The sequence below is a fragment of the Phoxinus phoxinus genome (genome assembly GCF_949152265.1).
Source record: "Phoxinus phoxinus genome assembly, chromosome: 15".
Taxonomy (NCBI): domain Eukaryota; kingdom Metazoa; phylum Chordata; class Actinopteri; order Cypriniformes; family Leuciscidae; genus Phoxinus; species Phoxinus phoxinus.
The window spans coordinates 9,958,801-10,492,353 of record NC_136890.1 but is presented as its reverse complement, the minus strand read 5'-3'; the positions used below and the strand labels follow the sequence as shown (position 1 = coordinate 10,492,353).

Below are 533,553 nucleotides of genomic sequence, written 5' to 3'. Positions count from 1 at the left end.
GTGTGATTTTGAGCATGAAATTAACCGTTTTGCCAATTGTGTGTTTTAGGTGTGTTGGTGCGTTAAGAGTTTAGGAAAATTGTTAAATGTATTGAAAAAACTGTCATAGCGATTGTAAAAAACTGTAATTGCAAGGTCAATAGGCCAAAAGCTTCTGTCAATACCGTATTATAACAACTTCATAAGCCCAAACTAACTGTCAAAACCACATGATCGATAGATAGCTAGGTCAACAGGTCAAAACTAACTGTCAAAAACATGACAGATTATACCGGAGGGGAGGGGAAACCCTAAAGTCAAGAGGTCAACCTGTCAATCAAAAAAGGCCATCAATCATTTTGACATAAGGTCCCGGGTAATAACTACTTTGGTGGAATTATAAAAAAGTATGACACGATCCCTTTAAATAAATGCTTTCAAAGAATAGAAAATTAGGTGCATGACAGCCTCTCCATGGTTGTTTAAAAATTGTGCATGTGGAACGAGTCAGCCTCTGTTTATTTCCTTTCTTGTATTATTAGAAAGTTAAAGGAATAGTTACCCAAAAACAAATTCTATCATTATTTACTCCCCCTTAAAGTAACACCATGTAGCTTTTGCTCTCGGAGGCCCCCTACAGTTGGGAAACAGTATTTTTTTTTTTGAATTTATTGAAGGATAGCCTCTTGAGGTGCAACATCTCATTTTCAAGAGGGTCCTATAAACACACAAACAGAATACCAAAAACAAAACATAAATAATAAAAAACAACATTGCAAATACACATATTAATGCATTCATACACACCACATTCATACACAAATTCTCTCACCAACATACACCTACATTCACCTACCCATCTCACTCACCAAAAGATACACACAAAGTTGGGGTTAACTTAAAATTTAAAAACATAAACAAGTTGTTTTACAATATAAAAGTAGCGATGATCTGAAAAAATGGAAAGAAGTTATAGATCTCAAAGACAGAGGAAGATTATTCCAGTCCCATTGTGCTTTATATTGGAACGTTCTACGTCCAACTTCTTTATATATTCTGGGTACAACGAAAAAGGGGTATTGCATGTGTCTGAGTGAATATGCCGACCTGCCTGGAATTAAATACTGTTTTAAATAGGAGGGACAGTTAAAATAAACACTTTTTCTGACAGGAAGTGTGAAACAATTAACAGAACGATACAGTAAGTTCAGACAGCCATATGCTCTTTTAGTAATAAATTCAATATGTAGTTTAAATGAGAGTTCAGGGTCGATCCAGAGTCTGATATATTTAAATGAATCGACCTTCTCAAGAAGGGTCCCGTTAAAGAACTTAATTTTTAACTCCGAGGAGTAAACATGACTATATCGAGTTCCGAACAGCATACAGCATGACTTCTTCCTATTCAATATACGTTTATTGCTATGAAGCCATTTTTGTACCCGGTTGAAGTCGGACAGTAAGGAATTCTGAATTTGAGATAAATCAGAATTAGAGGTGTAAATAACAGTGTCATCAGCATAAAGATGCACAGAAGAATTAAGGCAAATTTGTGGTAAGTCATTAATAAAAATAGTAAAAAGAAGTGGTCCTAACGTAGATCCTTGTGGAACACCCTCATCCACAAGAGAATAGTCAGACATGAAAAACAACACACTGTCATCTGCCATGAAGATAGGAATTAAACCACATCAGAGCATTTTGACTCAGACCAATAGAATAAAGCTTATCGAGGAGAAGATAGTGATCGACCAAATCAAAAGCCTTAGTAAGATAGATTGCACCTGTAGATTGGAATTTATCAAAGGATGTCAACACATCATTTGTGAACTTTAGTAGAGCTGTTGTAGTAGAAAAATTCGGTCTAAATCCAGATTGGGATGGAGAAAAAATATTAAATTGACTAATATACTTTGATAACTGATTAAAAATAAGTTTTTCAAAACATTTTGCAGTAGTACAAATAATAGAAATTGGACGAAAATGATTAATATCAGATCTATTGTCTTCTACTACTGTCGCAAAATCTGTCATGGTTACACCAGGGGATACACGTGCATTTGTTGACAAGCCGATACCCCCGAACTCTGCAGAAGGAGTTCTCACGTCTTGGGCAGACTGCCTGCGTTGCGTATGAAATGTCTTCATCCCAGGTCAGTGGCATATGTGTCAGCATGTCATATGAATATAATTTCATGGGTTTTATTTTTTTCAAACACCAAAAGATCGCATAGCTCACGTTTACAAGCCAGCGTCATAGTAGCATATTGGCTACTGTTTTACATAATGGATATGCTAATTCAATCTGTCATGGTTGATTTGTCATGGTTGATTTATCCCAAGGAAAGACAGATTTTGTATTTGAACTCCCTCGGTGACAGCCAAACCAAACTGCTTCACTGCAGATAGGTTGTAAGGTGAGGAACAATTTATGAGGACACTTAAAATGTTGGTCTGATTGTTTTTTGTTTTTTTTTTCTACGAAAGGGATTTTATGCCCAACAAAGGCTCTTAACTGTAACGTTTGATCAGGCACCAGTCCATCAGAGGGAGCTATCACCTGAATATTGAACTCTGTTACTTCCTGTTCATGCCACATCAGTTCCTGCCACATCAGTTCCTGTCTTGTCATTTCCTGTCACCCTGTATTTAAGCCATGTGCTATCACTGCCTTATTGCGAAGTATTGCCAGTTCTCTGCCTTACTAAGTGTTCTTCCACTCTCTATTGATGATTTCTGTTATGACCATTGTTTTGCCTTTTGACTCATGCTTTTGGATTGCTGTTTTTTGGATTTGTCTGCCATTGGATTGTTTTACCTGTGCTTCGACCAAGGCCTGTGACCTGACTACGACTTGTGACTATTGTTTGGATTTTACGCTCAGATCCTTTAATAAAGACCCGCTTATGGATTCATCTCAGCCTACATCTTCCCTACAGAATACTTCGCCAAGCGCGAATCCAGCGGAAGTCTCTCAACTCCTCTCTACCATTGAGTATCAAAAGGATCTGCTCAATGGTTTTCAACACCAGTTATTGACACTGCAAGCCTCAAACGAGCGTCTGACACAGTATATTCATTCTCTTCCTGCCCCACGTCCTGACCCGGTAAGATTCGCTTTACCCGATAAGTTTGATGGCTCTCCTGACAACTGCACTGGTTTCCTACGACAGTGTTCTATTTATTTTTCCAATCAAACTGAAAAGTTTAGCCAAGACCATACAAAGTGTTCCTTTCTCATGACTTTGCTTACCGGGAAGGCCTTAGAGTGGGCCACAGCTGTTTGGGATCACGACACCCGTATCAAACAGTCATACAATTACTTCACTTAATTGATTCGTGATGTCTTCCAATATCCTGCTGGGGGCATGGACGCAGCTTCTCAACTAACTCAGTTACGTCAAGGCAACAGACCTGCTTCTGACTATGCTATCCAGTTTCGCACCCTTGCAGCCCAAAGTGGGTTCAATGATGTTGCTTTGAAGCACATTTTTCGTTCAAGTCTGTCTGCTAAATTACAAGCAGAATTGCTATGCAAAGATGACTCCCTTGACTTCACCCAGTTTGTTACCCTAGCTATCAAAATTGACAATCTTTTACGAACACATCCAAGTCCCAAGTCAGGTTATTATGTGCCTGCTACTACTACTCAAATACCAGCTCAGTCTAGTCCTACTGAAGCCATGCAAATAGGACGAACTCACTTACCACCTGATGAACGGAGAAGAAGATTACTCAATCAACTCTGCTTCTACTGTGGTGAATCAGGTCATCGTTGTTCCAACTGTCCTGTTAAACCCGCTGCCAACCCCTCTCCAAATTATCGAGTGAGTCACATGTTTAATACTTTACAAATCAGTTTATGCTTGTCACTTCCCATTATTTTGTCAGTTGCTAATCAAGACCACAATTTCTCAGCGTTAATAGATTCTGGAGCAGCTGCTAATGTGATTCATCAAGATTTAGTGAAGCAGTTGAACATTCCTACGACCAAATGTGAATCACCTATTCCTGTTACTGCCGTTGATGATGGTCCCATCGGTAAAGGTCATATCACTCATCAAACACTCCCCATAAAACTCAGAGTTGGCCTGCTTCACACTGAAGAAATCTCTTTCTATGTCATATCATCACCACGAAACCCAGTCATCCTTGGGTATCCTTGGTTATCTTCTCACGACCCACAAATTTCATGGAAGGAAAAGGAATTGGTTCGTTGGTCACCTCATTGTCACGCTCACTGTCTGGAACTGCCCACCAAACTTACAGTCTGCACTACCCATCTAACCAAGAATCCTTTTCCATTACCAGGTAATGTCCCCAATGAGTATGCTGACTTGGCTGAGGTATTCAGTAAAGACAGGGCCACCAAGTTGCCACCTCATCGCCCCTCGGACTGTGCAATCGACCTCCTTCCTAACACCTCTCCACCTAAAAGCCGTGTTTACCCATTATCCATTCCTGAAACTAAGGCCATGGAAGAATATGTTGAAGAAGCCTTATCTTATGGATTTATTAGACCATCCACCTCTCCTGCAGCATCTGGGTTCTTCTTTGTTGACAAGAAGGACGGTAGCTTAAGACCTTGTATTGACTATCGAGCACTCAACGCAATCACAGTTAAGAATCGCCATCCCTTGCCTCTTATTCCTTCTTCTCTGGAGCAATTACGGGAGGCCCAGTATTTCACCAAATTGGACCTCAGGTCTGCCTACAATCTCATCAGAATCCGTGAGGGTGATGAGTGGAAGACAGCTTTTCTCACCACAAGGGGGCACTACGAGTATCTGGTTATGCCTTATGGACTGGCTAATGCTCCTTCAGTTTTCCAGTCCTTCATTAATGAAGTATTCAGAGATCTCTTGAATCAGTATGTAATTGTCTACATAGACGATATCCTGATCTATTCACACTCCATGGAAGAACATATCTGTCATGTAAGAACTATCTTGTCACGCTTGCTCCAGAATGACCTTTTTGTCAAGGCCGAAAAGTGTGAGTTTCATGTTACGTCAACCAAATTCCTGGGATATAATATTAGTTATTCTGGAGTTGAGATGGATGATACAAAGGTAAAAACTGTCAAGGACTGGCCCATACCCAGCACTGTCAAGGGGTTACAACGATTTCTAGGCTTTGCAAACTTCTACCGTAGATTCATACGTGACTTCAGTACCATAGCTGCACCCATCACCTCACTTCTTAAAGGAAAACCCAGGAAGTTAGTGTGGCTGGAAGTGGCTACATCAGCATTCTACAGGCTCAAGTCCAGTTTCACCACAGCTCCAATTCTTAAGCATCCTGACCCAGAACTTCCTTTTATCGTAGAGGTTGATGCCTCGGACTGTGGAATTGGCGCTGTCCTCTCCCAGCGTCATGGAACGCCAGGAAAGTTACACCCCTGTGCATTCTTCTCACGAAAGTTAACTCCAGCAGAGACCAATTACGATATTGGTAACAAGGAATTACTTTCTATCAAGGCCGCTGTTGAAGAGTGGAGACACTGGCTAGAAGGTGCCCTTCATCCCTTTCAAGTCATTACAGACCACAAAAACCTAGAGTATATCAAAGACGCCAAGCGTTTGAATCCTCGCCAGGCAAGATGGGCACTCTTTTTTACCCGTTTCAATTTCTCAGTCACATACCGTCCAGGGAGCAAAAATAGTAAGGCAGATGCATTGTCACGTATCCACGAACCTGTTGATTCACAGATGAGACCAGAAACTATTTTACCACCCTCCATCATCATCGCACCCATCCAGTGGGATATTATGGAAGAGATTCAGCATGTCCTACGAGAGGAATCCTCCCCTCCAGAGTGTCCAGCTGGGAAAGTCTATGTTCCACCCAGTCTTCGCAACAGAATCATTAAATGGGTCCACACATCCCTTGCTTCTGGACATCCTGGAATTAATCGCACCACCGCTTTGGTTAGAAATTCATTTTGGTGGTCCACATTATCTGCAGATGTTAATAGCTATGTAACTGCTTGTCATATCTGCGCTCAGTCACGTACACCACGACAACTGCCTGCAGGACTACTAGAACCTCTACCCATTCCTCAACGACCCTGGTCACACCTATCCATTGACTTTGTCACTGATCTTCCTAACTCTCAAGGATTCACCACCATCATGGTATCCATTGACCGCTTCTCTAAGTCTTGTCGTCTCATTCCATTGAAAGGTTTGCCCACTGCCATGGAAACTGCCCAAGTTCTGTTCAATCAAGTTTTTAGAATTTATGGACTACCTGATGATATCGTAACGGATCGAGGGCCACAGTTTACATCACGGGTTTGGAGAGCCTTTTGTAAACATCTAAACATCAATGTCAGTCTCACATCGGGCTATCATCCTCAAGCTAATGGACAAGTGGAACGTCTTAATCAGGAGATTGGTAGATTCTTGAGATCATACTGTAGCCAGGAACAAGAAAGATGGAGCATATTCCTTCCATGGGCAGAGTATGCCCAAAATTCCCTCAAGCACTCTTCAACTGGTCTGACCCCCTTCCAATGTGTCCTAGGATATCAGCCTCCCCTATTCCCCTGGTCTGGGGAACCATCTGAAGTGCCTGCTGTTGATGATTGGATTAGGAGAAGTGAACATGTCTGGGACAATGCTCATGTCCGTCTCCAGCGAGCTGTTCGATCTCAAAAGATCCAAGCTGATCGACACCGACGTCCTCATCCTGAGTATCAGCCAGGTCAAATGGTGTGGCTTTCCACTCGCAACCTACGCCTGAAACTCCCTTGCAAGAAATTAAGTCCAAGGTATGTTGGCCCTTTCAAGATCATTCGTCAAGTTAATCCTGTCACATACCGTTTACAGTTGCCCAATAATTACCGCATCTCTCCTTCCTTTCATGTGTCCCTCCTGAAACCGGTCCACGGCCCATCGAGCCCCGAGACCACTGACGAAGAACCTCCTCCACCGCTCGAGATCGATGGAGCTCCTGCCTACCTAGTTCGGGAGATCCTAGATTCTCGCAGGAGAATGGGTCAGATGCAATACCTTGTAGATTGGGAGGGATACGGCGCGGAGGAGAGATCGTGGGTAGCAACTAAGGACATCTTGGATTCATCACTCATCAGAGACTTTCACCAAGCTCACCCCACCCGTCCGGCACCCAGACCAAGGGGTCGTCCTAGGAGAAGAACACCAGGAGGTGTTCCTAGGGGAGGGGAATCTGTAACGTTTGATCAGGCACCAGTCCATCAGAGGGAGCTATCACCTGAATATTGAACTCTGTTACTTCCTGTTCATGCCACATCAGTTCCTGCCACATCAGTTCCTGTCTTGTCATTTCCTGTCACCCTGTATTTAAGCCATGTGCTATCACTGCCTTATTGCGAAGTATTGCCAGTTCTCTGCCTTACTAAGTGTTCTTCCACTCTCTATTGATGATTTCTGTTATGACCATTGTTTTGCCTTTTGACTCATGCTTTTGGATTGCTGTTTTTTGGATTTGTCTGCCATTGGATTGTTTTACCTGTGCTTCGACCAAGGCCTGTGACCTGACTACGACTTGTGACTATTGTTTGGATTTTACGCTCAGATCCTTTAATAAAGACCCGCTTATGGATTCATCTCAGCCTACATCTTCCCTACATTAACTGCCAAATGGCAATTCCACAGAAAAGGGATGGGACTTCATGTTTGGTATTTGTCTGTCAGGTATTTAATGTTTTTCTACTAATTTCTACTAATGTTCTGACTATTTAAGTTCTCATTTAATTTAGGTTGTATTTTATTGGTTAAGATGCATCATGTGACTTAGGTTAGAGGTTGTGGTGGCCATCTAAGTTTTCACTTCACAACAGCAGTGATGCAGCAGCAGATGTCTCTCTGATAAAAGATATATTCTTCTGTTATTTCATGCCAAAGAGGCCATCGTCTGTAAGTTTGTTTATTTAATATCATTTATGCTAAAAAAAGGAGTTTTCATAGGATTTAAGAAAACATTTGCTGTACATTTTCAAAGAAGATTGTTATCTCTATTTCATATATTAAAGGTATAGCGGAGGATTTTCTTTTTCCGGGTGGGTAGCCTATACTATTGGTCCACCTAAGTGTCAATCATTCTGGTGATATGTTTACGTAAGGCCGTTCACACGCTGGCGTGCGCTAAAAGCATAGGTTGGACTTCCCACTGATGCCGCAGTCGCGAAGATTCTACTAGACAGGTAAAGTTTGTCATGCTATTTGGAGAAATCCATTTAAAATCACTGCTAGTAGGCATTCCCTCTTGGGAGCAAATAGAGTGTTGCGATATGTGCATTTTTAAAAAAATTGGAGAGGGCGGGTCTTTTCTAAAATTAGGAAAGATCCTCCGCTATACCTTTGACACTAGTTTGTGTTCTTTCTTAAAATGTACTTTTATTCATACTTAATACTTAATGTACATTTTCTGTTTGTATTGTAGTTTCACAAATAATTACGTTGTGGGACTGAAGATTTCAAAGTAAAACACCGGAAAAAGGAACTTCTTTGGTTTCGACTTTTTCTTCAACCCTCATCCTGTTTAACTATCTGTTGAAGTGCAACCTACTTTCATCAGGGGCAGAATAGTGAAAAGACGAAGCTTCAATCCAATGGAAAGACTCTTAAGTGAATGATCTCCTCATATCTCATTTCTTCTGCATTGTGCCAGTCTTGAACTGCGAGGTACTATCTATGCATTATATGTCATGGAGGTTGAGAGAAAATCTGAGACTGAGAAGATACTGAAAACTAGATCTGTTGTTACACGTTCAACAACATCATCTAAAAGGTCTAGTAGGACATCGGCTAACATGGCTGCGGCTAAAGCACGAGCTAGAGCTGAGGCAGAGCGTACACGTGCATATTATGTCAAGAAAGAAACTGAAATTAAAGTAGAAAAAGTTCGCTTGGAAGGCAGCTGAACATTACAGCTCTATTACTATTACAGCGCTAGAACATGAAAGGGAGGCTGCTGCCGCTATGGCCGAGGCAAGAATATTAGAGGAGGCTGTAGAGAGCATGGAGGAAGGCAGTTATCATTCACATAGCTCGATCGCTCCTGTTGCAGACCCAGTGCAGCGCACCAGTGATTATGTGGAGCAGCACTCAGATAACTCCATTGTTGTTCCTCCTGAGGAAATAAGTTTAGCCACTCCACCTGTTGATTTCATAAACCTTTACGGAAGTGAAAACAAGCAGTTAACGGAAAGCTCTCATAGGAGTGTGTCACCTGATTTAGCTGAACGGGTCAATGATGCAGTCTCAAATCCTAACGCTATCATGATTGAAAAGCCTCAGTCTGCCACATAGAGTCCAGTTAATTACTGGCCCCTTGCTCAGACTTACAATGCCGGCGCTCCTATGCAGTCACCTTCCCACGGAGAAGATGAAATGAGTGATTTAGCAAGGTTTGTTGCCCGTCGTGATATCATTAGTTCCGGGCTCACAAAATTTGACGATCACCCAGAAAACGTCTCAGGTTACAACTGTAACCTATGTTCCCTGAGAACAGGGAACGAGACAATACGTCATCGACGCTTTGGGGAACGCCTCAGGCGTGACAGGTGTCTGAAATCAAATATCAACTCACAGCAATCATGCTGACCGGCGACAGCCCGTGCATCATCAGCTTGAATGATGAGCGCGCAACCTGGATGTATAAAAAGGGCGCCTTGAAACTGTAACAACATCCTATCGTCTTCAGGGACTGTTGCAGGCAGGCCCCGAGGCATGGCAGGGAGACGTATTGTCTCGTTCCCTGTTCTCAGGGAACATAGGTTACAGTTGTAACCTGAGACGTTCCCTTTCGAAGGGAACTCAACAATACGTCATCGACGCTTTGGGGAACGAAATACCCACTCCGCCATGCTGAGGGGAGTGCATGCCCAAAGGCAGTGACAACTGTCAAAACCAAAAAGTTCAGAGAACACTGGGACCACTCACCCTTAGGTCATATCGGGCTGTCAGTGACAGCACTCCCTACCGGTCATAGCCCAAGCTAATGAACCAAGAACTGCCAACACATAGTTAATGTGGGGTATATCTGGGCCAGCTCAAAGGCTTAAGACCACAACTTCCAAAAAGACGGGGTCAATTCTAGGGAGTGTGGCTAGGGGACCCAAGGGACTCCCAGCCAGTCACTATTCAGGAGAGCATGCCTCCTGAAATGCCTCCAGGCTGACCTGGTGATCTAAACTAAGACACACAGTATGGCCATTGCCTGTCTGTCCGAGACAGAACCTCTGGAAGTTGCCTTGGATAAGGCATCCAAAAACCGAAGGCCTACGAAGCTGGCAGAAACCATTCAGTCACGGACCACAGAGACGGGATCTCATGGAGAGTGTGACTATATTTCGAAATGACGAACGTTGTCCACTCGATCCACGGGTCTACCCAGTGCTCGCTCCGAACACTGGGGACGTAAGAGAGGGTTCAAACCAGGAAGGTATACTGAGGCCTAAGACCTGATGATCTCCTCATGTGGGGAGCTCCAGAATGTGAGAGCTCATATCAGGAAGGCCGGTGAGGCCTGAAACCTGGCGACCACAGATTCCTGTGGGAGCGCATACTCATGGAGCTACCTTCAGAAAGGCCTAATGAGGCCTGTAACCACAGAATGTGGGAGATAGCTTGAAAGTGAGGCGCCTGTCATAATACATTGTGACAGAAGACGCATCTAGAGTGAGACCCAAGGTGGAGAACCGGAGTCTGAGTCATGCAAAAAAGGGAATGAAGCGGACAGCGCATAACCCTTACCATAAATATGGAATTTAGAAAGTACACGAAACGAAAGTGCGTGTGCTTAGCCATTCTGAATCCAGGAAGGCCTGGTGAGGCCTCTAACCTGGTGACCACAGTATGTGGGAGCTCGTACTCAGGAAGGCCTGTGAGGCCTGAAACCTGGCGACCACAGTAAGTGGGAGCTCATATTTTTTAGGAAGGCCGGAGAGGCCTGTAACCTGACAGTCACACAATGTGGGGCTACCTTCAGAAAGGCCTAATGAGACCTGTAACCACAGAATGTGGGAGATAGCTTGACAGTGAAGCGCCTGTCATAATACATTGTGACAGAAGACGCATCTAGAGTGAGACCCAAGGTGGAGAACCGGAGTCTGAGTCATGTAAAAAAGGGAATGAAGCGGACAGCGCATAACCCTTACCATAAATATGGATTCTTAGAAAGTACACGAAACGAAAGTGCGTGTGCTTAGCCATTCCGAATCCAGGAAGCCTGGTGAGGCCTCTAACCTGGTGACCACAGTATGTGGGAGCTCATACTCAGGAAGGCCTGTGAGGCCTGAAACCTGGCGACCACAGAAAGTGGGAGCTCATATTCAGGAAGGCCGGAGAGGCCTGTAACCTGACAGTCACACAATGTGGGGCTACCTTCAGAAAGGCCTAATGAGGCCTGTAACCACAGAATGTGGGAGATAGCTTGAAAGTGAGGCGCCTGTCATAATACATTGTGACAGAAGACGCATCTAGAGTGAGACCCAAGGTGGAGAACCGGAGTCTGAGTCATGTAAAAAAGGGAATGAAGCGGACAGCGCATAACCCTTACCATAAATATGGATATTTTTTTTAGAAAGTACACGAAACGAAAGTGCGTGTGCTTAGCCATTCCGAATCCAGGAAGGCCTGGTGAGGCCTCTAACCTGGCGACCAACGCAGGTGGGAGCTCATGCTCAGGAAGGCCTGTGAGGCCTGAAACCTGGCGACCACAGAAAGTGGGAGCTCATATTCAGGAAGGCCGGAGAGGCCTGTAACCTGACAGTCACACAATGTGGGGCTACCTTCAGAAAGGCCTAATGAGGCCTGTAACCACAGAATGTGGGAGATAGCTTGAAAGTGAGGCGCCTGTCATAATACATTGTGACAGAAGACGCATCTAGAGTGAGACCCAAGGTGGAGAACCGGAGTCTGAGTCATGTAAAAAAGGGAATGAAGCGGACAGCGCATAACCCTTACCATAAATATGGATTTTTTTTTAGAAAGTACACGAAACGAAAGTGCGTGTGCTTAGCCATTCCGAATCCAGGAAGGCCTGGTGAGGCCTCTAACCTGGCGACCAACGCAGGTGGGAGCTCATGCTCAGGAAGGCCTGGAGAGTCTTACCTGATAACCACAAAATGTGGAAGTTGGCTAGAGAAAGGCGTCCGTTGTAACATACTTTGACAACAGGACGCATCTAGAGTGGAACCCAAAGTGAAAGACCAGGGTCTGAGCCACAAAGGAAGGGACCGAAGCGTACAACGCATGACCTTACCATAAAAACTAGTTTTTATTTTAAAAAAGAACACAAGACGTTCAGTCGTGTGACTTACCATAAGCATGGGTTTAATGAAGTAGAGGTGTATGTACTTCATCACTCTAAATTCAGGAAGGCCTAGTGAGGCCTGTGACCTGACGACCATAGAACCCATGATCAGGAAGGCCAGATGAGGCCTGTAACCTGATAGTCACAATGCGTGGGAGCTCACATTCAGGAAGGCCTGATGAAGCCTGTAACCTGACATGTGGAAGCTCACAACCAGTGAGGCCTATACCCCAGCGACCACAGTAAGTGGGAATTCACATTCAGGAAGGCTTGGTGAGGCCTGCAACCTGACATGTGAAAACTCATAACCAGGAATGCCGATTCTAGGAGGCCTGAAGCCTGGTGACCACTAAATGTGGGAGCTCATACTCAGGAAAACCTGTGGGGCCTGAAACCTGGTGACCACAGTATGTGGGAACTCACTTTCAGGAAGGCCGGATGAGGCCTGTAACCTGACATGTGGAAACTCATAACCAGGAAGGCCTGGTGAGGCCTGTAACCTGGCGACCACAGTGTGTGGGAGCTCATAACCAGGAAGGCCGGATGAGGCCTGTAACCTGATAACCACAAAATGTGGGAGCCCACATTCAGGAAGGCCGGGTGAGGCCTGTAACCTGACATGTGGAGGCTCATAACCAGGAAGGCCTGGTGAGGCCTGTAACTTGATAACCACTGTATGTGGGAGCTCATACTCAGGAAGGCCTGGTGGGGCCTCTGACCTGATAACCACTGTATGTGGGAGCTCACATTCAGGAAGGCCTGGTGAGGCCTGTAACCTGGTGACCACTGTATGTGGGAGCTCACACTCAGTGAGGCCCAGGCGGCTGTAACAATTGTGAAACACGGTCTGGATGGCTGAAAATATCTAACTTCTCAAAGTCAGATAATATTCCATCATTTTAATTTTATAGAATTAAATGCACCATAATATCCAAACAATACTGATTAATATAATTACGGTCTCATAATCTACATGCTGCCTCGGCAAGCGATAGATTCGAACCTTACAATATATTTGGCTTTCATCCCTCGAGAAGAAAGTCAACAGGTGCGATGCTGAAACATTCGACAGCGCACGGATGTACGCATCGAGACATTTCTATTGAACACTGCCAGCACCCTCAGGAGCTGACTGTGAATACATCCCACCCAATCAGTATTGTCTCTCTTTTTTTTTTTTTTTTTTTTTTTTTTTACTGTAGACCCCGAAATCTACACGCTGCCTCTGCAACGCGAGATTAGAGTCATCCTGATCTGAAAGAATTTTTTTTTTTTTTTGAAATGTTATTTGCACAAAAACATTTTACTAACAGACCAGACAGTATACCTGCGGCGTTTCCATTATTCTGTATTGTACTCACTGCAGAAACAGTAGGAAAAGTTTTTCACATACCTCTGCAGCTCGCTCTCGTCAGTCGATGACGTGTCTGAGAGGAACCGCCCCTCTCGAGACCATCAGCGAACTCAGCAAGGTACCCCATTGAAGCGAAACACCACTCTGCCTCGGCAAGAGCGGGACCGAGGTTCAGAAGCTGGGCTCTTCCCTCGAGAAGAGAGCCAGACGAGAGCTGAGCATCTGAATAGAAAAACGCTCACAGTTTGCACAGGAAGCTCTCTCGAGAGCCACCGTGCGTGCTTTTTCACTTCCAAACAGAAAAAGCTCATTTTCATGTGTCATCTGGCTACAAGAAACCTTGGGCATGTGTGACACATTAAACACAATGCTTATCAGTGTCAACTGTTTAAAGATTGCGCTTAATTCTTCTTCAACCGTTAAGATGACGTTGATGCAGACAAACAGTCCCTGAAGACGAAAAGGATGGTGTTACGGTTTCAAGGCGCCCTTTTTATACATCCAGGTTGCGCGCTCATCATTCAAGCTGATGATGCACGGGCTGTCGCCGGTCAGCATGATTGCTGTGAGTTGATATTTGATTTCAGACACCTGTCACGCCTGAGGCGTTCCCCAAAGCGTCGATGACGTATTGTTGAGTTCCCTTCGAAAGGGAACTACTGGGCTTGGAAATCTTCTTTCTTAAATGCCACCAGTGGGCTCAAACTCACTTCCAGCGAACAGTTGGATTTACTGATTAAGTGGTTAGGCAGTCGGTCATCTAAATATGTGAGACGCATCAGGTCGGTGCATATAAGGTATCCTGACGCAGGGCTTAAAATGGCTTGGAATCGTCTAGAGGAGATGTATGGATCCCCTGAGGTGGTTGAGAAAGCACTTTTTGACAAAATTGAGACATTTCCAAAAATCAATAAACAAGATCCTCCGAAGTTACAAGAGCTCGGAGATCTGCTACGCGAGATTCAGTCTGCTAAAGCTGAAGGGTACTTGACAGGACTTTCTTATCTGGAAAACTGGACACTGGACTGGACACATCGTCAATCGGATTTCTTTCCACAAGAAGTTCCGATAATGAACCTATTGATGTAGAAAAGCAGTGTCCTATACATAAAAACAAACCTCATCCTCTGAGACGTTGCCGTGGGTTTAGAGCGAAGACTCTAGAAGAAAGGCAAACACTGCTTAGAGAAAATGGTGTGTGCTATAGGTGCTGTGCTTCGACGGTTCACTTGGCAAAAAACTGCAAGGCAGTAATCAAATGCAATGAATGTGAGAGCGACCGACATGTGTCCGCACTTCACGTGTCATTCCCAACTCTTATCGAGTGTAATTATATGCCTGACGACCATTCTGAGGTCCCATCTCCCAACATTGCACACCAGTTCCCTCACTTGAAATCTATCGCTCACGAAATACCAGAGATAGATCCATGTGCAAAGATACTGCTTCTCTTAGGAAGAGACCTCATCCAAGTCCACAAAGTGAGGAAACAGCTCACCTTTGAACAATTCACCGTACGCCCAAAAACTCAACTTTGGCTGGGTGATAGTGGGAAATGTCTGCTTGGGGTCAGCACATAAACCTAGCACAGTTGACGTGTTCCGCACAAACATACTTCTCAATGGACGTCCAAGCATATGTGAGCCATGTCCTAATAAGATACAGGTAAAAGAGAAACTAAGCAGTAAAGATCATGCCATCTCTTTATATGGCTGTCATTTTTACCCATCCACCTGCCCTGAGTACTTGCTGGGTAACACTATTTTCTAACGGACACAAGACGACGAAAAGATAGCCCCTTCCATTGAAGATCGAGCATTCATGAAACTGATGGACAAGGAAATGTTCATTGACAGTTCTAACAGCTGGGTGGCACCTCTTCCTTTCCGAATTCCGCGTCAACAGCTACCCAACAATAGGGACCTGAGTTTGAAACGTCTCTTGTCACTCCATCAGCCACTAAGGAAGAAGCCTCAAATGCAGGAACATTTCATCACATTCATGCAAAGTAGGGCTGTAACGATTAATTGCGATTAATCGTTACAGCCCTAATGCAAAGGATTTTCGATGCAGGTCATGCAGAATTAGCTCCACCTGTGAAGGAAAATTAGGAAGTGTGGTACCTGCCTATATTCGGTGTCTATCACCCTCGCAAGCCAGGACAGATCAGAGTTGTTTTTGACTCTAGTGCAGAGTACAAAGGCCTTTCTTTGAATCAAGTACTTCTCTCAGGACCTGACCTGAATAACTCCTTGCTGGGTGTTTTGCTGCGTTTCCGTAAAGAAGCAGTCGCATTTACTGCTGATATTGAACAGATGTTGCATAGCTTTGTGGTGAGAGAGGATCACCGCAACTTTCTCCGCTTCTTGTGGTTTGAGGACAATGATCTCTCTAAAAATGTCATGGAGTATAGGATGAAGGTTCATGTTTTTGGGAATAGTCCTTCTCCCGCGGTAGCAATCTATGGACTTCATCGTGCAGCTCAACATGGAGAACTTGAGTTTGGGAAAGACGCAAAGAGCCTTTGTGGGGCGTAATTTTTATGTGGATGATGGCCTGAAATCAGTGCCCACGGCTGAGGAAGCAGTTGATCTCTCGAAAAGAACTCAGGAGATGCTAACAAGTTCCAACCTGAGGCTTCATAAAATAGCATCTAACAGTCCTGCTGTAATGAATGCTTTTCCTGTAGAGGATCATGTGAAAGACCTCAAGGACCTCGATCTGGAAAAGGATACTCCACCTATTCAGAGGAGCCTTGGTCTGAGCTGGAATCTGAAAACAGACACTTTCACTTTTCGTGTTGATGCAGAAGAGAAGCCTTTTACACGTAGAGGTGTCTTAGCAACTGTCAACAGCGTTTTTGACCCTCTTGGGTTGGCAGCACCTGTTACAATACAAGGAAAGTTCCTTCTTTGTGATCTGACAGCAGACACCAAAGACTGGGATGCCCCTCTACCAACAGTCAGGGAAGCTGAATGGGAGGCTTGGAAATACTCTTTGCAGGATCTAGCTCAATCTGAAATACCCAGAGTGTACTCAAAGGTTTCGCTATCTTCAGCAAAAAGGAAAGAAATTCATGTTATTTCAGATGCTTCCACAAAGGCAATTGCAGCAGTAGCCTACCTGAGGGTGATGGATGACAATGGATCATGTACCGTAGGGTTTGTGCTAGGCAAGGCTAAGCTCGCTCCACTGTCTGCTCACACTGTACCTCGATTAGAGCTTGGAGCACTAATTGACCCTGATTCAGATGTGGATGTACGCTCTAACCGCACAGATCTGACACCCCATGACTTTCCTGTCAAACTTGGGTCACATCGCTTTGAGCGCTTTTTGACCTGGAAATGTCTCCTACAAGCTATATCCAACTTAATTCATACATTCATAATTCCAACACATCATACATTCATTCAGAATCGAAACTGAATTAGCAAGTACCTATAAAAAAATGGCATCTTTGTGACAAAGCACTCCCAGAGTTGTGCAAAAGTTGTGATATTACAATGCATCCAACAGGAGAGCTATTGTGTTGAGTTTGCTCGTCTTTCTGAAGGAAAGGAAATCCAAAAAAACAGTGGACTGAGAACTCTGAACCCCTTCATTGACCAAGATGGGCTTCTGAAAGTAGGTGGCAGACTCAAGCATGCTCCTATAGAACAAAGAGAAAGCATCCGGTTATCATTCCTGGGAAAAGCCACATAGCCCTTCTAATCACGAGACACTTTCATGAACGGGTCAGACACCAAGGTCGCCTGTTTACAGAAGGTGCAATCAGAAATGCAGGATTCTGGATCGTCGGGGTGAGAAAGCGGATTCATAGTGTGATCCATAAATGCATCATCTGTCAGAAACTCAGAGGAAGAGTCGTTGAACAGAAGATGGCAGATCTTCCTCCGGATCGACTTGCTACTGATCCACCTTTCACTTATGTCGGCCTCGACATCTTTGGGCCCTGGATGGTCGCCTCTCGCCGCACTCGGGGTGGCTTGGCAAACAACAAAAGATGGGTACTCATTTTTACCTGTTTGAGTATTCGAGCAGTGCACTTTGAGTTGATTGATTCTCTTGATGCATCCACCTTTATCAACGCCCTCCAACGCTTCTCAGCCATAAGGGGTCCAGAAAAACAAATCAGATCAGACTGTGGCACAAATTTCAAGGATGTTTGTAAGGAGCTGGGAATGCTTGCAGAGGAGCCTAGTTTTAGGAGCTACTTGAATGAGGAAGGATGTCGTTGGATCTTTAATCCCCCTCATGCATCCCATATGGGAGGAGCTTGGGAGCGACTTATCGGAGTTGCACGTCGCATATTAGACTCCATGCTGCTTCAAAACAGTCACTCTCATCTCACTCATGAAATGCTGGCGATATTCTTGGCAGAAGTTTCTGCAATTATGAATGCAAGACCTCTCGCACCGATCTCAAGTGACCCAAATTCACCCGCCCTGTTGACTCCAGCCACTCTTTTGACTCAGAAAGTTGGTGTCTTGTCTCCTCCTCCAGGGGACTTTGAAAAGGATCTTTGCCGCCAGTAATGGAAACAAGTTCAACAACTTGCCAGCACCTTCTGGGAAAGGTGGCGACGTGAGTACCTAGTCAATCTTCAAAGTCGCCGCAAATGGCACACCAACCAGCCTAACATCAAGGAAGGAGATATTGTACTTATGAAGGAGGCTCAAGTCAAGAGGAATGACTGGCTCTTGTCACTAAGGTCTTCCCAGGCGATGATGAAAAGGTCAGGAAAATTGAAATCAAGGTCACCAAGGATGGGAAGTGTAAAACTTATCTGAGACCTGTGTCCCAAGTGATTCTTCTTCTCTCACCAGAAGAACGGAAGGAATAATGTTCAGAGCTGTTGCATTGTTAGTAGTGGTATTTCTAAAATACCAGACGGGGAGTGTTCTGACTATTTAAGTTGTCATTTAATTTAGGTTGTATTTAATTGGTTAAGATGCATCATGTGACTTAGATTAGAGGTTGTGGTGGCCATCTTAGTTTTCACTTCACAACAGCAGTGATGCAGCAGCAGATGTCTCTCTGATAAAAGATATATTCTTCTGTTATTTCATGCCAAAGAGGCCATCGTCTGTACGTTTTTTTTATTTAATATCATCTATGCTAAAAAAAAAGGAGTTTTCATAGGATTTAAGAAAACATTTGCTGTACATTTTCAAAGAAGGTTGTTATCTCTATTTCATATATTAACACTAGTTTGTGTTCTTTCTTAAAATGTACTTTTATTCATACTTAATACTTAATGTACATTTTCTGTTTGTATTGTAGTTTCACAAATAATTACGTTGTGGGACTGAAGATTTCAAAGTAAAACACAGAAAAGGAACTTCTTTGGTTTTGACTTTTTCTTCAACCCTCATCCTGTTTAACTATCTGTTGAAGTGCAACCTACTTTCATCAGGGACAGAATAACTAAAATGTTTGATTTATGCTTTGTCAATGCAGAAATTTTTCTAAATGGGGGGACTTTGGCTTGTTTGCCTTGGATTTTGGCTTGCTTAGTTGGGGACATTTATTATTCAACAATATTATTGATCTGCCTTACTTAAGGTGGACGATGATGCAATCTTCTTCTAGAAAAACAACTTTGTTGTATTATTTTCATGTTATCACCGTGAAGCTGCTTTGATACAATCTGTATTGTAAAAAAAGCTATATAAATAAAGGTGACTTGACTTTGGAATTTCAATGCACAGATGCAGACATTGTGGCAAGACATCGTTCTACAGCAAACAGGTTTATTTATTGTTTGTAAACATAAAAACGTCTACATGATGTTTGTGATATGCATTACCCCAATACGTTGATGCATTTGTTTCCACAGAAGACCTGTTAGAGTTATGCTTGGCATGTGGGGTCTAATACTGTATCCTCACACACAGGACAACATTGACTATTATTAGGGCCCAAGCCCTGAAAGGGCACAGAGCCCTATTGTTCTTCTAAGGATTTTTTGTTATTCTTCTTCTTCTTCTTCTTCTTTATAATAATTTTTTTTTCAAGGTTTTTGCCACTTTTGGGGGCCTTAACGTGCTCAAAAACTCTTGAAACTTTGCACACGGGTCAGAACCCGCGGCCATTAGAGCCGGACTGAAGCTGGTACCCGGGCGTGGCAGGGGGGCTCGACAGCGTTGGCCGAGGTGAGGAAACGAATTTATGGCGAATATTGGAAACAGGAAGTGTGTTATAACATCCTCATACATTAATTGATCTTGATGAAACTTCAGCAGTGTGTTCGTTGTAAGAAGCCGATCACATGGATGTGACTATTGTGAGTCAAAGTTATAGCGCCACCAACTGGCAGCAGGAAGTGTGTCACTTTCAAAATGCTTTGAATTCACCCTCTTTTTTTACCTGATTTGCTTCAAACTTCATCTGTATAATGTAAACACACGGCAGATGTAGACCTGTGAAAGGATTATTGATATCTTTAATACTGTCGCCATGGCAACGCTTTAAACTTTTATATTCTTTTTGGATGCATTTGAGGCTCTTAACATGCTTCAAATTGCATGAAACTCAACATGCATATCACATTTATTGTCTAATAGACATGTGCGAAGTTTCAGAAACGGGCGTGGTAAGGGGCTCAGTAGCGCCACCTTTAGTCAAAAATGGGGTATTAGTTTTACCTACAGTAACCAAACTCGGTACGTATATTCTTCTCTTCGATCCGGACAACTTTCTAATTTACAGTCATTAGCTCCGACCAACAGGATGTCAGATATTTTGGTTTGAATGTGTACTTTTCGGAGCATTTTCCCTCTGCCCCTCTGTGTTTGTGAGTGTGTGTGAGGAGGGGGGCTAGTTTAGTTTAACCCTTTCTCTGCTGTGTGCAAAATCTCTGGCACTTTTGAGGGCCTTAACGTGCTCGAAAACTCTTGAAATTTTGCACACAGGTCAGAACCCGCGGCCATCAGGGCCGGGCTGAAGCTGGGACCCGGGCGTGGCAGGGAGGCTCGACAGCGCCCCCTGGAATGGGATTCGAACACTTGTCCGTATATCAAACACGCTTGCATGAATTAATATGAAACTCGGTACACATATAGATTTAATCGGGCCGAACAACTTTCCCTGGGTCAAGTTTTAAGGCAGCCCAACAGGAAGTCGGCTATTACGGGTTGATTGGAGAACGCTTGCTCTCGCATTTGAAACACTTCTCCTAGAGAATTCATCCGATGACCACGAAACTCGGTCAGCATGAAGTCAAGACATGGAAGATGATAAATTGCCAGGGGATTTTTGATATCTCGAACGGTTTGGCCGTGGCGAGGAAACAAATTTATGATTAAAAAAGGATGCATAAAGTGTGTTATAACTTAGTTATAGTTTTACCTACAGTTACAAAACTCAGCGTGTATATTGATCTTATCAAGCCGAAACAACTTTCTAATTTACAGTCATTAGCTCCGACCAACAGAAAGTCAGATATTGTGGTTTGAATGTGGATTGTGTCTCTCTCTGTCTCTCTGCCATTCTGTATGTGTGTGTGTGTGTGTGTGTGTGTGTGTGTGTGTGTGTGTGTGTGTGTGTGTGTGTGTGTGTGTGTGTCTGTGTGTGTGTGTGTGTGTGTGTGTGTGTGTGTGTGTGTGTGTGTGTGTGTGTGGTGTGTGTGTGTGTGTGTGTGTGTGTGTGTGTGTGTGTGTGTGTGTGTGTGTGAGATATTTTGGTTGGGTGACAGTTGTAGGTTACAGTTTGACAAGAGTTTATAGTTTAACAAAAGCACAATGTTGTGCTTTATTGCGAGTGTACACAATAATAGAGAAACACTTTGAATGATGTCCTGTGTGAACAAAATGACGGAGTATGAGTATGTCTCCATTCGATCGAGCCACACACACACACACACACACAGCATTCCAATCTTGACATCGCAGCATGTTCATTATAGCCTTAATAAAATTGAATAATAAAATAGTCAACCTAACATAAAAAAATTACACTGCTCTGTTTAAATAGTCAGTTGTACAGTTCGTAGCGTTCACAGTAAGCACCGCTCCATGATGCGTGAACCAGCCAAATATGAAAGTGGTTTTCATTTGCCATGGGTGCATTGCCGTTTACATATTTTTTTTTTTATTATTATTATTTTAATTTGGTACTCCCATGTACAGTATGCTGTAAGTCAGTTCACTGTCAGAACGTTAACTGTGTGCCCAATAAAAACAAAACTAAATGCTGAATCTGTTTTCAAGAGTGTTTTAAGAGAATTTAGCGCACTTATCTTTGGAATGGTACCCACATTGTTTTGAATTATGGCCTGGGACATACATTAAGTATTTATAACTTGCAGAGCTTCATTTATGGAGCAAATCAATTATTTTAATTTAGTAGCCCCATTTGGTCACCAACTGTTACCAATGAGCTCAGAACAGGTGAAATATTATAATAATATTACTAATAATAATAATTATTATTATTATAAAAAATAACACACTATTAAAACTTATTGAATATTAAATAATTTATTTTTATCTTTTTTTTTTTTTAAAGTTTACTTATTCTTCCTATGCTACTTATTTGGTTTTGTTTGTATGTCTGACTGGCTATCGTGAGGGTGGGTGTTGGGGAGGGATATGGGATAAAAGCATAAAAGGACTTTGGTTTTGAAGAATTGTTTATTCTGAAATATATAAAAAATGGAGACTTGTACTATACTACGTTGCAAATATTGTTTGAATTCTGTTTCCAATAAAATATATGGAAAAAAAATAATGAAAAAAAAAGCGTATTGCACAAACTAAGTATAACATCACTATTTAGTTGAACCTTGCTTTGTACACAGTGTGTCTTTGTGTTCACTTGAGAAGGATGAACACTGAGCTTTAATTTGTTTAGAGGTTAGACATCAATAGCCTACATTTGTCATGATAACTTGATTTGACCAACATTCTAAAGTACTGCTGCAGAAATCAACTGTTGATGCAAAAGAACCTTAAATAACATTTATGAAAGCCTTTGATAATGAAGGGTTGTGTGGGTTGTGTGACAAAATGATTTTCAGTTCGGTGTACAGAACAACATTCAAAGCGCATGCCAAGTTCTTGTGGTCTTGAGCCGTTCGCCTATTTTCATAATATGCAGACGACTTTGGGAGATGCAGAATAATAACACAAGAATATTATTGTGAACAAGCAATTATTTACATTTAAAAACCTTAATTTCAGTCATTCATGAGAAACTTGCAGTAACAGAATTCCAAAAACAGCTAATATGGGAGAAATATGTGAAGGGCTTTTTGTGTAGTTTTTTATTTTCGTCTTCCTCACTTTGCTGTATTCCAACGCTACCTACTTAATGAGCAAACTAATCAGAAACATGTTACACAAACAATGATTTATTGAATGAACAAGAATCAAAACAATAGGCTATCTTACCTTACGCATTGCTACTATACATTAATTTTAACGTTCACAGCACCCCTAAGTTCAGTGAGGTGTCAGATGAAAAGACAAAAGCTGCAGATACTGTATATGAAAGTTTATTTATTATGCACAGCAATGGATGAGCATTTCCTGAAAATACAAGGCAACTGACGTTGTAAACATTAATTATGCAGAGAATACTTTTCTTTTGTTCTCAAACATATTAAAAAACTAAAAGAAAGAAACAATAAACATCTGTAGAGTGTTACATTTCTGATGATTTATTTGTATTATGTTCGTATCTCTCCTTCAAATGAGATTAGACATTTTCACCAACAATGTCAGTTTGTGCTGCACAATTCACATAAATGGAAACATAGAGAGTGAATATTCTTGGTCACTAATTTGGGTTGCTATAACAGAAAACCCTTGGCACTTTGTAAGACTGCAAACACAATTCATGGCAGGCCATATGTGGCACAACTTTGTTTAAAATAAAATAAAACTCAAAACAAACAGTTAAAAATTATATTTGGTCATGTATTGCACTGGCAAAAAAAAAACAATCTCTTCAAATATCCTTCAACACAATTCACAAAATGTAAAAAATTCACAAAAAGTAAATAAAAAATGTTTTACTTACACGTAAACGTAAAACGTATATAGGGACAGAATAAAAGTGTTGGCACAATTAAATACATATGAAATCTCAAATAGATTTTCATATAGAGATGTATTTGCCCATCTGCAAATACATCTCTGAGACGTCTCCTGTCAGATGTCATATAGACATCTAGAAGATGTCTGTAAGAATAAAAGTGTTGGAACAATTAAATCCATAGAATGAAGCAATAACAGACTGTTACTCAAAAAATACATGTAAATTTAATAACTCTTAACCTACACCCTATTTACAAGGCATTATAATGCCTTTTTTTTTTGACACCTATAGGCTAGTTATAAATACCTGATCCTGTTATCTTACTTTTTGCTATCTTTCATAAACTACATCATACAATCTAATCCTGTCCATTGGGCCCTTCTTGCATATCTGAGAGACTTTAGCAAATGCCATATGTTTTGCCAATATCTGTTTTCATACATATTTTAAGGACATGTAAGAAGCTCATAGGAAAGAAGGGGTGAGCGATAGCAGTTAGTTAATAGTTAGCACAGCAGCTATGATCCAGCCTCTTGTTCCTGTCCCAGGGCTTCCAGTAGCAGGCCCATGGGTGTCCTCTTCAATCCTATACTCTCCAACTTATTCTCTATTTTGTTCTTTAGGCTTCTGAGTCTTACTGAAGCATGGATTAGGATCACTGCGAGGAGAAAGCATCAGAGGGAACTGTCACAGTGTGATACGGCAAGATAATACAAATACACATTGCTCAAGCTAACAATAAATTAATGTGTACATACATACAAAGTATTAAAAGAACAAAATCAACTGAAAATGTTTCAATGCTCTAGCCTCAAATGTGATACTAGTACTTTTTAGTGTTAGGAAAAAAAGATGTAGGCAACAAAGAATACTAACTTAATATGGGGAAGGCAATGCCAAAGAGGAAAACAGCTACTCCTCCTAAAAAGGACAGAAGAAGGTAGCTGGAGCCCAAAATTGCAGCCAGGGAGAGCGATGGATGATTCCTCCGGAATCGTCGGATTACCGCCTTGTTTTCAGCTCCCCAGACAAACCCCAAAAACAGAAGGATCACAATTGTTGCCCCAAGGATCAGCTGGAGTGGTTGGAAATATCTATGGCACAATTACACACACACACACACACACACACACAAACACAAAATAAATGGTTATTGTTGTATAGTTAAGATACTATTACAATTTATTTATTTTAATTTTAGATAAACGTTTCGTATTTTGTGTTTTTAATAGACTATATAGTTTTTTTTATTTTATGTCAGTTTTAGTTATTTTAGTACATCAAGTTAAAAACTAAAAGGGAAATGTTGGCGAAGTGAAGAAAGTGATGAAACAATGGGCCACTGAAAGCAAAGGGATTGACCTGGCATTATATGAGAGCCGTTTGATAACATCTGATTAACGTTACTGCTTTATAACTGTCTTGGTGATGCCAACAAAACAACGTCTTAATATAACGTTACCTGTCAAAGCCATGACACATTATCGAATCAGATCTCTCCAAACAGAGAAGTGAATGTTGGCCTAACCCTTTTTTAATTTAGGTCACACTACAAATGGATTAATTGTGGGCTTTTTTTTTTTTTTTTTTTTTACAAAACGCATTCAATACAGAACATAACACAAATGGGGTTACCTGGTTAAGGGTTTTAAAAGAACAGTGAATGGGTCTGAATGAACGTACACGTCACTGGTGTTTCCTTACCCGACTATAACCAAAAATGCCGCGGCGAATGCAAAATAGTTCGACTGGTAATACAGAAGGTTGTTAATTATTCTGTTATTCCACCGATCCAAGTTACGAACATCAGGCACAGACAACCGAGCCGAACTCAGCAGAAAATCGTCCAGGGTTCTGAAAGGAGGAGGTTGAAAATCCACCATTTTGACGCCTTTGTTGACTACATTTACCAGCATGCATTGCAAACCAACGGTCCTGAAAACACGCTGCGGAAACACAAAATAAATAAATATGATCATGCAGGTGCAGGTGGACTTATCACATGTCATAAAATATCTTACGTCAATTATATAATAAGGAGCTTTTTTATTTTAATATTAAATATGGGGCCTTTTAAAACGGTGTATTTGTGTGAACCCATTCTGTTTTTAACTCTGGGCAGTGCAGAACTGAAACTACAGCTGATGCATTCAGTGTTTATTCACAGATAGCTATGCATACTGCATATTCCTACACTGCAATCGCTACGTTGTTGCGTTTGTATTATCTGCAAGCCAGATATAATTACAACCTATTACATATGCTTTTTCACAGAAATATTATTTTTGCACAAATAAATATGCCATTTACGGTGTGATAGCATTTCTAGTTAGCTAGCCTAAACACAATACAGAGGTTCACAAAGGACATGCATTATTTCCCATATTGTCAAAGTTTGACTCCGGTAGTCTGTGTTTCACATAGTGTGCCAGGCTGCCAGCATACAGAAAGAAAGAAAATGCCAGGACTTTTTTCCCAAATGAATCCCTGAACTTACTTGTCCCTGGAGTTCTGTCATCGCTTAATACATTCTTTGTATTCAGCTAAAGAGGAGTCATACAAATGCAAGTTATTTGTAAATTAACCAAAGTAATTCTGTCCATTGTTTATTTTTTGTAATGCAAGTGAACAATTAAATGAAGTTGTTCTATACATTGTTTATTTTTGTAATGCAAGTTATTTGTAAATGAATTCTTCACAGAAGTCAGATAAATCCCAACACTCTTTCACCTAAATATCATCATATAGAGACTGTGTCTGTTCCCTGAATTAGTAAATACAAAACACTCAGACCCATTTAAGGGTAAAAATATTATGGATAGTTAAAGAAAAAACAGATATGATACAGATGAACAAATGATAAAACTGGGGTTGCTGAATATACAATCCCTTTCTTCAAAAGCACTTATTGTAAATTATACAATTACAGATCATAACCTATGTGTTGTGTTTGAAAGAAACTAAAACCAGACGATTACATTACTTTAAATGAGTTTAATCTCCTCAGCATACCACATAGCTTTGAAGAACGCGATGTTCAAGTATTGATAAAACTAGCCAATGCACATTGGCGTGTGAGATTTGCATCTCACGCTCCGCCCCACACGCATAAATACGGAAAAGGATGCATGCAACTCAAGCAGGGGGGAGACAACACCGGTCAGAGACGGCAGAGCATGCTCTGCCAGGGGAAAGACACGGGCTCGCCGCAGGGAGCTGTACCGTGGAAGAATACACATATGGGATTGCTGTAGGGATCACAACATATAGGACCCAGCCTAGCACAAGTTCGACCAATGCATACGAGTGCTAGGCCTGTCGCCGGACACTCCACCACGCCCAACTGCCAAGAGGTGTGGAGGAACTTTAGGTTACTTACGTAACCCCAGTTCTCTGATAACATGAGTGAGGTAGCCTATCTCACTATGGGAACGCCTCTGGGCGTGACAGATCTGGAAGAACCAATTACACCACGTCTGTCAGTTGACAGACCAATCACGACAGTGATGCGGGAGTCCCCTTCCCACATATTAACCACTGCCAGTGGTCCCTACTTCATTCTCTGCATATCTCTTCTCCGTGCACTGCAAGGAGGGACGTGTGGTGAGATACCTCACTCATGTTATCAGAGAACCGGGGTTACGTAAGTAACCTAAAGTTCTCTTTCAAACATTCGCTCGGTATCTCACATGGGATATAGACAACTCCCGTATTGCAGATATGCTATCTTGCTATACTTAAGACGGAATGAGCCAGTGATGGCTCAGTGACATCCAGTCTATAAAATCGGACAAATGTGTGAGGCGAAGCCCAACTTGCTGCAGCACATATGTCCTGAACTGAAACGCCTTTAAACAGTGCCCACGAGGTAGCCAACCCTCTGGTAGAATGAGCCCTCAGCCCTTCCGGAGGACAGAGACCACTGCTATTATAACCTAATATAATAGCTTCCACTACCCAGTGGGACAGGCGCTGACGAGAAATAGGTTTCCCCTTATGAGAATCAGCCCATGAAACAAACAACTGATTACTCTTCCTTAGCGCTCTTGTTCTGTCCACATAGTGACGCAATGCACGGACAGGGCACAGGCAATGAAGCCGCGCATCCTCTGACGAGAGAAAAGGCTGCGGATGGAAAGCCCGTAAATTCACCTGCTTACAGGCGAGAGCTGACTCGCTAACTTTAGGGACAAACGATGGATTCGTTTTGAGAGTTACTCCCGAGTGGTCCATAGCGAACTGCATACAGGACTTATGCACCGATAATGCGTGAAGTTCACTAACCCGCTTAGCGGTAGAAAGAGCCAATAATAAAGCAGCCTTTAGCGAAAGGAGCTTTAATTCAACACTCTCTATAGGTTCAAAAGGAGGCTGAGATCCCAGGGCGGAATCAGTGGCTTTGAAACCCTGTTCAAACGCCGTGCACCCCTCATAAACCTGCATACAAGCGGGTGTTGACCTATAGTGTTTCTGTCAACCCCCACATGACACGCAGAAATTGCGGCAAGATAAACCTTAACAGTTGAAAAGGCTCTGCCCTTATCCAAAAGTTCCTGCAGAAAACTCAACATGTCCGCGACAGAACAGAGAAAGGGAACAATATGTCTTCACTTTGCTTCGTAGACAGAGTCTGGAATGGCATAATAGAGAAGTGTTTTCTCTCTCGCTAGGGGCGCTTGTCTGAAGTTTAAAATCATTGGTTAACCGTAAGCCAATCAGATAAGTTTAGTTAGGACGTATGTTATGCGCCTGTACAGCCGCATCGAACCACAGACATTATGCATCGAACTCAAATCTATGATCGAACTTACACTGTAAACCTGCTGTAAACACATGATGATGCAAGCGAAATACTGGAGTGAACATGGCTGTAAACGACTTTTGCAGATTATGCGTCGTTAATCTACGCATCCACGGTACAATCACGGCCTCTAAACTTATTTTTGACTGAGTGAAACAAGAAAATATTTGTAGCCAACTCTCAAATTTAGGATTATATCTTTTAAACACAGCCAGTGCCGCTGCTAGCCATTTTGGTGCCCTAAGCATAATTCCTTTATGATGCCCTCTACCCCGAGAAGCTTCATGAGGCACACACACGCCTCTCTTGCTCTCTCTCCCTCTCTGCCGTACATGCGCTACGCGGTTTGGAGCACAGTCTCTGTCTTGCGGGTGCGATCGCTCTAGATTCCGGAGATTTTAACTAATTTGCGGGCATCAGAGAGCCGCTATCAATATGCGGGAGACTCCCGGAACGCAATTTTTTTGGTGCCCCCTCAGCTCTTGGTGCCCTACGCACAGCGCGTGGTGGAAGCGGCGGCACTGGTTCTCCATAACAGAGCGAATTGCATCCCGTGTCTCGTTTCGGTTTTCGATTTCTCTAACCTACAATGTAAAACTCGGCGCTTAGCGTCTACGTCACGGCTCTCAGCCCGCCCTCTGTTCGTTGATTGGCCCGGCCGTCTGAAGGCCGGTGGAAAACTGAAAGATAGGCCGCTATCTCAGACTAACTACAGGAGCGAAATGAAATGAGCGGAAGTAGGAAGTCTGACGTAGTCAGGCTAGAGATCTACGGCAGCCCAGCCGAACCTCTCCCACAACTGGCTCACTACCTGAGGGTGGAGAGTCCATTCTCCATACAGAGGATTCCCCCTGGACAAGAGATCCGCCCCCACATTCATTATTCCCGGGACGTGGGTTGCCCGTAGTGAATGAAAATGCTTCACGCCCCACAAGATTATTTTCTGTGCCAGACTGTGAAGCAGATGGGAACGTGTGCCTCCCTGGCGGTTTATGTATGCCACCGCCGTTGTGTTGTCCGACCTGATCAAAATGTGGTGGTTCCTTAGGAACCGCACAAAATGATTCAGAGCCAGAAAAACTGTTAACAGTTCCAGGAAGTTTATGTGTGCGTCTTGTAGCGAGACGGGCCATTTTCCTTTCGCTATCCTGCCCTCGCACACTGCACCCCAACCTGTGAGCGACGCATCCGTCGTAACCACCTTTCTCAGAGAAACTGCTCCCAGTGGAGTCCCTGACTCGAGAAAAGAGCGATCTCTCCACTGACGGAGAGCGCGCATGCAAAGTGACGTCACTATCACTCTGCGGTTGAGGTGGCGTTTTGGACACAAGCCCAGCGCCGCCGTCCAGTTCTGAAACTCTCTCATTCGCAACAGTCCCAGGGGAATGACAGAAATTGTCGAGGCCATCAGACCCAGAAGACGTAAACACAGTCTGAATGAAACTCTGTTTCCTTTTTGAAAAAGGGAATTGACCTGATGCGCTCCTCGGACAGAAAAGCTTGATATAGGTCTGAGTTCAGTCTGAGACCCAGGTAAATTATCTCCTGTGTAGGCACCAAGCAGCTTTTCGTTTCGTTTATCTTGAAACCTAAGCTCTGCAAATGAGACACGAGCATTGTTGACTCTCTCTCTGCCTGTTGCCATGACGGCGCGCACAGCAGTAGATCGTCCAAATATGCTAACACTCTTAGACCCATTATTCTCAGCGGTGTGAGCGCTGCTTCTACACATTTGCTGAAAACCCTGGGCGCCACAGACAAGCCGAACGGGACTGTCAAAAACTCGTAGGCTGTGTCTCGATAGGCAAACCTGAGGAATTTTCTGTGTGCTGGGTAGATGCTTATGTGAAAATATGCATCTTTCAGATCGACTGACGTAAGCCAGTCCTTGGGATGAATAGTTTGAGATAACGTCTTTAAGGTCAACATTTTGAACTTGTATTTCCTGAGGTGTTTGTTGAGAATAGGACGGAGACCACCCCCTTTCTTGGGAATAACGAAGTACCGGGAATAAAAACCCTGATGGCTGTCCTCCGGCGGCACAACTCGAATAGCTCTTTTGCTCAATAAAGAGGCTATTTCTTCCTCTACAACCTGAGCTGACTCCCCCTCTGCTGCTGACATTAACACACTGTTGAAAAGTGGAGGTTTTACAGCAAATTGCAGACGATAACCCCGGCTTATTGTGGATAAAACGGTGTATTGCGTATGCGCACCAGCTCTCCGCATGAGCAGCGAGCGGACCGCAGCAGCTCTCGTCTACTAGCGACGCGGCGGGACTGCAGCTCTGATTTTGACAATTTTGTTTTTGTGTGTGTTTTTATTTTCAAACATAGCTGTGCCCTTGGCCCACTGCCTGGATGCACAGGGAACGTGTTTATTATTTCCATAGCACACATGTCTTTTGGAAAACAGCCCTCTGCCCTCTGTTGTAACCCCATGGGTGGAGGGAGGGAAACTTTTTTGTGAGGCACTGGGGGAACTGGTGCAAACTTCACATTTGAACTGGTCATTACATAACTCGTGAACATTTGCCCTGTCCGAAGCCTTCTCTTGGCGGGAGGGGGAGAAAACGACCGTTCTCTTTGAGGGAGGATAGAAACAGATACTCCGTGAGTGCTGTTGCTCATCCATTTGTCCTGAACCTGACGAAATACTAGGTTGCTTGCCGTTTCTTCCCTCCCTGAGGGTTTGCTGGACGGTGTCTGGCTGCAGCCGCTGCAAAGGAAGGTTTACCCCTCGGCTGAGCTGGCTTAGACTGCGGCTCAGAACGCTGAGGCTGAGAGGGTCTAGGGCCTCTGAAATCTGACCGACCACTCCGTTGAGGGGCTTCAAACCTGGGCCGTGGTGGTTGAGAAGTCCTAACGGTGGATCTGCGAGGGAGGCAAGTCTGGAAAGCCTCGCCCTCCTGCTTCTTTCGATCGCACCGTTCTCTCATAGCAGTGACCGATGCCCCGAAAAGGGCTTTGGGCTCAACTTGAGCATCCAAGAAATCTGCTTTCTCTCTGTCTGACAGCCCTGACAGCCCCAGGCAGAGAGATCGCTCGCCGACCACTGCCAAGCCCATGCTGCGGCCGCAGCTCTGGACCGCACCCCTGGAAGTTCTCAGGTTGAGATCTGCAATAACGCAAATCTCTTCCCAGAGGGCTGGGTTTGGTTACCCAGCATCCATTTGCCTCCCCATCTCTTCCATAAGCTCTGCCTGATAAGCAGTGAGGAGAGAGGTGGCATTAAGAGCTCTCACTGCCAGTGCTGAAGAGCGATACATTTTCTGAAAAACTGATGCCGTTAGACGATCAGTGCGACCTGGCAGTGAAGCTGAAGCCGAGGAAAAAGCTGTCCTGCGGTTAGGGTGGAGATGATGTGCAACTGACATCCCTAACTCCTCCATTTTATCCACATCCAGCCTAGAAAATCCCTTTACGGGAACTCTGTGAGAAAACGGCTTATCCCAGAAACGTTTCATTTCCGAAACGCACGCGGGGACCGCTGGAATGAGCTGCTTAGCTGGTGGGGCACGTGACAGCAGTCTCTTGCCGTCATATAGATCTCTCTCCGTCCCCTGGCCCGTCTGCTGTGATGGCCAGTCTATGGAGAGTTTTGCCGCCGCCCTCCGGCACATTTCCAGTAGGTCGAGCTCCGTCTGAGCCGGGGAGGGTGAACCCTCGCTTAACGCGCTGTCTGGCCGGGATGGATTTGGCGGGAGGATCGCATCTTCGTCATCATCCTCATCGTCCTCTACAAAACTGGCCTCGTCGTCCTCGTCATCCTCCTCTCTCACATCCGTAAGTCCTACGGATCCAAAGAGGGGAGGTAGTTGCGGGGAGAATTCGTCCATTTATTCGCCCCAGCTGCAGGACGCCGGAGGCTGTTTCGCCTCCTCCGTGGGTGACGGAGAAAAGCAGGGATCTCCCTTATTAGTGGCCGCGACACGCACTCTTCTCTCTAACACCCTCGACGGGAAGAGAGAACAGTGAGGACAGCCCTCGGGGTTAGCGAGGGCTGCCTGTGCGTGTCTCACCCCCAGACATGCGATGCATAAAGGATGAGGATCCTTGCCCGATATCATCGAGCCGCACGCACACGGGCGAGAAGTTTCTGCTTTCGGTCCGCCGTTTGCAGAACTTGAAGTTGCCATAATAATAGTAGGCCTGTCTAAGCTCACCGTAACGTGCAACTCAGAATAAGGATAGGAATATCTAAGAGAATTCGCCGTGACACGTTAATTCTCTTAAAGTATACCAAAAAACAAATAACACTGCCAACAAAATAGCTGCGTTCAGCGACGTACCTTGACGGCTCGTCTAAGAACCGTTAAACAACTATTTCAAGACAGGTACTGAAGGATAGTTTCCAATTTGATCTTCACGGGGAAGAGATCGAAGAATGAAGTAGGGACCACTGGCAGTGGTTAATATGTGGGAAGGGGACTCCCGCATCACTGTCGTGATTGGTCTGTCAACTGACAGACGTGGTGTAATTGGTTCTTCCAGATCTGTCACGCCCAGAGGCGTTCCCATAGTGAGATACCGAGCGAATGTTTGAAAGAGAACTCAACAGGGTTCGGCAACGGGAAAGTCAACTGGAGCAAGAATGGCGCATGTATCCAGTCCATAGAAGGGGAATGGCGAGGCAAACCGACAATTTCAGCGGGGCCTACAGTGTTAACTGGCTTCTATGAGAAGAGAGCACACAGGAAGCTACCGGCTCAACACAAAGGCCATAGAATCTAGTGAACATGTCAGGTGTCGCCCAGTCCACAGCTCTACAGATATCTGTCAGCGAGACACCCTGTGTCAGCACCCAGGAAGAAGCTACACTCCAAGTGGAGTGGGCTCGCAACCCGGAGGGGGCATGGTGCGTCTTGGGATTGGTATGCCAAGACGATGGCATTCACTATCCAGTGGGCCAACCTCTGCTTGGAGACAGCCTTTCCCTTCTGCTAGCCTCTGTTACAGACAAAGAGCTAGTCTGAGGTACTGAGGCTTTGCGTTCTGTCCATGTACAGGCGCAGAGCACGGACGGGACAGAGAAATGACAGGGCTGGGTCTGCCTCCTCTGGGGGCAGCACTTGCAGGTTTACTACCTGGTCCCGAAAGGGAGTGGTAGGAGCCTTGGGCACATATTCAGGCCGGGGTCTTAGAATGACGTGAGAGTCAGCCGGTCCGAATTCCTGGCACGATTCGTAGAACGAAAATGCCTTGAAAACCCTCTTGATGGAGGCCAAAGCAAGCAGGAGAACTGTTTTAATAGACAGGACTTTTAACTCTGCTGCCTGCAATAGCTCGAAGGGAGGTCTCTGCAGTGCTGTCAGGACCAGAGATAAGTCCAAATAGGGTATAGAGGGGTTCAGTCTCCTCGCGCCCCTCAGGAACCTGACGATCAGGTCGTACTTCCCCACGGATCTTCTATAACCTGCATTGTGATGTGCGGCAATGGAGGCAACATACACTTTGAGGGTGGAGGGAGACAGCCCTCGCTCCAACCCATCTTGCAGAAAGGAAAGCACAGTACCGATCGAACATCTTCGGGGGTCTTCTCGGTGAGAAGAACACCAGTCAACGAACAGGTTCCACTTCAGAGTGTAAGCATGCCTCATGGAGGGTGCTCTCACAGAAGTGATGGTGTCTACGACAGCTTGTGGTAGATCACCTTGAACCTCCGCGTCCCGTCCAGGGATTAGACATGAAGTTTCCAGAGGTCTGGACGCGGGTGGCACACGGTGCCCCGTCTCTGAGAGAGGAGGTCCTCCCTGAGAGGAATGGGCCAGGGAGGGGCTATCGAGAGGAGCATTAGTTCAGGGAACCAGGTCCGGTTGGGCCAATAAGGGGCAACAAGCTAGACCTGCTCCTCTTCCTCCCAGACTTTGCACTTTGTCTGTGCAAGAAGGCTCACTGGGGGAAACGCACACTTGCGAAGGTGAATTTGCTTTTCCCAGTTGACCCGAAGACCCAACTGGTTGACCGCTCCACTGGAGGGATAACCTCGTAGCCCTTAGCACTTCCTCCATCAAGGGTAGTGAAGGGGGAGGAGGTACTCAGATAGTTTAGAGCAGAAAAAAGTGCCGTCCATGACCTCTGGGTACCCATGGTACTGGGGCGGCAGGCTGAGGACCAGCACGGCCCGCCCCGAGAAAACAAACATCCGACCGAGACTGTTCGGGACACAGTGGAGTCCGAACGTCTTGGCAGCCTGTTTCAGCATAGCTGACATTTCTGGATCCGGCTCTGGCAACCGAGTCGTTATTTCTAGAGTCTATCTCTCCTTCCGATGCACTACAGAGGGACCAGTCGGTAGCTCCACCGGCTGCGGCGTGACAGAGGAGTGAGGGACCCATGGGGACTGGTTACCGGGTGGGGAAGACCTCACTGGGATCCTCAGATCATCCATCCCACACGGCACAGTAGCTCTCTTCTGGGGTTGGCTAGAAGGGACGCTAGAGCGGGACATGTAAATAGGGACTCGACCTTCACGGATGAAGGCTAGTCTTGATCTCAACGTCAATATAGTCATGTTCCCGCAGTTAGAACATGAACCATCCACAAAAGCTACTTCAGTGTGCTGAATGCCCAAGCATGTGATGCAGCGATTGTGACCCTTCAGCTGGGGATAGGGAACGATCGCATCCAGAAACGCACGGGTGGAATGGCATCTTGAAAATGATGCAGACACACCTGTGTTGCTATTTCAGGAAATAGTACTCTCACCAGAGCCGGAGCACACAGAGGTATGACCGCGGTGACACTGACAGGAGATGGTGCAGCCTGTAACATTGAAGTACTCACTTCTTCGCCCTCTAACCAACCGTCAGAACAAACACACAAAGAATACTGTTAAAACAGCAGTTGAGAGCTCAGAAGCTCGTGATCATCGCTGTACTCGCGCTGTAGAAACCACCAGCACCAGGAGAGACTTCCAGAAGAATTACAGACACACTCGCTCATTGAGTTTAAATCAACACTCTTCAGAGACATCGAGATGAAGACCGATCGGCTCCGAAGCGAAAGACAAATGGTGCGTGCATCCGCTTCCGTATTTATACCCGCGCTGCGGGGCAGAGTGCGAGACATGAGCACAAAACTGCCCTGAAGTGTCAGTAGAGGCCGTGCCAACTAGACTATCCCCTGCGAAGGCCTCATTGACATGACAAAAGTTTGTTCCTATGTATAGATGAAAAAGTTATCAACATGATCCCTGTTCACACGGATCCGCAGAAAAGACTAAAAGCTCTGTATGTAGAGAACATAAAACCTGTCTAGTAAAACATACAAGATAATAAGCCTCGACCCTGATACATTTCTCAGGGTCATGCTGATAGTACTCCCCTTTATAGGGTCATTATTTATTGTATTTTGCTACTCTTAGATCGTATGTTTTCACCCTTCACCACCCAGGCTCAGGTAGAGACAGATTAGTTACTCTCTCCCATTTGGTATGGTTGAGTATGCTACAGTACCTTATAATAAAAGCACTGTGCAGGCCCCCATGGAGCCTCCCTGATTCTAGCCCAGAGCCTGGTCAATACTTATCAGTTTGAACATAGTGTTCCAGAATCTATCTGAGGATCACTCTGTATGAATTCTTAGCTCCCTAAGTCTGGTGGGAAGGTCGAAGGACTCTCACAAGGACTCCCAGTTAGATCAGCCCTAGAGTTGGAGGCTCTCCCCTTATTATGGTCCCTTTTAGTGTGCCTAGCCTCCACAATGCTTTGAAGCACTGTGTAGATCCAGGATCGAGTAGAGTAACTCCCCTTGTCTGTGTAACCAGTATTTAGTTGGGACTTTTATTTTGGCGGGCCTGCAAAACTCCCAACTTCCTTAAAGTGACTGGTTGCTGAGTTCACTTCCTCTGTGTCTCCACTGTGGCTGTGGCATGGTTTGTTTGGCATCCCCAAGCAAACATAAAATAAAAGTGATTCAACTTTAGTGATTCAAGCTATGAATGCTCGTTGCTGCCGCTTTCTAATCAGAGCCTTTGTCTGATTTCACTCTGGTTAAAACGTCGGGTCACGCCTGGAGACCTTACGTTGGTCTTTTCAGTTTCAAAGGTCAGGTTTTTTTTCTGGATCAACAAATCTCCAGTCCCCAATTATGGACTCTTGAACTCTCGACCCGTCCTAATTCAAGGACTCTGATCGAGATGGCGAGCTAAGAGAACCTGGATATATATGTGGTAGGGTAACCGAACCACACATTCACTGCGACTGAACATTTCCCTATCTGGATTATCGATTGCTCAATTCGTAATTAATTGACATTTCACCAGACCTGGTCCCGGCTGTGGAACACATTGTGTCGGGTTAAGTCTTTCCTTCTTTCTGTTTTTTTCCCCAACTCATTGGCAGCACACTAATCTGCCATTGAACTGAACTGTATGTCGGATTGTTTTGTATGTGTTATTGAAGTTATTTTGTTATGTTGCTTATGTATTGTTTATGTTGGTTATGTTTTGTCATCTACTGAATACACACACTCATACTAAAATCTAAAATCTATGACTCCAGTGTACTCATTCACAACCCAGGCTCCGTGACGACCCATCTTCTGTTGCCAGGTGGCATCCGCAGTCAATTGCCCAGCTTATACGTGTTACATCTGCAAGGGTTAGAAAGCACTATGCTGAGTTCTCAGGATGCCCATCTCTATGATTCGGTCTGTGATTGATTACTGCCACTATCTGCAGTTCTCCCTATTGGATGCCTCCACAAGTTGAGGCAAATAATGTCAGAGAATGTTTATGAAACATTGCCAAGACAAGTTGTTGGCAAGACTAGGTCAGTAAATTAGACCAGGACAGCCTCCCTGCTGGCATGTGGGGTTGACTTTATGTCCCCCTCAGGAAGTGACTTTTCTGGACTCCTTTTTGGACCCCCTGGCCATATTCCCTTAAAGGAACCCCTTCCATGAAAGTTGTTGGTTCCAAGCCTTGAGCGGCCTTGGTAGGCATTTCATTGTTTCGGAGGCCTCTTTGAGGCTTATGGATGGGTAGTGGTCGTAGGGAATACTGTCACTGACAGCCTAGCCTGTATGTGACCCGAAGGGGGAGTGTTTGGCATTTGGTGTTTGACGTTTTTGTCACAGCCATATAGCTGCGTATTTATACTCAAGAATGCTTTGACCCGCTCATGATCCCTAAGGGAAACGTTTGGCAATTCCACAAGTGGTTAAAACGTATAATTTATTAGAATATAATTTGATAAAAATAAAAATAAACATTTGGTGAATTGCAGAATTACAGGAAGGTATTGGCACAATTTCACCTGTAATAAGTCAGTCTGGTCACTAGGAACCTACCACAAGCTTTGGAACATGAACAAATCCTTAAGGTGAATTACAGTATGTGTTTTTTTTTTTTATAAATAAAAAAAACGAATTGTTTACTGTGCATACAGGGACCTATTGGCACAATTTCACCTGTATTAAGTCAGTATGTTTATAGGTACGTAGTACAGCCTTTGAAACATGATTAAAAAAAACTTTTGTTATAATACAGAAATGTTGTTTCTTAAAAATAATTGTTTACTGTAAATACATCAAGGGGTATTGGAAAAAAAGTCACCAGTAAGTCAGTCTAACCAATACAATCCAGCTTTGGATTTTAAACAGATTTGAACATTGATTTAATGTTAAAAGTCATTTTAATTAATACAAAATACGTTTTAACCACTCGGCAGACGTTCGGGATCATGCTGGTAACATCACATCGAAACAACTTTAAACATATTTGTTTAACACGATTCAAGGTATCCAGATATTTCCCTTGTGTCTCCACCTCCTCTTTGAAAGGTTTCAGCACAATCATCCCCGTTAACCGGCTCACATGAGTTAATCCAGCATTCACGGCTTACTACACCCTGCGGTCACACGAGGATAGATTTATACATTTGTTTTCCTTTATGATTTATAGACTTCATATTAAACTATCCTCGTATCTTCTATTTACGAAAATGCTTTGGTCTGTGGACCCGTCTTTTAAATTAGATCTTTGGAGTTCCTTATTTGTAAGGCAGCGCGCGTGAGCCATTTTCACCGGCGCGCGACACCTGTTCCGTGCTCGCGACGCGGTTCAGCTCGATACATATTATCAATAGATATGAAAGGTGTAGTGAGGCGTTATTTCATGTAAATTCGTCGGAATAAGCAGCAGACTGTCCTAAAGTCGTGGACATGGATGTGACACAGAAAGGTGAGTGATGCCATAGCCTACACCTGCACTGAAACGGTCAACTCTCTTGTAGAAAGACATAGGCTATTACTGACATTTGTCTGCTGCCTATTCCATTAAAATGATAAACGAGTTATTGACCAATTAAAACAAATTTTCCAACAAAGATTTTAAGATAAAAAAGAGAGAACGTAGGCTATTTTAAGGTAGCGATTTCGTAAAACATTTTTAATTGGATGTTTGCTTTTTGCAGTTCACAACCTTGCAGTTCCTGCAACATAAAGATAGATAGATAGTTCTTGGAGAGTCAAATACTAGCTATTCTTTTCTATTAGAACTAGGTCACTTCTGCCCGATCCCTCATAAGGCTTCTTAAGTGTAGGCTACTTCGGAATCTGTTAGCCACATCTGGCCTCTTTCTTTGCTTTAAACAGTTTTATAAGGCTCTGCTGAGTAGGAAATGTAAAATATAACACTCATATGAGTAGCTCTAGATGCAGGTCAACTTAAATGCAACTGTCTGATTTCGGAGAGGCTGCCAGAAGCCTATTTTCAAATGCAAATGTTTATAAAACATTAAAAAAGATTATTCAGATCATAGACATTAGAAACTGATTGCATTCTTTTCACTGAATGCTAATTTACCTTTGCTCTTAATGTCTTTAGTTTAGCTTGACCACTTATATTCATCATTAACTCTCATGTTTTTCCTAAACCGCATGAACACAATAGGATAATTTTTGAATAATGTGCTGGTTTGTTGCTTGTCAGCTGTACACTCCATTCACTTTCACAAAGCATGGCTATTTTTTTTTTCATTGTTCATAAGAAAAAAAAGTCAAACGAATTTGGAGTGACCATTTTGATTGGAATTTTGATTATCTCAATTTTGATTTTCTCAAAGTGAACTTATATTTTAATATTTATATTAGATGCAGATAATTTGTCACAGGCATAGATTTAATAAGAAAACCCTTTACTTCAGATGGGGCCGGCTTGGCCGGGTCTGACCCCAGCAAGACAGACACACTCAACTCAACAGGTTCTGCAGGGCAAAAGAGAGCTGGAGGAGCCAAGAAGCACACGCAAGCTAACAAATCGGCCCTGCGTGCTCCTAGAGCTCTGTGCTGCCTCACTCTCAGCAATCCTATACGCATGGCAGCACTGGCGCTGGTGGAGTGGAAATATCCTTTTGCCCAATGTTTGTGTGTGTGTGTGTGTGCAGTCCTTGTGCATTCTTTTCTTTTGTATGTTTTCAAGATGATGGTTTCCTTGACCTTAGACCTTTAAGCCCTTTGATATATTCATTTTACTGGCCATCTTTGCAAATTGTGTTGCCCTTGGTGTGTCCAAACCATTTCCTGAAGATGATTCCAATGCCACTAACCACAATCTGGTGAGTCTACTATGCCATTCACTCAGTAAATGAAAACTGATTCCACCTCCCAAAATAAATCAAACCACATAATGTAACTTTGTGCTCCATTTGTGCTTTTAGCATGTGTAATTGATCACCTGCATGGTGTGCAGCTTAAGCCATCCATAAATAATAAGCAAGAGTCCCCTTATATATTTATATACTGTGTGCAACCCCAAGTAGTTAAATGTACTTGCATCTCATGCTTTTATGACACAAAATTAATGTAAGGGGTTAAGGGAAACAGACAGGACAAATCACATATTATATTTAGATCTGTTCATTTATTAGTGTAAATGCAGTTTATTAGATCTCCCGCTGTCTATGATGTCATCAGTAATAATCGAACAACAGTAAAGCTGAGAAAGACAAAAATTCCTCTCAGCTCTTCAATGGAAACCGTTCAGATAGACTCTTAAATACTAAAAGCACTCTTTATTTATTATTTATGATATTATTAATGTGTTTATTTGTTCCTCCTTATTTACTACTTGTTTTGATGTTTTGAAGCTATGTTAGATATATTTCAAATTCTTAACATACAATTGTTTTAATATAATTGAATTTGTAATTATTTAAAAAAGTTCTTATAATTAAAATAAAAAGATTTTAAGATTTTGTGAGGTGCTTAAAGATTCCCACCCCTATTTAATACATGTTGATCTACAGTATATGGTCTATTTATGTAAGGAATCCTCTGGAGGCAAGTTGAAGTGAGAACCCAAATGCAATTTATTATCAAAATGTGATCAAACATAAAACAAAGGCATGAAACTGGAAACTCAGAACAAGAACATCAACAGGAAACATTCAATACTCGACAAAGACAGTGCAAACATGAGGGCTTAAATACACAGACTAATTAAAAGACAAGGAACACCTGTGAACAATGATCAGATGATTAACCAATGACAAGACACATGGGAGGATCTATATATATATGTAATGTGTTTTGTGTAAATTCTGCCATTTGTGCATATGCTAATTTTCACACTAAAGCATATAGTGTGACTATTGACAGGACATTTTGTCGAACACTTGAATTCTACTACTGCGACTTCATGCTGTTCCATTGTGAAAACTCATTGGTATAAAAGCTTGCGCTACATAAACTGCACGTTGTCCAGTGGTTTCGCGTTCAATTAGACTTTTCGCATTGCACCAGGTTAGGACACAGTGTTAATGGAAAGTACTTAAAGGTTTGTGCATTCGGCCCCTGGCTGAGCAACTTGCCCTTGAGAGGTTTTTTAATGATCTGCATGTTAAATTGAATGTATCCAATAGAAGGAAATGTACAGTTCTTCAGAGCTCCTAGTGTTCGGTGCAACACTATAATTGCATTAGGCTTGAAGTTTGACTGACAGCTCTGAATACCAAACAGGATAAGAGAATTGACCATCTGTTCTCTGTCTATGGCAGCTCGCTCGCTGCCCTTAGAAGACACGTGATACTCTCTGACTGATATTACAGAAATGATTGCAACAAACCGTTAGTGTTTTATTTAATAGATTCACCTCTCCATGCTTCTCTGTTTCTCTTTTGTCTGTCTTTTCTTTTTCTTACACTACACCATCCATCTGGATTTAAGTTAATACACTTGCACTAACCCCTATAGAACTCTTACAGTTTGCTCATACTGTCATTTTCAGGTTAGCTAAGACTTTGTACTGATGTCTGTTGAGTCAGTAGTGCATTCAGCATATGGATGACTAGCTGGTATTACTGTGTGGTAGCATTTAGCTTTAGCTTCTTACTGAGTAGGTCAAGAGGGCAGAAAGCTAATGAGCTCAGCAATGTGTGTTATAGGGGGAATCAGGTGAAAGGGAGAGTGTGTGTGTGTGTGTGTGTGTGTGTGTGTGTGTGTGTGTGTGTGTGTGTGTGTGTGTGTGTGTGTGTGTGTGTGTGTGTGTGTGTGTGACATGTGTATTACACTGGTATTACAACTTAAACGTGGTTTATGAGGACATTTCATGAGTCCTCATAATTCAAATAGCTTAAAAAAACAAATAGCTTAGGAAACAATGTTTTATAAAAAATGTAAAAATGCAGAATGTTTCCTGTGATGGGTAGGTTTCAGGATAGGGGCAGCGTAAGGGGATAGAACATAAAGTTTGTACAGTATAGAAATCATTACGCCTATGTAATGTCCTCACAAATATAGTGTGTGTGTGTGTGCGTGCGTGTCTGTCTGTTGACCAAATTGCTTCTCAATCATAAAGCTTGTATATTTAAATATCGTGCAACTTAATTATGACAGACACATTTTTATAGTGCCATTTAAAATTCACTTGGACATATGAATATATCTAAATATATTGGATTTTTGCTGCTCAATATTTTTGTGAAAACAAAACAGATTTGGACAGCACAGCAATTTAGACAAATGTCTTTACTGTAACTTCTGATCAATTTAATGCGTCCTTGCTGAATACAATTTTTGAAATCTTACAAACTTTTGAATTGTGTGTGTGTGTGTGTGTGTGTGTGTGTGTGTGTGTGTGTGTGTGTGTGTGTGTGTGTGTGTGTGTGTGTGTGTGTGTGTGTGTGTGTGTGTGTGTGTGTGTGTGTGTGTGTGTGTGTGTGTGTGTGTGTGTGTGGATATTGCATCACTTCTACTTACTGTCACGATCACACACAAGACGAGAAGACAGATCCAAGTGCAGTAGTTTATTGAAGGGTAATCCGTACTCACAGTCAGTCCAGGCAAGGGTCGAAAGTCCAATAAGGCAATCCAAAACACAAGACACGAACAGTAACAGGCAGGAACAGAAACGGAAGTGTGGGGACATTAACAAGGACTCCGTGACAAACACTGAAACAGACAGGGTATATATACACACAGAACTAACAATGAAACAGGGAACAGCTGGGAACAATGATGACGGGGAACAGCTGAGTGCAGTGAACAGTGATTAGTGCAGACAAGGATTGTGGGGAATGCAGTTCATAATGTGACAGACACCGTGGGGGACGAGGACCTCTAGTGGACACCAGGAATACACAAACCAGACACTGTGACATAATCCCCCCTCTACGGAGCGGCTACCAGACGCTCCAAGACCCACAAAAAAACAAAAACAAAACAAGAGTCCAGGCGGGAGGTAGAATGGTGGAGGATCAGGGGGAGGGATGGAGGGCCAGGACCATGAAGGGGAACAGGAACAGGGGATGACAATCTAACCGGCGGCCGTGGCGAAGCAGACAGTCCATCTGGCGGCCAGGGCGGAGACGACAGTCCATCTGGCGGCCAGGGCGGAGACGACAGTCCATCTGGCGGCCAGGGCGGAGACGACAGTCCATCTGGCGGCCAGGGCGGAGACGACAGTCCATCTGGCGGCCAGGGCGGAGAAGACCCCTCGGGCGGCCAGGGCGGTGAAGACCCCTCGGGCGGCCACGGCGGTGAAGACCCCTCGGGCGGCCAGGGCGGTGAAGACCCCTCGGGCGGCCAGGGCGGTGAAGACCCCTCGGGCGGCCAGGGCGGTGAAGACCCCTCGGGCGGCCAGGGCGGTGAAGACCCCTCGGGCGGCCAGGGCGGTGAAGACCCCTCGGGCGGCCAGGGCGGTGAAGACCCCTCGGGCGGCCACGGCGGAGACGACCACTCGGGCGACCAAGGCGGAACAGAGACAGACCCTGGCTCAGGAACTGGAACAGACACCACCGGCTCAGGAACTGCAACAGACACCACCGGCTCAGGAACTGCAACAGACACCACCGGCTCAGGAACTGCAACAGACACCACCGGCTCAGGAACTGCAACAGACACCACCGGCTCAGGAACTGCAACAGACACCACCGGCTCAGTAACAACAACAGCAACCGGCTCAGGAACAGCAAAAGACACCGGCTCCACCGGCTCAGGAACCAGGGCGAGCAGCTCGGGCGGGGCCGGCAGGGCGAGCAGCTCGGGCGGGGCCGGCAGGGCGAGCAGCTCGGGCGGGGCCGGCAGGGCGAGCAGCTCGGGCGGGGCGGCAGGGATGGCAGTTACCTCCGGGCTGGTCTCTGGGTTAGCACCCACCAGACGACCCGATGAAGAGGCTCCTCTCCTTCTCCTCCTCCGTCTCCGGACCACCGAAATCCGAACAGCAGACACTGGCTCCGACTCCGGAACAGCAGACACTGGCTCCGACTCCGGAACAGCAGACACTGGCTCCGACTCCGGAACAGCAGACACTGGCTCCGACTCAGGAACAGCAGACACTGGCTCCGACTCAGGAACAGCAGACACTGGCTCCGACTCAGGAACAGCAGACACTGGCTCCGACTCAGGAACAGCAGACACTGGCTCCGACTCAGGAACAGCAGACACTGGCTCCGACTCAGGAACAGCAGACACTGGCTCCGACTCAGGAACAGCAGACACTGGCTCCGACTCAGGAACAGCAGACACTGGCTCCGACTCAGGAACAGCAGACACTGGCTCCGACTCAGGAACAGCAGACACTGGCTCCGACTCAGGAACAGCAGACACTGGCTCCGACTCAGGAACAGCAGACACTGGCTCCGACTCAGGAACAGCAGACACTGGCTCCGACTCAGGAACAGCAGACACTGGCTCCGACTCAGGAACAGCAGACACTGGCTCCGACTCAGGAACAGCAGACACTGGCTCCGACTCAGGAACAGCAGACACTGGCTCCGACTCAGGAACAGCAGACACTGGCTCCGACTCAGGAACAGCAGACACTGGCTCCGACTCAGGAACAGCAGACACTGGCTCCGACTCAGGAACAGCAGACACTGGCTCCGACTCAGGAACAGCAGACACTGGCTCCGACTCAGGAACAGCAGACACTGGCTCCGACTCAGGAACAGCAGACACTGGCTCCGACTCAGGAACAGCAGACACTGGCTCCGACCCAGGAACAGCAGACACTGGCTCCGACCCAGGAACAGCAGACACTGGCTCCGACCCAGGAACAGCAGACACTGGCATGTCCAGGATCCGAGCCAGACGCTCCAAATAGTCCAACATACCCTTGGCGGCCCCACAAATGGGCATCTCTAGACCAGTCTCAAACTGGGCAGACGGGACGTGAACAGTCTCCGACTGGGCAGTCGTGACGTGAACAGTCTCCGACTGGGCAGACGTGACGTGAACAAACTCTGGCTGGGCAGACGGGACGTGAACAAACTCTGGCTGGGCAGACGGGACGTGAACAAACTCTGGCTGGGCAGACGGGACGTGAACAAACTCTGGCTGGGCAGACGGGACGTGAACAAACTCTGGCTGGGCAGACGGGACGTGAACAAACTCTGGCTGGGCAGACGGGACGTGAACAAACTCTGGCTGGGCAGACGGGACGTGAACAAACTCTGGCTGGGCAGACGGGACGTGAACAAACTCTGGCTGGGCAGACGGGACGTGAACAAACTCTGGCTGGGCAGACGGGACGTGAACAAACTCTGGCTGGGCAGACGTGCGTTTTCCCCTTCTCCGCCCGCGATGGCGAGATGGTGGCTCTAATCCGTCCCTCACCAGTCCAGGGACGAAGGGGGGCCAAGGTGGAGGGTGGTGTTGGCCTTGTTCTCGACCACCTCCTCCTCTGTGACCTCCCCGGGTCCCACGAAAAATGGCTAGGCGGGTCCCCTCAAAACAATCCCTCCTCTCCCGCTCGATGGCTGGGGAAGAGAAGTTGGAAAACATACCGCTGGATCCTTGCATTGTGACGGAGTCCTTCTGTCACGATCACACACAAGACGAGAAGACAGATCCAAGTGCAGTAGTTTATTGAAGGGTAATCCGTACTCACAGTCAGTCCAGGCAAGGGTCGAAAGTCCAATAAGGCAATCCAAAACACAAGACACGAACAGTAACAGGCAGGAACAGAAACGGAAGTGTGGGGACATTAACAAGGACTCCGTGACAAACACTGAAACAGACAGGGTATATATACACACAGAACTAACAATGAAACAGGGAACAGCTGGGAACAATGATGACGGGGAACAGCTGAGTGCAGTGAACAGTGATTAGTGCAGACAAGGATTGTGGGGAATGCAGTTCATAATGTGACAGACACCGTGGGGGACGAGGACCTCTAGTGGACACCAGGAATACACAAACCAGACACTGTGACACTTACTTCCTTAATTCTTCCTAGGAACAAGTGGAGTATGTGTTTCTGGTCATTTTCACCATCGAAACATTCACAAAGATTCTCGCCTACGGTCTGGTCATGCATCCTAGCGCCTACATCCGCAGTGGGTGGAACTTGCTGGATTTTGTCATTGTCATTGTAGGGTATGTGTGTGGTTTTCAAGTTCAATATGCTTTCTTTCTTTCTTTCTTTCTTTCTTTCTTTCTTTCTTTCTTTCTTTCTTTCTTTCTTTCTTTCTTTCTTTCTTTCTTTCTTTCTTTCTTTCTTTCTTTCTTTCTTTCTTTCTTTCTTTCTTTCTTTCTTTCTTTCTTTCTTTCTTTCTTTCTTTCTTTCTTTAATGAAGACCAAGTTTGGCTACATAAACCTACTTAATTGACAGTAAAGTCAACAGCAGAAGAGGTTACCAGGTTTGTGTGTTTTCATTTGCAGTCTTTTCAGTGTGATTGCTGAAATGGGAGAGCACAAACCAGGAGAGGCACATCACGGAGCAGGCAAACCAGGTGGTCTCGATGTCAAAGCCCTGAGAGCTTTCAGAGTACTGCGACCCCTGCGCCTGGTTTCTGGTGTGCCGAGTAAGTGTGTGCATGCTTTCTTCTGTAGTTTTGAGTAGAAAATGTATACGGTGTATACTGTATAATTCCGATGTATACAGTGATTGTGATTCAGGCTGTGATGTGTGCAGGTCTGCAGATTGTCTTGAACTCCATCATGAAGGCCATGGTGCCTCTGCTCCACATCGGTCTGCTGGTCATGTTTGTCATCATTATTTATGCCATCATTGGGCTGGAGCTCTTCATAGGCAAAATGCACAAGACCTGCTACTATGTAGGGACAGGTGAGAAATGCAAGCACAAGCTCTTACAAAGCTGGCTGCAATGCCACTCCATTTGCATGTTTAACTCTGTCCCCATCAGCATAAAAAAAAAAAAAAAAAGTTGCTAGCCCACGCCAGCATTTTTGATCAACTTTCAAGGCCCCCAGAATATATTGTTGCATGAATACAGTATCTGAACATGCAATATTTTGAAAGAAAGAACAGAGCCCCATTCTAGCTTGGGAACATGCAACATTTTGAACAAAACGAAAATCATGTTGTTGTCAAAACATAGATCGAGTAGATCAAGTCTATCAACACCCCCAAAGTTTGCACAGTCCTATACCCCTCGATCAACATTTAATTCTGTAATGTTAGGCATTTTTGATTTATATGCTGTTTAATGTTTGATGATTGTCTTAGCTTACATGTACGTAATCAATGCTTCTTCTTTGCTTGTTTTTGGGTCCAAAGATTCTTTACTATTTCCGAAGGTGTGTAGTATCTATTGTATAAAGCCGAGTGTTTTAGCCATGATTTGGTAGACAAATTGTGTGAATCCTTAAAGATCCGTGGCCAAAATCTGTAGTCTTTGATCACTAGTTTGACATGTTCTCTGACAGCCAATTAAAATTTTCAGAAGTGTCAGAAGTTTTCCTACAACAACCATCAAATCATAACTAATGGTACACAGAACCCGATGACGCAAATAGTGAGACAACAACAAACAACCACTTCCTCCACAAACACCTCTTCGTTTTTTTCTTTCAGTTTTCCATTATCAAAATGAACTCTAAAGATTGTTTTTGTTTGCTAGTCACCATTTCTATCCAGAACGTGTCACGGATTGATGTTATAAAACTGCGGACGATCTTTTTGTGTGCGTCCATTTTTAACACACCTTAACATTAAGGACAATTGAGATCCTACAGTGTGACATGCTTATAGCGGGATCATGGTCGTATAGCCTGACAAGCAATAATCGTAAAGGACTATTATAAATTGTACAATGTGCCCGGTGTAAGAAAAAATTATGTGGACGTCGAAGATCTCAAAAATTAAGTTTATTACAGTAAAGTAGTGGCAAGGTACACAAAAGCACCTTGGGTTCACCGGTGTCAGAATGAACCCAGAACATCCAAATCTCAAACCTTTTATCCTAATACAGTTTACAACTCTTAATGTAAATTAAGTTGCTCTTATTGTGACAGCTGTGGTCTGTATGTTAATGAAGTTGAGACTCCCCCTTGTCTGAGAAGATTCTCTGTGTCCCATTCCCATTCTACAATTGATTACCATTTGTTCAGGATATGATCAACCCAAATGGTCAACTCTTAATGTAAATTAAATCAGAACAGCAAAAGGTTTAGGTAATACAATCTATCTGAAGTGATCACATCTTTGATCTTCTGTTAGAACGGTCAAATGTTTTACGGTGACAAGCTATTTGAAGTCCCTGTAATCAAAATGGTGGTTGGTTACCCTCTGTGATACTATTTATTTACATATTACTGAGATTGGATGTAATTGTCTCTATATGATAATTAAGCTCTTTTAAGTGAAGGAACATTCTGATATAAATGTATATATTGGAGTGGAAGTTGGATCGGGGCAGACTATAATTTCTTACACCGGCTTAACAGGGAAAACATGGATTGCCGGAAAAATTCAGCCGATGACGGGAAGCGTTGTATCATAAATGATGGAAAATTCTGTCAATGATGGGGAAAGAGTTAAATTGGTTGTTTGTTGACTAAAACAATTTTAAACCCTATGAAATTGTTTATTTTCATTTAAACAGAGCTAATGGTGGACGATGATCCTACACCATGTGCTTTTGCCGGTAACGGTCGCTTCTGCGTGGGGAATAACACAGTGTGTCAGGGAGGATGGGAGGGACCCAATGGAGGCATCACCAACTTTGACAATATATTCTTCGCCATGCTCACTGTGTTCCAATGCATAACAATGGAGGGCTGGACTGATGTGCTCTACTGGGTACGACCTCTCCCCCATCTTTTTCACTCTTGATTTTTTATCTTTTTATTTAGCTAAGGTTGAGATTTGCTCTGCAAGTCCGTCTGGCCAAGAGCCCATTTCCAATTTTTCCAAATCGAGGCAGCAATCACAAACGTTGAGGGGGGCTTGATGACGTTCGCTCTGGGGTGCGTTTCCCAAAAGAATCGTTAGCTAACTATGGTCACAAGTTCTGTCGTTATCAGCATAGTTCAACAAGTCGGTGTTTCCCGAAACCATCGGCTCTCGACCTGTGGTTAGAAGCATAGTTTCTTGTTTGCAAGACATTTGGACTTAACACATAATTATTTTGAGCCAAAAAAGCAACATTAAGTGCAATCTATATCTTTTATTTAGAATACATACAAATGTAATTTACGTCTTTTAGTTTGTCAAGAGATTTAAAGCACCGTTTTTAAAGAGTGCGCATGTGTGAACGTGCGCTAGTACGTAAGAACGAGCCTATGATTGAATCTGGAAATAAATAAGAAAAAAATAAGAGATAGGCCTCAGATGCCATGTCCGTAATTTATAGCAAAACATCTAGCATTAATTCGATCTCAAACAGATTCATTAAAATTAGTTATTACTCCACTACCTGCGTAACATCATTAACCAACGTGGTTGAACTACCAATTTGCGACAATATGGTTTCGGGAAACAGTCGTAACTAGCTAGTTGATTTCTTCAACGATGCATCGTACTGTGGTAGTTAAGCAGTGAGTTACGTCGTTGTATGGGAAACGCACCCCTGATTGGTTTTAGGTCTATCCAATTGCTCCCAGAGGCATTTGAGCCACGTCCGTTGGTGACGCCCCTTTTGGAATTGGAAATGAACCCAGACCCACTTTCAGTTACAACTGAGAAGGGTCTGGTGTCAACCAGGCTATACTTTATTGGAATGTTAATGGAAATAGAAGATTATTTGAGTTTAAGCCATGTTTTTTTTTAATACAATTACAGAAAATAATTTCAACTCCTCTCTCAGTTTTTCAATTAAAAGCAAACTGTTTATAGCCTTGAGACTTATATAATGTTAACATAGGACTAATGTTATAGTTTTGGGTAACAATAACGACATATATATAATCATATAATCACTTACTAACCTGGTCGCACTTTATTTTACAGCACGTGTACTTACGTGTACTTTACAGTGTACATACCCAAGAAAGTAAAGGTTAGGTTTAGGGGTAGGTTCAGGTAAGTTATTACCCAGTTATTGTAATTTACTTTAATAAGTAAATAGTGCATGGGGAAAAGAAATGTAAAATAAAGTGCTACCTTGTCTGTTTAAAGTTATATCCAATCTATGCCACTCAAAAAACACTTGACAGCTCATGAGCAACTTTATATAACCTCTCTCTTATATAATTCTCTCTCTCTCGTTGTAATGTTTCACTCAGATGAATGATTCCATCGGGTTTGAGCTGCCTTGGGTTTATTTTGTGTCTCTGGTCATTTTTGGGTCTTTCTTTGTCCTCAATCTCGTGTTGGGTGTTTTGAGCGGGTGAGTGACTCAAGCCCTGGTCCCGTTTTAAATCATATATGTGTGTGTTGTATTAGTATTGTAAATAGTTTTGAAAATAACAATTTCGTGTTATACATTCAGCTCTGCCCCCCATTGCAAATTAAGTTATATGGGCAGATACTGTACATACTGTAAGGATATGGAGGTCTTGTGATGACATTTGTTGGGCATCTTGTGAAGGTTTACTTTGCATGTGTCTCTTGCACATCACAGTGAGTTCTCTAAAGAGAGAGAGAAGGCTGTGTGTCGTGGTGAACTGCAGATGGCCCAGGAGAAACAACAGATGGAGGAGGACATGATCGGCTACATGGACTGGCTCATTGAAGCAGAGGACATGGATGAGGATGGAAATAAACGTAATATAAGCTTTATTTAGCGTTCCTTTCACATTATGATCACACTGGGAAAATATACAGTAGGCAGTGCAGTGCATAAATTATTATTAATAAAATGAACAGTCCTAATAAAGATGACAGAATGTCACATGATTGATGAGAAAATGCCCATGCTTGTGAAAGAGAAGAACAAACTGTACATTTATAAAGAGTTTGGCTACTTATACATCAACAATACAACAATATACTTTAAAAGAAGTGTAAACTAAATTGAATTTTTTCAGACACTTAATTGCATGTTAATTAGAATTAAATTAAAATGATTTATAGTTCATATTTATGAACATAAGTGTTTTTTGGACCCGCTTAAGTAGGACATAAATTAACTACATCTTTAAATGTAATTTTTGACATTATTATAATTGCTTTTATAAAAATATGGTAATTATATGTAATGACAAGCATTTTTGGTAAACTAAAATATGTCATTTCTGTTTAAAGTATTTAAATGTGTACTTAAAAAGTACTAAAACGTGTTAAGAAGCAGTGTAGTGCTGGGTCAATCCATTATTTGTTTGTTTTTCTGTCAATTAAGAACTTTTTCTTTTTTGTGGTGTAAATGGCAGGTGCTGTGGTGGCTAAGAAAAAAATGATGAAGAAATATGGCTGGTACAAACACAGTGAAGATGGAGGTATGCTGAAGTTTCACTCAGATTTGTGTGTATTAAGATAAATTAGGACATTTTATCTTGACACTTATAATTTTTGAAGCACACATTCAGTCCGTTTTCTTTTATACAGAATCAGATTCAGACTCTGAGTTTGAAGCTTTCCTGGATGATGACAGTGGTTTCTGTTCATCTATAATGTAAGTACAACATTAATATTGTTGTTTCATATATAATACATGATTAAATACCAGAGATTGCATTAACCTAAACTCTTTTATTTTCCTTAGGGCACGACTGATGGCTATAAGTTTTTGGTAAGTGTTTATTTGTTGAGTAACGTTTACCAGAAGCCCCAAAAAATGTTACTTTACCTTTCTAAGGAATCATTTTAAAGTGACATATTTTATATCTTTTTTTTTAAGTTTTAAATTTAATCTCTATTTATATTTGCTCCTGACTCTTCTCTTTCTCAGTGAGCAGCTGTACCACTTGAATGTGGTCATTAGGAAGAACTGCCGTGTGGCTGTCAAATCCACCAATTTCTATTGGCTGGTGCTACTGCTGGTGTTCCTCAACACTGCCGCCAGCGCCTCTGAACACTACGGCCAGCCCAAGTGGCTCACTGATATACAGGGTTTGTGTGACTGAAGTGTTGCCAAAGTTTGCCTTTAATGAGATGATTTGACCCTGTCTTAAATACGGTCTCTTTAATGTCCCAGAACGAGCAAATAAGATCCTTCTGGCTCTGTTTACACTGGAGATGCTGATGAAACTCTACAGCTTCGGCTTTCAGATCTACTTCATGGCACTCTTTAATCGTTTTGATTGTTTCGTGGTGTGTGGTGGAATCCTGGAGACGGTGCTGGTGGAGATGGAACTAATCCCGCCCATCGGGATCTCTGTGCTGCGCTGCGTCCGTCTGATCCGTATCTTCAAAGTCACAAGGTGATTTAGCTCATAAGTGTTTCCAGCTCTTTGAGATTCAATGTGAAACAGTGTGGTATTAATGACTTGGCTGTATCATTTGAATTCAAATGAGTTATGTTAAAGGATAATTCCGGTATTTAACACATTGAGTCTATATTGTAGTTTGTTTTGGATGAACAAGAGTGGTGGACAACATTTTTTTGACAATGGTTCCTCTCTCGAGTTTTTGACTATAAAAGAATTGGCCATGGACCCATTTAACATTGGAGTCAATGGGCATGTCCGAAAATGTCATTAACCTTTAACATTAGTTTTCAAAACTGTGCAACTCACCGAGTGCTTAGTGATGTTAGTTGATGTTCCAGAAACAAAAAGTGTTGCGAAATACAGTTTCTGTCGTGTTTTATTCGTCATTTTGTAAAATCCCATTGAATTCTGTTGAAGGACTGAGTGCTCGTTAATATAAATGCGCTACCGGAAACGGAAAGGGGGCTGTTTACATTTGGTCGATGTAGTCTTTTTGCTCGCTTCCGTTTCTCATAAGGCTAGCGAGCAGAGCAACTGTGCTCCGGGAGAGTAAGCGAAATAAACAAACAAAACCTTGAAAATATTGAAAGACGTGACCACTGACCAGTGCAATATGAAGTTGAACTCGACTGTGACCGTGTGTGTCCCGCGAGACATAAACATCGGTTATCGCCATCAAGTGGTCGGGAGTGTGCTAACGCTTCAGATTCAAATATTGAGCGGAAGTTACACGGTTGTGAAGTGTCTGAAAAAATAGTTCCACTATAGCAAAATAAACGGATTGGAATCATATATTGCGACGATATATTGTTTATAATCATCAACGAACACCACTAACCACTCGGTGAGTTTAACAGTTTTGTAAACGAACATTATTGGCTGTTTTAATGACATTTTCGTACATGCCCCTTGACTCCAATGTTAAATGGGTCCATGGCCAATTCTATTATAGTCAAAAACTCGAGAGAGGACCCATTGTCAAAAAAATGTTGGCCACCACTCTTGTTCATCCAAAACAAACTACAATATAGACTCAAGGTGTTAAATACCGGAATTATCCTTTAAGTTTGAGTCATTTAGATACTGTTATAGAATGTATTACTATTTTGAATTAGTTATTACTTATTTTTTGTTAAAGTTTTAGTCATCTTGTTGTGTGTTTTTGTCATTTTTATTAGTCTATAATAACAATATAATAACCCTGTAATTCATTTTAGATATAAAATAAAAAAAGCTAACTCATTAAAATAATCACTAAGACTCGATAAGAGCAAAATCCCTTTAAAGGAAAACGGGTAACACATTACAATAAGGTTAACTAGTTAATATTAGTTAACTACCTTAGTTAACATGAACTAAGAATGAACAATACTTCTACACCATTAATTAATCTACAAACATTTACTAATACATTATTAAAATCAAAGGTTGGATTTGTTAACATTAGTTAATGCACCGTGAACTAACATGAACAAACAATGAACAGCTGTATTTTTATTAATCTAACATTAACAAAGATTAATAAATAGTGTAACAAATGTATTGCGCATTGTTAGTTCATTTGAGTTAATACATGAACTAATGTTATAACTAATGAACCTTATTGTAAAGTGTTACTGGAAAATCTGTTCACTCTGCGGTCATATTTGCAACGTTTCCGGGAAGCTATTTTGGGCATCCAAGACCAATCTATTTGAATGGAAATAAACTCAAAAACTTCTTGCCGAGCTCACAATTAAATAACATATTTCAAATTAGCAAGAAAATCTGACACGCACTGTCCTAAAAAAGCATATTTTTCAGGCTAGATCAGCCAATGTGCATGTGCAGTCCTAAGAAGAAACTGAAACTGAGCTTCTAACAGCAGCTGCAGTGACAATGTCTTTACCAATCAGCGATTCGCTCTTTTATTTAGAAGGCGGGACGTATTCCGCCATATTGCGCATTGTAGTTTCTCCCATTCATAAGTAATAGCAGTACACCGTCTTTGTGTATAGTCTTTGATTAGAGTCATGCTGATTTTCAAGATTCATTGAACATGCTGAATGTCTCTCTTTAGACACTGGGCTGCCCTCTCAGACCTGGTGGGCTCTTTGCTGAATTCAATGAAAGCCATTTGCTCCCTTCTGCTGCTGCTCTTCCTCTTCCTCATCATCTTTGCTCTCCTGGGCATGCAGCTCTTTGGTGGAAAGTTTAACTTTGATGAAACTCAAATGAAAAGAAGCACATTTGACACTTTTCCATCTGCCCTGCTCACCTGTTTCCAGGTTACTAAGCTAAAATTTGCACTTTTTTTTACAGTGTTTGCAAATGTCGTGTTTATGCAGCCTGTGAGGTCAAGTGCATACACTAATCATCACCTAAACTCCTAAAAGCTGTGAAAAATAAAGGTATCCCTTGTTAAAAAGAAGTACACTTTAGCTTACTTTTAAAATGAGTACTTATTATGGAAAAAATATACTTAGTGGTGACACATAGGCCCCTAATTTAACGCAAGTATCAAACGCCAAACGCAAATAACTTTATGGGCGGATCCCGGGGTTGGTCTAAAATGGGTTGGTCTGAAGTAGCTTCATTATTCATAGGCGTGGTTTGGGCGTAACATGAAATAAACCAATCAGAGCGTCCTCTCACATTCCCTTTAAGAGCAGACGCGCTTGTTCCATGGCGAATTGCTATTATAACGGCGGATTTGCCGGCGCACGCCAGGAGCGGTTTACAGCCGAGGAGACCGACGTTCTCGTCAGGGCTTTAAAAGACAGAGAAGTGACAATGTATGGGGATGGGAGAAACCCACCCAAATTAGCTTCAGTTAAATAGGCGTATAATAATTTGGGTAAATGTGTAAGCTAGATTTATGCCTATTTTTTTCACATCTTCATGGACACAACAATGATTTCCCTTGTGTGTTAATATTTTTCCTTGTAATAATGTATGATTTGCAAAAATGAAAACTGCTGCGTCTGTTTAGATTAGAGAATTAAAGTGTATGCGCATTGTTCACACGCTACATAATGGCCAAGCATGCGCGCTTAAAATAGCATATGACTAACGCGCAACGCGCCACTGTCTTTAGACTAGGTTTTACCTGGTCAGTGGCGGAATTGTTTTTTGAAACTGCAAAATAGCACCAGGGAACATTTGCACCGGAACACGCCTCCTCTTTTCGCTGAACCGCCCCCGCGAGCGCAAGTTCATTCCCTAATTTACCGACGTGCGTCTGTGGAGGGAAAAGTCCGCTGTGCGCGGGTGCAAAATAGGAATGATGCATGCGTCAGTGTACAAAGTCAATTGCGCTGGGTGCAAGATAGGGCTCTAAGTGTGGAATGAATGGAATTGTTTGTTAATTCCAATTTAAATTAAAATTTATTATACTGGTAGTTTAAATTTATACTAAACATAATTGGCAATTATCCAAATTGCACATTCAGTACAATTAAAGTTGACATGGAACAGAAGTTGCGATAGTCTTTTCTTCCCTATTGTGACAGCTTCTCAAACAAGAAAAAATGTTGAGCGGGACTTGATTTTGTCCATTGGGAATTGATTGGATCGTTGTAGCTTGCTATTGCTGCGATCTCGCGTGAGTAATAATAATAATAATTGTTATTTATATAGCGCCTTTCCAACACCCAATGTCGCTTTGCAAAGACAGGTTTAAGGAACAGAACCAAATAAAAAACAATAACAAAGCACAATACACACACCAAGGGCTGAAAAGTAATAAACAGAGGTCGATAACAAAGTAATAGAATGTCCTGCCCTCATGCCAGTAAACACGTCATCGGAGAAGAGAAGAGATGTCGCTGCAAGAGGGAGAGGAAGTTAATTTGATTAAATATAAAGAGGGCACATGAATAATAAAAAGACAATGATGTTCAATAATAAAAATATATATATATTCCATAAAAAATAAGAATTTGTCATTTTGATTTCAGGGTGACTTTAAGGACACTTCTTTTTCACAAGGGAATATAGTACTTATATTCCCTATGTACATCTTCAAATAGAATAAAGTTACTTGACCCCTTTAAAAATAAAAAAGTGTCATCCTACTCCCAAAACAATGGTTGTTTTATTAGCAATAGCTTTAAGATGGTTCTTTACAGTACATCTTAAATATGGTTCTCCTAAACATGAAAATTCTGTCATCATTTACTCACTCTCAAGTTGTTCCAAACCTGTATGAATTTTTTCTTCTTCTGTTGAACACAAAAGAAGATATTTTGAAGATTGTCGGTAACCAAACAGTTTCTGGTCCCCATTGACTTCCATAGTATGAAGAAGAAGAAAAAAATACAACTATGGAAGTCAATGGAGCCCATCAAGTGTTTGGTTACCGACAATCTTCAAAATATCTTCTTTTGTGTTCACCAGACGAAAGAATGTCATACAGGTTTGGAAAGGGTAAGTAAATGATGACAGAATTTTCACTTTTGGGTGAACTATCCCTTTAACTGGAACATATGCAAATTATACGATTCTGAATACAATCATTTCACATACAAATGTGTACAGAACTGGGAGGTGTAGACTAACATCTCTTTCTTATGTAGATCCTAACAGGGGAGGACTGGAACTCTGTCATGTATGATGGCATCATGGCGTATGGAGGACCAGTGTTTCCCAATATGATTGTCTGTATTTACTTTGTCATTCTTTTCGTCTGTGGTAACTGTATCCTTTCGATATATCAAAGTGCATTCTTTTTATAAGCTCCATATTTTCATACCCATTATCCTGTCCATATGGCTATTCTTATATCTGGAGTCTCGTTTCTGGTCCTTGACTTACTTTGTCTACCAGACATCTTGCTGAATGTCTTCTTGGCTATCGCTGTGGACAACTTAGCCGGAGATGGTGGCAAAAAGAAAAAAGAGTAGGCAACTCTCACATATTGTTATTGTTGTGCATTCATAGGCATATAACTTAATTCGGTTGTTCTGTTTTATAGAGAGAAAAAAGAAGAGGATGAGGAATGGGAAGATGATGAAGAAAGAGAGGAAGACGCTGGTGTAAGAACCCTGCTCTCTCACATTGTCTTTTAAAGGCATTCGAGACACATTTAACTTCTGTAATGTGATGTAGGATTTCTGACAGAAAATCAGCAGGTGATAATGTGGGGTGGGATTTTATTTTTTATCCATCATTATTTGATTGGGTTGTGAAAAAGGCTAATATTTTATTGGTTAATATTATAATTTTTTTCCCCCAGTGGATTAGTTATCACATTTTGATAAATATGATCAAAGTATTATTATATCGAAGTGATCACATTTTGATAAATATAAAATATGACTTTAAATAATGTGCAGTGATTAATTGTGCATTTTATCAAAGAATTTACAAAGCAAGTTTCTATGATCATTCTCTTGTCATCTTTTTCTTCCTTTTTTTTTCTTTGTTCAGAATGAAATGGACGATTGGGAAGAAAGTGAGGAGTTCAGAGCAATTGAAGGGCTTGAGGGTAAATACTGTCCAGTCCAAAACTGTATAGTCACATTGATTATTATAAATGTATGACATTTTTTTAAATCTTAATTTTCTCCAAAGGTATAGGCACTCCCATGAAAGTCGAAAGTTTTACACCCAAGGAGAAAATTGTACCAATTCCTGATGGAAGTTCCTTTTTCATCCTTGGAAAGAAAAACTGGTATGTAAAAAAAATAATAAAAAAAAATAGCACAAATGATGGTTGCTAATAATGATCATTTTTCTGATCTCCGACCTGAAATTAACCTTGCCAATGTTCACTTAGTCTCAGAGTTGCCTGCCACAACCTCATTCATCATCATTACTTCACCAACATCATCCTCGTCTTCATCATACTGAGTAGTTTTTCATTGGCCGCTGAAGACCCGATCAAAACTCATTCTGTCAGGAACGTTGTAAGTTCTAGTGTCTAGAATAGAGGATAAGACCCAGAACGCTTGAGGGCCAGTCTGTGTGCAGATCTTTCACTTTGTTTCCATTGTTCACATTCCCAAAGGGAGGCAAATTATTAAAACTGTATACCTTTTTAAAATTATGAAATCGTCAGGCACACTAACTGGCCCTGCAAATTAGCATTTGATAGTCTCAAAATAGTAATAGATCACATGTCCCTGCTAGATGGCATTTCTCAAGTGCACTGTGGTACCCATGATTCCCAAACACCATCCCTTGTGCCCAATAGAGATTAATATAATAGCTAAATCCCTTGAAGACTTTCATATTTCACCCACAGCCAATGTTTTACATAAAAAGTTATTTTTTATTTACATTGTGACATTATGTTTGTAACATTTATAATTCCCATGTATTACTTTAATACACAATAATTTCAATTTTTATACTTGTAATACAACGCTTTTTTTTCTTCTTTAAAATCAACATTAAATAAATTCAGTACTGCAAATACTATCATATGTATGTTAACAATTTTACTTTTAAATATATGGTCCTTTATTAAATATTAAAGGAACTGTATGTAAGAAATGTATTTCAATTAATCATAAAATGGCCCTGATATGTCACTAGACTTTAAGAAATCATGTTCATTTCAAATACTTATATCACTGACAACAGTAGTCCGTCCAGGATATTGTCATTTAAAGGGCACCTATTATGGAATTTTGAAATGTACCTTTCATGTAGTGTGTAACATAGATCTAAGTGAACAAAAACATCCTGCAAAGTTTGAAATATGAAAGTGCACCGTATATAAAGTTATTGTCTTTCAAAAGTGAGAGTCGACTCTGAGTCATTTTTATGAATCGTTAGAAGACCGAAGCTTTTTCTCTGACTAGATGACGTCAACTTGTCAAGTTATTTGAATACGATACGCCCACTTATTGCGCTCCAAGGCCAGGGAAACATCATGGCGACGAGACGCTGTGTTCTGAAGTGCGGCTCAAAAGCAAACTTTTTTCATCTGCCCAAGGAGGAGCATTTGAAGACTAAGTGGCTACAATTCACTATACCACAGAAGTATAGTCCGAGCCTTGTGCTTTGTTCGCGTCATTTTGAAGACGATTGCTTTTTAAATGCAATCAAACTTGGATTCGCGAGCCGGCTGATATTGAAGGAAGGTTCAGTTCCAAGTGTATTTGCATCAGCTTCCTCCTCCGTATCACAACCTGTAAGTGTTATTAATAATTTTTGCTTTTATATTTTATGTAGCATGCTTAATAATTATTTTGTTTGTTGTGTAAGCACCGTTTAGCTTCTAGGTCTTCAATGACAATTGTATTGAGATATGTGAAGTGTTTGTCGTTGTTTTCGGAGTTGTCTAAAGAATAGAGTAATACCTCGTAGTAACGTTAACGTAACTGCATTTTTTTTTTGTAAAAACGTTATGTTTATGCATCGGGCTAATGCAAACAAAGACTGATTGTGCTTTTACAATATGAACTCTGGGCTATGCTCGCTAACATAACATTAAATTCTTTATCTTATTTTTAGTTTTTTACTACAAACTATAAAGCAGTGGACTATAATCATTATTATAATACAATTTAATTGATAAAAGCATCATTGCACTCCGTGTTAAAAATAAGTATTATCTCTGTAAACACTGCTGGGTCATCTGACCAATCGCAGATTAGCGTCGCGCAAAGGAGGGGTTTGAAAAACGAGTCGTTGAACGAATCATTTGGGAGTCGGTGAGCAAATCAGGTAAAAATAAATGCATATTATACGAAAACAAAAGTGTTTTTTGTCATTGCATGCATGTAAAACTGTTGTTGGGGACTCCCACAACAACATTAGGAACATTTTAAATGTCATAATAGGTGCCCTTTAAAAGTGAAGTTGCAGCCCTCAACTGATGTTGATGTTGTCATGTTGTGTTTTGGCCTGATGCGCCACCCTCCACCTATCTACCAATCACGACGTCAGTAGTGTTTCGGCATCCGGGTTGCCAGCTCTGCTCTAGTCTTGCCATTGGAAGCTCCTTGTAGCCTACGTTCCTGCTGGATCCTGCAGCCTATCTGGCAACCTCGAGTCAGGGGGGAGGGGGAGGGGATACACCGCTCTACAGTAATTTGAAAGAGATTGCGGTACCAGATTTGGCCACAATCTTACATACGGTTCCTTTAATGGTCCTTAAATCGTTTTTTTACACACTGTAAAAATTTCAGTTTTGACATTATCATATGCTGTAAATCAGCTCTAAAGACAATAGTAAATAGTCATTTTTCAGTTGAAATCAGTTCAGTGTTGATTCAGTACGGTTCAATGACTGTGTAAAGTTTATCAGTTATGAAATGAGTTCAATCAAAGCAGCTCTGGAGAAAACAGTGATGTCATCATCCAGCTCAGTTCAGCTCTCATCCAATAGTGTCAGCGCAGTAAAGTTAATACTGTTGCTGAATATTAAGTGTCCCCAACTAAGCAAGTGTAACGGAGGCCAGCTAGTAGTCGCTGTGCGAGTAAACCTCACTCCTCTGATCTCAATAGGCGCTCTAGGGACAGACAGTAGAGGCTGCAGTCTTTAGCCTCCTTGTTAGATTGCCTGACTCTCACACCGGAGACCAGGGTTTCGAGGCCCACACAGAGTGGGGCGAGTAGGACTCGGGTTGAGGGGTTACACAAGCAAAAAAGCAGTGTATATGCAAAGTATTATTATTATTATATAATATTTTAGGTGAAATATGACCTGGACTCATGAGATTGACCCTGGTACCAAAGACAATGACTGTACTCTTGATTGCTGTGTTTATGTCCTATGATAGATGCTGGGCTATGCTGATTATGTCTTTACCACCGTCTTCACTATTGAGATCATGTTGAAGGTAAACTATTGATCACCCACATGCACAGTTAAAATCTCTTTTGCTCCGACCGATCTATTTTGATCTATTCTATATGTCTAGTAGTGGGATACATTTGTAACCAGTGCTGGGTTTATTTACAAATTGTAGTCTGTTACAGATTGAAAATTACACCGTGAAAATTGTAGTTAGTAACGTAATCTGTTACTCTACACAAAATTAGGTAATATATTCAGACTTCTTTTAGATTGCTTTCGACCCAACTCATTTATCATATTGAATTGAATTGGACAATTTTATTTATACCATATTGATATAAACATAAAATGTAATGCCCTTCATATTGTGGAATATATTTTATTTCTCTTTATATGTCAGGGTTTCCGAAACTGTGGTTTGTGAAGGAACTGCAGGGGGTTAGTGAGTTATGTCATAAAAATAAATAATGAATTAAATGTCAAATGAAAACAAATAGAAACAAATCAACACATACTAAAAAAGATAAAACATTTTAGTTGTGCACCTGCATGTTTTGGCCATTAATTGACATTAAAGAACCGTGAATATGCGAATGTGTTGTTAAATTATTGACCTAATTATAAAATATATTAGTTCAAAAGAGGTTTAGCTGACTAAAACATTTTGGAATAACTGCATCACATGTAAATATGAAAAGAGATAAATTTGTGCATTTTAATGTGTTTGAAAGACAAATCCTTCTAAGGACATAGTAATAAATGGTTGTGTTAATTCGAATAATAATTAAAATGTGTTCATCAGCAGTTGATTGGATATGCAATATTGAGAATGGAAATGATTGCTGTAAATTTAATGGTCAAGTGCTATTGCCTCCCGCTTGACTAGTGGCTGGTGTGTGCAATTCCACAAATCGAAAAGACTTTACAAACATAAAAGTGATAGGATTTTTTTTACAGGAAAATTGAAAAGATAAAAAAAGATTTGGGGAGAATCAACGAATCATGTTATCAAAAAAAAAAGTAACTGTAGTTTAAAACATTATATAATCCAATTACAAGTACTTTATTTTTGGAATCTGCTCCAGATTACATGTTATCAGTTACTACCCAGGACTGTCTGAAGCCCGCTGTGGTTTTGAGCTCTGACAAAGGGTTGGCCATGTGCAAAATCATCAAATGCTTAATTGTGTTTAAACATTCTTGAAAACCTTCATTTTGAGTGTATACATTAATGACAATGTGTGACTGTGTGTTGCTCAGATGACTGTGTACGGAGCTTTCCTTCATCAAGGGTCCTTCTGCAGAAACGCCTTTAACCTTCTTGACCTTCTGGTCGTCAGTGTGTCCCTCATCTCTTTCTTCTTGCAGTAAGTTTTTTCTTTCTTTCTTTCTTTCTTTCTTTCTTTCTTTCTTTCTTTCTTTCTTTCTTTCTTTCTTTCTTTCTTTCTTTTTCTTTCTTTCTTTTCTTCCTTTCTTTTTTCTTTCTTTCTTTCTTTCTTTCATTCACTTGTTGTCATTTCTGCACTTAGTTCGAGTGCCATTTCTGTGGTAAAGATTCTCCGAGTATTGCGAGTGCTCAGGCCTCTTCGAGCTATCAACAGGGCAAAGGGACTCAAGGTACAATGTTACAATGTTTCTCAATGTTAACATGCTGCTCTGAGATGCAGATACACTGTATCGTGAGCTGCACGCATGTAAATAAACACAGTGCTGCGCATATCTCTGAAATACTGCGCATTTACAGTTTTTCTCAATCGCTTTGGTGCATTTCTCACATCACTATTTACATTTGCACAACAGTTAATGCAGTTCTCAAAACAATTAGTACAAACTGCAAAACCTAGTTGATAACCTGCAAAAGCGTGTCACTTGCTCAAAATGGATAGCTCATTCCTCAAAAGCAAGTATTCATGTCAATGAAAGTGTCAGTGTCATCAAGATGAAAAGTCTTGACACCATTGCTATGAACAAGATAGTCAAATGGCTTTGTCATGTTTTCATTATGACTGTCACGGAGCAAACCCGTGATCATGAATGACTGTATGAAGGTTCACCATATCAAACACACAAACATGTGCCGCATTAACGCAGTCTGTTTACTGACACTGATATCCTGGATATTCAGACTGCAGTGTTGTGAATGTGCAATGTTTGTGCAATACTTGAATGTATTGTGTATAATGTGTTTTAGATATTTGAGGGTACAATGTGTATTTGTTTGTGTAGTGGATATGTACAACGTGTTTGGGTATCATTAGCCGCTAACGTTGTTCATTCATCATTATAGAGAACCACAACACAAATATGTTTGATTTGAAACTTTATTGAAAATTGTTTAACACATTATTATATATCTAACTTACCTGCTTGGAAAACATCTGTGACCAAACCTGTATTATCTTAAATGCAGAGTATTTAAACATAGTGCACATGCTGCCTGATTGGGAGAAACCATGTTGGGTAACTGGGGGGTTTCCAAATGTTCCTGTAAAGCAAGGTTTATAATGGTTAATTCATTGTTTTGCATTTTGTTTTGCATCATAGTTGCATGTTGTTGTTACTGTGTAATTTAATTATGGTTATTGTTTAATATGCATTAGTGGGTTGGAAGTACATATGTTAGAAAGTAACTTACCTGTAGAATGGTACATTCCAGGGTGTGGACTAGACCATAAATGGCTGCCAGAAGCATGGTGCAAGAGAGGTCAGGTTGGTTGTGTGAAGTGGAAGCAAGCCCATAGAAACTGGTTCCAGAAAGTTTGTTAACCAAACAATACCACTGCTGTTGTGGCTACCTTCCCACGAAACCTTGTAAATATTTATGTTATTTTTAGTTTCTTTTTCTTTGTTTTTGTTTTGTTTTGTTTGTTTGTTGTTGCCATTGGATTTGCACTGTCTTCACAATAAATTCACCTTAATTGGGATTTCCTGGCGCATTGGTCTTATTATGCCTCTGATCGCGAGGGCGATCGCTAACAATGACAGTTTTTTCTGTAAATGTTTTCCAATGCAAAAAAGTCAGATATTGGTGACACTACCTGAAAATGCTCAAGACAGCACTATATACTATTTGCACAGCCATTTGAAAAATACAGTAAAGTTACACATTACTGTATTTAGTGAGGTAACTACAAGACACTGAATGTTTCACATTTTTACTGCATATGCTCTTTGCAATTCTAATTTGTTCACAGCATTGTGCAAAAGAAAAAATACATCCTTATTTACAACAAACATAAACTCCCTTTGGGTAGAGCTGTGCACAACTGTAAACAATATTGCAGTACATATTGGAACTGAACATACAACATACATAGTACTGTAATCATTCATGCACATCCAGACGTTCCTCTCTGTCTGGCCACATAATTTCATCTACATCACAGCGAATATCATCTCTTGCAATGCAATCCAAAACAACAACATGCTTGCTCAGATGGTCTCCAGTTAGACCCCTCTCATTCTCAGGGATTATGTCCCTGTAAAGAGTGTCTAACAAAGTCAGCAGATGTTTCATTGTGAGGCCGTGATTGACAACATTTGTACCCCTGTTGTACCCCTAACATTTGTACCACAATTGATCCACAATTGTACCCCTGATTTCATCAGGGATCCGCCTATGTACTTGGCCTCTTCTTCCCCTTCCCCGTCCCCGTCCTGCACCGCACTCGCACCCTCACCCGCACCCACACCCCTCTTCCACGAGGCTGGCCTTCCATTTCTGTATGAGAATGCGTTGAAATGGTACACACTATGTCCTGCTTGGTTCATATATGCTTGTAAAGTGGGGGTTTATGGGATTCAGCTCTGACAGTGATTGAAGAGAAGTGGCTTATCATTGGTTGCAAATGCTTCACACACCCCTTCGCATCAGTGAAAGTTGAGATTCACCTAAGATAAATTGATCAACTTAGGAGACATTTTCAAAAATGATTTAAATTTTTTTTTTAAATTTGCTTGACACATTTTGACAACTAGTTCAACATTTTTGTATGTAATGACTCAAGCAATGAAAGGAGGACTATTAGTTTTATATGGAATGACTATTCAGCATTCACAAGTATAGTTAATTTTGACTGACATGACATAAGCAAATGATAATGTTATAAAACAGCAGAGAGTTGTATGAAAGCAATTGATGCTTGTCCAAAAGCATTTGCAGTTTGTTCGAAGGAATGAGAAACGGCTACTATGATGTGCACAAATGACTAAATGTTGTGGAGGTTGAACTAACTGTTGTGCAAATGTAAATAATGATGTGAGAAATGCACCAAAGCGACTGAGAAAAACTGTATTAAAAACAAAATCCAGATGGGTTAACATTTGAAAATGAAGAAATTAAGATGTAAATATCAGTGTTGTACTACAAAATACAGTATAATAGCAGTAATTTAATAATATATATAATATATATATTAATAATATATATAATAATATTTTATAATATATATAATATATATATTAATTATATTAATAATATATATATATATATATAATATATTCAAAATATATTTTGTTTAATATTGTTATTTAGTCATTGTTATTTAACAATAATTACAAAAAATGAGAACTCTTTTTAATTTATTGTTACTGAAAGAGGTTTGATTTATTGTAACACACTCAAAAAAGGAATAAAAAGTCCTTTTCCAGCTATTTATTATTTTATTTTATATAAATCATTTTTTACTTCCCTACAAAATCACCCAAATCATTCTAGAACAATTCATTCATTTCAAATAGAGATATTCAAGTCATCTGGTCAAAATTCTTGCATTTTGTCATATTGCAGTATTGCAGGTAAAACAATATCACAATGTAATTTTTTTCAATATCATGCAGCCCTAAATGCCATGATGTTTATTATTTACAGTTATGTTAATTCATAACTTTCAATGAGTGTTTGTCTTCAGAGCGTGATTCAGTGTGTGTTCGTGGCCATCCGTACTATTGGCAACATCCTCATCGTCACCACTCTCCTCCAGTTCATGTTCGCTTGTATTGGTGTGCAGCTTTTCAAGGTACTTAAAACCAACATAGAATTCAAATGGACATTTATTTCCTTCTTAATGCATGTTCCTGGTGTTATTTTGCACGATTGATCAGTTCCTAGGAAAAGAGTTTCAGTCAGTCTGTCTTTCATCAAAATGTAATAACTTGGTTCGTTCCTGAAACAATTTTCCTTTTAGGTTGACATCATGTGCAGCCTACTAGTTAATTAATATTAATCAGCAGCCCTATGTTCAAGAGTGAAATCAGTATTAATTTTGGTTAACATTAATGTAATACCTCTTGCAGGGGCGGTTCTACAGATGCACTGATGAGGCGAAACACACACCTGAAGAGTGCAAGTATGTTGTTTAGCCATAAATGTGTCGTTTTATTTGCCCTTACAATGTGTTTTCTGAGACTTGTGTGTGATTTTTTTTTTTTCAGGGGCACTTTTGTGGTGTTCAAAGATGGTGATATGAACCATCCAATGGTGAGGGAGAGAGTTTGGGAGAACAGCGACTTTAACTTCGACAATGTGCTGATGGGCATGCTTGCACTATTCACCGTCTCTACGTTTGAGGGCTGGCCACAGTGAGTGAGGAAAACGTTTAACAAAACAGCAATGATTTTGAATCCTCCAAACTTTAATCGTCTTTTTTATTTTTTGGTATTTCGCAGGCTGTTGTACAAAGCCATTGATGCTAATGCAGAGAACAGAGGACCCATCTATAACTACCGTGTAGAGATTTCCTTCTTCTTCGTCATCTACATCATCATCATCGCCTTCTTCATGATGAACATCTTTGTGGGTTTTGTCATCATCACTTTCCGTGAACAAGGAGAGGCTGAGTTCAAAAACTGTGAACTAAACAAAAATCAGGTAAGTCTAGATTCAAGACCATCTTTTTGGATATTAATTAGGTGATGCTAAGTTGTATTTCTCCTGATCGTCTAGTCTACTCAATTTATTATTATTTTTTGTCTTCCTTGTGTTGTTCTTGTTGTCTAATGGTTTCTCTCATGGTACGTCTCTTTTGCTCACAGCGACAATGTGTGTATTACGCATTGAAAGCTCAGCCGATAAAGATTTACATACCCAAAAACCCTTCTCAACTCAAATTTTGGAAGATCATCAATTCCTCTCAGTTTGAGTACATCATGTTTTTGCTCATTCTGCTCAACACGCTTGCACTGGCTGTACAGGTACACACACACACACACACACACACACACACACACACACACACACACACACACACACACACACACACACACACACACACACACACACACACACGTTTACTTAGCTAAATAGAGGTATTCAATAGATGTTCATTGTTTATATACAGCTTGTTGTACTGTTAACATCCCTTGTGAAGAAGAACTGTGCTAATTGTATTGAATGTCCACTTGTAGTGTACTTTCAATCTTGAAAGTATACTTTAAAAAAAAAACTTTACTTGCAGATAATATAATATTTATGAAATAAAAGGCCAGTTAGTTGTACTTAAAGAGAGTACACTTAATGACTGTTTCTTAACACAATTAAGCACACTTATAAAAAAGTGACAATTGTAATGATGTCAAATGAAGAGATTTACTTTAAATCACTGTTTTAATATTCTTTTGTCGTGCTTTAAAGATGTATATGTGACAGTGACAATGAAAGTGGCATGACGTGAAGGCCAAGTATGGTAACCCATACTAGGAATTTGTCCTCTGCATTTAGCCCATCAAAGTTAGTGCACACAAATTAGGAGTAGTGACTTGTGAACAACTGCCAACACATGTTTAAAGTAGAAATGCTATATATTTTTATTATCAGAATTGGGAAAACTAATTGATCCTACAATATATCTCATATCAGTGTAAAGGTCCTTTGGAGAGGTTCTGCATAAAAATACAGCCAATCATGTGTAGTCTAGTCCACTAATGAGATTACATCACTGTGACCCCACAGCACTATGAGCAGTCCAAACTCTTCAACTCTGTGATGGACATCCTGAACATGATCTTCACTACGCTGTTCACTATTGAGATGATCATCAAACTTCTGGCTCTGAGACCTTATGTGAGACTTGCTGCACACATCCTTTCGGTTTGATAACACGTCGACACGTGTTAGTGCCTTTACATTTGTGCTTTTTGCTCTCTCTCCCTCTTGCTCTCTCTTTGTTGTGGATTACACAGCATTATTTTATAGATGCCTGGAACTCTTTTGATGCGCTGATAGTGGTGGGCAGTTTGGTGGACATCATGATTGCAGAGCTCAGTGTATGTATTGTTTTAAAACTATCTGAACTATGAGTGTGTGACAATGATTAAAGTACTATAGCATTTGTTATCTTAGACACACACTCACTTATCAACTTCTATCATGTCCCACATCTTCTGTTTCCTGCTCCACTGTGTGCTTTTGGAACGTCCCGTTACTGGCTCAGGGTGGAGGAGACCATGCGGAGGTAAGAATATCCCACAGAATGAAGAATGAAGGGAAATGCAGTTTAATCACCTTATAAATCAGCTAAATAAGTATCTTGCAAGCTTATCTATTGTTTATCAATAGTACACAAAATATATACATAAATTGTACATTCAAAATGTCCAATTAAACATTAATTGTCATCAATAAGAATTTGCTGGTGATTTGCTTCCATAATTTTCAATGTATACACCCACAACTCAGAAAATCAGTGAAAATATGACTTTTCCTCTGGTAAATAAGACACTTTGGTGTTGTTTATGCGCACTTATTTTGTAAATACAATCATTCCGACATGAAACAAATGTTACGTTGACATCGTATAGAAATTTGCAGAAAGAAACTTTGGTCCTGTTTTATGTGGCGACACATAGAAGGTTCTAGAACTGTATTCTGTAGAACTCTAGAATAGTATTTATATTTAATATTATATTATGTCTATATCAAAATTTAATTTGCTTTGTATATTTTTATAGTTCATTATTTAAATGTTAGGCTTTTATGACTTTCATTAATGTGAGTTCTTGAGCTTTTATGATCTTTAAAGGACATGTTTAATTTATTTGAATCATTTGATTGTCTTTGGAATTAAATTTGACTTGTCTAAAAATTGTCTTGACCATTTCCCATTTTTCCACATTTTCTGACCCTTACTCTTAAACAGGCTGTTTGCTGTCCGGTCTAATGTAGTTTTCACTGCTTATCTCTTAGCAAAACCTGCATTATATTGTGACTGCTTCAAATAATAATTCACTTTGAAATGTGCCACTGGCATGATTACATCATTTAAAAATGACTTTTAAAAATTATACATTAATATTTGGTATGTCGTTCTCTTTTACAACTTCAAAAGGGGAAAGATGGGGAGAGTGCCAAAGTGTCCATCACTTTCTTCCGTCTTTTCCGAGTTATGCGACTAGTCAAGCTGCTCAGTAAGGGCGAAGGCATTCGAACTCTCCTTTGGACCTTCCTTAAATCTCTACAGGTGAGAATTTTAGGAACAAATAAGCTCACTATACTCTCATTCTCAATTCTCTTTTTTGCATAATTTCTACTTATCTCTCTGCTTACCTTCAGGCACTGCCATACGTTGGCCTACTCATTGCTATGATCTTTTTCATCTATGGCGTGATTGGAATGCAGGTGGGTTCATCTTTACACGTTTGTATATGTTCCTCTCCCTCTCCTCATTTGAGAAACATTCCAGATTAAACTCTTTGCTGTGATTCCAGACATTTGGGAAGATAGCTATTGACGACGATACTGAACTCAGTCGGAACAACAATTTCCAAACCTTCTTCATGGCTGTACTTCTGCTTTTCAGGTAAGCTTTTCAGATTTTTCACTTGAGTTTGGATAATGATCTGCTTTTTTATCTGGTTAGTAAATGGTTTCACGTAAAGGTTTGTTGCATGTCTTCAAACCCAGATGTGCAACGGGTGAACAGTGGCAGCAGATCATGCTTGCGGCACTGCCAGGACGTCGGTGTGACCCAGAGTCTGACATTGAGCCAGGGGAGGAGTACAGCTGTGGAAGCAACCTGGCGTACCTCTATTTTATCAGTTTCTTTGCACTCTGTGCCTTCCTGGTAAGGGATACAACATCCACAACAACATTGGCTGCGTTTACACTTGGCATTAACATGCGATCACCATGATCCGATCAAGCAGATCGGATCATTAGCCAATCAGGACACCGTGCGTTTACATTTGTTCATATTAAGTAGCCTCTGTATCTGGATAAACGATCGGATTTCTGTTTCCTGCATAATATTTTAATTAGGTCTGTAGCACGACACCAATAAGAGTAAAGATGATATAAAATCAAGCAATGTCCCAATTACTTTCACTCACTCACTTTACTTTCTTGTGCAATCTCCATCCTTAAATCAAATTACGTTTTTTGAATGAAGGAATATTTCCAGAGTTGATCATACAAAAATAACCATATAAGTCACACCATCGATCATCGGGGTTTAAGGTTATAGCATGCAATGACTATATTAACAGAAATGGGAGATTAATAAACATGCTGAAACAATAAAAACATTCGACATTTAAAACGTAAAAATAAAATAAAAAGTTTATTCCTATTTTTCCTCTGGCAAAGCAGCGCACACTCTTCATTAAGATCTCATGACTCACAGCTGTGATTGTACAGGCGATCGTCTCGTTCAGATAATGTTGCACAATTAAAATGAAAAATGACACACACACACACACAGTGTCATGTAAGTCTAAATAAACTGTTTTAAATATTGACGTTTATTGTAAGGTTCAAATAAATTTAATTTATTGTCTAAACTGCGTCTGGCCATTATTTTCAGACAGCACGTGGGGAGACTGGGCGGGGATTTATATGACGTTCACCTGTGAATGCAGACACGATGGCTGGATTGCGTTTACATTACACTGAGATCCGATCACAATGCGTCCTCGACTACCTCCGAAACTGGACACGCTGATCGGATAACATTCCGATCAGAAGCGCGTTTACACTTGTCTTTTCAATGTGTATGTGGACAACATCCAGATACAGGTCGCATGTTAATGCCAAGTGTAAACGCAGCCTAAGTCTCCCATTTTCATGCAAAAGTTTTGCACCCTCTTGCAAAAGTTTTGCGTTATTGCAGACGTTTTGTGTTAACTCGCAAACGTATTGACTTAAAGGTGCAGTAAGCGATTTCTGATAAAACGCTGTTGAAAGTGGATTGGAGCACCACAACACACTTGTAGCCAATCAGCTGTAGGGGGCGTATACACTCATGATGGGGAAGGAGAGAGAGTGAACAAGAGGGATATTTGAAGAAATTGTTTGAGAGATTGTTGTTGTAATGTTTGCTATAGGCTAGTAAAAGGACAGTTTTGAGTGTCATTGTTTGTCTGGAACTGGTGTGCTGCTGGCGACTAACAACGAACTTGTATATTGTATGTGCATTTTTTGTTCTTCCTCGTCGTTCGTTCGTCATCTTCGCTTTATTTTTTATGATTAGCCTCAGCTTTGATAAAGAAACATCCACTCTTGCATTGCCTGTTTGTGCTTTTTAGGTTTTGATTTCAAATATCAACAGTGTTTCTCAGAAATCGTTTACTGCACCTTTAACTCGCAAAAGTTTTGCAATCTCTTGCAAAAGTTGTGTTGATTTAAAATGGAAAAAAGTTGCTTTTTGAAGTTTATTCAATGCTTTTGCTAGCAAATGTAAAGTTTTTCAGGGAATGCAATAGTTTTGAGAGAGAATGCAAAAGTTTTGAGCGAACATACATTTTCTTGGGGAAATATTTAACTTTTTGAAAATCCATCTCTGAAAATAATAAACAAATTTGTTTAGTGATTAATCTGCATTTTCTCAGATCATTAACTTGTTCATCGCTGTCATCATGGATAACTTTGAGTATCTGACCAGAGACTGGACTGTGCTGGGCACTCATCACCTCGATGAGTTTAAACGAGTCTGGTCGGATTACGACCCAGAAGCCACGTAAGTGATTTCACACAAACTGGATGTCTTTTTTTATGAGAGCATAACTAAATCCCAGTCTTAAATGAGTATGTTACTTAAATTAATAAATATTGTTGAATTTCTTTGCATCAGGGGAAGGATTAAACATCTAGATGTAGTCACCATGTTGCGCAGAATTCAGCCTCCGCTGGGCTTTGGGAAACTCTGTCCACATCGAGTAGCGTGTAGGGTAAGGACATTTGGATTTATACAGTCACTGGTGGATAATGAAATGGGTGAAAAGTCCTGTAGATTTGCATTTTAGGAGGAACCCAAGTCTCCAGTGTCACATGATCCTTCAGAAATCATGCTGATTTGGTGCTCAAGAAACATTTTGGTTGCACTTTATTTTACAGTACGTGCACTTTCAATGTACTTTCTACATGGGGTCTGTTAAGGTTTGGGGTAGGTTCAGGGTTAGTGTCATTACAAAAATTAGGTAAAATAAAGTGCTACCAACATTTCTTATTATTATTAATGTTGAAAACCGTTTATATTTTAGTTTTATAAATGTATCTTTTCAGGATTGTTTTGATGAATAGGAAGTTTAAAGAACTGCATTTATTTGAAATAAAAATATTTTGTAACAATATTAAAGTTGGTAACACTTTATATTACGACCCGCAAACAACTGCGTAAGTAAACCGGAATTACAGTGTACGTTTCTATAATTATAGTGTACTTCCGTGTAGGTATAAGGGAACAAAAATTCAGTTTTGGGTAATAAAGGGTTACCCCTTTATTATACATATATACAACCTCGGTAGCAGATATACAACCTGCAAAGAACTTCGTAAGTAAACTGAAATTACGATGTACGTTTCTGTAATTATAGTGTACATCCGTGTAGGTATAAGGGAACAATATGTTACGTTTTGGGTAATAAATGGGTATAATATACAAGCGAATTATTTATAATGTAATTATTTTAAAACTAACAGGTACCTATTCTGTTATTATTTTCCAGGCAATAATTGTACGTCTGTTGTATATAAAAGTTTTTATCACATTTCTGGCAAAATATGTTCTTGTGCAATGTAGTTACAGGGTAATTTTGACATCTGTGGGTTGTAAATTAAACTTATATATATATATATATATATATATATATATATATATATATATATATATATATATATGGCTGTATTTAAATTTAAATTACAGAGAAAGGTACTCTTATTAAGGAAAAAAGAAAAAAAATGTTTTAATTACACAGTATATTTGCCTTGACATTTAAGTGTCATTGCAATACAATGTGATAAGGTAAGTACTAAGTACTACATGGTACGTTCTAAATTAAAATCGTAGCAGAAACTTTTTTTTTTGGCTTAACGTTAAGTAGTTTAGAAAGAAAAGCCAATAAATTAAATTTTTATCATACTGTGCTTAGATACAGCCATATATATAATTATAAGTTTAATTTACACAGATGTCAAAATTACCCTGTAACTACATTGCACAAGAAAATATTTAGCCAGAAATGTGATAAAAACTTTTATATACAACAGACGTACAATTTTTGTTGTACGTGTTACCTTAAAGTCTTTACTGTCACTTTTGATTAATACAATGCATCCTAACATTTAAACGGTGGTGTCTGTAGAGACCAAAAATACCAGAGACTTATTAAGCAGTATTAAGGTCCAGTAAGCAACCACCCAGAACACAGTAGCAGGCCCATTTCAACATACTCCACATACAGTAGCAGTGTCCTGGCAACCATTCATATCTAAGCCCTTCTGTTTCTCTCTACCCATCTCCCTCTTTCTCTTTGGCAGAGACTGGTTGCTATGAATGTGCCTCTCTATCCTGATGGCACTGTGTCCTTCAACGCCACCCTGTTTGCTCTCGTCAGAACTTCACTCAAGATCAAAACAGATGGTTGGACTCCTGCACACACACACGCACGCACACACGCACGCACGCACGCACGCACACACACACACACACACACACACACACAATTAATACACTTCTGTCAATTCTGACATGTAAAAGTGAGGACGTTTGTAATTGCTTGCATAAATTAAAGTTTTCTATGGAAAATGATGATGATGATGCTAATAGATTTAAATAATCTGTTGTGCGCTTTTGGACTAAATCTACTGCAAAATGAAGCATTTTTTCTATCCTAAATACAGTAATACAGTACCTTTCCGTTCAACACAGGCCCCATTGACCAGCAGAACGAGGAGCTGAGATCTATCATCAAGAAGATCTGGAAACGTACCAAACCCAAACTGCTGGATGAAGTTATACCTCCCCCTGCAGGTAGAGTATGTTACAATAATATCTTATAAGCTTTCTGTGCTTTATGTGGACAGGACAACCAACACCATATACAAGTTTGATCTTACAAACAGACCATGAAGGACATACAGTGTTCTCCGAGGCTTAGCGCTAACACTGTGTTGAATCAGAAATGCCTCAATCAATGACCAACAAGTCCCTTGCCACCCCAAAAAAGTTACCTCTTCAGACAACTGAAGATCTGCATTTTTTTTCTTCCAAAAATCCATCTCTCTACGTTTTAGGGAATGAGGTGACTGCAGGAAAGTTCTATGCCAGCTTCCTGATTCAGGACTACTTTAAAAAGTTTCGTAAGCGAAAGGAGAAAGAGAGGAAGAAGAAAGGCAAGGACAAGTCAGCCTCTCTCCAGGTAATGAATTATAACAGATTTGTGTGTGTGTGTGTCTTCTTTTAACTTTTAATTTTTCAGTGACAAATGGCTGTTTACGTGCAGAGAATAGGGAGTCGTAGAATTAGAACTATTTCCGTGCATAAACATAACATATTTGAGCAAGAAAATAACAACAATTAAATTAATTTGCTCAAATGGAAAAATTTAAATGTAATACATTGATTTGTGTTACTATGAGCACATCAATTACTCAATCATGACTTCTATATCACATTTGATATGCACATTTCTAAAGCTTCTAAATTATCAACATGATCAAAACTTTGCTGAAAAACATGTTGTACACAATCTACTACATGCCTTCTGTTTTCTTGTTTACAATTTTTAGCAAGTAAAAAGCATTTTTGTATTATTCTTTAAAAAAGTAAATCAAGTCGTGGTACATACTTTTTTTGCATAACATAAACATAAGCATAACTGTTACCGGTCTTACTCGAGTCGCCCGGAGCGGGATTCGAACCAGTGTCTCCGGCATGGGAGGCAGGTGCTAACAAGGACACTAAAGACCACAGCCTCTGATGTCAGTCGGTAGTACGCATCTTGAGGCCAGTGGAGTGAGGTTTACAAGCACAGCTCTTACTAGCTTGTCTCCGTTACACTCACCCCCTTAAACCTCACTCCCATCCGGGTCACGGCACCATTGTCACCCCTCAAGTCCTACTCGCCCCACTTAGTGGACTCTTACTGGACTGAAGAAGCTCAGGTTTACTTGATTATCCATACATAATTTTTTTGAAAAATCATGTTAAAATGTAAGCATCAAATAGCCTGGCTAACGCCAGAGCCAATTCTCGTTGAGACTTGGGTCTGGGAACCACATGTTAATTTTCTCATATTTGAGGCGTGGTTTACGAATGCCCGGCGCCGTTTATTGGGTGCTAAGAATGTCTATCAAATGCACCTGTACGTAGCTCATAGCCAATCGTTTCCATTATACCAGATGACGTATGTAGAGCGACAGAAATTAGACAAAGAAGAAGACGATGGGTAAGATATTTTTGTGTAAACAATGACCTTCAGCGACTATTGCCGTTTGTGCAAGATAAACATGAGGGTCGAAGGTATATATGGATATAAACAAACTGCTTAGTTGTGTCGCATAGATATCGTCATCGTCTTGCTGCTCCCTCCCCGTTCTGTGATTGGTTCCCTAGATGAGGCAAAAATCTGGTCCATGGTATCCAGACTGCCTTTCAGCGTGAATAAAATCGCGCTGTGCAAAGGCAGTATGGGGAAACCCAGGCTAAGCATCAAATATAATACAACAGGCTTTTTGAGAGTTTATTTGAATATCCCTGAACGATCATTGTGGTGCATTGCATTATATTTTTTGCTCCCCAAAAATACAGAGCATCTGTAAATTAAGACATATTTTTGGTGATATAGAGTGACATTTATATGCATTTTATACAAGTTGTCTGCTATACGCTTAAAAAGGATTTCATTGATTTGACTTTTTGGTCTATAAATGTATGCAAATGGCATATTTTTGCACAGTTTGGGCCTTTTTCCCTCGAGTATGAGCTCCATATTCTCACATTATATACTTTTTGCACTGTTATTCTGTGCAACCCTAGTGCAGCATCACTGGATTACAGCCTGTCTTTGACATGACTCTCATCTTGTGTGGTCCAGGCTGGGTTACGCACACTACAGGATCTGGCCCCAGAGATGCGCCTGGCTATGGCGATGGAGGATGAGGAAGGGCTGGAAGGGTTGGAGGGGGAGATGATGGAAGAAGAAGACTTCTTCAGGGTGAGAACACTCAGCAGTAAAAATCCAGTGGGAATAGTAAACTGAGAGTGCTTTAAACTAACTGACAGCATGCCATATGCTCTCAATAAACCTTAACCAAAAGTCTCCTACAGTAGGATTACATGCATCCAAGTTCTTTAATTTTCTCATAGTTTACATAGCAGTAACGTAAGCATCGGTTTTACTGTATCAATTGAGCCAGAGTCCTCATCTTTTGGAAGTGCATTAGCTTTCGAGAAGCACAGAAAACAGCGTCTTCTCATGTCGACAATATGAACGAAAAGCTACAACTAGTGTTTAAAGCAATATCACACACTATGTGAAAGTTAATATCCAAAAAAGGCATTGTGGGGAACTTTAAATTGTAAATATTCAATTTAAAAAAAATGGTACAACTTTATTTTACAGTGTCCTTGTCACACATTAGATGTACTTACTATAGTAATAACAGAAAGTTATGCATAATTCTAACCCTAAACCAAACGCTAATCTAAACCCTATAGTAAGCACAATTTGTTCATTAAAATTATTCAGTACTTAATTGTATAATTATACTATAGCAAGGACACTTCAAATAAAGTGTATTACAACTGTATTAGTCACAACTGTAATTTAAAGGTTTCAAATGCATTATAAAACTATATATAGACAAGTCTCACTGGAACGACAGTAAATTATGTTTCCCTTGCCAACTGCAGAGTGACAGTGTCTTCAGTGATGCTCCTCCCACACCGGCCATGTCCACCCCCAGAAGCAGCCCTATGCCCCCCCATCTGGATGAGACCTCTGTGAGCATTGAGCTTCCTCCTAGAATACGCAATGGGAGCTTAATGCTGGAGGAGGCTCTGTTGGACTCACGTCCGGTGTCCGCCCTATCCGAAAACGAAGTGATAATTGATCAGCCTCAGAGGTTGTCTCCCCTGCCCAGCAGGTGGGCCTCCAGTCACAGCAAACTCACCCCACTGTGGATGCTGAATACCAACCAAAGGCAAGGAGCACATTAAGATAAGAGACAAAAGAATATAATTATGCATGTATTTAGAAGCTTCTACACTGAATTTAGAGAACTCTAATGACTTGAGTTGGAGTCTGAGGAAAAGCTGTTTTGAGGAATTTTGACTGGATGGGGTGGTTAGATTTTAGTCCAAGACAAGACTTTTTTTTTTAATCTGTTGTAAAGGGCCTGTAATTTCATATTTATCAGTTCACTAATCGCTTCACAGTTTTAGGTGCTCCAAAAATAAAATAAAAATTAGCGTATTTTCAGTTTCCAAAATGTTAAATTGCAAAGTAGTCTGAATTTTGGGGAGTTGCAATGCTTGCCAAGTTTGACAGACATGCTGTGTAGATGTCATCTGTCATCCTTACTCACCCTCATGTTGAACCAAACCAGTATGATACTTTCTTCACAAAAGAAAATATGATAACACATTATTTCGATTGATCACTTTAGACATTCAACTAACTATAAGTAACTTTGCAACTAATCCGAACCCTGACAACTAACTCTAACTTAACAGTCTACTAACAGTCTAAGTTAGTTGAAATGTAGTTGCAAAGTTATAATTAGTAGAATGCCTACAGTGGAACATAAAGATAAACTGTAACCAATATTTTGTAAAGATTCCTGAAATTATAGAAAGTACACCACTGTTCAAAAGGCTGGGATCAGTCAGATTTTACTGTGAGAGTAAAGACATATAAATGTCAAATAAGTGCTGTTCTTTTAAACTTTCTATTCATCAAAGAATCCTAAAAAAATTGCATCATGGTTTCATGGTTTCCACAAAAATATTAAGCCGCGCAACTGTTTCCAACATTGATAATAATAAATGTTTCCTGAGCACCAAATCAGCATATTAGAATGATTTCTGAAGTATCATGTGACACTGAAGACTGGAGTACTGATGCTGAAAATTCAGTTTTGACATCACAGGAATAAAACATATTAAAATACAAAACAGTTCACATTCACAGCAAGAGCAAAATAGACAATAAAACTATGTTTTCATTTTCATGGAATAGCATAATGTAAGTAAAACACATTCCCAATTTGTCGTCAGCTGCTTTGTTTAGCTCCACTTGCTGCTGCTGCTGTTTTAATGTTTCCTTTAACTCAGACTTAGAGACTTAGCTCTGAATATATCTAGAATGCCAGAACTGGACACATGGTTCTGTTGTCTTTTTCATGGCAAAATATGTGGTGGAAATTCAAGGATTTTTAGGTAGCACATTGTAACATTTGCTGTCAAAAGTATTTTGCATCTTAAGGCTGGAATACGTTTCACAACTTTCGCCCAGCATTCTTCTGCCCTGATTTGTCTGAATGATTTTTTTGGGCAGTCGGAGATTTAGCAGAAAATCACGTAGTGTATGATGGGCACAGAGAATTTTAAATATGTTTGATATTTTCAGCTAATTTTAAAACACATTGTTTTTATTAGTTGTGCGTAACCTAGCATGTTTCTGCACGAGCTTGATGTGTTCAGAACAACTTGTATGTCTGGTAAGTGTATGATCCTCTGTCGTTTAGTGTATTATGCTCAGTTTATCTCTCTAACCATTTAACTAGTCTGCAAGTATATAATGTATAATGTTTTAAAATCTGTTCAGATTTTAAAAGTTGTGTAGTGTATTCCAGCCTTTAGAGAAACGTTGACTTTTCACTTTAAAATCTTAAAAGAACATCATTGTGGAGCATTATCAGCCATTGTAGCATTAGCTTATTGAAATTAGCTGGAAGAATTGCAGGGTATTCGGATAAAGGTATTTGAAGACCTTTTTTTGTATATCATCTTACTGTATTTCTTATTAAACTCTCATATTCAGGAATGATACAACTAGTGCTTGTGAATATATTCCTCCCCCATCTCCGGATGGAGGAATGCAAAATGAAGGAGTCACAGAAGGGGTCGTCATTCCAGGAGGAAATGGAGAAGCAGTCACAGGAGGAGCCATGCAAGTAGGAGTCACAGGTGGGGGTGAAGGAGTGACGGGAGAAGCAGTCACAGGAGGAGGAGTTACAGTCCCAGGAGGAGGAGTTACAGTCCCAGGAGGAGGAGTTACAGTCCCAGGAGGAGGAGTTACTGTCCCAGGAGGAGGAGTTACAGTCACAGGAGTTAAAGAGATGCCATACCCTCCAGAGCAAAGTGCTGTCAGCAGGGAGGACCCTCGTAGTGCGGTCTCACATGATAGGTTAGTAGGAAATGTTTGACTACCCATAATGCACCAAAATAATTCAAGGCCCTGATATACTTTAAGCAAAATCGAAGAACGAACTTGTGTGACATCATTTCAAATCTAAATCAGGCCAAAACTAAATTCGTTTGGAGTTTGTTTACTTTACGAAATAGCTTGGCAAAGTGAACTTTCCGGAAAGGTTCGCTTCTGCTGGTAAACACCTTCAAACTACCATTGGTCCATGGCGATTACATAATAGATAGGAGTGTTCTGGCACTCTGCCGCCTTTGACGTGAAAATATTCTCCAGTTCATTTCTTCTGTTCAGCCCATCGAGGTCAGACATCTGCGAGTAAAAGCATGAACACGTCGAAATTTAAGAAAGCTGCTTTAAGTAATCTATTGTATAAAGACAGGGCTCTCAAGTGCATTTCAACCCCTGCACACGCTCACATGCCACACCTTGTGTTTCTCACGCTGAGGAGTGAGGGATAACTTGTCCCGCTATACAATTAATGGACGAGGAGCAGACAAACGGAGGGAAGTTCTCTGCCGAGTTCATAGCATCTATCTCGAGTTATACAGAGTTAAATGCCAGCTTCCAGCCAATCAGAAATTAGAATGTGTTGTTTCCGGGTAAATTACGTGTTCCCGCTCCAAGCACTCCAAGTCAAAACTCTCCAACTGCTTAATTTAAAGCGGATGCAAAATTCACTTTTATATGGTGTTTGCATATAAATGTGTCTTTGCAGTGTGTGGACACAACCACCATAAAATGAAAAAATCCACTCACTTTTAATCCTCAAAAAGCCAAAAAGTTGTTGCTCATTATCATTTAAAGAGACATGCACCGAAACGAGTCGCTGTGAACAGAGCTGTTTTTGAGGAGGAAAAAGGGGTGTTTTACGCAACCATTGAGGAATTTTAACCAAAGTAACTTATGTTACAAACTTTACATGAAGAACCCAAAGAATACCAATTTGTGGAAAATGGGCATCCGATGACCCCTTTAAAGTTGACCGTTTGAGCAGATTTGGAAGGCTGTCTATGATTGCCAAAATGGTTTTAATTTGCATTTGTGCTGGTCAATTAGGAACAATTGGCAAAATTTAACTGCTAGCAAAAATTGAAGCGAATTTGGTGGGGCCGAGGGGCCGCTGATGCAAATTTGGATGGCTCCTCACCTAACAGATCTCACTCCAAACTTTTGATAAAACTTGAGAGCCCTGTATATATATATATAAACATGACGTGACTTGATTAGAGTGCCAGATTAGAGTGCCAGGTTTGCTGGTGCAAACATATCCACATCTTAACTGCTGTTTTATCACCTGTATTATTATTTTGTTATTGTTATTATTTTGTTATTGAGAGGAAAGTGTGTATAGCACATACTTGTATATTCATCTAAACGCCACTCACAGAAGCACGGCTGGCATTGGGATGTTCATTAACAGTACACCGCTACAAAGGTTTTTCAAAAAAAGAAAAATGTGAAAAAGGAAAAAGAACATTGTTGTGATTATATCGGGGCCTTCACGTGACTCAAACAACAGTCTGTTTGAATTTTACAAGCTTTTCTTACAAATTAATACATCTGTCTGATTTTGTGCTAATGTCTGAACAGACAGTGGTTTCCTGAGGTTCCTCCGGCACAAACTGCAGCACCCAATGGGAGAAGTGAATGTGTGACTCCAGTTCAGCCCATTGACAATATCAGCAATAGTTACCAAGGCAACAGCCAAGATGTTGGTGGCTACAATGGCAATGGTTACCCTGGAAATGGCTACAATGGGAATGGTCCCAATGGGACTGATTATCCAGGGAATCGTTACTCCAGCAATGGCTACAATGGTAATGGTTATCAAAGTAATGGATACAATGGTAACGGATACAACAACAATGAATACAATGGTACTGGTTTCGCTGCACGGCGACGCATGCTTCCCCCAACTCCCTTAGGTAAATCCAACAGTTATCTTTCTGCACTACAAAAAAATTATGAGTTGAACCTTTCAGTGAACCTAACATTGATGACTTTTTCCTGTATCTGTCAGGCCGAAAGCCAAACTTTAACATCCAGTGTTTGAGAAGGCAGGGCAGCAATGAGGATCTCCCAATCCCAGGCACTTACCGCCAAAATTCCCCACCCTGTAGGACACGAATACAGGTAACTTTTCTCCAGATTTGGAATTGTATCTTTATAGGCTGCACAAAAGGACAACTGACTATCACCAGAAGACAGTAAGTCACTTCTCAGTTCATGACCCAACAATCGGAGATTTAACATGTTCAATTGGCAAAAACAAGTGCTGACCAACGCCAACAGGGATAACCCACTGACCCGATAAAACCTGACGAAGTGTCTGTTGCCGTTTGTCTGGTGCAGTTGGAATTGGTCTTAAAACTCACATTTGACAGGCCTCAACAACATGATCAGTACTTTCCAGAAAAACCCTACATGTACATGTCTTCTGGTGGATTATTCAAGAAGAAATGCACACGTCTTTTTATTGAGAAATCTTTGATGATTTTAATAAAGTAACATTAAGAATAACTTTGTTATTGATATTTAAAAAATTGTATTTAGTGGATTTAAGCAACTCATATTTAAAATTGAATGAAAAATGGTTGAAAATGTTTCAAACATGATACAGCAAGAATTTTGAAGTATATTAATCAGTATTAGAGTGAGAGCTAATAGTTATATCTATTTTTTATTTAAATGCAGCATGCTCTACCTCTACCCTATAATATTATTCAATCTATATGAATTATTAGTATTATTCACATTTATATAAATAATAAAAACATTACATTCTAAAATTGTACAAATTAGATAAATGTTCGGACATATTTCTTTACGTCTCAGGATACTTAATGAAGTATCATATATAGAATAAGATGTATCATAATTTGGAGAATACGCCAGAAATTTACCATTAACACAAAATCAACATTGTGCAAAAATAAAATTATAAACCATTAAATTCTGCTAATAACAAATTTCTGTTTCACACCAATAATTAAAAATAACGTACGTGCTCCCACAGACGCAAAACAGCTTCGACTCACGGCGGAGCAGCATTTCATCTGCGGTTTCTTCGGCCTCTTGGATGAACAACCAGGCCAGACGGGGTCGCCTCCTCTACGCCCCCCTCATTCTAATGAACGATATGGGGGGCACTCAGGCAATGTGGGGCGACGCCAATGGCAGTGCCAGCCTGCCGGCGTCGGCCCGTCCCGGGTGGATTGGCAGTGGAATGGCGGGTGTAGCCCAGCAGCCTCGGGGGTACACCACTCTCAGAGTGCCCTCCCAACACAGCGCCGGATACATCGAGAAGGGAAGCGCTGACAGCCTCGTGGAGTCGGTAAATAAGCTTCCTTAAGGGTGTATCAAACAACCCGAAGTAATAAGGATAGTTGTTATTTATGCAGGTTCAGTGGCTATAAAAACGACTCAAGCTGGACTTTGTTTTTGTACAGCAGTGAATCATAGACTTTCTTTTTTTACTGTGATCCACAGAAAAATAAACTTTACAGGGGTCATGAAATGGAAAATCAAAATTTCCTTGATATTTACACATATAAGAGGTTGCTCTAAAATAAAAACATGCAAGGTTCATTCTTTAACGCCAACTCCCCAGTCCAAAAATATGAGATTTTTGTTTTCCATCATTCTGAAACACCAGGCTTTTGAAAAGTTGCGATGTCACAATTTTCTTCTACACTCCTTGGCATGCATTTTGAAATCAAGGCGGCTTGCTCTTAACATGTCTTAACTTAGCATGAGAACTTAACATCTTAACATCACATCACAAGAGTGGTACCAAGAAAGACTCCCTTCCAAAAGATCAAACTATTAGAAAATATGTGGATGGTTTATTTATAATATAGTTACAAGTTTATTTTTAACAAGTGCCTGAGCAATTGAAGAAGAATGTTTTCGTCTCTTGAATATTGAAAAACTTTTTCTCAATATCTTGTATTGAAAGCTACAGCAGTGCCAAGCAGAAGTGTAAAGTCCAGGGGTCAGAAAGTAAATGTCCTATCATGTTTATTCCACCCATGAACTCAGCCAGCTGATTTCACTAATTAGTTATATATCCTGACTGAAAAACTGCTAATTAGCAAATCCAGGTGATTGGAACAAAATACTGAGGAGGACTTTTACTTTCTGAACCTGGACTTTACACCTCTGGTGCCAAGTATTTTGTCCTCAGAGGCATTTAATTGTGATTGCATTGGTTCATTTCAATCGGGCACGCACAGGCTCAAACAAATACAGCTCTACTAAAGAGCTGGCCATCTCGAGCATGACACACACATGAAATTCACCAATCACAGCACTGGACGTTTACCTAAAAAGAGGTAACGCCGCTGAAATTAAGTGATTGTGACTGTGGGTGGGAAATGATCATATAATATCTATTACAAATATTTGAACATTTTGATGCAAAACAACTTCATAAGCTAACCCCCAGGAATGTAAAGATGTGAATGCATTTCATGATCCCTTTAAAGTAAAAAAACAAAAAAACTGATCTCCAATAATTCTGAATACAAAACTTTAAACCCCATTTAATACGACACCTACAGTAAATTACCAGTGCAACTAACTGCTTTCAGCAGACACATAAATAGCTGTGTGTGGTCAGTGGATTTCAGCAGAAACAAATCTGATCCAACTTTTGTGATGTCTTCTTTTTTTTGTATCTTTTAGATCCTGATCTCTGAAGGCTTGGGTCTATACGCAAAAGACCCCAAATTTGTTGACTTTGCAAAACGGGAAATTGCAGGTGCCTGTCACATGACTATTGACGAAATGGAGAGCGCTGCAACTGACCTTCTAATTCAAGGGAGGACAGGGCAACCAATCGGACGCCTCGAGGAGGATCTGTCTGATGAGATGAACTGTGTTATAACATACTAAATGGGTTTCAGTTTGTTGGGGGAAGCGGAACATAAATTGTCAGTGTGATTGTGATGTTCTCTGCATCACTAACACAAATACATTCACCTCTTCATATTCAGCTCATTTGAGCAGATTTATATTCAATTCCTTCATTAGATGTAAGGAACTTGTGACCACAATGACCTGTATATCCCAATTGCTTCGCACATACGTTTAGTAAGAGCCTAACTGGACCACAAGATGAGCCTATATACTCGAAATAATTGAGATTTGGTAAACCTTGCCCATTTATGTTGAATGTATTTGTGCTTGTGGAAGTTTTCATTTTTCATATGATTAATTAGCCTAATAAAGAGCCAATATCTTTCAAATGACTGGATCTCACAAACCTACAGGGAAATGTTACTACTATAATGTACTTCTCTCATTCAGCACAAATCCAAATGTTTCCATAGTTGTGATTTAACATTAAATTGCTAACCTATTATTTATTTTGAAAAACCTGTGTGCTTTACTCGTGTGGTAATGTTCACATAAAACATCATTCACACATTAAAGATGTTTTGGCGTACCACCGCCGGTGGTTAAGTTGACCGGCACAGCCCTATTTTAAGGTTATTGCAAAATATGTATACATATACAAATATTTAAGTAATTGAGTAGGTAGAGACGTATGCTTCACCAAACGCATATACCATTAACAACACCAGAGCTTACAGCAATCACTCACATCAAACAATCAAAAGTATTAGCAAACGACAACAATCTAATGATCCAATCAATTGCCGATGGACAAAATCAAGTCCTGACCAACATTTTCTTTATGTTTGAGAAGCAGTTTTATTTGGACGCGTCGAAAAAACAGGGAAGAAAAGACTCTGTTATTGCTTATTTCCCCAAAATTTTGTTCAACTTACAGTTGTTTACATCTGAATAGATCAGTATTGCATATAGCATTATATTCAGTAGTTTTGAGGGGCTTAAATCCTTGACAGAACCAGAGACATTTAATAAGCCCCTCTCTGTGTTTTGATTTGACCCCATTTTTTGGGAGCTTGGGGGTCCCTGATAATGTATCCATCATAAACCATTATCACAATACCTGAAAGTTATTAATTTTCCCCAGAATAGATACCAGCTGCGCTTTCTTTGCTGTTTCTCTCCGACAGCAAAAACCACCTCCCTCACACACTCATTTCACTTGCGCCGATGAATATTGTTGGGCTTGAATTTGAGTGTGGGATTGTGTGTATTGCACATTAATTTTACACATTCCTGCAGATTTTGTGCTCACACCCAAAGCACACACAGCCACCTCTCAATACTAATCATGAGACATCATGAAAACATAAATGTCGTTTTCCGTACACCATTTGAGGGATTGTGAGAAAGCAGTGAAGAACATCTGGGTTTCTGATGGAGAATATGGCTTAAACGGTCAAATACACACAAAATAATGTCAAAATACCGGTATTGGCAAATATTCACAAACACAGTTAGTTATGATTTAAGTGAATATAAACAGTTGAGAAAGACGTCGCATATGTACCAGTATAATCGGTATGTGTGTCAGGTTGTAAAGTGACAGCAGCTTAATTTACCTGCTGCCAAATATATAGTATTAAAAATAATATTTTTATAATTGTTATATATTTTAATATAAATAAGATGTAAAAAATATCAGTAACACTTTAAATTAAGGTTTCTTTATTAACATGAACTAATATTGAACTTCACTTATACATCATACTGTATATTCTTCTACTAATATATCTACTAATATTTACTAATACATTATTCAAATCAAATATTGACATCATAGGACCCTTCCTTGTCTCGTTCATAAACAGCCGTCTTAGTTTGGGAACTGTTCCCACTGCTCTCAAACACGCCATTGTTAGACCGCTGCTCAAGAAACCCAACCTTGATCCCTCCATACTGTCCAACTTTCGCCCAATATCTCACCTGTCACTTCTGTCTACATTTACATTTACATTTATGCATTTGGCAGACGCTTTTATCCAAAGCAACTTACATTGCATTATCCTATACATTTATACATAGGTATGTGCATCCCCTGGGATCAAACCCACAATCTTGCGTTGTTAACGCAATGCTCTTACCACTGAGCTACAGAAAGTCTAAGTTGATGGAGAAGCTTGTTTTCTCCCAGCTTCAGTCACACCTCCAACTGCACGTTATTGGTAATAAATTTCAGTCCGGTTTCAGGTCTAGACAGCACCGAGTTAGCGTTACTGAGGGTCAAAAATGACATTCTTGGAGCCCTGGACAGTAAAAGATCTGTGGTTTTGGTGTTACTGGACCATTTGACACCGTGGATCAGGCCATCATCATCTCCCGTCTTCAACATGCTGTCGGTTTGCAGGGCGCGGTGCTCAATTGGTTCTCTTCATATCTCACTAACAGAACTTTTTCAGTAATGCTTAATGACTTTTCCTCCTCCGCTGCCCCCCGATCATCTGGTGTGCCACAAGGATCTATTCTCGGTCCTATTCTGTTTTCACTCTATATGCTGCCACTTGGACAACTCATCTTCAATCACAACGTTCAATTCCATTTCTATGCAGACGACCTCCAGATCTACCTTCCTGCGATTATGAGTATTCGTTCTGCGCTGGACCCTATCCATAACTGCTTTCAGGACATCAAACAGTGGCTTTCGCAGAATTTCCTTCATCTGAATGAAGGAAAGACTGAGTACATTATGTTCAGCCCAGACTCCCCTAACAGCTCTCTCAGTTTTGGTCCTCAAACACATCAGTTTGCACCAACCTGGGTGTTATTTTTGACAAAAGTATGCAATATGACAAACATATTTGTTCAGTTGTGAGGGCGAGCTTTTACCAGCTAAGGCTCCTCAGTAAGGTAAAACCATTCTGGTCAAGAGCTGACCTTGAAAAAGCCATTCATTTCTTCATCAGCTCGAGGATAGACTACTGCAATGCCCTCTACACTGGACTTAATTACTACTCAATCGGCTTCAACTAGTACAAAACGTGGTAGCACGTCTTCTCTTCTACACCTCCAAACACACAACACCCCAGTCCTCCGCTAGCTCCACTGGCTTTCGGTGCGGTTTAGGGTGGAGTATAAGATCCTGCTGTTTGTGTTCAAGGTCATCAATAGTCTGGTCCCGGCCTACCTCGCCGAATTAGTAGCGGTCTATCAACCAGCCAGAACTTTGCACTCCTCTGAACACACCTCTCTGGTCATTCCCAAGTTCAAGTATAAAAAGTTGAGGCAGGTCATTTGCCATCCAGGGCCCAAAGCTGTGGAACGCACTTCAAGCATACCTACGAAGCATCACCGTGTAGTGTTTTTAAATCACAGCTGAAAACATCTATTCAAACAAGCTTTTAACACGTAGCCTCCGACTCGACTGCTATTTTTACGTACATTTATGCTTTTATATATTGTTGTCTTTTGATGTTTTACTGGAAAGCACCTTGTGCATCTTCTGGCTGTTGTAAGGTGCTCTGCAAATAAAATTTGATTGAAGGACCTTTTTTCCACTGGCTTTTGGATTAATGCAGAAAATAAGCTCTGATCAACAAGTTTGATTCTTACAGGTTGTTTGAGAAATTCACAATTGAATGGGCACATGACCAAGCTCACAATGTCAGAACTACCGGTAAGCCAGAAGCTACTGGCAACTTACAAACCTTTTATTTTAAAATGTTTGTGACCAGCTAACTTGATTCTTGCACATTTTGTTCATCAGGATAATCTTTCGAATTAAATGAATTGAAGCCTTAACAATCTCCAGAAGTAAAGCCCTAATCATAGGCTACACCCTCCTGCTTAGCTACAGTTTAGACTCTTGCTTACTGCTATGATCTACCGCTTTTAATTTTATCTTCAGAAAATCCAGTGCTCAGAGGACAAAGCTTGGCACCAACGCTAAAACTAGAAACTTGTTTATTTATAAAAAAATGTTTATGACCATGCCTCTGTTGCAAGCTTTCTATAAACTAGTTGAAATCAATGGCACAATTTGAATGGGAACAGTTTCCAAAAAGTCTAAACCATTTCACACTACAATCAGTCAGCCCATCTATTGTGCTTAGAAAGTAGCATATTTAGGCTAGTTATATTTGCTGACATTTGTTTTACTTTGCAGTAGAATGGTGTAGAATTTTGATGGTGTATGTGATGGTTTGTGAAATGATCATACTAACAAGAACAAATGTCTTCAAGGCATTTATTGCAAAGAAACCATTTTTAAATATGCTTGAAGCTGAAATCCATAAGTCCAGACGCTGTATTCTGCAAGAAAGCAAAGGCACCATGAACAGAGCTATCAATCTAGTGTCTTGAATAATCCCAACAAGGTTGCATTTAAAAAAAAAAAAAAAAAAAACGATACACAGTAACACTTACAGTCATCTACACAGCTGTAAGAGACGTACAGAAACTTGAATGTGCCGACACATGGATCTGTGAAGACACCATTGGAGGCTACTAGGACACAGCTATTGAGTCCTTCACACCTATAAAAAGGAGAAATAAAAGAACCTTGACTGACTTATTTCTATGATAAACTGCATTTAAACCATTTATAAAAAAATAAATAAACTCACTCATCAGTAACTATTGCCAGGGAGTTTGAAGAGTAGCAGTCAGTTTTGGCAGTCTGAGAAGCAGGTCGTCTGACAGAACATGTGCTGCGGTCAGTTCGCCCAAAGTTAGCAGTGTGAATGTTGATGACAGTCCCTTGTTCTAAAAATGACGACAATTCAGCTTCAAATCAACTTGCTCTAAAACACAATTCAACTTAGAGCAAAACTCATGTAGCATTATACACACCACATATCAGCGTATTATTTGCGTTTTCGCAGATCACACTTGAACCTACAGAAAACAGAGGATGTTAGATCATTTTAGTGAGGTGAATTGTAGTCTTTCAAATAGGAGTCTTGAGCTGGTGTAAAGTGATCATGCTTTTGAGAAGCATATCTGGTGGTGACAACTAAAGATTTCACCATTCAAAGCTCAAACACTTCCTGGATCAAAGTGAATTTGTAGTAGACATGTTAACGGATACTCACGGAGTGCAGATGGGAGGCAAAAATAGGAGACTCTGAGGTACTTGTATGTGCCAACGCAGGGATCAGTAAAGACGGTTTGTGTCGCAAACAACTCACAACTTTCCAAGCCATTGCAGCTTTACAAAAAAAGGAAAAAAGAGAGCTTACATTCATCATTACTAAAGACAACAAGGTACAGCAGAAGTGACATACAGTATTCAACTACCTTTTCGACACAGGAGCCAGTGCATTGGGAGAATAGCAGTTGGAGTTTTGGAGCTCACTGGATGGACGTCCTTCCGAGCATGTGATTTTATCTGTACGTCCATAGTGTGCGGTATTTATCTGAATCTTACCACTTTCTACATGGATTTAAAAAAAAAAAAAAAAAAAATTACATGAACAAACATGTAGAAGATTAAGAACCTATATTTTCCAAATTAAACATGGAAAAATAGCTCACCACACTTCAAGTAAGCGTATCCACCATGACAAGTCACAGTTTTTTCTGGAAGAGGAAGACATTATACAGGCTTGCACAGAAAGTTGATGAAGAGGAAAAGAGAAAAACAACCCAAACCTGCAGTGATGCAAATGTAGTTGGTAGTGTAGTACTTGTAAGTGCCATCACAAGGATCTCGTGCTGCAAGTCCTTGCGTGTTTAACTCGCACACGCTCAGTCCATCACACCTGTTTAAAAGGACAAAGATGCAGTCTGACTGGACTCTTGGAAACCGTAGTCTACATAACTCACCCGTTCAAAAAACAAAGTATGACGCTAAAGGCACCTGAACTGTAGGTACACGGAGGTTCAATACAGCTTGAAAAACTGAAAGGGGTGTAAACCCAGGCAGTCTAATCAAAATGAAAGCGTCCAAACTGCAATATTTAACATGCAATACAAAATTAAATGAAAATGACTTCTTGCATGTGAAAAAAGGAAAATAAAAAAAGTGCATTAAAAAGACCAGAAAGCAAACATTTAGCTATGGTCATTTTTAAAAAAACTTAATACTTTCTCTAATTTTACTTGAATCTGAAAAGATAATTTTGAGTGTGCGGGCAACTTCGGCTAATTGGTTAAATTTTGTTCTACGCACCAGAGAACTGAATGGCTTCTCTTTGAGTACATACAATTCCCTTGGATAAATGCTCGACAAACATTTTTACATGTACCTGACAGCGATTGGCTGCCATCTTGCCTTTCAGGCTCCTGTAGGATTGAATTAAACATCCGCTTCTCATCGGTGCAAATGCACAGTTAACAGTGACAAGGCGATTGACCATGCTCTGGTTGACAACTGCAGAGTTGTAATCTGGTGCCGCTGCTCTGTAGGCGACCGAGACAAATGTGCTGAAGCATACTATGTTTTTAATTATGATTAATATGTCTTTGTTTTGGTGCCACCCTTGCCATTGTTGACCCGGTGTAGTGCGCTCTCCCAGAGGAATAAGATGGACGAACTCAAACTTTACATCAGAATCAGCTAAGTAGTTAGTATAGAGTCATGCGTCATGGTTTTTACTGAAACTTGGCTGCATCCGGATATTTCTAGCTTACTCATTGAGTTGGACGGCTTTTCTCTGGTACGTTCTGATAAGAGCCTGGAGTCGGGTAAGACAAGGGGGCAGACTGAGTTTATTAATAGTAGAGTAGGCAATATACCACACAAGAGACGCTGTAACCCGTATGTTGAGCTATTATGCTTGTCTCAGGCCGTTCTACCTTCTGAGGGAGTTTGGGAACATTGTGATGCGTTTGTGCCCACAAGTGGAAACGCAGGGAGAGCTGCGGCCCAAGTGGCGGACTGTGAACAGACCGCTGCAACATACACCAGATGCTCCATGCTCATTAGGGGATTTCAATCATTCCAAACTTGAAAATGTCTTTACCTGGGTTTGAACAGTACATTAAAATGTGACACTAGAAACAGTAAAACTCTTGCTCAATGCGATGGAAACATTCAAAACGCATATATTAAGCTAGAGCTAAACCACCACGGTACAATTCGGATCATAACATTGTTCATTCTCATATCAGATTTGAACAAATCCACAGCTTATTTTCACTTTTGTGTGGATGCTGTCATACCCCAAAAGACAATAAAACTATCCCAACAACAAGTCCTACATTACTAAGGACATCAAGGACTGCATAAAGTCCAAGAGGCTTGCCTTCAGGAATAAGGACCAAGCACAACGAAGATGAGCGCAGAGGAAGCTGAAACTCAACATAGCTAAGAATCAATGCAAGGAATCCATAGAGAAGGACTTGTGCAAATACAAAGAAACTGTGGGATGAAAAAACATGAAATCCATTACAAATGTGACTCCCACTAAGAAAACACTGAACAAAGCTGATGACAAAACATTGGCCAATGATTTAAATAATTTCTAGATTAGGTTTGATTCACATGACTTCTCTTTAAAACGATAACATAAGTGATTTCCAAGTTCAATGATAGACGTTAGTCCATGGAAGTCACAAGACTTTTAAAAAGAAAAAACACTAAGGCAACAGGCCCTAATGCCGTCTCAGCTTTCCTTTTGAAGACATGTGCAGAGGAACTTACACAAGCCAGGGTATTTCAAAGGTCTGTTAATTACACCGTATTATTTCTGGAAAAAAGGCAATCATTACTCTTCCAAAAAAAAAAAACCAGTTCTTCAAGAAAATAATTATTAGACCAGTAGCCCCGTATCAGTTTGCCTATAAAGACAATCGGGGCACTGATGCTATACTAACCAGAATACACCATTTAGCAACACCTTGAAAAACCCAAGGCCTACACCAGACAGCCATGTGTAGTCTTCAGCTCTGCTTTTAATACTCTGCAGCCACACATCCTTCTCAGTAAACTCAGACAGATGTCTGTTAAACAATACATATCTGAGGCCTGTTGCATGAAGCTAGTTGAAAAGAGTTTCAGAGTAGTTTTTTTTGACAGATCCATATAAATCCAACCTGGTTTAGATAGTCCATTGGGGTCACAACGCTCAGTATAAACTTGTTTTGGTGTCTGTTACTGCACTATTTTTATGTGACAGCCTTTGTCCAAGAAAAATTTACCTAGGGACAAATAAAGTAACCTCTTGAATCTCGAGAACGAGACTAAACCGAGCAAGCAGACTCAATTCTACCCATACTTGTTCTGTCTGAAGTCACAAAGAAAGAGATTCTTACCGTTTAGAGACTACAGGAACATCCATTGAACACTGAGTATTAACCGTTTGTCCTTGAGGTCGTCCAACACTGCAAATGTTGCTGTTTGTGCGACCAAAGGTGGAAGAGTCCACACGGATCACACCAGAGTCTAAATGGAAGAAAAGCATCATGACATCATAAATTACTCGTAATGCATTCAACTAAAATATTTTATTGCTTTTATCTTCAATCTTACCACAACTGAGACGCTGGACAAACCCATCACATGTGACAACAGTCTCTGAAAAGAGAAGAGTCCAGCTTCAGGTTTCATTCATCATTAGTAATAAGGTGAGACTAACAAACTATGAGGGAAGAGAAACTCCAGATACTACATAAGCAAAATACTACATGCTGTGAGACACAAAACCTTAAGTAATGTGGGTTTTGGAGTGAATTATACACGTAACAAGAATTTTATTGGATTACCACGATCCGTCATTTTACAGTATCTTTGGCTATCACTTAATTTTGGGTTTCAGTAAGTTGCAGTTAAGAGTGAGCATATCTTCCTTTAAGCAAAACTGCCTTTAGCATAATATGTATTGACTGATTTAAGTTTTATGACTTCACATACAATTACGGCAGAGCACTACAGTGTGAGGATCTTAAAGATGCTGACCTCCAACCGGTTTTATATGCAGAGTTTAAATGCCTTGCTGACAGATTTGACCATGCTAAGCACCAGCCAAAGAGCAAAAGCTGACAAAAGCTGTTGTTGACCCACACAGAATGTTCTAATCACACTCTGTGTGATCGTACACACCAAAGGTTTAAGATTTAAAAAAAAAAAAAAAATGTTATTGAGATTCCGTCTTGTAAGAAGTGTTCACGTCCTCAAAGAACTCGCAAGTAAAACAATCTGAGAGCTCCGACTCGCAGCACGTGATCGGTGTACCACCTGACCGCTGCAGATTCATTTAGGTGTTGAGAACTCTGAGGACATGAACAGCTCAAGTAGAACATCACAGGTTGTCATCTCGTAATAGACCCTAGTGTCAGGGTAGCGCCATAGTTATCTTTTGACAAGAATGAAAACTAGGCTGTGAGGGACAGAAGTAAAAGTGGGTTACCTACTGTAAATGGATCCTACTGTTGATTGTCCAGCCAAAATAATAATAATAATTCAATAGACAAATTCGATAAATTGGTTTTTGAAAGTTGTGTTATGAAAATTACATGATCTAACCTTTTTTAGCCCATTCAGTGTGCAGTCTGCTCACCATTGTAAAGATTGGAAGTCAATCCCTCAGAGCCCTGATTTTCATCCATGTCACAGTAAATTTAATATGCCATTTACCCTGACTAAGGTCTATTATCTTAATTACAGCATACTATGCACACAGCATATACGGTAATGGTTGTGTAACTGCTGATTGGTAACTGGACTGATGAATTACCGGCAGATATCAGCAACCTGGAGTTCAGAAGCACTGTAAAAGAAAAATAAAGTTTCTAAATTAAATGACAACTCCTGTTACATTTCATTACCCATAAATGTACAAGGTACATTTCAGAACTTCCAGAAGAGATGGAAGTGCTTCAGTAAAATTAAACAAAACGGAATAGGCTACTGATCAACAAAGACGACCTGTATATTGATAACTCAGTCGTACTGAGAGGCAATAGTACCATTTGGTTTCATTTTTAATTTAAATTAAGCTTTACGTGCAGATAATTATTTGTTATGCAATATGCAAAATAGACGATGGCGGATACAAATTCTGAAGCCTTTTTTTAGGTCCAAAAGAGGACATGTCCGGGCGAAAAAGGACTAGTCAACACGATTAAAAATAAACAAAAGTGTATGGTGCTTTATGCGCACGGATTGAAGGCCGTTATTGGACCTAAGGCTACCAAACGAAAACGCTAACGTGGACTTGAACAACTTGTTAACTTTTCGAACACTTACATTTTTAAAACAAACACGAAAGGAATTGAATCGAGAATAAACACTTACATGTAAATAGGATGACACTCAAATAAACCATGTTGACGATAAAGGAAGAAATTCTACCTCTGCTTAGTTGGTATCAGTTGAGAGGATCTACTTGTACAAGTTCGTTCCGACGTCACGTCCAATTCGCCTTTGGCTAAGCCACGCCCTAGAATGTAGATTGACCAATCACAGCGCAGCGAAGAACGAGCTCCCACAGAGGGTCCGACACATTTTCACGGCGCTCCATTGACTTCAACGCAGGAGGCTCATATTTTTGGTCTCAGCAGGCTATTACGTCGTCGTTTTATAAAAAATATGGTTAAACGTTGTGCCGGGGGCATTTGTAACACAGATACGCGTTTCCCAGAGAGGTTGGAGTGGGTGTCCGTTTTTTCCCCTTCCCAAAACCGAAGTTAAATACTGACAAGTGTCGTCTTTGGATTAAACTGTGTGGACGTCCTCACAGTCAGCGAAACCCCTCAAGATCAACAAGCTCACTTTTGTGCTCTAAGATACATTTAGCTTTTAACCTTACTGTGAAGTTATAGTTAGACAGTTTTATGCTGGTTTAGATTTATGATTTCGGTTCTCTGCCCTAATTGTTGATACGCTAGCAGCACACGCTGCTAATAAATACAGCTTTATACTCGCGTAGTCCGTTTGCTTTGTAAATAATAACGATTATAGAAGTGAATAGAGACCTACCCAGTTTTGCATGAACAGTGTTTCTCCTGATATTGTGAGTAACAGCCTCCGTCTCGATTAGTATATGCTGTGTTCATTTTTTGACTGTGACCGTTATGCTTTTGCCTGTATTTGGATGCCTTGTTGTTGCTCGCGTTTCACCGTATGTCTTGAATAAAGCCTTCAAACGCACACTGCAGACACGTTTGCCTACTTCTATCGGACACTTTATTTGCTGCTTTATAAAAGTTTGATAAAATTTCAGCAGGAAGAGCCGTCACAGCATAAGCCATGTTGATGCCAAACCAGAGCGCATATGAAGTGGAGGAGGTAGCAACAGTAACTAAGGGGGGCGGGGCTTAGCCAAAGGTGAATTGGGTCCTTCAAACGCAGCGACAACTCCATTCACTCCAATGGAACGGTTTTTTTTATAGCAATGGCGGCTCGCGGAGCCTCTCAATAGTTCCCGGAAGTAGCGGCCGCGCCGTAGAGTTCCAGCAGAACAGACCGTTTGTGATGCCCTTTTAAAAGGTAAGACGTTTAAAGAACAAGATTGTATATTATCAGTACATCGGAATCAAGTTAACTTGTGTATTAAAGCATGCTAGTTGATTATTGCCATATAAATTAGTAGTTTTAGGGGACGTTATCGGATAAATGATAGGTCATTGGATAAAATTAGTAGCGCATAACAAACCACGAACAGCCTATTAATGTTAAACCCGTTATATTAATGTAGCTGTATCCTTTCTTGTGTGTAATAAGAGGGAAACGCTTCTAAACAGAGGCTAAATATAACATTGGGACGTGTGATAGTCATTAATGGAAGTGGTAATAAGAATATCCGTTTAATTTCGTATTAAATGTGCAGTAACAGAATAAAATCCTAATTATTTTAGATTGCATATTTGAGTAAACAAAAACGTATGGGTGGAGTTTTTTAGGCATTGTGTTTCTGTTGAATATTATCTGTCTATTTTACTGTTTCAGCCAAGCTGATTTTGTATATAATTTGTCCCGTTTTTGTCTCCTTTATCTCTTTCAACCCAAGAAGCATAAGCGGATTCAGTGGATCCTGCAGACCCCCGCACTGACGCTGTCCCCTCACCTTCAGTCTCGGCTCCTTGGATTTGCAAAACTTTTCTTGCTCCTTATTTTAAATAAACATTCAACTTGCCAGTGTTGGTCTTTGTGAAAAAGTGCAGATACACCTAAGTAGCCTACTATGATTAACGCTCAATTTAACAAAAGTTGTTAAATTATCTCAACATCTTTAAAACGAAAGGTTTATATGAAAGGTTTTAAACATAAAATGATGCCATATAATTTCGTTTTCAATTTATTATTCTTAAGACAATAGTTTATTTATTTTAAATGGTTTATTTTTGCGGACAGTTGCACAACCTGATATTTTGGGGGTTTAAGATAAAACATAAAATATGTATTATTTAAATGTATTAAAAATGAATTTAAACTAAATAGGTTTTATAGATTAAAGTGATTTATGTCATGAATTTATCAAATTATGTTAAAAGGAAATAATGCACTTGGACACAAAATGCAATTGGACACTTGGAAATAATGTGTGTGTGTATATATAATCATGTTTTGTTTTTAGAACTGAATATATTGAGTATTAATTTATATAGTAATACGTGCATGGGGTGCATAAGCATGGTAAACATTAAGATTATTTGAAGATTCACTTAATTCAATTTTACATTAAGACAATCACCTGTTACCAAGTCTCCTGTCCTTGTGAAACCATAGCACATTAGGCTACGTGATACTCTTAAATAACATACAAGTTTGAGAACACAAAAATACTTCAAAACAATTGCAACACGGTCTTTTACCAAGGTAACGTTAGCTAGAAATATGTTAATAAAGGCAGGCAACGCAAGTTGAGCACACTAATCATTAAATATTATCAGATTTTTATATTTTAAAAACAACATTGATGTAACTACATACACATACTACATTCACATGTCAGTGTATTATATACATATTGTAAATCAATGCATTTATTGACTACAATTGACCAAAAATCACAGTTCTGCTCTCTAACTCCATTGATTTGAATTGGCGCCGAAGCACTTCCTGGAACTATCCGCCGTTACGCTAATCACGTGACGAAGAACCATTTCGAACTTCCGTTGTCGCAACTCTCTCTCTATATGGCTCTGAAACGCAGGTGATGCTGTTTGTAATTTAATTTAATTTAATGCAATTAGCTCAAGAACTACGTGGGGCGAATTCCAATCGGAATGCCCCAGGGTCATTCCCGGGATTCGGTAATATTTCAGTCCCCCAGACTTTTTAACGGTGGTTAACCAAAATTATATTAAAAGCTTTTCACAATACTTTGGTATGTCCATAATGAATTAAAATATATTGCATTTAAATATTATTATTTTTTATCATAAATATGTCTTCTATTGTGTACTAAGCATTTTGTTATGTCCCTGAGGCACTTTACTGAATTTGTACTTAGAAAATAAAAAAAATGTGCATAGTGTCAATTTTCTTTGGCAATATTGTATTTATTTGTTACATTCTTGTTAAAAATATTTTTCAAAAACAAATGCAAGATATTTTATTTAATACAAAAAAAACAGACTATAAATTGTGATGTCCCTCAATCTGACCCATACTGTCTATGATCTGACCTCAACCCCGTTCATAATTTAGACTCCACCCATATGTGACATAATTTATCAGAAATGACAATGTTCTTTTAACAGTGCTGAAGTAAAGTATTAACAGAAGATGGTAAGTATAGTAGCCTATCATACTTTTTATTAATATTTTTAGGCGTAGGCTATATAGCCAGTGAGGGTACTGTCAAGCTTAACAACTCAACCCCATCACATAAAATTAAGATGAAAAATTATTATTATTCTAAATATTATTTTTAATCCATAAGTATATACAATGTACTTGTTTCATCACTGCCATATAGTCGACTACTCTCCTACATTAGGAGCAGTGGCCATTTTTTGCAACAACAACAACAACAACAAAAAAACTCAACCCCGTCACACTCAAACGTGTTTCAATTCATTTATAAATATTTTTAATAAGAAGAAAAAAATAGTCTTGGTTTCTGTGAAGATATACTTACCAAAAGCATGACAAGTCGTAATTTTGTTATAAATAGAACTATTGATATAATGTGTCCACTTAAACATTGGCAAGGATGTCAGAAATGTCTGACACACCAGCAGCAAAAAGACAGTGCTGTGCATGCAACTATGTTGACCCAGAAAGAAGGGCACAGTATGAAAAAGATCATTTTTAAAAATATATATAATTGAAGGCAATGCCTCCATTTAAACCGGTTATGTCTTTAACCCCGTCACACTATTCTCAACCTTGTCACATTAATATTTTGGGGGAAAATTGGGAAGACAATTCAAAATGAAAGCATTTCTTGCTGATTACCACCTGACATGTTAAGGACTAACAAAATAAAATTGTAGTTTTAGTTAAAAATCTAAATTGAAAATATTTTTTTACAAATCCTAGAAATGCAGTCCTGAAACGGCAGCCTCCGGAAATTAACGTGGCTCTCCTTCATCCACATGATCCACATCGCTTCACTCTCACTTGATCCTTTATTTGTTGGTGCATGCTAAAATACATATTGTAAACATCTCTCTGGTATAGTTTATTCTGATTCATTCAATTGTTTATATAGTGTATTATATATGAATTATTTATAATATTGTATAAAATATTACATGCAATTAGTGCATTAGTTAACATGAAATAATAAACAAAAGAGCAGCATGTATCTTGTTAACTTGATATTTACATGTAACTTGATATTGCGACAGAAACTTTTAACTCTCTCTTTCCCAGTACTTTAGAGTCTGGTAAAGTTTAGACACAGTTGCTCCGTTGCGCTTAAAGAAGATTAAAGACTCAGTCCCTTAAGAGAGCAGCCAGAAAAATGGAGCGCAACTGGAAGAAAATAAAACTAGAGGTATTTTGCATTTCATGGAAAGAGAGTTTTCCATCTCTCTTTTTTTGAGTGTTTGAGAGTTTTTGTTTTCCATCATTCTGAAACGCCAGGCTTTGAAATTCACATTTGAAGTTGTGATGTCACAATTTTCTTCTACACTCCTTGGCATGGATTTTTAAATCAAGGCGGCTTGCTCTTAACATGTCTTAACATAACTTAGCATGAGAACTTAACATGACTTAACATCTTAACATAACATCACAAGAGTGGTACCGAGAAAGACTGCCTTCCAAAAGATCAAACTATTAGAAATACGTGGATGGTTGATTTCACTAATTAGTTATATACACTCTAAAAAATGCTGGGTTGTTTCAACCCAATTTGGGTCAAATATGGACAAACCCCAAACGTTGGTTTAAAAATGTAATTTAAAAATGTAACCCAACGGCTGGGTTTGTCCACATTTGACCCAAAATTGGGTTGAAACAACCCAGCATTTTTTTGAGTGTATCCTGACTGAAAAACTGTGCTAATTAGCAAATCCAGGTGATTGGAACAAAATACTGAGGAGGACTTTTACTTTCTGAACCTGGACTTTACACCTCTGGTGCCAAGTATTTTGTCCTCAGAGGCATTTAATTGTGATTGCATTGGTTCATTTCAATCGGGCACGCACAGGCTCAAACATATACGGCTCTACTAAAGAGCTGGCCATCTCGAGCATGACACACGAATGAAATTCACCAATCACAGCACTGGATGCTTATCTTAAAAGAGGTAACGCCACTGAAATTAAGTGATTATGACTGTGGGTGGAAAATGATAATATAATATCTATTACAAATATTTTAACATTTTGATGCAAAACAACTTCATAAGCTAACCCCCAGAAATGTAAAGATGTGAATGCATTTCATGACCCCTTTAGTCAAAGTGAAAAAAAAAACCTGATCTCCAATAATTCTGAATACAAAACTTTAAACCCCATTTAATACGACATGCCTAAATTACCAGTGCAACTAACTGCTTTCAGCAGACACATAAATAATGGTGTGTGGTCAGTGGATTTCAGCGGAAATAAATATGATCCAACTTTTGTGATGTCTTCTTTTTTTTTTGTATCTTTTAGATCCTGATCTCTGAAGGCTTGGGTCTATACGCAAAAGACCCCAAATTTGTTGACTTTGCAAAACGGGAAATTGCAGGTGCCTGTCACATGACTATTGACGAAATGGAGAGCGCTGCAACTGACCTTCTAATTCAAGGGAGGACAGGGCAACCAATCGGACGCCTCGAGGAGGATCTGTCTGATGAGATGAACTGTGTTATAACATACTAAATGGGTTTCAGTTTGTTGGGGGAAGCGGAACATAAATTGTCAGTGTGATTGTGATGTTCTCTGCATCACTAACACAAATACATTCACCTCTTCATATTCAGCTCATTTGAGCAGATTTATATTCAATTCCTTCAGTAGATGTAAGGAACTTGTGACCACAATGACCTGTATATCCCAATTGCTTCGCACATACGTTTAGTAAGAGCCTAACTGGACCACAAGATGAGCCTATATACTCGAAATAATTGAGATTTGGTAAACCTTGCCCATTTATGTTGAATGTATTGTGCTTGTGGAAGTTTTCATTTTTCATATGATTAATTAGCCTAATAAAGAGCCAATATCTTTCAAATGACTGGATCTCACAAACCTACAGGGAAATGTTACTACTATAATGTACTTCTCTCATTCAGCACAAATCCAAATGTTTCCATAGTTGTGATTTAACATTAAATTGCTAACCTATTATTTATTTTGAAAAACCTGTGTGCTTTACTCGTGTGGTAATGTTCACATAAAACATCATTCACACATTAAAGATGTTTTGGCGTACCACCGCCGGTGGTTAAGTTGACCGGCACAGCCCTATTTTAAGGTTATTGCAAAATATGTATACATATACAAATATTTAAGTAATTGAGTAGGTAGAGACGTATGCTTCACCAAACGCATATACCATTAACAACACCAGAGCTTACAGCAATCACTCACATCAAACAATCAAAAGTATTAGCAAACGACAACAATCTAATGATCCAATCAATTGCCGATGGACAAAATCAAGTCCTGACCAACATTTTCTTTATGTTTGAGAAGCAGTTTTATTTGGACGCGTCGAAAAAACAGGGAAGAAAAGACTCTGTTATTGCTTATTTCCCCAAAATTTTGTTCAACTTACAGTTGTTTACATCTGAATAGATCAGTATTGCATATAGCATTATATTCAGTAGTTTTGAGGGGCTTAAATCCTTGACAGAACCAGAGACATTTAATAAGCCCCTCTCTGTGTTTTGATTTGACCCCATTTTTTGGGAGCTTGGGGGTCCCTGATAATGTATCCATCATAAACCATTATCACAATACCTGAAAGTTATTAATTTTCCCCAGAATAGATACCAGCTGCGCTTTCTTTGCTGTTTCTCTCCGACAGCAAAAACCACCTCCCTCACACACTCATTTCACTTGCGCCGATGAATATTGTTGGGCTTGAATTTGAGTGTGGGATTGTGTGTATTGCACATTAATTTTACACATTCCTGCAGATTTTGTGCTCACACCCAAAGCACACACAGCCACCTCTCAATACTAATCATGAGACATCATGAAAACATAAATGTCGTTTTCCGTACACCATTTGAGGGATTGTGAGAAAGCAGTGAAGAACATCTGGGTTTCTGATGGAGAATATGGCTTAAACGGTCAAATACACACAAAATAATGTCAAAATACCGGTATTGGCAAATATTCACAAACACAGTTAGTTATGATTTAAGTGAATATAAACAGTTGAGAAAGACGTCGCATATGTACCAGTATAATCGGTATGTGTGTCAGGTTGTAAAGTGACAGCAGCTTAATTTACCTGCTGCCAAATATATAGTATTAAAAATAATATTTTTATAATTGTTATATATTTTAATATAAATAAGATGTAAAAAATATCAGTAACACTTTAAATTAAGGTTTCTTTATTAACATGAACTAATATTGAACTTCACTTATACATCATACTGTATATTCTTCTACTAATATATCTACTAATATTTACTAATACATTATTCAAATCAAATATTGACATCATAGGACCCTTCCTTGTCTCGTTCATAAACAGCCGTCTTAGTTTGGGAACTGTTCCCACTGCTCTCAAACACGCCATTGTTAGACCGCTGCTCAAGAAACCCAACCTTGATCCCTCCATACTGTCCAACTTTCGCCCAATATCTCACCTGTCACTTCTGTCTACATTTACATTTACATTTATGCATTTGGCAGACGCTTTTATCCAAAGCAACTTACATTGCATTATCCTATACATTTATACATAGGTATGTGCATCCCCTGGGATCAAACCCACAACCTTGCGTTGTTAACACAATGCTCTTACCACTGAGTTGATGGAGAAGCTTGTTTTCTCCCAGCTTCAGTCACACCTCCAACTGCACGTTATTGGTAATAAATTTCAGTCCGCTTTCAGGTCTAGACAGCACCGAATTAGCGTTACTGAGGGTCAAAAATGACATTCTTGGAGCCCTGGACAGTAAAAGATCTGTGGCTTTGGTGTTACTGGACCATTTGACACCGTGGATCAGGCCATCATCATCTCCCGTCTTCAACATGCTGTCGGTTTGCAGGGCGCGGTGCTCAATTGGTTCTCTTCATATCTCACTAACAGAACTTTTTCAGTAATGCTTAATGACTTTTCCTCCTCCGCTGCCCCCCGATCATCTGGTGTGCCACAAGGATCTATTCTCGGTCCTATTCTGTTTTCACTCTATATGCTGCCACTTGGACAACTCATCTTCAATCACAACGTTCAATTCCATTTCTATGCAGACGACCTCCAGATCTACCTTCCTGCGATTATGAGTATTCGTTCTGCGCTGGACCCTATCCATAACTGCTTTCAGGACATCAAACAGTGGCTTTCGCAGAATTTCCTTCATCTGAATGAAGGAAAGACTGAGTACATTATGTTCAGCCCAGACTCCCCTAACAGCTCTCTCAGTTTTGGTCCTCAAACACATCAGTTTGCACCAACCTGGGTGTTATTTTTGACAAAGGTATGCAATATGACAAACATATTTGTTCAGTTGTGAGGGCGAGCTTTTACCAGCTAAGGCTCCTCAGTAAGGTAAAACCATTCTGGTCAAGAGCTGACCTTGAAAAAGCCATTCATTTCTTCATCAGCTCGAGGATAGACTACTGCAATGCCCTCTACACTGGACTTAATTACTACTCAATCGGCTTCAACTAGTACAAAACGTGGTAGCACGTCTTCTCTTCTACACCTCCAAACACACAACACCCCAGTCCTCCGCTAGCTCCACTGGCTTTCGGTGCGGTTTAGGGTGGAGTATAAGATCCTGCTGTTTGTGTTCAAGGTCATCAATAGTCTGGTCCCGGCCTACCTCGCCGAATTAGTAGCGGTCTATCAACCAGCCAGAACTTTGCACTCCTCTGAACACACCTCTCTGGTCATTCCCAAGTTCAAGTATAAAAAGTTGAGGCAGGTCATTTGCCATCCAGGGCCCAAAGCTGTGGAACGCACTTCAAGCATACCTACGAAGCATCACCGTGTAGAGTGTTTTTAAATCACAGCTGAAAACATCTATTCAAACAAGCTTTTAACACGTAGCCTCCGACTCGACTGCTATTTTTACGTACATTTATGCTTTTATATATTGTTGTCTTTTGATGTTTTACTGGAAAGCACCTTGTGCATCTTCTGGCTGTTGTAAGGTGCTCTGCAAATAAAATTTGATTGAAGGACCTTTTTTCCACTGGCTTTTGGATTAATGCAGAAAATAAGCTCTGATCAACAAGTTTGATTCTTACAGGTTGTTTGAGAAATTCACAATTGAATGGGCACATGACCAAGCTCACAATGTCAGAACTACCGGTAAGCCAGAAGCTACTGGCAACTTACAAACCTTTTATTTTAAAATGTTTGTGACCAGCTAACTTGATTCTTGCACATTTTGTTCATCAGGATAATCTTTCGAATTAAATGAATTGAAGCCTTAACAATCTCCAGAAGTAAAGCCCTAATCATAGGCTACACCCTCCTGCTTAGCTACAGTTTAGACTCTTGCTTACTGCTATGATCTACCGCTTTTAATTTTATCTTCAGAAAATCCAGTGCTCAGAGGACAAAGCTTGGCACCAACGCTAAAACTAGAAACTTGTTTATTTATAAAAAAATGTTTATGACCATGCCTCTGTTGCAAGCTTTCTATAAACTAGTTGAAATCAATGGCACAATTTGAATGGGAACAGTTTCCAAAAAGTCTAAACCATTTCACACTACAATCAGTCAGCCCATCTATTGTGCTTAGAAAGTAGCATATTTAGGCTAGTTATATTTGCTGACATTTGTTTTACTTTGCAGTAGAATGGTGTAGAATTTTGATGGTGTATGTGATGGTTTGTGAAATGATCATACTAACAAGAACAAATGTCTTCAAGGCATTTATTGCAAAGAAACCATTTTTAAATATGCTTGAAGCTGAAATCCATAAGTCCAGACGCTGTATTCTGCAAGAAAGCAAAGGCACCATGAACAGAGCTATCAATCTAGTGTCTTGAATAATCCCAACAAGGTTGCATTTAAAAAAAAAAAAAAAAAAAAACGATACACAGTAACACTTACAGTCATCTACACAGCTGTAAGAGACGTACAGAAACTTGAATGTGCCGACACATGGATCTGTGAAGACACCATTGGAGGCTACTAGGACACAGCTATTGAGTCCTTCACACCTATAAAAAGGAGAAATAAAAGAACCTTGACTGACTTATTTCTATGATAAACTGCATTTAAACCATTTATAAAAAAATAAATAAACTCACTCATCAGTAACTATTGCCAGGGAGTTTGAAGAGTAGCAGTCAGTTTTGGCAGTCTGAGAAGCAGGTCGTCTGACAGAACATGTGCTGCGGTCAGTTCGCCCAAAGTTAGCAGTGTGAATGTTGATGACAGTCCCTTGTTCTAAAAATGACGACAATTCAGCTTCAAATCAACTTGCTCTAAAACACAATTCAACTTAGAGCAAAACTCATGTAGCATTATACACACCACATATCAGCGTATTATTTGCGTTTTCGCAGATCACACTTGAACCTACAGAAAACAGAGGATGTTAGATCATTTTAGTGAGGTGAATTGTAGTCTTTCAAATAGGAGTCTTGAGCTGGTGTAAAGTGATCATGCTTTTGAGAAGCATATCTGGTGGTGACAACTAAAGATTTCACCATTCAAAGCTCAAACACTTCCTGGATCAAAGTGAATTTGTAGTAGACATGTTAACGGATACTCACGGAGTGCAGATGGGAGGCAAAAATAGGAGACTGAGGTACTTGTATGTGCCAACGCAGGGATCAGTAAAGACGGTTTGTGTCGCAAACAACTCACAACTTTCCAAGCCATTGCAGCTTTACAAAAAAAGGGAAAAAGAGAGCTTACATTCATCATTACTAAAGACAACAAGGTACAGCAGAAGTGACATACAGTATTCAACTACCTTTTCGACACAGGAGCCAGTGCATTGGGAGAATAGCAGTTGGAGTTTTGGAGCTCACTGGATGGACGTCCTTCCGAGCATGTGATTTTATCTGTACGTCCATAGTGTGCGGTATTTATCTGAATCTTACCACTTTCTACATGGATTTAAAAAAAAAAAAAAAAAAATTACATGAACAAACATGTAGAAGATTAAGAACCTATATTTTCCAAATTAAACATGGAAAAATAGCTCACCACACTTCAAGTAAGCGTATCCACCATGACAAGTCACAGTTTTTTCTGGAAGAGGAAGACATTATACAGGCTTGCACAGAAAGTTGATGAAGAGGAAAAGAGAAAAACAACCCAAACCTGCAGTGATGCAAATGTAGTTGGTAGTGTAGTACTTGTAAGTGCCATCACAAGGATCTCGTGCTGCAAGTCCTTGCGTGTTTAACTCGCACACGCTCAGTCCATCACACCTGTTTAAAAGGACAAAGATGCAGTCTGACTGGACTCTTGGAAACCGTAGTCTACATAACTCACCCGTTCAAAAAACAAAGTATGACGCTAAAGGCACCTGAACTGTAGGTACACGGAGGTTCAATACAGCTTGAAAAACGGAAAGGGGTGTAAACCCAGGCAGTCTAATCAAAATGAAAGCGTCCAAACTGCAATATTTAACATGCAATACAAAATTAAATGAAAATGACTTCTTGCATGTGAAAAAAGGAAAATAAAAAAAGTGCATTAAAAAGACCAGAAAGCAAACGTTTAGCTATGGTCATTTTTAAAAAAACTTAATACTTTCTCTAATTTTACTTGAATCTGAAAAGATAATTTTGAGTGTGCGGGCAACTTCGGCTAATTGGTTAAATTTTGTTCTACGCACCAGAGAACTGAATGGCTTCTCTTTGAGTACATACAATTCCCTTGGATAAATGCTCGACAAACATTTTTACATGTACCTGACAGCGATTGGCTGCCATCTTGCCTTTCAGGCTCCTGTAGGATTGAATTAAACATCCGCTTCTCATCGGTGCAAATGCACAGTTAACAGTGACAAGGCGATTGACCATGCTCTGGTTGACAACTGCAGAGTTGTAATCTGGTGCCGCTGCTCTGTAGGCGACCGAGACAAATGTGCTGAAGCATACTATGTTTTTAATTATGATTAATATGTCTTTGTTTTGGTGCCACCCTTGCCATTGTTGACCCGGTGTAGTGCGCTCTCCCAGAGGAATAAGAAGGACGAACTCAAACTTTACATCAGAATCAGCTAAGTAGTTAGTATAGAGTCATGCGTCATGGTTTTTACTGAAACTTGGCTGCATCCGGATATTTCTAGCTTACTCATTGAGTTGGACGGCTTTTCTCTGGTACGTTCTGATAAGAGCCTGGAGTCGGGTAAGACAAGGGGGCAGACTGAGTTTATTAATAGTAGAGTAGGCAATATACCACACAAGAGACGCTGTAACCCGTATGTTGAGCTATTATGCTTGTCTCAGGCCGTTCTACCTTCTGAGGGAGTTTGGGAACATTGTGATGCGTTTGTGCCCACAAGTGGAAACGCAGGGAGAGCTGCGGCCCAAGTGGCGGACTGTGAACAGACCGCTGCAACATACACCAGATGCTCCATGCTCATTATGGGATTTCAATCATTCCAAACTTGAAAATGTCTTTACCTGGGTTTGAACAGTACATTAAAATGTGACACTAGAAACAGTAAAACTCTTGCTCAATGCGATGGAAACATTCAAAACGCATATATTAAGCTAGAGCTAAACCACCACGGTACAATTCGGATCATAACATTGTTCATTCTCATATCAGATTTGAACAAATCCACAGCTTATTTTCACTTTTGTGTGGATGCTGTCATACCCCAAAAGACAATAAAACTATCCCAACAACAAGTCCTACATTACTAAGGACATCAAGGACTGCATAAAGTCCAAGAGGCTTGCCTTCAGGAATAAGGACCAAGCACAACGAAGATGAGCGCAGAGGAAGCTGAAACTCAACATAGCTAAGAATCAATGCAAGGAATCCATAGAGAAGGACTTGTGCAAATACAAAGAAACTGTGGGATGAAAAAACATGAAATCCATTACAAATGTGACTCCCACTAAGAAAACACTGAACAAAGCTGATGACAAAACATTGGCCAATGATTTAAATAATTTCTAGATTAGGTTTGATTCACATGACTTCTCTTTAAAACGATAACATAAGTGATTTCCAAGTTCAATGATAGACGTTAGTCCATGGAAGTCACAAGACTTTTAAAAAGAAAAAACACTAAGGCAACAGGCCCTAATGCCGTCTCAGCTTTCCTTTTGAAGACATGTGCAGAGGAACTTACACAAGCCAGGGTATTTCAAAGGTCTGTTAATTACACCGTATTATTTCTGGAAAAAAGGCAATCATTACTCTTCCAAAAAAAAAAAACAGTTCTTCAAGAAAATAATTATTAGACCAGTAGCCCCGTATCAGTTTGCCTATAAAGACAATCGGGGCACTGATGCTATACTAACCAGAATACACCATTTAGCAACACCTTGAAAAACCCAAGGCCTACACCAGACAGCCATGTGTAGTCTTCAGCTCTGCTTTTAATACTCTGCAGCCACACATCCTTCTCAGTAAACTCAGACAGATGTCTGTTAAACAATACATATCTGAGGCCTGTTGCATGAAGCTAGTTGAAAAGAGTTTCAGAGTAGTTTTTTTTGACAGATCCATATAAATCCAACCTGGTTTAGATAGTCCATTGGGGTCACAACGCTCAGTATAAACTTGTTTTGGTGTCTGTTACTGCACTATTTTTATGTGACAGCCTTTGTCCAAGAAAAATTTACCTAGGGACAAATAAAGTAACCTCTTGAATCTCGAGAACGAGACTAAACCGAGCAAGCAGACTCAATTCTACCCATACTTGTTCTGTCTGAAGTCACAAAGAAAGAGATTCTTACCGTTTAGAGACTACAGGAACATCCATTGAACACTGAGTATTAACCGTTTGTCCTTGAGGTCGTCCAACACTGCAAATGTTGCTGTTTGTGCGACCAAAGGTGGAAGAGTCCACACGGATCACACCAGAGTCTAAATGGAAGAAAAGCATCATGACATCATAAATTACTCGTAATGCATTCAACTAAAATATTTTATTGCTTTTATCTTCAATCTTACCACAACTGAGACGCTGGACAAACCCATCACATGTGACAACAGTCTCTGAAAAGAGAAGAGTCCAGCTTCAGGTTTCATTCATCATTAGTAATAAGGTGAGACTAACAAACTATGAGGGAAGAGAAACTCCAGATACTACATAAGCAAAATACTACATGCTGTGAGACACAAAACCTTAAGTAATGTGGGTTTTGGAGTGAATTATACACGTAACAAGAATTTTATTGGATTACCACGATCCGTCATTTTACAGTATCTTTGGCTATCACTTAATTTTGGGTTTCAGTAAGTTGCAGTTAAGAGTGAGCATATCTTCCTTTAAGCAAAACTGCCTTTAGCATAATATGTATTGACTGATTTAAGTTTTATGACTTCACATACAATTACGGCAGAGCACTACAGTGTGAGGATCTTAAAGATGCTGACCTCCAACCGGTTTTATATGCAGAGTTTAAATGCCTTGCTGACAGATTTGACCATGCTAAGCACCAGCCAAAGAGCAAAAGCTGACAAAAGCTGTTGTTGACCCACACAGAATGTTCTAATCACACTCTGTGTGATCGTACACACCAAAGGTTTAAGATTTAAAAAAAAAAAAAAAATGTTATTGAGATTCCGTCTTGTAAGAAGTGTTCACGTCCTCAAAGAACTCGCAAGTAAAACAATCTGAGAGCTCCGACTCGCAGCACGTGATCAGTGTACCACCTGACCGCTGCAGATTCATTTAGGTGTTGAGAACTCTGAGGACATGAACAGCTCAAGTAGAACATCACAGGTTGTCATCTCGTAATAGACCCTAGTGTCAGGGTAGCGCCATAGTTATCTTTTGACAAGAATGAAAACTAGGCTGTGAGGGACAGAAGTAAAAGTGGGTTACCTACTGTAAATGGATCCTACTGTTGATTGTCCAGCCAAAATAATAATAATAATTCAATAGACAAATTCGATAAATTGGTTTTTGAAAGTTGTGTTATGAAAATTACATGATCTAACCTTTTTTAGCCCATTCAGTGTGCAGTCTGCTCACCATTGTAAAGATTGGAAGTCAATCCCTCAGAGCCCTGATTTTCATCCATGTCACAGTAAATTTAATATGCCATTTACCCTGACTAAGGTCTATTATCTTAATTACAGCATACTATGCACACAGCATATACGGTAATGGTTGTGTAACTGCTGATTGGTAACTGGACTGATGAATTACCGGCAGATATCAGCAACCTGGAGTTCAGAAGCACTGTAAAAGAAAAACAAAGTTTCTAAATTAAATGACAACTCCTGTTACATTTCATTACCCATAAATGTACAAGGTACATTTCAGAACTTCCAGAAGAGATGGAAGTGCTTCAGTAAAATTAAACAAAACGGAATAGGCTACTGATCAACAAAGACGACCTGTATATTGATAACTCAGTCGTACTGAGAGGCAATAGTACCATTTGGTTTCATTTTTAATTTAAATTAAGCTTTACGTGCAGATAATTATTTGTTATGCAATATGCAAAATAGACGATGGCGGATACAAATTCTGAAGCCTTTTTTTAGGTCCAAAAGAGGACATGTCCGGGCGAAAAAGGACTAGTCAACACGATTAAAAATAAACAAAAGTGTATGGTGCTTTATGCGCACGGATTGAAGGCCGTTATTGGACCTAAGGCTACCAAACGAAAACGCTAACGTGGACTTGAACAACTTGTTAACTTTTCGAACACTTACATTTTTAAAACAAACACGAAAGGAATTGAATCGAGAATAAACACTTACATGTAAATAGGATGACACTCAAATAAACCATGTTGACGATAAAGGAAGAAATTCTACCTCTGCTTAGTTGGTATCAGTTGAGAGGATCTACTTGTACAAGTTCGTTCCGACGTCACGTCCAATTCGCCTTTGGCTAAGCCACGCCCTAGAATGTAGATTGACCAATCACAGCGCAGCGAAGAACGAGCTCCCACAGAGGGTCCGACACATTTTCACGGCGCTCCATTGACTTCAACGCAGGAGGCTCATATTTTTGGTCTCAGCAGGCTATTACGTCGTCGTTTTATAAAAAATATGGTTAAACGTTGTGCCGGGGGCATTTGTAACACAGATACGCGTTTCCCAGAGAGGTTGGAGTGGGTGTCCGTTTTTTCCCCTTCCCAAAACCGAAGTTAAATACTGACAAGTGTCGTCTTTGGATTAAACTGTGTGGACGTCCTCACAGTCAGCGAAACCCCTCAAGATCAACAAGCTCACTTTTGTGCTCTAAGATACATTTAGCTTTTAACCTTACTGTGAAGTTATAGTTAGACAGTTTTATGCTGGTTTAGATTTATGATTTCGGTTCTCTGCCCTAATTGTTGATACGCTAGCAGCACACGCTGCTAATAAATACAGCTTTATACTCGCGTAGTCCGTTTGCTTTGTAAATAATAACGATTATAGAAGTGAATAGAGACCTACCCAGTTTTGCATGAACAGTGTTTCTCCTGATATTGTGAGTAACAGCCTCCGTCTCGATTAGTATATGCTGTGTTCATTTTTTGACTGTGACCGTTATGCTTTTGCCTGTATTTGGATGCCTTGTTGTTGCTCGCGTTTCACCGTATGTCTTGAATAAAGCCTTCAAACGCACACTGCAGACACGTTTGCCTACTTCTATCGGACACTTTATTTGCTGCTTTATAAAAGTTTGATAAAATTTCAGCAGGAAGAGCCGTCACAGCATAAGCCATGTTGATGCCAAACCAGAGCGCATATGAAGTTGTCGGACTCGGAGGTAGCAACAGTAACTAAGGGGGGCGGGGCTTAGCCAAAGGTGAATTGGGTCCTTCAAACGCAGCGACAACTCCATTCACTCCAATGGAACGGTTTTTTTTATAGCAATGGCGGCTCGCGGAGCCTCTCAATAGTTCCCGGAAGTAGCGGCCGCGCCGTAGAGTTCCAGCAGAACAGACCGTTTGTGATGCCCTTTTAAAAGGTAAGACGTTTAAAGAACAAGATTGTATATTATCAGTACATCGGAATCAAGTTAACTTGTGTATTAAAGCATGCTAGTTGATTATTGCCATATAAATTAGTAGTTTTAGGGGACGTTATCGGATAAATGATAGGTCATTGGATAAAATTAGTAGCGCATAACAAACCACGAACAGCCTATTAATGTTAAACCCGTTATATTAATGTAGCTGTATCCTTTCTTGTGTGTAATAAGAGGGAAACGCTTCTAAACAGAGGCTAAATATAACATTGGGACGTGTGATAGTCATTAATGGAAGTGGTAATAAGAATATCCGTTTAATTTCGTATTAAATGTGCAGTAACAGAATAAAATCCTAATTATTTTAGATTGCATATTTGAGTAAACAAAAACGTATGGGTGGAGTTTTTTAGGCATTGTGTTTCTGTTGAATATTATCTGTCTATTTTACTGTTTCAGCCAAGCTGATTTTGTATATAATTTGTCCCGTTTTTGTCTCCTTTATCTCTTTCAACCCAAGAAGCATAAGCGGATTCAGTGGATCCTGCAGACCCCCGCACTGACGCTGTCCCCTCACCTTCAGTCTCGGCTCCTTGGATTTGCAAAACTTTTCTTGCTCCTTATTTTAAATAAACATTCAACTTGCCAGTGTTGGTCTTTGTGAAAAAGTGCAGATACACCTAAGTAGCCTACTATGATTAACGCTCAATTTAACAAAAGTTGTTAAATTATCTCAACATCTTTAAAACGAAAGGTTTATATGAAAGGTTTTAAACATAAAATGATGCCATATAATTTCGTTTTCAATTTATTATTCTTAAGACAATAGTTTATTTATTTTAAATGGTTTATTTTTGCGGACAGTTGCACAACCTGATATTTTGGGGGTTTAAGATAAAACATAAAATATGTATTATTTAAATGTATTAAAAATGAATTTAAACTAAATAGGTTTTATAGATTAAAGTGATTTATGTCATGAATTTATCAAATTATGTTAAAAGGAAATAATGCACTTGGACACAAAATGCAATTGGACACTTGGAAATAATGTGTGTGTGTATATATAATCATGTTTTGTTTTTAGAACTGAATATATTGAGTATTAATTTATATAGTAATACGTGCATGGGGTGCATAAGCATGGTAAACATTAAGATTATTTGAAGATTCACTTAATTCAATTTTACATTAAGACAATCACCTGTTACCAAGTCTCCTGTCCTTGTGAAACCATAGCACATTAGGCTACGTGATACTCTTAAATAACATACAAGTTTGAGAACACAAAAATACTTCAAAACAATTGCAACACGGTCTTTTACCAAGGTAACGTTAGCTAGAAATATGTTAATAAAGGCAGGCAACGCAAGTTGAGCACACTAATCATTAAATATTATCAGATTTTTATATTTTAAAAACAACATTGATGTAACTACATACACATACTACATTCACATGTCAGTGTATTATATACATATTGTAAATCAATGCATTTATTGACTACAAATGACCAAAAATCACAGTTCTGCTCTCTAACTCCATTGATTTGAATTGGCGCCGAAGCACTTCCTGGAACTATCCGCCGTTACGCTAATCACGTGACGAAGAACCATTTCGAACTTCCGTTGTCGCAACTCTCTCTCTATATGGCTCTGAAACGCAGGTGATGCTGTTTGTAATTTAATTTAATTTAATGCAATTAGCTCAAGAACTACGTGGGGCGAATTCCAATCGGAATGCCCCAGGGTCATTCCCGGGATTCGGTAATATTTCAGTCCCCCAGACTTTTTAACGGTGGTTAACCAAAATTATATTAAAAGCTTTTCACAATACTTTGGTATGTCCATAATGAATTAAAATATATTGCATTTAAATATTATTATTTTTTATCATAAATATGTCTTCTATTGTGTACTAAGCATTTTGTTATGTCCCTGAGGCACTTTACTGAATTTGTACTTAGAAAATAAAAAAAATGTGCATAGTGTCAATTTTCTTTGGCAATATTGTATTTATTTGTTACATTCTTGTTAAAAATATTTTTCAAAAACAAATGCAAGATATTTTATTTAATACAAAAAAAACAGACTATAAATTGTGATGTCCCTCAATCTGACCCATACTGTCTATGATCTGACCTCAACCCCGTTCATAATTTAGACTCCACCCATATGTGACATAATTTATCAGAAATGACAATGTTCTTTTAACAGTGCTGAAGTAAAGTATTAACAGAAGATGGTAAGTATAGTAGCCTATCATACTTTTTATTAATATTTTTAGGCGTAGGCTATATAGCCAGTGAGGGTACTGTCAAGCTTAACAACTCAACCCCATCACATAAAATTAAGATGAAAAATTATTATTATTCTAAATATTATTTTTAATCCATAAGTATATACAATGTACTTGTTTCATCACTGCCATATAGTCGACTACTCTCCTACATTACACTAGGAGCAGTGGCCATTTTTTGCAACAACAACAACAACAAAAAAACTCAACCCCGTCACACTCAAACGTGTTTCAATTCATTTATAAATATTTTTAATAAGAAGAAAAAAATAGTCTTGGTTTCTGTGAAGATATACTTACTAAAAGCATGACAAGTCGTAATTTTGTTATAAATAGAACTATTGATATAATGTGTCCACTTAAACATTGGCAAGGATGTCAGAAATGTCTGACACACCAGCAGCAAAAAGACAGTGCTGTGCATGCAACTATGTTGACCCAGAAAGAAGGGCACAGTATGAAAAAGATCATTTTTAAAAATATATATAATTGAAGGCAATGCCTCCATTTAAACCGGTTATGTCTTTAACCCCGTCACACTATTCTCAACCTTGTCACATTAATATTTTGGGGAAAAATTGGGAAGACAATTCAAAATGAAAGCATTTCTTGCTGATTACCACCTGACATGTTAAGGACTAACAAAATAAAATTGTAGTTTTAGTTAAAAATCTAAATTGAAAATATTTTTTTACAAATCCTAGAAATGCAGTCCTGAAACGGCAGCCTCCGGAAATTAACGTGGCTCTCCTTCATCCACATGATCCACATCGCTTCACTCTCACTTGATCCTTTATTTGTTGGTGCATGCTAAAATACATATTGTAAACATCTCTCTGGTATAGTTTATTCTGATTCATTCAATTGTTTATATAGTGTATTATATATGAATTATTTATAATATTGTATAAAATATTACATGCAATTAGTGCATTAGTTAACATGAAATAATAAACAAAAGAGCAGCATGTATCTTGTTAACTTGATATTTACATGTAACTTGATATTGCGACAGAAACTTTTAACTCTCTCTTTCCCAGTACTTTAGAGTCTGGTAAAGTTTAGACACAGTTGCTCCGTTGCGCTTAAAGAAGATTAAAGACTCAGTCCCTTAAGAGAGCAGCCAGAAAAATGGAGCGCAACTGGAAGAAAATAAAACTAGAGGTATTTTGCATTTCATGGAAAGAGAGTTTTCCATCTCTCTTTTTTTGAGTGTTTGAGAGTTTTTGTTTTCCATCATTCTGAAACGCCAGGCTTTGAAATTCACATTTGAAGTTGTGATGTCACAATTTTCTTCTACACTCCTTGGCATGGATTTTTAAATCAAGGCGGCTTGCTCTTAACATGTCTTAACATAACTTAGCATGAGAACTTAACATGACTTAACATCTTAACATAACATCACAAGAGTGGTACCGAGAAAGACTGCCTTCCAAAAGATCAAACTATTAGAAATACGTGGATGGTTGATTTCACTAATTAGTTATATACACTCTAAAAAATGCTGGGTTGTTTCAACCCAATTTGGGTCAAATATGGACAAACCCCAAACGTTGGTTTAAAAATGTAATTTAAAAATGTAACCCAACGGCTGGGTTTGTCCACATTTGACCCAAAATTGGGTTGAAACAACCCAGCATTTTTTTGAGTGTATCCTGACTGAAAAACTGTGCTAATTAGCAAATCCAGGTGATTGGAACAAAATACTGAGGAGGACTTTTACTTTCTGAACCTGGACTTTACACCTCTGGTGCCAAGTATTTTGTCCTCAGAGGCATTTAATTGTGATTGCATTGGTTCATTTCAATCGGACACGCACAGGCTCAAACAAATACAGCTCTACTAAAGAGCTGGCCATCTCGAGCATGACACACGAATGAAATTCACCAATCACAGCACTGGATGCTTATCTTAAAAGAGGTAACGCCACTGAAATTAAGTGATTATGACTGTGGGTGGAAAATGATAATATAATATCTATTACAAATATTTGAACATTTTGATGCAAAACAACTTCATAAGCTAACCCCCAGAAATGTAAAGATGTGAATGCATTTCATGACCCCTTTAGTCAAAGTGAAAAAAAAAACCTGATCTCCAATAATTCTGAATACAAAACTTTAAACCCCATTTAATACGACATGCCTAAATTACCAGTGCAACTAACTGCTTTCAGCAGACACATAAATAGTTGTGTGTGGTCAGTGGATTTCAGCGGAAATAAATATGATCCAACTTTTGTGATGTCTTCTTTTTTTTTTGTATCTTTTAGATCCTGATCTCTGAAGGCTTGGGTCTATACGCAAAAGACCCCAAATTTGTTGACTTTGCAAAACGGGAAATTGCAGGTGCCTGTCACATGACTATTGACGAAATGGAGAGCGCTGCAACTGACCTTCTAATTCAAGGGAGGACAGGGCAACCAATCGGACGCCTCGAGGAGGATCTGTCTGATGAGATGAACTGTGTTATAACATACTAAATGGGTTTCAGTTTGTTGGGGGAAGCGGAACATAAATTGTCAGTGTGATTGTGATGTTCTCTGCATCACTAACACAAATACATTCACCTCTTCATATTCAGCTCATTTGAGCAGATTTATATTCAATTCCTTCAGTAGATGTAAGGAACTTGTGACCACAATGACCTGTATATCCCAATTGCTTCGCACATACGTTTAGTAAGAGCCTAACTGGACCACAAGATGAGCCTTTATACTCGAAATAATTGAGATTTGGTAAACCTTGCCCATTTATGTTGAATGTATTTGTGCTTGTGGAAGTTTTCATTTTTCATATGATTAATTAGCCTAATAAAGAGCCAATATCTTTCAAATGACTGGATCTCACAAACCTACAGGGAAATGTTACTACTATAATGTACTTCTCTCATTCAGCACAAATCCAAATGTTTCCATAGTTGTGATTTAACATTAAATTGCTAACCTATTATTTATTTTGAAAAACCTGTGTGCTTTACTCGTGTGGTAATGTTCACATAAAACATCATTCACACATTAAAGATGTTTTGGCGTACCACCGCCGGTGGTTAAGTTGACCGGCACAGCCCTATTTTAAGGTTATTGCAAAATATGTATACATATACAAATATTTAAGTAATTGAGTAGGTAGAGACGTATGCTTCACCAAACGCATGTACCATTAACAACACCAGAGCTTACAGCAATCACTCACATCAAACAATCAAAAGTATTAGCAAACGACAACAATCTAATGATCCAATCAATTGCCGATGGACAAAATCAAGTCCTGACCAACATTTTCTTTATGTTTGAGAAGCAGTTTTATTTGGACGCGTCGAAAAAACAGGGAAGAAAAGACTCTGTTATTGCTTATTTCCCCAAAATTTTGTTCAACTTACAGTTGTTTACATCTGAATAGATCAGTATTGCATATAGCATTATATTCAGTAGTTTTGAGGGGCTTAAATCCTTGACAGAACCAGAGACATTTAATAAGCCCCTCTCTGTGTTTTGATTTGACCCCATTTTTTGGGAGCTTGGGGGTCCCTGATAATGTATCCATCATAAACCATTATCACAATACCTGAAAGTTATTAATTTTCCCCAGAATAGATACCAGCTGCGCTTTCTTTGCTGTTTCTCTCCGACAGCAAAAACCACCTCCCTCACACACTCATTTCACTTGCGCCGATGAATATTGTTGGGCTTGAATTTGAGTGTGGGATTGTGTGTATTGCACATTAATTTTACACATTCCTGCAGATTTTGTGCTCACACCCAAAGCACACACAGCCACCTCTCAATACTAATCATGAGACATCATGAAAACATAAATGTCGTTTTCCGTACACCATTTGAGGGATTGTGAGAAAGCAGTGAAGAACATCTGGGTTTCTGATGGAGAATATGGCTTAAACGGTCAAATACACACAAAATAATGTCAAAATACCGGTATTGGCAAATATTCACAAACACAGTTAGTTATGATTTAAGTGAATATAAACAGTTGAGAAAGACGTCGCATATGTACCAGTATAATCGGTATGTGTGTCAGGTTGTAAAGTGACAGCAGCTTAATTTACCTGCTGCCAAATATATAGTATTAAAAATAATATTTTTTATAATTGTTATATATTTTAATATAAATAAGATGTAAAAAATATCAGTAACACTTTAAATTAAGGTTTCTTTATTAACATGAACTAATATTGAACTTCACTTATACATCATACTGTATATTCTTCTACTAATATATCTACTAATATTTACTAATACATTATTCAAATCAAATATTGACATCATAGGACCCTTCCTTGTCTCGTTCATAAACAGCCGTCTTAGTTTGGGAACTGTTCCCACTGCTCTCAAACACGCCATTGTTAGACCGCTGCTCAAGAAACCCAACCTTGATCCCTCCATACTGTCCAACTTTCGCCCAATATCTCACCTGTCACTTCTGTCTACATTTACATTTACATTTATGCATTTGGCAGACGCTTTTATCCAAAGCAACTTACATTGCATTATCCTATACATTTATACATAGGTATGTGCATCCCCTGGGATCAAACCCACAACCTTGCGTTGTTAACACAATGCTCTTACCACTGAGTTGATGGAGAAGCTTGTTTTCTCCCAGCTTCAGTCACACCTCCAACTGCACGTTATTGGTAATAAATTTCAGTCCGCTTTCAGGTCTAGACAGCACCGAATTAGCGTTACTGAGGATCAAAAATGACATTCTTGGAGCCCTGGACAGTAAAAGATCTGTGGTTTTGGTGTTACTGGACCATTTTACACCGTGGATCATGCCATCATCATCTCCCGTCTTCAACATGCTGTCGGTTTGCAGGGCGCGGTGCTCAATTGGTTCTCTTCATATCTCACTAACAGAACTTTTTCAGTAATGCTTAATGACTTTTCCTCCTCCGCTGCCCCCCTCACATCTGGTGTGCCACAAGGATCTATTCTCGGTCCTATTCTGTTTTCACTCTATATGCTGCCACTTGGACAACTCATCTCCAATCACAACGTTCAATTCCATTTCTATTCAGACGACCTCCAGATCTACCTTCCTGCGATTATGAGTATTCGTTCTGCGCTGGACCCTATCCATAACTGCTTTCAGGACATCAAACAGTGGCTTTCGCAGAATTTCCTTCATCTGAATGAAGGAAAGACTGAGTACATTATGTTCAGCCCAGACTCCCCTAACAGCTCTCTCAGTTTTGGTCCTCTAACACATCAGTTTGCACCAACCTGGGTGTTATTTTTGACAAAAGTATGCTGACAAACAGATTAGTTCAGTTGTGAGGGCGAGCTTTTACCAGCTAAGGCTCCTCAGTAAGGTAAAACCATTCTGGTCAAGAGCTGACCTTGAAAAAGCCAATCATTTCTTCATCAGCTCGAGGATAGACTACTGCAATGCCCTCTACACTGGACTTAATTACTACTCAAACGGCTTCAACTAGTACAAAACGTGGTAGCACGTCTTCTCTTCTACACCTCCAAACACTCACACAACACCCCAGTCCTCCGCTAGCTCCACTGGCTTTCGGTGCGGTTTAGGGTGGAGTATAAGATCCTGCTGTTTGTGTTCAAGGCCATCAATGGTCTGGTCCCGGCCTACCTCGCCGAATTAGTAGCGGTCTATCAACCAGCCAGAACTTTGCGCTCCTCTGAACACACCTCTCTGGTCATTCCCAAGTTCAAATATAAAAAGTTGAGGCAGGTAATTTGCCATCCAGGGCCCAAAGCTGTGGAACGCACTTCAAGCATACCTACGAAGCATCACCGTGTAGAGTGTTTTTAAATCACAGCTGAAAACATCTATTCAAACAAGCTTTTAACACGTAGCCTCCGACTTGACTGCTATTTTTACGTACATTATGCTTTTATATATTGTTGTCTTTTGATGTTTTACTGGAAAGCACCTTGTGCATCTTCTGGCTGCTGTAAGGTGCTCTGCAAATAAAATTTGATTGAAGGACCTTTTTTCCACTGGCTTTTGGATTAATGCAGAAAATAAGCTCTGTGATCAAGTTTGATTCTTACAGGTTGTTTGAGAAATTCACAATTGAATGGGCACATGACCAAGCTCACAATGTCAGAACTACCGGTAAGCCAGACGCTACTGGCAACTTACAAACCTTTCATTTTAAAATGTTTGTGACCAGCTAACTTGATTCTTGCACATTTTGTTCATCAGGATAATCTTACGAATTAAATGAATTGAAGCCTTAATAACAATCTCCAGAAGTAAAGCCCTAATCATAGGCTACACCCTCCTGCTTAGCTACAGTTTAGACTCCTGCTTACTGCTATGATCTACCACTTTTAAAATTTTATCTTCAGAAAATCCAGTGCTCAGAGGACAAAGCTTGGCACCAACGCTAAAACTAGAAACTTGTTTATTTATAAAAAAATGTTTATGACCATGCCTCTGTTGCAAGCTTTCTATAAACTAGTTGAAATCAATGGCACAATTTGAATGGGAACAGTTTCCAAAAAGTCTAAACCATTTCACACACTACAATCAGTCAGCCCATCTATTGTGCTTAGAAAGTAGCATATTTAGGCTAGTTATATTTGCTGACATTTGTTTTACTTTGCAGTAGAACTGATGGTGTATGTGATGGTTTGTGAAATGATCATACTAACAAGAACAAATGTTTAAGGCATTTATTGCAAAGAAACCATTTTTAAATATGCTTGAAGCTGAAATCCATAAGTCCAGACGCCGTATTCTGCAAGAAAGCAAAGGCACCATGAACAGAGCTATCAATCTAGTGTCTTGAATAATCCCAACAAGGTTGTATTTAAAAAAAAAAAAAAAAAAAACACGATACACAGTAACACTTACATTCATCTACACAGCTGTAAGAGACGTACAGAAACTTGAATGTGCCGAAACATGGATCTGTGAAGACCCCATTGGAGGCTACTAGGTCACAGCTATTGAGTCCTTCACACCTATAAAAAGGAGAAATAAAAGAACCTTGACTGACTTATTTCTATGATAAACTGCATTTAAACCATTTATAAAAAAAACTCACTCATCAGTAACTATTGCCAGGGAGTTTGAAGAGTAGCAGTCAGTTTTGGCAGTCTGAGAAGCAGGTCGTCTGACAGAACATGTGCTGCGGTCAGTTCGCCCAAAGTTAGCAGTGTGAATGTTGATGACAGTCCCTTGCTCTAAAAACGACGACAACTCAGCTTCAAATCAACTTGCTCTAAAACACAATTCAACTTAGAGCAAAACTCATGTAGCATTATACACACCACATATCAGGGTATTATTTGCATTTTCGCAGATCACACTTGAACCTACAGAAAACAGAGGATGTTAGATCATTTTAGTGAGGTGAATTGTAGTCTTTCAAATAAGAGGCTTGAGCTGGTATAAAGAGATCCATGCTTGGAGAAGCATATCTGGTGGTGACAACTAAAGATTTCACCATTCAAAGCTCAAACACTTCCTGGATCAAAGTGAATTGGTAGTAGACATGTTAACGGATACTCACGAAGTGCAGATGGGAGGCAAAAATAGGAGACTCTGAGGTACTTGTACGTGCCAACGCAGGGATCAGTAAAGACGGTTTGTGTCGCAAACAACTCACAACTTTCCAAGCCATTGCAGCTTTACAAAAGGAAAAAAAAGATGCTTACATTGATCATTACTAAAGACAACAAGGTACAGCAGAAGTGACAGTTTTCAACTACCTTTTCGACACAGGAGCCAGTGCATTGGGAGAATAGCAGTTGGAGTTTTGGAGCTCACTGGATGGACGTCCTTCCGAGCATGTGATTTTATCTGTACGTCCATAGTGTGCGGTATTTATCTGAATCGTACCACTTTCTACATGGATTTTAAAAAAAATAAAAATTACATGAACAAACATGTGGAAGAGTAAGAACCTATATTTTCCAAATTAAACATGGAAAAATAGCTCACCACACTTCAAGTAAGCGTATCCACCATGACAAGTCACAGTTTTTTCTGGAAGAGGAAGACATTATACAGGCTTGCACAGAAAGTTGATGAAGAGGAAAAGAGAAAAACAACCCAAACCTGCAGTGATGCAACTGTAGTTGGTAGTGTAGTACTTGTAAGTGCCATCACAAGGATCTCGTGCTGCAAGTCCTTGCGTGTTTAACTCGCACACGCTCAGTCCATCACACCTGTTTAAAAGGACAAAGATGCAGTCTGACTGGACTCTTGGAAACCGTAGTCTACATATCTCACCCGTTCAAAAAACAAAGTATGACGCTAAAGGCACCTGTACTGTAGGTACACGGAGGTTCAATACAGCTTGAAAAACGGAAAGGGGTGTAAACCCAGGCAGTCTAATCAAAATGAAAGCATCCAAACTGCAATATTTAACATGCAAAAATACAAAATTAAATGAAAATGACTTCTTGCATGTGAAAAAAAAAAAAAAAAAAAAAAAAAAAAAAAAAAAAAGTGCATTAAAAAGACCAGAAAGCAAACGTTTAGCTATGGTCATTTTTAAAAAACGTAATACTTTCTCTTTCTAATTTTAATTGAATCTGAAAAGATACTTTTGAGTGTGCGGGCAACTTCGGCTAATTGGTTAAATTTTGTTCTACGCACCAGAGAACTGAATGGCTTCTCTTTGAGTACATACAATTCCCTTGGATAAATGCTCGACAAACATTTTTACATGTACCTGACAGCGATTGGCTGCCACCTTGCCTTTCAGGCTCCTGTAGGATTGAATTAAACATCCGCTTCTCATCGGTGCAAATGCACAGTTAACAGTGACAAGGCGATTGACCATGCTCTGGTTGACAACTGCAGAGTTGTAATCTGGTGCCACTGCTCTGTAGGCGACCAAGACAAATGTGCTGAAGCATACTATGTTTTTAATTCTGATTAATGTCTTTGTTTTGGTGCCACCCTTGCCATTGTTGACCCGGTGTAGTGCGCTCTCCCTGAGGAATAAGATGGACGAACTCAAACTTTACATCAGAATCTGCTAAGTAGTTAGTATAGAGTCATGCGTCATGGTTTTTACTGAAACTTGGCTGCATCCGGATATTTCTAGCTTACTCATTGAGTTGGACGGCTTTTCTCTGGTACGTTCTGATAAGAGCCTGGAGTCGGGTAAGACAAGGGGGCAGACTGTGTTTATTAATAGTAGAGTAGGCAATATACCACACAAGAGACGCTGTAACCCGTATGTTGAGCTATTATGCTTGTCTCAGGCCGTTCTACCTTCTGAGGGAGTTTGGGAACATTGTGATGCGTTTGTGCCCACAAGTGGAAACGCAGGGAGAGCTGCGGCCCAAGTGGCGGACTGTGAACAGACCGCTGCAACATACACCAGATGCTCCATGCTCATTAGGGGATTTCAATCATTCCAAACTTGAAAATGTCTTTACCTGGGTTTGAACAGTACATTAAAATGTGACACTAGAAACAGTAAAACTCTTGATCAATGCTATGGAAACATTCAAAACGCATATATTAAGCTAGAGCTAAACCACCACGGTACAATTCGGATCATAACATTGTTCATTCTCATATATCAGATTTGAACAAATCCACAGCTTATTTTCACTTTTGTGTGGATGCTGTCATACCCCAAAAGACAATAAAACTATCCCAACAACAAGTCCTACATTACTAAGGACATCAAGGACTGCATAAAGTCCAAGAGGCTTGCCTTCAGGAATAAGGACCAAGCACAACGAAGATGAGCGCAGAGGAAGCTGAAACTCAACATAGCTAAGAATCAATGCAAGGAATCCATAGAGAAGGACTTGTGCAAATACAAAGAAACTGTGGGATGAAAAAACATGAAATCCATTACAAATTTGACTCCCACTAAGAAAACACTGAACAAAGCTGATGACAAAACATTGGCCAATGATTTAAATAATTTCTAGATTAGGTTTGATTCACATGACTTCTCTTTAAAACGATAACATAAGTGATTTCCAAGTTCAATGATAGACGTTAGTCCATGGAAGTCACAAGACTTTTAAAAAGAAAAAACACTAAGGCAACAGGCCCTAATGCCGTCTCAGCTTTCCTTTTGAAGACATGTGCAGAGGAACTTACACAAGCCAGGGTATTTCAAAGGTCTGTTAATTACACCGTATTATTTCTGGAAAAAAGGCAATCATTACTCTTCCAAAAAAAAAAAACAGTTCTTCAAGAAAATAATTATTAGACCAGTAGCCCCGTATCAGTTTGCCTATAAAGACAATCGGGGCACTGATGCTATACTAACCAGAATACACCATTTAGCAACACCTTGAAAAACCCAAGGCCTACACCAGACAGCCATGTGTAGTCTTCAGCTCTGCTTTTAATACTCTGCAGCCACACATCCTTCTCAGTAAACTCAGACAGATGTCTGTTAAACAATACATATCTGAGGCCTGTTGCATGAAGCTAGTTGAAAAGAGTTTCAGAGTAGTTTTTTTTGACAGATCCATATAAATCCAACCTGGTTTAGATAGTCCATTGGGGTCACAACGCTCAGTATAAACTTGTTTTGGTGTCTGTTACTGCACTATTTTTATGTGACAGCCTTTGTCCAAGAAAAATTTACCTAGGGACAAATAAAGTAACCTCTTGAATCTCGAGAACGAGACTAAACCGAGCAAGCAGACTCAATTCTACCCATACTTGTTCTGTCTGAAGTCACAAAGAAAGAGATTCTTACCGTTTAGAGACTACAGGAACATCCATTGAACACTGAGTATTAACCGTTTGTCCTTGAGGTCGTCCAACACTGCAAATGTTGCTGTTTGTGCGACCAAAGGTGGAAGAGTCCACACGGATCACACCAGAGTCTAAATGGAAGAAAAGCATCATGACATCATAAATTACTCGTAATGCATTCAACTAAAATATTTTATTGCTTTTATCTTCAATCTTACCACAACTGAGACGCTGGACAAACCCATCACATGTGACAACAGTCTCTGAAAAGAGAAGAGTCCAGCTTCAGGTTTCATTCATCATTAGTAATAAGGTGAGACTAACAAACTATGAGGGAAGAGAAACTCCAGATACTACATAAGCAAAATACTACATGCTGTGAGACACAAAACCTTAAGTAATGTGGGTTTTGGAGTGAATTATACACGTAACAAGAATTTTATTGGATTACCACGATCCGTCATTTTACAGTATCTTTGGCTATCACTTAATTTTGGGTTTCAGTAAGTTGCAGTTAAGAGTGAGCATATCTTCCTTTAAGCAAAACTGCCTTTAGCATAATATGTATTGACTGATTTAAGTTTTATGACTTCACATACAATTACGGCAGAGCACTACAGTGTGAGGATCTTAAAGATGCTGACCTCCAACCGGTTTTATATGCAGAGTTTAAATGCCTTGCTGACAGATTTGACCATGCTAAGCACCAGCCAAAGAGCAAAAGCTGACAAAAGCTGTTGTTGACCCACACAGAATGTTCTAATCACACTCTGTGTGATCGTACACACCAAAGGTTTAAGATTTAAAAAAAAAAAAAAAAATGTTATTGAGATTCCGTCTTGTAAGAAGTGTTCACGTCCTCAAAGAACTCGCAAGTAAAACAATCTGAGAGCTCCGACTCGCAGCACGTGATCGGTGTACCACCTGACCGCTGCAGATTCATTTAGGTGTTGAGAACTCTGAGGACATGAACAGCTCAAGTAGAACATCACAGGTTGTCATCTCGTAATAGACCCTAGTGTCAGGGTAGCGCCATAGTTATCTTTTGACAAGAATGAAAACTAGGCTGTGAGGGACAGAAGTAAAAGTGGGTTACCTACTGTAAATGGATCCTACTGTTGATTGTCCAGCCAAAATAATAATAATAATTCAATAGACAAATTCGATAAATTGGTTTTTGAAAGTTGTGTTATGAAAATTACATGATCTAACCTTTTTTAGCCCATTCAGTGTGCAGTCTGCTCACCATTGTAAAGATTGGAAGTCAATCCCTCAGAGCCCTGATTTTCATCCATGTCACAGTAAATTTAATATGCCATTTACCCTGACTAAGGTCTATTATCTTAATTACAGCATACTATGCACACAGCATATACGGTAATGGTTGTGTAACTGCTGATTGGTAACTGGACTGATGAATTACCGGCAGATATCAGCAACCTGGAGTTCAGAAGCACTGTAAAAGAAAAACAAAGTTTCTAAATTAAATGACAACTCCTGTTACATTTCATTACCCATAAATGTACAAGGTAGCCTACATTTCAGAACTTCCAGAAGAGATGGAAGTGCTTCAGTAAAATTAAACAAAACGGAATAGGCTACTGATCAACAAAGACGACCTGTATATTGATAACTCAGTCGTACTGAGAGGCAATAGTACCATTTGGTTTCATTTTTAATTTAAATTAAGCTTTACGTGCAGATAATTATTTGTTATGCAATATGCAAAATAGACGATGGCGGATACAAATTCTGAAGCCTTTTTTTAGGTCCAAAAGAGGACATGTCCGGGCGAAAAAGGACTAGTCAACACGATTAAAAATAAACAAAAGTGTATGGTGCTTTATGCGCACGGATTGAAGGCCGTTATTGGACCTAAGGCTACCAAACGAAAACGCTAACGTGGACTTGAACAACTTGTTAACTTTTCGAACACTTACATTTTTAAAACAAACACGAAAGGAATTGAATCGAGAATAAACACTTACATGTAAATAGGATGACACTCAAATAAACCATGTTGACGATAAAGGAAGAAATTCTACCTCTGCTTAGTTGGTATCAGTTGAGAGGATCTACTTGTACAAGTTCGTTCCGACGTCACGTCCAATAGCGTGCCGCACGAGTGCTATTTTTAGACCGCAAGGCCGCGTGACGTCAGCAACGTAAACCGGAAGGGGGTCAACATAGAAGCGCGCTCGCTTATGATTCATGCTAGTACTGCTTGTTTTCTGCCGGTTATCCCTCAAATAAGAACATGCCGAGTAAACACTGCTGCTATGGAACTTGCAGGAACGACTCCAGACACTATGACCGTCCACATATGAAGGATGTATTCTTTATTCGTTTCCCGAAGCCAAAAACCCAGAGGGATAAATGTGAACGATGGGTAAACTTGTGCGGACGTCCAAAAGACCAGTTCAATGCCAGCAACGTGAAACCATTCACCTTCATATGTTGTAAACTTAGATTTGATATGAATTAAAAATTAAGTGTTGTTGGTTGTGACCAAGTAGCATTAGCGATCGCTAAACAAAAAATAAATACATTAATAATAATAAGGTAACACTTTACAATACGGGTGCACTAATCTGCATTAATTCATGCTTAACTAATGCACAGATAATCATGTGTTAATGTATGACTCATGAGGAACTAAACCATTAATTAATGATTACTGCATCAGCAACTAATAAAGATTCTAAATGATTAATAGATTAAGTAATATATGAATTGTTATTAATTAAATGTGTGATAATGTATTAATTCCTTAAGAACTTATTTTATTAACTAAAAGTTTAAATGAATGTGTTAATTACCACAGTTGGTCAAAGTCATGTACTTCAACTTCCAGTTGCCTCCTTTAATTAATTACTACTTAATCTTAATCATTTAGAATCTTTATTAGTTGCTGATGCAGTAATCATTAATTAATGGTTTAGTTCCTCATGAGTCATACATTAACACATGATTATCTGTGCATTAGTTAAGCATGAATTAATGCAGATTAGTGCACGGTCCGTATTGTAAAGTGTTACCAATAATAATATAAATTACCCCCAACAACTGTCAGACGTAAGACAACCAGAGGACATAGTATATATGACAGACAGGACATAGGTTGGTAAAATATAGCTTGTTGAAACTGCAAAATGTCACTGTCAGTGGCGTAAGGCGATGTTTTTTTGGGGAGAAATTCTGTCGATAACAATCTACCTCTGGATCAGGTCGGCTCTTTTTCCCGTCTTTTTCAGCCCTCTACACTCAAGCCATCTCTTCAATTGAATATATATGTTCTTCTACTTCTATACCAGTGAATTTGGCACCGGGGACATCATTTTCAGGACAGAGTTAGCAGGTTTAGCTCAGTAGACATCTCGTCCGTAAACTGTTTACATGCGTCTAGCATGAGTGACACGCGCGAGTTTGACCCCCATAGCAACCGTCGCTAGCTTCATGAATATTAATGAGAAAAGGTGACGTATATCGTGCGGTACGCTATTCGCCTTTGGCTAAGCCACGCCCTAGAATGTAGATTGACCAATCACAGCGCAGCGAAGAACGAGCTCCCACAGAGGGTCCGACACATTTTCACGGCGCTCCATTGACTTCAACGCAGGAGGCTCATATTTTTGGTCTCAGCAGGCTATTACGTCGTCGTTTTATAAAAAATATGGTTAAACGTTGTGCCGGGGGCATTTGTAACACAGATACGCGTTTCCCAGAGAGGTTGGAGTGGGTGTCCGTTTTTTCCCCTTCCCAAAACCGAAGTTAAATACTGACAAGTGTCGTCTTTGGATTAAACTGTGTGGACGTCCTCACAGTCAGCGAAACCCCTCAAGATCAACAAGCTCACTTTTGTGCTCTAAGATACATTTAGCTTTTAACCTTACTGTGAAGTTATAGTTAGACAGTTTTATGCTGGTTTAGATTTATGATTTCGGTTCTCTGCCCTAATTGTTGATACGCTAGCAGCACACGCTGCTAATAAATACAGCTTTATACTCGCGTAGTCCGTTTGCTTTGTAAATAATAACGATTATAGAAGTGAATAGAGACCTACCCAGTTTTGCATGAACAGTGTTTCTCCTGATATTGTGAGTAACAGCCTCCGTCTCGATTAGTATATGCTGTGTTCATTTTTTGACTGTGACCGTTATGCTTTTGCCTGTATTTGGATGCCTTGTTGTTGCTCGCGTTTCACCGTATGTCTTGAATAAAGCCTTCAAACGCACACTGCAGACACGTTTGCCTACTTCTATCGGACACTTTATTTGCTGCTTTATAAAAGTTTGATAAAATTTCAGCAGGAAGAGCCGTCACAGCATAAGCCATGTTGATGCCAAACCAGAGCGCATATGAAGTTGTCGGAGGTAGCAACAGTAACTAAGGGGGGCGGGGCTTAGCCAAAGGTGAATTGGGTCCTTCAAACGCAGCGACAACTCCATTCACTCCAATGGAACGGTTTTTTTTATAGCAATGGCGGCTCGCGGAGCCTCTCAATAGTTCCCGGAAGTAGCGGCCGCGCCGTAGAGTTCCAGCAGAACAGACCGTTTGTGATGCCCTTTTAAAAGGTAAGACGTTTAAAGAACAAGATTGTATATTATCAGTACATCGGAATCAAGTTAACTTGTGTATTAAAGCATGCTAGTTGATTATTGCCATATAAATTAGTAGTTTTAGGGGACGTTATCGGATAAATGATAGGTCATTGGATAAAATTAGTAGCGCATAACAAACCACGAACAGCCTATTAATGTTAAACCCGTTATATTAATGTAGCTGTATCCTTTCTTGTGTGTAATAAGAGGGAAACGCTTCTAAACAGAGGCTAAATATAACATTGGGACGTGTGATAGTCATTAATGGAAGTGGTAATAAGAATATCCGTTTAATTTCGTATTAAATGTGCAGTTAACAGAATAAAATCCTAATTATTTTAGATTGCATATTTGAGTAAACAAAAACGTATGGGTGGAGTTTTTTAGGCATTGTGTTTCTGTTGAATATTATCTGTCTATTTTACTGTTTCAGCCAAGCTGATTTTGTATATAATTTGTCCCGTTTTTGTCTCCTTTATCTCTTTCAACCCAAGAAGCATAAGCGGATTCAGTGGATCCTGCAGACCCCCGCACTGACGCTGTCCCCTCACCTTCAGTCTCGGCTCCTTGGATTTGCAAAACTTTTCTTGCTCCTTATTTAAAATAAACATTCAACTTGCCAGTGTTGGTCTTTGTGAAAAAGTGCAGATACACCTAAGTAGCCTACTATGATTAACGCTCAATTTAACAAAAGTTGTTAAATTATCTCAACATCTTTAAAACGAAAGGTTTATATGAAAGGTTTTAAACATAAAATGATGCCATATAATTTCGTTTTCAATTTATTATTCTTAAGACAATAGTTTATTTATTTTAAATGGTTTATTTTTGCGGACAGTTGCACAACCTGATATTTTGGGGGTTTAAGATAAAACATAAAATATGTATTATTTAAATGTATTAAAAATGAATTTAAACTAAATAGGTTTTATAGATTAAAGTGATTTATGTCATGAATTTATCAAATTATGTTAAAAGGAAATAATGCACTTGGACACAAAATGCAATTGGACACTTGGAAATAATGTGTGTGTGTATATATAATCATGTTTTGTTTTTAGAACTGAATATATTGAGTATTAATTTATATAGTAATACGTGCATGGGGTGCATAAGCATGGTAAACATTAAGATTATTTGAAGATTCACTTAATTCAATTTTACATTAAGACAATCACCTGTTACCAAGTCTCCTGTCCTTGTGAAACCATAGCACATTAGGCTACGTGATACTCTTAAATAACATACAAGTTTGAGAACACAAAAATACTTCAAAACAATTGCAACACGGTCTTTTACCAAGGTAACGTTAGCTAGAAATATGTTAATAAAGGCAGGCAACGCAAGTTGAGCACACTAATCATTAAATATTATCAGATTTTTATATTTTAAAAACAACATTGATGTAACTACATACACATACTACATTCACATGTCAGTGTATTATATACATATTGTAAATCAATGCATTTATTGACTACAAATGACCAAAAATCACAGTTCTGCTCTCTAACTCCATTGATTTGAATTGGCGCCGAAGCACTTCCTGGAACTATCCGCCGTTACGCTAATCACGTGACGAAGAACCATTTCGAACTTCCGTTGTCGCAACTCTCTCTCTATATGGCTCTGAAACGCAGGTGATGCTGTTTGTAATTTAATTTAATTTAATGCAATTAGCTCAAGAACTACGTGGGGCGAATTCCAATCGGAATGCCCCAGGGTCATTCCCGGGATTCGGTAATATTTCAGTCCCCCAGACTTTTTAACGGTGGTTAACCAAAATTATATTAAAAGCTTTTCACAATACTTTGGTATGTCCATAATGAATTAAAATATATTGCATTTAAATATTATTATTTTTTATCATAAATATGTCTTCTATTGTGTACTAAGCATTTTGTTATGTCCCTGAGGCACTTTACTGAATTTGTACTTAGAAAATAAAAAAAATGTGCATAGTGTCAATTTTCTTTGGCAATATTGTATTTATTTGTTACATTCTTGTTAAAAATATTTTTCAAAAACAAATGCAAGATATTTTATTTAATACAAAAAAAACAGACTATAAATTGTGATGTCCCTCAATCTGACCCATACTGTCTATGATCTGACCTCAACCCCGTTCATAATTTAGACTCCACCCATATGTGACATAATTTATCAGAAATGACAATGTTCTTTTAACAGTGCTGAAGTAAAGTATTAACAGAAGATGGTAAGTATAGTAGCCTATCATACTTTTTATTAATATTTTTAGGCGTAGGCTATATAGCCAGTGAGGGTACTGTCAAGCTTAACAACTCAACCCCATCACGTAAAATTAAGATGAAAAATTATTATTATTCTAAATATTATTTTTAATCCATAAGTATATACAATGTACTTGTTTCATCACTGCCATATAGTCGACTACTCTCCTACATTACACTAGGAGCAGTGGCCATTTTTTGCAACAACAACAACAACAACAAAAAAACCCAACCCCGTCACACTCAAACGTGTTTCAATTCATTTATAAATATTTTTAATAAGAAGAAAAAAATAGTCTTGGTTTCTGTGAAGATATACTTACTAAAAGCATGACAAGTCGTAATTTTGTTATAAATAGAACTATTGATATAATGTGTCCACTTAAACATTGGCAAGGATGTCAGAAATGTCTGACACACCAGCAGCAAAAAGACAGTGCTGTGCATGCAACTATGTTGACCCAGAAAGAAGGGCACAGTATGAAAAAGATCATTTTTAAAAATATATATAATTGAAGGCAATGCCTCCATTTAAACCGGTTATGTCTTTAACCCCGTCACACTATTCTCAACCTTGTCACATTAATATTTTGGGGAAAAATTGGGAAGACAATTCAAAATGAAAGCATTTCTTGCTGATTACCACCTGACATGTTAAGGACTAACAAAATAAAATTGTAGTTTTAGTTAAAAATCTAAATTGAAAATATTTTTTTACAAATCCTAGAAATGCAGTCCTGAAACGGCAGCCTCCGGAAATTAACGTGGCTCTCCTTCATCCACATGATCCACATCGCTTCACTCTCACTTGATCCTTTATTTGTTGGTGCATGCTAAAATACATATTGTAAACATCTCTCTGGTATAGTTTATTCTGATTCATTCAATTGTTTATATAGTGTATTATATATGAATTATTTATAATATTGTATAAAATATTACATGCAATTAGTGCATTAGTTAACATGAAATAATAAACAAAAGAGCAGCATGTATCTTGTTAACTTGATATTTACATGTAACTTGATATTGCGACAGAAACTTTTAACTCTCTCTTTCCCAGTACTTTAGAGTCTGGTAAAGTTTAGACACAGTTGCTCCGTTGCGCTTGAAGAAGATTAAAGACTCAGTCCCTTAAGAGAGCAGCCAGAAAAATGGAGCGCAACTGGAAGAAAATAAAACTAGAGGTATTTTGCATTTCATGGAAAGAGAGTTTTCCATCTCTCTTTTTTTGAGTGTTTGAGAGTTTTTGTTTTCCATCATTCTGAAACGCCAGGCTTTGAAATTCACATTTGAAGTTGTGATGTCACAATTTTCTTCTACACTCCTTGGCATGGATTTTTAAATCAAGGCGGCTTGCTCTTAACATGTCTTAACATAACTTAGCATGAGAACTTAACATGACTTAACATCTTAACATAACATCACAAGAGTGGTACCGAGAAAGACTCCCTTCCAAAAGATCAAACTATTAGAAATACGTGGATGGTTGATTTCACTAATTAGTTATATACACTCTAAAAAATGCTGGGTTGTTTCAACCCAATTTGGGTCAAATATGGACAAACCCCAAACGTTGGTTTAAAAATGTAATTTAAAAATGTAACCCAACGGCTGGGTTTGTCCACATTTGACCCAAAATTGGGTTGAAACAACCCAGCATTTTTTTGAGTGTATCCTGACTGAAAAACTGTGCTAATTAGCAAATCCAGGTGATTGGAACAAAATACTGAGGAGGACTTTTACTTTCTGAACCTGGACTTTACACCTCTGGTGCCAAGTATTTTGTCCTCTGAGGCATTTAATTGTGATTGCATTGGTTCATTTCAATCGGGCACGCACAGGCTCAAACATATACGGCTCTATTAAAGAGCTGGCCATCTCGAGCATGACACACGAATGAAATTCACCAATCACAGCACTGGATGCTTATCTTAAAAGAGGTAACGCCACTGAAATTAAGTGATTATGACTGTGGGTGGAAAATGATAATATAATATCTATTACAAATATTTGAACATTTTGATGCAAAACAACTTCATAAGCTAACCCCCAGAAATGTAAAGATGTGAATGCATTTCATGACCCCTTTAGTCAAAGTGAAAAAAAAAACCTGATCTCCAATAATTCTGAATACAAAACTTTAAACCCCATTTAATACGACATGCCTAAATTACCAGTGCAACTAACTGCTTTCAGCAGACACATAAATAGTTGTGTGTGGTCAGTGGATTTCAGCGGAAATAAATATGATCCAACTTTTGTGATGTCTTCTTTTTTTTTTGTATCTTTTAGATCCTGATCTCTGAAGGCTTGGGTCTATACGCAAAAGACCCCAAATTTGTTGACTTTGCAAAACGGGAAATTGCAGGTGCCTGTCACATGACTATTGACGAAATGGAGAGCGCTGCAACTGACCTTCTAATTCAAGGGAGGACAGGGCAACCAATCGGACGCCTCGAGGAGGATCTGTCTGATGAGATGAACTGTGTTATAACATACTAAATGGGTTTCAGTTTGTTGGGGGAAGCGGAACATAAATTGTCAGTGTGATTGTGATGTTCTCTGCATCACTAACACAAATACATTCACCTCTTCATATTCAGCTCATTTGAGCAGATTTATATTCAATTCCTTCAGTAGATGTAAGGAACTTGTGACCACAATGACCTGTATATCCCAATTGCTTCGCACATACGTTTAGTAAGAGCCTAACTGGACCACAAGATGAGCCTATATACTCGAAATAATTGAGATTTGGTAAACCTTGCCCATTTATGTTGAATGTATTTGTGCTTGTGGAAGTTTTCATTTTTCATATGATTAATTAGCCTAATAAAGAGCCAATATCTTTCAAATGACTGGATCTCACAAACCTACAGGGAAATGTTACTACTATAATGTACTTCTCTCATTCAGCACAAATCCAAATGTTTCCATAGTTGTGATTTAACATTAAATTGCTAACCTATTATTTATTTTGAAAAACCTGTGTGCTTTACTCGTGTGGTAATGTTCACATAAAACATCATTCACACATTAAAGATGTTTTGGCGTACCACCGCCGGTGGTTAAGTTGACCGGCACAGCCCTATTTTAAGGTTATTGCAAAATATGTATACATATACAAATATTTAAGTAATTGAGTAGGTAGAGACGTATGCTTCACCAAACGCATATACCATTAACAACACCAGAGCTTACAGCAATCACTCACATCAAACAATCAAAAGTATTAGCAAACGACAACAATCTAATGATCCAATCAATTGCCGATGGACAAAATCAAGTCCTGACCAACATTTTCTTTATGTTTGAGAAGCAGTTTTATTTGGACGCGTCGAAAAAACAGGGAAGAAAAGACTCTGTTATTGCTTATTTCCCCAAAATTTTGTTCAACTTACAGTTGTTTACATCTGAATAGATCAGTATTGCATATAGCATTATATTCAGTAGTTTTGAGGGGCTTAAATCCTTGACAGAACCAGAGACATTTAATAAGCCCCTCTCTGTGTTTTGATTTGACCCCATTTTTTGGGAGCTTGGGGGTCCCTGATAATGTATCCATCATAAACCATTATCACAATACCTGAAAGTTATTAATTTTCCCCAGAATAGATACCAGCTGCGCTTTCTTTGCTGTTTCTCTCCGACAGCAAAAACCACCTCCCTCACACACTCATTTCACTTGCGCCGATGAATATTGTTGGGCTTGAATTTGAGTGTGGGATTGTGTGTATTGCACATTAATTTTACACATTCCTGCAGATTTTGTGCTCACACCCAAAGCACACACAGCCACCTCTCAATACTAATCATGAGACATCATGAAAACATAAATGTCGTTTTCCGTACACCATTTGAGGGATTGTGAGAAAGCAGTGAAGAACATCTGGGTTTCTGATGGAGAATATGGCTTAAACGGTCAAATACACACAAAATAATGTCAAAATACCGGTATTGGCAAATATTCACAAACACAGTTAGTTATGATTTAAGTGAATATAAACAGTTGAGAAAGACGTCGCATATGTACCAGTATAATCGGTATGTGTGTCAGGTTGTAAAGTGACAGCAGCTTAATTTACCTGCTGCCAAATATATAGTATTAAAAATAATATTTTTATAATTGTTATATATTTTAATATAAATAAGATGTAAAAAATATCAGTAACACTTTAAATTAAGGTTTCTTTATTAACATGAACTAATATTGAACTTCACTTATACATCATACTGTATATTCTTCTACTAATATATCTACTAATATTTACTAATACATTATTCAAATCAAATATTGACATCATAGGACCCTTCCTTGTCTCGTTCATAAACAGCCGTCTTAGTTTGGGAACTGTTCCCACTGCTCTCAAACACGCCATTGTTAGACCGCTGCTCAAGAAACCCAACCTTGATCCCTCCATACTGTCCAACTTTCGCCCAATATCTCACCTGTCACTTCTGTCTACATTTACATTTACATTTATGCATTTGGCAGACGCTTTTATCCAAAGCAACTTACATTGCATTATCCTATACATTTATACATAGGTATGTGCATCCCCTGGGATCAAACCCACAACCTTGCGTTGTTAACACAATGCTCTTACCACTGAGTTGATGGAGAAGCTTGTTTTCTCCCAGCTTCAGTCACACCTCCAACTGCACGTTATTGGTAATAAATTTCAGTCCGCTTTCAGGTCTAGACAGCACCGAATTAGCGTTACTGAGGATCAAAAATGACATTCTTGGAGCCCTGGACAGTAAAAGATCTGTGGTTTTGGTGTTACTGGACCATTTTACACCGTGGATCATGCCATCATCATCTCCCGTCTTCAACATGCTGTCGGTTTGCAGGGCGCGGTGCTCAATTGGTTCTCTTCATATCTCACTAACAGAACTTTTTCAGTAATGCTTAATGACTTTTCCTCCTCCGCTGCCCCCCTCACATCTGGTGTGCCACAAGGATCTATTCTCGGTCCTATTCTGTTTTCACTCTATATGCTGCCACTTGGACAACTCATCTCCAATCACAACGTTCAATTCCATTTCTATTCAGACGACCTCCAGATCTACCTTCCTGCGATTATGAGTATTCGTTCTGCGCTGGACCCTATCCATAACTGCTTTCAGGACATAAAACAGTGGCTTTCGCAGAATTTCCTTCATCTGAATGAAGGAAAGACTGAGTACATTATGTTCAGCCCAGACTCCCCTAACAGCTCTCTCAGTTTTGGTCCTCTAACACATCAGTTTGCACCAACCTGGGTGTTATTTTTGACAAAAGTATGCTATGACAAACAGATTAGTTCAGTTGTGAGGGCGAGCTTTTACCAGCTAAGGCTCCTCAGTAAGGTAAAACCATTCTGGTCAAGAGCTGACCTTGAAAAAGCCAATCATTTCTTCATCAGCTCGAGGATAGACTACTGCAATGCCCTCTACACTGGACTTAATTACTACTCAAACGGCTTCAACTAGTACAAAACGTGGTAGCACGTCTTCTCTTCTACACCTCCAAACACTCACACAACACCCCAGTCCTCCGCTAGCTCCACTGGCTTTCGGTGCGGTTTAGGGTGGAGTATAAGATCCTGCTGTTTGTGTTCAAGGCCATCAATGGTCTGGTCCCGGCCTACCTCGCCGAATTAGTAGCGGTCTATCAACCAGCCAGAACTTTGCGCTCCTCTGAACACACCTCTCTGGTCATTCCCAAGTTCAAATATAAAAAGTTGAGGCAGGTAATTTGCCATCCAGGGCCCAAAGCTGTGGAACGCACTTCAAGCATACCTACGAAGCATCACCGTGTAGAGTGTTTTTAAATCACAGCTGAAAACATCTATTCAAACAAGCTTTTAACACGTAGCCTCCGACTTGACTGCTATTTTTACGTACATTATGCTTTTATATATTGTTGTCTTTTGATGTTTTACTGGAAAGCACCTTGTGCATCTTCTGGCTGCTGTAAGGTGCTCTGCAAATAAAATTTGATTGAAGGACCTTTTTTCCACTGGCTTTTGGATTAATGCAGAAAATAAGCTCTGTGATCAAGTTTGATTCTTACAGGTTGTTTGAGAAATTCACAATTGAATGGGCACATGACCAAGCTCACAATGTCAGAACTACCGGTAAGCCAGACGCTACTGGCAACTTACAAACCTTTCATTTTAAAATGTTTGTGACCAGCTAACTTGATTCTTGCACATTTTGTTCATCAGGATAATCTTACGAATTAAATGAATTGAAGCCTTAATAACAATCTCCAGAAGTAAAGCCCTAATCATAGGCTACACCCTCCTGCTTAGCTACAGTTTAGACTCCTGCTTACTGCTATGATCTACCACTTTTAAAATTTTATCTTCAGAAAATCCAGTGCTCAGAGGACAAAGCTTGGCACCAACGCTAGGGTTGCCACCTTCAGTGTGGCAAAATAAGGGACACCCATTCACCCCCCCCCCCCCCCCCCAAATGCTCAACTTTGACAAAGTCATTTTTATTGTTATAATTGTGATTTCATAATATGTAGATATGAATCCAACTAAAAGCTATTGAAAATATGTATTTTAGTCAAATAGCAAATGGTGTAGCTCTGCAGCCATCTACTAAAGTGATAATTTCTTTACTTTTAAAACAGCATTTTCCAAAAGATGGGCAAAAATCTTACACTAAACCATGTCAAATTATCTATATCCATGAACGTTAGAAATGTGGGTCTTTTATAAAGTGAATTTAACTTTTTTTTTTTTTACTGTTTTTGTTTAAAAAATATTTATTTATATAGCCTAAAGTAAAAAAAAAAAAACACAAGTGTGACTTTTTCCCCCCACACTAAAATAAAAAACAGATATTATTCAAATTTATTTAAAAAAATTTGTAGATGTAGAAAGTGTTGTCAACCGTGCAAAGTCTCACATGATTTGGACAAATATAATGTTTTATTTATTTCAGCAAACGTCATTTGGGGTCGAAAAGACCCGAACAGCGCGCTACAAGGGGTTAAAAAACGTGCAGGTTTACAGCGCATGTTCACGAGACTCAGTCGCTATAGAAACAAAGACGCTAAAATGCAATCACGCAATGAGCTTCTCTACTAAGAAATTGATTTCTTTATATTTGCTATTAGTATTATCCATACTGCAAAATCCTTATGTTTTTATTCAACTATATGTGGGCCTAATGTAAAATACGGGACAAATCGCGTCCCTTATTGATTTGATACGGGACGCATCATCTTACTTGTAAATACGGGACGATTCCGTATTTTAAGGGACGGGTGGCAACCCTAACCAACGCTAAAACTAGAAACTGGTTTATTTATAAAAAAATGTTTATGACCATGCCTCTGTTGCAAGCTTTCTATAAACTAGTTGAAATCAATGGCACAATTTGAATGGGAACAGTTTCCAAAAAGTCTAAACCATTTCACACACTACAATCAGTCAGCCCATCTATTGTGCTTAGAAAGTAGCATATTTAGGCTAGTTATATTTGCTGACATTTGTTTTACTTTGCAGTAGAACTGATGGTGTATGTGATGGTTTGTGAAATGATCATACTAACAAGAACAAATGTTTAAGGCATTTATTGCAAAGAAACCATTTTTAAATATGCTTGAAGCTGAAATCCATAAGTCCAGACGCCGTATTCTGCAAGAAAGCAAAGGCACCATGAACAGAGCTATCAATCTAGTGTCTTGAATAATCCCAACAAGGTTGTATTTAAAAAGAAAAAAAAAAAAAAACACGATACACAGTAACACTTACATTCATCTACACAGCTGTAAGAGACGTACAGAAACTTGAATGTGCCGAAACATGGATCTGTGAAGACCCCATTGGAGGCTACTAGGACACAGCTATTGAGTCCTTCACACCTATAAAAAGGAGAAATAAAAGAACCTTGACTGACTTATTTCTATGATAAACTGCATTTAAACCATTTATAAAAAAAACTCACTCATCAGTAACTATTGCCAGGGAGTTTGAAGAGTAGCAGTCAGTTTTGGCAGTCTGAGAAGCAGGTCGTCTGACAGAACATGTGCTGCGGTCAGTTCGCCCAAAGTTAGCAGTGTGAATGTTGATGACAGTCCCTTGCTCTAAAAACGACGACAACTCAGCTTCAAATCAACTTGCTCTAAAACACAATTCAACTTAGAGCAAAACTCATGTAGCATTATACACACCACATATCAGGGTATTATTTGCATTTTCGCAGATCACACTTGAACCTACAGAAAACAGAGGATGTTAGATCATTTTAGTGAGGTGAATTGTAGTCTTTCAAATAAGAGGCTTGAGCTGGTATAAAGAGATCCATGCTTGGAGAAGCATATCTGGTGGTGACAACTAAAGATTTCACCATTCAAAGCTCAAACACTTCCTGGATCAAAGTGAATTGGTAGTAGACATGTTAACGGATACTCACGAAGTGCAGATGGGAGGCAAAAATAGGAGACTCTGAGGTACTTGTACGTGCCAACGCAGGGATCAGTAAAGACGGTTTGTGTCGCAAACAACTCACAACTTTCCAAGCCATTGCAGCTTTACAAAAGGAAAAAAAAGATGCTTACATTGATCATTACTAAAGACAACAAGGTACAGCAGAAGTGACAGTTTTCAACTACCTTTTCGACACAGGAGCCAGTGCATTGGGAGAATAGCAGTTGGAGTTTTGGAGCTCACTGGATGGACGTCCTTCCGAGCATGTGATTTTATCTGTACGTCCATAGTGTGCGGTATTTATCTGAATCGTACCACTTTCTACATGGATTTAAAAAAAAATAAAAATTACATGAACAAACATGTGGAAGAGTAAGAACCTATATTTTCCAAATTAAACATGGAAAAATAGCTCACCACACTTCAAGTAAGCGTATCCACCATGACAAGTCACAGTTTTTTCTGGAAGAGGAAGACATTATACAGGCTTGCACAGAAAGTTGATGAAGAGGAAAAGAGAAAAACAACCCAAACCTGCAGTGATGCAAATGTAGTTGGTAGTGTAGTACTTGTAAGTGCCATCACAAGGATCTCGTGCTGCAAGTCCTTGCGTGTTTAACTCGCACACGCTCAGTCCATCACACCTGTTTAAAAGGACAAAGATGCAGTCTGACTGGACTCTTGGAAACCGTAGTCTACATATCTCACCCGTTCAAAAAACAAAGTATGACGCTAAAGGCACCTGTACTGTAGGTACACGGAGGTTCAATACAGCTTGAAAAACGGAAAGGGGTGTAAACCCAGGCAGTCTAATCAAAATGAAAGCATCCAAACTGCAATATTTAACATGCAAAAATACAAAATTAAATGAAAATGACTTCTTGCATGTGAAAAAAAAAAAAAAAAGAAAAAAAAAAAGTGCATTAAAAAGACCAGAAAGCAAACGTTTAGCTATGGTCATTTTTAAAAAACGTAATACTTTCTCTTTCTAATTTTAATTGAATCTGAAAAGATACTTTTGAGTGTGCGGGCAACTTCGGCTAATTGGTTAAATTTTGTTCTACGCACCAGAGAACTGAATGGCTTCTCTTTGAGTACATACAATTCCCTTGGATAAATGCTCGACAAACATTTTTACATGTACCTGACAGCGATTGGCTGCCACCTTGCCTTTCAGGCTCCTGTAGGATTGAATTAAACATCCGCTTATCATCGGTGCAAATGCACAGTTAACAGTGACAAGGCGATTGACCATGCTCTGGTTGACAACTGCAGAGTTGTAATCTGGTGCCGCTGCTCTGTAGGCGACCGAGACAAATGTGCTGAAGCATACTATGTTTTTAATTCTGATTAATGTCTTTGTTTTGGTGCCACCCTTGCCATTGTTGACCCGGTGTAGTGCGCTCTCCCAGAGGAATAAGATGGACGAACTCAAACTTTACATCAGAATCTGCTAAGTAGTTAGTATAGAGTCATGCGTCATGGTTTTTACTGAAACTTGGCTGCATCCGTATATTTCTAGCTTACTCATTGAGTTGGACGGCTTTTCTCTGGTACGTTCTGATAAGAGCCTGGAGTCGGGTAAGACAAGGGGGCAGACTGTGTTTATTAATAGTAGAGTAGGCAATATACCACACAAGAGACGCTGTAACCCGTATGTTGAGCTATTATGCTTGTCTCAGGCCGTTCTACCTTCTGAGGGAGTTTGGGAACATTGTGATGCGTTTGTGCCCACAAGTGGAAACGCAGGGAGAGCTGCGGCCCAAGTGGCGGACTGTGAACAGACCGCTGCAACATACACCAGATGCTCCATGCTCATTAGGGGATTTCAATCATTCCAAACTTGAAAATGTCTTTACCTGGGTTTGAACAGTACATTAAAATGTGACACTAGAAACAGTAAAACTCTTGATCAATGCTATGGAAACATTCAAAACGCATATATTAAGCTAGAGCTAAACCACCACGGTACAATTCGGATCATAACATTGTTCATTCTCATATATCAGATTTGAACAAATCCACAGCTTATTTTCACTTTTGTGTGGATGCTGTCATACCCCAAAAGACAATAAAACTATCCCAACAACAAGTCCTACATTACTAAGGACATCAAGGACTGCATAAAGTCCAAGAGGCTTGCCTTCAGGAATAAGGACCAAGCACAACGAAGATGAGCGCAGAGGAAGCTGAAACTCAACATAGCTAAGAATCAATGCAAGGAATCCATAGAGAAGGACTTGTGCAAATACAAAGAAACTGTGGGATGAAAAAACATGAAATCCATTACAAATGTGACTCCCACTAAGAAAACACTGAACAAAGCTGATGACAAAACATTGGCCAATGATTTAAATAATTTCTAGATTAGGTTTGATTCACATGACTTCTTTAAAACGATAACATAAGTGATTTCCAAGTACAACGATAGACGTTAGTCCATGGAAGTCACAAAAGACTTTTTAAAAGAAAAAACACTAAGGCAACAGGCCCTAATGCAGTCTCAGCTTTCCTTTTGAAGACATGTGCAGAGGAACTTACACAAGCCAGGGTCTTTCAAAGGTCTGTTAATTACACCGCATCATTTCTGGAAAAAGGCAATCATTACTCTTCCAAAAAAAAAGTTCTTCAAGAAAATAATTATTAGACCAGAAGCCCTGACCTCCATTATAATGAAGTGACTGGAAAAGCAAAGAAAGGGACAGCTAGATCCGTATCAGTTTGCCTATAAAGACAATCGGGGCACTGATGCTATACTAACCAGAATACACCATTTAGCAACACCTTGAAAAACCCAAGGCCTACACCAGACAGCCATGTGTAGTCTTCAGCTCTGCTTTTAATACTCTGCAGCCACACATCCTTCTCAGTAAACTCAGACAGATGTCTGTTAAACAATACATCATCGGAGGCCTGTTGCATGAAGCTAGTTGAAAAGAGTTTCAGAGTAGTTTTTTTGACAGATCCATATAAATCCAACCTGGTTTAGATAAGGTCCATTGGGGTCACAACGCTCAGTATAAACTTGTTTTGGTGTCTGTTACTGCACTATTTTTATGTGACAGCCTTTGTCCAAGAAAAATTTACCTAGGGACAAATAAAGTAACCTCTTGAATCTCGAGAACGAGACGAAACCGAGCAAGCAGACTCAATTCTACCCATACTTGTTCTGTCTGAAGTCACAAAGAAAGAGATTCTTACCGTTTAGAGACTACAGGAACATCCATTGAACACTGAGTATTATTAACCGTTTGTCCTTGAGGTCGTCCAACACTGCAAATGTTGCTGTTTGTGCGACCAAAGGTTGAAGAGTTCACACGGATCACACCAGAGTCTAAATGGAAGAAAAGCATCATGACATCATAAATTACTCATAATGAAATGCATTCAACTAAAATATTTTATTGCTTTTATCTTCAATCTTACCACAACTGAGACGCTGGACAAACCCATCACATGTGACAACAGTCTCTGAAAAGAGAAGAGTCCAGCTTCAGGTTTCATTCATCATTAGTAATAAGGTGAGACTAACAAACTATGAGGGAAGAGAAACTCCAGATACTACATCAGCAAAATACTACATGCTGTGAGACACAAAACCTTAAGTAATGTGGGTTTTGGAGTGAATTATACACGTAACAAGAATTTTATTGGATTACCACGATCCGTCATTTTACAGTATCTTTGGCTATCACTTAATTTTGGGTTTCAGTAAGTAAAAAAAGAACAAAGTTGCAGTTAAGAGTGAGCATATCTTCCTTTAAGCAAAACTGCCTTTAGCATAATATGTATTGACTGATTTAAGTTTTATGACTTCACATACAATTACGGCAGAGCACTACAGTGTGAGGATCTTAAAGATGCTGACCTCCAACCGGTTTTATATGCAGGGTTTAAATGCCTTGCTGACAGATTTGACCATGCTAAGCACCAGCCAAAGAGCGAAAGCTGTTGTTGACCCACACAGAATGTTCTACACACCATCGTACACACCAAAGGTTTAAGATTAAAAAAAAAAAAGTAATTGAGATTCCGTCTTGTAAGAAGTGTTCACGTCCTCAAAGATCTCGCAAGTAAAACAATCTGAGAGCTCCGACTCGTAGCACGTGATCGGTGTACCACCTGACCGCTACAGATTCATTTAGGTGTTGAGATAAGTCTGAGGACATGAACAGCTCCAAGTAGAACATCATGTTGTCATCTCGTAATAGACCCTAGTGTCAGGGTAGTGCCATAGTTCTCTTTTGACAAGAATGAAAACTAAGCTGTGAGGGACAGAAGTAAAAGTGGGTTACCTACTGTAAATGGATCCTACTGTTGTTGATTGTCCAGCCAAAATAATAATAATAATTCAATAGACAAATTCGATAAATTGGTTTTTGAAAGTTGTGTTATGAAAATTACATGATCTACAACCTTTTTGAGCCCATTCAGTGTGCAGTCTGCTCACCATTGTAAAGATTGAAAGTCAATCCCTCAGAGCCCTGATTTTCATCCATGTCACAGTAAATTTAATATGCCATTTACCCTGACTAAGGTCTATTATCTTAATTACAGCATACTATGCACACAGCATATACGGTAATGGTTGTGTAACTGCTGATTGGTAACTGGACTGATGAATTACCGGCAGATATCAGCAACCTGGAGTTTAGAAGCACTGTAAAAGAAAAACAAAGTTTCTAAATTAAATGACAACTCCTGTTACATTTCATTACCCATAAATGTACTGGTACATTTCAGAACTTCCAGAAGAGATGGAAGTGCTTCAGTAAAATTAAACAAACCGAATACTGATCAACAAAGACGACCTGTATATTGATAACTCAGTCGTACTGAGAGGCAATAGTAGGCTACCATTTGGTTTCATTTTTAATTTAAATTAAGCTTTACGTGCAGATAGTTATTTATGCAATATGCAAAATAGACGATGGCGGATACAAATTCTGAAGCCTTTTTTTAGGTCCAAAAGAGGACATGTCCGGGCGAAAAAGGACTTCAACACGATTAAAAATAAACAAAAGTGTATGGCGCTTTATGCGCACGGATTGAAGGCCGTTATTGGACCTAAGGATACCAAACAAAAACTCTGCTAACGTGGACTTGAACAACTTGTTAACTTTTCGAACACTTACATTTTTAAAACAAACACGAAAGGAATTGAATCGAGAATAAACACTTACATGTAAATAGGATGACACTCAAATAAACCATGTTGACGATAAAGGAAGAAATTCTACCTCTGCTTAGTTGGTATCAGTTGAGAGCATCTACTTGTACAAGTTCGTTCCGACGTCACGTCCAATAGAGAGCCTAAGTCCCTCCCCTTCTGGTCGACCACCATGGGACCTTATTTCGGAAAAATATTGTATGGTAGTCAATGGCGAGAGACAACAAATATTTTGATCTCGTTTGAATTGTGCCCTGAATTACACATATGATGTTTGTCAATTTAAAAGATACATTTTAAAGTCAAGAAAGTCGCAGTTTGATGTAAAACTGTTGAGGTATAAGACTGTGAAAATACGTAATTACAAAGACTACAAACCCAGAAGGCGCACATGCGACGTCATACCTTTTCTCTCAATGAATGAAGCTAACTTTAGAATAAATAGGCTACCTAATGCAATTAAATACCTAATATTATTTATAGTAATATTCATGCTGTGTTTGAGTTTCAGTGTAATAATTCAGTTAATAACAACAGGTGAGTTAACAACTGAAGGATTCTCTGATTCGATCAGCACCCAAACAGAAGAAGCACACAAGAGAGAGCAAGAATTAGCTGACATAGAAAGCTGCGTTTAACTATGCTTTGTTCTATTGATTATGGACTGCTGAAAGCCTTTAGTCAAAGTTAACCTTTGATAATGGGGTTTTGTGTCTCTTTCCAGCTCAAAGATGATAAAATGATGAAAGGTCACCAGATTTCCAAACCACAGTTTGGAATAACATGTTGAAAAATTAAAGGTGAGCAGAGTTCAACTAAGAAGAGGAGAAAGACAAAACCAATCGAGGAACTATTTATGACTGTTGTTAGACTACGTCGTGGCTATTGCTTTTATACAATGTCATTCTTATTCAAATTATCGGAGTCCTCACTAAGGTCAATATTTACTACATGGCTCCAATTATTGTACTGCCACTTTAAAGAGGTAAAACTGTTCCCAGATAGATCTGTCCTCAAGAAATTTATGCCTAAATCATTCAAAGGGTTCAAAAATATTCGGTGCTCTGTGGACTGTACAGAATTCTTCGTACAAATGCCTCGTAACTTTTCTCAGCAAGGAAACTTATTCTCAAATTATAAGCACCATCACACATTTAAGTGTTTGATAGCTGTTGCGCCTAATGGCACTGGTGTGTTCGTCTCAGATCTTTACGAAGGTGCTATAAGTGACAGAGACATATTTGAACAAAGTGGCATATTGGAGCATTTACACCCCGGTGATCTTTTATTAGTTGACAGAGGCTTTACTGTGAAAGACTTACTCATGTCAAGACAGGTCAAGATGAACATTCCTCCATTTTTGAAAGGTCGGGATAAGCTCACACCCCAAGAAGAGCTTCTGACAAGAAAAATAGCAAAGGCACGTATCCATGTAGAGCGATATAACGAACGTATTAAGAAATTTAAACTGATCTCTGGCACGATTCCCTTGTCTCTAACTCCAATAGCAAGTCAGGCTGTCTTTGTTGCTTGTTGTCTTGTTAACTTTCAAGATCAGTTGGCAAAGTAAATAAAAGAAGACATGTTAAAGCTTTATTTAAGTTGTAAAATGTTCTACTAATTCTGCACATTTAATCCAAAATCTATCAATATTTAGAGGGGTCATCTCAATATTACTTTGATGCTTAAAGGCAATCATATTTCCAACAAGTGACCCCATTCAATTTCATTCTGAAATATACACTTGAACTTTGAAAATATAAAAAGTTATTTTCTATAAACATTTACTTGGATTTATTATTTCATTTTTGTTTACATATAGGGGTAATTTATAACCTATATCCACAGAGAGAATGAAGGTTAATTGCAAAGAGAACAGTTGTGCACTATTGCCTTCATATGTACAGTGAAAGCAATAAAGAAAGATAATAGAAATTAAAGCTGCAAGCAGCGATTGCGGGCCCAAGCCGGTGGCACCGCCACCCTGGTGCCTTTAGTTGCACTAAAGGCACCGGGTGGCGGTGCTACCGGCTTGGGCCCTCCATCGCTGCTTGCAGCTTTAATTATATATATATATATATATGCTTGGAAACATCACAGTGGAGCGGTGCTTACTGTGAACGGTACGAACTGTACAACTGACTTAAACAGAGCAGTGTAATTTTTTTATGTTAGGTTGACTATTTTATTATTAAATTTTATTAAGGCTATGATGAACATGCTGCGATGTCAAGATTGGAATGCTGTGTGTGTGTGTGTGTGTGTGTGTGTGTGTGTGTGTGTGTGTGTGTGTGTGTGTGTGTGTGTGTGTGTGTGTGTGTGTGTGGTTCGATCGAATGGAGACATAAAAACATACTCCGTCATTTTGTTCACACAGGACATCATTCAAAGTGTTTCTCTATATTTGTGTACACTCGCAATAAAGCACAACATTGTGCTTTTGTTAAACTATAAACTCTTGTCAAACTGTAACCTACAACTGTCACCCAACCAAAATATCACACACACACACACACACACACACACACACACACACACACACACACACACACACACACACACACACACAGAATGGCAGAGAGACAGAGAGAGACACAATCCACATTCAAACCACAATATCTGACTTTCTGTTGGTCGGAGCTAATGACTGTAAATTAGAAAGTTGTTCGGCTTGATAAGATCAATATACACGCTGAGTTTTGTAACTGTAGGTAAAACTATAACTAAGTTATAACACACTTTATGCATCCTTTTTTAATCATAAATTTGTTTCCTCGCCACGGCCAAACCGTTCGAGATATCAAAAATCCCCTGGCAATTTATCATCTTCCATGTCTTGACTTCATGCTGACCGAGTTTCGTGGTCATCGGATGAATTCTCTAGGAGAAGTGTTTCAAATGCGAGAGCAAGCGTTCTCCAATCAACCCGTAATAGCTGACTTCCTGTTGGGCTGGCGTAAAACTTGACCCAGGGAAAGTTGTTTGGCCCGATTAAATCTATGTGTACCGAGTTTCATATTAATTCATGCAAGCGTGTTTGATACACGGACAAGTGTTCGAATCCCATTCCAGGGGGCGCTGTCGAGCCCCCCTGCCACGCCCGGGTACCAGCTTCAGCCTGGCCCTGATGGCAGCGGGTTCTGACCTGTGTGCAAAATTTCAAGAGTTTTCGAGCATGTTAAGGCCCTCAAAAGTGCCAGAGATTTTGCACACAGCAGAGAAAGGGTTAAACTAAACTAGCCCCCCTCCTCACACACACTCACACACACAGGGGGGCAGAGGGAAAATGCTCCAAACAGTACACATTCAAACCAAAATATCTGACTTCCTGTTGGTCGGAGCTAATGACTGTAAATTAGAAAGTTGTCTGGATCGAAGAGAAGAATATACGTACCGAGTTTGGTTACTGTAGGTAAAACTAATACCCCATTTTTGACTAAAGGTGGCGCTACTGAGCCCCTTACCACGCCCGTTTCTGAAACTTCGCACATGTCTATTACACAATAAATGTCAAATGCATGTTGAGTTTCATGCAATTTAAAGCATGTTAAGAGCCTCAAATGCATCTAAAAAGAATATAAAAGTTGAAAGCGTTGCCATGGCGACAGTATTAAAGATATCAATAATCCTTTCACAGGTCTACATCTGTTGTGTGTTTACATTATACAGATGAAGTTTGAAGCAAATCGGGTAAAAATAAGAGGGTGATTTCAAAGCATTTTGAAAGTGACACACTTCCTGCTGCCAGTTGGTGGCGCTATAACTTTGACTCACAATAGTCACATCCATGTGATCGGCCTCTTACAGCGAACACACTGCTGAAGTTTCATCAAGATCAATTAATGTATGCAGAAGTTATAACACACTTCCTGTTTCCAATATTCGCCATAAATTCGTTTCCTCGCCACGGCCAAACCGTTCGAGATATCAAAAATCCCCTCGCAACTTTTCATCCTCAATGTCTTGACTTCATGCACACCGAGTTTCGTGGTGATTGGTTGAATCGTCTAGTAGGAGTATTTTAAATTCCATTGCATGTGTTTTTTAAACTACGCCAAATAGCCGACTTCCTGTTGGGCTGGGGTAAAAAGTCAGAGCATGAAGGATATATGAACCGGTGAGATCTATAAGTGTACCGAGTTTCATATTATTTCATGCAAGCGTGTTTGATTTATGGACCAAGTTTTCGGACCCCGTTCCAGGGGGCGCTGTCGAGCCCCCCTGCCACGCCCGGGTACCAGCTTCAGTTCGGCTGTAATGGCCGTGGGTTCTGACCAGTGTGCAAAGTTTCAAGAGTTTTTGAGCACGTTAAGGCCCCCAAAAGTGGCAAAAACCTTGAAAAAAAATTTATTATAAAGAAGAAGAAGAAGAAAAACAAAAAACCCTTAGAAGAACATAGGGCTCTGCGCCCTTTCAGGGCTTGGGCCCTAAATATTCTAAGTTTTGAGGTAATGAGTAGATTAACATGTATTATTAAAATGTATTTTACATTAAACTAATGAAATGCATACACATGAAATGATCTTTTAAACATTTTAATTCAAAAGTTAATAGTTTAAAATCATCATGAATAACAATGAAATACCCATAAATAACTGATCATTTCTGAAGCAAACATTTGTATAGCATCAAAATGTCGCCATTGTCTTAAGTAAATATAATCAAAGTTAAAGTTTTAACAATAAGAGGTAAATGCTGAGCAGGCACTTCTGCTGTAAAAAATGTTTGGTGAAAGGTCTATTACAGTAAACTTGTCAAAAGAAAACTACATTCAATGTCAATACTGTGTTGATATTTCATTTGGGAAGAATGAATGGTATTAGATTACGAGGGGCCCTCATTTCAACCAACTCTGGCATGACAACACAGCTCCACAACTTATAGTTTGAGTTAATAATGTCAGCAATGAAATTTGAATCGGAGTAGATTCTCTCAATGGAAGGATCTCCTTTCACTGACCACAGGACAAAGTCACACCACTCAAGGCCTGTGACACCAAGCTGATACTGAACTTGGTAATAATAGGGATGAGAACGACGCAAAACAAGTTTATTGACACTAATCGTGAAACAGGTGGCTTGGATGTCCTTGCTGGTCATTTCTCCAGAGTTGTACTGATCAACACATTCCTGAGGAGATTTCTTCTGAAGAAGCCCTAAAATTTTGATTTCAGCAAGACCAAAACTATTTGTGGAGGGATCATATGACAAGCCATCAGGGCTACAAGCCAGTTGGGGAAGCCTGTGTGAAACAAACAGTCCGGTCTTCTCACAAGAGAAGTCAGGAACAGTCTTTTTTTTAAACAGCACATAACTGTCCCTTGCTCTGTCCTCGTTTTTGATTCCTTCAATCATGTTTTGTGGTGATTCTGTCGAGGCCCCACACATTTTTCCGGATGTAGTGTAGCAGTCTTAACTTCACCGCAGCACTCATTTTTTGTTCACAGTTTGCTATGACCTCCCAAATCTCATAGTTGTACAGTGGTGGGATGTTTGATGGTAGGAACTCCTTCCAATCATTAGATTCGAGAGCAGTTTGTGGACTCTCAGTATGGGTATCTGATAATTTCTGATACTATTTCCCTTTGTCAACTGATACGTCAATGTCTCCTGCTTTCCCTGATGCAATGCAATCTTTACATCTGAAAAATACATAATTGAACTTGTGTCATTTTAAGAGACTTATGTAGGCCTACAGACACTAGTCCTGTACTACGCCCTAGACATTATTTTGAATGAATGAATAACTCTCTCTCTCTCTCTCTCTCTCTCTCTCTCTCTCTCTCTAAAATAATTGGGGGTAAAATAATTGAGAGAATTTAGATTTGATATGAATTAAAAATTAAGTGTTGTTGGTTGTGACCAAGTAGCATTAGCGATCGCTAAACAAAAAATAAATACATTAATAATAATAAGGTAACACTTTACAATACGGGTGCACTAATCTGCATTAATTCATGCTTAACTAATGCACAGATAATCATGTGTTAATGTATGACTCATGAGGAACTAAACCATTAATTAATGATTACTGCATCAGCAACTAATAAAGATTCTAAATGATTAATAGATTAAGTAATATATGAATTGTTATTAATTAAATGTGTGATAATGTATTAATTCCTTAAGAACTTATTTTATTAACTAAAAGTTTAAATGAATGTGTTAATTACCACAGTTGGTCAAAGTCATGTACTTCAACTTCCAGTTGCCTGCTTTAATTAATTACTACTTAATCTTAATCATTTAGAATCTTTATTAGTTGCTGATGCAGTAATCATTAATTAATGGTTTAGTTCCTCATGAGTCATACATTAACACATGATTATCTGTGCATTAGTTAAGCATGAATTAATGCAGATTAGTGCACGGTCCGTATTGTAAAGTGTTACCAATAATAATATAAATTACCCCCAACAACTGTCAGACGTAAGACAACCAGAAGACATAGTATATATGACAGACAGGACATAGGTTGGTAAAATATAGCTTGTTGAAACTGCAAAATGTCACTGTCAGTGGCGTAAGGCGATGTTTTTTGGGGGAGAAATTCTGTCGATAACAATCTACCTCTGGATCAGGTCGGCTCTTTTTCCCGTCTTTTTCAGCCCTCTACACTCAAGCCATCTCTTCAATTGAATATTTGTATGTTCTTCTACTTCTATACCAGTGAATTTGGCACCGGGGACATCATTTTCGGACAGAGTTAGCAGGTTTAGCTCAGTAGACATCTCGTCCGTAAACTGTTTACATGCGTCTAGCATGAGTGACACGCGCGAGTTTGACCCCCATAGCAACCGTCGCTAGCTTCATGAATATTAATGAGAAAAGGTGACGTATATCGTGCGGGTGCGGTACGCTATTACAAAGACTACAAACCCAGAAGGCGCACATGCGACGTCATACCTTTTCTCTCAATGAATGAAGCTAACTTTACTGAAGCTAACGTCTGTCATTTTTTCTATAGTCTTACATTATAATCCTAACGTTACGCCGTCATGCCTGACTCGTGTTTTGAGCCAGAATACACACATACGAGCAACGGATCTTGTGACGTAGGCTACATAGTGCGAGACGAGAGATGTAGTTCATCGAGCGATTTTCACATACAACTAAACGTTACTCTTCTGTTTTATGACAAACTGCGACTTTCTTGACTTTCATATTTACCTTTTAAATTGACAAACATCATATGTGTAGTTCAGGGGACAGTTCAGACGGAATAAAAAGATAAGTTATCTCTCGCCATTGACTTCCATACATATTTTTTCCGAAATAAGGTCCCATGAGCCGGAAGCGGAGGGGCGGGACTTAGGCTCTCTATAGAGAGAGATTCCGTCATTCAGATTCCGTCTGAACTGTCCCCTGAACTACACATATGATGTTTGTCAATTTAAAAGGTAAATATGAAAGTCAAGAAAGTCGCAGTTTGTCATAAAACAGAAGAGTAACGTTTAGTTGTATGTGAAAATCGCTCGATGAACTACATCTCTCGTCTCGCACTATGTAGCCTACGTCACAAGATCCGTTGCTCGTATGTGTGTATTCTGGCTCAAAACACGAGTCAGGCATGACGGCGTAACGTTAGGATTATAATGTAAGACTATAGAAAAAATGACAGACGTTAGCTTCAGTAAAGTTAGCTTCATTCATTGAGAGAAAAGGTATGACGTCGCATGTGCGCCTTCTGGGTTTGTAGTCTTTGTAATTACGTATTTTCACAGTCTTATACCTCAACAGTTTTACATCAAACTGCGACTTTCTTGACTTTAAAATGTATCTTTTAAATTGACAAACATCATATGTGTAATTCAGGGCACAATTCAAACGAGATCAAAATATTTGTTGTCTCTCGCCATTGACTACCATAAAATATTTTTCCGAAATAAGGTCCCATGGTGGTCGACCGGAAGGGGAGGGACTTAGGCTCTCTATTGGGTCCTTCAAACGCAGGTGATGCTGTTTGTAATTTAATTTAATGCAATTAGCTCAAGAAATACGTGGGGCGAATTCCAATCGGAATGCCCCAGGGTCATTCCCGGGATTCGGTAATATTTCAGTCCCCCAGACTTTTTAACGGTGGTTAACCAAAATTATATTAAAAGCTTTTCACAATACTTTGGTATGTCCATAATGAATTAAAATATATTACATTTAAATATTATTATTTTTTATCATAAATATGTCTTCTATTGTGTACTAAGCATTTTGTTATGTCCCAGAGGCACTTTACTGAATTTGTAGGCTACTTAGAAAATAAAAAAAAATGTGCATAGTGTCAATTTTCTTTGGCAATATTGTATTTATTTGTGTTACATTCTTGTTAAAAATATTTTTCAAAAACAAATGCAAGATATTTTATTTAATACAAAAAAAAACAGACAATAAATTGTGATGTCCCTCAATCTGACCCATACTGTCTATGATCTGACCTCAACCCCGTTCATAATTTAGACTCCACCCATATGTGACATAATTTATCAGAAATGACAATGGTCTTTTAACAGTGCTGAAGTATAGTATTAACAGAAGATGGTAAGTATAGTAGCCTATCATACTTTTTATTCATATTTTTAGGCGTAGGCTATATAGCCAGTGAGGGTACTGTCAAGCTTAACAACTCAACCCCATCACATAAAATTAAGATGAAAAATTATTATTATTCTAAATATTATTTTTAATCCATAAGTATATACAATGTACTTGTTTCATCGCTGCCATATAGTCGACTACTCTCCTACATTACACTAGGAGCAGTGGCCATTTTTTGCAACAACAACAACAACAAAAAAACTCAACCCCGTCACACTCAAACGTGTTTCAATTCATTTATAAATATTTTTAATAAGAATAAAAAAATAGTCTTGGTTTCTGTGAAGATATACTTACCAAAAGCATGACAAGTCGTAATTTTGTTTTTACTTGTACAAGTTCGTTCCGACGTCACGTCCAATAGAGAGCCTAAGTCCCTCCCCTTCCGGTCGACCACCATGGGACCTTATTTCGGAAAAATATTGTATGGTAGTCAATGGCGAGAGACAACAAATATTTTGATCTCGTTTGAATTGTGCCCTGAATTACACATATGATGTTTGTCAATTTAAAAGATACATTTTAAAGTCAAGAAAGTCGCAGTTTGATGTAAAACTGTTGAGGTATAAGACTGTGAAAATACGTAATTACAAAGACTACAAACCCAGAAGGCGCACATGCGACGTCATACCTTTTCTCTCAATGAATGAAGCTAACTTTAGAATAAATAGGCTACCTAATGCAATTAAATACCTAATATTATTTATAGTAATATTCATGCTGTGTTTGAGTTTCAGTGTAATAATTCAGTTAATAACAACAGGTGAGTTAACAACTGAAGGATTCTCTGATTCGATCAGCACCCAAACAGAAGAAGCACACAAGAGAGAGCAAGAATTAGCTGACATAGAAAGCTGCGTTTAACTATGCTTTGTTCTATTGATTATGGACTGCTGAAAGCCTTTAGTCAAAGTTAACCTTTGATAATGGGGTTTTGTGTCTCTTTCCAGCTCAAAGATGATAAAATGATGAAAGGTCACCAGATTTCCAAACCACAGTTTGGAATAACATGTTGAAAAATTAAAGGTGAGCAGAGTTCAACTAAGAAGAGGAGAAAGACAAAACCAATCGAGGAACTATTTATGACTGTTGTTAGACTACGTCGTGGCTATTGCTTTTATACAATGTCATTCTTATTCAAATTATCGGAGTCCTCACTAAGGTCAATATTTACTACATGGCTCCAATTATTGTACTGCCACTTTAAAGAGGTAAAACTGTTCCCAGATAGATCTGTCCTCAAGAAATTTATGCCTAAATCATTCAAAGGGTTCAAAAATATTCGGTGCTCTGTGGACTGTACAGAATTCTTCGTACAAATGCCTCGTAACTTTTCTCAGCAAGGAAACTTATTCTCAAATTATAAGCACCATCACACATTTAAGTGTTTGATAGCTGTTGCGCCTAATGGCACTGGTGTGTTCGTCTCAGATCTTTACGAAGGTGCTATAAGTGACAGAGACATATTTGAACAAAGTGGCATATTGGAGCATTTACACCCCGGTGATCTTTTATTAGTTGACAGAGGCTTTACTGTGAAAGACTTACTCATGTCAAGACAGGTCAAGATGAACATTCCTCCATTTTTGAAAGGTCGGGATAAGCTCACACCCCAAGAAGAGCTTCTGACAAGAAAAATAGCAAAGGCACGTATCCATGTAGAGCGATATAACGAACGTATTAAGAAATTTAAACTGATCTCTGGCACGATTCCCTTGTCTCTAACTCCAATAGCAAGTCAGGCTGTCTTTGTTGCTTGTTGTCTTGTTAACTTTCAAGATCAGTTGGCAAAGTAAATAAAAGAAGACATGTTAAAGCTTTATTTAAGTTGTAAAATGTTCTACTAATTCTGCACATTTAATCCAAAATCTATCAATATTTAGAGGGGTCATCTCAATATTACTTTGATGCTTAAAGGCAATCATATTTCCAACAAGTGACCCCATTCAATTTCATTCTGAAATATACACTTGAACTTTGAAAATATAAAAAGTTATTTTCTATAAACATTTACTTGGATTTATTATTTCATTTTTGTTTACATATAGGGGTAATTTATAACCTATATCCACAGAGAGAATGAAGGTTAATTGCAAAGAGAACAGTTGTGCACTATTGCCTTCATATGTACAGTGAAAGCAATAAAGAAAGATAATAGAAATTAAAGCTGCAAGCAGCGATTGCGGGCCCAAGCCGGTGGCACCGCCACCCTGGTGCCTTTAGTTGCACTAAAGGCACCGGGTGGCGGTGCTACCGGCTTGGGCCCTCCATCGCTGCTTGCAGCTTTAATTATATATATATATATATATGCTTGGAAACATCACAGTGGAGCGGTGCTTACTGTGAACGGTACGAACTGTACAACTGACTTAAACAGAGCAGTGTAATTTTTTTATGTTAGGTTGACTATTTTATTATTAAATTTTATTAAGGCTATGATGAACATGCTGCGATGTCAAGATTGGAATGCTGTGTGTGTGTGTGTGTGTGTGTGTGTGTGTGTGTGTGTGTGTGTGTGTGTGTGTGTGTGTGTGTGTGTGTGTGTGTGTGTGTGTGTGTGTGTGTGTGTGTGTGGTTCGATCGAATGGAGACATAAAAACATACTCCGTCATTTTGTTCACACAGGACATCATTCAAAGTGTTTCTCTATATTTGTGTACACTCGCAATAAAGCACAACATTGTGCTTTTGTTAAACTATAAACTCTTGTCAAACTGTAACCTACAACTGTCACCCAACCAAAATATCACACACACACACACACACACACACACACACACACACACACACACACACACACACACACACACACACAGAATGGCAGAGAGACAGAGAGAGACACAATCCACATTCAAACCACAATATCTGACTTTCTGTTGGTCGGAGCTAATGACTGTAAATTAGAAAGTTGTTCGGCTTGATAAGATCAATATACACGCTGAGTTTTGTAACTGTAGGTAAAACTATAACTAAGTTATAACACACTTTATGCATCCTTTTTTAATCATAAATTTGTTTCCTCGCCACGGCCAAACCGTTCGAGATATCAAAAATCCCCTGGCAATTTATCATCTTCCATGTCTTGACTTCATGCTGACCGAGTTTCGTGGTCATCGGATGAATTCTCTAGGAGAAGTGTTTCAAATGCGAGAGCAAGCGTTCTCCAATCAACCCGTAATAGCTGACTTCCTGTTGGGCTGGCGTAAAACTTGACCCAGGGAAAGTTGTTCGGCCCGATTAAATCTATGTGTACCGAGTTTCATATTAATTCATGCAAGCGTGTTTGATACACGGACAAGTGTTCGAATCCCATTCCAGGGGGCGCTGTCGAGCCCCCCTGCCACGCCCGGGTACCAGCTTCAGCCTGGCCCTGATGGCAGCGGGTTCTGACCTGTGTGCAAAATTTCAAGAGTTTTCGAGCATGTTAAGGCCCTCAAAAGTGCCAGAGATTTTGCACACAGCAGAGAAAGGGTTAAACTAAACTAGCCCCCCTCCTCACACACACTCACACACACAGGGGGGCAGAGGGAAAATGCTCCAAACAGTACACATTCAAACCAAAATATCTGACTTCCTGTTGGTCGGAGCTAATGACTGTAAATTAGAAAGTTGTCTGGATCGAAGAGAAGAATATACGTACCGAGTTTGGTTACTGTAGGTAAAACTAATACCCCATTTTTGACTAAAGGTGGCGCTACTGAGCCCCTTACCACGCCCGTTTCTGAAACTTCGCACATGTCTATTACACAATAAATGTCAAATGCATGTTGAGTTTCATGCAATTTAAAGCATGTTAAGAGCCTCAAATGCATCTAAAAAGAATATAAAAGTTGAAAGCGTTGCCATGGCGACAGTATTAAAGATATCAATAATCCTTTCACAGGTCTACATCTGTTGTGTGTTTACATTATACAGATGAAGTTTGAAGCAAATCGGGTAAAAATAAGAGGGTGATTTCAAAGCATTTTGAAAGTGACACACTTCCTGCTGCCAGTTGGTGGCGCTATAACTTTGACTCACAATAGTCACATCCATGTGATCGGCCTCTTACAGCGAACACACTGCTGAAGTTTCATCAAGATCAATTAATGTATGCAGAAGTTATAACACACTTCCTGTTTCCAATATTCGCCATAAATTCGTTTCCTCGCCACGGCCAAACCGTTCGAGATATCAAAAATCCCCTCGCAACTTTTCATCCTCAATGTCTTGACTTCATGCACACCGAGTTTCGTGGTGATTGGTTGAATCGTCTAGTAGGAGTATTTTAAATTCCATTGCATGTGTTTTTTAAACTACGCCAAATAGCCGACTTCCTGTTGGGCTGGGGTAAAAAGTCAGAGCATGAAGGATATATGAACCGGTGAGATCTATAAGTGTACCGAGTTTCATATTATTTCATGCAAGCGTGTTTGATTTATGGACCAAGTTTTCGGACCCCGTTCCAGGGGGCGCTGTCGAGCCCCCCTGCCACGCCCGGGTACCAGCTTCAGTTCGGCTGTAATGGCCGCGGGTTCTGACCAGTGTGCAAAGTTTCAAGAGTTTTTGAGCACGTTAAGGCCCCCAAAAGTGGCAAAAACCTTGAAAAAAAAATTATTATAAAGAAGAAGAAGAAGAAAAACAAAAAACCCTTAGAAGAACAATAGGGCTCTGCGCCCTTTCAGGGCTTGGGCCCTAAATATTCTAAGTTTTGAGGTAATGAGTAGATTAACATGTATTATTAAAATGTATTTTACATTAAACTAATGAAATGCATACACATGAAATGATCTTTTAAACATTTTAATTCAAAAGTTAATAGTTTAAAATCATCATGAATAACAATGAAATACCCATAAATAACTGATCATTTCTGAAGCAAACATTTGTATAGCATCAAAATGTCGCCATTGTCTTAAGTAAATATAATCAAAGTTAAAGTTTTAACAATAAGAGGTAAATGCTGAGCAGGCACTTCTGCTGTAAAAAATGTTTGGTGAAAGGTCTATTACAGTAAACTTGTCAAAAGAAAACTACATTCAATGTCAATACTGTGTTGATATTTCATTTGGGAAGAATGAATGGTATTAGATTACGAGGGGCCCTCATTTCAACCAACTCTGGCATGACAACACAGCTCCACAACTTATAGTTTGAGTTAATAATGTCAGCAATGAAATTTGAATCGGAGTAGATTCTCTCAATGGAAGGATCTCCTTTCACTGACCACAGGACAAAGTCACACCACTCAAGGCCTGTGACACCAAGCTGATACTGAACTTGGTAATAATAGGGATGAGAACGACGCAAAACAAGTTTATTGACACTAATCGTGAAACAGGTGGCTTGGATGTCCTTGCTGGTCATTTCTCCAGAGTTGTACTGATCAACACATTCCTGAGGAGATTTCTTCTGAAGAAGCCCTAAAATTTTGATTTCAGCAAGACCAAAACTATTTGTGGAGGGATCATATGATAAGCCATCAGGGCTACAAGCCAGTTGGGGAAGCCTGTGTGAAACAAACAGTCCGGTCTTCTCACAAGAGAAGTCAGGAACAGTCTTTTTTTTAAACAGCACATAACTGTCCCTTGCTCTGTCCTCGTTTTTGATTCCTTCAATCATATGTTTTGTGGTGATTCTGTCGAGGCCCCACACATTTTTCCGGATGTAGTGTAGCAGTCTTAACTTCACCGCAGCACTCATTTTTTGTTCACAGTTTGCTATGACCTCCCAAATCTCATAGTTGTACAGTGGTGGGATGTTTGATGGTAGGAACTCCTTCCAATCATTAGATTCGAGAGCAGTTTGTGGACTCTCAGTATGGGTATCTGATAATTTCTGATACCATTTCCCTTTGTCAACTGATACGTCAATGTCTCCTGCTTTCCCTGATGCAATGCAATCTTTACATCTGAAAAATACATAATTGAACTTGTGTCATTTTAAGAGACTTATGTAGGCCTACAGACACTAGTCCTGTACTACGCCCTAGACATTATTTTGAATGAATGAATAACTCTCTCTCTCTCTCTCTCTCTCTCTCTCTCTCTAAAATAATTGGGGGTAAAATAATTGAGAGAATTTAGATTTGATATGAATTAAAAATTAAGTGTTGTTGGTTGTGACCAAGTAGCATTAGCGATCGCTAAACAAAAAATAAATACATTAATAATAATAAGGTAACACTTTACAATACGGGTGCACTAATCTGCATTAATTCATGCTTAACTAATGCACAGATAATCATGTGTTAATGTATGACTCATGAGGAACTAAACCATTAATTAATGATTACTGCATCAGCAACTAATAAAGATTCTAAATGATTAATAGATTAAGTAATATATGAATTGTTATTAATTAAATGTGTGATAATGTATTAATTCCTTAAGAACTTATTTTATTAACTAAAAGTTTAAATGAATGTGTTAATTACCACAGTTGGTCAAAGTCATGTACTTCAACTTCCAGTTGCCTGCTTTAATTAATTACTACTTAATCTTAATCATTTAGAATCTTTATTAGTTGCTGATGCAGTAATCATTAATTAATGGTTTAGTTCCTCATGAGTCATACATTAACACATGATTATCTGTGCATTAGTTAAGCATGAATTAATGCAGATTAGTGCACGGTCCGTATTGTAAAGTGTTACCAATAATAATATAAATTACCCCCAACAACTGTCAGACGTAAGACAACCAGAGGACATAGTATATATGACAGACAGGACATAGGTTGGTAAAATATAGCTTGTTGAAACTGCAAAATGTCACTGTCAGTGGCGTAAGGCGATGTTTTTTGGGGGAGAAATTCTGTCGATAACAATCTACCTCTGGATCAGGTCGGCTCTTTTTCCCGTCTTTTTCAGCCCTCTACACTCAAGCCATCTCTTCAATTGAATATTTGTATGTTCTTCTACTTCTATACCAGTGAATTTGGCACCGGGGACATCATTTTCGGACAGAGTTAGCAGGTTTAGCTCAGTAGACATCTCGTCCGTAAACTGTTTACATGCGTCTAGCATGAGTGACACGCGCGAGTTTGACCCCCATAGCAACCGTCGCTAGCTTCATGAATATTAATGAGAAAAGGTGACGTATATCGTGCGGGTGCGGTACGCTATTACAAAGACTACAAACCCAGAAGGCGCACATACGACGTCATACCTTTTCTCTCAATGAATGAAGCTAACTTTACTGAAGCTAACGTCTGTCATTTTTTCTATAGTCTTACATTATAATCCTAACGTTACGCCGTCATGCCTGACTCGTGTTTTGAGCCAGAATACACACATACGAGCAACGGATCTTGTGACGTAGGCTACATAGTGCGAGACGAGAGATGTAGTTCATCGAGCGATTTTCACATACAACTAAACGTTACTCTTCTGTTTTATGACAAACTGCGACTTTCTTGACTTTCATATTTACCTTTTAAATTGACAAACATCATATGTGTAGTTCAGGGGACAGTTCAGACGGAATAAAAAGATAAGTTATCTCTCGCCATTGACTTCCATACATATTTTTTCCGAAATAAGGTCCCATGAGCCGGAAGCGGAGGGGCGGGACTTAGGCTCTCTATAGAGAGAGATTCCGTCTGAACTGTCCCCTGAACTACACATATGATGTTTGTCAATTTAAAAGGTAAATATGAAAGTCAAGAAAGTCGCAGTTTGTCATAAAACAGAAGAGTAACGTTTAGTTGTATGTGAAAATCGCTCGATGAACTACATCTCTCGTCTCGCACTATGTAGCCTACGTCACAAGATCCGTTGCTCGTATGTGTGTATTCTGGCTCAAAACACGAGTCAGGCATGACGGCGTAACGTTAGGATTATAATGTAAGACTATAGAAAAAATGACAGACGTTAGCTTCAGTAAAGTTAGCTTCATTCATTGAGAGAAAAGGTATGACGTCGCATGTGCGCCTTCTGGGTTTGTAGTCTTTGTAATTACGTATTTTCACAGTCTTATATACCTCAACAGTTTTACATCAAACTGCGACTTTCTTGACTTTAAAATGTATCTTTTAAATTGACAAACATCATATGTGTAATTCAGGGCACAATTCAAACGAGATCAAAATATTTGTTGTCTCTCGCCATTGACTACCATACAATATTTTTCCGAAATAAGGTCCCATGGTGGTCGACCGGAAGGGGAGGGACTTAGGCTCTCTATTGGGTCCTTCAAACGCAGGTGATGCTGTTTGTAATTTAATTTAATGCAATTAGCTCAAGAAATACGTGGGGCGAATTCCAATCGGAATGCCCCAGGGTCATTCCCGGGATTCGGTAATATTTCAGTCCCCCAGACTTTTTAACGGTGGTTAACCAAAATTATATTAAAAGCTTTTCTCAATACTTTGGTATGTCCATAATGAATTAAAATATATTACATTTAAATATTATTATTTTTATCATAAATATGTCTTCTATTGTGTACTAAGCATTTTGTTATGTCCCAGAGGCACTTTACTGAATTTGTAGGCTACTTAGAAAATAAAAAAAAATGTGCATAGTGTCAATTTTCTTTGGCAATATTGTATTTATTTGTGTTACATTCTTGTTAAAAATATTTTTCAAAAACAAATGCAAGATATTTTATTTAATACAAAAAAAAACAGACAATAAATTGTGATGTCCCTCAATCTGACCCATACTGTCTATGATCTGACCTCAACCCCGTTCATAATTTAGACTCCACCCATATGTGACATAATTTATCAGAAATGACAATGGTCTTTTAACAGTGCTGAAGTATAGTATTAACAGAAGATGGTAAGTATAGTAGCCTATCATACTTTTTATTCATATTTTTAGGCGTAGGCTATATAGCCAGTGAGGGTACTGTCAAGCTTAACAACTCAACCCCATCACATAAAATTAAGATGAAAAATTATTATTATTCTAAATATTATTTTTAATCCATAAGTATATACAATGTACTTGTTTCATCGCTGCCATATAGTCGACTACTCTCCTACATTACACTAGGAGCAGTGGCCATTTTTTGCAACAACAACAACAACAAAAAAACTCAACCCCGTCACACTCAAACGTGTTTCAATTCATTTATAAATATTTTTAATAAGAATAAAAAAATAGTCTTGGTTTCTGTGAAGATATACTTACCAAAAGCATGACAAGTCGTAATTTTGTTATAAATAGAACTATTGATATAATGTGTCCACTTAAACATTGGCAAGGATGTCAGAAATGTCTGACACACCAGCAGCAAAAAGACAGTGCTGTGCATGCAACTATGTTGACCCAGAAAGAAGGGCACAGTATGAAAAAGATCATTTTTAAAAATATATATAATTGAAGGCAATGCCTCCATTTAAACCGGTTACCGTCTTTAACCCCATCACACTATTCTCAACCTTGTCACATTAATATTTTGGGGAAAAATTGGGAAGACAATTCAAAATGAAAGCATTTCTTGCTGATTACCACCCGACATGTTAAGGGCTAACAAAATAAAATTGTAGTTTTAGTTAAAAATCTAAATTGAAAATATTTTTTACAAATCCTAGAAATGCAGTCCTGAAACGGCAGCCTCCGGAAATGAACGTGGCTCTCCTTCATCCACATGATCCACATCGGTTCACTCTCACTTGATCCTTTATTTGTTGGTGCATGCTAAAATACATATTGTAAACATCTCTCTGGTATAGTTTATTCTGATTCATTCAATTGTTTATATAGTTTATTATATATGAATTATTTATAATATTGTATAAAATATTACATGCAATTAGTGCATTAGTTAACATGAAATAATAAACAAAAGAGCAGCATGTATCTTGTTAACCTGATATTTACATGTAACTTGATATTGCGACAGAAACTTTTAACTCTCTCTTTCCCAGTACTTTAGAGTCTGGTAAAGTTTAGACACAGTTGCTCCGTTGCGCTTAAAGAAGATTAAAGACTCAGTCCCTTAAGAGAGCAGCCAGAAAAATGGAGCGCAACTGGAAGAAAATAAAACTAGAGGTATTTTGCATTTCATGGAAAGAGAGCTTGATTGCATATAGAGTAAAAGATGCGAGATCTGTTTATTTTTCAAACCTATTAGAAGAAAATAAACATAATCCTAGGTATTTATTTGAAACAGTGGCTAAACTAACGAAAAATAAAGCTTCAAGCCCAGAAGTTTTCAAGCAGCACAGCAGTAATGACTTTATGAACTTCTTCACTTATAATATTGATAATATCAGGGAGAAAATGATAATTGTGCAACTACAGTATCGCACCAGGGAGTGCATTGTAGTCTCCCTAAGGAAAAATGTTATTCATTCATTACTATAGGAGAGGAAGAATTTTCTAGGCATAGTCCATTTCCCAGTGTGAGCAGGGGGTTATTGTTTCATTGTGTTTATTTTGATAGTATGTAGGAATGTATTGTTTATTAGTATTACTTTCCTTGTATAATTAATGTTAATGTATTTTGAATATATTAATTTAAGTGTATTTATGTATTTGTACATATTATTTAAATTCCCTATTATTATCAAATGGTTGAACCTTTCAGTAAAATAATAAATTTTTGTCTGTTCAGGCAGTTCTGGTGAGGTGGGTTACCTTCAGTGTCTGTTGATTTATTATGATTTTTCTGAAGTCAATAAAAAATTGTATTGACTACAAGCAGTGTCTCCTGCCTTTGCTCTGGTCATGTCCCCACACGGTGCGTGCAGCAAACAACGCAGTTGTTTGCTTTTCAAATCAACAATGGAAAATACAACCGATGGACCAACGACGAGGTTCAGGCTTTATTAAGCTTGAATTCAGAGGATGAAATCCAGCTGGAACTGTAAAGTAGCGCGCAGTCCTATGTCACCGGACTAATTTTCCTAATCTTGACGGTATTTTAGACCGCGGTGGAAACGCACAGCAACAGGTCTGGGGGAAAGAAGTTCCTGGGACAAATTGTCCTGGGTCATTGTACTTTCATTTTTCAAAATTGTTAGTTAATTCATGATACCTGATGCACTAATATCAATGAATTTAACCTTATTGTGAAGTGTTACCATTTTCAATTATTTTAATCTATTCCTTATTAGCCTTTTTGTATTCATTTTAATGAATAGAGCTGCTTTAAGTTTTTATACTTCTCCCATGCGTACTTCAGTCAACATGCACTAGCCTACCAACCAATAAATACACATCACAGATGACTAAAAGTGTGTTTATTACTTGAATCAGTATGCTACAAAAGGCTGTGCTAACACTGTGAATACAGTCACCCTAATGTGTACTGTTAGGGCTAATGCTCAGCATCAGACAGGGTTTGAAGGTAGTGACTTGGGGCCTCATTTATAAAATGTTGCCTAGAAACCGTCCTACATTTGATCTAAGATCCTTTCTCAAATGTGCGTGCATGTTATTTAAACCAAATAATTTAACTTTAATGCTATGTAACAATGCTAACAGGGTTTATTATTATCCATATTGCTGTTTAGATTTCCAAATACCTGCAGCACTCCCAACTCTGCCACAAGGAAAAGTGTGTACGCCTGCTTAGAACCCAATGTGGTGCATAGGCACGTTTTATAAATGATGCCCTTGATGTGCACATGAAACCAATGCAGATAAAACAAAAACAGTGTGAATATGAAAGCAAGGCTTTATTTACTGGTAAGAAACTGTCCTTTAGCACAGGGCATTGAACCTGGTGGAACTTTTAGGGAAAATCTCCCATGTACACTTGCCCTATACAAACAAAGACTGACTGTTTATTGTGAGAAAGAAATTGTAATACAGCCCCTTCTCTTGTATTAAAACTTTCTCATTTCCTCTCAGTAGATATGATGGTCATTTGAGAAGTTTTCATATTACACTTTGGAAGTATACTGTAGTTTAGTATACAGTAGATGTGTAGCCAGGAATGCACAACAGAATTATTCTTACTACTTTCAGGCTTTGCAAGCCATTGGGTGCTGCTTTGAACATACTTTGCAACCAGAAAATTGAGTGTTATTAATTATCAAGGTCAACTTTCATATTCTGGAATAAAAGTCTTTTGTGTAATGACCTATATAGTCCAAAACAATCAATCTGTGGAGCAAAACTTTGATCTGTAGTTTGCTCTTAATAATCATCTATCTTGTAATTGTAGTTGTAGTCCAGTGCATCTGTCAACTCAATCTCTTCTGGTGGGGTTGTGTTCTCTTCAAAGGTTTCCCCAAGGGGCCAGGAGTCATACCAGGGGGTTGTACTCTCTGTGGTAGATGGAAGTGAAGTTATGGTGGTCATGGTTGTGGTAGGGGGTGTCGTCTTGCTGTCCAGTAGTCTTTGCTGCCGTAGGCGGCGGATTCTCATTAGCCGTAATCGACGTAGACGAGCCCTGTTCATGTCCCCACCGTTACCGACAGGAATTTGGTTACTGAATTTAGAATTTGGGATTTGGTTATTGCCGTGTGAAAAGTGCCGCCCACCGCCCCTGTTGCCACTGCTCAGCAACCGGATGGGCCTATTGCCGTGGAGAGCCATGATCTGTTTGATGCGGTCCCAGTTAGACTTGTTGAGATCAAAGTTGCACAGTGTAGCACCTGGGTCAAACCCCACCACACATAGACGGGTGAAGGAAGAGTAGCCGTCTGCTCTGGCAGTTACACGGTACTCACCAGGGTTTAGAAGTCGCCAGTAATCTCCAGATTCACCTAAGTGTAGAAGTCTTTTTTATTGCTACTCTTTAGTACACAAAAAACAGTACAATTTCCAGAACTACAGAACATATCTCACCTGTCCTGACATCATGGTTGACTCCCTCCACAGAGACAGTGGCGTTGGGAATAGGGTTTCCCTCTTTATCCTTCACGACTCCCTTAATGCCACGGTGCACCTGGGAAAGAGACCATGGTTAACGTAAGGTTGCGCAGGGCAGTGTTGTTGTACTCGAGTTTGGAAAAGACAGCACTCAGACTAAAGTCTCAAGTCAGAGTCCAAGACCACATTTTAAGCATTTGGACTCGAATGAGATTGTCTTGACTAGTAATAGAAAATATGGTCCTGGACTCGGTCTCAAGACTGACTTGAGTACTACAACACTGGTGCAGAGTTCTCAAAGTCCTACCTACAAGGTTCCCTTTCGAGGGAACTTGACGTTGCATCATGGCATTGACACTTTGGGATCGTCTTGAGCATGTGCTGGTGTCTGAATCATGTGTGAAATCACTGCAACCCTATTGGCTGATGGAGGTCAGGTGATGAAGGTATAGCACGTCATCAAGACCATAAAAAGGCACCTATGTCACGGAATCCCTAGCTCTTTATCTTTAGAAGCAGCATGTCTGTTTCAGTACAATTGTCAAAAATGTAAGTCCTGTTCGACTGATTTTGTTTAGATACTAATTGTACTAAAACAATACAAGCAAGCAATTTAGGAGATGTGTGTCAATGTGCCCACTTTCTTATGGGTGATGACTCACAGGATCTCTGTTTGTTTAGGACTAGAGCACGCACAGTCAGTTTTCGAGGGCGCACAATAAGAAAGCTCTACTCCTTGCTCTATTCTCGAGGGATGAGGGTCAGACATCTGCTCGCCACTGATTCAAGACCTGCAGCGAGGCAGCCTTTGATCATGAGGATTGCAGGTTGAGTTGGTATTTGAGACAGATGTTTCCCTTTCTCTTTCTCCTCACCCCTTGTCCCATTTTGGATATGAAAGCTTGCTCTGCTACTGATGCTCTCAGGAGATTTTTTTTGCCAACCCTAACACTTCGGTATTTCTGGGACTAGCAGTCTCCAGCTGGCTTTTTCACCATATCTTCGTGGAGCGATGTCAGAGAGTATTAGTACATTATAGGTTGTCAAGGCAGTTGGCCCCCCTGGACAGTGTTGGGGACTCCCCAACTAGTCCCCTCGGTCAATATGTTCAGTTGTTCCCTGCCGGCAAGCTGTTTCAGGGCACTGAAAATGAGACCATTTTCACCTGCAGAGAATGATTGGAATCATGGTAACTTCTGCCAATTGTATCTCTGTGGAATGAGGTTATAGGACTCACTTCAGCGGGTTTGCTTTGGGGTTAAATCACACCAGTATGGAGTTGTCCTCTCGGCCTGACCTGATCACCTCGTACCTTCAATCAGTTTGCGATTCAACATTGAGATGCCATTCTCACTCATTTAAGGTGTTAACCCTAAGGTTAAGGTGTTTAGGTTTGACATTGCACTTTCAGAAAGGTGTGCTTTCTCCAATTAAGTGAACAACTTTTCTGGGGGTATTATGGGGATTCGATCACAACACAGACGTGCTACTTCCTGCACATATGAATCAATCCTTGCTTTTATACATGGAGGATATATGCACACTTTCTTTGGTGAGCAGAGGTATCCCCTTAGGCAACTCTCTGAGTCACAAGGGCTATGCACAGATGCATTCAAACCCTTTCTCTGTGGAAGATGTCGGTGTTGCCTAGGGTCCCAAGCTTGGGGCATGTTGCCATCGCAAGACTACCATGTCAAGTCAAGTTTAAGTCACCTTCATTTATATAGCGCTTTTAACAACATGGACTGTTTCAAAGCAGCTTTACAGTGATAATAGGAAATTAAAGTAACAGACATTGTTTTGGATTTACAGCAGCTCTAGAATAAAGTTATTGTCCAGCTAAAGTTAGTTATGATCGATTCACTTCCGTTGCAAAGGTCATTAGTTATTAACTTAGGGGGCACTTACACGACACCGTTCTAACAGAAAACCCTTAACACGCTCTGGCCCGCTCATTCGTACAACAACAGTGCCTGGTGGCTCGAGAACGCAAACCTTGAAATAGTTTCCAAGGTGCAAGCCTTGAATTTTTTTTTTATATACATATGTATATATATATATATATATATATATATATACACACCATGGCGGAAATTGTTTACACCCGCTAAATTGTAGCATTCTTTACACAAAAAATTATATAAAAAAATTCACAGACAACATATGTTCACATTCATTGCAAAATTCAAACGGGATTAGAAAATAATTATTTTCTCTCATTCACTTGCATTGACGATTTTTCAACCTAGAGGTCCAGCGGGGTTAGCGGAAGGGGCGGGACTTACCAGCTCTATAGGTGTAAAATAGTGCATAATAAAGCGTTATAAAAATGCTTCATTCATTCATTCATTCATTCAAGTGTACATGGCCGCCGTTTCGGCTTGTCATGTCCACATTGATGGAGCTCTTGTGGGGAAGCATCGCTTAGTGTTTTATTTAATGCACGGTGACAGATAGCTGAAGCTTATCTGCAGATTGCAAAGTTTCTTTGGGATCTTTCTGTAGTCCTGGAAGGTTTTTTGTGGCTTCGTTTGAGCCCTTGGAGTCAGCCTCAGAGAAGTTTCTGACTCTCAAGGTGATGCTTTCCCTGACGTTAACATCGCTTAAAGAGATGTGCAGGCCCTCACTTACCCCTTTTCCACCAGCAAGAACCAGGTACTGGTTCAGAGCTAGAGCAAGAGCCAGTTCGGAGTTGGTTCTACTGACGGGTCTTCTAAGAACCAGTTTGCCTTTCCACAGGCTAGAGAGCCAAAACAGAGCCAGATCTTACGTCACTGTGTATACATCTCATGTTGCCCAGCAACGCTAGCGCGGCAGCGCCAAACAAAAACACACCAGGTTTGTTCGAGATGGTTCGGCTTCTCGCAGACCAATCGCCGCATGACATCAAAGCACTGCGAAAGTGATCCAAAAGCACAAGGAGTCGTATGCTCTCCAAACACTCCCGGAGCTCTGATCGGTCCGCGACGCTCCGGTGCATCTCCAACAAGCCTTACATCAACAATGGCGATATTGCGTTACTATTCATGCTCATGGCTTTGCGAACCTACATCGGCATCCAAACACGGCGAATCAAACGCGTTCGTGCAGCTCGCCGTAACTTGCATGACGGAGATTACAATCGAGCAGCTATTAGCTCGATTAGCAGCTATTTCAAAAATGGCGGTCACAAGTTTCTTTTGGTCTTGTTGGTCACGGTAACCCCGCCCCCAGCCCCTGACGCAAGTGGTTCTTACTTCTAGCCCAGCAATGTTTTGATGCTACTTAAGAACCACTTTTACTGGTTCGGAGCTGGTGCCTTGGTGGTCGAAAAACAAAGAACCGATTTGAAACTAGGCTCTGGCTCCGAACCAGCACCAGCTCTGCCTTGGTGGAAAAGGAGTAACAGTTGCATCCTCTTGCTTAGATTGTGCCTCTGGACTGGTCAAAGTTGTATTGTACCTGAGGCCAGGTTACGTTCCAAAGGTGCCTTTCTTGACTGTTCATCCGTCGTTCTTCAAGTCTTGTTCCCTCTGCCGTTTGACTTGCCAGAGAAGGAGAGACTTCACCTCTTATGTCTAGTCAGGGCACAAGGGATTCATGTTGACCACTCGGGAAGTGTGGTGTAAATCTGATCAACTGTTCCTGCCACCAAGCAGGGCTTGTCGCATTGCAATGTTGATGCAATTTACTTTGCCTATGAGGCGCACACTATGGATTCACCTCTAGGCACCAAAGCCCACTCCACTAGGAGTGTGGCCTCTTCTAGCTAAGGGTGCCTCTTTACAAGATGTTTGTGCTCTTGAGCTGTGGAGGCATGTGTGAAGAATGGCAAACCGACTTCTTGCGGCTGGCAAAGCAACTGGTCTTCTCTGCACACATTCATTAGGTCAACAGTTTGGATATGGCTTCAAACTCAGGATCTAAGGTCCTTCTGGGTTAATTGTTCTTCAGTGGCCATAAGGTGTGTATCTATGCATACTCTCACAAACTTGCAGGCATTTTTCACTTAGCCTATGAGGCGCACGGTCTTCTAAGATGCTCATACAAGAGGTTTGTGTTGCGGCAGGCTGGTCCTTTCTGCACACATTCATAAGGATTACAGTTTGGACATGGATTCGTCAACAGGATCTCAAGTCCTTCTGGGTCAATTCATTCAGTCAGCCACAGGGTTTTTGCAGCATACATCACAACCTTGTTGGTCAGGCATTTGTTCAGTATGGCGGCATGGGTATTAAAGGGATAGCCTAGTTCACTTTAAAATTTAAATTCTGTCATTATTTTCTCACCCTCAAGTTGTTTCAAACCTGTATTAATTTATTTCTTCTGCTGAACACAAAGAAAGATATTTTGAAGAATGTCAGTAACCAAACAGTAGTCTGTACCCATTGACTTCCATAGTAGGAAAAAAAAATACTATGGAAGTCAATGGGTACAGACTACTGTTTGGTTACCGACATTCTTCAAAATATCTTTCTTTGTGTTCAGCAGAAGAAATAAATTAATACAGGTTTGAAACAACTTGAGGGTGAGTAAATGATGACAGAATTTAAATTTTAAAGTGAACTATCCCTTTAACATTCCCATAGCTTCAACACCATGACGCAGCTTTAAATTCCCTCAAAAGACAACATCTCTGGGTTACATATGTACTGTAACCCGGTCTTTATGAAGCACTATGCTTTGTCACCTGACCTTCATCGGCCAATAGGACTGACGTGATAAAACCGGTAACCGGTGCATGCTGAATAGCATCAAGGCCATGACGCAACATCTCGTTCCCTCTTCAGGGAACCGTGTTACATACGTTTTAAACAATTGTTATGGTCCATTCTCATGATGTGAATGTGAACAGCTCACCTGAGCCATGAAGGTAAGCAGGGCCTCTCTGTTATGCTCCCATTCCCTTAAAAGTTCACTCTGATGAGGGAACTTATCACATCCCAAGAAAATTGACAGTTCAAAACAGTTAGTGTGAAGGTAGCTGAAGTCATTCATACCTACAAGAGAAGAAGGGACAGGAATTGGTATCAAAAATAAATTAGTCACTGAAAAGCCCTGATATACTCACAGCAAAGTTATTTTTCATTCTTCGCTTATGTTTGCACGTGCTCTGCAATTCGGATGTCCATCCAGTTCACATTACGTTTATGTATATACCATTTTATAAAATAGATTGCTTTAAATCAAGCAGTTTTACAATATTAAAGATGTGACAGAGTGACAGTAACAAAGTCGATTTGTCGACAAAGATATTTTTCTACTATAAAAGCCGCTCTTTAGGGTGATCATGTTTTTACTTACGTACTACACAGAAGAAATGAACCAGAGAAGATTTATATGTCAAAGGTAGAGCCTCAACGCACACTAGGGCTGCACAATTAATCGCAATGAAACCGCACGCGATTTGGCAAAGGCTGCAATTATTTTATGCGCAGCTTGTCAGTGCAGTGGGGCTGATCGGTAGTAAATGCTGCTCCATCTGAACGCCAGAGGGTGCTCTCACGCAGACACGGCAAATATGCCCCGCCGCAGAAGTACAATAACACACGTCATTCCAGGAAACCCCTATCGGGCATCATACTATCTGTAGCAGAAAAAACAGAAGATTGAAACGCTTTGATTGATTAAACATGACTAATAAACACACAACTGCCTTTTTCTGTGTAAGAAGCCACATCATCTCACAGAAGTGAGATTGGTGAGTTTCTGGTGACAGAAAGTGAGTTTGGAGTAAAAGCATGTTATTAAATGTCTTTTGTTGGACAAGAGGTTCATAAATGCTTCTCATGTTTTGAAAGATGTTTGATGCTTGTTAGTGCTTTCAGATCACAGCGTTTACAGAGCCATACATCAATGACAAGCTGCGCATAAAAAAATTATCGCAGCTGAAGGATTACAAATTTATTAAATGTTTAATTTAGTTTTTCCACTGCAATAGTATATAAACTGATAAAGTTTAGTAGACTGATTTCAGATGATTATTGAGATTCCTGCAATGCCAGCAAGAGATTCCTGCCAGACCTGTTTTCTCCATTGTAAGTTAAATTAAGAGAATCACTGAGACTCTCACCTTTTGTTTTCCTAATGGCCTTTGGAGCCCAAATGGCTCTTGGAGCCTCTGGCCCAGACCTTGTTGATTGGATTAGTATCACTGATCACTGTTATGCTGATGAGATCAGGAAATCTCTGTAAGAGATTTGACTCAGGTACGAACCTCATTTACATGCTTTATTCAGATGTTCCGCCTCTATGTAATCCCTCCCCCTTGGAATGTATATAACCACAATGCAAACTGTTTAGTTTTAGACTTTTTGTTGGAAGACCGTTAGGTCAGACTGATTTTGGACGAACTTGCAGCCGTGTTCAATAAACAAGAACTTCTGAACGCGATCCCAACTGTCTCACTGGTCTCTGCTTCGAGCAAAAGAAAAACTTTACAACACAGCCTTTGCGATTACATGTAAATTCCGATTAATTGTGCAGCCCTAATGGACACCTACATATTATGTAATTGCCACGTGCCAATGGTAGTAGGAAGGTGTTTACCAGTCGGAGTGAATTTTTATTTAGTTTTGCCCTGATTTTGTTCAAAATGGCGTCACACTAGTTTGTTCTTATATATAAGTATATCAGTGCCTTAACGTGTCAAAGCAGATTCAATTTGATCTGAAAGATCATTCTAAATCAGGGGTGTCCAATCCAGCACCTGGAAGGTATGGCCCTCCAGGAGCAGGATTGGACAGCCCTTTTCTAAATTATCGTTCCACGCAAATTCCTAATGCTTACTTCCTGGGATGGGCTTCCACTTGGCACGGTTAACAATTCCCAGCCCACCTGTTGGGTCATCACTATGGCATCCTCCCTGATAGGTTTGAGTCATGGTGCGGTGAGTAGAGGCATAAGAAATGGCCAACCAACGAAACAAAGACTGGTCCTCAACCACTCTGATCTCTTCCCCTGGTTCACCCTCTCCATATCCCTCTTGGTATCCTTCTTGATAGCCCTCATGAGACCCTTCAGAGTGACCCTCATGATGATACCTTTGATTCTCATCATGGTACCCTTGGGTCTCTTCGTGATACCCTTGGGTCTCATCATGATACCCTTGGTTCTCCTCATGGTATCCTTGGTTCTGATGGTGGTACCCATAACTTTCTTGATGGTATCCATAGTTTTCTTGATGATATGCATGGTTTTCTTGGGGGCCACTGTAGGTCTCCTGATGGTATCCAATGTGAAGGTAAGGGTTGGGCTCTTCTTCCTCTTCCTCATACTGTCGCTTCCGTCTGTTTGCTCTGGAGTTGAGTTTTTTCTCCATATCCTCAGACTCCTTGGTGAGGCGGAGCATGTCGAAGGGGTATGTCACCAGTCTCTCGCCACCCTGCAGGTTGGCACCAAGCACAAATGGATGACTATCCATCCAGGAGATAAGGGCAAGAGTCTCCACTGCAACCTAAAATGAAGAACATAAAAACAAAAACAAAAACGTTAGTACTGGTCCTCTAATCCAATTGGTCAAACTCAAGGTGTTCAAGACTGTGAGTGGTGCTTTGATTCATTAAATGAACACATATAACATGGCATTATTTCCTTACTGAACCATTGCTTGACAGAATACCCTCAGGTATGGGTACATGGTGATTTGGTGTCAATTTGGGCACCATGCCCTTATCCTCTGCATCCCAAAGAATGTTATTTATGTCTGGAAAGTTCTGGAATATGTCACGGCCATCTTCAGTCCAGTGTCCTAATGTCCAGCTGCCCAACTCTGAGCCCTGTGAAACAAAGTTATGTTACTAATAAACTTTAGTGAGATTAAAATGTCACAACACCATTTATATTTGTACATTTGGCAGATTGTTTATCCACATTGATTTGTCTGTTATTAATCAGTTTGCATGTTTCCTGGGACTTTAACCTGTCTGGTTGATAAAGTTGATGTTTCCAGGTCCAAACGCTAAGATCAGATCAGATCCCAAAAGCAAACAATAAATGGTGCTAATATGCACTCACATGCTGTAGTGCTACTGAATTATCTCCATTACAAAATCTCAGATGGCTAGACTGTAGCTATTCACTTTTTTTCTGAATCGGTTTCAAAAGCAGTAATTATTTTATAAATTCCTGCCTAGTAATGCAGAAATGACATCTTTTACTTTTTTATACATTTTAAATGCACCTTCTCGAAAGCTCTCACGTGGCCATCAGGATTAACTGATGGCACCAGATGAATTCGTGTCTCATCCACAAGGTGGCGCACTCGAGGGTTGCCATCTTTATACTCTCTACACAGGTACTGCATGAGCATCAGAAGAAGCTCTCGTCCCAAAGCTTCATTACCATGATAACCTGCTGTGTACCTGAACTCTGGCTCTCCTGAGGAAAGATAAATGGATAATAAACACACATTGTTTGTTTCTCCTCCTTGTTTATATTAAAATTTCAAATCTGATAACAAATTATTTAATGACCAGTACCTGTAATATAACCAAAATGGAATAATAATATTGTTTCTTCCATACCTACTCTGATATCCCTCACCTGTTTCGTGCATTCCAGGGTTATCAGTAATTTCCATGGCATAAATTTCCAGCCCTTTAAAGCTCTTGCCCAAACTGTAGAATCTGGTAATGTTGGGACACTCATCAGAAATGGATTTCATGAGCTGTGACAATAGGAAAAGTGAAATTTTTAAGCGATTACCGGTACCGCACATTTAGTAATTTGACATCCATAAGCCTACTAAACTTCTGTGTGTAACTCATTCCACATGGTTTGTGCTACAAATATGTGCTACACCTTGAATCTCATAGCTTAGAAACACAGAAATTCTCTGGCAGCCACCCACAACATCCTATCATAAATACGAGTTTTACATTTTCTTAAATTGTAGTTTGTCTTTTTTGCCATTCATGAATTTTTAAGACACCAAGCATTTGGCACTCTCCAATCACCTTCTCCATGTCTAGGTAGTTGTGATGGGTGTAGTCCAGGTCATCTCGATGCGTCACTTCATTCTGACTCTGGTGCTGGTTTAGAGGATCTGAGTAAAGAACAAATGCACAATGTTGATTAATATACTTAAACTATATGCTATAAATGTGCTCGAAGCCGAATACCTTATTCGGAAAGGCGCGGATGTTGGCTTCAAAGGAAATAATGAATAATTTTGCCTAATAATAGAAAAAATATTTGGCTGACACAGTCACTCCTTGCTGAATAACATGTGTGCCAGGGGATAGCACGAAATGATACTTAAATAAATCACAAATCAAATAGCCGTGTTGCGGTCTCTATGCATCTCTCCGAAATCAGAGCTTGGCAAGAGAAATATAAACTAAATTCTACATCATACATATGTTCTACTATTTGATATGTACATTTAAATTATTTAAACCTTGTACGATATGATACACAAATTAATGAAATAATCATAGCTTGATCGCAATCGCAATTTTCAACACTGAACATTTTCTTTCAACTTTTTGTTCACTAATCAGCTAGAGTATGACTCCTCTTATTTGAGGTTATGGGTGATTGTCAAGCGGCAACCTTCCTCTCTTGAATCCAACACTGAAGTGATTTAAACTGCAATTGATCGACTGGCCACTAGAGACAGGCTCCAAAAGAGAGTCAATCCCACAGACCCCCCATGTTAATATGCCTAACTTTACAGCAAAAAATATATATTTTACAGCCTGGTACAAAAAGTGGTTTTGGTCTATAGCTAATTTAGCTCTTCATGACACCTGTGAGAATTTTTATATAACGTATCTGTTTAAATTATATTAAGCCTTAAAACTCTGCATAATTAGGGGCGTGGTCACTTGAGTGACAGGTGGATTGCCACTGCTGTCACTACTAGCCGTTTGTCTGCTGTCTGTTAGCGGTCACGTCACCTCAGCTAAATCCCGCCTCTATGCCCAGTTTCGGTTATCCGGGAGTGACGCGTGGTGACGCGCTGCCAAGATGGCGACGGCCGGCTCTGCCCACTTAGGGCCTCAAAAATGCTCTTCAGAAACCTAGGTGTGATGTCACGGACACAGGGACCATATTTTTTTACAGTCTATGGTGATTGTCCTGACATAACTCTGTACACAAAGTTCCTCTGGAAAAAAAAAAAATTTTGAACTTAATTTTTATTATTATTATTATTTTAATTAGAAGATATTTAAATATTTATTTATCGGGCTCGAACTCAGGTCACCCAAAGCACAATCGAATTACTGCCTACAAGGCTATCAGCTCTAACAGTTAGAAGATATTTACATAAATGTTATAATCATAATAAAAACATATTATTTTGAGTTATACAAGGCATATTTGTTCAATAATAATAACTAAGAACGAAACCGATATACATTTAAAGCCATAGACATAATAGTCTTCTCAAGTAATTGTATAAATTGTATATCCAACCCACGTCCGGTTTAATCCGAATACAGAAACGACATTTTTTTAGACTGTTATGCAAACATTGGCTCCGCTGTACACCCCTAGTCAGCACGCAATGCACAAAGAAAAAAACATCTTTGTTTGAATTTAATGCTTCCCATCAATGCCTGTGTTGAGTCTAATCAAAGGTCCTGAGTCTCTCACCTGGTACTGGACAGCCCAAAACCTCCATTCTCATACACATCGTACCATTCCAGCTCTGGGGCAAGATGCGGATGTAACGTGCCACTACCGGCTCCATAAACTGAGACAAAACTGGGGTGCTTTTATCTGAGTTGCCAAAGAATAACTGAGAGCAGAGAGAAGGGAGGGGGGGGAAAGTGACTCAATTAATAAATACTTTTAGTTGAATAGTTTTTTAATTACTGGTACATATTGTGTGATATCAAGTGCTGCACTTTAAGCTTGGTCTATAATAGCATAGAACCATATTAGTGTATTTGCCGACTTTGGTATGATGCTTTATTGCAAAACCATAATTGTCATAATTGATGAAAGTCACATACATTAATTGTACATTAATTCTACTTAGTATATTTTAATTTAAAAGCAAATATTACATATTTAGCTGACCTTCAGCTTTGGTTGAAGTTAAATTAATATGTATTGTTTAACTACAAAAAAAGTAGTTTGAGATCAAATAATAACTGGGTCTTCTTGAAATATCAGGGTCACGGACCCCCAGTAGAAAATCTCTGTCTTGTTAATGAGTTACAACCTCTAAGCAACACAGAAAGATTTGGATACCAAAAGGAGAAGAGAAAATGACGGCAATCTGGCAACTTACCCATTCAGCATATCCGTCATGAAGGACAGTCCATTCTCTGCTGTCGTTACTAAATGCCACGTAATAGGAAGAAACATAGTCGGTCCTGAAACAACAAAACAATAACAAAGACTGTAGATGTATACTTTTTGGGACCCCCTCGAAAACGAGATGATACATCTCAAGGGGTTTATCCTAATAATAAACAAATTTGAAATATATACCGTTTAGATAGTTTGATAGTTCTTAAACACAATTAACCACATGGCTCCTAAGTTTTTAATATCTGTCTTACTCTAGGGGGTCATCTCGTCCTTGGGTGATAACGCCAGTGAACTCAGTTAGTGTACGTGCGCCCAGTTCAATCCAGTGGATCTTCTCATCAGGGTTAGCACACCATGCCCCACCATTCATATCATCTTCATCACCAGACGCCTGTTACATGAACCAATATGCTCACAATGACAACACATCTATTTCTATATACGTATATTTCTTATACCTTTCAGTGTACTGTATATACATTAGAGTATCTGTGCATATGTTTATACCTGAATATTAAGACGAGCTCTGTGTGAGCCATAGCGATGTTGAAAAACAGAGGAAGTCAGCAGCTGGTCATTGTCTATGCGATGAGACTCCATACCCAGAGGAGGACAAACTGATACAGCAAACCAGAGAGAAAAATACATGGATGAAAGTGTTCTTGTCCTAACACATGATTTGAATTAAAGCTCTGCTAAATTGATAAATGTAAATGTGATTGACACAAAATGTTCTAGTCCAGACTGAAATCAGTTTATCTGTGCTTTCTCACTAAGAACTGTGTTAAACTTTCCTGATGGCACCTCATTATTTTATTAATAAATTGATGTCCTTCAATTTATACTTGTTCTTTTCGTTGTGTTCTAAAATGTATTCCAAGTAAATATCAATTAATTTATATATCATTATTATTTTATGTTAATTTTTTTCTTATAATTGTAAAATTGATGTTTTGATGTCAATATATATATATAAATATGAAAATATGTACATATATTATAAACTCAATATTAGTTTGAACTATCAAAGTAAATGGAAACTGTATAGACAAGACTATGCAGATACACAATAAACTCAAAGATATAATGAAACAACAAAAAAGATTAATAACATATTTTTTTTAAATTCAAAATAATTCGTTTTAATATAATAAGTGCTCTGCCATTATTGTCTTCATTCAGAGTAATGTGCATTAAGATGAAGGACTACATCCATGCATCTGCGCAGGGAGGACATTTGGAATTTTCTTTGAAAAGAACCAGCTGTTGAAATAAAGCAGGATTCGGCTGGATTCAGCATCTGCAATGACTTAAAAACAGCTGAAGTCTTCTAAAAGTTTTAAGGTATCTACTCACTTGAACTTAATGAATACTTCATCAAGATCTCACTATTTCAATTATATTTACAGTTTGTTGACATTATGTCTAAGTCACTGAACTGAATGCCAAAATGTTGCTTTTGTTTGGTAAGATCTGCGGCCAGAACTGAGAGCTGGGAATGCTCTTACATAAGTTTATTGCATGTCAGTATTTTATTATTTATTCAGTCATTTTGTCCTAAGTGTATTTTTTTGTCTTATGTTATCTATTAAGTGATGAAGCTAATGGCAAGCATCCCATATGGCTATATGCCCAAACCGAGTCCAACCACTCACTTTTAGGCTCTCTGTACACGCGTGGTAGAGGTTTCTGAATCCTGCGTTCTCTCTCCTCCTCTTCTTCATGCCTCTTCTCTTCTCTTTCTGAGACGACAAATTTTTGGGAAAAACAAAAATGTCATCATTAATGCTATGGATTCATGAGCAAAACATGAATATAAAGCTGGTAGTTAACTGCTGGTAGTCAGTGTTGTTACTGTGTTATCTAAATAAAACTATTAAAAATATTTTTTGGTTTAATTCAACTTAAAAAAAAATTATGAAAATGAGAAATTTTGCCTTTACATGTCTCACAATGTCTTAAAATTTGTTTTAAATATGTGATCTATCTTACTCATGTATTGTATCTCCAAATATATATTGAAACCAATGATAGTCCAATACTACAATACTACACAATACTGTCACGCAAACTAGTTAAGTAAAGTTTTGATCAGTAAAACAAGTCTTTGGTATTGATCAGCCACTGAGGAACTAGGTAAAATTCTATTGGTGAATTCACATTTTGATGAATGTGAATGCTAACGGATGGCTCAACACTCCACAGTAAGGATGCACCGAAATTTCGGCTTCCTAAAAGTTTCGGCCAAAACAGCTATTTTCGGTTTCGGGCCAAAATGGTTTTGGAGGGCCGAAATCAGTGACTTAGACAGACATTTAATTACCGCTTCTCCAATGGCATGTCAATCACACTTTAGATTAGGTTCCAATTTCACTAATTTAATATTAACTATGACTTTTGCCTCAGTAAACTCCTAATTACTGCTTATTAATTGTTAAAGGTTCAGGTATTGGGTAGGATTAAGGGATGTAGAACAAAGTCATGCAGAATAAGGCATGACTTTGTTCTACGTGCTCTATAAGAACTAATAAACAGCCAATATGCATGCTAATAAGCAACTCATTTATAGTGAGAATTGGACCCTAAACTAAAGTTTACCAACATGTCAGCTGTGTGGACAGTAGCTCTGGACTGAACTTTTTTTTATTTTCATTTTGCTAAATATATGCACTGTATTACATATTCATTATATTTTTACTTAACCTGTTAGTGATGTCTTCATTATTTAATGTATGTTTGAATAAATCTGTCATGAAAACAATTTATCAAAGTATATTGTCATTTAAAGGTTTATATTTGACCAACAAACTGGAGTAGAAACAATTCTGCTATTAAAAATTTTCAATAAAAACTGCCTCATGTGCAAGTTTAAATGTTTGTAAAGTTAGTTTTAGCTTCTTTTTGAGTGTTGATTATTAATTATAAATTAATTGATTATTTATTATTTGAAGTGCATTCTGAATTTTTAATAGTCCCTGTACATTTGAATAGGATAGAACACACACACACACACATATATATATTTATACACACATATATATATATATATATATATATATATTTATACTACAGGGCCGTTGAATGCTTGAATCTGATTGGTTGACAAACGTTCTACAGTGTGCAATTATTTTCAGGGAACCGCACGGCTAAAGTAGTTCCGGCAGGTCTTGACCGCATTACAGTTCCATATCACTTCGCGTAGTCAACTGTAATAACGGAAAATAGGATTCAATTCATAACAAGAAAAACTGCAGCCCCATGCGCTTGATCTGCACTTTTCAATGTCTAACTTCACAATCAATGGAAACATGCAGTTTAATTTGAATAAATAAAGTATACAGTCCTATACATAATCGATGTGATTATTACATAATAATCAAAAGAAAATAAGCTTTAGCTTTTACAAAAAAACTGAATGAACCGGAGTGAACCTGGCACCAAATATCTTAAAACACTTTTGACAAACAGTTCACAATCATCTGGAATGGTCTGGATCTCCATTTCCAAGAAACATTCATCTTTACAATCAAGAGATGGGAGGATGATCTGAAGATTATAGTTCTTAACAAGCTCAAAGACCTGCCATTGTAACATAATCTGAAGCAAAACCAGTTAAGAAGCCCTGATCTAGAACATCAGCACACACTCACACCCCGAACGTTCTTATCTAGTTACTTATTAGAAACATACGTTTAAAAAAAAAAAAAAATAACAGCTTCAAAATTTGAGTTTTCGATGTGGATGTGTGTAATTTACGTTGTAGAGCAAAATGGTCAAGAATGATCAAGTTATCTTTACCTTATAGACCTTATATAGCTCATGAATTGAAAACCTTGATACCAAGGACATCATCCTTGCACCCCTTTATAACTATACTGTGGCATAGACCGTGTGTATATAGTATCATTATTTTACATCAGGTTTAAATATATTTGATTTCAGATAATGTTAGAAGAGCTTAACTTTTGTTGAACCTGGAACGTTTCTCTCAAGATCTCCCAAACTCTCTTTCTCAGCTGGCTTTACTTATTTTGGTTAATATTTCACAATATTCTGCATATATATTTTTTTTAAATTCCTGCTTTAGTCAGTGCGAAGGATTTTGTTCAGTCTGTTAGGAACTAGAACTGAACATCAGAGTTTATGGGAACAGGGTCAGAGTTCACAGGTGTTAATGAATGCTTGTCATTCGGTAATTTCCCACAACTGTCAAAGTCAATACCGGTAATCATGTGTGAGCAGAATGTAGGGTAGCTGGAAGACAAAACAGAGGTGATTGTCATGCTAACTGTGTTATTAACTGTGTTAGAAACGGATAGTTAGAAAGGCCTGGTAAAGACTGACAAACACGTTGATGTTTTTGATCAATAAAACATGTTTTCCAGCTCAAGACAAACCAAACAAATGGAATGATTTAAAAATATGTGATCTTACTCATGTATTGTATGTCCAAATATCTGATTGAAACCAATGATAGTCCAGTACTACACTGAAATATACAACACTATAACTACACTATTGTTGTGTTAAACTGAATAGCACACACTAAGTAGGCTAGTTATGGTTTTCTAAATTGTATTATTGTTCAGAATATCAGGCTAATGCGTTCTAGAGCCTACATCATATTCAGTACAACTGCACTTAAATATAAAGTCTTAGTTGAGAGCACAGCTAAAAGATATAGGGCCCTATTTTAACGATCTGAAACGCAAGTATCAAACGCGAAACGCAAGTAACTTTGTGGGCGGATCCCGGGCACTGTTGCTATAATACCGGCGGGATAAATGACTCTTGGGCTGCGTTCCAGTCCACTTTTAGACACGCACTTGCGAACTTCCCTAAGCACTTCCCCTTGGGGGAATTCCTGCCGCCATTTTGAAGTGCGTTCCACTTCACGAAGCCCGAGGGAAGTTTATATGGACCGACCCTCCTTCCCTCGATTTTGACAGAGGGAGCGAGTCTACTTCATATGTACACTTCAGGCACCTATATGTCCCACAATGCAGTATGGTTGTGACGTCACCACCGATCTCCTCTAATCACCACCACAACAAACAACTCTATGATATATTAATTATATATATTTTTTATTTAAAACAACCCAAACACTCCTATATACATTTGGATGCTGCATTAAACAAATTCTTTAATATTTAAAAAAAAATTTAAATTATAAATCATCTCTATAGCTGATTCCAAGTGATTAAGGGCTTAGGAAGTTCCAATTCAGCCCACTGCGGTTTCCGCCAGTAGTGGGCACTCGTGCAACGTAAGCAATGACGTACATCCGAGTGAAAGACACGGAGGGAAGTTAGCGAGTGAAGGGCATGACAATTTTGGACTGGAATGCAGCCTTGCGCCCGAAGCAAATCTAAAATGGGTTGATCTGAAGTAGCTTCATTATTCATAGGTGTGGTTTGGGCGTAACGTGAAATAAACCAAACAGAGCGTCCTCTCACATTCACTTTAAGAGCAGACACACTTTTTCCATGGCGAATTGCTATTATAACGGCGGATTTGCCAGGCGCGGTTCACAGCCGAGGAGACCGGCGTTCTCCTCAGGGCCGTAAAAGACAGAGAAGTGACATTGTATGGGAATGGGAGAAACCCACCCAAATTAGCTTCAGTTAAACAGGCGTATAATAATTAGGGTAAATGTGTAAGCTAGATTTATGCCTATTTTTTTCACATCTTCATGGACACAACAATGATTTCCCTCGTGTGTTAATATTTTTCCTTGTAATAATGTATGATTTGCAAAAATTAGAGAATCAAAGTAGATATTGAGCGTTGTTCACACGCTACATAATGGCCAAGCGCGCCCTTAAAATAGCAAATGACTAACGCGCAACGCGCCACTGTCTTTAGACTGGGTTTTCCTGGTCAGTGGCGGAATTGCTTTCTAAAACTGCAAAATAGCACCAGGGAACGTTTGCGCCGGAACACGCCTCTTTGCGCTGAACCGCCCCCGCGAGCGCAAGTTCATTCCCTAATTTACCGACGTGCGTCTGTGGAGGGAAAAGTCCGCTTGGCACGGGTGCAAAATAGGAAGGGCCCATAAACTCTCTTTATATGAGGATAAAACACTGTACCTCTTTCCTCTTGTTCTTTTCTCTCTCTTTCCCTCTCCTCTTCCAGTTTCTTTTCTGATGACAAAACAGAAAGCAAGGGTGTACATGTAAGAGCACAACATAACAGAGTCAGTGTCACACATTAAGCAAGTGCAGCCGGATTCAAAGAAGTTGAAACGTGTTTAAAAAAAAAAAAATGTATATAATGAATATGTAATGAATAAGAAATTAATTGAGCTTTTAGGTCATAAATCAGATAATACAATTGTGACATGGATCATGCGAACACATTAGTATGTCAGATTGTAGCAGAAGATGCTCTTTGGATCATTCTTAAATCATGCTGGAAAACACGATCTTTTACAGAAACTTGTGGAGATCATTAAAGCAAAAGAGGACAAACCAAATACTAAATACAAAATATGTAAGAAAATATTGTCTAATAGTCAGATTTCCATAAGTGAATTAGATATAAACTGAATCATATAATCAAATCAAAATTGTTCCAGCCAAATTTCCCTAAGGCTAAAATCTTTTCCTGCACGAAATTCTGTTTTTATACCCTAATAATAACAGACACTGTCTGTTTTGTTTTTCTCCTGGACAGAGTTTTGTTTCCTAATAAAAAATTCCCTTTGTCTAAAATATGGGCTCCATGCACGCACATCCTGATTTTGCTGAGTTAGACGCGTTCCTGGGTCAACATATTTTATTGATCCTGGAAAAACATTCCAGTCCAAAACTGGCCATTGTAATCCTAACCATATCCTTACCCCTAAACCTAACCCTTTCCTATCACTAAAATCTGAGGGAAATGAATAACACTGATGTAGAAGCACGTAAATCTGGTTGTAAGCCTAAACTTGACATAAACTGTGTCCCTCAAATCTGATTGGTTGATTGGAAATGTTGTTACAGGATCCACAAAGGTGTTGATCCAGGAACATGCTGCACTTGGTCAAATCAGGTTCTGCCTCCGTGCATGCACCCCATATCATATTGCCTCTTAAAACCTGCAACACCTCTCATGCATAATCTCAATGTATGTTTGTTTTCTTTTCAAAATGGAGTATCAAAGTAGCATGTACTGTACCATGTCCATATTCATATTCTTCATACCAGTTGTTTTCAAATGGAGGGACGGTAGGCTCCTCTGTGACAAAAGAAAAGAAATGTAGGTTAAGTTTGCGAGATTTACTGAGAGTACAGTAGAGAAACTTTAATGACTCATAAAATGTTTGCTAATTGTCTGTCGCTGTTGGGTTGCTGTATTTTGTAAGACATTGCGGATTTTTAAGTGTGTAAAAACAAGATCTTTCATGAGATGGGTGTATATTGTGGTAAGAGTTTTATTTGATTCACACATAAATTCATAGGGTGCTTAAATTTACTCCTTTGTAATAACAGATCTTATTTAAAAAAAACAAAAACAAGTCTGAGACAGCAGAAAGCCATTAACCCAACTGCCAATTAAACCTACTTTTATTATCTTTATTTTGTTTTGGGACTATAGTTACAATTACAAAATGTGAACTTAATGTTATTTTAAGACATAGTAAGAAGTACCATTCTGCAATAATAGTTAAACAGAGAAGTGGCCATGAACATTGCATAAATCATAGTTTAAAATGTAATGTTATTTTGAGGAGCATTTAGAAGGAATGATCGGTTTACCTGTGGTAGTGAACTGCCAGTCATTGTCGGTAGAGCTGATCTCTTTGCCATCAGGGAAAGGCAGGTTTTCTGACACTTCATCTGTTGCCAAAGAAAAAACATTTTTATAACTTTATTAAAGTGTGTCCTAACTGAACAATTGGTCATTTGTGACTCCTGCTAACTAGCTTCATGTGTAAACATCGATTTTTGGAAGACTCACATCCGGCATCCCAATAATCATCCTCACTAGCTGGACGGCCAGCAATCACAGAAGTTGTGGGTGTGGGCTCATACACCTTCCAATAGTCATCGTCTTCAACTAAGTTAAAGGAAATGTCGATCATAATAATGTACAAAGTGGTGTTTATTTACACAGACATAAATGATGTTAAGCTCACATGAGTCAGGATAAGGTTGGGAATACTCATCCGTGTCAGGAGGAAAATCTGTTGGGAAATCTGTGGTTTTCTCTGTCGGAGGGTATGTAGGTTTTGCCGCTGTTGTTGTCTCCGCAGGAAATTCTATGTACGGTATACAAACAGTCTTTGTGAGTGCAAGTCAATTCCAGCCATATTCCAGATCATGGAATAAAATCATTCTGCAATGATTTTTTTTTACAAGATGTTTCATATGTGATTTCTGGGTGAAGTACTACACTACCCATAATTTCTAAAGAGAGATCCACCCAACAGAGCGGTTACCATGCAACCATAAATTGTGACAAAAAAAACTCATCAGGAACTACTCCTGTGAATCATTGCGAATGAGTCTCACAATATTTATAACAGTATATAACAATATCACAGTTTTATATACCATTGTTAATTTGTTTATTTCATTATGTCATTCATAATGCTGCATGGTATCAGCAGTTAATTCGTTTGTAAAATTATTTAAGTACTAAGTCTTGACCTTTGGTCTTTGACTGATTTTCTTATCACCATTTCAGATCAAATGTGTAATGCTGTTATTCATCTCTGAACTGGTTGGTTTGGTTGAGAAATCTTTATGAAGAATGTTATAAAATCCCTAAGGAGAAAATGAATGGAGACAATACTTCAACAGAACCAAGGCAGTCAATGTTCTGCTCCAATCACACCAAAATGCACAGATCTAATTGAGTGAGTAATTTAATAAGAAGGGCTTTTCTAACCTTCATCCCAGTATTGGTCAGGTTCAGGGTCATAAAAATCCTCATCGTACTCAATGGGCACAGTGGTTGTGGGTGCCATAGTGGTGGTGGTGATGGTGGTGGTCTCCTCCCTGTTCTTCTTGCCTTTCTTCTTCCCCCCCTTCTCTCCTTTGGCTTTTTTCTCGCCCTTGGGTTTCTTGGTGGGCTTGGGAACTTTGGGCTTCTTGGTGGGCTTTGGCTCTTTCTGTCGTTTTCCTCTTCCCTCCCTCTCAGTTTCTCTACGCATTCTCTTTACTTAAAGGACACAGAGAGAAGGAAAGAAACAAACTTGGCAAAAGTAACCATCTTGAATTTTGGAGTTTAGAAAACTGTAGATTATAGCTCAATCATAAACTGTAGCCACACATGTTAAAGTTGAAGGTTACTTTGTGGTTGGTCTCAGACTGTCTGATGCATATCGAACTTTTTTCTAATTTTCTAAAACGGCAAGCTAATCTGATTGGCTGCACTTATGCAATTTCCCATTCCAGGATGTGCAGGTTGTGTTTAAAAAGTACTGTTCTGATACAATAGGCTCTTTTGGTTGACACATACCGGTCAATTTTTCTTAATGTGAAGACATATTAATAATATGAAAAACCACTGTAAGGAGCCTTTTGTGCAATTGAAATGTTCCATGCTAGTTTTTATGAATGTAGAGATGTTTCACAGCTGAGAGAAAGTAACATTATCATCCACGAAAAAATCCTGCCAAGCTTAACCTATTTGAGCTGCTTGATCAAATGGAAATTACACTTTTTGCACACAAGTTCGGGGAAACCAATCAGCCACATTTTTGGCTTTTCTAAAAGTCTAGTTTTCTGCACTGCAACACTGACTCCCTCAGTCAACCCACGCTTCTTGGACACTTGTAACAGGAACGTACAAAGAAAAAGGAATGCATCTGTCTACCAGGATGTCTGGCTACGCTTTGATAATTCTCTCCAAATTTCCAACACATTGTTCTGGATGACTGACTAATTCAAGTATGATTCAAACAGCACTTCTAGTTACTTCTGCCCCATTTTTGGAAACAGGAAAAAATGTTCTCTAAAAATACTATAAATATTAAAGTGACTTAATAATATACACAATAAAAATCTTTGAGCAAAAATAATGTGTCTTTAATATAGCAAAATGGTGGAAGTTAGCAAAATTCCATGACATTTAAGAAAAAAAACACATTTTAACAATTTGAAATACTGAATATATTCAAAGTGTTTCAGTATACTGACAAAACACTGAACCCAGAATGTTAAATCAATCAGAAATGCGCAGGATGGACTGTCATGTTGACTGATAATATTAAGGTAAATACTTACAAAGGATGTCCAGCTTGACCATGGCTTTTGATTCCTTGTCTCTGTTTCTGGCCACACATTTGTACATCCCAGCATTGTTCAAATTGGCATTGAGAACAATGAGAGAGGACAAGGAATTGCCATGACTGCGCACCTTGAGGTTGTCATGTTTTGTTAGAATCTTCTCACCGTTAGGAGAAAACCAGTAAATCTCCTCTGCATCCCCAACAACTAGGAAATAACATAGAAAAATTACTGAATACTACAGCTTTAGCATCTGAGTTAGTTCAAGAACAAATGCATATCCAGCCACTGCCTTATGTTTTTATTATTTATTAAATACTCTTGCAATATATTCCAAGCCATATGATAGCTCTGTGTGAAGAACAGACCGCAATTTATATAAATCAATAAAAAAAATGACTCCTTGCACTCTCAAATCAAATATGGTGCCATTAATGTCAGTAAAATTTAACCTCAAATGCAGCATTTTTGTAACAAATTAGATTTTTGCTGTCCAGTTGAGAAATTTATTTGGCTAGTTTATTTAGTGAATGACGATTTGCATATGACGTCTGTCCCTCACACAAAGCTATATAACTTCAAGAGACTTGTTGCTCGTAGACCACTTTCATATATATATATATATATATATATATATATATATATATATATATATATATATATATATATATATATATATATATATATATACATATATATATATATATATGACAGATCCAATCCGCTTTTGATTTCATTGTATGGAAAACAGTAGCCACAATGTTCTCCAAAAATTAATATTTTTTTTATCCACAAAAGAAAACCATACGAGTTTGGAATGACACAAGGGTGGATAAATTATGACAAAATTATTATTTTATGTTTATGTTGGCCTCTCACCTTTGCACAGCAATTGTTTGTACTGTCCAACTTCAATCTTTGCATAGGGTGGGATTATCTTCACTTGTGGAACATCTAGAAAAACAAAAAATATTCTTGGCTCTTCATTTCCACATTGTCAACTCATCTTTAATTGAACACACACACACAGACGGCCCAATTTTAGAGTTCATAGCCTCATATGTTGACACAGACGCTTTGGCCCTTGAAACTCATCCTGTCCTGTGTCCCAAGGGCAGTTTCATGCCTGCTGGGAAAGTTTTAAGCAACATTCTTGCCTGTTGCTGTGAAGTCATTACCCACAGAGCTAGTTCACAACGCCAGTCCTTGGGTGTCTCGGAGTAATCTGGCAAAAGTTTACTTAGCTGTTGATCAACACTAGCTTGCAATTAAGGTTGTTTCAGCACAGGCCCTTTTTGCCATTTTTACTGCCAGAGAGAACACAAAATTATTATGAGAAAAGCAGGAACAGGATTGTTCAGTTGGAGTCAAACTCTTATTGTCAACGAGAACAATGTGGCAACAGAGCATTTGCACCAACTACGCCAGTTTAGGCCGAAACAAGACAAATGACAGCTTTTGATGGGTTTCACCATTTCTTCACATATGCGTAATTGTAAAACTCTTTTTATACTGTTCAGAAATTTCCAAAAATATTACTAGTGTTTTTCCAAGTGTTTCGTGAAGAACAGTTTGCTCATTCAACTTTCCAAAATATCAGATTTTACAGATTGTATCAAGTATCATTTGATCCTTTTCAGTCTGACAGTCTAAGAGTACTAAATCATCTAACAGACAGGAGCACCAGGGTGAAGCCTGGGCTGGTGTGTATGAAGTCTGTTCTACCAGACCATCTTCAGAACGAAGAACCACAGCTAGGCCAAAACTGAGCCAAGAAGCCAAAGGTCTTGAAGTCGATGTGAAACCCTCATTTTGCCTGGTTAATGTGACATATTTCCAAATAAAACAAGATTCAAACAAGTAAAAATGCAGGGCAGCACTTGATTTTGTTCACTCGTTTGTTCACAGCCTGCTAAAATAATGCCTAAAATAGCAACTGGTTGACAACATCAAATAGCCTGTGAGGCCATAGTGACATCAGCGGAAAAGGCAAATCGTTTCAGAGAAAAGATAAGTTATTACAATTTGATTAAACTCTTCATCTCTGAAATTACATGCATCAATGAATCATTCACAACAAGGCAAGGAAGTGAATAAGGTCAATATGAATTTCATGTTGACTTTAAGCCCTAAAAAGCAACCAAAAGGCTCTTACTCTCCCACCATGGCAGCAACCTTTATACAAATCTTGTGAGAGGCTACTCTAGGGAGTGACCAATAACACTACAGATATTCTTGCCTAAGACATGTAAATACATGCATTCCTATTGGGTTCTTCTCATTACTCTTTGTAATTTCACAGATCTTTCCAGTTTGTAAAAGTGAGTCTGCGTTCCTGCATTTAATGGAAATGCTGTGTTATTGAATACCAGAAGCCTGCCAGTAACCATATTTTCCAAACCTCAGCAACAGTGCTGCTATTAACTCTTAAATTAACTCCTTAATTCGAGTTGCAAGAATAATGAAGCCATCAAATTCTTTTGAAACACAAGGATGGAAGTCTGTCTTCAACGTACAGAGCGCTAGTTGATCTCCATTTGTCACATCACGTCAGGTAAATAGTCAACTCAGCATTTTCCTTCCTTGGTGAGTTCTCTTCTTAGACGTGGCTCTCCAAGCGCAGGTGCAAGTATTGCTGTTGTCACCAAGAGCTTTGGTCACGTAACTGAAAAAACTCTGGCATCCTTCAAGAAGAATCCCTGTCTTTCGTAAAGTACCACTCAAAATGTGCTGTAAACTATGTGCAAAATATAACCTGTCTAAGTAAACGCAGTGTGCTGTTGGAAAACTGAATACTAATTAGCAAGTGCTTTCTTTCCAGATCACCAACAATTTGTACTTGGTTAAAGGTTATTTTTGTTTCTTATACATTTGGGATCCCAGAGACCCCCAACAACCAAGTAAAACCCAATTGACAGATATTATTGAAGCTTTCTGGGATTATTACAACAAGTCAAGATCTTCCTGATACAGTACTTTTTAAGGGTTAAACTGAACTTTAGACAAAAGTCTTGTGCCTTTTGTACCTGCTCCAGATGTTGCCTTTCTGCGCTCCACATGTTGCTCTGGAGCTGTGTGGCTGATCTCTGATTCGCGGTGTTCTGTCAGTCCGTTTACAGTCCAGAAGTAAACCAGCAGGGACAGATAGAGAACTGATAGTGGCGCCTGGTCCCTTAGTCCCGGCATGGTGCCTTATTCACGGCTGCAAACAGAAGAAGAGATCCACGGACAGTTTTTAGGAAGAGATAAGTGAGTGCTGGAGAGGGAGAAAGAGAATGTGAGCGAGCGAGACAGAGGGGTGTGAGGCGAAGGGGAGGGGGGAGAGACACATGAGGAGCCGCAGAGGTCTGTAAAAACAGACTTAAAGAGAGGGGGTAGGAAGGAAAGAAAGGAAGAAACAAAGAAAAGAAACAAAAGTGTTTAAAATCCTTTTTTTCTGAGGGTGTATAAAACTGTAGTTTTACTAGGTAAAGAGAAATGTATGCAGTCAGCTATATAGAGTTGTTCAATGAAGACGAATTAAGAGATCCAAATGCCATATATAGACATTTAAAGACAAGCTGTAGCCAGAGTCTGGAATTACATTATGGCATGTAATATTAAGTGCTGGGTTTTCAATGTTACGTTAAAGAAATAGTGTTCAAGCGATTAGACATTTAGATTGATTGCTTCGTCAGAGCTGTAGTTTTGTGGGCAATGCTTTGACATATGGAACAGCTGCGCTTTGGTTGACCTAAGTTCATGTCCCGTCAAGGTCCTATCCTGTTCACCCCAATTCTTCTGGTCTCTTATATATATACATATATATATATATATATATACACACATGTATTGTATTGTGAAAATCACTATACAAATAAACTGAACTCAGTCTGCCAATCAAACAGATGCAATTGTCCTAGCCAATTTTGGTACGTTAGGGCAATCAAACCATCAGAGAAATGTTGAAAATGCTTATACAGTGCTTATACTTTTACACTTACCTTACTGATAGTTTACTTCTAGTTGTCTCTACATTCTGCAGGGACAGAAGAAAGTATGTTAACATAAAAATATACCCACAGCAGCTTTTAAAACACTGTTTTGAGTAGGTGCCATTCAACACACTCTCAAAATCATAGTAAAGGGGTAAATTGTTTCAGATTTCAGACTTACACTTGGCGTCAAATAAAAGAGGACTGAGATTTTTTTGTTTTTAAATATCATTTAAAATTTGTTTTCCCGTTATTCCAGTTTGGCTTTGTTACAGCACCAAATGTTCCAACAAAACAAACATCTGTCATAAAACTTTTACTTTAGTTACTTTATTTTCCCATTTATTGAGTGACACCCCCATGTCCCCGTGTTAAGAGAAATCGGGAGTACTAAGTGCAGAGGCGTTGTGTGCACTGTGTGAAAATGCATTTACTCATCTCACTTGCACATAAACAGATTCAGTATTCCTCAAAATGAATAAAAACAGTGAAATGCAAACTCAGAATATTACGCAAAACTGCAATAATTAAATATGACAAATTCACAAATATACTTAATGTCTTTGGTGAAATTCAAGCACACTAATAAGCAAAAATGTAATTTAATACAAAAATTAAATTACAAAATACAAAAAAAAATATATATATATATATATATATATCTACAAATTCGGAAAAAGATTATGGAGCTGCTACTGTACAGGCATGGATTTGTACTTCCTTCAGCCTGAGGCATATTCATTTCACTTTTGGTGTGAAATGGCCTTTACATTTGCCACAAAAAAAAAAAAGTACCAACGCATTACTTTCCATTACAAGTAACACAATAAATTACTTTTTTAAGGAGTAAAACAATATTGCAACATTATTTTTTTAAGTAATGTTTCCCAACACTGTTTTTTTTATTCTTATAATTTATACTTTTTTTTAATGAAGTTGACCTCAATGTGATGTGATTTGTCTCCTAAGCTGGTAGGTTGGAATATGGATAGACAAATGAGATTTGAGCAGTATAGGTAAGACTTTCAGAAAACTTTGGAGAATTAATTTACATCATAATGTGGAAAATATGCTTCCATAAAAAAACTTGTGTGCGTTCCATAGAATAAAGAAAGTCCTTCCATTTTGAAATGACCCGTGCATGAGTGAAAGATTCATTTTTTGGTTGAACTAACCCTGTCAGCAATATGATACCAGCTCCACCATATATTATTGTTAGGTTATTTCTCATCGCCCCAAATATTCTCAGCCCCTTCAGTCAGGAATGCACAGTCACAGGAAGAAACACAGAAGCTTCTTCACGGGTTTATTGTTCAGCTAGGGTATATAAACTCAATGCCAGCAAGGATACTTTGCCATATAAAAAGAGATAGGATGAAAGGAATGTTCAAGGATATAAGGATCCAAACGGGGACAGATAACAAGGGACATCACCAGGCAGTGATGTCTTCATCAAAGATAAGGAGCAAGGAGGTATGTGCAAAATGCACAATACACATACTTCTCCTCATAACTGAGAACTGAATGCAGGGTTATATTCTCACAATTATGCTAAAGTTGGGTGATTTATGCAGTAGTCAAATTTTTACACTTACACTAAACTAGTTAGAAAACATGACATTGAAAATAAAGTTTCAAATCCCACGAACATAGAATAGAATAACAATAATCAAAACATGTATTTGATAGAAAACTAGTCAATGGTGAAATTTTAGAAAGATTCTTAAATCACGTTCACACATAGAGTGACTTCTGTTAGAAAATTCCTTCCTAGTCCTGAAATGGAATTACTGATGGCCTTTAGTGTCACAGGACTAATGTAATATCCCCATGCTGGCAAGAAAATCTGAGCAATACGGAAAAGACACCTCATATCATCCCCCCAACACACACACACACGCAGACTTCCTGGACCAAATCTCTTGACCCATAAAGTAAATCTTCATTATGTCCCTTGTTTTAAACTTCCACAATACACCAGTTTGTTTTCTAACTTAAAAAGAGGTTTGCTCAGATAGGCAGACAAAATTACAGCATTATTTAAGGTGACAGTTCCCCCAAAAATGTAATTCTGTACACGTACAACGGAGCACAAAAGGAGATGTTTAGCAGATGTTTAGTTCTTTTCAATATAGCAAAGGTGAATATTAAGCTTACTTAATGACAAAAAAAAGTATGTTTATGGTAAAATGTTTTTTGAATGGCAGACAAATATTAAGACAGGGAGACGATGGCAGGATTTCAAGTGAAACGCACCTCTTGTGTATAAGGAGAGCTGTATATTTGTGCTTGTATGTACTCATTTGCCTGAATTGTGCTGAAGGAAACACACATGAACTGAACTGTCCGACCAACCACAAAATGACCTTACAGACCCTAGCAAGGACTGTCAAGAGCAAAGAGGAAAAAAAGGCTTTGTAAGGCGAGGAGGGGAGAGGCTGGTGTAAAAGAAATGAAAGTAGGAAAATTGTGCATTAAGGAGGAGGGGGAGGGAAAGATCCAGAACACACAGCTGAGAGAGAGAGAGAGGAGAGAGAGAGAGAGAGAGAGAGAGAGAGAGAGGAGAGAGAGAGAGAGAGAGAGAGAGAGAGAGAGAGAGAGAGAGAGAGAGAGAGAGAGAGAGAGAGAGAGAGAGAGAGATGAGAGAGAGAGAGAGAGAGTGAGAGAGAGAGAGAGAGAGAGAGAGAGAGAGAGAGAGAGAGAGAGAGAGAGAGAGAGAGAGAGAGAGAGAGAGAGAGAGAGAGAGAGAGAGAGAGAGAGAGAGAGAGAGAGAGATGAGAGAGAGAGAGAGAGATCAGCCAGAAGGCTCTCAAGATTCAGATGGGGAGTAGGTTGAAAGAATGTCTGATCACACAGTCTACAGTCTTCAACTAGCACACAGCTTTTGTTAAATATGCACACACTAAAAAAAGTTTCAACTTTCATCTCAGTCATGGAAAGACCAGTGTGCTTCTCTGAGTCACGACACTAAAATGTTGACAGAGGTTTAGCACAAACCACTGAGCCCGTGATGAAGGGGAAAGAGGGTCTGCAGCTTGCGACAACATTTGAAGGGCTGAGGGAAACTGTGGCCAGCTTGCTTATGTGTGAAAGATGTAGCCATCGGTCTTGACTGCATTCTGATGAGCATTTGCAAGACAAACATGTCTCTCCCTTTCTGTTTTTTTTTTTCTTTCTATCGTATCGTAACCCTTCTCACAGTCAATATTGAGTTGAACAACTTAAGAACAGAACTATCACACAAAATGACAGCATTATTTAAAGGGACAGTTCTCCCAAAAATTAAACATGTCATTTACTCACCCTTCATGTCATTGCAAACCTGTACCAGCTTTGTTTCTTCAGCCGAGCATGAAGGAGATGTTTGGCAGAATGCCTACCTTTGTCTGAAAAAAACAACAACATTCACTAAAATTGAATTATGAATTATGCTGGTGAAAATTATTTTCCTTCACCGTATACCTCAAATCTCACAGGTTCAATGCTAATATGTGAAACGGTTGTCAGATCTGGCATCATGAAGTGACAAGCATTATTTGAATGTACACCATCCCCAATCACTTTTATTGTCAAGTCAGGTTAAGTCACCTTTATTTATATAGCGCTTTTTAAAATGCAGATTGTTTCAAAGCAGCTTTATTGATAACAGGAAAATAATGCAACAGTTTGTTTCCACTGTACAGCAGCTAATAGGAGAAAATAGCATCATAGTCCAGCTTAAGTAAGTTCAGTGATGGTTCATTTTGTTGTGAATAATAATAAAATTAGTTCATATATATATATATATATATATATATATATATATATCTGCTCTGAAGAAAACCGTGATGTCATCGTCCAGCTCAGTTCTCATATAATGGTGTCAATACAGGCAGGCAATAATATTTGTACAATCATACAAATGATTGTATGAAAAGAGCAGTCAGGACATTCTGCAAACTACACCTAATTAAATCTGTCCTGTTCTATTAACGCTTTTAGTGTGTGTGTGTGTGTGTGTGTGCAATATTGTACATTATTCTATTCATATTTGAGAAATAAAAGTTTAAGAACAAAGTTGTCTCCTCCATTAATTTTCATTGTTCACATCAATGTGGTGCAGACTCCCGACATAACCTGCTGACTCTCCCCTTTTAATTTCTCCTAGTTAAAATGGTGAATTATGCTTTTAAACTTATGACGTAAACCTTTTATTACAGAGAAGTGAAAGCTTTCCTTCTAAGTAGAACGGAGACAAATACAACAGCGCTGTTCTCTGTTCCAAGCATGTGTCTATAAACACAAACTCCTTGGCCATCATTTGTGTCCTTCATCCAGACAGGATGTCATCTGGCATAAGCATTTCCAGCAGAGCGGCTCCTCAGCCTAGCCAGATTCAGATATCACCCAGGACGATTCTGGAACTAAAGGAGATGTAAAAGACAATAATTATAATATTGCATTTGTTATAATAAATGTTGCGGATACATTTAAAACAACTATTTATCGGATACTTTGTTTTTGTCCTTGCCTTTTTCTTTGTTCTTTGGCTCTCAACAAAGCAGGCCAGATGTTTGTCCTCCTTGATTCAGAAATTCCTGGAAGAATCACCGGTCTCTACAAATTGAGCCCTGAGAGAGCCGTCTGGATCTGTTACCCTGACTAAGGGACACAGGGACAGCATCAAATCCACAGCAGGTTTACATTTGATGTTCTGATGCGTCAGCCAGGGAAATGTAGGCCAAAATCCTCAGAGGAGCTGTGTGTGTAGTTCATTGCATGCAGGAAAAACAGTCCTATAATGAATACATATGTACTTCTGGATTACCATATTAAGGAGAAAGCACTTCAAAATGGTGTATAAAAAATAAAATAAAAACATACTATGCTGAAGTATTAAAGACATAAGAAAAAGATAACACTTTACAAGGTTCACTTTGTTAATATTAATGAATTAGATATGATCAATTATTTTTAGAAACCTTAATATACGGCAATGGTCATATTTCAATATACCTTTGTTCAGTGTTCATTATAATGAATTAAAAAAAAGAACAATTCATGTTCATTTAACATGTTAATGTAAACAACTTGCAATGAAATCTATTAGTATATGTAGAAATTATATATATATAGATTAATAATTCAATGGAAACAATAGCATTTCCATCAAATCTGTGGAGCTTCCTGTAGAGTTCTGCGGCACAGATTTCATGTGGGTCTTCTTGCTAGAAACAAGATGACATTCTCTGAGTCTACACCATGTTCATTTACACTATATAACTCAATGTAATTCCTGTGTCTTGTGGATAACCATTCGAAACTTTATAAAGCAACAAAGATAAAAGTAATTCCTGATGGAAACCACAGTTGTTATTCATAAACAGATGAAAAAACATTCAGTACAGGAAAACATATGCTAGTATTCAGACCGCATCAGCCATTACAGTAGACTGACCCCTAATGTCCAATTCACACTATTACAATGCAAGAACGATAACGATTATGATAGAGACATTTTCCATTTGGTTTAAACAAAAGCACATGTAAGGAATTACGATGTAACACAATTTAGCATTGTTTTTAAAGTTGCATTTATTTATTACTCTTCATACGATACATCACTGTACCACCGCATATATTCTGAAATATATTTTCATTATAAAATAGGTATTCTACAATCAAGGTTCAGATATAATAAAATGCTCTGAAGGATCATAACAGACAATAATGATGCATCTTTAAATTAAGTGCAGGATATTTTGGACGTACTGTAATTTGATTCAGGGCAACTAAAGGAATCAAATTGGACATTTGGGTTTGTATCTTCTCAACAAATAAATGTCATCTCTGTGGACCAGATAGATGAAGTATTGTGGAATGCTTTCTTCTAAAAACACACTGGGAAGAAATCTAACATTTAGGAGAGATTCTAACATTTAGGATGGCAAGATTTCTCATTAAAAGAGCTTGACCTCCAAACCAGCTTCAAACCCACAAATGTTCCTTTTGGTCCAAACAAATAAGTTACATTGTGCCATAGTAGAGTGAATCGTTTTTTGACATTGTAACGCTGAAAAAAACCATTCACAAAAGCACAGTAAATACCAAAGGCCACAAAATCGTCTGATTTGTTTCGACGTCAAACCATTAAGATTGTTAAAAACATCCTCCAGCAAAGGTTCGGTTGCGTTTCAGCGTGTAAGACTACGGTTTTCACAAACATGGGCTATAGAAATATATACTGTAGAAGTCAATATTTTGCAGTGCTGCATTAGTGTACATACATATACATACAGTACATTCTCAAGCTAGGTAGATTACTGCAAGAGACACCACACCATTTTGTGCTACGACATGGGATCATGGCTGTCCTCAATAAAATGTCTGCCCAGAAGAGATTTGTCTAAAGCCTGAGGTATGCATAATATGCCCCGGTAACAATCATAATGTTACAATCATATAATTTTGTTATATATTATATTATATATATATATGTGTATATGTATATCTTCTTTTCTTCTATGCAGGATAAACGCTAAAGAAGAAGAAAAGAAGATATATACATTAATAGTAATCTCACATACAGACCACCCTCTCCATTAAAAAACAAAACAAAAAAACAGCAAAACAACAACTAATTGTGCACACGTGTACAAGAAAAGGTGCCAAACCAGGCTCATATCATGATCATTTGCAGGTTTGATTGTTCATAAGGAGTTTTGAGCTGAATAGAAGCACACTTTTGAGGAGTAGTAACCGGGTAGTAACTGCACATGACGGCTTGAAATATCCTAAACCAGAAGGATATTATGTACATGTGCTTTCCATCGGTTTTTGGCCAATACTCTCACTTGACAATATTTGTGTCTCCTCTTAACCACTTGAAACTGAAATTAGCTGACATACTATTATGCAACATCATAAAATTCACTCTTGCTTTCAGCAGGTCAGTGTGGAAAACAAATCATATTTGAAATACAATGCTTGCCATGGAGTTTACAACAGCACTGAATTCACTCGGATATATAGGATTATGAAAGCGTTGGACCAGCTTATATAAACTAATACAAACCAGCCAGACTATATTAAATAACCCAGGAAAGGGTGATTTGCCTTTGTATATAAACATTCTTTTTCCCATCATGCTTTTGCTCTTATTCAAGTTTATAAAATACTACTCTGCTTTATATAAAATTAAACTGGCTAAAGTGACAGGACTTCTAATATACATCCACTGAGTATTTATATTCATGTGTCGTTTAAGAAAAAAAAACTACAAAATAATAACATAAGAGCGTAACAAATAAACCTGAAACATACAGAACGCACTGTACTCATATCGTACAACAACACTTTGGACTAGGTAACTTAGACAAACATATGCAACCATACCAAGTTAGATTAACAAGCTTTTTTTAACAAGGAATTTAAAACAACGATTCCTGGATGCTACATCTCTAGCGCTACCTGACATGCTTACAAGACGAGAGTGCAGGATAGGGTTGCAAAGGGAGGAAAGACTTTCCCCATCAAGTTTTTTTTCCCAAAATGTACAGTACATCACTGTCAATTTACATGACTGTTGCAACCCTCACATCTTTAATGGACCTGGACTAAGGAGAACAAGACGCAAATTACAAAAATACATCAAATTCTCAACTATTTTCTGCACTAACTTGATGTGGCTCAACAGTAAATAAGGTACTCTACTTTTTTTTGTGTTTAAATCAACAAGTCTCACGGTGTCCTTGACTATACTATAGACAGAGGTCTCACATGTCTACTTGAATGCTGTTTGTTAGATGCAAGAAGTTCAATAGAGTGATTCACTTTTAGATATTGAAGGTTTCGACGCGTCTCATGCAACTCTGAAGGAAATAATCGTTAGCTTACGTATAACATACAGCTTAAATGACCTGCAGCTTCCTGGCTAATGTTTTTTTAAGCCATGTTTTATAGACACGAGTAGCCCTATTAAGCCTTGTTTACACACTTTCATTGCTAAAAGTGCTGTAATGATCTAATCACTGTCCAACAGTTTAAAAATACACCATCTATTCTCTCAGGACAAGCTTGTAGACAGCTTGAGAAAGCTGTACCGCATGAGAAAAGTCATAAGTAACCGATAACAACTTTTTTAGGATTATTTCTGGCATAACAGGGATTGACAACATCAATTGGGGACTCGTCCGGCATACTAGAAATGACCCAGCACAAGTTATTTGCCCATGGGATCATCCTCACTCTCGTCCACATGTTCACAGTCACGTTATGACTACTTACAACTGGAATGTACCTGCTTGAAACATGTAGGCTTTTGCTTCATGCAGACAAGCATAACACCTCCAAATATCACATTCAACTTTGATTACTGTCCTAATTGTAGCTCAAAGCGCAAACAGAATTTAGCTGATAAGGAAAATTCTGTTAATAGTGATCAGTCTGCAAGGGTCAATGTTAGCTTTGTAACAGAACTGCAAAATAGATACTCACACATTCATACATTTTGGTCTACAGGTCACTAAAATGCACTTTCCCATCAAAAAGATGTCCTGAATTTACCATTTCAGGCTCTTGTTGAAGAGTTCCTGCCAACAGAAACATGCCAGAAAATCTCTGAATCTTATTGTGACATTTATCTCTCTAAAGGGACTCTCTCTAAAGGGATTAAAAAATAAAAATAAAATAAAAACCTTTGGCCTATTGAGTCTATTTCCATCCAATGTTTTGATACCTAATACCATTTTTCAACAGTGAAGAGTAAAGAGCCAACATCAATATAAACTCTGCCAACTTTCTTGAACATTGACTCGGTCACAGTGAACATGTTCAACTGACCATGAGGACCACAAAGCTTTCACTAGACTAGTCTCAATCAAAACCATGCCTAATAGTCAGGCCTCACACAGGAAGTCATTCTCACTCAATACCACAGTCGTGGGTAAGGTGCTTGCTTCTGCAGGCCACTCTGCAACTGCACACCAATGAGGCCTGTAAGCCTCTTTCTTCCTGATAGGTTCAAGATAACCTGCTGCCACTAAGGCAGGTCATTCTAAGATTCTCCTTTTAAACTGATAGTTGGCAACTAAATCTACTGGTCTTTTTCATAGAAAGCATTAAAGAGCCAATATGTACTATAAGAGAACAGAAGACAGTAAAGAGTTTTATAGCAACTACAGTTACAACATAGACTTGTCTCTGAGTGTACTTAAGCAAGAAAGGGCAGAAAGGAAACAAAGAAACAGAGAAAGACCAAGTTAGAGCATGAGAGATAGTCGAGACTGTACAAATCAAATGCCTCTATGTCTCTCAAATTAGTCTCGCCTCTCCCTCCATTTCAGGTGGCAGCTCACACACTCCGGTGAAGTTAATCTCTTTCCCCTCCTTCCCGCCTTGACTCCCTGCTTGAGACCCAGTGTCACAAGGTGAAGGGTTGCTATGTGATAGCGTGTCTGGTGATGTCCGGTGTCCTGTCCCAGCACGTCGCTCCTTCAGGTAGCCCTCGAGACGTTTGAGAATCTGCTTGGGGTTCTTCTTAGCAAAAAGCTCCACTTCTGTGCATCACAGAACAGACAAAGAGGTGGTCAGACTTTTTCTTTTCTTTTTTTTTAAAGTAGATAAACTTAAATGTTCAGCATCCAGGCTACCTGGACCCAAGGTGTTCAATCCTGCTCCTGGAGGGCCACCTTTCATCAGAATTTAGTCCTAGTCCTAATTAAACACACCTAAACCAGCTAATTATGGTCTTCAGGATCACTGAAAACGTCCAGGCAGGTGTGTTGGAGCAAAACTCAGCAGGAAAGTGGCTCTCCAGACTACTCTCTAAACTACAAAGGGCAATATACACGGTCACAGTAACAAGGGTCAGTGAGAGTTAAACATGTTTTTGGATCAAACCTTTACTATTATAAGTGGACTTTATGGGGGAAAATAAAAGTAAATTATGGCCCCTTTAAATGATATTGACCAAATGACACCGTGTTAATTAAAATCTCTGCTGAATGTCAGAAAACGATACCAAGAACAAATTTTACGCTGTTAATTTGTAACTGAAAAGTCACCTTTGAGTACATGGCCAGAATCCAAGATAGTTTTCTGCTGGTTCTTCCACAGCTGGTAGAGGTGCAGGAATGTTGCAACATAAAAGTCATTCAGCACAGCAACAACCTGTTGCCTTCGGTTACACTCCCTAGGTGACATAATAAAGCAACAAAATGTTTTATTGCCATGAAAACAACTGAAGAAGTTATGTTAGGCAACAGCACGAACACACCCAGATGATTTCAAAGCTTTAAAAAACCCGTAATTAATATTACTCAAAATAACAATCAGTTAATGTTCAGGTAATCTTGTGAAACAAATTATGACTTACTTGGACAGCACTTCCTCTCTAAGAGCATGTAGGGCTATTCGGGTCATGTTGATTGACATCACACTGAACGGAAAATTCTGCAGGTGTTAAATTAAAATAAGTATTTTTATTATAATTGAGTGATAACGGTAAGTGTATAGTTTTTAAAGCATGCAAGTGAGCAAGTGTATGTTTCTTTGTGTTTTGCATCACCTGGACTGGATGCCGAGAGAGTTTGTAGATATCTCTAGCAAGTGGTAGTATCTCTGGGTCCATGACAAAGTAGAGAGTGTGCATCAGACCCAGAAAACCAGTTCCCCTTAGATCTGTAGCAGGGTCTGAACCTAGGAGTAAGAAAGTGTCACACAAAAACAAAGTTTACAAACCAGGTGACTTATTTAACCCCCTGGGGTCGGCAATCACGCCGGTGTGATCAACTCGCTTTTTTTCTTATCAAGTGCAAAAGACACTCAAAATACTCTGTTGATTTTGATCTTACATATAATTGTTATACATCATTCGATCCTGTTAAGTGTCCATTTTTGTGTATATACTTGCCAAATAAAGAAAAATAAACATGATGCGAGTTCTGCCTTCTCTCTGTCAGTGAAGTCCATTCTGAAACGCGTCCGAAAATGAACTGTAACTCAGCGAATACTCAGTCACGCAGACATACAGGCATGAAGCTTGAATTCTCTTCTTTTAAAAGTAGTCATTTATATAAAAAAGTTCATGTAATCTGTATGAAAAGAGAGATGTCATTCGTTCTCATTATAGCTCATCAAGTGTTAACGTGACCATGCCCACGGAGAGCGCACGCTATTCAAACGCAAATGATCTGAGGCAACCCATGCAAACTTGTCAACGCCCACATCAGGTTGATAAAACACACCAAGGTTTATCAGATTAGTGTACTTTACGTTGCGACGCTGTGAGGAATAATAATAATCCTGGAAAAGTTACCTCCGAAGTGCTGGTTTATTTTTATTTCGAAAAGACACGGATCCAGCTGAGATTGTGAATCTGTAAGTTCTTTATTCTTAAGTTCTTTACAGCTCGCAAAAAGACTGTTTAAATATGAATCGCATTTTTGTGTGTGAATGAATGAACCGCTTTTACCAAACTATATTGCTATACTGAGATGAGTAAAAATCAAAATGATTTTTTGAACAAAATGAACATTTGAACAAAAATCAAATGTTGAAATAAAATGTCTTTGTATAAGCAACGTATTAAACTGCAAATTAACATATATGCCCTAATACATCGGTTCCCAACAGGGGTGTCGCGGCCCACAAGGGGGCCTCAGCGAGCTCTGTGGGGGGTCGCGTCATATGTTGAAAAGTTTTGAGCAATGAGCATTAAATAAAAGTTCTTAACTTTTTTCTGTTCAAAATTTAAAAATGTACATAATGAGCGAGTTCATCATGAATCCATTTTCCAATCCGTGTTTTTGTCTTATCCTGAACCACTGGTACTCCTATAATAAGTGTTAACATTGGGACTATTTTACACGGGTTCGAATGCGGAGTAGCCCAGGACCTGCGTGACTCGTCATAGACGTACACAGAGAGAAGTAGTTCCGGCTGCAATGTTCTTCCGAAAGACGCATTATTCTGTTAATAAACGCAAGTTTATTATCGCTTGCTATAGCGCCAAAAGCGTCAAAAATAAAGCCTCACAAATAACATGCAAGTATTGAGGTACCAGACAGCAGTCATTTAGTAATACCCTATTCTTTCTTTTTTTTTTACCTACACACCAGTGTGAATATTTTTGATATTGCATTTCAAATAGGGCCAATTTATAGGCTACTCCTATGCTTACGTTTTTTAATTACAATGGGCCTACTGATGTTTTTGTTATTGTATTTTCAATATTATAGGCTATTATTTGTGCATAAACATCTGGTTATAGTAAACATACCGTTTGTTTGAAAACAACATATTTTGTCATCCTTGCTGCAAGCTTACAAGAGCGATAATATCATTAAATCTGAAGGGGGCCCTAAAATATTTTCTTGAGAAAAAGGGGGTCTCGGACAAAAAAAGGTTGGGAACCACTGCCCTATTATATCATAAGAACAATATGTTACAGACGAAATATGAAAGACAACATATCATTGACTAGTTTTGGATAGATTATAAAGTTTGTACTGTAAAATAGACTACTGCCACATCAAATGAGCTTTTGTTCGTCAATTTCTGCTCATATGTTAAATATATAGTATGTTTCGTTAAAAATAAAGTCATCAACTAAGATGTTATTATAGTGTTTGTTCCAATGTAGGCTATATTTAAACTAATGAATCCTTAACTTTGAAATACGTATGATAAAATGTATAGGCCTACTTTAGTTTTTACAAAGAAAGATTACACTTGAAATAATTGTAATTGCTGTTGTAATTGTAACCTTTAATAAAATAGCAAGTATTTACAAGGTAGATGTAAACAAAATCTTAAAATGTCAATATAATTATTCTTATTGTGTTTTATTACTGACAAAGTTGGGGAGAGGATTCATATTCCAATACTTTCTGAAAATACAGTATGAGAATTAACTGCACAATTACCGAATTTTCCGGACTATAAGTCGCATCAGTCCAAAAATGCGTCATGAAGAGGAAAAAAACATATATAAGTCGCACCGGACTATAAGTCGCATTTATTTAGAAATTTATTTCACAAAATCCAAGACCAAGAAAAGGCAAGTTATTCAGCTACACAATAGCACACAGAACAACAGGCTAAATAGGTGTCCGGCATGTTAACGTAACACAGGGTTTCCAGCAGCACTTTGGAGCTAAGCAACACACGCCTGCCGCTTTTAACTACGTCGTCAACAAAAAGTATATGAGCGATATCCGCCGTGTTACTCTGTCCTGTTTAGAGCTTAGATTCTCTGCCCGAGCCCGATATTTCCCGCCTCTATACTCGGGCCGGACCCGTGATCTAGAGATGTGTAGTGCGGGACTAGATGTGATGGCCGAGTGCGAGCGGTAGCCTAATGCACTCACTATGTGTGTGCGGGCTGCGGGAGAATAAAACGATTAAATATAAATATATATGAATAAAACGTATAAAAACTAATAAATTGTTATTCATCTGTTGCAGAAACACAACAAGAAGAACTAAAACAAAATAGAAACGATTTACAGGCCAGAGTTTCTATTTGTAACATGTTTGCAGCGTTGAGCGATGTAGCCAATCACAGACATATGTGTTGATTTCTTGAACGCAATGGCCAATCAGAAGCATTTAAGATAGAATCCCCTCACGGCTCAAAACTGACTTTTTGTTCAGTGCTGAATTCTGCATGCTGGCAAATCCTCTGATTATAAAAGATATTATGAAATATTCATTATGCAGTCAGCTTCATTGATAATAACAGAGATGTAGAGATCGCGATGAACTGATGTCAGCTTTTTAAGAATTATTAAGAGAGCGCGCATTTGCGCGCAATCATGGCAAACCAGCCTGCTTGCTTTTATGTTAAATTAACAGTGGATTGTGAATGTTAATGCTTTAATAACATTAATAACAATAGCATTTATGCTGATGTGTATGGCGACACGTAGGCTAACACAAAGTTAAGTTACACACAGTTATCCGCTGATTGTTTTAAGGTCTATGTGCGATGCAAGGCGCTGCTGCCGCGAGGCTAGAAGCTCCGGGCTGTTCTAGAAAGGAGACTGATCCAATGCAGCAAAGATATTTAACGGCTAAAGCCCGTAGTATAGCCTATTGGCTCTGTTGTATCCCCAGAATTCCGATCGGCGCACAGGGACAAAAATAAATAAAGATAAAAAAATATATATATTTTCACAGAGTAAAGTCTTCTCTACGAAATGCAATGCAAGAGATCGCACGCGGGCGCCTCGACGTCCTGATTATATGTCTGCTATATTTGCTTCTTATTTATTAATTCCAGGCAATTGGTTGATGAAACATTAATTAAAATTAAGATACAATTTATACAAAACGAAATTCGATTTAAAGAAAGGCTTTTTACTAAATAAATCTTAAAGGGTTAGTTCACCCAAAAATGAAAATAATGTCATTAATGACTCACCCTCATGTCGTTCTAAGCCCGTAAGACCTCCGTTCATCTTCGGAACACAGTTTAAGATATTTTAGATTTAGTCCGAGAGATTTCTGTCCCTCCATTGAAGCTGTATATACAGTATACTGTCGATGTCCATAAAGGTAATATAAACATCATCAAAGTAGTCCATGTGACATCAGTGGGTTAGTTAGAAGTTTTTGAAGCATCGAAAATACTTTTTGGTCCAAAAATAACACAAAATAAGACTTTATTACGCATTGTATTCTCACCCGGGTCTGTTGTCAATCCTTCACAGTTACGCTGATGGCGTAAGACGCTGATGACGTGTTATCTGGTGCGCCCAAGCTTCGTTTATAGACTGAGGGAAACGCACGCTGTAAAAGTGTCTCATCCGCGACATGCACATTTACGCACCATTAAAAAAATGATATCCACGCAAACAATGTAGAATAGCTTGAATATAGCGTGCGTCTCCCTCAGACTGTAAACAAAGCTCGGGCGCACCAGATAACACGTCATCAGCGTCTTACGTCAGCAGCGTCACTGCGGAGTCCTGAACGCAGATTCACAACAGACTCGGGAGAGAATACAATGCGTAATAAAGTCTTATTTTGTGTTATTTTTGGACCAAAAAGTATTTTCGATGCTTCAAAAACTTCTAACTAACCCACTGATGTCACATGGACTACTTTGATGATGTTTATATTACCTTTATGGACATCGACAGTATACTGTATATACAGCTTCAATGGAGGGACAGAAATCTCTCGGACTAAATCTAAAATATCTTAAACTGTGTTCCGAAGATGAACGGAGGTCTTACGGGCTTAGAACGACATGAGGGTGAGTCATTAATGACATTATTTTCATTTTTGGGTGAACTAACCCTTTAATAAAGTGGTCAAAATAATCTCTGACCCATCTTATGATCCTACTCATGCTGTTCACTTTTCATATACTGGTAATCAACATATATTAAATCAAAATAATAAAATAACATTATATTATGTACATAAATATGGAATATAATTGAATTACTGCCTGATGAAAATTTGACTATTTCAAAGTGTGCTCGTTTTTTTCTGAGGTAACAACATTTAAGTCTGTCAAGCAAAAAATGTAAACCATAGCCTAGCCTATATTTCGTTTTGCCAGCACTTTATTTAGACATCATTCAATTTCTGTTATATGGGGGAATTTCTTGCTTTTCAACCACGGTAAGAAAAAAATCCATACCGTCCCAGCCCTAGTAGACGTAATGTTTTCTCTTGGTTCATCTCAGTCAGTATGAATTAATTTTGATATATAAGTCGCACCTGACTATAAGTCGCAGGACCAGCAAAACTATGAAAAAAAGTGACTTATAGTCCGAAAAATACGGTACGGTACAAAGTATTTATTTATTTATTCTTTCTTGTGGCTCAGTGACACACCTGAATGAAAGGCTCATTATGCAGCTCATTATGCGGCTATTATTGTCTTCTCAGGTGTGAAGCACTCAGTATTCATGATCAATCACGCCCACACACATACTGCCTTTCAAACAAAAAGTGTCTTAAAAAAATTAAATCAATGTATTGTTTTATGTGAATGATTTGGCAGGATGATTTTCAGATCATTTTGAAGCACTCTAGGCATCAACATCAATTAATCAAAAGTCTTGTGAACACATATTTAGTATGTGTTTTGTGGCCTTATTTCAGAAACTTTAATTATCATTTTTTTTCAATAACCATTCATAAACATTATTCTCTCAAAAATACAATCATGTATGTATACATGTTGCTCAAATATTATGGTAGCCCTGTTTGTGCTAAATAGAGTGTTACACCTTTGCCATTAATATGTTTATAAGCAACTGAAAAAAGCACAAATGTCAGGGCATGTCAAAACATCTCAAGGACCCCAAAAACACCTTAGACCACAGAGGGTTAATGGAATCATGAATAATTAAATAGTCGATTATTGTGGTTAAACAGTTTATCTTGATATTTAACACATTTTTAGCAGAGGTGCCATAATATTTTTTTGACGTACCTTGAAAGCCCACATTCTCCCAGTGTGGTCCATAGCGAGGGCAGTCTGCTCGAGTGCAAGTCAATTTCCTGTAGACGGTCTGGAGTACACGCATGTGCACTGACTGTCCATTATCCAGAGAACCTACAGAATCACAAACATTTGTCTCTGCATTTCTCCTCTTCACTAGCTTGTTTCCTAATCTAGTTGTCTAATAATTAAGGGTGTCACGATTTTGAATTTTAAATCGAAATTGACCGAAATTAAGTCACAATCTCGAACTTCGAATTAAAAAATAGAATCGTCGATGCTGCCACGCCCCCATGTCACGTCCGGTCGGCTTGCCAAGCAGCAAAAAAACACGCGTCAACCTCCTCTAACTTAGCTACAGCCAGTCAAAAGATAGCATGGCAACTGCAGATGCAGGAGACCCATCGACAGAACTTGAACCCCCTCCTCTTTCACTGAAGTCACCAGTGTGGAAGTATTTTGGATTTCCAATGAGTTATGTTGACAACGTGTTCAACGTTCGCGCTTCAAAAAAGCCACAGATTGCAAGCTCTGTACCATATTCTTCCACTGGCAGCACGACTAAGGCTCCGATCACACCTGCTGGTTTTTCAGGTTCGAAAACGCGAGGCACACAGCACTGGCCAATTACACAGAATGAGCAGTGCGCTGCGTTCTTTATGTTGCTAGGCAACCACCGAAACAGCTGCCCCCCTCTCCATTCATTTGCTTGGACAGAGGGAAAAAACGTGAGGCGCCTGGGGCGCATAAACAGCGCGCAGAACGCTCACTGCCATAGGAAAACAATTGAAAAAAGGCACCTCTCGCTGCAAAAAAAACGCATCAGGTGTGATCGGGGCCTAACATGGCAGGGCATCTCCGCAGGCACCACAAAAACTTACATTTATCTGTTAAACCAACAACTGTTTGTTTGTTTTGTTGTCAACTTGAATGTCATCTTCTGTGAAGAAGACTGCCTTTACAAAAGAGAAACTAGATGGCAGGTTATTTGCTCAAGTTTCCAATTGACTGAAGATATAAGTTATTGTTACATTATGTTGTTAATAAATGTTTTAAATTTGACAATGTACAGTAGTGTGGTACATTGTGAACAAAGGTCAGATATTATATTGCATAAAAGTCTATTCTAAAAATGGCCTTGTAACCTGTGCTTTAATAATAATAATAATAATAATAATTAGTTACATTTTTTCGAAAGACATCCTGGGATTTTTAATGACCACGGAGAGTCAAGACCTCGGTTTAACGTCTCATCCGAAGGACGGTGTTCTTTGACAGTATAGTGTCCCCGTCACTATACCGGGGCGTTAGGACCCACACAGACCACAGGGTGAGCGCCCCTGCTGGCCTCACTAAAGGTACGTTCACACTACAAGCGACAAAGAGACACGTTACCATTCATTTCAATGGGGAGCGGGCCTTTTCCGGAAACACGCACGATCGCGGCCGTTGGCGACCTGATGGGCGACGCGACAAAGTTGAGATTATGCAAATGATGAACTTTATGCAAATGAAGTGCGACTTTCGGGAGCGACAACCAATAGGAGTGAAGTCAGTGGAGCGCGGGTGATCATCCGTCACTCTCTGACAGAGGCAAGTTGAACGAGAAGCTAATTGTAGCAGTCAGAAACTGTCCTATCTCCGTGTACAGTGGTATTCACAGTACTGACTCAGAGCCTGATTGGTTTCGTGAACCCATATAGACCGGTATTTGCCGGTTTGTTGCAATTAAATAGCCGCGATGGCAAAAAGCACTCACAGTTTCTCGTTCATTTTTAATATTATGCATGTTATGTACTGATTCCATTTATATTTAGAATTTTCCATCCAAAATGTTTGTTTGTAGTGGCAAGAAAACGGATTTGTTGTCTAGAACATGGAGAAACATCTGTGAATGTCACTCAAAAACATTACTAGGCAACCAGTAGCGGGAACAACCACTAGCGACCTAACCGCCAGCCACTGGCGACCTGCAGCGACAAAGTCGCTTGTAGTGTGAACGTAGCTTAACACCTCTTCCAGCAGCAACCTGGTTTTCCCAGGAGGTCTCCCATCCAGGTACTAACCAGGCTCAGCCCTTCTTAGCTTCAGTGGACAACCAGTCTTGGGCTACAGGGTAATTTGGCTACTGACCTTAGAATCGAATCAAGGATTTGGAGAATCGTGACACCCCTACTAATAAACCTGGCATTGTATATTACAAGCGAACTCCCCATTTTCAAATATGAATTTTTGTTTTCCACCTTTCTGAAATGACAGGATTTGAAATGGCCTCGATCGTGATGTCATGATTTTCCTCTACATGATTTTTCTCTAAATCAAGGATGTGTGCTCTCTGCCAAATTAATAAGCTAAACTCCAGAAAAGATCTGAAAATGCATTTCACCACCTCTTTAACTGATTCTTATACTCTTACACTAAAAAAAATATTAATTGTGCTGTCAAATCATTTAAATGATTATTAATCAAACATTTTTCTGTAATTAATTGTACCTAACATTAAGATTAACATTAATTTTTACTATATTTTTATATTGTAATAAACAACATAAATACAGTATATTTTTTGTGTAATGGTCAAGAGCAGTGAGTGATTTGTTCTTTGATTAACATTAATGGCATTACATTTATATAACAGCAACAGGTTTATTAGGCTGGGAGATTCAATATATACTGCCAGTACTGCACTGCATTCTCTTTTGTGTCTTATCACGCTTGAATGGTATACTGTATATAAAGCTCGCATATACTGTAACGCTAGCCAATGATTGATGGAAAAATTGCTGTTAATTACGTTAAATATTTTTAACGCGTGGTGGTGGTCCCTCTTTTTAATAAGGGGGACCGGAGGGTGTGTTCCAACTACAGGGGGATCACACTTATCAGCCTCCCTGGGAAAGTCTATGCCAGGGTACTGGAGAGGAGAATACGGCCGATAGTAGAACCTCGGATTCAGGAGGAACAGTGCGGTTTTCGTCCCGGTCGTGGAACACTGGACCAGCTCTATACCCTCTACAGGGTGCTGGAGAGTTCATGGGAGTTTGCCCAACCAATCCACATGTGCTTGGTGGATTTGGAGAAGGCATTCGACTGTGTCCCTCGTGGCGGCCTGTGGAGGGTGCTCCGGGAGTATGGGGTCCGGGGTCCTTTGCTAAGGGCTGTCCAGTCCCTGTACGACCGAAGCAGGAGCTTGGTTTCGCATTGCCGGCAGTAAGTCAGACTTCTTCCCGGTGCATGTTGGACTCCGGCAGGGCTGCCCTTTATCGCCGGTTCTGTTCATAATTTTTATGGACAGAATTTCTAGGCGCAGCCAGGGGCCGGAGGGTGTCGGGTTTGGAAACAACACGATTTCATCTCTGCTCTTTGCAGATGATGTTGTCGTGTTGGCCCCTTCAGACCAGGACCTTCAGCATGCACTAGGACGGTTTGCAGCCAAGTGTGAAGCGGCTGGGATGAGAATCAGCACCTCCAAATCCGAGGCCATGGTCCTCAGTCGGAAAAAGGTGGCTTGCCTACTTCAGGTTGGTGGAGAGTTCCTGCCTCAAGTGGAGGAGTTTAAGTATCTTGGGGTTTTGTTCACGAGTGAGGGAAGGATGGAACGGAAGATTGACAGACGGATCGGTGCAGCTCCTGCAGTAATGCGGTCGATGTACCGGTCTGTCATGGTGAAGAAAGGCACCTCGATTTACCGGTCAGTCTACGTTCCTACTCTCACCTATGGTCATGAACTTTGGGTCATGACCGAAAGAACAAGATCCCGGATACAGGCGGCCGAAAAGAGCTTTCCCCACAGGGTGGCTGGGCGATCCCTTAGAGATAGGGTGAGGATCTCAGTCACTCGGGAGGAGCTCAGAGTAGAGCCGCTGCTTTTCCACATCGAGAGGGGTCAGCTGAGGTGGCTCGGGCATCTGTTCCGGATGCCTCCTGGACGCCTTCCCGGGAAGGTGTTCTGGGCGCGTCCCACCAGGAGGAGACACCGGGGAAGACCTAGGACACGCTGGAGAGACTATGTCTCCCGGCTGGCCTGGGAACGCCTCGGAGTCCCCCCGGAAGAGCTAGAGGAAGTGGCTAGGGAGAGGGAAGTCTGGGCATCTCTGCTTAGACTGCTGCCCCCGCGACCCGGCCCCGGATAAGCGGAAGAAGATGGATGGATGGATTTTTAACGCGTTGAAACTAAATACAATTAAATTGCATGCATTAACACAATAATTTTGACAGTCCTACAAGTTATCCATTGGAATATATTAGAAAAAACAATGTATCTAGTCATTAAAACAAAGCATGCTACCTGACTTGTCAAGTCATATGTTCTACTCACATTGTGCGATGGCAAACACTAAGTCTCTCTCTTCTACAAGGTCTTTGTGTAGCCGTGGAGGTCCGAACAGGAAATGGGTGATGGCGGCCAATCCAGTCCTGTGAATGGTGGGCTGAATATTCTTCTGATAGAGGAGAAGAGCAAGTAAAAAAAGAAAGAAAAAAGAAAGAAAGAGATTGGTCTCAATAGTCATGACAATCATAGTTTCATAATGCATATTCACTTGAAACAAACTCACAAGCAGGTCTCCAAGGTCAGTGGTCTGAAAATGCTGCAGAGCCTCATTGAAGGAGATCAGTGGTGATGGAGTGAGATCCTCAGCAAGAACTATAAAAGACACATTGTTTTTTTTCTGACAGATGACCACACAATGCATCCCTCCATCATAAACATGGTTCAGTCTAGAAAATCAGAATACATAAAGCATATTCTGTCACTAAAAAATAGTTCAATATGGAGGGCAAACCAAGAGAAATGTGGATTATAAAAAATATTGCATACATTTAAAATATTTTGAATTTATATTATAAGTTTTAAACTTATACATTTTAAACTTAAAACTTTTAAAACATAAAATGCATTTTATCATCACTGAATACATTTATTTAGAAAATATTATTTTCTAAATAATGGCAGGATATCCTATCCAGTATAATAATGTTTGTAATATTATACAATTAAGTGATAAGTGATAACATACTACATGATGAGAAAAACCTAAAACGGTTTGATAGTATCGGTGTGATACTATATAAACATGATATTGCACGATCATCAAACAGCAAAGTACATTTGATAAAAATAATAGCACGCTCCCTTTATCTGTTGCTGGTTTGAGAGATGGGGAGTCACACGCTCATTCATTTAACGAAGATGAAAAGAGACTTATGATAAAGATGAACAGTTTTGAGCAATGAAAACATGCACCTTAAATTCATTGTCATGTTAAAAAATCTCAAAACTTTTGGCTGCACTGACTGCCAGCTTCAAACATCATGAAAACACACTGCATATGTGACACAATTGTAGGAAATTCTTAATTTATATTTCTGAAAGTAGGATAGGGGCAAATATTTTACGGTTTTACGTTTTCTTTTTACCATATTATCCAGACTTATGGCCTGTTGCATTCTCTATGTAAAGACTGCGTCTTAAGCCGGGCATACCCAGTGTGATTTTTGTCTGATTTTGAGCCAAATTCTTGACTTGTGCGACTCTTTTTTGAGTCAGGCTGAGAGCTCTATCATGCGTCATTTGTCGTGCAGTGTACAGGGGGAAACGAGAGGCGATTAACCCCTCCCAAAACAGCAATTGGACGCTCGGATGAATTTCTGACATGAAAATCTGAAGTCATTCAACCCTTAGTCTTCAGTGTCACATGATCCTTCAGAAATCATTCTAATGTGCTGATTTGATGCTTTAAAAAATAATTAAAAAAAAATTCTTATTATTATCAATGTCGAAAACAGTCGTGCTCCTTAATATTTTTGTGGACAGTCAAAGGTCCTTTAATTACAGTGTTTGAAAGGCACCCCCATATTGGTTTTTTCTAAACCTTTAACTCCAAGTATCAAACTTTTTAATTATTAATTCATTCTAAATCACCTAGCATACAAACTCCACTTAAACTTAGCTGAAAGTCTTTAGATTGGCTTAAAGAATCTCGGTCACATTTTGAGAGTTTCAGAGCAGTTTATGGTTCAGTTTACAGAGCCTAAACAAGTCTGATATGTCATGACATTTACTGAGATCTGTCAGGGGACAGATATTTTGCTAAAATTATATTAAAATGTCTCATATCATGAAAAGATTTTGGTCATATCGCCCACTCCTATGTCTAAATATAGTTATTGTGCTGTAAAATCATTGCCCATTTGTTGTCCACACATATCTCACCAAGAGATGCTAATGCTCCAGATTGTATCTGACAGCGATCAGGTTTCGTAATGCATCTATTTTAGCCAAGGAGGTGATGCCATCTCTCCAGGGTAGGGGCGTATGCTTAGTCATGGTGACGTAATGTGCTCAGTATCCAGGCTGACAGGACGTTGTTTCCATGGTGACAAGGTAATTGGTCTCACCTGGTTGGATGCTCTCCAGGGCATCCCACTCCTCTTGTGCTCGCTCCACCTCCAAGCTCACCTCTAGACAGACAAAATCACACACACATATAGAGTAAAGGATGTTGTTGAACTACTGACATCATTCTGTGTGTAAAATGTTTCTGAGTGATGAAGTCTTTACCTTCTGTTTTAGTCTGATTGCCTCCTGCTGCCAGAGACTGTAAGAGTCCATTCTGTTTTAGTGCTGAGATCTACACAACCACAAGTTCACACCATTACCATTGCTATACAAACCAGTAACATCATGTGACTATGTTTAAGTGAAATACTCACTGGGACAGTTTTGAGATAAGGGTTGCCATTCACGTTGCCATTCTCTTTGATGCAATTACCTGGAGACAATCCATTTAGGATCTAAAAAAAAATCCAAAGCACAGCAACAGAAAGCAACTGTGATCCATGCTGATAGTGACAAGACCTAGTTTCACTGAACAAATTTTAGCAGTGTGTTCTCACAGTTGTGCATTTGGAGTGCCCATTGGTTAGGTCCTCTGTCTGTTTACACTCTTGTGGAAAACCATTCAAGCCCTAAAAGGAAGAAATTAAACAACATATTAAAATCGGTAACACTTTACAATAAGGTACATTAGTTAACTACTTTCGTTAACATGAACTAAGAATGAACAATACTTGTAAAGCATTTATTAATCTTAGTTAATATTAATTTCAACATTTACTAATACATTATTAAAATCAAAGGTTGTATTTGTTAACATAAGTTAATGCACTGTGAACTAACATGAACAAACAATGAACAGCTGTATTTGTATTAACTAACATTAACAAAGAAATATAATATTGTTACAAATGTATTGTTCATAATTAGTTTGTGTAAGTTAATACATTAACTAATGTTAACTAATGAACCTTATTGTAAAGTGTTAACAAAAAATCTGTATTGGTAATATTATTCCTTTCCCCAAATTTTTCTGAAAAGCTGCCACAAATGTTTGAAATTCAACTAAATTTAAAATGCAAGTAGGTCTAAAATGAATTCTATCAAAGTTTTTCCAAAGTATCGCAATGTCCATTTGAAGCTGCACCGATAGTCTAAATTATGAGCACTTTACAAATGCATTTACGATTACATTTGAACAGTGCTTTTAATTTACAATATATAATCTCCCTAGTCAGAGTAGTTTTCATGTTGTGAAATTCCCTCTGTATTGTCTGCTCCCAGAGTAAAACAAAGAGTGTAAGTTATGGTATGCATCACCTGTTAAGAAATTTTAAATGCAGCATCAACAGGACATCTGTGTATATGCATGCCCCAATGTTACAAAATCAGTCCTGAGCTAGTATACTATAGTATAGTATAGTTTGGCTTTTTCATAGATTAGCAGACTAAATGGACTTCTATGTTTTATTTCCATTCTCAGTTTCGTTTAATGACCTTTGACTCAGATGTTTCTCCAAAAAATCATTAGTAAACCAAATAAACTGTATAAAAAAATTATAAAAATTCCTTATTCCCAAATAAACTGTATAAAATTAGCGGTTAAGATTAGGGATATCACAATATACTGGTATTAAAAATATAACCATATTTAAAGGAATAAATATTGATTTCATGTCAATATTGACACAACAGATCCGATAATATTGTAAACAATCCAGAGCCAGTATCTATCTATTTGTTCTCTCGCAAATATGTTGCGTTCGCTCGCAAAATGTGTTCCGTTCCCCCAAGAAGCCAGAACACAAAGTTTCTCGGTAGAGCGTTTAAGTTTTTATCTCTTGATTTGTTCTTATAGGTGAAAGAGCAATAATTCTGATGAAATCAGAAAAATACATTTCTCAAATGACATAGTGATTATAATTTTGAGCAAAATAATTGTGATTATCAATATAACCATTATGCAGTTTTCACTGACTAAAACTTAACTAAAAATCCCAGACATTTAAGCCTGGTTTCACAGACAGGGCTTAGATTAAGCCAGATTTAGGCCTTAGTTCAATTAGGACATTAAAGGATTAGTTCACTTTCAAATAAAAATGTCCTGATAATTTACTCACCCCCATGTCATCCAAGATGTCCATGTCTCTCTTTCTTCAGTCGAAAAGAAATTAAGGTTTTTGAGGGAAACATTCCAGGATTTTTCTCCATATAATGGACTCCTATGCCAACCAACGGTTTGAAGGTTCAAATGTCAGTCTCAATGCAGCTTCAAAGGCTTGACACGATCCCAGCCGAGAAATAAGGGTCTTATCCAGCGAAACGATTGGTCATTTTCTAAAAAAGGTATTTATCGCTAGATAAGACCCTTATTTCCCGACTGGGATCGTGTCGAGCCTTTGAAGCTGCATTGAGACGGACATTTGAACCTTCTTTGAACATTTGAATGGTTGGTTGTCCATTATATCAAGTCCATTAAATTGAGAAAAATCCTGGAATGTTAAATCCTTAATTTATTTTCGACTGAAGAAAGAAAGACAAGGACATCTTGGATGACATGGGGGTGAGTAAATTATCAGGACATTTTTATTTGAAAGTGAACTAGGCTAATCCTTTAAGGTAGCTTATAAACATTCCTTAGAAAAAAAACTTTACTGGTGTGCATCTTAAAACAAAACAATGGCACTAACATATTTTAAGATATGCCAGTGCAAATTGCTTTCATTTAAAACAGCTCAAACATGCGTTTTAGTCTGGGACTAGGTTTAAGCCTTGTCTGTAAAACCAGAGGTTAGTCGGCTAAAACTTCACCAAACAAAAACAGGACAAGGTTGACTAAATATAATATAAACTAAAAAGTACATTTAACACAGGACTAAGAATTAGATGACAAAACTAACACTAGTTAGTAGAGACACTGCACAGACAGGTAATTCACACTCACATCTCTCTCTTTCTTTCTTGATAGGCTAATTCATTCAAATAAATGTTATAATTCAATCAAATAAATATAACCTTAACCGCACTACTTTATTTGTCTGATTTAAAGCAGACAGAATGCTAGATCTAACAAGTCGTAGCTTAACCCATTTTAACCCTTGCCGTCAAATGTAGTGCTAAAAACATTAATAACAGCTTTAACTTGTCAATGCTCTAAATGACCATGTATAAGTGGGATAATTTAGCTGTGCATGATTTTAATCCATGACGTGGATGCAAAGAACCAGCTAAACAATTTTTAAAATATTGTTTTAAATGAAAAAACATCAAAATAAAACACTGACTTAAGTTACTAAAAAATATATTTTATGTTTAAATGTCATTTGAAAATTAACCATGAACATGTATTTGTGTCGTAAAATTGTTGAAATATTCAATTAAAATCTATATTAAGTAAACATTTTACATCTAAGAAGTTCTGCTGACAAAACGTTTGGTAACCCAATTCTAGAGGAGACCATTTTTTTTACCTGTGGAAGTATAGTGTAGTGTAGTGGCTTGAAGTACTCTAGGTAGGGATGTCATACATACCTCTGTATGTACTGCGATTGCAAGAACCCCTTCCATGACACGAGTCCACGGTCTCGCTGTCCCCTACTGTCCACCCATCCTGTGGACTAGGCCAACTGTAAACACTGCCCACTGGACACACATGGTTCTAGAGCACTTTTAATGCTTTCAGAAGCACCTGCTCCTTGTCCTACAAGCGTAGTTTAAGACTGAAACAGCAGAAGAGCTTTCAGTAGTGCATTGTTTAACCGTGCCACTTCTTGAGATTCAAAGAGGGGCTGGTAGAAACAGAGTTGGGCCAAGGAGCAGAAGCATAATTTCAGTAGTAACAGGCCTAAGGTTTCGTTCTAGTGGGACTGTGCAGCGAGTTGTGAATCGTGATGGCCTTGTTGGAAATGAATTTCTCAAGTCCGTCAAGTGCTAATTGTACCGGGTCTGTGGAACATTAATAGGTGAAAGTTAGGCTTGTTATCGGCCCACTTATGTGAGACTGGAGTGTTGCAAAAGGAGCAGAAATCAGACATTGATTGGGTACAGCAGTGATGAAGCTGTATTTGACAGTGCCTGTGTTGATGACTCTGATGAAATTGTACTTGGAGGATTGAAGGCTTATTATGGGGATGTGTCGCTAAAAAGGGAGTTTAACGATGGATTGGAGGGTCACTAAGGGTCTCTTCTTAATCCTCCCTGTGGCCTTCTGATGTCAGCAACAGTCTCTGTAGGATACAATAATATATATTAGAATATGCAAATTGTATATAACAGATTTCAAAAGGTATATGCAAAGCAAATATCACCGTGTGCAGAATATATAGGCATGATACACTCTCCAGTTTGCATTATTGAACAATGTAAAGGAGCGCTGCACAGAAAATAGGCATCCAAACGGGATGACGTCATCTTATCAAAACTGCATCCCTAAGAAATCGAAATAGATGGAGTAATACGATCATCAATTACCACAGGTGGAATTTCAAAAGGTTATTTTCGTTTTGCAATGTCTTTAATGTGCAGACAGGCTTTATAAGGCGGATAACTGAATCTATTGCATTCATAAAAATAAAACGGATGAGGGATGACGTCATCTATATCCTGACTCACAAAACCTGAACTAACTAAACATTATAATAAACATGAACGACAGACAACTCAAAAGCCAAAGTATTAATCGATAATTAACGCTGATTTGGATGTCAGCGACATCAGATATGATGCATCAGCTCCAAATGCGGCACAGCATGAATGTATGACAGCATCCAGTGAACTGTCAAACACCTTTACAAAAGATACATTAACCATTATACATACATGACGGTATTACTTTACTCGTATTTTACTTCAGCAATCACTAATCTAGCAACATATATTGAATATGAAAGATTTATCAGACGGCTAATAATGATAAAGACCAATAAAAAAAACTGACCAACTTACTCGCACAACAGTTAGGCTATTTCTGCCACAAATAACGGTACATTTCAGCCCCCTCCTCATTCTCTTCAAGTTAAATGAGCAACACGAAACGCTCACGTTTACCTCAGCACTCAAAACCTGCCGTTACTTATTTCCGTTTAAAAATGTTATATTTACTGTCACATTTCAGTCAGTGACTGGTAAAGCGTCTGTCTCGCGACCTGGTCGAGCTAACGTTAAACTGCCTCAATCTTTTTGTACTCTCGCTTCTAGCTTAGCTAACTTGCCTATAATTAGTCTTTTATAAGACAATGTATACCAAACCGTGCGAACAGTGTAGCGTTGTCTTTCTTAACTGCTAATTACGCAATTATACGCTTGCTAGAATGATAAGTATTAAATATTAGTTTTATTTTTACCTCAGTTTCTCTCCCTCCAATCTCAGCTTCCCTTCCCCCTTTCCACAGTAACTGAAAACCCTGACGCCTTGTGGGAATTGTGGTTCTTCTACTGTAAATAGACTTCCGGTGCTGTATGAGTGCTTAAAGTCACGCTGTAAAGTTCGTTTTTCTTTTTCTTTCTTTTTTAACAGTATTTCAGCAAAAACAGTGACTGCAGTGCTTAATCTAAAAATATATAAAATTATATTTTTAATTTATGTATAGCTATGCCATTTTATGATATTTTAATTATGTAATATATTTGTATTTTCACAATTATAATAGTAAATAATGGCATAGTTTATGCTTAAATGCTTTTGGCTCAACAGTCCTTCAAGTAACAGAGAAGTTAAAACTATGCGAATGGCAAAACATAAAAAAATCTACACTTTTGTTTCTTTGTTTGTTTCGTTTTGTTTCAAAGAGACAGCAGTCAGCTATAATCTTAAAGGATTCTTGTATAATTAAGTATAATAAATAACTAAGATTCAATCAGTCCATACAAAAGTGCAGAACATCCAGTGATGCATGGAATGAAGGCAGAAAAAAGGATCCAGACACAAAACTGTAGCAAAAACTATAGGCCTTTTATTCCATCAAGGTCACCAAAAAGTTTTAAACAAATGTGCCATACAATTCCAATACACTTTTGCATGTCATTTAATTTAGGACATTACCGTAATACAACAAATAAGGACGTTTATATATTTGTCTTCAAGTGTATTTACAATCAATTTTCTATATTCTTATCACAAGTAAACCTTTATACCTTACATAACATTTTAAGTTAATTAACAAAACTTTTGGGAAACAGTTTATATATCATGCCACAAAAATATTTGACAGAAAACAAATCATGGACAATTCCTCATTCATTGGCTAGTCTCTAACCAATAAACATGAAAGGGCTTATTGATCAACCCGACATGGCGCTAAAACTTAAAACTACTTTCCTCAAGCTCCATTAGCAAAATTGGCATGCCAAGTTGGCCTCTTTGCTCTGGCCATGACTGTGTCCTCCTCTTTTTTTCAGTGCACCTAAAAAAAACAATTGCCAGAGTACGATTTATCTGGCTCTATTTAACACCAGCGCAGGCTGATGACATTTTATTCCAACTTGTGTTGTAGCCCACGATTCAATAGGTGTCAACATCATACAGTCTACATGTCGTACCTAAGTTTATTAGATCTATGTATCTCTGTAACGGGGGTTAGCCACTTTGGCACTCAAGATCCACTTTCCTGCAGAGCTTAGCTCCAATAATCAAACACACCTAAACAAGCTAAACAAGGTCTTCAGGATTACCAGAAAGCAGGCATGTGAGTTTGGTCAGGGTTGGAAGAAATCTCTGCAGGAAAGTGCAGAAATATATCTCCCATTGTGTTCAGCAGAAAGAAAGAAATTCATACAGTTTTGAAACAACTTGAGGGTGAGTAAATTATGACAGAATTTTAATTTTAAAGTGAACAATTCCTTTTAATGTGGAAATTGGTAAGAAAGAAGAAAGTGTGTACAAACTTGGTTAAAATAAAATGTAAAAAAATGCATACAACTATCAGTGCCAGCAGCCAGACTTATGAATTACTTTTAAGTGGAAATAAAATTTGCATAAAACAATTTGGGTTTTGGATTTTGACACTCTCTCTGTTCCAACTGCTCATCCTTTTAAGGTTTTATTTCTGAATCCTATTTGCATACACATCTTTTCTTGATTGCTGTACAGTTACATTATAAAAGCAAATGAGATAAAATGGATTACAAAGAACAAACTGAGCTTGTATGTACAATGTCTAAGATCATAAGGGATGGAACCAAACGTGTTCTGATCACACCTGGATAACGAATACTAATAATAACTTACTAATTTAAAGTCTCCCTGTCAATAATTGTATCCCTTAAAACTCATCTTTGATCACCAAAATGACATATTTAAGCATTTTTTTCTTCATGCCTTAAAATAGCTTGAATGTAACTCTACACCCATTGCCTCATTTAGCATACATGGTTCTATGAATATGCAAATTAGCCCCGCCTCCACTCACTCCACTCGTTGATGATCAGACGGTGATGTGATTGGTAACATGGTAGTTTGTGACGTCAGAAACATTTTAAGCCCCGTTTTTAGACTGTCTTTGGTTCACTGCAGTTTTAAGGAGAAAATACTCAGCAATGGTGTTGACTTTTTAACATGGTTTGTCCCAAAGCATATTAAAAGCACCACATAGGCATATAAACAACATATTCAACATGTGTCTTTCTGAAATCTCCCAACACGGTGAATGCAGAGGGGTCATTTACACAACTTTTGCTTTGAAATTGATTTAATATCATCAGAAATGGCCAACTGCATCGGAAAAAATGAAAAACATTAGAGAGGCAAATGTGGCCTGCCTTTGGCCAGGACATCAGTGTTGACCTCATTTCCTGCTTTGTGCAATGTTGGCTCAAACAAACCTTCAAGGAGCCGAGAAGTTCCTAAAACACATGTGAATGACCAAACACCTCCTTGCTTTGGCAAGCCCGTGCTAATTCAGTCCAGACGACAAGACATTTTTATGGACTGAATATTCTGGCTGTAATACGAGTCACATTCCCTTTCCGGGGGCAATTTGCTTGAACATCGCTGAGATGCTAATGGACATAACTGACTCAAAATGTTGTTTATATAACTGGCTGAGTGGCTTGCCAAAGTATGTTGATGAAGCTATTTCCTGTATTTCCTTACTCAGTCTGCAAAATAAGGGCTTCAGTCAAAATGTTTGCTCCTCTTGTGATACATACAACCGTGAACAAAAAAGACTGATATTGTAGTTTGTCATTTTAATAGGTTTATTAAATATTAATTTAGCAGACATCCTTTTCCAGGGTGATGCAATAATAATTATAACTTAAAATAAATACTTTTTTTACACAAACAATGATAAAACATGAACCCATAAATTGATAATCAGTGGTGTTCTGCAGAAGTATATGAGTGAATAAAAGGAAGTTAAAGCCACAAAATGGAGGTGACGGAGGAAGTCAATTGAGTTGACCAGGTTGAAATCAAAACTTACTAAACCTCCATTACAATGACCCAGTAACCTACAGCATAAATGTTTTAGTTATTATAGTTCTGTGCATGCAATGTGAAAACATTTTAAATTGTGTGGCTTGATCAAAGAGCAGCATATTGCTTTTAACCATTTAACTTCTGTATCTGTGTGAAACACAAGTGAAGGCTGGAATTGGTGTGACGGCTTTGGGTGGGAGGAGCTTGACCCCGAAAAGAATCTGCCTTTGTTGTGACATCTATGTTTTTAGGGTGTAAATGTGGACATCAGCAGGCAATGGCTGCTTCCACACCACCACTGGATGCCATTCTGTGCCTGAGGTGATTTGCGAAATCCACCTGGGTTTGCGAAAGTACCCGGTTGATGACAGTTTTCGGGATCCATCCCTGGAGAACAGGAACAAACCATACATTAGAAGACTTATTCAATTTATTTGGAAGCGATACTACATTGAGAGTGACTTTACTTTTGTAGATCTTCCTTATTAAAGACCATTTAAAGCATTAACTATCAATTATCATTTAAATTCACAGCTGCTTCAAAGGTAAACTGTGTAATTTTTAAAGCCACTAAAACACCAAAGAAGACTTAAGAAAAATAACTTTAAATAATTCTCTGACAAGTTTCCTGAAAACTCCCCCTATTGGTTGCCGCCTCAAACTCATGCTATTTGTTGATATAAAAACAAAGCAATGTTTTGATTACACCAACAGTGCAACTTTTCAGGGGAGTCAGCCTAGTAATGGCTTGCTCATACATATTAATCTGGAATAAGAGAAAGTAGGCTATTTAACATCCAAGAAATTGCATACTTCATTTGAACTTTTAAAGGTCCCATGACATGAAATTTTCACTTTTTGAGGTTTTTTAACATTAATATGAGTTCCCCTAGCCTGTATATGGTCCCCAAGTTTCTAGTAATTTCAATCGGTGTAAATCGAGCTTTTGCTATCTTTCTCTGCCTTTGAAAAAGTGGAAGCTCAATCGGGCTGATCTTGAATCTCCTCCGTATGACGTCATACGGAGGAAATGTTACCTTACCTCCCCTTTCTCTGCTTTGCCCGCCCAGAGAATATTTCCCGCATGAGAAAATTAGCTAGGAAGTAGGAACGCGTGCGCGCGATTTTAGTTTGTCCACGGGAGATATCATGGCTTTTGAGCGAGCGAAGCATAATAATTGCTCAATAATTGGATGTACAAATGAACACCGAAGCCTTTTTTTTTTTAGTTCCTTCATCCAAGCCCCAGTGGATTAATTTAATTTTCTCTGGAAATGCGCCGACACAACTCCCCAAAGTTTTGCATGTGTGCGGCAAACATTTCACCGACGACTGTTTCCTCAACTTGGGTCAATACAGAGCTGGCCTCGACGAACGTCTGAAAATACATCGATCGAGCTACCAAGCAACACTTTCTGATGTGTAATTGTTCAAGTTCAGACAGGTAATCTTTCTCTCAGATCGTTCATACTGCTGTTTATGCCTCAGTAAGTCAAGCCAGTGACTAAAATATCAACTTCACATCTTTTCTTTTAGTAGGATGAAAATAATCGTATTTCAATTGTGAATAAATTATATACAGAAAGCGATCAAAGAACAATCTTTGTAGGGATCGCGCGCGCGCGCGTTCCTACTTCCTAGCTCATTTTCTCATGGACACAGCGCGATCGAGTTTATCTGGACACTTGCCAAACTCGTTATGAAATCAATGACGCTCGTTACACTGCACATGAAGCTCTTACTGTATTTACATCATCGTGTTTGCATTGGGGAAAGCATTAGAGAGAGTGCAGAAACTGCGTTGCAATGATAAGATCTTCATTCTCGCGATCAACAACAGACTGTCATCTGCTTGCTCAATGCTCATCACAGCAACATTTTATGTGATGGGAATAGATCTAAATACTTTAAAAACTTCTGACGATTTGTTAATCTCGATAGCTGTAATAGTAAAAACGTATAATAACTGTAGTAAAAGTATTCGAGAGAGTTTCACATGTAATAAGTAGCTATTTCATATGCAAGCATGTCAGCCAATCACAGCAGTGGGCGGTTACACTGAAGTCTCACATAGACACGCCCCTTCAAACAGAGCGTTCAAATCTGAGGCTAAAACTGGGATAGGAAAAATGCCTTTTGTTTCTAAATTATGACTATTTTTTATCTAAAAAACATACTAACATTATAAGGGCAACCCAGGAAACATTATAAAATAATATAATAACCCCATGTCATGGGACCTTTAACTGAGAGCGCAATTGATTTACCTTAAGGTCTAAACTGAGCAACCAGGTAAACTTTGTCTTATTGGGATCATCAGCACTTGGTCGCATCACAATACAGGTGGGTCCATTCTCAGCCCTTAGAAAATAAGAATTAAATTTAATACATTGCAAGAGGTTTGCATTTTTATTTTTTGGTGGGGAGTGGTTCAAATTTTCCCTTACCTCACAAATCCTTTCTTCTCAGGCATCCCAGGGTGCTGAGTGGACATCCCGGCCAGGAAGCATGTAGATCCCCTGCGCTTGGCACAGCGGACACTTACAAAATCTCGTGGGCCGACCACATTTCCAGGTGTTTCACCTGAAACCTCATGTGTGATCATAGTATCCTGACCGATCTTCTGAAGAATCTGAGAGGGACCAAAACTAAATTGAATACCAAACATCTCTAAGCAACAGTAGCTGTATGTTTTGTTACATTGTGATGGAGGCCTGTAAGTAAGATATGAGAAGATAGGCAGTCCTTCAAAAGTGCAGTGACTAAAAATGCTCACAGGCCTGCAGCAATCTGGCAGTCAGTAGATCTATTTCTACCCACCTTGACTTGTTTGACATTGGGGTTCCACTCCCCCATTTGTTCCATGTTATCCACCAGCTCCTCATAAAGGTCGTCTGTTTGCTGTTCAAGCATCACTTCCAACTTAAAAATCTTCCCAATGTCTGGTAATACTTTACTCATCACCTTATCTCCATTGACCTGAGAGAGAAAAACCCACATAAAAAAGTTTAAATTATTATCATTACAGTAGGCTATATATGAGCAAAAAAATTAAAGGTTTGGAGCTCTAAAGGCCCTGGACACCAAAGTGCTGTATAAAACTGTATACTAAAATAAGCATGCATAAAAGGCATCTATACATGGCCTCATCAGAATGAATGATGAAATATTATTATTATTATTATTACAGTCTCAATCTCAGTTTGCCAGCCGTCCTGGTCACCGAGGATGCTGATAGACTTCTGCAGAGCTTCCTGTCCCTGCTGCACATAGCACTGCTCAGCTTCACTGTACGTCTCTTCTGCAATCCGACTACCTGTGCAAAGAAACACACACATAAACATGATCTTCTCAGTAGAGAAACAACAAATACATACTAGATTTATGAAGAAAAATGTGCATTTCTGTGAAAATGGTGGATAATTTTGATTCACCCCTACTGCAAATCATATTGTTATGCCAGTAGGTGGCAATAAGTGACTGTCTTTATAAGTTACTGAATCATTCATTCAAAAACACTGAATTATTTAGGAATCAAATAAGTGACTAGCTGATAGTAAGAGTCCATCACTTGTGCATTTCGGAATCCTGTTGGCATTAGTTGGTCTAATTCGAACACATGACTCATACTGTCAAATATTGCCTACTATATTGGAAGTCGTAATATTGTGATGCAGAGACTCATTACCGTGTCATGAGTGAGTCATTTAATCATTCACTCAACCAATTCGTTAAAAACACTGAATCAACAAGTGAACAAAACAAGTGAGTAACTGTGTCCAAAATCGCATATGAATGTAAGTAAATTGGGACATTTTTTTTCCCAGTCATCTCAATAGCAAAAAGTGTCCCAATTTACTTGAATTCACATGAGTAGGTAGCTACTACATTTTATAAAGAACTTACATCACCGTTAAAAAAGTATGTTCTTAATGGTTGTAGTATGAATGAAATCCAGACATAGTATTGTACATCCGCCATGTTGTCATTGGCATGTGACCTATGGCATCCATTGAGTTGCTTCTTTGCAATTTACATCTACTCTGGCGTGGCCTCATGAGATAGTAAAGTGTCCATCAGATAAACACTTCATAATCTTGCCAGAAGTATTAGGTCATCCGAGTACTATTTTTTTCACCTACTGTAGAGAAGTATGTGATTTCAGATGCAGGGACTTTCTTTCACTAAACCAATGAATTAAAATACACTCATTTGTTCAAGAACAAAACAAGTGAATGTCTTTATGACTAAGTAATTGAATCATTCACACGTTCAAAATGCTGATTAATTTAAAACGATACCATTAGGCTACTGTGTTGCTCACAGACGCACAATTCTGTTGTGGCTTTGTTCATAACTATTTTAGTGATTGAAGCAAAAATAGATACAAATAGTTGAAAATGCTGTCTAAATTGAAAGTTACTCACCAATAACTTTTTGTTTATATATATTTTGTTAAATTATATATATTGAACATACTGTTAAACAGGACAATAACTGAGTAAATCATTTAAAGAATTTAGTTGGCTAAAATAATATATATATAATATATAAATGTGGAGAGGAAGTTATCTTACTGAGAAGTGAGCTCCTTCTTCGGACGTGGTTAATCCAAGCACCAGGTCCAGGTCCAGAAAGCTTTTTCAGCTCATGATGAATTGCAATCATTGCATTCCTCCTCAAACCTGATTGTGAAAGAAAAAGACAATATATATATATATAAACGCAAATAAATACTAGCATATTATACAAAATATTTCAGAAAACCTGGGTACATGAAACAGCTTCTTACCTGTCATGTTTCTCACGTGCCTGTAGGAAATGCCAGCACACAGTTTGACCGTTGCAGGCAACATTATACAAGTTTCTTAACTGATGAATGAATGACTAGACTTGAAATGTGGGCACGGTGAGTTAGAAGTGGAATCTGAGGAACAGCTGCCCGCTTCGCTCCCTTTATAGCCCCGTCAGACAAGGCTATGTTCTCGTCACCTCGCAGATAAAACAGCACCATCACTCAGAGCACGGGGGTGACCCTGTGTGTCAAGGATGTGCAGTGAACACGACGGCCTATCTGTTACCACTATAAACACGTTGTTACAGATAACGGCCAGTGCCTGAAGACTACCCACACAGAACACTGGTTTGTACACTTATGTTGTCTGTCTTTTCCAAGTCACAACAAACAGTGTTACTCATCTACTACGGATATATTTTGGCATATGATAAGCCGGAAACTCTCAAAAAAGTCACACACGACACGACTTGCTCTCCTGAGTCCAGGGGGTCAAGTTTATAATGACAAATCATCAGCCAAAAATGTTAACAATCATCATCATCCTAACTCCAAGGGGTCAAATAAAATGACATCATCACTTGGTGGCTAATTAGTGGCTTTTCCGAAAATAAACCTGGGTGACAACTTGTGTGTGTACTTTTAATGTGACTAATTATAGCTTTCAATAATAGAGATGTAAGCCAAAAGATGTAAGTGTATTCTGCAAATCCAAGTTACATCTTATTACACGCTGTGCTGCACAAACCCATATCAAACCTGCAACGAATCAATTCTCCATCACTGACAACAATAAAAGGCCGATCTGGCAGCCTTGGCCTCTACAGCAATGGAAACTTTCCTAGTTCCATGAAAATATTTGTTTAATGACTTGTGGGTTTCAGCTTGACGTAAAATCAACTTGTTCAAGAACATTGAAGCAATATCTTTTGGGGGAAAAGTGTCTTTACGAGTGAAAGCACCTTAACCCACAACCTTGTGGCTTGTGTCCCTCAGAGTAATTTATACTTTAAGCCTTAACCTTTATCAGACAAACTTCTAATCAGGAGGTGTGGAACAGTCACGGACTGTTGAAATTACACTGGAACAGGTGCAAACCATAGCTGCCAATGGATTACAAACTTTAATTGAATTAATTACATGATGTGGCTTTTTTTGGCAACACTTTATTTTATAGTGTCCATGTTACATAGTAATGACAGTAATTTATGCATAATAACATGCAACTAACCCACAACCAAATCCTAATCCTACCCTAACCCTATAGTAAGTACATGTACTGTAGTTAATTACTCAGATATGTAATATATTTTTCAAATTACTTATATTGTCAATATTTCAATTAATTACAATCATTAAATGTAATTTATCTATAATCTCATTAATATAATAGATTAAATTGAGTCTTAAAAAAAAGAAAAAAAAAAGAAGTAAAACGCTTTAAACCAAAATAATTCAGTTTTCCTTGCCATTTATTATTCAAAGTTTTACGTTTATGTATCGCTCATGATAATCACGTACGTTATCATAATACAAACACATTCACATTTCTAAAAGAACTACACAGTTATGTTCAGGCCAGCACAGGTTTTATTCAGAAGGACTCAGGTTTGGCTTCACATGCAGTCAGCGTAGTACAACACCTCTCTTTAAAATGTGTGTGTGTGTGTGCACGCGTGTGCATGTTTACATTGTGTGAATGACTGAAGTGACACACAAAGTGCAAACCGTATCACTAACCTGGACTAGACTACTAAAAAGGAGGCACTTCATTGGGGTTTTCTATCTCCAGAATGACCTATACAAAAAAATTATCCAAAAGGAGCCATGTCCTCAAAACCTCATCTTCTCTAATTTCAGTTTTTACTTGCCAAATAAATATCACCTCAGTTCCCTTTTAGTTTGGTCATTGTTTTAAAGGCAAAGTTCCCTTTTATGCAGCAATTACATACGTCACCACCAGTTCATTCATCACATTGTTGTACGTATGGAGGACATACAGGAAGTATACATAAGCAAAGCATCAACTCTCAGTCTGGGAAAGGTTCATATTTCTAAACTTCACAGCTGTTAAATTAGTTCAGAGGATACTATAGAAATATAAACCAATAAGTTTGAAGTTTAAACAACCAGGCCTTCCATTTACAACCATTTTGTTTAAATGAAAGGGAAAAAAAAGTGGCAAACCTTTCCTTTATGTTTCCATAGACCAAATCAACATTTACTTGCCAATATAGCATTTAATATCAGTTTAGATCAGTCCCTATTCATGATATAGAGTGCTAGAAACACTTAATGAACTATTACAAAAATAATATGCAGTTTATCAATGCATACTTGGGGGAAATTCTGCTTTAAATTCAATGTAAAATCAGTAACACGACTCTCAGATTAAAGAGCATCAAGTTAATCAAGTTTTATAGCAATTAACCAACTGTGGTTAGAAGATTCCCCAATTTAGATACGCAACAAGGTGGCAAAAGTGAAGAATATTCCCTGTAATGGTAGATAAAGTACTTCCAAACAAACTGTCAACATTGGCCACAAATTTTTCAAATAGGAGAAATGCATTAACATGAATCTTTTCTAAATTTCACCTGAAAGTGACCATGAATCATCACAAGTATGTGGCGTATAAAGTCTCACCACAGAGAACAACAGCATGGCACTAGTATACACAGAGATCAGACCCCTAAACCATTAACCTTCTAACAGACACATTGGTCCCGCTCGATGAATAGTTGATTGACCATGCAGTGTGCAGTGCAATTTATGTAACATGTCATAACACAGTGCAATAACCAGTTATTACACACACTTCAGATGAGAGGAAGTTCGAAATGTCAGAACCTACACTAAGTATACACTTATTCGCTTTAAACCCTTCAGAGGGAATTTCTAGCACTGTGAATTAATGGCATTACTGATGCATAATTTGGTAAACACACATCAGTTTAATGATCGGAAATTACATGGCACTTAGCATACGTACTCGTGAAATAGCTTCAAGTCATCATTTTAATACACTTGATTTGTCTTGAGATTCTCTATTGAAGTTTGAGGCGTAAAAAAAAGAAAAGAAACTTGGAATGGTATTGTAAATGCAAGATTATGAGGTTTAGATTCATATTCTATTCCTTCTTGAGTCACTCCGTTGGGTTATTATAAATTATTAAAAAAAAAAATTTAAAGAAACATTTTAACACTCCAAACCTATCATGTATTCTCTATGCACGGGATATGAATGTATTGTTAGGGCTGTGTGTTCTGGATTCCCATGATGTCTATACAACTGAAATCCTGGACACTTTAAATTTACAGTTGGGGAAGATGAATAAAATGTCTTTCTACCAGTTGGCATCTGATTGAAAACTGCATAAATATGAGAAAACAGCTGCTGAGGTATGAAATTTCATGAGTCTGTGTGTGTGTGTGTGTGTGTGTGCATAAAGGCTGAAGTGAAGTGGTGACAGTTTCAGTTTATTAGTGGTTGAAATGTGATTAAATGAAGGCATATTTACACACCAAATCTGGGAAAAAAAGCTGTTTTGTTGTCCTAGAAAGTGAAAATGCTTGACTGTGTAGATTTATTATTAGATGGTCAATTCTATCTCCTCTTGGAGCTGCCGTGATACAAATTCAGCTCATTTTTAAACTTTTCCACATCAGCAAAATCTCACAGTAGCACAGATTGAAGAGTCCAGCAATATCCTCTGACTCATTGCCAAATTGCCTCTGAAAAGCTGAAGTATTATCATTTATTTTCTGTAAATGGGGTAAATAAGCCACTTATGAATAATGCGATGAAATGAGAAGAACTCCCTGACTGATTTGTTGTGCTGTGATTGGCTACCTACCCAAAAGACCACGCCCACTGAGATGGCTCCGCCTTTCACTACGGTCAACGGTCTTTATGCACAAAGGAACTGATGCTTTTAGCTTATGTTTGCAGACCATGTAGCGTCCGGCGAATGGAGCAGATGAGATTTTAGAGTGGACTGGAATAGGCGGAAGCTGCCAAATTGAGTTTGTTTTTCAGTGATATCACAAAATTTGCAGATGACACGGGAAGGAAAGAATATACAGCTCCAATGAGCTCCTATTTCCTTGTGCTTTTAGGCCTTTCGTCACTCTCTGCAGCGAAACAGGGCAACATCACTCAAATACGTGTCTTCCTGTAATAAGCTCTATCTTTGGCCTGAGAGTATGCAAGGCAATGCACATTTTGGGTTGAGGTTGGAGGTGTTACATATAGATGGAAAGATAAAAGGGGTGGTTGGGTAGAACGAGAGGGATGGAGGAGGAAACGAGAGTGCGTGTGTTTGCGAGTGTGTGCGTAAGTCTCTTAAGTTCACTATATTAGCTTTCCTTTGCAAAAAAAAACTTAAAAAGCCCCCTTCCCATTCCCTGTGGAGGCCTCTCTTTGTCAATAAAATCCCCTGAATAATATGAGTTAATATTCTGTCATTGTCAGTGGCTCTTTAATGTTCCAGCAATCCTGAGGGAGCGTGAGGTGAAGGAATAAATTCTCCTTTGTCACAAAACGGATAAATAAAGGTCTTTAAACAGGAGTTTTGTTTTGTCTCCTGTCCTCTCGGCGGGGCCGTGGATGGATAGTGTGGGCCAAGGCAAGGGAAACGAACTCTTCCACGCTCTGTCGACTGGTCTTTAAAGGGCAAGAGGAGTTCCCCACTCTTATTCTTTCCTCTCGTTATCGCTCACTCGCTTTTGTCCCCTGCAGTCCCGCAGCGATCTGTCCACTAGGGGGCAGAGTGTGACATGGAGTCAACAGAGTTGACACTGGAAGACGAGACCCGGCTTTGAGCGATGGTCACCTCTGGATGCTGAAAGATGAGAGAAAATGACAGATAAAAATAATTCATGTTAGTTATTATTTATTAATTATATCTCACATGATATAGACATGTACAATCAGGGTCCAAAATTAACACTCGCCAGCAGTGTTGGGGGGTAATGCACATTACTACACTGTAAAAAAAAATATATTTTCAATTTGTTTTTTCATGATTTGTTATCACAACTTTTAATCTTTTGTCAAAACAACTCAGATAACATAATATTTTGAGTTTCTATTTATTTGTTGTATTAACTTTTTGAGTTTATTGAAATACATTTTTTTTTTGTTAAGGCAACCAGATAACTTACTTTTTTTAAGTTAAACCAACAATAATCTTTTTCAGTGTAGTTATTTTTTCCTAAATCAATTGAAAAACTCTTTCTTCTCCATATTTCTCCAGAAATGGGTGTTGAATGAAAATAAATGAGTGTGTTTTAGTTCAGTTCAGTTGTGCTTGTTTATTTGTAGGCAAAATATCAAAATGTGGGTATTGCCTCACAACATAGATCTCTGCATGTGTAGCTGTCTCTTTGAGAATCACTTGCATCTTGGGCAAGTAAACTTGATTAGTTACATTAAAGAAAAAGGTGATTAGTTACAGTATCTAGGACGCCTAGTTATTTTGTAGTTTATTTACAAAACACTTCCACTACCATTCAAAAGTTTGGGGACAGCAATTTTTTAAAGAAATGAATACTTTCATTCAGAAAGGACACATTAAACTGATCAAAAGTGACAGTAAAGACATTTATAATGTAACAAAAGATGTCTGGAGTAATTCAGTTTTGCCATTACAGGAATAAATTACCTTTTAAATAGTTAAAATAGAACACGGTTCCTTTGAATTGTATTATGCAGAATGCAAAAAGACTTGTTTCAAAAACAATCAAACACTTTATGATCCCAAACTTTTTGTGTAGTTCTTGTAGTGTATTTCTCACAGTAAAACAACAAAATAAGAATATGAAGAACAAAATCATGAGGTGTTAATGTTAGCAGTTTAACAGATAAATATTACAATGTTGATATTGTGTGTGTGAAATACAGCTTTATGGCCAGTATGAAATAAAGTGAAATTTGACAAATAACTGAAAATATAAGAAAAGAAAAAAATACCACAAAGAAACATTTGAATGTATAATGAAGAAGAAACAATAAAAAAACCTTCACTCTTTCTAGGTCATTAATCAAATAATACATTTTTTTGAATTTGATCATGTGCATTCCTGTGAAGAGACTAAAACCCCCCTCATTACATTTTCTAAACTAAAACCCCCCTCATTACATTTTCTAAATGAATGTGGCAAAGTTATTTTTGGCCCCTGGGTACAATGCTTCAGTCTGATCGTTGCTGTTCTGCTCTACGTGTGTGAGCGTGTGGTGTCCTGATGGGGTGTTTGACCTGGTCTGTAGTTAACTATTGTGTTCTCTGGGGTGTTCCTCTGTGGTGGAGGTGGAGGGGATCCTCACATGTCTCCTAAAGATCCTGTCCAGCAGGCTACGCCGAGGAGGCTCAGGAGGCTGGTTCCAATCCAGGTCAGGGGGCCGTGTCCCCTGAGGCCCGAATACATTAAGGTCGCTGAAGCACTCTGTCTCGATCATCTGCAGGATAGACAGCAGACAAAATAGCAAGAGACAGACAGACAGATACAGATAAACAAAAAGAGAGAAATTATGATAAGAAGGTCAAATCATCCTTATTTTCTAACATCTTTACAGAAAGGACCATTATAGTTCTGGATGTTGATTGGTCAATACAGCCTTCCAGTCATGCTTATATACATTATTAACAGCTATACACTATTAACACCTGCTATGGAACCAAATGGAACCAAATGGACCAAATGGAATTTTAAAGATGATGCCAGGTTGAATGATTCATTATCGTGTTATCTGTTTTTTTGTTGTGCCATATGGCATTACGTTGGCAGAAGATTTCAGCACAGCTTTATACCTCATTTTGCCATGGGATGGAGACGCTGCCAGTGGCAAACTTGGAGTAGAAATCATTGTCTGTTTGGTCCAGGTTGACACCCTTAACGGTGGAGAACTGCTCAATGTCCAGAACATCTTTACAGTAGACCGCCCTGGGCTATGAAATGAGCAAAAGAAGGGAAACAAAAGTGAAAAACGGTAATAAGAGAATCCAACCCTGTGCAAATTTCGAAAGCCTTGAAATGTTCAACATTAACGTTCCTTAAAACCCTGTAATCTGATTGATAGATACTTTTTTGTAAGTAAAAGGCCTTGTAGAATAATGTTTAAAACACCTCCCCCCCTTCAAGTGTCTTTCTGCTGTGAAATCTTCACTGATGTTTAAATGTAAATGTAAGAATAACTTTAATAGTGTTGGTAATGTTTCAAGGAGAACATTTGATTGGTTTACTTTATTATCCATGCATCATTTTTTGGAAAAATCATGTTAAAATGTGAGTATCAAATATGATGCATCAGGATTTTGAAGGAAGGTTTATTTGAACATCTCTCAATCGTCATTAAATTGCATTACATCCCTTAACAACTATAAAGCTTTAATCATAAAACAAGGCATTTTAATACCACCTTACTAAGACATGTTATTGAGCGATACAGAGTTAAAACAGATATTTATATGTATTTTATACAAGTAGTCTGCAATAATCTCACTGATTTACATCACAAGCTATCAGAATTAAATTACTGCACTAAATTGCATTTTTAGTGTTTTTACCTCCTTGAGAATGAGCTCCATACCCTCCTATATGAGCCATTAAAGACTGATGTATCAAATGTGATACAATTTTTTTTTTTAAAGGTAAGCCAACTTTATATAAATAAAAATGTCTAAAAGTTTGTATGACTATTATTTCATTTACAGTGTTAACATCAACTACATGAGAACAGGAACTCACATCAGGCATAAAGGAAGGTTCCAGAATGCCGGCCTCCAGCCTCTTGAAGTTGATGTGCTTAAAGAACGGATGGGCTTTGACTCCAGTACCTTCATCCGCCTGGCAGCCGAGCCTCTGCTTGGGATCTTTGGCTAACAGCTGTGAGACAAGGAGCGGAGAGCAGCCAGCCAGACATTAGGAACACAGGTTTGTACATTCTTCAAGAGTGGAATGTAAGAGGCCAAGCTGGTCAATGGCTTCAAAACACTAGGAAAAAGAGCTTGTGTGCCAAATGAAGACATTTAAATGGGGCAAACATCCTAAAACTAGGGTCAGCAATCACAAACCAGACATCACAAAACCACACACAGGAACGAGTTAGGCTGGGAACTTTTGTGAGCTAAGATGTGGAAGCCATTTGCATGACGCACGCGACATAGAATTTCAAATTAATGCTGCAGTCTGTAGTTTTTCCTCTTTGTCGCCATCTTTGTTCAAAATCTGCAATTGCAGTTATTCGCGGAATTATCTACTTTACGTGAGTTGTGCCTCGGCACAGCACGGATGAATCCAATGTTTTGAGGAGAATGTGCGGCTGTCAGTCACCGCGCCGGTGTGGATACTGGCATTCAGAATCACAGATTCTACTTTTTGGAAGTACAGTATGACCAACATAAGAATTTTCACTGGAAAATGTCATCTAAGTAACATCCACTTTTGTTCTGACCAACTAAGGGAAAAAGGCATTGCAGTAAATCGAGCTGATTAAATCAAACGATCGCTTATCATATCACTTCAAACCGTGCAAATTATACTTTGTTCTCAAATTGTTAATGTTAACAACATCAGCATTGCGTGACTACATTTAATGCCCTTCCGATATTTATCCTCGGTTTCGCATGAACCGGCTGCAGTCTCTTTTTTTTCTGTAGTCACTCCGAAGTCTTTTGCATTTTACAACGGGTGAATCTCGTCACTGGTGATTGACGTTTGAACCTTTCTGGATCTGCCATCAAAATGTATAAGTTTAAATATATATAGTGCTGTGAGAAAAAGCTATAAATCTCCACCTCCAACGTCCTCACGCAATATAGCCGAGACTCCTTTATGTGTACACTACAGATGTGACGTAATGACGGAAAGGCATGCTCGAATTTCCAGCGTAAATCCACCAGGACCACAGGAATTTAAAACATTATTACAAGCTTACCGTTTTGAATCGAGCTAAGGCAAGCAGATCGTTTTGAACACTGGCTGGTTATGCACTTGCTCAAATTATTTTGGATAATTTTTAACCCAAAAAGTTACAGAATGCAGCTTTAAAATTGTAATCATTCACTTATCCTTATGCCATTCTCCAACAAAACAAGTACTCCATTCGATTCACTAACTTTAAAAAAAAAGTAATTTAAGTACGTTTTGCATGAAGACCAAAAGTCTCAAATCAGATGAGGGCCTTAGCTTCTTCAAAATAACTAAATATCTCCTTTTAAAAGCAGCTACACTACCGTTCAAAATGTTAGGGTCTGTAAGATTTTTTACATGTTTTTGAAAGAAGATTATTTTGTTCACCAAGGCTGCATTTATTTGATAAGTAGAAACAGCAATGTTGTGAAATAATATTGCAATATTAAATATATATTTTCTATTTGAATATACTTTAAAATGTAATTTATTCCTGTGATTTTCGCCATCATTACTCCAGTCTTTACTGCCACATGATCCTTCGTATTTTAATATGGTGATTTGATGCTTATTATTAATGTTGAAAAGATTGTGCTGCTTAACGTCTTTGTGGAAACTGTGATACTTTGTCCAGGATCCTTTGATGAATAGAAAGTTAAGAAGAACAGCATTTATTTGAAATAGAATGCTGAATAAAAGTTGTAGTGTATACTTTCATGTAAAAAAACAACCAAAAACATTTAAATTATACAAGTATAATATCAAGTGTGATATTGTAAAGATATTGTATGAAAAATTAGGCTTTTAAATTATAATTAGAAGTCATTTTATCAAATTTGGTGAATGCATAATATATATAAACATCTTAAGGGTACTTGTTAACTTTCAAATCCCTAAAAATATATTTAGTAAAATCTGGTTTAAAGCAACGTAATGGGGAGTAAATGGCATTTTTCTTTTTTGGGTGAACTGTCACTGTAACAGAAAGCCAGTCACATGACACAGCTCAAATAAAAGACAGCTGAGGTTCTTTACAATATATTTAGAGTATTAAACAATACTGAACTGAGCAGTTCTCAGAGAGCTCATTATCAGCGTCTTCCCCAGCCGAAAACATGCAATAGCAGCCAGAAAAATGAGCCAAACGTACAGAATGGACTCGATTTGACCAGTTTTGTGCGCTCAATCAATGGACTCTTAATCAGCTTCTATGGCGTGTTTGACTGAGGAGATAATGTAGCTTCGGATACAAGCTCTTAGTTGTACTCGACTGTGTCATCTTGGATTTTGACCAGCATAGAAACTTCATTATTTGTGTGTGTGTGTGTGTGTGTGTGTGGCCTCACCATCCTGCAGATGGCTTTGGTGTCTTCTGAAAACTTGTCGCTGTACTCCTCTTCCTCCTCCTGGACCCTCTTCTCCACTTCTTCCCTCTTCACTCGCTCTTTGCGAGCGCGGAAAGGCGATCGTCCAGCGGTCATCTCGTAGATCAGGCAGCCCAACCCCCACCAGTCCGGACTCATGCTATAGCGCTCGTTATTGATCACCTCTGGAGCTGTCCATCAAAACAGATTCAGTTCAATCAATAAATAACCTTTCAATGCTTCATATAGCCATGAATAGATATCTAGTAGGACTGAGTGGTGCAGCTAAAAACAAAACCTGATATTTTTCAGCCTTTTGATTATATTTGGTATTTACACTAGCGGTCAAAATTTTGCGGTCTAAGTTTTTTGAATTATTATCAAAAAATTTCCGAAATTACTCTAATATGCTGTTTGGTGCTCAAGAAACATCTCTTATTATTAGCAATGTTGAAAACTTGTGCTGCTTAATATTTTAATAACATTATAAATGTTTTTTTTGTAACATTATAAATTACTTTACAGTCACTTTTGACCAATTTAATGTATCCTTGCCATACAAAAATGTATGAATTTCTTAGAAAAAAAAAACCTGGTAATGTAAATCAATACATTTAATACTCGTTAATTTGATTGGGGGAAAAAACCCATATAAGAGAGTTATGATTTATTTATAAATGAAAGATGCTATTTTGCTTAAATCGATACAGCTAAAGATCATTACCCATGTAGCCCACAGTCCCCACTCGACCCCGGATCTGTTCTCCATCAGGCACTTTAATGGCCAGTCCCAGGTCTGAGATCCGGATATGACCTGTAGGGATAGAGAGGGAGTAGTAGCAAACAAACCAGAACAAAACAAGTTAAATGTTGATTTAATTATTTGTCGCATTTCACAATTTATTACACTTTCACTGACTGAATATTACATTTATTTATATATACTTTATATTTACATATAATGTCATTTATTTATATATTTTGACATTGGGGCTTTAAAGGGGTCATGACATGAGAAACCAAATTTGCCTTGATCTTTTAGTATATAAGAGGTCTTTGTACCATTAAAACGTCCTGCAAGTTTCATAGCTTAAGACGTCCTCCCCATTATAAACGAATCATTTATTTAATCAAGCTCTAAATACAGCTCGTTCTGGATTCATGGTAAGAAGTGACGTCACGGTACGAAGTGACGTAACAGCGTTTGCATATGACCGCCTCCAGCACAAGACAATTACGCTCATTTCGTATCATTGCCGCGCCCGCGCGCTGCGCGCCTCACAAGTGTTCAGTCGACGGACAGCGAGTGTGGGTCTGTGTACAGGGAAATTACGATGCCGCAGATGTGCTGTTCCTGGCTGTGGACAAACAACATCTTTGAATACGCTGCGAAAGATCCAGTCGTCAGGGAAAAATGGATGCACTTTATTTTTTGCGGACGTCTCAGTCACGGCAGTGTTAGTTTAAGCGTTTGTTCTATACATTTGAAGGATGACTGTTTTGAGAACAAATCCCAAAATGATGCTGGCTTTGCCAGAAAACTGTTGCTCAAAGATAAGTCCTTGCTGACTATTCTGGGCTCAACAACGACGACGCAAACTGTAAGTAATGTGTTTAAAACTTTAAACTACTTTTTAAATACGCTGAATCCGCACAGGTTCTGGCTGGGGGCGTTAATAATTGATGCATAGGCACTGACGTTAGCCAATCATAACAGTGGGCGTTAACACTGAACTCTTAAAGGAGAAACACCCCCAAAACAGACTGTTTGAATCAGAGGATGAGAAACAGGGTGGGAAAAGGTCATAAATCACTACATTTTAAAAGTTTTTTGTAAAAAAAACTATAGTAATACTATATTTGCACCTAAGGGAACATAATAATAAAATAAAATAAAACATGTCATGACCCCTTTAAATTAAATATTTATCAATATGGCAAACTTAGTCCTAGTCCTTTAAAAAATATTTAAATAAATGTATGCATTTTTTAATGCATAATCTTTTTCATTTTGTCTTTTATAATGAAGTAATGTTTAGTTCGAGATTTTGTGTGAATGATAAAAAAAAATAAAAAAATAAACTTTGTTATTTAGATGGAAGCCAGTTTCAGCCAGTATCGGTACATCCCTAGACCAAATCCCAGTACATCCCTAGACCAAATCCAATTTAATGTAATATCATATTTAGCTCATTTAAATGAAAAACTGATCTTCTTGACTTACCATTATCATCTAAAAGTATATTCTCGGGTTTTAAATCCCTAGAATGAAAGAAAGCAAGATAGAAATGTCTCAACCATAGAATTTCATTATCATTTTATGAGGATTGGGTGCATTTGAGGATGGTGTAGAGTCACACGTTTCTTCCTGCCCACCTGTAGACGATAGACTCTCTGTGCAGGTGTTCTAGACCACAGCAGATCTCGGCCCCATAGAACTGCACACGGTCCTTCTCGAAGCCCGGGGTTCCCATGTTATAGATGTGAAACTTCAGATCACCGCCGTTCATTATGGTCAGCACCAGACACAGGGCATCTTTGGTCTCATACGCGTACGCTAAACTAACCTGAGAGTCAGAGAGAATAGCATGCCGATTATCAAAAATACATTCTTTCCCCCTTTTTTTATAAGTATACAAGTTGTTAGCAAGCCTTTATTGGACACAAAATTTAACAGAGACAGAAATGTACTGAGGAATGCAGATTTGAGGCTTTACTGCCTGGCCACTTGCGACTGGATCACCCAAGATGGATGTTTAAACCAGGTGTAAACATGACATGAGTAAAGAGAGGAAAAGAGATGAAAGAACAGAATAAATGAATGAATCCGCTTACCACAAACCTGCTGTTGACCTTCTCCAGAATCTGTTTCTCATTTAGAGCCATGGCCTCCCCCTTTCTCTTCTTTATCCTTTTCTTCTCAAGCTTTTTACAAGCATACATTTTACCTGTGGCTCTTACCTGGCACGCACACACCTGGGCAGGGATGTACATATATTATCACCACATCAATATATACACACACGAGAAGTTACATGCTGCCTTAAGGTTGGGTCACAAGGTTTGGCGTGCAAGAAAATTGAGAGTTGTCCATTGTCAATAGTGTGCACAGTTCACAATTCACCAAGAAGCTTTTGTTGGTCAAAGCGGTGAATTCACGTGACCAACTTGAACACGAGCGATATCTGCTTATACCAAACTTAATCGTGAAATTTCGCTGAGCAACGTTAAACGTCACAGCATCTTAACTTGAAAGTGACTTTATACATTGTTACACTATTGACAATATAACTGGGTTATTGGGTTATAATTTTTTTGGGTGAAATGTCACTGATTTGACTGCACCTCATCATAGGCAGCATCTCTGCACAACACACAAATAATGCTCTTTATGCGAGTTAGACAGTAGACTCAAAACTGATTCCAAAAGAGTTTGATGATTGCATGTGGCTAAGGTGATAGCAACAACTGAATCAACAATTTTGGTTATTGAGTGGATTACAATGACGTATTCATCAACTATTCTGGGACTACCTATGAGGATACATGCACTGCTTCGCTGTTTGGCCAAAATAAGGCATCTCAAAAGGCAGTATGATGTATCATATATATATCATATTTCGAAACAGTCTTTGCCGATCACACTTGTAATGTCCAAAATTATGGACATTATTAAAAAAACAGGGTCCCACTTTATATTAAGTGGCTTTAAGTACTATGTACTTACATAGAAAAATAAGTACAATGTACTTATTGTGTTCATGTTGTATTGTAAAACACTTTTACTGCTATTGCGGTGTGATACGGGTAAGGTTAGGGACAGGTGTGGTGGTATGGTTAGGTTTAAGGGTGGGTTAAGGTGTAAGGGAAGGGTCAACAGTGTAATTACATATGTAATTACATATATTTTTAAAATACCTGCATGTAATTACAGCGGATATTAATGTAAGTACAATGTAAAAACATGTATGTACACAATAAGTCCATTGTATCAAATTAGTAATTTCAATGTAACTACATAGTACTTAAAGCCACTTAATATAAAGTTGGACCAAAATTTTTTTTTGATCATGGAAAAAATGGTGGAAAATGATCAAATAGCAAAAAATACATAAAAATAAATGCTACAAATAAGAATATACCATTGCTGTCGGGTGGAAACCTCGTATCTCTATAATTTGTCATTTTTGTTCCATCTTTTAAAAAAATGTATGTCATTGGTCATCCTTTACGAGGGTTTTACAAATAGTTAACCAATGAAAAGCATTTAAAAGAGGTTGTGACTAAGCCTTGTAACTGATGCGTTGTCTTACATTAAACCAGTTGTCACCATAATTCCTCTGAAATGACACACCGATTGTGTTATGCAATTCTTTGTAATGATTTGCATTTTATTACTTTTTTTTTAGGTTTTGGTGATAACTCTCACACTTTGCTTTTTTCAAAGCTAACATGCAGTATTATAGACACGGACACGGTTTACTTTTTCCCGACGAGGGAAACCACTTAACTTAGACTTTCAACCAGTATAACAAAAATTGTTCCTGGAACAAATCACCCACCTCGCCTTTAAAGAGTGGAGAATAGTCAAGTCTGGTATTTGCTGTCTACTTGACTTAAAATCAGTTTTCACTTTAATTGTGAATACTACGTTTAATATTTTATTCAGTTTTATTATGACATTTAAAGTAATGCATTTTTATGCAATTTTGTTATTTTAGTGCTTAGTGGTGTGTTGTGGGATTTTTTACTTATCAAAACTGCCGTGGCAAAATAATAATAATAATAATAATAATGTTGTGAAACACTGATCTAATGTAGGCAGCTCACAAGTTTTTTTATACAGAGCAAATGAGGGAATATTCAGTACACACACAGTGCAGGTCATCACGTTTTACAATACCCTTACCTCTCCAAAGCCTCCTTTCCCCAGAACTCTATACTGCCGAAATGTGTCTTTTGTGATGGACTGTCTGGAAACGAAACCACAAAATCTGATATCAAATCAGCGCAGACAGGAACCTGACATTTTAACATTCAGATCCATTAACAAAGCTGGGTGGAGCACAAGCTACATTACAAGTTATACACAACATTACAATTATAAAACACAGTCAATAAGAAACACATTTTCCACCTCATCTATGAAAAAAAGCCTTCACAGAATTGTTTGCAGGAAAAACTCTTTAGTTTAGGGTTCAGTTCTTACTATTAATTAGTTGCTAATTAGCATGCATGTTACTAGGATATTGGACGTTTATTAGTTCTTGTAAAGCACATATTAATGCCTTATTCTGCATGACCACATTCTTCGTCCTTAATCCTACCCAATACCTTAACTTCACTACCCAACTATTAATAAGCAGGAATTAGGAGTTTATTGAGGCAAAAGTCATCATATTTAATAGTTCATTAATAGTGAGAATTGGACCCTAATCTAAAGTGTGACCAATTGTTCATAACTTTTTAATGGGCCACTTAAAAGTAAAGTTGTTCAAAACAGTTTATATGGCATAGGCTTGGACACTGCAAAGTAACTTGAACGTTTCATGACCCAAAACATGACTGTTTGATTTTAATGTGTTGAGCTGTTAACAATTACACTAACAAATAATTTAAACGGATTAGTGTCTGTACTGCCATAACAGCTGAATATGATTTAGCCAAATGAAACAAAAGCAGGATGTCTGGTTTAAGCAGAGCAAAGAACTTCCTCCAGCAAACTAAAAGAATGAAATACACAACTTTTAAGTAGATTAAAAAGGTAAAAGACAGAGGAAAGGGAGATAAAGCGTGTAACCAACCTTTCCAGCATTTTCCATTGGAGGAAGCGGTCGAAGTACATGCTGTTCTGATAGTCAGAGAACGGAGCACCTCTTAAGTAGTCATGAATAGTTCTGTGAGATTTAAAACAGCATGGAGACTGTTAGACCATAAGCAGCACTGTTAGTGCAGTTGACTTTAGCTGAATAATGACACGATTTTCCTTTACAGCTGCTGTACGGCAGAAATTACCTCGGTTCGCATCTTTGAATCATTTTCCTGTTATCACTGTAAAACTGCTTTGAAACAATCTGTATTGTATAAAGAGCTATATAAATAAAGGTGACTTAACTTGTACACAAGACAAAATATGCAACGGTTCCAGAAGTATAATGTTTGCTTCTTTAGGGACAAAAATGTGTTCAATGATCAATATCCCAGAAAAACTACATAACCCTTAATTCTGCATACGGTCTTTTCTACAGTATATAGTATCCAATATTAGGTCTACATTTAAAATCGTACCGAATGTGAAAGGTGCCCAGATTGCATAACATTTTCAGAGGATTTTTTGAAGTATAAATGATTGTTGCAGCCTGTCCCAATTATGGCGATGCTTACTACATACTATTAATTTCTTAATAGTACTCAATTATATAATTTAACTCAATTACTCAATAATACTCAAAATCATACTGACCCCAGCCTTTTTAGCTGTAAGGTTAGGGTATTAGTTAAAAAGTTTGGGGTCAGTACGATTTTGAGTAAGAAATTAATAGTTTTACTTAGCAAGAACATATGTAAACTGATCAAAAGTTACAGTAAAGACATTTACAATGCTACAAAAGATTTCCATTTCAACTAAATGCTGTTCTTTCTTTTAAACTTTCTAATCATTAAAGAATCCTGAAAAAAATGCAACATTAGTATCAACATTGATACTAATAATAAGAAATGTTTCTGAATGATGATTTCTGATTTTGATACTGAATACTGGAGTAAATATACAGCTTTGCCATCTCAGGAATTAATTAGATTTTAAAACGTATTAAAGTAGAAAACATTTTTTAAATTGTAATAGTATTTCATAATATTATTGTTTTAGTTGTATTGTCGATCAAATAAATGCAGCCTTGGTGAGAATCAGAAATGTCTGAAAGGTAGTGTACTTCCCATCACTAGGTGGAGAACATATCTTTAGCATACAGTGCAAATATACAAACTAAAATTAAACCATAGTAAAATCTTTACTTAAAAAAAAAGTAGTAAAATAGTATTTATTAATATAATATTTAATCAATATAAATAACACTTCCATACAAATGTAAAAACACCACAATATATGTGTAACAAGAGCGGTTGGGGCCTAGGTTAAAGTATTTGAATTTGCTTAGTTTAAGAGCAACAGAAGTCCATGTGTTCACAAGCGTATTTGCATTTGTCTTACTGGCGACAGTCACTGAAGATCTCCTTGCAGGGGCTCAGTTCTAGATTTTCTCTGCAACTTTCAGCAAGACCTTCAGCAACATCCACACACTCAGAGGACTGTCAGAGAAACAACATGCTCTGATTACTGATGCCCACTGGGACGTTTAAGATCCAAAATTAACACACACACACACACACACACACACACACTAAAGTTAAACCAAATCACACCTGTTTGGTGAGAAACTTCTTGATGATCTCATCTCCTCGACTCTTCCTCTTCTCATCTGGTGCCACCTCGTAGTCCTCCTAAATGACCAGATATAAACAAATTACAACAAGTTTTAACTGAACATTGAGACAAACCAGGTACAACATAATCCAAAATAATAAATGACACACCTTATGACACAATGCACTTCATTTAGAAATCGTAACCAGCCTGATTTATTATATGGCACCTAAAAATGTCAAATTGCAGTTTCTGGGAGAACAGGTTTTTTATCAGTCGTCCACCGAGAAACAAAATTTGGTTTACAAGTTCCCAGCCCTTCCTGAGTTCCCAAGGTTCATACCATGCAAGGAATAGGTCACCCAAAAAAGAATATACGGTCATAATTTACTTACCCTCAAGTTGTTGCAAACCTTTATGAATTTATTTCGTCTGCTGAACACAAAAGATTATATTTTGAAGAACGTCAGTAACCAAAGTTAATTGATTTCCATAGTGTGGAAATTAAAATACTATGGAAGTCAATGGAGCCCATCTTAAAATATCTTCTTTTGTGCTTCACAGAATAAAGAAAGCCAAACAGGTTTGGAATGGCTAGTAAATGATGAGAATAAATGTAATTGGCAATTATTCTTAACTAAAGCTAAAAAAAACTATTACAATGTTTCAAAGGAAGCAACAGTAAAATACATTTTAGATGAAATACTTCAACTTATTTTCATTTTGGTAAGTTGCCACCAAGACAACATTTCTAATTTCTGTTAAAGTTAAACCTGAAGCTAAAACTGAAATAATTATAAATTAAAGTTGATGCGGCAACCCAATTTTTCAGGGGTATCCAATACAAAATGCTGTGCCATTATTTAATTTCTTTTCACAACACTCTATTATTGATATTGTATGATCAATTCCAGAACTCAAAGCATGTAAAAACAGCTGTGGTAAGTCAAATTATAATGCCGGCCAAACAATCTCTTCCTGTCTAAGGAGGTTTTTATGGTCATTATTAGCTGCAAGCAACATGGACCAGACTTTATGTATTAGTCAAATATCTAGTCGCATGAGACTAATGTGGATCAGACTTTCTGCCGATACTCAAAAATCTTGAGCCTAATGAAACAGAGACAGACAGAGAGTATTAAGTGAACTCATATCACTTGTTCAACACTGGAAAAAAGAAACTACATCCAGTGACTTCACCATTACTGATGGTATCTATTTCTATATGCTGAATGAGGAAGAGGCATCATGTAATTGAGTCTGCGAGTGATTACACAATGAATGAGCTCCACAGTCTGGCACGTCCTTTCCCTAAGGGCCGTAGATGTGCCCGTGTGTGTGTGTGTGTGTGTGTGTGTGTGTGTTAGGGGGGTAATACTTGATGACACCCTCATCAACACTCTCTCCAGCCCTCGTGCTCTGTGGATCCCATTACGCAAGACTCTCCATGACCACCTGCCCCCCTCTCGGTTCCATCCCGAATGATGTAAACACATACACACAAGATCTCGCGCCAAACAACGAAGCATATGTACCCACAAATAGGTTTTCGCACAAATCACGCGTCTGCACCCGCGTCACACGGCCCGGCTGTAGAGTAAGAAAAGCACATACACGTATGCTTCGAGACCGCACACACATGCTTCATGAAGCCCACCGTGTGTGACTTCAGGTTGCTTGGTAACCAGCCAGTCAACACGGCAGGATTCCATAAGGTCCTGGAGCGCCACAGCACGGCCCAGCAGCGTCACTAAATACATTGAACGTCATTACATAGTGGGGGATGTGTGTGTGTGTGTGCGCATACTGATTTCCATTCCCCTTAACACATTTGGCAACTCATCCATTGGAAGATTGCCGTGAGTAGTGGAGGAAAAGAATGTTACATGGAATGTTCAGAGTTCAATAGAAGTCAAGTTCTTTTGAAACAATTTTAACTAGTCCCTAAGTTAAAGGGATAGTTCACCCATAAATTAAAGATCTGTCCTACTCATTGTGGAAGCTCAAACATGCTTGCGTGGCATGCGAGAACAACCAAGCAAGTTTGAGCTTCCATTGACCATATTTGATGAGCATTGATCAATGTTTATTTAAGAATAAAAGACTAAATTAAATCTGTTCATCATATAAAGAGATCATGTCTTCAAATCTAGATCAAACTGCTTAATTCATTTAGATTATTATGATGTCTTTATGACTTTTTGAAGTGTAAACATTTTGGTGGAATGGACTTACAATAGAGAGACAAAAATCATTTGTGTTTCAAGGATGAACGAAAGTCTTAAAGTCCCCCTTGCAGTCAATAATTCTATCCCTTAAAGCTCATCTATGATCACCAAAATTTTTTTCCTCTAATGGCTTGAACTCTACACCCTTGCCTCATTTAGTATATGCGTTTCTATAAATATGCAAATTAAACCCGCCTCCACTCACGGCAGCTCAGAGATCCACACGTTGACGTGATTGGTCACATGGTAGTTTGTGAAGTCAGAAACACCAGCGATTTCAAGTGTTTTTGAGACCGTCTTTGGGTCACTGCAGTTTTAAGGAGAAAAAAACTCAGCAATGGTGTTGACTTATGAATTTACACATGGTTTGTCTTAAAGCATATTAAAAACACCACATAGACATATAAACAACATTAAAAGCTTGATTTTCACCACAGGGGGACTTTAAGCCTGGGACAGCGTTGGCTGTGTCTGGATCAAAAAGCTGCACTTGAACACACAGCACAGACTACAGACGACTGCAAACTAGCATGTACGTTCTGCGCCTGTCTGTAAGGAATGAACTGATGATCAGCAGGTATCAACAGTCTATATTCATCCTTCAAAAAGAGAAACCGAAACAAGGATATACAAGATATACGCAGATATACCAAAAGGTAAACAAAGCAGCACTTGCTTACCATTTGGAATATCAGTTGTGTTGGTTACTTCGTTTATTTTAAGCGGCTCATGTTGTTATGCAAATATTCACGGTTTGGAATGCTCGGGTAGGATAACATAACATTAAACCAGCTTTCTGTCTGTGCCATCCTGACTTACTTGCTCTCTTTCATCACTTTCGCTTTAATTCTTGGGCACTGAATCGTTCGCTAAACTGAACATCCAATCAGAGTTCCTACTCTCACAGACGGCCCGACGCCTTCAACCGATGAGAGCCAAAAAGAAATGTAAAGCCAGCATTTCTGTTAAAGCACTTAAAACACATGAAATACTTTATTATTTTCATGGTTGTCTAAATTATTATTATTTTTAATCAACCTAAATCGTCTAATTGTTAAAATCGTCTGTATTGAGGTGGAACTACTTTTCCAGTCGTCTGAACCTCAGGTTGTTAGTTACTTTAGTATGTCCTGTGGGTGGAATATGACGTAACAAACTGTAAAGCACTGTTTACATCACTTTCTGCCGATCTTGTGAGTATCTTGCAAAAGTGTATTGACTTTACCAGCATAAATGAGTTCTTACCCTCATAGGTTGATGAATCTGGGTTATTTTAAATAAGGGAGTGTGTGACCATATTTAAGTAACAAGGACAAGTTATGTTTGCCATTCTCAACCAGCTGAATCAAATTACTTAAAGCTCCAGTCCGTAACATTTTTGGGTTAAAAATGATCCAAAATAAATTTTGAGCAAGTGCATATCCAGCCAGTGTTCAAAACCATCTGCTTGCCGTAGCTCAATTCAAAACGGTAAGCTTGTAATAATGTTTTTAATTCCAGTGGTACTGGTGGATTTACGCAGGAAATTCAAGCATGTCTTTGCGTCATTACGTCACATCTGTACACATAAACAAGAAGTCTCGGCTAGTATGCTATATTGCGTGTGAGGATGTTGGAGGTGGAGATTTATAGCCTTTTCTCACAGCACTTGATATAATTCAACTTATTCATTTGATAGCGGATCCAGAAAGGTTCAAAAGTCAATCACCAGTGACAACTGGAGATTCAACCGTTGTAAAATGCAAAAGACTTTGGACTTCGGAGTGGCTACAGAAAAAAAGAGACTGCAACCAGGCCATGCGAAAACAAGGATAAATATCGGAAGGGCATTAAATGTAGTCACGCAATGCTGATGTTGTTAACATAAAAAATTTGAGAACATATTATAATTTGCAAGGTTTGACGTGATTATGATAAGCGATCGTTAGATTGAATCAGCTCGATTTACTGCAATGCCTTTTTCCCTTAGTTGGTCAGAACAAAAGTGCATGTTACTTTGTTCATATGACATTTTCCGGTGACAATTCTTATGTTGGTCCTACTGTACTTCCAAAAAGTAGAATCTGTGATTGTGAATGCCAGTATCCACACCGGCGCGGTGACTGACAGCCGCACATTCTCCTCAAAACATTGGACTCATCCGCGTTGTGCCGTGCCGAGGCACAACTCAGGTAAAGTTGATAATTCCGCGAATAACTGCAATTGCAGATTTCAAACAGAGATGGCGACAAAGAGGAAAAACTGCGGACTGCAGCTTATAAGATCGTCGGAATTTTGATGCAGAAATTATCTCAGATTAAGCTATGATGTGCATACAAAAGATCAAAAGTTTGGGGTCAGTAAAAACTTTTTTTTATTTAAAAAACAACACTTTTATTCAGCAAGGAGGCAATAAATTGAGACTCCCGAAAAAAAGAATCCTGAAAAAAGTGATCACTGCACAAAAATATTAAGCAGTACAACGGTTTTCAACATTGCTAATAATAAGAAATGCTTCTTGAGCAGCAAATCAGCATATTGAAATGATTTCTGAAGGGTCATGTGACTGAACACTGATGTAATGATGCTTGAAAATTAAAACATCAAAGGAATAAATTAAATTTTTAAATAATAAAGAAAACAGTTATAGAATAGAAAACAGTTATACTGTAATTGTACAGTTACATTACAGTTTTTCATTTATTTTTGATTAAATAAACCCAGCCTTGAGGAGCATCAGAGACTAGCTTAACAAACAATAAAACTTTTACTGACCACAAACTTTTGAATGGTAGTGTATTTTTTGTTCTTATTAATAATAATAATAGTATACTTTCATAATAATAATAATAATATTAATATACACAGTGCTGTGTATAAAAACTTTGATGAATAATTATTACATTATTTGCAAATGTATTTTAGAAAATACATCAATATTTAATCAATATTTCCTTATAAACACTAACGGTTATAAATGTTATTCTAATAATCATGCATATACAACTTTTTTTCACACAAAGGGTTTAAGCATAAATACGCATCTACACGGTAAATGAATGTACAATGTTTAGGTCTTGTGGCCAGGGCTTGACATTAACACCTGCCAAATGATGCAAAATTTCAGCAGTCACTCCTACTTGCCACTTTGGCGGGTTGAATTTTATATATAAACTTTTCAATTGTAGTATTTTAAAAAGGCATCTGAAATAATAAACTGTGCAATGCAGTGTATTGTTGTAAAAATTTAACATTTTCCGATACATATCGATACTCATTTTCCGCAGAATAGATACACGATACCGAGGTGCGCTTTCTCAATCACTCATCTCTCCGACAGCGAGTTGACACACAATCACATATATTGTTTGTGTTACAGGGCTTGAACTCCGCCGTGGGATTGTGCGCATTGCGCATAATTTTACTCATTCCCGCAGAATTTGTGCTCAAACCCAAAGTGGTCGCCACCTCTCAGTACTACATTGAGTTATTTTTCGCTGCTTATTGCGCTTAAGCAGTCAAATGCACACAAAATAATGTCAAAATGCAAGTCTTGGTAAGTATTCACGTAAACACAGTAAGTTGAGGACGTAAACGCATGTGTAACAGTATAACGGATCCGTGCGTCAGGTCTTAAAGTGACAGCAGCCTAATATACGTGCTGACAAATTATTAGGTAATATTAAAAACATCTATATGGCAGTTCTATATGGCATCGATGTCAAAATTGTGGCCAGTGAAAATGCTAAGAGGCTAGTAACTTTGGAAAACCACTAGTCACAGCGACTGGTGAGCAAAAAAGTTAATGTCATATTTGGCTAATGGCATAATGTGGCTATACTTGTAAAACAATGTTTATTGTCATGTTTATTCTCTGGCTCCACGTACTTCCATTGTAAGCACTTCACTGGAACAGTTATTTTTGCTGGGTACGTGCCAATGTTATTTTTTGCAGTTATCCTACCACAAATGCTTTTGAATTAAGTTAATCTGTACTGAACCCAGAAAACATGTTTTTATATTTTATACTGCTGTAGATGATAGTGACATTAGGGAAGGGGACACTGCTTTATTTTAACTTTCTCTGCCATCCTTTAAACGGGAAATGATGGAATTTGAAGGGGAATTTGCAATGCTTGCATGTTAAAGGTCACCGCATGGAAAAAAGCAGCAAATACAAACACTCGAGATCTCACACACACAGAGAGAGACAATCATAATAGTGGTTTGAGAACAGACCTACGTCAGCGGCTCTGAATGGTACAGTAGAGCTACACTACCAGGCTAAAACAAACGGCGGGCTGCCTCTGACACAGGGGAACTGGGCCAATCTGATGTGCGAGATAACATCGGACTATTCTGCCTCCACCGAGATGGAAAAACAAAACCCGGACCAAGAAGGTCAGTTGCATACACATTTAATTTGTCTTTGTGTACACTCAAACCTAAATAATGTGTGAGGAGGTTTCTCACGATAAAGTTCTTGCGCTTCTTTCCTTCTGTCACACACACTGAGATCTCGCACAGAGCAGACACAGACAGTGCCGTCTAACTCGCCACAACAATTGAGATCCCGCTACTTTCTGACGTCAGATCAGGCCTCAAACCCCCCCCTGGGCTCTTTCCTTATGGTGGCTTACACAAATACGCACATGCACACTTGCTGCCGGCAGAACATATGCGGCCGGATATACAAACACATTCAAGTATTTTCTGTTCAATGCATTTCTGTGTTTACATTCAATTTGTTATTCAAAACTGAGTCCAGAAGTCATTTTGATGCATGTCAGGTCATAAAGAGCATTACTTTTACTTCTTCTAGACTTTAGAATACAGTTTAATTGGGTGAATCTCACAAAGCCAAGAGTATGCAGAGTATTTCACCCTATAAATCAAAACACATATTGAAAAAATATATATAGATATTTTGAATAAAGACAATTAACTTTCACATTTTAGTTGTTAGTTTAATTTGACCCTGAATCTCCTTACCACAATGTGTCTGGGTGCTTTATTTTTAAGTTTGTTTATAGTTATTTTCATTACTTCCCATGATCTGGAGAGCAGAGATATTTTTGTAATTTTTGTGAAACCACCAGCTTATCATTTAATGAATCAACATCATATTGGCTAAAGTTTGCTATTAAACATTTGTTTTGGATCTATTTCTAGAGTTTACACAGGAAAAACGCTGTTTTTATAAGAGAAGTCACAGACAATTTTGTAACATGTAGGATTCAGGTTACGGCACTTCTCATTCATTTCTATGGTATCCGCAAACAGTGATTGATTGTCGCACAACTTCAATGACGTCAAGGCTGTAATGTGATTGGTTATCAAAGCACACGTGATCCTAGTTGGCCATTACACTTTCTCCAATGGTAGAGACACTTTTTTTAAAGGGGTGGTTGATTATGATTTCACTTTGCTAACTTTAGTTAGTGTGTAATGTTGCTGTTTGAGCATAAACAACATCTGCAAAGCTACAACGCTCAAAGTTCAAAGCAAAGGAAGATATTTTCTTTTAAATAAATCGTTTTTTAAGGACTACAACAAACGGCTGGTAGGGACAACACGACATTCCTCCCGGGTTAGTGACATCACCAACCCTAAAATTTACATAAACATAAACCCTGGGAACCCGATTTATAGATTATCAAGACAGAATATGCTAATCAATGACTAGAAGATAACTACACATCAGCTACCTAAATACCATTCAGAAATGTCCTGTTGCTTCTACATGTTGTCACTTCTTGAGTCTCTCCATCATTGTCTGACTCCGGTTTGAACATAAAAGACTTAAAGTTTTTGAAATGTTCAGTGCGTGTCTGTGTGAGCGCAAGCTCTTGAAGCTCTGCGCTCTTTGCCGGGAGCAGCAGCTCATTTGCATTTCAAGGGCCAGGCACAAAAACGGTGCGTTTTTGCTCACCCTCAATATCTGTGGGGTATTTTGAGCTAAAACTTCACATATACACTCTTGGGATCAAAGACTTATTTTACATCTTGTGAAAAGGGCATTATACCAGCCCTTTAAGTACTTATTGGTACTTATTTTGAACAAGTCATTACTTCAAGACTTACTAGTAAGTTCTATGTAGTATGAAAGTAATCCGGACGTACTACATTTGCCATGTTGTCATTGTCATGTGACCTACTACCACTTCACTACCATCCCATGAGGCCACAGGACAGTATTTATGAATGGCAAAGTGTCCATCGTATGCACACTTCTGGCCTGGCAGAATCTGGCCTGGCAGTAGTAAGTCATTCGGGTGCTTTCTGCATACTCTTTTATGAGTACAGGGAATTTGGGCGCAAATTGCTAAGTACGCGATTTCGGATGATGTCTCTGGTATCCCAGATTGTATGACGCTTTTATGTTTAGGACATTTTTGTTTTTTCATTTGACTTTCAGACATTTGCACGAGTCTCTATAGCACATCAGTAAAGCTTTCGCTGTTCAGCTATATGGCGACACGGCACAAAGGGTTTTTGTTAAAAAATAAATAAAGAGGCGGAGAAAGTTCCAAGATGAACACCTTTTCCATGTCCTAAAAAACACAAATATGCTGCCCCATGTTTTATGATGGTGACTTCCTGTCATGGGTTCGGGTTCCTGGGGTTCAGACTGTTTGGGGTCTAGAGTGGTGTTAGAGAACAGACAATGGCCTCATTCAGTGACCAGATGCCGGTACTGATATTTTGGGCTTTATTCCATGCTAGCCAAGCTAGTCTTGTTGGAAGCATGTTGTCCAGGCCAGTGGAACACTGGTGGAGGGGTTAACAAGAATCCTGAGAGAGTTTGAACAGGCAAGAGATTTTCAGAGAGGATGAACTGCTTAAAAGACCCAGCAATTAGTGACTAAAAGCTGTTTTGATGATCTTAAACTAATTCTGTTTTCATTAGAACATAAAGCAGGTGCATTGAGCGTTGGAGACGCATGTATGTGTGCATTGACATACCATGGAGTCCAGAAGTTGGATGCATCGCTGCATCTCCGGTCGGGTCTCACAGTAAAGACGGAACAGAAGTCTCCCGATGGGCTGCTTCTCACACAGGCTGAAGTAGTCCCGCTCTGAGACACCAAACAAAAGGGAAACTTAACAAAAATGTGCTTTAGTGGCATCATGGCACAGTGATTGGTGACTCTCAAACCTGTATTACAGTCTCCTGTGCAAGATAAAAGATGACATTTTGTCCATACAATGAAAGCTAGCAGGGTCCAGTGTTGTTTTGAACACCATTGACTTTTATCGCATGGACAAAACAGTTAATAATATTACATGCAGAAGAAGAAAAAAAATCATACAGGTTTGGAACAATCTGAGGGTGAGTAAATTGCATTATTTTATTTTCATTATTGGGTTAACTGTTAAGACAGTAAGTATTAGGAAAAAATGTTTTGCATGTTAGTGTTAGCATCTAGCTAAATTAAATATTTAAAAATGTCTCAATACTTTTATAATTCTGATTTATTAATATACACAACAGTTTAAAAGTTTGGGGTCAGTTAGATTTTTGATTTGGAAAGGAATACCTGTATTCAGCAAGGATGTATTAAATTGATCAAAAGTGACAGTAAAAGCATTTATAATGTTACAAAAGATTTCCATTTCAAATAAGTGCTGTTCTTTTGAACTTTTTTCAACATTGATTATAATCAGAAATGTTTTTTTGAACAGCAAATTAGCATATTAGAATGATTTCATCATGTGACACGCTGGAGTAATGCTGAAAATTCAGCTTTGGCATCACAGGAATAAATTACAATTTAACATTTTCAAACAGAAAACAGTTCTTTTAAATTGTAATAATATTTTTTAAAATTAGAAAACCAAGTCTTGAATTGGTTGTTACTGTTAAACAATTGAAAAAGTTGATGGAGGACAGTCACTCCTAATCTGTAGCTCAAAAAAATTTATGCACAATATTAGATCAAAAACATGCAAGGTTGGATATTTTGCAAATCTACTGGGACAAGTATGGCATCCAGGCACCTTTGACATACTACTGGAATTTGAGACGCACCAATGTTTATCTCACATACTATTTCTCCGATAGTAAGCAAACTGGGATTCAGACAATGACAAGCAATGTAAACTCAGAGATGACTAAACAATGCTGAACTGCAAAATGACATCACCGTTAGGGAAATTTGGCCAGGAGAACACCACAGCTGACAAGGAGCATGACAATAACAGGAAGACAAGTTCAGTGTTGATACTTTACCGACGGTTTTGCTCAATTCTGTGCACTGACTGATATGAGGAAAACGAAGAATCTCCCTCCATTTTTTACTTCTTCCTTTCCGTTTTCCTCCTCCACCTAGATAGGGAGAAAAAAACACAAAAATGGTCATTAAAAAAAAATGTATAATCAACATTAATGTAAACACAGAGAAACAACCTTTAAATGATTAACCCTATAAAGCCTGCTGTACCATATTTGATATGCAAGTTGTTTCTAAAGCCTCTAAATTATCAACATGATCAAAACTTTGCTGAAAAACCTGTTGTACACAATCTTCTTCATGCCTCCGGCCCTCTGATTGATAGTTCATACTTTTTTAGCAGGTAAAAGGCCTTTTAGTATAATTATAAAAATGTCCCTCTTCAAGTCGTGGTTCACGTGTCTTTGCAGAGAAATCATTATATATATATATATTTTTTTTTATATATATATATACACATTTCAGGATGAACATTTACTAGACAGAGGCAACTTATTGTATGTTTATTCTTATATAACTTATATAAATATAACTTATTTGTTTGATTATTATATACATTTTAACATGACTTTTCAACAAAAAAAAAAATGTTTCAATCAAATATGATCAGGATTTTGAGGAAGGTTTATTTGAACATTATTTATTTGAACAGTCATCGTTGTATTATTATTATTATAATTTGTCAGGCTTTACAGGGTTAATAATAACTGTGTATGAGAAAGGAAAAATAATATGAACCAATAATAAAATATCACAAATCCCAATGAAGAAGATACAGTTTTACAGGACAATGCGTTGCGGATGCCGTTTCATGCTGACTTTAAATGCCAGGATGCTTTATGTGACCACTAATTAGCTTTGAACCTCATGAAATCTCCTTGTGACTTTGAACATGTGCAGTGTAATAAAACATGTCAGCATCTGGTCTCTCAGCCTGAGTAAGTAAGCTCTAGTTAAAGCGAGTATGTCATTTCTGACGTCAACACAGGTCAAAAATATGCATTCCCTCCCAAGAGAAAAGAGGAGCTTTTACAACAAACTATGTCACGCTCTGCAATAACGGTTTCCTTTTGAAACATTCAAACTCACAGAGGCCAATAAAACAGAGCAGCTTCTGCTACAGTTAGATACTGTTGGTTACAAAAGTGCTCTTTATCACTTCTTTCACTCTGGATTTGAATTTAAGGAGAATTTGCTATATGGTGCTCCCACTCTGGGATTGAAACATGAGGCATTTGACAATTCCAGCATTGTGAATGAATAGTGCTGAATGTTTCCAAACACAAACAACCAGGGTAGGTAAAACCCAAGACCGGCCCTTCAAGACATTAATCTCACGTACATGACAGGCCTGGCTAATTAGCCACAAATCAAATCCTTTCGGCAGAATTTTTGAAGGGATGTTAGTACTAGCCAGATTCAGCCACCTTAAATAAATATGAGAGAAATGTTGCATGTTACAGTAAGGTGTGTGTGTGTGTGTGTGTATTAACAATTATTTTAACATGACAACAACCAATTTAAGACATTACAAGGAATCTGCAAATATTATAATGCATTTTAACTTGTTACAATTATTTATGAAAATACATGATGCATTTGAATGTACATCATGCATTCATGTTTTACGTTCCCTTCTAATCTTGTTTATTTGCAGGAAATTCAGTTTAGTATATGCTCCTGCAAGTCACTGGCTGTAAATACACATCAAGTTCGGTGTTTGGCGACAGGACACTGCAACTATGGGCACTTTTGGCCACACTGCAGGACAATTCTATAATTTTTCTGTACTGTCATATTTTGGAACCAACAAAATGTTATTCTTTTTATTTTATTATTGTATATTATTTATACAATTAAAACTTTACACCAGGTTTCAGTTAATGGCGCAGTCAATTTCATTTCAGTTGCCTCAAAATAGCAACCAATGCGCCTGCACACACCTTGTTTTCAGACCAGCATGTTTTTTGTTATTTAAAGAGCGCGTTAGTAATATGCGTCTATAAACGGGTCCACAACGCACGCGCGTACACTTTGTCCCGTAGATGGTCTGCTTGTGCGCAGATCCGTTTCCTCGCTAGAGAAGCGTACGTTTTTTTTCCGCTTGCAAATTCCGCCATGGCGCGAGAGTAACAGGCTTTTAAAGGGAATGAGAGATGAAAATGATTGGTTTATTGCACATTATGCCAAAAACACGCCCATTACTCATTAAGAGAATAGGGACAACCCTTTTAGACCATGCGACCATTTGTGCATTTCCGTCGTAATAGTGTTATAACTAGCAAAAGTGGATTCTGACATGCCCCAAGTGCACAAGTTGTGCCGTGCGCAGTAGACCGTGCACTTAGATCGTTAAAAAAGGGCCCTAAAGGTACAGTCAAACTGATGAAATTTTGCAAACAGAAGTGCATTCTTTATGCAACGAATTTGTGTGACTAACCCAATTCTCCCTCAAGCGAAATTCCCAAACACGTGGATTCCTATTGAAATGCCGGGCTTTTGGAGAAAGTTACCTTTAAATCTAATACGTTACAATATTGCATTACTCCCTAAAAAAGTTACTCATTGCATAATTAGTTCATTTTTATGGAAGTAAAGTGTTGCGTTACTTTTGCAATACTATTTCTCATGTGGACTGGGCTTGCTTGATTGTTTTTTAATTAAAAATGTTTTATATGATGGCAAAATGTAAAAGACTTTTCACAACAAAAGTGAAATGAATAAGCCTAAGGCTAAAGGAAATGCAAATTTCGTTGTAAATGCAAAGCGTTACTTGAAAAAAGTAATCTGATTATGTAACTCGCGATACTTTTAATGCGTTACCCTCAACACTGCTTAACACACACTCACACACACGTGCGCACGCACACAAACGTTTAAATTTGTTAGTTTTAATAGAATCCATCCCATGGGTCATAAAAGTTTAAGTCATGTTTTTCATTTTACAAACCTTTAGATTATAACTGAACCCCAATACACTGTGTTGAGGTCGAAAATAGAAAAAGACGACAAATACTGTAGACCATACGCAACAAACAATAATCTGATCATGAGAATTTGCCAAAAACTTGCAGCTAACATAATCCTTAATCCATGCGTGTTTGTAACAGATTAAGGTAAAGTGACGGCAGGAGTAACAATAGTGACGATACTGCCTCAGAAAAAAAACATATGCCAATCACACCAGAGAAGAATGTTCGCTTCATCTTCCTGCCAGACGTCTGATCAAGTCAGAGCACGCATCACGGGCCAGCCGAAGTCAATGCATCAAACAACGTAAAACACCTGGAAGAAAGTGGGTCAAAAAAACAGAGATGCAATTAACCTCCTTCCTTTCAGTCTATCCCAGAGCCAACTAGAAGAGTCAGATTGACAGCGAAGGTCAGAAGGCTTGATGCTCACTCATCCGAGTAATATAAACAAGAATCGAATTTGCTGAGAATGACATTTAGAGAGCTTGATGGAGCTCTTGCTGATTATTACAGCTGGAAAAGCGAAGTCAAAGCACCACCCTTATGACTGAAGCGGGATAGGGATCCGGTCTCAATATTTGGAGAGGTTTAGGTGGACGCAAGGCGTACACGGCTTTATGTAAATGCTTTGTACATATGTGCTCAGATCAGCTGGACATGCATCAGATCAGAGGAACAGCAGTAACCATTTACTTTGTCTTTATTATTAAATGATTGAGTCTCTGATGTGCTTGACATGAGATTATGAAAGAGCATTGGTGAAATCTGCAGTGCTTCATCCACTTGCATTCCACAACAACAACAACTACTCTCATATGTCTCCCTATGCCAAAACTATTGAAAATACTGTCTGAACAAACAGATTTAATCATTTACGAAATGACAGTGCAGATATTCAGTCTTAATAAATCAGACAGTTAGTCAAATCTTTCCTCTTTATCATTCATTAGTGATGACTACAGAATTACTCCTCAAAAGTCAACAACAGGTCACATACACACACGGCTAAGCTGAAAATATTATGAAGGAACGCAGATCCCAGCGTTTAGCATTTACGAGTGCTTGGCAAACGCACTGTGTTGTTTTCATATTCAAAATGAGTGAGGATTCAGTCCAGGAATCCCAGTCATGGCAGTGTGTGTGGGCCACAGCACGGTCAGGTGCATGTGTGTATCTTTATTTGGGAATTGTATAAGCACCCTTTTGTATTGTGTATTTTTCTCAAAAAACAGCTTCATTAATACTTTACAATATTTCCTCTGAATGAGTGGGGGGAAAAAAGTCCTGTAGGGCTCCAAAAATTACCCTATTGCATACAACATAATTTAGATGTTCAAATGCGTCTCATGATGGCTGACCAGTAGGATTTTGGTGCTTTGAGAAATTTTGCACATTTCCAGAAATTGTACTAGGATGTGCTGGAGAGACATCATTTAGATAATATCTAAAATCAAATAACATAGAAGGTCTGGACACAGAGACTTCAAAACATTCTTTTAATTTGTCTGGATCAGTCAAAAATTGACACATATGACTAAAAAAGTTTTTCACTATCTTAAAAAAGCATGCTCAAATGCTGAAAAAAGGTATACTCTACCGTTCAATAAATTTACTCGGGTCGCCTTATTTCATGTTTTTTGTGACTTACCTACTATTCTTTTTTGACGATAATTGGTAACCTGTTCGTTTATTTTGACAATAGATCTCACAATTTGGGCAGCATTTATAAAGTACCCTCGATGTACATAGAGTGATCAATACACTAAAACAAACACGCCATAGAGAGAGGATGACAGGAAATCAATTATTTGTCTCTCTGTGTCCTTACATACACACAAATATATTTCATGTCAGAGACCAGCTTTAAAAAAAGAAAAGGAGGCCATATTATGTTGAAGAATAACTGAGCCTGTTTTAATTTGTTCCACAAGACTCAGACTACACCCTTTTGTTTCATGTTCGTTTTTATAGATATGACCTAATGTGCACAATATAAAAATATGCTTCACAAGAGTATGCCATGCATCTGTCAGAATCATGGAGAGCAACGGATGCACGCATGGCGGTCGTCATTTACTGCATTGCAACTTTAGGCCGTTTTACCGTTGATTGTTTTCCTTGAGGTTTAAGTCTTTAGAGAGCACATTAACTACAGTTAAACGCAGCCAGATTATAGAACAATTCAAATAATGGGAAACAGTTGTTATAGGAACGACAACTGTCAAATAAAACTCTACAATAAATCGTAGAACCTGTTCAAGGAATTATGTTCACTCGTCTGTGAGCGTCGCATTAAGGATTTGTTTATTGACCGCAATCCACAAACTGAAGTACAACCCATTTACAACTATTTTACACCACCTCAGTATGTAAAATCCAGGCTGCTGAAATGGCAGTGTAGTTTCAACTTAAAAATATTTGCCATGTATAATACAGAATCTACAATGCTCTGTATTTCATACAACGCCTCAAATTACATTCTCATAGAATCTCAAATTAATTCTATAGAGATTTGGTACTTGGTGCACTTCAACTTCACATCACGACATCCACTCTCCTGATCCGGTGGATTCAGTGTCTATGTTCTTTTCCTGCAACCAGTGCTGGTGTTTTAGTGAAAAAAACACGGTGGTGTGGTGAGACTATAACAGGTATTGACTCGACAGACGCGGTGTCATGGAAAAACGAGTAGCCTAAGCGATTGCATGCAACACCTAGTCAACTTGATAAACAATCCATGTTCAACATCAGTTGAGGGTCTAAAATTAGCAATGAATTGATAATGGATTATGATCAATTATTAACCTTAAGTCTTTCATGGCTTGAAATCATAGCAAAATCCATTCTGCTAGCCCCGTTTCTAATGAACAACATATTTTTGCTTTTTGGCTGATCATGTTGTTCCAAGCCCAAGTAAAAAAAAAAAAAAAAAAAAAAAAATTCAAACAGCAAATTGTCAAACAGAAACCGTTATGCTCTTTATGTGGCTGATAAATAGTTAATATTAGTCTAAGTATTAAATAAATGAACACACTATGAGAATCTAGTATTTTTTAGTATTAGTATTTAGACATTTTGCCAAGTCTGCAGAATCTTGTCGAAGTTACTTATGATATTCACTTATACGTCAAAAATTATGACAAGACCAAAACCTAAAACATTACAATTATAGATAATAAACACTAAATTTAAATATTGTGGTTTTAATTAACATTGTAATTAAAATGCACAGTTGAGAAAAATATTAACATAAAAACGGTTCAAGACATTAACAAATGCACTAACAATGTTTTTAAAACATTTTAAGAACTTATTCAAATAAAAACCTATCCAAACATTTAGCATATTACTGATACTGTATAGTAAAATGTTCTTTTTGTTAATTAAAATTGTGTGCCACTGCCATTTTAGTCAAATTTACTGAAACAAAAATATGCAAAAGTGAACATGGCACAGCACATGTCCACCACAAACATGTGGCAACACCTGTGCAAAACTAAACTAAAAGACTTGTGACTGCTTGAAAATGTAACGCCTGCCGTCAGCCATCATAGTTTTTTCAAAACCTCATAAATGTTTAATTAACCACACTTTTATCATGACAGACTGGGTTAGAAGAAAGCTGCTTGAGAAATATTAAGGTGTGAGAACACAAGAGGAAAAGAAACAACCGACCGGCCACAACCTAGTTTCACTTTCTGAGAACAAAACGGCGCTTTTTTACTTTGTGTATGTGTGTACTATACGTCTGGCTAAATATACATGTGACTGTGTGAACCGAAGAGGAACCTGACCGCGCTTTGATTGACGAGAAATCTGCAACGGAGCAGCGCTGCCGCTTCCTTGTATGGTTACAGAGTCGATCTTTAGGGGAGAGGTTTTTCAATGATGTCTTGTAGGCCGGCTCACATCTACCGCTACATCGGATATGGTACCAAGCCTGACAGATAAATGAAGAAGGCCTAAATATTGACCAAGGACAGTTGCCCCAAAACATAAAAATGTAGTTACTTTGTTATTCGTTATATGTCATTTACTCATCCAAATGTCATTTTGAATAATATTTGTAAAGACTTTTTTTTTTTTTTTTCATTTAAAAATGTTATATTTTAATTCCCTACTATTATAGCACATCATTTATATAGTAATTTATACAACATTTAATTTAACTAAAATAGATACATAATGATCGAGGTGATCTCAGTGTCACACACATTAGATCAGATTAATAGCAAACAAAAAATCAACCACTCCAGATGGACAAAACCAAGTCCCGCCCTACATTTATTCTTTTTCAAGAAGTCGTTTCACTTGGATATATGTCTCAAGTATAGAAAAGACTACCACAAGACTTCCGTTTCATGCCAACTTTGTATGTGCAGGAATACTGTAGATCTTTATCTGACAGATCACTCATGTTGTGTGTTTTCTCTCTCTCATACGAGCTGCAGAGCTCAGATACACAAGTGCATGCTTTTGCTGACTGCATTCTCTTGCTTAATCGTTCATCCACACAGACTGTTCACAAGTGAACCACATCCTGAGGAAGGGAACAAATCAGATGAAAAATAGCAGGCCCATATCAACCAGACAGAAAAAACGTGCGCTGCACTTGCAAACATGAGGTAGCAGGTATATTTTTACAGCAAGGGCGTTTTCTCTGAGGCGGCAAGAGACATAGCCTACATGAAAAAGAAAAGAAAAAACAGTGATGCAACAACAAAAAAATGTAGATGAGGAAACAGACAATATACAAAAACTTAAATATTTACAAGTAATAAGAGATTAAATAGGTGTAAAAACAAATTTTTTTGACAGTCCACTTTAGACTTTAAAGTAACTTTGCAACTAAATGTCAACTAACTCTCATCAGAGTATCAGTAGACGTTAGTAGATTGTTAGGTTAAAGGGTTAATTCACCCAAAAAAATTTAATAATTCCATAATTTATAGATATCCTGTAGCTCAGTGGTAAGAGCATTGCGTTAACAACGCTAGGTTGTGGGTTCGATCCCAGGGGATTGCACATACCTATGTATAAATGTATAGGATAATGCAATGTAAGTCGCTTTGGATAAAAGCGTCTGCCAAATGCATAAATGTAAATTTAGATTTATTTTTCTAACAAAAATGCATTGTTCGCTTCAGAAGGCCATTATTAACCCACTGGAGCTGTATATGGATTACTTTTATGATGGATGAATGTGCTATTTTGGCTTCAAAACCAAGGTACCATAAGGTTAGGTGTTAGGGTTCAGGTGAGTAGAATAAGTTGACATGCAGTTGCAAAGCAGTAGAATCTCTGTAGGGGGATCATTAAAATAAAGTGCTAACAGATATTAAGCAGCAGACAGTCTACTAATACTCTAATGAAAGTTATAGTTGACAACCACACCAAGTTGCTTCATTTGGCCAGAGGGGAACTGCCCCCCGACTGAGCCTTCTTTCTCCAAAGGTTTTTTTCTCTCTATTCTGTCACCTGATGGAGTTTGGGTTCCCTGTCACCAGTGTTGCCTCTGGCTTGCTTAGTTGGGGACACTTAATATTTAACAATATTATTGATCGAACTGCACTGACACTATTGTATGAGAACTGAACTGAGCTGGACGATGACATCACTGTTTTCTGCAGAACTGCTTTATAGCCAAACTGAACTAATTTAATAATTTATTATTTTTTACAAAAGAACTGAAAAAACACTGAACTGATTTCAGCTGAACAACAGTGGCACTTTTTTTTTTTTTTTTTTTTACTTTTTAGAGCTGCTTTACAGCCGAATTGACCTATGTTTGCGTGATTGAATATTTATTTTCCTGTTATCACTATAAAGCTGCTTTGAAACAATCTGTATTGTATAAAGCCCTATATAAATAAAGGTGACTTGACAATCAATTGTTAAGTACTTAAGTTAGTAGAATATCTAAAATGGATATCCATCGAAATAGTGTTACCCATTTTTTTCTGAGTAACCAGCAGCGTTTTACCGCACTTTGAACGGAGAACGTAAGGGGAGAAATACAGGTGAAAAGTCTCGTATGAGAAGGCAGTGTTTCCATGGCACTGTGATTGGCTAATTTCTTCAACAATACGATATTGCATTTCAATCATGGTTGCAAATGGTCAACAAATCATGCAAGGGTCACACTGGTGCTATGGTGATAGAAAGTCTGATTCTTTTCTGCTAACTGGTTCTTTAGGACAGTTCAATTTCAATGAACCGGTAAAAAAACAAAACAAAACATAATGCTATTATCCTTGCGGATGAAAAAAGCATTCATGCTCAAAAGCATTCCAATAAAGGCATGTCAAAATGAACTTGAAATGATTTTAAAAATTAAATGACCAGTGAGTGAGGAAGTTTGGGGAACATTCAGCTTTGTTGAATTAAAACTGACTTTCATTACATCTGCAAGTGTTTACAGAGCATTTGAAGACTAATGATAATTTATGTCATCAAATTATTATTTATATTTATTTATTTATTCATAAAAGATAAAGAACAGTTAATAATAGGCTAACTAAATAGCTACACAAAGTATTATTTTTATTTTAAAGCAATTTAAACCTGTAAAAGGCTTTTACTATCTTTATAAAAGATTACAGTATCGGTTGCTTGTTGACAGTGTATCAAACATCACAGTCTTATCTAGCATCTCTTGTGCTCTGATGGCTGACAGCAGATGTCAAACAGGAAACACTGGCAACATTCAAACACACACTATAACACAATAATAAACCCCATGTCAGAGATCAACATCAAAAGCACGCATAACCAAAATGGTGCCCGTTTGGTTTGCATGCACACAATGACAGAAAGACTACCACATGATCAATTAATTGAAAGATGACGTTGATGACCAATAAGCTGCATGCAAACGCCGAGGTGAATGAAGAGAAAACAGACTTCTCTTTCTGGAAAGCGATTTGCATTTACGCCACACCACAGAGTCAAATAGTGCAAAATGCAAACCTCAGTGGCATGTAATCATGCAAAAGCCTATGGGTTTTAATTTGTAGCGCTTGTTTGAATGGCATTCTTTTATTTACCTCAATGGCAACCCACCTTCTTTAAAAAAAATCCAATGAAAGCACCCAAATGCAGATCAAATCTGATAATGTAGCACAACAGACTAAAAGCAACTAAGACTAATTCATGTTTACATGGTGATTGGATGTGAATTAATGTGTAAGACTTCTGTTTTGGACTGGTATTGGTATACAGTAACAGTTTCTTCAATTGTAAGCACTTTTGGCCCATGGGTTTTTCGATAACAAAAATGATTTGCTCATTAAAATTATAAATATTATAATACATCTATTTGTTTTAAATTGTTCCGTGGAAATGGACTCCATTGGTCTGGGATGAGGGTAAATAAAATCTATACATAAAAAGTATATTGTAAAAATAGCATAACTAAATTAAGGCATGAAAAAAAAACATCAAATAGTATGACAATAAAAATGTGCAAATGTTAAAGACAAAACCATAAATGTGTCAAAATTACGAGAACACTCTGTTCTGATGCCATGTTTTGCCATTTTGTGTTCATTCACTTTCATGTTTTAAGAATGAAACTACAGTCACTGAATTCGCAGAGTTAGCAGAATGGTTTGCAAAGCATTCACAGACTTGAACAAGACACACACACACACAAAAAAGAAAAAAGAAAAAAAGGCCAAACCTGCCTTATATCAAGTAAAGAGGATATTCCTGGAAGACAAGAGAGAATGCTGTTTATACTTATAATTATAGCATACCCATTAAAAAGAGATCGTTTTTTTACAACGCCATGTGTGTTTAACCGTCTGTGTAGCACTTTTACAATACTGTCTAACAACTCAAATAGACATTATAGGTCAAACATTGAGGTAAAACATAGCATCACTATATGTTCTCTCAATTGGTATTTTAGAAAAAATAAATAAAAAAAAATCTAGTTTGTAGACCCTTTTTGGGTAAGAAGGGGTGGACTGTGACCCGTGTAAGAAATGAATCAGGCCTTGGGGCAAAAATGCTCAAGATATTTAAAATGTGGGGATGAAAATGCCCTCTCACTGAACTTCTGTTTTCCATCCGTTACCGATGTTTCCTAATAATGTATTCCAGGTGTATCTACCTAACTGCCAGTGCTCATGCTGGAGCCATTTGGAGGGATCTGCGAACCACTATCAAAAACTTGACTTCCCCTATATACAAATACTGGTTTAGTCTTTTTTTCTCAAACATTTGCATATCCAAAGTAATTAATTAACCAGCAAGGGCATTTAGTGTGTTGATGTACTGACGCTGTTGAGAACTGAACTGAACTGGACGACGACAACATCATCATCATTTTTTTGCAGAACTTCATTGATTTGATAGTTAAAAGTCATAGTTGCTTAAAGCTGAGAATTTATTTAAAGCGAGAATTCACCCAAATATGAAAATTGTGTCATAATTTACTCGCCCTCAAGTTGTTCCAAAATTGTTGTTCCTCAAGTTGTTCCAAAAAAAAACCCATATTCTTCAAAATATCATCTTTTGTGTTCAGCAGAAGAAATAAATTCATACAATTTTGGAACAACTTGAGGGCGAGTAAATTATGACAGAATTTAACATTTTAGATGAACTATCACTTTAAATTTATTGTACATTTGTACATTTTAAAATAAAGTATTTGACATATATATATACCTGTCAAGAGTTTAGGGTCAGTATGAAAAAAAAAAAAAAAAAAACACTTTTATTCAGCAAAGACACATTAAGTGGATCAAAAGTGACAGTAAAGATTGTTACAGAAAAATAAATTATGTTCTTTTGACATTTCTATCACATTCCTTCGTCACAGGAATAAATTACTATTTAAAATATATTAAAATAGAAAATTGCTACTTTAAATTCTTAGAATATTTCACATTTTTACTGTATTTGTTATTTTTGATCCAATAAATGCAACCTTGGTGTGCATAAGATATTTATTTTGAAAACAATAACAAAATCGTACCTTTCGAACAGTAGTCTAAATTGACTCAAGCTGTGTGTTTTTACATGTCTAGGAAAAAATGCCCTTAAAAATCAATTTCGGGGCAAATATTGTCTGTCAATAAAAAAAACTAAATGTGAACCTGGTTGTTACCAGCATATATAGAGTGATATTAGGGCACCAAATTTAAAAAAAATTATAATAAACAGCATGAAATTATGTTAAAGTCATGGCTTTATCAGGTTTTGCGTCAGTCCATGTCAACATAAGTGAGAACACACAACTGGTTTCCAAAAGACGGCCAACGTGTTAGAAACTCGTTCAAACAAAACCTCAGCACAGCTGGTGTTTATTTAACTCTGCTTTGCCACGGCGCGGGCTACTAACGGTAGCCAACACAGTCTGGGTACAGAAAATAAAAGTGACACGACTACCTGTGTTAAGTGAAAACAAACCTGCTCTATACATAGTTGATCTTCAAGTCCATGTGCTTATGTGTTTAAGGACTTCTCCAAGGTGTGGCCCCTCAAACTACAACAGAAGCCTTTGTGCCACAGGATGTAAAAAAGTGCCGCCTTTTCCAAAGGTGAAGGCCAGGACTATTGGAGGAAGAGGCCTTTTGTTGAAATGTTCCAGTGCGATGCGGTCATTTGTCTTTTTATTATCGCTTTAAAGGCACTGGCTTCAAACAGCTTTTCAAAGAACTCAAGGAGTCATGACCAAGAGAAATTTAGCAATCAGGCCATGCTCACTTTTGCTCAACTTAACAGTGCTTGCTTTGTAAAAGATTCAACAAAGTCTGCGCCATTTAAAGGGACAGTTCACCCCAAAATAGAAATGTTGTCATCATTTACTCACTCAAATCTGAATGAATTTCTTCACAAAAGGTAATTTTTGGAAGAATGTGGGATGATGACAGTCAGGCTCCAAACATGACAAAAAGCACCATAAAAGTATTATCAAAGCACTGCAGTCTATACAATGTCTTTGCTTCCACAACTTCTGAAGTCATATGTAAGGAACAATTAAAAATTTGAAACGTTTTCACAAAGAATCTTGACATAGGTCCACGCTCTTTTTGGCACATTACAGATTACAGAACAACAGAAAGGCAGTTATCTATTTTACAGACTGTGCGTCACCAAAAATGTTTTTTATTGAAAGTTCAAAAATATTCAACATAAATAACTTGGTAAATAGCTTTAAGGGTTGTGAGGTCACTATTCTTTGGTTGTCTGCCACTATCTCAGCAAATGCTCAAGACTTTAACTACTACAACTAAGTTAAGCATCACTATTACAAGTTTTAGAACAAATTGTTGAAGATAGGAAGGCTAAAACTTTTCTAAGGGATCAGGTTTTTGCATTAAAACCCAAGGCATACCTAGGGACCAGAATATTATAGAGACCATCGCTGCTTCTGAATATGCCAACTTCCCTTCTGTTTAGCATGTCAAAAGCAGTAAGTCAAATGAATAGTATGTCAAATGAATTCATTAAAGAGCCGGTGAAAAATATCCATCCCAGAATCTAATATGTGCATCTGAATCTGATAGACAGTTTCACTATCCTATGAGTAAAAGCAGCACACATGTAAGCCATTATGTTAACGCCTTAGCAATGCCATTAAAAAAAAAAACACCCAGACTATCTTAGCAACTGCATAGCAATGCCCTGCCAACCACCCCTAACCATCTAGCACCATTCTGGCCTTAGAAAGTTCCATCTGAAAAACCGAGCTGCTGCTACCTGAATGCAAACATAATGCAAAGTCTTGGTTTACATAGTGCATGACTTCACAAATGATCTTTCTTGCATTCTCATAACACATATGTTTAAAAGGCAGATTTATCTAGCATGAGCTAACTAGATTCTAGATCCAATTTATAAGTAAAAACTGGTGTCAGAATAATTCACTTGACAGGGCATTAATTTATTACACAACTAACTGACACTACATTAGTGTTTTTTTTTTTTAAAACAATAATCTGAATTTTTTCAAACACCAAAGAACAGCTTGTGGCAAACAGCTGATATACATTCAATTGGTCCTCCTGAAGCCATGCATACTTAATGTGACATTTGATAATTACCAGAATTAAAAATAGCTTTTGAGCTCGGGGGGAAAATCTGTTGGTACACACACACACACACACACACACACACACGTCAGATGGGGTCTGTTGCAAATACATCGAGTGGGAACACAGTCGGCCTAGTGTGTGACCTTAGAGCAACTCAGCAGTGATTGTGAATCAGGTTCAGTCCTATTGTACAAAAGTCAAACGTAACATTCTGCTGGCCCAATGAGACCAGTGGTTCAGACAGTACTTCCCCCCATCATAAATAAATATAATAAATACTAATATTCATATAGCCTACAAACATAAAAAAATCTGAATTATTCCAAATCAGCATATTACAATGTAATAATATTTTTTGTAATAATATTTCACAATATTACTGTTTTTACTATATTTTTATTCATTAAAAATCGTAATTCTTCCAAACTTTTTTACCAGTATACTGATAAACGTTACATATGCTAAATATCTTAAATATATATAGCATTTAAATGTACAATAACAATAGCAGATCCGAGCGCAGAAATCATCTTATGACCGGGTTCACGTGTGATTGATGAAACATTCGTTGACAAATGTGGTGGCTGAAAACAATCGTCATTTGAACAGCACTCCCCTAAAAAGTCACGGTTTAGAAGCCTTGTCCCTAGAGTTAACGGCTTGAAGAAACGTAACCCCGCCAAGAAGATGCAGTAATCTCATGAAAGAGAATACTCATATCGACAAGTAGTATGTGACAATACATTGTTGTATCAATGTATTGAACGCAGCCCTAGTGGGTCGACTAGTCAAAAAGTTGACCCTGCATTCAACTATTTTGTAGTACTCGCGTAGCTGAACGCACCAAGAACTATGTACACTAGGGCTGAGCGATTTGGCAAAGGCTGCGATTATTTAATGCACAGCTTGTGCGGCTGATCGATCTGAGGGCGCCCTCACGCAGACACGCAAAATATGCCCCGCCGAAGTACAATAACACACGTCATTCCAGCACTATCTGTAGCAGAATAAACAGAAGATTGAAACGCTTTGATTGATTAAACATGACTAATAAACACACACACACGACTGCCTTATTCTGTGTAAGAAGCCACATCTTCTCACAGAAGGATGCTCAACTGTCGTTATCAAGTGAGTTTGGAGTAAAAGCATGTTATTAAATGTTGTCTTTTGTTGGGCAAGAGGTTTATGAATGTTTCTCATGTTTGGAAAGATGTTTGACGGACGTGTGTTGCTGTGTCAAATGCACGTTATAAGTGACTGAAACTCAGTGCTTTCAGATGGAGCAGCGTTTACAGAGCCGTACATCAATGACAAGCAGCGCATAAAAAAATAAATAAAAAATTCACAGCCTTTGCGATTTCAAAATTTAATTGCGATTAATCGTAAAGCCCTAATGTACACCACTAAGAAACACATCTGCTTGGTCAGATGAACTTAAAACCAGCATCATTGTTCAGGAATTCTTGAATTTAAATTATTTTATTTAAATTTCTGTTTTGGAGGTCTCCAACAATAGGTATGCATCCAACCAAAGGACAAAAACACTTAAATGATCTCAATATCCATTGCAGCATCACCCGTTTTCTCACAGAGCGTTTTCAGCTCTGTAGGATTTCTCAGCTTTTCTATACACAGTGATAGGTTGATTTACCGCATCAATTCGAGCCAGAGTCCTCATCTTTTGGACGTGCACGCAAAAAAAATAAAACGTCAAACTCTTCCAGGCCTCAGCTACAACTACGTTTCAAAGTGGATAGTGTTCACAGACAGCCAGTGAGAGAGAAATTTGTTACAAACCAACGTAGGAAAGACTAGAATTACTGAAGACTCGTTTCAGGCAGTTCAGAATTTGTTTGTTTTTTTGGTTTTGGGGTACAATAACAACATTTATTTATCATGCAATTTGACCTTTTACAATCCCAAACAGCTATACTACATGCTACATGAAATGAATATCCGAAAACGCATAATAGGGGCAGTTTAATCAACTAGTTATTCAGGCAACCCACCAATAAGTCGTTTAGCTCATTCCTAATTAAAACACATTTGCAAGATAACCAAATGGTCACAAGGGGCCATTTACACAGAATGTGTTTCTGTGTTTAAAAATGCAGGTATAGAGGTCCCTAACAACCTAATTTGTACTATATCTGTGTGTATGAAAGATGTGAATTTCAAATTAGCATGTGTGTGTGGGTGTGTGAGCATGTAAATCTGTCTATGTTTAATCCGTGTAGGACCTGTACCACAAAGGAATCATTAAACTCTTCCTGAGACTTAAGCCAGGTGTCGTATCTCTCCTTGGCACTATATATAGCGACAGTGTGGAATGTGAGAAAGCATGCCGGTCTGACTGCCATCATGGATGCTTTGTGCTACAATTACATAACACACAAGCATCACATAGCATTTGCACTCAAAGTGTGCCGCACAATGCGGTCATCGAGCAATCTCAAAGTCCACAGGAAAAGAATAGATAGCAATGGAGAAAAAAAAAGTGGAGAGGCCAGTTACAGTACCTCTCGATCCCCGCCTCAACACGAAAGATCAGGGAGAGGCAAATGGCATTTGATTATCTCTTATTCTTTCTTTTACACACAGGTCATTCAGAGAAACATAAAAGGCCTGTTGTAATCAGGGATGTTGCCTTAAATGGTTGCATGGAATGCCATCAAGAAATCTGACAATGGTTTGGTTATAGAACTTCAAAGCGGCGAAACGGAAATACGTTCGCAGTAGTTGTTTTTGACAAGGGGTCAAAGTGGTTTCGCTATTCCTCGTAGAGCCCCTAGCTTCCTCGCCAGCTGTTCTTGATTTCCTCTACACCACTGCCGCTCCCTCTCTTCCCCCTCAAGCTCCTCTTATTCCACCCATGGACTCTTCTTACGAGTTCAGGGGTTTCTTGGCACATCATCACTGTCCAATAAGAACTGAGCAAAAACGTAGTCTAGTTTAGTGCTGCATTCATTATGATCGGAGCAAAAATCCAATTAGTTTCAAGCTATTGATCTTTTTCCTAAATGAAACCAAACAAAAGAAAAAAGAAAAGAAAAGAAGGTGTTCTGAATTTGAACAGCTGTTATTCAGCTCTAACCAAGCCTAATATGATCGCCTATTAAATATTTAGGAGGATTTGCTTGTGCTTTCAACTACCAAAAAAGTGTAGTCCTTCTGCTCGATGCAACATTTTGCGATCCTTTTCACAACATATTAGGATAACATCAGGTGACATTTATCAACAGAGAGCTTTAGAATTTGTATTTCTCTGTAATGAACACCAATAATGTCCATTTATGAGGGATGTTGCTGTTTGAAGAATTTTATAGGGGAAAGTGGCATAAGCCACTTTTAATTAAAGGTAGGGTAGGTCAGAATTGTCTAAAAAAAACTTTTATTCAAATTTGTTTAAACTGTCTTTATATACCAATGCATAATTAAAATGCAAGTACTCTGAAATAGAGAGTATAAAAAAACGAGTGACTAGTGTATTTAATCTTCAATAAACACAGCTCATTAATTCCATTCACTCCCACCTAAAAACGGGTGCGCGACTGCGTGCACGTGGGCAGAGCCAGTAATAGCGGCGGTAGTCATGGCGACGGAGAGTGACAGTCGCGCAAGCCAATCCTGTGATTCGTCCCGAATGGAAATAATGAGCTGTGTTTAATGAAGATTAAACGGTCTAGAGTCACTCGATTTTTATACTCTTTTTATCAGAGTACTTACATTTTAATTATGCATTGATATATATAGAACGTTTAATCAAATTTGGTAAAAAGTTTTTATATAAATCCTACCTACCCTACCTTTAAGTTGTCCTCTATGCGAGCAGAAATTAGATAGAGGTAATAATAATACTCCTAGTATGAGAACTGTTAGCAGTTGAAATTACAAGAAAACATCTACAGTATATGGCCATAGAAATACAATTTCTCCTCCGAAAAAGTCCTCCACATTAGGGGGGGGTTGGGTCGACTCGTCATACTTTGGGTTTTCACAGTGATGCCATAGAAGAACCATTTTCGGATTCCCAAAGAACCTTTCAGTGATCTTTTCCTAAAAGGAGCATTATTTTATTAGTTTGAAGAATATTTTAATAATCTAATCATAAAAATAAAAATAAACGTTTTCCACTATAAAGTACCTTTCGTGCAATGATTACATGGATGTTAAAGATCATTCATTGAACCATTACAAATATTCCAATGTCTGAAAATTTCTTGAAATGCAAGATTATTTAACCATTTTTACAATTATACTATATATCAATCTGACGACGACAAAAGGCATGTAGACGATTGTGTACAACATGTTTTTCAGCGAAGTTGGTCATGTTGATAATTTAGAGTTCTTAGAAATGTGCGTATCATATGATACAGTGGGCTTATTATCTGCATAAACCAGCCAAGGCATATTGTCTGACATATTTTAGAGTACCGGTAGTAAAAAATGTTCAACATTTTGGTAAATTATGTCATACATTTAAGGCAAAGCTCACAATTACTATTAGAGCCACTGGCACAGCTTACCCCAAGGCATCTGGCACTCTTTACCCCCAGCGCTACCAAAAATGCTTGATTAATTTATAACATATTTTTTAGCAATGGATTTATACAGTCAATTAATACAAATTATTTTACCTGCCAGGTACAAAAAAAATACTTTGACAGGAGAGAAAAAATAGCCTTAATGCTAATAAATTTTTCTCATACATCTTTCAGTCACGTACTGCTCAGTGTGATGAACCCATCCTAAAGAAGGAAATACACAGTGTGCAAGATTAAGGATACCACATCTTATCCTACTTTCCTCTATACTGTAATATTAGAGGTTATTCAAATTTTGCATCAATAGGACACATTGTATTCGTTCGGACAATGCAATATGCAAATCATGGCATGTACTCATGGTTTGTAATATGCAAAGCAGAATTTCAGACATGTAATGAGATATTCTACCAGTCACCTGTCACCTGAAATGGCCTTCAAGGTTGACGCCATGGTACAGGCCGGGGTTAATGGGGTAAATCATATTGTTCTCACTTTTACCTCCAAAAGTAAAAAGCAAAAAAGCTCTAAAAGTGTTTAAGCTGCTGATGAACACATAGGGTGATGCATGTTTTTTTTTTTTTTTTTTTTTTTACAGATAGTCCAAATTAAGACTAAATATTTCACAGTTTGCTCTGGTCTCACTCTCACATAAACACAAGCAGGCTCTAATGGAGAGTGAGTGGGCTGAAGGCGAGGTAAGACTTCATGATGATGGACCTTCCCTTCCATTAGAGTCTCTCCACTCAGAAGAGCTTTTAAAACTTTACTGCATTACGTCACACACAAAAATGAGAGCAAGAGACTGCATTTAAGGACAGGCAATAAAGCCCGTAAAAAACCTTTAGGAGGAAAATGTGGCAGATGAAAATGAAAAAACTCCCCTACACTTCAGCAGGACAGAATGTGGTTAAAAGTTCAGCTGTTCTGACTCGAGCATTCTTAGCTTCATGTCAATGCCCTCACTGATGATGCAACCGCTGAGCTGCTCTTCATGGTGGAACACAAGCCCCCGAAACCTGCTGCGACATGCTTTAGTTTTATCAAACATTCCGTATTTTGATGTGAAAATGCAATGGAACTCTATTTTACACCTTTACAAGCCACCATCTAATTAGTCTCAAGTCCCAAGTCCAAATTCTCTCCACTGTAACACTAACCTTTACAGGAAACATTATTTAGCTTTTCTCTACAACGACAGGCAAGTAAACCTCAACTATTAACTAGGCCTATATTAATTTCTTAGGATTCAAAAATAAATGAGGAAATGATTGAGCAAATCAATGTCTAAATCTCACCATTATTTGTGTTTATAACAGAACCTTTTTTCTTAGTGTGAAGAACAATTTTAAATGTAACAAATCTTTTTTCCACTATAAATAACCTTTTGTCCAATTGGAAAGGTTCCATGGACGTTAAAACCATAGATGCCAATAAATAGACATTATTTTTATGAGTGTACATTCATTAATATAGACCTTAAATTGAGATCAGATGGAGTATTTCCCCCCTATTTCCCCCGATTGCACCTTGGCCCAGTACTTCTAGGGCTGTCAAAACCCAGTTCATGCCAACAATTATCGAATCATTCAGCAATGTATTCTATGAGTACCAAGACAGCTCAAAGCCACTGTCTTGACATTTCCTTATGTTGGAACTCTGTTCTAGCACCTCTTCAAGTTATTTCCTCACATTGACATGGCTTATTTCTATACAATAACATGTCAATCAATATCCAAAAAAAGACCACAAAGCACTATATTACGCACCAGAACTGTCTTAAATACTGGTTTGGGGGAGGGGTATAATAATGACATTTATAGGAATTAAATAATTAAAGGGGTTTTAGGGAAGAATATATATATATATATATATATATATATATATATATATATATATATATATTGTTCATTCTTAATATGTTGAAAACAGCTGTTAATGTTTCTTGCCTTGTCACAGAACATTCAATTATGAATAACACTATGAACATTATGAAGTCACTTAAATTCAAAATGGCAAAATTACACAAAAAAGTCGAGTAGTTTGCCTGACTGGATATTACTGTTGTTGGTCATTTAACATTTCTATCATAAAGCAGTTGTCAAATATTAAATGTTTAACTAAATGTCTACAGTAGCTGATCTTCACATTCTTTCACCGTTAAAACTGAAGCGTCACATTGGAATTCATGTTTGCCTTCTCTGAACAATAAAGCCTGCCTTCAAACATTTTAACACTGAACATGTTTACATACACACACTGATATGATGAAAAACTCCTAAAAATCATCTTATTGAATTAACCCGTTGTCCCGGTTCACAAGCAAACAATTAATCCATCGACGCAAGTACACAGTGTTTCCAACACATTTTTATAATATCTTGGGTCAAGAAATTCTTGGGTCGGAGCTTGCCATATATTTCCCGTGACCCGCTAATGCGTTTACAAGCCGGGCAAAATCGGGGTAAGAGGCTATTGAAAATGTCTATTGGTTTATGCTTAAGCCATTTATGACCTTGAGGGTTGATGTTTTTATATAACCACATGCATTATTATATTAAGCATAATCGGGTTAAGAAGGTGCATGTAAACGCTCATTGACGAACGCTGTTAGACCACTGAGGTAGACCATCCTAAAAAATTACTTTTAAAACTGTTAGTCATTCTAGCAATATACAGAGTGGTGCGTAGAGTGCACAAGAGCAGCATCAAGAATATCAAATATTGTGGCGGGACAATTTGGCCCATATCTAATAACTAGGAAAGGGACACGTCCTTGACAGTGGAGGAGGTCATACTTTTTCTAGATTTTAACATCTGCATACATTTCCCAAACACCCTGCTCTCTTCTCTTGACACATCCACATTTGAATAAAAAACATTCAAGTCTGACTTCAAACATAACCCAGCCATTTCAGTAGCACACGTGACTTTTCCTCGACCACTTCTAAATGTAACCAACGCCACAAGTCAGTCAACAAGTTAGCATGGATATTGACCGTGTGGAATTAGATCAGACAGAAATGACATCAGCTAAGGCAACAGACGTCCGCTCGCAAACCAACTGGCCATTTACAGCAAGTCAAATTCAATTTTCACGCCTATCAGTCCCGGCCTGACGCAAGCTTCAGCACTTCTGCTGCATATTTGTGCTGCATGTACCACAACACATCCATCTAATGCGGCAGTCATTGCTAGACTGGGTGTGGATAAACAATAGTTCAGCAAAATGTTATGTGAGAATTATGTATGCCTGGCCTATTCAAAATAGCAATAATAAATAAATTAAAAAATGTTAGCCTTTAGAAGACGGTTAATAAAATATATCCCATTGCCATTGTTATAATCATATAACATTGTTATGAACCAACATAAAACGATTTAGAGAAATTAAAGATTTGTTTGATTAAGTATACAGAAAATACAGTATCTATTATTATCAAAAAAACTAATTTAGTCTAAAATAATCATGGTATATTTAGTTTAGTAACATAGCCAAGAATTATGTTTAATAATTTCAGTCATGCTATATGCACCAATATATCAATAGGGCCTACTTTCATTAACTACAAATAATGGCACACTGACATTTCTATGACTCATTTCTGTGAATTACTTTGAATTATTCAAAAGAATAATGGATTCACACAAAAACTTCAGCTTGGTGCAGCTAATGAAGATTAAATCATACATGTACAATCACATTTACACATTTAACAGACATTTTATCCTAAAGCAACTAACACAGTATTCAAAGTACTCGTTTTTATGCATTCTTTGAGAATGTGTGTGTGTGTGTGTGTGTGTGTGTGTGTGTGTGTGTGTGTGTGTGTGTTTTATCATAACAAAATTACTGCAATATTCAGTAGCTTAACTGTATACTGGCAGAAAAATCATTGCCCATGCCTAGTAGATGCTTCCTTTAGCAACAATCACCTATGACAGTGTAACTACATAAGAAGACAGAGTGCATTTTAACACTGGAAGCTGTGTATTAACACCACAAGAATGTAATTTCTCAACGCAGTGGCGCAACTTCTTAGCATCTGGCCAAAGCAGCAGCAGCAGATTTCCCCCCTTGTTATGTGTGACACAATATTTCTTTTTCTCTCTTAGTTCTTTCTCCTTTCGTTCACTGACTTGCATTCTCTATCCCTCTTCTTTTGCTCTCTGTACTTCAGTCTCCCCATTTGCCTCTGACTACCTCTTTACATGGGTCTGGATGTTTATTCTTCAGGATTTCACACGGCAGTTTCCAGCAAAGAGGAGCAGTCTGCCAGATCCAGAGTTCTTGAATGGGAAGGAGAGCCCCCTCGTCCGCCGTCGTCATGGGTTACGACGTGCACTCCACATCGCCTATGCTGTCTGAGGAGGCCAGGGTCAGATTACAGCCTTGCTTAGGAATTCACCCCCCACCATCTCTCAGACACAGTCACTCACTCACTCATTCTTTCAAAAGAAACCAATACAATGGTACTTCCATGAGAGAATGCCAAAGGGAAAAAGATTACCTAAGGTCCTGGTTAACAGGGCTGCTCTTAGTTATTGTTCCATGGTACATTTACTGTAATTCTTTCATCTTAATAATGGAACAATCTACAAATTGGGATGGGTCAGGAATCAGGATTAGTGTTGCCAAAAGTACCGACGTACCAAAGTCGGTACTTTTGGCAACACGAATCCTGATTCCTGACCCATCCCAATTTGTGACCCATCCCAATTGATGGGCAAGTCGGTACTGACATTTTTTTAAATATGCCGATACCAGCATTTTCTTCAAGCATTTTGAGTGATGCTGAACGGATTCTTAAAGGGGTGTGGTTGAGTATGATTTCACTTTTCTAACTTTAGTTAGTGTGAAATGTTGTTTTATGTTTGAAATGTTTACGTTTGAGCATAAACAACATCTGCAAAGTTACATCGCTAAAAATTTAAAAAGCAAAGGAAGATATTTGCTTTTAAAGAAAAGGACTACAACAAACGGCTGGTAGGGACTACACGACATTCCTCCCGGGTTAGTGACATCGCCAACCCTAGAATGTACGGGAACACGCTGTCCATGTTTAGAAGAGGGAGAGTTTTTGTAGTCCAGCACATTTGTGAGTCAGCTCAAACTGGAGCATCCGTCTTTTCACATGCAATAGAAAGTCACTCTGTGTGCATCTCACAACAGTTCCTATACGAGCGATTCATAGATTACCATGACAGAATATGCTAATTGAAGATAGTTAACTTTACATCAGCAACCTAAATTCATCAACTAACCATTCAGAGACGTCCTGTTGTATTGTCTACATGTTGTCACTTCTTTTTGAGTCTCTCCATCTTAGTTTGACTCCGTTTTAACATTAAAGGCAGAATAGTTTCTGTCATTTTAGTGTGTCTGCATGAGGTAATCGCAGCTGCTAACACACACCAGCTCTTGAAACCCCGCCCTCTGCAGCAGCTCATTTGCATTTAAAGGGCCAGGCACAAAACGGTGCGTTTTTGCAAACCCTCAAAAAGTGACAACTTTAACATGCTATATAAAATATCTGTGGGTTATTTTGTGCTAAAACTTCACACACACACTCTGGGGACATCAGAGATTTATTTTACATCTTGTGAAAAGAGCATTTTAAACACCTCTGGTTGGCCATTCCGTTCACGTGCTCAACATATGTCTCTGATTGGCTATTGTGTTTACGCACCCAACATATATGTCACTGATTGGTCGTTGTGCTCACGTGCTCAACATAAATATGTCTGTGATTGGCTACAATGATCAACGGTTCAAAAACATGTTGTCTTCACCGAGCGCTTAAACAGATACACACGGAGGCATTTGAAAGCAGGCGTTTATGAGTGGATATATTAGGGATCCGCTGATAGATGGCTGCTTTCAAACACTATAGTACATACAATATGTTTAAGATACGTTTGTAAAAATTTCTGCCAAGATATTTAACAAATAACAATTTACATTACATTTAGATTGATCACTTCAGGTGTGGTGCACTTTGAATATAACTTTTTTGAAAAAGATGATTAATTAAGAGAAATTTACTTGAATCATATTGTAGTTATGTTTTTAAGTTGACTAGTTAAACATAAAAAAATCGAAATCGTGAAATCAAACCAAACAAACACACCCCTCGATTCATTGCTCAGCCCACAAAATGCACAAACACGCAATGCAAGAGTGGATGTCTCTTTATCATTGCTGAAGTGAAGCAAAATAAGGCTTCACAAAAAATAAAGAAAAGATGACAAACGAACCAAGGAAAAATTAAAAATGAACATACAGTACACATTGGTATTCAAGCAAGATGAGAGTTGGCTGTTAGTCGCCAGCAGCACACCAGCTCCAGACAAACAATGACACTCAAAACTGTCCAGTTACTATTAGTGATGGGTCTTTCAGGAACGATTCATTAATTGCGTCTGCCACGTGACAAATGAACGAAAGACTCGGAAGGTAAAGCAATTATTTATGTTCCCTGTAAATAATTTTTGACTGCATTATAATCTTAATTCAGAATATGATCAAGATTGCGTAGGTGGACGTGTTCGAGGAATTTGGCTGTTAAAAGTATAATACCTAAAGCCACTTAAATGAACGAAATTACTTTAAAAAAGATTTGTTAATTTTGATGAACGAGATCGAACAAGAGAGTCAGTAAAATTATCCAAACTTCCCATCACCAGTTACTAAAGCTAACATTCCAATAACAGCATATGTGAAACAGAAAAACCAATGTTTCTGTGTATGGAGCTGGAAATCTTTTCTAACATTAACTTGGGTCTTAAAGCTCATAAGCCTTCTTTTTCCAGTGACCATTTCTCTTTTGTAATGTCTCTCAGCCATCTCTCTTTCTGTAGTCTTTCTTCAAATCTCCCTCGTTCACTCTCTTTCCTCCCTAGACATGTGCCAACGATGTATTACAATAATGAATATGCACAATATTGTTATTGTGGGCACTTCAAAATACTGTGAATAATTATTTATTGTGAATTATTCAGATTTTTAGATTGCATTTTAAGAATAATTTTTCAACTCTGCTGTATGCTGCGTCAAAGAAGCACGCACACACACTTGTGTAAACAAGTCAAACACGCATGAGCAGCATGACGGAACGAGTGGCTGAATGAAAATGCACGTTCACTGACATCAGATGGAGCTGATGGAACAGCATAAAGGCATTACACTGGTAACCCCGTAAACAAAGCAGTCACACTACTTTCAGTTTCTCAACAGTATTTGAATGTTGTAAACAGCCATTCAGATTTTTGTATTCACAATGGTGTTCATCGCTAGCCTGGTCCTACCAGACTCTCGTACATTTCATTTGTAAAGAGATTGGCCACTCTCTATTGACAAGTGTTAAAGGGGTCATGACATGGTTTTTTTTATTTTATTATTATGTTCCCTTAGGTGCAATTATAGTATTACTATAGTTTTTTTTACAAAAAACTTTTAAAATGTAGTGATTTATGACCTTTTCCCACCCTGTTTCTCATCCTCTGATTCAAACAGTCTGTTTTGGGGGTGTTTCCCCTTTAAGAGTTCAGTGTTAACGCCCACTGTTATGATTGGCTAACGTCAGTGCCTATGCATCAATTATTAACGCCCCCAGCCAGAAGGTTTGCGGATTCGGCGCAACTGTTTAATAGTGGGTGATGCATGCTAAGCGATGGCTCTTGCAATGATAAAACCTTATTATGTTTGAGCCGGAATCAGAGGAAAATGAACCATCACCACAACAACGAAGACTGGATCAGCCCGTGTCCACATGGAAAGTGAAACTATTTTGAATTAATAAAAAAAAATTAACCCGAGACACTTGAAAACGGATTATTGTTGCATAATTATCCTATAGCTTCATTTGCTAACAGTTTAACATTATTTAACTAATTCCAATGAAATGATAGGGTGTACCACGGACAAAAATGCATGCACAGACAGGCCATCTTTGAAGATGCAGCATTGATAAAGGCAACATTTTTAATTTTCTATCACATGTAGGCCTACTAGAAAGGCGACATATTTTCAAGATTCTCTTATACAAATGTGTTTATATTAGCCATGGTAAAAAGTAAGTTTGCGTCGTCGTTATTGAGCCCAGAGAATAGTCGGCACGGACTTATCTTTGAGCAACAGTTTTCTGGCAAAGCCAAGCATCATATTGGGATTTTTTCCTCAAAACAGTCATCCTTAAATGTACAGAACACTGCCGTGACTGGGACGTCCGCAAAAAATAAAGTGCATCCATTTTTCCCTGACGACTGAATCTTTCAGCGTATTTAAAAAGTAGTTTAAAGTTTTAAATACATTACTTACAGTTTGCGTCGTCAATGCTGAGCCCAGAATAGTCGGCACGGACTTATCTTTGAGCAACAGTTTTCTGGCCAAGTTTAAAACAGTCATCCTTCAAATGTATAGAACAAACGCTTAAACTAACACTGCCGTGACTGAGACGTCCGCAAAAAATGAAGTGCATCCATTTTTCCCTGCCGTCTGGATCTTTCGCAGCGTATTCAAAGATGTTGTTTGTCCACAGCCAGGAACAGCACATCTGCGGCATCGTACTTTCCCTGTACACAGACCCACTCGCTGTCCGTCGACTGAACACTTGTGAGGCGCGCAGCGCGCGGGCGCGACAACGATACGAAATGAGCGTAGTTGCCTTGCGCTTTAAGCGTAGCTGTCTTGTCCCTGGAGGCGGTCTTATGCAAACGCTGGTACGTCACTTCGTACCGTGATGTCACTTCTTACCATGGATCCAGAACGAGCTGTATTTAGAGCTTGATTAAATAAATGATTCGTTTATAATGGGGAGGACGTCTTAAGCTATGAAACTTGCAGGACGTTTTAATGGTACAAAGACCTCTTATATACCAAAAGATCCAGGCAAATTTGGTTTCTCATGTCATGACCCCTTTAACTTCATTGAAGGCAGATACTCTGTTAAAGTTTAAAACTATTGGATCTGCCCAGAGCCACTCTGGATCTGCCATAACCAATCGCTAACGTTTGGTTGTGAGTCTCGTGACGTATGTCAACTCAAACTAGCGCACAAACTCAACGTCATCGTTCTCAACCACTTCCTCTGTTCGCTGGTTGGACCGGTAAAAAATGTATCGGAGAAAACCCAAGAATAAACCGCAAGCCCAGACGTAGTACTGAAGGAAAATTAAAATTGTGCGGAAGTACGTAGGAGGTCGGAGCCAGGCTAGTTCATCGCAACATGAAACACTTAAGCTATTTATTTTCAAATGTAATTTTTTTTATATTTTAATCTGGACTATGTCCTAGATATTGATTGAAAAAGTTATGATTCTTTATTATTGTTTGGTAACACTTTACAATAAGGCTCCATTAGTAGGTAATTAGTTAACATAAACTGACAATGAAAAAATACTTCTAAAGCATTTATTAATCTTAGTTCATAATTTCAACATTTAATTTCAACATTATTAAAGACAAAAGTTGTGTAAACATTTTTTTATTTAAATGGACCTGAACAATGATCAGTTGTATTTAACTAACATTAACTTTTATCATTAATTTGCACTTTAATCTGTTTGAAACATTTGTTTACTTTATACATTTTTCTGTATTGCTTTGTAGTATTTATATGTCGAGTTGTTTTTGTTATAAGAAAAAAAGTTATTAAACCTGTTATAGTGTGACAACACTTTTTTATCGTGATAATAATGTATACCCTGATAAAAGCTTAAGCAATTATCACAACATGAAAATTTTATACCATGACATGCCTACTATGGCTTGCTTAGTTGGAGACATTTAATATTCAACAATATTATTGATCTGCCTTACTTAAGGTGGACGATGACGCCATTTTCTTCTAGAAACAACTTTGTTGTATTATTTTCATGTTATCACTGTGAAGCTGCTTTGATACAATCTGTATTGTAAAAAGCGCTATATAAATAAAAATAATGTTGATATATAAATAAAATCCATCGAGCATCATTTTATAATCAAATCATTACCCTCTGAATTGTAATCAAATAGAATCGTGAGGCAGGATAAGATTCACACTTATACTGAGATTTGATACTACAAATGATAGTAATTATTTTCCTCATAGATCTTTTACTGTTATTTGCTTTACTGTTTATTCCACCTCCAAACCATAATTAATAAAACTGTTCACGAGGAAAAAGCAGGGGTTGGATGGTAAAAAGTGGGTGATGATCCATAATAGAATAAAGCCAAATCAAATGAAAGTTTGCTAAAATAATGGCTAAATAATAAATGTCATCAGTGACATCAGCTGAGGAAGAGTACGTTAATACATTTAAGGATTATGAAGAAAAACATATTTGTTTGGAATAAAATCCACCAATGAACCATTCACGTTGCATAAAAAAACTAAACGGGGTCAGATTTGATTTCATGTTGACTTTACATCCTAGCTGACCCTGGACTGAAGACAATAAGGGTATTTTTTATGACCTATCTGTCTGTATTGCCTGTGTATAATAATCACACCCGATATCTGAGCTCATGAACTTGACTGATACTGTGTGTTTGCCCTATGTCATCTTGATATTTCTCCATTTGCAAATGAACTTCCCCCATAAATCGAATAAATTCTTTCAGCTCATGTTTGTGGAAATTTACTAGGCTTAAAGAACTACATAATGTAGGCATATGTGCATTGGGACTTACTATAACATTGGATTGATTCACTTTATGAATGCCGCAACAGCTAGAGGCTGTCAGTAGGTCTACACTGGACATGACAACGCAACCATTGCAAATCTATTTGTTTGGAATATGGAATATGTCAGAAATAGAACCAGGCATCAGTTTACTGTTGGGAATTTAACGTGTCGCATCCAGTGTGGACAGCAACACTGATTATAATGGGTTCTGTTGTATTTTGTCAAGTCACGCCGCTTGAAACATGTTTTCTGAGCTCTGACTACGGCAAAGTGGACTGACAGTTCAAAGAGAAAGTTATAGTCATGAATAATTAAGAATACTCGATGAAATTAAACATTCAAATTCAGTACAAATGAAGACTACGCACAAGGGCCCTACCTTTTTCAATGTCTGTTCCTGAATATCTCCAAGCAGAATATCATATTAGCAGACGTAGATGGGATTTCTGTTTAGTTTGGGGCTGCCTTGGCTCTTGCCGGACTCTCTAATGATTTCGGAAGCGTGGCTTCAGCCATGTAAACAGACTGTGTGGCCTGTAAACTCTGCTTTTCCTGTTATCTGCTGCTAGTCGAACATTTGGACGAGAGTCTGCGTGCCTTGCGCTTCATTTTCTGCTCCAAACACAGCGTGATAAACAAATGGGGGGGGGGGGGGGGGGGTCACACACATGGACATAGAACAAACAAAGCAGACCCTCACTGAACAAGTGCCCTCTCACACACACAGACGACTGCACACATCAATAAACACAAGACCACTTTAAAAAGACTGATTTCCTGATGTCCACTGTATGTTCAGAAGGGTTTCAATTTGAATGAGAGCATGTAGCATGACGAGGAACATGTCTGTAAAAAGGCTTTTTTCAATATTTGTACAAAGTGTTGTGAAATGTTCCTTTAACTATTAAACTATGTACACTCACCCACATTACCGTCCACACAAACACTCTGCAAAGTGCAAACCCTGCTGTCCATTGAGAGAAACTCTTTTGTCTACTATCTGAAGTGTGGAAAAGCAAAATAAACCAAGCTTCATCATTTTAAAAAAATGATCTACATTATTTGTCTGTAGATCAGCTAACATTACTGGCCTAGTGCTCGGGTACACTGTGAATCTTACACTTGTCAAAACCTGGTCATTTATGGTAAACTCTGGGCTACAATGAGCACAGGAACTGAATGTTTGGGCTTGTGCCTTCAGTCCACAAGAGAATTTGGGTAATTAATGGAGCCAATGGTGCAAGACGCTATGGCTAACAAGGTTCACCAGCTCCATATTTTGCAATTTTTACTGAACAATGTCATAACTGAGCTCTGAAGTATCACGACGGATAGCAAGAAGCACAAGATGAATGAAAGCACTGAGATGTAACTGGAGATCACAACAAACTGCAAGAAGCTAAATGTGAATCACTGATTGAATTGTAGCTATAGATTGGGATTCAAGAGTTAGCAATTCACTTCAGATTCCATTTCTAAGCAAAACAGAGAAGTGTGAAATGTAAATGGAATGGATTCTTGTTTAATATGTTCCCTTTAAAACGGACAGCCGGTTCCATATATAAAACAGCTTCTCAAGACCCATCAGGACATTATCATTTTCCATGATGCACACAGGTTCAAGAGAGCAGTTTAGCTAAAATGATTTCTCACACTGATTGTCAAAATGGGGAATATGTCAAAAACGTTGCTTTATTTTATGATATCCTTTATCATCTGTCCTATGGTAATTCAATTCGAGGCCTGACAAAAACACGACATATACTAAAACAATTTCTACCCTAGGATTGTAGACCAGGTTTACATTTGGCTCACTTTGAATCTAAATCACTTCAAGGTTCAGTCTAATAATGGTCGTCTGAAACCATTAGAGCAAAGGAAGTAGTGGTTATTGTGGTATTCGCGGTAAGACAAGCGTACTTCACATTGCCTTATCGACTGCTGACCTGGTTTGGCGGACCTACTGAGATAACATCAGTAACTTAGTGCGTGTTTTTGTGGACAAACGTTAAAAAGGTGGCAGCTGTAGCATACCATTTCCTTACAGAGTGACACAGCTCACGTTATAGCCTAACGTTACCTAAATTGAATTGTAGCCTATAGAAAATACCACCAAAACGGGCTATTCAACACGAGAAGTTTGTAGTATCTCCACACTTAACTTGCATTTTTAAAAATCACGACTCGCTTTTCAGCTCGTTAACGGATGTGGGAAGCTGATGTTTTCGGGCGTTCAACCCGTAACACGTAACGTTACCAACTGTCAAACGATACGATGTTATAGCATTATGACGCTGGCGTTATGACGTCGATTACAGATGAAAGAACCACTGGAGGTGTTCAAACAATGTTGCATGTCGTACTGGATAAATTCACACAGCATCTGTTTGAGATTACATCATCACAAAAGCTGCACGAGCAGCGGTTTCGGGGCTTTTCCTGGCTGTAAAAACTAGCAAACTACATGCGATTAAAATAATTATAATAAATCACATTTTAATTTTCCGTACTCACCCTCTCTTGCCTTTAAGAGTACCGTGTTTGCAACAATATTCTCCAGCTCCATCAAAAAAACACCGTGATATTGCCGTGGAAGCCGAAGAGTAGATAGAGCTCCTTATTGCTCCTCCCAGCAGAATACGCTATTTTCCGTCCTTATAAAAGTATTCAATTCAAAACCTAGGCATTTTCAATTATCAACACACGTATACACACGTAAAACAACGAATCGCGGACACACGCGCGTGGTTGTTGTAGTTTGCGCCACAAAAGGCGTAAGGAAGGCATTGCCTGTTGAAACACAGCGTTGTCGAGCCACTGGCGACAAGTCACGTTAAAACGTGTATGTCAAAGACAGCAGGCCGAGGTCTACATCCTTCGAGGGTGCACGGCAGAAAACGGATCAAGTAGAGTAGGCTATACGGTCGATCATACAGGAGTTGTTGAAGTGCCGCTGTCACTATCAGCGTGCTCCCTCTCTCGGTGCGTAATCGAAGCAGGGTTGGGTTTCTGCTTTGAGTTGTAATTTTTTGGCTGGGTCCCAAGCGGCTTTCCCCGTGGCTCCGTTCAGATTTACAGCGGTAGAGCGGCGTTCAAATGGCGTGGCGATGCGAAAGGTTGAGGACGCGCGCAGTTATAATAACGGTGTACGAGATTCATCTTTAGCGCTTGTCATGTTTCCTTGTCATTCCTATTCAACAAGCGTTTGAAAGGGGCGTGTTCAAATGCAGCTGTGACGCACGAGCCTTGAAGAACAAGCATGCATGGCTGTCAAAGGATATTTGATAGCAGCACATTCAAGCCGCTCCCGCTCTTTCAGTCGGCACTGGGCGCAATAATAGAAAGTGGGATAGCCCGGGATTGAAAGTCAAGGCCAATAAATAGCAAAAACGAATTACTATTTTTTGGTTTGTTTCATTTAAGTTGGGCCATTTCAAGTCCATTTCCTTATAACACAAGTTTTGTGTTCAGGCTAATGCACCATTTGATGAGGACTTATCAGAGATATCAATTTGATTCAATATAACAATAACAATAACACAAATGCGCATTGTGGTATTGCTTTTATAAAACAATTCAAGATATTAAAGGGGTAGTTCACCCAAAAAATGAAAATTAGCCCATGTTTTACTCACCCTCAGGTAAAGGTGTAGGCTATGACATTCTTTTTTCAGACGAGAACAGTCGGAGTTATATTATAAAATGTCCTGGCTCCTTATAATGCTTTATAAGCTTTATAATGGCAGTGAATGGCTGTTTCTGTTTTGAAGTCCTTAAAAGTGCATCCATCCATCATAAAAGTGCTTCACACGGCTCTGGTGGGTTAATAAGGGCCTTCTGAAGCGAAGCAATGAGTTTGTGTAAGAAAAATATTCATATCACATTACAAAGTTAAATTCTAGCTTCAGACCAAACGGCCATACGCAGTATGTTTCACTACACAACTTGTGACGTCGGAAGTAGCGGAGTGCGTCATGGCGTAGCGTAAATATAAGCAGTAGCGTACATCGCATTACTTGCATAAGTCGTGGAATCCATATGTTTGTTTGGCCGGAAGCTAGTTATTTTACTTTATAAAGTTTTAAATATGGATTTTTTTTCTTACACAAACGCATCGCTTCGCTTCAGAAGGCCTTTAATAACCCTCTGGAGCCATTCACTGCCATTATAAAGCTTGGAAGAGCCAGGACATTTTTTAACGAAACTCTGATTGTATTCGTCTGAAAGAAGAGTGTAGGTGTATATGAGTAAAATCATGGGCTAATTTTCATTTTTGGGTGAACTATCCCTTTAATAGTCTTCTCTAGGCTACTCAATTAATTGAGTTTCAGACCAAATCTGACAAGCTAGTTTGTATATGTTTACTTTATGTTTTGACAAAGCAACAAAGCATCAAGTTTGGTGTGTCACCAAACAACGAAATCCAGACTGGAAATTTAAAAAGAAGATTTCACCTCCCAAAGGATTTTCAATCACTCTGTTCCACTCCGGGTTTTCTTTTTCTCATTTACACTTTATTGTAGTGAAACTTGCTGGGAGAGTGAAACTCAACGAACATTAGCTGTTGTACAGTCCCCTGTATCGTTGTGCTTTGCTATAGTTATTATTTTAAGTACACTTTTAAATCCAATAAAGTGAAATTTAGGGTATTTCTACCCTTTTGTACATTTGACATTCTCAAATAGCCTACTCTGAGCTTATTAATATGAAACAATCATTAAGAGCGTATAAACTTCAACACCAAGATTTGGTATTAAGAGAAAATTATACTCACTGTAATAAATTTAGTCTAATATAGTCACTGTAGGCATGACATGTACTCTTATAACGATGTGGAAAAGTATTGTTGTCGAACACTAGCTTTAAACTTCAATGTCCTTATCTCCATGGCATGAACTATTGCTTTTTAAAAAAAGAACAAATGCAAAAACCACCCCCTAGCTACCGTTTGATGCAAGGACATGTTTCACATGAAAAGCCTTACAAGCACATAATAAACTTCTGTATATGTGGAGATTTTTAAATTAATTATATTCATATGTAAAAAAATAGTTTTTTATAATAATTCTACTCTGTGTTATAATCTAGTGCAAATAGTTACAATGTTTTAAAACACCCCCCCTCTGTGTTGATTGGCTACTAAGAACATTTCTGGAGATTAGTAACCAAAAAACATAATACATCAAAATTATATATGTTTTTTCAGAATCAAGTAGAGTGACACTTAATTAAAAGCCTGTTATCAGTATAAAACAGGTTTAATAGAACAAAAATATTTTCAGTGTTGTTGCGTTTTACATAATACAGTACACAAACTTAACCATAGCGTCATATCCATAACACAGTGAACACTGAAATAAACTTTTCTTGTATACATTTACAGTTGATTAATTTTAAACTAAACGTCAACAAGTGCTTCAGTTTGGTCCATCCTTCATTTCACTATGGCATCAGCCATTAAAAAAACAAAGATGGTGGGATATTCTCAAAACGTGCCTTTACAAGCAACTAGTGAAACAAAATCTTGAAGTCATAATCTTGTCAGACTCACTCTATCAATGGACAGAATGATTTCAAAGTCAAGACAGACTGTCGTCTCATACCAAACAAAACCATTTAATAAAACAGAAATAAAATCATCCAAAAAATAACTAAATGTTGTTTCAGAAATCATCTAACGTGTCAGCTTTAGGGATCGATAAACCTCGCTCTTTCACTGCCTGTAGCTTCAATCTCTCGGACTCCTGCTTGGCTTGCTGTTCTGTCCGCTGTTCCTCCAGAATTTCCTCGATGGAAACTCGCTGGAGGATTTGATCACATTCTTTATCCAGATCCTGGAAGGGGAAAACAGCATATTAATCAACTTTTTGGAAAATCCCTCCAAAAATAATAAAAGTGAGTTGTGGCAAAATTTCTGATTTGTTACTACCCTCATGAAATGTTGTCTCATACGCCACATGCCTTGCAAATATTACACAAAGTCATAAAATCATCCCAAGGGTAGCAGGACGATGAGCACATGTACTTACTACTTCCCCGAGCAAGACGACATTTTCTCCTCTCACGACAAATATTCCACGAGGTATGTCACCAAATTTTTTACCTACATGGATTCGTTCAACTGTTTGATGCAAAACTAAATTGGCTGTGGAAGAAAAAAGAAATCATGCAGGTTCAAATATAATGGCACATTTTACAATAAAAATAAACATTCATACTGAGCAATGTCGGTTTTTCTTTTAACATTACTACTAGTCTTACATAATTCAACCAAACATTTATATTCTGTCACCCTCATGTCTTTCCAAACCTGTATAACTTTCTTTTTTGGAACACAAAAAATATGTTTTAAAAAGTGGGGGTCCAAATAAAATTGACTTTTCGGTGTGGACAAACTAAAGAGACATTTTTCTAAATTTTTAGTGTGTTCATTGAATTGCATACAAGTATGGACCTTCATGAGAGAGTGTAAATGATGAAAAATCGAAGTGTATTTTTAATGATTGAGACCTCCACCTAAACACCAAACAGCGGAATATATTGAAATAAAAAAAGAAGATGCTTGCAAAATAATGACAGGCAACTATACATACCAAACTGATCTATGCTTCTAAGGATCCCAATCAATGTTCTTCCATCGCGAAGGAGAACAAGGTGTTTTTCTAAAAAAAAAAAAAAATGAATGAATGAATGAATGAAAAAAAGAGGGGAAATTAAAGCATTGTGAGTCACATATACTATTGAACTTTGAGATTCCTGACATTAATTCATGTTATCACACGAACACCTGTATGGAGGAAATTATTATTCACGTGAACTCTGGATTATTTGATTCATAATACTAGCTCAGTTTGCGGAACAACAGCAAAGAGCACTCGATTCATATTTTTAGCTAAAACATGCAACACCATCGTGACTTTTATAAATGCTTTTTATAAAAGCGTCTAAGCGAACATCATTAACGTTACACAACGCCGAGTGTGTGTCTCGCCGGGGTGAATCCAATATATTGAATCATTTCACAATTAACTTACTATCAATGTCCTCGATGAGGCTCGCAGTCCCTGGCATGTAATTCATTTTGCTGACATTTGGGAGTTTTTAAACGTAAAGTATCAAGCCATGGACCATTTCAAAAGTGTATCCTTATTCCACAGGATGTAACTTAACACAGAAACAAGTGCTTCCGGTTCAATTTTAACCCTTTAAACCCCCCACTCCTTACTGCTCGTTCCAAAGGTCCCAAGCGTTTCTTTAAATTATTTATTTACCTAAAATGACACCCAAATTGCGCTAAAGTTATTTCTCTGTGTTTTTAGTTAGATTCACTGACATAAAATGTAACAGTTGCGATATCCGATTCATGGAGAGAGAAAAAAAGCTTGAATTGGACTGAAACCACCTAAAACATTTTCAGTCAAGAGATGTAAATGGGTTTAACTATTATTTAATGCACCTGAAACGTATATTTAGGTTCTAAATTATGATGGTTTCATGAGTTCAACAGAACCTGTGACGTGAAATTACAATTATTATTATTTTTTAAATTAATCAATCAAGTACATGTTGACGTTATGACGTTGTGAAGTAAAAAATAATTACTGAAACACTCGTTTAACATTTTAGAAAGAACCGATTAGCAATGGACTTCCCATAGAAACTTTTAACTTTGTCACATGAGTGTGTCGTCACCATTGTTCTCGTCTCATATTGGCCAGTTGAGTTGTCAGTCAAGGCGCGTCTGCTGGCGAGTTGAACTGAATGACAGCGCCGTGCCTCAGCAGTGAATGTACCAAACAAAATGGGAAATATATCCATTTGACGCACTCTCTAGCTACAGCATTTTGTGATACGTGGTGGCAGATAATTAAAGGCCATTTTTGAGAAGACCTCTTTCATTCTAAACCAAGCTGTGATAGACAGAAGTGAACTTAAGACTAAAAGAGTTCGTGGTTTAGTCACGAATGGCTTTCGATTCAGTCGGCAGCGACAGAGTCGGAGGTGAGGCTGCGTGGATCATGCATCAGCAGATGCAGTCTGATCCCAAGTCATCTTGGCCTTCTAGCTACAACTCGGAGAACAATAACTGGAACAACGGAATGGTGAGTCTTTTGTCATCTGATACTGGTAGAGGTCGCTAGGAGAAATAACATTGAAGCCGTTCTAGCATTTCTAACGATTTCTGTCGCTCACACTGCAAAGCAACGAGCTGTACGCCGCTGATCAACAGTACGGCCCGCGGGGTTTGTTAGTAACGTTAAATCATCAGGCAAAACCACATGCTTTCTGCCTTGCATGCTCTGGTTTGCATGGACACTGACTGGATGTTATTGTTTACCAGCGCAAATAAATATGACTGCTATAGAAACGCTCATTTAACGTGAAACTGTTGCAACGTGGATTTAATTCACAGCTTGTGTAATCCCCATTTAAGTAACCAGGGTTTAAATGCCTTAAAAAGGCAGTGTTCATAAAGCTGGACTGTGTTCTCACTAACTCTTGTTTATTCCCTTGGTAACTTCTACTTGAGCCTGAGCATAAAGTTACCACACTCACTGGTTCGGACAAAATGTGTGTTTCTATATCACTCACTCAGTAAGTATGGATCATTCTCATCAGAGGGTAATAAATGACGTGTCAAAAATATTGACCCCGGCATGGCATCCACTTCGAATGAATGAATTTAGACTACAGGGTGGGTTCAACATGATTTAAAATGTATTTTCCATCAGAAAATCTGACTGTGCTGACTGAATGATGCTGCACATCACACGTGTTAAATGTAGCTATTTGTTATGTTTTTTTCTGGTGTTGCTATATAGTTACTCAGGGGTGGAAAGAGTACTGAAAAAATATGTTCAAGTAAAAGTATCATTACTTTCCAAAAAAAAAATGAGTCTGAGTAAAGGTAAAAGTACTTGACTAAGCAAAAAAGAGTAGCTTATGTAAAAGTACTCATGAGTAGTGAATACTAAGCTGCGGATCCTACTCCTTATAATAAACGCTGTTCACTTCAATTTGAAAATGTAGAAAACACTGATACTGTAATTTACGTTATCTTTTGCTGTTTGTCAGAAAGAATGAAGAATATTTATATCCTCAAACTGCTTTAATTTTGACTGACAACTTTTCCAAATACATCACCTATCTCTGATAAAATGTTTTTTTTTCCCCAAACATTACGAAAATACCATTACCGGGATGAAAAGATTAAAAAGTTATTTTCAGTACACTCATCACCATTTTGAATCATAATGCATGAAAAGATTAGATTTCAAATCAGTTGTAAGGCCTTGACGAACACAGAGCAAGCTATTGTTCCTCATAAAATACCAATGTTCAGAACAGTGCAAAGAATACAAAAACCCTCATGTGAAGTTCAGCATCACACACCAGAGACGGGTTAAACAAGAGAGAGATAGGCAATTCCTCTCCAGTACAGCGTCAGTTTTAGCATTTTGTGATAAAGAAATGAGAATCACTAATATTATCAAACAGTTAACGTCACCTAATGCACTAAAATAGGCAAAGATGGTGAGATAACACTAATTATATTGTAATTATAGTATACAATACTAACATTGCATAAGCAGCAGCCCAATAATATCAGTGATGATGACCAGGGGTTAGCTGTGATTTTGGAGTCAGGGTAACCAACTAAAATCCACAAAAAATAATCCTTAAAATACATTACTATTCATAAAAAAAAAAAATCAAAAATTATTTTGTCATTAGAACATCCCTTTGGTATCTAAATATCTATTAACTGGCCTGTATAATTAATAAAACAAATATGAATCTCTAACTGATACATCACAAACTTTTAATAGGATTTATGATAAATGATATCTGTATTGAATTGATGCTTGAAGGATGTGCTTCCACAGCTGCCATGATTAATAGCAGTTAACACTATCTACTGTGTTGTGGTCATTATTTTTCTATGCGCGATTTAATTTGACGGGAGTCACGAGACCGATTACTCTCTCCCTAACCAATTACGTTGATGGATGAAAACAAGCATGTGACAACCACAAAAGGTCTGCAAAGTTTTAACCCTTTAATTCATGAATTATGATAACCTCAGTCAGGATTTTTTCCTATGTTTTTTTATTGCTCTAGGGCATGTAAAACAGGATAAATTATTATTATTATTTTTTACACATATTTTTCAGAGACATTTTCAGATGTCCACTGTGGACGGTATGCGTTTATGGTTTATAATGAAGAGATACTGTATTAAAAATAATATCGTTATAACACGATCCAATCAATACAATTATATAAAATCATGTTAAAACTATCAAATATATACAAAAAATATAAATGCGAAATATTGCAAAGGCAATTGAACTTCATACAAGTTGAACTTTGTGTATCTTTGATATCATAACATGAAGACGTGATTCCATCAGAGATCTCTACAGCCTGTCAAGGTACAACTGTGGAAACCACTCAGATGCTCCCTCCAGTGTACCAGAGTATTTCAATTTACCCTTATTAGCTGATCATTCTGATTATGTTCAAGATGGACACATTTTTAGCATAGCTCTCCTCTGAGAAAACCTAGCGATCAGGTGTTTTCAATCTCATCTGAAATGAGCAGTGTTGGGGGTAACGTATTACAAGTAACATGCATAACACAATCAGATTACTTTTTTGATGTTACGAGTAAAGTAATGCATTACAAGTAACGTGGTTACGTAATCAGATTTTTTTAATGTTACGTGTAATGTAACGCATAACAAGTAACGTGCATTACATAATCAGATTACTGTTTGATGTTACGAGTAAAGTAATGCATTAAAAGTCGCATACATTATGTAATCACATTTTTTTTTATGTTAATGCAAATTGCATTCTAATAACACAAATACATTTATTTACAGTCAAAAAGTTACTGCTGATTTAGTATTTTCAAAAACAACAGTCATGGTAATAGTATTCTTGTAGCTGAAATATAGCCATGATGCATGAGGTCCACTATAGTGGACAGATGATTAATCAGCATTTTCTCCCAATCTAAAACCAATAGGCTACTTGGGAAATTTAACTGTGATAAGACTCATTAGATATTGCTTGATGCTACAAAAAAAATGTTTTACCTGCAAGAGTCTCCTAGGATAGAAGGAATGTGTGGATACTCCAGAGCAACTTGGCATTTCTTACTGGCCATGCATTGCCCATCTTGGTTTGGAAGGAAAAAATATCAACAAACAACGACTTGCCACTTGGTGGCATGGTATAGGATGATGCACTAATATGTACACTTCAGCCAGATCCAAAGACCACAATGCAACACGATCGTGACGTCACAACAGCAACTTGCATTAAATGTAAAGTAGTGTACAGCTGTATATTAAGTTAGGTCATTTAAAAAAGTTATTATCCAAAATACTTTGAATACACTTCTTCTGTGTAGTGTTGTGCACAAATAGTTGAATTATTTGATCTGTAATAATTATTCGAAAAATAAAAATACTTTTCAAATGTTGCTGCATGTTGCTTTGCTGGTCATAAATGCAGTGAATCAATGATAAATCCTAAGCAGTTTATTAGCATTTAATTTTTTTGCTCTGTTTGAGCTTAATACTTTTGTTCATTTATTGTTTACACACATTGTTTAATGTTTTCAGCTCAAAGAAAACCTCAATATATAATGTAAGCTTGTTGTGTATATGGCCAAATTATAAACTTGTTCAAAAATGGTGACAAACTTAATTAACTTAAAAAATGAACTTGTTAAACTAATTTAATATTTGTTTTTGTTTTTGTTTTTTTATGAGCCCAAATATCCCTAGTTCCGTCAGTAGTGGACACTCGTTGTGGAATGTAAGCAATGACATGCATCCGAATGAATGAGACGCAGGGCAGTTAGCGAGGGAAGGGGATAAAAAAAGTGGACTCAGTTAATAGTAGCTTGAGGCCTGGCAGATTTTTTTTTTAGTTATCGACAACACATCGAGAGGATGCTGTTTTCTGTGCTGCGAAGCCACCTTGCATGCACTTCAAAAGGATTAGGACTCAGGCTTGAATTGATACGGTAGAACTGACGCCAAAGTTACTGTTCGTATGTATCACTGTGTATAAAAGTGCTGAGGGAGCTCCGGATCTGAAATTCAGATATGGTAATGGGCGTTTAATTTCTTTTAAAATAGCATAATTGGGGCACACTAATATTTTGTCTGACCACATCTATAACTGCATCTGCATGTACTCGTTTTTATTTTAGGAATCTCAGTATCCTGGCTACTCAAACTATTGGTACCCCCAGTCACACACAGCCGGACCTTACAGCAACTCGTACCCCCCTGGAACAGAGGTCAACGGACAGGCACCATATAATCACCAGGTACTGCCACTTCATTCTTATGCAACACCCTCTGTCAGTCGAATACACAGAGGACTTATCCCACTTCACTCTGCTGTGCCCTTTTCAGGCAATGTCAGCCTATCCCAATGGGGTGTACAATCCAGGGCAATACTCCACGAGTATGCTACATCCTTCCAATCCATTCTACTGCAGTGACCAGGTTCCTTCAAGACCACCTCAGTATCACAGCCAGACCTGCCCTGAACAAAATGCGAGGGGCTCGGCTCCTCCCCCTTACCCTGTACCTCACTGCCAAGGGGTAAATTCAGTTAAATATTAACATACTCGGAACTCAAAGACAATAAGAAAAATAACTTCTTGCTCAATTTGTTTTTAATTCCTGATTTTAGACATGCATGACAAATACCAAATGCATAATAGCATAAAGTTTAAAGACATCTTTATAAATTAAGGAAATTAAACTTCTCAGAACGAAATGTCTACTCGGGTGATAATACCCAAAAGGAACATCAGACCTTGTGAACAAAATAAGCCTATTTTATTCAAGACGTTTTCTTCAACAGTTCTCACGAAACAAAATTCATTTCAAACTAATTCGATAAGAACAGAGTGGAAATTATTAGCAACACCAACATAACAGCAAAGCTAATGATTTCTGTTAGTTTAGCACAAACTAATAAAAGAAAATCAAACCTTTAACGTTTCAAGACTAAATAATCGGATATCGCAGTATTTTTGTTAGGAGATTATTGATAAGATTGATAAGAACTATTAAAAATGCTTTTTGGTATTATTTGGCCTATTATTAATACATTAAATGAAAAACTTAATGTACACTAAAATGAGAAATGATGCCTTGTAACTAACTGAAAATCTGAAATAAAAATAAATGAAAGAAATATTAAAAAACACATTACTTAAACTAAAATGAAAATGAAAAAAGATATTATTTTCAAATTGTTTTTAAATATAATTTTTAACAAATATCGTTAATTCATAAATATCATTACGTTTTTGGGAGTCACACCAATTTTACAAAATGAAGTGAACTAACCATCTCATATTATCTAATATTTTAAGAGACTCATTAACTTCTATAGAAAATCGCTCAGTTTTGATTGCACCATCTGAAAAATTATCTCTCATTCTAATAGTTCTTTCTGGTCTTCTTTGTCCTCTTAGGCTCCTGGCTACCCAGCAGGATCTTACCCACACTATGGAGAAGGATGCCCTCCGAATGCCCCCTACCCCAACCAGCAGCCCATGCTCTCAAGAGCCCAGCATGAGGCCTGGTCCCACGCTGGAGGGTATGGGCCTTCACCGCCCCAACAGCAGTGGCCGTCCAATACCCAGACACCCCATGTCCCCTATGGTAACCATGTACGACCACCTCACCCCCCGCCGTGGCAAGGACCCGCACCGCCTCCATATGAACACAAGGTATGTGTGATGTTTTACAAACATGTATTCATGTTCACTTTAGTAGTAGTATAAAAGTTATATCACATGTTTTCTGCCGCTGAATAAGGTTTCCATATTTGGACAGCCAAAGCAAATGTAATAATATTTTATGCTGAATTACTAGTACAATCCTTAAGATGATTGTGACTCTTTTAAGTAAAATGAAATAGAGCACCTCCTCCTGCTCTTCCCCTTTGTTGTTTCTGCATCTAGCACTGGTGTTAAAGGTCATAAGTCAAAAGAAATGAAACTTTGATGTGGTGTTGAGGAAAAATGATTGAAAAAAGTGTTTTAAATATGGTTGTGTCTGAAATGTGCTTTACATAATTCATCATGGAATCAGTATTATAAAAAAATTACTATGGTGGTATAAACAGGTAAATTGAGTCCTGGGAACTACATCACTGTAATTTTTAAAATCGCCATGAAATGGAAATTCATCCAATCTATACGTTTAATTTTTTTTTACCTCATAATTTTTTATGATAATGTCATAACTCGAATTTCCAGTGACAAAGACTTCTCCAGTCATTTAGTCTGCTTACTCCTGCCCGTTGTTGTTGTTGTTTTTACAATTTACTGCAACTTCAGATCTTTTTCTTTTTGCATTTCTCTGATGCATAAACTCCGATGTACGTCACAGTGCAGGACAAAAAATATCTTGCTATTTCCGCTCCATAACATCTATAAATCATAGGATTATTCTTTATTTAGGAATATTTCACCCAAAAATGAAAATTGTGTTTCACTGGAAAAATAAAACTGCATGCAGGTTGGGAACAGCATGAGGGTTAGTAATGGCTAATTTAGTAATGACTAATCATTTATAATTAGTAATAATTTTGGTGAACTATTAAAAACTATGGTAGGTCATAGAAATTAACTTTTGTCTTCTGAATCATGCTGAATTTAAAGACATTAAGTTCTATTACATGCAAGGTTATAATCGAGCCAAAGCAAGTTTTTGCGTTGTTGAGCTGCAGTGTTCATCTATATGTCCTAGTGTACATGATAATGTGTATTTGAATATTGAATGATTAATACACATTGCGCGTCAACTCTGTCTTTCAGAGCAAGCGCAACGCCAATAAATTTGTTACTCAGATTATAGTTGGCCAAAAACACTTACATGATATTTTATAAAGACAAATTATTGCTTCAGCCTGCCAGATATACTTCTAAAGTGCAGGTAAATGTACTGACTGGCACTTTGGCAAACACGAAGTGGGAAGGCTTATTTAACAGTTAAGAGACCGCTGGGTTCACCTCATGTAACCCCTCCTTCTCTCCCAAAGCTGATTACATAAGACAGCTCAACTCTCCCACTATCAGAATATGTTACTGTACATCACAACACTTTGATTTTCTGTTTTCAACTCACAAACAGGCGGTAGCATATTTAATACTCGTTGCAGGGGACTATATTTGTTGTGTAGTCTTACTTTAAAAGCAATTGCCTTTTTCCTGCAAGGAATGAAAGTGTACAAATAATGGGAATCTTAATTTCAGACTTTTAGTTTCTCAAAAAAGACTACCTCTTGAATATCCTGACCAAAAACCCAAAGTATACTTCAGTTTTGAAGCGCGTGCTTAACTTATGTGGACAGTGAAAGTCTTAGACGTGATCACTAGAAGGTTTTATCCTTGTCCAGGGTCTGTGCTATTTCTCTCCAGAAGTTATAAGTAATAAAAATGTCTTTCTACTTATTTAAACTGGATTTGCAGGTTTCTCTTAACCCCCTCACTCAAATGTTTGCCAACTCAGGAGTCTGTTGTTCTTGTCCATTAAGTTGTTTGTTGTTGTTCTATCCCTTTATCGACAGTAAAACAACGGCCCAGGCCAGAGTTGTATGGGATGAATATAGTATCAAAATGATTAACACGTTCAAGCACAATTATCAATGAACTTGATACATGTTGCAGATATGTTTTATCCATGCCTTTCAACTTGCATGTGCAAAATTCTAAATTGAATGAATGTGTAGCAATTTGTAGAAATAGAGAAATTTTTGTGAATACAAATGTTTTCTTTTGTATTAGTGTATCATAATTTGCGCATGCAAAAAAGATGATGTGCATGTGTGGATCAGATGACACTCGTGCATTCATTAATGTCTTTTCTGAGTCAATCTCATTTGATTCATTTGGATTTTGAGACTTTCATTTCGCCGTTTTTAAGCACAACCCCCACACAAACAACTACACATGAATAGGCCTGGTGCTAATTATTAATGTGTGCACAACTACCACAATGTGCGTCGCAACATTTAAACTAATACAATACAACTTGTGTGTGCAAAATCCAGAATCACAAGAATGTGCAGCATTTTGTACAAATAGAGACATAGTTGTTAATACAAAACCTACATTTTGTATTAATGTAGGTCAGAATGTGTGCATGCAACAAGTATAATGTGCATTTGTGGATGAGGTGACGCGTGCATTCATTGATTCGTTTCTGAGTCGATCCTATTTGATTCATTTGGATTTTGAGACTTTCATTTCGCCGGTTTCGCCTGGCACGATCCACACACAGCTGTCTGAGAAAACCTGCTACTACTAGATGGCAGTATTCTGCTAAAACAGACAGTGGCAGTTTAATCAAGCGGTCTTCTCCATTTAAGACACTTAATGGATGTGAGTGATATTGAAGCACCAAATTTACACAATATAGGCCTACCTTATTAATAAAGCATAGCCTACTTTATAGAGGCAAACAGATTAAATCAGATTATGAACAACACCCATAGAAAACCATTATAAAACGCTTAACATGCAATAGCGCGTTACATGTTCAATAAGGTGTATCGGCTACTGAGTTATAATATCACCGTCTTACTGCATTGACGTTAAGCTTTTTCGTAATAATCGGCTCTATGGGAGGGAAACTATATAGCCTACAGACAAGAGCCTATATGAACGCGACGCGCAACATTTCACGTTTATGGCATTTTCCTTCCTGAGCCTGTTAAAATTAAAAAGCTTAACATGAAATTCTGCAGTTGCGTTTAACTTTGCATGTGTATGGGAGAGCAACCGGTCCGAGAGCGCAGTGAAGTAAGTTTTAGGTTTGATATTCACCGCATTTTCTAAAGGGACCATCAGCAAATTCCACTCCCAGTCAAAAAAACATAAACGTCCAATCATTCATTCAAATGAACGATACTTTCAGTGTTATAGTAAATGCCTAGTGGGCAGACTACCTTAGCCTACTGTATGTCCAGCCAATATCTCGATTGAACAGTACTTTTTTATCTTTTATTACTGTAAATTGTTTTTTTCTATTCATGTTCCAAAGTTTTAGTACGTTCCTAGTGATAGTCGGGTGAGATTTTGCATTATTCACCTGTAGTAAGTCACCAAAAACCCTTTTGGTGAATTACAGTAATTTTTTTTATAAAAAAAAAAAAAAAGTCTAAGTTGAGCATTCAGAGTACGCACGGTTAGAAAAAAAACGGGTTGTGATTTTCAGACTTAACAAGGACAAAACCCCCTTTGTTGGGTTGGTATATTGTGTAATATTGAGAACTTATTTATATCTAAATGAATATCTGTCTCTTAGGATCCACCATATCACAGCCAGCCTCATATGCACCCTCGAAACCAGCCTCCAGGCTCCAAACCACGTGCCAGCACTCCAAACCCAACTCCACCGCCGCCCAAACCAGCCCAGTTCAGTGCTCCACCTCAAATCTACAACAAGGGTCCCTCTGGAGGTGGAGGACCTGAGGCCAAACCAGCCCAGAATGAACAACCTCCAACGTCTTCCCACCCCACCGCCACCCCTGCCCCGTTCAGTGATAATCCCGGCCTGGCTCGAGTTCAAATGGTTATGGCCAGAGTTCAGCTCCTCCAAGAGGACGTGGACGAGTTTGTGGGGAAAAAGACGGAAAAGAGCTACCGGTTCCTGGAGGAACTTTTGACAAAAGAGCTGCTGGAATTGGACTCGGTCGAGACCAACGGGCAGGAAGTCGTTCGACAGGCTCGCAAAGAGGCCGTTAAGAGGATCCAGGCCATCTTAGACCGCCTTGAGAGAAAGGCTTTTTAATAACAGCGTGGATTGATGATGGTTCTGGATGTTCTTTTGTTGCTTTTTCTTTTTAATGATATTTTCTCATGATCAGAGAATATGATTTTCACAGTTTGTCAGTTAGTTGCATTAAATTGTGGTGTTTTTGGGTCATGATGAATCCTAATGACGGTAATGTATTAGTCGAAATACAGGCGCAAAATGTCCTAATCATTGCAGTGCCATACTCGAACCAGCCTTCTGCCATCCTGCAGTCTGCTCATGTCTAAAGTCTCATTGCATAACACGGACTTAAGATCCTTTTTTTTTTTTTTTTTGAGGGTATTTAGATGGAAAAGATAAAACAGCTAATTCATTTTTTTCCAGGGCTTTTTGGTAGCACAACGTTTCATTAAAAAAAAAGCCTCCATTGCTCATTTTGTACTTGAAATATTGTTTAGCACTGCTATTATACCAATACATTCATGATTTTATTGTAATATAATTGATTAATAAATAAAGGAAGGAAGGTCAGTTTTTGGTAACTCGCTCTTAATCCATGTAATTTCACTCATTTTCTTTTTCTTTTGTATAAGTTTCTTAATTTGTTTCATTGTCACCTTTTTCTTGAAAATGTGTTCTTCAGCAAAAAAGGTCCATTTTCAATAGTTAAAAGTGTAGCGATGCACGAAACACCACTCGCACAGAAGTCAACCTGGTAAATTTTTGTGAAAAATGTTGCGGGGGGAAATGTTGCGCTCTTATGCAAAACTCCCGATTGTGTGGATTCCAATTGAAATGGTTTGATGTCTCTAGGAAAATTTGGCAGAGCAATTGTAAATGTGACATGCTAGTTTTCGTACACAATCATTGGTCTATCTTGTCCAAACTGAGTGTTACAAACCCACACCCTGGATGGATTTTAGACCAGCTTTCACTGCCATCACTGCATAGTTCCCCGCTATTTCTCTAGGCCTACATCTGAAGTTTAAAGAGCCTTTTAAATTAAAATGGCCATTTTGTGGGATTTACACGTGTCAGTTAGCTTTGAGACCTTCTACATGCTAATGTACTGCTAAAAGTTGACTACCCTTCAGTATCACCTGCCTCTAACAAGCAATATCGAGTAGCAAATCATGATTTTTCCAAGGCTGTGATGTAAACTAGGCCATTTTATAAAAAGACGAGCCCTTTGAACTGGTTTTAGTATGATAAAAAATGCATTCATCAAACCATTTCATGGGGTTTCTAAAATGTTCAATGGACCTGTATCTCAATGCGCCTGTTCGACGCGCCTGCATCTCAGTTCACCTTTTTGTACAGGCCATTGTGTTAACACTATTGCTTACATCTGGCAGTTCGGAGGACTTTAGGACATTTTTTTTTCTCTCTCTCTTTGTGAGACTATTGATTTGTAACTGATTCAATGGATACATCTGCGTCAGTGTTCAGGTGGCAGCAGCCATTGACATGGCTGATCTACAGGCCTGTTTACAGTCAAACAGGAGACCTTTTTTAAAAAGACATAAAGGAATAATATACAGTTTCTATTTGAAAGACTGGACTGGGGATGCGGACTATGGACAGACCATCAGGACTTCTCTATGGAATAAAAGTTCCCTTTAAATTCACTACATTTAATACTTTGCACCAAAGTCACTGACATCACGGACCGTCCAACAGGTCTTCCTCCTACCACAAGGATCTTATGTCTGTTTTGTAACCAGGAAAAACAGTGCCATAATATCAGCAGGTGCTTTTTCATACCACATCAGAGAAGTATTTCAAATACATAAAACTGCAAATCAACTGAGCTCTGCATGAAGTCTCGGATTCCATGTTTATCTTTATTGTATGTGTTTTCCGTTCTCTCTCTCTGTAAATGATCTCATATATACCTGAAATTGGTTATTAGATTAATCTTTACAGGGGAAAAAAAGAAAAGTATATTTGTATAACGAATATATTATTGAAAAACTCAGTTCCCAAATAAGGACCAAAAACCTGCCTGCTGAAGTCCCCAATGTAATGCATGTTTTTGAACACAAACAGGGGCTGTTACTCCATAATGTTGTAGGACTGAATAAAGGTCAACTGACAGTAGGGTCTCATATTAAAAATCAGGACATTCATATTATTGTGTATTATTGTTTCATTGACTCACGACAACTTTACAGTTAACAGTATGAATTTATGAACATTTATAAAAAGCTTCACTATTCTCACTGCACCTTTAGAAACGTTTTTTTACCACATGCTGATTCTATACAGAACTGGAAGACCAAATCACAATTCAGTATGCAAATAATTGTAAGATGACCAATAGCAGTTCAGTATACATCACTGATCACTCAGTGGTATATACATTCAAATATTATAATAACGACATTTTGAATGGAGAACATTTTAACTATGTAAGTCAGTTTTCTTTATATTTCTTAATTGAAAAAGTAGGCTACTCTATAATATTTTTATTTAATAACCAACTTATGTGATGTGTCCACAATTTATGAATTCATGTCAATGTTGAAATTACAAAATATATTTTCCTGCATCGCCTTAAAAGGTTTTGTTGTAATAAAATTATAGCCTACTGTTGATTAAAGCAATTGAAATCAATTGCTGTCAGTAAATCATAGAGAAGATACAGTATATTGTTACATTGCATGAGCAGGATATGTTCTGGTGTGAATGCACAGGCCCAATTTGAAAGATATCCAGCTCCCTAGTCCTAAAATAACCACCTGCACTGAAATTCAAAAGACGGCTTTTATTCATGCAGAAAATTAATTGACAGTTTGAATAACTTTAACAGGCGTAATTGTCGTGCACTTAGAGTAGACCAATCGGAACAACTTCGCGAGGCAAAAGCAGTGGACAAATAATGCTGCCTTTACGTGCTATCGGAATTATCGTAAATAGCCTAACGTTACTACCTGTATAGTTTCCTAGTTAAAACCAAAACATTGGACATGAACCCATGGGATTAAATTCCCGCCGAAAGTAGGCTACTGCGTTCACGGATAAAAAAAATAATAAGCAATTAGACCTAGGCCTAATACAAATTTTAAAAACACAGGTAAAAACATATTGCACAAACTGAAAAACAAAATAAAAAAAGAATGCAAAATGATCAGAATAGTAAACAACATTAATATTTTAATAACAAAATTAAAAGTGTCTATCTAAAAAATTAAAAGCGCATTTAAAAAAATAACAAGCATGAACCAAAACTTTAAACACTTTACAAATGATATTGCACAAATCTTAAAATCATGTTTATGTGTTCTTTAAAGTTGTTTTCCTTGGTTTTATTACTTTGTGCTCTCTAACATTTTCTGCTGATATTATGCTCTTTTGTGCTTGCGCATTGCCCGTTGGAGATGCAAGTGTGCTGAGTCACATACCCTCTCGCTCTCTTCGAACTAGTGATTGAAAGCTGGAACCTCCGAGGGTGAGGTTGGTAGCCGAGGATGCATTGGAATGAAGTAAGCCCAGTGGTGGATTGGCGTAGGCAATTCTGGGCATACTCCGCCATGGGGAGGTAGCAGCTCCAGCTGTCTTGGTCTCCTGGATCTTGCGCTCAGTCTGGCTGTTGGTTTGCGGATGGTAACCTGATGATAGATTCACTGAGCCACAGAGGAGTTTGAAGAAGGCAGAAGGAAGGAGTATCATGGGCAGGCCCTTGATAGGGATGAGTTTACAGGCCTTGGAGAAGCGGTCAACGACGACAAATACACAGGTGTGATGGTTGGACGGAGGAAGGTCTGTCATGAAGTCAATGCCAAGATTGGACCAGGGACGTCTGGGTATCGGCAGAGGTAGCAACTTTCCCTCGGGTAGCTTCCTTGGCGTGTTGGCCTGGGCCATGTTTGGCCACCAGTAGCAATCCTGTAGGAGCGAGAGGGTTCGCTGGTTGCCTGGGTGTCTGGAGCCCGGAGAGGTGTGTGCTGAGTCGATGAGGGACAGACGGCAGGCGGATGGTACATACAACCGTCCCTCAGGACGTCCCGGCGCAGGTTCGGTGGGGTTGGTTTTGAGGATCTGATCGTCGAGGGACCATTGGATTGTACTACCATAGCTGGAGGGAGAACTGGTTCTGGAGGACAGGTTTCAGGTTCAGGATGTTACAGACGGGATAAGGCATCAGCCTTGTAATTCTTTGTACCGGGTCGGTAGGTCACGGTGAAATCAGTAGTAGCCAACAGTTGATTAAATCGTGGTAGAACTTACGCAGTAAATATGTAGATGGCAGTCCCATGGCCAATGAGGTGGTAGAGTGGCCAACCGTTTGCTGAATACATCCTGGACCGTCCGGTACTCTGGAGGGATTTCAATTATACTCTCAAGTCTCTGGGCTTTCAACGGAGGTGGAGTTCAACTGGAGACTGGATGAAGATTTCGAGAGATGTCGACAGGTTCGACGTGGAGACGGTTTGATCACAGATGACAGACAGTTCTGGAAGCAGGAATCACTCCATTGTGAAATCTCTCCAGAGTTCCAATTGATGGTGGGTTCGTGCTGGGTCATTCAGGGGTGTCCCAGGATGATGTCAACGGTGGATCCTTCCAGCACCAAGAATGAGATCTTCTCCTCATGCAGGCAGCTGACATTTAGCGTGACCGTGGGGGAGAAGTGGCGGACACGACCACGGCCCAGCGGCTTGCAGAGAATGGTGTGAATGGCTAATTTTTGTGAGCGTTTCCTCTGGAAGTTGAGTCTTTGGAGAAGTTGATGAGAGATGAAGTTCCCCGCAGACACGGAGTTGATGAGTGCTTGCGCTGAAACGAGAAGTTTGGGGGTTTGAATTTGGACAGGCGTGCGAGTGAGAGGTGCAACTTTGGGCAGAAACTGGATGATACTCACCGTGGGGGTGGTGGTCGTGGTCGTATCAGGCAGTTGGTGATGATATGACCTTCTCCCCCACAATACAGACACAAGTGCTATGTTAGTCTTCTTTGATGCTCAGCGTTGGACAGATAATAAGTGACTACCTGCATGGGTTCTGGTTCTGGAAGGGCGACAGATGGAGAGATGGGTGGAGGATGCGAAGCGCGTTGATCAAATGAGTAGGCTGAAAGACGCTGAGAGATAAGCACAGCTTTCTGAATGAAACTCTCCAAACTGACAGTGTGGTCATAAATGACCATCTGGTGGCGCACTTCTGGGTTCAGACCCTGGCGAAAGGCTGTCAACAGGGCCATCTCATTCCAGCCGCTAGATGCCGCTAACATGTGGAACAGCAGAGCATAAGCATTTATAGAAGTATTACCTTGGCGGAGGTTGAACAGCCGATCATGGACTGATAATTCTGATGCGGTTTGCTTAACCGCCTGCACAGGTTCGGCAAAATTATCCGGTGGATGCTCCCTGCTGGTTCCAACAGGACTGTACATGATGGTGTGGTATTCTGTCACAAACACAGGAGGAGACAGACAGGTTTAGGGTCACACAGTGTTTATTAAATGCAGAGTGGTGGTGGAACAACAGGAACCAGATGGTGAGAGGATGGTGACTTGTAGAATGATGATGGTGACTTGCGATGACTAAAGTGGACTGAAGCGACTGAAGTGGAACACGAAGGAGACTGGATACAGTAGTGATGTTACATATGACACTGAAGCTTTAAAGCGTGTATCGAATTCGCAGCGATATTTCTCATGAAGCTCTGTGTCAGAGCGCGTATTGTTTTCAGAGAAACACGTGATCAACGAAAAATTAAGCCTCATTTACTTTCCAGTCACGTGAATGCTTCACTTTGCGTGTCGGAATGTTGAACCCAGACCTACTCTACAGGCTTTTGAAAGTTTAAGTCAATTTACTATTTATTTGAATAAATAAGCATATAGCCTATGTTACATGATCATATATTCTGCCATATTATACTCAACATAGAAACCATAAAATAATTAGACCACCATTTAGGCTACTTGCATAAAAGCTACTTGCATCAATCAACAATTTTGGTATTTTTATAATTAGTATTAATATAACTTTTACATTTAATTTATTGCCACTCTTTAATATGTGAATTATATTATCAGAAAACGGAACATTTAGCATTATCAGGCTTTTATTTGTGCTTAGTTTTTTTTCAATCGCTAACAAGCACTTAAACCATACTTCAGATACTTTTTCTAAACTCTTAACACAGACTCACACCTACAAAACACAATTGGCCAAATGGATAATTTTCTTCTCAAAAACAAATTTTGTTAAATATATACTAACTCTTCATTTCAAAATAGAACACATCTTTCTCAAAATGTAATTATTCTGTCAAAGAATAACACTTGATTTCACTTCACAAGGTACAGGCAGTCAATCAAAGTACACCAGATTTCAAAATACTGGCTATTGTTGACATTACAAAAACTGCATAGACTTTTATGTTTCAGTTTTACAGGTATTTGCATGCAAAACATGCAATCCACCGTTTTTACCCGAAATTTCTTGGTTGGGAACTGTATGTCCATGTACAGTAATGTTCACATTCAAAAGCATTCCAGTAAAAAGCAAATATTTTTTTTTTCCTTTACTGTTTACTACAGGAGGTACAGTAGAAACATGGTAAGATAAAACAGAAAAAGTTTTACAGTATTGCTTATAGTGAACAAAATATCCATGAAACACACAAGAGCATTCTGAACAAAAAAAAAACAACAGCAAAAAGCCCAGATAAAAAGGGGGGGAACTAAAAAAAGCACAAAATTACTGTATCTAATCTCTGCGATCTTCAGGATTAGGCCACATGTTTTCATCAACATCACATCTGATATTATCTAAGGCGATGCACTTGATAAAATTGCTTGGTATGTCGGATCCACCCTTGGCAATCATGAACTGTAATGTCCCTGCAGCCAGCATCCATGGCTTCAAGCAGCATCCATGGGACATCTGGTCATGTGGCTGATGGTCATAAACCTTCCACCTCCATGCAGAAAATAACTGCTCTATGGGGTTGAGGAAAGGTGAATAGGGTGGAAGGAAGAGACTTACCAGTCTTGGGTGGACTTCAAACCATGTTGTTATTGCTTGCGAATGATGGAAAGCCACATTGTCCCAGGTAATTACAAAGCTCCTCATGTTTTCACCCTCCTGATCCTGCTCTGGAACCAGGCGCTGGTGGAGATCATTGAGAAAGGCAAGGATGCGTGTAAATCCATGTAAAATGCAATACTTACCTGTTCGTTTGTTGAAAGATGCGTATAATGGATGCAACCGTTGACCGCCTCAAATTGGGCTGCACTCTTTCACCAGCCTCTCTTAGTGAAAGACCGTGGTTGATTACATGATCAATGATAGTGGCACGAATTTCATTACTGACTACTGTTCTTGCAGCCCTTGGAATGCCACCACCACACAAATCTTACACCTCTACCTTGCCCTCTCCTTGGGCCTGCTCTTCTCCCTGGGCCTCTTGCTCTTGCTCTTCCTCGTCCAGACATTACAGTGTTTGTCCTTTTCTGTTTCTGTTTCTGTTTCCAAAAACATCACTCCTCAAAGTTCTCCTTTTACTGTATAAGTGTCAATGTAATAGAAAAAAATAACCCCTGCCACTGAATCTAAGCCAGACTGGAATCAGCTGTGGTTGGCCCAATTTACCCAACATAAATCAGCTCTGTGTCAATTATTCAATTGTTTGTTTGTTATCAGCTGAGATATATTGTTTTTGAACTGATATCATTGCAGAATCAGAGGTTTTTATACTGTATCTAAGGTTTGGAATATTGTTTTTGCTATTGTGGGATGTTGTGTGTTAACATTCGTAAATACTACAAAAACAATCCATAATTTTGTTGGGAGGTATAGCTTGTCTGTTAAGAAAATGTAAGCATTGTGGAAATGTGTTCACTGACTGCATATTGTGTGAAAACGACATGAAATGTGTGAATGGTATGGCCACAAAAGACCAATGCTGTGCTAATTGTATTTAGAGTTTTGAAAATGTGACAACTGGTTGGACAAACGCTTGTTAGCGACTGAAAAAAACTGTAATAGATAAAACAACAGCGTTGTGCACTCGGGTTTATGGCTGCTATAAATTTGAACTTCCACAAGATGGCGCTGTTTTCGACACTCTTGATGCTTCAAATCTTTTCCCGGAACAATCAGGGAAAGCCTCAGTGCATGAGGCTTCATTTGCCCATCCCTAGGATACAGGACGAGGCGATTTCAGGTGAGTAGATTGGTAAGGAGTCTGACATAAAGCTGTGTATACTGCAACGAGACCAGACAAGGAGTGAGAGGTGAACGGGCATATAAAGGGTGTGTTGATGAGGGAGTGCAGGTGCAGCGAGTCAGTACTCTGGTGATTGTGAACGAGTGGGGCGGGTCCTGGTGATTGAGTGATGATTGGGGCTGTGACGGTGTGGCTGACTCTGTGACAGCGCCTACTACTGAACCTGGCACCCTGTGACGCAGCTGCCACTATGGCCAATGCACCGGCCTCACAACACCACTCTTGTGCGTGGCTCGTCTATACCTGTTATGGCTATTACTGTTAAAAAAATAACATTCATTCATACTATAATAATAATATATGCTTGCTTTATGGTTTTATAAATTTCATCACATTTTGTATAGCACTGATATAAAATTATACAGTTAAGCAATACCACATGAGCAAACCTCCAACCCTAATCAAACACACCTGAACCTGCTAATCAGTCTTCAGGATTATTAATACTACAGACAGATGAGTTCCCTTTCGAGAGCGGTCACTTCAACATTGCGTAGCAGCACTGCGGGAACTCTTCCCCTTCTCGAATTTCCTGAAACCTTATAGGATAACGGCAGTAAAAAAACTGGCCAGTTGTCACGAATATGCAAATCGCATGCAATTACTGATGAGCCTATGGGCAGAATAAAATGTGGAGGAGCGACAATTGCGTCAGAATCTTTTACTTCACGCTGCCATCGCTGAAGACGCAATAGAAGAAGATGACAACATATACTTCTTCACTGCATTCAATGTCTTCCTTCTGCCTACTTTGCGCGGGCCCCATTGACCCGCCGGACCCACACGAGTACTGCATCGCCTGCCTGGGCCTGGCCCACGCTGAGGCTGCTTTCACCAAGTCCGACTGTTGGCACTGAAGGCCTTTTTATGCTTCTGCGTCAACTCCACGCCGTAGCTACGCCGTCACTCCTACGGCGTCGTGGCCGTTTTATGGTTCTGCGTCGGGTTGTGTTGCATCGCGGTGCATTTCACCGCCAGAATGCTAGGGGGGTGGGGGTGTGACCAATCACAGCCCTTGTGGTCTGCGTCGCCTCGACGCGTAGTTAAAATTTTTTGGAGGTGCACGTCGAGCTACGGCGGAGGGGTTCGCGTCGACGCAGAAGGGTCTGCGGGGGTACGCCGTCGATATGACGCAGAAGCATAAAAAGGCCTTGAGCCGACCTACCACAGCGTGTCCTGAGGACTCGGAGGAACATTGCTGGTGGCCTGACAGGGACGAGGCCCGGGGCCATTGTCCTCCACTGTCGCTCCATTACCCAGTCCTCTTCTCTAACGAGAGTTACTTCATCCCCCTCCCGCCGTCGCGGAGATGAAGACTCCATGTTCATCTCGGCGTCAGAAAATGACTGGGCAACGTCGGAGCGGGACCACCCTAACAGAAGGCCACACAGACCTCCAAGAGGAGCTCGCCAGGGTCTTTGACAAGGCTTTTAAGGAGCTCAACCTCGCATGGAGTGCTCCAGAAGAGCCCACCAGGAGTAAGCTCAACTCCTGGTACTTCCAATCGAGCCACAGCCAGGCTGCTTCAAGGAGGAGGGCCCCGTTTTTTCCTGATGTCCACTACCATTTGGTGAAGTCGTGGTCTGCACCCAAGCCGGTGTGCGTCCACGCTACTACGCAGGCCATCTTGTCCCATGTGGACAGATCCCCCACCTTACTCACAAGGCCTACACCTCCGTAGGCGAAGCAAGATCCACGGTGCACAAGATGGCAGGGCCGATCCATGGTGGTCCTTCACCGGCCCTAGCTGACCAGCTCCTTAAAGGATTAGTTCACTTCAGAATTAAATATTCCTATTCATTTACTCACCCCCACGTTATCCAAGATGCTCATGTCTTTCTTTCTTTAGTCGAAAAGAAATTAAGGTTTTTGAGGAAAACATTCCAGGATTTTTCTCCATATAGTGGACTGGTCTGTTAATTCTGAGAGAATTTCAGAGGCTTCTGTGCCTGGTTGCATAAAGCACCTTAAGTTTTTCCCTTAAAGGTGTGATTTCCCCTTAGCTAAGGGAATAAGTTATGGGTGTTGCATATAATCCCTAAACGGTTCTCCTAGGTAAACAACCCAGGTTTTGCCATTTTAAAATCAGATTTTGTTGCCATGGACACGTTATTTGTTAATACAGAACAGCGGTAAGTTTCACATAAAACAGCATAACATGGATAAGGAAAACAAAAAATAAAACAAAATGTTACAGAGAAGGTCCAGACGAGACAGAAACTCAAATTGAAAGTTTTCTCAAAATTGAAAATTCTGTCATCATACTCACCCTATTGTCAGTCTAAACCCATAAGACTTTCATTCATCTTTAGAAATAAATAAAGATATTTTTAATATTCGTTCATCATTTCTGTCCATTTATTGAAAGACATAAAAGTAATCAATATGATTCAGGTTGTTTCGGAAGCTCAAGGATGCACGCAAGCGCAAGAACTAAAGACGTTTGTTCTTGCGCTTGACACACGCACGTTTGAGCTTCCGTTACCCATATACGATGTGCTTTATGTGTTTATATGTAAAAAATGGCTAAATTAAAATTTGTTTATCATATAAAGTGGCCAATCGCGTCTTGTTAGAAGACTTGGATTGAACCCACTCGCTCCGTGTAACAGTGTAAAACTGAAGTTTCCTAAACCTTATGTTATACTTAGGATGATGACAGTTAAGGGGCTTTATGCAACACTTATCGTTTTTAAAGAGATTACTTAAGGGAAAAATAGAAACTTAAAGCAACACCATGTAGCTTTTGCTATCGGGGTCCCCCTACAGTTGGGAAACAGTATTGTCTTCTACTACTGTCGTAAAATCTGTCATGGTTACACCAGGGGATACATGTGTATTTGTTGACAAGCCGATACCCCCGAACTCTGCAGAAGGAGTTCTCACGTCTTGGGCAGACTGCCTGCGTTGCGTGTGAAATGTCTTCATCCCAGGTACAGTGGCATATATTTCAGCAAGTCATATGAATATAATTTCATGGGTTTTATTTTTAACGCCAAAAGATCGCGTAGCTCACGTTTACAAGCCAGCGTCATTATAGTAGCTAGCCTATTGGCTACTGTTTTACATAATGGATGTGCTAATTCAATTAAATGTTTGTGTGGTAGGTAATAGCCATATATCGTCAATATTATAATATCAAGCTACCATAGATGAATCTGCAAATTTGAAAAATCGATTTGCATTATAGCCTGAGGCAAGACACTTTCACCAGAAAAAATAAATAAACAAACATGACTATCAGCCTGCAGTCATTAGGATAGTTATCCTAAAAGATGATTTTGTCCGTCTAACCCTAACCCTAACCCAACAGCATGACGGCCAAGTCAGCATCAGTCGGGCACCCCTCCTCCTCCTTTAGCTCATGCCAGCGAGCGAACGCTGGATCAATATCCTCGTCCGGCCTTTGATTTTATCACTCTCCCTTTTTCTCTTCCTAGACTCCTCCGACAAAACCTTTGCCTTCTTCGGTTTATTTGCTGCTTCGGCCGTGACAACAACATACAGACGCTATACCAGCGGCAAACAAACGCTAGTTGGGCTCTCACGTCTGAATTTGAGGAAGTGGTGGGGGAAGTGAGGTATGCCGTAAAGCAGTCGAATTTTGTAGTTCTTTTTGTGCTCGGGTTACTACCCGAACCCCGAAGTTCCGTAGTGCCAGTAAAAGCGATACAGACCCCGTCAGGCTATGGCAGACGTGTCTTTCAACCTATTGTAAGTTGATGTACCATCACAAGGGTCTTGGAAATATATTATGAAGGTTGAAAAACTACATGGTGTTGCTTTAAGGGAAATTCTTAGGGTGTATGACGTTTCACCTAAAGAAAATCTTAAGTGACACTTTATTTTTTGCAACACCCTTAAGTTTAAGGGAAACCTAAAGGCGTTCTTCAGGGGATATTTCTTTTAAGGTGCTTTATGCAATCAGGCACTGGGACTTATGGCGTCGGCCTCATCAGTTTGCCACCTGGGTCTTCTCCAGCGACCGCTGCAGTTATGGCTGAAAACTCGAGTCCTGTGGAAGGTTTTGACCTCAGGTCGTATGCACATCTTGGTCACACACAGCTCTGAGACCATGGCGCGACCTAGACTTTTCTGCCGCAGCTGGAACAGCGACGTGTTGATTCGCACCGACAATATGTCTGTTGTTTCGTACATAAATCCTATTGTGGGCGGATCAACATCTATTTGCAACGCCCGCGTGGGCCGAGAGACAGACTTTAAGTGTTCCCTCCTGTGAAGAGGGTGTTATTTACCTCTGGTGTTATGCAAAATCAGGGAGGAGAGAGTGTAGGTGATCCTCGTCGCCCCGAGCTGGCCGAATCAGCCTTGGTTCCCGGGCCTGAGAGAGATGCTGGTGGCTCCCCCTTGTGTGCATATTCCCCTCCTGCTATCTCAAGCAAACAACGCAATATGGCATCCCAGCCAAGAGTTGTAGAGCCTTCATGCATGGCTGCTTCAGGGGTCTTAGAGGGGCTAGATACCCTGTACTAAAGGACATTTTCTAAGTTTCTAGCAGAGGGTCTCTCCTTGGATAGTCGACGCTGTCGCTTTGGCTTATGCGAGCCAGGGACTCCTGATGTGTTCTTGATATTAGAAATCCCAGAAGATGCTGCAGGCAGTCGACGTACGGAAGCATGTAAGCTTTAATCTTCTCGTTCTCACTTAAGAGATTCTCGTAAAGCTCAACGAGGGCTATTGCCTCTTCATGGGCCTGTTCTAAAGGCACGCCTGTTCGGGATATATGGTTTGTGGCTGGCTGGTCTTCACATAACACTTTTGCCAGGTTTTACAAGTTGGATGTGCTGTCCTTGGTATCTCAAGTGCTTTTGGTGAGTGAATAACCTCACTTATTGCTTGGATTTTCTTACTAAGACTGCTTCTGGACACAGTTTGTTACCCGCTTTGGCTGATGACACTGTGTATGCCTGTGTATGCTTACTGTTGTTGTTCTGAATCTGCCCTGTATTCAGTGCAGCCCGCTCGCTTCAGCTGATCCGATATGCTAATTTTGGTGTACATGAGCTGGCTGTTTATTGGTCTAGCTCCACCTATCAGCTGTGAGCACTCCCAGTGGTTGAATTGTGTACTGTTTTACTCCTTGTTTGGTGTAACTTTAGCCCTGTTTCTTTGGGCTGATCTTCATCACTCTGACGGCGGGATTGTATACAGTTCCCGCAAAATTGCTACTCAATGTTGAAGTGACCTCTCTCGAAAGGGAACCTCTCCGGTTACTGTTGTAACCTCAGTTCCCTGAGAGTCGGGAACGAGACATTGCGTAGTCCGCCGTGTTTCCCGCTCGATCAGCTTAAATTTGAGGTTAAATTCCTATTCTCAAGAAAGCAAGTACAGAGGATGCATGAAAGTACCGAGATGTGTTCTTGATATTAGAAATCCCAGAAGATGCTGCAGGCAGTCGACATACGGAAGCATGTAAGCTTTAATCTTCTCGTTCTCACTTAAGAGATTCTCGTGAAGCTCACAAATACATGACAGCTTGAGAAAGTAAACGTGTCCGTTTCTTTTGCTTAATTTTAATAAAGTGATAAGGACCCCAAGAAAGCCGGCAGTATTTTTATTGGCATATTACAAAAAAATCTTAACATTGATAAAGCATAGGTAGCCTAACATTAAACATACATAGGCCTACTCATTTTCACAAATACATGCGGGAAAATAATGTCTATAATAATATGAAAGAAATGTTTTAATAGGTTATGACACTTGTTTGTGATGTTATGTTGTGTTTATTGGGCATTAGCCGCTACTTATAATATGCTGGGACAGTCAGTTCAGCAACAAGATCGCAGGACATCTCAATTCTCACAAAGATGCGTTTGTGTCCTTGTGTCCTTCCGAGTTTGTTCTTTCAAGGTGGTGGAAAAAAAGATTGGAGGAAAAATAATAAGTCAATGCTTTTTGCGTTTCCCCAAGAAACTTTGCGTTTCAGCGTACACAAAGTTTCTCGGCAGCACGCAAAAGTTTTGCAAAACATTTGAGAGAGAACGCAAAAGCATTGACTTCGCATATTTTTTTCCACCACCATGTCCCAAGGCCAAGGGCTCCGTAGTACAAGATTTGAAGTTGTAAATGGGCATTTATGCTGCCTTCATGGGCTATTGGAAATTTTCCACTTCAGATGTTGTGATTACGAGCTCATCACATTTAAATTTTGACTTGAGAGTGTATTTATTATGGGATTAAATTCCCGCTGAAATTGTTGTGGTCACGGATAAAATTTTAGGGAAAAAAAATCCTCCATCTTATAGGCCTATTTTTTCCCTTCACGATGACCTTTTAGGGGCTCCGTATGTTTCAGGTCGAAATATTCAGAAGGTACCTCAAGTTCAGTGGGTTCAAGTGGTTCAATTGATTTCACTTCTCCCGCTTCAGCGATGAAGGGAGTTGACGATCTTCTATATCCAGGAAAAGCCATCCTCACTAACGACGCAGATGAAGTCTGGCCCCATCTTTACATCGGGGACATGTAAGCAGACTGCAATTTTCCCCATTTTGACTCATATAGATTTATATAACTATATTAAAATGATATACACTTCTGTAGTTTCTACTGTAGGTTAGTTGAAAAGTTTCTTTTTAGTCAAGTTATGTAGTTTTTTATTCTACTAATAACTTTTATTTTATTTATAACAGAGGATAAAATAACACTCAAACACACTTTTAGACAATAAACAAGTCAATATTTAACAAGAGAAATTATATAAAGAAGCCTAATTAGCCTATTGAAAAATATTTCTCAAGAAATGTAAAATAATTGTTTTATTATTAAAGCATATTACGAAAGAATATTAAACATGGCACAATCTCTAGATGTTTTTATAGCTTTCTTATTAACAGACATTGAAATTGTATTTAAATACAAATTTAGTTCTTGTTTGAAGATTTTAAACCGGGGTTTTCTTTTTTTTGTATATTTACATTTATGAAACTTTCCAATAAATAAAAGAAGATTTATACAAAAACTTGCTTTGATTAGATTCTTTCCAAAAATAAATTTCCAATTTTTGTATGAATTAACTGTTATTTATAAGCTAGTGTGCTCCAAAACAATAAAAAAAATCTAATTTAGAAGAAATAAGTAATAAAGAAATAAAGAAGAAATAAACGTACAGTCTCTCACTTCCGCCAATATAGATCAATAATTTTGATGACATCACTCTGCACTTTAGCTTCTCTGCAGATTTTCTGCCCAATGAAATGCTCTCTAGAATTTGCATCCCGCCCCCAAATAGACGCTGAAGCTGAGGCTAAAATGTTAACTTCTTCACACATTTACTATTTTCTATATGGTAAATGGCACATAGTGCACTACATAGGGGATATGGAACAATTCAGTGTAAATATGCTTTCCATTGGGGTGAATGAAGTCACAGCCTGCACAGTCTGCACCGGTCTAGAAACACGATAGCAGTGAGTGGATTTTATGCGACACAGAACACAAAACGTATCAGACCCATTTGAATTTTACCCAGAATGCTATATTTTAAAGCGATATGAAGGAGATTAGGAGGAGAAACAGTTCGAGATTAGGAGGAAACTGCGACTTTACCGAGCTCAACGGCTCTGGCCGAGCTGTAATATAAACTAAATGCTATTGGCTATTTTAAAAAAGGAGAGGAGCTGTTGTGTCCTGCCTTTTAAGCGTTTTACATAGCCTAATCATTGTTATTTTTAAAAAGAAAATCGTCTTTTTGCCCAAAGGACATTTTAGAGTGTTAACAACACAACAAAAGTTAATAATATAAACAGTTTTACTGTTAGTTCCATTAACAAGAACAAAGCATCTACTAACCAACTGTGATACCTGCAAAACAAGTGTTCTGGTGACATTTTATAATTCGTACGTTCAAGAATAATGCAATAATAATGCTGTGTTACGCATTTTCTCTTCGTTAGGGGTATAGCTGTGAATTGCGCAGAGCTGAGAAGTATGCAATTCACCCATGTCCTGAACTGCGCCCACAGCTCAAGACATGATGGCAAGATTTATGATGGCATGGGCATCACGTACATGGGCATAGGCGCATATGATTCACCCATGTATGACATGAGTGCCCACTTTAACAATGGGGCTGAGTTTATACATACAGCAATGGAAGAGGGAGGTCAGTATAGTTGTGTGTCCAAAACCTAACCCAGTCTACCTTCCTGTGTTCACTAAACTCAAATATTTTTTAATCAAAGGCAAAATCCTGGTTCACTGTCAAGTTGGAGTGAGTCGATCTGCAACTATAGTTTTGGCATATCTCATGCTAAAACAAAACATGACTCTGGCAGAGGCAATCAAGAAGGTAAAAGAAAGAAGAGGCATCTATCCCAATCCTGGCTTCCTCAGACAACTGATCAACCTTCACATTCAATTATATGGCTAAGATGCACTATCACCATTAGTTAAAATGAAAATTGAGGGGAGAGAAGAAATATGGATCAATGTGGGTTTTGATATTTTTAGGGCAGTAACTTTGTGCAGCTTGAAATGCATTCGGTCAATTTTCCTGCTCTTTTCCATTCAAATTAAAGTTTAAATGAACGTATTAAAATGAACATAACTGACAACTTTTTATCTCTCTTGCTTTTTTTCTTCTTCTACTGAATAGATGTATGCACACATAGCCTACACTTAAGTTCAAATGCAAATATTGAACAAAAACCACTAAGTTGGATTTTTATTAGTAAACTTGCATTTATAAATATGAAATTTGTTCAAATATATATGTAAATTAATTAAATATGCAGTGAAGCCAAGAAGAACACTAATACACGTGGTAGAGTTATTGAACACCGAATATTTTCAGTGATACATGTGTCTTGTGGAAAGAATTACGGAGTTTACGTTACTAGGCTACTTGAAAAGTGCGTTAATTCCGTAGTTACCATAGCAGCCTAACTATACAAGGGGGGGAAAAGCAGAGGACGTTATTATAACCAGCGAATAAGGTAATATTATCTTTAACAAATTGTTGGCCTGCAAATTCTGATTTTGAACATGCAAATACATTTGGAATACTTGTTTTACATGTTGAATATGACATGATGAACCCTCAAAAAAACCTGCAAACTTGAGTCGGCCATTAAAATAAATACATTTTTGATATGTAAACACATTTAACGAAATCACATTTGAATCACCCTGTCGACGAAGATGGCAAGTCCGCAAACAACCGAACAGCCCCCGCCGCATATTGACCCGACACAAGCGCCGGTCGCTTTCGGGAACTGGGCGCTTCCAAAGCTGATCATGGAGCTGCAGGACGTCGAGCTGTTTACCCGGCAGAGGGCGCTCGCTGCACTCTGCGAACTCGTCCATGACCACGAGCGCGCATATGAAGCCATTCTCAGTGGTAAACGCATCTTTAATAACCTTGCTTGTTTTTGTGTCCATAAATATATAATTATATAGAAATTAACGTTATAATCAGAAATTTGTGCATTAATTCAAACTTTTTGAAGATACCACCACACACTTTGTTTTATAATGCCCCGGTGTACATCAACCATAACATTTCTTGACCTCATCATAGGATGTATGGAAAGACTCAAGGTTTTGCTGCAAGATGAGGATAACTTAGTCAGGGTCAAAACTACTGAAGTGCTTTATGTGCTTGCTTCACACAGCTTGGGAAGGTGAGTCATACAAGAGTCCGTGGGCCTATTTTTCTTGTGTTATAGTTTGCTTTTGGCATGTGAATGTGCTTGACCCTGTAGCCTTTGTGTGTGTTTTTAAAAAAATATAAATTATGTTACAAGTTATATAAATATATTTTAACAATGTTAAATTGTTACAGAGTAAGTGGAACCTTAACAGGATTCACCCATAAGGACTATAATATTTATTTAGGTATATTTATAATTTTATTAGATGTTTGTATTAAATTAAAAATATTTTTTACAAAAACAAAATATGTAAAATGTAATTAACTACCGTCCAAAAGTTTGGGTCACAAAGGTCAAAACTTTTAAAAAAAAGATACGGTTAATACTTTTATTCAACAAGGACATAATGTTACAAAAGAAATATATTTTAAATAAGTGCTGTTCTTTTGAGCTTTCTATTAATTAATCCTGAGACTTTATATTCATTAATATCATGGTTTCCACAAAAATATTAATCAGCACAACTTTTTTCCATCATTGATAGCAATAAAAAAAATCCTGAGTACTAATAAGCATATTAGAATGATGTAATGAGTAATGATACTGAAAATTCAGCTTTGCATCACACGAATACAGTATTACAATTAAAAATACATTAAAATATGAAAGTTTTTTTAAATTGTAAAAAAATATTTCACAATATTACTGCATTTACTGTATTTTTGATCAAATAAATGCAGTGTTGGTGTACAGAAGAAACATCTGACCAACCCAGTGATGAATGGAAGTGTAAATTCATAAACACACTTTTGCAGCCAAAAATAAATAAAATCTGACTATGCCCTTGATGCTTTAATAATAAAATATCAAGAAAGGATTGTTATTTCCAGTAACAGTTATTTCTGATCAAATAATATTTTAGTGTCCAATACTTTGAAAATTGAAAATTTGAAAAGAGAATTTGAATGTGAAATTTGTGAAACACGACTGAAATACTTGCAACACAAGTAATTTTAGCAAGTTTGACTAAATGTAATTGTGTTCACACAGAGATGCCTTTTTGAAATTTGACATTGTGGGTCCCCTTGCAAACCTGTTAGAGGACCCTGAGAATGCCTGTCGTAAAAATGTGCACCAGGCACTCAATAGGATCGCTGAATTTCCCTCAGGTGACTATTGTTTCTTATACTTCTGTTTCACAGTACATTTATTGCCAAACTTTTTCGTTTGAAGAGTCCTCTGTTATATCCTCTACAGGAGCAGTATTTATGGTGTGTATGGGACTGGTGCCCAGATTGGTGCTGAAGGTATCAGATGAAGAAGAGGACATCCGTGCTTTAATTCTCTCCACATTAAGCTGCTGTGTGAGTGTGAACGCCCTGCCTGCACTGGAGAGTGATGCGATCTCGGTCCTGAAAGATCAGCTGTCTCACCCGTCCCCCGCCATCCGCCAGGCAGCCACATCTGCCTTAGTGGGAATCAGGTAGGCAACATGGCACCCAACAATCTAGTTAGGGTTAAGTTCACTGTGGTAAATTTGAGTACATAGACCAGGTAAAAAAAGAAACCCTGGATCATGGAACATCTCTCCTGTTCTTAGTGTGCCTGCAGATGGGAAGATGAAGGTGTGTGAGGAAGATCTTCTGCCCATGTTGGTCAAGCTGCTGTCAGATGAGGACCAAGGGGTTGTCGCTAATGCTGCAGGGACCATTATGAACACAGCTGTTATCACTAAGGGTCAGCACCAAAATCAACTTTGTGCATGTTTGTAATTTTTTTAGTCAATCAGTGAATGAACTTAGAAACAATTCAACATCTGTTATAGTGTCGTCTGAAAACACTTAAGCCGGGATAGTTCACCCAAAAATTCAAATTATGTCATAATCTATTCACCATCATGTTGCCCCAAACCTCTATGACTTTGTTCTTTATTCTGTGGAATGTTCATGTAGATATTTTGCGAAATGTCTTTTTTTTCTTTTTTTTCTCTCATTTGAAACCCCCATAAGATTATACCATGCACGATATTATTTTCTGCCTGTTTCTAGGTAAGTCCGAGGCACTGGACGCAGGTGCCATCGCCCCTCTGATGCGGCTGGTGGTGAGTGAGAATACAGCGGTGTGTGCCAATGCCCTCCGTGCCCTTACAGTCCTGGCAGAGGTTCCTAGGGCCCGGGCACAACTGCTGGAGCATGTGCCTCTGCTGACGTCTAGACTCGCACACCCTAACTCCATCATCCAGAGAGCTGCATCCACTGCCATTGAAGTCATCTCCTGGAAGCCATGAGGAAAACAAGAGCTCTCAAGCCAGACCTGATGTAATATATTAAATAAAATTGAACAATTAAGCACACTAATTTAAGAAAATGCTATAAATATTTAGTTAAAAGAACAGAATAAAAATAATAATGAAGAATTCTGAAGGATGTGACGTTTATGTTTGTTCAAAATGCTAAACATTTTAGAGATAAGCTGCACAGCAACTATTTTAACTTGCGTGTTTAACTTAAATGCTTTATACATATGAATTGATAAAGTCTAAACGAGATAATGTATCGGAAGGCCAACTATGTAATATTGTTTTGGTGTGGTTTAATCCCTGTGTAGTAGTGTAAATGTGCAGTGTCATGTTTTTGGAATACCCCTCGGTGCGGTGAATGGATTGAACCAGCGGTCAACGGCAGCGAGCACGTTCTCGCTATCTGTCACACGACATGCGGAGTCACGACAGATAAATATTTGTGGCTGGTTGTTGGCAACCAACCAGTCCGAGCCAATACAGGGTACGCGCCTGCTCCGTTCTAGAAAGTCATATTTATTTTTGTAGAATTAAACGGGAGGATTATATCGCCGGGAGAAGTGCGGGGTGCAGGCTGTGTATTTTTTGGATCACATTTGCTGGATAGGTAAGTTTATACTTCACATATAGTGTCTTATTGATTCTGAATAAATTCTAGTAAAATTATTTTGGCCAGCGCAAAATATTCTCCGGGATTGAACCGCGATTCCGCCACGATCACCACTGGTCTGTTACTCAAGCATATCTATAAAATTATCTTATATGTTACGTATATAAGTCAAACAGTATTATTAAAGGAAAACAGAGCAAGTGTACGTTATAATATAAGGTGATGTGTCTGGTTATTCGTCAACCTAAAATCACAAATCGCCACAGGATTGATGCAGTCGGCGAGATTATGGCAGTGGATGATGCGATGCTTTTACATAACAGGCGATAGAGACGGAGAACAGGTGCCTATGGCAAGCCGTTTAAACACTTAATAGCATCTGTGTTTATGTTTAATAGCGCGTGTAATGTGTATGTTATTATTAAATAATCCTAAAAGAATTAGAATTTTTTTTTCAGTTTCACTTGTAGCCTATCTGTTCACTAGAGACTTTTGCTGCGATTCATTATCATTGTAACCAACAAAATAGCCTACGTCAGAGAGTAGAAGATTTTCACAATTTAGCCAAACACTTCACAATCTGGCTAATATTTTAACTTGATTCTGACTTGTATGCATTTTTCTTTGCTGGTGTCTATTCCAGTTTTATTCATTAGATGCTAGTAACTCAATAGTTGCTAGTATATTCAAGCTTTACTTTAACTAGTAGGCCTACGTTGTGTACTTACACGTCATATTTATTTACTGTGCTTGTTTATGAGACAGAACAATCTGTTCTTATTATTACGTTCATACATTATGGTCCCTATAAAATGTTATTGTATCAATAGGAATCTATAGTCTGTAATAAATGTGCTAATGTCTTCATAGTTAACAACTAATATATAAACAAATACTTATATTTGTTAAATATAAATTAAAATATTAGCCAAATTGTGAATACGTATTTTGTTACTGGTTACAAGGATAATGAATCACATAAAAAATCTCTATTGAACAGATAGGCTAGTGAAACTGAAATAGATTCTAGTTCTTTTAGGATTATTTAACACTCAAAAGTGAATGTTGGTGTCCGACACACTGATTCCTATGGAATAGGTACATGTCACCTTGGGATAAGTATTAGTCAATAATTTCAAAATAAGTAGGCTATAAGTAGCCTATATAATAAATTGCTACTTAAATAAAAAATATATATACGGATAGCTACTCACTATTAGATTATAGAAATTCACTTGGCGTTCAAAAAATAATGCTCACAATAATTGTCGTTAGGAGCTCAGAAAAATCTATTAGAATAATCTCAACCATTTTACATACTGCTTTTTGTAAATAGTAATATGTTTGCATACAGTTGTTTGTGTTTAGTTGTGTCCAGTCAACAGTAAAATTAATACTGTATGGCTCAACAATTTTGAGCCAGATCCTAGTTGCAGAGTTGTTTTAAATTTCGTCTGAAATCTCAGAGGAATGTGCTGATGTTAATTACTGAGAGACCGCCAAACCCCTGATTACGAGAGATCTTAATTATCAGTAGTTGATGTGTAATAATATGCATACCCTAAACTCTCTTTGTAAGAGGTTTCTGAATCCAATTAACCGATGGCCCTTAATACCAACTACTCCTCAAAGTCTGCCTAAGCTCTTCTAAGCAGACATCTGTTTGAACATATCTATTTATATATCACTTTATCAAACACCCACATTTCAGATTATGTAATGCACCTGACATCCATACCTTTGAGAGGATGAAGGTATGTGGCCATTTTAATGGAGATCTGTGGATTAATTGACCACATGTAGCAGGCCATCTGTTTGCTCAAAAGCATCCATCTGCTGTGTGATGATTCATCAGCCAGCTTCTTACCGCTTATTAAAGACGTCTCTGAAACCCACTATCAATCACAGACAATAAGCCCTTTACGTACTATGAGGCTGAATCAGTAGGTGTTGAAAAACAGGCTGTTTTTATGTGAAATACATATTCATGAGTTATGGATCGGAATGCATAAGCAATTTTATTCTAGGGACACATAAAGGTGTATTACATTGTCACTCTCATTAAAAACAGGGACCACCGTGGACCATGGCAACAGGTTGTCATGACGACAAACTTTATACTTTTTAACAAGCATGATCTGGTGCTGTGATATTGCATAAATAGTGTGTTTGTTTAGTGTAAACAGGGTTTGGTGTTAGATGAAGTCTAAGATTTGTTTGAAGAGACATGAGCCTTCTTGACAAGTTCACCGGATGGGTTTGATTACAGCCTTGGGACAGAATAAAGCAAAGATTTATGTGTAGTCTTTTGTACTCGCTCTTCAAGCTTCTTAACCAGGGAGGGATTACATAGGACCCTTTTAGAGGATTTTAATTAAAATGTGACCAACCCCATTGCAATCTGATCTGTGCAGGGATGAATGTATAGGAATAAGAGAGACAAAGGGAATGTGGATGTTGATAGATAAGTGAAGGCAAAAGATTGTATAGTTGCTTTTTCCATTCATAGTTCTTTTTTTAAGTGTTCAATTACACTATTCAGTAATGATGAGGATTTCAAGCATTGATTTGAGCATTTCTGGACTGAATTATTGGCGTCCTGATTCAGATTTGATTGACCGTTTATAAGGAGTGTCAAGCTGATTCCTGAAAAGGTGGACGATGATTCCTGCTTGTGGAAAGTAGAGGAATGGTGGCAAACGCTTGAGTTTAGGGATGGCAGATAGGATGGGAGTGGGGGCTAAAGAGAGAAAACCCTGAGCAAGTTCCAGATTAAGCCCTTCAAAAGGTTAAACAGACTAAAGCAAAAGAGAGCTTTTATTTTGTTGAGCAAGGTTATTCCTTCAGTAGCTGATCCACAGATTTCAATTAAGCCTGTAAGGCTTTCTTTCTTCTGCAAAACAATCAAAGTAGATACTTTGAAGAATGTCCCTGTGTTTTTTGTCCATGCAATGAAAGTAAATGGGGCCCAGTGCTTTTTTGACTTTCATTGAATGGTCAAAATTACAATTCTGTCCTAATTTTCTCACTCTCATGTGACATCACAACCCGTTCTGTGGCACATCATTTATACAGTATATATTTTAAAAGCCAATGGGGGTCTAAACAATACTGGACCTCATTGACTTAAAAACATTTCTTAAAATCCGTTTGAAGAAAGAAAGTCATGCAACAATTTGAGGGTGATTAAATTATGACTTTTTAAGGCATCAAGGCACATCCAAATCCAGTGTTAGCTTCACTTCCTGTCTTCTGAGATACTTTCATCTAATCGATTTTTGGAGGCAACATATGTATTCTTCTCTGCCTTTGATATCCCACAATCCTTTTGAATTGATTATGATTAACTGCCTAGTGTGGGGTTAAAAGGCACCAAAAGACCCTTGGGGAAACTTTCATGGAGCAGCCATTGTAAACTCACTTTGCCAAACCTCAAGACCTCAAATATTATGATACAGGAAAATGTTACAGTAAGTTAAACAGGTGTTTATGAAAGTGATGGTTTTGTTATTAGAAATAAAAGTTGTTTTTTTTCCCTCAATGTTCTACATGTTCATTAGATAGATAGCATTCACCTCAGTTAAATTAAAGCTACACCTCTGTGCCTGTGACCATCACCTGCTACAGGGAATTTGTTGACCAGTGGTCCAACAAGAAGGTCACGAGTTTTATGTAAAAGTAAGATACATTTGTGCATTTATTACTATGAAACTGACTTTAGGCATACAGCATGTCTTCTGACTGTGTGTGTGAGAGAGAGAGAGAGTGTGTGAGCAGGTCACAGTATATCCTCTCTTATCTTTCACTGCAGCTTGCTGGTCATGTGTTTTTGCTGAACTGAGATAAGTGTGTTTCTCTCTGAGATGAAACGCAAGGATCTGTTTTGGAGGATAGCCTGAAAATGACAGGCAGCAAATAGAGACAAACACGTTATGAAGCCTCATGTGACAACATGATTTATGTTATAACTTCCAGAAAGTTATCGGATATAGCTATCTAAGCTGGTGTAGCTAGCCTGATTTGGGACTTCAGTAAAAGATTAATTTTAAACAGCATTTCCATGTACATTTTATTTAACAGGATTTTAGAAATGGGTTTATTACTAAGAGGTAATTTTAAGTAATTCAAATGCAAATAATCAATTGATTCATGTTAATTTCTGTGGCTGGTTGTTATGTAGAATTTATTGGTCAACTAATTAATTTTTAAATAACTGATGCTGATGTCAATATCATCATCAGTTGGATGGCTCTCTTTGTTTGCTCAGTGTATTTAAGCCCATTGTATTTAAGCCTTCCTGGTCTATTCTTGTTGATGCATTGTGTTATTTTGCTTCTGTGATTTTCCAGTGTTTCTGAGTTTTGTTTAGCTTAATAAATACTATTATTGAGATCTTCCTTGTTTTCATTGTGCACTGCTACCATCACACAAAATGACTATTATCAAAAGTGGGGATTTTTCAGAGACTCTTTCTGCAAGTTGCATTGTTATACCAGTAGATGGCGAGAAGTGACTGTCTATATCAGTGAGTCATTGAATAATTCATTCAATAAACTGGCTCAAAACGCTGATTCTTTCAGGATCAAAATACCACTCTTGAGTGTTGCAGTGGTTTTGCTGTGACTTTGTTTTGAATTATTTTCATTAGTGGAGCAAAAACAGACATTACTCCCGTAAGTTCTCAGAACCAGCCTTCGTTGCTAGCTACATTGTGGCATTTTATAATTACCGTAGTAATGCAGTTGGGCCATTTACACAAAACACATTTTGCATTGCTTTTCTGTGTTAATATCTAAAAACGCAGCACTGCACTCTAAAAAATGTTGGGTTGTTTCAACCCAATTTTGGGTCAAATATGGACAAACCCAAACGTTGGGTTAAAAGTGTAATTAAAAAATGTAACCCAACGGCTAGGTTTGTCCTTATTTGACCCAAAATTGGGTTGAAACAACCCAGCATTTTTTAGAGTGTGAATTTAAAAGCTGTTCAACTTTTAAAAAACAAGTCTGTGGACCTTGCAGGTTTTTTTTCATTCCACTACCTTGCGGTTTGCAGTTAAAAATACAAAACAAAACAAAAAAACATGTTCTAAGTTTTTAACATATTCATGTTTACACAGAACGTATTTTTTGCATTCTTCTCAATTCATTGTTTTTCTATAGACATGCGCTAGGAAGACATTTTTTGACCATTTCCATTCATGTCTTGGGCCTTTGGCTGGATTTCCTGCATGGCACTTCATTCTAAAAATGAGGCGATCAAGTTAAAAGCAGATCAACCTAAGAAAGTGTTGTTTGTCCCATAAATGAACACAGCGACCGCCAAATGTGAATGCAGTTATATTTTACTAACAGAGCTTGTGTCACAAACACAACACATTACATGTTAACATAGTTTACGCGTGTTAAGTACATGCGCACAGAGGGGGCAAGCAAGGACATTCTTAAAGAGCCTGGACAACAATCAGTCTGGTTTCAAAAGCGGACACTCAACTGAGACTGCCCTACTCTCAGGAATTGAAGCTCTGATACTGGCAAGAACAGCTTCCAAATCCTCAGTTCTCATCCTGCTGGATCTGTCTGCTGCCTTTGACACAGAACCACCAGATCCTCCTGTCAACCCTAAAGATGAAGGGCGTCTCGGGAACCTTACTCCAATGGTTCAAGTCTTACCTCTCAGGTAGGTCCTTTAGGGGTGTCGTGGAGGGGTGAGGTGTCTAAGACCCAATATCTAGCTACTGGAGTGCCTCACGGCTCAGTGCTTGAACCACTTTTCTTCTCCATCTACATGACATCACTAGGATCTGTGATTCAGAAACATGGCTTTTCCTATCACTGCTATGCTGATGACACACAACTCTACCTCTCATTCCAGCCTGATGATCTGATGGTAGCTGCTCGCATCTCTAGCTGGCATTTCTAGCTGGATGAAGGACCACCACCTTCAACTAAACCTTGTGAAGACAGAGCTGCTTGTGGTCCCTGCCAACCCAACACTTCATCACAACTTCTCCATTCAGCTAGATTCGTCATATATAACTCCATCAAGGTCAGCCAGGAACCTTGGAGTTGTAATTGATAATCAATTGAACTTCACAGATCACATTGCTAGAACTGCCTGGTCCTGCAGATTTGCCCTATACAACATTAGGAGGATCAGGCCCTTCCTATCAGAGCATGCTACACAACTCCTTGTTCAAGCGCTTGTTCTATCCAGACTGGACTATTGTAATGCTCTCCTGGCTGGTCTTCCAGCTTGCACTGTCAAACCTCTGCAACTGATCCAACTGCAGCAAGAGTGGACTTTAACGAGCTGAAGAGAGCACACGTCACTCCTCTCCTCACAAAATTGCACTGGTTGCCATCAAATTCAAGTTACTGACGTTTGCCTTCAGAACAACCACTGGCTTTGCTCCCTTTTATCATTACTTCAGACTTAATTTGCCATCCAAAAACTTGCAAGTGAACGTCTTCTTGTGGTGCCATCTCAAAGAGGCACAAAATCTCTTTCTCAGACCCTTTCCTGGTCTGTTCCCTGCTGGTGGAATGATCTGCCTAACTCAACCAGAGCTGCTGAGTCCGTAGCCATTTTCAAGAAACGGCTGAAGACGCATTTTTTTCGGCAGTACTTGATCCAGCAATACTAACACGTTCTCTTCTATTCTATTTATATATATATATATTTTTTTTTTACATGTACAGCGTCAGATTAAACTGAGAAGGGTCATAGCACTTGCATACTGTTGTCTTACTGTTAGTTTAAATGCTTCTATTGTTCTCATTTGTAAGTCGCTTTGGATAAAAGCGTCTGATAAATGAATAAATGTAAATGTATTGTAAATTACCACGTCTATCCTATCAGCATGAGAGGAAGCATATATATTCACTCAATCGACTCACCTACATTCCTCAACAGTTTTTCAGCATCTCTCCACCACCCCGACTCCTCACTCTTGGCTTGTTCCTACCACAGCCAGAAATACGGGGGGAGTACTCTGGTTTCGGGCCAAATACTGAGCCCGAAGCCCTCTCCTCACACAGCACGCCAAATATGCATACCATTTATTCTATCTGACTTATTTGTGTGAACTCGTGAACTGAACGATAATAGATACAAATCTCAAGATGATCTCTGAATGCAGGAAGAAAAAAGATCCACAAAGAATGATACTGAAAACTTGGAAATTACCATAATAAACATGTTTAGCAGGTAGGGATGCAATGATTCAACTCACGATGCGATGCGATGCGATACTGGTTTCACAATACGATTTTCTCGCGATTTTTTTTCGTACAAATTGTACATTCTTACAAAAAGTGTCCTTTTATTTCTCATACAAAATGCTGCACAATTCTTTATAAAATGTAAATATATTTTTTGTAATAATAACACTAAACTGACATTTTTAAACAAATCCCCTCTACCGAGATGGTGTTTTCTCTGGAGGAGGTTGTTTCAGCTCAGTCTGTCTGTTTCAGGGGGGTGGACACTGGCGCCTTCTTTACCCTCATCGTGCACAGAGGAATAGCAGAAATAAAAAGACTATAAATTTTAAGAACAACAGTGACACAGGGTTTCACATTGTTCTAAAGGCAAGATTTTAATACTATTTGATTAATTATTTTAATTTGCATCATTACACTTGCAAGAGTTAGAAAAAAAGAACACATTTAGAAACATATAGGTCTACAAATTATTTAACAAATCCATGTAGACATTTAGAGAAAGACACCTGGTCCTGCAACAGCACAGCTTTCTCCTTCAGTCTGTGGAAAACATCCTCGTGCTGGTCTTTCTCTTGGTGAGCCTGGAATGCATTTATTACAACAAAAAACAGTCTTGTATCTTTTGTCATGAAAACACAGATGCACCTTGTGATCTCCGTGGTTCTCGCACTCCTCGCCAAGAGTGGGGCTGTAAATCCGCCTGTTAGTGTGGCCTATTAATATTTTTTTACATGCAGACAGAGGTGACTGGAGCTTCACTGTAGTGATAATTAGTCTCTGGAAAGTCAAAATGCCGCCACACCTCCGTTTTGAATGAGTCAATGTCAACATCTATGCGCTTGCCGTCGCCATGTTTGCTTCTGTTTGAAAGTCAGGTCAAGTCACCTTTATTTATATAGCGCTTTTTACAATACAGATTGTATCAAAGCAGATTCACAGTGATAATAACATGAAAATAATACAATAAAGTTTGTTTCTAGGAGAACATTTAGTCATCATTCACCTTAAGTAAGGCAGATCAATAATATTGTTGAATATTAAATGTCTCCAACTAAGCAAGCCAAAAGCCAAAACTGGCAAAGAACCAAAACTCCATCAGGTGACAGAATGGAGAAAAAAACCTTGGGAGAAACCAGGCTCAGTCTGAGGACCAGTTCTCCTCTGGCCAATGAACGAACAGTGTATGATTATGATTCGGGCAGCATTACAGGTCAGAAGTCAGATTGGATCAGAACATTCCGAGTATTTATCCATTTCCATCTGCTTGGAAGTCGGAGTCATCACGCCGGTATGGAGACGAGTTTGTTGAGGATCAGTGCCGATGGCTGTCGTGTCGATGAGGCCTTCACAGGGCTGATGAGGCTGGCACCTCAGGATGCGTTTGTGAACGGGTCCACCGTAGGGGAGAGACTAGTTGACACTTCAGGACTGCGCTGTCGTCGTGTCCAGGTGCTGGTCCTTCATCAGACCTGGATATGGCGGACTGCGGTAAACCTCGGGATAAATAGAGACGCCATCCTTCTTATGATGTACCAAGTACATCAGGATTTATGGGAAGTGTTCCCGGTTCCGGCTGATCTAAACTATGCAGCCTAACATTGAATTATAGAAGTCTATAATGTGTTGTGTGTATGCTAGGCCAAAGAGATGTGTTTTTAGAGGCTTTCCAGGCAATGTTAGGAAGACTGTTCCAAAGTTTTGGTGCTAAATAGGAAAAGGATCTACCGTCAGCAGTCAATTTTGATATTCTAGGTATTATTGGCCGGAATTTTGAGATCGCAATAGACGTGAAGGACTATAATGCGTTAAGAGCTCGCTCAAGTACTGGGGAGCTAAACCATTTAGTGCTTTGTAAGTAATCAGCAACATTTACCATCTGCTAAATTACTAAATGTAATGTAAATGTAAAAATGTATATGATATTTAATAGGGAGCCAATGCAGTGTTGACAGAACAGGTGCAGCCAACACCGACAGAAAACAATTGTTTATTAATAAACAATTGATATGTCTCCTTGATATATTTGGCATATTAATAATCATTACTTTTGCCGGTTCTTTGTGATATTTTTCATGAACGCGTCACCACCGCTCAATAGTTAATATTGTTCTTTGGTGTTCACTTTATACAGGTTTTTCAAATGCTTTTTAATAAAAATAATTATTTTTCTATTTTAAAATCTCTTTTTTTTCTATTTTTTTCTTCTAGTTTTTCAATAAGTAGAGTTATGTAGGCCTATACACATTTAGGAACAGATATTGGGTTCTGCCCAAACTCAAGCAACATAAATGTACTGTAACGTAAAAGTAACGAGTAACGTAAAAAGTTACTTTCCAAAGGGGGTAACTAAGTAAAGTAACGGATTACTTTTTTAAGAAGTAACTAGTAACGAGCAAACACTACTTTTTAAAAGTAACTTCCCCAACACTGACTATGATCAACTAAAATCAACTATAATTACCGTATGTTTTTTTACAGTATAATATGCAAAGTACAATTTTCTATAAAAAAATGAATGTCTGATTCTGTTCTTTTCTCTGACATTTAAGGGTGACTTATACAGGCCTACAAAAACTCTTTTAGGTCTAAAACAGTTTGGATAGTTGTTAATATGAGAGTTATGAAAACATTATTTAAGAGATTTAAGTATTGTATTACATGAGTAGCTCTTGGCCACTTTCTTTTTTTTAAAGTAGCTCTCAAATGAAAAAAAGTTGGAGACCCCTGGTATAGAGCAATACTCTAAGGGGTCTCGCCCAGGGTGTGATTCAATGTAGAACCGCTACTGGTCCACTGTCATGAAATTCGTAATTGGAAGTTCTCAGAGCTTGTGGTAAATAAGTCTTTGTACTCTGTAAGAATGTCTTCAGTACTGCTGTCCATATTGACATGATGCACACCCGTGCTGATTGTAACGATGCCCATGTCAAGCCATGAAAAAATCCTAACAGCGGTTGGACATCTTGATCCACCAAGAAGAATGATAGTTTTGCCCATTTAGGCCACACTGCAATTATGTGAAAAAGCGTTTTGTTTTGATTTTACTTACACTATAAGCTTCAAGGTTAGGTGTCTTTGATTGCGTCTCTGGCCATTCATTGTTGGCAACTTGTTCGAAAGGTTTTTGTGACATTACGTTGCATTTTCCCCCGCTGTCAACTTTTCACCTACACTTTGTGTAAAGTCACAAATCCCTCTTCCAACTCTGGCATGTGAGGGATAACAGCTCTGGCATGTGAGGGCACTTGTCAAATTACATGCCATGCCATCAACATAAAAGGTGTCATCATGGTCAGGGTCATGGTCAATTTTCTATTTCGAGTTCATGTACCGCTTTCTTCTGACCAAACTGACTAACAGCACGTGCTTTACAACATTTATTGTAATGATTCATTTTCTTGCAGTTATAACACTGTTGTCCGAAAGCTGGGCATTTTTTTGTGCTGCATTATTCTACAATTTCTGCAATTGGTTATGGTTGGTGAATCATGTTGTTCTGTGTTTTGTTTATGTCAAAATGTCATACTCTTGCTCGAAGATTCGGTAATTGTCACCGATATTTTCTTCAAAAGTGAGCGGGTCTGGTCTTCTAAAACAGTCGCCGTTGTCACTCACTACTTGGTCTTGAGAAAACTTTCACGAGCAGTCTCTGTTTTCTACAAAGTTGGTTCACTCACAGCCAGGAGAAAAATCCGTGCCGTTTTTTGACACCATGTTGTTTGTTCCATAAATTAGCACAGTGACTGCCACATGTGAATGCAATGATAGCCTATTTTATTAACAGAGTCACAAACATGGCACATTACATGTTAACATAGTTCACATGTGTTAAGTATGCGCACAGAGGGGCCAAGGACGTTCTTAAAGAGCCCAACACTTTTAGAGTGCAGCCTATTAGAATACACAAATCATATTGTACTTCTGTACAAATCATTTATCACAATGATCTACAGAAAGTACCAGTAGTTCCACACACAGGAGTAGATATAGCCTACTATATACAGTGTATAAACCTTCTTAACTGCAGCTGTTTCTTTAAATAAGGCTTTTTCTTTCCATAAGGTAATGCTTTTCTGGTGGTTATAGTTGTACCAGGATCCCATGGTGCTGTTGGCCGGAGATCTGTAATGTGTTTCAGTGTTTTATGCCCTGTCAGGCTGCCAGTACAGCATCCTAACACAATAAAGCCAAAATGGATGCTTCCATAAACATCCATCAGTGGGGCCATTAGCTTTCAAATCTACACTCATGTTTCAGTTGTGTTTTTTTTTTAAAAACGCTCACATACCAACATTACTGACAACATACTTAAAGCAGCTGTACTTGAATTGAAAATGATATCTAAATGGGTTTTCAAACATATACACACACAATAACAACATGCTCATGAACACACAGATTTAAACACCCAGGCAGCATCCAATAAATCTGTGCAGAGTGCTGCCCATGGGCAACAGCACAATGGCTGGGCTCAAAACACTTAATCCCTCACATTATGTGAGTGTGTGTGTGTGTGTGTGTGTGTGTGTGTGTGTGTGTGTGTGTGTGTGTGTGTGTGTGTGTGTGTGTGTGTGTGTGTGTGTGTGTGAGAGAGAGAGAGAGAGAGAGAGAGAGAGAGAGAGAGAGAGAGAGAGAGAGAGAGAGAGAGAGAGAGAGAGAGAGAGAATTGTCCTTCACAAAACCAGGCCCACACACGGCCTTTTATCTGCCATAACATTAATTGTTGAAAATGCATTCAAAGCCTAGTCCTCTACCTACTGGCATTAAGAGCATTGCTTCTAATTTTTGGCCTTGATCAGATAAACTGTGTGCTATATAAGTCTCTATACATTTAAAAAATAAATATTAATAATTAGTGTGCTTTTCAAGGGATGCAATGATTTAAAATTATGTCTAATACCAATACTTATTTTTTATTATTTTATGGCCAATAACGGGTAAATGGTTGATATTAAAATTCTACACTGTATTTTGTCTAAATAAATTAATAATAAAACACGAATGCAGTTGTTTTCAAATGAATTAAAGCTCCATATTATGTGTGAAAAATGGATGTTCAGTATAAAAAAATGGATTTAATACACTAAAAAATATTTTAGCCTCTTGTTCAGTTTAATTCGTTTGAATTTTCAATTTCTGAATATTTGCCACAACTTAATTTCATTATGTTGTCAGTTGTTCTCCAAACTCATCAGGCATTATAAAAGAAGATCTTGTCAAGAGTAGGTTGCAAAAAGTATTGAATAAAAGGGTGCCATTGATTGTGGCCAATGTGTGTTTGTAACTATAGAGTTGTGAAAAACACACAATGACAAGGATGAAGATAAAATGGCAGTATTTAATAACCAGAACAGGGTAAATCCAACTACCAGCAAGCAAGCATATGAGACCCAACAGTGAATCTCAAACAAAACAGGACTTAAAGGTGCATTACGTAATATTTAGGAGGATCTGTTGACAGAAATGCAATATCATATGCATAACTATGTTTTCAGTGGTGTATAAAGACCTTACTTAATGAACCGTTATGTTTTTATTACCTTAGAATGAGCCATTTCTATCTACATGCACCACGGGTCCCCTTACATTGAAATGCACCGACATGTTTAAATAGTAGCCCTAAATGGACAAACGCGTTTCATCACTGTTGTTCTTCATGCAAAGAAGCTAGCTAAAGTCAGCTAATAAAACACTGACACAATGATGAACAAGTAACAATAATATTCGCAATAACATATCAATTTACACTAAATAATTAAGTAAACCTAATTTCTTAATTTATCTTTGTAAAGAAGGATCATTGTTTAACTGGCTACTCACTGCTGTCTCAGACGACGAAATCTTTTCCTGTCGGCCACTGTAAATTTTGTTGGTTGCAATTCGCAACCTCACGACTAGATCCCGCTAAAATTACTCAGTGCACCTTTAAGTAGTGGTAATAATGATCTGAAGATATTACTGTAAATTAACGTTACAGCATCACCTCCCCCTTTGCTTTTCAGACGAGGCTCGTTTTTATAACAATAATCTTGGGGGGGGGGGGGGGGGGGGGTGTACTCATTTAAAGTAATGTAATTGTCTAGTTTTAGCCAGGTTTCTGTCAAACACAGCTGACAGCACATCTAGGTTACAATCTGTAATCATATCATTAACAATAAGTGCTTTTGAAGAAAGGGATCGTATATTCAGCAACACAAGCTTTATTATTTGTTTATCTGTATTATATCTGTTTTTTTATTTGTTTGGTTTGAGAGTTTTTTGTAATTAATAAGTCTCGATGTGATGATATCTTGATGAAAGTGTCTCTATGTGTTGGGATTTATCTGACTTCTGTGCCGTGATACAGCTAGCAGACGGTCGGTTTAGCCAGTCTGTCTGCCTGCCTCCTGACCTGGGCTCCAGTTAGTCAAGGTTCAACTTTAAGACTATGTGCCATATTATTAGAGGGATGAATACCATCTCTTTTCAACAGGTCAGGTCTGCCCCAAAAACTATTCCAATTGTCTATGAACCCTATGTTATTCTGCGGACACCACTTAGACTTAAGTCAGCCATTGAGTGAGGACATTCTGCTAAGTATATCATCACTCCGGCGAACAGGAAGGGGACCAGAGCATATTACAGTGTCTGACATCGTACTTGCGAGTTCACACACCTCTTTAATATAAATTTTGGTGATCTCCGACTGGCGAAGTCAGACATCATTAGTGGTGACGTGAATAATAATCTCAGAGGATTTATGATTAGCATTAGCCAGCACTTTTAAATTTGCTTTGATGTCAGGTGCTCTGGCTCTCGGCAATCATGTGACTATGGTGGTTGGTAGGGTTGGGTACCGAGCATGGCGCCCATTGTGCGTTATAGATCAACTAATCATGATCGTTATAAAGGTTTCTTAAATGAAAAAACACATTCACATGTATTTAAGAGTAAAAATATCAGCTAAGGACTGACTGACATGTCACGCAACCAATCACAGTTCGTTTTGTTCCGCGTCATGTTTAATGTCAAAATGTAAAGTCGATGTCCATACAATAAAAGACCGGTGTACATCTAATAAATTCATTATTCAAGAACGTTTTGCTCCAACAATAGAGCCGCGAACTTCACATGCTTTTTAAAATCTAGCCTTCTGTTGATCCTGAGCGTTCATTGCCACAGTTGTAAACATGATGGGGTCCCCTTCCACGAGGGTTATAAGTACTGTAGTGTTAATTAGTGTTAAATTATTTTATTTGGGTTAGGTGGTTTAGGTTTTATTGTGAATTTGTTATGTAAATTTGTTGTGTTTTGTATTTAGACTACTTATATTTATATATACTTACATTTTAATATTCAGTTTGAAGATTTTTTCATTTATTTTTTCAATAAAAAAGCCATACTTTAAATGTTATTCACAATCGGTTTGAGCCTTTTTTTTAAAAAAAGTATCGGTTCTGGCACCGTTCAGGCACCGGTACCGTTTTAAAAGAATCGTTTTGGCACCATTATCGAAAAAAAGCCAAACGATATCCAACCCGAGTGGCTGGTGTCTCTATACACGGGCTCTACAACCATAACCAAACAATGTACAGGGTTTGCTAAGCTAGTCGGATCCAAAGCAGTATCTAAAGCCCTTGCATTCTTATTATCCTTGATTGAAGTTTGGATGGGTGTCTCTAGTTCTAAAATCTTATCCATCAGCCTGACTATCTCCCTGCATTTATGACATTTGTCACTTGTCGCTGACAGAGAAGGCTATGCTATACATGTGGCAGGCAGTGCAAGTGACAATAACAGGAGAAGATGATATGACTCACCGTGTTTGTTGACTGATCACAGTTGTTTGATGGACTCGCAAAAGGCGTGAACGCGCTTAAGAAAAAAAGACGGTAAGCACGGATGGCAGGTTAAAAGGCTAGCGAAATGCTAGCGCGTTGTACTAGCAATAGCGGTTTAGGTTAATAAAGCTATACAAAGCAACAAACGCAATCCACTCAGGCAGACAGGAAACCGCTGAAACAACTAGAGTCATTGAATATATCTACATCCAGACGCGGACTTGCCTATGTTTCACCCGTTTCAATTGAAACGGGCCCCGCCCTCCAAGGGGGGCCCCAACAGACCAGCAAAATCATATTCATTTTCTCCGTAGATATTGATTTTCAGCCATAATGTCTAAACCATCCAAGGTAGATTGACCACGAGCTACGAGGTTGTGAAACGAAAGTTTCTGCTCAAAGCCGCAAGGTATGAAATCAACCTTGTTATTTGCCATCTTCTGGAGAAATACTGATTGGTCGAACTCGCGCTGCGGATACCATGGCGATGTTTACCGCCCCCGGGGACGGCTTAAGCTATCTGAAGTATATCATCGGTAGTTTTGCCGTTAGGTTAATATGTTACTTTGAGCAGGAAAGTTGAGGGGATGTTTGAGCTGTTTTTAAAAAAAAAGTCAGACAGCTGATCTGCCCAGCCGCAAATCTTTAAGCAGTGAAGTTGCCCTGCGTTAAAGGGCGAGGCTTATTCCAACATAAAACGCTTGTATATAGTTATAATTGTATATAGTTTTAATAAAATAAGGTTGGATTATTTCTATGTTGAGCTGCCTGTTCATGAAGCTGAAAGTGCACGTAATAAAATAATATACCATTGATGCAAATCAACAGGAATCCTTGCTTTTTCTGCTCTATTATGTTTCTGTTTTATGTGGATAGGGCCCCATATTAATTATTGAAACGGGCCCCCAGATGCTTTAGGCCGCCGCTGTCTACATCTATCCATGTAGGCCATTGGATAGATGTGAATCATGGGCAAGATGTGCTTATCTTTACATTCACGTGGTGACATATTTATGTTAGCAACACACAAGCATAGAATTGTCAGTACTTCACCCAAAATCAGATTAATACTGTATGCTCACAGCAAAAACACGCATTTTGGTGTGTATCCTGTACCTTCCTCTTCTGCATCCTTCTCGAATCACTTGCAGTTCAAGAGAGGAGGAACAACACAAGAAGCCTAAAAATACCCTTCAGCATCTCCCACATTAAGCCAGCCAGACCTCTCGCCCTCTTCCTATTCCTAATGCATTATGTAACATTGGATCTGTTGCTATGGCAAATGACACTTTGCAATCCACACATCTGAACAAGGCTGAATTTAGTCACTCTTTACACAGACACATGCTTTTATTGGCCTTTTCCCCATTTTATATTATTGACAGAGGAAACCGAGGTGGGGCGAAATTAGCCAATATCATAGACCACTTGAAATGGTCCCACTGAAATGATTTCTGTTTCACTCAGAATTGTTTTTTATGTCTTAAATTGCATCCTTGAAGTTCAGTGAAGCAGACAGTAATGTTGATGAGCATACTGAAGATTTTGTGCTAGTAGGGGGTGAGAGCTGGTTGGTTTGTAAGCTGCTTTGATCCTAGTGTGACACATATTCAAAGTAAAGTTGAACTCAGCCAGAGGACAAATTGCATTTCACGAGTTTACATGTTAATGAAATCTGATGTAATATTATAATGCGTATTTGGCTTGCTGTCCGGGGGGAGGGCTCCGAGCTCAGAATTCGGCCCGACCCCAGAGTACTCCCCCCATAACTTTAGAGATCATAGGTATCTATGAACGGACCCAGCCGAATGTGGGGTGAAGGGGTGGAGGTGGGATGCTGAGAAATTAGTCATGAGACAGGAGGTAAGGAAAGGCTTTATTTATACTGGCTCCTTCTTGTGCTGATTGGATGATTACCTGAACATGCTCCTCCCGAACTTTGTTACATAAAACTTCATTTTGTGAAATTACTTAACCACAATTGTTTCAAGCCAAATGTTGATAACATGTTCTAATAAGCAGTCATTGAGTATAAATCCAAAGGTCCAAGCCAAATAACACATCTAATTACTCTCATGTTAATATATACATCCCAATACAATGCCTGTTATATTAAGATTATTTCATAACTGCATTATTCAATTATTATTAATTAAATTTCATAATTTAATCAATAAAATCAGTAATATTGTGAAATATTATTACAATTTAAAATAACTGTTTTCTATTTTAATATGAAACTGTAATTTGTTCCAGTGATGGCAAAGCTAAATGTTTAGCATCATTACTTCAGTTTTCAGTGTCACATGATATAATCCTTCAGAAAACATTGTTAAATTGTTTGCTGATGATTCTAATATGCTCAAAAATTATAATAATTATTATTCATTTTTTCATTTGCCATTATAAAAGTTTTCAATACAGAACATGGAAGGTCTGTGAAAGGATTATATTAACAATTTCCACTGAGATGAACAGGAATGCTAACCATTAAAGCCCCAAAGCTACTGAATGACTTTCGACCTAGGCTATAGCACTCACTTCTCTGGTGATGAAATCATTTGAAAAACTGGTGAAGACTGCCATAATGGACTCTGTGCAGGACAGACTGGATCCTTTACAGTTTGCTTATAGACCAGGTCGAGGTGTGGATGATGCCACGGGAACACTTTTAAATTTGTTTTTTAAACATCTCGAAGGGGCAGGTTCTCTGGTCCGTTTGCTTTTTGTTGATTTTTCTTCTGCATTTAACTGTATTCAGCCTCATGTTTTAGCTTATAAACTGAAACAAAACTTCAACATTGATCCAGGTTTGATCAGTTGGCTGATGGACTTCTTAACAGAGCGGCCTCAGCGAGTCAGGGTGAATGGGATCCAATCGGATGTTCTTTTGAACACTTTTATTTATCCTATATACTAATGACTGTCAGAGCAGCTATCCAGGTCGTCATGTTGTTAAGTTTGCTGACGACTCTGTCATTGTTTCACTTCATGGTCCTGTTTTATCAGATTTTGTTGAGTGGTGTGGAACTGCCTTTCTAAACATAAATGTAAACAAAACTAAAGAAGTGTACATCAACTTTGGCAGGTCACCTGTGTCTCAACAGCCAGGCTGTGGATCAGGTAGAGAACTACAAATACCTGGGGACGGTCATTGACAATAAGTTGTGTTTTTGAGTCGCAGGTAGATGCTGTCTGCAAGAAGGCTCATCAACGTATGTACTTTTATCGGAAACTTAGAAATTTGAACCTGGATACTACTTTTATGAAAATGTTTTATTCCTGTTTTATTGAATCAATTCTTAATTTCTCATTTATCTGTTGGCACGGTTCTCTCTTGGAGAAGCAAAAGAACCGTCTTAATGATGTTGTCAAAGTGTGTAATAAGATTGCTGGAATTGCCTTAAATAACCTTAGCGAGGTGTACAGGGTAAGATGTGTGAGGAAGGCTAAGGCTATTATTGCAGACCCTTCTCATCCGTTGTGCCAAGAGTTTTTACTGCTTCCTTCGGGGCGTTGTTATAAAGTTCCACTGGGTAACACCAACAGGTTCAAAAAGTCCATGATCCCCAGAGCGATTAGTCTTTTAAATTAATGAGTATATTTAATGTATTGTTTTACAATGTGTTCTTTGTTTTGTGTCGATGGTATGTTGTATGTGACTGCTGGCTGTAAACTAAATTGCCCCATGGGGATAATAAAGCTTAACTAACTAACTAACTAAAGCTATTTCTAGGAATATTAGACCAATAATAATTAAGAGACTAAGATAGTCATGACTAGGCTTGTGGTCACAAACTACACTACACACAAGCACAGAGAACCTTCATGTTTGCTTCCACATTTATGAGGTAGTGGGCCTGATTCTTGTTATGTGAGAAGAAAGTCTATTGGGAAGAGGGGTCCAAACATGTCAGGATCCTCAAGAGAAATCAGAAACATGTGCACATGAATGTGCAAACTTGCAACTGAGCTGTTGGTGGTTGCCAGGGCAATTGCCAATATGTTCTACGAGGGTTTTAGTGCATTACCATGCTGCTACTAGGGTTTTCTGGGTGAATGTAAACTGACTAAAGATCCTACCCTGAAATCTCCATATTCAGGATAGCAGCCAACATTTGATTTTTAATTGTGCATGATTGTCACGTTGGTTTCTGTTTTGTTTGTGTTCATGTCTTTTTTATTTAGACATTTTCTTGGTCATGTTTCTTGGTTTCTTGTCATGTGACTTCCTTGCCCTCATGTGATCATGTCATGTGCCTCCCCTGTTCATGTGTCTTGTTTCCTATTGGTTCATTGTTTGATTGCTCACAGGTGTTTCTTGTTTGTCATTAGTCCTTGTGTATATAGAGAGTTTTCACCGACTGTCACGTTCTGGAAAGAGCGCAAAATTTTGACAAACTAAAGTTAATATGTGGTAAAGATCTGAACGAGCTAACGTTAGCTTCTCTAGCCCTTCTCTAACCACAATTCTTCCTTCTATTTCTTATCCCGACATTCGTTCAGATTGTCAGTCCAAAAAAAGCACATGAAATCCGTTTCAAGAGCATCCATATGTGGTTTAAAATCCTATTCAAATCACATATCAGGACATCAGCTTCAGTCTGAACACTCTGATCGGATTTCGCTTGGTATGTGACTCTCACGCCACGTAAAATGTGAATGTCAGACGTTGTTATAGGAAACATGCTGAAAGTCGCTGGCGAAACAATGCTGTGTTGTTGCATAGTGCTGGACGAGCAGAAAATTATTATTTTTGAAACCTATTTGGAAACCGGCGCAGACAAGAGCGCAGAAAAAAAGCTGTACACAACAGCCTCCTACAGTTCTGCCGCAAGCTCAAGATGCAGTAGTCCAGCGTGGCGGCTACACATTTCCATGTTGTAAAATTTAAATGAGACAACATCTCTATTGCAAATGCAAACCCCTCCATCAACGCAACGCCATATTGCCAAAGAGCTGCATGGACACACAAATCGGATCTGAACAGTTGTGATACACAGTGTGGACATCATTTTAGATCAGATTCCAATCGGATACAAAAATAATGGGATGTGGACTGACAGTGTGAATGTAGCCATAGTTAACTACGTCAACATTTTAGCCATAGTCAACGCTAACACATGTGGCTGATGCTGTACCTCTCTCAACCACACACGCCTTCTTTCGTCAGTTTTTTGCACTCTTCTCTTTAACTTTTGACAGTCTATAGAACTCGAAATGTTTTTTCCCGGTGCGACTCAACACTGTTGAACGCAGAGATTTGTCCTACACCTTCCTAAAGAACTTAAAAAGGAGTAGGCTAAATGGAGAAAAGGGGGGTAATTGTTTTATTGACTTTGATCCACCTGAGTCTGTGTGTGTTCGAATCATCTCAGGAGTCAGAAAGAATTCAATACTCCCAGGAGTTTCTTTTGTTTGTGCAGTCTCTACGGAAAAATACGGAAATTCTAACATGATTACAGGAACGCATGATTTGCGTGATGGAGTTCACGGAGACTTGGCTCTCTGAAGGGGATTCAGATTCAAGCCTACGACTGGATGACTTCGGAGTGCCCATTTGCATGGATGCTACGGTAACCGATAAAGCGCGAGGAGGTGGGGTGTGTTTGTATATTAGAGAGAACTGGTGCAAATCTGTGTCCGTTAAGGAGAAAGTGTGCACAAAAGACATAGAGTTACTGTCTGTGGCATTAAGACCTCAGTACTATTCTTAAGTAAATTATTTTGTAGGATGGAATTCTTTTTTGTGTGTGTGTGTGTGTGACTTTGTCTTATGTGTATGCTTCTTCATATCCCTCAACAATTACGTACTCCAGCATATCTCAACACATACAATCACAGAAGCAGCAGAACTGTGCAGATACACTATTCAACATCAACATGTAACATCTGAAAAATTAACAACTTTACTTTAGTGATGTACTATCGTGATGAGGATGTGTACAGTTCATGTGACAAAGTCTTTGTGCCCGACTGGCGGGCGTCGGATTCTGGACTGTCTTTAAGCTACCTGTGTGACAACCGGTGTTGGAACCTCTGTAGGTTCATTATCCGAATGGTTTTGACCCGGACATGGTGACAGGTGTATTGCGTTCCACACTTTCCCACCTTTTTGTCCCAGCACTGAACAAGGTGGACTGAATTTCGGCCTGCCCTTTTTCACATGTGTAGGTATCCTCACCCGCACCTCTGTCACCTGGTCGTAAAGCAGATGGTTTCGTTGCACGTTTGATGTCAGTGTAGGTCTTGACTTGAGACTGGCGAGCTTGAACGCGATCTTGCACTGTAGCATCAGTACAAGCAGAGGCCCGGGTGGGTAGAATGTATAAGGTTGTTCTCAGTTTGCGTCCAAGCAAGAGTTCAGCAACTATTGGGAGCAACACCAGTGGTGGCATGAGGTGTGGCATGATAATACAGCAAGAATTCCCTCACAGAAGTTTTCCAGGGCTTTCCTTCCAAATTTGCAGTTTGAACGCAATCCTTCAGGACACGGTTCATGCGCTCCACAGCCCCGTTTGCTTGCAGATTCATTAGAACACCCTGCAGACATACAGGCACCACCAAGCGTTATGAACCTCTGAAGTCCAGGCTGTCTTGTGATGCAAGTTCATCCCTGACATGAAAGTATGATGCCAGCTCAGGTGAAAGGTTTTTCTTGTTTTTAGGCCAGCCTGTAAGTATTTGCTGTCGCAATGCTCAGGACAAGCAGTGCATTCTTTGGTGAACTCCTCCAATGAAAGAGCACGGAGTTCAGCAGAAAGAGAATGCCACCATATTGGGTTCAATGGTAGAATCAGCATCCTCACAGGTGGAAAGGTATAGGCGTGAGAGGCAGTCTGCTGTGACATTTTCGGCTCCTGGCTTGTATGACACTTCATGGTTAAAGCAGAGCAGACCATCTCACGATGCGCATTTCAGCATGCTCCATACCTTTAGTCGCCAGCAGGGTAGTTAGCGCCTGATGGTCTGTCCAAAGCGTGAACCGTTGGCCCCACAAAAATGTTTGCCACTGTTACACAGCCCACATGCAAGGCAGGCTAGGGCCTCTTGCTCCATAATGGAATATTTTCACTCTGCTGCTGAGAGTGAACGAGAGGCAAAGGCGACGGTACGCTCAGAACCGTCGGCATGAATCTGAGTTAACACCACCCCTATTCCATAATACGAAGCATTACAGGTTACCAGCGTATGCAGTGCTGGATCAAAGATAGCCAAAGCTAGGCTGTTCACCATGAGCTCCTTCACTTTCTAAAAGCTTTTCTGTGCATCCTCAGTCCAACTGAAAACACCCACATTCTTTAAGCATGCCCTCAAAGGCTCCACCTCCGAAGAGTAGTTCGGCACAAACCGTGAATACCAGAACATCAGTCCTAAGAATGAACTTAATTTGGCTGCGTCAGTGGGAGCTGGTGCCTACAAGATAGCCTGACCTCCAATTTCCACCAGATGCGTTACGGCTGCGTTACGGCTCGCGCACGGCGGCGGAGTCAATCGGTTTCCATTAAAGTCAATGTGTGTATTTCCACTGAATGCAGAACAGCTGCGTTCCGACTCCGGCGATCCGCAGCCCTCCGGAGCTGATACGCAGAGCTTCTATTTTTGCCGGATGCCGGAGAGCTCCGCAGCACTACAGGGCAGAGTGCGCAGGACAGGAAGTTGAGCAAAAAACAGAACAAACCAAAACAAAATAAAATATCCGTTTAATTTTCAAAATAAAATACACCGTGATCATGGCGGATCATATTTGGCGGAAAATATGATGATCATTGCGGAAAACTGTTCCTGGTTTGGTGGTTCTGTTTATCGAAACTACATATCGCGCGATCACACGTGAATTAGCGAGATCTCGTTGGTCCTCGGCCGCAGCCGTTCTGCAACAAATCCGGACCTGGTGGGTATTGACGGACGACGGAACACGGAGCTGTCACGCAGCTGAGCCGTTCTGCAGCCGTTCCGCATCTGGTGGAAATTGGGGGTGAAAATGGTAGTCATTGGGTAGCAGGCCTTGCGCAGTGATAGTGTGTCCTAAGTAAGAAAGGTTTGTGCAGCTGAACTTGCATTTTGCCCGATTCAGTGTGAGACGTGTGTGCTGTAGTGTTGTTAAAACAGCCTGTACGTTGCGATCATGTTCGGCTTTAGTGCGTCCATACACAATCACATCATCTAGATAGTTCTGGACTCCACGAAGGCCTTTCAGTATTGTAACCATAATTTTTTGAAAAGCTGCTGGTGCAAAAAGCCAAGCCATACGGTACCCGATGAAATCGAAACAATCCTTCTTGAGTGATGAAAGCCGTCTGATCTCGGCTGTCCTCGTGAAGCATCACTTGGAGGTATGCGTGGTTCAGATCGATGCTTGAAAACGTGGCCCCCTTTAGTTCAGTGAATAAGTCCTCCATGTGTGGACGTGGATGGCTATCGATTATTACTGCCCTGTTTGGCTCCCGCAAATCCACAATTAAACAAATTTCTCAGTTTTTTTGTTATCACCACAATAGATAACACCCATGGGGAGGCATCCACCCTCTCAATTATGTTTTCAGCTTGTAAACAACAAAGTTCTTTGGAAACTGCATTCCTAACCAATAAAGGAGGTCTGCGCAGCTTTTGCTGCACAGGGGGCACTGACTCTCTTACTTTCACCCGATGTACAAAGCCTTTAGTGCATCTGATGGCCTCTGTTGCTGCCGTAACTTGTCTCACAACGGCAGGAGAGGGGGGTGAGACCACTTCATTTCCAGCAATATGAATGTTTAGGCCAGACACTAAGTCCATGTACAGTATAGGGGTGCCTTTCTCAACAACATAGATGCTTGCCTAGTACTGGCCACCGCATCTCTGTAATATACATGTGCATAAGCATCTGAGTATAGGCAGTGCCGCTTTAGGGTAAAGCCCTATTCGGATAGGACTAGTTTAACATGAAGAAGTGGGGAAAAGTAATAATTACAAGAGCTTCTCTGTGATTTTAGTCCCGTCCGAATGTGCCATCTCAGTAACCATTACGGACAATGTCAGTAAAGATTACGGCGACTTTTACCTTCAGTAAAAAGGTCCGGAAAAATTACCTCAGGTAATACTAATCCCGTGCGAATAGACCCGCTGTAAATATGTACATAAATATTTGGGAATTTCCTGTTTAAAAGTAGTTTTCCATGGTTTTTCAAGTAAAAAAAACGCTTGAAAAAGCATTCAGTTGCGTTCTAGAAGGTGAGACAAGTCTGTGGCAAACTCAAGGCAGATTATTAGAAAGCATGTAAGAAAAAACAATCCAAGGCACTCGAGTGATTTGTTTTTAGAAAAATATAAAACGCCTTTATTCTTTCATGGCTTAGATTTTAAAAACAGGTGACAAGCAACGGCACACCTATCTAGGTGATTGTCGTGTGACTAATTGATTGCTGTTTAAAGGCGTGGTATAATGCTCTTTTCACAAGATGTAAAATAAGTCTTTGTTGTCCCCAGTGTATGTGAAGTTTCTCAAAATACCCCACAGATATTTTTATATAGCATGTTAAAATTGTCACTTTTTAAGGGCGAGCAAAAACGCACCGTTTTTGTTTCTGTCCCTTTAAATGCAAATGAACTGCTGCTCCCGGCACATAGCGCGGAGCTACAACAGCTTGAGTCCATTTACCTCACACAGACATGCACTAAAATTTTCAAAAACTTTTAGCCTTTTATGTTCAAACTGATCATTGTCGAGTCAGACAATCTAGAGACTCAAGAAGAAGTGACAACATGTAGAAGCAACAGGACATTTCTGAATGGTTAGTTGATAAATTTATGTAGCTGATGTGTAGTTATCTTCTTGTCATTGATTAGCATATTCTGTCATGATAATCTATAAATCGTGTTCCAGGGGCAGGGTTTATGTAAATTCTGTAACATCCTGACTGTATGTCCATTAAGGGACACCGTAGCCCTCGGGCAAGTCTCGCGAGACTAGGTGTGTGTAATGGCAGAATAATAATAAAAGCGCACAGTTCGAAGGGTCCGTGTCTGTTCCAGTTATTATATGTCAAATATGATTTAGCCAGTGAGCAAACATTACATGGTGTCAGAGTAGAGGCTATAGTACTCACGTCCGACAGAAACATGGATAGTTTCGGCGTCCCAGTACCCAAGATGGATTGGGAGTCAGCTAACTTACCAGAAGCGTGGCGACGTTTCAAGCAGCACGCGGAGCTAATATTCTCTGGACCTCTACGGGAAAAACGCGAACAGGACAAATGCAGCTATCTCCTCTTATGGATCGGGGAAAAGGGGCGCGACATTTTCAACACATGGACGCTAGCAGACGAAGACGCGAAGAAACTACAAACATACTACGATAAGTACACCGCGTATCTCACACCAAAGTCTAACCCAATATACGCAAGATATCGTTTCCACGAGAAAACGCAAGGTGATGGGGAAACTTTCGAACACTTTGTCACGGAATTGAAACTGTTAGTAAAGGACTGTGGATACCCCAACAGTGACGAGATGGTGCGAGACCGTATTGTTTTCGCTACAAATTCACCGCGAGTGCGGGAGAAGTTGCTCAGCCACGGCGCGGAGCTAACGCTAGATCAAGCCATCGACATCGCGCGATCACATGAGCTAGCACAAGTCCAACTAAAAGAGATGGTGGGAAGCAAATACCCCAACAACGACGCTGTACACGCCATAGCCCGAAGACCGGAACACAGACAAACGCGCACGAGTTACAAAGCCAGGCCGAGAGAGCCCGCCACAGCTCAAAGAGAATGTGATAGATGTGGCGGCCTGCATACCACCAAAGAAGGCGCCTGTCCAGCAAAAGGAAAGCAATGCATGAAGTGCAAAAAATTCAATCACTTTGCAAAAGTCTGTAAGTCAAAACTACACACAAACACACACTCAAGAAAAGTGATTCACACTATGGATGAAGACACTGAAGATGAGGAGGTAGAACTTTTTATTGACGGACTTACAAGTGAAAACACAGGAAAATATAACGAACAAGCTTATGCTGAAATTGAAATTGGGACTCAGAAAGTCAAATTCAAAATTGACACTGGCGCACAGACCAATGCAATTCCCGTACACACATTTGAAAGACTGTTTAGAGCAGTTGTCTCAAACCGGTTCCACGGAGGGCCTAGTGTATGCAGGTTTTCTCTTTTACCTTGAACCAAACTGATTGAGTAGGTCACTAATTGGTTAAGATCTCCCCTCACCTGGTAGTCTAGGTCTTAATTGGGCACTAATTGAAGGGAAAGACCAAAAACCTCCATACACTAGGCCCTCCGTGGAACCGGTTTGAGAACTCTGGTTTAGAGATACTGCCATAAAACCAACCACCCAAAAAATCTCCGGCTATGGTGGTGAGTTCCTGAAAGTGAAGGGCACCTGTCGTCTAAAGTGCAAGTATAAAAACACCTCCATCGTGCTCGAATTCTACATAGTAGACACCAAAGCACCCCCCATCCTAGGGATGAGAGCTAGTCTAGACCTCAAGTTAATCAAACTGATACTGGCTGTGGCCGAGGAAGAAGCGAAACCATGTACAGACACAGACAGCCTTCTTAAAGAATACACAGACGTCTTCCAGGGCATAGGAGAGTTTCCAGGGGAGTGCAACCTCCATGTCGACCCACACGCCACACCAGTAGTATACCCACCACGAAGAGTACCGATCGCTCTGCGAGACAGACTGAAAAAAGAGCTCGACAAGATGGAAGAGAACAACGTCATTTGCAAAGTGACAGAGCCCACAGAATGGGTTAACGCCCTTGTAGTCGTCGAAAAACCACAGACTGGCAAGCTGAGAGTCTGCCTGGACCCCAGAGACCTCAACAAGGCAATAAAAAGGCCCCACTACCCCTTGCCGACTCTAGAAGATGTCACCACAAAGCTCGCCGGAGCGCAGTACTTCAGCGTCCTCGACGCCAGATCAGGCTATTGGGCCATAAAGCTAAGTACAACGTCTTCCCTATTAACAACATTTAATACCCCCTTCGGCAGATACAGGTTCCTGAGGCTGCCGTTCGGAATCAATTCAGCCCAAGACGAATTCCAAAGGCGCGTCGACGAGACATATGAAGGCCTCACAGGTGTAGCTGCCATTGTCGACGACATACTGGTCTTCGGTAAGACAAAGCTTGAACACGATAACAACCTCAGGGCCATGCTGAAGCGCACAAGAGAAAGAGGGGTAAAGCTAAATCCCGACAAATGCCAAATAAGTGTATCAGAGGTCAGCTACTTTGGTCACACGCTCTCGCGAGAAGGCGTCAAGCCAGACCCGGCAAAGGTGAAAGCGATACGAGAAATGCAGCCACCCACAAGCAAAGGGGAGTTGGAAACCATCCTCGGGATGATTAACTATTTGGCCAGATTCGCACCACGCCTCTCCGAGATAAACGCACCACTACGCCAACTGCTGAAGCAGGACAGTGAATTTATATGGGACAAAAACCACGACAAAGCATTCACGCAGACGAAAAAATTGATAACAGATCACCCTGTGCTTGCGTACTTTGACCCACAAAAAGAACTAAGACTCCAAGTAGATGCCTCAAAATGCGGCCTCGGCGCTGTAATGCTTCAAGACGAAAAACCCATCGCCTATGCTTCCAAGTCACTCAACAGCACCGAAGTGAATTACGCCCAAATAGAAAAGGAACTGTATGCAGTTTTATTCGGCTGTAAGCGTTTTCACGAATACATGTATGGCCGGAGTGTGATTGTAGAATCTGACCACAAACCTCTGGAAGCAATCCTCCGAAAACCGCTGGCCGCAGCACCACCGCGGCTACAAAGGATGATACTACAGCTACAAAAATATAACATTCACATCATCCACCGGCCCGGAAAGGACATCCCAGTGGCCGACACCCTGTCCCGGAAATCCATCGAGCACCAAGACAGCAGCCTTATGGAAAGCATGGAAGCACAGGTACATACACTCATAAGTACTGTTCCAGTGAGTGACAGCAAACTACTGGAGATCAAGGACGCAACAGCACAAGATGCACAGCTTACTACACTCAGAAAAGCCACACAGAACGGATGGCCTGACGAAAGGAGGAAATGCCCGCTCAGCATCCAGGAATATTGGAACCACCGAGATGAGATTTCTGAGATGGAAGGAATACTTTTCAAAGGTGAGAAAATCATAGTTCCCCAGAGCCTCAGAGGAGGCATGCTCCAGCGCATACACGCAGGACACATGGGTGTGGAGAAAAGCAAGCATAGAGCACGAGACCTCCTGTTTTGGCCCGGAATGGGAAAACAAATAGAAGCAGTAGTAGAACAGTGCTGTATATGCCAGGAACGACGTGATGCTAACCACAAAGAACCCCTGTGGTCACATGATATACCCGAGAGACCATGGCAAGTGGTAGGCACAGACCTCTTCACATGGAACACTCAAAACTTCATCGTCATTGTAGACTACTATAGTAGATTCTTTGAAATGGAGCAACTCACGAGCTGCACCTCACTTGCAGTAATCGCCAAACTCAAGTCCGCGTTCGCCCGTCACGGCATCGCAGAGACAGTCATCAGCGACAACGGACCATGCTACAGCTCTGAGGAGTTCCGCTGCTTCGCAAACGCGTGGAACTTCACCCACACCACCACAAGTCCACGCTACCCACAGAGCAACGGCCTTGCTGAAAAGACTGTCCAGACAGCAAAGCGCATCCTGGACAAGGCAAAAGCTGGAAACACAGACCCCTACCTCGCTCTGCTGGAGTACAGGAACACTCCAGTGGACAACCTCCAGTCACCGGCCCAGCTTCTGATGAGCCGACGACTACGTTCCATACTCCCAGCGACCAGTAGACATCTGCGGCCACAAGTTGCACCTCAGAAAGCTGTCCAAGACAGACGGAAGGCGTGCCAACACCGCCAACAAGCATACTTCAACAGAGGCACCAAGCCATTGTCTCACCTACCTGCTGGCACACCTATTCGTTTCCGTCAGGAGGATGGTTCCTGGAGACCTGCAACGGTAACACAACATGCACACACACATAGGAGCTACCACATCCAGACAAAAGATGGACAAACTCTACGACGCAACCGTTGGCACCTCCGCGAAAGCAGAGATGCTCCAGACACTAAAGACACACAGCATGCAGAAACACACACCAATAACACACAGGCACCAGAACCTGAACCTGCGGACCACCCGCAACCAACAAACCAACAAAAGCCCAATTACACAACAAGGTTTGGCCGCATCTCCAGGCCAAGACAAGTCCTTGACTTATAATGTAAAGGGTGTAGGCGGATCGCTGCCCTAAAAAAAAAAAAAAAAAATTGTAGTTAAACTGTTGTCTCTTGTAAAAAGGAAAAAAAAAGAAAAGAAAACCGAAAGAAAATGTTTTTACAAACCTGTTACTTACCCGATACCTCAGAAACACTGTGAAATCAGTTTGACTGCCTGTTCTATCTTTTCACAACTAGTTCACCTTCAAGTTACTTGAATCATACAAAAAATCAAAACATGGGTTCTGACTAGAAAACGAATGACTTGTATACATCCACGTCTTATGTCATTTAAATGCTGCCCGTACTTGTTTACATTACAGCAATAACACTAATGACGACCACAGACTGTACTTGTCAGACTGCTTATATGTGCATTAAGCACAATTGTTATGTTCAAGGAAATTAATGTTGTGTGTGTTTAGGTAATACCATTTGTTTCTTAAGAAGGGAGATGTAACATCCTGACTGTATGTCCATTAAGGGACACCGTAGCCCTCGGGCAAGTCTCGCGAGACTAGGTGTGTGTAATGGCAGAATAATAATAAAAGCGCACAGTTCGAAGGGTCCGTGTCTGTTCCAGTTATTATATGTCAAATATGATTTAGCCAGTGAGCAAACATTACAAATTCTAGGGTTGGTGATATCACTAACCCGACAGGAATGTCATGTAGTCCCTACCAGCTGTTTGTTGTAGTCCTTAAAAAAAGATTTCTTTAAAAGCAAATATCTCCCTTTGCTTTGAACTTTGAGTGTTGTAGCTTTGCAGATGTTGTTTATGCTCAAACACTAACACACTAAAGTTAGAAAAGTGAAATTATAATCAACCACCCCTTTAAAACAAATGATTGTGTTTGTCACTCACACCCTGATAAAGGGTAGATGTGTCGTTGCTTGTCACCTGTTTAAAATCTAAGCCATGAAAGAATAAAGGCTTTTTATATTTTTCTAAAAACAAATCACTCGAGGGCCTTGGATTGTTTTTTCTTATGAGCGGAACAATCCCTTCACCCAAAGAGCACAGAGATACTGAAGTTACACCCCGTGCAGCACTTTTTGCATTTCTTGTATTTATCAGAAAGCATGTTTTGGGGTTCCACTTTTATGCTGATTATACCAAAATCTTTATTAGCACAGAAACTAATATCACAGGTATCTCGACAACACTTTCTGACTGTTTGCAGGAAATTAAATTATAATTTTCTTAAATTGAATGGTACAAAGTCAGAGGTCCTTTTTTGTTGGTACCCCTGCAGCCCCTAGGTTGTGAAATGCACTTCCTTTAACTGTTAAGAATTCCCCAGCATTCTTTTTAAGATAGTGTTTGTGTCTTAATTGGAGAGACTGGAACTGGTTGTATAATGTACTCTGTTGTTGCAGTTTGGTTTTTATTTTATTTTATTTTCCGGATATACTTTTGTACTGTACTTGTACTGTGCTTTGTGTATAAGAAAAGCGCATTATAAATAAAATGTGTTATTATTATTATTTTGTGGTCTGGATTAAATATGAGCTACATATTTTTCTTTTTGAGATATCCACATTCCAGTTCAAGGCCAGAGTTCATTGAGGCATGAATAATTGAGTGATTTTGACTTTTGTGAATTCAGAAGCTCAGCCTGTAGATCAATAACTCAGAGACACTGCCTGAAGAGGAAACACTTCAGAGAGCACTGTCATTCTCCGTCATATTTATTGGCTGTCACAGAATGTTTACTTCGTTTTTTTATATATTTTTATATAATATATTTATAGCTATATAATATATTTCAAATGCATTTGTAAAGTACTCTGAATTCTTTGCACTGAACAGTTTTTACTTGATGTTCAACTGTCATGTCATGATGAGTAATGAAATCCTTTATTTGGGTGTTTCAGGAATGGTCTAGGGCGAGGAGACCCTGTAAATGTGTGTCATGAACCTTTTCACCCCCTGAGGTAAGATTTCACTGTTCATTTCATCACATCTAAAAATCCTCCTAATGGTCTACAAGCCTCTTTTTTTATCATCTTTTGTGTTCCAGAGAGGAAAGAAGGTCATGAGGGGGAATAAATGGTGACTGAGTTTTCATTTTTGGGATGAACTATCCATTAAAATTAACTTTGCAAATATAAACTGATTGCACACAATAATCTTTGTGTCATATTAGCTAATTTTAATGAAGCAAAAGTGATGGGATAATGGAATAAATGCTGTATATGTTTTTCCTGTAATTTTCTGGACTTTTAGTTCATCACGCTAATCCTCAGTCTCAGTGCTAACCCTGACTTTTCTCATTTTAAGACAGCTGACAGGATTTGTAGCTTATACTTGACATAGTTCCTGGTTTAATGGGGGAAGGGAGGCACAGTCGTCTGTCACGCTATCCGTCTGTGCTGACTGCAGGGATGTAATGTGTTTTATCATCTCTCTCTATCTCCATCACATCCCTCCCCCAACCTTCCATCTCTCTTTATCCATCGTGTCCATCCTTTCTATTTATCTGCCCTCCCCCCTTCTCTGCCACCCCTGACCACTACCCTTTTTTTTCCGTGTACACCTCTGAATCTGTATCTCCTTGGGCCTTTCTCAATCTGTGTCCTTGTCTGTACTTGTGTTCTTGTGAAACGTCATCTTTTGTGGCCCAACTGTCCCAATACACAAGTTTGCATTATGGTAAGAACGATTAAAAATCCCGGAAGTGTTCTTGACACGTCCATTTTACCGAGGATGCATCGGTTGGTAACTTGTGTGAACTTGACGGCTGAAATATCCCAGCATTCATTTCGGATTTCGAGGAAGGAGAGGCAGGTCAACACAGAAAGTCGTTTTTTCTACTATTTCGTACGCTATTTCATCACTAAATTCACTTCTGAGAACATTTGATGCGAGAAATAAACTGTGTAGATTTTAAATATTGGCATTTTTACGAAAATTTATGCCGAATCGAAAATGTGCTCAAACGTTTTCGGAAGTGAGAATCTCCATGGTTTTGAAGACCATAATGGAGTTAAGGTTTTTTTTTTTTTGAGGGCAAGGCAAGTTTATTTATTTAGCACATTTCATACACGAATTCAAAGTAGCCTGGCTCCGCCCTCTTACGTACTTCCGCTCAAGTTTCATTTTCTTGGGTTTTCTCCGATAAATTTTTTACCGGTCCATTCAGCGAACAAAGGGAGTGTAGCAGAGATGAGGTTGTGCGCTAGTTCGAGTCGTCATACGTCACGACCAAACATTAGCGATTGGTTATGGCAGATCCAGAGTGGCTCTGGGCAGATCCAATAGTTTTAAACTTCAACAGAGTACCCGCCTTCAAGGAAGTTAACACTTGTCAATGGAGAGAGGCCAGACTCTCGAAATGTACGAGAATCTGGTAGAACCAGGCTAAATTCAAAGTGCTTTACATAAAAACGTCTTCTTTTTTTAAGAATCATAAAATAATCACAACAATTACATAGGAAGAAGACATTGATTAAACCTTAATTTAAAATGTATTTAATCAGTTAGAATAAAAAGAATAAAAAAAGGATACATAGATAAAATAAAGTGCAATAAGTCTGAGTCTGAATTGAATGGGACTACTGTTGAAGCACATCTGATCTCTTCTGGAAGCTGATTCCAGCTATGGGGGGCATAATAACTATAAAGCAGACTTTGTGCTTTGAGTGAACCCTTGGTATTTCTAACTGATTGGATCCTAATGATCTGAGTGCTCTGATAGGTTTATATTCAGTGAGCATATCTGCAATGTAATGAGGTCCTAGGCCATTGAGTGATTCATAAAAAAAGTAACTGTACTTTACATTCAATCCTAAATGTAACTGGGAGCCGGTGTAAAGGCTCGAGGACTGGTGTGATATGAGAATGTTTTCTGGTTCTGTCTGTTCAGAATCCTGGCAGCAGCGTTCTATGAGCTATAGCTGTCTTATGGTGTTTTTGGGAAGGCTGGTGAGGAGTCTATTAAAATAGTCCACCCTACTGGTGATAAAAGCATGAATAACTTTCTGTAAGTGTTGACTGGAAACAAAACATCTAATTCTTCACACAAAGTCACCCCAAAACTTTGGTGTTTCGGGACCCTTCAGAAATCAACACATTTCTGCAATTTTCAGCCATTTCTTTGGTAACTACATTGGTATTATGTCAAATAAGAGATACATTTTTGTGTGTGTGTATGAACAAATAGTACTTTATCATTTTATATAAATTTCCTTTAAATGGAAAGATGAGTTTTATTAGCTTGCGTTCAAAGCTAATCTCTAGGTCAAACCATTAGCCTTACAGAAAGGCTAGACTGCCAAAGAATTAAGAATTGAACTGCAAACAATAAATGTTTTGTGATTCATTTTACATTCATTTACCAATAAATACATCATAAATTGTTTTGTAGAGAATATTATTATAGCCAACACAAGCTAACCTTGAATGAAAAAAAGGTAACATTTCTCAAAGTGGGCACAATGAAAATTACTATGATACTTAGACCACAGTATATTTAAGCTCCATGCATGTATTTGTCTTACATTACATTAAAACATAGTCTTTTTTTCACCATTACTCACTGTGGAACCATTTAAGCCCACCTTATGTGTTTCAATGAGGAATCCCTGATACATTTGATACCCAGGAACTTTGATACATTTTCTGAAAATGTTTAATGATAAAAATTTTTGTATGCTTTTACCTCACTAACCTTTTAACCTTACCTTACTTACTACCTTAATTTACAACTATATGTAGATAGGCCTACAAATTACACACATTCATTCAAATGAGATAGAGCCTGTTTTGTCCTTGAGTTTAAGGCTTTGAGGCTTGAGTTAAGGCTTGAGATTCTGGGCACCGTCGGGCTCCGAAATACCGACACTTCCTGTCCAGCTTTGACCGGGTAAAACTCGGGACCTTTCTTCCCGAGATATGGTCACTTTCTGAGGAACTTTGATCGAGCATTACTCTGGGACCAAGCTGACTTAAAGGGATAGTTCACTTTAAAATTAAAATTCTGTCATCATATACTCACCCTCAAGTTGTTTCAAACCGGTATGAATTTCTTTGTTCTGCTGAACACAAAGGAAGATATTTTGAAAAATGTCAGTAACAAAACAGTTACCAGGTCCCATTGACTTCCATAGAATTTTTTTTTCCTACTATGGAAGTCAATGGGACCTGGTAACTGTTTGGTTACTGACATTTTTCAAAATATCTTCCTTTGTGTTCAGCAGAAGAAAGAAATTCATACAGGTTTGAAACAACTTGAGGGTGAGTATATGATGACAGAATTTACGGCTATCCATTTACGGCTCCATACTCCAGGCATGGGGGGCCAACTATAGGGTACCCCCTAACCCCCAGAGTATGGAGCCCCAGCTCGGCTTGGCTCCCGAGATACACCCGGTCAAACTTCCAGCTACAACTCCAGTCAAGCCGACTTTAGGGTCCAGACCACCGGCCACTAACACCTACCCATACCCACTAACACCTACCCAGGGCTCTAATCAAACATTAGCAAAAGGAATTTTTACATACATTTACATTTACATTTACGTAAGATATTTTTAGCAGTGCTGTAATATGTCAATATTTAGAGCTATTTAAAGCATTTTGTTTGTTTGTTTGTTTTTTACCCTAAAAATAAGATTGACTGTATGCATTAAGAACAAATTTCCTGATAATTCGCCTTTGGCTAAGACACACCCTATAATGTAGATTGACCAATCACAGCGCAGCCAAGAACAAGCTCCCACAGAGGTCCGACACTTTTTCACAGCGCTCCATTGACTTTAACACAGGCGTCTCATACTTTTGGTCTCAGCAGGCTATTACCGTCGTAGTTTTATCAAAAGTATGGTTAAACGTTGTGCCTGGGGCATTTGTAACACAGATACGCGTTTCCCAGAGAGGTTGGAGGGGGGTGTCCGTTTTTTTCCCTTCCCAAAACCGAAGTCAAATCCTGACAAGTGTCGTTTTTGGATTAAACTGGATTAAATTGGGTTAAATCCGTCTCGATTAGTAGGATATGCGGTGGTTCATTTTTTGACTGTGACCATTAGGCTATGCTTTTGCCTCTATTTGGATGCCTTTGTTGTTGCTTGCGTTTCACCGGTATGTCTTGAATATAGCCTTCGAACGCATATTGCAGCCCCTTTTGCCTACTTCTATCGAACACTTTATTTGCTGCTTTATAAAAGTTTGATAAAATTTCAGCAGGAAGAGCTGTCACAGCATAAGCCATGTTGATACCAAACCAGAGCCCAGATGAAGTTGTCGGACGTAGCAAGGGGGGCGGGGCTTAGCCAAAGGTCAATTGGTTAGTTTATGATATTAATAGACCCTTATTTGCCTTGCTGAGGAAACCAGCTTAAAGATATTCAGAAATGGCATTGTTACAAGTAACAAGAAAATGACATATCAGTCTGAGACATTGTTGAATATATGGAGAATCAATTGTGAAACAAAAAAGATGTCTTTCCTTTTGGTTTCCTTGACTATGCATTGATTTTTTTCTTTGTCAAATCCAGAACTGACCTAACCTAAAACCATACAGCCAAGATCGAAGACCTCTTAATTGAACACATTAGCCACAGAAATCCATTCAGACCTCTGTCCATCTTAATACCCATCACACTGACAGGGTCTGGCTGGCTCCATTATGAGAACCATGATGGCTTGACAAGATCTCCATGAGCATATTTATATATTTTTCCTGATATGAACCATGAACCATTGCTTCCTTTAATTTTTTTGCAGTGTTTTATTGTACAGGCATGCTGCAAGGGTTGTGAGAAATGTGTTCTTTTCAGTAGAATACAAAAGACTCACAGGATGCTAGAATAAAGCTTTTGTATTGCGATCCATCAGAAAAGCCCAGAGAAACAGTATCATTGTGCTCATAGTCTATTGACTGCAGAAGGTTTTAAGGTTCTTACACTGCTGACTTTTCTGTACTTTGTGTGTATTAGCAACTTTCTGCAACCTACTAGATTCTTTTGACTTAAAGTTGGTGAAGCGGATGTTGGAAAGCATCTGTAAATCAATCCTGGTCACACAGAAAAGTGATAAATCATCACAAAATGTAAACTATTATCTCTATATATAAAGTCGGATATACGTATACATTATATATCTGCATACATACAGTAAACTTGCATAGGGCGATGTATAGTATATCTCAACTGTTTGATTGCTTGTATGATCTCAAAATGTAAACCATATTCAAATGTAAAGATATTATAGCTAAATATTAACAGAATAATTTTCTGTAAAACTGTTTTGAAACAATGTCTATTGTGAAAAGCATTATACACATAATCTGACTTGGCATACATCTGCATTGAGTCTTTTAGAGGCCATTGACATCCATCTAAAGCTTTGTTCTCATCTACATTTTCTTCTCTTTCCACAGTGACCTCATAAAGGGAGCGCTTTCTCTTTCAAAATGATGCTGCATAAGGTGATTAAAAGCAAATGTTTTAAGTAGATTTGTTATTTGTTCATAATAAAATAAGATGATAGATATTCATAAAACAAATAAAAAGAAGAATGAAATGGTTTGACCTTTGACCTGTGTGTACTGTATGTGAACAGCAATCGGCCAGTACCTCCCCGGGCACTGTTTGTTCTCTACGTGCAGGAGGTGGTCCTGGAACCCCAGCAGTCACTATAGTGGTATGTATAGCAGTGCATGCTACACACTTTCCAGATGTTACTGCAAAGGCCTACTGTAAAAATAAACATAACACTAGAGGATGGTTACCCGACCCGAGCCCGACGGGACACAACGGTACACGACGGGCCGGGCTCGGACAGATATTTAGAAATGATGTTCGGGTTCGGGTCAGGCTCGCTTACATCAGCGCGATAAGGCATTGAACATTTTAGATTTAAAAAAGCTTATGTGGGTAGTTTCACTTGATACAAAGGTTCGTTTTTGTGATTAAAATAAATGTAAAATATTACCCTAACATCCTGTCTTCCTGTGTGCGGAAATTTGTTTATGTAGCTGTGACAACGAAACATGCATAATGTGCGCGCCTGTGTTAACGTGCGCTTGTTGCCCCATGTACGCTGATGTGCTCATCTGTTGACATTTCCGAATGCCTTCCTAGAGTTGCTTAATAAAAGCGGGCTTTCCACACAAACAAACAGCTTGTTTAGATTAATGGCTTTTATTTTCTCAGTTTTAGAGTAAAACATGTTTTGGAAAATTTCATATAAAAAAATGTAAATAGTATTTTTGTGTATTTTTCATAACAATAAACTTAAACTTCTATAACTTTATTTCAGTTCACTTTTTATAACTTTACTTCAGCTGTCATGGTGTGGCTGTGGTAAACTCATGACGACAGAGAATTAAGCAGAAACAGATTTTAACTGCAATACTCAAAAAAATTTACTTTAACAACAAAAGTGAACAAAGAATTGGGAAAACTTAAATACATAAGGGAGGATAATCAACAGAACAGGGAACAGGTGTGTATCTTAATTAACAACCAGGAAACTAACAATGACTGGGAACACAGGCAAAACGGGTACAGGGAAAACAAAAACAAAACACAATAAAACTAAACATAACTCTGACATCAGCAATAATCTGAAAAAAATAAATAAAGTGTCTTTAAAAGAGACCAAACTTAAGTCTGTTTCTCAAAGCATTTAATATTTATGACAGTTGAAGTTTAATTTAAATTTTAGGTCTATGCTCAGAAAATAGTTTATAGGTGATAAATAGATGGGATGGATGGATGGATGAATAAATGGATAAAAACTAAAGCATAAATATTTAACTATTTAGTACCAGAAAATCCTTAAAAATACTATATATATATATATACATACACATATATATATATATATATATATATATATATATATATATATATATATATATATATATATATATATATAATCCATCAAACTAAAATATAGTACATACATTAAATTTAAATTAAAAAAGAAAAATCCAGTCATTTTTGACCGCCATGCAAGGAGCACCAGAGTTAAGGGCTGTCTCAGTCAAAATATCCTTTCAGTGATTGGAAATGTTGGAAAATGTAACAATCAAAGTATTTATCCTAATGTACTTTATATGACATAAAAAAATACATCTCAGAAAAATAAATATCAGTTGTGCTGTCCATTCATAAGTTCCAGTAGTAACGCTATACAATAAGGAAGTTGTCCTTTCATCAGTGACCCAATGTGTAGTAAGCCAAGGTTCCTACTGTTCTTACCAGTGCCTAATTCGTGTACACAATATGATTCACCTAGGGAGCTAGGGAGCTGGTTGACATATACTGTACCTTATGTCTCTGTGTTTGCTTATCATTTCCTCTATTCCTTTCATATTTTGGATTTCTACAGGCCAAAATGGACAATCAAGTGATTGGGTATAAGGATCTAGCAGCTATACCTAAAGACAAAGCCATTCTTGACATCGAGAGGCCTGACCTGATGATGTATGAGCCCCACTTCAGCTATTCACCAATGGATCGCTCAGAGGTATATACCTGTTCAATTACTCGTTTACGCAAATATCTAATCAGCCAATTACATGGCAGCAACTAGGCATGTAGACATGGTCAAGACGATCTGCTAAAGCATCAAGCAATCATAAAGGTGATTTAAGTGACTTTGAATGTGGCATGGTTGTTGGTGAGTATTTTAGAAACTGCTGATCTACTGGGATTTTCATGCACAAGCATCTATACTGTTTACAGAGAATAGTCTAAAAAAAAATCAAATATCCAGTGGGTCGCAGTTCTGTGGGCGAAAAGGCCTTGTTGATGCCAGAGGTCAGAGGAGAATGGCCAGACTGGTTCGAGCTGTTAGAAAGGCAACAGTAACTCAAATAAACTCTCATAACAACCGAGGTCTGCAGAAGAGCATCTCTGAACACACAACATGTCGAACCTTGAAGCAGATTGTCTACAGCAGCAGAAGACACACACTGGGTGCAACTCCTCTTAGCTAAGAACAGGAAACTGAGGCTACAATTCACACTGGCTCACCAAAATTGTACAATAGAAGATTTGAAAAACGTTGCCTAGTCTAATGAGGCTCGGTTTCTGCTGTGACATTTAGATGGCAGAGTCAGAATTTAGTGTAAACAACATGAAAGCATGGATACATCTTGGTTTGTATGACCGATTTAGGCCGGTGGTGGTGTAATGGTGTGTGTGTGTAGGGGTATTTTCTTGGCATACTTTGGGTCTGTCTGTCAGCATGTGTGATGTGTTCACTGGTTAGTTTCCTGATGGATGTGATGTCTCGCCATCAGTGCTCCTGCACAGAGATCAGCACACACACACACACACACACACACACACACACACACACACACACACACACACACACACACACACACACACGTCATGTTATTTCGGCTCTCCCACAGTAATTTCCTTTTTGTTTCGCTGTGATGGAAGCTTTACGCTTCATTAACTCTGTAAACCTGTCTGTGGAAATGACTAGATATCTCACTTACTGCCAACAACTGACCTCTCTCTCTCTCGCTGTCTTTTTCTCTCTTTAGAGGTCATTATCTCCTCGCTCTATCTCCCCTCCTCCATCTCCAGAGGTAAGTTGTGTAGTACATGTCTGTCTGTCTGTGAGGTTGAAATGACAAATAAGTAATATACAGCCTAATATCTGTCAACTGAATGGCAGGTTTATATGCTGTTTATATTTTATCAGCACTCTTGCTATGAGGCTTGTCCAATCAGATTAGAGGACCCGAAGTAATTGTTGTGTATTGAAAACAGGGTGGGTTCACATATAACAAAAACATTTATGTTACAGATTATGTACACTACTGTTCAAAAGTTTGGAGTCGGTGAGATTTTTAAATGTTTTTGAAAGAAGTCTCTTATGCTTACCAAGGCTGCATTTATTTAATCAGAAATACAGTAATATTATGAAATAGTATTAAAAAAACATTTAAAAACTTATTTTTTTAATATAGTTATAATGTTAGTTATAGAGCATCACAGTCCCGCCCACAGCTGGTGCCGGAAGTAAAAATTCAATACAATTTCTCCATAGACATTTGGGGTATAAGCCATAAAAACATAACCATACATGGTAGACTTAAAACCAGCTACGGCTGTACTAAGCGATTGTATATGCTCATATAAACGGCAAAAGTTCATGGGGCACTAACCTTGTTTTAAGATAAATGCCTTTTATCTTAAACGCGATGTCTTGAAAAAGTACTTCATTACCCACAATCCTGAACAATCCCACAATCCAACAGTGATGCATCTGATTGGTGGAAGTCGTGTAAACCCCGCGAAGGTCCTTGAAAACAGAGCGTTGCCATGGAAGCAGGATTCTAACCGTAGTAGAGACGGGAACGGACTGTTTTCTTTAGCGGAAGCCATATAAATCGTTTTTAAATCAATAAATTCCTTTTTAAAATAATTTTTTGTATTAATTTATTTGTTAGGTAGCAATGTAATAAGCGGGATAATGTATAGCGAGGCGGTTGTTATAGCGAATACAACTCGCGAAAGGCTGATTAAGTTATGAGCCCGACGCGAAGCGGAGGGGTCTTGAATCAGCCTGATTCAATCATTTGACACAAAATATGAATTACATTATCCCTTACTTATCGTTCACTGTAGATAGGCTACTGTAGCCTTCATATGGTATGAGTCATATCAAGCATTTTATGATGCCACTGTCAAAACAATATTTAGCCTAGGCATACCTCTTCATGCATTTACTGAACATTTGTGTAATAATTCATGGCAAGTTAATAAACTGAATATGATGGTCCAAGAGCAGACCATGCACCGGTCCATGCATCAGACCGGTGGCGCTGTGCACTTTCTGGTTTGCTGACCATCACTTTTTAATTTTCTCTTGTTGTGGATATTAATAAAATACATTAAATGTTATTACAATTAAGGATGAACTATAACTTCATGAAAATGAGCATGGACCTCAACCTGTCCTGTCAGTAGAGTGTCCTGTGTCATAGAGGGCTTTGAAATAAACAACACACAAACTACACACTGACTGAACACACGTGTGTTGACTGAGCGGTGATTTGCAGTCAGGTACAAAGCACTGCACCATGTTGCTAACGTTATCGTTAACCGCTTTCACACACGCACACAATATAAAATACACGATGATAAATATCAAATTCAATACACAATACCTATATAAAACACTATTATTTTTATTTACACGATTACTACTGAAAGAACTGCTATTAACAACACATTCACTATATAAAATGGCTTCAGTCGACTTCAGTGAGGCGCGGTGGTTTATGGGATGAGTAGTTCCTTCGCTCGGAAATGAAAATATGTACACAGTCTTGTACCTTTGCCTTTTTTTGGATTTTCTCTTCGTTTTTTCACTCGAAATGATATGTTGTATGCTTATGAGTTCAGCCATAGCTGGTTATCCTCAGACATGCTCTAAAACTCTTTAGATACGCATTTTTCCAAAAGTCAATGGGAGAAATGAATGGGAAATTTACTTCCGGCACCAAAGCCCTCTCGGGCTGTGGGCGGGACTGTGATGCTCTATTCCTGTGATGGCAAAGCTGAATTTTCAGCAGCCATTAATCCAGTCTTCAGTGTCACATGAAATCATTCTAATATAAAAATATTCAATGATAAAAAAAGTTTTTGCTTTTTAATATTTTTGTGGAAACGCTAATACTTTTTTCAAGATTATTTAATAAATAGAAAGTAGTACAAAGAGCATTTACTGTATTTGAAGAAATCTTTTGACATTTTAAATGTCTTTACTGACACTTTTGATCAATTTAATGTCCTTTCTGAATAAAAGTATTGATTTCTTTTAAAGAATATTAAAATATTAAAAAGTATAAAATAAATCTTTCTGGCCCCAAATATTTGAACGATTGTGTAAATGTAGAACTTAATTGATTAATTTAAATAGTCTTATAATACCCTAGTTTTGTAACAAATTATTTTGTACATTTTTAAAGTCTAAATTAATGTGAGTTCATGTGTATATTGTATATAATAATTATTAAAGAATTAGAAAAATGCTATTTTAAATATAGCTTTAGTTGGAATTCAGACTGCAAGACACCACTGCCACCACTTGGCATGTATATTCAATAGAAGTAATTTTTTTAATAATTGTATTTTTTATTACCTTTTTGACAGAATTTTAATATGCTCACGGTGTTCCTAAATATGTATACCACACATATAAATCAAACAAAATATGAAATGAAGTAAAGTTTTTTTTAAGCACAGTTGATTCACAGTTGATTAAATCATATTTGTTCTTTTTAAAAACTCCACCAGTTTCCTTACAGCAGATATTTGCCCATGTTCAAAGATCAAACTATATTATGATCTGCTTTAGAGTCTCTCTGCATAATTTTTGACACACAGTCTTTCTACATGTAATTGTAGAACAGTCTATCAAAGGACGTGCGGGATTGGTCAGAGCCGAAGTCATCGGGCAGCTCTTCTCCTGCCTCAACACAGCTGAGTAAAAGCATCACCGTCAGCACAAAAGTCCCACATCAGCAACAGCACTTCCACAGGCCAGGTTCAGTACCACAGCCCATCACAAACACAGACATGAAACATCAGGGAACATCACACACTAAATCTAAACAACCGTCATTTTTCCTTCCAGACAACGGAAACAACATGTTCAAGAAGCCGCCTATATATAAACAAGGTATGAAATATCAGTTGCAATATAAATGTAAATGATTTTCTTGAGCATATTGAGTGTATGTGTATTTGAATGGATGTAGATGTCTCATCAGCTGTTCCGCACTCTAAACACATGGAGGATTTAATCATCGAGTCATCCAAGTTTCCTGCCGCCCAGCCTCCAGACCCCAACCAGCCCTCTAAGATAGAGACAGAATACTGGCCCTGTCCACCCTCACTCGCTGTTATAGGTAAAACACTCTCACGTTCTCTTAAGGAATTGTAGGAGAAACACCAACTGCAGTTCAGTTAGCCCTATAAAGCTTACTGTATTATATTTGATATGCAAATTTCTACGGCCTCTAAATTTTCAAAATGTTGTACGCAATCTTCTACATGCCTCCTGTCTACATATTGGTATTTTAGAACACTAACAGTACATGCAAATGTAAGTAGTATTTGGTATCGGGACAGTTTTATGATGTGGTAGTATTCGTTCATCTACTCGTTCTTACACTCTTCATCCCATATTCTTGTGTTTGTGCAACAGAGACAGAGCGGAGAAAGAATGTGGCATCCAAGACAGCTGAGGGAGAGGAGGGTGAGGAGGATGATAAGTATGATGACAATGATCTATCTGAAGACATGTGGAGACTTCGGAAAATGCAGAAGCAAGAGCTCAACAAGGTGTAAAATTATTTGTAAAATCTGTCTGTTAAGGGTGACATGCTCTACAGAGTCCTGCAGTTTTACAGTTAACTATTTTAAATGGCTTTTTTCTAATTCTGTTATATATATATATATATATATATATATATATATATATATATATATATATATATATATATATATATATATATATGTTATATCAATTAAAACAATTCAATTTATACTAGGGAAACAAAAAAAGTAATCAAAGGTGACAATAAAGAAATGTATAAGGTTATAATCTATTTCAAATAAATGCCGTTCCCTATCGAGATGTCTCTCGTATTGCGTAGCATATGTTATGGGAAAAATCCTTTTTTCAAGAATATTGAAGCAACTTTTTAAAACACATTGCAGCTGCACAGCCAGAACATTGAACGCGAGAGCGGTCATTGGCTTTGCTGCGGCAACTGCACAAACCTATGGCGAGGAGGTGCGCGAACCAATCAGGGCGCTTAACGCCCAGTCGCGTCATAGCCCGCCAGAATGGGCGTGGTCAGCAGTTATAAATGCCCCTGTCTCGCCATAGGAACTCAGATCAAATTTCCTTCAGCGAGACTTCTCTTCTCCTCGCTGACCTCTGGAATTGAAGCCTTCGCCGCCATTGAAAAAGCCTTTCAGCAGGACAAGCCTCTGCAACACACATCTGAGGACGTCGGCCCTCAGCCCGCTGTCTGGATGCGCCATCCGGCGTGCATCTATATCCTTTACTACACGGAAGCGTGTTCGCTGTTGCGTTCACGCCTCCTATTCCTAAAAGAGCAAATTTAGGCGTTGTTTCAAATGCCTCGTTCTGCCTGTGCCTCGTGTAGAGGTGGAGACCGTCATATCTCTGCGCTTCCTGCCTGGGCCACGACCATGTTGAAGCTGCACTCACCAAGGGTGGCTGCCCTGAATGCGACGCAATGGACTTAGCCTCATTACGTTCGAGGTTGGCCATCTTCACCAACGACGACAACCCCGCTCCGCAGCCTCCTCTGCTAGGGCCGCACAAGAAAAAGTGCCGCTCACAGAGAGAACCGGAGTGGACAGATTCGAAAGAGCACACGCCGGTCCAGTCCCCGCGTACCTCTCTCTGGAACTGGAATGTTCTCACTCGCCTGTCCTGTTCACACAGGCTGACCAGCGCCCCTCTTCACAAGCCGCGGGTCTTATGCCCTTCGGCACTTCGGACGAGGAGGACTGGGAAGGACGACAACCTTTCCCTTGCCGCTTCGGACTGTCTATGAGTCAAAAGGTCTTCAGTGCCCTCTGGGCGTCAGAGCCCATTCCAAGAGAGGCATGGCCTCTTCATGGGCATGGTCCAGTGGGGTTCCCATTGAAGATATCTGTGTGGCGGCTGGCTGGGCCTCGCCTTCCACATTTATGAAATTTTACAAACTGGAAGTTCCCGCTTTGCAAGCTAAGGTCCTTTCAGTATAAGTGTAAGCACTACCCCTTAATCACTAGATTCAACTAGTTTGATCTGGCCATTATACTCCGTTCTACTGTCCCCACATTAAGCCCGTCAGGTGACCGGCTATATATATATAGGACTGATTTCTCTCTTTTCGAGTCTCATGCTTCTGCCTTGGGCTGTCCAGGAGTGAAGAAAGCACGCACAGCGTTTTGCAAGGGGTTCCCATAGCATATGCTATGCAATACGAGAGACATCTCGATAGGGAACTACTCAGTTACTCTCGTAACCTCAGTTCCCTGAGATGAGGGAACGAACGAGTATTGCGTATCATGCCGTGCTTGTGCTACGGTCAGTGGATCGCTTCAGAAATTTTAATCTGAGTTCTTATGGCGAGACAGGGGCATTTATAGCCGCTGGCCACTCCCATTCTGGCGGCTTCAATGCTTTTTAAAAAGTTGCGTCAATATTCTCGAGAAAAGGATTTTTCCCATAACTGGAACTGAGGTTACGAGAGTAACCGAGTAGTTCTTTTTAACTTTCTATTTTATCAAAGAATTTCCCACAAAAACATAAAGCAGCACAACTGTTTTCAACATTGATAATAATTAGAAATCAGCATATTTGAAGGATTGTGTGACACTGAAGACTGCTGAAAATTCAGCTTTGCCATCACAGGAATAAATTACATTTTAAATTATATTAAAGTACAAAACATTTCATTTAAATTGTTATAATATTTTAAAATATTACTGTTTATACTGAGCATAAGAGTATACTGAGTATAAGAGAATTAAAAATATTAAAAAGTATTACTGACCCCAAAATTTGAAAGGTAGTATCGTACATCCAGTCTTTATGTCCTATTTGTATATTTAAAAATTAAACTTTCTTTCCTGTATTAACAGTTTTTCTTAAACCTTATTTTCTTTGGAAAATGAGGCTAAAAGATTATTGGGTTGGTTCTTATTTGTAAGATCTTTTGTCTCACTCGACCTTCAAGTGAAAGCCATAGTTGGTTTCAAATGAAGGACAAATCTTTAGGGATTCTTGCATTTCCCGTCGAAACAGGGAGCCATGCTGATCAATTCAGTCTCTCAGCCTGAGTATATTGTTTCAGTTTCCATCTCACCCCCCAAACTCCCTCTTCATCTCTCACTCTCTCTCTCTTTGTCACAGATTCAGTCTAATCTAGGAAAATTGATACTAAAGGAGGAGATCGAGAGATCAGCCCCTGTCCACAGGAAAACGCGGTCCCTGCCCGACAGGACACCCATGCATCTGGGTATATTTGAATGTGTGTGTATGTGTGTGTGGTCCTTATTTCCCTATCTTTATAGGGACAAAATGTGTGTGTGTGTGTGTGTGTGTGTGTGTGTGTGTGTGTGTGTGTGTGTGTGTGTGTGTGTGTGTGTGTGTGTGTGTGTGTGTGTGTGTGTGTGTGTGTGTGTGTGTGTGTGTGTGTGTGTGTGTGTGTGTGTCAATTAAACTAACAATTAAGGAAGAACAGAACAATGATGCGTGGAGATAAGCAGTATTACTAACAGCAGCTGTTGTATCTAGTGGACATCTGAGTCAGTCTTTCCACCTGCAGTCAGAGCTTATGCATGACAAACCTATGATCTAAATCAGATTAGAGTTTATAGGTCTCCATGGGAAAGGTCAGAGTCTAGACTGGAGAACTCTTTTCGAACAATTTCATTATTGCATTACTCTGAATTCTGTCACTGAAAATGGTTTGTGATTCCAGTTAAAAGGTTGACCTTGTAGTGACCCCTTTTGGTAAAGAAATGCACTGCATCCACATGATACACATCCCTAATGGAAAAACATGTTGACTTCAGCAACAATACTTTTTATATGATGAGTATTTGGATGATATTTGTGCCAGTACATTAACATGTTTCTTCTTTTCTTTTACACAGCCTCCAAATCCCCCTCTTTTCCTTCCTACACTAAGACCGGGCTTACTAGGGTGAGAAAATAAAATCTGATTTGATATGTCAGCTTTAATTAATTATCATTAAGGAGCCATTCTTAATAACACTGATATAATTAGTCTTGTGTTTATGTGTTACAGCTGCAGTCTGCTGAATTCTCCTCTTCAAACAGTGATAAAGGGAGTCTAAGTAAGTGTGGGGATTACGATATTTCTATTCTATTCTATTCTATTGTAAGAGTGATTTTTGTCATGTTTATTTACACTTCAATCAGAGTGCCATTATCAAGTAGCAATCATAATTCCATCCTATTCTATTCTATTCTATTCTATTCTATTCTATTCTATTCTCAATCAATGAGAAATCTAGAGTGCCGTAATTGAGACGTATATTTATATTCTATTCTAAATAGCAGAGCATTTCCCCCCAGTATTACGAGCACTGGTTATATTTTATTATTATTTATTTATTTTATTATATATGATTAATTTAATATTATCAGATATAATTTAAGAGTCATCATTTTATTCTGTTTTAAATAGTAGAGTAATTTTGATCATGTTTATTTACACTTTAATTAGAGTGCATGGAGTCATTGTTCGATTCTATCCTATTGTATTCTATTCTGCTTTGTTGTAATCTATTCTCAACTTTTTAAAAAGAAATATAAATAAAACTGAATTGAATAGGAGAGATCTTTGTCATGTTTTTATACCTCTTGCTCATTCATTGTATTATTATTTCTCTCTCGTTCTCTCTCTCTCTTTACAGATTTCCAGGTATGTAGTAATTTGCATTCAAATAAAGTGTAACCAAATAAATATATATTCTTAACAGCTAAAACAGACCAAATTACAGGTTAAGTTAGTTCATTTAGCAGACATTTTTATTTAAACCAGCTTGAAATAAGGAAAACCGCAAAACAAGCTGTTCATTGTAAATTGACAATAGGAGTATCAGCATTTCTGATATTTTGAAAGATTTTAGTGAGTCAAGCTTTTCAACCTTCAGTCTCAGCAGAATTTTTAATATTTTTTTTACATTTTACAATCAGATTTTGTGTAATAATTGCACTAATTGCAATAAAAGTGGTTATGATAGGCTTACAGTGGTCTTCTCACTTTTATAGAATGGAGATGCCCAAAGCAGAAGGATAGACAGAGGGAATTCACTCCCTAGTATGTTGGAACAAAAGGTAAAAACTAACCAAGAGTGTTTGGTATTCATCAGAGCTCTTGTACGTATTGTTGCTAAGTGACTGCTTGCTCGTGGTCAAAGTTCATTAATTATGTGTTTGCACTATCTATGTGTTCGTTTGGCAGATTTACCCACATGAGATGCTCATTGTGACCCACAGAGGCAGAAACAAACTCCCACCTGGTGTAGACAGGACAAGATTGGAGGTAAGCATAGTTTTTGCTCATTATTAAACTGTTCTGTTGGGAACAAAGGTTGACCATTGAACCTCTCTCTCCAGAGGCACCTGTCAACTGAGGAATTCCAGAACGTCTTTGGAATGTCCATTGAGGAATTTGACCGGCTCTCCCTTTGGAAGAGGAACGACCTGAAAAAGAAAGTCTCTCTCTTCTAATAGCAGAGAAATGCGTTCTTTTACAAACACTGTCACACATCTGCACTTCCACTTGTGAAAGCAGTACAAGCGATGTAAGTTAAGGAAAGATGAGGAATGTGATTACGGAGCCAGCAAAAAAAAAAAAATCAGTTATCCTTATCGTTTGATAAGCCCCATATCTGATTGCAGCTAACAATCATGTCTGAGTCATTGATGTTGCCTCTTTTTCAAGTTGCAGCTACTATGCCAGGACTTCACTGAGGTTCCTCTCTGTGTGCTTTATAAAGCTGAAATGATACACACAGACATGAAAGCTAGCAGTACACATGAAGCCGACATGAATCGCACTAGTTATTTGAGTAGACCAAATTCAGAAGTTCAGATGGACCAGCAGGAACCTGTGAGTTTCATTCACTATAAAGTCACTGCCACAGTTTTCAGCCTTTATGTGCTAAGCATGAGTTACCAAACCTTCAGAATATGGGTCAGTGACATAAAGCTCATTTTGCCCCCACATGTATTAATTTAATGAAATACATAGAAAATGTGATTCATACATGCAGTGACTTCAACACTCCTCTTCTATGATGAGCATGCTTTTTGGGGAGCATACAGTAAAAATGTCAGGGTGATACGACTGTACCGATATAAAGAAGTAAAATTAAAAGAATGAAATACTTAACATGAAACCTGAAGTAGTTTTGCATAATCTTTTATTATTATTTATTAGAAAGATATCCAATTTTTGAACAAAACTGCTTTACTTGTCTGCTAAATTAAAGTCCAACCACCATGCAGAAAAAACACAAAACAGGAAATGATATTATAGAGGTTGATAAGGTTCCTAAAATGTTCAATAATTTGACCTTTGTATGATGCGGTAAGGTTAGTGCAGGTTGTAAAATGTCATGTGGTGCAACTTTCCAAAATCTATTTATGAATGAATAAATCATCATATTTCTATAATTCATAATATTTGTAAGAAATATGATTTTTTTTGTCAATACATTTACATTAAACTTTAAAAAAATAATAATATTCTGAATAATGACCACCAATGTGCAGCATCCACCTGGATGATGCGACGGCATCATTAATCCCAAATAAAAACCATGTATCAACCATAAAACCATTAACCATACCATTTATTATACTTTATAGTCTTATTTGTCATTGACCCATATTTTTTTTTAAATGTCTGAATATTTGAATTAAGCAAAGCAGCTATTGTTGATCATTCGGAAATTAGTACGATTTATACTAGGGACTAGAGATGCACATATTGCACACCCTCATTTTTTACACCTTAACACAAACAATATAATACCTTAATACCAGTGCAAATACCAGCGGTACAACATACACATATAGCAACAATTCCCATGGCAACAGCGGATGATACAGAGTGAGAGTTTGCTGTTCCAAAGAGAGCTACTGTACATTAGTGAGAGTTTACTAAGTATTGGGTATGAGATGTATGAGTCCTGCATGGCAAATGTATCCTGCTTTTCTTCAATGATGATGCATTGTGTTTTTTGAGTGTGATCAATACTTCTCTTCTTCCACAAGATGTATTGATCGAACAGTTTCACTCGCTCCCTTTATTCTTACATCTTTTTTTCGCTCCCTCTTCCCCAGTTTGCTGCTATTGCCTTGTAAAGCACCTTTACTGTTTTGGTTCTATCCTCTTTTGTTCTTTTTGGGTGGAATTTTCTTTTTCTTTTTTTACAGTGCTCCTGTTTTATAGGATAAGGATAGGTTAGGAAATAAAGGGATTTCATAGGTTAACACCTGATGGTTGCTGCTGGCCTGATGGTTTGATTTTGCAACCCTGGTTTTTGCTTTCTGTAGATTTACAATATTTAACTGGCTCCCTTTTTGAATTGGCCGCGACTCACAGGATGCTAAATTGGAAAAACAGGAAGATGAATTTACCGAACTGTATTTAAAAAAAAAAATTAACACATTCACACAGAGAGATTGCACATTTTGCAACAAAGTATACATAATTATGTTAATGATTTAACTATATTAATTTAAATTTTATGAAAAAGAGTTAACAAATCTAAAGATCTGAATGGCACAGATCCCTGTAGTTCATATATTCTTCTTGCCCACTTCTAATGACATATTATGTGTTGATCTCTGAGCACATGAAATGACTATGCTTTTATTACTCCAATGACCGAATGAAGTGCTTAGATAAAGTGCATGCTTTTTGACTAGAGTTTGTACCTACACAATGGAAATGTATTAAGAACAAAACCACTAAAAAGCAACACATATCAACTTGAGAATGTAGAAGTACAAAAATAGACATTCCACATTCAGTTTTTAGAAGCACTGCTCAAAAGGAAATATGTGAGAGCTATTCTTAGCTTTTTGCCTATTAACAAACCAATGGTATTATAATAATGTATTTTATGTGAACACCATCTGACACCTGATTTACACTTCACAATACTCAATAATCATGAAGTTATGCTACTTATCTTTTTTTTTTTTTCAATGACAGCTTAAAGTTGTGTTTTTCTGGTCTGAAAATATTTGTGGCTTCAGAAGTCAGGCCATCTTTATGAAATACTTTTTGCTGGGAATATTTTGCAGTAAGGCACTCATACTTCATCCTAAAGCACTTGATTCACTCATATTACACTTAAAAGGTTGAATGTTTTCACAGTGAGAAAATAAGCTCTTTTTAACATGCATCTGACAATTTTCATGTGAAAAATGTCCCAAATATTAACATAACATTGATCTGTCTCTATTTCATGAATAGTGTTTTTCTTCTTTTCCTTTTTTATGTGAAAGTGTGATGAATGAAAAAAATAAAATGGATTTAGTAAAATGAGTGTACATTGTTGTGGTTTTATCAGTATTGTTGTTTTATTATTTTGATTTGTAAGTGGCTTACTAATGATTTTAACAGATCATTTGAATTAATATTCAGTTCAATAAAGCTTATGATTTTAACAACGTTTTGTGTCTGGTTTTTGGCAGTAATCTTAACATAGCTGTGGATTTGTTTGGATGCTAAAGTAAAGAAACGTAAAGTTTTGGGAGCGAACCTAATGTTTCTCTTTATAAATGGAATTAACATTTACTTCCTCGCACAGATAAATAATTTACTATTCACTGGTAGCTAATCATAGACAGGTTATTTTGTAATTTCCACTATTGTCCGCATTGAGAGTGTAGCTGGCGCTGTTGAGCTACTGTACATTAGCGGATTTCAGACGCACAGCTGGAGGCGGAGAGTTCAGTGATAGAGATGTGGAGTGGATGTTGACAATGTAGCCGCTTGTTCCGACAGTTTTGCTGTTATCTTCGTTTGACTGTCGCCTAACCCGCAACTCTCCCTTGATTCACTTCGAAATTGCACTTAAATTAATTTAGACTTCGTTTATACATCCAGGAACAAACTCAGCGATGAACTCTGGAAGCGACCGAGAACATTTCACTTGGACGCTTTGATCATTTCCAGCGATGGACAAGCAAAAAGGTATTTCACTGTTGTCACGTCAGTCTGAAGTGTGTATGAGAGTGTGTGAGTGTTGTAACTGTGAAAGCTTCATATGGGCCACATCAGATCCACATAACATTCAGACATGCATTTTCCATATGAAACAACTTTTTTTGGTGTTACTGTTACTGGAGAGTCAGTTGGCGTGCAGTGGCATTGACACTGCATTTGAGATCGAGCAAGATCCTAAATTGTTTACTGTCCGTGGATAATACCACTTGCTAGTAATAATCAGTAATTATGCTAATCATATTGAATAGTTTTAATCTAAGACCTTAAGGTTAAGTCACTCTTATTTATATAGCTCTTTTTACCATTTAGATAGTTTCAAAGCAGCTTTACAGTGATAACAGGAAAATAATGCAACATAGTTTGTTTTGGCTGTACAGCAGCTCTAGAAGAAAAGAGTGTCATTGTCCAACTTAAGTAAGTTCGGTGTTGATTTATTTCCGTTGTAAAAGTCATTAGTTATTAATTTAGTTAATGTATCTATAGAGCAGCTAGTCACACTAGTCAACAGCAGAAGTCACAAGTCTGTGTCCAGTATCATTCACTTTTTTTAATGCAGTTAAATCTTTTATACAAAGTGGCTTAGTGAATTAAAGTGCCTAAATGTCTTGGTCAAATTAATCCGTCCCACTGGGATTCAAACCAACAACCTTTCCACTACCATCTGCAAAACTACACCACCAGTGCAAACAATCATCCATTTCTGAACACATCTCAGCAACTCTTTCAAATCTCAGAGAGGTGTTGAATTTTTAAAAGTAAATTTCTCGTAATTGCAGTTTGTGTTGTTGTAGTCGTGCAGATTTGATCATTGTTCTGGAATGTCAGTAATAGTCCTACAGCTTCCCCCATCAGTCACGCCGCCATGAATGAAATCTCAGGAGAGGAGCGAGTTTCTTGGTTTGTTTAAGTAAAGGTCAGAGAGCTGGGCTAATTTCACCAGTGGCGGCGTAGTGTGAAGTCTGACAGGAGCAAATGAGCTTCTCCACCTCCTTCTGTGCTCCTTTCTGTTTCTGAAAAAAAACAAAGATGTGCTGGAGAAAAATACTGGCATCATTGATAATATTACTCTTTATCTTCTATAAAATATTTTTCCTGACATTTTCTATAGTGAAATTCTTTAGGCTGGAGTTGGAAGATATATAAAAAATTAGCTAAATATTGAAAAATGATAGATGTTGCTGATATAAAATTAAATAACTTGGTAAATTTGACTTATCTAGTGAAAACTAGTGATGATGGCTTTGATTTGAAAAAAGATTTTAGCTTTTTTGGTTAAACACGTTTTTAGCTGTTTTTAGAAAAATACATAAATAAATAATAATGATATATCTCATTTAGCCTGGTCATTCAGTTTTTTTTTTCCCAACAAGCTTTTTTCCTCTTCCCTGTTCTGTCACTATCGGTCAAAACAAGAATGTGACCTCCCACACAAACACACACACATAGGCATTATTTGCCGTTGGGACGTGTTCCCACTCACCACCACTTTTTGCCAAAATCGATTTTGTTATTTAAAATCCACTGAAAAAAAATAGTGTGGAAGGATTACAACACAAAGGAAAATCCCAATCTGACATGTAACAAAATGTAATACATGTAACACAAAATACATTTGGGGCGACCATGCTGGCCTGATCTATAAAACACATATCGGGATTTATATCAGATCAAATATGTCACTCTCCTGAATAGAAATAAGCACACAAATTACATGAAATCATTAGATTACATTAGTTTATTAGATTAGATTAGACGTGAATGACTATAATGCGTTAAGATCTCGCTCAAGTACTGGGGAGCTAAACCATTTAGTGCTTTGTAAGTAGTAAGAAATATTTTAAAATTCAAACGATGTTTAATAGGGAGCCAATGCAGTGTTGACAGAACGGGGCTAATATGGTCATACTTCCTGGTTCTAGTGAGAACTCGAGCTGCTGCGTTTTGTAGAACCACCCAGTAGAACATTACAATAATCTAGCCTTGAGGTCATGAACGCAGGACCTAACTGTTCCGCATTTTTCATTGAAAGCATATGTCGTAATTTATATATATTTTTAAGATGGAAGAATGGGGTTTTACAAATGTTAGAAACATGGCTTTCAAATGAAAGATTGGTATCAAAGAGCACACCCAGGTTCCTAACCAACGACGAAGACTTGACAGAGCAGCCATCAATTGTTAGATACTATTCTGGGTTAATACGTGCAGAGGTTTTTTGCCCAATAATTAGAAACTCTGTTTTTTTTTTTTCAGAATTACGTAGTAGGAAATTACTAGTCATCCAAATTTTTATATCAGCTATGCATTCCCTTAATTTTGTGAATTGGTGTGTTTCGTCGGGGCGCGAAGAAATATAGATCTGAGTATCATCAGCATAACAGTGAAAACTAATTCCATGCTTCCTAATGATATCTCCCAAGAGTAGCATGTACAGGGTGAACAGTAACGGCCTTAGTACGGAGCCTTGTGGTACACCATACCGAACTTGTAATCGATAAGACATCTCTTCATTTACTGCTACAAGGTCAGATAAGTATGATTTAAACCATGCTAGTGCAATTCCACTAATGCCAACATCATTTTCGAGTCTGTTCAAAAGAATTTTGTGGTCGATGGTATCAAATGCAGCACTAAGATCGAGTAACACTAATAGAGAGATACAACCACGATCAGATGATAAGAGCAAATAATTTGTAACTAATGAGAGCTGTCTCAGTACTATGGTCTAAATCCTGACTGGAAATCCTCACAGATACCATTTCTTTCTAAAAACGAACATTGTTGTTTGCCTTTTCTAGTATCTTTGATAGAAAAGGTAAATTCGAGATCAGCCTGAAATTGACTAATTCTCTAGGATCAAGTTGCGTTTTTTAAATAAGAGGTTTGATAATAGCCAGCTTAAAAGTTTTCGGTACATATCCTGGAGACAAAGATGAATTAATGATATTAAGAAGAGAATCTATGACCTCTGGAAGCATCTCTTTCAATAGCTTAGTCGGTATAGGGTCTAACATACTGTACATGTTGTCGATGTTGATGATTTAAGAGTTTAGACAATTCTTCCTCTCCTATAGCACTGAATGAATGACATTTTTCCTCAGGGACTCTCACAGTGCACTGTCTGATGCGATATTGTTGTAGACGGTTGCATAGTTAGTTATAATTTTCTCTCTAATATTATCCATCTTGTAAGTAAAGAAGTTCATAAAGTCATTACTGCTGTGCTGCTTGGAAACGTCCGGTGTTGGAGCTTTATTTTTTGTTAATTTAGCCACTGTTTCAAATTAATACCAAGGGTTGTGTTTGTTTTCTTCTAAAGAAAGAATGTTTGTTTTAAGGCCTTTCTGTACGCAATCGAGCTCTCTCTCCATGCAATGCGAAAAACTTCTAATTTTGTTTTCTTCCAGCTACGCTCCATTTTTCTGGCTGCTCTCTTAAGGGCCTGAGTGTGCTCGTTGTACCACGGTGTTGGACTATTTTCTTTAAGCGCAATGGAGCAACTGTGTCTAAAGTGCTGGAAAAGAGAGAGTCAATCATGTCTGTTGCAACATCGAGTTCTTCTCAACTATCTGGGATGCTGAAGAGATGAAACTGATCAGGAAGATTATTTATAAATCAATCTTTAGTGGCAGAAGTGATAGTTCTGACATATTTATAACACAGAGTCTGCTTTGCTACCTTGGCTAAATTAAGTATACACAAGATTAAATAATGATCTGAGATGTCATCGCTCTGCTGCAGAATTTCAACAGCATCAACACTGATTCCATGTGACAATATTAGATCTATAATTACAACAATGAGTAGGTCCTGACACGTTTTGTCTACAGTAACTCCAATAGAGTTCAGAATGTCTGTAAATCCCAATGCTTCTTATTATTATCTACCTGGATATTAAAGGAGAACTCCGGTCAATTTTAACATTGAGCTCAATTTTTAGTAAATTTGGAGTGCTGTCAATACAGAGAACAACGACAAAAATCGGTCTTGCCTACACCTTGTTATCCTCTTTTTAAAATTTGCACCCTGTTGACTTCAATGGGGCACATTTTAAACCTGCTTTTAGCCTCTTAACATCTTTGATATGCCATTACAAGTGCCCAGCCATGTTAGATGATTCCTTCAGAGTGAACACGAGTGAATCTGACTACAGTAGATGTGAAAGATATGAATAAAAATGAGTTATTTCAGCCAGCGCAAATACCTGTATTTACATCCTGTTTTCGGTCGAAGTCCAAAGTAGTCGATTGTCGAGTTCACGCGCATAGGTTTAGTTACCTATGATCACGCGCGTGAACTCGACAATCGACTACTTTGGACTTCGACCGAAAACAGGTTAAAAACGTGCCCCATTGAAGTCAACAGGGTGCAAATTTTAAAAAGAGGATAACACAGTGTAGGCAACACCGATTTTTGTCGTTGTTCTCTGTATTGACAGTACTCCAAATTTACTAAAAATTGAGCTCAATGTTAAAATTGACCGGAGTTCACCTTTAAATTCACCCACATTTAGGACTTTATCTGCAGCCACTAACTCTGATATAAAATCAGCAAATTATTTGATAAAATCTGCCCTGGTGTCCTGTTTACAGTAGCCAGCACAAATGTTAAAAGGGATTTATCACTTATGCTAGATAACGTTACAGAAAGCACCATAACTTCAAAATAATTATATTTGAAACTACAGTTCTGAGTAATACTGAAGATATTGCTATAAGTTACAGCAATACCTCCCCCCTTTCCTTTTAAACAAGCATCTTGTTTATAGCAGTAATATTGTGGGGTGGACTCATTTAAAGTAATGTAGGCTAATTGTCTGGTTTTACCCAAGTTTCTGTCAAATACAGCACATCTAAGTTATGGTCTAATCATATCATTAACAATAAGTGCTTTTGAAGAAAGGGATCGAATATTCAGCAACCCAAGCTTTATCATTTGTTCATCTGCATTATATTTGTTTTTTATTTGTTGAACATCAATACAATTTTTACCCTTAAATGGGTTTGGGAGTTTTTTGTATTTCCTAGTACGGGGAACAGACACGGTCTCCATATGATGATATCTAGGTGAAAGAGTCTCTATGTGATGGGATTTATCTGACCTCAGTGACGTGTGACAGCTAGCAGACGGTCGGTTTAGCCAGTCTGTCAGCTTCCTGACCTGAGCCCCAATTCTTTGAGCTCCAATTTCATGGTATGTTGTATTTCAACGTATGTTGGAGATTAATACTTTGTAAATAAAGTGGTAAATAATGTTTTTGTTTGCGCAAACAAAGCAATTGCATCGCTTCATAAAATGAAGGTTAAACCACTGGAGTCTTATGGATTTCTGATGCTTTTCCTACCTTGTTATTTCATTTACCTCAGAAAAGCCATTCAGTGAAAAAATAACTCTGGAGAGGGCCAACAAACATGTAGTACAAACATAATTATGTAGTTCTAAAGTTATTATTATTACTTTATAATTATAACTTGGACTGGACAGGGGTGGGGAATAACAGTTACAAGTTACAATAGATCACCCACAGTGTAATCTGTCAAAATGATTGTTGGCTTTAGGTTTTTCCGTCACTGCTATAAAATAATAATTCGGTCAACGTGACCTCTGGTTTTGATCCCACTGAGAACTAGCATACTACCATGGACATCTGCTTGAGATTTCATTCATTTTTCTCTTCAGACAGACTTTCTATTGTGTCAGACAAAAGGGTCAACTGTCAACAAGTGGTCAAATCAGTTGACCAGAGGTTATGCACCCTTTTGAAGCATTTTGGCCAGGAATGCAAAATGTCTATCTGTGTCCTCAGCAACACAAACACACAAAGTGGGTGTTTGAAGCATTTCCGAAATGTTGATGACGCCCATTTGCCTCGGGGCATTAGTTTTGCTAATGAATCGTATGCAGAGGGTGGTTTCACCCCCTCATAGAACGTGACTTAGAAGTGGTTGTGTATTTACATTAATATGAATGCAGCCACTGTTGCATGAGAACATACGATAAAGGACTTTTATTTCATATTGATTACCAAAAAGTTTTGCATTCTACTGATTTTTGTGTTAATGTAAAGATGTATTTTGTATTTGGTCCAAAATATATTTATACTGTAATCAATATAAGGATACTTACAAGAAAATGCTCAAAGTTTAACTTGCAGAATGAAACATTTTTTTCTTTTGGGTTAGGTTATGGAGAGGGAAGGTTAAATATAGAGATAATGAAATTACAGAGTTCAAGTGTATAGTAATTTACCTGGTCAAACAGTTCATGTAAGTTTATATACGAAATTTATATACAATGTTCAGCATCACTTTCTATAATGTAACTTTGTGTGCGCAGACAGTAGATTACCACAGAAAATAATTTGGCCTTGTCCCAAGGTTTGTGAAAACTACAGTTCATCAATCACATCATCAATCCAAGGGTTTTCCTCTTTAGGTGGGCCCAGTTAAAGCAAGGTACAGTAGTGTGCTTTAAGGAAAATTAGGTTAGAAGAAAGGACTTTAGAAAGAAAGGTTTATTAGAACCTCAAAGATATAAAGGATGCAGGTTTGTGTGTGTTTGATTTCGACGGAAGCCAGTAGCTGGATACTTTGACCTTTGAAACGTTGTTATGACAATGCTCAATATTTATCCTCCGCACATTTTACAGTTCCTGCACAAAGTGAGAATGGGTGGGGCAACTTCTTAGCGAACAGTTGTTATTGGCTCAAGTCTACGAGAAACAGTGGAATATCAATGGAATCAAATGTCATTTAAATGTGAAAATATCACATACATAATAGTCAGATTAAGGCTACACATTGCTTTCTAAAGTTGCCAATAGTGTGGCAGTGAGACATGGGGGAGTTTGGAGAAGAAAAGAGGCTAGTATGAAGACTGAGACCTTGAGAATGACAATTTGAAGGACAGAGGGCCTTCGCCACAGGCAGCTATTGACATCTGGCTGGAGCTCTGTTTGCATAATGACTTTACTGTTAGCACTCCATCGCCAGCTCTGTCACATCTGAAGGTCAGTGTGTTCAATAAATGAAACAGAAGTCTCATACATCTTTACAGGAAGGTTTTTGGAATAGGTGCTTGCTATGTAAGTGTTATCTCCTTTACAGGCCCAAATTTCTGAAGAAAAACCTTTTTTTTTTTCATTTAGTGTTAACTATAAGCTGTTCATCCACAGTATATTTTATTTGCATTTATTTGTTGTTTGCATTCATTTGTGACTGCAAAATCATCTCAGTTACTAGTGTAACCCCGCTCCCTGATGGTCGGAACGGAGGCGTTGTGTCAAATTCTGACACTAGGGGTCACTCTTGGGAGCCCCAAACACCTTTGACGTATTCAGAACAGGCAAATGCAGTTGGAATGTGGAATTTACATGTCTAGCCACTACCCCGGACATAAAAGGAGGCCAGCGTGCTCCACACATTCAGGTTTGTGCTGAGGACCCAAGACGGCATCTCGACCACTTCAGTGGCAGTTCAGAGTTGTGGCAGGAAGGACAAGGGTTCCCCTCCATCAGGGAACGAGGGTTACAGTAGTACCCTAGACGTTCCCTTTCATTCTCCTTCTCTATTGACAATGGAACACCACGGAGAAAACATCCTACCCAAAGGGGAGGTTAGTATGTGGAAAGTACATCCTATGGACTCACCTCCCTGTGGTGGGCTCTACCTGACAAGGGAGAGACTACCGGCCACAGGAACTGGCGACAGAGCAGGCTCTGTCCAGGGGAAGACACAGTGTTAGATGATAGGGAAACCGAACTGTGGAAGAATACATTATATGGATCACTGTTAGGGAATCACTACATGTCAAGTCAAGTCACCTTCATTTATATAGCGCTTTTAACAATATAGATTGTTTCAAAGCAGCTTTACAGTGATAATAAGAAATTAAAGTAACAGAGATTGTTTTGGCTTTAGAGCAGCTCTAGAATAAAGTTATTGTCCAGCTAAAGTTAGTTTTGATTGATTCACTTCCGTTGCAACAATCATTAGTTATTAACTTATAACAACACGACACCGTTCTAACAAAAAAAAACTAATGCGATCTGGCCAAATTGCACAAAACATTGCCTGGTGGCTCGAGAACTCAAACCATGAAATAGGTTCCTAGGTACAAGCCTTGAAAAATGTATAATACAGAAAATGTTTTAATCGCTTCCGCGTAGCCACGTGAACTGGAATTATCCCAACAACGGTTTATCTGTACAGAGGTAAAGGGAAGGAGGCCTTCACAGGGGAATTTGTTGACGTCATGTCCAGGCGCAGGTCCTTCCTCAGATCTCGATCCGGTGGACTGCGGTAAACCTCAGGATAAACAGAGAGACTAATATTAGCGTAGACGCAATCCTTCTTTTAATGTATCAAGTACATCAGAATTTATGGGAAGTGTTCCTAGTTCCCGCTGACCTAATCTATGCAGCCTAACATTGAATTATATAAGTCTATAATGTGTTATGTGTATGCTAGGTCAAAGATATGTGTTTTTAGTCTAGATTTGAACTGACAGAGTGTGTCTGCTTCCTGGACAATGTTAGGAAGACGTGTTCCAGTCTTGTTTTGGTGCTAAATAGGAAAAGGATGTACCGCCAGCAGTCGATTTTGATATAGGTATTATAAACTGGATGGAATTTTGAGATCGCAATAGACGTGACGGACTATAATGCGTTAAGAGCTCGCTCAAGTACTGGGGAGCTAAACCATTGAGTTCCTGGTTCTGGTAAGAACTGTTGCCTCTGTGTTTTGGACCAGCTGTAGTTTGTTTATTAAGCGTGCAGGACAACCACCCATAAGAGCATTACTTTCAATTATTACAAGCATTACATTGACTTTCAAATGAAAGATTGGTATCAAAGAGCACACCCATGTTCCTAACCGACGACGAAGACTTGACAGAGCAGGCATCGAGTGTTAGAGAGTATTATAGGTTAGTACATGAGGAAGTTTTTTGTCCTATATTTATAATCTCAGTTTTTTCAGAATTAAGTAGTAGGAAATTACTAGTCATCCCATTTTTTATATCAGCTATGCATTCCGTTAATTTGGTGAATTTGTAAGTTTTGTCAGGGCGTGAAGAAATATAGAGCTAGTATCATCAGCATAACAGTGAAAACTAATGCCTTGCTTCCTAATGATATTTCCTAAGGTTAGCATGTACAGAGTGTACAGCAACGGTCCTAGTACTGAGCCTTGTGGTTCGTCATACTGAACTTTTGATCGATAAGGCGGTCAGATAAGTATGATTTAAACCATGCTAATGCAATTCCACTATAATGGCAACATAATTTTCAAGTGTATTTAAAAGAATGTTGTGGTCAATGGTATCAAATGGAGCACTAAGATCGAGTAACACTAATAGAGAGATACAACCACGATCGGATGATAAGAGCAAATAATTTGTGACTATGACCAGTCGAGCCACGAACGCCGTGCTACGTGAGCTGAACTGTGACTTAAACCTATCGACCAGCTCACTTAGGACGGCGTTCGTGGCTCGACTGGTTGAGACTGTTTTACAAAGATGGCTCCTGTCTGTATACGCGACGTGTACTGTCTTTATAAAGTATCTTCTTATTAAACTGTCTGTACACTTACAAAGTTCTCAATGCTTCGGTTTGCATGTAGGGACCCTCATTATGCTACTGTGTTAGTATGAGGCTATTTTGAGCCTTGTTGTGGTATTAACTAGCGATTTCTTTTTACTTATATTCGATGCCCCATATACTAGCGTTATAAGTATTTTGAGCCTTGTTAGTGGTATTAACTAGCGATTTCTTTTTACTTATATTCGTAATCCCCATATACTAGCTAATCAGTTTTTAGAGATGATTTAACGAGTTTAGAAAATGCTTCTATAGCAATGAATTAATAAAAAATGTCCTCAGGGAGACACTACAATACACTGCCTGATGCGATACTGTAGTAGACGGTTGCATAGTTAAGTAAAGTAAAGTAAGTAAAGAAGTTGTAAGTAAAGAAGTTTATAAAGTCATTACTGCTGTGCTGCTTTGGAACGTCTGGGGTTGAAGCTTTATTTTTCGTTAATTTAGCCACGGTTTCAAATAAATACCTAGGGTTTTGTTTATTTTCTAGGGTTGAAAAATATGCAGATCTAGCAGCTTTTAAGGCCTCTCTGTACACGATCGTGCTCTCTTTCAATGAAGTGCGAAAAATAAATAAATTCTGCTCTCTTAAGGGCCTGAGTGTGCTCATTGTACCACGGCGTTGGACCATTTGATTTAATCTTCTTTAAGCACAGAGGAGCAACTGTGTCTAAAATGCTGGAAAAGAGAGTCAAAAGTTTTGACTGAACTACTTTGAAATGGACTACATGGGGACATTTAATATTCAACAATATTATAGATCTGCCTTAAAGGTGGACGATGATGAAATAGTTTTTTGTATTATTTTCATGTTATCACTGTGAAGCTGCTTTGATACAATCTGTATTGTAAAAAGCGCTATATAAATAAAGGTGACTTGACTTGACTTGACTTGACTTGACTTGAAATGAACTACAAGCAGGTCTCTTACAATCCATCTTCTACGGAGAATGCCGGCGAATACACAAACCTGCCAGACATAGCTATGTGAGCGTGCCGTGAACGCGCATGACGTCACGCCCAGTCTAAAATTCCGGCCCGAATCCCTCTTATTTATTTTACTTTACTGGATTATAGAGACAATCTCAGTGATCAGAGAAGGGCTCATTCATCCCATCAGGCAATTGTTTAAGCATGTATGGGTTAGAAAATGGGTATTTTTAACATGAAAAGTTGCTTAATGCACCTTTAAAGCTACAAAAGTAATTTTCCACTTTGGTTGTTTTATCACCATTGTTGACAAACGGCTGCGGGAACATTAGGCTGCTTTCCCTTTAAGATTAATGCACAGACTTAATATAAATGACACGCATCCATTTTCTTTCTTAATTGTTTACAACATATAACTGACTTTGTTTACAAGGATATTCGCAGAGACCGGCATTTTGACTTAATTTTGCCTGCACGTGTCCGTTTAAGCTCAAAAGAAAGAAAAAGGGACTGAATTCGCCGGTCACGTGCTGTCTGTTTATGCGCACAGAAAACAGTGCGTGAGTCCTCTTGCGCTTGATGCCTGACTCGACTTAAAAACACATTCAAATGATAAACTTTCACTCAATGATGGTTAAACTTTGCAAATAATCTGCGAATCACATGCATTCTGAACCGCGGTGCAGCTGGCCCATACGTATCATGTATCAACTACGATCCCTATACTGCGATATCGATGTAAAAACAGATCTAAAATTGGTCTCAACTCATCTCCTTTCTTGGATACGATGAAGTAAGGGCTTTAAAACCCCTTCATCTTAGCTGGAGGGACAGGCTCTATCTCTTCTTTTTTTTTTTTTTTTTTTTACTTTATTGCCCATATTAAACATTGCTGCCAATTTATGCAATACAGTACCAACATAAACCCACAAACACTCTCTCAATGAGAGGTTAAAGCAACAGAACACACAAAACACACACAAAAAAGTCACCTTGTGGTTGAGAAACGTTCAAGATATATATTGACTACATAGAAGCAGGGTAAATACATAATTGCATATCACAGTATGTTCAAGCTATTATTCTAAATCAAGGCCTAGAATGACAGGAGTCCATCTTCTTACAAACACAGGTAATTTCAACTGTAAAATAGCAGTCATATTTTCCATTGTACGGACTAACCGTACAACCCCTAACCCTAACCCTAACCCTAACCTAACCCTAACCCTAACCCTAACCCTAACCTGACTTTTTGTATCCACTGGGCTATTATAGGGGGGCTAGGCTTCAACCAGTTAATAGTGATAATTTTTCTTGCAATCATTAACAAAGTATGTAACATGTGGCGTTGGTCCTTAGAAAGCAAGTTTTCAGGTATTTTCTCCAGTAAAAAATTAAAGGGTCCAGAGAAAAATCCATCTTGAAAACTTTACCCACTTCCTCTTTAATGTCTTTCCAGTATGTTGGTATCACAGAGCAGTCCCTGAATATGTGGGTATGATCCCCCATCATGCCACAGTTCCTCCAGCAAATGTTGGGGGCATTGTTTTTAAACATTGATACCTTAAGAGGGGTCCTAAAGAATCTTATCTTTATCTTCCAGTCAAATTCGTTCCACATTTGACTTCCAATCCCTGTATGACTTGCCCGACATATGTCTTCCCATGTTTCATCCTCTATAATTGTATTAGGTTCCATTTCCCATTCATTTTTAATATGAAGAGTATTGTCTGAAGTGTCTTTCATAAGACCTGTCAACATTCGGCCGGGTTTTATCCGGTTTTTGACCCCCATTGTGCTTTTTTGTCTGGTCCTTTTGTTTTCCCTTGTTTTCAGTTAAACTATTTAAATGTAAATCTTAAAGCTTTGTAGGTTAGTAGGTCGTCCAGTTTTTTCCTTGTCTCTTTCAGTGCATGTAACACTATGTAACAGTGTTTATTGTGTCATGTTTGTGGTTTCACTGTCTTTGGTTTTTGCATTCAGTTTGTACCTTGTTTCTCTGTCTTATTAATTGTATTCTGTTATCCCTAGTCATGTTAATTATTAGGTCCCTTGTTTCAGGTGTGTTGTCCTGTTAGTTTGTATCATAGATATTATATAGAGACTAGATGCCCTATTGGCCGCTGGGCACCGAGAAATACGGCCGCCATCTTAAACCGGTCGTACTCCTAGTTTCGTTGCTTAGCAGCAGTTAGATTCCAGAGCACTGTGGAGCATTTTCCTGTTCTAATCGGCGGACCAGCGCAAATAGGGCCCGGGATTACTTTTAACAAGTAAATTTTAACATTACCGTACGTTTGGTTGTATTTTGTGAATAGAATATTACCAGATAATTGAGGAGGAGCAAGGATCTTTGATATTACTGTACTGAAATCGTAGCCAGCTAACGTTAGCTAGGCTGTGTTTACTGCATCACTCGGCATGGAGAGGTGGGGTAAAGTAATAATTACAAGAGCTTCTCGGTTATCAGATACAAGCATTCAACGGCCCTGTAGTATAAACATATATAAATATAGGTTATTTGTTTGCGCATGTGATATCAGGAAGCAATGTAACGTTAATAACGTTAACGTTAAAGGGTTAGTTCACCCAAAAATGAAAATAATGTCATTAATGACTCACCCTCATGTCGTTCTAAGCCCGTAAGACCTCCGTTCATCTTCGGAACACAGTTTAAGATATTTTAGATTTAGTCCGAGAGATTTCTGTCCCTCCATTGAAGCTGTATATACAGTATACTGTCCATGTCCATAAAGGTAATATAAACATCATCAAAGTAGTCCATGTGACATCAGTGGGTTAGTTAGAAGTTTTTGAAGCATCGAAAATACTTTTTGGTCCAAAAATAACACAAAATAAGACTTTATTCAGCATTGTATTCTCTCCTAATCTAATCTAGATTTTTTTTATTTTTTATTATCTAGATAGATCTTTTTCACATCTTCACGGACACAACAATGATTTTCCTCGTGTGTTAATATTTTTCCTTGTAATAATGTATGATTTGCAAAAATGAAAACTGCTGCATCTGTTTATATTATAGAATCAAAGTGGATGCGCGTTAACATTATGGCCAAGCACGCGCCCTTAAAATACCATATCACTAACGCGCAACGCGCCACTGTCTTTAGACTGTTTTTTTCCTGGTCAATGGCGCAATTGCTTTCTAAAACTGGAAAATAGCACCATGGAAGTTTTGCGCCGGAACACGCCTCCTCTTTGCGCTGAACCGCCCCCGCGAGCGCAAGTTAATTTCCTAATTTACCGACGTGCGTCTGTGGAGGGAAAAGTCCGCTGTGCGCGGGTGCAAAATAGGAATGATACATGCGTCGGTGTTCAAAGTCAATTGCGCTGGGTGCAAGATAGGGCCCCTTGTGTATTTTTTGTTTAATTAAATCATCATTTAACAATGAGACATTGAGTCTCCAGTATTTAAATGCTTTGGTTGGCCCTATATTTACTTTTTAAGGTGATTGGAGCGTGATCAGATATGGTGATTGGCTCTATATTACACTCATTGACCCTAAAGAGATCTGGAGTAGCTGCCATGAACATGTGACATAAAAGTAAAGTCCTTCTCTTTGAGGTGTAGGTGCCTCCATACATCCACTAAGCCCAATTCGTTCATCATTGCCTGTAGTGTGGTGGACTTTCTAGATACTGAGCCAACTTCTGCAGGTAGCCTATCCATATTTTGTCTCAGGACAAATTAACGCCTCCTATTAACACAACCCCTGTTCCTGCTAATAAAGTTGCTATGTCTTTAAAAAAGACAGAGCAGTCTTCGTTTGGGGCATATATATTGAGCAGTGTTACTCTTGTGCCACTAATATCTCCCTTTACCAAGACATATCTACCATTTTTATCTTTAACTGTTTCTGTATATGGATTTATTAGAGGATAGCCACGCCCCTTTTTTGCCCCTTTTCAAATGAAGAGCTGAATACCTGATCCACCCATTCTCTTTTAAGCTTTAAATGCTCTTTTTCTGACAGATGGGTTTCTTGGATCATTGCTATAGAGCAATGTAATTGTTTAAGTTGGCTAAATATTTTTTTCCTCTTGATTGGATTACCTAAGCCCTTAACATTATAGCTAATGCAGTTTAGACTATTCATACCAGTTATGCGGACATGTTTGGGGTCTATCCTTACGCCTACTTATATCACTCATTCTTGACGTTTAAACATACCTGATAACAAAGCTCTACCATTAACCTGACTAAAACTCTCAAGGTGACAGTAACAATATAAACACAAAATACAACGTTGTATTTTTTTGTTTTGAGTCTTTTATGTTCAGAGCTTCAGTTATTGTCTGTGTATTTGACCCTTTTTTTGGGCCCAAAACTTTATCTTTATTTTTGTTATTATGATTTTTGGGAAATAAATATCCTTACTTATGAAACTTCCCTTGCGACTCCTCTTGCTTAACTGCTTGGTCCCTGACAACAATGAACTTCCACATACCCAAATGGTTTGCTGTAGGCCAATAGAAAAATAAATAAAAAGTACCTTTAACCTAAGCAAACCATATCTCAGTGTGACCTGGGCAGAGGATGGTGACAGTTCCTCCGTGGGATTCACACAAGGTGTCTTGGCTGCTGTCGTCCAACTCGTGGAGCGGTTGCTGCTCATTGTGCGTACTCACTCACAGTTCAGCTGAGCTCCATCCATTGAGACTAAAAGGAAAAGTTAGTGGTCCTAACGTTATGCGTATCCATTAGGGCTGTCACTTTTTACTCGATATACTGAATATGCATTTAAACATGACGTGAAATATCCGTAATCGAACTACAAATAAACTATCCGGTTTTTAAAGTGCCATGTGTAGCACATTTTTTATAGTCTAATCAGTAATAGATCTCTAATCTCTAATAGTCTGATTAGACCGTTTTTTTTTTTTTTTTTTTTTTAAACATGTTATTTTTAAAGCGTGTTACAGGCTGTATGTTATGGTCAGATATGACGGCGCGCTGCAACACGCATCACCGCAGATGATCTATTCATCAAGCGTCAAGCCAACGTGCAAACTATCGCAAGGCGCTTTAATACACAATAATAATAATCTTCATTAAAAGTTATTTGAATATATTCGAATACATAGCTTGGTATTTGATATCCGTTCGAATTAGATTTTTCTCAAAAGTGACAGCCCTAGTATCCATACAAAAAGGACTAAGTCTCTGCATTCGCGTCACTCTCTTATTCGAAGACCGCAGTAAGATCCGCAGAAGGCAACGCTCCCGCTGCACCTTCCTCCCGCCTCTCCCCCACAACATCCCACCTGTAGCAGGACATCTCTCCCTCCATCTGTGCCCTTTGGATGTATATTGTATTTCGCCTGGACTGGAAGAGCCTCTGTGAGCGTGGGGTAGGACTGTTCCCCAGTTTCCATGGTCATTTTCAGTTGCGCTGGATAAAGGCACTTGGCTTTAATGTTCTTCTCCTTTAGTTGTTTGATGACATTTCACACTTGTGTTCTCTTCCTCTGCAATTCCGGAGAGTAATCGTGGTCGAAGTATATTTGCTCCTTGTATATTAGCTTTTGGCTCCATGCTTGTCGAAGGATCTTGTCATTGACTGAGTAATCCACAAATCTGACGACTAAAGACCTGGGTTTAGCATTGGGGTCTTTCGGTATGGAAGCTGTAGAGCGGTGTGCTCTTTCTATTTACATATTCACGTCCGGCATTGGTTTAAGAACAGCTTGAATCTGCTTCTTGACAAATGTCTCCACATTTTTCCCCTCGCTGCCCTCAGCCACTCGATAGATCCTCAGATTGTTATGTCTTGTTCTGTTCTGCAAATCTTCAAATCTAGCTGTTAGCTCTCTCGGCGTAGCAGATAGCGTATAGCTATCCCATATCTCCTGCCGTCGTTTTCAGCAGCACTTATACGGTCTTGCCTCCATGGTTCTTTTCTCTAGCTTTGTCATTTCACTTTTCAGTTCTTCCATTGATGTCTCCAGCTTCTTGAGGGATATTTTTGTCGGAGTATGTCCTTCCTGGTTTTCTGACCTTAACTTTTCTAGCTCGGCTAGTATTTTGGATTCTGGGCTATCGCTGTCGTTGCTAGCATGTTGATTTGATTTCAAATGATCATTCTTCTCTTTTGACGCATCTTGTTTATTTGCAGGTCTGTTTCTTGAAGATGTTGCCATTGTCAATTTGTGATGTATTTTGTAAGGTTATTTAGTATTTGGTTGGACCGAGCTCAACTTCAAGGTTGCTGCTTACAGCATTGCGTCACCGGAAGTCAGGCTCTATCTCTTCTTTCACTAGGAGAACTGCAATCTCTTCCCGAAGGACAGCAACGTTCTCTCCTCTCCTATAAAGAATGCCACTGTATCTGGGCGGGCGCCTGAAGAACTGAATTTGATAGCCAAACCAGATTGTTCTGAATACCTGAGGTGAGTAGCTTGCGGTGAGTAGCAGCAGAGATTGCCAAGTCGTGAGGTTATGCATCCCTTAGGATTTGTGGCGAATGGTATGTCAAAGCACCGACCTTGCTCCCAGGGCCTGCTATTAAGGCTGTTGGTGAGGTTCGAGGAGGGTGCGCCTCTTTGATGCTCATTACACTTACCTGTCTCTTTGCGTAGACCTGTTGGGACATCCTCTGTGAGCAAGATTGGGAGAGCTTGTGCCTCTGGGTGCCTTCTGTAGCAGAGACAGTGAAAGCTGGTGACACCCGGACTCTGGATCACTGGACTCTGAACCTTTGGGATCATTGGACTTGAGACTACTGGACATAGGACCACTAGAACCACTGTAAATAGGGCCTCTGGGACCCCCGGAGTCAGGGCCACTGAGACCACTGGTCTTGCAACCTCTAGACTTGGGATCTCTCAGACAGCCATACCTTGGGAGGCCTTTGTGGGAAGCTGGAGCATACCTGGTTGCTTCGGAGAGTGCTGCTTTGTGATTGGGGGAGCTGAAGGGCTCCACTTCTGAAGAGCTCTCATTTTCTCAAGGTGCTACATGTGCTCCACTAATTCCCCATAGTTCCATTGGTGGAAATTGCACAGCTCCGACGAGGGAATTTGGGTTTTAAGGCCTCTTTAGAAGAAACCCTTCTTCCTAGTTTCACCATTGCACAGCTTTAATGCTTTGTCATGGAGCACCTGAGCATAAGCCCTGATGGAAAGGTCCCCCTGCCCCGGGAACAAGAGAGTTTGCAGATTGGGTTTTGGTTGGTGAGGTGGTTCCTCGTGGAGCTGGGCGGAGGAGATTCAATTCAATGTGCTGTTCGCTAGATTCAATTCTGGCTGCTTCGTTCTGTCAAGTGTGAAGAACAGAACCCAAGTGCAGAAAAAAAGCTGTAGTAGAGTATTTAAGAGGTTTTAATATATTTAAATAGTTTGAAGGATCTATTTAACTCCTCACTTTTTAACCATGCTTGCCCCAATGGGGTTCCATAAGGCCTCATCTTGGGACCAATTTTATTGTTTTTTCTATCTATCTATCTATCTATCTATCTATCTATCTATCTATCTATCTATCTATCTATCTATCTATCTATCTATCTATCTATCTATCTATCTATGTTCACCAATAATTGTCATGTGGTGCAACCAACGTAGAGAAAAAATAGGAAATTATATCATAGGGAGGACCCCAGCAGACTCTCATGACTGTGTCAAGGTCAATTAGTCTCTGTAAAATAAATTAAGATGTGTAAAGAAAATATGCATTATCTTTTACTTGATGTTTACTCCTAATTAACATTTCATGACAATTAAATTTAAACTTTTGTTGAGATTTAAAAAAAAAAATATATATATATATTTTATCTTGCACACTCGTTTTTGTTATTGACCCATTCACACAATGAAAATGCCAATCCTGTACAGTTTTCCCTCAAATCTGTGCAATAAAAGCAAGTCAACAGATTCCATCTAAGCTTGCAAATCATTGGTTGTAGATAGAGCTCTCTTTTAGAAAATTAAGTGAGTTGTGGTGGGATTTACTGCATTCTCATAGCTTTTTTTTATGTTCTTGAAATGTTTGTTTTTAATAAGGCTGCTAAGGCATTGGTAGATGTCTACTAGTACTCGCCCATGACCCTGTATAAACCCATGGGAATTAAGATTTATTCCCTGGAGATGTAGCCACAGCTGGAGATCTAAACCACAACTGCACCCTGCAGACATGGGATTGAGTTCTTCTGAATAGACACAATCAAGATGCTCAACTCTGGTATCCTATTTGGGAAAACAGACAGTGCTAACTGAGAGCAGTGGTTTGCATAGATTGACTGTAAGTTCAGTTTCAAGCTCAGGAGTTTGTAAAATTATTGGAGTGCATTTTGGTCTTATTTGAGTTTAAATTGACCAACCTTGATCTAAAAAGGATTTTATTCACATAAGCTTAGTATTTTTTTGTATGTCATTGATTGTCAAAGCTGACGATTTTCCATTGACTGCAGGTTTCAGTGAGATTTGATTGTAAAGAAGACTCAAGGGACATTCTTTGAAACTGCACCTCTTGGATCCGGTGATCCTTTCTCTGGCAAATGATTAAAGCTCTGCCTCAGATAAAACAACGTTTACACTTTTCTTCTCTGTCGTGTAAATAACACAAGTGCTGGAGAGCACTTGCTTACCAAGTCACAATTCTTCTAGTGTAATATTTAATGCGCAATTGAGAAAGAGTTATTAGACTTCTTGTTATACTAGAGGAGAAAAAATATCAAGATTAGAGAATAAAGAATTAACTTAGAGAAGGCTGTAAATGTGTGTTCAGCTTGCCTTAACCTCAGCGGACACAAGGCACATGGTGTGGGGGGCCCGCGGAAACACTCCGGAGCACGGTTTCCACTTGCTTTAATATCAGACGATTAACCTGCTACCTTAGCATAACATTAACTGATTAGTTTGTTAGCTTAGCCAAAAACATACTAGACAATTAGCCTGGTATAGAGAATGTGAACCTACGTCACGCTGCGTTGCATTTCAGAGAGAGAGAGCAGCTTGATATTTGTTTACATTTTGCGATACGGCGCAGTTTCTTGGGAATAAATGGAGAAGGAGGAAGCGAAAGGAAAGTGACTATCAAGAGAGAAGAAAAAACAACGCCATGCAGCGCTATTTAGAGAAACTGCTTGTCAATAAACTGACAGATGGGACGACAAAAAAAGCAACACATTTTAGCGCCAGATCGCCTTTTATTTAACACAAACAAACTAAATGAAAAGTCTGCTAGTCAAAGTTGTTTAATTTGTTATATATATATCTGACTGTACCACAAAATGTTTCAAAAAGTAACTTTTTTTCAATGACGTACGACTCGCATTGACAGAATGTATGATCTGTCCGCTTACGCGGCAGGTACAAATGCACGTATCAGATTCATATCAGATTTATTTCCACATACTAATGATGCCAGAAACCTCAAGTATGACTGAGCTGACGACTTTTACTGGTTTTAAGTCTTGCACCCAGCCGCAGCAGACTTGTTTATAGGCTTCTAATGACTGAAAGCTTCTGAACTCTTGCATCTTGGCACTGATACCAAAAACCAGGTAACGTTAATTGACTATGTCAGGGTGTGTGAAAGGTGGTAGTGCTTCTGGGTCTTTCGTCCATTCTGTAGCTGGCAGGTCGTACGGGTCCATGTTGTTGATGTCAAGCAGTTTCTCTAAATAGCGCTGCCTGGCGTTGTTTTTTCTTCTCTCTTGATAGAGCCACTTTCCATTCGCTTCCTCCTTCTCCATTTATTCCCAAGAAACTGCGCCGTATCGCAAAATGCAAACAAATATCAAGCTGCTCTCTCTCTCTGCCGCTATTTCTCTCGGTCTCACTGTTGAAGAAACCATGGCAACGGATAGCGTATCCTGCAAAGATGGCGGCGCCTTCCCGAAATGCAACGCAGAGTAAAACGCGTGACGTCACATTCACATTCTCTATTGGATCATAATTTTAATGTAGCAGCCTTTGCTACAAAAGGATTATCTGATTATCTCAGGATACTCACAATAATGTGATGCTTTTAAAAAAAAATGTCATCAAACTTTTTCCTAGAAGAAAACTAAATTTTTAATGTGATAAGTTTGCGGTATCAAACTAGATTGATTGACTGAAAACTTATATTTTAAAACGAGTAGTGAAATAACACTACCCATGTGTTTCAAAGGCTTTACGTACTAGGTCTTTATGGGGTTCCCTACAGAGAGCTTGTCAAAGGACCATTCAGCTCTATCACAACAGCTGGCCTGTGTTGAGGTTTTTCACCAGAGATCAAATTGCTACATTGTGTGTCCGGACTAGCAATATCTGACCTTACGATTTAATGTTCTTTTGATACACTTAAAATTTTTTTTTTTTTAATTAAATAAAAAAGAAATGCACTTTAGCATACATTAAAAAGAGTATATGGCAATAATATACTTTAGAGTGCTTTTCTGACCCACTTAATTAGGACTTAAGTACATATTCATATGTTATTTCATTATTACTTATATTGTCTTTGAAATATGGTTAAAATGTACTGCTATATGTACTGCCAAGCATTTATGGTTAAATAAAATATACTTTAATGTAAGTTCTATTGAAAATGTAATGTCATGTATTTAAATATTTTGGTAACACTTTACTTGAGGGGGTGTGCAAGACTCACATGACACCTTCATAATCATGACATGACACGTCATGAATATGAAAGAGATTTTATGCATGTTTATGACAACTGTCATTATGTGTAATTCGCTCAATTATGACATTTTATTGCAAATATGACATTGTTTGAGATGCCTTTGTTATGACAACTTGACAAAAACCAATACATCATGTGTCATGTCATGATTATGAAGGTGTCATGTCTTATGCACACCCCTTCAAGTAAAGTGTTACCAAATCAAGTACTTTACAGATGCTTTTAATGTTAGTCAACACATCAAAATAAGATCGACACATGAAAACACTTCTATAAGTCTACTACTTCAAATAAGTCTACTATAACACAACTTAAGCTTATTAAAACAATATTATTCAAACTTTTAGATTGACATTACAAGGTTCACTTTTTAAGTGTACTTTAGTGTGTTAAGAAACAGTCATGAAAGTGTAACTTTAAGTACACTTAAGTGGCATTTTGTTTTATTAATATTATATTATCTGCCATTATATATATTTTTTTAAATATTTGAAGTACGCTACAAATGCACATTCAATACTATTAAGCATACTTCTTTTTCACAAGAGAGAAAGATGGTTGAACAGGGGTATGCAGCTAGGTTTTTATATTTTCTGAAGAAAATATGAGTGACACTTACCTGTGCAAAAGGTTGTTTTTTAACATGTTGCTATGTGGTTGCTAGGTGGTTCATGGTCCCTATTTCATAGTTCAGATTAAGTTATGTTCTGAAGTGTAATACTTTAAAATATGTGTGAGAAAGAGTGAGAGAGGATTGACTGCTGCACAAAGGCCCACTGATGTCTCTGTGTAATATACACAGTGTGTGGAGTCCCTGTATGTTTACTGTGGTGAGGGCTTGAACAGTGGCCTGTTTGTCTGTAGCCAACATAATAAGGATAAGACAGAGAGCAGGCTTCACTTTAAACCATTATAAAACAGGTAAAGGCCTCATTTCCTTCTCAAATCACCAAATATCACAGCATGATTTCACAATTTCAGCTATTCAGGATGGGAGAAATGTGTTTAATTCAATATTAAAATAACTCTTTAGGTCAACAGTAAAGGTAGAACTTCAGTGTTAGGGGCACATGTGCTGATGTTTGTGTGGATATTAGTCTAATGTGATGAATGGGTTCGGCTGCAGGAATACACTCTAACATTGTTTTAAAGTCACTTTAGTAAATCATTCGAAGCAATATAGAACACACTTATTCAGCTTAGAGAGTAAATAAACCAGCAGTTTAGGAGCCCTCCGCTTCGGTCATAAAATCAGCTGTTGAAACAATGATTGAAAATCTGAAAACTCAGTAATGATCATTCTGATAATTCAGCATGACTTGATTTAAATACCTCTCTCCTGAAAAGATTGAACTGTAGTTATAACAGGTTAGTCAGGCAGATAGTTAACTTTTCTTCAAGCCTTCATCATCGGTTTCTGCTAACTGAATTTCAAAAGTCTTTTATGTATAGATTTGATTGTTTTACCTTGGTCCCAAGGTACAGACTTTCAATCTAAAACAAAGAAAAATCCATCATATATCCATCAAATATTACTACAATTTAGAAATCATCACATTGCATAGTTAAACATCAAATAATCATAAACAGTGTCAGTCTCAGAGCCTTAGACTTCGATGTATGAAGACAAAGAAAAATCAAGGATTTTTATACAGAGTAATTTCCAATCAAGCTGTTATTCTTTGAATTCTGAAAAATGTGAAAAATCATTTAATTGTGTTTATTGATGATGCATATGTATGTTTTCTTTGATTTTGTAGTGCTGGCTCGGCTGGTTTCGGACCTGCAGGCGTTCTTGCTGGTTCTGGACAGTGAGAATCTCAGTTATATTGCTCAGGCCCAGAAAAAATCCATCTCAGAGCTGCTATATAAACTACAGGACAATAAGGACACACCAGGTAAACACTTGGTTATATGAAGTAAATGTGTGACTGTATATAATATACACTGCTGTTCCAATGTTTGAAGTAGGAAAGATTTTTTTAATGTTTTTGAAAGAAGACCCTTATGGTCCTTGCACACTGAGTCCGAAATTCTCTCATAATTTTTTTTTAAATAAATCAGATCAGGTTTGATTTTCTGCGTTTTTTGCATCCGTAGCAAGCATTTTGAGAGGCGTTTTGACAATTCAGAGCCACCGAATGACGAATATGAAAACATGCATACGAAAATTTCGGACTTGGTGTGCAAGGACCTTTACGCTCACACCAAGGCTGTATTAATTTGATCAAAAATACAGTAAAACTGGTAATGTCGCAGAAGGAGATGAACTCAAATGCTGGGTTTATTTACAAAACAAAAACTCATCTATTAACTAAACCAAAAGAAACAAAATAATCCAGGAAGCAAGGAGGTCTGTACGTCCATGTAGCAAAACATTGACAGTAGCAGACTGATTAAATTCCAACGTACAAAGAGTGCTCTTTTGTTAAAGTCCCCCGTAGTCAATCATCTTATCCCTTAAAACTCCTCTTTGATCATCAAAATTACATATTTAAACTTTTTTTCCTGTGAAAAAAAATATTCATGCCTTAAAATAGCTTGAATGTAACTCCACACCCTTGCTTAATTTAGTATATGCGGACCCACAAATATGGAAATACTGGTTTAATTCATATGTTTGAACCAGAAATTGTTTCAGAAGAAGTGAAAGAGTGAATTAAACAGTCTCGCCTACAAGTCGATGTATCATGGTAATGCGTTTTATATATCGCTCTCTACAACGCCGGACACATAACTGTAAATAATATGATAAGCCTTTTGCTTGACTATGTTATCAAACAGCTAATAATGTGTTTGCTAATGTTAAACAAACCATGTTACCATTCGCCATCTCAGAGTCAGACAGCTGCCTAAAAATCAGCATCCTTAACGCTTATAGAAAGGCATATAGTTCATCATAAAATCATACTATACATCATATACATAATTCACCCGCTATATAGCTAAATGTACACAATTTTTCTTATCAACAGAAAAATAAACCGGGATAATCTGGCTTCTCTTGATACTCCCTGCTTCGTAGCATAGTTCATGAAATGCTAAAGCCGGGCACGTTGACGGGATTGGTTGCAATGCAGTTTGTGACGTAAGGAATACTGGCGATTTCAAACCACGTTTTTGAGAGGGGGTTTTTTTCACTGCAGTTTTAAGGAGAAAACACTCAGCAATGGTGTTGACTTGTGACTTTGCTCATGGTTTGTCTTAAAGTATATTAAAAACACCACATAGACATAAACAATATTAAAAGCTTGATTTTCACCACAGAATTCTTTAAACGTCCAATATGTACGCTATCACTGCAGCACAGCTCCAATAAAGCTGTCATGTTTTATACAGTTTTTTCCATATCTGTCTGGAAACACTGCAGATCCACCTGCAGCTGTAGTGATTGACTAAACTTTACCCATTTTGCAGGATAAAGTGAGTCATGGAAGGTCATGGTAAGATTGGGGGGACAGTGTTCAATTCAAAGACCGCTACTCTCATATAACCAATATAAAAAGGTCATTTTTACCACCATATCTTAAGACTTTTATATGTAAATGACTTCTGTTATGGATGTCTAACTTCTTCATACTTCAGTTTATAGCTCCACTTTGGGTTTTTGGTTCTTACAGTTTAATGAATGTTTATATAATATAATATAATAAATTACAATTTTATGTGTTTATTTGTTTTATGTTTAGCAGAGGATGCAGAGTACATGATTATGAACTGTCCCTCTGGAGGCCACAGTGATTTCAGGGAAAGCACCACCACTGAGGCTCATTTGACAGAGGAACCCATTTCAGTCACCTCTACTGAACGACTGCAGCAAGGGGTGAGTCCAGCCCTCATGACTCCATGATTTGATATAACACTGAAAGATTTATTGACATGGTATGAGCTCTAAATAGAATGTTACAGCTTTAAGTTCTTGCTCATCAAAGAAAGATTTTGGTTTGTATGAAAGCCAATATTACTTACGAGCAAATATTATTTGACTTGGTATGGACCCTGTTTACTTATTCTTTCCTCAGTCTCTTATCGTGCACCATTTATCTGTTCATACACAGTTTTCCAAATAAAAAAATGTCTTTCTAATCTTTCATCACAATGTAATAACTGTAAATCACGTCACTAGCCTTTATTTATTTTTCAGCCAGCTCCTCCTACTCAAATCACATAGAAACCACAGCTAGCCACTGCGAGTTTATTTCGCATTCTTTCTTTTTTTTCAGTTTTAGTACTTCAACTTATTTTAAGTTTAAGCGTTTCATCTAATATTAAAAAAAAGAAATCAGCTTTATTTTAATGAGGAGTTATTTAAACACATGATTTGAATAATTTAAAGAGTTACTAATTAAAAAAAATTAAGGAAAATTTGTTATTATGAAAGCATAATTTTATTCAACAGTTTAGTTATTTTCTATGGGTGCTTCTCAATCGGAAGGCTGTGTCCTAGACAGGCTGCATATCAAGGCTGTCAAGTCATCAAGTGACGTCTAAGCACATCTCAATTTCAAGTATCCTTGGAATGCAGCCTTCGTTTCGCGTCCTTCATTTGGCTTATTTTGAAGAATGCATCACACATATCCTTTGCGCCCTCTAGTCACCCACAAGCCTTTGAGCACATTCAAATTTTACCAAAAAAAATTTTGTAGCAGAAAATGAATCTGTACTGAATCTGTCCAATTTAATTATTTAATAATAATTTTTAAAAAATCAGAGTGTGTGAAGCAAGCTTTAAATGTAGTGGAGCTAATGAAGGTGATTGATGGCAGGTGTGGATGATTGAGGAGAGTGTGCAGGTGGGAGCCAGGAAGGATCATGGGAAATGTAGTGCAGAAGTGACTTGTCTGGTTACTGAAGAATGTGACAGTACTCCCCCCTTCCCAGAATGCGTGACCTTATAGCTTGATGAGGTGAAGCTGGAGGCATAGGAGGAGGCCGTGGATATGGTGCAGGGATGCTAAGAGGAGTAAGCGAAGGGATGGTGATCGCAGCTGGCGGAGGAATGATGACAGCCTGATAATGAGACCCTGGCGGCGATGATGATAGTTGTCTGGCACAGACCCAGATCGGACTGATTAAGACGGAGAGCCGATGGAGAAGATAGACGTCGCTGGCACAAGAGGCCTAGGCGATGCCAAGGCGACAATCGTCTGAGGAGCCAGACTGCCCAAGGACTGAGGCGATACCAGTGTGATGGAGGACCAGGGGGAAGGAGGAGCCTGCTGCAGCCACAGGGGTGGAGGAACGCAGCGTAGCGGAAGATCCTCAAGTCTGTGGCAGAGGTGAACCCGGGGGAGTCAAAAGGCCTAGGGTGTCTGGTGGAGCCGAAGGTGGGAGGAGCCAAAATGGAGCCGACAGGTCGATGGGCCGAGACTCTGAGGCCGAAATCGGAGCCACTGGATCTATCAGCTCAGGTGCTGATGGTGGTTGCAGGACCTGAAGCTCGACCGGAGTGCTTGGCATTGCAGGAGATGATGAAGGGCTGACAACAACCAGCAGAGGTGGGGCTGGAGGACTGGCTGAGCAGGGGACAGATGAAGGCTAGGGAGGGTCGAAGGTAAAAATACATTGTCCATGCTGGTGTCTGTGCTGTCTAGAAACAGGTGTCTGTGCTGTCATGTACTAGTAGTAAGGAGATATGATCCCACATGATATGCGCACAACGTAGGAGATCCAAAGAAATGCTTTATTTAACAATACTAACACTATTTTCAGCATTTAATAGCATATTTTCAGACAGATATCAGCGTCACACGCGAGTCCTGCGGATATGAAGGAATATGGACATTTATTCTACCGAACTACCCGCAAGTGCTGAATTACTACTCACACAGGTCAGTTTATTTGACTAATTAAACTTGTGAGGTAACGCAGCGCTGTTTCACTTGGTCTAACGTTACACTATCATACTAAACTGCATTTGAGTGGCTGTATGTGACTAGCAGTAAGCTAGATCAACATTAGAATAAGATACTGATCGTATTCTAACATTTCATCGCATTTCACCTGTCTAATGCAAATACATGCAAGAGAGGTGTCTCTGTCAAGTTGAAGTTAGTCACGGACGTGGAGCTCTAGGAATTTCGAAAACGGCAAGCTGATATTGACCCTCGTTTTATTTCTCCTTTTGTCCCAAAGTCTGCTGGCCATGGTCCATAATGTTTGAACGAAACAACAACAGCGTGAGCGTGCCGCTAGACGAAACACAGTTGTCCACGTATGTCGCCATGGTTACTATGGCAGTACAAGCGGAAACCAGGGAGAACGTGGATATTACATAATTAACAGGCGACAATGACCAGGGATGAGCCATTATTTAAAATTGAAATTTCTCTGAAATTAAAAATATTGTAAGTACACAACTGCTGGAAATATATCACACTGTGCAAGTGATTTTTGGAATATCTTATTACAAAAATCTTACATATTGTACCTTTAACTCAAACAATACCGAACAAGGAACTGACAGAACTTAGGATTTAAATACACTGGGAAAGGTAATTAACAGAATTAGAAACAGATGTAAAACTAATAAGTAACTAGGGAAACTAACAGGCAAACACAATTTAGGCAAACAGTAAGAGGGAACAGAATGAAAACAAAACCAAAACAGACCAAGACCGTTACAAATGTGATTCAGATTTACAAGAAATCAAAAATAACATTCCAGTGCTTCCCCTGAGTGATTCATGGTTAAAAACCAACGATAGCAGTACTTGCTTCAAGGACAGAATCCACCTACAAATTATGAGTGAAATTAATTTGAATTTGTTGTTAGAGGGGGGGATTGTGTTGTGTGCAAACTTTATTTTATTTTATTTTAACTTTATTACAAATTGCAGCATCATACATAGTTTTAAAAAATTAAGAATTGAGTTAATTAGTACTGTCGCAACCAGCATCTACAGCTTTTACCTCAATGGATAATTTTTCCACTTTGAACTGTAATTTTTTTGTTTGTTACTTTAGCCAATATGACAGTGGTCTTGGACTTTGACTGGTCATGTGATCTGAACATATCACCCACAATGTTGAAAACAAATATGCTGATTGATATTTTTGTGGAAATGGTCGATTTTTTTTTACAGAATTCTTTCAAAAGAACAGATTTTATTTGAAATGTAAATCTTTAGTAACATTATAAATGTATTTACTGTCACTTTTGAAGTATTTTTAGAGCATGGTAAAAATGAATGGGGCCTGGGACTAAATTGTAATGCTTTTCCTCTGGCCCAATAAGTACCCTGTACTTTTGAGGTCCTTAGTGGTCCCTTCCTGTGATGAGGCCCGGGGCAATGTTCCCAACTGTTATGTGTGGTGTGCCTCAATATGTTTGACATAGACATACAGTATGTAAGGGATATATAGATGTAAATACCCTAAAAACATAAAGTTGTGTGTATGTGCCGTGATGTGTATTTTAGAGTACACTAGTGTTTGATGGTGTTGTAATGTATACTCCAGGGCCCATTACTGTGTGTACTTGCACTGTGATGTGTATTTTAAGAGACACTAGCTCTATGGCCATAATAACAGGGCAGATGGGCAGGCTGCACACTAGTGGTTACGAGGCCCAGAGCTTCGGGGTTGGACCAAAGCTTGTGTTGTGGCCACCTGATGAGTATCTCCCAGCTTCAGCGTAGCCTCACTGTGGTCTTGCACCTTCATCTCACCCAAGGGTTGTGCAGGGCATGAGGTCAGAGGTCAAATCTTGCCTCGTAACTGAGGTCTTTCAAGTGGGCAATCGCATATAAACAACAGGGACGGGAAGTACTAAAAGAGAAGAGCAGAGCTGGAAGAAGAACCGCTATGAAAACTCACTCATGGCTGTTAAGAAGATAGAGCAGTTAAGGTGTGTCACATTAGCAAAATTTCTGTGACATTTTAAGAGTAATATCCAGTTGTCTATTGTTGATAGTGTAGCAATGCATGAAGCACAACTCACACTGAAGTAATATTTAACCCAAGCAGCTTTCTTTTGTTCAAAGCAGAACATTTGTGTGACCAACAGTGAAATCTGTGTGCGGAAATCTTTTGCCCTCACGTGAAATTCCCCATTGCTTAGATTCCTATAGAAATGTAAGTAGTGTTAGATGTTATTTATACCAGTGTATCATTGATATACTATTATAGTTGTTGTTAATATTATGAATTAGATTTTATTTATTTATTTATTTAGAAATATTGCCTTGCAACTAGCTGAAATAAAAACAAGTTTTTGTCCATTTAACATATTTTGCTTTAAGTAATGAAAATGTTTATTTTTTATTTTTATGGTTTTAGTTAGATTTAGTTTAGATAATAACCCTGATTTATACAGATACTATTTGGACCTCAGTGTATTTTTGTACATTATAAAACACTATGCAATTATAACATATGCAGTGTATGTTTATTAAAATAACAAATGGATGCCCCCTTATTTGGACATTACCAGTCCACTGTCCCTAAAAGTTAGTGTTAGGGTTAGACACTTAAAGAGTATTGTAAAACGCTTCATATATATATGAGCATTTTAGGGATTCCCATCATGGGATTATTATATGGATTTAGTTTTAATTAAAGGGGCTTTCACATTGGCACATTTGCTACAGTCTGATTCTGAGTGCGATTGTTCCCTGGTGCGTTTGTTGTCATCCTACGTCACCACATACATGCACAGTCCATAATACAAACCCAAATCCAGAAAAGTTGGGACATTTTGTAAAATGCAGAATCTGTGATTTGTTAATTATCTTTAACCTTTATTTAAATGACAAAAGTACAAAGAAAAGGTTTTCAAAGTTTTCACTGACCAACTTTTTGATTTTGATGGCTGCAACACACTCCAAAAAAGTTGAGACAGAGGCAAAATAAGAGTGAAAAGCTTATAGAATATCCAAGTGAAACTCTTTTGAAACAGTCCACAATAAGTAGGTAAACTGGTAATAGGTGAGGGTATCATGATGGAGTGTAAAAGGAGCATCTCAGTCAAAGATGGGTTATGGCTCATCACTTTCTGCCAAATACCGTAAGAGAATTGCAAAGAATTTAGGTATTTCACTGTCTACCATTCATAATATTGTGAAAAGATTCAGGGAATCCAGAGAAATATCATTACATGTACTGTAGGGCAAGGCAGGAACTCTGTTGAATGTGAACTACCTTTGAGCCTTCAGATGGCATTGCATGAGAAACCGTCATGCTACTCTGTTAAATATAGCCAGATGTGCTCATGAGTACTTTGGAAAAACTTTTTCACTTAACACAGTCTGACAGTGCATCAAAAAATGACACTTGAATCTCTCTTACGCAAGGAGAAATCTATACATCAGTTCTATGCAGAGATGCCGGCGAGTTCTCTCGGCTCTAGAATGACAGTCATACAACAACAACAACCAATCATTGTACGTAATTGCACTATTTCTACATCATTGCACATCCGCAGTCCATTCCAGTTTTGGTTTTCAATCCGTTCAAGGGTTTGCATGTTCTCTCGATCGGATTAGAAAAGGAATAAACCACCCCTTTCAATTTCATTCAGGTCGAGCTCAATGGGATCGATCAAGGTGTTTACATGAGGGCTATTCAGTCCGATTGAGTCGTCAATCCGATTACTAACGGATTATTTGGTTGCATGTAAACATAGCCATTGATGTGGAGGTGTATATTGGGATTGTACAGAGACATTTAAAGCTACAATATGTAGCTGACAGAGAAAGCCAGGGCTGGGTCTGCCTCCTCCGGGGCAGCGCTTGCAGGCTCACCACCTGGTCCCACCTTTTAGGGAGAGGTAGGAGCCTTGGGCACACATCCAGGCCGGGGTCTCAGCTCGTGAGAGTTAGCCGGCCCGAATTCCAGGCACAACTCATTGACCGAAAGCTAGCAAGTCCCTACCCTCTAGTAGAGTACCAGCTCGCTGAGCAGCGGTGGTTCAACGCGAGGTGAAATGCAACAACTCGAGGCAATGGATGCCAATGCAGTCGGAGGTCTCCCAGGCCTCTGTTAAAGCATGCCCTTTGTACATGGCCCCTCAGTCGATGTCGTTCTAGGAGCAGTTGGCCCGAAGAACAGAAGGTCTGATCACGGGCTGAGGGTTTGGCGGCAGGCCGGGGGGATCTGTTGTCACACAGGGCATGCCGCTCTGCCACGGTCACCTCGGGACTCAGCCTAAGCCAGTGCTGAAGCGGTCTTCATATGGAGGAAGCCATGCAGCTGCGTCTGCCATATGCCCCAGGAGCCTCTGAAACATCTTTCAGTGGGACCCTTTCTCACTTCTTTTATGTAGCACCAACCTGACACACTCTCTTCTTGAAGAGGCATGTAGGAGCGAGCCCATCTCCATACTGGAAAAGAGATACTCAGCCCGTGGGCGAGATTGCTCTCTCCCAGTTAACCTGAAGACCCGACTGGCTATGGAGCACTCGAAGGGTAGGACTCTGTACTGATACTTCGAACCCTCAAACGCACACGCAGGATGGCCTGTGGTGCCGAAGGCTAGAGAATCTGAAGTACATGTCTTTCAGGTCGAACGCTGCAGACCAAGCTTGGGGGCGGGGCATTCTGAGATGCCTCTCTGTGTAGTAACTTGGACTGAGGCTTTCGAGAAAGGGCCCGTCTCAAGTGACACAGGGCCAAGATGGTCACGAACCACCTCACACTAGGTACATGAAGAACAAGTTCTTTTTAAAACTGGCCCTCATATCGGCTGCAGGGAGCGGCTATATCGTGTCCTTCGCCAGTAGGACATCAACATGCGTGCACAAGACAGGAGCACTGCTCAACACTAGGTGTGATGAATATCACTGAACTTTCAGGAGCATCTCTGCTCAACACCTAGTGTGATGATTATCACTGAACTTGAGCGGGTGTCGGCGATCATGAATCGCATAGCCGAGTCTGATAGTCACAATCTGGTCCGGACCGGTTGGGAAGCTCTTACGCTTCTACGAACCAGGCCCAGGAGACCACAGACGTACCCGAGGTGGGGCAGCGATCCATGCCCTCGTAAGCTCCTCATGCACTTCAGGAAAGAAAGGCACAGGGGCGGAACAGCCCGGCCCGCCCCGAGAAACCAATCATCCAACCAAGACGGTTCGAGACACGATGGAGGGTTCCACACGAGCCCTACCGCCTTTTTTAGCATAGCTGTCATCTCTGGATCTGGCTTGGGCAACGCTGGTCTCCCAGAGGGAGGCAGCGCAGCCGAGTCGTTATCTCCAGAGCCCAGCTCCCCTTCCGATGCTGCGATAGACATCCTGTCCTCTGGAGGGGCCCCGAATGAAACACCTGGTCGGTCCACTACAGAGGGACCAGCGGGTTCATCGGGGAGCTCCACCAGTTGTGGTGTGAAGGAGGAGTGAGGGATCCATGGGGCTTTGCCGGGCGTATTGTCACTCACTGTGATCCTCAGATCACCCAGCTCGGACGGCACCCCAGCCCTCCTCTGGGAAGGTAACCCAGTGCCGGAGCACACAGGGAATGACCGCAGCATATTGAAACAGTGAAGTACTCACTTCTCGCCCTCTAACCAACCGTAAGAACAAACAAACAGAAATTTTATGCTGTTAAAACAGCAGTTAAGAGCTCAAGAAGCTCGCGATCACCGCTCCACTCGCGCTGTAGAAACACCAACACTGGGAGGTCTTCCCGCAAGAACACTGACACACTTGCTTGCTGTGTAAACAGTACTAAATCTTCAGAGACATCCGATCGGCTCCGAAGCTAAAGGCAACTGGTGCCTGCGTCCACTTCTATGTTTATACCCGCGCTGCGGGGCGGAGCATGTAATCACGCACGTCAATGTTGAGGTTCTATTAGGCGCAGCAGAGTGATCGACACTTGTATCTACTGTATGTGTGTTGTACTGTACTGTATGTCTTCATTTCTGTCGTTTTCAACACTTTCAGGTTCTTTTGAGGAGACAGCTGATTGCGAGCCATTCATTTGCTGCTCAGATTGCACTCATTCTGCACTATTACATTGCACTAACTCTAACTCACATCCAAGGTAAATCATCACCACTGTACATGTATTTTGTTGAATCAATGACATTGTCATCGTCTAAAACACATGCGCATGTAACTTTATTTCCTGAACTAGTGTGAACCCGAGTTCAATTTGCTTCACATTCATGTGAATCGAGCCACAGTTCCACTGCAACCAAGCTCAGACCTCCTCCTAGTCAAGTCAAGTCACCTTCATTTATATAGCGCTTTTTACAATACAGATCGTTTCAAAGCAGCTTTACAGTGATAATAGGAAATTAAAGTAACAGTGATTGTTTTGACTTTATTGCAGCTCTAGAATAAAGTTATTGTCCAGCTAAAGTTAGTTTTGATTGATTCACTTCCTCATAAATATCATTAGTTATTAACTTAGGGGCTACTAACACGACACCGCTCCAACAGAAAACCCTTAATGCGATCTGTCCACTCATTTGCACAAAACAGTGCCTGGTGACTCGAGAACGCAAACCATGCAATAGGTTCCAAGGTACAAGTCTTGAATAATGTATAATACAGACTTTTTTATCGCTTTCGCATAGCCTCATGAACCGGAATTATCCCGACAACGTTTTATCTGTACAGAGGTAAAGGGAAGGAGGCCTTCACAGGGGAGAGACTAGTTGACACTTCAGGACTGCGTTGTCGTCGTGTCCAGGTGCAGGTCCTTCATCAGATCTGGATACGGCCTGGGTCCGGCGGATTGCGGTAAACCTCGGGATAAACAGAGAGACTAATATTAGCGTAGACGCCATCCTTCTTATGATGTAACAAGTACATCAGGGCTTATGGGAAGTGTTCCCGGTTCCTGCTGATCTAAACTATGCAGCCTAACATTGAGTTATAGAAGTCTATAATGTGTTATGTGTTATGCTAGGCCGAAGAGATGTGTTTTTAGTCTAGATTTGAAATGACAGAGTGTGTCTGCTTCCCGGACAATGTTAGGAAGATCCTACAGGTAAGGTTAGGTACCACATTACGCTCACAGGTCCGCATGACAGCTTTTACATTACCAATTTTTCATGCAAACCGTGCCCTGTTTAGAACAAAGCTGCCAGTGTGATTGCAACCTAATTTTGTGTTAATTAATTTTTTTAATAAAAATGAATTAAACAGCTCGTAAACATTCTTTATTCCTAAAATTGAAATAACCCGTTAAACATAAAAGTATAATGCAATAATTTAAGATATTTCCTAAATTTGTTTAGATTGAAGTTTGATTGAAGAAATTATAACAGAAATATATTACTATTATACACTAGAATGTTCTTCTCAAGCTATTGTATGTTTTCTCTTTTTTTCCCCTCCTTTTTTTAATTTCTGAAGAACCATGATGACTATGAAATGTAATTGTATGCTAAATGTAATGCGTAAAGATTCTTTATAATTTCTCACTTTTTATTTCACTGACAAAATAACAGCAGGCAGTTTTGAAATGTCTTCAGGGAGAGCAAATAATGGCAATTTTGTTTTTAGGTGAAATGTTCCTCTAATGACATCACTTTATTCTCTCTACTGTTTTCTTCTAACATCCCAGTGTGGACATTTCTAGATCACAGCAATTAAGTGCAATAGGAAGTTAACCTAATTTCAGAACCCTGAGAAAAATCAAAAGCTTGTTTGAAAAAGATTGAGGGGGGAGGAAGTGAGGGGGACGGACTGTATCTTTAACAGGAAATGTCATGTTTAAATGAGAGGCCCTTCTCGGTGACCCAACTCTGCAGTGTGATTGGCTAGAAGGGAAGAAGAAGGGAGGAAGTGGACTTTGGGAGGATAATTATTGCTGTCTACGTGATAGAGGACAATGATGGAGTGATAGAGAGATGGACCGATAGGACAACCGCTCAGAGGGGAAGGAAGTCAGATGGTGCATGGAGGATCTCCTGGGAGGTGTGGGAGCGATGAGGTCACCAGCCAAGTGTGCGCCAAAACCTTTGGGTTTCCATGCCAACCAGATGGTCTCAGTCCTGTAAGCATGAGCACATCAAGCCCACAGATTAGGCATCTATGGATGATTTCAATGATAAAAAATAATCAAAGGCTTGATTTATCCTTATTTGTGAATCTTTTACAGAGTAGCTCTTAAAGTTAGCTTAAAATCTAGTGTGATCATATTTACTTTTCCTTACCCTTTTGTATTAATACATGTTCCTGGTCTTATAATATAATACAACAAGTAAATATAAATATATAATAAATAAACTGCACAGCCAACTCCAAAATTATTGGCACCATTCATGAAAATGAGCTAAAATTATTAGATTCAAGATTCAACAATCCTTTCATTTTGGGCTTTATATGAAAGGATACGTTGTGTATCTTTACTTGTACAAAGCATTTTTGGAACATAATAGTGTTTTCAGTAGTGACAATTTTTGTCTTGAAAACAGATTTTTACAAATATTGGCACCTCCAATACACGACGAAGATGATGAAAGTCAAAAGTCTTTAATTAATAATCCACATAAAGTAACAAAGATGAAGGTAGGCAAAGCAACAACTGATAAACATTGACTAGACCGGACAACTAAGAACAGAAACATATGAGCTTAAATACAAGAGACAAACAAAGGTAATTAATCACGCACAGCTGAACAGAATGACAAATCAAATGTAACCATAGTAACTAATAACGAAACTGACAGGCAGGGCGAAAGAAAAGAGAAAGCAAACTCAAACTGAACATAATCTGGACAATAGTGTAATGTACAGTATGAAAAATTAATATACATTTAGAAATATGCTAAAGATTACATTTAACAGTGTTATTAAATTATTACAGTGTTATAAAAGATTAACTTCATTAATCTAAATGTAAAAGTACAACTAACTGGGGGAAAAAATGCATAGAAAAACAAAAAGCTTACAGGGAAAAGCATACACTGACTACAACATAAGTTAATAGGTCTTTCTTAGCACTCTTTAGAGGGCCTCCGAGGTACGGGTCATGTGTTAGTCGTGTGTCATTCTTTCAGTAATCCTTACATAAGATGAGTTTGTGTGTGTCTATGTGGGTTAGTAAGAGGTGAGGTGTTTTACAGGCTTAGATTGGTTTCTCTTGTGCTTCATGAGGTAACATAAGCTCAATTTGACAGGGTTAAATTGACCTGCATGGTTTAATGTGTGTTTGCTTGTATGATAACAGTAGAAGCTCTTTTTATTTAATTAAGGGTCCCACTTTATATTAAGTGGCTTTAAGTACTATGTACTTACATTGAAATTACTAATTTGATACAATGGACTTATTGTGTACATACATGTTTTTACATTGTACTTATATTTTTAAAATACCTGCATGTAATTACAGCTGTAATTAATGTATGTAATTACATTTGTAATTACACTGTTGACATGTCCCTTACACCTTAACCCACCCTTAAACTTAACCATACCAGCACACCTGTCCCTAACCTTACCGTATCACACCACAATAGCAGCAAAAGTGTTTTACAATACAACATGAACACAATAAGTACATTGTACTTATTTTTCGATGTAAGTACATAGTACTTAAAGCCACTTAATATAAAGTGGGACCTAATTAAGATATTTAGAGTTGTTCAAATTAAATGAGGTAAACATGGAATGTGCAGTAAATGTTTACAGGCTTAGTGAGTATTCAGGACCTATTCTGCCTCCGCTACCCATCATAAAAGTGCAACAACGGGTTTTTTGTGTGTGTTTTTTTCTACTACAAACATTCGCACATAATCTGCAATGATGGATTTTCAGGGAATAGTGGTTTACTCACTCTTTAAAGTCAAAATTAGTTACGTACTTGGTTCTTAGCGTTGTTGATCCATTTGCTTTTGGCACTTTTTACTTGTTTTCCAATTGAACATCTATATTTCTTACTGGGCCTCTATCTCCTGTTCTCTCACATACACGTGAACACACAAAAACCCCTTTCATCTTTCATTCACAGATATGTATCTGATCCCCAGAGCTGTACACGCTGTGCTCTCAAACTCCCAAGAACGCGAGGGGGTAAACAGAAAGAATGAAAATATGCAAGAGATAAAACAGAAGAAACACTTGTAATTAACATTCTGAAATTCTTGAGTCACACATCCACATTCCAACATACAGACACAAAAATGAAGATGGGATATAAAAGGGTAAATGAACCCACTTGCTTCAAGTCAGTCCGGTTTAGTTTTGTTGATGTTAATTTTCTGTAGGTTACAAACGATACAAGCCATTTTAAAATTGTGTTTTAAAAATGCTTATATTGTAAGTACACTTCATTTTTCTTTTTTGTTATTTTCTTAATTCACATCCTAGGAAAACTCTTATTGAATCTTGAAAAATATAAAGTAAAGGCACATGGGAATTACGTCAACTTGAAGAGTACAGAACTTAAGACCTTACAAATTCTGCTGTCTACTTTTGCCTTTTTGTTTTCAACTTCCAGAAGGCTTTGTTTCAGTGCCACTGATTTGCCCTCACTGTCCGGCTACAAATTACTGACCCCATTGCAGACCACAGCCATTGTCCTTCAGCTGCACTCCTCTAGAACAGTCTGCACCATGCTCTCATAAAAACTGTGGACTGACTGACCCTTAGTACAACTAAAAACGTAGTCTCTCTCTCTTTCTCTTCCTTTAAATGCAGAGCTGTACTTAAATTCTGGGATTTAAGCTCCATATGTTTCAGCTCAATTTTGTTTTTCTCTCTGGAAACCTCAGATACAGTGCCTCTCATGTGCACATTCAGGTGATCACTCTGGCCAGCTGTGTTGTTGTCATTTATAGCTTTGTGGTTGCCGTGAGCAGCTCATGTGAGTCGTGATGATCAGAGTCCAGATTTTGGTTGTGTGGTCTTCACTGTGGCTTTGTGTGTGTATATATATATATATATATATATATATATATATATATATATATAGTTAGTAACATTTATTTTAATGGTCTCTTTTGAACATTCTGTTGACTTTAAGTAACGTTGCACCTATTGTCAACTAACTCATATTAGATTAGTAGACTGTTTGCTTAATATCTGCTTTATTGTGATGGTCCCCTAACAGTCATTCAACTGACTATAAGTAAATTTGAAACTTGTCAATGTATTCTAACCCTAACCCTACCAGTCTACTGGTAAATACTCAGACCAGCCCGTCTGGCATCCGAGAACCATACCACAATCAAAGTCACTTAAATTATATTTATACCCCATTCAGATGCTCATTTTGAACTTTAGGAGATCGTCCTGACCATGTCTACATGCCTAAATGCATTGAGCTGCCATGTGACTGGCTGATTAGATATTTAATGAGTTGTTGAACATTGAAAATATATCTTATGTGCGTTTCTTTGTGTGTTTGTGTCTTCAGTCTATGAGCTCTGCTGTTCCCCAACACCCCCCGTGTTTAGAGGAGGATGACTGTTACGAGGAGGCAGAACCGTTTGTCCCGGCCAGTCAGACTACAGGTCAGTGTAGCCGACTACTATAAGACAAATAGCTGAATATTACAATGAATATCACAATTTTAAAGCATTTTATAATGCTATAGCGGTTAATTTTTAAAGTGATAGTTGTCATTTACTTACCTTCATGTCAGTACAAACCTGCATGACTTACTTTCTTACATGGTACAAGAGACAACAGTTTAATGAAAAAACTGACAGGTGTGAGATTAAAAACTTTGTTATGCTAAAATCCCCATCTTTGCCTCAGATAAAGTGGACTCAGACAGCAGTCACTACGAGTCGTACGGTGAAGAGGAGGACGAGTTTGTGAAGGACAGAGCTCACTACATCCAGTGGAGCTCCTCTCAGCCCTGCTTAAGACCCGTGCCAGAGTCACGCATTTGCGGATACCTTTGGAGGAAGAAGTGGTTGGGTCAGTGGACCCGCCAGCTCTTCATTATTAAGCACGACTCACTACTGGTAAGAGACTCAGTCAGGTTTCATATTTTTTTAAATATGCCTCTATTCCAAACTGCTTTGCTATTTTGTTAACGCAAGCATCTCCCAAGGTTTAAATTAACTGATTTTAGGCTACTTACTAATTAATGTGCCAATTGGACATAAGGACATTTTTGATAATAACAACATTACATTTTTAATGACTTAAAGGTAGGGTAGGTAGGATTTATATAAAAACTTTTTACCAAATTTGATTAAACTTTCTATATATATCAATGCATAATTAAAATGTAAGTACTCTGATAAAAAGAGTATAAAAATCGAGTGACTCTAGACCGTTTAATCTTCATTAAGCACAGCTCATTATTTCCATTCGGGACGAATCACAGGATTGGCTTGCGCGACTGTCACTCGACGTCGCCATGACTACCGCCGTTATTACTGGCTCTGCCCACGTGCGCGCAGTCGCGCACCCGTTTTTAGGTGGGAGTGAATGGAATTAATGAGCTGTGTTTAATGAAGATTAAACGGTCTAGAGTCACTCGATTTTTATACTCTTTTTATCAGAGTACTTACATTTTAATTATATATAAAGACAGTTTAAACAAATTTGAATAAAAGTTTTTTTTCGACAATTCTGACCTACCCTACCTTTAATTATGTTTTATAATTTTATACTTTTTAAAATAGAAACATTTAAATGGTGGCTGTCATAAAAAAATGATGGATTTATTCAAAAATACATTAGATATCAAAGAACAGGTTTAGTAAAAAATACAATGAACATGCTATATAGTTAATATTGAGATAATTTCTTCAGCTGACTAATGAGTTTTGAATGGCTTTTTTTAGGTAAATATAACATTACAAATTAACATTAATTGTTTTCAAGCCTTAAGCAATTATTGACGTTTCGCCGGTTAAAACACTGATTGAGCAATGACATCTGACTATATATACGGATTTTGGTAAGTTGTACTGTATCTTTCAACATACCTTCTGATGTTCATTCTTGTTTATTTCATGCTGTAACTAGTAGTAATGTGAAAGAGATGGTCAGTTCACGTGAGCTTCGCGCTGCCACTTCACTTGAACTGCAGGCGCTAGAGTGATCTGTCGCGCCACATTAAAGAGCTACAAAACGGTATTTATTGTTTGAATTTATAAATTAAATTGACAGAATTTGAAAGCTGTGACTTTGTTTCATATCAGAAGTAACAAAGCACAAAGCTTTTTGCAATTTATTGGAGGTACGCTACAAAGCTTTGTTCATTCATCAACTAAAAACAGCAGAGACTGAAAGATTGATTATTTTGATTTAAGAACCGTTAACGGTTCTTCAAAATGAGAATCGATTAAAGTCAAGAAATCCATATTTTTAATCCACACTGTAAAAAATAAGAACTGTAAAAAGTCTGGCAGCAAAGTTTCCAAATGGATTTAGTGAAATTACAGCCATTTCACTAAACTGCATGCAAAAACTGTAAAAATACAGAATAGATTTTGCGGTCAAAATTAATGAAATTACATCATACAGTATCACTGTTGATAAATGCTTATTAAACCGTGGAAAAACTGATAAATAATGTCAAATTACATAGAAAACAACTTACTTTCAGGTCAAACTGTACATTTATGGTTTTATAAAGTTATTTTATAATAATGTTTTTTCTATCTACAGTCATTTTCTTTTAAAATAGTTTTTCTGTGTACAATAACTAAGTTTAATCTTTATTTTTTATAGATCCAATCTCAACTTATTTGACCAATCTCTAAATTAAGTATTTAGAAATATGTAAAGATCAAGATCAAGTAATCTTATTAAATTTAGTACCCCTCCTATTTCTACTACCTTTGGACGTAATGCAACAACATACTACAAAATACTCTGAAACTTACGTCTCTGATCCCAATCTCCACCTTTAAGCAGAACCTCCAAAACAACATAGTTGACTCTTGTTCCTGCTGATAATACTGAACCATATTTATACACACATACTTAAGCACTATATTCTTTCTTTATTTCTCTCTCTCTCTCTCTCTCTCTCTCTCTCTCTCTCTCTCTCTCTCTCTCTCTCTCTCTCTCTCTCTTTGCTGTCTACTTTTATTTTATTTAGATTTTTTTTATTGCCTGTTCTATGTGTTATGTGAATGATTATGTACAGTATGTTTCTATTTATTCCTGTAGCCTCTTGGCCAGGTCATGTTTGTAAATGAGAAGATGTTCTCAAACAGTTTACCTGGATAAATAAAAGTTAAATAAAAAAATAAAAAAAATAAAAAATAGCTACATTTACAGACAATTTCTGTTAAATTAACTAAATGTATAAGTACAGAATACATACTTTCAATCAAAGGAACCTGCACATTTTCAGACTAGTATTAGTTATTTTACAGAAATATTTTCAAGATACATAAATTATTAATTTAAGGACAGGGATGGGCGCTTCAGTCCTGGAAGGGCCACTGTCATGCAGACTTTAAATCCAACCCTGATAAAAAAATCTCACCTGCCTGTAGCTTTCTAGTAATCCTGAAGACATTGTTTAGATGGATCAGGTGTGTTTGATTAGGGTTGGAGCTCAACTTTGCAGGACAGTGGCCCTCAAGGACCGAAGTTGCCTATCCCTGATTTAGAATAAGTAAAAAATATTTTCACATTAAAAGGCAATTGCTGTATTATACTGTAATGTTGCTGTTATTATTTTATACATTTACAATTACATTTTATCCGAAGTGACTTGCAAATTAAGAGAACAATAGAAGCAACAAGTGCATTTTCAAGTCCCAGTTAGTCTAGCACAGTACAAACAAAGAGTTGGTATTAATGGGTCAAGTATTAAGCAGTTTATTGAAAACGGGTGGTGTTAGGACATTTATTCTACCAGCAGGGAACAGTCAAGGTAAAGGTCCGTGAAAGTGATGCAGAACTTGCAGAATGCACGCTTCTGAGGCCAAACAAGTCCGAAGTTTAGTTATAGGGGTGCAGAGCCAGTGGTTGTTCTGTAGGTAAACATCAGTGCCTTGAATTTAATGCAAATGGCTAGTGCAAGTTGATGAGAGACTTGTTTAACGCCACTTATTTAACGAATGAAATTAATATTCTGCTAGTCAACTGATGTTTTGAAAAGTGGTGGGGACAATATCGACATGTCCCTCCCACCCACAAATTACTAGTGGTTGACCGATATATCGCCATGGCTGATATATTTGCCGATATTTGGATTATTTAAGTATTGGCATCGGCCAATAAGTTTTTCTGTTTGGCTGATGTGTTGAAAGTGGAACTTTTATTTTGACGCCATCCCAGACTTTTATTTTGACTCCCTCTTCATTAGTTATATGCTGCGTCCCAATTCACCTACTTATACTATGCCCCAAAAGTATGTACTCTTTTTGTTAAAAAAAATGTTAATACTTTTGAGTGTGAAGCAAAAGAGTTGGCAAGCTTTGGTGCATCCTACTTCGTCATTTTTAATGGACAGCTCTGTGGCTTAGTTACGTGCGCCCTTCCAATCATCTTGTCACAGTTAAAATCCTCCATTCAATCTAATTTAATTTCCTACCATTTTGGAGAGAAATGTTGTAGCACGTTGATCTTTCATGGGGAGACTCTCCTCATGTGTTTGCAATTTGAATATAATGATGCATTTAAAAGTTAATGGCTATACGTGTCTTTACCAAAGTTCACAATGCTGCTGCAGATGAAATATAATGTGGACAACATTGAATAAATACATTTTACGTCAGGTTAGATACTGATCATAATCACTCAAACCCCTTTATCTCACCCTCTACATAACCGCTGGACTCGCACATCCTCCATGTATGTAGTTCTTTAACACTTTTTACTCGTGTTTGTAGTTTTCGATTCCTCATCCAATGCGCAATGGGTTGTAGGCAATATTAGCCATTAGAGTGTTCACGGATCTGCACTGGAAAAAGTTACTAACCTAACCCGAGTTAGTCGAATCCATCTGTCAGATATTCTGAAGTGTAGTGCGTATTTGTAGTTTAACATTAATGCTTGTCAGTACATAAATACATAAGTCATAAGTACATTATGTAAATCTTAGTTAAGTGGGTCAAATAAGCCTTTTAGAGTTACAACTAATTGCATCTACAATACATTTTCATTTAATTGTAAATTACATGCAGTTAAGTGTCATTAACATTGCATTCATTTTTTATATCTTTACAAAGAACTGAATGTTGTTAGTAACTGTTCAGTATGTAATACATACATTTTTCTCTGGCAGTGTTTTAAGTGTGCTAAAGACTTACACCCTCTGCTGGAGCTAAACCTCACGGGTTGCTACGTGGTCAACAAACCTAAACACAGCAAGAAGATGCAGCACGAGCTGAAGGTGGTGGCCAGTGCCGACACAGTCATCTTGGGCTTCCAGAGCAGCACGCAGGCCGAAGAGTGGAGGAAGGTCTGACCAAGTCTAAACCAAGTTTAAACTTTCTTTCAACTTAAAGTTGCAATGAAACCGAAGTAGTGACAGACTTTTTCCTTCATATTGTGACGTACACTCACCGGACACTTTATTAGGTATCGTTCAACTGCTTATAAATGCAAATATCTAATCAGCCAATCACATGGCAGCAACTCAATGCATTTAGGTATGTAGATATGGTCACGATGATCTGATGAAGTTCAAAACTGAGCATTAGAATGGGGAAGAAAGGTGATTTAAGTAACTTTAAATGTGGCATGGTTGTTGGTGGCAGACGGGCTGGTCTGAGTATTTCAGAAACTGCTGATCTACTGCGATTTTCACAAACAACCATCTCTAGGGTTTACAGAGAATGGTCCGAAAAGATAAAATATATTTATCAGTGGGTGGCAGTTCTTTGTGTGAAAAGGCCTTGTTGATGCCAGAGGTCAGAGGAGAATGGCCAGACTGGTTTGAGCTTATAGGCAACAGTAACTCAAATAGCCACTCCTTACAACTGAGGTCTGCAGAAGAGCATCTCTGAACACACAACATGTCGAAACTTGAAGCAGACTGGCTACAGCAGCAGAAGACACACACTCCTGTCAGCTAAGAACAGGAAACAGTGTCTACAATTAGCAGAGGCTCACCAAAATTGGACAATAGAAGATTGGAAAAACGTCACCTGGTCTGATGAGTCTCAATTTCTGCTTTAACATTCAGATGGTAGGGTAAGAATTTGGCCTAAACAATTTGAAAGCATGGTCTAATTCTGCCTTGTATTAATGGTTTAGGCTGGTGGTGTAATGGTGTGGGGGATATTTCCTTGGAAAACTTTGCGCCCCTTTAGTACCAGTTTTAAATCCCACAGCCTACCTTAGGATTGTTGCTGACCATGTCCATCCCTTGATAACCAGTGTAGCTATCTTCTAATGGCTACTTCCAGCAGAATAACGTGCCATGTCACAAAGCTCAAATCATCTAAAACTAGTTTCTTGAACATGACAATGAGTTCAGTCTGTCTCCTCTCCACCAATAAGCTGGTGTGTGGTGGAAGTTCTGGTGCTGTTATGGCCGCCATCGCATCGTCCAGGTGTATGCTGCACATTGGTGGTGGTTGAGGAGATTCCACCCTTCCATGTAAAGTGCTTTGAGTGCAGAGAAAAGCGGTAGATAAATGTTATTCACTATACTTAAATGGCCTACACAGTCACCAGATCTTAATCCAATAGAGCCCCTTTGGTATGTGGTGGAACAGGAGATTCACGTCATGAATGTGCAGCCGTCAAATCTACAGTAACTGCGTGATGCTGTCATCCCAATATGGACCAAAATCTCTGAGGAATATATCCAGCACCTTGTTGAATATATGCCACGAAAAATTAAGGCAGTTCTGAAGGCAAAAGGGGGTCCAACCCGGTACTAGCAAGGTATACAGTACCTAATAAAGTGTCCGGTGCATTCAAAAGTGAAGGTAGATGAATGTGAGGGCGGGGTTTAAGCAAACGAAGTGATTGCAGATCCTGCTTACATCACCAGAGAGATGTCTGTCATTTCATCGGAAGGTTCAGTTATGATGTTTTGATTAAACATTATGAGGTCAAAAGTTTTTTTTTTCAAATTATACATCCACAGATGAATTGTTCACAATAAGATACATTTTGAAAATACATAGGGTGTTTTCATTTCATGCCAACTTTAAACTGTAACTTTAACTAACTCTGTTTGTCTCACTTGTAGATTATAGAGGAAGTGAGCGGCTCCTCTTATTACGAGCCTGAATCCCGAAGCTCCTCATCCATCCTGAGGAGCGAGAGGCTGGACTCTTGCAGGGTAAATCACACATACTCACTGACACCATGCCAGTTCCTGCTCTCTATGTTAACAACATTATCAATGTGATGGACACAGCGAGAGATAACTTCATTTCTCTGAAAGAGATGTTACTGAATTAGCTTGGAGGTTATTCATCTGGAGACCTTTCCCTTAAGTTCATTCCAGAGTCTCTTTCATGAATTTTCTGCTGGCTTGAGCCATGAACTAAACTGATTAGCAAAGTCTTGTGTTCCATCTTAAGCCAATTTGTAGATAAAGGACTGACTTACCGTACCTGTGTTGGAGAATATTTTGTACTTGCTTATGTCAATTAGCGAGTTCTTACAATCTCTCTTTCTCGCTGTAGTCAAGTACTGTCCTCCATACAGACTCGGATGAAGAGAAAATCTCAAGTCTTCCGTCTGCAATTAGCAGTGTGGAGATTAAGGACAAAGACAGAGGTGAGCAGACACACTTGAATTTGGACACACAGTGTTAGTTGGATGATGAAAAGGTTTCGTACCATAATGGAACCAAGTGTTTGGAGGGGAAGGGTTTAAAAATAAGAGAGCTTCTCTGCATTCGAAATCACACACTTCCCTAATATATAGTAGGTGAAAAACAGTATGTGAGATGAGAAATATGTTTGAATTCACAGTATTCATAAACACAGTAGGCGAAAAATACCTGGATGATCTACTACTTCTGGCAAGATGTGTGCATCCAATGGACACTTTAATATCCCATGAAGCTACGGGAATTAGATTTGTGAACGGCAGTGCCAAATGACAATGACAATGCATTCATGCTACATACTACATACTATCCACCTTTTTCCTATGTCCTTTTTCCTACGTGAATGATGGGAGTAACTTCCATTAAACTGTAAGCAATCAGTGAAAGGCTCGCTCTTTGAACGCAATAATAAGCTTTTTTGTTTAAAACTGGGAAGAATGAAGTGTCATTATTGTTCTCACCCTTCAACCATCGAACATTAAAAGGAAAATTTAAAGTGTAAAAGAATGTACAAATTACTACAACAGACCATGAATAACCCTAAAAGCTTGATTCTTTCTGCAGCAATATTACGGACGGGTTAAATATTAGTAATATTTGTCTATATTATGTAACATACATTGCCTTTAATCAAAAATGTTCATTAACTTTAGCATTGAGTGATAATATTAAGTGCTTTCCGTCATTTTGACAGGTAACAAATATTCTATTTACCTACTTTAGAAGCGTTCCAGTACACACTGCTAATAGGGATTAGAACTGAAAAGACAATTATATTTCAAAGCATTCATGTGAAAACAAACCTGGAAAGAGATGTGAGGATTTGGGGGGAAAACGAGAGATTGTTAGTGCATTCAAGTAAATCATTTGTACATGGGATATTTCGTACAGTAAAACAGGAGAGCAGACCACAAATGCGCAGTGTTTGTTGTCTTTATTCAGCGGAATGCAAATTAAAAAAAGATAAGAATCATGAGGAAAAGAATGCAACAGAGACTGAAAAGAGCTCTTGCCACAGATATTCTTGTGATACCATATCACATTAAAATACCAAGCGTTACATTTTTCTGACGTCTGAAAATAAAATATTCATTGACAGCTCATTCAGTCAAACTGTCTGATAAGGATTATTTGTAGCATAACCTTATTATTTGAAATTATTTGTTTCAGTCTTTTTGAGTGGAAGTTCCCCTAACCCGAAGTTCCTCCCATAATTCAAATGGAATCGCAGTAGGCTTGTCAGGAAAAAGGTGGATATAGAACATACTTTTTTTTAATACTCGAGAAGTAATTTCTTATTCAAAAGAAGGTCCCACTCTCAGCCCTTGAAAGTCCCTATCAAGGAACATCACTCGGCGATCATATTTGCAACACTTCCCGGCAGCTTTTCCGGCCGTGCAAAACCAACTCCTATCTGCTTAAATGGAGACATACTGAGATCTCAAAAACAGCTTGCCGAACTAACAATTAAATATCATATTTCAAATCAGAAATGATATATGATATGTTTCTTATGCTTAAATAGCTTTAAAAAGTGCTCATTTCAGGTAATTTCAGCCAATGCGTTGTCTCAGGACATTGACTTCTGTGGTAGCAGAGCTTCTAACGGCCGCTGCTGTGATGCAATGAGATTACCAATTGGCGATTGGCTGTTATATTTAGAAGGCAAGACTTATTCCACCACATTGCGTGTTGCAATTTCTTTAATTCATAGTAATATGAGTGGACTGTCTTGGTAAATAAACAATCTTTGGCTTGGCGATGTCAGCCATAAAGGAAAGTTGTTTCAGAGGGGGGTCCAGTTATTACATTTTGATTGCCCATTCATTCAACAACCGTTTCATTCGGATTTACTTTGCATTGCGGAAGAAAAGATCTTCGCTACTTCCTTTACATCACGACTTTATGCATGCCAGCCTACCAAGGTTGCGATGTATTACATTTTGATGAAAAATTATGCAACTTTTTTTTAGTTTTGAATAAAGTGCACCGATCAATCATTCACCATTCACCAAGATAAAATTTTAAGACAAGTCAAATCACCTTTATTAATATAGCTCTTTTTACAATACAGATTGTTTCAAATCAGCTTTACAGTGATAATAGGAAAATAATGCAACAAAGATTTGTTTTGGCTGTACAGCAGCTCTAGAAGAAAGTCATTGTCCAGTTTAAGTACCGGTAAGTAACTTTAAATGGGTTATTGCCGTTCATTTACACGACAACGCCGTTTTGGTGGCCTGAGAACACAAACTTTGAAACAGGTTTCAAAGTGCACGTTTTTGAAAACTAAACCATTATCATGTAAGAATGTAAATAGGGTCGGTTTTGACTTCAGTGTTTAATGTCTGCATTTCCCACGGTTCTTTGTTGTCATTCCGTAACCTAATGCTGTTTCTAATTAAAGAAGTCTACCAATAACATATGCTTTATACCCATTATGCGGAGAAGGTCTGCATACGTTGCATCTGAGCTAGCCCTTCTATTAGCACAACTGTGCCATTGTTCACTCGTTTTGGTGTTATTCATTAGGGCTAAATTCACTGCGTGCCGTACAGGACACAGGCTGGGTGTTTTCCACACTGTGTCATTGTCTGTGGATGGATTCCTGTGAGATTTTATTGTCACCTTTGACATTGGGGTGACAACCACAGCAGTGAACTCAGAAGTTTGGTTTTAAATATTTGGGTGAACTTTCTGATAGTGGCTCAGCATTTATGTAAGCAGAGCGTGTATTTGAAACAGGAAAAGCTATTTATTTTATTTAAAAATATAAGCTCGATTTCGATTTTGGGGAAGATCAAAAGTTTAGTTGAAACTTAGAAGTGGCTAAGACTTACCACTCACTGAGTAATGTTTTAATGTTTTGTTATTGGAAACGTGCGCTCCCTGATTAGAGACGTGTAGATGTCGACTTCACGTGTCTCCACAAACAACTTGAAAGGGAAACTTTCATACAAGTTTATTTGTTTATTTGTGTTTGTACAAGCATACTTTGATTATAGACTCTGCGTTTATTTTATGGTAAAGTGTGTAATTTCTGCACCCCTAGCAAACAGAATGACAAAAATTGTTTGAATTGTTTTCAAGCTTGTTCTTCTGATCACTCCCCCATCTGCAATTGGTTGGGAAACAGACAGAACCACCACAAACATACATCACTGGTTGAGCCAATGTGTAGGCTTAAACAATTAAACAAGAGGCTTAAACAATTCTTATTGATTGTTTTAAATCCAATAAGGTAAAAAAAATGATATATATATATATATATATAAAATATTGAGATAACAAACAAATTAATTATGTGTCTTTTATTTATTATGGACCTGCAGAAAAAAAAATCTACTTGCAGCGACAATTTAAAAGTAGGCTAAGAAAACGGTTCTCTTTTCGCGTCGTCTTGTGCTTGCATGGTTTAAAATCACATTAAAATGCACACACAGTAATCCATTTTTTTCTTTTGTAACAAATATCTGACTCCCGACCAATTCCCAACCCTACAACTCCAACAACTAGTTTACAAATGTATTTGTCTTGTGTGTGGCAACTATACTGTGAACTACTAATAGTTTACTAGATATATACTTCAGCATATTGGTCAACCACTTTACATGAACTTAACATATTATTTTTAGTTTACAAATTCTATATTGTTTTTGCATTTTAAGTATACTGCTTAGTTTCTATTTAGCTGTTCATTTTTATACATCAACAAATATGCATTTAACTGTATTTTAATTAGACTTGCAGTAACTCTACAGTATGTACACTACCAGTGGATTTACAGTACATCTATGATTTATGTATTACATAAAGAGACTGTCTCTTTTTGCTATTTGACCTGATGTTTTATGATGAGATTTACAATTATTTATTCTGATAACGGTTTATAATAGAAGCCATTATGAAGTATTTTACAATACTCTTGATATCTTGGAAGAATAACTTAAATCAGCCAAATGTTTATCTGTTTCTGTGTGTGTTGAGAGCACTGTGAAGATCAGATTCAGTTCCACCCATGTACTGTACTATTTACTCTAAACTATTCCACCCCAGAGCTGACTGGTTACTCTAAATTTTAACATGTAAGTTTATAAGGTAGTATGTCAAACATGTGCTGGAGTACTACCTCAAATAAGCCATTATGTGTGAAAAAGTATAGGATACTCTAAACAAGCCAACCATACTATTTTATAGTTATAATTCAGTTTAAAAGAAGTTTACAAATATCACACTAATAACCCTCTTTTTTGTAAGAGAGTGGCTTACTAATAGTTGTCTCTGCTTTTCAGCTGAAATAGTATAAAGTTTTTAAACATTGGTCAAATTAAACACGCCAACTTTAAGAACAGCAGGCAACCAGGGTCACAATTTGAAATGTAATGAGCTACACACAAATATACCATGAACACAAATTATTATTAGACACTTGTAACGTGTATTAACTCTTTATCCACTGTCCTCAGCGGCCTTCCTGAACGTGCTGATGAACTGTCAGTGGCAGAGTCTGTGGTGTCGCGTGGAGGACGGGGTTCTGAAGATGTTTCGAGATGAGGCGTCAGAAGAGACCCCTCAGTACACGGTTCAGCTCAGAGGGAGTGAGGTCCGTCCCGGCCCGGATACAGCACATGCTTACCGCATTACTATCGCACAGCACGGAGACCAGGTGGCTGTACTAGAGGTACAAAAATGTTTAAAATTTTTTAAATATTACTATTTAGTAATTTCTTTAATTGATTTTTATTCCAGTCATTTATAGTAGATATGGTAACACTTTATTTTACAGTTACCTTGTTACACTGTTACATGTAGTTAGTGTAGTAATAACTATAAATTATGCATAATTACATGCAACTAACCCTAAACCAAACCAAACCCCAATCCTAACCCTATAGTAAGTACATGTAGTTAATTACTATTACACAGTACTTAAATGCATAATTACACTGTAACACGGACACCTTAAAATAAAGTGTAAAATAGATATTTAGGGCATAGTATCATGGTAATGCCATGTTATTTTTACACATGCCATGATTTTAAACAATACCAAAAAGTACCATAGTGCTTTTATTGTTGTTGTTTTGTGCATGTACCTTGGTATATATAAAATTACCACAGTATCAACATCTGATACCATCGCTGTACAATAGAGCTGCAATAGTAGGCCTACTTATAAAGTTCAGGGATATTTGGGCAAAGTAAATATGGGGCCCTATCATACACCCGGCGCAATGCAGCACCAAGCGCAAGTGTTTTTTGCTAGTTTCAGCCCGACACAGGTTGAATCATTTTATCATTTATCATTATCATTTTCACGTCCTGCGCCAACGCTGTTTAAATAGAAAAAGCATTTGCGCCCATTTGTGCGCCCATGGACGTGCTGGTCTGAAAACGAGGTGTGTTCAGGCGCATTGTTGGCACGTTGCTATTTTGAGGCAACTGAAATATAATATTTTTTTGTTATTTAAAGAGCGGCCTGTAGATGGACTGCTCACATGCTTTAACCTCGTGCACGAGCAGATCTGTTCCCTCACTAGAGAAGAGTTAAGTTTTTCCGCTTGCAAATTCCGCCATGTAAATACTGAAACCACTTTTAAAAGGAATGGGAGATGAGACTCTGATTGTTTTATTGCACATTACGCCCAAAACACACCCATTACTCATTAAGAGAATAGGGACAACCCTTTTAGACCATGCGCCGGGTGCGCCGACCATATTTCCCGTCGTTAAACTAGCAAAAGTGGATTCGGACACGACCTAAGTGCACTTGTGCTGTGCGCTTTAGACCATGCCCTTAGATCCTTAAAATAGGGCCCATGCATGGTCTATTTTGATTTCTTGTTGTTTTAAACTGTTATCACTGTGTTATGAATTACTGTAGATGTTATTCTATGTGTATGAATGTGCAGGCAAATTGTGCAGATGATAAAGAGCAGTGGGTTCAGCTCCTGCAGGATGGGAGTTCCACTGTAGCTGGTTCTCCATATCAACACACCAGCCACAAGTCACTGAGGTACACACATACTCACATGCTGTCTGTCTGCTGCCAGCATTCCATATGAACCAAGCATGAATCACTGAGGTACACACACACACACACGAAAGTACTCACATTCTTTCCGCATCCTCTTTCCATTCTTCTGTTTCCTCAGTGGTCTGAAAAGCCGCAAGTTCCCCACCTCAAACATGTACATGGACGACCCCTTTCAGCAGCTGTGTGGTGGAATCCACTCTCAGCCCATCTATTCAAACTCATCCATACTGGAGCACATGGTACGGTCCAGCAGGGGGGTATTAAAAAGGCCGTTAAAGAATGAAGTGCATGTGACCTATATAACCAGAGTAAAAAAAAAAAAAACATATCTCTGATTTGAGCAAGCTGGTCAGTTTTGTTTGCAGTTTAGTTGCATATCACTAATTACGGTATGCTATGTGGTTAGGCTTTTTTTTTTTTTTAAATAAACAAAATAAAATTGGTTGTACACTACCATTCAGAAGTCAAAATTTTAATTTTGAAAAAAAAAAACAATGCTTTCAATTGATAAAATAATGGATCATGGTTTCCACAAAATACTATAAAGCTTATGTTTTGAACATTAATAAAAATTTAAAAATTCTTGAGCACCAAATCAGCATATTAGATGGATTTTTGAAGGATTTCATTAACACTGGAGTAATGGCTGCTGAAAATACAGCTTTGCCATCAGGAATAAATTACTTACAATATATTAAAACAGAAAAGAGTTATTTTCATTTTAATTTGGAATTATATTCCACAATATTTTTGTTTTTACTGTATATTGATTAAATAAATGTTGCCTTGGTGAGCATAAGAGACTTTGTTCAAAAACATAAAAAATTAGTACTGATCCCAAACTTGTGAATGATACTGTATGTGTTAAAGCACAATTGGTACCGTGTTCATTAGCATCCGATATTACATATTTTTTACTTTATCAGCATCAGTCATTATTGGATATACTGTATATCAGCTGATACTCTATATTTAATTGTGATGCTCATTTTCTCCACATTTTTACATTAAGATTACATATCATCTAACAATCATTTAAAGTTATTATTTGAAAACTAATAACATGAATAATTCAATAACACTGTTAAATGTAATGTTAAGAAAATTTCAAAATGAAAATCCATTTTTCATACTGTTATTTATAATCTTGTGAAGCATTAAATTCACTTGTAGTTTCGGTTTAATTTTTCTATTGTTAATATTATTTATTTCTACAGTATAGAATTTTAATATCTGCCGTTTATCGGCCCAATACCATGTGTGTGTGGGATTGAAAAATTAGAGAGCTTGGTGACATCAGCCATAAAAAGGAAAATGATTTCAGAGCAAGTTATCACATTTTGATTAAAGATTACAAAGACAAACATTTTAAATAGCATGCGTTATTGCATAATTATTCACAATGTGCACTACGATAGTAAATAGGTTATATTTTGATTTGATGTTGCCTTTTTTTAAAATTCATGGACAGTCGTTGCTTGTTCAATGCTACTCTGACAAACTAACCTATTCATCTGTTCCATCCATTTGTCAGTTTCAGAAACCCTACACTAGTGGAAATGGAGAATTGGTGTCATCCAAGGATTCTGCCAACTACAGCAATAATGAAATCTTCAGCAACCACAGTGAGTCAGTCATATTACTCCAGTCCCTAATCCTCCTGAGTTGCACTTTTAAGAAAATAAACGCATTACGATTAAAATATAATGTACATGTATAGTTCTCATTCATTTTATCCCATTTTCTACTCTCATTGCCTGGTCCCTCTCATCTGTCACCGAATTGTTGTAAAAGTCATTTTAAAAACTGCTTTTACATTCATGGGAATTTTTTTCACTCTAACCTCATTTGTTTAAGCAGATCAGCATCGTCACATATAATTAGTCTTTCCAGGTCATTTTTCTCTCATAAAAATCTTTAAGCATACATTAATGCATTTGGTTAATAAAATGAGAGATGCAAATGGATTGGAAGTTAAGATCTACAAATGTAGATCATAACTTCCAATCCATTTGCGATACAGGCGGTCGTCTAGGGCCTGTGAGATGGTTCATAAACGTGCCCGTGAGATGGTCTATAAACAGGCCCTAGACGACCGCCTGTATCGCCTATAGAACTGGCCCACTTGTGCACAAAACATATGATTAAGACATGTATACAGCCCTCCTGCCCTAGCCCATCACTCCCTCGTCAACGGCAAATACTTCACAATTCAGAGGCATCTGCTTTTAATTTGAACAGTACTAAATAATTTTATGGTGGCTGAAAGCTCAAAGCTCAACTTTCCATCCTCATGGTTTATGGATATGTATAACATCCCAGGGCATAATGTTGTGCTTTTCAAATGTTTTATTTGCTTAAGGCCAGTGTGACCTGTATAAATCACTTTAACATTACATTCTTAAGGAATGTTTAGATGCTCGGATCTTTTCTTGTGCAAATGGGCATTAACTGGTGTTTATATTGACTTTGATTTATTAGATCATGATTATGGACTTATTTACAGTGCTGTTTTTCTCAACCATGATACTTTTTTTCAGGATTCTTTGACGAGTAGAAAGTTCAAATGAACAACATTTATTTTAAATATAAATCTTTTGTAACATTATAAATGTCACTTTTGATCAATTTAATACATCCTTGTCACAAGAAAGTATTCATTTAAAAAAAAGCACTTTTACTTACACATTCAGTTTTGAATGGCAGTGTTAAAGCTGTGTTTAGAATACGTCAGTGTGTGAGCATGTGTTTTATAGTGTGTACTATAGGGCATGTGAGGTGAGGTTTAGACTCTGTGTTTCTGGACTGTCTCAGCAGAGGAAGGCAACACTCTTGTGCTCCCATTTTGGTAGGGATCAGTGGCGGCTGGCTTTTTTCTCCCTTGTGGTTTTGGTCACAGTGCAGGGTTGTAGCATTGTGGCATGCGCGTGCACACACACATCCTTTAAGATTCTTCTGTCAAAACCATGAGAATATCATGTTTTCTTTTTGAACCCAACTTTCCATGACATGCTGTACTCAGGGAGTATAAGACAAGGTAAAAAGTAGAAAAGTGAATAAACATCTACAAGACGAAGAGTAATCATACAGTACCTTTTAGAAAATAAACTCTTAAAATGCTTTTCATACTCAAATGGTTTGCCTACTAACACTGCTCAGCAGTTGACATGTTTCAGAGGAAAATTCAATAAAATATTTTTTATGAAGGTTATAAAGTCTAATTTCCACCACATCTCAAATGATGTATAGTGTTTTAAATTCTGTGGTGGAATCGCACAAAATAACAGTTTAATTGGAAATTACACACAATATAAATATTCTGCTCACAATTAAATTGATGTTAATTTTTTTTACACATCACATCTCTCATATTTAATTTCAAGCCCTTCATTGAAATTGTTCATGTAATTCATATTATTAGTTAGTTTTTCGAAACCCCACAAATGACAAAAAAATATGTATATCATGGCATGGCCACAAATGAACAATTTGTTCCCACGACTTACTAGAAACGTCAGCCTGTTTTACTAATTTGTTTCCTCATTTTAAGTAAATAGTGCTTGTTTTATGTAAGACAATGTAAGACAAACCATGTGCAAATTCATAAGTCAACACCATTGCTGAGTATTTTCTCCTTAAAACATCTCCGGTTACCTAACGTAACCTCGGTTCCCTGAGAGGAGGGACCGAGACACTGCGTCACCGTTAGGTCGAATCTATTGAAGCCTTATGAAATCTCACGGGCGAGAATTCGCTCAAGCGCGCAAAATAGAGACGGACTCACTTGCACAGCACTATAGGGCGTTGCCATTGCCTCAGAATCTTGGACTGAAGCAGTGCACAGCCGACAAAGACTCTGAGAGATGTAACACGGCAGCGTACGCAGTGTCTCGTTCCCTCCTCTCAGGGAACAGAGGTTACGCTAGGGCGCTGTAGGGACCTATAAAATCCCGCCGTGATGATAGCGAAGGTCCAGATCGGCAGCAAGCCAAGCCGCTGAAAGCTAAAAGAACTCCATACAATGGAGACCTACTGTATAAGCTCAGCAGCATAGCGGCTATAAGAGCAAGTTGCTCAAGCATGGGCCACTGCAAACACATCGCAGAGGGGATAATGGCTGAGGTCGTGCCAACGCCTAGTACTGATGTCCTCTGTAGCGGCGATGCCGGTGCTGTCATGAACATAATACAAGCGTGGTAATACCATGCAGATGAAATCCGAAGGCAGCAGAAGAACTGATGCCATTACGGACAATACATGCATTGCAAGGGACATCCAGGTTATAACACCATATAGGCCATAGCAACATGCAAGGTGCCTCATAGCCCACCTGGCATAGGTTTTCCGCAAAGGTTATTACTTGTGTGGGAGAAACCATAATGATGACAGATTCCATGTCTGTGCTTTTACAGCATGAATGCACACAGATACTTGCGCAGAAGGCAGCAGTGTGTGCGCCTGTAACAACAAACATAGTTGAACACCACTAGCAGGGGCGTAAACAACTGTCATAATAGTCACATGACCTGTTTGACAACACCCACAAAGTCAGTTCGCGTTGTAGATATAATCCTCATGCAAGACAACATCACGATATGAGTGAGGAGACATTTAATCACACAACTGACCAGAGTGCCCAGCACGAATCGGCCATGTAGAAGGGCATGAGGTTTGCTTAAAACAGGGAGGGGATACAGTCGCGCACTCCACTCATGTAGAGGGGAGATAGCCGCACTCAATTCAGGAATGTACACATAGTTTGTTCATTTGATTGGCGTTCATTCGGGCATTTAAACCAGCTCTTACGATAGCTACAGAACAACAGCCAATAGGGTCGTTCCTAGGAGTGCTCACAGCTGATAGGCAGGGCCAGACCAATAAGTTAATTTTATAAACATTTCATAAAGCTTCAGTAGATTAGAAGAAGGAGGGATAACCCCATAGCGCCACCTAACGGTGACACAGTGTCGAGAGACTGGTTCACTGCAGTTCCATTTCGAGCCAAAGAAATCGCTGGTGTTTCTGACGTCACAAACTACCTTGTAACCAATCACATCACCGTGTGATCGTCAACTAGTGGATCTCTAAGCTGGTGTGAGTGAGTGGAGAAGGGGCTCATTTGCATATTTATAGAACCGCATATACTAAATGAGGCAAGGGTGAAGAGTTACATTCAAGCTATTTTAAGGTATGACAAAAAAAATGAAGGAAATTACTTTTAAATATGTAATTTTGGTGATCAAAGGTGAGTTTTAAAGGTGCAGTAGGACATCTGGGAAAATGCTAACTTTAGCCTGATAGCACTAAAAGCGTACGTCTCACCCTCCCTGCAAATCTTCGTCCAAAGCCAAGCCTCCTGAAAGCATGAGCGCTGCACAGCCCAGAAGACCGGAGACAACGTTACTGCAATACATTATGTGTTATTCACCGGTGAGAAAACTTTACAGTACAGTTAGTAACAGTACTACAATACCAAACGTAAACAATTTTTTTTAAATGGAATTAGATGCAGCAAGTTTTGTACATTGACCGACAGGGAACACATGCTATAGGACCCTTCGGACCGAACGCAACGATTGAACGAACATTCAATGGTCCTACGCCTTCCACAGACGACATACATTTATAAAAATACATTTAGACCGCTCAACATAGTGATTATCAGGATATGAGGAGACTTTCAACCAGCATAACAAAAAAAAAATTCTGCAGAGAATCACCTTTCACATAAATAAATAAATAACATTTTAAAATGTATTAAAATAGAAAATAGTTATTTTAAATTGTCATAATCTTTCACAGTATTTCTGTTAAATAATTGCAGGGTTGATATGCATAAGAGACTTCTTTCAAAACATTACAAAAGCTTACCAATCCCCTGTGTGTTTGTTTTAGGTACAAAAGTGTTTGAGAGTGAGAGGGGTGTGCAGAAGCTGGACTTGACAGGAAAGAGTCGTGTGCAGTTACGAACAGGGTCAGAGATCAACCTCGTGAGCGTGGGGGCGAAGCCAGCTAAACGGAATTCCTTCAGACGGTCCCTTGCTTTCTGCACTGAACGAGCACAGGTAACAACTGTCCCTTACAATAAAAGCCCTGTAGCAATAACATGGAACAGTGATGATATCAGATTATAATACCATGGGACTTTGATATTATATCACGGTACTGGATGCATATTCATGCATCATGGTTTTTGGTATTCCAAGACATTTTAAGGAAATCCATGGTGTTACTATACTTACAAAAATTACAGTAAAAAACTGTACCACAGTAATACCGTGTTTTTTTGTTTGTTTTGTTTTTACATATACCATGATAGTACAGTACCTTGTTATTCTTACCATGTCAATTCAATATATCAAAAACATATTATTTTGTTATTTTTGAACCACTGAGATACTATTATAGTTATTATTATTATCATTTTGAATTAGTTTTGATTTTTAAATGTTCCATTTTTATTTTACTTAAAATGTAAGCAATTTTGTTTTTGTCATTTTTAGATTGTAGACATAATGTAGATTTTATTCATTTTTATTTTGGTTTTACTTTTAGTTATTTTTGCACAGTTATAGTTAAACTAGATGAAAATTAGAAATGAGAAACTTTTTTAAATATTTATTTTATTCCCATTAACGTTTATTTTATTTCAAGTAACAAAAAAAGGTTTTGTTTTAGTTACCGTAACTATATCCTTGTGTGATGGCATTGGCATCTGACGACATCACTGTATCGAGAGTGCTGCCACAGTGCCCTTTTGCACCATAGTAATGTCAGGAAAAACACAGTAATCTTAGTACATGCCCAGAAAACATGATAATACCATAGTATTATTTGTAAGGTCTGATAGGAGCCTTTTAAAGTGGCATTGGGTCTGGCTAGATGACTGAACTGCTGAAGTTGAAGTGCTTACACTGCCACCTGTTTTTTGGATTGTGTTACTGCAACACTTTGCAAGAAGTTAATTTGGATTTGTACGATTTTTGGGCCATTTTCAGGTGTTTTTTTATGTAATTTTTGTTCCTGTCTTGTTTGGTTCTCTGTCAGTTGTCGCTGCTGTTGTGAGTCCAGTAATTACAGTGGGTTGTATTGGGAGCCACTTCCTCCCTGAGGAGCAGAGAATAACGCTCAGATAAGAGCTGTTTTAACCGACCATTACACCCTACTTTATCAAACTATGATGAGTGGTTCCTCAGTGGAGGAGTCTGCTGACTTTTAAATGTTTTTAGGAGCTGTGACTCTTGTTTGAGTCATTTAGGATGTTTGACCATTTCACCCTATAAAAGGAAATGTCTTGAACACTCTCCTCTGTTTTTCTATTTCTCTCAAAGGGGGGCTTTCTGACCCCACTCTTGAGGAGAACTGCCTCAGCAAAAAGCACCCTAAAGAAAGCTCCGTCTGCCTTGTTTATCGAGCATGGCAGGGTCTTCCAGAGGAGGAAGGTAGGATTCAGCATGAGGACACTGCACAGCCTCCCACATGCATTTGTTGATTGTATTGGATTTCCCCATGACTCAGTAGATGAACTGACAGCTAACACCAGCCTCTCGCTTGAAAGACTTTTGACCTTCATTATATGGACAAAAACATTCTGCTAAACATATTTTGTGTTCCACAGAAGAGTCATAAATTACACGATCAAGACCAACACATAATTCTCCTTTAGGAAAGGAGGTTTTTATTGTTATCAATAACAATTTTTTGTTAATTGAAGTAAAGTAAAATTTAAATATTAGATGAATTCAAACTAAATTGTTAGCTTGGCAAGTAAAATTACTAACTTGAAATTAATAACGACTAAAACTGAAATTGAAAAAAATGAAACCTAAACATTAATATTTAAAAATGTCTGTCAAATTGATCTATCAAGATCAATCGCATCTAAAAAAAAATATATATATATATATATATATATATATATATATATATTTACTGTGTGTGTATGTATGGTATGTATATGGTATGTATATATACACACACACACAGAGTATACACACACACACACACACACACACACACACACAAACATTATATATTTACAAACTTTTGTTAGATGCAATGATTAATCCATTTGACAGCGCAAAAAGAACACTGACAAAAGCACAACACAACAAAATTACTAAATATTAAACTAAAATGAATATTACTACAAATAAAAAATAAAAGCTAATTCAAAATATTTATAACAACTATTATTGTATACACATAATAGTAAAATAACACTGCTATGACCCTTAACTTATTTGTGTTTGTGTTTGTAGGAGTGGGAAACCAAAGCTTCAGGTTGACATCAAGAGAAGTCTCTCCCACATTCCCCTCATATTGTCAGTATATTATTGCACTGAAAATAATATTCTTTCCAAGCATGTGGATCATGCAGTGGTTTGGATTTTTAAACTTCTTTGTTATTTTTTGGGGGTCCTTGGTACTGTTAGGAAAATAACCAAAATCAAACTGTTTAGCGCCATATTCTGTTCATATGCAAACTCTCATCTTCACACTCAGAGCGCTATATAATAGGGAGCAACTACAACATAGTTTTACATTTCTAGTAAATGTTTGTTGAGATGATGCTGATGTACTTTTCTGTAGACATGTAAGATAACTTTGACACCAACATTTCAGGTAGAATAACTATGTGTATAGAATGGCACATTTAAATAAAGTGGATTTTTACGTTTATCATCATAGCACAATATTTATCCTTATGTAAATCACTTTGCACTTGAACTCAACCTAAACTGTGTTTGCGGTTTTCAGGAAGGCATTGTCGTGGTCAAAATCAGGAATCGTCAGTGTGAAGATCAAACACAATATGATTATAGCTAAATGATTATTGATTATTGAAGAGTAATTACCTCTTTCTTTTTTACAAGACTCACAAATCTGTGGTAATTTATCGACATTTGTACAGTTTATATATCAGTGCACATGCAGTGTGTTATGTGTTGAGCTTTTTTAATAATGTACCATAACCACGTTTTTTATCCATGTTTTTATGAAGCATTGATTTGTCATTACAGCTGAAGAGATTTTGCTGGTATTGATCCCACTTTAGGGAAAGTTTTTTTTTGTATAGTTTGGTAACTTGTTTTTGATGTACAAATGATAACTGTGGAGAACAAAAACACCACTAATAGTATTTGTACAATAAATAAAGCAATGCTGGATAAAGCATAATTTCTTCACTTGTCCTTGTCTATGAATCTTATTTTTTGTCTGCTTGTTTTCTCGAGATACATAAATTTGATGTAAAATGGTATGACATTGTATATGTATGGTTGCAATAATGTGGCACAAAAAAAGCATTTTTCTTTAACTACTTTAACTTTAAATGTAATATTGAATAACACATCACAGTTAAATTCATAATAAAGTGGGCTACTTAACATCTGCTTTAGTATGTTAGTATAAACATGTCAAAATAATTGCACTTATATAATGCATGAAAAAAGATTATTAAAACTTAATTTAAAATGTACTTTAAATAATTATTACAAAGTGCACATTTTAAAAGTGCACATAAGTGTATTGAGAAACATAGTCATGAAAGTTTACTCTTTTAAATGACTTTTAGTAATATGATTTTATCTGCAAGTAAATGTTATTTTTTAAATAGAATATTTTTTTATTTGTATTTGCCTACAAGTGCACATTCAATATACTTATTATTTGTGAAATTTCTTTAAAACCCTTGTGGTATTTGAATTAAGGCCGGAGTCAGGACCGAGTTTGTTGACAACTTTTCAAATAACAGTGGTGTGGTGGTGTTTCTGCAGTTGACTTTTTAATTTTTATCTAATATGTAGATAAATACAACATAAATTGAAAATTAAAACTGATTTTTTTTTTGTAATTACTTGTCCAAAAAAATTCTGATTTTTGAGACTGTTTTAGTCACTGTATACTGTGAGTGACAGTCATGACAGTGGAGGTCAGTGTTCGCCACTGGAGGCAGATAGTAGTAAAGCTCAAGCTAAGCCACATAAACAATGTTTACAAACTACACTAGCACTAAATAACGATATTAAAATGACCTAAACGTAATGTAGAATTTGATAAGATCTGCTGGGATCCAGCCATGGACATGTTTAATAAAGTGACGGCTTTTCTGCAGCAGGCTTTGGAAACAGTAAGTAAACTTTGCCTTTTGAATATTTTCAAACTAGCCTGTTAGCTTAGCCGAGCTAACTTAATATAGAAAACAAATCTCGAGACACTTGTTGCGCGATACTGTAAAAGTGTTATATACGTTATTAACTGCTGTACATAAACGAAATTTGGTAGACTGTCAACGTGTTGTCACTCCTTTCGGTGTTTTATATGAAGATATATGCATTGTCTTCAGTTTAGCTTGTGTGCTACAGAAGTTGAGTAACAGTTACTGTACACTAATCAATAGATTGCGTTGGTTTGCTGTCTTGTATTGTTTATTAAGTCCGTGGATATAGTGGTATTTATGTGAGTTTTTCTTTGATCGCCATACACTTTTGGGTTTGTCTAAAATTTGTTCACGTGGAAGGTGCAGATATGCACGCGCGGGTCTGGACAAGTTTTTGACAGGAGAAAAACGTCCTCAGAACCAAAGGTTGACAGCATGCATATACATAGCAAAAAACTATCACGGTTTCCACAAATTATTTTAACATTGATAATAATATGAAATGTTTCTTGAGCATCAAATGGAATGATTTTGAAGACTGGAGTAATGATGCTGAAAATTCAACTTTGTCATCACAGAAATCAATTACATTTTAAAATGTATTAAAATAGAAAAAGGTTATTTTAAATTGTTACTATTTCACAAATTTATTTTTAAATAATTGTTTTAACTTATCAAATTAACTCAGCCTTGATCAGAATAAGAGACTTCTTTTGGAAATATGATTTTTTTTTTTTTTGTCAAACATTTGAATGGTAGTGTATGTAAAATAAAATTATGAATTTGACCTTGTCCTCTGCTTCTTACTATTTAAGACTTTATTATGTTTTAAGGATTATGAATTTACAGGAAATCAGTGTTAAATTATCATATACAATTAATGACAGTAATGAAAGTGTTATTGCAGTAATAATACTGTTGATCCTGTTCTGATTCTTATAGAGGGAGCCTTCGATAAACCTGCAGGACTCTTTTGTGGATCACTGGAAAGCAATTACCAACTATTACATTGAAACTTCAGGTAAAACTATAAGTGTAAATTCAAGTTAAGCAGTAGCTTACTCATGTATTTGAGTGTTTATAACATACAGTGTTTGTTAAACTGTAAATTATGCCATGCTTCAATCTTAGATCATTGGGGGGGGGATACATAAAGAGGAAAGGTAAAGTAGTTAAACGAAAGTTTTAATTGCATGTTTGTCTCTTGTACAAAGATGAGTCTCGCCCGGTGAAGCACACAGACATCCCTTGGAGGCTCAGACAGATGCTGGACATCCTGGTGTATGAGGAGAAACAGCAAGGAGAGGAAACGGGTCCCTGCATGGAGTATCTGCTCCAGCACAAAATACTAGAGACACTTTGCACGCTGGGAAAAGCACAGGTATGAGGACACAGACTCAAGACACAGATTCAAAATGTTTAAAGCTGCAAATAAACTGAAATATTGCTTCATTTGTGCAGTATCCTCCTGGCATGAGTCAACAAGTGATGCTGTTTTTCTCTAAAGTCCTGAGCCAGATCACAAAACCTGTGCTGCATTTAATCAATGTCTATCGGCCCGTACAGGTAAGACATGGTCAGTAGGAACTGCTATTGTATGGAAAAGAACTGCATGAAGTTTTATAAAACATTGTCCTAAAATATATATATATGTATATATATATATATATATATGGGTTTGGGACAATGAAAAAAAAAAAATACAAACTGTTTTAAAATGTTTTTAAAAGAAGTTTTGAAATGCTTACCAAGGCTTCATAAGAAAAAAACTATTGTGAAAAAAGTATTATTATTATTCATATCATATTATTATTTAATATTATTATTGAAATTATCATTCTATTATGCTGATTGTATTATCAAGAAATATTTCTTATTATCTTATTTGAAGTAGAAATCTGTCGTAACATTATAAATGACTGACTCCAAACTTTTGAACAGTAGCGGAAGTAAATAATGACAGAATCTTTTAGGTGGAAGATTCCTTTAGCTTTTATATCATTAAGTGGACATTAAAACAACCAAAAAATGAAAAATAATGTGAATTTATTTATTTAAAAAATATATTTGATTTGATTTTATTCACGGTTTAATTTTTTACACATTTAAGCACCATGATGTTTTCCATTAAAGCCAGTGTGTTGATTTTTAACATTTGGAGAGCAATACATTCACCACATTTTGGAAATTATGATGAAATGAAGCATCCAATATTTCAATGGAAATTAGGTTGCATTACACTCTCTCATGTGGAAAATAATGTCTAATTTATTCCCTCTGTTCTAGAAACTGATCCATCTGTGTGGACTCCCTGATTCACAGACGGAAAAAGAAGAGTCTCAGTTTCTCCTTGCTGTTTGCACTCGAGTCAAAAAAGACCCTTATGTCCTCAACTATATCCTTGAGGTACTTTCTTCATTATGTCTTCTGTCACTATTGTGTTGACTGTTGTTTGGATTGAATCTGATTTAGATTGTGAATCTTAAAAGTGATAACAAACACCCACATTTCTATCATAAAGATTACCAAAGAGTCTCAGAAGAGGTCCAGTTCTCCCTCTGATGAGGCTGTGGATAAGGGCTCCAGTCCTGAGAGGGCTCCCTCTCCACCGTCTCCTTCTACCAGTTCTGCCTCCTCCAGCTCACCTCAGGAAGCCACAGGCATTATCCCTGTACTCATTCACCTGGGGAAAACTGAGGTGATTCATCATGAAAAAAACACAAGATGGATTGGATGTGTAACTAAACAGAATGCATGACTGGGGAGAGGCTGATTCACACCCCAAGGCTGATTTTAAAGTTAATTTAAAAAAGGCACAATGCATTACAATTACATCCTTATGGTGTAGCTGAATTACATTTACTGAAAAATAAATGAATATTTAAATTTCTAGGAGAAGTCTTTTTAACACTTAATAATGAAAGTTTTTCATAAAACTACTCTACTGTTAAAAACTAAAAGCTATGGTCCTAAACTAGGTCCTAGCTTTTAGTTTAAAAATAGAATGAAATAATTTCACAATTGTAATATTAATTTGGTAACGATTGCATTAAACTTATTTAATTAAACTCATATTATTATTATTATTATCATATTAACTTTGACAGCCCTAAAATACATTTTGTAAAATCTTATGTGGACCCCCAGCATTGCATTGTGGTCCCTTGTTTTTTTCCAAAAAAAAGCAAAAAAACTTCCTAAACATAAATGTGCATAAATACGTGCTAAATTTATTTAGTTAGTTTTTTTTACAGTTTAAAGCACCATTTTTAACATTTGGACTGCATATATAGTAGAGTCACCAAATTTTGAGATAACATTAAGCATTCAACATATGATGAAACAAATTTGGTCGCAATACTAGACACTAGACCCTCAAAAACAATAATAATTTACGCCGTCTTGACACTCTATTTTAAAAGCTGATCCTTGGGGGGAAAAAATACAATAGACAATAACCAGTACAATTGTTTCCAACATATTTGTAAAAATACAGTTTATGGTTCATTGATGTGTTGTGCATTAAAGCCAATGAATTTCACTTTTTTGTGTAAAATCTAATTGGTAAACTTTTGTGCCATTTACTTGGTGTGAACGGGCCATAAATCTCAGTCAACTTTACATTCAGAATCATTGTTTTTAATGAGACTCCCTTTCCCTCTCTCTTAGAAAAGTCATGTTGTGCTCAGATCCATGGAGAGTTTGCTGCTGCTGGTCAGTTTACCACAGGAAGACACTGGACATCTTCTGGCGGAGAGAACTCCACTGTGTCGCCTACTCGCTCAGAGACTGACTGAACTTTACTGCCTCATACCCTCATCACTCGACCCTGCAGACATCCACAGCTACACCAGTGTACAGTGGAGGTGTGTGTCTATTATGAAGTGCTGAATTGTTTACACTTCATTTGTGGACATGTGTCTTATCTTCTTTTTCTAAACATTCATTGATGATCTGTTGTTGGTTTTGCAGGACTCAGTTCACACAGGACAGTACAGTGGAGAGCCCGTCGTTTCCTGGCAGTGAGAACGTCCACAGGTTCTTCTGCTTTTTGGACTACTGCAATGAGCTCATCAAAGAAGCACCAAAGGTTTGACAAAATCATTCATTTTGTGTTGACCATATGTGTATTTTATCTGTACAACTGCATTAGTTTGAAATATGTCCTGAATAAAGTCATTAGCAATGTTTCCATCCACCAATTTTATGCGCATTTTGAGATATCGCATAAAAAATTATGGATGGAAATGGCAGGATTTGCATAAATAAATAAAAAAGCTAAAAAAAAAGTATGCACTCAGTTAATAATTTTTTTACATTTTTATCCGATAAGAAAACTGCATAAACTATAATTGAAACACATATATCACTTGATGCGCATCAAAAAAAGTCATGTGACCGACATGTGTGCGATGGGTTGACATAACCTGACTAACCAGTGGACTGATCTTATTGCACAGCATCTGAAATGTTGTTTTGGTCATTCTGAAATGCCTTAGTCAAGGTCTGTCATCAAAGTGACTCCGAAAGCAAGATAACATGACTGTTAATTGCGTTTCGTTTGTGCGCTTTGAGGCACAAGTTAAATATTATATACGATAAAAGTCTAGGGATGGGCATTTTTGTCAATTTTTCATTTAGATTACTGATAGGTCTCAAAACCGAGTACTCAGGGGTGGGCCGTGTCCATCATGATGATCATAAAATTGTTACTAAAATTAATGTTTATAAAATTATGACATGAAAATTTCTATCAAAATATTAAAATATGACTAGCTATATAAAATAACTGCTACATTACATTAATAATTGTTTACATTAATAATTACAATAATTACACTGCATTACATTAATACATTAAAACAATTACATTACATTAATAATTACACTACTACAACACTGCTACATTACATTAATAATGCATTAATGTTTTAGAAAAATAAACATCTAAAAGGAATAGCAGCATGAGGTGAAGCTGAAGAATGAGTGAACAGCAGTAATCTGAAGCCTGTTCTATATGACACATCCTAAATGAGATTAGATGTATCCTAGATACACAACTGTAGGAAACTTTTCCTTCTTCTAAGCAAAGACCAGGAGACGTTTGGATCACGTTCAAGCAGAAGTTATTCTTTATTGAGCGCTGCTGCAGTTCTTCAAAACAGTCTGAACTGTAACAGTGTACTTTCAATTTATGTACTTTTAGGGGCAGGGAGGAGTTGATTCTATCCAGCGAAAACCTGTATTGCAGGTTATCTAGATTGCTTCAAGAGAAACTGAACCAATCAGCATATTCACTCTATTGTATTGCTAATCCAATCAGCCTAATGTTTCAACGTCTGAGCTTAGGACTTCGAACGCCATTTGCAGAACAAAAGGCAAATGGGCTTGGGCCCTGATGGGCTTGAGCAAACGGCTCCGAAAACCATTTACAGAACAAAAGGTGAGAGTCTCAATGATCTGACTCATTTACAAGTCTTGCAGGAATCTACTGCTGGAAACTCAATAATCATCAGTTAAACCTAAAATTAAATAGATTCTTAAAATGTGTTATTCTTCAGTACACAACATAAACGTAACATTACAACTTGTATCCCCACAAAAGGACACAAATGCATGTGAACTTGGACTAAGTTACGTACTACCCAGAAAGTGTTAATCCCGTTGTCGATGCACTCTTCCTGTAAGAATGCACTGAAGCACGGGCAATGAAGCACGTAGAATACATAACATTCAAAATTGTTATCATTATAATGTTTTGTATATGACAGATTGGCGCTGCACATCTCATACTTAACTGTATATTCATCTACTTTATCAAATGATTCCAGACATCCCTGCACATTTTCGAAGCCATGACGAAAAACTATTTTAATTAAAACATAGGCCTACTGTTGAAAAAATATGATGAGAAAAATTATTAAAATATCTCAGCTGAGTTATTAATAATATCATCAATGTTTTTGAAATAGAAAAATCTACAAGTAATATGACTGTCTCAAATAACCCAATCATAGCCAATAATGCCGGGCATTGCTGTTTGAGCTGACTCTGAAGAGTCAATGAACACCGGTGAACTGAAACGGTTTGCAGGCGGGTTAATAAACTCAACCAAATGCATTCTATATGAGATTAATTAGATATATACAACATAAAAGTCATTTTACGAATAATTCTGCTCAAAAGGACTTGAATGCACACCTGAACTCTAAACATGAACCAGCACATGTATGTGCACATATTTCATCACGTCTTCTTCAAATTAAATATACCGGTATGTGCAAAGAAGGACACTGATACAGCCGTACGTCTGATCATGAATGCGATGATACAAGGAATTATCCTGATACCAAAGCAGCTGACATAAAGCTGCTTTGAAACAACCTATATTGTTAAAAGCGCTATATGAATGAAGGTGACTTGACTTGATACACAGAAGACAGTGATGTGGACCGAAAATTCAAAGAAGAATGTAAAAAAAGTAACTATGACTTTATTCTTTCTGTGTTAAACTGACGTGTGTCATTTGTTCAGAGATTTTAGCGCTCGAAAATATTATTAGAACTTTTAAATGTTCTTCCGCGTTTCATTCATTCAATCATTCAGCACAAGTAAACACAATGCTGGTTTGATGTAGGAATTTAAGGGTTTCTCAAGGGATGTAGGTTTCTCCCTCGTTCTTGAGAGATTGTTGTCATATAGCATTATATTTGTAAGATAAATTAATATGCCCTCAACTCTGCTTTTTGTCTTCCCCCCCCCTCCATGATCATATTTAAATATTCATGTGTCTGTATAATGAGTGTGTTGCAGGTCTGTGTTTTATGGGTTGTTGTCTCCCCTCTTCCCGTCTACACTCGCACTTTTCCACAGCTCTACATGCCCATTTCTTAAGACTTTTTAAACTCTGAGGTGTGAACGACCAGGCAAAAACAGGGGGGGTTTCATGACACTCTAAGGCTATTTTTTACGGGGTTTTTTTCTTTTTCGTTTTTTACATTTCTATCATTTGTTTTATATATATTTTTATGGTATAAACGTATTGCACATAATTATATATGTTTTTTTCCTTTAGGTACTTGGTGTTGAACTGGCGAGAGCAATTCACCTTCAGTGGCTTAAAGGAGTCATCCAGCCTCATCTGCTTCAGATGTGAGTAGAAAACACAAAACTTCCTCAAAGTTTGCTGTCATCAGAATTGTGAGTTTACAGGATGACAGGAAGAGTGGTGCTGATTTTTTTAAACTCTGGGTGTCCAGGTCAGAGGTTGGGATCCTGGTACACACCGCTCTGCTGTCCTGTTCTGTACGTCACATACGTTCCCCTGCACTTCTGGAGGAATTGGTTCAGTTTCTGTTGGGCAATGACACACATTGTGAACAGCAGCAGGACACACATACACACATTCTACGTTACCGCCTTATTGAACACTGCAACCACATCTCAGACGAGGTAACTAGATTAAAGGATTCATACATTTTCACTCTTGAGAGCATCACTTTGTTACAACGTGTCTTTTGCCCTGTTAGATCAGTATTACAACAATGCGTCTCTTCGAGGAGCTTTTACAGAAGCCCAGCAGGAGCATCTTGACCAATCTGGTGCTGCGTAATCTTGAGAAGCGCAGCTACAGGCTGTCCGGATCAGGGGCCGCGGACGAGAGACATGCAGTCGAGAGTGATGTTGTGGAAGAGTCTGAGTGAGCAGAGAGACTGAACACAGATTCTCTTATTTCTCATAGTGGCTCATTTATTATACATTTATTGCTCACTCTCTTTCTCGATCAGGGAGCTGGAAGAGGATCCATTTTTCACGGACATGTATGAAGACAGTGGGTTCAGTGGCCAGGAGCCGCTTCTGTCTCTGCCCAGTGCTAGAGAAAGACGTAATCCCAGAGCGCACACACAAGTTGCTGACCTCGTCAACAGGTATCATTAGAAGAAAATTAAGTTTTTGCTTTGTAATATTATAAAAACAGAGCATGTGAGTGGAGCGGTAATGTTTCCTCCGGAGTGGAGAGCGCCTTTCTGAAGATTCTGCTCCGCTCGCTCAACCCAGAATGCCCTTTGTAATATGCTGTTTGGAGAATCTGTGAAATAAGCAAAGGATCTTATATAATGGAGTTCAAATATTGTTTTAAAAGGGATAGTTCACCCAAAAATGAAAATTCTGTCATCATTTACTCACCCTCAAGTTGTTCCCAACCTGTAATCATGTCTTTGTTCTGCTGAACACAAAGGAAGATATTTTAAAGGATGTTTGTAACCAAACAGTTGTGGGGCACCATTGACTTCCATAGTATGGGAAAAAAAAAATACTATGGAAGTCGATGGGGCCCATCAACTGTTTGGTTGCAAACATTCTTTAAAATATCTTCCTTTGTGTTCAGCAGATCAAAGAAATGTATACAGGTTTTCTGCTGAGAGCGCCGTTTAGACGAATGTGTAAATATGTGCTGCGCACTTCCCTCTTAATAACAAAATAAACATACAAGAAAAATAAACAGCAGGAAAGAAAGCATCTGATCATAGCCATGTGGATATGTTTGCAATTCGGCACTATCAAGTCACGTCACATTTATTTATACCACTTTATACCACATTAATATTGCTTAAAGCCATAAATAGGCGTATTATAACTGTCGCCTACTGTAATTGAGACATTACAGAAATTCATTACAAAGACAAAGACATGTAGTACGGAGAAAATGCATGTCGCAGTGGGATTTGAGCAAACGTCGTTTTACCAGTGATCACACTGTCATAGAGCGGATCGCACTGGCATAGAGCGGATTTATGAACAGTTATACCGCTCTGCTTCACTCACATGCTCTGTATAAAAACTGAATTTTTGAAGGACAAAAGCTATAGGAGCATCATAACCATACTGCCCTTACAGTACTGGGAAAAAAGAGTTTCCCCAGTCTGGTTTTCAGTATTGTAACATATTTTTAAAAAGTTAAGCAGATCTTCAAACAAAACCTATAAAGGCTCAAAAAATGCATTTTATTAATATTTGTAAATGACAATAATAAATGCATCAGTAAAATGACAATATAAAATCACTTGGAAACATGTTTTCATAATATCATGCTCACACAGCTAGATCTGTATACATCAAAATATCGAGCTGTCTATTTAGGAAGGGGATCATCATATTTGGGGTTACATGAGATCAAATATTTCAAATAGTAGACCCCTTCAGTGTGTAGGATATATATACACACACACAAACACACTACTGTTCAAAAGTTTGGGGTCAGTAAGATTTTAATTTTTTAAGATTTTATTAGGCAATGACACATTTATAATGTTACAGCAGATTTTAAAATATTTCAAATAAATTCTGTTCTTCCTATTAAAATATAAAATATAATTAAATATATATTAAATAACCCTAAAATATAGTAAAATAGAAAATGGTAATTTTAAATTAATAATATATTACTGTATTTTTTGTATATTTACTGTATTTTGTATGTAAAAACAAGTATCAAAAGATTTTAATAAAATTAAAAAAGATTGTTTTTTAGACAGTGCCAATAATCAAGTGGTCAAATATCATACAATTAAATGGACTGGTTGATATATTGGATGTCTATACATGTGATTGATTGTTTGAATTTCTAACTTGTTTTTAATTTTCTTAGCTTCTTGTGTTTAGTGCCCCAAGAGGCAAAAACATCCCATCTTGTTCAGGGAGCAGGATATGACACATACGTTCATGATGCGCACAAAATGGTGAGTTGGCAAACTGAAAACAAAATAAAAGTTAAACCAAATTTTTTGTTACACGGTTTGCCATGTTACTCGGTCAAGTTGAATCTACTGTGTTTTTTGCTTTTTCAAGTTTGGTTTTCAAATATTCTCTCTCTCTCTCTCTCTCTCTCTCTCTCTCTCTCTCTCTCTCTCTCTCTCTCTCTCTCTCTCTCTCTCTCTCTCTCTCTCTCTCTCTCTCTCTCTCTCTCTCTCTCTCTCTCTACCTCTCTCTACCTCTCTCTCTCTCTACCTCTCTCTCTATCTCTCTCTCTCCCTCTCTCTCTCTAGTTAAACGAATGTACTGCTCTTTCACGTGACTGGAACTGGCCAGATTCTGCAAAAACCACTGAAAACAACCCAGATACAGAATTCTACGAAGGGCACTTCCTACAAACCCTGTTTGACAGGATTGCACGCATACTAGAGCAGGTAGAGTAATATTCTCAGCAAGATCCCTCACTCTTAACTTGAATATACACTGTGTTCCAAATTATTATGCAAGTGACATATCAGTAGGATTTCAGTACAATAAACATTCAGATTTGAGTTTTTCAAAGAACGTGTTTGTATGTTTTATTTGTCCATATCTTTTTAGATAACTGGTATCAATCTCAGACAGGTTTGTTAAAATAGTTTGCCAGCCAGGTCTACTTGGGTAAATGGAAACCCTACTTTAAGAAGTTGTTCCACATTATTACATTAAGTCACAGTTCTCATGCATTATGGGGAGGAAGTAAGGTCTGATGAAAAGCATGAAATGGTGCAATGTTATGCTAAAGGCATGAAAACAATTAATATTGTGTGAAAACTAAATGGATATTATCAAACTATCATACGATTTGTGAGTAATTTACAGCACAAGAGATCTCGATCAGATAAAGGCTTGAGGAAAGTTTCTGTCAAAAAAAAAAAATTGTTTAAAAGGACAGCTATAAAAAAATAAAAAAGCCACTGTTGAGCAGCAAACATTTAGAGTGGGTGTGGAAATACATTTTAAACAGTTTTATTGCTGTGGTGTTTTTTGCAGCATCGGATAGTGCATTGTCCTAATGAAAAGGCACTATCCTTCTCTTTACATCATAGCAGAAAATGGTTGGTTATAAACTCCACATATCTTGCAGAAGTCATTTTGACATCCTCAGAGACCCTAAAGGGACCTTCCATCTCACTTCCCAATATTTCGTCCCAAATCATCACCCGCTAGCTCCAAACTTTCTTTGAAAAACTAAAATCTGAATGTTTATTGTACTGAAATCCTACTGTTATGTCACTTGCATAAATAATCCACAGTGTACAGTGGATATAAAAAGTCTACACCCCCGTTAAAATAGCTGTTTTTTTGTGATGTAAACAAAGAAAATCCTATCAGACCTTTTGCACGTTTAATGTAAAAATTACAACCATATGTATGCCACTGAAAACCAAAGTGACACATTTCAGAGAACAACAACAAAGAAAAAAACTTGGAATAACTAACTGCATAAATACGCACACCGCTGAACTAAAAAGTAGTTGAAGCAGCCTTTCATTTTTGATTACAGCTGTCAGTCTGTTTGAATGTGTCTATCAGCTTGACACATGGTAATATTTTCCAATTCCCACTCATTTTTTGGATAAACGTTCTGTTAAATTTCTGAAAAAACGATCTGTGCTTATGTTTTTGCAAAATTTAGCAGAGCTTGGATGTTTGTTTGTTTTTGTCAGAAAAGGCTTGTCTTTGCCAGCCTGCCCATTGCCCAGACTAGGGCGGTATGATGATATATATTGTCTCATCTATATAAAGTATCAATTGTTAGAGATTTTGCTGTATTGTTTATATTGTGGTGTATAAATACATCCTCGTAGTAGATAAAAAGCGGGACGTGCATGATGTTAAAAGAGTTATGAAGTGCAATAAGCTGTGAACAATAGAACTCAATGCGTAGTCGTGCTGACTGACACACACCCGAAACGCAGACAGCAGGTGATCCTGAATTCAGTTCTCTTTCGAGGCTTATTGCGCTGAAATAATGAAATACACAAACAATTATGTCAAAATGCCCATTGTGTGGAGTATCCACATAAACACAGTCGTTTGTCTTAAGTGAATGTAAACAGTTGGCCGAAAACCATGTGTGTCAGTGTATTCGGCCCATCCATTCGGTCTTCAAGTGACAGCAGCCTAATAAACTGTACCTGCTTCTGTCTGTGTAATTAATGTTAATCAAAAGACAAAGAGAAAATGATGACTCGCTGATCTTGAATAACTTTTGTATCTTAAATAAGAATGAATAATAAGAATAACATTTTCTTTACCGGTAATTCAAAATTTGTTTCCCTCTGCCAGCCATATGAGCTAAATCTGCAGGTGACATCAGTTCTGTCCAGATTAGCTGTGTTTCCTCACCCTCACCTGCATGAGTACCTGCTGAACCCGTACATCAGCCTGAGCCCTGGAGCACGATCCCTCTTCTCCACTCTAGTCAGGGTGAGAACCATGACAAAAGCTGACTATATGTAATGTTGTTGTGAATGAAAGCTTGATGTATCAGCTACAGACTTTCAGAACAGCAGCCCTGTCTGCCTCATTGATCTGTAAAACATGAGCGTTGTGTTTTCCTGTAGGTGATAGGGGAGTTAATGCAGAGGATCCAACACATCCACAGTGTGACAGACAGACTGTTGATGGTCAGGAGACAGCTGATGGGACTGGAGGAGGAGACTGTGTAAGATAGTCACTGCATCTGTTATAAGGACAGTTCCACCTAAAGGAATGTTTTGTCATCATTGACTCACCATAATGCCTCTCAAAACCTGAATGCTGATATGTTTAAGACTAGAATTCTCTGCAAGTCGCTACATGACTTTTCAAAATCTGAACACATTTTAAATGCTATACTTACAGACTTTAAATTGTTACAAAAAAAAAAAACTGGGCATCATACATGACTGAGGATCACACACTACTAGAAGTTATTGTGAACACAACTCACCCACACAGAAACATGCGCCTCCTCAACACATGACAAATGAAAAAGATATGTGTTTTAAAAATCAGCTCAAAATATTAAACATGTTTGATATCCGACGAATGGTTGGAATCAGAGTCTGAAGCTAAAAATGTAGTTTGTGCTTTTCATACACTACAGGATTTCCTGTGATATCTGTCTACTCAAATCTGCAGACTGATTTCAGCAACTAGCGTGGGCAACTTACAGACTCTATCGGGATAGACATCTAGGCAAAAGTTGTGTAGTGTAGGCTATTCCAGCCTTAAATGGAAAGACAAAAGGGGTCAGCGGTGACAATTTTTGGGTGAACTGGCCTTTTAAGAAGCATTCATAATGTGTAAATGTTAGGCTGACAAAATGTTTTCATTGTTTTGTTATTGTTCTTTTTAATGATAAAATATCTGTTCTCTCTGTCAGGGGGGATCACATGACTCTGTTGAGAGGTGTGATAGTTCTGGAGGAGTTCTGCAAGGAACTGGCTGCCGTAGCGTTTGTCAAACTACCCATAGAAGAGCAATGAATCCATGATACCTTAAACCAAAGACAATACAAAGGATCATGACCCAACAACATCTGTTGGATGGCTCCGTCATTAGGAGAAAATGGATTTGCACAAAGTTAAGTGGCGATATTTGTAGATTTGCAAGTCACTTTTAAAGATTGTTTTCAGGGAGCAGTCAACCTGTCTGATGGCAGTTTAACTTTTGCCCAAGAAAAAAAGAATAAAGGTATTCAGACATGTGCTACTGGATTTCATAAACACTGTCTGACGTACAAAGCTGCTTATTCTCCACAGCTGCACGTCTTGCTGAACGATGATGAGAATTCACTTTAAGTGGAAGCAATAGAAAAAAAACTTTGTCCCTTGCACAATATTTAAGTTTTTACTATATACACTGTATTATATAGTTTTAGTTCCAGACATTCACTCCTCTTTGATTCTGTGTTTCTGGTTGGATGTCTCGCCAGTCAGTCATCTCTCCTTACTCTCGTCAAGTAATAAGTGAAATCTGACTCCTGCCGCAGTGTGCTGTGATTCTGCAGCTTTCCGTTTATAATTGTAGCGTTCGTTGTCCAATTGAACTACATGGTTTTTATCTCTATAAAAAAAGCAAGATGACTGTGGGGTCAGTGCCGCTGTGGACAAGTGAAGTAATGTAATCGGTGTATGGTCAACCACTGTGTAACACTGGTAACACCGACTTCCACAGCAAGGCAGTTGTTTAATAGTGTAGAGACCTGGTTTATGCTCAGTTCCCTCTTTCAATGTTTTTTCTTTCAAATATGCAATTCAAAACCTTATCTAAGATCAGAATTCTTACACTATGGATTTTAAGCTATTGTACATCCCCTCTTAATTTTTTTTTCTTTAAATATTAACTGGACTTTAAATGTATCATGGTGTGTAAAATAATTTTATTTATCTTTTCTTCTCTAAAACGTGAATAATCAATGCTGTTGTATTTCTGAATGTTATATGGCTGAATCTAAGGGCGGGAGAGGTACAAAGATTTGTGTGTTTGTGATTTGCCATTGGCTGGTACTCTATATAGATCTTTATTTTCTATCGAGGTCTTTTGTGACGACTGTACTCAATCCTTGCTTATTTATGTTGTCACAGCAATAAACTCCTTGAATATTCATACAATTTCATTGTATCAAATGTCTCTATGGTCTTAAATAAAAACTAAATGTAGCTTGATATACGTTTTTGCTGTAAAAGGCAGTTTGTAAATTGTAAAATAATAAATAGCTTCAGTCAAAGCGAATGTTCTCATATACTAGTATCAATGTGTTTACTAACACAAAACCATAAATATACAATATTTTAAAATAGTAACTGACAGAGTGTTACTGACAGACTGGGAATTATTTAGTTCATAATGTGACATATTTTTCTTTGAACAGAGTTAAAGGTACAGTTAGCGATTTCTGAGAAACACAACCCTCCCTTCATTACTCCACCCCCAAAATAACAAACACGTTATGCTACACAGGCAACCACTAGTAACAGCTGGCGCTTCAGACATCTCACGCAAGTATGGATGAACAACAACAGCATATCTTAGTTCTGTGAAACAGCAAAAATACAATGTTACCTCCGTATCCATTTTCAGACCTCCTTGCTCTCTTAACGTCTCTCGCGCTAGAAAACATTTCTAGTATACTTAATGCTTCTTTTCCCAATTATATTCCTATGACTTTTTCCTCTTTCAGGGTTCCTGTCCAGCTAGGAAAAAGTATGGAATTTGATTTGAGTCATTTTTAGTGTTCTGTTTTAGTCGTGCATTGCTGTTTGAGCTGCATGCGCTGAAGCTGAACTTGTGAGTCAGCCAAAAATATATATATATAGTGATTGTTCAGTTCTGTTCAATAACTGTGTTAAGTTCATCAATTATTAAATTAGTTCAATTTAGCTATAGCTAATGCGTTAAAGCTTTATCTTTACATAAGACAATATGTAACAACATTCAATTCAGTTCAATAACAGTGTAAATGTTGCAAAATTTGTCAATTCTGAAACAAAGTTGAATTAGCTATAAAACAGCTCTGCAGAAAACAAACCAGTGGTGTCAACGTCAAAAACACTGTGGTATGGCACTTGACGTGTCTTGTTTTCATTTAGCTTTGCATACAATTAATGATACATGGTTTCTGTGCCGCATCCCATTATGCTGCACAAAAAAAAATGGAAATAAATAAACAACCAATCACAATTTAGTATATAAATTATTGCAAAAAAGAGCAATTTAAATTTGCAAATATTACAGTGATTTAATTAGTTGTTACTATAAACACTTTTTTCTTTCACACTTACTTATACATTAACAAAGTTTATAAACACTACAAATAGAAACCACACCTAAATGATGGACAACACAAGCCTAAGCTGAGAGACGCTATTTAGTGAATTCATTCATAGGCTTTGAACAGGCAGGACAGACCCTTCTTGAATCCTCCGTAGTGTCTCGGTCCTCAGCTTCTGATTGGTCACTTCATGCCATCTGAAACAATCATTCTCTAATTTCGGTGGACTGCTAAGATCGCTTTCCTCCTCTTCCTCTTTATACTCCAATAGCACAAGAGTGTTTAAACATACCCCATCAGTTTGACCAGGAACTCTCCCATTGTGCTGCACTCCCAAAATCCCACATGTATTCACACTCAGCTGCTCATAAATGGAGGGCATGCACTTCTCAACCAGTTTTTTGGGGGTGAATGCGAGAATTTGTGCTTCGAATGAGACCGCAACGGGAAGCTGGAAGTTTTTGCTCAGCAACAGCCATAAGCGGTCCTCATCACTGTTACCTTTGCTGGAGGTGAATGCGAGAAGAAACCTTTGACAGACGACATCACAGAGTAAGTCAACCGGCTGTAACACGGTGAACCAGGGACTTTGACGATATTTGACCCCAGCGTCAATGAGTGTGAGAATGTCATGTTTACGGATATCTGGAGGTAGACAATCGCGATCGTACCACTGAGCTTGCATTGATTCAGCGTTTTCTTGTTCTGGGGTCTTCAGAGAGCCTCCTGGTGGATAGAGGAGGCAATGAGAGAACCACTAAGCAACTGTGACAATTATATAAACTAGCAAACCATGAAACATTCACCATATCTATATCTAACCTGTTTTCTCAGCAAGAAAAGTAAAGCGGACCCAGTTTGGCCCCTTTGAATCTGCAGCAATGTGATTGGCTGACAGTCTATTCCTGCCTCCTCTTTGACTTCTCTCTTCAGGGCTTCTACAATAGTTTCACCATCTTCCATACGACCTGCAGGGAGAAGATACCATGAGCCACGACACACTGCCTTTGTCTCCTGAATCATCAACACCTCATTCTGTGAAACAAACAGACATATGCACAATCAGCACAATATGTTATATATGTAGTGATTCACAAATAAAACTGCATGCTGAAGAACATTGTTTTCTACGTGGATGCATGTGGTTCGTGGCACTGCAAACACAGATACATGACATCTTATTCAGAGCGGATGGAAAAATGAATAAAGCTGTACTTTTGGCCAGTCATTTGTTTACATGCTACACACTCAGAGCTACTTTTCTCTCTGTATAGATAATTCATGACACACATGGGTAAATAAATAAATTCCTGCTAAATCTGTCCTGTCAGCTCTAAAATATAAGTCATTATTAGGTTTATCAAAGTGTATTTGGGTGAAGTTAAGACAAGGTTTGGAAAATTTATTTTTTTGCACTCTCCCATTAATAACATTTACTTTTTTATATATATTTTAAAAAATGACAGCGTAGCTTTAAAGATGGAGAAAATAAATTGTAGACTAGTTGAGAAAACGTCTATATAGTCTAACGGATTGACAACTCTTACAATCTCCAAGCCACAAATATAAACTTTAAAGATATTATTCTGAAACAAAACTTTTGGAATTCACTGGTTTCTCGATCACTATAATGCATGTGATATAATTGCTAATAACAAGGAGTTTGATCAATTTAGCAATTTGCAGCCCAACAGAAGGATCTGCTAGATTAGAAAATATAGACTATTAGAAATACCAAGTAACTTTACTACAGCTATTGGTTAGAATTGTATTTAGTTAGCCTATTCAACATCTATCATCTAATGATCGAGTCACTCATATAGTGCAAACATTACATCGAAAACGTCTTATGAAATCATCCTTCCAAATAATTTTTAAAGATTTTTAATTATTAGGCAGGATGATTTCATAAGATGTTTTAGATGTAGGCTAATGTTTGCAGTGTGACATTACCTTGGAATTGAAGATGACTGCACACACAGGAAAACATGTGTTTGTTCGTGTGACTGGTTTCTTTTGTTCAGGGACTGAATGAAGCTCTGTCACCTCCAGTCCCTCTCCTCTCAAAACCCTCTCCACCATCTGCTCCGAGTCCGGGGACATGATGCAACCAACCTAAAGCAGACGCTCTAAACATATGTAGAAATAATATGTATTAATAATGTGTATATTGATATTTAACTAGCCTATATTTATTAAATGTAGATAAACCTTAGTTAAACCGAAAAGATTTTGAATGCCTGTTTGTTAAAATAACTTTTCATCAGAATAAATATATAACTATTGGTAACGTGTATAGACCTCCCTCTGTCCCTGTAGAGTCTTCTGACTGTTTAACCTCCACTATTGACTCGATTTTTTGTAAAAAATTAAATTATTATTTTAGGTGATTTCAACAAAAACTGGTTAGACGAATCTTCTACTAAGGATAAAAATAATTTTGGAAATCTAAATTTAACACAACTTATAAAGGAACCTACTCGAATTACCCCAACATGTCAGTCTTTACACGATTGGATACTTGTCTCTCACCCTGACAGATTTATTAAAGCGGGCATTTTGTCTGATTGCCTCAGTGATCACTCAGCAATTTTTTGTATATGGAAGATTAAAATCCCGAAATCTCCACCAAAATGTATAAATATTAGACAAATTAAGAAAATGAACATAGATCTATTCATTAATGATGTGATTTCTATTAATTGGGATAGCTATGGCTATGGCTTTTAAACTGTTCCAGAATTGTTTAGGATTTTTTAAATTATTAGTGAGACATTCTTTATAATAATTAGATTTTGCATTGCGGGTCATTGTCTTAGAAATATTCCTTAATTGCATGATTCCCAATCATAATTTTTCCTTGACTGACGATATAAAGCCCAAGCCTTGTCCCTCTGCTTAAAGAGACTTATAAGTTCTGTACTTATCCATGGCAGGTGTCTTCCCTTAACCTTTGATATTTTCCAGGGAGCGTGTCTGTCAATTACCTGAGTGAACTCGGAGTATAAAAAATCCCAGGCATCATGCACATTGGGTATTAATTGGTACCTATCCCAATTAATAGAATCACATCATTAATGAATAGATCTATGTTCATTTTCTTAATTTGTCTAATATTTATAAATTTTAATATTTATACATTTATTTACATATTTACATAATAGGAAACAATATGTTGTAATAAATACGTCAGACATAAGTCCCATTAATCATTTAAGAGATGGCAATATAATAATCTCTGACTCTTTATCTATTGCTCAAGTGTTCTGTCAGCATTTTTCTTCTGTATGCTCTGATCCAATATTGAATGTTTCTTATACTGAAAGTTTTAAGAACATTTCGTCTTGTCACAGTTCTTTTTCCTTTACGAAAATAACACCTATTGTCTTCAATGCTATCAAACATCTCACAGCTCTAGCAGCGGGACAGGACATGATGGGATTGAATCCAGATTTATCGAATTAGCTTCTCATATTCTTATGTTTCCTCTAGCTGATCTGTTTAATATGTCTTTGTTTACTTCTGAGTTACCAGCTATCTGGAAATATTCACGCATTACTCCACTCTACAAAGGTGGTGACAGTCTTGATCCTAATAACTACAGACCTATTTCAATTATCTGCTCTATAGCGAAAGTATTTGAGAAAATAATATTTAATCAGTTATCACAGTATCTTGAGACCAATAAGATCCTTTCACCATTTCAATCCGGTTTTAGACCTAATAATTCGACAACTACTGCTCTTTTAAAACTTACTAATGATGTGTTTTCAGCAGCTAACTGGTCATCTTACAGGGGCTATTTTCATTGATCTCAGAAAATCTTTTGATTTGGTGGATCACTATTTACTTTTAGATAAGTTGTATGCAATTGGTTTATCTCAAAATGCATTATTATGGTTCAGTTCGTATTTACATAATAGGAAACAATATGTTGTTCTTAAAGGGAGTAGATCTGATTTATTTGTTCAGCAAAGAGGTGTACCCCAAGGTTCGACGCTGGGTCCACTTCTTTTCTCTATTTTTATTAATGATCTGCCTTTAATTTGTTCCAATCCTCTGTTCAACTTTATGCAGATGATACTGTCATTTATATGTCTAAACCACATCTATTGCAAATTCAAACTGTTCTTCAATTGGATTTTAATACCTTGCAGAAATGGCTGCTATTTAATAAACTATTGCTCATTAAAACTAAATCTTACACTATGGTCTTTGGTACAAGACAAACTCTAAAAACAAAATCTAATAATCTAATTATAACGTGCAATGACGGTACTTTTTTGCAAGAGGTTGATACATTTAAATACTTGGGTTTATGGCTTGATTCTGAAATTACATTCAAACCTCACATTGACCACCTTCATCACAAAATTAATTTCGCAACCCGTGTTTTATTTAGATCCAGAAACTGTTTTACACTTAGTGTCTGAAAAAAACTTGCCACACAACTGGTATTGCAACTTTTTGACTATGCCGATGTTGTGTATCAAAATGCATCTAAAACTAACCTTACCCCTAAAGACAGCATACACTAATCTCTGTAGATTTTCTCTTGGTTGTTCCTATAATACTCATCACTGTGTAATGTATAAATCACTAAAATGGCCTTCACTCAATATTAGAAGACACATACATTGGTTGCAGCTCATATTTAAATGTATACATTTTAGCTATCCTCAATATCTTCAACAGCTTCTGGTGCCGTATTCTTCAATTCATAACATTAGGCATTCTACACAATATTTTTTCCATTCCTATAGTCAAAAAAGCAATAGGAAAGAGAGCATTTATATTTAAGGCTCCTTCAGATTGGAATACCTTCAAACATAAGATCTTTAACATCACTATACATATTTAAAAATGGTTTGTCTTCTTATTTTGATCTAAATTGTTCTTGTTTCAGATGTTGATATACCTGCATATAATTTACAAGTTACTATATATATATGCTTTTGTTGACAAATATTTGTTCTTAGCCTATGTGTGGCTATTAAGTGGTTGTATTTACTTAAATGCTTAATATTTTTATTTATTTATTTAGTTTGTTGTTGTACTGTGCTGATTGTGGTATTGTTTGTTTTATTATTTTATTGTAATGTGTTTTGATTTGTTCCTTGTTTTGTATTGTATTGTAAATTAGGCCCCCCTCGAAAACGAGATGGTTCATCCCAAGGGGATTATCCTATTCAATAAACTTATAATAATAAATGTGGTGAGCTTTTCTATTGGACGACTTCTGCACAAACAAACTGTCAATCAACTTGTCAAACCTGTTCAGACGCTCCTCGCACACATCATAAAAAAACAATGTTTAAATAAAAGTCGAAACCGACAAATTATGTTTAGTTTTAACACGTCTGGTGTTTCATCCGGCTCTTCATTCATATTAAGGTACTGTGAGAAGCAAACTATTATATTCAGAATATAAATAAACGCGTTTCATTTAATATAATTGCATTATTTATAGATAGACTTGCCTGCTAGCCGGCGTCACATAATAACCTTAAAATATATGTTAAAAGCCTCACGTTCTCGCGCACATCGCTGTATATGAAGATGAGTTGACGTTCCCTTTCGAATTTACATGATTCCTGTTTCCGGATTTTTCAACACATGATGACAGAAATCACCTCTCAGTATTCGAACGAAAGCCATTAGCCAATGATATAGCGTATTGCCAAAAACTATTTGGACAATTTTGGCAAACTATTAAATGATATATAGGCTACATAAAAATGAAAATAAAAGGTGTGAAAGTATGAACATTCCAAGCAGAAGGCAAACAAACCTGTAAGATTATTTCCTCATTGTTTAGTCCACATTATTAAATACTTGAGTGATTTTATAATTGATGATATAATTGATGTTATAGAGTATATTATAATAATGTTATAAACTGTTAACCAGATTGATTCATATGGAGGTAGAACTATTTTCTCTATAACTATAGGCTACATCACAGGGGTCATGACATGAGAAACCAAATTTGCCTTGATCTTTTGGTATATAAGAGGTCTTTGTACCATTAAAACGTCCTGCAAGTTTCTTAGCTTAAGACGTCCTCCCCATTATAAACGAATCATTTATTTAATCAAGCTCTAAATACAGCTCGTTCTGGATCCATGGTAAGAAGTGACGTCACGGTACGAAGTGACGTACCAGCGTTTGCATATGACCGCCTCCGGCACAAGACAGCTACGCTTTAAGCGCAAGACAACTACGCTCATTTCGTATCGTTGTCGCGCCCGCGCGCCGCGCGCCCATAGACCGTATATAAGAGCGCGCGCCTCACAAGTGTTCAGTCGACGGACAGCGAGTTGGGTCTGTGTACAGGGAGATTACGACGCCGCAGATGTGCTGTTCCTGGCTGTGGACAAACAACATCTTTGAATACGCTGCGAAAGATCCAGTCGTCAGGGAAAAATGGATGCACTTTATTTTTTGCGGACGTCTCAGTCACAGCAGTGTTAGTTTAAGCGTTTGTTCTATACATTTTAAGGATGACTGTTTTGAGCTTTGCCAGAAAACTGTTGCTCAAAGATAAGTCCGTGCCGTCTATTCTGGGCTCAACAACGACGACGCAAACTGTAAGTAATGTATTTAAAACTTTAAACTACTTTTTAAATACGCTGAAAGATCCAGTCGTCAGGGAAAAATGGATGCACTTTATGTTTTGCGGACGTCCCAGTCACGGCAGTGTTCTGTACATTTAAGGATGACTGTTTTGAGGAAAAAATCCCAATATGATGCTTGGCTTTGCCAGAAAACGGTTGCTCAAAGATAAGTCCGTGCCGACTATGGGCTCAATAACGACGACGCAAACTTACTTTTTACCATGGCTAATATAAACACATTTGTATAAGAGAATCTTGATAATATGTCGCCTTTCTAGTAGGCCTACATGTGATAGAAAATTAAAAATGTTGCCTTTATCAATGCTGCATCTTCAAAGATGGCCTGTCTGTGCATGCATTTTTGTCCGTGGTACACCCTATCATTTCATTGGAATTAGTTAAATAATGTTAAACTGTTAGCAAATGAAGCTATAGGATAATTATGCAACAATAATCCGTTTTCAAGTGTCTCGGGTTAATTTTTTTTTATTAATTCAAAATAGTTTCACTTTCCATGTGGACACGGGCTGATCCAGTCTTCGTTGTTGTGGTGATGGTTCATTTTCCTCTGATTCTGGCTCAAACATAATAAGGTTTTATCATTGCAAGAGCCATCGCTTCGCATGCATCACCCGCTACTAAACAGTTACGCCGAATCCGCAAATGTTCTGGCTGGGGGCGTTAATAATTGATGCATAGGCACTGACGTTAGCCAATCATAACAGTGGGCGTTAACACTGAACTCTTAAAGGGGAAACACCCCCAAAACAGACTGTTTGAACCAGAGGATGAGAAACAGGGTGGGAAAAGGTCATAAATCACTACATTTTAAAAGTTTTTTGTAAAAAAAACTATAGTAATACTATAATTACACCTAAGGGAACATAATAATAAAATAAAAAAACCCATGTCATGACCCCTTTAAAACTGGCATGGCTGGACTCACTTTCACGTTTGTGTACATGCCCCTTATAGCTAATAGCAAATTATGTATTAGGCAAATATAAAATAAACAGGCAGGTAAAATAGACAGACTTAATAAATGTTTACTATACATATTAGTAACTTAATATGAAATGCATAATTTATATGCGTCATATTAAATATATAAAAAATGTAAATGACAATATACTCATGTTTCAACACTTTTTTCTAACAGCATTCATTTATATAAAATTATTGATATAGATGACTGTGGTTAAATGCTACAAGAGTGCTATGTGTATGTTATAATGTCCTTAATGTCCAAAGTCCCCTGTAAAAATTAAGTACACGTTGACGTAGGCCTACTTTTAAAGAGAGTAGGCTACTTATGGAAATAAGTATATTTAAATATACTTTAAAAGAATATCAGTCACGGTAACTGTAATGAACGTGCACGAAGGAGTGAAGAAACAAAAACGTTTTAATAATTTAATAATTCCATTCTCATTCAATACTTTCAGAAAATAAAACGAAAATAGTACCTTAGTAAACTAAAGTAACTTGCTAAAGATTTGACTTAGTGTTAAAAACATTATTTTAGCTAAAGTGTTTGTATCAATACTTTGTGCCTTTTGTCCCATGCTGGTGAGCCTTTTATTCCGTGTGTGGGGTAAAAGGCTCACCTTGCCACCTCATGCATTTATAAGACTTTTAAACAAACAAAACCACTTTCATACAAAATATATATATTGGATGTATATCAGTGTTAGAATTAATATTTGGTTGCATTTTATTTTGTGATTTCACTGTTCAAAGCTTTATGAATATTATTACAAAAAAAACAACAACCATTTTATTTATATATATATATATATATATATATATATATATTGGATGTATATCAGTGTTAGAATTAATATTTGGTTGCATTTTATTTTGTGATTTCACTGGAACGGAAAGCGGACTCTAATGAAAGGTGAGTGGAACACACATATGAAAACTGTGTATGGAATTATTGTGTCATAATTGACAGCATATTGTGAGATTTTAAAGAGAACCCCAGATTTGGAATGCCAGAGCGTCCCTGTAAATAAGGTTCAAGATTAATATTTCAAACGTGCAAGGTTATAATGCATTGGAGCCATGACCTAGCAGTTAGCATACATGCAACAGACACGTTGAACTTTGGTTCTCATGTGGAAAATGCAGGTTCAATTCTGGTCTGCGTAATGTATTTGATGAGTCCTCTACTAGAGTGGCAGAGCATCAGTATTGACTTTGAACAGGCAGAACAGACCCATCTTTAATCCTCTGTTTTATCTTTGCCCTTAGGCTCTGATTGGTCACTTCATGCCATCTGTAACTGTCACTCTCCAATGGTGGTGGGCTGCTGATTTCAGGCCTGCCCTCTGAATTTTCCATTAACACAAGCGTGTTGAAGCAGATGCCGTCCGTTTTCCCTGGTGTTCTCCCATTGTGCTGCACTCCCAGAATGCCACATATAATAATGTTTATGAACGCGAAAGATGAAGGTATGCACTCCTTAATCAGTCTGTGCGCAGCCCACGAGATGTATGTGTTAACTGATACTTCAATAGGAAGACTGGGATGAGAACTGGCATTATTATTGCTCAGCAGAAGCCACAGGCGGTCCTCATCACTGGTGTCAGTGGTACCACTGCTGGAGACGAATGTGATGAAAAGTCTTTGGCAAATAACGTGACAAGGGAAGTCAACAGGTTGTAACGCAGGAAAGCAGGGATTTCGGCGATATTTTATCCCAGCATCAATGAGGGGCAGTATGTCACGTGCACGAAGAGGAAGTGGAGACTCACGATCCCACCACTGAGCTTGCAGGGATTCAGCATCCGCCTCTGCCGTTGTCTTCAGTGAGCCCCCTAGTGGCACAATGAGAAATAAGACATTTTTCCTGTTGAAAAGTATTATGATTTTGTCAAAACTCATTTTGTTTTTCATCTCTACATATGAAAACATACACACATTTTAAGCAGATTACTTGAATAGCTCTATTTGGGTGTTCATATACAAGAGCTAAAAAACAGTAAGAACCAACTTAAACTAAGGTGAACAAGATAGTGAAAAGTCTCTTTCCACTTAAAGGTGCAGTGTGTAATTTTTAGCGGCATGTAGCGGTAAGTTTGCAAATTGCAACCAACAGAAGTTTCGGTGGCCAACAGGAAAAAATGTCTTGTCTGAGACAGCAGAGTTAAAGGACAAGTTCGGTATTTTACACTTAAAGCCCTGTTTACAGATCGTATCTGATGAAATAGAACGGTTAAGATTAAACTTTGGACACATGCTCCTGTCCCGAGAATTTTAGGTTTATTTAGCTTTCCCCCCCCACCCCCACAATGGTTGTCTATGTGCACTGGCAGATTCCTTCCTAAAACACATTAAACTTTCGTTTACAAAGACGTGACACTCACCGAGTGGTCAGGGGTGTTCACTGATATGATCCCAAAAAAAAATCGCTGAAAAAGATGCTTTCCAACAGGTTTTATCGTAGTGTTTGTCCAACTCCATTGACTTGTATTGAATGTGCTGTGTGAGGTACGATATTCCTCCACCGCTTCTTCTTCTGCTTCTTCTGTGTATTCAATGAAATGCCAGCGGTTTGCTTGCAATTGGCAAAGGTGCATTATCGCCACCAACTGGTGTCTATTATTCAAGCTCTCAACGGAAGAATCTGGGTGTGACGCGTTTGGCAAAATAGGTCCACAAACGCTAAATCAACCTAAAATTCTCGGGACAGGAGCATGTGTCCAAATTTTAATCTTAACCGTTCTATTTCATCAGATACGGTCTGTAAACAGGGCTTTAAGTGTAAAATACCGAACTTGTCCTTTAAGCAATGAGGTTTCTTTACAGAGTTAAGCAATGAGGTTTCTTTACAGAGTTAAGCAATGAGGTTTCTTTACAAAGATGAATATCTTTTTGCTTTTGTCGCGTTGTGTCGCTTGCATCTGATGTAGACACTGTGTTAATGACTGTTGCACATGTTCATGTTCATGTTTATTAATTGATTGTTTATTGTTCATTGAACAAGCATGAAAACATGGTTTAAACCCTTTACAATAAAAATCTTTTGGTTTTTGATTTTTTGGTTTCAAACAGAGATCACATTTCTCCCACGATTCTAAACAGAAAACATAAAAACAATAACATGTAATTTAGAGGTTCAAACAAAATGTTAATTGCTGCAGTTTACTTAAAATGCTTATTTAATCTGAATTAATTATTTCAAAACAAAACTGTATGAATGAACGATTCAAATGACTCAAGTATAAAATCAATCGTCTTCTCCAAAGGCGAGATCTTGGAGCATCTGCCCGACATCTCCTTTGTGCAGACATTACAAACACTGAACCGTACTAGGTAGGGTTACTGATGCCATGAGGTATTAGTGCACTCGTCATTCATATCTCTTTTTTTTTTATTGCAGAACTTTTAATTAAATACTTAAAAATAAAGATCAGGGGTCTCATTTATAAAGCGTGCGTACGCACAAAACGGGGCTGGAAACGTACGTACGCCAGTTCCCACGCAAAGGTTGTGATCTATAAAAAAACAAACTTGACGGGAGAATGTGCGCACCTTTAAGCAAACTTTGAGCCGTGCGTACGCACATTCTGGAGACAAAGGGAATTGGCGACACTGATGGTGAGCTGGAGTTAAATGTCTTTTTGGTCACTTTTAGACAGAAAATCGAAATAAAATTATACATGTACAGAAAGATAATACAAATATAATTTCACTCACCAAGCCTATCGCTTGAAGCAAATATCCATACATTAAATGTCCGCGCCATCGAGCGCGTTGGGCCGTTTAGTGAAACTGACGCATATCTAACGGCAGATGAAGTAAAACTGTAAATCTTCATTATGAGTCCTAATCATAAATAGGCTACAGTGCATGTTCACAATTACAGTTTAAATAAAATAATGATTTAAACTGTTTTACTTCTGATATAAACATTTAGATTAAATATGCCATTCTCATTAATGGAGTTAAACACTTAAACTAGCTACATGACATTTACTGAAAAGTTAAAATATATATATAAATAGCCTATAAATATTTGTTGTGGATGCATATGCTTTTCAACACTTTTCCTTTGGCATGCTGTGTTTTAATGTTTTAAATACAGAGATAATTGCTGCCTATGATAATAGCAGATTGTGCAAATATAATGCTCAACAAGGTCTATCGGTTTCCATTACAAATATAAATAAATGAAAAACACTATTTGGTCAGTGGAAAAGATTGAGAAAAACTTTATCTGAAATGTATTTTACACTATTTGATTTATTTATTCAAAAACAAGGCAAGGATAGGGCCACAGCTACTAAATTATTTTTATTAATGTAATGTGATGGCACATCCGTATTTCTTATTTTCCTAATGTCTTGTACCATTAAACATGTTATCACGTGACACGTCTGTGAATAATCATATGCAAATGATATGCAGATGAGGATATGCATAGTAAAACTAGGCGTTGTAAGCTCCATATATGGTTATTTCGGGGAGGAGACGCATGTGCGCACAATCTTCCGCCGACTGGGATTTATAAAGTGAATCCTGCGCATGTTCTGGCGTACGCACAGTTTTATAAGTCTGAATATTGTTTTGCGTACGCCATTTTTGGCTTTCGGGCGCACGTACACTTTTAGTAAGGATCCTACGCACAGTTTTATAAATGAGACCCCAGGGAAAGACACCATTGTTGTACTTTTAACAATGAACAATCATAATGACAAAAAATTAAAACAGAAAAACAGAAATATCATGGTTTTGCATACATAATAGTATGAGATTATAGGCTATCTTTGAATAATTCATCATAATTCATTTTAAAAAAAAAGTCTTTGTTATTTATAAGCCTGAGGGATGAAACAAGATAGTGGAAACCATAAAGGACATTTAAGCCACTTGCTTGAGGATAAAATTTTTTTGCATATAAAATAAAGAAATTAACAACATATTCAAAAGATAACAATTTTGGGTTTCCGATATACAAAATAACATCTGTGGGTCACATTAAAAGGGTTAAAAATATAAGAATTAAAATCACCCCAAAATACTATACAACAATCATAAAATAAATTGGCAGCTGTTTCTTCAACGGGGCGGCAGTGGCTCAGTGGTTCATGTAGATTGTCTACAAACCGGAAGGTTGGTGGTTCAATCCCCGGTTCCACCTGACCAAGTGTCGAGGTGTCCTTGAGCAAGACACCTAACCCCAGCTGCTCCCGACGAGTTGGATCACCTTGCATGGCTGACACCGCCGTTAGTGTATGAATGCTATTTAGTACATACACTTTTAGCGCTCATTAAGTAAGTACTTATTGAAATGAAGTACCTACTCACTGTCCCCATCGCTATACTGGGGCGTTAGGACCCACACAGACCACAGGGTGACATGACCACCCCCTGCTGGCCTCACTAACACCTCTTCCAGCAGCAACCTAGTTTTCCCAGGAGGTATCCCATCCAGGTACTAACCAGACTCAACCCTGCTTAGCTTCAGTAGGCAACTAGTCTTGGGCTACAGGGTGATAGCTGCCGAATATTTGTAACACAGAAATAATGATGTGGTTGAAAAGACTGTTTGTGAAGCCGCTTCATATGATAACTGCTTTCTCTGGGTCAGCAATTATTTGAATGTTGATTCTTGTTTTATTACGAGCTCTGACGCATTCTATTTTTGCCAGTAGATGCTATATGAGTCCATTTATTTAATTCATAATAATTCAATATATTTAATTATATTTATTTAATTGCAGCCTGGGTGATTTGACAACTGCACATATTGTGATATCATCTTTTCGATATATAACATGCATCCTTAAAAATCAATCATTCAATCTAACCTGTTTCCTCAGCGAGGAAGGTGAAGCGAACCCACTGTGGCCCTTGTTCTTGAACCAGCAGCAGTGTGATTGGCTGGCAGTCTATTCCTGCCTCCTCTTTGACCTCCCTCTGCAGTGCCTCTACAATGCTTTCACGCTCTTCCATACGACCTGCAGGGAGGTACCATCTGCCATAACAATCTCTCTTTGCCTCCTGAACTAGTAACACCTCCTCCTGTATAACACAAACACACATGCAAAACTTTTATGTCTGAAGAAGTTGACATTAATCATGGGTAGTGGAATTAGTGTCCACTTAGAGTGTAGTTATACATTGAAGTACTGAGTGATATTAATTAACTCCATGTACTTACTATAAGGTTAGGGTAGGGACTAGTGTTTGGTTTAGGGTATGTAATTATGCATAATTTAGCTATTACTAACTACATGTAACGTGTACCAATGACACTGTTGAAGTGTTACTGAAATATTTAGCAAATTTTTATGCTACAAAACTATTTTGGCATGTCAAAGTAGTTTTTTTTTACAACGTAAAAGCAAACTCATCTACTTCAAAAAAATATGAGTCATACTGTACATGCTGGTGAATTGACATTATATAAAACATCTATATTTTAGGTTAAAGATTAACCATGAATTATTAAATAAAGTATATTTACCAAAATTTAAGTTGTGGGCTTATGTGTGCCAGTGGCTCAACTAACAGTTAAATAACCTTGATAGTTGAATATGTCACTTAAAAATGAAAATTCGGTCATCATTTACTCACCCTTAAGTTGTTTCAAACCTGTATGAATTTGTTTCTGAATTTGTTTCTTCTGCTGAACACAAAAGAAGATGTTTTGAAGAATGTGGGTAACCAAACAGTGGATTGACCCCCATAGTGATGGGGCCCATCAACTGTTTGGTTACCGACATTCTTCAAAACATCTTCTTTTGTGTTCAGCAGAAGAAAGAAATTCATACAGGTTTGAAACAACTTGAGGGTGAGTAAATGACTTAAAAACATTTAAGAGACCTATTCCTTTAAATAACAATAAAATGTGAAGAAAACTATGCTTTCATTTGTTCAGTCTAATAAAATCATATTTTTGTTAACATTATTTGGTTTTCTATCAGAAAACCTATAGTATGTACATGCAGTATGTACATTCTCTTCATATATGTTTTCAATGTAATTTTGGGTAACCAAAAATGACAGATCTTACAATATCTGGATCATGTCCAGGATGATCAAGAGTGTTTCTGTTTTTTTCCTAAATGGACACAATACTGGCTTGTGTGAAGTGTAAGAGAAAGCAACCTTGACTGTGTTGTCTACAGTTTATTGTCTTGTTAGCTACCAAACTACTTTTTCTTTTGCCAGGAGAAAAAAAAAATGTAATGCTCCCAGTGAAATGTTCGGCAGGGGGCTGACTGTAATAAGAGGACAATGGACAGACTATAAAACTTAGAGAAGACATACAAGAATGACGCAATCTTTTACCTTTGAGTTGAAGATCACTGCGCTGACAATGTAACAGACGTTTTTCCTCAGTGTGACAGGCTTCACTTCCGGGTCTAAATCAAACTCTCTCAACTCAAGTCCCTCACCCTTCAAAATCTTCTCTAAGTTTTCCTCCATTATTTTTGCCGTTGAGTCCATGTTGAAGCTTCCTTAATTTCACTATACAACATAATGCATATGAATATGATTAATATAGTTCTGTTTCAGATCTAGTGACTGCCTACGGAGACAGCATGTTTAGGCATCATCATCACACTGAAAAACCAAAACCTGATGCCACTGGAGAACCTTTAAAGTTCCACACAAATATGTTATTCTCTATTTCTTTAACCCATCTAACTTTATACACTGGTGGTGAAAGAAAACACAATCAAATACAATGATATGCATAACCTGTTAGTTAGCTATCATAAAAACAACTGTTCAGTAGAATACTTAGGCTACTACTTATTATATTATCTGGAATATAATTTTCGAAACATAATGGTTCTATAATTTGATAATGATAAATAAAGGAATGAGTCACCTGGTGTTTGTAACGTTAAATGTTAGCAAAGCAGGATATACCGTGAAGCAAGTTTAGTCCTCCAAGTTAATTAAGCATTGTTAATGTTTAACGTATACTTCTACATTCATTTAAAAATCCATCTACAATTATACTAACCTATACCAGTAGTCATAAAACAAGGATAAATAACACTATTTAAGATATGATGTGACTCAAAGCATTGCTGTTTGTTTGAACTCTCGCGATATTGCCATATTTAAGTTCCTGTGGACCGAGTCAAATTACTTATTTGTAGTTTCGTTCTGTTTCATAATATTTCAGTAATTTTTTTGCTTCCTTGATGACAATGATTAGATCAACCTTACTCAACTGCAATTAAACTGTAGTTGTTTTAAAAGAGAGAAACGTCGCAGTTATTCTCGTTAGAAAAATAGTTAAATGTATGTGTAGTTTTCAGACTATCCCTAACACATATTCTTAGCTGCTAGCAAAAGAGTGTCCTTTTTTGCAAAAGAGTGGACATTTTTGTGGGCGGGTGAAAGTAAGGTAAAAGCTCATATGAATTAGTGTTCTAGTAGTTTGCATTGCCGTATTAGGCTACGGTAAAGGGTTAAAAAGCCAAACTGTTTCGTGACGCGCATGCTCGGTTTCGCCTTCTACAGACGGGGCTCATTGGAGATGCAAGTCCGAGCGAATTGCCTAATCCCAAGATCTCGAACAGGGAACTGAAACGGGACCCTTTTCTGATATACAAACACATCCTGATCAGCGATCTGTGACGAACTGTTAAACAAACTTATAACAGAAGGATAAAGTGTAACAAAATGAGCAGGTAGCTGAAACTGTGCCGTATCTATTTCTTCACGGGAACGTTATGTGGAGCGGGCTCATTGCCATTGCTTGGAGGACAACGCCTGGATAAGAGAGGGCAACATTTGACGTTACTTCGGAACGGCATTTGAATACGGATACTTTACAGACATGGTTAATGCAGTTTGTTCGCGTCTTGTTAAAAGCGTCTTTATGTGGTTAATGCTTCACGCGCTCATCGACAGCAGTGGAGGTGAGAGAACAACGACAGACACCATTGCGAGTCATACATTGTCCACAACACTTACTGTTTGAATTTATAGGCAGTGCCACCGCTATAAAAAAGCAGTTTTAACATGTTTTCCTTAAAGTAAATTGTAGCTATTTTTATGTTAGTGCTTTCTGAGAAATCGCAAGTACTCCTATGACTTGTATTTTTTTCAGTTCCATTAGAAACTGTAGAATATTGATTGAACTATATCCACTACTAGAGAAACAATTCATCATACTAGAACTTATTCAAATTACTAGCACCTAATACTTTAGTCAGTAGCCTATGTATGTAGTATGTACTAGTATGTTCTACACTAGTACCCTATGTAATCATTAGTCTCTAGTAGTTGCCTATGTATGTAGTATTTATTCATGTTACCTTTGCTTCTATTGTTACCTGGTAACAAACTGGTAACACATTTTTTGCTAGTGAATTCTATTAGAATCTGTGGACAAATTACACAACTTCCTTACTTGAGTAAAAGTACAGATACTACTGGTCAAATATTACAGTAAAAATTGTAAAACTTAAGTAAAAGTACAGAAGTACTCATTTTTAAAAGTACTTTAGTATCAAAGTAAATTTATGTCAATGCATTGTAAATGTTTTATTATTGCTGCATTGTTGCATGTAGTAGGCAATTTACAGTATGCCTCTGAATCTCTGCCTGCCTACCCTCATATCAATATCACATTTATTTCTAGAACACAGTTCCAGTATTGGGATTGAATAAGTGTACTCAATAACGTCCACAATGGTTTCGGACACCCAAATGGCTGTTCCCAGTTTTTTGGCTTTTAGTATCCTATGAATATGTTAGCCTTGTTATCTATAAGCTAGTGTGCTCCAAAACAATGACAAAATTTGCATTTAGAAGACCAAACCCAACGTTGAAAATTAAAATCATGTTGATGTGAGAATCCAATGTCAGATTGACGTTAATCTCCAACGTTGGACAGATGTTGTATTGTGGTTGAAAATCCTTTGACGTCAGAAACCAACATCACTCGAGTTCTGACGTCAACCAGACGTTCATTTCCAACCAAAATGCAACCCCTGCAACAAATCATCCCTGACGTTACTTTCTACTCAAGGACCTTGGCAGAAATGTAGTGGAGTAAAAAGTACGATGTTTGTCTTTCAAATGTAGGGAAGTTAAAGTAAAAGTTTCCAGAAAAAATTATACTCAAGTAAAGTACAGATACTCAAAAAGTGTACTTAAGTACAGTGCTTAAGTAAATGTTCTTTGTTACTGTCAACCTCTGTCTGTGGCCAACTGTTCAATTCCAACTACGGTAGTATGTCTAGTTTTACTGTCAACTATTCATATGCATACTTGACTAGTATCTGTTCCAATTTTTAAGTACTATTGGACACTAGTATCTTCAGTGTGTATTCCACATTTTGGTAATCACATTTTTTTTATTTTACAACCCTTTACTGATACTTTATACATGTATTTGTTTGAAAGCATAAAAACTTTTAATATGAACTATAATAATTAGAACTAAAACGTGGCAACCATTTATAAATGTAAATGTAGGCCTGCATATTTGTCATATGAAACACTTATTATTTGTCACAAAACGCTTATATTTAAAAGTTAATTAAATGATGGTGCTTGAGACATTGTTCATTTAATCTTTCTGTATGTACTTAATACTTAAAATAATAATAATACTTTAAAAAGCTACTAACACTATATCTAATAATATTAAAACAGTAAGATTTACTTGATATTTGAAATTAAATATTTTCATTAGTTTAACAAAACTAACTTACAATAGTCAAAGATAACTTTTCAAATCTTCCCTGGGAAGACTTGCAATTAAAAATTAGAATATCATGCATACGTTCATTTATTTCAGTAATTCAACTTAAAAGGTGAAACTAATATATTATATAGACACTCATTACATGCAAAGTGAGATATTTCAAGCCTTTATTTGTTAATTTTTATGATTATGGCTTATATAGCTATGAAAACCTTTTTACAATATTCTAATTTTGAATTTGGGGTTTTCATAAGCTGTAAGCCATAATCATCAAAATGATTGTACATATAACATGGCAGATATAAATATATTATTTTCACAATTTCAAAACAGTTTGTTTTTGCATCAACACACAACATAACAACACATGTACATGATCAGTAAACAAAGGTGTAGTGTGCAGCACTGGCCTAATAGGCTATAGCACATGACAGTTCTGTCAACTGGCCCAGAAATGCTCTTTCATTGGCTGTGGGCCATCAGACCCGTTAAGCCCTGTGTAATAAGTAAACCGTAAGTCAATTTAAAAGTGTCTGCTTACACTTATTATAGCGTTTTAGGTATAGAAACAGTGAGACTCCTACACGAGTGCCAACACACAGGCTGTTAGGGAAATTGAGGGCATGTTTTGAGCTGAGAATGATTGAAAGCCTGAAGATCAAGATAAATGGTTCTCTGAGAATTGTGTGTGAATGTTCAGTAAAGGGACGCAAGCATTATGAATTGTTCTGTCTTATCTACCCTTTTCGGGAAAACAGCAAAGGAAGTTTCATTCAACTTGTTGACTGATGACTCAGGAGCGGGTGGTATGCCTCTCCTTCCTGAGGTCTTCATGCCCGTGCAGCACTGGTTGTTTCCACCAACATAAAAAAACACTGAGCACTTGATTGCCAACCAGTCAATTGCACTCAATCTAATCTCCCATGATCACAATAGTAGTTTCATAATATAAATATATTTTGTAGCAGTGAGAGGAATAATGGAGGAAAATAGTTTGAGAAATAAATGACAATTGCTTATACAGTGCAAGTTTTCCTTGTGTATATATATATCTTGTATAATTCATTGTGTGTGTATTGGTCTTATGCATAGACAGTGTTGTGATGGGACTGTTTCTGTTCATAGGCTCAATAAACCAGCAGACCTCTCAGCTCTCTTCTTATGAGGTGACGGTACCGAGACGCATCAGCAGACATAGAAGAGACCAGGACAGTGCAGATAAGGTAAACAACCTTACCAAACACAAGAGTTACTTGACATTAACTGTGTGGATAATATCTTTAGCTTGTCCCTCTCACTCTCTGTACATCCTCGCCTCCTTTTCCCATTTTTCCTGACCTATCAATGATTTTGTTCTGATATCATATCCATCTACACCAGTGGTGCTTCAAAGATAATGCCACAGGAACCATCTGGCAGGCACACGTGCCCAGCAGCGTAGGCGTAGTTATTAAAAGACCACGCTGAGAGACGCATACCACCAGCATGGCACAAACAAACACTTAATATTCCTCTGACCTCTGTGTCATTGAGACACAGTGTATTCAGAGTTTGGTAGAGCATGAGTTTGAGAAGAAGAGCATGAGTTCGGGAGAAAAGCGATTTTTGCTGGCATAGCCTTGAAACCTGTGACTCCATTTATAAACCAGGAACATTCACACACAAAAATGTCTTTGTTGAAGAAATTATGAATTTTGTCATTTGATGACATTTTTTTATTTGTAAAAAAAAATGCCCTTTTGTATTTTTTACTCCTGAATTCCAGTTATAATGTTAATCAAGGTTTCTTGCTGCAAAACAATCATAATGAAAATAAATACATTTAAGTTATTATTCACTCACAATCTTCCACTAAGCCATAGCAGTTTTTAAAGTCGGCATGAAACGGAAGTAGCGATAGACTTTTCTTCTGTATTATGATGTATATCACATATTTACTTTAATTTATATTTATTTTGGTTTAAGCTTTAGTAATATAATAGCACTTTAGTTCTTAAATTTATATCTAATTTCATTTTGGTTAGTTGCCACAGCAACATTTATATTATTCATTGAAGTTTTGTAGTCTAATATTTATATTATATTTAATATAATTCAGCTTTACTTCCACTACAATTTAGTTTTAATAAACAATAACAACGCTGTTTGTGACTATTTATGAGGTGGTTTAGCATTTTCCATAAAGTAACTCTTTAAATCCTTGCATTTCAAAAGAATATTGAAAATAAAAATAAAATCCCACCCTGTATTTTTTCTTGTTCGAGAAGCCGTTTTACTTTGATATACATCACAATAGAGAAGAAAAGTATATCGCAACTTCCTTTTCATGCCAACTTTAAAAAGCTCAATGGCTTAGTGGAAAAGGTGTGGAGTCCTGTTTCCTCAAAATATCTCTTTCCATAATATTACAGGGTTTAAGGTGAGATAAAGACATGTTTGTCAGATCACTGCTAAAATAGCTGTAAATGTTAGCGTGTTTAGGCAGGTGTAAAATGAGATCTTTCTTCAAACTCCCGTCACACACCATGTTGGTAAAGCCGCCACTTTATGTTACCCATCAATCTTACACTCTTAGGGTGCTTTCACACCTGCCTCGTTTAGTTCGGTTGAATCGCACTAGAGTTCGTTGTCCCCCTTGGTGTGGTTCGTTTGGGCAGGTGTGAATGCAGCAATCACACTCGGGTGTGAACCAAAAGCGGACCAAATAAGCGTGAGGTCTCGGTACGCTTTCAAACGAACTCTGGAGCGGTGAGAACGTGATCCGACCTCGAACAGACCCAACAAAGAACTGCACATTTTTGGGCTAAACCGGCTGCCATAATCAGCTGCACTGTGCATTATGGGATGATGAGGATTAATGTTTGTTGACAGTTTGCACTTTTAGCATGGCAGCTCGCGGACAAACTTGGGAGTTTTGAGGAGGCGCGGAGCCTCAAAGAAATTTGGTCTGATGACCATATTAGGTCCCAACTTTCAAAAACTCACAAGAAGAGTGACATCTTAGCTTTAAGCAAACAGCTTAACACCCCCCAGAAAGGGGGTTTCATCGATGTGTCAGAATTAACGTTCAGGAAAATTCCAACAGAATCTAAGTGCAGTTATGGAAATACGTTCAAGACACATCTGGCCAACGAATGATGTGGATGTTGTCACGTGACTGCATTTTGGTTCGTTTCATCAACTGTTACGGACCAGAGCAATCAGTGTGGTGTGAAAAGGAACCAAAACGCCTGAAAAAGGCAAAAAAGTATCATTTTTCACCCTTGGTCCGGACAAAATGAACCAAACTACAGATGTGAAAGCACCCTTACATATTGTGAGGGTGTCATGTAAATATTAACCCTTTTCATTTCAGAGTTTTTAGCACATACATGTGTCTGTATATTTTGATTAATAATATATTCAGATCAAGTCTTGTTCAGATCAGATTTGGCCATACAGCACCCTCAGTTTCTAATGATCTTACTGCTGGTTTAGTGTTATGTAAGAGCTTTTCTCTTCTCAAATTTGTGCTAATCTGGTTTTGCTACAACATTATTCAAATGTTGTTGCAGTTGTTTTCCCACTGTACAATAAAGGCAATGAAGTCCTAATTCAGTCCAGCATGTCTGTTGTTGGCAATTTTCTGACCTGATTCATTTCCTGCAGAATTTAACAATAGGATAATGGCACAGTACATTCTCAGAAATGCAGACAAAACCAGGGGTTCCCAAACTATTCCTTCCAGGACCCACCTAGACAAGTCAAATCTATCTCAAGACCCACCAAATTATTTTTAAGTGAAGTATTGGGGTAGGGGATTCAAATATAAACACAAGGCAACAAAGTTTATTTTACGTAAATAATCCATCATGTCATTGCGTTAATGATCAAGTGACTGCACGCGACCTACCTTTTTCACCACTCTGCGACTCACAAATGGGTTTGAAATACCCCTGGGCTAAACGAAAGTATCCTATTTGTTTGGTTTCACCACAAATGTACTACGTCGACTCAAACATAATTCAGTGGTGATAGGACAGAGATCACGTAAACTGTAGCAGGAATGCAATGCTAGATGTGTTATGCTTTATTTTGTGAATTCGGACAGTATATGCCCTTCACTTATTACATTCATTTATTAAACTGCAAGACAATAATTCTAGACTCATTTCATTGCATCTCTGTCCTGCTTGTTTTTTTGATTTTTGTTTTTAACCTTTAAACGAGTAGTGAGATGATGGTTTCTGTCTTTTTTCTCAAGGTGTCATACATAATCCAAGCTCAAGGAAAAGAACATGTCGTCATTCTGGAGAGAAATGAGTGAGTATTTTCCTTCTGCTTCTCTTGCTTTCTCTCCTAAAGTCTTTAAAGGGATAGTTCACTTTGAAATTAAATTTTGGTATGTATTAGCTTACCTGAAGTGCATCCAAGATGTAGGTGTCTTTGTCTCCGCAGTAGTTTCAATTTTTATATTTTTAGGTCAAACCATTCTTGTCTGTCAGTCATATAATGCAGGTATATAGGTACCAGTGATGCGCGGGTCAATGTATAAACAACCCGCACCCGGCCGACGTTTTCAACTAACCGCCCGCAACTTGGACCGCAAAAAAAAAGAAAGAAAATATTGTACCCGACCCGCTTCCTGACCCGCGTTTTTTTAAAGTAGCTAGTAAATGCTCATCGTAGTCATGGGCCATGAACTAGGGGTGTGCATTTTTCTGAATGCTGTATGATATCGCCTAGTGTTTTGTAATAAAGGCTTGATTTATTCATTTATTTTGTTTCATTTTCTTAACAATTAAGATGCTGCATGTGTTTATCCAGTCTAATCGAAGTGTGCGTCTCTCCCCCGACTTTCCCAACAAAAACCCTGCCCCCTCTCAGCAAATACATAAAACTGACATTACTGAGCTATATGCGTTTAAAAGTAGCCTATTAAAATGGCACAATGGCATTGCTCAGTTCAACATGTTGGGAAATCGGGCATTTTGTCCCGCGTCAGCTTTTATTCAAAAGTTAATAACGCGCTCAACATTCAAAAGGTAAATAAGGATTTCCCACTGTCATCTGCAGACTGAGCTCGTGCGCCATCCTCGCGCCAGATATTCAGCCAATAAAGTGTAGACCTATGCATTTCATAGAACATTGTGTCTAGTACTATATAAATTACAAAGGTTTAATTGGCATCTTTATTTCAAACGACCCGACCGACCGCGACCCGAATATCATTAAAAATATTTTTGGATGACTCGTAACCGCGGGTGACTGCAGGCACCCGCTCATTTTGGATCAACCCGCGTATCACTGATAGGTACTGTCTCCAAAAGCATGCAGAGATGTCTCTAATAGCATGCAGAGAAAAGTCCAAATTAAAAAATTCCCCATCGTAAGTGCACATTGATGGCCTAAGACACGAAACAAGCGGTTTGTGTGATAAAACGAACAGTATTTATATCGTTTTTATCTCTTTTACACAACCACGTCCAAGTAATCTGTTTACTTAGTCTGCGCAAGCACCGGAATGCTCTGGAAGTGGTCTCCCGGATGAGTTCGCGCGAGCTTACGTAAATGTATTTTTTTACATCGGTTTAAACATCCTGGATAAGCGCAAACTAGTGCCATTTCTATTAGCCGTCCTACCTACAATCTCTGTTCTGTGCATAGGTTCTGTGCATAGGTTCTGGTGTAAACAATGGCGGACTGTGTTTAGCTCACTCAGGGCGGGTCTATGGTAAAACTGCATTGTTCATCAACAGTCGTGGGCGGGGCTTGTGCAAAAGTACGTCACATTGGCCCGAATCTGAGAACGTGTTGTTCTGAGACAGTGCTTATGATTTATGGGGATTTAATAAAAAGCACTGGGTGGAATTTTATCATTATAGGGTGGTTGTGTACACGCACTGCCAACACACATTTATGTTCAAACACCATGTAAAAGTGAATTTTGCATAATAGATAATAATAATAAGCATAATTGCTTTAATAAAATATCTTAAAACTAATTCATATGAATTTAAATGGTTAAGTAAAATTTTTCTGAAGACACAATATTTATATGCTGAACAGATTTAATTTGGGCTGTTAGGGTGCTTTCACACCTGCCTCGTTTAGTTTGGTTAAATCGCACTACTCGCATACTACAATACAAAAGTTATTCAGTCAAGAGCAGTGAGTTATTTTTTTTTTTTTTGTATTTTGTTGTTTGATTAACATTAAAAACACAGACCACAGCAGAAATGTTAGGCTGCTGTCACTTTAAGGCCCTGTTTACACGAGAATGCTCGCGGCTGAAAACGTAAAAATATTTTATCGGATGTGTCTTTCGTTTACACGGCGGCGGTGTTTTTGGGGCTTAAAAACGCAAAAAAGTGAAACCACCCTCCAGAGTGGAAATCTTAAATCCGCTCCACCATCGTCTGCTAGACAAGGCGTTGCGCGTAAAAAATAACAAAACATTATCAAACTAAAATATAGCATTAATTTCATTGATAAAAAATATATATATATATATATATATATATATATATATATATATATATATATATATTATTGAGCGACACGTGAAGAGCACCGAGGGTTAAAGCAGCAGCTTTACCGTATTAAACATGAAAAACTGTGTCAGCGGCTCTTTCACTTTCAGTGCTTCACATTGCCACCTAGCTGCCTGGAGTGCATACTACATCAAATTTCACACACTTTTGCGTCACCATATGCACACAGATTTCCCCCCATAACGCTCGTCTAAACGCAGAATAAAAAGTGATAACGCAACGCCACTTTTGCGTTTTCTCTTCAGATCGTTTCCGTGTAAACATAGCCTAAGACTAATGCATCTTTCAAACTTTATCTATAAACTATAATCACTGGCTTTCGGCAACGGCCGTACATGCGCTCAGGAGAAAGTTAAGTTCCGGCGTAAGGGTGTACGGACTCTGACCTGACGTATGACATGCCCACTATTTTCAGTGTGATAATCGTTTTTTTTAAAACGGTTACAAAAACTGCACACCGATGCGTTGTGCCCAGCAAGACTGGTAGTCCGTCTTCTTGGGCACAATGCATCAGTGTGCAGTTTTTGTAACTTGTTTTTAAATTATTTAAGCCTTGAGTAAATAAATGGCTTTTTAGATGTATTAATCCTGAGTACCTTGGTTTCATATGTTTTCATGGAATTAACTATCTCTTATCCAGAGAGAACCAGAAGAAGATGTTATATCCAAATAGCACTCTCTGCATTCTTACTATGTTCAATGTTTCACACTTTTCTTTCTTTACCCTTGGTTTGTAATTAACAATGTATTTAGCAGTCCCAAAAGTATAAGAAGTCTCGGAAGTAGGGATTGATAACTCTATAACTAGACCAAAATCCTTTTTTATGATTAAAATGTTATGATAAGATGAACCGATTTTCAGCTTGTCACAATCATAAATACATCATCATTAGAATACAACAAGAACTTAGTATTATAAATTGTATTATTTATGCAAGATTTCAGTTTAGGATATTAGTATTATAAATGTTATATTTATAATATCAGTATTATACATTTAATATAATATTACTATTATAAATGTAATATTAGTATTTATAAATTTAAAATATTAGTATTATAAATGTTATTATTTATGCAAGATTCTTTTTTCATCTCTGATTTGTATTTATTTATATTCTGTTATCTACTCTTTCTCTTGGTTGTGTGCCACTTCTAAGCTTAAAATGCTACATATTTCTCACTTGGATGGATGTTATGTAAAAAATATTTGAACTCGACCAAGCTAAGATAGGCTGACTGTTCATTAAATACAGTAAGATTCAGTAAGATTTTGTTTAACAAAAAATTATACTTTTATTCAACAAGGATGCAATAAACCGAAAAAAAGTGAGAGTAAAGATGTCTATAATGTTACAAAAGATGAATTTATATTTCAAATAGGATCATATGGAACTGATGACTGGAGTAATGGCTGCTGAAAATTCAGCTTTGCCATGTCAGGAATACATCACATACATTTTTTTATTCATATAGAAAACAGTTATTTTAAGTTGTAATAATATTTCACAATAATTCCTAATATCTAGCCTAGACCTTGCTTAATTACATTATGGCTAACCAGATTGTTATGTTGTAAAATGTTTTGCCTTGTTGATAATCAGAAGCTTGTACAGAATGGGACAATGTTTTAATACCGTCAGCCTTTTCACCTGTCAGCATTTGGGCCTCATTCACGTTAAGGCTTGGCATAGACTGAGCTTGATTTAAAAAAAAAAAAAAAAATTATCATCCTTTCCAAAATGGTTTTATGCTATGTGCTCCAAAAACTCAAAGTTCTCAATTTAAAAAATGTCTGCTCTTTATGTATTTCTTAAGTTATTTTTAATATTGCTACATGTTGGCAGACCTTGTTGGACAACCACTACATAATTGCCACACAAATAAAGTCTCTTGATATTATCAGATTTGACATGCAGCTGAACAAAGCATAGGGGGATGGATGTTTCACTTCTCATTCTCTAGAATGTTGTCTCACATAATGCGTCTCATGCCAGATAAAACTTCCAATACTTCTTAATGCATCCCCTGAACATTTCGTGCTCTTCACTTGAATATTTAGATATTTTAAAGTGTCCTTATTACACGTTATTTGTATTTTCTATTTTGATAAAATTTGATAATATTTTGATTATAAAGCAATACAATGCTGAATAAAGTCTTATTTTGTGTTATTTTTGGACCAAAAAGTATTTTCGATGCTTCAAAAACTTCTAACTAACCCACTGATGTCACATGGACTACTTTGATGATGTTTTTATTACCTTTATGGACATGGACAGTATACTGTATATACAGTTTCAATGGAGGGACAGAAAGCTCTCGGACTAAATCTAAAATATCTTAAACTGTGTTCTGAAGATGAACGGAGGTCTTACGGGCTTAGAACGACATGAGGGTGAGTCATTAATGACATTATTTTCATTTTTGGGTGAACTAACCCTTTAAACAATCTTAGAACAAGTGTGCACATCCGGTGAACTCGAACCCCTGTTATTTATGACATTAGTATGATTCTCTCCCTTGTCAGAACTCTTAAGAAAACAAAAATAGAAGAAGCCGAAAAGAGGAACTCGAAATCTTCATTTCTAAAAGCTAAAACTGACCATAATTTAAAGACAACATGAAGCCACACATTTATCACGAGAGGGACATTGTTGCAAGACATTTAACTTACCGTAATGTGACAACCTTCAAAAGAAATGATATAGGATGTGACTCAAATAAAGCATAGGGGGATGGATGTTTCACTTCTCATTCTCTAGAATGTTGTCTCACATAATGCGTCTCATGCCAGATAAAACTTCCAATACTTCTTAATGCATCCCCTGAACATTTCGTGCTCTTCACTTGAATATTTAGATATTTTAAAGTGTCCTTATTACACGTTATTTGTATTTTCTATTGTAATAACAGTAAATAATGCATAACTACAAGCAACTAACCCTAACAAAGTTTGACAGTTTGTTGCTTTTTTTGAATGCAGAGCTTGTTGATGTTTTGAAGATGTGCCTTCAAAGTAAAAATAAATAAATTGTACAATTAACAAGGGCGAATTGGTTCTCATTTTGATATACAATATAAATAACACAAAGTGTATGACCACATAGCACAGTCACTGCACTCACTGAGTGAGTTTGACAGTCAGTGCTAAATGTGTTGTGGCAGGTGTGGTCATTCTTTCAGAAAAGTTGATGATTTCCAGCTATGCTTACAGTCTGTTGCAGAGAAGATGTGACAAAGGTCAGCTAATCACCAGATATTACGTTTTTTACACAGTGTGTGGCCTTCTCAGATCATCCAAGATCTTAAACAATCTTAGAACAAGTGTGCACATCCGGTGAACTCGAACCCCTGTTATTTATGACATTAGTATGATTCTCTCCCTTGTCAGAACTCTTTAAGAAAACAAAAATAGAAGAAGCCGAAAAGAGGAACTCGAAATCTTCATTTCTAAAAGCTAAAACTGACCATAATTTAAAGACAACATGAAGCCACACATTTATCACGAGAGGGACATTGTTGCAAGACATTTAACTTACCGTAATGTGACAACCTTCAAAAGAAATGATATAGGATGTGACTCAAATTTACCCTGGGTATTGATTGGATCAGGGAAATTTAGGCCATGCTATTAACTTTGATATTTAAACAAACGTAATTCATATCGTGTAACTTGTCCACTAGAGGCAAGTTGAAGATGCACCCTATTGCAGTTTATTACAAAAAGTGAAATCAATACAAGAAACCAGAACCAAACAATAACTTGACTTAGACTTGACTTGAAAACCAAAACAGAACTCATCAACAGCGAGTTACATGAACAAAGCTATAAGAGACAATGGGAACATGAGGACTATATGGGCCATTCTACAGAATTCCTCTCCCTAAATGTGTCACTACCGAAACACAATAATACATTATTTAATAAGAAGGCTTATAGTGACCTATTCTACCTTGTAAATATATTGTTTGCTATTAAAAAGGTTTCACAAGTAACAATTACAATTTTAACTATTTCAAGTGCAATTTATGATATATTTTATGATATATAGTTCTATATATTTGTATTTTGAATCCAATCTTTCTTTGTTAAAGTAATAACGTTTATCATACTGATTCATTAGTTTGAATATACATTGAACTAAACACTATAATAATATCTTAGTTGATAATTCAATATACTTTATTTTTGACAAAACATCCCATGTTTCGGTCTTGACTGCACATTTTCGATAGTGACCGTAATGTTTTGGTATCAACCACATCACATAACAGAATTTTAAGTCACATACTAAAACACTAATGATTTGCATAATAAAACATACTAAACTACTAATGATTTACATAACTGTACTAAAATTGTGCTTATTTCCCCCAAATAAACTGTTCTCTTTTGTGACTACCGAAACAGTAATGTCACAATTAAAACTTTACCACATGTTTTGGTCTTGACTGTTTCGGTAGTGACAATTTTAGATACTTTTGAGCCTAGCTCAAAGATGCTAATCAGCACATGGTTAGCTAGCACAGTTCTGAACAGTTGTAGGCCTACACACGCAAACAAAATTTTATGGAATAACACCCAAATAACACCCAAAAAAGTTTGCAGAAAAAGGGTGTTTGGTAGTGACCTTCCTTAAAGTTACACATAGATTTTCAGACTTTTGAACAGATTTACCTCAAAATGATGAGCCCTATCTATACTCATCATGTAGCTACGAGAGAGGGGGATACAATAATATTACCTGATTAAAAATGTAGAAGTGTGGTCTTAAACTTTTTTAAAAACAACAGTGGAAAAAAATTGCAAAAATTATCTCAATATCATTTTTATAAGTTGAAATTTAGGGGTTCGGGACATCCACCTCCCAATTGAAAGTACCCATTAAATTATGATTTTATATATAAAGCTTACTGATATTTTAAATAGTATTGTGGGATTCAATAGATTATAGAAGGATCATAAGATTTGAATACTTTAAAAATTTTTTTTTTTTTTTTAATACAATTTGAAATGCGTTTTAATGTGTTTTTTGGTTGTGGGACAGCATTTTGCACCAATTCTGTAGAACAGGGGTCACCAAACTCGGTCCTGGAGGGCCGCTGTCCTGCAGATTTTATCTCCAACCAGCTCCAACACACCTGTTTGAAAGTGTCTAGTATGCCTAGTGAGACCTCGATTAGCTGGTTCAGGTGTGTTTAAGTGGAGTTGGAGCTAAACTCTGCAGACCGAGTTTGGTGACCCCTGCTGTAGAATGTCCCATATATTTGCACACAGATTAATGACTAACAAGAAACACCTGTGAACAATCAAGACGATAAACCAATCACAAAACAGAACAGAAAAACATATGACCTGAACAACCAATTAGAACATGAGACATGAACAGGGGAAGCACATGACAGGACCACATGAGGGGTTCAGGGAGTCACATGACATGACGTGACCAGGAACTAAGACTAAAGGTGTGTTCTACTTGAAGGGGTGCAAGACAGACCGATCGGTGAATGACATCAAACCGCTAGAGCGATTAGAGAGCAGACTGCTCCATATGCTTTCGAGTCACTCTTGCTTAGATGTTATTCACTGATCGGTCTGCGCTGCAGACCTTAAGAGAATTACAAAATAAGGCGGCATCCGACATCGCATGCTTCCCCACTAGGGTGAAAAACCGTATGTGACAAAATAAGTACAGTATGTCCGAATTCACAGCACTACAAAACAAATTACAATAAATAAGAGTTGGCAAAAAGTACCCTCACCATAATCTGTCACTTAGATCTAAAGATATTCCTCATGTAGTTATAACACATAAAACACCGCAAGCATGTATCGGAGTAAGAAAAAGAAGGTAGCTTTCACGTGGCTTTTTTGCTCTACACTTCATGAAACATGCTTAGATCATGGATAATGGCTACCTTGGTTCCAAATGCTGTAACTTTTGATTACTTTATCTTAGAACCACCAATTTCGTTCCCGATGCAGCTCATATGGAGGGGAACTTCACTAAAAAGATTTCCTCAAACATTATTTATTGTTATTGCATGTCAAATAAGAAAGATATGTAAAATTTCCCTTTAGCACACGTTTTTGTCCTTCTCAGCAGTTTCTCAGCATGAGAATGTCCAAATGTAATGAAAATTTATATTTTCTACAAATTTAAGAAGTTGTCTATGAAACGATACTTACCTTTTTACTCTCCTTGCTATAATTTTGGAGTTATGAGTCCTTTGTGTATGTCACTCAGAAAAAAACTACTCTAAAAATGCCTTCAGGGCTTACCATTATAAAAAAATTCAGTTCATGACCCCTTTAATGCTATTTTATCCTTTTTTTTAATAAAATATGTATTAATACTTTAATATAATATATGAATATATATAAAAAAAAATACTGACCAAAACTTATAAACAATGGTCACCATTTTTATGGATCTACAGATAATCCATTCCTGTCTATGACAGTCTGTGTGTGATGTGAGAGTATATTATATACCTGCAACAATGAATCCTTACATAGTGGTGCGTGTGTTTCTTTTTTCCTCTCAGATTGCTTCTTCCAGAGGATTTCACTGTGTACTCTTATGCCAAAGATGGCTCGCTGGTCACAGAGAGACCAAACATGACGGTAAGTCACCAAACATCACACCAGCACTTGTCTCTATTAAAAAGGGGAAAGCATGTAAAAGAACACTCAAATCGGGCACTTTATAGACGCAAAAAATAAAGCACTGACAATCAGAAATGGAATTCTGATATATTCTTTCGTATAACAAAAATGAATCGTACCGCTGGTCTCGCCTTAAAAGGTGTCCTCTAGTTTCACCTTGTTAGCAGCGTTTCTATGCACAGAATGCAGGTGAGAACAGCTTCCATGTATTATAATGTGGTATTGTCTGCTGTTGTAAATGTTGATGCGATTTCCTCAGAGCCGTGACCAAACACACACGCAGCATCTGAAGCCAAGAGCAGTTGAGTAGTTCTGGGAAGAGCTGCATTACTCACACTAACTGGAATTCAGTTTTACACCACTGTAAGAAGTGATAGAGGCACAAAATATATAAAAAGAATGCAGCAGAATGTACAGTATACGCACTGAAAGAATTTGATGTAGAAACAATTTTGGCTCAGAAATTGCTTGTAAATTTCACAAACAATTTCAAAGAAATGGCAAGTAACATTATGAGTTCTTGTAAATCATACTCCAATAGTCTTTGTTTTATTTAGAACTTTGAAAAACTATTTTTACAGAGTGAAAGGAGAGTGGGAAGTGCATTCCCAATGAAGGTCTTTATCGTTGTGTTCACAGATGAATGTTGCCTTTGGCTTGCTCAGTTGGGGATATTCAATTTAATGAATCAATCAATATTACTATTGATTAGCATTACCAAACATGGACGTTTTATTATTATTTTAATTTAATACTGTGAAGCTGCTTTGATACAATCTGTATTGTGAAAAGCGCTATACAAATATTCTTGACTTGACTTGACTTGAATGTCTGCTTAGAGATATAATATGAGTCACTGGCCCTGACCTGAATGAAGTCACTCGGTGTTTGCTATTTGAGATTTGTCATGCTTTCTTTCATTGTGCTGACTTACTGTCTCAGTTCACCTACACTGTAAAACATTTGGAGTTTGATTTACTTGGAAAAAAGCTAAGAAACTATTTTCAGTCACAAATTGGTAGTAAAATTAACAGCATGGTTTCAAGTAAAATCTTCACAAAATTCTTTGGTTTAATTTAAAATTATCCAGTAAAGTTTACTTACTCTTTTTCTAAAATAAGTTTTACTCGCACTCTTTTAAAAAATACTGTGTTTTTAATGTTAATAGTACATATCTTATTTCAATTCATGAATCATGTTTTCTTTATAACTTTTTTTTAACATTACTACATTAATACTTTCTATTAATTAATACTAATTAATTTGTGAAGTTAGAAAAGGTAAACTTGTAATCACACATACAGTACTGGAAAGTTAATTAGTATTGTATAGGTTGTACAGTGAGTATAAACTCAAAAAACCTTGAACAATCTGCTTCATTCAAACAATGAGTCTTCAATCTGTTGACATAAACTAATGTCCAGCTCTTCCTACCAAAACAACGCACACATGCTATGAATGAATGATTCATTACATTAAATCAAGAAATATTTTAGTATATAAAGGAGGATATATATGTATATGGAGTAGGGGTGTGCAAAGCAGCCGCTATTTGTATCTGTATTTGTATTTGTTGAGGGGGGGAAAGTATTTGTATTTGTATTCGAGTAAAATTCAAAATAGCCGTAAAAATCGTAATCGTAAAAAAAAAAAATTGCGTTACACTTCTAATTTACGTTATGTGTAAGTATTCTTTAATTATATCCATTATAATAATTATGGATATGGAATATTGGTTGATGTTCTTCCATAAATCCAGCAATGAAACAAGGAATGTCATTGAAAATAAAATAACATAACAGCCATTACCTCATCCATGGTTAAACCAACAACTAATAAAATACCATTGTGAACATTATGAAGCCTACAGCCTACAGTACATCTTGCTGTCTGCAACAGACAGAGTAACTTACGTACCATATAACTCCCACACGTGCATACAATTCGACAACTACACAAGCATTTTTAACCTTTTTAACCGAACGATAACGTCACTCTGTCAAGTCAAGTCAAGTCATCTTTATTTATATAGCGCTTTTTACAATACAGATTGTATCAAAGCAGCTTCACAGTAATAACATGAAAATAATACAAAAAAACAATTTTCATCATCATCCACCTTTAAGGCAGATCTATAATATTGTTGAATATTAAATGTCCCCAACTAAGCAAGCCAGAAGGCAAGGCAACAGCGGCAAGGAACCAAAACTCCATCAGGTGACAGAATGGAGAAAAAAAAACTTGGGAGAACCCAGGCTCAGTCGGGGGCCAGTTCTCCTCTGGCCAATGAGTGAACAGTGTATGAAGTTCAGAATGAATCAGAGTATTTGTCCAGTTCCGGCTGGTTGAAGTCGCAGTGGAGAGGAGGAGAGACTGGTTGACACTTCAGGTCAGCGGCGTCGTCGTCGTGTCCTGGCGCTGGTCCTTCATCAGATCTGGATACGGCCTGGTTTCGGTGGACAGCGGTAAACCTCGGGATAGACAGAGAGACTAATATTAGCATAGACGCCATCCTTCTTATGATGTACCAAGTACATCAGGATTTACGGGAAGTGTTCCCGGTCCCGGCTGTTCTAAACTATGCAGCCTAATTATATAAGTCTATAATGTGTTATGTGTATGCTAGGCCGAAGAGATGTGTTTTTAGTCTAGATTTGAACTGACAGAGTGTGTCTGCTTCCCGGACAATGGTAGGAAGACTGTTCCAAAGTTTTGGTGCTAAGTAGGAAAAGGATCTACCGCCAGCAGTCGATTTTGATATTCTAACTGGCCGGAATTTTGAGATCGCAGTAGACGTGAAGGACTATAATGCGTTAAGAGCTCGCTCAAGTACTGCGGAGCTAAACCATTTAGTGCTTTGTAAGTGATCAGCAATATTTTAAAATTTATACGATGTTTAATAGGCAGCCAATGCAGTGTTGACAGAACAGGGCTAATATGGTCATACTTCCTGGTTCTAGTAAGAACTCGAGCTGCTGCGTTTTGAACTAGCTGTAGTTTGTTTATTAAGCGTGCAGGGCAGCCACCCAGTAGAGCATTACAATAATCTAGCCTTGAGGTCATAAACGCATGAACTAATTGTTCTGCATTATTCATTGAGAGCATATGACGTAATTTAGATATATTTTTAAGATGGAAGAAAGCGGTTTTACAGATACTAGACACATGACTTTCAAATGAAAGATTGGTATCAAAGAGCACACCCAGGTTCCTAACCGACGACGAAGACTTAACAGAGCAGCCATCAAGTGTTAGACAGTACTCTAGGTTATTACTTGTGGAAGTTTTTTGTCCAATAATTAGAATCTCTGTTTTTTCTGAATTTAGTAGTAGGAAATTACTAGTCATCCAATTTTTTATATCAGCTATGCATTCCGTTAATTTTTTGAATTGGTAGGTTTCGTTAGGTTTTGAAGAAATATACAGCGGAGTATCGTCGGCATAACAGTGAAAGCTAATTCCATGTTTCCTAATGGTCAACAGCCTATTGTCTAAATTACCGCGCTAAACAGCTACGTAAACAGCTGACGTTACGTAAACAGAGCGAACATGAGAGCACCGACTGCAGACGTCAATAATACCTAGGGCTGGGCACCGAGTCTCGATACTTTTTAGGTACCGACCCAATTGCCTCGATACTATCGAGTATCGAAAAATGACATGTTGTTCGGTTCCAGATTTCGATACCTAAGGAGTTAACTCGTCAACGTCAGTGCTCAAACAAATACATATGAAATGCACAACGACACACATAAAGTCGCTCACGCACATACACACAAACTCTATTCACACGAAACACGCGGAACTCTCCGCGCACACTCATATGAGACGCGCGCGCGCACGCACAAACTCTCGACACGCATACTTATGAGCCGCGAGCACACACACACACAAACTCTCCGCGCACATATTCATATGAGACGCGAGCACACACACATAATACCTTAAAGATGTGGAAAAATCGATCAAAAGTGTGGGTACATTTCTCCAGGCTCGATGCCAACCGCGCGCGATGCAGTATTTGCGGTAAAATAATTGCTGCAAAGACCGGTACCACGACAAACACGATGAAGACCTTGACAGTGCACAGAGTAAACATAAGAGCAGAAAGTTGCTCCGTCTTCGACTGGTAAATGAAGAGATATCTTGTTGATCACTCGGACAGTGTTTATATTGCAATAAATAATAACCTACTGAATGTACACTGCCGTTCAAAAATGTGTTGGTTAATGGTTAGTCAGAATTTTTTTTCAGTAGTTATCAAAGGTGACATTAAAACATGTGTAATGTTACAAAATATTTCGTTTTTAAATAAATGCTTTTCTTTTGATTTTTTTTATTCATAAAAGAATCATGAAAAAAATTATCATAGTTTCCAAAATATTAAGCAGCAAACTGTTTTCATATTCTGAAGGGTCATGTGACACTGAAGTAATGATTTTGAACATTCAGCTTTGACATCGCAGGAATAAATTACATTTTGAAATATATTAGATACGATTTTAAATTGTAATACTATTTCACAATATTACTAAAGTTTTACTGTATTTTTTTATTTAAAAATTCAGCTTTGGTGAGCATGAGCGCTTTATAAAACATTTTTTATTCCTTTGTGCACTGGCTAAGGAGCATGAGTCAAACTGAAAAAAATAAAACTAAATACATAAAAAATAAAAGTTTTTCTGAGGTAATATGTTATGTAATCTTGTTAAAATGGATTTCATAAAATTGGTATCGAAAAAAGTATCGTTAGGAACCGGTATCGAAACTGAGGTATCGAAAATTGGCACCGGATCGAAAGATTTTGAACGATGCCCAGCCCTAATAATACCGCGTAATGGAATAATCTCCCGATCGCTTCTCGAAAGTTATAAACTGCCTCAGGAACCCAGTTAAGGTACAAACGTCTATTCAACAAAAATAGTGTTTTTTCGCTGAGCCGAGCCCTCTCTGTTGCTGTGTGGAGCAGCCTGTGTCCGTCACTCACTCACTCATCCGGGCGTGCACTGCGGTCTCATGAGGAAACGCAGCTTTTTGAAATAAAGTTTTTTTTTGTTCCCGAATACAAATATTTTTTAAAGTATTTGTTCGAAATAAGTATTTGTAAAAAACACGTTATTTGTGCCTTTCCGAATACCGTATTCGGGTTCGGCTCCACCCCTAATATGGAGGAATGAACTTGAATTGAATGTTAAAACATTTTGAAATGTTTATTCAAAAATTAATAAAGTATTTTAAAAAAGAGTGCTCCCTTCATTTTTACTGAAGCGGTCAATCAATTCAGTTCAGTTCACTTGAGCTCTGGGCTCTTGCAAAAACTCCTGTTATATATATATATAGGTCTACACTAAATAGTAAATCTCTTACAGTGTTTCTCAATCGCTTTGGCTTAATTCTCGAATGAGAATTTTTTTCTCTCAATACAATCAGTTTAGATCTCTGGATAGTTAGTATGTTTTTTTTTTTAACCTCTAATTGATTTAAGCAAATTGCATGTGTTTTGGCACGTGTTCAAAAGAGTAAGTACAGTGTACAATTTGCACAATAACTAAATGCACATGGCTTGTTGATCAAAACAGATGAGTTGATTCTCAGTGAAATGGTCAAACTCTTCACAACTTCTAAACATTTCATTGTGAGCCATCACATGCAAACTGATCCATTCAGCAAAATGTCATACATGCATGTATGTTTCAATAAATACCTATGACATGAATGATAATAATATCTGCTAAATTGGCAAATGGCCTGCCATTGTAATGAAATAGGAATCACAATCTTACCAATCAACCAATCAAGTTTGGAAGCATACAGTAGGCTATATGGAGTTTGCCCAGCACAATCATACCAATTTTGAACATGCAGGAACGTCACAACCCTAAACAGTAACAGCAATTTATTTTTGTAGAAATGTGTTACAACAAATTCATAGTTACTTGTTGTGGAAGAACAATAGGAACATAGAGTGTGTAAAAATGAACAAGCAACTTTGAATTTTCACAGTCTAGATTTTTAGTCTTAGTGTTTTTAGTCAAGATTTGAACTGACAGAGTGTGTCTGCTTCCCGAACAATGGTAGGAAGACTATTCCAAAGTTTAGGTGCTAAATAGGAAAATGATCTACTGCCTACAGTTGATTTTGTTATTCTAGGTATTATCAACTGGCCGGAATTTTGAGATCGCAATAGACGTGAAGGACTATAATGCGTTAAGAGCTCGCTCAAGTACTGGGGAGCTAAACGTTTGGGTCTTTGTAAGTAATCAGTATATTTTAAAATGTATACGATGTGTAATAGGGAGACAATGCAGTGTTGACAGAACAGGGCTAATATGGTCAATGCACGTTGCGATAATGCAATAATTGCATCAGCTGCTCTGCTTGCAGCGCGAGCATATAACAAGGAGCCGGTGCGTCGCATATTGCTTTACGCTGAGGAGCCGAGACGTGTTCGGCCGTACAGCGATGGTCTAAAACCGTGGCGACGGAACGTTACGTCTCCGTTCACTTCTTCAGGGGTGGCTCCAGCTTGAGAGGGGGAGGCTACACCGGACAGTGACGGCAGAGCGGAAGAATACGCATATGGGATCGCTGCAGGGATCACCACATATGGAACCCAGCCTAGCACAAGTTACACAAGCATACGAGCGTGCCCTGGCGTCAGTATCTCCGCAACGTCTGACTGCCGAAGGGGTGCGGAGGTACTCAACAGGGTTCGCCTAAGCGGGGAACTCGATTGAAGCAGAAAAGCGCACGTATCGGCTCCATGTGGAGGGGAGTGGCTTAGCAAGCCGACACTAGAACAGGAACTTCGGTGTTACCGGCTGGTTAAAGCAAGCACACAGGAAGAAACCGGCTCAACACGTAAAACCTTGCGAACGTGTTAGGTGTCACCCATCCCGCAGCTCTACAGATGTCTGTCAGCGAGGCAGTATGTGCCAGCGCCCAAAAAAAAAGTGACACTCCTAGTGGAGTGGGCTCTCAACCCGGGCGGGCAGGGCAGGTGCCGAATGGACTAGAAACAAATCCAAAGAGGGTATAGAGAGCGGGCGAGGCGGATTTGGTCTCCTCGCCCCCCTCAGGAACCTGACGATCAGGTAATCACTGCATCGTGATGTGCGGCAATAGCGGCAACATACACTTTGAGGGTGGAGGGAGACAGCCTTCGCTCCAACCCATCTTGCAGGAAGGAAAGCACGGCTCTGATCGAGCAAGTTCGGGGGTTCTCCTCGTGAGAAGAACACCACTCAACGAACAGATTCCACTTCAAGGCATAGAAACGCCTTGTAGAGGGGGCTCTACGGAAGTGATGGTGTCAACTACCGCTTGGAGTAGGTCATCTAGAACCTCCACGTCCCGTCCATGGACCAGATATGGAGTTTCCAGCGGTCTGGACGCGGATGCCATATGGTGCCCTGTCTCTGAAAGAGCGGGTCCTCTCTCAGAGAAATGGGCCAGGAGGGGCTGTCGCGAGGAGCACTAGTTACGGTCCTTGTCCTTCCTGACTTTGCACAGGGTCTTTGCACCCTCATGCATTATGACTGTTTGACCTTCCACCTTTTTTTTTTTTTTTTTTTTTTTAACAGAGTGGTCGTCACATGCAGGGAAGAGGTGGTCTGCAGTAGCACTGACCTTCCCTTCCATTGAGGGTAGTGAGAGAGGAAAAAGTTTTTCTGCAGCTTTTGGCATGTTTGGCTTGCCATATTTGCACCAAAATTCTTCCATACTGCAAAAAGTTCTTCACACACATCCGGAAAGGCACGCGGGCGGGGCAAGGCGATTACGCGTCGCACTGCACCCCTAAAGCTGAAAGCATGGCTTTCAAGTCTGTGTGTCATGTTCTCATAAGAGAATATAACCACCCACAAATACAGTCTCAACATGTTTGCAATGCGATAGAGGAGTGAGGGGCCCACAGGGATTGGTTACCAGGCGGAAAAGCCCTCACTATAATCCTCTGGTCCCCCTGGCTATACGCAGAAGTTGCCTTTTTCTGGTGCACCAAAAGAAGAACTAGATTTACATTTATTAATTTAGCAGACACTTTTATCCAAAGCAGCTTACAAATGAGAAACAATAGAAGCAATTAAACTAGCAGTAGGACAACAGTATGTAAGTGCTTTGACCCTTCACAGTTCAATCTAACGCAATTTTTTGTATTTTTTTTTTAGTTAGAATAGAGAAGAAAGTGTTAGTATTACTGGATCAAGTGCTGCCGAAAAAGATACGTCTTCAGCAGTTTCTTAAAAATGGCTACGGACTGAGCAGTTCTGGCTGAGTTAGGCAGATCATTCCACCAGCAGGGAACAGTCATGGTAAAGGTCCGAGAAGGAGATTTTGTGCCTCTTTGAGATGGCACCACAAGACGCCGCTCGCTTGCAGAGCGCAAGTTTCTGGATGGCACATAAGTCTGAAGTAATGAGTTCAGGTACAAGGGAGCAGTGCCAGTGGTTGTTCTGTAGGCAATCTGTAGGCAATCACAAGTGAGGGTTTGTTGACACGCTGATTCCCAGCCTCTGCTTTCTTATTCTCCTAAATCTAAACTATTTATATCCCTTTGTGAAAAAATAGCCTTGCTTAATTGTATTGCATGCGCACTTGTAGAAAATCTTATAAGAATATATATTTTTTGCAGACAAAAAATATAGGCTAACTACTTGCAGACAACATAATATTAATGAAATAAAATGTCACTTAAATAGAGTACACTTTCATGACTATGGGCCCTATCATATACCAGGCACAATGCAGCGCCAGGCGTGACCCAAGTGTGTTTTGCTAGTTTCAGCCCGACGCAGTTCTCATTTTCACGTCCTGCACCACGTTGTTTAAATAGCGAATGCATTTGTGGCCATTTGTATGTACGCCCATGGCCGTGTTGGTCTGACAATGAGGTGTGTTCAGGCGCATTGTTGGCGCGTTGCTATATTAAGGCAACTGAATAGACAATTATTATTATTATTTTTTTTTTTAAGTGCGTTAGTAATGTTGCGCTTATAGCGGGACCACAACGCGCGTGGAGAACCGTTCAGTCTTTTCGCTCGAAAATTCCACCATGTAAATAGCGAATCCGCCAAGGCACGAGCGCAACTGGTTTTTAAAGGGAATGGGAGATGAGACTGATTGTTTTTTGCACGTTACGCCCAAAACACACCCATTACTCATTCAGAGAATAGGTACAACCCTTTTAGGCCATGCAATGGGCGTGCCGACCATTTTTCAAGTCGATAAACTAGCAAAAGAGTATTCGGATAAGCCCTAAGTGCACTTTAGACCATGCGCTTAGATTGATAAAATAGGACCCTAAATTTAACACACTTTTAAAAAGTCATAATGTGAAAAATGTATATTTCAAATAATTTTTAATAATCTTTCAAATTCTATAAATTTGTTTAATAAGCTTTAAAATTCACTTATTTTGGTGTTGACTAACATAGTAAAGCACATGTAAAGTACTTGTTTATAATTTTAACTGTAGTGTATTATTCAATATTACATTTAAAGCTAAAGTATTTTAAATGTACTAAATTGCAACTTAATCATTACAAATGTGTAATCAGTAATACACTTTAACCATGTAAGTGGGTCAAAAAACACTCTAAAAGTTCTGCTAATTGCATTTCATATACATTTAAACTATACATCTGAACTTTTACATTAAATTATATTTAGTTTGTTACCTCTTAAGCTTCACGAGGACTATGGTGCACTGAATTACTCTTTGTTTATATTAATTCAAAGTTTTAATGTAAACGATTGTAATAATTACCTCGACAAACTCATCAAAAAACATCTCAAGCTTCAGTATTTGACTTAAAAAAAAATTTGTTCTGAAAATATTGTAGAGGCAGTTATGTCTTAATTTGTGTCAGGAAAATTAAAAAAGGAGTTGATACCTTTAATATGAATTATGACCATCAGCCGCTCCTATTCAGGAAAAAAAAAACTTCTGTATGGTTGTCATGAAAGCGCTTAAAACAACGTCTCTCAGGGTTTTCAGTTCAAAAGTGTGCACAGTTCTATAGAGAATTTTTTTTTTTAACCCAAAATGCTGTGCTTTGACTGTGCAGTACCACTGAACACTAATGTACTGTAACTCATTCATACTAAAACCTGGAGGGCGCTCTATGCGCGTTTATTCCACAAATGAGACTCGTGTTGAACAGCCATATCATGTGACACTCCAGCAAATCCTTTACATAAACAAGGCTTCCAGAGATCGCTGTAACATGCAGATAAAGACGTTTTGGAGACAATGAACACGATTGCAACGATATATGATTTATCTGTGTTCGTCAAGCCATGTCGAGTATTTCCATAATTATAGATCATATTTATAATGCAATGATAATCGACATAACCTTTATCATTGTGCAGAATACTATTAAAAAAAGTTTTGTTTTTTTAATACGAAGCCACATTAGATTACAAAAGGTTATTTAAAACATGGTTTTAATCTCATAAATTGTCATGTATTGATCGTGTGCTAAGCTAATATGCTAGCTAGCCCTAAGATTATGCATCTGCCACCTATAGCGGAGCAAATATGTTATTTTTATGAATAATCTTGAATAGTAAAGTTCACTGAAATGATTATTTTTCTCTCATGAAAAGCATTTGATACAGTTTCAAAGAAGGTGAAGTGAGAAGTTTGATTAAAGAAATGAGGGATTAAAACAGTGTGAATAGAAAGTTGTTAGTAATTATAATACCGTAAGCAGGCTGGAGAGGTGTGAATGTGTGCAGGGAAGACTGAAACTGAATGGGGTAGTTTGCAATGCATCACAAAACAACAGAGACAATACACTGAATGGATGCTTAGAAAATGACAATAAACATCTGTTAGCATTTTTGAGTCTTCTCAAAATAAAATCCCCCGACATGGTCTTAAACAACATTTAATAAAATTCTGAGTTTTAGACTTATCTTCATATTTTAAATATAACATGGTCAGACATGTGGCTTTAGCTGCAGTACAATTATAGATTAAAACAATGCCAACTTCTATTTTATTTTCATAAAGATATTTCATAAAAATAAATTTCTAATAACTTTACAAAACTTTGAAGCTATTTCTAACTATTATTTTCATTATGACAATAACGAAGTATGATTTTACAATAAACTGCAAAGTGTCTGCTTTCAGATAAGATCATACTTATGCTTTTAGTGCAAAGGGTTCATGAACTGTGTCTTTTTTAGTTTGGGTATGCCATTTTGTGGGGTTGTGGGGGTGGGGGGTGAAGCGGGGGGTGAAGGCTAACAAGTATATTCTTTTAAAGTAATTTTTTTCCCCATAATAAGGAAAAAAATAATAATTTCACAAGGGCCCCAGCAACAAAATTCTTCCTCATAACACTATTTCCTCATAAGCTGAATTCTAGAAATCGGTCTCAGGCTTTTACAAAACATGCCTGAATCATAATCTGGTTCGTTGACCAGAGGAGAACTGCCACATTGCTAGCACTGCCCGGTCATGCAGATTTGCCTTGTACAACATCAGAAGGATCAGGCCCTTCCTATCAGAGCACGCTACACAACTCCTTGTCCAAGCGCTTGTTCTATCCAGACTGGACTATTGTAATGCTCTCCCAGCTTGCACTGTCAAACCTCTGCAACTGATCCAGAATGCTGCAGCAAGAGTGGTCTTCAACGAGCCGAAGAGAGCACACGTCACTCCTCTCACAAAATTGCACTGGTTGCCTATTTACTCTTTAACTCTAATCGCTATCATGATATTAAGCTGGAAAACAAAGGAATAGGTCTTAATGATGTAGAGAATGACACTCCAAATAAATGAAAGAAAAGAGAGGAGAATTGGCATCCCAAAGCACAATGCCTAGAAACCAACTAACTACAGTTACAAATCACGACTACAGACACTGTGACTACTGCTATTCCAGCTGATTTGCATTTAAAGATACACACACAAAATAGCGTGTTTTTGCTTCCACCCAAAAAGGAGCATTTTGGGCATGGTATAATAAATGCTCTTTGTAGGATTTTGAGCTGAAACTTCACAGAAACATTCTGGGGACACCTAAGGCTTTTAATGCATCTTGTAAAAAGGGGCATTAGGTCCCATTAAAGCATAAGGATTTTTTAAAAATAGTTTTACTCACAAAAAAGCTTGGCATACTGCAACTAGAAAAAAATGTCTATTCATAATAAAAATTCCCATTGAGTTATAAGATTTAATTCATTTAATTTTTGCAGGTCTAGATATCACACTCATTTATCCAGGTTTTCCCAAGACCATGGAAACTCTGGCTCTTTACAGAAAAATAAACTGTCGTTGAGAAAGTGAATTAAAATAAGAAATGTCTTGACTTTTAGTTGCTTTGGCTTATTTTAATGTCTTGTTTTGTCTTATTTAAAATCACACTGAGGCCCCCTAGTGGAACCTCTACAGTAAATCTGTCAGACCCTCTTACTAGGTTCTGGTCCCTGACAAGCAAACACTGTGAGCTTAATTCAGGTTTAGAATGACAAGAATGTTGCTGTTTGTCAGTCAAATCTTTGAAATTACATTTTTGTTCTTGTTGGAATTTGTGTTTTCTTTCTCTCCGTTTTCCATCAGGGTCATTGTCATTACAGTGGTTACATCGAGGATGTGGAGGGCTCTTCTGCAGCACTCAGCCTGTGCTCGGGGTTAAGGTGAGATGTTATCTCTGAAGCGGACTGTAAAACCCTAACGGCTGCATACACACATCAAAGATGTTTAAGCCTTAAGATACATAGTGTAATTAATTTTAGTAAAAACAAAATTACAAAAATGAATCCTAGCATAAATACTTTTTCTGCCCCTGAAATTTATTTTATTTTTTTAATAATAATGCTTAATCGAAAAGTCATAACTCAATCTTCCAGTGAAACAACAGACTTCACCCAGGTGATGTGTGCTGGATTTTTCATTTAGTCCTCTTGAAACCCACCCCTTTTCTCACAATTAACTGCAAGCGTGAAAGTAGATCTGCCTTCAACCAATTAACAACCAATGGATAAAACCAAGTCCCCACGCGGCATTTATTTTTTTTATTTTTAAATCTGTTTCACTCAGATGTATGTGTCAGTACAGAAGATAAGACCTATTGCTACTTCCATTTCATTGTGACTTTAAAGTGTTGAAAAAGACCCTTGTCATTATATACAGAGTTCCCATAATCTGGAAAACCAGATTTTTTTTTTTTCTTCAAAACTTCCTTTATAGTTCGGTTCACTCGACATTATGTCATTGTGTAGCTGACGCTTAGGGGGAACACCTTTCTCCAAACATACTGAAGCCTTATTAAATCACACCATAGAGGTGGGCACCTCTGCTATAAAGGGTGGTGCTGACCGTCATAGTCTCAAAACCACTCTGCTTCAGACAGCTGCTCTGTCTCTGCAAAGCCTTCACCAATCAAAGTTGACCACGTCTTCGTAGAGGACAACGCTCTACCAGTTGCTCTCCTACAGCATTTTGGTGACTGCACAGCCTTTAAGCACAATGGCATGGAAAGAATGCCTCTCCTATACTCATTGTTCCTCCTGATGTGCATGAATGATGTGTATTCTGCCTGGGTCGCGCCCACTTTACTTACTGCAGCGTAATGACAGTCAAGACCCTTGCAGATAGACCTCTGAAATGCCCTGATTATGGGCGATACTCAGGTTCTTCTGCCTCCTGCTGCCCCTGAGCTGCAAAGAAAAAAAAAAGCAATGACAGAGGTGATGAATCTGATGATGAACTCACGCCGGCTCAGTGCCCATTTTCTCCAGAGCCCCCTGTAACCTTTTCTTAAAGGTGCAGTATGTGATTTCCGAGAGTTGTTGTTGAACATTTTTGATATTTGAAATCAGCCCAAAAAAACACACCCCTCCCTTCATTGCTTCACCCCCGAAATCCATGAACACATTGCATTGCGCAAGAGTTGATGTCCGTTTGATCATAGAAGTGAAAAATAAAGTGATGATGACAAATTAATTATAAGGAAGCTTTGTTGTTAGTTGCCAGTAGCACACCAGCTCCAGAAAAACAATGACACTCCCCTAGAGGAAAAAAAAGTAAACTTAAGCACAATTTATTTGTATGCACTTTTGTATAACTAACTCATTTTAGTTCGTTTTAACTAATTTTGTACTAAATGCATTTTAGTTGTCCAAAGGTAGTTCTGAGGTTCAACTAAAATTGTATTAAATATACTTGTTTGTGCTAAAGGGAACTATTCTAAGTATACTTAATAAAATGTATCATCACTGAATACTTAAGCTGAACTATGATGCTAGATCTTCTAGATCTGCTGTACAGTGGAAACAAACTTTGTTGCATTAATTTCCTGTTATCACTGTAAAGCTGCTTTGAAACAATCTGTATTGTAAAAAGCGCTATATAAATTAGGGCTGCACGATTAATCGCAATTTACATGAAATTGCACTTAAACCGATCTGGCACTTAATAATGACAGTTTAGCATCCTTCTGTGAGATGATGTGTGCTTATTAGTCATGTTTAATCAATCAAAGTGTTTCAATCTTCTGTTTATTCAGCTACAGCGATAGTATGATGCCCACAGAGCCATAGAGAGAAAGAGTTGCGACACTCCCATAGACCTCCGTTGTAAAAAATGGCGGCGCTTTTAACCGCCTACTTCCGGGATTAGGAGATCGGATTAGTTCCAAACACTGTCATTTGAGCGTTGAACCCCATTCACTTGCATTGCTGCGCGTCGAGTTGTTCCAGAGGTAACTTGCTGAAATATCGACCTCTTTTGAATTGTCAACTCTCTATATTGTTTCAGAGGCCCTTTGCGATGCTTATACTGGTCTTCATTTGTATATGCACAGCGTAATTATTTATATTTTATCTTGGTTATTTCAACCAATTTTCTAGCATTGCCAGCGTGACTTCGCCAGCTGTGAAGGTAGCATATCTGATTAGTTTGGTAATTCATCGCTACCACCTTTATAGCAACTTTTATTTAATTGATTTTTTGGGATATAGGCCTACTAACTTTTCATTTATTGTCTTGAGTGAAGCGGCGTGTGAGAACAATGCTGGAACTCTAGGATTGTTATGGCCATCACCAGTCCTGTCTGTTTCATGGATCACCTGCCCCTCCCTGGTTTTTGTTTTTCTTGTTCACACAAGCACACATTTTTGTTGTCTTGTCATTGTTTAATAAAAAATATTTTATTTGGAAACCTTCATTTGTATCAGCCATGCGAATTCTGAACGGACCGCCACCGCAGACCTCTTTGTGTGATCGCGAAGGTAGGCTACTGGCTGAATCGGAATTTATAAGCAAAATCACGAGAATCAATTGCCTAATACAGCCCAGTTGTGCTAAAATAAATATCATGAGAGATGAATGATATGGAAAAGTTAAGTTAGAGCCGCTAAAGCCAGTGCTACTACCCATGCGACCATGAACACTAAGCTTTTCCCTCCAAAAATATAGCCTAAAACTTATCTAAGTAATATACAGTACCTCGTTGCCCCTCCAAATGCAAATCTGATATTAATAAAATGCAATAACAGCTGAAAAAGTACTTGGGTATGTGTTTTATTTTATATTTACCGTTCAATAATGCAATCGCTGCTGTCTGTCCCATAGAATAACATGACAGCCAGCGTATGTTTTGGAACTATTGGGGCGTACATGAACCACGTGACAGCCACAGCGGCGACATCAAAGAGTGTCGCAACTCTCTCTCTCTATGGCTCTGGATGCCCATAGGGATTTCCTGGAATAATGTGCGTTATCGTACTTCTGCGGCGGGGCGTATTTGGAGTGTCTGCGTGAGAGCGATCAGCCACACTGCACTGACAAGCTGCGCATTAAATAATCGTAGCCTCTGCCAAATCGTGTCCGGTTTCATTGCGATTTATTGTGCAGCCCTAATGTAAATAAAGATTACTTGATTTTAAGTACACTTTAAATATACTCTTGTAATTTAAGTTTTGAAATGTGGAATTCACTCAGCATAAGTTCAAATGTATTTTGGTGACAATACAATTGCAATACATTTACACTGTAAGAGTGTTGAACATGCAATAATATTATACTGATAACAAATTGAGGTCATACTATCTTTTACTTGATTTTAAAACGCATTGCAATGGCATTCCAAGTTCTTGAAGTGTGCTAATGACATCAGTATTGTGTGCTACACATACAATAAAGTAATCTTTATAAATGATGGCTCAGCTTAAGAATTTGCTATTTACTGACACCCCCCAGTACACCAGTAACTTATACGGAGAACATCATTGAGACAATAGGAACAGATATATTTACAGTGAATGTAGGAAACACTACGGACTGGATTCGAACCCGGGTCGGTGCCACACAAGCGCACTCGGTTTACCAGTTGCGCCACCACGCAGATATGCATCACGCAAAACTTGGGGTTACTTTGTGTTCTTCTTTTACTGTTACAAGTATCACTATAAGCAGAGCCGGCCTAAGGCATAAGCAAACAAGAGCACATGAAATGACAGCTTGATTTCTACAGCGCACATATCAGTTGCAGTTCTGGTGCCTCCGTCCCAATACTGTACAACTCGACATACATTCAGCCCCTCGGTGCATCACGTTAACGCAGCGGTTCATTATTTGCAGGTGCATTAAAGCCTTGCTGGTTAAACATTTCAATCGCATGCTGTTCTGATAAGTGCGTGCACCCGAAGCACATGCACACTAAAAGCCTGTCAAACAGCGCCCAATTACTTTTGCGTCTGATTGTGCTAAGACTGTCAAATGCACAGTTGGTTAAAGGGGTCATGACATGGTTTTTTTATTTTTATTATTATGTTCCCTTAGGTGCAAATATAGTATTACTATAGTTTTTTTTACAAAAAACTTTTAAAATGTAGTGATTTATGACCTTTTCCCACCCTGTTTCTCATCCTCTGATTCAAACAGTCTGTTTTGGGGGTGTTTCCCCTTTAAGAGTTCAGTGTTAACGCCCACTGTTATGATTGGCTAACGTCAGTGCCTATGCATCAATTATTAACGCCCCCTGCCAGAACCTGTGCGGATTCGGCGCAACTGTTTAATAGCGGGTGATGCATGCGAAGCGATGGCTCTTGCAATGATAAAACCTTATTATGTTTGAGCCGGAATCAGAGGAAAATGAACGATCACCACAACAACGAAGACTGGATCAGCCCGTGTCCACATGGAAAGTGAAACTATTTTGAATTAATAAAAAAAAATTAACCCGAGACACTTGAAAACGGATTATTGTTACATAATTTTCCTATAGCTTAATTTGCTAACAGTTTAACATTATTTAACTAATTCCAATGAAATGATAGGGTGTACCACGGACAAAAATGCATGCACAGGCCATATTTGAAGATGCAGCATTGATAAAGGCAACATTTTTAATTTTCTATCACATGTAGGCATACTAGAAAGGCGACATATTTTCAAGATTCTCTTATACAAATGTGTTTATATTAGCCATGGTAAAAAGTAAGTTTGCGTCGTCGTTGTTGAGCCCAGAATATTCGGCACGGACTTATCTTTGAGCAACAGTTTTCTGGCAAAGCCAAGCATCATATTGGGATTTTTTCCTCAAAACAGTCATCCTTAAATGTATAGAACACTGCCGTGACTGGGACGTCCGCAAAAAATAAAGTGCATCCATTTTTCCCTGACGACTGGATCTTTCAGCGTATTTAAAAAGTAGTTTAAAGTTTTAAATACATTACTTACAGTTTGCGTCGTCGATGTTGAGCCAAGAATAGTCGGCACGGACTTATCTTTGAGCAACAGTTTTCTGGCAAAGCTCAAAACCGTCATCCTTCAAATGTATAGAACACACGCTTAAACTAACACTGCCGTGACTGAGACGTCCGCAAAAAATAAAGTGCATCCATTTTTCCCTGACGACTGGATCTTTCGCAGCGTATTCAAAGATGTTGTTTATCCACAGCCAGGAACAGCACATCTGCGGCGTCGTAATTTCCCTGTACACAGACCCACTCGCTGTCCGTCGACTGAACACTTGTGAGGCGAGCGGAGCGCGGGCGCGACGATGATACGAAATGAGCGTAGCTGCCTTGCGCTGAAAGCGTAGTTGTCTTGTGCGGGAGGCGGTCATATGCAAACGCTGGTACGTCACTTCGTACCGTGACGTCACTTCTTACCATGGATCCAGAACGAGCTGTATTTAGAGCTTGATTAAATAAATGATTCGTTTATAATGGGGAGGACGTCTTAAGCTATGAAACTTGCAGGACGTTTTAATGGTACAAAGACCTCTTATATACCAAAAGATCAAGGCAAATTTGGTTTCTCATGTCATGACCCCTTTAAAGTGAAAGCAATCAGTTGCGTGTTTGTGTGGTGAAGCGTACAGGACTTAAAGTGACAGCAGCCTAATAGTAAACATGCTGCCCCTTGTAGTTACCCCAAAATTATAATTTTGTAATTTACTCACTCTCATGTTGTTCCAAACCTGTATTAAAGGATTAGTTCACTTTTAAAAAAACTTTTGCTGATAATTTACTCACCCCCATGTCATCCAAGATGTCCATGTCTTTCTTTCTTCAGTCGAAAAGAAATTAAGGTTTTTGATGAAAACATTTCTCCATATAATGTACTTCACTGGGGACCAAACGGTTCAAGGTCCAAATGACAGTGTCAGTGCAGCTTCAAAGGGCTTTTACGATACCAGACGATGAATAAGGGTCTTATCTAGCGAAACGCTCGGTCATTTAAAAAATAAATAAAAAAGTTTAAGTTTTATAAGCACAAATGCTCGCCTTGCTCTGTTCTGTGATGCGCGTTCGTGAGGTCACGTAATACGCAATTACGTTGAAAAGGTCACGCTTCACTGAGTCAGTGTTTACAAATGTGCGGAAGGAGGACCATATACACATATTCAAATGTATTTCTGTCAGTTTATCGTTTAAAATGCCCATTGCGTGTGCGTATCCTGGGTGTTGTAATATTAAAAAGCCTAAAAAATGTTTTCTTCAGGATAGAAATGTTTTACTTTACATAGAAGCGTGACCTTTTCAACGTAATTGTGTATTACGTGACGTCACGAACGCGCATCACAGAACAGAGCAAGGCGAGCATTTGTGCTTATAAAACTTAAACTTTTTTATTTATTTTTGAAATGAGCGATTGTTTCGCTAGATAAGACCCTTATTCATTGTCTGGTATCGTTTAAAGCCCTTTGAAGATGCACTGACACTGTCATTTGGACCTTGAACCGTTTGGTCGCCAGTGAAGTACATTATATGGAGAAATGTTTTCATCAAAAACCTTAATTTCTTTTCGACTGAAGAAAAAAAGACATGGACATCTTGGATGACATGGAGGTGAGTAAATTATCAGCAAAAGTTTTTTTAAAAGTTAACTAATCCTTTAATGTCTTTCTTCTGCTGAACACAAAAGAATATATTTTGAAGAATGGGGGTAACCAAACAGTTGCTGGTCCCAATTGACTTCCATAGTAGGAAAAATATACTATGGAAGTCACTGGGGACCAGCAACTGTTTAGTTACCCCCATTCTTCAAAATATATTTTATGTTCAACTGAAAAAAGAAAGTTTGTGAATCCTGTATACACCTTTACTCTGTCATTCCCAAGAGATAAAATCAGATTAACTTTTAAAGTCTCTAGCAGGTTTTAAAATCTCTTCTTGTCAAAATCTGTTATGTTTACAAGGGTGTGACATGTATTTAACTTAGGGGTGTTCTCTACACGGAGGGCACCAGTTTCGGTATTGAACCGTTGGAAGGTTCCTCCAGTGATGAGCACTTGGTGTATCGATTGGAGGATGTAGAGACTGAACCTCTCACCTGTGGAACGCCTCACTTTCATAACCATGATGATGAAGCTTCACCAAGGCAATCCACAGACAGCCATGTCCACAACATCACCTTTGGTCAAAGCAGCCATCTAATCAGGGTGAGTCACTCCAAATCCCAATAATGACATGAGCAATTGCACAAGCTTTAGAACACAGATAATTAACAATGTATGTTGGACTGCTTGCCGAAAGTGTGTACGTGCATTGTATGTTACAGTAGCATACTTGTGCATGATGGTATATGTTTATGCTCAAGTGTTTAAACATTATACACTGACATAATTTGATTTAGTAGTATTAGAAGTCATTGCAAATTCAAGTTCTCAAGGTGAATGCATACCTAGGGGTCAGGAATCTTGGTGTGCTTTTGGAGTCCAACCTTAGTTTTAGTAGTCGTGTAAAAGCAATAACTAAATCAACATACTATCATCTCAAAAATATTGCAAGAATTAGATGCTTTGTTTCCAGTCAAAACTTAGAGAAATTTGTTCATTCTTTCATCACCAGCAGGGTGGTCTATTGTAATGGACTCCTCACTGGCCTTCCCCCCCAAAACCCCATAAAACAGCTGCAGCTCATACAGAACTCTGCTGCCAGGATTCTGAGCAGAACCAGAAAATCTGAACATATCACACCAGTCCTCAAGTCCTTGCACTGACTTCTAGTTACGTTTGGAATTTACTTAAAGTACTGTGACTTGTTTATAAATCATTCAATGGCCTTGGACCTCAATACACTGCAGATATGCTCACTAATTATGAATCTAACAGATCACTCAGATCATCAGGATCAAGACAGTTAGAAATACCAAGGGTTCACTCAAAGCAAGGCGAGTCCGCTTTATAGTTATTATGCCAGCCGCAGCTGGAATCAGGTTCCAGAAGAGATCAGATGTGCTACAACAGTAGTCACATTCAAATCCAGACCCAAAACACATCTATTTAGCTGTGCATTTACTGAATGAGCACTGTGCATTTTTGGTTAGGGCTGTCTGGGTGTAAGAGTTGGGAAGTGAGACAGTGAGTTTACGCACGCACTCAGACTTTCTTATGTAAAGCACTTTAAATTACTTTTTTGTATGAAATCAAATGTGCCATGTAAATAAACTTGCCTTGCCTTATTCGACAATCTAAATCCCGACTGGAAATCCTTGCAGATGCCATTTCTCTCATTCAAGGCACATAGTTTTGAGGATTCTGCCACTCTATCAAATAAATACCTAGGGTTTGTTTTCTTCTAAAATAGTAAAAAAAGTGAGCAGATCTAGCAGTTAAGGCCTTTCTGTAGGTAGAAATATAATACTTCCACCCAAAGCAAAATACCACTAGTTTTTCTTTTCTTCCAGCAAAACATATTTTTTTTCATTTAATTTATTACATTTTAAAGGCTCTTATACACATTACATTTTGTGATCATGTACACACCGTATGCATAGGTCTTTATGTATGTGACAACATGGCTGCTTTTATATTTTAGAAACAGGAAGACTTGCAAGGTCATATTTTATCACAAAAAAAGTGAAAGGTCACACTTCATTTAAAAAAAGTTAAATTCTGTATTAATGTTCTTCAGTTCATAATTTAATCCACATTAGATTGCTCACAACTGTCAACAGCCGCCAGTTAGCCTTGTGAACTATTGTTTTTTAATGGTATAATAATACAAATTTAAATTGTAAAGAAAAAATAATAATAATAGTGATGCTTACTTTAGCAAACACAGCTGAAAATTACACTAAATTCTTTCTATCTTTCCAAACAGAAAAAGAGGGCAGTGCTGCACCAGACACACTATGTGGAACTGCTTCTGGTGGTGGATAATGAGAGAGTAAGTAGTGTAAATCTTGTACCATCTTCTCTTTTCTTATTGTCTGATATGTTACACAGCCCGCTCTTAAACTGAGAGCAGTTAGTGTAAGAGAGGGTAAGGAATGTATTGTCCTCTCTGAAGCCCTGCACAACTGGGGTCCCCCAAGGGTCAATTCTGGGACCCTTGTTGTTCAGTATTTACATCAATGATCTTCCGGCTGTGTGCAAGGGCATAGACATCATCATGTACGCAGATGATGCCGTCATCTACGTACATGGGAGGGATATGGAGCAAGTAGCCACTAAATTGTCCTCAGCCATGGACAAAATAAGTAATTGGCTTAAATCTTCTTGCTTAACTCTAAATATTGAAAAAACTGTTGGAATGTATTTCGCTAAGTCCAATAAAGTTAAAGATATGCCTAACATCTATGTTAATGGACAAAAAATTAACATCGTGACAGAGATAAAATATCTAGGTGTCCATTTGGACCAAACTCTAAGTTTTAAAAAACATATTAAAAGAATGTGCAACACTATTAAATTTAATATCTCCACTTTTAGACACATTAGGAATAGTTTGACAACTGAAGCATCTTTCATGTATTTTAATGCCATGATTTCTCCACACATCACCTACTGTTTGTCCTGTTGGTCTCAGGCCAACGAGACCACACTCAGACCACTCAGATCGGTCTATAATCAGGCATTAAAGGTGCTTGACAGAAAAGCCCCTCGCTATCATCACTGCAATATTCTTGGTAAATATAAAATGTTAAGTTTTGACTCCCTAATTCAATATACAAATCTAAGAACCGTTTTTAAAATTGTTAATAATATTGCTCCACCTTCAATGAAAAAATTCATAAAACTTTATTCTGAACAAATAAGCCGAACATCCCGCTCCACTGCTCAGAGAAATTGTGCTATCCCGAAAAGATCCTCTGCCTTTGCACAGAAAGCCTTCTCTTTTAAAACGATTAAACAATGGAATCAACTTCCAGACAGTTTAAAGTTGTCTGTAGATCTCAATAATTTCTCTAGAAACTTAAAGAAATACATCCTCGATAACCAGCTGTGTCAGCATCAGCACTTAAAGTATACAAATGTAATATTGAAGTAATTGTTTTTTTTTTTTGATTGTTGTACATATTTTGGGCTGTGATGGTTCTTTTGGTTAGTTTTTCATTTGAACATCTAGTTTTAAATGATCATAGTTTAACTAATATTGCATGTATTTGTTAGTGCTACTGACAGTTATTTGCAATGTAATGTTTTAATATTGTGTGCACCTGCCCGGGGACTGCAGATGGAAAATAGCATTAGCTAACTCTGGTACAAAACATCTTCTCGTAAGATTAATGTATTTTGTACATTGTCCCTGACAAATAAACAAATTAAATAAATAAAGAATTAAATGGAAGTGTGGAGATATTTATTAAACATTTGGAGATAATGTGGGATGAAAACGTGATCACCCCTGCTTGGGTCATTACAGCATCAATGTGAGAATTGTTCCACGTGAGAAGTGCCCAATTTCTGAAAGTCTCTTGTTTTTCTTTTTTCTCTTTTCTACAGTATAACTACAAAAACAAGAATCATACAGCAGTTCGTGAGGAGATGGTTCAGATTGCTAACTATGTTGATAGTGTAAGTTATCTTTCATGTTTTAAGATGCAAATAATTCCTTTTTATTCAATTCACATTTATTTGTCAAAAATTGAAAATCATTATTTATATATCACTAAAAACAGTGATTAATAACAGGTCTTGGAAGCAAGGTGTTAGTTTTCTCTGTTACGCTGATGATACTCCGCTCTATATTTCTTCAAAAACTGGATGACTAGTAATTTCCTATTACTTCTGAAATTCTAATTGTTAAAACAAAAAAACTCTGCACCTAATAACCTAGAATACTGTCTAACAATTGATGGCTGCTCTGTCAAGTCTTCGTCGTCGGTTAGGAACCTGGGTGTGCTCTTTGATGCCAACCTTTCATTTGAAAGCCACGTTTCTAGCATCTGTAAAAACGCATTCTTCCATCTTTAAAGGGGTCATGACATGAGAAACCAAATTTGCCTTGATCTTTTAGTATATAAGAGGTCTTTGTAACATTAAAACGTCCTGCAAGTTTCATAGCTTAAGACGTCCTCCCCATTATAAACGAATCATTTATTTAATCAAGCTCTAAATACAGCTCGTTCTGGATTCATGGTAAGAAGTGACGTCACGGTACGAAGTGACGTACCAGCGTTTGCATATGACCGCCTCCAGCACAAGACAACTACGCTTTAAGCGCAAGACAACTACGCTCATTTCGTATCGTTGTCGGGCCCGCGCGCCTCACAAGTGTTCAGTCGACGGACAGCGAGTATGGGTCTGTGTACAGGGAAATTACGATGCCACGCAGATGTGCTGTTCCTGGCTGTGGACAAACAACATCTTTGAATACGCTGCGAAAGATCCAGTTGTCAGGGGAAAATGGATGCACTTTATTTTTTGCGGACGTCTCAGTCACGGCAGTGTTAGTTTAAGCGTTTGTTCTATACATTTGAAGGATGACTGTTTTGAGAACAAATCCCAAAATTATGCTGGCTTTGCCAGAAAACTGTTGCTCAAAGGTAAGTCCGTGCCGACTATTCTGGGCTCAACAACGACGACGTAAACTGTAAGTAATGTGTTTAAAACTTTAAACTACTTTTTAAATACGCTGAATCCGCACAGGTTCTGGCTGGGGGCGTTAATAATTGATGCATAGGCACTAACGTTAGCCAATCATAACAGTGGGCGTTAACACTGAACTCTTAAACGGGAAACACCCCCAAAACAGACTGTTTGAATCAGAGGATGAGAAACAGGGTGGGAAAAGGTCATAAATCACTACATTTTAAAAGTTTTTTGTAAAAAAAACTATAGTAATACTATATTTGCACCCTAAGGGAACATAATAATAAAATAAAAAAAAACATGTCATGACCCCTTTAAAATATATCTAAATTACGACATATGCTCTCAATGAAATGCAGACAAGTTAGTTCATGTATTCCTGACATCAAGGCTAGATTATTGTAATGCTCTTGTAAAAGCCATTATGCTCTATTTAAATGTCTGTTGTAGTTCCACTGGGGGACACTGGGTGGAGTGTGCGTTTACTTGGTATATAGGTAACCAGAGAGCAAGAGAGGCCAGGTGTAATGAATGAGGGAAGCAGACAATTTTTGACCGTGTCAAGATCATGTAAGGACATGCAAACTGGTGTATTACAATGTGTTGGAGCATCAGAACTGAGACAAATAAAATAGATAAATGCAGTACTGGACTGGAAGCGTCTTGTTTGGAGTCACGCGTCAGATAGCCCTACAAGCACCTCTACGCGACAAGATGGTAAATGTCGCTACACTCTACTGGGTGGTTGCCCTGCATGCTTAATAAACAAACTACAGCTGGTCCAAAACGCAGCTGCTCTTACTCTAGTAAGAGTTCTTACTAGAACGAGGAAGTATGACCATATTAGCCCGGTTCTGTCAACACTGCATTGGCTCCCTATTAAACATTGTATACATTTTAAAATCTTGCTAATTAATTAAAAAGCACTAAATGGTTTAGCTCTCCAGTACTTGAGCGAGCTCTTAACGCATTATAGTCCTTCACGTCTATTGTGATCTCAAAATTCTGGCCAGTTGATAATACCTAGAATATCAAAAATCGCCGTAGATCCTTTTCCTATTTAGCACCAAAACTCTGGAACAGTTTTCCTAGTATTGTTCGGGAAGCAGACACACTCTGTCAGTTTAAATCTAGACTAAAAACACATCACTTTAACCTGGCATACACAGCACATTATCAGCTTTTATAATTCAAATAATGTAAAATGATTATTAGGCTGCATAAATTAGGTCAGCCGGAACCGGGAACACTTCCCATAACACCTGATGTACTCGTTACATTATAAGAATGTATAGCATCTACGCTAATATTAGTCTCTCTGTTTATCCTGAGGTTTACCGTACTTAGCCGGATACGGGCCGTATCCAGATCAGATGGAGGACCTGTGCCTAGACACGACCACAGCCCTGAAGTGTCAGCAGAGACCGTGTCAACTAGACTATCCCCTGCGAAAGCCTCATCGATGTACAGATGAAAACGTTATCAAAATGATTCCCGTTTACACGCATCCGTGGAAACGACTAAAAACGCTGTATTATGCATGCAAGTAATTGGCAGTGTCACTTTGTAAAGAAAGACTACATGCCTGCATTCAATTGCGCATACCTATAGACTAAGCACGTAATACGCATGTGCATGCCGTCACTGTTTTCACAGATTCACGTTTTTTACGTTTACACTGAGATGATAACAGTATCGCCTAGCATTGTTTTTCAAAAGTATTTTGAAAAGCAGTATTTATAGTATTTACAGTATTTATACAGCATTTCAAAACCCTTTTCAAAAACTTGCACTTTAAAGATGTGTTTTTTAAGATGTGTTTTTAGGCCACCAAAACGCTGATGTAAATGAACTGAGCGCATTAAAAGTTTTCTGTTTTCAGTTGAAAACTGTGTCATGTAAGCGGCCCCTAAGTTAATAACTAATGATTTTTACAACGGAAATGAATCTATTAAAAATGTACTTAAGCTAGACAATGACTTTCTTCTAGAGCTGATGTACAGCCAAAACAATCTTTGTTGCATTAATTTCTTATCACTGTAAAGCTGCTTTGAAACAATCTGTATTGTAAAAAAGTACTATATAAATGAAGGTGACAAGACTTGACTAGTTATTTTCTCACTTGATCTATTTTTCCTGCTTCCTCTTAGATGTACATGACTCTGAATATTCGTGTTGTGTTGGTGGGGCTGGAGATCTGGTCTGTGCAGAACTTCATCAATACCGATGGCAGTGCTGGAGAGGTGCTGGGCCGCTTTACTCAATGGAGAGAGAAAGAACTAGTTCACCGTCGTCGTCATGACAGTGCACAGCTCATCCTGTACGGCCCTTTCTCTGTTACAATTTATATCAGATGTTAGAAGTGAGTCAGGAGAACATACAGGTGCTGGTCATATAATTAGAATATCATCAAAAAGTTTATTTATTTCAAGAATTCAACTTAACAGGTGAAACTAATATATTATGTAGACTCATTACATGCAAAGTGAGATATTTCAAGCCTTTATATGTTATAATTTTGATGATTATGGCTGACAGCTTATGAAACCCACGAAATCAAAATCCCAGAAAATTTGAATATTACATGAGATCACACAGTAATTACACAGTAATACCATGGTCATTGAACCAGGTTTTTGTTCTTTTGGCAGTGTGGGCAGGTGCAAATCCTGCTGGAAAATAAAAGCATGAAGTGCTCTGAAAATGTCCTGGTAGACGGCTGCGTTGACTCTGGATTTAATAAAGCACAGTGGACCAAAGTCCTCTTTTCTGATGAGAGCAAATTTTGCATCTCATTTGGAAATCAAGGTCCCAGAGGAAGAGAGGAGAGGCACAGAATCCACGTTGCTTGAAGTCCAGTGTAAAGTTTCCACAGTCAGTGATGGTTAGGGGTGCCATGTCATCTGCTGGTGTTGGTCCACTATGTTTTCTGAGGTCCAAGGTCAATGCAGCCGTCTACCAGGAAGTTTTAGAGCAATTCATGCTTCCTGCTGCTGACCAACTTTATGGAGATGCAGATTTCATTTTCCAACAGGACTTGGCACCTGCACACAGTGCCAAAGCTACCAGTACCTGGTTTAAGGACCATGGTATCGCTGTTCTTAATTGGCCAGCAAACTCGCCTGACCTTAACCCTATCTATCTATCTATGGGGTATTGTGAAGAGGAAGAGGTGATATGCTAGACCCAACAATGCTGAAGGCCACTATCAGAGCAACCTGGGCTCTCATAACACCTGAGCAGTGCCACAGACTGACCGACTCATGCCACGCCGCATTGCTGCAGTAATTCAGGCAAAAGGAGCCCCAACTAAGTATTTAGTGCTGTACATGCTCATACTTTTCATGTTCATACTTTTCAGTTGGCCAGCATTTCTAAAAATCCTTTTTTTGTATTGGTCTTAAGTAATATTCTAATTTTCTGAGATACTGAATTTGGGATTTTCATTAGTTGTCAGAATTCATCAATAATCATCAAAATTAAAATAAATAAAAATTGAAATATACCAGTCTGTGTGTAATGAATGAATATAATGTACAAGTTTCACTTTTTGAATGGAATTACTGAATTAAATCAACTTTTTCATGATATTCTAATTATATGACCAGCACATGTATATAATATAATCAATACATTCATAGTAATATCACTCAAAGGGAGCTTGTACAGGGAACACAGGGATGAGAACCTAATACAAAGCTTTGCTGCACACCATAATTTGCCATTGCAAGATCAGATGTCTCTTCATTTACATAAACAAAATGCTAATATCACAGTAGCTGTAATGAAGTGCACGAGGAGAGTGATAGAGAACAAAAAGAGTTTATAATAAAATAAACGAGAAACACTCAGGAGATCGTATGAGAACAAACTAACATAACATTGTTAACTAAGACGATACTGGTCAAGGGAACTAAGGAAACACAGGGCTTAAATACATGTACATGGAGAGGTCTGATATTACTCACATTACTTGCATTCTAAAATCCTGTTAAAGTATGTAGATCATGTAGTATTCAGGTCTTGCTCGTAGCTAGAAACACTGTCTTTCCAAGCTTTAGTTTTTGTGCTAGTAGTTCTCAATAAATGATCGGTGCCGAAAAGAGAAAGTTCTTGCATTGTAAAGTATATCTTCAAAAGATCAAGAAAAATCCAGTTTTCCATTATGTGATATATATGCCCACTTTAGATTTATTGTTCTAGTAATAATGATGTGCAGTTATGGCTACAGAAATTCCCTGCCTGCCTGATTCTCTTCCTCTCTCCTTTCACAGAAAGAAAGGATTTGGTGGAACAGCAGGCATGGCTTTTGTTGGCACGGCTTGTTCCAGAAGTCATGGTGGTGGAATTAATGCGGTATGATATCTCTGATCTACTTCTCATAATGCTACAGATACTCACACACACTGTTAGTCAGTGTCTGCTGAACAGTGACTTTCACCAGTATCTAAATCTCTGTCTTTGTATGTATATGTGTGCATTTTCCCCTCAGTTCACCAATAATAATGTGATGTCATTTTCCTCCATCGTGGCTCATGAGCTGGGTCATAATCTTGGGATGAACCATGATGATGGCCGAAACTGTAAATGCGATGTCACGCACTGCATTATGAACTCAGGGGCAACGTGAGTGTTTTTTGTGTATAGTTTGTTACAAATTTCAGTATGCTGTGAGATTTTAGTTTTCACCCGTTTTTTTGTCCTCAGTGGTTCTCGTAACTTTAGCAGCTGTAGTGCTGATGACTTTGAGAAGATGATCTTGAACTCAGGTGGCCGCTGTCTGCTGAACGTACCACGGCCGGACGAGGCATACAGCGCCCCCTTCTGCGGGAACAAGCTGGTGGATGTGGGCGAAGAGTGTGACTGTGGATCAGAGGAAGTGAGTTGTCTGATTCCAGATCAGTTTAGAGCTGATCCTGATTTGACATTACTAAAGAACATGATAACTGTTGGCTGATTTAGTAACCAACTGAACTGTTGAGCCAGTGATGTTAATGCTCATGAAGACCAGGGCTGCATGCAACAACTAATTTATAATTATAATTATAATTAATAATGAATATAATTGTAATAATAAACTAAATAATAATAAATATCCTCTTATTTTTAACTGCTTTTATTTCCAACAAATGTCAAAAATAAATATTTATAATATATATATATATATATATATATATATATTAATGTAATATTTGTATGAACATAAAATTATTCAACACCCAAGAAAAACTGAACAAGTTTCACAGACATTTAATGAACAGAAATAGAGTAACAAGCCCTTGACGAAGGTTGGGGGTCAATATCAAAAGTAGCAGTCAGTATCTGGTGTGCTGCTTTAAGTACTTATAGTGCATCTCATCCTCATGGACTGCACCAGATTTGTAAGTTCTTGCTGTGAGATGTTACCCAATTCTTCCACCAAGGCATTGACCTCAAACACATCTGGGAGGACACAATGCTTTGCTACCCACTGTGAGAGCGATCAGCTGTCTCCTTGCAGCACTGTCTTAGGTGTCTTACATTACTGACATTACAGTTTATTGCTCTGGCCACATCCGCGGTCATCATGCCTCTCTGCAGCATGTCTATGGCATGTTCACTCAGGGGAGCAGGCACCCTAGGCATCTTCTGATGTTTTCCAGAGTCAGTAGGAAGGTCTTTTTAATATCCTAAGTTATTGTAATTGTGACCTTGATTGTCTACCCTCTGTAAACTGTTAGTGTCTTAAGGACTTCCACAGGTGAATGTACAATGATTTATGGTTCATTGAACAAGCATGAAAAACATTGTTTAAACCAGAGCATGTGAGCGGAGCGGTAATAATCCCTCTGGGCCGTAGAGAACCTTTCTGAAGATTCCTCTCTGCTTGCTCAGTCCGCTCAGAATCTTTGAAACAAGCAATAGGTCTTCGGTTATGGAGTTCAAATAAATGTTTAATATAAAAGTTGTGAACCTACATAAATGCACTGTAGTTAAGAACGAAAAAGAATTGAAAATGAAATACCTTCACAGCTGTTAGTGAACATCCCAAAGCCGTTCACTTTGCTGAGAGTGGCGTTTAGATGAATATGTAAATGTGTGGTGTGCACTTTCCTCTCAATAACAAAATAAGCTAAAAATTGACACTGAACTAAAATTAAAGTGGTGAGAAAACAGCAGTAAAGAAAGCATCTGATCATTGCGATGTGGATATGTTTGATTCAGTTCTGCAATTTAGCACTCACATTACATTTATTAATACCACTTTCTACAAAATATTGCTTTAAAGCATAGGCCTTCAACCCTGCTCATTGGGACCCTCTGTCCTGCAGTTTAGCTACAACCCTGATCAAACACACCTAAACCAGCTAATCAGTGTCTTTAGGGTTGCCTGAAAATACACAGGCCAGGTGAGCTGAAGCAGGTTGGAAATAAACTTTGCTGGACAGTGGGTCCCCAGGGACAGGGTTGAATATCTAGGCTTTCAAGCCAAAAATATGAACTGTAATTACAATCAGAAATGCGTACAGTACAGAGAAATTTCATGTTGGAGCGGGATTTGAGTGAACTTTTTTTAACCAGTGGTCTGGCACAGAGCGTTACACTGCTCTGCTTCGCTCACATGCTGTGGTTTAAACCTATCCTGTAAAGCTTGTTTGGATTTTACAAAATTATCTTTTAAAGTAGAGTATCCTAAAAAAGGATGTTTCTTTTTTTTTTGCATCCCTAATGAAGAATATCGAGAACTTCTGAAGGTTGATTATGTAAATGTTTCAGGAGTGTGCGAAGGACCCGTGCTGTGAGCCGAAAACGTGTAAGCTAAGGTCTGGTGCTCAGTGTGCGTACGGGGTCTGCTGCAAGAACTGCAGGGTAATTAAACCTTTTCTAACACTGTAGCTCTTCTCCTAACCTTGAGATGCAATGTTGTTGTTATTGTTAACTTAAATTAATAAAAAAAGAGCTATTCTATAATATAATACTATTATTTATATACTATAATAGAAATAGTAATGATACAAAAATAACACTGGCAAGATGCATACCATGCTGGTTTATAACTTGTTCTGACCAAATTGTAAGGCAATACATGTATTCTTCACGCAAAGAGTTTAAGACCAAATTTGTCTAGTTCGGTCATATATATATATATATATATATATATATATATATATATATATATATATATATATATATATATATATATATATATATATATATATATATATTCCATTAAAGCATCAAAACTTGTCACCAAGCATCTCTCTTGGACAGAGCTAATATATACATGCATATGCCATTTGACAATTTGCAGTTGTACTATTTGCTTGCATGGTCTGATCAAATTTTCTCTATCTGTCAGTTTTTACCTGGTGGCACCGAGTGCAGAAGCAGCACTGATGAATGTGATTTGGCAGAGTATTGTAACGGGACATCTGCCCTCTGTCAGAACGACGTCTACATACAGAACGGTCATCCCTGCAAACAAGACCAGGCTTACTGCTACAACGGCCAGTGCCAGCACTATGACTCCCAGTGTCAGGCCATATTCGGCATAAGTGAGTACACGATTTTGTACTTGTAGGGCTGGGTAATATAAGAATTAAGAATATTGTTTATCCAGTATTGATTAAAATAAAAGATATTCTGATATAAATGTTTGTTTATATTCCCTACCCCTATTTTGCCCTGATCTAAGCATAAAAAATAATTTCAAAATTATTATCAACAGTTATTTAGAAAGACATACCCACAAAACTTGTGAGCTGATCATGCATTAATATCATATATAGTATTTTACATTAAGTTGAAACAATAAATCGACAAGAGGGGCTGATTGATATTATGTTTATGTAATTATATGGTATAATTCAATTCAATTCAAGTTTATTTGTATAGCACTTTTCACAATACATATTGTTTCAAAGCAGCTTTACAGAAAATGCATTTCAAAAATGTACAAACAAAAATACAGTTAGTTAATCATAAATTTAGGGCATAACATATTGCCGGCGTTGGGTCGTCTCTTCACAGGCGTCGAGTCGTCTCATCACAGGCGTTGGGGCATCTGAAGTCTCCATGAGAGGCTGGATACATAACTGGAGCTGACGAACTCTATTTGAGTTATCTCGGGACAGGCGTCCCGAGATAACGACAAAAAAGGCAGATGAGAAATAATTAGCGTAGCTGCTGTTCATAATATGAATGCATTTGATCTGATTTAACTGTAGTATAAAAGGTACGATGCATTATGTGAATGCTTGGCTAAAGAGATGCGTCTTTAGTCTAGTTTTAAACTGGGAGAGCGAGTCTGAGCCTCGGACAGTATCAGGAAGGCTATTCCAGAGTTTAGGAGCTAGATGTGAAAACGCCCTCCCTCCTTTAGTGGACTTAGTTATCCTAGGTACGACCAGAAGCCTCGAATTTAGCGATCTTAAAGAGCGCGATGGATTGTAGGGCGATAGAAGATCCCTTAAATACACAGGAGCTAAACCATTTAGGGCTTTATAGGCCAGTAACAATACTTTGTAATTGATACGGAACTTAATAGGTAACCAGTGTAGAGATGATAAAATTGGCGTTATATGATCATATTTTCTTGACCTAGTAAGAACTCTAGCAGCTGCATTTTGGACTAACTGTAGCTTGTTTATTGAGGATGCAGGACAACCAGCTAATAAAGCATTACAGTAATCTAGTCTCGAGGTCATGAATGCATGAACTAACTTTTCTGCATCAGAAACTGATAGCATGTTACGTAGCTTAGCAATGTTTCTAAGGTGGAAAAAGGCTGTTCTTGTGACATTTGAAATATGATTTTCAAAAGACAAGTTGCGGTCTAGTATGACACCCAGGTCTTTTACTGTAGGGGATAAAGTAACAGGACATCCTTCTAGATTAAGGTTGTATTGTAAGAGGTTTTGTGGGCAGTTTTTTGGACCAATCAGTAATACCTCAGTTTTCTCTGAATTTAATAGAAGAAAATTACACGTCATCCAATATTTTATATCTTTAACACACTCTGTCATTTTAGATAATTTAGTGTTATCATCTGGTCGTGATGAAATATATAATTGAGTGTCATCAGCATAACAGTGGAAACTTATTCCATGTTTTCTTATAATATTACCAAGTGGCAGCATATAAATTGAGAATAGCAGAGGGCCTAACACAGATCCTTGCGGCAGGGACGTGCAGAGAGTTCCTCAGGGGCAGGGGCTCAAATATAAAAAGGGGCATATATATAAATATATATGTGCTTTGCATCACAGAAATAAATTATATTTTTAAAGTATATTAAAATAGAAAACCATTATTAAAAAAAAAAAAGCTGTATTTTTTATCAAATAAATGTAGGCTTAAAGCAAGCTTGCTTAGAGCTTCTTTAAAAAAAATATAGTAATGTGTGTGTGCAAAAATGTTAAAATAATAAAGTCACCATTTCGCGTGTTGTTGTCAGGCAGCCTACACTTCACATAATAGGCCTGCAGTAGGCCTGGGCTTCATTTAACAAACTATGATAGTTTCATAATGTAAACGGTGTATCAATATAGACTAGGCCTAAATTCAAGTGACTTGAATACTATACTTACCATTAATGCTACTTTTGGTGCTGGTTTGTAGTCAATTAACATCCATTAGTTCAACGACGGAGATTCAGATCACTTCAATGTAAATTCGTCTGTCCATGTAATTTTCAAATGATTTATTTATAAATGACCGTCCAATGATATTTGAACTTCTTGTGCCAGATGACGATTGGTCGGAGTATTATGCATGACAAGGCTTCAGCGAATTAAAGCTGCAGTCCGGCACTTTTTGGGGTTTAAAAATATCAAAAAAGACATTTTTGAAAAAAAACGTAACCAGCCAGTGTTCAAAACAATCTGCTTGCCTTACCTCGATTCAAAACGGTAAGCTTGTAATAATGATTTTAATTCCAATGGTACTGGTGGATTTCCGCGGGAATTTCGAGCATGTCTTTGCGTCATTACGTCACTTCTGTACACATAGAGAAGGAGTCCCCGGCTAGCGTGTGTGGATGATGGAGGTGGAGGTTTAGCTTAGCACTTGGTATGGCGGATCCCGAAAGTTTAAAGCGACAATCACCAGTGACAACTGGAGATTCACCAGTTGTAAAACCCAAAGACTTAAAAAATATATATTTTTCACGTTTTGACGTGATATAAGCAATCGTTAGATTTAATCAGCATGATAGCCTACTGCAATGCTTCCCCCCACCCCCCGAATTTGGTCAGAACAAAAGTGAATGTTACTTACTTGTTCAGATGACATTTTCCGATGAAAATTCTAATGTTGACACTTTCAAAAAGTATACTCTGAGATTGCTGATGACATTAACGTTACAGTATCCACAGCGACGCGGCAGCCTCAATACATTGTGTTCATCCGCGCTGTTTCATGCCGATTTACTACCCACGCACAGTTAATAATTCCGCGAATAACTGCAATTGCAGATTTCTAACAGAGATGGCGACAAAGAGGAAAAACGACGGACTGCAGCTTTAAGTAATATTTTAAAATATGTGTTATGTGGATTTTTAATTGAATCGACACACAACCTTTTATTATAAAAAATAATAATAGTAGGTTAATAAAAAAAAAAGCTTTTTTTTTTTTTTTTCTGCCGTCGAGCCATACTCACTGAAAGACGCTCGAGAGCATCGGTTCCCAAGCAGACTGTGTGGGATACCTACGTGTACACTAATACATTTTCATTTTAAAACGCATAACTTTTGCTACGGTTATGCCTGCCGTCCACACACTACCCTCGAAAATGGAGACCGTCAGTCAAGACCATAGACTAGACCGAAGCAAGACACGCACAACTTGACGCAAGTGACTCAACCCATAGCAACGCGTTATAGCAACGACACACACCTCAGACTGACAGAAAGGTAAAAATAAACGTGAATTTAGGCTACTTTAGTCTTGTACACATTGTCATGTAAATTATAAGCAAATGCATTTTGTTTTATTGACCACAATATTATCAATTATATTTGTTTGAGAAGGGCACTTTTGATTAATTTTGAAAAAGGGCAGGGGCTCGAGCACCCAAAGCCCCCCTTTTTCTAGTATTTTAGACATAAATGGAAGATTTGAAATGGGTCTGTAGTTTGCTAGGTTATTTGGATCTAATTGTGGTTTCTTAATAAGAGGTTTTATAACTGCCAGCTTGAACGTTTTTGGAACGTGACCTAAAGATAGAGACGAGTTAATAATATTGAGAAGAGGCTCTTCCACTACAGGTAACACTTCTTTCAGTAGTTTAGTGGGTATTGGATCTAATAGACATGTTGTTGGTTTAGATGCAATGATAAGTTTATTTAGCTCTTCCTGTCCTATAGTTGTAAAGCGCTGTAGTTGTTCTTGAGGGGCAATAATTGAGGCTGAATCATAAGACGCTGTCAAAGATTGTACATTTACAATTGTGTTTCTGATGCTTTCTATTTTCTCAGTGAAGAAATTCATGAAATCATTACTATTAAAATGTAATGGAATATTTTGGTCAGGTGATGTCTGTTTATTTGTTAATCTAGCCACGGTGCTAAATAAAAACCTTGGATTATTTTGGTTGTTTTCTATTAGTTTGCGGAGATGCTCAGCCCTTGCTGCTTTTAGAGCCTTTTTATAACGTGACATACTGTCTTTCCACGCAATTCTAAAGACTTCTAAATTAGTTTGTTTCCCTTTGCGCTCTAAGTCACGAGTTTCTCTCTTGATAACATGCGTAGCACTGTTGTACCATGGTGCTTTAGTTTTCTCTCTAACCTTTTTTAATCTAATTGGAACAACAATTTCTAATGTACTAGAGAGAATGGTGCTCATACTGCTAGTCATTTCCTCTAGTTCATCTGTTAGTTTGGGTTCACTGAGAAGCTGAGATAGATCAAGTAAGCTATTCAAGAATCTATCTACAGTGGTTGGAAGGATTGTTCTGCCTGGTCGATAACGCGGCGCAACATGACACATTTCAGCAGTGCGTAGTATGCAAGTTACCATGTAATGATCAGTGACGTCATCACTTTGCGGTGTAATATCTATATCGGTTGGATCGGTTCCATATGATATAATTAAATCTAGAGTATGATTAAGACGATGAGTGGGACCACTAACGTTTTGCTTGACCCCAAAGGAGTTTAGTAAATCTGTAAACGCAGCCCCTAACGCATCATTTGTGTTATCAACGTGTATGTTCAAATCACCAACAATTATTGCCTTATCGACATTGACTAATAGATCTGCGAGAAAATCTGCAAACTCTTTTAGGAAATCTGCATAGGGCCCTGGAGGTCTATATACAGTTGCCAAGGCTAGAGATAATAGAGATTTCTTTCTTACATCTAAAAGCGTCACATTTAGCACAAGTACTTCAAACGAATTAAACCTGTGGCCTGTTTTCTGAGTAACATTAAGAATATCTCTATAGATTGTTGCAACACCGCCGCTACGACCAATCAGACGGGGCTCATGCTTATAACAGTATCCTGGCGGAGTGGACTCATTAAGACCGAAGTAATCATTTGGTTTAAGCCAGGTTTCAGTAAGACAAAGTACATCGAAGCTATTATCTGTGACCATTTCATTTACAATAACCACCTTAGGTGTAAGCGACCTAATGTTTAGAAGACCTAGCTTTAGACATTGTTTTTGTTCACTAATATTGAGATTTTCTGGTTTAATCACAATTAGATTTTTCTTAGATCCTGCAGTAGATTTATTATTTGGCCTCACTAAACGAGGAATAGACACTATTATTTCTATATAGTGTTCTACACTGGTACTTATATCACTTAATTCGGGACAGCAAATAATGTGATTTGGACTTTGACTTACTAGTCATATGGTGTGTAACGTCTTGGAGATGTTGTCCGACAGAACAGCCGCTCCGATTCTGCTGGGGTGCAGGCCATCAGCACGGTAGAGCCTAGGTCGCTCCCAAAACAGATTCCAATTATTTACAAAGAGCAGTCTCTGTTCATTACACCATGACATTAACCATTAATTTAGTGCAAACAATCTACTAAACCTTTCTTGTCCTTGTCGGTACGTGGGAAGCGGTCCAGACACAACGATCTTTGCTTACGCCTGTCCTATCCAATAAAAGGCAAAAAAAAAAGTCAAAAATATTATATATTTAATAATAGTATATTATAATTTTGTAATTGGTTGTGTTGTGAACTATTGCAGCATTTTTCTGTAATGGGTTCCGTTGTGATAATTTGGAGCAAACTCTCAAACTGATGAAGATGTTTGCTTAATTTGCTGGTGGTTTTTTTCTATTTGCATTTGCTTTCTTCAGTTGCAGTGCATTAAGCTCTCTCTGCTACCGTAGGTTTACTTTATCCAGCAGAGAAATGTAGTTTGCGTATCATCTGGCCATACAGCGGTGTTCCGTTTTTCACACAGCGCGATGTGTTAGGGCTCACGCTCTTCAATTTTTGCTCAATGATAGAATATGACAGAACTTGTGTTGTAAAGCTAAACAGACACTGAATAATTCACTATAAGCTGGTCACGAGTTTTAGTTTTTGTTTAACTTAAAAATAAAAGAGAAAATAGAAGTTTATATTCTGTAAATGTAACCCATCTGTCTTTGCTTGTGTGTAGAGGCTAAAGCTGCTCCTGAGCTGTGTTTTAAGGATGTGAACTCTAAAGGTGATCGCTTTGGAAACTGTGGCTACCATTCCAGTGGATTTAAGAAGTGTGAAAGCAGGTACAGCACAAGATATACACCATTACAATTCAATTAAAATTCACAATCAGCAATTCAAATTCTGAAATTTTATAAAAACATACACACTCTTAATCTTTCAGGAACGCCATGTGCGGGAAGCTACAGTGTGAGAACGTTCAATCGTCAGTCATATTTGGCATCAAGCCATCAATCATCCAGACCCCCATCGCCGGCACTACCTGCTGGGGCGTGGATTTCCTCCTGGGCTCTGATGTACCTGATCCCGGCATGGTCAACGAGGGCACCAAGTGTGGAGCTAATAAGGTAACAGAGAAAAGCAACATTGAACATACAAAGTTTCTGCTTAAATTGTGCACACAGATTGGCAAAATATGTTTGTTGGATTATTTAGCCACTTTCATGTATGTGCACATATTCTCAGGGATTCTGCGGGTCTTAAAAAAAGCCCTAATTTGCCCTTACACAATTTAAGGCCTTAAAGGGTCTTAAATCAGAGCAAAAAGTCTTAAATTCTTAAAATCATGGCATGAAATGTTGCATGCATTGCAAAAACAATAAATATTTTCCTCAGTATTTATGTCCTGTTTTCTAATACAAGATTACTTGAATTATTAATTCCAATACATCTTTGAATCTATACATTTTCTTGAGATGCAAATGTAAGTCTTGAAAAATTAAACAAAATGAAGTGTTTGTGCTTTAAAAATAACAAATACCCGTCAATGAGTTATCAAACTTTCCTTTGAATTCTTTCTGAGACATTTGGCAGATATTTGTTCTGGTTTTAATCATAAACTCACTTCATTTTGATACATTTCAAAGAAAAAAAGAATTCATATTTTATTCCATTTTGTATCTTAATACGATTTGTTTTAAGATTCTTTAGACATTTGCACTGAAAAAAAAAGACAAAATTCTAAGGGAAAAACATCCCTTTTTTGCAGTGTGATCAGAAGTTACAGTCAAATATATTATCAGAAGTTACAGTCAAATATATTATTTCCATAATCTATAATACATTTGCATTTAGATACCATATTAATGTATTGAGTTCCTTTCAACTTATTCCTTACATTTTCTTTACAAGGTATTCTCCCCACTAGGATAATTTCTTTATTTTTCCCAAAGCAATCGTCCTTGCTTTGAAGGATGTATTGTAATAGATTGTATTGTGTCTCTTGTATCTTGTCTCTTGTGTAAATTTAATGTTAAATATGCCAATATACTTTTTTCTGTATTTGCAACTTTTCCCCTACCCAGACTTTAAAAAAAATTTCTCTCAATTATAAATATATATAAAACTGTTGTTGTTCCCAATACTATTTCCATTACCATCATGCTAAGCATGGCAGAGATCAATTGAGTTTCTCCTCAAATACAATATACCATAATGATCAGACATCCGCTTTATTTGTCATTACCAAACTGATGAGTACTTAGAATGTTTCATTAAGAAACATCAGTTTGTTTTATATTATTTAATTTTTTTTTATCAAAGTGTGTTGACTGCTAGTTAACTTGTTAGTATGCCCAAGGCTTGAACTTTTTCTCCAAAACTGACAAAACTGAAAAAATAAAGTAATCATTCACTTTAAAGGATAGTTCAACCAAAAATGAAAATTCTGTCATTATTTACTCACCCTCAAGTTGTTCACTTGTTCACCCTCAAAGAGCAAAGAAAACAAACTACAATAGAACAAATGATGTAATAAAATAGAAGACAAATGAAAATCATTTGTCTTCTATTTTATTACATCATTTGTTCTAAAAACATGTCATACTAGAAATACTACATAAAATGTATAATCAAATGTATAAAGAGCAATGCAGTCTTTACTGTGTAAATTAAATAAATATGTATTAAAAATTACTAAAGTGATTTAGTCAAGAGCAGTGAGAGATTTTCTCTATTTTTTGTTGTTTGACTAGCATTAATAATGACAGCAGGTACATTTGGATGCTGTCACTTTAAAACTGACTGCACTAAGATACTCACACATTTTTTCTCAACAGTTGGAACTGTGTTTACGTTCACTTAAGACATACAGTGTAGAACAAGTATTTCAAGAACTACAGGAAACGTATGATCTCTGTAATTGCAAACAAAGGTGTCTGTACCAAATATTAAGTTCTGCTTTTCTGATGTATCAAATACTTATGTCATGAAATAAAATGCAAATTAATTATTTAGAAATCATACAATGTGATTTTCTGGATTTTTGTTTTAGATTCTGTCTCTCACAGTTAAAACCTGCAAAATCGGCAGTGTATCAAATACTTGTTCTCCCCACTGTAAATGACTCTGTTTACTTGCAAATACATGGTCACTTTTACTCAAAGGTATGTGTATTTAACCATTTAAGTCTTAGGCGGCAAAAAGCACTCAGTTCAGTTCTCAAGTGCTCTGTCGCACATCTCTGACAGCTCTCCTAGAGAGCGAAGTTAGTTCGAAATGTATTCTTTTTGAACTGCAGTGCCTAAAAACGCATGCAAACGATAAGCTTTCGTGACCGCATAGCACAGCAACGTCACATGAGCGTAACCAAGATAGAGACGATAGTCCAAAATCTCTACCGCTTGACAAACTGTCTACTGGTAATATCGCCCGTTTATTAAAGAACATGGGTAACGTCTAGGTTACTAATATAACCCTCGTTCCCTGAAGGAGGGACCCGCTGGCATTTTCAGGGGAGGTCAGGGAGTAAAACAACTGGCCGTGGGACGTGTCCAGAGAGGCAAACAAGTATCAAGGCAAACAGCTCACGATGGTTTGGTAGCACGTCGGAGCAGGCTCTTGATTGCCTCAGCCTGCTTCTGTACTGCCGAGAACTGCTGGGCACAGTCCTCGACAGCGTCGCCGAAAAGGCCACCTTGTGAGCGTCAAGAAAGCGCACTTTGTATTTGAGAATATCTTGTTGTGTTCAGCAGAAGAAAAAATGTCATATACCGGTAGGTTTGGAACAACTTCAAGGTGAATAAATTGAGTGACTCAAACAGAATTAAAATTTTTGGGTGAACTATCCAAACACATTTGAAAGAATCCACTTGAGGGCTGACAGGGCATGATCAGATATTTTTTCCATGACAAAACATAGTTTGAAATACGTTTTTTTCTCTCTCAAAATTTTATCCGCACACTGTATTTTTTTTACTTTTGAAAAACAAACCTTATTATTTGTATTGCAGGTTTGTCTGAATTTTGAGTGCATAGGTGCAGACGTGCTGAATTATGACTGTGACGTTGAAAAGAAATGCCATGGCCATGGGGTACGTATGCATACACTACCCACAATTCAATGCCACCATTTGAAATACTCGTATTTAACCACCTGTTTTTTAAATTCTAATTCTAAATACCTATAGTTCTACATCTTTGTTAAATGTGTGCTGTGTGTTTGTGCTTGACTACTTTAAGGTGTGTAACAGCAATAAAAACTGCCACTGTTATAATGGCTGGGCTCCTCCATTCTGTGAGGCCTCTGGTTATGGAGGAAGCATCGAAAGCGGCCCCACCTGGGATGGTAAGGCTGCTTAACGGCACAGCTAGAGCTTCACAAAGGATTATCAGTACCTTTAACTTGCGTCATCTGTAAATGTGATTACTGGTGCTGTCGATTGATAAAAAACAAACAAATGAATCACTTTTCTGTAATCTCACCTATCTCTCTCTCTCTCTCTCTCTCTCTCTCTCTCTCTCTCTCTCTCTCTTAGATAAAGATACTTCCACAAGGGATGGTCTTCTTGTCTTCTTTTTCCTTGTTCTTCCTCTTCTGGCATTGGGTTTATTCGTGTTCTTCAAGAGGAATGAGCTGAAGCAACGTTTTTTCAGAAAGAAACGCTCTCAGGGTTATGAGTGAGTATAAAGAGTGATATATACTCAACATTTTACTGCACTGTTATGATGTCATCAACTCTGAACAAACCCAGTATGTTTTTTAAATGATAACTGATAATGAACTGTTGAATAAGTAAGGAACAATTTACGACAGGCCGTTGAATTATTCTAAAAATAATGCACACCCGAGGTGGTAATGCGGTCACGAAGCGAACCGGGGTGTGCATTATTTTTCGAATAATTCAACGGCCTGGAGTCAATTATTCCGCTTATACTACAGTTACCACACCTCGAAATATTGTTCAGATGATGTATTTCAAGACGTTTGTAAAGTTTTTGTCATTAAAACGCTCTTGTATGACTAATTCCTTGTGCATCTAAACCCATGCTCCGTTGCTAATTCCAAAACGTCATTTTAGAGTTAGTAACGGAGGTTTGAGCCGCTGATAGCAGAGTAATGCTGGACACACACTTAACGACTAGACACATTCTCTGACTGTGAATGCAGCAGATTTTAAACACCGCTGTGAACACAGACTGAACGCGCTGAAAACGCGTGCATGATCAGTCATAAGTATCAAATTATATTCATAACCGGCCTTACAGTAAGTGTGTCCCCGGGTTTATGCAGTTATTAATGCAGTTATGAGAGAGAGAGAAGCATGTGCGTCAATATTATTATTTATTTATTTATTCAATTCGTTTAAATTCGTTCATTCTTTTTTTCTATTAGTGACCGTAGACTAGACTAAACTTATAATTATATGTCAAGAAGACGCTCTTTTATGCGCTGTGAAAGGAAATCCACTTAGCATGCACTTCCAAAGATTGAGGGCTCGGGCTCAAATTTATACTGTAAAACCGATGCCATCGTTACTGTTCGTACCACTGTGTATACAAGTGCTGAGGAAGCCTCCGGACACGCTGTAAGCAGTAGACCAATCACAACAGACTTTCCTTGTTTCCGTCTGACTAATCATAGCAGGCTCATAGAAAAGATTGGTTTTAGAGTGACTGAATCCTTTATTGAACCGTTCAATACATTGTGAGTAAACAGGTGATGCTGCAATGTATATTATGAGAAAAAATTTTTGCAAGGAAACCTACTGTAGGAGACTTCCAAAAACTAAATTAGAAACCTTTAAAATAGCATAATGGGACACTTTAAATGTTTTTTATTTTTTTTTATTTTAGATGAAATGTATTGAACAAATTATGTTTAGTGTGTTCAATATAACCTACCTTTTTTTATATTGATCAGCATTCTTTGTTTGTTTCCTCAGAGCTGACAGCAGACCGCAGGCTACTGTGTCCCAGCGAGGAAACCCCAATCGTATAGTAAAGGATGGGGTGAGTGAGCAACACTACCTTTCACTGACTACCATACTGCCGATGTTTAATTCACTAAATGTAGTGCTAATGTAAAACTAACATGTGTAATTAACCTATAGCACTGTACCTTTTTGTAGATTTTTTTTTTCCAGTATATGTGCCTGAGTATAACACAACTTTACAAATGCCCACTAAACGCCTGAGTAATAACAATGCAACAGAAACTTAACTAGCCAGTAAATTAGTTCATTACTGTGTGAAGAGGGAAAACAAGTTTGAAACCTTCCCAGTTAAACAAAACATTACCATTGCATTTCCAGTTCTTTCTATTTGGAAAGAACAATTCATGGGAAGTTAACCAAGTTGAAAGAACAGGTTCATGAGAAATCGTCTGTCCCACACATTTATTGAAGTCATTAAATGTTACATCTCAGTTCTTAACAATAGTCTGCTGATATGAATATAATGACCAGGCTCCTCTTTTTTTCTCTCTTCTTTGATAAAGCACCAGGCTCAGTTATTGCCACGAGAGGAGGTAAATAACTGCATACTATTTATTTAAGTGGGTTTTTACTGTATTTTATACTGTGGGCCATCTCTGTTGCTGTTGCATTTGAAGTACCCTTTTTGCTTCCCTGCATTGTTCCTAACCTTTCTTTCTCTCCTTACACTTTGTCTTTTGTAAGAAAGACACAAGCCATGTGCTCAGAAGAACCATCTTGCACATTCATTTAATTAAATAATTCATTATTATTTAATTAAATACTAAATAATTAAAATAAACTAAATAATTACATTTATTTCAATACATTAAATAATCATTATAGTAATGATAATAATATATTTGATTTACATCTACTAACCTTGACTTGATGTATATGTTAACCAGATTAATTCTCACTTCAGGATTTTTTTTTTCAGAGCTTTATTTTTTTCAGACATTAATTAATAAGCAAAAGAATGCACTATACCAGGGATTCTCAACTCTGGCCTTTAAGGTCCAGTTTCCTGCAGAGTTTAGCTCCAACCGTAATCTAGCTCACCAGTTTATAACTTTCTAGTACCGGTAATCCTAAACATAGACGTATATAAATACATAGACGCCTCATTGGCCTATTTGGCCCGTTGCTGTGATACGTCTGCCATATTGGACCGGGCAAGACTGCTCTATAAACAAATACAAGTAAACGGGGAGCTGCTGTTTATCTTGACAAAAAGCACATTAACAAAATGTTCGGCCTCCAATTAGTAAGAATCTCGGTAGTTAGACCTTAAAAGTTATTCATTGTCATAAGGAATTGTGAAAACTCTTGTTTGTCAAGAATAGATTTGGTTTATTTGTTTATTTTCTGGTTAATTGTGAAGTCATCCCTAATGCAATATATATTGAATGTACATGAAATAGCTTTTTCTGTCTTCAACACCATCATTTTAGCTATTTGTCTCGCACCTTCATTTAACAACACAGCTGGTTTAGTTTTAATCACTGTAATTATTGAAAAAATCACATAAAATTATGTTTAAAAAAATGTGAGTATCCTTGAAAACATTGTCTGTTGTGGCTTAAGTGAACGTAAACCGTAGATAAAGACAAGGCATGTGTACATGCAGTAAATTGGATTTGGTATATACGTTAAATCCGGTAATGTGAGGATTGTTTTAAGTTCACTTGAATTAAACGTTTTTTGAAGCCTAATAAATGTTAAAAAACAGATAGATTTCGATTGCCGGTACACTGTAATGTTGAATGGTTATAATTAATGTTTAAAAAAATCTTTTTCATCGAGACATCAGTAGTAGCGGTATAAGTATCAGCCTTCATTCATTTGGAGATTAACTGTGAAATTACTACATTATAAAATATATTTTGTGTGTATTTGCTTGTTTGTTTGTTTTTAGCATTATTTATTAACACAGACTAATGGTAATAAAATCTCTTAACACAGACTGTATGCTTAGTTGTATGTGATTTCAGTTTGTTGTGATAGCTATTACGGTATGTCACTGAACTCAGACTTAACTCTGACTGATGTTAATTCATTTAAATCTTATTTAGTTCATTCATATATTGTTAAATTACCCATCGTGCATATGTTTGTGCAGTAATAACAGTTTCTGTCTCTTTGCAGGTGGTTCAGACTAATAAATCAGCCTCTGTGCCATCTTACGCCACCAGACCGCCACCACCACCATTTGCACGGTAATAATATACTGTACTATACCGTGCAAAAGTTTGGGTCAGCAATTTTTTTTTTAAAGAAATGAATGTTTATTTATTCAGTAAGGATTTATTAAATTGTCAGTAAAGACATTCGGAATCTTACAAAAGATTTCGATTTCAAATAAATGCTGTTCTGTTGAACTTTCTACTCATCAAAGAATCATGAAAAAACATTAAGTAAATAAGTAAAATATTAAGCTGAACAACAGTTTTTAACATTAATAATAAGGGGGGGGGGGGGGGGGAAATCAGCATATTAGTAATGCCTGCTAAAAATCACAGAAATAAATTGCATCTTAAAATAAATAAAAATAGAATAGTTATTGCAAATTGTAATAATATTCCACAATATTGCTTTTTTTTTTATCTGCATTTTTTATCAAATTAATACAGCCTCGATGAGCATAAGAGACTTCTTTTGAAAACAAAAAAATCTTACTGACCCCAAACTTTTTAATGGAAGTGTAATGCATTCCAAAACATAGTGAGCTGCCTACTTAAACAGCTGTCTTTTAAAGCAGCATTCGATGGATCCTCATAAGTGGCTGATTTGTATGTTCTACACATGCAGCAACATTTTGAAAGCATAATATGTTCATAAATCCAGTTTTTAGAGAGCTTGTTTTTGACCCTCACCTACCCTCTGTCCACTCTCCACAGACCACCTGCTCCTACCCAACAACTAATGCCTCAAAGACCAGCGCCTGCACCCCCAGTATAACACACAACACACAGACTGACAGTTGTATTTCTGTCTGGGATGGACAGGCCAAGTGTGAAATGTGCAGTGGAGTCAAGGAGGAATCAGGTGGTTGCTCCCCCACTTATTCTCCCCTGTCCTTCTGTAAACAGCTGTCAACTGTCAATCAAACTGAGGATCGGTCAATGTTGCGAAAGGAACCTCTACTCGCAATACATCACAGAGTACATGATGGGAGCGAGAGAACTATTTAGCCAATTAACCGCTTCCCACCTGTCACGTGACAAAAGATGCCCATGGCAACAGACCGATCTCCTTAAATGTTAAGATTCTTATGTGCTATATAGGACCACTGCGACTGATTGCACTTCAGTAATATTCACTGTTTATAGGAATGTACAGAGACCCTTTTATTATAGGCTGGCTTTCCTCCCCCTCCACTTTTTGGTGCAAAAGTCAATAATTGTTCCAAAAAAAATGTGTTATAATATGTTAAGGACAAGGACAAATGCGATAATTTAGTTAAATAGGCATCCCTAACATTTTACAAGGTTATCAAGTCATTAGTAATATCTAAATGGCCCGTGGTAACTGCAAATCATCCTCTTTGCACTGTGATGCATAATATTCATATTATAAATAATTTAGGTTTTGCTATACTGGAGTGCAAGACAAGAAACAAAATACATCAAGTAATTTTTATCATTTGAAATTGTTGCTACCAACACAGTGATTTAAAACTACTATTTTACCATTTATATATAGTTTTATTTGACTTTTATTTATATGTAACTTTTATAGAAAATCTATTTTTTACTTTATTTGCCAAGTGAAATTCTGTCCGCAATGAGGCAAAAATCAGGTAAACATGAATACTTGTTTTTAAAAATGGCTATTTCTTAAACCTTCATGATTGACTTTTCTTCTTTTTTGTTTTGTTTTTTTGGTTAACATAATTTTTTTGTTGTTGTTGCAAAATACAAACAACAGTAACAATGAAAACAAAGTCAAAGCTTTTCTTCTGTCATTTTTAAGGGCTACGTGACTTCATGCATGATAACACACTATGCGATAAATAAAATATTTCTTCCTTTATGAAACTGATCAAAAAGAATGAAAAGACCATTTTGTCTGCATGTTTCATAGACTTCTTTCTTTGTGATGACCGTAATACCACATGGGGTTCAATATGTGTATCAAGTCATGCACCCGCAAACAAACACACACAAACAACTACTGTAACATGTCTGTTGTAGACCACATTTAGACAGTATCCTCCCACTAGGACATTTCCGTCATAGCAAAATCAGTAAGTGCCATACATTTCATGTCTGATAAGTGTTATTTTACATGAGTATGATTAACTGAATGAATGATGGACACAACAACCCGCCCTTCACACACTGCATTTACATTCGAAGCAGTTGTGGATTGTTGATGTTTTATGGATAAAAGATGGACTTATTTTGGACTACCTACATTGTAATGTGGATGATGGTTTTTGCATATGAAAATAAAAAAACACTGGTTTGTTTTTAATGATGATGTGAGGTGCATTTTAAACAAGTTGCAAAGCATTATTTTCAGAGAATCAGTGTCATGAACAACCCAGCCCAGGTAATTGAACATTTATGATGTAAATATAAGCCAATTGCTATTGATCATAAAGAAAATTGTAGTCGTGAATGCTGGTGGTACCATTCAGCAGAAAATATACTTGTTTTCAGTGTTATTTTTGTAAACGATTCTATTTAGTAATGTTTTGAATTAGCTTTTAATTTTTTACATTTTAGTTTGTTTTAGCAATTTTGTAATTTTTATCGTGTATATTTCTATTTTTCTTTAATTTATTTATATTTTTAGCC

General features: G+C 38.3%; 19 protein-coding genes and 1 long non-coding RNA gene across 49 annotated transcripts; 8 read left to right on the top strand and 12 right to left on the bottom strand.

Moving 5' to 3' along the window:
- Positions 1-23,117: 23,117 nt before the first annotated feature.
- On the bottom strand, positions 23,118-26,713 carry praf2 (PRA1 domain family, member 2). Of its 2 annotated transcripts, none has more exons than XM_079637665.1 (4): positions 26,661-26,713; positions 25,382-25,623; positions 24,554-24,771; positions 23,118-24,335 (listed from the first exon to the last, which is right to left on the bottom strand). In XM_079637665.1, exons 1-4 carry the CDS (start codon positions 26,685-26,687, stop codon positions 24,196-24,198), a joined length of 627 nt encoding a protein of 208 aa, XP_079493791.1. In that variant the 5' UTR covers positions 26,688-26,713; the 3' UTR covers positions 23,118-24,195. The 2 variants fall into 2 exon arrangements, with proteins under 2 accessions (XP_079493791.1, XP_079493792.1); XM_079637666.1 differs by lacking the exon at positions 26,661-26,713 and adding an exon at positions 26,175-26,210.
- Positions 26,714-39,640: 12,927 nt separating this feature from the next.
- cacna1fa (calcium channel, voltage-dependent, L type, alpha 1F subunit a) lies at positions 39,641-85,225 on the top strand. Its single transcript, XM_079636726.1, has 47 exons — positions 39,641-39,820; positions 39,925-40,038; positions 46,161-46,300; positions 46,587-46,729; positions 46,840-46,992; positions 48,773-48,969; positions 50,394-50,497; positions 50,732-50,874; positions 51,480-51,545; positions 51,655-51,721; positions 51,812-51,838; positions 51,998-52,158; positions 52,244-52,469; positions 54,538-54,745; positions 57,035-57,155; positions 57,285-57,357; positions 57,433-57,493; positions 57,888-57,945; positions 58,032-58,131; positions 58,237-58,366; positions 61,193-61,252; positions 62,470-62,576; positions 62,739-62,826; positions 66,120-66,227; positions 66,505-66,557; positions 66,643-66,789; positions 66,877-67,078; positions 67,243-67,401; positions 68,159-68,269; positions 68,389-68,472; positions 68,640-68,660; positions 69,534-69,665; positions 69,758-69,823; positions 69,913-70,004; positions 70,109-70,268; positions 72,031-72,158; positions 72,273-72,369; positions 73,958-74,060; positions 74,349-74,450; positions 74,714-74,838; positions 76,516-76,635; positions 77,334-77,623; positions 79,465-79,830; positions 81,442-81,776; positions 81,872-81,984; positions 82,868-83,185; positions 84,538-85,225. Exons 3-47 carry the CDS (start codon positions 46,236-46,238, stop codon positions 84,745-84,747), a joined length of 6,000 nt encoding a protein of 1,999 aa, XP_079492852.1. The 5' UTR covers positions 39,641-39,820; positions 39,925-40,038; positions 46,161-46,235; the 3' UTR covers positions 84,748-85,225.
- Positions 85,226-88,937: 3,712 nt separating this feature from the next.
- Positions 88,938-95,089, bottom strand: LOC307011896 (L-rhamnose-binding lectin CSL2-like). Of its 3 annotated transcripts, none has more exons than XM_079637982.1 (12): positions 95,000-95,089; positions 94,206-94,415; positions 93,179-93,223; positions 92,962-93,091; positions 90,358-90,467; positions 90,241-90,285; positions 90,004-90,139; positions 89,799-89,914; positions 89,557-89,601; positions 89,331-89,469; positions 89,131-89,240; positions 88,938-89,016 (listed from the first exon to the last, which is right to left on the bottom strand). In XM_079637982.1, coding segments are annotated over exons 2-12 (927 nt in total). In that variant the 5' UTR covers positions 94,255-94,415; positions 95,000-95,089; the 3' UTR covers positions 88,938-89,014. The 3 variants fall into 3 exon arrangements, with proteins under 3 accessions (XP_079494108.1, XP_079494106.1, XP_079494107.1); XM_079637980.1 differs by having other exon boundaries at positions 94,383-94,415; positions 94,943-95,070; XM_079637981.1 differs by having other exon boundaries at positions 94,943-95,007.
- Positions 95,090-105,089: 10,000 nt separating this feature from the next.
- LOC307011983 (L-rhamnose-binding lectin CSL2-like) lies at positions 105,090-111,222 on the bottom strand. Of its 2 annotated transcripts, XM_079638130.1 has the most exons (12): positions 111,092-111,222; positions 110,532-110,564; positions 109,328-109,372; positions 109,111-109,240; positions 106,508-106,617; positions 106,391-106,435; positions 106,155-106,290; positions 105,952-106,065; positions 105,710-105,754; positions 105,484-105,622; positions 105,284-105,393; positions 105,090-105,168 (listed from the first exon to the last, which is right to left on the bottom strand). In XM_079638130.1, exons 1-9 carry the CDS (start codon positions 111,120-111,122, stop codon positions 105,724-105,726), a joined length of 675 nt encoding a protein of 224 aa, XP_079494256.1. In that variant the 5' UTR covers positions 111,123-111,222; the 3' UTR covers positions 105,090-105,168; positions 105,284-105,393; positions 105,484-105,622; positions 105,710-105,723. The 2 variants fall into 2 exon arrangements, with proteins under 2 accessions (XP_079494256.1, XP_079494257.1); XM_079638131.1 differs by lacking the exons at positions 110,532-110,564; positions 111,092-111,222 and adding an exon at positions 110,355-110,483.
- Positions 111,223-121,239: 10,017 nt separating this feature from the next.
- On the bottom strand, positions 121,240-127,399 carry LOC307012251 (L-rhamnose-binding lectin CSL2-like). 3 transcript variants are annotated; one of them, XM_079638675.1, is made up of 12 exons: positions 127,258-127,399; positions 126,693-126,725; positions 125,488-125,532; positions 125,271-125,400; positions 122,645-122,754; positions 122,528-122,572; positions 122,296-122,431; positions 122,097-122,212; positions 121,855-121,899; positions 121,629-121,767; positions 121,436-121,545; positions 121,240-121,319 (listed from the first exon to the last, which is right to left on the bottom strand). In XM_079638675.1, coding segments are annotated over exons 1-12 (942 nt in total). In that variant the 5' UTR covers positions 127,289-127,399; the 3' UTR covers positions 121,240-121,317. The 3 variants fall into 3 exon arrangements, with proteins under 3 accessions (XP_079494801.1, XP_079494802.1, XP_079494803.1); XM_079638676.1 differs by having other exon boundaries at positions 126,516-126,725; positions 127,315-127,377; XM_079638677.1 differs by having other exon boundaries at positions 126,516-126,725; positions 127,258-127,322.
- A 12,287-nt stretch (positions 127,400-139,686) lies between these two features.
- On the bottom strand, positions 139,687-145,883 carry LOC307011575 (L-rhamnose-binding lectin CSL2-like). The gene is made up of 12 exons (XM_079637429.1): positions 145,741-145,883; positions 145,185-145,217; positions 143,984-144,028; positions 143,759-143,891; positions 141,092-141,201; positions 140,975-141,019; positions 140,743-140,878; positions 140,544-140,659; positions 140,302-140,346; positions 140,076-140,214; positions 139,883-139,992; positions 139,687-139,765 (listed from the first exon to the last, which is right to left on the bottom strand). Coding segments are annotated over exons 1-12 (945 nt in total). The 5' UTR covers positions 145,772-145,883; the 3' UTR covers positions 139,687-139,763.
- Positions 145,884-153,054: 7,171 nt separating this feature from the next.
- Positions 153,055-163,943, top strand: LOC307011581. Its single transcript, XR_013800440.1, has 3 exons — positions 153,055-153,126; positions 155,269-155,344; positions 163,841-163,943. It is a non-coding gene; the product is annotated as an uncharacterized lncRNA (long non-coding RNA).
- On the bottom strand, positions 159,086-161,840 carry LOC307011574 (uncharacterized protein). 2 transcript variants are annotated; one of them, XR_013800438.1, is made up of 2 exons: positions 161,731-161,840; positions 159,086-160,208 (listed from the first exon to the last, which is right to left on the bottom strand). XR_013800438.1 is itself a non-coding variant. In XM_079637428.1 (2 exons), the coding sequence occupies exons 1-2, from the start codon at positions 161,322-161,324 to the stop codon at positions 159,362-159,364; spliced, it is 1,041 nt and encodes a 346-aa protein (XP_079493554.1). In that variant the 5' UTR covers positions 161,325-161,402; the 3' UTR covers positions 159,258-159,361. The 2 variants fall into 2 exon arrangements, 1 of the variants encoding a protein (XP_079493554.1); XM_079637428.1 differs by lacking the exon at positions 161,731-161,840 and adding an exon at positions 161,131-161,402 and having other exon boundaries at positions 159,258-160,208.
- A 1,533-nt stretch (positions 163,944-165,476) lies between the features above and the next one.
- Positions 165,477-191,822, bottom strand: aebp1b (AE binding protein 1b). Its single transcript, XM_079637387.1, has 22 exons — positions 191,569-191,822; positions 189,422-189,496; positions 188,540-188,749; positions 187,200-187,472; positions 186,445-186,567; positions 186,267-186,365; positions 186,065-186,145; positions 185,484-185,543; positions 184,412-184,465; positions 179,975-180,061; positions 178,827-178,936; positions 178,571-178,710; positions 178,297-178,381; positions 177,654-177,798; positions 176,009-176,097; positions 175,596-175,719; positions 175,234-175,430; positions 174,650-174,829; positions 173,841-174,507; positions 171,912-172,051; positions 167,049-167,148; positions 165,477-166,966 (listed from the first exon to the last, which is right to left on the bottom strand). Exons 1-22 carry the CDS (start codon positions 191,726-191,728, stop codon positions 166,395-166,397), a joined length of 3,771 nt encoding a protein of 1,256 aa, XP_079493513.1. The 5' UTR covers positions 191,729-191,822; the 3' UTR covers positions 165,477-166,394.
- Positions 191,823-200,222: 8,400 nt separating this feature from the next.
- Positions 200,223-220,709, bottom strand: elmod3 (ELMO/CED-12 domain containing 3). Its single transcript, XM_079637214.1, has 13 exons — positions 220,640-220,709; positions 218,829-219,523; positions 215,858-215,929; positions 215,675-215,755; positions 215,523-215,592; positions 215,360-215,422; positions 213,517-213,605; positions 213,279-213,402; positions 208,952-209,074; positions 203,063-203,193; positions 202,871-202,947; positions 202,560-202,687; positions 200,223-202,052 (listed from the first exon to the last, which is right to left on the bottom strand). Exons 2-13 carry the CDS (start codon positions 218,862-218,864, stop codon positions 201,808-201,810), a joined length of 1,239 nt encoding a protein of 412 aa, XP_079493340.1. The 5' UTR covers positions 218,865-219,523; positions 220,640-220,709; the 3' UTR covers positions 200,223-201,807.
- A 2,759-nt stretch (positions 220,710-223,468) lies between these two features.
- Positions 223,469-228,758, bottom strand: star (steroidogenic acute regulatory protein). The gene is made up of 7 exons (XM_079637430.1): positions 228,506-228,758; positions 228,291-228,398; positions 226,902-227,029; positions 226,534-226,692; positions 226,161-226,345; positions 225,981-226,074; positions 223,469-224,100 (listed from the first exon to the last, which is right to left on the bottom strand). Exons 1-7 carry the CDS (start codon positions 228,567-228,569, stop codon positions 223,981-223,983), a joined length of 858 nt encoding a protein of 285 aa, XP_079493556.1. The 5' UTR covers positions 228,570-228,758; the 3' UTR covers positions 223,469-223,980.
- Positions 228,759-230,082: 1,324 nt separating this feature from the next.
- On the bottom strand, positions 230,083-289,145 carry grk5l (G protein-coupled receptor kinase 5 like). Of its 3 annotated transcripts, none has more exons than XM_079637420.1 (16): positions 288,405-289,145; positions 256,649-256,744; positions 255,382-255,494; positions 246,208-246,285; positions 245,996-246,093; positions 244,590-244,682; positions 243,695-243,758; positions 241,621-241,761; positions 241,162-241,352; positions 241,010-241,047; positions 239,510-239,599; positions 238,768-238,976; positions 236,258-236,395; positions 235,321-235,458; positions 234,837-234,968; positions 230,083-233,352 (listed from the first exon to the last, which is right to left on the bottom strand). In XM_079637420.1, exons 1-16 carry the CDS (start codon positions 288,454-288,456, stop codon positions 233,269-233,271), a joined length of 1,755 nt encoding a protein of 584 aa, XP_079493546.1. In that variant the 5' UTR covers positions 288,457-289,145; the 3' UTR covers positions 230,083-233,268. The 3 variants fall into 3 exon arrangements, with proteins under 3 accessions (XP_079493546.1, XP_079493547.1, XP_079493548.1); XM_079637421.1 differs by having other exon boundaries at positions 230,084-233,352; positions 234,769-234,968; XM_079637422.1 differs by having other exon boundaries at positions 230,089-233,345; positions 234,785-234,968.
- A 1,665-nt stretch (positions 289,146-290,810) lies between these two features.
- Positions 290,811-293,574, bottom strand: lsm1 (LSM1, U6 small nuclear RNA associated). Its single transcript, XM_079638838.1, has 4 exons — positions 292,925-293,574; positions 292,484-292,552; positions 291,920-292,035; positions 290,811-291,724 (listed from the first exon to the last, which is right to left on the bottom strand). Exons 1-4 carry the CDS (start codon positions 292,968-292,970, stop codon positions 291,554-291,556), a joined length of 402 nt encoding a protein of 133 aa, XP_079494964.1. The 5' UTR covers positions 292,971-293,574; the 3' UTR covers positions 290,811-291,553.
- Positions 293,083-305,824, top strand: bag4 (BCL2 associated athanogene 4). 3 transcript variants are annotated; one of them, XM_079638835.1, is made up of 5 exons: positions 293,083-293,992; positions 298,123-298,242; positions 298,331-298,522; positions 299,407-299,664; positions 303,248-305,824. In XM_079638835.1, exons 1-5 carry the CDS (start codon positions 293,855-293,857, stop codon positions 303,731-303,733), a joined length of 1,194 nt encoding a protein of 397 aa, XP_079494961.1. In that variant the 5' UTR covers positions 293,083-293,854; the 3' UTR covers positions 303,734-305,824. The 3 variants fall into 3 exon arrangements, with proteins under 3 accessions (XP_079494961.1, XP_079494963.1, XP_079494962.1); XM_079638836.1 differs by lacking the exon at positions 293,083-293,992 and adding an exon at positions 297,887-298,018; XM_079638837.1 differs by lacking the exon at positions 298,331-298,522 and having other exon boundaries at positions 293,625-293,992.
- A 234-nt stretch (positions 305,825-306,058) lies between these two features.
- Positions 306,059-323,936, top strand: rsph14 (radial spoke head 14 homolog). Of its 6 annotated transcripts, none has more exons than XM_079638463.1 (10): positions 306,059-306,108; positions 318,257-318,424; positions 319,855-320,063; positions 320,143-320,249; positions 321,101-321,299; positions 321,480-321,582; positions 322,603-322,721; positions 322,810-323,035; positions 323,153-323,289; positions 323,601-323,936. In XM_079638463.1, exons 1-10 carry the CDS (start codon positions 306,089-306,091, stop codon positions 323,837-323,839), a joined length of 1,527 nt encoding a protein of 508 aa, XP_079494589.1. In that variant the 5' UTR covers positions 306,059-306,088; the 3' UTR covers positions 323,840-323,936. The 6 variants fall into 6 exon arrangements, with proteins under 6 accessions (XP_079494589.1, XP_079494592.1, XP_079494591.1 ...); XM_079638466.1 differs by lacking the exon at positions 306,059-306,108 and adding an exon at positions 311,792-311,874; XM_079638465.1 differs by lacking the exon at positions 306,059-306,108 and adding an exon at positions 311,808-311,874 and having other exon boundaries at positions 318,239-318,424.
- A 235-nt stretch (positions 323,937-324,171) lies between these two features.
- LOC307012147 (dematin-like) lies at positions 324,172-375,980 on the top strand. 10 transcript variants are annotated; one of them, XM_079638481.1, is made up of 16 exons: positions 324,172-324,458; positions 355,633-355,692; positions 361,137-361,184; positions 361,319-361,399; positions 363,095-363,232; positions 364,266-364,310; positions 367,141-367,279; positions 367,370-367,414; positions 367,506-367,643; positions 367,943-368,079; positions 370,676-370,781; positions 371,422-371,471; positions 371,577-371,629; positions 372,566-372,631; positions 372,759-372,839; positions 372,914-375,980. In XM_079638481.1, the coding sequence occupies exons 3-14, from the start codon at positions 361,170-361,172 to the stop codon at positions 372,591-372,593; spliced, it is 975 nt and encodes a 324-aa protein (XP_079494607.1). In that variant the 5' UTR covers positions 324,172-324,458; positions 355,633-355,692; positions 361,137-361,169; the 3' UTR covers positions 372,594-372,631; positions 372,759-372,839; positions 372,914-375,980. The 10 variants fall into 10 exon arrangements, with proteins under 10 accessions (XP_079494607.1, XP_079494608.1, XP_079494604.1 ...); XM_079638482.1 differs by having other exon boundaries at positions 324,217-324,458; positions 372,794-372,839; XM_079638478.1 differs by having other exon boundaries at positions 324,222-324,458; positions 371,556-371,629.
- A 264-nt stretch (positions 375,981-376,244) lies between these two features.
- LOC307011710 (actin filament-associated protein 1-like 2) lies at positions 376,245-437,573 on the top strand. 3 transcript variants are annotated; one of them, XM_079637691.1, is made up of 16 exons: positions 376,245-376,511; positions 399,487-399,624; positions 401,416-401,549; positions 415,040-415,136; positions 415,384-415,595; positions 419,834-420,010; positions 421,754-421,846; positions 422,196-422,289; positions 426,811-427,025; positions 428,257-428,360; positions 428,500-428,620; positions 429,916-430,006; positions 434,277-434,446; positions 435,713-435,823; positions 436,643-436,705; positions 437,142-437,568. In XM_079637691.1, exons 1-15 carry the CDS (start codon positions 376,496-376,498, stop codon positions 436,667-436,669), a joined length of 1,800 nt encoding a protein of 599 aa, XP_079493817.1. In that variant the 5' UTR covers positions 376,245-376,495; the 3' UTR covers positions 436,670-436,705; positions 437,142-437,568. The 3 variants fall into 3 exon arrangements, with proteins under 3 accessions (XP_079493817.1, XP_079493818.1, XP_079493819.1); XM_079637692.1 differs by having other exon boundaries at positions 376,268-376,511; positions 401,419-401,549; positions 436,643-437,573; XM_079637693.1 differs by lacking the exons at positions 376,245-376,511; positions 399,487-399,624; positions 401,416-401,549 and adding an exon at positions 411,570-411,676 and having other exon boundaries at positions 436,643-437,573.
- Positions 437,574-438,290: 717 nt separating this feature from the next.
- fhip2b (FHF complex subunit HOOK interacting protein 2B) lies at positions 438,291-453,067 on the top strand. Its single transcript, XM_079637411.1, has 17 exons — positions 438,291-438,513; positions 439,486-439,564; positions 439,758-439,924; positions 440,005-440,109; positions 440,830-440,949; positions 441,065-441,241; positions 442,213-442,409; positions 442,516-442,633; positions 445,619-445,695; positions 445,803-445,995; positions 446,073-446,242; positions 446,331-446,471; positions 448,193-448,283; positions 448,590-448,730; positions 450,628-450,768; positions 450,906-451,006; positions 451,709-453,067. The coding sequence occupies exons 1-17, from the start codon at positions 438,463-438,465 to the stop codon at positions 451,809-451,811; spliced, it is 2,172 nt and encodes a 723-aa protein (XP_079493537.1). The 5' UTR covers positions 438,291-438,462; the 3' UTR covers positions 451,812-453,067.
- An 11-nt stretch (positions 453,068-453,078) lies between these two features.
- On the bottom strand, positions 453,079-469,706 carry nudt18 (nudix (nucleoside diphosphate linked moiety X)-type motif 18). The gene is given in 8 exon segments (XM_079637804.1): positions 453,079-454,825; positions 454,922-454,966; positions 454,969-455,134; positions 456,053-456,214; positions 462,913-463,538; positions 467,535-467,748; positions 469,021-469,200; positions 469,568-469,706. Coding segments are annotated over 7 exon segments (1,989 nt in total). The 5' UTR covers positions 469,180-469,200; positions 469,568-469,706; the 3' UTR covers positions 453,079-454,208.
- A 326-nt stretch (positions 469,707-470,032) lies between these two features.
- On the top strand, positions 470,033-533,232 carry adam9a (ADAM metallopeptidase domain 9a). Of its 3 annotated transcripts, none has more exons than XM_079637393.1 (23): positions 470,033-470,612; positions 473,534-473,631; positions 476,652-476,710; positions 485,494-485,572; positions 498,192-498,268; positions 505,305-505,524; positions 507,188-507,253; positions 508,813-508,884; positions 512,052-512,221; positions 514,176-514,257; positions 514,394-514,527; positions 514,609-514,780; positions 516,658-516,750; positions 517,241-517,436; positions 523,513-523,618; positions 523,720-523,903; positions 526,787-526,867; positions 527,016-527,121; positions 527,312-527,453; positions 528,719-528,785; positions 529,273-529,302; positions 530,897-530,967; positions 531,649-533,232. In XM_079637393.1, the coding sequence occupies exons 1-23, from the start codon at positions 470,531-470,533 to the stop codon at positions 531,707-531,709; spliced, it is 2,448 nt and encodes an 815-aa protein (XP_079493519.1). In that variant the 5' UTR covers positions 470,033-470,530; the 3' UTR covers positions 531,710-533,232. The 3 variants fall into 3 exon arrangements, with proteins under 3 accessions (XP_079493519.1, XP_079493520.1, XP_079493521.1); XM_079637394.1 differs by having other exon boundaries at positions 529,279-529,302; positions 531,649-533,230; XM_079637395.1 differs by lacking the exon at positions 529,273-529,302 and having other exon boundaries at positions 531,649-533,230.
- Positions 533,233-533,553: the final 321 nt, after the last annotated feature.

What these genes read in the sequence shown, in the direction of transcription:
- praf2 (XM_079637665.1), bottom strand. Translation starts at nt 26,687, where the DNA reads ATGCTGAGGAGATTAAACTCATTTAAA. An exon ending in GGAGATTAAACTCATTTAAA is followed by an intron (nt 25,624 to 26,660) that starts GTAATGTAATCG and finishes GTGTTTCCGCAG; the next exon opens with CGTGTTTTCAGGACCGTTGG. An exon ending in CATTGCCTTCCCCATATTAA is followed by an intron (nt 24,336 to 24,553) that starts GTTAGTATTCTT and finishes TTCTCCTCGCAG; the next exon opens with TGATCCTAATCCATGCTTCA.
- cacna1fa (XM_079636726.1), top strand. Translation starts at nt 46,236, where the DNA reads ATGCATCCTAGCGCCTACATCCGCAGTGGGTGGAACTTGCTGGATTTT. An exon ending in CTGCTACTATGTAGGGACAG is followed by an intron (nt 46,993 to 48,772) that starts GTGAGAAATGCA and finishes TCATTTAAACAG; the next exon opens with AGCTAATGGTGGACGATGAT. An exon ending in AGTGCGGTCTCACATGATAG is followed by an intron (nt 79,831 to 81,441) that starts GTTAGTAGGAAA and finishes ATGTCTGAACAG; the next exon opens with ACAGTGGTTTCCTGAGGTTC.
- LOC307011896 (XM_079637980.1), bottom strand. Translation starts at nt 94,973, where the DNA reads ATGGTTTATTTGAGTGTCATCCTATTTACAT. An exon ending in TGTCCAGCGTCTCAGTTGTG is followed by an intron (nt 93,092 to 93,178) that starts GTAAGATTGAAG and finishes TCTTCCATTTAG; the next exon opens with ACTCTGGTGTGATCCGTGTG. An exon ending in CTGGCTCCTGTGTCGAAAAG is followed by an intron (nt 89,915 to 90,003) that starts GTAGTTGAATAC and finishes TTTTTTGTAAAG; the next exon opens with CTGCAATGGCTTGGAAAGTT.
- LOC307011983 (XM_079638130.1), bottom strand. Translation starts at nt 111,122, where the DNA reads ATGGTTTATTTGAGTGTCATCCTATTTACAT. An exon ending in CAGGTTGCTGATATCTGCCG is followed by an intron (nt 109,373 to 110,531) that starts GTAATTCATCAG and finishes TTCTCTTTTCAG; the next exon opens with AGACTGTTGTCACATGTGAT. An exon ending in TGTCCAGCGTCTCAGTTGTG is followed by an intron (nt 109,241 to 109,327) that starts GTAAGATTGAAG and finishes TCTTCCATTTAG; the next exon opens with ACTCTGGTGTGATCCGTGTG.
- LOC307012251 (XM_079638675.1), bottom strand. Translation starts at nt 127,288, where the DNA reads ATGGTTTATTTGAGTGTCATCCTATTTACAT. An exon ending in GAGTGTCATCCTATTTACAT is followed by an intron (nt 126,726 to 127,257) that starts GTAAGTGTTTAT and finishes TTTCTTTTACAG; the next exon opens with TGCTTCTGAACTCCAGGTTG. An exon ending in CTGGCAATAGTTACTGATGA is followed by an intron (nt 121,546 to 121,628) that starts GTGAGTTTTTTT and finishes TCCTTTTTATAG; the next exon opens with GTGTGAAGGACTCAATAGCT.
- LOC307011575 (XM_079637429.1), bottom strand. Translation starts at nt 145,771, where the DNA reads ATGGTTTATTTGAGTGTCATCCTATTTACAT. An exon ending in GTTCCTGTAGTCTCTAAACG is followed by an intron (nt 141,202 to 143,758) that starts GTAAGAATCTCT and finishes CCTTTTAAACAG; the next exon opens with GTGTGATGGACTGAGCGTGT. An exon ending in TTGCCTCCCATCTGCACTTC is followed by an intron (nt 140,347 to 140,543) that starts GTGAGTATCCGT and finishes TGTTTTCTGTAG; the next exon opens with GTTCAAGTGTGATCTGCGAA.
- LOC307011574 (XM_079637428.1), bottom strand. Translation starts at nt 161,324, where the DNA reads ATGCTAGACGCATGTAAACAGTTTACGGACGAGATGTCTACTGAGCTA. An exon ending in AGAGCCGACCTGATCCAGAG is followed by an intron (nt 160,209 to 161,130) that starts GTAGATTGTTAT and finishes TGTATTTTTCAG; the next exon opens with ATGTAAAGATTGCATTGCAT.
- aebp1b (XM_079637387.1), bottom strand. Translation starts at nt 191,728, where the DNA reads ATGCCGGGACTAAGGGACCAGGCGCCACTATCAGTTCTCTATCTGTCC. An exon ending in CTGGCAGTTCACTACCACAG is followed by an intron (nt 185,544 to 186,064) that starts GTAAACCGATCA and finishes CTTTTGTCACAG; the next exon opens with AGGAGCCTACCGTCCCTCCA. An exon ending in TTCTGTCAAGCAATGGTTCA is followed by an intron (nt 174,508 to 174,649) that starts GTAAGGAAATAA and finishes TCTTCATTTTAG; the next exon opens with GTTGCAGTGGAGACTCTTGC.
- elmod3 (XM_079637214.1), bottom strand. Translation starts at nt 218,864, where the DNA reads ATGGAAGGGGTTCTTGCAATCGCAGTACATACAGAG. An exon ending in CCTGGAGAGCATCCAACCAG is followed by an intron (nt 213,606 to 215,359) that starts GTGAGACCAATT and finishes TGTCTTTTATAG; the next exon opens with TTCTTGCTGAGGATCTCACT. An exon ending in GGAGAATGTGGGCTTTCAAG is followed by an intron (nt 203,194 to 208,951) that starts GTACGTCAAAAA and finishes TCTTACTCCTAG; the next exon opens with GTTCAGACCCTGCTACAGAT.
- star (XM_079637430.1), bottom strand. Translation starts at nt 228,569, where the DNA reads ATGTTGCCTGCAACGGTCAAACTGTGTGCTGGCATTTCCTACAGGCAC. An exon ending in CCAATGTCAAACAAGTCAAG is followed by an intron (nt 226,346 to 226,533) that starts GTGGGTAGAAAT and finishes GGTCCCTCTCAG; the next exon opens with ATTCTTCAGAAGATCGGTCA. An exon ending in TGCTCAGTTTAGACCTTAAG is followed by an intron (nt 224,101 to 225,980) that starts GTAAATCAATTG and finishes CCTGTTCTCCAG; the next exon opens with GGATGGATCCCGAAAACTGT.
- grk5l (XM_079637422.1), bottom strand. Translation starts at nt 288,456, where the DNA reads ATGGAGCTGGAGAATATTGTTGCAAACACGGTACTCTTAAAGGCAAGA. An exon ending in AGGTCAACAGCAGGTTTGTG is followed by an intron (nt 241,353 to 241,620) that starts GTAAGCGGATTC and finishes TCTGACTCTCAG; the next exon opens with GTTAGTTTAGCGTACGCGTA. An exon ending in TATACTTTTAGATGATAATG is followed by an intron (nt 239,600 to 241,009) that starts GTAAGTCAAGAA and finishes CTATCCCTACAG; the next exon opens with GTCATATCCGGATCTCAGAC.
- lsm1 (XM_079638838.1), bottom strand. Translation starts at nt 292,970, where the DNA reads ATGAATTACATGCCAGGGACTGCGAGCCTCATCGAGGACATTGATA. An exon ending in CCTCATCGAGGACATTGATA is followed by an intron (nt 292,553 to 292,924) that starts GTAAGTTAATTG and finishes TTTTTTTTTTAG; the next exon opens with AAAAACACCTTGTTCTCCTT. An exon ending in TAGAAGCATAGATCAGTTTG is followed by an intron (nt 292,036 to 292,483) that starts GTATGTATAGTT and finishes TTTCTTCCACAG; the next exon opens with CCAATTTAGTTTTGCATCAA.
- bag4 (XM_079638835.1), top strand. Translation starts at nt 293,855, where the DNA reads ATGGCTTTCGATTCAGTCGGCAGCGACAGAGTCGGAGGTGAGGCTGCG. An exon ending in CTGTACCTCACTGCCAAGGG is followed by an intron (nt 298,523 to 299,406) that starts GTAAATTCAGTT and finishes TTGTCCTCTTAG; the next exon opens with GCTCCTGGCTACCCAGCAGG. An exon ending in CGCCTCCATATGAACACAAG is followed by an intron (nt 299,665 to 303,247) that starts GTATGTGTGATG and finishes TCTGTCTCTTAG; the next exon opens with GATCCACCATATCACAGCCA.
- rsph14 (XM_079638463.1), top strand. Translation starts at nt 306,089, where the DNA reads ATGGAGAACATTTTAACTAT. An exon ending in ATGGAGAACATTTTAACTAT is followed by an intron (nt 306,109 to 318,256) that starts GTAAGTCAGTTT and finishes CGTATGTTTCAG; the next exon opens with GTCGAAATATTCAGAAGGTA. An exon ending in TGGCAGAGGCAATCAAGAAG is followed by an intron (nt 320,250 to 321,100) that starts GTAAAAGAAAGA and finishes CTGTCGACGAAG; the next exon opens with ATGGCAAGTCCGCAAACAAC.
- LOC307012147 (XM_079638475.1), top strand. An exon ending in CCCCTCCTCCATCTCCAGAG is followed by an intron (nt 364,311 to 367,140) that starts GTAAGTTGTGTA and finishes ATGTAATTGTAG; the next exon opens with AACAGTCTATCAAAGGACGT. An exon ending in AGAAGCAAGAGCTCAACAAG is followed by an intron (nt 368,080 to 370,675) that starts GTGTAAAATTAT and finishes TCTTTGTCACAG; the next exon opens with ATTCAGTCTAATCTAGGAAA.
- LOC307011710 (XM_079637691.1), top strand. An exon ending in TTAAGCACGACTCACTACTG is followed by an intron (nt 415,596 to 419,833) that starts GTAAGAGACTCA and finishes TTTCTCTGGCAG; the next exon opens with TGTTTTAAGTGTGCTAAAGA. An exon ending in ACCAGCCACAAGTCACTGAG is followed by an intron (nt 428,361 to 428,499) that starts GTACACACATAC and finishes CTGTTTCCTCAG; the next exon opens with TGGTCTGAAAAGCCGCAAGT.
- fhip2b (XM_079637411.1), top strand. Translation starts at nt 438,463, where the DNA reads ATGGACATGTTTAATAAAGTGACGGCTTTTCTGCAGCAGGCTTTGGAA. An exon ending in GCACGCTGGGAAAAGCACAG is followed by an intron (nt 439,925 to 440,004) that starts GTATGAGGACAC and finishes TCATTTGTGCAG; the next exon opens with TATCCTCCTGGCATGAGTCA. An exon ending in TTCATGATGCGCACAAAATG is followed by an intron (nt 448,284 to 448,589) that starts GTGAGTTGGCAA and finishes CTCTCTCTCTAG; the next exon opens with TTAAACGAATGTACTGCTCT.
- adam9a (XM_079637393.1), top strand. Translation starts at nt 470,531, where the DNA reads ATGGTTAATGCAGTTTGTTCGCGTCTTGTTAAAAGCGTCTTTATGTGG. An exon ending in CCAAGTGTGGAGCTAATAAG is followed by an intron (nt 523,904 to 526,786) that starts GTAACAGAGAAA and finishes TTTGTATTGCAG; the next exon opens with GTTTGTCTGAATTTTGAGTG. An exon ending in AAGCGGCCCCACCTGGGATG is followed by an intron (nt 527,122 to 527,311) that starts GTAAGGCTGCTT and finishes TCTCTCTCTTAG; the next exon opens with ATAAAGATACTTCCACAAGG.